This window comes from Phodopus roborovskii, unplaced genomic scaffold (genome assembly GCF_943737965.1).
Source record: "Phodopus roborovskii unplaced genomic scaffold, PHOROB, whole genome shotgun sequence".
In the NCBI taxonomy this organism is placed as follows: Eukaryota; Metazoa; Chordata; class Mammalia; order Rodentia; family Cricetidae; genus Phodopus; species Phodopus roborovskii.
The window spans coordinates 3,437,348-4,014,063 of NW_026126598.1; the positions used below are offsets into that span (position 1 = coordinate 3,437,348).

Below are 576,716 nucleotides of genomic sequence, written 5' to 3' on the forward strand. Positions count from 1 at the left end.
TCCCCGAGTTATGGGTAGTTTTAGACCACTAAAAATGTGCTGGTTATCAAACCTGGGTCCTCTGAAAGAGCATCAAGTACTCTTAACTGCTGAGCTGTCCCTTCAGTCCCCTGTTTTTCATCTAATAATGACAGGAGTTATTATATACTTATAGTTTTGGAGAGTACCCACTCCCATACATGATGCTACATAATAGCTCACCCTTTTGTACCCAAATATGGAAACAACACCCATCACTTCTGCTGCATTGAATTGCAGCTCCTATGCAAAGAGGGATGGCTCCCAGTGTAGACAGCAGAGGTGGTGACCAGAAAGAGCATACCAGAAACCAACCCCACAGCATGGACACAGCAGCATAGGACAGCTTTCTGTGGCTAGTCAAAGCCTACATCCTCAGGGTCATCGTTACCTCCTGCCACTTACGGACAAGCCGTTCTTTAAATTAATCTAAGTGAGCAACACACTCACCTGCATACAGACTACTCCTTTCAATTCTAAGCCAGTCATGGTTTTTGACTCATTTCTTGTAGGTTGTAGAGTATCTTCATGCAGACAGGATCAAATACAAAATATATTCTTATTCCCTCTATTTTTATTTACACACAGTTGCCTGCTGTCTAAACTGTATTGTAACCCACTTCTCAGTCTGAATCACTTCTCTTTCTCCATCAGTTTGAGATCTTTTTTTTTTTACCCCCCCTTTTTTCTAGATACACAGCATGCTATTATATATTCCAGTGAATGGCTCAATGCACTTTATCCGAAAAGTCCCTTATGGATGAGCATATGGTCCTTCTCTATCACTTGTTATTACAAAAAGATGCAGCAAAATTAAATATTCTTGTACACATGCCACACATGTGCAGGTCTGCAGGTGAAGGAAACTTACAGGTGTGGGTATGTACATGTCAGAGGTATGTACATCTGTAAGCTGGTGGCTGTTGCCAAGTCTGTCCATATGGAGCTTGTATTGGTTTGTGTTTCCAGCAGCGATGTGCGAGGCCTTGCTTCCCACAGCTTCTCCAACACAGCGTGTTCCCGTGTGTTGGGATGTGTGCCAATCTGCTGGGGTGAAAACACGCTGCCGTTGCCTACTTTTAATTTACACTTGGGACATTATGGAGTCTGCTTCAATCTCTTTTCATGTGTTTGGAATTCTTTTTTTCCTTCTTCTTTATACTGTCCTTGTGAAAATGACATTTCTAATTCTCTGTTTTTCCATAGCAGGTATTTCCATAGAATGTCAGGGGCCTCATCTTGTCCAGAATACCCCAGTGTTCATCCTACCCAGAATGCTCTGGCCTTTATCTTAGTGAGAATGTCCTGATCTTTTCCTTACCCAGAATGCTCTAGTTGTTTATCTTATCCTGAATATCTTGGTCCTCACATTTAACCACAATCCTCAAGACAACCCTGAAGAGCAGACTGTCACTAGGAAGACTCCCAGAATTCAGCAAGCTTTTACAATAGTGGTTGTAGCTTACTACTCTGGAGAGTCAGATCAAAGGCAGCAGATGGGAGAGATGCTTTTACAGGTCCAAGAGAGTCAAGCTCTTCTTGAGAATCAAGTGAACACCACAGCCAACACATGCAGACTATTGCCAGTCTATGTGTCTTACCCAAAAAAATAATCCAAAAAATATCAAAAAACTTCTGCTTTGCTATCTGGAGGTTTCATTGGATATCATTCGTCCTGCAGACACTAGATGACCACACAGACAGATGATCACCATTGACAGTGACCACCACCGACCATGCACCCAGTTGCCGATGCCCACTACTGATCACACTCATGGCTGACCCCATTCACCAATGACCACACACATAGCTGCCCAAACTCATGTTTGACCAAGCTCATGGCTGACCATGTTCACATCCGACTACTAACTATTGACCACATAGCTGGCCATGCTCATGGCTGGTCTCACTGTTAACTTACCATGGTTACAGATGACCATATTCACATCCAATCACACTCATGACTGATCACTTGCTCCCTCCTCAGGCTGAGCTGATATCTGCGTGCACCCTTTTCACCATAAATCCCACTCACTATCTGGTGCTGGCAAAGGGTCCCAGCTAAGCAAAGCCACCTGAATCAGGAAAGCCATCCCAAAGGCTCGGAGGTGACTTCCCTGGAGTTTGTCAAAAGCAATCATGACCAAGGCACAGTGGTTCACCCCTGCACTTAGGAGAGTGAGGCAAGGAGATGCAAGTTCTGGTCCAGCCCTGGCTATGTCTCAAAATGAACACACTAGAAGCTGGAAGTGTAGCTCCCTTGCAGAATAATTGCCTGGCACTCTTAAGCTCTAAGATCCATCCCTCCCCCACGCACGCACGTGACCAAGCTATCTTTTCTTTGCTCTCCTCTGCTTTGTCCTCCAGAAAGGTGTCCCCGATGTTTCCCCCTTCCGTCCCTTGACTGTACCTCTCTTTTGATGCCAGCCATGGAACAGCACAGATCTTGTCCAGACTGCCAGTGATGTCCAGGCTGCTGAGTGCCCTGTTCATCTCTCAGTCTTCCTTATAGTCCACCTTAACAAGAAACAAAACTGGTTATTTCTTCTTTTTCCCCTAGTGTGTGTGTGTGTGTGTGTGTGTGTGTGTGTGTGTGTGTGTGTGTGTGTGCATTGGTGTCCATGAAGGTGAGAATGTCAAAGGTTGATGTTGGATACATTCTTCAACTGCTCTCCACCTTATTTTTTGAGACAGGGTCTCTCACTGAACCCAGAACTCATGGGTTTAGCTAGATTGGGCAGCAACGAGCCCCTGCGGTTCTGCTGTCTCTGCCTCTTCAATGCCAGGATTAAAGTGAGCACCACCCAGCTGGTGCAGAGTGTGCTCAAGAGTATGCTTCCCTTTCTTATAAAAGTAAATAAAGTACAGGTGTGTGGAAGCCATCTTCCCACATGATGCCTTGAGGACCAATTTGTCTCCATTTCCCCCTCTTTTCTGCTCTCAGCTGGTGGGGGCAGGGAGAGATTGTGGCTGGCAGATATTTTGGCACCAACACTTCTGCCATCCAGTGGCCTCCAGAACACTGGGCGCTTGAGTTGAACTGTGTCCCCAAGAGAGGCCCATGTGTTTAAATGGCCACTCAAGGTCCTCCCTCAGCCATGAAACTCACCAGTTTTGGCTCCTTGCTGTTCTCTCCTGTCGGGTAGGGCCAGGAGCAGGCTCAGCTGTGAGACTGAGCACCAGCTATGATGGTTGAAGATGCATCAAGAGGCCAGTGACCAGGCAGCCACCGGGGTTCCCACACACTCGAAGACGCCAGCTCCGGAGTCTTTACCAGATCACGTCTAAGCACCTCGCTTGCCTCAAACTGTTGCTCAGTATTTTTAGCAAGGCCGAAAGTTCCCTTAAGCATCATAATTATCTCCACCGGAGCTGTCAGGAGCGTTTACAGTTAAAGAGGAAGGCGGCCTGCTGCCTTTGTGATAATAGGGCGCAGCTGCAGAGCGGAGCTTCCCGAAGCTGCTTTACATATGGACTGGGGCCACGATTGTCCTTCGGGGAGCCGTCCAGGCGTAATTTCTCTTCAGCAGAATGGAACAAGTTATTCTGACCCATACGGCTTGCACCTTGGGAGGGAAGAAAATAAATCCACTTAGTAGAGAGTCTTCTCTTAGTGAGCTCTGATGGGACTCGGGGGCCCGGGCTGGTCTGAAGATGGCAGTAGTGGCCACAGCAGGCATACACAAGCCCTGCAGTGTTGGAGTATTTTCAGAACCTAGAGGCTGCAGGAAGGAGGGGAGCCAGAATCTCCTCAGGATGAAAGATGTCATCTTGGAAGAGGGTGGGGGCTCCGAGGCAGGTGATGGTTGAAACAGTGAGGTCTCCCCAGTTTGAGGTCAGAGTCCCCTGGCACTCGGTTTTGTGACCCTGAGAAAGTTTCTGACCGTGTTTAGGGACCATAGGTATGAAATGGAGGCCTGGGTGCACAGCAAAGGCCCTTGACATCAATGGGGTTCTCGGTCCAGTTACACTACAGAAGCCAAGGGCACTGATCTCAGCGACTGACAATTTGGAGGTTCCATGTATCAAGATGTCATGTCCTTCTATTCTTCTGAGATCTATGAAAATTAGCAACTCTAGTCTGGGTGGTGTTCATCTTGAGTTGAAGGAAAAGAAGGGCCAGGGTGGGCCATGCAATGGAATTTTTTTTTTCTTCAAAGAAAAGACTTACTTGTTTTATTTGATGTGTCTGTATGTGTATCTGAGTGCATGTATGTAAACCATGTACATACATTTTCCACAGAAGCCAGAAGAAGGTGTCAGAACACCTGGAATTGGCATAAAAAGGTATGATGAATGTTATGGGTGCCAGGACTCAAACCTGGGTCCTCTGCAAGAGCAACAAGTGTTCTAAACCATTGTGCTATCTGTCTAGCTCATGTATAAAGGCATTTTAGAACCTCTGAAGAGCATCAAATGTCATCTCTGCTTACATTCTGTAAGAGGGGTATGCCTCATGCTGTGTCTATGTTCATGCCAGGAAGGAGAGCTTTCTCTTAGGTCCGTTGCTCAGGATAGAGCAGGAGGGATGCCTCAACTGTCTAGCAATCTGCCACAGGCCTGTGGCTTTCACCAACAAACTTTGGTGTTCCATTGAACCTTAAGACTTAGAGAATTGCAGTTTCTTTGTGTATGTACATGTGTGTGCTTGCCTGTTTATGTGTGTATGTGCATGCACATGTGTGCCCATGTTGTGGAGGACAGAGGTCAATCTTCGGTTCTTAGGAATCTTGGGGAACTGTTCACTTGATTTTTGAAACAGGGCCTCACATTGGCCTAGAGCTCTCCTCTCTAAGGATCCTAGGCCAGCTGGCCAGGGAGTTCTGGGGATGGCCTATTACCATGATTACAGGCACACACAATGGTACTTTTTTTTTTTTAAAGCACACACACCTGGCTCCCCCCCCTTAGGTTCTGTGGACACAAACTCAGGTCATTATACTTATGTGGTAAATGCTTTACCAACAGAGTCATCTCCCCACCTCAGAAATTTCAAGTTACACACACACATACTCACACACACACACACACACACACACACACACACACACACAGAGAGAGAGAGAGAGAGAGAGAGAGAGAGAAGGGGAGGGAAAGAGAGATAGCATCCATCTATATCTGTACAGCAGCCTACAGGGTCTATGTCAATCATCCTTGGTGGATATCAAACCTAGTGCATATGTTTTATACATATGTATGTATGATATAATGTATAAGCTAATCACAATAGAGATTAATAGGTTTGCCTTGTAAGAATGAGGACTTGATGTATACCCCCAGAATGCTTTTTTATTTTGTTTTGTTGTTGTTTTTTCCAAAGCCAGATAGGTGTAGGGTCTGGAGAGATGGCTCAGCAATTAAGAGCACTTGCTGCTCTAGCACATGACCTGGGTCCTATTCCCAGCATGGCGGCTCACAACCATCTGTCACTCAGTTCTAGAGGATCTGATGCCCTCTTCTGGCCTCCATGGGCACCATGCACCCATAGATACACATGCAGACAGTACACATTAAAATAAAAAACAGCCATATACATTTAAAATGAAAATAAATACATTTTAAAAAGATAAAAAAAATAAGCTAGATGTCATGGCACATGTTTGGAATCCCAGTGCTGGATAGACAAAGGCAGGCAGACACCTCATGTTTCCAGATCAATGAGATCAGGGCTTATGAGAGACCCTATCTGGGGAACAAAAGCAGCCCCCGTGAGGTGTGCAGGGGTGAGGAGAGGCATGTGTACATGAAGCCAGGGAAACTGCTGCTGTGCTTAAGAGCAGAGTGACCCAACATTTGGAGAAACGTGTTTGGCTGGCTATAGATCACTTTAATTTCTGGTGTTAGATATGTGTGTGTGGGGGGGATGAATGTGTGTTGTGCCCATGTGTGCACGCATGCATGTATGTGTGCATGTTTGTGCACAGTGTACCCTCACAGCCAGGTGTGTGGAGGAGAAGCATCATAAACAAAGCTGCAAGGCACCGGGGAATTTGGGGAGCCTGGACTGTGTTTCATGCTCTTCTCCTGTCCCGTTGGGAACTGGGCACATCCTCCCTTTGCCATCTCCAGAAAAAGCTCCCAGCCCTCAAGGCTTTTTCTCACCCATCCATGCAGCTATTGACTTCTGGTTGTTATGTGGTCTGCTGCAATAAGCCCTTTATAGAAGCCTGCTTGGAAGAGTGAACATGTGTGAGGCCTCTCTTTCCTGTCTGCTTCCCACAGGGCAGGGAGAGGTTCCCAGACTCAGGGATTCAGCATTATGCCCCACCACCACCACCCTGGGGACGGGACAAGCCTTTGCACCCATGTCCCAAATGCAGCATTCTACAGCCGCCTAATTTCCCCAGCACAGAAAGCCTGGCAGCTACAGCGGCTGGGGGCCTTCTCATATTAAGCACACTGCAGGCCACAGAAGCACCAATGAGGGACTATACATTTCAAATTAGGTGTGTGAAGAAAGCCCACCCCCCTCTTTAGCAATCAGAGGCTGGCTTGGCTCATGTCTGGGGTATCTAGAGCCATAGTGGAGGGAGGGAGTTCTTAGATGGGATGTGTGATTTTTTTTTTTAGTGATAAGTTTGAGGGGTGACAGGTCCTGACTGGATGCTGGAGAACTTTCACTTCCATGAGCTTCATGGAGTTCTTGTACCTGGCACTCACATAACCATTTATCTCCTTCTCCACCCTCATGGTGGACCATGGGATGTCAGGCTTGGCTACCAGTGAAATGTCCCTTTCAGTGTCTGAGAGCTGGAAGGAGGCAGGGCCTTCCAGGAAGAGCAAGAGCCATCTTTATCATAGCCTGGGCAGATGGCTGGCCAGCTGGCTGGAGGGTAGGTGTCCTGCCAGCATCACCACAAAAGTGTTAGCCATGACCCCTGGCCCCAGGTTGGCATCCCTCAAGGGGAAACCTGTGAGGGGCCAGAGCCCCAGGCTAGTTGGTGAAACTGAGCGGAAGGGAGCTCAAGATCATTGTGCTTCCTCCCCATAACTGCCTTAAGAATCAAAGTTCCACTGCAAACACTCTGAAAACTTACTTTGCAAACTCAAGTGTACACTGTGGCTCTGGAGTATAGTGCTTACCCAGCATGAATGGGGTGTTGGGTCAACACACACACACACACACACACACACACGCACGCACGCACGCACGCACGCACGCACGCACGCACGCACACACACGCATGCATGCACGCATGCACGCACACACGCACACACACTTGAAGTGCTCACACCATTCAGGTATGAAGGGACGATAGTAGGAGTCTGTAGAGATGGCTCAGTGGTTAAGAGCATGTACTGCTCTTGCAGAGGATTTAGTCCTCAGAATCCCTAATGGGCAGCTCACAGCTGCATATAATCCCAGTTCCAGGGGATCTGATGCCCTCTTCTGGCCTCTGCCGGCACTCAGACACATCAATAGAAGAAAAACATTCATCTTAAATAAGGAATTTCTGGGGATGGAGAGATGGCTCAGTGGTTAAGAGCACTTGCTTCTCTTCCAGGAGACTTGGGTTGGATTTCCAGCCCTCACATGGTGGTTCACAACCATCTGTAACTACAGTTCCAGGGCATCCATTGCCTGCTTCTGGTCACTGAGAGGCACTAGGGACACAAGTAGTGTACATACATACATACATACATGCAGGCAAAACAGTCATGCATAAAATGAAATTAAATAAATCTAATACAAAACTCAAAAAAGAACCACAATGCTATGAACAATGGTGGGGCCATGGCAAGCTGCAAACGGAGTCACAAAGCTGGCAAGAGGCAGTTGCTGCCAGGAGTCCAGTGATAATGGATTTTCTGATTTGAATATTGAAGAGGACAAAGTGTAGTCACTGACCCTAAAATCATCACAGATCCTTGCCCTCGTTCAGGGAATCCCAGATATCAGAGTGGGACACTCTCCCATCCTGTGTTTCCATAGAACTTCCATGGTCCGTCATTTATCTCTCAGTTCACACCCCCAGCCCCTCACTGGGGGATTCTAGCTCTGCCCCCAAGTCATGCCCACAAACCTTCACCAAGGGCCTAGGAAGAAACACAGGCCTTCCAGGACCCGTGGCAGGTATCCAAAGGACAGGGGGAACTGACGGGGGCAAGTGCCATGGTGTTGGGAGATGAGGACCCTGGGGAGACCATGTGACCAGGGCCCTATAGCTGTGGCAGGGCTAGATTTTCATTGCAATGCAATAAACAGCTCTGGGTTTGTCTAGGGTTTGTCTATGGCCTTTATAGATCTGAGTGCCTTGACCACACAGGAATGAATTCAGAGAGCTTAGCCAGGAGAATGGGTTTCCTTCCTAACAGTGTCTGGAAAGTACTGGTGCCCACAGAAGGAGACATAACAGAATGTTCTAGTAGAAGGCCATGAAACTGCTTGACCTGACCAAGGGCTGGCGGACACCTTTGGGCAGTGATTTCTGGAGGGGGCCTAGGGATGAGCATGCCAAATGTTAAGCACTGCTCTATATGGGTCTAAAATCCAAACAACAGTCACATGTGCCCTGTAACTGAACGCCACTGACCTACATGCACCACCTCCCCCTTAACTGATCAGAAAAATCTGTCTTCTTAAACGAAGGTCATGGCTGAGTTGATTTTTCTACTTGTTCAGGGGACAGTGAGGTTTGAACAATCACTTCACTCCCTGGATTCTGAGGGTGAAGGACTACAAGCCACTGAGCAGAACAATGGGGCAAAGTTCACCTTTGTTTCAACCAATTTTTAAAAAATAATGTGTCTTAAAGGAATCTTCAAGGCAGAGAACTGTCCTCCGGGCTGACGCCTCCTGACGGCACAGAGAAGTAAGTGCTCATCTCGTACATAACACACCCTCACCAGACTGTATTTACAGAGATGTTTGGAGAAGCATTTCTGCACATGGCTGATTCCTTCTGCAGGGTGGCTTGCTGTTAATCTCCTGGGTTGACATATCATTTCTAGAAGATTAGGGGGACTCACATTTTGAGGTTATCCAAAGTCCCTTGGTTGCCAGGGATTTTGACTAACCAAATAGGAATGGATGTTATTAGGGGCTGTTGGGTATCTTACAAAATGGAAAAGTTAGCTGAAAACTGGCTGAAAGTGGGCAGGAAAGATCAAGGCTTAGAACAGGGCAGATGACAAAAACTGATGGCCGGACCCTCAAGACACTGATGTAGGATCACTACTTCTTCCCTGAGTAGAAGAGGTAAAGACATCACCCCACTAGGTTGTACCCCAAGGAAAGGAGCCTCCTCCCTTCCCTAGAAGATTTGGGATGTTTCTGTCAAGGAAAGGTGGAAATGTTATAGTTGGCAAACAGTGGGCAATGGCTGTGCCCTCTGATGGAGCCTCTTTTGATTGGCAGAGATGGCACTCAGAGTCTTCAGTAGGTGGTGTGAACCACTGAACCATCAGAATGGAACTTTAAGGTCTACAACGGGAGGTGGAAGGAGGACACTGAGCCACATTGCTGGGGACAAGAAGCTTATTAGAAGTGCCATTAATGCAATGGACAAAGTGACAATAGCCTCTGAGGAGAGCTTAGCCCACAGTGCCATAGACAGCATGGTGGGGGAGGGAGGTATTGAAGAAGGCCGAGATCACTGAGAGGGAAGCCCAAATCCTTTCTAAAAGGGAAGGAGGATGGGTTCATAGCATGAATCAAACCCAAGGCCAGGTTCTGTAGGGGAGAGGGGAGGGCGTGGGGAGAGCAAGGAATGTGTGGCATCAACAGCCACTGGCCTGGCCCTGCAAACTCCATCCTCCAAGTGAGAAATCCAGACACCTGGGAGTCTGCTGGCTAGAGATTCATGGAGAGCACTGCTCTCAACAGGGAACCTGACAGGGTCTGAGAGGGGAAGGCTCCAGGCGGTGTGGCTTGAACTTCCTTCTAGTCTGGGTGGACTCTGTGGGATCCCTAACTAAGAGCTGGGGAAGTAAAAACAAAATAAATAAAGACCTTTACACTAATGTCTTACTTATCACCCCCTCCCCTGTGTATATTCATCTCTGTCTCTGGAATCTTTGTGACCAATGAGAAAGAGCACTGGATAGGAACTAGGGAATGCTGTCGTTTCCAGCAGTCTTCTCAGACTGGCTCCTGCTGCGATCTCGGTTGGCTTTTCTCATTGCCAACTTGGGACTTTGAACCTCTGAACTCAACTGAATTTGATGGATGGTGGCTGATTTTTTTTTTTTTTTTTTTTTTTTTTTTAAGATTTATTTACCATGTATACAGTGTTCTGTCTGCATATACACCTGCAGGCCAGAAGAGGGCATCGGATCTCATTATAGATGGTTGTGAGCCACCATGTGGTTGCTAGGATTTGAAGCCAGGACCTCTGGAAGTGGAGCCAAATGCCATTAACCTTTGATTCATCTCTCCAGTCTGGTGGGGTGGTTGAATTCTTATGGTCTTTTCTGTCCAGTCTTTCAGTGGTAATGAGTGGTTAAGTTCATCAGCTGCAAAGTATGGGACCATTCCTGACTGTGACAGCCACTCATCCTGTGGTTGTTTGCCTTTTTGTGTGGGTGAAGTGGAATGCATGTTTGTGTATTCCTGTGTGTATGTGGGTGTCATTCCTCAAGGACAAATTTAACAAATAGGCTAGGCTAGTCTGGCTGACCAGCAAACCTTAACTATCCACCTGTCTCTATCTCCCCAGTGCTGGGATTATAAAACCTGGATTTACAAAAAAAAAAAAGCGTATTCTGGGGATTGAAGTCAGGTACTGGTTGTTTCCTAAGGTGGAAAAACAAAACTCCTGGAAGTTGAAGACTTTATTTAAACATAGTCAAATACCCATGGCCAGGGGTCACAGACCCCGGGCGACACCAACAGTCATGCTGGCAATGGCATTCGAAATATTTGCATTTATACTCATAGACATGGGATGCTCTCAAGCCTGGTTTGTCAGAGAAGCTGTTTTGTGCAATGGGCAGTGGTTAAGGCAAAGACTCATAACTGGTCTGAGTGTGGAGAATAGCGAGTGAATGTTCAGCCCTAAATGGGATAGCTGCATCAGCACCCTTCCATCAAGGGCCAGGAAACATCACGGAAAAGGAGGTGGGAAGAATGTAAGAGCCAGAGGACGGAGAGGAAAGCTGTGAATGCTGTCCTCCAGACATGGCATGGCTACTGCAGATACGAACCCACAGCTGCTGTGGTTACCTGCATAAGACCTACACATGATCAAACCAATCAAAAATCCAACTGGGTTGGAGGAGGAACTCTTGAGGCCCCACACCTCTCTTCGGAGCTGTTAGTTAATGGCTGCAGGATGGCCCCACACCCATGTGCATCCGGGCAGCAGTAATTGAACTCAGTGGGTTATTTACAAATACATGGAGTTAGGAGGGGGTTGTGTGGAGGGGGATCCAAATGAAGTCAGGAGGAAATGTGTGTGTGTGTACGTGTGTACACATGACCATATTTCATTGTCTACATGATGGATTTCTCAAAGATTAAAATTTTAACATGAACTTGAAAGCATCTCTCACATGGATAAGCATCAAAAGTTCCTATACCTATGTCCCTGTTTAGTGTTTCTTTTGTCACGGCTGCCTATACATGGAGGAAACCCCTGCCTGCCTATCAAAGCTAAGAAGTATGTTTTTGTTATTGTTGTTTTTAAATCACTTATTTTTTGTGTGTGCATGAGTGTTTTGCCTCCATATTCTTCTTTGTACCTTGTGTATGCGTGGTGTCTGGGAGACCAGATCCTTTGAAACTGGAGTTACACATGGTTGTACACATGGGATTGAATTATGATTCTCTGCCAGAGAAGCCAGTGTTCTTAACCATTGAGCCATCTCTTCAGTCCAACAATTTTTTTTTAATTTTTAAAAACAAAAGCTTAATGGCTGCAGCCATTTGGTAATGAAAAGAGAGAGAGAGAGGGCCCAACTTATAAATCATATTAAATAATTTCTATTCTCTTAAATAGGAAACCATTTTTTAAATGCTGTAGTATACTATCTGTGTGAAACAGATGCTGGCTGACTTAAAAAAAAAAAGACAGCATGTTCTACACAAATCTAATGAAGCAGTTTCAACTCTTGTAGTTGAGGTGAATTTGGTAAGCAGTTATCCCCATCCGGTTACAACAACAGCTCATCTGAGATGTGTGGAGCAGATGTTAAAACAGTGGCTGGGCTTGAAGATGCTGGGATTGTTCATTTCATCCCAGGACACTATAGGCAGCCTTGGTGGCTGTGTTTAGTCTTAGTGGTTCTTTGAGACTGGGGACTGGGAAGGAATGGAAGAAGAGGGAAAAAGGAAAAGATGACACCTGTCAGGTTCAAGGTTTGCTTAAAATTCCATGACAGCAGCAGGCAAGGTCTAGGATTTCAACTCTTGCAGGTTGGACTATGACTCTCATGAAAGACAAATGCAGTTCGCTTTCTTGCCTCTGTGGATGTTGGCTTTAGCTCTTCAGATGTAGACGCTTCATTTGGAAAACTCACAGAGGTCAGAGAATTAGTAAGGGGCTAGAGGGATGGCTCTCAAAGGAGGGCAGACACAACACAGTGGTATAAAAGGTTAAAGGGGAATAGTGCAACAGGAAGTAGAGGGAATACATGGAGGGGTAAATAACACTACAGACCCTTTGAAGGAGTCCCATAGGAAATGTCTATAGGAAGAACATTGTTGGGAAGACATGTGTCACTCTGTGATGGTCAAGGCCAGGGACCCTGTCAGGAAAGTCATCACTGCATGCAGCTATCTGCTGTAAGAGTTGAAGGCTCTTCCTCTCACAGCTGGGTGTCAGTGCAGTGCTTGGACTTGTCTGGCCTGAGGCTTTCTCTGGGAATTCTGATTCTTGAATATGATGAGCAGAGGGAGCAGACAGGGAGATGGTGCAGTCAGCCAACTACTTGCTTTGCAAGCATGAGGACCTGAATTTGATCCCTGGAACCCATGAGCACGTGCACACGCGCACACACACACACACACACACACACACACACACACACACACACACACACGGGGGGGGATACATAGGAAGAGAGGTGCAGGGTTACAAGGTTACATCTATGGGAAGGACAGATGGTTTCAGCTGTGTCATTATCTTGCTCTCTGTGGTCCACCTGGTTTCTGTTCACTTACTTTATACTCAGCCCCAGTTATTTCCCAGAGACCCTGATCTCCTGACGAGGGGGATATCCCTATTGATGGCAGCCAGGAACACTGACCACCTCCAACAAGCTTTGCATCATCAAATGCTGCTCAGTTTGTCTCTGTGGAAAAGAGGGAAAGTGTTGTGCAAACACGCAGGGTCTGAGGACAAGAAGGCACTGTTTAGCCAGTCCCCAGGGCTAAGTGCTAAGCACTGAAGAATTTGTATCTGTGAGTTCAATCTTTGCCATTATATTTTATTCCCAGATTGGAAAGCTAAACCAGAAGTTTGGTAAATAATTCCTTGTTAGGTAGACAACCAGAACGTAGGAGGGCCTGGAAATGAACCCAGGGAGTTGGATGGTAGCTTTTAACCTCTAAAGCCCTACACATTCTATGTCTTGTCCAAAGCAAACCAACTTTGATACTTAAAATGATTACAAACCACCTGCAGATGGGGCCAGCACTTTCTGTGTGGCAGCAGCATCTTGGTTGGTTGGATAAAGGTGCTTTTTGTTGCTGCCGGAGCTCTTGTGGCATCCTCTCCCACACTGAGTACCCGAGAGCGATTCCATTTTCCTGCTGCCCACCATATCTACACCCCATGTTATCTTATTATTCAGACAGCAATGTAGGCGAGGCAGATTGTTTATCTGGTGCATAATGGGGAAGGTGTTGCCAGGATGCCTACCTGCTCTCAAGTCTCCAACAATTTGGATTCTTTCTGCTCAAAGCCATTACTTAATAGCCGAAGTGTGACTGTGTGCAGGCTTTGCTTTGTGATTTTTCCTGTGATTTGTGGACCACGTGGGGAAAGATGGGGGCGTTAGCTGGAGATGACGAGTGAGAGAGTTAGGAGCTGAGCTTACTAAAATTCAGTCAGGAGGCAGAGAGATGGCTCAGTGGTCAAGAGCACTTGCTGATCTTGCAGGGGACCTGAGTTTAGTTCCTGAATCCCAACTCAGGCAGCTCACAACAGCCTGTAACTGCAGATTCGGGGGATCCAATACACTCTCCTGGCCTCTGTAGTTTCAGCGCTTATGTGCACATGTCTACCTCCCACTATATATACGTTGTGGTGGTTTGAATCGGAATGGCTTCTATGGGCTCATATATTTACATGTATGCTCATTAGGGAGTGGCAATACTTGAGAGGAATTAGGATATGTGGCTCTGTTGGAGGAACAACACTGAGGGTGGGCTTTGGAGTTTTCAAAAGCCCACGCCAGGCCCAGTGGCTCTCTCTTTCTGGTGCCCATGGATCCAGATGTAAATCTCTCAGCTACTGTATCTGCCTTCCAGTTACCATGCTTCCCACCATGATAACAGTGGACTAAACCTCTGAAGCTGCAAGCAAGCCCCAATGAAATGCTTTCCTTTATAAGAGTTGCCACGGTCATGGTGTCTCTTCACAGCAATTGAACATTGATTAAGACATATATAATTAAAAAAATAGTCTTTAAGTAGTCATTATTGCAACCAGGAAAAGTGAATGAGATGGTTATATTGATTGTCATCCAGATGGGAACTAAAGTCACCCAGGAGAGACATCACTGGGCATGTCTGTAAGGGAGTTTCTAGACTGAGTTAATTAATATGGGAAGACTCACAGTGAATACAGGCAGCACCATCCCGTGGGGTAGGGTCTAGGACTCAATACAAAGGAGAAAGGGAACTGAGTCCTGGTGTCCATTTTTCTTTGCCTTGTAGATGCAATGTGGCCTCATGTTTTCGCCACCACGCCTTCCCTGCCATGATGGACGGTGCCTTTGAACCGGGAGCTGAAATAAACCCTTGTTCCTTCCATTGCTTCAGCCAGCTATTTTGTTGTAGCTGCAGCAAGGTACTAATACAGAGGGTGAGGGGAAGACATGGCCACCCAATTGCCATTTCAGAATAAGGTGGCAGGAGTGGGTGTCCTAGTTTTCTTGGCGTTTCTTAGTGTTGCTGCGGTAAAACACCATGGCCCAAAGAAACTCAGGGCTTCTTTCATCCTGCAAGTCACAGTCCATCATTGAAGGAAGGCAGGGCAGGAACTCAAGCAAGAACTTGAAGCAGAGCTGGCTCACTCACTGGCTCATTTTTGGCTAGCTTTCATATACAGCCCAGGACCACCTGCGCATGGATGGCACCATCCACAATTAGCAATTAAGAAAATGCTGCCCACATATTCCCCATAGGCTAATGTGATAGAGGCAATTTTTCAATTTAAGTTCCTTCTTCCTGACTATGTCAGCCTGACAACCTAAATTAGCCAATACAAGTTTACCCCCTGTCAACTTAGAAACACATCACCCACCGGTAAACTGTAAGCTAACCCAAGGATATTGCCAGAAGAACCAAGTCATCAGGCATGGCAACAGGTGCCTTTACCCACTGAGCCACCTCCTCGCTGGGGTTGCAACCAGAGTTCTGATCTTTATTTGTATAGTCATTTCTGCCTGTTTTTGACTTTTATATAAACCCAGCACAGTTTTTGGGTGCCTCGCTTCTATCTCCTCCAACTCCTTTGTTTTTAACATTTTATCCATCAATGCACAATTAATTTTATTTTTAAAAAGAGAATTATTTTTATTTTAGGCGTATGAGTGTTTGCCTGCATATGTGTCTGTACTATATGCATGCCTGGTGCACTAAGAGGCCCGAAGAAGACATAAGATCCACTGAAACTGGATTTACAGACAGTCGTATACTACCATGTGCATACTGGGAATTGGATCCAGGTCCTCTTTACTCTTTATTTCTTGCAATTGCAACATCTTTTATCTGTGAGCCTGAAACTAAGAACTGCCTATCTGGAGATTTCACTAAACCATGAAATTTAACTTCCATCTTCATCTGCTTTGTTCTTGGGGGTGTTCTCCCCTTTTAAAAGTGTCCCCCTAGTCCCTACCCCCTCCCAGCACTGAGCCCAGCAATCAGTACTATAATATATTCAGAGGCTTGTGCTCCTGTGTATCTTGCAGAACAATCTGGAGGAATCCAGTTAGTTTTGTGTTTCAGGAACCATGGAAGTGAGGGCAATTCTCTCTAAGTGACTACCCTGAACATCTGTCTAATATGCAACCCAACTACATCAATGCAGAAGAAGAGGCAGCCAAGCATGCTGGCTCACACATTTCATTATGTGCCTAACTCATTTGTGTTTCTACACCATTGACGGTGCAGAGAGAGCAGAGCCAGCCAGAATCCAGCCCTGGCTGCCATACACCACTGCCAGTGTAACCTGACGACAGGGACTTCGAAAACCCCAGAGAGAAACATGAAGATACAGTCACGGTACAACCTGTTTGGGGATGGAATCAATTGCTTATCTCATTTAACTTGAATGCTGCAATCATACAACTGTGTAAGGGGTGCATGGCCAGTTGAAATGAGGGTCTTATGTGTACTGTGTTATGCATTGTGGTCCAGGTGAGTCCCCAGTGGGCAATAGTATCACAACCTCAGCATTCACATGGGGCTTCATGTCATTAACTTGTGTATTTTCCTCCAATGACCCATTCAAGTGAATACTACTTTACCCCCCCTCCCCCATGTTTTCTATATGAAGAAACTACAGGTGTGAGTTTTTTTTTTTCTAACTGTTGAAGCTGCAGAGTGAGAATTCAAGCTGAGGCAGTGTGATCCATGGTGGTATCTTCAACTACAATACCACACCCCTCCCATAGTGTGCCAATCAACCATAAGGCAGGCCAAGTAGACACATCCAGACTATTTAGGTTATTTCCAGAGCATAATTATTAGTAGTTAGTGTTATCCTGGCACATAGATTTTGACTGAGAAAATCTGATCTCAAGTATCTACTTAGATTCATCTGTCAGTGTCCCATGCCATGTGAGAGTAGCCTGTCCCTTTCTATACACTCTCCCAATTGGGTGGAGTTGCCCCTGGAGGCATGGGGAGGGCACTTCTGACAGAATGACATCATGTCTATGGATTTTTCCAAGAGGTAGGCAGCTCAGCTGATACCCGTATTGATTTTTCCAAAGCTAAGTCAATTTCTGACTGCTAGATGCCTCTGGTTGTGTAGCTGTCTATGTCTTCCATTCTAGAGTCCGTCACACAGCTGCAATGATGACAGCCAAGCCTGTATCTTCTGCCTCTCAAGTGTTTCTGGGGCTCTGTGAGATCAATGACTTCATACATACAGCAACAACATCAAGGACACCATAACATCATCAAGGACACCATAACCACAGAGCCTGTAGGATCCTGTGGGCAATGGCATGAAGCAACATTGATTCTGAGAGATGCAAGCCCTGCCCATAATGGCTTTAACCAGGCAGGTTAGCTAGCTGTTGCTATAGAACACAAAAACACAATGCCTAGTGGCTATTCTGACTAGTTTTTACCTCTTGGACATGTGTCTTGGTTGGACTGGACTGGACAGGACTCTTCAAGATTTGTCAGGGCTCATGGACGTATCTGTGATGAGTTGGTATACTCATGGTCAGGTTTACATTGCTCTGGCCAGGCCTTTTTATATGGCCTTCAATAAAGGTTGATGGGAGATGTCATTCTGTAAATATGTTTCTCTTATTGGTTAATGAATAAAGCGCTGTTGGCCAATAGGAAAGCAAGATAGGCAGGACTAGGAAACAAGGAGAATTACGGAAGTAAGATGAGGCCACGTGGAAATACTTAGATTAATAGAAATGGGTTAATATTTAAGACAGAGCTAGCCGATAAAGTAGTAACTGGCCAACAGAATTATATCTAATACAGCATCTCTGTGTGTTATTTGGGGCTGGCACGGCGGTGGGACTAGGCTGGTAGGGAAAAACTACTCATAACAAAAGGTACTCATTCCATTTGACTAACTTATCTTTAAGCTGACCCGGGTTTATGATTTGGAGGCAAGGTGTCCTAAGGATAAGCATGACCATGCAAAGGTTCTTGGGTATTGGAACTGCCACATGTGACTTCCACTATGCTCTGAGGACTAGATCAAGAGACAAGGCCATTGCAGATTCAAAGCCTGAGGGAATACATTCCACAACACGAGAGGAAAAATGCAAAGTTTTATACCAAACATATCAATATGTCATACATATACATCACCACATCATATGCATATAAATCAATTCATCACACCATCTGCCTTGCACACAGACAAGCTTTATTTGTCAGTGAAATATTTTGAACTAAACAAAGAAAACACGTGAGGAGGAGAATTGAATATCATTTCCTTGACCTGTCAAGTTTTCCCTTGTGGGCTCTAAAGTCTACCCTGACCCAGAGACTCCTGGACACCCAGAAGGTCCATGAAGGGCCTTCAGAGCCCAACCAGCCTTCAAGAGCCTTGTACACCTGTGCTGAGAAACTAACCATGACCCATTTTTTTCCGGTACCTTATTGGTGCTGGAGTCTCTGTGCAAAGAGCTATATCTGTGGTCTCTCTTTTCACAAATGTGCAGCTGCACTGATGAGTGAACCACCTACTGTGCTCCAGAGAAGAAATCCCTTGTTTCTCATTGGGTTACTTGGCTCAATCCCCCATCAGCTGTCAAAAGGCTCCAAGAAGGAGTTGAGCTTTGCAAAGATTGCCCAGAAAACAGTCACCATCAGCAGTGGTGGTGTCCTGGACACTGGTGTTCTCTGCCCTGGGACCCTTGGCCCACTGCCTCTGGACAGCTGCCACCAGTGTTCCTCACAGCATTCCACAGAGACTGGTTCCTATATTACCCTTAGCCACACGAAGAGAAGGGTGGGGTCAGCCAACTGTGGTGGGATGGTCCGGTGAGCTAGGACTGTACAGATCAATGCTAAGAGAAGAACCCTGTCCATTCTTTACTACAGGAACCCACTCAGTACACACAGAGGAAAGCCAAGAACTAAGAGGAGAGTTATGGATCAGAATTGCAGGGGGGACAGTTGACAGAGTCATAAATGCTTATTACAGTCTGGCTGGAAAAAGGGCTGAATGGCTAACAGAAGACAAAAGGGCAAATTGAAAAGAGAGAAAACTGGAATATAGAATCTCAGACTCTGGAGGCCACTGCTCAATTCTGTTGCTCATCAGCATCAACCAGGGAAGGCCTCAGAAGTACAAATGCCTATACTTGTTCCACATCTATCCACTCGAAATTTCTAGGAAGTGAGGCTTTCTCCCTCTTCTCTTTCCTTTTCTTACCCCCCTCTTTCTTTCCCTCATATCTTCTCTACTTCCCTTCTTCCCTTCCTCCCCTTCTACCCCTTCTTGAGACAGAGTCTCACTATGTAGCCCAGGCTGTCCTTTGACTCAGAGAGATCCACCTGTCTCTGTCTCTCAAGTGCTGGGATTGAAGTCATGCACTAGCATACACAGTTGCTTTTTTTTCTTTAGGTATCTTCTCACTATGTAGCCTGGCTGACCTTGAACTTTCAGCAATGCTCCTGCCTCAACCTCCTGGCTGCTTGGCTTCCAAGTGTGAGACTGCTGATTATCTGTTTTTTGTTTGTTTGTTTGTTTGGGAGATGGATATATGCATTTTTCATCATTCCTATTTCCAAACCCTGGGACGGGTGACACTCTTGGTCTTATTTCGCATATAAAGGAGTTGAGAATTATTGAGTCAATCAACAAAGCCATGAGCTTTAGTCAATAGACTAAAACCATAGATTGACCACCAAACCTTCACCATGTAACCCACACTGGGCAGGAACCCCTGATCCCCCAGCCCCAGTTTCCTGACTGCTCACGCTGTCATGTTCACAAGCCTCTGTTTATTTTCAACTCTCAGTTATTTCTCCTGTATAATGGGTTCAACAGCATCTGCTAGCTCAAATGCCAATCCCTGTGACCCAGACTTGACAGCATCCCGGAAGAGCAGCTTCCTTCTGTCACTGAAAACCACATCCTTGATTTTTCTCTACACCCTCTGTCTGCTCCAGATGCCCACCATAAATACTATGTCTATCCCAATAAAGACAGTGTTTGCGTGGATGCACACATTTGCCGCTGTATATCATGTTGCATATCATGTATATTGCACGTGTTCACACACAGTTGTCACCACACATCCTACTTCAGTGACTGGAACCCACAGCTTCCAGAAAACCTCCTGTAGCGTTTTAAGGGTGAAGGCAGAGACTTTACTGGTCTCCAGAATCTAGTTTTCCCATCTTCTTTCACTAAAAGAGCCCCTGAGCATTAGCCAGGCACATGGACACTCAGGTGGAGACAGGGCTCAGCCTCCCTGACGGCAGAGGCTAGATCAAGGTCAAGTTTGTGCTAATGGTCTATGAATGCAAGGCAGTTGCGCAGTATCAGGGTCACACCCTTCTGCCTGGAAACCCCTCAGGAGGGCTTTTTATCTCTTCCCTTTCATACAGCGGGCTAAAATGAGGATTTAATGCACCACAGGGTATTTCTATGGTCAGAGGTCTAGGGCACAGCTATAAGCCATATAAAGCAAAATACAGCCCCTCCCAACCTAGCCCCAAAATGTTAGTAGTGTGGCAAAGTTGAGCAGGCTTGCGGATGAGGACAGCACTCCAGTAAAACACTGATGTCAAAGGAGCCATCCTAGGAGACTGTATGAGCAAGAAACAAAAGCTACCAACTAGCCTGGGACCATCAGCTTCTGAACTGTTATTTCAGGGTGAAACACTTCTATTTCACTTTTATTTATTTTTTCCTCCTTGGATGCTTAGTTTGTGAGCCATCTGATATGGGGCCATATTAGAAGATCAGCCTGAGAGACCTCCAGGGGATCACAGACTATGTATGACAGGATAGGAATGCTATTTCATTATTGGGAAACATGTTCTAGAAGATTTCCTTAATCTTGATAAGGTGTTGCTTACAGGCATGAAACCGACTGACTGCTACCCTAAGATAAAATTTACTAGGAGGTCAATGGGTGGGAACTTTGGAGATGGGGCAGGATAGCTTGGAGACCGGAAGTGGGAAGCCTGGAAGGATGGTCCATGGACAGATTCTGAGTGACAATACACTTTATCTGCTTCTTTGATCATAGGTCATGTGCTTCACAGTTAATAACCTAAGCAGAAGCATCTATCTGGATATTCAGACCTAGGCTGTGTACCCACATGCTGTCCTGGCATGTGATACACTTGGAAGGTTATGAGCAAAACGTCTCCAGGTGCCACCTTCCTTTCTGTGACTACAGTTCCGTTTATTGCCTCTACGGACCCACCATGACATACAATGTGATGAGGTGACTGAGAAATTCCAGGCCTTACTTAAGGTTGGCTGCCATTGTGGTCTTAACTAGTGATCAAGATTAAGACCATACTCCTGAGAAAAGTCCTTGGAATTTTGAAGGCCTGAAGAGCAAGATTAGAGTGTGTGCATGCACGGGGAGGCCAGAGGTCAAAGACTGGTTTTCTTCTTCAATTGCTTTCCATCTTTTATTTTTGTTGAGACAGGACCTCACAATGAACCTGGAGCTTACCCATGTACCAGCTAGACCCACATATCCTTCACTCCTCACCTCTCCAGGCCTGGGATTACAAGTATGCACGGCTGTGCCTGGCTTTTTAAAGTAGATGCTGGACAACACCTGCTTGCCCACGTGGACTTTATTGTCCGAGTTGTTTCCCAGCCCTCAAGAATGGATGCTTTAATGACGCATCCCCTCCCTCAGAAAGTGACTGTAATCCAGACACACTCAAGCAGGTTTATAATTTGATCAACACTGCCAGTAACATTATCCTTCCTCCAAGATCTATATATTGACATGTGGCTCTTTGTCTATCCAATTGCACATCAACAAATGGAAATTATTAATTGATTTTGATTTTGTCCCAGTTATTTGGGAGGAAGGGGTTATTTGCAAACCTTCTTGTATACTTTGAAAAATCTCAAAGGTTGGGAAGAGGTCCAGTGAGGTGGCTCAGCAGAGAGAGGTGCCTGCCACCAAACCTGTTAATCTGAGTTCAATCCCCAGAACCCACATGGTAGAAAGAGAGAACTAACAACCCTCTGACCTCCACACTAACACCAAGGCCCACAAATATGCCCCCCCCCACACACACAGAGAGAGAGAGAGAGAGAGAGAGAGAGAGAGAGAGAGAGAGAGAGATTTAAAATGTTTGGGGAACAAAACAAACAATCTACCATTTTGTCCTACAGAGGTGCTGATGGGAATCTCACACTGTGGTCCAGCCCATCCCAAACCTCCTGAGCTTTCACCTTGAAAAACAGCCCATTGGTCTGATACCTGGATAACATTGCCAAGAGAGCATGGGCTGACTTACCTCAGCTCATCTCTGATGGATCTCACATCTAACTTCCAGGAAGAGCTGCAGATAAACAATGTAAGGCAGATTCTTTTTCCCCAGCTCACTTTTCCTGCCCTGTGAAGAGACTCCGGTACCAAGGGAGTTACCAGAGTCTGTGGCTGATGTTGGCTAATCTTTCCTTCACTTGCTCATTTTTGGTGGAAAAAGGAAAGTCTAGACTCCTCATGCGGGAGTGCCTTCTTCCAAACTCAACCTACATGAGGTGAGGATTTTACCTCACGCTGGAGAAGCGAGCAGCTGAACACTTGCCGAGAACACCATCAGTGAAATCTGGTGTGTTTCCCGACTCAATTTGGAACACTGGGATTCAATTTCTTGATTTTTATTAGAAACACTTACAGAGCTACTGTTTTTTTTAAAGAGTTTACTGAGCTCTTGGATGTCAGCTTGTCATCCAGGGAAGATCATTTTGTGGCTATTCAGAGTCATGGCTTCCACCCTCGAAGGGTTCTTATCATCCCCTCCTCATTTTTAGGGTCTTCTGTGGTTCCCTCCCAAGTGATTATGACTAATTTGTTCGAACAATAGAATATAGCGGAAATTATAGTGTGTGAGTTCTGTGATTGGATCCTTAGAGCCATGGCAGCATGCTCCTTTCCCCTCCTTGGGTCACCTCATGCTGGGAGAAGCTGACAGCCATGTCAGAACTCACTGAGACCCAGGTGGCAAGGTTTTCTTTGAACAGCAAATTCTTATTTCTCCTTTCTAGACTGGCCAGTGAGCTACCTAAGAGGCATACATTTTAGTTCCAATTAAACTTTCAGATGATCACAGCCCCAGCCAGGATCTATAAGACTATGTCCCCATGGGAGACCCTGAGCGAAAACTGCCCAGCTGAGTCACTCCCAGGTTCTGATGTAAAGGAAGCTGGCAGGAAATAGATGCATCAATGGATAGCTAGCAAGCAGGTTTGTAGCACTTGCCCATACAGCAGAGGGTTACATGGAATCACATGGGCTGAAAACATTGATCTAAAATTCAATCCAGCCATTAAGTTCTCCCCTGAATAGCCCTGCCCAGCTGGGTCTCTATCTATGCCTCTATGGAGGAGAGAGGAGAGAGGAGAGGGAAGAGGGAGAGGGATGGAGTGAGAGAGAGAGAGAGAGAGGGAGAGAGAGGTGGGGGAAGTTTCTCACTCAAGGTCTCTGAGCTGTCCCTTGGGACCCCACCAGGTTCCATGACTGTCTTCCCCATGGGAAATCAGAGGTGATAGCCTTGGCTAATGAAACCACTCTTGGAAACAGAGAGAAGCAGCCACAGGAAAGAGCTGTTGGTTTTGCTTCTTGTGGTGTCTGAAAAGAGACTGCTGTCAGGGTGTGTGGAAGGTGAGTGGGAGCCTCCCAGCCTGTCCCAAGCATCCACGGAAACCCATCTTGACAGGTTCCTGATGGTCAATGGGCTGTCTGGCTTTATCTCATAATGTTGTTCTTGGGTTTCTTCTTAGAAGATGCGAGCAAAGAATAGATGGTGTTTTCCACTCCAGAGCTTCTACCCACCACAGCAGGGCAAGAGTAAGAGCTGTTTGCCTTGCTGCTCACCTCTCTCCTTGGGTATAGTGGTCACCACCCTTTCTAAGGCTGAGGAGAGAACATCTATGGCAGAAGTGATGAGGTTCAAATTGGTTCCTGGCTAGTGGCCAGGAGCTATCGTTTCTCTGTAGACTTTTTTGAGCTACAGAGGTGGTCAAAGACTAGACAAGGCTGAGCCAGGCTCAGATATAGAGTCTGACACAAAGTTCCCAAGGGTCCTCCAGGTAAAAGCCTGAGGGTGACTGACTTTCTCACCTTAATACCTCTTCTTGTATCTACACCAGGAAGAGACTTTGACTAGTGATGGTGCCATGTTTGGTCATGAGTCATCTCTGTGAGGTGGCTTGCCCTGCTTGTGCACGCTGGAACAAAGGCACAGATTCACATCTGGGGCTTAGTTGAAGTCAAGGAGGAGAAGAAGGAAAATGGAAGAGGGAGGAGGAGGAAAAGAATATGAAGGGAGGGGAGGAGGAGGGATGAGGAGCGGGGAGGAGGGAGGAGAGAAAGGAGAAGAGAATGAAGAAAAAGGGAGAGGCAGGAGCGAGAAGAGGGGATAAGGAACATGGAGGGGGAAGAAAGAGAAGGAGGGAAGAGGAGGGAGGACACTTTGGACACGTAGATGAGTAAAGAATGTATTAACCGAGGTGGGATCCTCGGCAGAGTGCTGTTAGCCTGCCAAAAACATAGTATATGCTGGCATTTCTTAACCACTGATATGTTCTAAGGCTGCTCAGGCCAAGAGAGACACTTAGATTACAACGACACACAGCTCAGGAGGACTCGATGGCTTGTGCTGTCTTCCCAGCATGACTGCAGAAAATGCAAGAGCATTTTCAGAGGACTAGGGAGCCCAGGGGGGCTTCGCTAGCCATAGCTCTGCTCTGAGCAGCTGAAGCCCATCCAGGCTCCAGCCTGGATGGGCTGCCCAGCTCTGCCACTCTGAGACGGAGTATGCAGTGATGTGGGCTTCAGCCCCGCTGTTTCCAGACCTTAAGCTGTGTGGTGTGTCTAAAGTGGCCGCAGTAGGTGCATAGAGGTACCTGCTTCTCTAGAGCTATGAAGCTCCTCATCATGATAAAACCCATGCACCAAGGGCCAGATGGGGATGAAAGCCATTGGGAAGCTGGAGAAACGAAGCAGCCTTCTGGGGTCTGGGAGAGGAGGGGGGGAAGCCAGGCTGTTGCCCAGTGCTAGCACTAGCGCATACAGCCAAATCCCAGCTGGCTAATGAGTCTTCTCGAGCCAGTGGAGAAGGGCAGTCAAGTCCCATCATTCCTCATAATAAGAGTCACAATTAAGCCTCTGGGGATCTCTTCACTCTCAAGACAGTCTGCATCTTCTGCTCCTTCGGGCCAGGCCTGCATTGGCAGCCGGGTCAGGCCGATCCTTAAAGGGAAAAATAATAGAGTGTGGCATGAATCTGGCTCCTGGCTGCACACCTAAGTCCCCACTCTGACATGAGGATGCGCCCTGGGGAATCCAGCTGCATAATGAGCCAGCCGTGACTGATCAATAACTATGGTAACTGGGCCATGGTGGGTGCTGCCAAGGAAATAACCCACAAAGTGCCAGTGGTGAGCAAGAGGTCTGTGTTGTCAAGAAGAGGCCTATGGGAGCTCCTACGGGGACCAGGCACCTCCACATGGCGACTCAGGGGTCCATGTGTCAACACCCACATAGAGGCTCTACAAACTGGACTGTTCTCATAGGAAGTGACACCTGTCACCACTGCCCACAGCTGTTGCCCTGAACTAGTTAGGAAGCTCTATCTGTGCGGAAACCAAGGAAGTAAAAAGAGACCGTGTGTGTGGGGAGAAGGAGCTTTGGAGAGGGAGATAGGAGGACATGGATGCTGCAAAGGAGGGCATAGGAAAGGAACCCACCTTTATCTGGAGAAGGGGGAGGGAGGAGGGATGAATACCACTGAGGATGTAAGGACATTTGAAAAGCCTTAGGGAAATGTTATGTTTACTTGAAATACATATTTAATATATACCAGTAACTGTAGGTGCGTATCATGAATAATTTAAATTAAGTTATGCCATTTGGGGTATTCCACTTGCTCTTGCAAAGGACCAGAGTTCAGTTCCTGACACCCATGCTGAGCACTTCACAGCTGCCTGGAACTCCACTTCCCTGGGGCTCTTAAGCCTCTGTAGGTGCCTGTACCCAGCTGCACATTCCCAGGAAGCACTTGTAACCTCTGAGCCATCTCTTCAGCTCCTATGTACTGTTTAAAATCAGTTGTGTTAGAAGCATTTTGTTTTGTTTTGAGACAGGGTCACCCTTTGTAGCTCTGACTGTCACCATGTACAGCAGGCTGGTCTTGAACTCACACAGATCCTCCTGTCTGTGCCTCTCAAGTGCTGAGAATAATGACTTGTGCCATCATTACTTGTGGAAAGAAAACAAAAACAAACAAACAAACAAACAAACAAACAACAACAACAAAACACCTGGACTGGCGAGATGGCTCAGTGGTTAAAAGCACTGGCTGCTCTTCCAGAGGTCCTGGTTCAATTCCCAGCAACCACATGGTGGCTTGCACCCATCTGTAATGAGATCTGGTGCCCTCTTCTGGCCTGCAAGGATATATGCAGGCAGAACACTGTATACATAATAAATAAATAAATCTAAAAAAACTCCAATGATACAGCAATATAGGATTTATTCCTTCTCAAGAGGTATCTTTCTCTATGGAGTGGGTAGAATTGTGTCCTCCTCAAGAACCATCAAAACCCTAACCCACAGTGCCTGTGGAGACAGGGTTTTTACAGATGCAATGTAGGTAAGATGATATACTAGAGTGGACCATGCCTGCATCTTCATGAGAAGATGAAGGCCAGGCATGGCCAGGAGCTAACTGAGACCTGAGGAAGAACCTAGAGATGCTCTCATTTCAATTCCTACACTGTCGGGGAATGAATTTCTGTTGTTCTAGGTCATAGGGACAGAGGTTATTTTGTACAACAGTCCTGCCCTCCACATCCCCAGAAATGTACCCCTGTCATAGACACTCACACACACCAAAGCATAAGTCTTTTCACTTCTCTGCCCACAGCATCCTGCTAGAATCTCACATTTTCCCTATAGATATGTGTCCATTGAGCCTAACAAGGTCTTTTAAAGGGTCTCCACTGAGCCAAGTCAATCTTGTATCTGGATCTCTGGTCAGCAACCTTGTTCTTTCCCATCACCCAGAATGCTCCTTTGATGTCAAGTGGCTGCTGGCCTGGAGGATATTCCTCTCCTGAGAAAGCATCCCTGGTCCACACATTCTTACTAAATGTTTTGCTGCTGGAAAAGGAATAAGCAAGGTGGAAAGGAGCTAATGAGGACTTTTGGGGAGGTGTCAAATGGCTGGGGAGCTCACAGTTGTGAGCTTTCCCAGAGGGAAACAAACACACATTTACTGATTCGCACTCCCAGGTTGCCCTTGCACAGCCTTATTTGCAAAGTGGGTGTGAAACAAAGAAAAGAGGGTGAAGAAACCTTTGGGGGCTGAGACATTCCTGGAAACCCCAAAGGACTGCCTGAGACTGAGCCCCAAACCCAAGCCAGTCCTACTAATTTCTTCTAGAACCTTTGGTCCCCATATTGGTGACATGGGTAGAACTACAAATTTCATAAGGGAAGGATTTCATCTCAGTGCTGGAATGTGACCTTATTTCAAAGCAAAGTGCCTGTACCTGTACTCAGTAACTGAAGGCACACTGGACTAGGTAAGACCCACTCATTTAGGCAGGTTTCTTCATAAGGACCTTTGGCCACACTGAGAGAGACCTAAAATGGAGACAGACGCAGATAGAGGGTGGTGTTTTAGGAGAGGGGTTCTGAGGATCAAATTCAGGGCCTTGTACATGCCAGACAAGTGTTCTGCCACTGAGCCACACTCCAGCCCCAAGGAACTGTTTCTGAGAGCAGAGGACATCAAAGACTACCAACAAACCACAGAAGCCAAGGAATATCCTCCTGCCTTAAAACTCCAAGTCGAGTGGACTCCAACAGTGCTTTGACCTCAGAACTCTGCCCTCCAGAGATGAGAGGCAGTGTAGTGTTCAAGGCATTGATTTATAAAATCCTTACATCTGGAAGCTAGAAGAGACCTGGGAGGCAAAGAGCCAGCATGGCCTTCTGGATGTGATGCTGAGGAGACATAAATGGCAGTTTCATGGATGGTATTCCCAATGCCCAATGTGTAGGAAGCTCTCTGCTGGGTGGTAAAATGAGCACATGGGTCAGGTATGAGTGAGAAGGCATGACTTTCTTACACTTGCAAGATACCTGTTTGGGGTTTTCTGTTCATCCAGCCTTTGAGTTGTTGCTCAGATTCTAGGTGGGTAGATCATGTCAAAATGTGTCCCTTAGGTTGTTGTGTTCTTTGTGGGTGTGTGCTTGTATGGGTGCACCTGTTTGTGTAGGCACATGTATGTATATGGACATGCACACATGGGTGTATGCATGTGGGGAGGTCAGAGTTCAACTGTGGATGTCGTTACTCGTCTGCTGTTAACCTTGATATTCTTGCCATTTATTTTGTTATCTGTGTGAGTGTTTTGCCTGCATATATGTGCAGCATGTCCATGCCTTGTGGGTGCAGAGGCCAGAAGAGGGTATTGGATCTCCTGGAGCTAAAGTTACACGAGGTTGTGAGTCACTTTGTGGGTGGTGGGAACAAAACTTGGGTCCTTTGTAAGAAAAGCAAGCAGTCTTAACCACTGAGCCATTGCTCCAGCCTCAACTTCATAATTTTAAAAATGTTTTATTTATTATTATATTATTATTATTACTGTGTGTGTGTGTGTGTGTACATGTATGTGATGGGATGTGTATGGAGGCCAGAGGACAACTTCATGAAGTTTATTCTCTTCTTCCACCTTCATGTGGGCTCCAAGGTTGAACTCGGATCACTGGGCTTGTGCAGCAAGCTCCTCCAGGTGCTGAGCCATTTTCCAGGCCTCAGCCTGGTTTTTGAAACAGAGTCCCTCACTGTGACTTGGGCCTCACTGATCTCCACTTCCCCAGCACAGGGATGCACGCCCAGCTTTTTGATGTGGGTGTGGAGGATCACATTCAGGCCTTCTTTCTTGTGCCCCAGGTATTTCACTGCACTTTACTGAGCCGCCATCTCCGTGGCCTTACAATGTGTTCTTTGGTCACTCTGTCTTTGCTGGGGACATTCAGAAGAGACTGGTCTTCCTCGCAGTAGCATCCTTTACTAACTGTCTTAAAAAACACACAGCTTCTTTCTCTGTTGTTTTCACCATCTAGGATGGAGATGGCTTCAAGAATTGTTTCTTTGTAGGGAGATGTGGGCAGGTGGAATTGATGCTCTGTTCCAAGCACACTTGGGGGGGGGGTCAGAGGTTTCTGCACTTGCCATTCCTCTATCCATACTGACTATGTCCTTTCGCACGGTGTCTGCATTTGTAAGGAACAGTAGAACCTGGATATTTTTAGGCAAAAGGGACAGGATTTTAAATATTGTTTCATCTTTTCTTCTGCTACTTTTTGCTTTCCTTTTTGTGAAACTTATGGCTATCCTCAAATGATTTTATCTTTGCTAATCTCTGTCCCCAAATGTAAGTAAGGTCTTCGAGAGTGGCATGTGTCTCTCTAGCACCATCCTATTGGCAGAGTAGTTGCTCCATAAACGGTGGAATGGCTAGCACTCATCACTGTGTGTGCACTCCCAGAGCTCTGCTATCTTCTTTCCTATGAAGAACCACGCTGGGGACACGGTGAATAAAGTCTGAATCTCAAGGTCAGCGGGTGTGTGTGTTCCTGCATTGGGAACACTGGGCATCATTCTAAGTTGCTCTCCATGGCAATTTTTGAGGCAGGATCTCTCGGTGAACCTGGGGCTCATAGATTCAACTAGGCTGCCTGGCCAGTGAATTCAAGGAATCCTTTGCCTCTGCCTCCCCCCCACCAAACTGGGCTTACAGACTGCTCCCCCCATGTGTTTAGCTTTTCATATGGATTCTGGAGATCTGAATCTCCTCTACCAAGGTCAATTTTGAATACAGCTGGGTGTAAATATCTAGGAGACCCAAGGAAAGGACAGAGTGCCCTCATTGCTCCAGCACAGAGGGAGGCTGGGCCAAGCGCCTGCCTCTGAGGCTTCCATCTACCATCTGTCAACAGGCTTTTAGGAGAGAATTACATGTGTGATTTATTTTCAAATCCTTTCAGGTCCTGAAGGAGAGACACTCAGCACACGGTACACTTTGTCATCATGTGTCAACATCCCCTCGATGCCTGGAGCAGCATTACAGGATGTCGGGATGTAATTGGATTGCACTGGATCCTTAATCTACATTTTCATTTACCAAATGCCATAGCGTTGGGAGAGCCATTTGCCATTGATGCTGGGGCCCTGGGATGGGGGTCGGGTGGGGAGGAGGGGGGGTCATCGTGTAGAAAGACAAAGGCCAGCCATAAAGCCACAGAGTGCATGTTTTATATTTACAGTCAGTAAGTTTATAAATATATATTACATTCTTACAATCTACAATACATTCTACACGTGGAGGGATTTGAGGACTGTCTGCTGCAGTATTCAAGGAAATGTCACTCTGGTAAGAATGGAAAGAAATCAGAAAGGAGGCAATGAAAGCAACGGATTACGGTGGTAAAGGGGTTTCATCACCCACCCAAACAAGGGGAGTCCACTGGGAGACAGGAGCCAGTGGCTTGCTGGCTGTCAAAACAGAAGGATTAGCACCACAATCAGAGGGGAGGGGCCTCAGCGGGAGGGGACTCACAGTCCTCTAGGGAGAGTCTCTTATTTGGTGGGGATAAAAATAATAGGAGGAAGAGGAGGGTGGTAAGGAAAGAGACAAGGTGATAAAGACAGAAAGTAAAGGGAAAGGAAATTGAGGAAATAGGTTCAGGGCAGACAGAAAGACCCAGAAAATGGAGAAAAAAGTTGGAGAGAGGTCTGAAGAGCAGGAGAAGGGAAATGGATCGTGGTAGAAATACACAGAGAGACCAGCCTCCTTCATCCTTCAAGGTCATGGCTACTTTTCAGCCCACCATCCTCCCTTCACAGTGAGCCGGGGATTGGGGTAGGGATCCCCTGATCAGCCTCCCTCTCCATCTTCAGAGGCTCAGCTCTGAAGGACCTTAGAGACATTGACCAATCATTCAGATTTTCAGGGCTGACTTTGGGTCCAAGTGCTTACAATAGTATGTACCTACACACATGCATCCACACACACACACACACACACACACACACACACACACACACACACACACCCTTCATCTCTCTCATGCTGTCCAAGCATGCACAAGCCTACTTTCCTTACACATACCTCTTACAGCTCAGAACAGACTACCTACTCTGAACAGATAGATTTGTCTTAATACCCTGGTGGAGAAGTCTTAGACAAGAGACCCAACATGAGTGGCTGCAGACCCACTCCCAAAACAACCCCCAATGGTTTCTAGGAAAGCAGGGAGAGGGTGAGGAATTCACCCTGAGTCCTGCTTATACTCTGGAGACCAGACTCTTCAGAAGGTCTCAAGGACCTTCTGTATGGAATGTCACCTGAGGTTGACACAAAGCACAGGGGAAAGAGAGGCAGGGAGAAAATTCTGAAAATTTTATCCTCTCTTCCTCTCTCACGAACAACCAACAATGGCTGCAGTAAGGGTGTCAGTGGAGTGGAGAGATCAAGTTCAAACATGGTGAACTTGCTAAAGGAGGCACATGGTTTGTGCCCAGTATCCTATAGGCAGGAGGCTTCTCGGGGTTGTTCTATATGGTGTGTGTGTGTGTGTGTGTGTGTGTTTCTTGGCATGTAGTTACAAAGATATTTGTGGGCCACTCATCTACCCATTTTCTTTTTGCCCTGCTAATCTCCGCCTTGGCCTGTCAATAATCCCTGGCCAACTTTGACCCCATCTTTGGGAACTACAGTTCACTACCCTGCTTCCTGCAGCCAGCTTCAGCGCTAGGCTCTGCCTGTGAGCACACTCATAGCCAGCCCCACTGTTCCACTCAGATGGCATACTTCTACCCACTGATCCAGCATGCTCAACCCGAGCCTTGCTTTTTTATTTTCATGGTCTGAAATATTGACTCTCTCAAAGCAGCGTGGATCTCACCCCAAACCAAATTGCTTAGGTTAAAGGGAGAGAATTCTTCCCTGTGGACCCTCAAACACACCTCTTTGTTCCAGCTTTGAAAACATGTTGCCATGCACAATAAACCTCTTAAGTTGAACCAAAACATTGTGCACAATAGCATATGTGTGGGTACCAACTCTGGGCTTCCCCAGCTAAGAGGGATCACTTCCCAAGGCTCCATGGACAGTATCACCCTGATGGTGTCCTCTTGTCTCATTTCTCCCTTGGCTGCATGTTCCCATACCCGGGTGGGTTAAAGGCTGAAAGGTAGTAACAACATTTGTGTCTGTGTTACACGTGCTCATGTAGCCTCTCCATGCAACTGTGAGGTTCCGGGCATTCCCCGGGGTCCAGAGCCTGGCAGACCCACTTAATGTCATCCTCATTACTCAACATCATGGTGTTCCCAGCAGAACACCCATCATCTGAGGAGATGGCAGAGAATGTGGAGAATGTCACTCTTTTCCTTTTGGAGGTAGGGGATGTGGGGGGTTCACTCTTCTGTTCTTTCTCATCTGTGAGTATGGCTCCCGCAGACCTGAACAGCTGTCCATTGATGCTGCTCTGGGAGTTTGAGCTGAGAAGAAGTTTGCTCTCTTCGAAGTCCAGACCCCTGTCAATGGCAGTGATCTGCTCCTCTTGGGAGGAGGCGAAGTTCATGTGGTTCCCCAACAGCTCTGTCCGGTTGCTCAGCCCAACCCAATCATGAGAGTGACTCAGACCTTCTTGCTCCTCAAAGGGAACCTGTTTGTGCCTGTACTTCAGGGCAAAGGTCACACAGTTAATTAAGAACACCAAGATAGCCAGGCAGAAGACACCCAGCAAAGCATACATCCCAATTTCCAGGTCACTCAAGCCCTTGGCTGTCTGATCGGGGTCATGCTCCTCAGTGCCTGTGTTGCTCCTGGGGAGGTCCACTTGGTCCGGGAAGCTGGTGAGGTCTGTGGCCATGGTCTGTGAGAAGATGATGTCATCTAACAGGCTTTCCTGGCCTTCCTTTTTCTGGAAGGTTGGCCTCTTTGTTGTACTGCCCCATCCCTCCATGAGCCCCATGGATGAGCTGCTGTAGTATGGCCCTTCGGGGCTCCCCCATTCCTGCAAAGGCTTTTTGGATCTCCTATCACTGATATTCTCCACGTGAAGCCCGGCCCCAAGGTGTCCACTCTCACTGCTGTTGGGGTTCCCATCATTTTGTCCAAATTTAACTTTGATGTTGGCGGTTCCCACGGCCAGCACGCTCTTCCTCTTAGATTTCTGGCAAGATTCACTGATCAGCATCTCCACCTTCACCAGAGCCCCCTGTCCTTCGTTTTCTGCAGCGATGATAGGCCACTTGAATTTGGGGTCCTGGAGAATGGAGACAACCTTCTCATCCAAGGACGTGGCCATCAGGGAGAAATCCTTTTCATCATAAATGTCCAATGGTGTGACAGAACCGTCGCTGAACTGTACCCAGCAGCTGATGGCTGCTTCCTGTGGAACAAGAGAAATGGGTTAACACATGCCAAGAGGCTCAGCAAACAGACACAGGTGAAATTTTCCCGTCACTTCAAGGAAAGGCCAGTTAGGCAATGTAGAGAAAGCCATAAGAAGCTCTAGCATAGAACATGTCGCGATGTGAATTCCTATAAAGAACCAAAGTGGGGTGGGGCAGATGGGAGCAGATTAAGCCTTCCAAAATAAAATTGGCCTCTGAGGCTAGGGACATAGCTCCATTGGTGGAGCGCTTGCCTAGAAAGCCTTGGGCTCCATCCCTAGCTCCATAGTCATCCAGGTACAGTGGAAACAACTCTTAATTTCAGCACTCGGGAAATGGAGGCAGTGTATAGGAGTTCAAGGTCGTCTTTGACTATGTAATGAGTTCTGGGTACCCTCATCTCAAAATAAATTAAGATTGTCTTATTTTCTGATCTGTTAGAAGACAAACAGGTTCAGAGACTCCCTAGGATCTCTGTCTGCACAATTTTAAATAGCTTGTCAAACAGTATGGCTGGCAAGCGGGCTCCTTCATGAGAGTCATAGGTGTAAATTAAATGTGATACCATGCCATCTGACACCATCCTAGCATCCAGTTACACTGTCACACAGAACACAGATTGAGGACATTGATCCAGACTGGAAGAGAAACACCTCAGGGCTACTGTGGGGCATGGTTTCATTGGCTCTACCTTCTCTGGGATACAATTAGCTTGAGCTCACATGGAGACAAAGCCTTGGCCTAAGGTAGATGTGAAAAGAGCCAGAGAGTAGACCTTGCCTCTAATTCCCCCACACTTTATTTCAACCAATGGGCAGAAACTTTGCGATACAAAGGTAGCCTACAGCCAAAGTCCCTGTGTGTCTGCACCTCTTGCTTTCTGTATTTTGTGTTTAGACATCTTTATTCATTTGTAGTATGGGCCAGTGGCATCATTGATGTCTTCATTCTATGTAAAGCCTTTGATCTTGGCTATGTCAGTGGATGGGCACTGCTTTGTTCTCCTCCAGTTTCTGGAAAGCCTAATCTACCCCAAGCCTGTCTCTATCTCTTAGGACCTACAAGTTCAAGCCCAGCCTGGGGAACAGTTCCTAGAGACCTATGCATAACCTGCTGGCCTCAACTAGTTAGAAGTCAGACTGCCATGACAGCCCTTGAGCTGAGCATCACTGAGTGGGGTCATGCTCTCCTCTTCTCTAAGAAGAAAGACAGACTCAACATTAGCACAAAAGATGAATGGTTGGAACTTAAGTAAAACTGGGTAGTAAGGCCTCCTTTGGGGGCTACCATGATAGCTCACAAACAAGCGAAGGTATGAGTGTGGTAATTATGCACAGTAAGATTTTTTTAAAATGACACAGTCTCAGGGAAGGGAGAGTGGGAACCAGATGACTTGGGTCTCCCCAGCCAGGATCTGAGAGTTCCCCAGTCCTTTATTCCATTTCCTACTGTTGACTGGGCTTTTTTCTTCCCCCATCTAACAGCCGTCACTAGGGACTGGAGTAGGTGTACCTTCCTTTTGTTAGATGTTGGCTTAAACCAGCCACTACATGGGAAATTGGCCAGGATGCAGTGTGAAAGCCACAGGACCCAGCACCGATCCCACAGCTTGCTCTGTTGTGCCAGGAAATCTCTGCAGGGGATGTGTATGGACCACTGGCTTTTTGAAGTTGTCAGGTCAGTGCCAAGCTGCATAAGGGGACTAAGGGCCATGCAGCCTACCCCAGAGCTAGCCTTAGGGGAGCAGGTGACACTCTGCATGTCAGGGATGGATTAGCTTTATTCTGGCGGTGTCTTATCACTTTTTAATTTTTAACTGGCTGCAGTCTGATTTTATCATCCACTGAGCCAGGAAGAAAGCTCATCTCTTGCCCTTCCTATCTGTACTTTGCAGGCTGCCCTCCATCCTTCTAGACAAAAGGAGGCTTGATTTTTGCCAAGAATTCATATCTGTCACTAGGAACATCAATTCTCCAATGTTTTCTAATCCAAACTACCCCACATAAGACTGTGCTATTAGCGCTCAATGATTGGCTAACACCCTAGAGGGGAACTTGAGGTGCAGGGCCAGCTGGGAGATGGAAGGCTGGGTGTGGTGAGTTGGGTTGTCTTCTTCCTGCTGCAGGCGTAGTCAGTCTGCTGCTGCCCAGAGCTGTGAGGGAGGCTGAGTCTGGCAAATCTCCCTACTGTGGTGGAAGAAGGGCTTCTGATAGCTAGGGAGGCTTCCAGATAAGTCTCTCTGTGTGTCAGATGAATATGAACCCATGCAGAGATGACTGATCGCTGTCTTCTATTGTAAAGTTCACCTCATTCTTTATGTTCCATCTAAGATATAACATCTGTCCACCTCCAAAGAGGAAGGTAAGAATATTCCCTCTGCAGATCTACTGTATATAAACCACTGACTCTCTCTCTCTCTCTCTCTCTCACACACACACACACACACAGCATACAGCTGCCTACATTGGAATATACACAAACACAATGCCCACATGACACAAACAGTACATACTAATACACATACATACACAGAGCACACAAACTCCCACAGACACATGCACATACATGCACACAAAACAGGACACACACACAAGATTCACACATATATACACCTAGCACACAGTATGCTCATACAGGCACATAGACATGCACATTGGCACAGGTACAACACAAACATGTACATAATAGACAATGTAATACACATATACCCACATGCAGATGTATGCATGAGCACATATAAGACACACAGACTGGCATATCTGCAAACATATGTCCATGTTGGTTGAACTTTTGTCAATCTGACATAAGCAAGAGTCATCTGGGAAGAAGAAACTTCAATTGAGAAAATGTCTCCATTAAATACAGTTGCAGGCAAGTCTTAGGGCCATTTCCTTGATTAATGATTGATGTGGGATAGCCTAGCTCACTGTGGGTAGTGCCACCTCTGGGAAGGTGGTCCTCAATGTGTAAGACAGCAGGCTGAGCAAGCCATGAAAAGCAAGCCAGTAAGCAGAATTCCTCCATGGCCTCTGCTTTGAATTCTTGCCCTGGCTTTCCTTAGTGATTGACTGTGAGCTGTCAGCCAAACAAACCCTTCCCTCTGCAAGTTGCTTTGAGATACAGTGTTTAATCACAGCAAAAGAGACCTAAGACACACCCACATACATAACAAAAATGTATAATGCAGCTTGTGGGGACACTGGCTTCAAATAAAGAGCAAAGGAGGATATGACCATCAGTTCCCTTCTTCTAGATCAGCCTCCTGCAGCCTGGCTGCAGGCTATAGCAATCCTCAGTCTGCCCAAGCCTCCACCTCCCTCTCACTGCTGGGTGAGACTGGCATGCCAATTAGGAAGGGCTACTTGGACCCTCCCAGATCCCCACCCCAGCAAGGTAGAGTGGGTAGGTGAGCATCCTGTTGTAGTGCTTGCCCATCTATTTCAGGGAGCTAGGAGGCAAGAGGCTTCGCAATCACATGTTAGTAGCTCCTTTGCAGTCAAGAAACACAGGACATGTGATGTCTGTTTGGAGAATGTGAGTCCAAACATGTATGTATGAGCCTCCATTTGCCATGGGGGTCTCACAAGGGGACACTCACCTGGTGTGAAGTCTACTTAATGTGATCCCTCTGGTATATGCTGACCTCCGCTGGTGTGTGCCAACCTCACCTAGTGTGGGCTGACCTCACCTGAGGTAAGACTCAGCTGACATGTGTCTTGAGCGCCACCTCCTTACCTGTTTGGGCCTCTGCAGAAGTTCCTGAGCCACTGCAGTGGCAAAAATGGCTCTGTTGCTCCCGGGGCTGAGTTGCAGGGACAGTGAAAGGCCCGTTACCAGCTGGACCCCCAGGTCTGAGATGGTCACCTTCTCATCCAGCACAGTGATGGTCTTTTCGGCGAGGATGGCATCCGACAGAGGGGACAGGATCTGAAGGGCAGAAGCAACATGACAAAGGGAGGCTCTCTGTGGTCACAGCACATCATCCATCACATGCCATGAGTGAAGGCATGCATGGACCAAGAGAGAAAAGGAGCCCACATGAGCCCATTGGAGCAGAAGCAGCTTTCCTCTAAAACTAAGCCTTGACTATGGGAATGCAATGATGCGAGGCACTTCTGCACAACAGCATGGGGCAGATATGAGGGACGTGCAGAGGGATGCCCATAGACCAACTCTGGTTGTCATGGTGACCCACTCTTCTCCTCAGCAAGAGGAATTAATGTCATGGGCTTCTTCTGAGTGTGGACACACTGTTCGTCATTTCTGCTATTTACCAGTGCATCTTTATTTAAAATCATTCAACGTCCAAAAAGCCTTCACAGCCTCCAGAGAACCATGACTTGGCACCCTAACTGTTATTTATTTTTGTAGCACATGCAAAAGTCAGCACACAACTAGAAAGTAGGGGCTTCTTGGGGCTGGACAGATGACTCAGTGGCTAAGAGCACTAGCTTCTCTCGCAGAGGACCTGGGTTCAGTTTCCAGCACCCACATGGTTGATTGCAACCACCTATAGCTCCAGTTCCAGGGGATATGACACCCTGTTTCTTGGCCCCTGTGGTCACCAGGCATGTATGTGATGCACAGATATAAATGCAGGTAAAATACTCATACACATATAAATAAATAAATAAATAAATAAATAAATAAATAAATAAGGCTTTCTGATTCAAATACCATTTACTCTATCCTGGGATCTTCCTTTCCATAGTTTGAGAACTTGTGTGTGTGTGTGTGGTGTGTGTGTGTGTGTGTGTGTGTGAGAGAGAGAGAGAGAGAGAGAGAGAGAGAGAGAAAGAGAAACAGGACTCACTGTCTAACCCTAGCTGGCTTAGAACTTCCTATATAGATCTCACAGAGATCTCCTCTACTTCCCTAGTGCTGGGGTTAAAGGCTTGCACCAGCACATCCAGCTTTGGGAGAAACTCTGCACCATGAGATCCAGTGGCATCTTGAAATCTTGTCTAACCTCACATGACACCCACCCACACCCACACTGACTCTCCTGCTGAGTTCAGCCTGGTCTTGATTTCCTCTGCATATCTCTGGGGACCAGGGAACAGCTCCCCAGCCCAGCCCAGCTTTTAAAGGACAAAGAGATGACTTCCCCCACTTTCTGTGCATTCTCAGCCCCCTAGGAGAATTAGGTCTGCTCCCTTGTCCACCTGCTCTTTTGACCTTCGAGTTTCAGGGCATCATTTCACAGGATCTCCAAAGCTCACATTCCACCCAACCATCACCTTTGGTTTATCTGTCTCTGGCCATTCAAATGGCAGTGAGCACGAGATGAAAGTCCCCAGAAGGAAGTGAATGAGCAAATTTATCACTCAGTGGATCTGGGTGAAATGGTCTCTATGTTCTCTGCCTAGGAAGGGGGTCCTTTTCCTCCTTGCTAACATACAATTCCTTTCTGGACTTGAATTGCCTTTCAAAGTGAAGTTTAAAGCCAAACCGTTATCTAGGTCCAGGCTCCCAGGTGTTGACATTGTCTTTCAACTTTCTTCTTAGTTGTTTGATAAAAGCAACATTAAATTTAAAAATTTTCACTTGTTATTATTGCATATATATATGTGTGTATGTGTGTGTGTGTGTGTGTGTGTGTGTGTGTGTGTGGACAACTCAGGAGGAGTGATAACTCTATCATTAATTCTGTTTTAAATTTATTTTTAGTTTATAATAACTTTCTGAGATTACAATATAATTACATCATTTCTTCCTTCCCCTTTCTCCTTCCAAACCCTTCCATGTTGCTTTTCCTGCTTTACTGAGATAGAAGGTTCAGGTGCCCATGGTCAGTTTGGAGGAGCTGGCCAGGCCTGTGATCCAGGCAGGGTGAACTTCTCCCTAGGATTTTGCTTCTCAATCCAGTAAGACCTGCCATGGCTTTGGGGTCATGACCAAGAAGAGTTGGAGCCCTGTATCTTCCATGTACTGTGTTAGGGTTTTGCTTCTCAAGATGGTAAGGCCTGCCATAGCTTAGGAGACATGACCAAGAAGAGATGGAGGGAGCCCTGTGTTTCTCATGTATTGTGTGAGGGTTGTCAGGGTCCTTGTTGTATATCACACTCAAACTGTGCATATTGTGATTTCATTCAAGCAAGCCTTAGGAGACTCTGTTCTGAGCAATGGCAGACAGACAAGTGATCCCTGCCAGAGTGGTGGAACAGAAATCCCTACCCAACTCTGCAGATGCCTCACCTGGATCGTGGTCATGCCCAGCTCCTGGCCAGTCAGGATCTGCCCTCCTTGCAGCTTTGCAATCCTGGGTTCCTCCACCTGCATGAAGTCAGTTATCAGCTCTGTGATGTCCACCTGCCAATCAGAGCCCAGCAGGTAGGCCAGGTGGCCCCCGGGATCAGGCGCCTCAGCCACAAACTGGGTCAAGACTCGCACCATGGCATGCTGGTACTGGAGGGTGCAGCCTCGGCCCTTCTTCTCATCATCATCTTCCTCCTCACTGTCCCGAGCTGGCCTGTCAAAAGATATTTATTTGTTGGTGCAACTGTTGGGGGCCCCATGAGTCTAATTCCAAACAGTGTAGCTTGCTTAAGGCTCAGACAACACACAGGAGATTCAGGGTGTTTAACCATTGGTGTGATAAGAGCTCTGAATGGACAGAATGGAGTAGTATGGCAGGAGGTTAAGATCTTCCCAAAGATCCCCCACTTCCTGGTATTTACTCATCTAGCACAGATGGTGTGTTTTATAGCTCTATTCAAAGGTGATTGGATAGTCCCTCCCATCATTAAACTTTTTTTTTTTTTTTTTTTTTTTTTTTTTTTTGAGACAGGGTTTCTCTGTAGCTTTGGAGTCTGTCCTGGAACTCACTCTGTAGACCAAGCTAGCCTCAAACTCACTGAGATCTTCCTACCTCTGCCTCCTAAGTAATGGGATTAAAGGTGTGTGTCACCACCACCCAGCTTCATTAACATTATATTAACCTATCTTAATGATGTATAATAATGGGTTTCATTATGACATTTTCATATATGTACATGATGTATTTTGATCATATTCATCCCCATCATTTCCCCGTCTCCTCCCCTCCCACTCTTACTGATCCCTTTCTTTTACTAAGCACCCCTTGGACTTTTGTGTCCTTTGTTGTTTTCGGGGCTGAACCAAGGAGTTTCGCTAGGATTGCTTAGAGGGACAAGTGTGAGAGGTTATATACAGGAGTTTGGGCACATTACCCATGTCTGAACCACTGAAGACAATGTCTCTCCCTCTCCAGCAACCATTACCTGCCAATAGATATCAAGGGTCGAAGGCTCCTTGAAGATTTACACTCAGTAGATGCTTGCTGGGCAGAAGAGTTCTCAAGACCTTTTGTTCTTTTCTTAACACAATGTCCCACTATGTAGCCCAGATGGCAACTCTCTTGCCTCAGCTTCCCAAGTTCTGGAATTACACCATCATGCCTGGCTACATGATTGGGTTTAAAGATAGTGGCATTAGTGTAGCTTGTATTCTTCTATGGATTCTGTCCCTGGCTCTCTCTGATGAAACAAGATGCTGTGTTCTGAGATGCCCTATGGAGACATCCGCTGGGTAGGTACCTGGTCTACTGATCAGCAGCTAGAGAGGAGCTGGGCCTTATGGACAATGCCTGAGTGAGTCTTCTCTGCAGGAGCCTCCAGATGGGGCACCGGCCTCACTGGTGGAGTTCCTTAAGCCTCACCTGTCTGCTCCCGTACAGAATCTGAGAGACTATGCACATAGTTCTTCAAGCCACACTGAGTTTTAGATTAAAGTCCTGCATCAGACGGTGTTCTGATTTCCTTTCCATTGCTTTGATAAAATACTCTGACTGAAAGCAACTTGGGGAGGAAAGGGTTTATTTGGCTCACACTTCCATTTGGTAAACTCATCCATGAGGGAAGTTGGGGCAGGAACTCAAACAACAACTTGAAGGTAAGAACCATGGAGAATGCCATTTCTGGCTTTATGACTTATGCTTGTTTAGCTTTCTTCTATAGCCCACAACCACTTGTCTAGTAGATGGTTTTACCCAAATTGTTAATTTGACACAGCCAAGAGTGGAAAATCTCTATTGAGGAATTGCCTAGATTGGGTCAGTCTATGTATGTATGTATGTATGTATGTATGTATGTATGTAGAGAATTGTCTTAATTATTAATTGATGCACCACTTAGGCCAACCAGGATACCCATAAATATGTAGTTAATCTGACAGGATTGTGACGACTGGCAAAGTCCTTTAAGCCAACACCCAGAAGATGTGAATGTTTACCTTGAGGTTAGTGAGGTGGCATAATCAAGGCAGATGGGGACAGGTGGCTTCAAACAAACAGATATATCTCACTGTCTGATACCTTGTATACACTGGCCCATTCCCATTACCATCTCAGCCTCCATTCACATATCAGCTGCCCACTTCTCAGAAGGCTCATAGCCCTACGTAAATCCATCAGATATGGCAATATTGAAGCAAGCATGCACCAGACTTGGACAGTTTTCTGCCTGCAGCAGCAGCAACAGCAGCAGCAATATCCACTCCACCATCTAGCCCAGCCTCTGGAAACCCAGTTCTCAAGACAAGTCTGTCCAAGAACCATCTTCCCACTGTCCAGGGCACCAACTTCCTCCTCAAGCTATATCCCCTTCCAGATGTCACAAGACTGGAGGTGTGGACATCAAAGGTGAAGACTATCAAGGTCCTCCCAGTGACAACCAATTTCCCACCCTCCGCTACATCACAGCTCATAGAAGTCTTTCCTTATGTGATGGCATATACTTATTATTCAGACATTGAAATGTCTCTAGTGAATGAATGTGTATGCATAGATGTCCCTGAAGTGATGGACAGAAAAGAAAGGCTGAACTTCTGTGACTCTACCTCTCTGGGCCTCATCTGGATTTCTGATGGATGACAGGAGGCTTACGTCTCTACCAAATTCCACCCAAGTTTGCCAAAGGTACAATGCGGCAGACACGCTTCAGACTTCTTACCAGGGCCTTGGGCTCAGAGCTTCTGCCCTGGGGTGTGGAACAATCTGCTGCTTGCTTCTTCCCAAGGTCAGTCAGTTCTCTTCTTATCCCAAACCTCATTCATGTGACTCCCTCCCTAAGCTCATCTTTCTCTAGCTGGAGGCTCATGGCTGGAGTCCAGTTGCCCACATGGCTGGTTCCAGGCACTTGGTCCAGTAAGTGACCATGTGAATGCTTGCATCTGCTCTTGCTCTTGCCTAGACAGGTGGTTAGCCACCTGTGTGCTTCCCTCCTCAGCCCGAGGAGGGAATACACACACACACACACACACACACAGAGAGAGAGAGAGAGAGAGAGAGAGAGAGAGAGAGAGAGAGAGAGGGAGAGAGAGAGGGAGAGGGAGAGAGAAGGAGAAGGAGAGGAAGAGATACACACATGCTCATACACACCTACCTTTTGTTGGAGATAACAGGGACCCTCCAGCCCTTGATCTGGTTCAGCTCCATGTCTGAAACCTCAATCTGCAGGGGTAGCCGTGGCACCCACACTGTCATCTCCAGGGGGCTGCTCAGGTGCTGGTAGGTGAAGCTGACGGCCACGTTCACCTTGCCCTTCATTTCCTTCCCATTGACAAAGACATAGTCACATCTGTCAGAAACCTGGTTGGGAGGAGGGAGAGAAACAGGGAGGAGGAAGGTGAGCTTCATCACAGTCCACACAGCAGGGCACAGGGCAGTGACATGTTTGGGACTCGTCCTTGTGAAGTAGAGTCAGCACAGGCCGTTGCTTTGAGTAAAATAATTGATGTGAGAGCAGATCCTGCTGTGGCCTCTGCAGATGGGACTAAGTCCTTTGACATGCTGGTTTGGTGAGTAAAGTTGTACACATTTGTTTTTCTATTGTTGGATTTGTGGCATTCATTTACATTTGTATGCATGCGTGTGCATGCCTGTGCATGTGGGATATGAAGATTGGCGTTAGGAATCAGCCTTAGTCCATCTTCCACCTTGTTCATCAAGGCAGGGTCTCTTTTTAAAGTAACATTTTTCATTTATTTTACATAAACACCCCTCCTCCTCTCCCCCCAAGTGCTTCTCATCTACCCTCCTCCCTTTCCACTCCTCAGTGTCCGTTCAGAAAGGGGAAGGCCTCCCATAGGATTGAACAAAGCATGGCACCTCAAGTTGAGGCAGAACCAAGCTCCTCCCCTTGCATCAAGGCTGGGCAATGCAATCCAGCACGGGGAACAGGTTCCCAAACGCCAGCCAAGTGCCAGGGACAGGTCCTGATCTCACTACTAGGAGCCTTACAAACAGACCAAGCCACACAACTATTACACACAAGGGCAGGGTCTCTTAATCAAACACTGAACTCATCTATATGGCTATTCTCACTAGGAAGTTTGCTTTGGGCATCTCTTGTGTTTGTCCTCCAAGTCTGGAATCACAGACAGGCTGCCATGTCTATCTGGTATTTATGTGGGTTCGGGAGATCCAAACTCAGGGCCCCAGGGCAAGCACTTTTAACTCCTGAGCCATCTCTCTAGCCACAAAGTGAAGGATGTGGTTGATGGAGCTTATCCTAGATTACTTTGGTTGGTCCTGAATGTATTCTAGCTGTCCATTTGAGAGGGACACTGGTAATTTAGGGGAAAGAAACAGACACTGTGGCTATGGGATTAAGAGGCTGTGCTGCCTACATGCAGGCCAGTGAGGGCTGGGAATGGGGAAAGTCAGATTGGAAGCTGAAGAATCCCAGACTGATTCCAGATTCCAGACTCCGGACTCTTGACCTTCAGAATTACAAGGGAAAAACATACTCTTCCAAAAGACAGCTGGTGTGTGATTCTTTGGTTCCAGTAGAGAGTGGACCCAGAATGAAATAGGAGGATGGACTTTGGGCCAAAAATGAGTCCCCTGTGCTCTGCAGGTAAAGGAAGACAGGTGTGAGGAACCTCTATTCTCTGACCACTGGCTATAATACAGGTCAGAAATGCCTGTTGGACTCACCCAAAGTATCATTTCAGCATCAGGACCACACAGGGCGCAGGCACCATTATCCGCAGCATCACACACATGACAAACCCAAGGCTAAAGGACACTGATGACTCTCAACACCCTAGGGCCATACTGAAGAGTCATGGATGGGGCTCACTGTCCCTCAGTCTGCCCTGCCCCCTCACAAGTACCATTTCTACCCCCAGGGCTCTTACTTTCCACCTTAAAGTATGGAAAACCTACTTTTAACACTTAAAGGGGTGTGAAAGAAATCAGACAAAAATGAGTAGGTTGTGCAAAGATCACAAAGGCCTTTCTAGTGAAAGAGCTTTTGTCTGCTTTAGAGGCAGCCCGGATGCTGGATGCATAGGACAGGCTATTGTGAGGCTCAGCCTGGGTGGGGAGGTCGATCGATAAGTGCGAAGAGAAATGGGCACCCGGCACCACTGAGCCGGACTTTGTCATCTTCAATGTCTGCCAATAGCAAAAGTACTTAAATCTGATTGCATTGTCCAGTGGGACTAGCTATGGCTATTTTATTATAATTTGTGGTCTGGCCAGAGCTTGCCTTGCTTCAGAGCCCAGGGAGTCTTTAATTTAAGGCCCTTTCTCTTTCAGGATTTCTGCTTATACTCCGGTTGAGCATTCTCAGAGGATCAGACTCAGAGGTGGGGGGGGGTTGGGATAAGGGTCAAGAAGAGAGGGAGGGAGAGAAGAAAGAAAAGGGGAAGAGAAAAATCTTGGAGGGAGGGGGAGACAAGAAGGATAAAGATGAGGGTGGAGGAAGGAGAAAAGAGGGAAGGAAGAAAGGAGGGGAGGGTGGAGGGTGGAGGGAGGAAGAAAAAGGGAAGGATACTGTGACAAATTGCTGGTAAGAGTCGTTTTTAGAGCAACTGAATCCTTCATGACCTTAACTCTCAGAGCCTTCCTGCCAAGAGATGACCCATTTAAAGGAGCTTGGAGCTCATCCCAGGCAAGAGAGCCACACAGCCTGCCTTTGCACTGAACAAGGTGTGGGCTGGGGTTCACTAAACATGGCTTTGAGTACAAAACTGCCTTCATCGTGGTACTTTGACTCAGTGTTTATTCCTTGTGGTGACAAAATACATTGACAAGTGTTAGTGCCCATGAGAAGGCTTCGGAGAGTTGCACACTCGAGGATGTGGGTCCACGAGGCAGGGTTGTGTGAACAAGGTCAGGGGACTTTGGAGTAGGTCTATGAGTAGGACCAATGTCCTGTGTCCACGGGGCAAGGGCTGTGCACAGGATATCTGTGCCCATAGATCAGGGCGGAACTCACATGTGGGTGTGCAAGGCATTATTTAACCTAAGGGTAAAGACAAGCCACTATGTGTGGGGTTGGAGGCTTGGGAGTCGGCCTCTGTGGGAAGACACCTATGTGGTGCAATCCACATCTTGGACTCTGGGATAGTCAAAAGAGCTACTCAGCAGTGGTCTCTGGATCTTCGGGATGCCAAGGCTTGCCTTCTGTCTTCCCTGCTGTTGAGTGAGGATGTGATGATGTGGGATGTACAAACCTTCATCTTCATGACCAGTACAGGCTATGAGCGGTGAACACTAGTGACAGGTGTCTCCTTCTTGCTGGGACAATCACTCTCCAAGTGAGTAACCAAGTTTATCTGCTGCCCTATAGCTGCCACCTGGCTGTTGGTGAAACAGTGGCTGATGCCAGGCTGAGATCTCAGAGCTGGGCCCACATATTGCTGCCATCGCAAGCAGGGGTGAGAGATGTAGGTGACAAGTGTGAGCCACCATAGCCATCACCCTGATGGTTTGCCACACAAAGGGGCCTTGTTCCGACAGCTGTAGTCATACGTCAAGCATGTCAAATCAATGGCATTAGTAGGCTAAGCCTGGCTGAGTGAGACAGATGAAGACAGACAAGCTCACACAGCTCTAATCATCAAAACCTCAGAATGAGCCAAGAGTGTAATTGGGGCCCCTACAGATCAGGGGCCTCTGTCTTAAATGACCTCACTCACATCACTCCCAACCTCTAGGTTGCAGGAAGGGCTCTCCTAATACAAAGGGCAGTCAGCGAGAGGAAGTGGAGGCAAACACAGGAAATGCCAGTCACAGGAGAGAGACATGGCAGGGCAGCTTCCTATCAAGGGGATGGTGGGCGATGAGGAGGAAGTGCATGGGCTGAACACACAGACGGTGGTCTAGCCTCAAGGGGAGACTTTGGTGGTTGGTTCCTGGACACAGTTCTCCCAAGCCTGTGTGCTTGGGAGGTCTTAGATACATCCTAGACACTTAAGTGGCTATGAATCTTGCTTTGAATCTACTTAGAAAATGTGTGTGCGTGCGTGTGTGCGTGTGTGTGTGTGTAACATGTATGTGCATGTATGGGTAGAGGCGAGGGATCAATTTTAGTTGCTATTCTCCGGAATATAGTTCTCTTGTTTTGAGGTGGTGTCTTTCACTGGTCTGTCACTGCCTTTTATTAACACAGTGAAGGAAAGGAATGCATCCCCATCTTGCATGGCAATCACCATTTGTTTCTATGGCAGGAACAGCTGGAATCTCATTCACCAGAACTTCAGAGTCAAGTCTTAACAGTTAGCATCTGCAGGAATCTCCTGAGAAATGTGACTTCGCAGGGAACACGTGTCTTGTATGAGAAGTCACCAGGCTCATGGTCATTACTCACAGTGGCTATGGGCGACTCAAACCTCCATCTATCTGGTTTCACCTTCTGCCTGCTGTCTCCTGGTTCTTACCCTTACAGTCTCCCAAGCACTCCCTCAGGAAGGCACAAACACACAATTGTCCCTCACCAGCTTTGCCCCAAGTAGTCTCCCCTATGCTCTCCCAGCTCTGGAAGACTTATTGTACCTGGGCTGGCCTTCAGCTAACAAAACATGTGTCATTTCCTAGGTAGACAGGGCTCCTCACTCGTGGCGGGGGAGGGGGGATACACACTGAGCCTGTTCTTAGGGAATCCACTGGAGAAGGTCCCCTCCTTCTTTGCATCCATAGTGCCAGGTGCCCCTTTCTGGGACTGAACCAGAGAGATTAGACCATCTAGGTGAACTGTCCGACTTCACTATTTCTCCTTCAAGTATGACTAACAGTACATGTCAAATAATTTATTAACCAGCACTTTACAATGTTGGCGGCTTTAAGGAATGATCAAGTAACAGTGGTGAGTCCCCTCCATAATCCATTTCCAGCCAATCTCCTCTGCTCCGTGACGGAGACAAAGCTAATATTTCTGACTCTGGTGTGCATAATCCTGGCACTTATGTGAATTTAATGCTAGCTCTAGCCCTTTTGGTAAATGCTGGTTGGATTTAAATAGTATCTAAATATCACATCTGTGGCAAAATTTATGCTCTCTGGATATTTTTCTCTTTCTCCTTTCCTCCCCCCCCCCAAATGCCACATTGAAGGATAATGAACTCTTTTCCTTCCTCCTTCAACTGAGCCAACAGTGACATTCCACGGGAGGCTGGCATCTGAGTCTCAGGCTGGTGGTACCCTCTTGTGGTTGGTCTTTATCTTGGGTGAAAAAAAAAAAAAAAAAAAAAAACAGCGTTCGTGATGATGGTAGAGGTAAATACAGCAGCTAACATTTAAAGTTTGCTAATGCAATACTCTTGTGTGTAGCACTAAAGCCTTACTCCATCTGTTTTTCATGGTAAATACACTAAGCAATATGATTTGAATGTGAAAGGCCCCTCTACACACACCTCAGAGGCTCGTGTGTTTTAACGCTTGGCTACCAGATGGTGGAGCTGTTTAAGGAAGTTGTGGAGCCTTTAGGACTGTGGCCCTGCTAGCAGAAATGAATCATTGAGAGTAGTGGGCCCTGAAGGTGGAAATTCATTTCAGGTAGTAGCCTGAACTCTTTCTCTCACTCACTCACTCTCATTTTGGGCTGGGGAAATAGCTCAGTGTGTAAAGCACTTGCCTTGAAGTCATAAGGACCTGAGTTCAGATTCTCAGAAGCCATGTAAACCTGGACACAGCAGCACAACCCTACGGTGAGGTGGAAAGCGAAGACAGGAGAATCTCAGAAGCACCAGGGCCAACTAGACTGGAGCGCACAACAGAGAACAAGAGACCTCATCTCAGGGTGGAAGGTGTAGACCAATACACAAGGTTGTCCTTCAATCGCTTCACTTGTAGTGTCTCTGTACTCGTACAGGACAACACACACACACACACACACACACACACACACACACACACACACGAGAGAACAAATTAAATTGAATGGTGACTAGGCTATGTTCAGTTTAACAGGAATCTTTACGAGAAGGTCAGTCCAGACATAGGGATGGAAGATGTGTATACAGTGGAAAGGTCACACGAGGTTCATGAGAAGATGGCCACATATACCCCAAGGGAGAAGGCAGAGGAGAAAGCAATCGTGAATTCACCTTGATCTTGGATATATGGCAGTGAGGGAATAGATTTCTTCTGTTGAAGCCATTCACCCTATCCTGTGGTATTTTATTATAAAAGCTCCAGAAAACCATGCAGTCGACAGTACAGGTGAGCACAGTCATCTAAGCAATCCCTAGAGATCATTTTCCTATTTCAGGAGACTATCACCAGCTTGAATGAAGAAGAGGCCATCAGGGACTCGGGGAAACTGGCCTCTCGTGTGAGCTCCATCCATCAGTGTAAATGAAGGCTGTTTTTTTTCTAGAGCCTTCCCAAGGTCTGTCCTTGGGTTTTGGCATTCCAGTGATGTGGCAACCATTAAGAGCACCATTGTACCAAACCGGGGGGGGGGGGAGCACCCAAGATGGAGCAGTGTCTCTAATTCACCTAATGTGTTCTGGTTCATTTGAAAAGCTAACTTGCTTTAACCTGGGAAGAGGGTCTCAACTGAGGAATTGTCTACAGCAGGTCAGCCTGTGGAATTCTCTCTCTCTCTCTCTCTCTCTCTCTCTCTCTCTCTCTGTCTATGTCTGTCTCTCTCTCTGTATCTCTGTCTCTCTCTCTTTGTGTGTCTCTCTCTTTGTGTGTGTGTATTGATTGCAAATTGAGATGGTACCCTGTGGGTGACACCATTCCCTAGGCTGGGCTCTGACCTGTTTAAGAGTGAAGAAAACTAGCTGAGTATGAGCAAAAGCAAGCAGGCAGTGAGGCTGCACTGTCTCCCTGCTCTTGACTGTGGATGTAATGTGAAATCAAACTAGCTGGGACTGTCTTGTAATCAAGGTTCATATCCAGACTATTTCCTCCAGTGAGTGAGACCATGAAGCTCCTCTGAGAAGCAGAAGTTGAGTAAGAAATTGTGTTGGGTAAAAACATTAATGAAAGAAACAGAGAAGTGGGACTTGGAAACAAAAATCTGGCAGGAAGGATGTTATTAAGGACATTCTCTCTGCTGGAAATATTTAAGCCCTATCCCACTGTCCTAATCACCATCCATAGCCATCCTAAAGACAGCCTAGAACAAAGAGGCTCCCAAGAGCCACTTACTGGTGTCTAACTTTCTTCAGTTCTCCCCAAGACCAAGTGATACCCTTCTTGATGGAACATGGTGGCTTCATCTTTCTGTGCACCATCATGCCTCTGGGATTATAGATTTGCACCACCATGCCTCGCTTTTACATGGATGCTGAGAATCAAACTCAGGTCCTCATGTTTGTGAGGCCATCACTGCCTTGATCAATCTCCCAAGCTCTGTGTTCTTTGGCTGACTTTGATTTCTCATTCTTGAAAACAACTCAGTATTTGCCATTAGTATACCAATAACTGTAGCTCTCTCCTGGTTTGGTGGGACTTGCAAACCTTTGAAGGACAGGGACAGTTCCTCACAGGGAGAGACTGTCCATGTGTGACACTGCTCACCAATGGCCAGTCACTATGAAGGCTCTCACTCATGTGGTAGGTATGTCCCCGCCAAGGTCTATGACTCTGAGAAGGAACTCTATCCTCAGAATTCTTTACACCACACACACACACACACACGTATTATTCTACCTGGGCTCATAGGGAGCACATGATGGTCGTGGTATGCCCTTTACCCTCCTTGTCCTCACAGCAACCAAAGAAGGACAGAGGAAGAAGCAACACCTTCCATGAGTCACTGAGGCATGCTCATTGCTCAACCTGTCAGCATAAGGTTGAGCAGCAGGCCGAGCATGCTATATTCCTCCAGCTAAGTGACTGGGAATGGAGGGGATAAACCCCACCTCTCCTCTAATTGGGTGGTAAGGGGTCAGAGCCTTCCTATCAATAGCTCGTCTCTCTCATTCATCATCATGCTGACCTCTCTCTGGATGATGCCACAAAGCAACTTCACAACAGTCCATTCTTTAAAGTCCTCTTTTTAGCTGGCTGCATCCTATGTGACAGGAAGTGGTCCATATTGGCCCTGTAGCAGCAGGACCTATGGGTAGTGGATGCCCAAGCCTGGACCATATGGATATTCTTGGTATTTCCTTGAAATAGGAATGGGAGGTCTTCCTCTAGGTTGAATAACCTGTGTGAATGGCCCTTGTGATGGTTTGAATTAGAATGGCTTCATAGGCTCATTTGTCTGAAGTTTTGGTTCCCAGTTAGTGAATATTTGGGGGAAGGATTAGGAGCTATGACCTTGATGGGGGAGGTTTGTCACCGGGGGCATGCTTTGAGATTTCAAAATACGCACACCATTCCCAGTGTCTCTCTCCCAGCCTCCTACTTGTAGATTAAGATATAAAGCTCTCAGGCCTTCCCATTTCCATGCATTTGCTTTGCCATCATGGACTCTGACCCTCCCAAACCATAAGTCCCAAATGAAATGCTTCCCTTTATAAGCACACTTGGTCATGCAGCTTTATCACAGCATCAGAAAATAACTGAGACTGTTCCTTTCCACGGGAGTTCTGCAGTGGTCACCTTGCTCACCCACACACAACAGTCTCGGATATAGTTCTTGCTGACATTGGAAAACAGTAAGTCATCGCCTGTGGGGCCCTCTTTGACTAATGCATCGAGGGCTCCTCTTGCTCAGCTTCTCCAGGGATGAACTCCTCTCTACTGTCGCAGTAGTCTGGCAAACTGTACATAGTGCTTTTCTATGTGTTCTTCTCTCCGTCTACTGGCAGACTGCCCATCTATCTCACGTCCCTTCCTGGTTCCTGGTGGTCACGGGAGATCATTCTTATCCTGCAGGCTCAGAGAGTATGTGCCCCGGTTCTGGTGGGGCAGCTGTGACACCCAGCAGCAAGGTGGGAGGTGGAGTGGCTTACATTGACTTCTCTCTGGGTACCCCAAACTATGTAGATTCCTGGGAGTCCTGGGCCATCCTGCTTTCTATGCCATGTCTGGGAATGTCTATCTTCACTCATGGTGCTTCCTGAATACCAGATATGCTCAACCCGCAGAATGAGCCGTGTGCCTGCCCTGCCTGTCCCTGTTCACTTTTGGATTAGTTTACCCGACCTGTTTCTACCCACATTTTATTATGAAAAGCACTAATCAGAGGAAAATTGAAACTGCTCAGTGAGCACTCACGCCCACTGCCTAACTTCTATAATTAACGTCTTGCAGTATTTGCTTTATCACAGATCGGTCCACCTCGCAGTCCTCCATCCATCTGCTTTTAAGATCCGTCTCAAAGGAAGCCACAAACACCCACTTCTCATGCCCCTGAAGGCTTCAGAACACATGCTATTAACTGGAGTTCAACAATCATTTTAGATAATATAACCAAACAAAGCACTTTGCATTTGGATCCAGGGCAGGACACTGTTACCACTGGACATCAGTAAAGTAAACTCCCCTCAAGCAGGTACAAAAGTGAGTATGATCAGGAGAAAAAGGCATTGGGCATATACAGTGTGAGACCCTCCAGCCTGGCTGGGTCCCATTGGGTAGGTGTTCTGGTATTTCTCTGGCTGAGCGACTTCAAATGGCTCACCCTTCTGCTTCAGTTCCTATCTGTGAAATGGGGATGACCCCAGCCTTACCAGGTTGCTTGAAGACCCAGAGAGCTACTGTGTGTAAAGTCCCTGGACCTCTGCACACAGCATTTACTCAGGAAAGCAATGGTCTACATTAGGTTTCAGCTGATAAAGGCAGCTGGCAACAGGAGTGAGCTTGCCTTGTCTTTCAAGAGACTCATAACCTGGGTTCCATCCTTAGGACCAACACGCTTGAAAAGGAGAATGGTTTCTACAAGTTACCCCCTGATTTCCAGATGTGAGCTGTGGCATATATGCCTCCCCTTAAATTAATAAAAATGTAATAAAAACTTTAAAAATCACCTGTATTTTCTTTAAATTATAAAAATATCAGGGCTGGAGAAATGGATTAGCACTTAAGAGAATTTGCTGTTTTTACAGAGGACCCAGAATTGATTCCCAGCATCTTCATGGCAGCTAACAGCCATCTGTAACTCTAGTTCCAGGGATCTGGCACCCTCTTTTGGCCTCTGTGGACAATGCATTCATGAGGTGCACAAACATACAAGCAGGCAAAACACCCATACATATAAAACTAAACAGGTCTTGAACTAGGTGGTGGTGAGCATGCACTTTTTATCCCAGCAGTTGGGAGGCAGAGGCAGGCAGATCTGTGTCAGTTTGAGGCCAGCCTGGTCTACAGAGTGAGTTTCCAGGACAGCCAGGGCAACACAGAGAAACCCTGTCTTGAAAAGCAAAGCATACAAACAAAAACAAAGAAAACAGGAGTCTTAAAAAAATAACATATATACAAATAAACATTAAATATATATGGTAGTTACCTTTTTTAGCAATATGCCCAAATACCTGACAAGGAGCAATGTAAGGGAGGAGTTTAACACGGCTAACACTTTGAGAAGGGCTACAACCCACCATGGTCTCAGGTGACCCCTGTGAAAGGGTCATTTGACCCCCAAAGGGGCCATGACTCACAGATTGAGAAATGCTGGGCTAGAGGATATAGGTGGAGAAGGATAAGCAGAGAGGTTCTCCACAGCCATGGACCAAGCATCATTCCTGCTTGGCATAGACATTCTACTGTGGTTGCCATGTTCCAACCAATAACCCTTTGCCCATGCCCTGGAAGGAAGCCTGATAAAAAATCCAGAGTAAACATTGGTGGATTCACCTTTCAGTTTGTCACTGAGATCTTAGGAGGAAGGAAAGATGCTGTTCAAATCTCCCCCAGCTAATGGATTTTAGCAGCACATTCCTACCATAAAGGCCAATTGACCAGATAGCACAGTGGTCCTCAACCCTTGGGGTCATGACCCATTTTAGAGCCACATATCAGACATCCTGAATATCAGATATTTACATTCTGATTCTTAACAGTAGGAAAATTACAGTTACAAAATAGCGACAAAATAATTTTATGGTTGGGGGTCATCACACCATGAGGAACTAATGATATTTAACCACTGTGACAGAACATCATCGATAACAGTGAAACTGGCCACCAGAACATGCCTGTAAAAACCAAAGCACAGCATACCAGTGACAGCCAGGCTGGTCAGCACAGTCTTCTTTGTTGGTTCCCAGGCAGCTCCTACCCCCCAGCTGCCCATCAGCTGCCCATGGGCTCCCCGGGACACTGTAGTGAAGGGTTTGTGTATTTGGGAGGTTTCCTTAGGTCATCTGCACAGAGCATTGCTGTGGTGGAGGGAAGAGAAAGACTTTCCATATGTGCATAAAACTTCTGGAAGGATTCACCAGAGAAGCTACAGCACTCACAGGGAACAGGGAAGAAGGGACATGGGCTTCAAGCCATGGCACACCAGTAGCCCAGGATCCGGAAGAGGCAGGAAGACTCCACCTGGTGAGTACCCTTGGATACCTGGATGTCAATTTCCATCCATCATGGTGGTGAGAGAATGAATGTTGGTTTTAGAAGATGACCCACTTTTTGGCAATTTGTTATGGCAGCTAAAGAAAGCTGAACACCTGCTACATTAGCCTTCACCACCAGGCTTTAAAGTCTGCCTGTGTCACACCACTTGTTTGAACTGCCACTGAGTGCTGTGAGAGGCTGGGTCCCAAGCCCAGGCAGGCATTCCATTATCCTTGCTGTCCACAAAGAGTATCTAAACGGAAGTGCCTTATACAAAGCTAGATCTCCTGTCGCTTCTGAGAGTACCAGCTCCATCTCATCTTCTAAGGTAAATGAGAGCCGCGTCTGGACATTTCCTCCTTCTCAATCTTGCCAAAAAATAACCTGGTTTTCCCAGTTGCTGTGAGCTAGAAGATTCCCTGTCAGGGCTGGGCAACTTGAGAGACAGCCAGACTTCCCAGGATGAAGGCAAGTAAACAGGTCAGTGTTGCTTGCCAAGTCAGTGTTACCTGTGAAAGGTGTGGTTGGTGTAGAGGTCCCAAGTAGTGCCCTTGCTGTCTTCATAGAAACCCCTATGGTTTGGCACAGGTGAGAGGATGGAGAGGCCTATGACCAGAGACACTCGCTCTATCCCTGACACACTGACTCCTGTCTCTCTAGTAACCAAGTTTTGCGTTATCCTTTTAAATAGACTGAATAACTTGGCATCTGCATAAACCAGTCAAGGCTGTATTGTTTTACCTGCAAATAAGAATTCTGGGAAGTTGGAGTGATGGCTCATCAGATAAAGATGCCCCACATGGTAGCTTACAATTGCTTGTAACTCTAGTTCCAGGACACCTTGACCTCTGTGGGCGTTGCACACATATGATGGACACACATACATACAGAAAAAAAAAAGATGCATGCACATAAAATATGAACAAATAAATCTTTAAAAATATCTCCACTCTAGTTGAGATTATCATATTTGTATATTAAGATTTAAAAAGCATGGATTTCTGTCTGCCTGATTACTATGGCTTCTGTTCCATTTAGTTGAGACAGTAATGACTTTCATAAACCTGAAGTGATTTTGGCCTGGGATTCACTATGTAGCCCAGGTTGGCTTCAAACTTGGGCAATCCATCTGCTTTGGCATCCTGAGTGCTGTGATTATGGGCATAGCCACTCAGTTTATCAGTTGGAACACAGGCCAGTCACCGCAGGACACTGTAAGGCAGCCACTGCTTGCAATTTACTTAGTGAAGCAGGAGCTCTGTTGGGGAATGTTCCTGAGTGTCATCTCAAGGAGCCCAAGTCAAGGTCACTCAAGATGTTTTTATTTGACAAGCTCATGTAGTTCAAGTTGGCTTTGAACTGGCTATGTAGACAAGATGACTTGAACAACTGCATCTACCTCACCATCAGCATGCACCACTACCCCTGGGATCAAACCCAGGGCTTCGCGAGTACTAGCCAGCCACTTGGTCAACTGAGGCGAATCCTGTCCTTCAAGGCACATCTTTAAAAGTAGCACAGAGGGAAGGTAAATCCCCCAATATTAATATCTATACTTTTATACATTTATGATTACATTTGCATATTTATATCTTGTGACCTTCAGTTTGGTGGCATCTTCAGTCACTTAAGATGTCTCAGTGGCTGCACAGCACTGGGGTTACCATTGGTCTCCTTTTCCCTCAGTTTCTCTTCCTGGCATAATGAGGCTGGCATGTCTTTCTGCCTTGAACATCTCCCTGCCACTCCCCAGCGCTGGCTGCATAGAAGGATCAATGAATGTTGCAGCCATGGGGAGATGATGATACTTGGAATTCTGTCTTCTTATATTTAGTTAGTACAGATACCATATCTCGCACGTGACGCCATTCAAGGCTCCCACATCCCATCCACAACTGAAGGGTTTGGATAATTGGAGAATAAAACCATGCCAGCACAGTGGTGGGAGGTTAGCAGTGTGGGATAATGACATTATAGTGTGTGTGCACTTGGCAGGGATTAATGCTAAGTATTGACTACCCAGCATTAGCATAGGGGCTGTCTTTTGAACAGATTTGAAGGGTCTGATAGAATGAGACAGTAACGGATGGCTCTGTCCATCTTGGCACCACAAAGTTCTTAACATTCAGAAAGAGCTCATCTGCTCATGGTTAGCATCAAGCAGTTACAAACAAGTAGCTGGTTTTACATGATGGAATGGATAGGCCATTAACGCCAACAGACCTGTCACTGTAACAATGAAATGCTTGGATCCACAGGGAGGATGTCACTTCTTCAGGAACACTGGGCTTATGATTGAACCACGTGAACAAAAGAGTATGCAGCCCGCATGACTTGTTCACTTCAGAGCAACCGTTAGAGAAAGGCTGGCCCCGTTCATCATCTGAATTTTGAGAGACAGGAAATAGTGAAATGAGCAAGTGCATCTGCTCTGGGGCCTCCCATGACACTGACACCAGAGAACACATTTCCTCAGTGTGTGGTATCTCCATCATACATACCAGCAAGCATTTTTCTAGCCCGCCTTGTTGTCTTTTGGAGGATATTTAGCACACTCTGCAGGATGCTGAGCCCGCCAAGCTTTCATTTTTTCTGCATGCCAGACATCTCCTTGTCTCCTAATCTGAACAAGCCCAGAATGGCCAATGCTGATTTTATTGTCACATCTGAGACTTAATAACAGAGTTTCCTGCAGGGCCTTAAGGTGTCTCCAGGGCCACATTTCCATCCACACGATGTACTAACAGTAGCAAACCAGCCAAATGCACAGGAAAAAAATCTGCCATGGGAGGGTCATAGGACCAAACCAACCTCTAGCATTTGTTAAATGTTGGGAATTTTAAAAGACATCTCCAGCTCTCCCCCAGGCTTCTGACAGGATGAAAGGAGAGGGCCACATAAACACACATCTGAGCTAAGAACTGAGGAATGAATTGGGCAAAATCATGGTGGGTATTTGACCAGACGGGGCCTCCTAAGAGTCAGTCCTCTGAATGCATCTGGCTGACCAAGATGCTGACACAGACTGACATGTGTCTCTCAATTTCCCCATCCATCTTCTAGTGGCAGTGATTATCATCAGTACCAGCCATAGACCGGCAAAGCATTTGGACCTCCCCCTGCTGCCCCACACTGTCCCATGGCTTCAGTCACCTGGGCGTCTGAGGGAAGATGCTTGGGCAATGCCTAATGTCCTGGGTGGCCTGGGTCTGCAGGGTCTCCTGGGACCTGGAACTTGGAGTGTTACATTCAGCTCAGCCCTGGGTGAGTTATGAGAGCCAGCAGCTTCCTACTCACCCACTTGAATGCATATACACAGTGAAGGAGGGAGGGGTAACAGCCCTGAGAGGCCTGTGAGCAGCAGGGACGGTGCTATTGGGCTGATTTACCCTAGCCAAGTGTATCTTCATGTAGTTCTAAGGTGTGTTCTGGCTGCATCCCTAGAGGGTCATTGGCTTGTTAGTATTATAATTTAAGGAAAGCAGTGTGAGTGAGAGAAAGATGCTGTGAGACAGGGTTCAGAGTTTTTTTTTTTTTTTTAATTAGGGAAAGGGATCATAAAAGGGGGAGGGGGAGGGAGACTGGCAACAGGAGCAGCAGGAGAGAGACAGACACACAGAGAGAGACAGACAGAGAGACAGACACAGAGAGAGAGACAGAGAGAGAGAGAGAGAGAGAGAGAGAAAAGAATGGGAGGAACACGAAGCATCTTTAAAGGGAACATAGTGAATATGCACAGGGGGTGCTCTTAGTGGCTGCAGCTGAAGGTGTATCCTGCCTGAACCCCAAGGACAGGCCAGTACAGATGCCTGAACACTAACAAGTATCCCATCTGCTTCCTTCATGCCTCCTTTAGCTATTCCTAGCCCCCAGCTAGTCCCTTGCTGTCACTTTCCAAAACAAAGAAGGATCAGCTTGCACACTGCCAATTCAAAACCCTATTTCTTTCGTGGAGAAGACTCAAGAGACAAGTTCTCAACATCCTCTGAATGAAACTGCAGTCACATTCTTGAGACCAGCTGTGCCGACTTGTCTGAGCCCAATATGATGAGACCCATGGACTGTTGATATACCTCATAGGTGGAGGGATGAGGAAGATCATTGGACACTCACCTGAGTATCCAGCCCCCTCTCAACCAGCTGTATGCAACTCTGCTTTAATGACATGTAGTCTCTGTCTAGGGAAGGGGCTAGAATACATAGGCTAAGGAAGACGGGAGAAGGAGGTTCATCTGTGCAGCTATAGGGAAGCCATCATCCATGTTGGGTAGAGACTATACAGTGTGGCTGCTTTGGGGTCACCCGTGCTCCTGGTTGAAGCCCTTCACTCATGTTCTAGACGCAAGCCTAATAAACTCATTGGTTCTCCAGGGCGAACACGACAGAATCACACTTTTATTTTTAGTTTGGATCTTGTAAGGAGGGAGCAGATATTGTTCATACCCATCCTCTGCCTAAGGAGGAATTTCACTGACAGGTAGGCTTGCTGAGATCTTTCTGTATGCTGTATTGGTCCCCAACTTTCTGTCTCTGAGGGGAAGGTGGCATGCCTTATCTGCAAGGACTGGTGCTGGGAGAAATCCATCCCCCAGCAAAAGCCCTCTTAAGCAGCCTCAGCTGAAGATCACTATATCTTGGGGAGCTTTTTCTTCAGGGATCCTATGCCTAGTGGGTGATCACGATGGGGGTGTGGAGGGTTGGTGCCATCATCCAGCTGAGGATAATTCTGAAGACACCTGTGGCTCTCAAGTGGCGTCCTTGATGGCACTCCTGCATGCTGTCCATCAGCTCAGGCTGCCGCCTGAAGAGTCTACCCAGCACAAACACCTCCTAAGACCCTTCCAGGAACAGGAGACATACCGGCTGAGAAGGAATTCAAATTCTAGTGAGGGAGATGAAAGGAAAAAAAATACTGAGGAAACACAGCTCTTTAAAGTGTGATGCTGACAGAGGATGTGAAATGAGGGTGGAAGGCGGAGAGAGGGGCTACTCCCTCATATGAGGGCCAGGATGCTTTCTGACGACTCCATACTCTGGAGAAGCAGACTGAGGTAAACATCATCTGTAAACAGACTGTATGTTCTAGAAAGGAACACAGCAGCACCTACATGCTACACAGAGTGTAGAGCCTCTCACAGTCCAGCTACAAAGGAGAGAGTGTGTCATAGCTGAGTTCATAACACATGGCTCTCTGACCAACAAAATAACCCAGGGAGACTGCCGGGGCCCATTTAGAGACTTTTGCTTTTTGGTCTTACATTTTATTTATTTTGTGTTCCAGGATGCTGTGGCATGCATACGGAGGCCAGAGGACAAACTACTGGAGTCAATTCTCTCCCTCTCCCTGTGTGGGTCCCAGGGACTGAACTCAATTTGTCAGGCTTGGTAGCAAGGGACTTTACCCACAGAGCTATCTCTTTGGCCCTCATGCAGAGATTTTGATTCAGTTGGGCAACAGTGGCAGGGGCCATAAAAAAGATATGTTGAGTAACACATAAAAAAATATCTTAAACTATCAAATTGCCAGCACTAAGAACGACCAGCATTCTACCTCACACCTAGTATTCTCTCTGGCTTCAGGATTTCAGTGGAAGCTATTAGGCCCTGGGAACTATTTCTAATAATTAAATCTCTACCAAAATATACTTCTCAGCTCTTGGAAACATTAAATTAAATTTGAAATTAAAAGCAAATACTTTCTTAATAGCATCCTGAATTTTTCAGAACACAGATGCTTGTGTGCATGTGCACATGAGCACCCATGTGTGCGCGCACGCACGCACGCGCGGGTGCACACACACACACACACACACACACACACATACACGCACGTCAAACTTTGAGCTAGGATCCTTCTGAATTACTTTAAAATCTAGTCATCCTAAATTGTTGACACCAAGTCTGCAAAAACACGTCAGGACTAAGCAATTATCTTCTATTGACAAAGGAGTTGAGTTCAAAGTTTTATCCTAGCCCTCACTGTCATGTTTTATTCATAATAAATAATTTAAAAACCATTTTAAAGGAAGGGAAAGACACTGCAATCAACTGACATAATAAGGAAAAGGAAGTTCTCTGAAATTACTTTAAAGGTCAGTATTTTTATTTAACAACCAAACATTATAACCATCAGCATCATCACTATCTTTATCACTATTATTATCTATCTCAACATCCTCACCATCATCATGACCATCACCATTAGCACCATCACCATTATGACCATCATCATAACCATTATCATGGTCACTATCATCATCATAAACATCATTATAACCAGTATCATGATACTCAGTGCAATGATGGCTCTGTATCTGCATACCCCCTTTAAGGTGGTTGGATCCATTATGATGCAGTGGGAAATAAGCTTGTGATTCCTGAGAATATTTTACTTTCCTGATACAGTCTCTGTCCCTTCCTGATTAATTTGTCTTCTTTAAAATATGGGCATGTGCTCGGAGCTGTGGTAGCTATCTTGTAACCACGAAGCAAGTGCATCAGCAAGAAAACATGATGAAAATGGTACTTCATAGTGAATGTAGAAGCTCTTCTCTGTATAAGCATCATCCTGTTTCCATATAAGCATCATTGAGTAGCCACAGCAACCTGTGTTCCTTGTCCTGTGTTACAAATTAGTTCTCCATTGTTCTATTTAAACTTATGTTGCTATTATCAGATATTACAACTATCCAACTATTTGCAGCCATGTGAAATCTTTTCTAAAAATTATTTTTATTTTATGTGTATGTGACTGTGTACACACACACACACACACACACACACACACACACACACATATATGTTTGAAGAAGCCATATGAGGATGCTACATGTCGTCCTCCATTGCTCTCTTCCTTATGCACTTGACATAGGATCTCTTACTGAACCGCTGGTGCAGGTTGGCTGGTTAGCAAGAGCTCCTTACTGTCATATGTCCTATTTCCTTTCATAGAGCTATGGGCATATATGCACAGCTTTTACGTGGTTGCTGGGGATTTGAACTCAGGTCCTTATGCTTGTCCAGCAGGCATTCTTACTCATGGAGGCATGTCTCCACCTCAGTGAGGTCCTAGTTGAGTTCCAAACATAGAAAGAAACTCCTGTCTGCTTAAGATGAGGTTTTCTTATTTCCTGAGTTTTTCTAACATTTAATTTTAGGTTTGAAAAGTCATAGCTATAGTGATGACAGCAGGCAAAAGACAAAACAAATGAATTAGTGTGAACCAGATGAACTAGACTGGACCTTCCACGGCTTCGGGAGAACACTGGAGAGGTGACCTGACTGTGACCTCACAGTACAGGGCTCAGTCCTGCCAGACAAGTCAATTTTCAAAGAGAAGCTACATATCCAATTTTAACATGCATTTTAATATAACACTCTCCGATGTCTAAATATTGGTTACTACTCAAAGCTTTTAAAACTAAATACATCGTGCATAGGCCAGATGTGACCCAAAGGCCTGTAATTTGTAACCTCTGACTTAGAAGGAAAAGCTAATTTCATGATATTTATTTGTTGAGGGATATAGGAGAAGGAACAGATTACAAGAAAGCAGGCCAGGGGCTGCTTTTGGTCTCTGAACTGGTAATAAAAAAAAAAACCAACAACAAAAACAAGTTGAGAAATGGGGTCTCCTCACACCACTATTGATCACCAACACAGAGACAGAGGCTATGAAATATGAGGACAGGAGCCCGCCACACAGCATCTCTAATTTTGCCCCACGTCAACAATCCCTTTCAAAGCTGCTAAAGGACGATAAGTCCAGACTGCAACCTTGACTTCAGGTCTTGCAGACTGCCTAAGTATGAACATCCTTCTCAGCTTCCACCTCCAACTTTGAAATGGGTTTTGCAGTATCATTGGAGGCTCTCAGGGAGTGGGGCCTAGGAATCCCATTACACAGATAAAGGGGAGGGGCATCTAACTCCCAAGTCTATAGGAAGAAGTCTGATTGACTGCCTAATGTGCTCTTTCCCTTTCTAATAAAATGTGCTCAAGATTAGAGACAGGAGAGATGGCTCAGTGGGTAGAAATGATCACTGTGCAAGTGCTAGGACCTGAGTTCAAGTCCCTAAGAAGCACATAAAGATGGGTACAGCAGTGTGCTTACTCCCATAAGTGAGATGAGAGGAAAAGATGAGGATGTTCATGCACATTCATGGTCCAGCTACTCTGGATTATGTAGTACTTAATGACACTGTCTCTGACAAGGTGGAAGGCAAGGACTAACATTCAAGGTAGTCTTCTGACCTCTATGTGTAAGGCAAAGCACACATGTGCTCACAATCACACACATGAGAGTACATACACACATTAACAACAATAATAAATAAGATGATGGTACTTGAGCAAAGTTGGCTAGTTAAAATAAAGGAAATGTGCATGTGTGTGTGTGTGCATGCACGCATGTGCGTGTGCGCTTGAGCGCATGTGTAGGCAAGTGGGGTGTGGTTGTGCATGTATTCATGTGACAGCATGTGAGTGTGTGTTCAGGAAGGGCTGACTGGGTCTTGCTCATCTAGCTCTGCAGCAGGAACAAACCTCACCTTTTGCCTTCATGGCCTTTATACAACTTTCATAATTAATTTTGTTCCTTCTTAAAGGAAACTTGTATATGACCTACAGTTTGGGAGTACAGTGTGATGCTCTTGTGTGTCCCGACACTGTGGGGCAGTTAAATCACACAGGTTCATGATTCTATTATCCATGTGCTTATCATTTCCTCATAGAAGTATTTGAAATCTGTTCCATTATCACTTTAGGAGTCTGTGGTAATTGCAAATAGTTATAGGGTCTGATGTGATGTTTTGATATGTGTATGCATTATGGAAAGATTAAATCATGATAATTAATGGATCTATTACTTCACACCCTTGTTTGGCGTGTGTGGTGGGTACATTTAAGATATAATGTTGTAATTTTGAGACATGTGTTGCTACTAACTACAATTGGCACATATATTTCATTATCTTTCTCCCCATGTGTATGTACGTATGCACACAGGTGTAGGTGGATCCATGTGTGCGCATGTGAGCGGAGGCCAGAGGTTGATGATGGGAGTATTTTGCAATCACTCTCCACCTTATTGAGACAGGGTCCCTCACTGAACTCTGACATCTCTGACCCTGTTAGTCTAGCTTACGAGTTTGCTCTTGCAATGACAGCTCTGCCTCCCTTTTTGGTGCTAATGTTACAGGTGGCTGCCATACCAGCCCAATTTTTATATGGGTGCTAGGGATATGAGGTTGAGTCCTCACCCTTGTGTTTTACCCACTGAGCCATCTCCCAGATCCTCTTTCAGCATCTTTAAAGTATTCAAATCAGCCTTGAACTTCCCTCCATCTTGTTGATTAGGTTATTACTTGCATGCAGTAAGACTCGGCTTTAAATGTATAGTTTGATTAATGTTGATAACTGCACGATCTCATAGCCATCATCTCACAACAATCAGTTCATCTGCATGAAAAGTGTCACCTGGATGATTTTAATTGTGGTCATGTGTGTGTGTGTGCGCACACACACACACACACACACACACATCACAGACACAGACACACAAACATATACAGACATATAGAGACACACATCACAGATACCCCCCAGACAACACACATGGGCATACACACACACACACACACACACACACACACACACACATATAGACACACACACATCACAGACATCTGCAACCCCACACACAGACACATACAGATACACACAGACACATGGAAGCTCTGGGTGTTGACAGATATGAGATTTTCTTCATAGTAGCATTTCATTATATATACACGTATATACATGTGTGTGCATGTGTGTGTGTATATATATATATAATGAAGGACACACATGTGTATCAAAATATCCTATTGTTCCCCTTATATACAACCAAGAAAGATACCTGATCTTTTTCCCTTTCCAAAATTCCCTCGTATTAAAATAGATACATGATGCAGCAGGAGGGGGAAAACGAGGAGGAGGGAGAGCTAGCTTAAAGGAAGGCTATATGAAAAAGCCATATGGAAATTACTAGAACATAACCTGGTTAAAAATATAATTAGAGGAGCAGTAGAATTCATGCAATATGGAAAAAAAGGTGGGAACACTAGGGGTTCAAAGCTTAAGCAGGGATGAGAGCCAGGATGAGCGAGAGGGTGGGTCAACCAAAACTAAGGATGTATGAAAAAGCCTTATGGAACCCTTGAGTCAGAAGGCTAATTTTAAAATAAAATTGAAAAAAAGAAGAGTTCGAACAATAGTACCCTGCATGGGTGGACAATCACTCCCAGAAGACATGGGCTATTAAAAGAAAATCTACAGAAAATGCCCACAGCAACAGAATTCCACCACAGACTCTCTCCGTGACATCGTCTGGCCTTGGGCATTGAGAATCATTCCCAACACTGGGGGTCCCCACAGCTCTTCGTTTTGGGTGAAGAAGGAACATCTTTTTGCCTGACTGCACCTGGGTCTATCTTTTCATCCAGCAACTATGAGACATTCGGGTTCCTCTCCCCTTTTGCTTTATATACAATATATATTTTAACTATCTGTATAGGTGTTTGGCCTGCATTTGTCTGTGCACCACATGCTCGCAGTACCCTCAGAAGCCAGAAGATGGCATTGAATCCCTTGAAACTGGAGTTAGAGTTGTGAAAAGCCATGTGGGTGCTGGGATTCAAATCCAGGACCTCTGCAAGAGCTGTTTGTGCTCTCAACAACGGAGCCATCTCTCCAGCTCTGGATCTTGTCTTTTCTGTTAGTTGTAGGACTGTGTGCCTAAAGAGTTTTGTCTCCAATGTATAGAACTAGTAAAGCAATCACCAGCATGGCTGGCAGGGAACCTGCAGCAGCCACAAGCAAGCTGTACCTCCATCTCTGAGATACTTTGTAAACTCCAAGTCAGTATGGGTAGCAGGAAATACCATTCTGCAGATGAGCATCCCATCATTCTTTCATCCAGCCAATAGAAATCAGAAGGCCATTTTAAGAACTGATTCTTTGGGAATTTCACATCATGCACCCCGATCCTACTCATCTCCCTGTTCTTCTGTAATTGCTCCTTCCTCTTGTAGTGCTCCCCAAAAGGAAGCCTTAAAAAGAATAAAAAACAAGACAAAATAAACAATAATAAAAAGAAAAATCCTTCACTCCTCCATCTTTCCTACCTCTCCATCACTTCTCCATTCATCTTAGCGGCAGTGGGAGCTGTGGTGTATCATATAATAAACCCTTCTGTTCAAACAGCTTCACAGGCAAAATTCATTGCGTACTGAGTTGTTGGTCAGGTTCAGGCCTCTGTCTTTGGTACACCATCAATACTGGACCCCGCCAACATTCTTTTCTAATATCCCACTGTTGCTCCAAGTCATGGAGATCCTGCCACTATGGTTCTGAAGAACCAGTCCCTTCACACACTCTAGTCATAAGTGGGGTAGATGGACCAGTGAGGGTGGCAGCTCAGCAGGCGCCTCCTACTTCAGCACATGGTTCAACACATGGTTTGCATGATTTGCATTGGCCCCTGTGGCAGTGGGCACCTGTATTGCCTTCAATGATAACCAGAGCCTCAGACATTGATGCAGACCCTGGCAGCAGTGGGATCATGAATCCAGACATGGCCCTTGGCAGTAGTTTGGTCCTGGACAACACCCTGACCATAGGAGGCTGCACAGGCCACTGAGGTTGACATGGTCCCGGCAGACACATGTCTCTCAGACTCCAACATGGCCTCAGGTGTCAGCCCATACCCTGGGCATATTCACGGCCTTTAGTGGTCATAGGAGCCACTTGATGCAGACCCTGGGTGCATTAGGCCTATGGACCCACACATGACCCTTGACCAGACCTTGAGACCATGGTCCCTGCTGGCAGTGCAGGCCACCCAGATCATCCCATTCTCAGTCTTAGCATATTGCTTGGTGCCCAGCATGGCCACATGTGGTGATCCAGAGCATGGGCATCTGTGTGGTCTTTGTGGTGACATGGCCCATATGGATATCATCACAGCCCTGGCTGCTATAGGACCATGGAACCAGACATGGCCCTCAGAAGCTGCCTGGGTATCACTACAGACCCAGGTGGCAGGACAGGCCATTCAGATTGGCATCACTATGGCTGCAGGGTATCCATCAGGCCCCAACACAGCCCCAGATAGCGGCATACACCCCAGGTATCCACATGACCCCGGATGATATCAGGTGCTATGGAAATCAGTACAGCCCCTGGCTGTGGTCAGGCCACAAATCCACACATGACCCCTGGCATTTACCCAGGACAGGATGACACCATGTGCCCAGGTGGCACGCAGGCCCCCCACAATAGTCTATTCTTTGGCCTTTGCCTTTTCAGATACACCTCTCTCTATAGGACATGGACCTCCCTCTGCCTCTCTCTCTCCTTTACACCATCATTCATTTTCTCGCCATAATGGTGCCTGACCATCTAGTGCTGCATGGCAACAGGTTGGCCCATGGCTTCTTCTTGCCCACCCAGAGAAAACTGCTCTAGGTGGACATGTGTGTGTCCATCTCCAACAGTTTGATTTTTTTTTTTAAATGGTGCTGGGCAGGTCTGTGGTCTTTTTTAAAAAAATGTCATGCTTGGGTCTAGAACTTGGGGGCATGACTGTGAATTAGATGACAAGATCTTTTTTCTATTTGCAAATGAAACTGAAGGGAATGGGAAAGGAAACAAGAACATCATGATCGAAGTAGATACGGGGTGGGTGTGTATGAATGTGTATGGGTGTGCTCACTCGTGTGTGCTCACTTGTGTGCCAGTGCACGAGTGTACATGGGTGTGCATATGTGTAAGAGCCTGAGGACAACCTCAGATATCACCATTTAAAACTGCCGACTACGCCAGGCGCGGCGGCGGGACCAGACCAGCGGCGGGCAGAGAAACCTTACTCCTTACACTTCTTGTAATTAATTAATTACTAATTTGGTGTGCATGCCACAGCGGATTTGTGGCAGAGGACAAGATGCAGAAATCAGTTTTCACATTATACTATGTGTGGATCCTGGGGATCAAACTCAGGTCATCAGGCTTGGTGCCTTTCTCCACTGAGCCACCTTGGTGACTCCACCTTATCTATTGAGACAGAATTTCTCATCGTCCCAGAAATCACCAGTTAAGTTAGACTGGGTGGCCAGTGCACACAGTGATCCCCCTGCCTCAGCCTCCACAGTGCTGGGATTACAAGTGTGCACTATCATGCTGGCAATTTTCACATGGGTTCTGGGGATCAAACTCGGGTCCTCATGCGTACAAGACAAACACTTCTTCCTCCTGGGGAGCTGTTTCCCCAGACTGGCAAGTTGGAAAGATTTTTCAGGCTAAAATTAAAACAAGCCTTATCTAGAACAAGTGATGGAAAATTAGGCTGATGTTGGCTTGCATGTAACAACTTTCAAAACAAGTACCATTTTGATGGAGAATACAGGGTTATTAGAAAAGTCGGAAAGGATTTGCTGTAAGCAATGAATTCTACATTCTCTCAGTGTTCAGGATGCCACTTGCTTTCTTTCCCTGATTCTGTGATAAACACATCCTGATAAAAAGAAATTTAATAGAAAAAGAGCTTTTCTTGTTTGTATTTTGCTTGTTTGGCTCACAGTTCAAGGGTACAGTCAATCAAGGCAGCAGGGGTTTGAAGCTGTCTGTCACATGACACTCATATCCCGGAACAGAGAGGGATAAATGCATGTCCTTGCTCAGCTCCCCTTCTCTACGTATACAGTTCAAGATTCTAGTCAGAGAATGGGGCCCCCACATTGGGCAGGTCTTTCCACCACAGTGACTATAATCAAGATAACTCCCACAGGCATGCCCCGAGGTCCATTTCTCCATGATTCTAGAATCTGTCAAACTGACATCACCATCCATCATAATAATTACACAACAAACCCTATCCAACCACTGGTGGATTTGTGTAGGATCCTTGGGAACCATATCCAAACCTTCAGCTATCACTCTTTCTATAGTCCCCATTGGTTTCGTGGGTGTTTCCAACCTTGTGATGACAACCCTCTTCCTCTAAGTTAGGGGGCAATGCCACACCTACCAGAGGGGACAAAAGAGGGCCTAGGGATGATTAAGACATTCACTCCAGGACAGCAAGATACATGCTGTTCTGTAGAGTTCATGGACAAGTTTAAATCTCTTCGCTTGCTGTGTGTTTTGCCTGCTCCTTAAAGTCTTTATCAAGATAGATGAGGCTTGTGTTTTGAAGTTCAGGTTTGGAAAATTATGATTAAGTCTGTAGTCAACATTTAAATCTAGCCAATTGAACTTAAATCTGTGGCATGTGTTGAACTGAAAAGTTTTACAGTCCCCTGTCCTGTGAGCAGTGCACATTGGCTTGCAGAATGGAAGCTGCTTGGCAGTCAGGACGGTGATCAGTAGCTCTCAATGTTTAACAGTGAAGACAGCATGGGATACAGCCCCGCTCACACCTGCTTCAGAGTCTCAGCTGGGCCATTTCCTGGCTTGCTAGGTTGGCGGTGGGCCACTCAAGACTCAAGGGGTATCCCATGGGCCCAGGGAGAGGAGAGAACAAACAAGGTCCATGTGTGGCATTGTGGTTCTGTGAGATGGAGAGTCAGGGACTAGAGCAGGACCGTAGCCCCAGGGTGGCTCATGCCACTCACAATGAGGAGGTCGGCTCAGCCTCCACTATCAGGTGCTGTGAAGCTCCACACAAGCTTCCAAGAGCTTGCAAATTATATTAGGGAGCTGGGTGTGATGACACTGATTTATTCATTACATCCACAAATATTGACTCCTGTGCACCCGGCATGATAATAAGATGTACAGGATTGTAGGGAAGACATGCTCTCCTCTTGGGTCCTGTTGCCTTGACATTCGGCAGCCTCACATCCTTTAATAGGCTTTTGGTGATTGGATAGAAGTTTATGCATTTATAAATAAAACATAATAGTTTAGAACTTATTCTAATGATTCCTTTTTTCCCCTAAGGATCACATTGTTGTGATATTTTCCATGATGTCTATATCTGGCTCAAGAACAGATGGTAGGTATGATAAGCCATTTTTCTCATCAACTTCTTCTCTCTCTCTCCTACCTTCCCTCCCTCTCTCCCTCTCCTCCCCTTCTATCTCTTCCCTTCCCCTCTTCTAGTTTTTTCCTTGCTTCCTTTCTTTCAAGCAGAAGTTTCACTAGAGATGACCTCTGGAATTTTGTTGGTATGAGTTCTGGGTGTTTGGAATGTCTACAGGTGAAGAACATTTGGGATGGGTTTCAACTGCTGCCTTAGATCCTTTTCGAATTACTGTGGGAACAAATCATCTCTGGTAAGAAGTAGTTTAAAGGAGGAAGGGTTTAGTGTGACTCACAGTTTCAGGGTGCACAGTCCATCACAGTGGAGACTGAGAGGTAGCTAGTCACACCCTATCCAGTCAGGAAGGAGAGAGAGAGAGAGAGAGAGAGAGAGAGAGAGAGAGAGAGAGAGAGAGAGAGAGAGAGAGAGAGAGAGAGAGAACTGGAAATGGGGCCTGGATCCAATTCCTCCAGGCAAGTCTTTATCTCCCGAAGGTTCCATGACCTTCCCAAACATTGCCACCATCTGGGGACCAAATGTTCAAACACTTGAGCCTGTGGGGGGGGCATTTCACATTCAAAACAATCAACTGGTTTCTGAGAGTTCTGTGATGGCTGCCCATTTCTCTGTGTGCACCCCACTGAACTGCCTTACTGTCAGTTTGGCTTTGATCACATGCTTCTCACTTCCAGCTTTTCAGAAGCAAAGGGTGGAAGCAAATTGCTAATCACAGAACAAGCAGACCCAGGCTGAGCTCACCTAGGGTTTCCTCCTCTGACACACACAGCTTATACTGAGTGCCACTTCTTACAAAGCACACACAGCCATGGTTCCTCGAAATTGTTAAAATATTTGCAAGAACACACAGACACGAGGGTTGGAGAGAGTAGGAAAGCATTTGCTGTGCAAGTGTGACAACCTGAGTTCAGATCTGCAGTATCTATGTAAAAAGCTGGCCATGGTGGCCTGTGTTTGTAATATAGCAGTGGAGGATGGAGGAAGGTAGAGACAGAGGATTCCTAGCGCTAATTGGCAATGCAGAGTAGCCATTTGGTGAGCTCCAGGTCCAGTGAGAGACCCTGTTTCAAAAAGTAAGGTGGAAACCCATCAAAGATGTCAACTTCTGGCTTTTACATGATCATGCATATAAACACACACCACACACACCACACACGCATATATGCACGCACACACACATGCACACACACACACACATACATACACATAACCCACCCCCCACAGAAGCATATATGGTATAACACACACAGAATACAAGAATCCAAAAGCTTTTCCACACCAAAAGCTTCCTGATAACACAGCTTACCAATACCTCATCCCACTTCTTTCTTACACACGTGCCATTCAATTTTCACCTGACTACCGGATCCTTAGGCTCTGGTCCTTTGCACTCATTTGTGATGTGAGGAAGCAACACACTTTCAATGGAGATGATGTGTTTGGTTTTCCCTGCCTTTAACCACAACGATGCCTCAGAATAAAAAGCATCGTCGGGTGCTTATTGCTTTATCAGTGAGGCTCCTTTAGAATGCTGCAAAGGCTTCCTTGGCTTCATGGCAACCTGATGAAACCCAGTTTTCAGAACATGACTGACAGTCTACCTGGATTCCCACTCCCCCTCCTCATTTTTATAGATTCACTTTCCAAGGTGCATCTCACTTTACGCTTGAGTTGTGTCCATTTATATTAATATCACCATTACGGATATAATGCTGATATGGCTGTCATAATCACCAATTTTACACATCAATTAATTTGCACCAGGCCATTGATTTATTTTTATGAATTGGGGCTGTGATGTCAAACACAATGCAAATAACAGCGCCTGCAAAACTAATAAATGCAAGCAAAACATGTAGATTTCATCAAGATGCATTAGCTGTTATCAGTTCTTCCCTAGTAACTGAATGCTAGCTCTAAATAAAACCCCAAACCATCTGGTCTCTGTAATGCCTACATAATTTTAAGATTGTAATGATTATTAAGAACATAATGTGGCTTCTCAGACGATCATAATTAATCGCTGTTTTCCTTGCACGATGTCTAGAATTTCATTGCTTTCACCCCAGCAGCTGTCACATCACTTATCAGAATATCTAGTGGGGGAGAGGAGTCTGGTGAGCAGAGTCAGAACTTTGGCATAGCAGTGCTGTGAACCCAGAATCCATGTGGCTGGAAAAAGAATTCAAGAGAGCAGAGAGGTAATATGTAGGCAGAGAGGAAGTCAGGCCATACTCATAAAGTTCATTTCTTAATAACTGTTCATTTATTTTTTGTGTATGTATATGCATGTGTGTGCCAGCACAAGTACACACACACACACACACACACACACACACACACACACACGCGCGCGTGCGCGTGAGTATGTATGTTTGTAGTTGCAGAGGGAGAAGAGAGTATTAGGTTCCCTTACAATCAATTGTGAGCTGCCTGTGGGTGCTGGGAACTGAACTTGGATCCTTGAAAAGAACAGCCAATGCTCTTAACTACTGAGTCACCCCTCTAGCTCATTATCACAAAAGTCTTCAAGATCAGGAGAGGGGAAGTAAAAAACATTTGTTTGGAAAAGGTTACTGAGTGGAGAGTGACCTGAAGATGGTAACATTAAGGACCAAAAGGTGACAGGTGTAGAATTCAAGTGGGAGAGGGTGATGGTCTAGAATAGTGAGGAGGTATGGGGATTAAGGGATGTTGTTTGGGAATGTAATTGGTAGGTACAATGAATACCCATAATAGAAAGGAGGCCATGGGTTCTACTTCCAGTACTACATAAAAGTAGACAAAGCAGTTCACATGGTAATTCTAGCACTCAGGAGATGGATGCAGGAGAGATTCAGAAGTTCAAGGTTATCTTTGACTAAGTTGTGAGTTGAACCAAGCCTGAGCTATGTGAGACCCAGAGCTATAAAAAGACCTTAGGGTTGAGGTATATAGCTCTGTGGTAAATCATTTGTCTAGTGTTACAAAGTATTTGATCACACTGTGAACATCGAGGTTGAATTTGTGTTAATTAAATAAAATCAACCTTGGGTCAGGAAGCTGAGTAAACAATTAGTTGACAGAAAGTGATCATAGAGTCAGAGGGTGTCTGGAAGATAGAGAGATGCACAGGAAGTAGTAGGGAGGGGCTTTAAGTGATGTGGTCCTTTGTTTTGTTGTTGTTTTTGGTGGAGTGGAGGGACAATCTCTTTTGGAGACCCTAGCAAAGAGAAGGTCAGCTAGTTGCCACTCAACCTCTCTGAGCAATTTAATTAAAAGCTAGGGCCTGGCAATGGTGGTGCACACATTTAGTCCTAGCATTCAGGAGGCTGAGGCAGGTGGATCTCTGTGAGTTCGAGACCAACCTGGTCTACAAGAGCTAGTTCCAGGACAGGCTCCAAAGCCACACAGAAAACAAACACAAAAAGACAAAAACCAAAACCAACCAAACAAAAAAGCTATATTTGGAGGCAGTGGCAGAGCTGGTGCTTGTGGGAACAGAATTCCCACCAGGCCACGACCTAAGTAGCCAGACCACTGCTAAAGAATCAGGCCAGTAACTATGGAGCCACAATTAACTGACTGAAATAGTAGCAGATGAAAGCACTGATGGAAAAACAACAGTTTAGCTTGTGCAATGCTCTGGGTTCGATTTCCAGTTTTAAAGAGACTCACAGGAGGGTACAGGGGAGAGATGCAGAAAGAGGGAGAGGAGATATACACAAGGAAATTATCTGTAGGGATCCATTTATTGATCCCATGTTCATGCCCACTTATGTGTAGGAGGCAACATTAAAAAGATGGAGGATCTGAGAATGTCTCCTCATTTCTGAAAACACAGGTAGGCAACTGAGATTCCTCCTCCTGTTCTTCTTTAATGATACCTGTACTTTGGGCATCTCAAATTGATGCTATCCATATTTTACTAGGCTAGGATCCAATGTAGACAATGAAAGCTCAGAACATACATGATGGGAGATGCCATTATGTATATATGCTTCTCATACTGGTTAATGAATAAAGCACGTTGGCCAATAGGAAAGCAAGATAGGAGGGACTAGGAGACAAGGAGGAATGGCTTAGGGAGCTGTCAGTTGGCTTGGAGTTGCATGCAGTAACATGCTGGTTCCATGCAAATGTACAAAGTCCTGAAGAATGAGCACTGTTAGGAGAAGCTGGATTATACCCAGATGTGAGCTGCCTGAAAGGGGTGCTGAGAACTGAACTCAGGTCCTCTGCAAGAGCAATTAGTGTTCTTAATTGCTGAGCCATCTCTCCAGCCCCAAAGGCTGAGCTTTGTAAAAACCTGAACTTTGGAAGTAGCTGAAGGAATACTTTGCATAGGCCTTTCCTTCATTTGAAGGAATCTGAACATACCTAGAAGAGAAATTTATAAAGGGAATGAACAGCACATATAGAATAGATAAGTGATCAGACAATAGGAGTTGAGAACCCTCCCCCCCACAAAAAAGACCATATTTGCAGTCAAGGATTCACCATTACAACCCAGAATCTGTTTTCCCCAACAGTGTCAGACTTCTCTGTGCAGGAAGAGCTGAAGTGGGATGGTCAACCAAACACACACACAGAAGAATGAAATAGTTATGGGTGGCCCCTGGCAAAAAACCCACTGAACAGAAGAGCTCCAGCCAATAGCATGGGACCTTTACCAATTAAATAACTGATCACAGGGTGTTGTGTTGGATGGTACTGCCCTTGCTGCAGCACACAGTCCCTGGTATGTGTCTGTTGGCATGATGGCTGCTCCACACACATGATATCTGTTGGAGAGATCATACATGCCTTGAGGGAGATCATCTCTATCTTGCTATGAAGCTATGTGGCTCTAATAACTGGTTTAAGAGGTAGCATATGGCTCAAGCCTAGACAATCAGTGAACCTCACTCTAACTGTATTGCTTAGTTTATAGACTGATCCAACAAGATGGATCTCCAGGACCTTGCCTTAGTATTAGTGTGCATAAGACCTCTTTCTTTTTTTTTGCTTTAGATATATTACTACATTTAGAATTATGAGTAGATGTGTCTCTTTGTGGTTTTATGCATGTGAATGCAGGTGCCCAGAGAGGTCAGAAGAGGGCATGGAACCTCCTGGAGCTAAAGTTAAATGTGGTTGTGAGCTGTCCTAAGTGGGTGACGGGCATTGAACTTGGCTCCTCTACAATAGCAGTTAGTACTTTCAAATGTTGATCCATCTCTCCAGCCCCCAGCTTCTTCCTATTGCCCTGGTACAGAGTTGAATCTGCTGATGTGCCTCTGAGAACAGAGCTGTCCTGACAAAGAGACACTGGCAGCAGTATGGTAGCACCTATGTCCCAGAAGTCAAAGACAGCTCTGCACCACAGAGATAATACCAGTGTCGCTCTCTCTTCCTGCTGCCAGAAGATCCAGGTGTAGAACCCTCAGCTCTTTCTCCAGCACCATGTCTGCCTACATGTCATCATGCTTTCTGCCATGACAATAATGGACTAAATCTGTGAACCGTAAGCTAACCCCAACTAAATGGTTCCTTTATAAGAACTGCCTTGGTCATGATCTTCACAGCAGTAGAAACCCCAACTAAGGCAGAGGATTATTTGGCGCATGCACCCTGGAGTGGAAGGCATGTGAGGCTAGTTACACTGAGTCCACAGCCAGGAAGCAGAGAGCGATGCTGCTCTGTTTCTCCTTTCTATTCAGTGCAGGACCCCAGCCCAGAGTTCCAGCTCACACCTAAGGCAATTCTTCCCACCTCAGCAAATCCACCTTAGAATCTCCCTTACAGACATGCCCAGAGCTTCTCCTCTTAGGTGGCCTTACAGCCTGCCGGGCTAGCACTCAACGTTAGCCATCACACTGAGGTGGGACAATACTGCTTAATCTTCTTTATGGAGAAAAAGGCCAGGTGTCAGGACTGAACTGTGTCCCCTACTATGATGATTCATCCTCACTGGCAATAGGGACAGAGTTAGAGTCACCTAGGGGACACATTCTGGCAGCTGCGAGGATGTTTCCAGAGACGATCACCCGAGGAAGGAAGACAGACCCTGAGTGTGGGCGGCACTGTCCTATGAGCTGGGGACTCAGATCGAATACAATGAGAAAAAGGAGAAAGCCACATGAATACCAGTATTCCCTGTCTGGGCTTCCTGATCTACTCACATGTGAGCAAGCAGCCTTACACCCCTACCGTCATGGCCAAGAGTGGCTCCAGGCACCACACTTTTCCCACCATCATGGGTTGTATCCCTAAACTGTGAGCCAAAGTAACTTCCTTCAAGTTGTTTCTTTTATATATATATATATATATGTATATATATATATATATAATTTTTATTTAATTTTATATAACAAAGTCCAATTAAATGAAAACAAACATTTATACACAATATTTGGGAATTTGGGCGTCGTTCTTTCCAAACTACTTCCTGCTGGTAAGGGGCGCTGTCTTGGGGGATTCGAAGAAGATTCAGATATCCTAGCTGTAGTCTGTAGGGCTGTTTTGTCCAGCTGTTTGGAATGTAGGATCAGCTTCAAGTTGTTTCTTGTCATGTGGTTTGTCACCATGATAGAACATCCACCCACAGGCAAACTTTCCCCCTTTGCCTGTTGATGTTCTAGGCCAGTACAATTTATTCAGAGAGCATGTCTTTAAGGGGTGACAGTAGGTGAATGGGGTCCTTAGAGAGAAAAAGAGAGGACAGAGAGCTCCTGTCCCTATACACAAAGGGAAGATCACATGAAGATGTGAGCAGCAAAGTGGCCCTGTGTAAGCCAGGAAGGTAGGGCCTCCCTAGACCTACCCAACTTGGGACCTTCAGGCTCCAGAGCTGCTGCTGGACAATGAATGATGTCTTTGTGTCACCCAGCCCATGAGATTTTGTCAAGGTAGTCAGAGCTGATAGGCAGTAGACATACTACGGAGTAAGTTTTCCTGTCAGCACTCAGGACAAGCTGTCACCAAGCCAATACCAAGCAAGTGGTCACTGGGCTGCATAGGTCACTCAACAGTGCCCTCATGTGACTACCAGCTACAAAAGCAGCAGGGGAGTTTTGCCATTAAATCCTATGACTGGTCTCCTATCCTTATTGCATGTTGCAGCAAGCCACTGGGTATTTTGGACAGTGTAGAGAGTAGGATGGCAAGGATGGAATATTCTAGATGTTCTGATATCACATAAGGTATGTTCTTATGAGATGAGTTCAGAATAATAAAAAATGTGATTGAATTTGGTCCCAAGCTAATGAGGAGACAGTCAGTGGTACCAAATCAGAGCCCTTGTAATAGTTAAGTGATTTGAGTTGTGTATTTTATTTCTTCGTTCTTCATTCAAAAGCAGCTGCGATGAGTTAAATGAGCTTAGGCATGACTGCTAGCTCCCCTCTGTCCCTCCACACTCAGGCTCTGTGCTCTCATGCCCACTCCCTCCTAACGAAGTCGATCTATATTGATGACAGCAACCAATCTCTTCTTTTCTCCGGGTCCAGTGGGGTTTGGCTAATGGGTGGCCTTGGCAGAAAGTCACACCCGGATGAGGGAGAGGCTGGGGGCATTTCTGCCTCTATTTCTTCCCTGATGGCTGCTGTTTCATGCATATTATTTTATTTTAATTTTCATTGCCACCATTCTAAATAACTATTATTTTAATAGCTGTTTCATGGGCCACAAAACAAAGTCCTGGGAGCATGCAGAACAAATCCTCGAGAGGGAGCACGCCCATGGCATCTGGTCCATGTTTTGAAAATCAGGCATTCTAAAGTCATAAGCAGACACATCACATTGTCATGAAACTATACGTACTATAACATGAGCGGTGTGCAAAAGGGTTTGCCTAACGGTTATCTGAACTCTCATTGATTTGGGACTTGGGAGAGAAAACAAGGATGGGTGGACTCTGTAGCTGGGTGGAGATCCTTGTTTGTCCAAAAAGCCAGATACATGTGGGTTCTAGCTGATACTTGGATTCATAAGTGAGGGGGGGGGGTTGGGCTGCAAGCACAATAGTGTCTCACATCAAGGTCAAATAAAGTATTTAGCTATTGGCAGCTGAGGATTAAAGCACTGTGCTTAGCTGATTTTACAGGATTATTTAAGACAGAAACAAGCCCAGAGGATATTTTGAAAGAAATGGACATTACGCACGGAGGCTTGGGACAGAACTGTGCACGTTTCCAGGCAAGTCTAGAAACACTGCTAACCACAGATTTTCTCAGCATCCTGTAATTCATTCCACTGTCCATGTGGGGAGCAAGCTTGTTTCAGGGGGCCCTATGCTGGACTCCTGGATGTCAGGCTTGTTGGGACTAACAGGGTTTCCCAGGGGGTCATAGGACGGATTGCCCTGGAGCGCACATCTCATGGGGTTATTATCTTGGTCCCCCTCACAGTAGGGACAGCAATTTCCTATTTATGCAACATCCCCAGTCAATGGGAATTAACTTTCTCGAGTAAGTCCTACCAATACTTGGCATTTAAAGCCTGACTGTGGGTAAATCCACAGTCTTCTATCCACTAGCAGATAGGCCTTCTATGGGCCATCCCAGGAGCCAGTTCCTGTCTGTAGTCACTGGCTGGTCCTAGCATGTCTCTCATTCATAACTCTTCCATGAATTCCTGTTCTTTTACACAGACAGAGGACACTGTAGAGTTTGATCTAAGCTACTTGGTTCAGTGCCAAGGCATGATAGGTCCACAGGTTGCTGTCTCTTCAATACTCATATGGTCTAAGTTTGAGTGCAGATGAGAGCTACCAATGCCCTCGATGAGTCACCTCCTTACCCATACTGATGAGAGGAAGCCGAAGAGCACAGCAGTATACAGCTGTGGCTCATCAAATGTCTGTGAACTGATACAGTGCACCTCTGGAAGGAAGATGCTAGAGATGTGTCTTTCCCCTCTGGCTTTCTGTTAGGGTGTCAAGTCAATCTCAACGCAATCAAGATTTTTGTGAAGGGTAAAGATTTTAAGATAGTTACAAGAATTGTTTTCTCTTGTCTTAAGGTACAAACACAATGTGAGAAATAATTCTTTGTTTATCCATTTATTTTTACCATCTAGAGGTGGCTGATATAGATGAGGATTTAAAAAACAATGAATGGATGAATGGGCGAATGAACAAGTTATTGAATGAATGAGTGAACAAATAAATAAACAAATGAATGATTTTTTTTGTCTCAAACCTTCTCCACATTAGTCATTTTTTCATGCACCACGCTTTGTCCATTTCTAAATACCATTCTACCATCAATAACTTTTTTTTAAAGGTTTTGCATGCTTTTAGCCTTCCAAGCAAAATATTTGCAACCCGAGTTCTGTACTGTTACTTATGTTTTTAACACATTCAATAAAATGCTTACGTATTACATTTGAAAAGATTTGTTTACCACCTACAATCCTTGTCCTTGCTCATGGATGATCAAGTGCAGGTAGCCATGCTGGACCACCGCTAGTTTTTAATCAGGTCCATGGTAGTCTGCCTTTTCGTGAATAATCATGAATCCTTTAAACCTCTGTTTCTCTTAAAGCTGTTCCTCAAAGGTCAGAGTAGAGGCACAGGATGGGAATTGATCCCTAGTGCCGTGACCAATGCAGACTGCAGATTAATAAAAGATGACGGGACCTGAGGCTGGGAGCAGCATCTAATTCTCCCCCACACTTTTGTGTGTGTTGCAGTGTGTCCAGCAAACCAAGAAGCCCCCGCAAGGGTTTATGGGTATAAGATCAATAAGGCTTGGTGCCTCTGAGAGTCTTCCAAATGGAGTGTTTTTAAGAAAAACTCCTTTAGAGATGAAGGGCGTGATCCTCCATGCTCCCAGTCGATGTTTCTTTTATTGCCCCTAAAATTTATAAACCAGGATGCTCCCTAATGGTAGGCAATTTCTCATATTAGCTCAGCCAGCCTTCAGCAAGCTGGATTTTTTTGAAAATACAAAATCTAGCATTTTTTTTCTCCACCAAAGACTTCCAGCCTAGGGAGCTCTCCTCTGAGGGGTGGAACATCTTTCATTGTCTGTTTCTGACTCTTGCACCTTGTTAGCCAATCTCCCTTGTTAGCTCTGTGTTTATAAACAGTCCCTCTTCAATTCCACCAGCTTCTTCCTCAGCCTCAGCCTCCTTTCCCATCCCTTTCTCTTAGTAAGATTGGTTTGTAGCTAAATCCCAGGCTGTTGCCTCTCATTTATAAAGCACCACACAAAGCATGGAGCTGTTTCTGTGAAGGGCCACAATGGTCAATGCCTTGATTGGTTCTTTTGGGAGATACCCTGTCCTTAAAGAGATCCCATCTTCCCCATCATATTCACTTGTATATACTGAAGACGAGATGAAAATCAGTAATACTATCCCCCCCAACATACCCATGTTTTTTTTTTTTTAAGAAGGCAAGACCATCTTAAAATTGCTTGAATTTTTAGAGCATTTTAAGACATGGTTCAGAAGGAGAGGGCAATGCATAGCATATATGTTTCAGAAAAGTTCTACCAGGCCATCCTTAGCTCTCAGTAGATTTTTATTCTCAGCAATCATTGGACCACTGGAATAAGTGGTGCTATCTTCCTGGGAGGAAAAGAGCCTGGGGTTCTGATGCTACCATGTAATTGTATTTGATACTGACAATGGCATTTGATGTCGTGTGCCTCATCTGCCTACAGATATTTTTATTTTAATCAATGTATTTGTTCTTAAGGTACAGAGCATTGAACCTAGGCTCTTACACAGGTAGAGAGGTACCCTACCACTGAGTAGCACTTTCAGTCCATCCCCTTTTTACATTTTAAACATTTTGAGATGCGTGTCTCACTAAGTTGCCCAGGCTAGCCTTGAACTTACTGAAGGTAAGCCTTGAATATGGTAGTTTGAGTGAGGATGCCTTTCCCCCATAAACTCATATATATGAAGCATGGTCTCCAGTTAGAGGAACTGTTTGGGAAGGACTAGGAGGTGTGACCTTGTGGGAAGAGGTGTGTCACTGTGGTTGGGCTTTGGGGTTTTAAAAAAACCCACAGCATGTCATTGCCAGTTAGTTCTTTCTGCTTCCTGCCTCTGGATCTGGATGGGAGCTCTTAGCCACTGCTCTAGCACCATGGCTGTTTGCTTCCCCTGGTGATGATCATGGACTAACTTTCTGAATCTGTAAGCAAGCCCCCAATTAAATGCTTTCTTTTATAAGAATTGCTTTGATCATCGTGTCTCTTCACAGCAATAGGACAGTATCTAACACAATGCCTCAGCCTCATGAATGGCTGGGATTACAGGCCTGTACCACTCTGTAAGCTCGTGTGTGTGTGTGTGTGTGTGTGTGTGTGTGTGTGTGTGTATGCAAGAATACTTTTATGTGCACACACATGCATATGGGAGGTAGAAGGTGACACTGCATGTCTTCCTCAATTACTTTCCAATTTAGTTTTTGAGACAAGGTCTCTCACTGTACAATTGCCTCACTAATTTGGACAGAGGGTCTGGCCAGCAAGCACAGGAATCTACCTGTCTTCACTTCCATCACTCTGAGGTTGCAAGTGCATGTTGCCACACCTAGCTTTTCACATGGGTGCAGGGCCCCTGAACTCTTGCTTGTGTAGCAACTACTTCAGTGACAGAGCCATGGTCTCAGCTTTGAATGAGTATTTTTTAAATGAAAAGAATCTATGAGAAGATTCTTCAGAAACTTGTGCCATGCTGTGCAAATGAAGCCAGGACAGCAGGGCAAGGCTACCCACTGCTGAGCCAATTTGGCATCCCACTGGGCACCAAGTATTCTTGTTTCAACAGCAATGGTGCCCGTGCCACCAAACTTCTTATAATTAGTATCCATAGCTTTCTTCTTTAAAGCTTCTTTTTAAAATTAATTATTTTTTGAATGGAAGAAAGTTGTGTATATTTATCACACACAACATGATGTCTTGCTACGCATGTATGCATATATATTATGATTATGTATATATTGCAGAATGGCTAAAGAAAACTGACTCTCTTATATATTATCTCACACCCTCATCAGTTTTGTGAGAACATTTAAAATTAACAATTTCCAAGAAGCTCTGTCTCAACACAGACCCATATCATGTATACTCTCTTCCTTCCTGCTTTCTGTGACTAAACACCCTGACCACAACCCAAGGGAGGAAAGGGGGCCATTTCTGCTCACAAGTCATAGTCCATCACTGCAGGAAATCAGAGCAAGGGCTCAAGCAGGAACTCGAAGCAGAAGCTATGGAGGAACACTGCTGACTGACTCTCTTACACAGGCGCATTCTCAGCTAGCTTTCTTACACAACTCAGGCCCAAATGCCCAGGGAATGGAGCCACCCACAGTGGTCTGGGTCCTCCTCCCTCATCTGTCAATCATGACTATCATCTCCAGACATGTTCATAGACCAGTCTGATGCAGACAAACCATAAACTGAGGTTCCCGTCTCAGATAACTATAGACTGTGTTGAGTTGACAGTTCAAGCTAAGTAGAACACCACATAAGCCTTTCTTCTTGTAATCTGTTAAGCCAGTTATTTTGGCACAGCAGCAGAGAGATGACTATACAGCATGCCAGACAAATCTCCTGCAGAGTTCTTCATGGCTCTTTCCAGTTCCTCTGAGCAATGCCATGTAGTGTCTGGGGATGGAATCAGTAGCCCCACCCCCAATGTCATCCTCTCTCCTGGAAAGTTGTCTCCTGGTCCTGACTCCTCTAGTTGAACATTGGATGTATTGAGGGCACTTAGGGACCATATTGCATGGAAGGGGACATCTCTGAAAGGCCACTGCAGTGAGATGATCCCACTCTACAAAACACCTAGAAGGGAAAACTGCCAAGAGAATAGATCCAAGTGCCTTCCACACGTTTGCCACAGTGTCTCAGTGCATGAGTGGGGCCAAACCCTATCATTTGAGTTTCTCTCTCTTCATTTATATTTTCCCTCTAGCCGTAAGCAAAGCAATAGGATCCCACAAGGTCACATGCTATGTGGCTCCCCAGAAAACCCAGGAGAGGGTGTGACTGCTTTATAGACTAGACAGAGGCAGCTACAACCTGTCTCCCTTGACAGCCCTTGGGAACCTTCACACTGGCTCCTGGCAGCTAAGGGAATCTCCCCTCCATGTTGCCAAGGCCACAGAAGAAGCTGGGTGTCCAGGATGGGAAACCAGAATACCCTGATCACACATAGCCTTGCCTCTCTGGCTCACAGAGGGGATTTACTTAAGATGAGTGACAGTTTACCCAGCCTATCTGCCCATTCCCCGTCAACCCTACAAGGACCACAGGCTTTTTAATTACAGTGAGTTAAAGTATATGTCTAGGCTTCTGCTGTGGCTGCCAGAGAACAGGATGCAACCCACATACTCTGTTATCTTCATTAAAGGACAACCAACTTCTGAAGTCCATCATAGTTTGGGATGGACGCAAGGCCCAAATTTGGCGACTATGTGTAAGAAACAGGACTATTTCTCTTGACATACGTCAAAGCATTGCTTAGCTATGGCAGTTTTGCAGTGATGTCCCATGTACTGAGGTGTGTGTAGCCCAATAAGCCCTATTAGGAATGACAGAAGGAAAGCTGTGGCAGGGAGGCCAGTCTTCAGTTGTTTTGATTAAACTCTGTAGTTAGAATCTCCCTGTTAATGTAGCGTAGCTTGGGGATTTCTTCCCTACAGAGGCACTTGCCTTCTCGGAAGTCACTAGTTTGGTCAAATTAGAACTAGCAAGCTTAAAGTTTCAGGAAATGAGGAATTAATGGGACAGAAGAAAAATGACATTAAATACTTAAAGCTGGGTTATAAGTAAAAGTGTCTCGTTCTGACTCTTAAGTTGCTAAAGTTACTGCACTCATTCATTAAAACCACCCAAGTATTTATTATGGGCCTGATGAGTTCTTACTAAGATGGATTCCCATTTGGGCCCTATCAGTCAATAAAATAAACAACATCGTTGTTCTCATGAGACATGCATTCTCTGAGCTGTATGAGCGACGGTAAACCAACAGAATAATAAATAATATACATCATAGGGTAGAGGAGAGGAATGGGAAAAGGGATTAGCTAGGGCCAAAGGGTTTGGGAGTGCTCCACGTTTAAAAGCAATTAAGATTTTAAAGTAAGATGAATGGTACAGGATGTTTTAAGGTGGCATTTGAGCGAAACTTGAAGAGGGTGAAAAATGGCTATAGTCAAAATTATAAATTATAGAACACGTGATTTGTCCCTTGGAAGAAAAAAAAAAAAAAACAGCTATGGATTCCTGCCATGCTGTGCACAGATTGATTGCTGGTAATGGGTGAAGGGGTGGGTCTCTGGATCATTCTAACAGGGGGGAGATGGTAGATGTTTCTATGTTGAACATGGTCTTTAACCAGAGAATCATGAGCAAAAGCAATACCTATGTGAGAGTTTTTTTTTTTTTTTTCTCTCACTTCTGGAATGTCGAGCCCATCTTTGAACAATGTGAGTTAAGCCTTCTTGATGATAAAGGATACATCTGAGCCTGCATGGCCTCAGCTGATGTTGAGCCAAACACTCAATGTGTTGGGTGGACAAGTCAGGTACCTCCTGACCACTGGAGAAATCACAAAGGACAAGAGATGGAAAACTCCCCAAACATCTCCTAGTTCATCAGGAATAGACACAGAAAGATCTAGATAGTCAGATTTCAGTGAGGGAAGGAACATGGAAGGGACTGGGGCTGGAAAGGGGCATATCCCAGAAGACTGGGAGGGAAATCCAGACCTTTAGTGGGTGGGATGAAGGTACTTTAAAGGTCTGCAATGGAGGGACCAGCTGGTGTGATGAAGATTGTGGAGTGAGAGAAGAGAGAGGGAGGCTGGCCAGGAGGAAGTGGTGTGGTAGGTCAGACAAGTCCAACTGTGGACAGACACAGATAGTGCCACAGAGAGGCAGAGAGGTGCCTTCTACTCTGCTACAACCTGACTTAAGTTCTGCATTCCCTCCAGAACTACCCATTTCTTGCTAAATTCTGTTTTCTTGCTATATTTCATTATCTCCTCCAAGCCAGGATTCTGCGTTGTTTCTGGAAAGTCCCCTTTCCTTTATTTCTAGTGCCCAACAGGCCCTCTTCCACATGCCATTGCTTCCCCACCTCCCATTACACTAACAGGTGGGTCTACAGCCTCTTGGAGAGGGGAGGGGGTCATCTTCTTGACGGAAGTTATACTGATTTAAATGTGAATTACATTTAAAGAGAGACCATCCTAGAGACTTCTAGAACAATGTTTAACTAGCTGGGAGACTGTGATGCAGCCAAGGTGATTCATAAAATTAGAAGGGAATAAGAGAGTTAGATTGTCCAATGGGTTGTTGAGACAAATCTCATCAAAAATTAGGGGGATGCCCAAGGAATTCTCCTGATCTTTAAAAAAAAATTACACTTAGATTTATTTATTTCACCTGTTTTACCTACATGTTTGTATGTACATTGTGAGCATGCATGGTGCCCTCAAAGGCCAAAAGAGAGCATTGGATCTCCTGGTACTGGAGTTACAGATGCTTGTGAGCCATCATGCAGATGCTGGGTATAGAACTTGGATCCTCTGCAAGAACAAGCACACTTAAGCATTGTGCCGTCTCTCCAGCTTAATCATTATCCTATTCTTTCCCATGACCTGTGTGGTCATCTGTTGCTGCTTCCATCCATGCTGCTCATGGCATGGCAGAGAAGAATGAATCAGGGCATCCTTTCTCTCTCACCTTAGAGCTGAACCATCCTTCTTGACACACTAGATGTGTTCAGAGCAGATGCTCCAAGAACAAGCTAGAGGCACCCACTTATAAAATCCCCCATGCACACTCTGTAATAGAGAATAATATACATTGTGAAAGCCAGTGCCCAGTTGAGCCAGGGCACCTGCCATCTAAGGCACCTGTTATAAATGAATGCCCAGGAATGTCTGGTTTCTGCCTAAAGGTGACCTCTTGTCTACCATTGCCTTCCCCCCAAAGAAGCAACTCTGTCCAAAATGCTATTTCCAGATGATCTTTTTTTTTTTTTTTTTAGCTGTAGGTTGTGTGCATGTGTGTTTATGCATGTGTGCATTTGTGTTTGTATGTATGTTCAAGCATGTACATATTTGTGTGTGTGTGTGTGTGTGTGTGTGTGTGTGTGTGTGTGTGTGCATGTAGATACCTGGTGTTTGTGTCACATGCTTTCCTCAATCATTTTCCACCTTATTTACTGAGACAGGATCTCTTAGTTGAGTCCAGAGCTCACCAATACTACTAGTCTAGCTAGCTGCCCTGTCTTTGGGTCACTGGGATTCCACGTGACTGACACACTCATATGGAATTTATGTGGGTTCTGGGGTCCTAATCTCAGTCCTAACATTTGTATGGAAAGTGTTTTAAGGAGGGGAACCAACCATCTCCTCAATTCCCAAGCCTTTTTCTTTCCTTTTCTGATTTCCTTCTATCATTTCCTCCCCTACCTCTCTCCTTTTTTTGTATCGCCCTGTCTGTAAGGGCTCCATTCCCTCTAACCTCCACTCCAACTATAATTTAGTCCCTGAGCATCTGCGCTCACAGGCTACTGGATTTTTAGCAGAGCTTCTGTTGTAGTTTGTAAGATTGAGGTTGAATGCCGACAGCCTCTGAGTCAAGTGTGCTCATTTTTTTTCTTTTTTTATTTAAATTTGTTTATTTATTTATTTTCAATAGGCATCCATGCCCATTATTTAGAAGGGGGGGGGAGAGTTTGCCAGAAAATCTGGGTTTCTGGTCTCTCCACTAGCTCTGACACACAGCAGAGGGGATGATTCCTGGAGCTGAATGGCAGGGCTGTTCCCTTGGGTGGGAACTTCTCAATGCAATGGGGACTCAGCTATTCCTGTTTCTTTCTGAGAGCAAGGCAGGTGTCCCTCATCCTTAGGGATAATTCCAGTACCTTTCTTTCAGTAGAGACAAATTCCCCCATGATCATATTTTATCATAAGTGAGAAAACAAAGGCAGGCTTGGAGAAAAGCCCGTTCTATGGACACCCTGCTGAGTTCACTGATGTTCCCCGCTTGCTCCTGTTACCAGGGTCTGCCCCCCACAGAAAGACAGACTAAATGAGGTCAGAAAACTGTGGGTCGTGGCCATTAAAAATGAGTGTCAGGGAAACTGTGGATTCCCCTAGGTTCATCCTTATCTCGCCCTTCCTGTTCCATTGCAGAATTCTCTGCCGCCCACAAACTACCAATATCAAGCCTGGAAAGCAGTTGAGTTTCTAGAGTACCTGTTGCTGTGTGTGGATAAACAGAAGATGGCAGGCTGTCCTATGCATAGACTGGTGGCAAGCCGAGGAGAGGAGGACCTGATTACAGCGGCTTTGCTGGTTTGGAGGTCCTAGTATGGCTGGACTGTTTCACTGTCTCCCCATAACACCAGCACAGGACGGTGTACAGGGGCTAGGGATGCTCCCCACATTTAGGGCAAGTGCTGTTTTACACCTGTTCTATGCAGAAACTGAAGATCTTTCTTTCTCATGCATGGCCATTCAAGGAGCCATTACCAACTGCTATCTTGCTTTCTCCTTTTAGCTCTGTGTTCCTCAGTCTCTGGCTCCCTGAAATCCAGGGAGCTGAGTCTCTGAACTCATGTCAGAACAGCAAAGCCTCACTTTCTTCAGCACCCCATGTCTGTTCATCAGAGATGTGATGTGAAAGAGACCAAGGTGGGGTAGGAGGATGAGTGTTTTGGGTGTAGATGGGGTGGGTCTGTGTCTTTCTGCCCCAAGATCCAAGCTCGAGAATCCAAGTGATCTGAACTAATTCACATGAGAAGGGCTGGAGCTGATTGGTGAAACCAACCAAATGGCACCCGTGGGAATGACTGCATGGAAGGAACGGCGACTCTAAAGCCAGTTAATGTGAGTTAGGTTAAACTCAAACGGAACCTATTTATTTCTTAAGCTATAGAATACTGCCTGAGTTGAACTCAAAGCTGAACTTTGCAGATTCGACTCCCTAGCTCTTCCTCCAGGGAGAACAGACCTGGGGCCCATCTGCTCCATGCAAAGGCAGGGATGTGAGGGTGAACAAATTGGCTAGGTCCAATAGAAAAGGTGTTCTGAGGCTTCAGACAGATGGAGGCTTCTGTCTTTTGTGCAGTGCTGGGCAGGGAGGATCCTAATGCTCTCAGTTTAGAAGAAAATAGAAGACAAAACCGCAGCAAAATGGAACAAGCAGAGACCAGTTAAATGTCTGATGCATTGTAAACCCAAATGGGAATGTTTTGTTCCACCTGTCCTTGAAGCTGCTGGGGCCAGTGTTTGCAATGGTGTAGCTTTTCAATTATCAGTCTGACTTCAACTATCTATCATCTATCTCCTACCTACCTACCTACCTACCTATCCCCTATAAATCATCTATCAATCTATCTCTCATCTTTCTCCTATTTATCTATCATCTATCTGTCTATCTGTCTATCTATCCATCCCTCTGTCTCTTACCTACCCATTCATCACTATGATCTGTCTCTCCCTGTCATCCGTTTATCCATCCATCTATCTGTAGTCTATTTATGTATCTATGATGCGCCTATGTTTTCACCCTTCATCCACCTCTCTTCTCATCTCAGCATTTAGGCAGCAGCTTTGCTTATATGGATCTTCTGATAGGATCTGGAGGCCCTAGACAGTGTCTTGTTTCTGTGAAGCTCTTCCACTCTGACAACATTCTGGGAAAGTTCTAAACTTAGCTGGCACCCCACCGTTCTGCAGCCCTGCCAGAGGGCTTTATTGAAGAAGCAGAATGCAGCTCTGAGAGCCTCTCTTCCCACTGAGTGTAGACCTCAGTGAGGTCTGAAATGTGAAGGTTCCTGCTGTAGGTGCCCCAGGCTGTTCATGGGTGGGGAGTAGTAGGTGTCTATTCACCGTCACCTATGGAGCATGCAGGAACCTTGCATAGTAACCATTTCAGAGGGCAACACAGCCTGCCAGGTGACTCTACAGCTCGGGCCCTGCTTCTGCAGCTGACAGTCATCAGATTTTGCCCGCTGCTCTACTTTGCCTTCCCTCTGTAGGGCAGGGTCTACAGCCCTCATAGCTCTCAGGGCACTGCCCCCTTGGGCTCAGGTGCAAAGGGACCCAGCCACTGTTCACAGAGCCAGCCAGGCTTCCTTCCCCTGCACTTCTAGTCACAGAGCATTCCTTCTGTCTCTGCAAACAGCCTGACTTCAAATGTTTCTACTTCCTGCTCTCCATCATTCTTCTCTCCTGGGTCACTGAGAAAGAGCTGTGTTTACCTGTGATGGACAGGCTGAGCCATACTGCCCGGAGGCACACTACAGCTCCTACTCAACCTCCCCATGCCCTCATTTCTTCTGCATTACAGAACCATGGAGGGACCAGAATGATCTCCATAGGAGCTAGCATTTTTGCCATTACTTGGCTAAATCATCATAGTGACTGCAAATCCAATATTAAAAGGAGGATTTCATTTCCTCAGAACTGATTTTGTATAATACTAATATTTTATGAATGCTCAGAATACACTAAATTAAAGATTAAAACCAATTTTGTAACACATTCTAGACACAATATTTTCAAGTATTCTAGAAATGTGAGTGAAGGGCTGAGGGTGTTCAACCCTAAGTAGGATGCTTTTACCACATTCTTCCCCTCAAGGCTCAAAGACTGTACCATTGCCACCATGGTAGACTGTACCCTTGAACTCTGAGCTGGAATAAACTCAATTAAATCAATTAAGTTGTTTCATGTCAGGTAATTTTGTCACATTGGAAGAAAAATAGTGAACGCAGTAGGGTTTTCATTTTGGATTCTGTATGGAGTTTCTACGATCTCTTGAACTTGGTGTCTACAGTTCTAATGTGGCTGAAGGGGAAGGGCATCTTGGAGCGAAGCATCTTTCAGAAAGTTTGGGCATCCCTGCCCTTCTCTTCCCTAGGACTCTATTTTACCTTGGATAGGGACCCCATTGCTTCCTACTGCTTTGCCCTGCTAGTTAGTGACACCTGCTAAGGTAGCCCCTTGGGCTCACCTTTCTGGCTAATTGGTAGTATTCTAGTTTTGTTTCCATTGCTGTGACAAAACCCCATGACCAATGGCAGCTTAGGGGAACAAATGTCTTAGAATGCTAGTCTGTCATTGAAAGGAATGAGAGCAGAAACTCAAACAGTCAACAGCTAAGAGCAAGAAGAAATGAAGGCATCTTTGCTTGATTGCTCTCATCTAGCTTTCTCCTGTCTTCTATAGCCCAGAACTCTCTGCCTAGGGAATGATGCTGCCCATAGCGGGCTGGGTCAATTAGCAATCAAGACATCATTTCACTGATTCCCACACAAGCCAACTCGATCTACATAGCACCTCAACTGAAACTCTCTTCTCTGGTGACTCTAGGTTGTGGTAACTTGCCAGTTAAAACCAACCAACAGTCAGTAATCAGTGATACCCAGGATCACAGGGAGCCACAGAGGTGTCTTGCATAGGATTTAGAGTATATGGTTCCAATTGTCTAAAACCCTTTGCTTCAAAGTGCCAAATCTGCATTTACTTGTGGGTACTTGAGAAGTGGGTTTCCTTTCTGTTACTGTCATAAAACATTCTGACTTAAAGCAACTTGGGGGAGGAAAGGGGTTTTCTGGTACATACTTCCATGTCACATTCTGTCATTGAGGGGAGTCAGGGTAGGAAATAGGAGCAGGGACCATGCAGGACTGTTGCTTGTTGGCTAGCCTACTGTCTCATGCTGAGCTAGCTTTCTTACACAGCTGAGGCCACCTGTCTAGGGACTGGTGCTACCACAATGGGCTGGGACCTCATACATCAATCATTAGTCAAGACAATCTCTTAAAAGCAACACCCACAAGCCAGCTTGATCCAGGCAATTCTTAAATTGAGGCTCTCTCCCCAGGTGACAAGTTCTCTCTTCCCAGGTTGTATCAAGTTGATGATAAAAAAAAAAAATCAACCTGCACAACGGGTCTCCCATCTCGTTCACAAACACTCATTAAGCCTCCTGGTACCTTTCTCTCTCTCTCTCTTTCCCTCTCTCTCTCTCTTTTTCCCTCTCTCTCTCTTCCTCTCTCTCTCTCTGGATCAAAGACCTTCCCCTGCAGGAAGATGGCAGATGCTTCCCTATGTCACCCTAAAATTAAAATCAAGATTTGGCAGCTATTCTATAAGAAGGATAGACCTGAAAGACCGACAATGCAGAATGCCCCATCACAAAAGCAAAGCCTCTAACTAACTCAGGCTCTCACAGTACACACACACACACACACACACACACACACACACACACACACACACACACTTGTCATCATTTCCTTGATTAATTTTAGCTCTACCATATCAGAGGAGGGGAACATGCTTCTGGCTGCGTACTAATTATCCACCACTGTCTAATTAATGAGATTTTCTGCTGTGCTCTGGGGCTCGAGTCACAGCAGGTATGTCATACACGTAGATATAATCTAAGTATGATGTGCAAGGTGCTAGCTCCAGGCCTCCTATCAGTACCAGTGAGGACTCAGTCCTAGGTCATCATGAAAAAAGCTTCATTGTTAACTGGATTTCCAGAGAAGAAACACACAGCAGTCCCGTTCTGATCACAAGGTCTCTATCAACAACACACATTTCGTTCCATGAACATTAAATTGATACATCTCTGACAATGTATGTCATAGAACACCTGCTCTGGTGCAGATCAAGTAGGTATGTTTTATTTTCTTCTAGATTACCAGCACTGCTTATAGTCGATGAACTATGAAGGTCAATCCAATAGAGGCTTTCCAGCCCAGAGATGGAGGGAAATTGGAATGTTTCAACCTGAAGATGTTGGAAACCTGGACTCTGGGTTGTCAGCAGGGGGTACTTGTCAATAAACACTTGTTTTTATCAGGTGTATCTTGCTCAGAACATTTGGCAAAGGACAAATTCGAGATAGGGTCTTATGAAAGCAACCTGTTGAACATCACACACATGTGTGAGCCATGACACTATTATCAGAGACACCATGGAAAGAAATGACAGCTCTGACCCATTATGACTCACTAGCTGTTCACGTTTTAAAATTTTAATTTTGATTTTTGTGTATGCTTATGATGGGTAGGTATGTGTGTGAGAGAGAGGGGGAGAGACAGAGGGAGGGGGAGAGAGAAAGAAGAGAAAGAGCAGCACTTTATGTGCCAAAGCAATTGTGTAGAGGTCAAAGGTCAACCTTGGGTATTGGTTCTTGCCTTTTACATTGATTGCAATGCTGAGCCCAGCAGGCTCTGTGCACTCTCTTATCTCTGCCTCCCATCTTGCCACAGGAGCACTGGGATTCATGCTGCTTTACATAAATGTTGGTTGGGTTATTTACTCTCTTGAGTCATCTTCCCAGCCCAATACATTTAAGTTTTAATCAAACCTGTGCTTATTTAGTAATTCATCACTTTCATTCATTCAAAATCTAATTACTATAAAGCAGCTGCCTTGTCTCAGGTTGTCAGTGAGAGCAGATGAGTAAGACTTGCCCCAGTACAGAATTTCCCCAAATCATGTAGGTGGATTCACCCTTGATCTGCTGAGGACCAGGCCATTCTATGCACAGAAAGGGCATAGCCCACCTGATACCTAAGTCCAAGGAAAGGCCCATTCACTGCAAAATCTCAACGGAAGCTCTCGACAATGCCTGAGTGATTTGATCATTCAACTCCAACTTAAATTAGCAGGATTTTGCAAGCCTTGGAGGCAGGTTTAAAATCTGCCATAGCTTGGTCTTCTCTTGTACCTAACCTAAGGCCTGTTCTTGCTCCATCCAAGCTGTCCAAGAACCCTAATTCATTGTCCTATTGTTTTCCTTGCATGGGAGGAGACAGAGAATATGGAATATGGTGGAGGCTTGAGGGTCATTTCTGTCTCTCCAAGAGAGCTCAGTACTCTTGTTTTTACGAGCAGGGAGTCATCTCTACCTTCCTTCCCTTCCTATTGACTGGGATAAGCAAGAAGATATAGCACTGTTTTAAAATCACCCATCGATTCAACTCTTGAACCTCTTATGTAATTTCCCACCAGCCACCTCTGGAATAACTCTCCTTTTTATATGGAAGCTTGGGGAATATCTACTGCACAGGAAGCATATGGGCGTCTCCTCACCTAAGTGAGGGGAGGCTGGCATGGTCTATGATAAGCAGGGTTTCCCTCTATAGAACCCTAGTCCCCTGCGTGACAGCCATCAGAGTTAGCCCTCAGTATCCTCTTTCCTTGTGACGTCTTAGCTGAGACATCTTTTCTAAGAAATGCTGAGAGGTAGCACACTTAACACAAGGCCCAGGGGAATCTGTAAAGATAGGGACTGGAAGGCCTGGAGGCAGGAGCATTGCCTTGGAGGCTCCAGGCCTATGGGGAGAAGGGTGGTGAGGCTGCAAAGAAGGCACAGGAAGTGATGTCAGAGAGGCACAGGGCCAAGAAAGTGTATGGAAGACAGGTTGAGCCCCAGAGGCAATTGCAAGCCATTTGCCTTCACTTATTAATACTACAATTTACCTTGAAGGAATTTGGAAGCCATGAAAGAACCAAGTGGAGAACTAATGTGACCCAATACTTTAATTAATTGTTTAAAAATTCTCTATTACAAATGTGTGTATATGTGTATGTATGCATATATATGTACATGTGAGAGTTGTCCAGAGGACAGCTTGCAGGAGATGGTCTCTCATTTCACCATATAGGACCCAGGAATCAAACTCAATCCATCAGCCTCGGCAACAAATACCTTCGCCCATTTAGCCTTCTCGTCGTCTCTTGACCCATGTTTTAAAAGGTTCCCATCGAGTCCTGGGTTGAGAACAGGTTTTAGAACAGGGCACAAAGTCAAAAGCCACTACACCAGAGAGGAGGCTCATGGAAAATTTATGTGTTCATTTAACCTTGACCATATATAGCCTAGTTCTAAATAATTAAAAGTTGGAAGAATCTGTGCAGACTTCTTGTAATTAAGGGCACTGCTCAAAGGCATGTTCCCACCTAGGAGTGAATTTACAAGCGACAGAAGTAACTAATGGATTAATTTCCTAACATGAGGCAAAGTCTAACTTTGTTATGACAATCATATCCATGCTAAAATGCAAGAAACGGAGGCACAATGAGTTTAGGCATTGTACACTGGTTATTGGTGTTTATAAAGGACATGGCCAGCATTTCTGGTGTGTGTGTGTGTGTGTGTGTGTGTGTGTGTGTGTGTGTGTGTGTGTGTATGTGTGTGTGTGTGTGTTGGGAGAAGGGCAGAGGTACATGCTGAGTGTCTTTGTCAATTGCTCTCCACCTAATTTTTTTTTTGAGACAGGGTCTCTCACTGAATCTGGAGCTTACCAGTTCAGCTGGTCTGGCTGGTCAGTAAGACCTGAGGATCTTCCTGTCTCCATCCCCTCAGCTCTGGGATTACAGGCCTGTTCCTCCACGGTCAGGTTTGACACATGAGTGTGGAGGACATTGAACTCGGGTCTTTGCTCTTTACCCAGTGAGTCATCTCTCTAGCCCCAGAGCCAGGGTTTAAATGCAGGCAATTCAACTGAAGGGGCCCCAGTCTTCAGCACTCAGTGTCTCTTTCACCTTGCATGGTTCCACGGGATACAGTAGGGCTATACTTCAACCGAGGATACACTCTACAATTTCCAATTCTGCCACCATCTCTACCACTCCCTTCCATTTTAATCCATGTAAATATTCACCTGCTTTTAGTGTCCTTCTGTCCTGATATCCCTGACCTTAATGTTCTCTGAAATTTCTGTGATAAATTCTGTAGGTGAGGTGGTATGGGGGATGTGACATGGCTTTTGTCTAGGTCCCAGATGACAGAAAGGTTTCATCTCACAGGCTCATGGCTGGTAATGTTGAGGATTGTCAAATCTATGACTAAACACTGTATAGAAATGTGCTCTGTATTCAGCTGGCAATGTCTGCCATGAGTATGAGATACTGGGAGGTGTGTCCTGAGTGAGGTTTGTCTGTGTGCGTGATAGTCTAGGCTGATTTAGAATGTAGGGAAAGGTTAGGCCATCTATGAACCACTTGATCCTATTTTCTCTGCTTTTATATTTCCCAAGAAGGTGAAAGTCTTTGCTTGTCCTGATTTTGATTAATGAGGACGAAAACATACTCCTAGAAATTGATAGATTCAGTCCTACATTGGAACAAACTTACTTCAACAAAGAAATTACATGGAGAGATAAATATTTAACCCGTTGTGTCCTTCCTTCCTTCCTTTCTTCTTTCTTCCTTTTTTTTTCTTCCCCTTTTTAAAGTGGATACAAGCTAGGTCATCTTGGAAGAAAAAATGCAATTGAGATATTGACATCATCAGAATGGCCTGTGGGGAATTCTATAGCTGTGGGAGGATCCAGTTTATTGTGGACAGTGCCACCCATGGGCAGGTGGTCCTCGGTTATATAGGAAAGCAGGTTGAGCAAGCCACAGGGAGTAAGCCATTAAGAAAACATTTTTCCATGGTCTCTGGTTTAGTTTCTGCCCTGGCTTTCCTCAATGGACTATGTAGGACAAATAATTCCTTTCCTCCCCAAGATGCTCTTTGTCAGAGATTTTATCACAGCAGTAGAAAGAAGTCTAACTGGGACATCCATGGGCCTGAGGTCCTCCTGAGTGGACTGCAGTATCTGTGGTAGAGTTCTGTTTGCTGAGGAGTGGGGCCTCAGTGTGATGTGGAAATGAGCCTTCCTCTCCCCCTCCCAGGAGACAGCACTCCCTCAGAGTCCTTGAGCAGGGATTTTCCATGGAGAACTGGGTCAAAATTTGGCTGATGCGATAGTTTCTGTTGTGGCTCCCCAGCTTTCTCCGGTATTGGTTGTGATCCAGGACAACTTTTTTTTTTAAGGCGAGTGCAGTTTGGACTTCAAGTATGTCTCACATCTACCCTGCCATCACAGCATGGAGCAGCAGAGATGAGAGCAAATGCAGGGCTGGGTTGCATCCTTTCACACTACAGTGATGACCAAATATCTGACAAGAAACTGTTTTTAGGAAGTAGGGGTTTATTCAGGCTCATGGCTTGAGGGGACACATTCTGTCATGGTAGAGAAGGCATGGTGGCAGCAGTGGGAAGCAAGTGGTCAGATTGTGTCCACAGTCAAGAAGCAGGGAGTAACCAGGGTGTGGGACTGGCCTACATTTTGCTTTGTTTCTTTTCCTTAGGTGTTTATTATTTACTTATGTGTAGTCTGACTGTGTATGTATGTACACAACACACAGGTCAGAAGAGGGTGTCAGATCCTTTGGATCTAGGGTTACAGGTGATTATGAGCTGCCTAAAGTGCATTCTGGGAACTGAACTCTCTTTGTCTGCAAGATCAGCAAATGCTTATTCCCACTGAGCCATTTTCCCAGACCCCGGGGCTGAGCTATAAAGTCTGTCCTAGTGACCCATTTCCCCCATTGAGGCTCTGCCTTTGAAAGGTCCCACAACCTTGTAGGTGAGGGACCTTTCAAAGTCCACCATTAGTGAGACCATATGTTCAATAGCATGACCCTACAGAGAGAAATTCATATTAAATCCACAACAAGAGTACGCCAGCTTTGTTCTCTTCTACACCAGACATGGTTTTCCAATGCCTAGCTTGGGAATGGGGACTGTGGAGGTACCATCTTGTCTGTGATGTATCAACACCCTTCTGAGCTTCACTTTCCTTATAGGAAATATAAGAATAAAATATTTCATGGTGTGGTTGTGAGGACAAAATAAGGAGATGCTTATTTGCAAGGAAGTGAGTTCCCAGCAATTAAACAGCCATCGTATGTTTTCATTATTTTACTGACAGTTTTGCCTCCTTTCATTCTCCATAACACCTAAGTCAAGTGGCCAACTAACAGTTCTGAAGTTGCACATGAAATTTATAAAGTGATGGACAGGTAGGTGCAGAGGAAGGAGATTCTCAATTTGGGGAGAAATGAGTTCTTCCAATGGAGATATTAAAGCAATCCAGTGTTACTAGGTCACTCCTGAAAAAGTCTCTGCACTTAGTGTCCTCATGGGATGTGAGAATTCAATTGTGAATAGAATCCAACTATGTGTAACTTGCACAGCCTTGCTTATGGTTTTCTGTCCTCTAACCCTCCACCTTGTGTATCTGCTGAGTCTGGGAGGGAAACAAGCATGGTGGACTCCTGCATGCATCGAGTGATCCTCCCCAATCTGTAGCCACAGGTTACAAACCAGTGCTGGAGGTGTATTTAAAATGACCACCCTTTGTGGTTGGAGGGATGGCTCATTGGGTAAAGTATTTGTCTTACAAGCATGAGGACCTTCATTTGATTCCCAGACCCTGTGTAAACAGCTATGTATGGTAGCTTGCACTTGTCATCTTATTACTGAGGAAGTGCAGACAGGTGGGTCCCTGGGGCTCACTGATCAGCCTGCCTACTGCTTTTGTATATCTCTAAGTCCCAGTGAGAGTCTCATTCTCACATAGCAAGAAATGACATGTGAAGTTGACCTCTGGCCTCCACACAAATGTGTTCATAGATACACATGCACCTGCAAACACAGGAAAACACACACACACACACACATGCACACACGCACACACACACACACACACACACACCCACACACACACACACACCAAACAACTAGACTTAAATGTACATAGTATCAAAGTGTCTCTAAATTCACATCTTCTGCCCATAGATTGGTGCAGCTCTCAGATCTTAGAGATGGTGGTTAATGCAAGAAGTCACACTGGTCAGAGTACAGAGCTATGTGTACATCTGTGTCAATCAGCCACCTGACAAGGTGCAGGGATCATTTTGGAATCAGATTGTAAGAACCAGAAGTCAGGAGGACTACAGCTAACTGCTATCTTCTGGACATGACAGGGACCACTACACTCATGAACCACAGCGGCTATGACTGCCTGTGCAAGATCAAGCCAGTGAACATATCAACCTGGAGGGAAAAGGGGTCATGATCCCTCACATGATCCCTCACACCATAACTAAGGAGTCCTTTATAGCTGGTGGCTCCTGGGGTGGGGGGAGAGAGAATCAGTTTTCTTTAAGGATGTGGTCCTAGATAGGTCAGCCAGGCTCCAGCAGATGGCTACACACCCATGAATATATGAACGTCACAAATTGGGGTTGAAAAACCATTGAATTAAAAGACAAAAAAAAAAAAAAAAAGACACGAAGTTGGGTGTAGTGGGTGTAGGGAGGTGGATGTGGATCTGGAAGGAGCTAAGAAAAGGAGTTGGGGAGTGAATATGATCAAAATACATTATATGATGTTCTCCAAGAATTAATAAACACCCTTGGCTTAGATGCATGGAAGATTGTCTAGAAGAATGTCAGACAAATTCATCACTTGTGCCCGATGGAAGACTTTGAGAGACACTCATCTTCTGCATCGATGTGTTGAGCGAGCATTGCAGTTGAATGTAAAGGTGATCAGCCATTCTTTCAAACCATTTCCCTGTGTTCCTTGCTGCTGGTGACAGAGGAGGTCTTCAAAGGAGGCAGCAGGCATTCTCGGGGAGACACAAAATTCTACACTGCCTCCTCCCTGGTTGGATAGTTAAGGAGGGGCTGTAGTGGGGACAGAGTAGAGTACACAGCCTTCCAACTGAGAAGAGACTAATGAGCTCTGTCCCTCCCGGTGGCATCTCTGTGGCTGTTCAGATGATTGGAAGTCCAGTTGGATGTTTGAGAGAGAGAGCCGCTCAGCATGCTGGTACCTTCTGTTCTTCTCCCCAGGAACAAGGCTTCTGTGCAGACAAGCTGGTTCTTTGAGCTCCAACTCTAAAGCCCCCACTGAGGGTACTGAGCACACTCCTGAAAGCTCCACCCCTTTCTATTCCTCACAGGTGCTTGGTTGTCTTGTTAAGTGCCCGGTGCCATACTTCTCACGGCAGGTTGTCCTTCTCATGGGGAAAAATATGTCCACATAGATCTGCTGTGGGGCAGTATTATAGCTTTATTCCAGTCTCCCACCGCTGAATATCTCTGGGGAGGATCCACGGCAGGCCTGGAAACTCTGAGTTGTTCTGACATGACTGAGTATGTCTGTGCCCAGCTGGGACAGGCTGGAGCTGGGCCCCCTTTGCTGCTACCAGGAGACAATGGCGAGCAAGGAGGCCCATCCTGCAAATGAATACTTGAATCTATGTGCAGTGCAGGCTCTTGAAGGAGGTGAGGAGCACCCATCAGCTGGTTCCCCCCAGGCCACACACAGTTACCCTACTCTGATGCTTCCTAGAGTCTGTCAGATTCCCCCAGTCCATGCATCCATCCCTCACTGACTGCAGGGGACATTCTGATTATACTGCTTTCCTCTGAGGGTTTTGACTCAGACATTAGCCCAGGGGTCCCCATTCCAAATGCATCTTTGAGATGATGTGGATTGGAACAGCTTGTGTTTGGGGGATCCCTGGGATGTACTGATTTGTTCAAGGATAGGAGGCAACCTGAATATTCATGATTAGAACACACCCCAGACTCTATGTAGGAATGTTCTGGAAGGCACACTTCTTTCTGTTAATTATACACTGGCTTAGAAGTACCCACAAGGGTGGGAGGCTTTTGTGTGAGTAGAAGTCCCAGTCTGCAAGATGGCTCAGCCAGTAAAGACTCTTGTCCCTAAACCTGGTAACTGGAATTTGATCCCTGGGACTCAAAATGTGAAAAGAGGGAACTGACACCCTCAAGTTGCCTCTGAGCACCCGAACATGTTCCATGACATAGGCATACCTCCATATAAAAAAAATTATATAAATTTAATAAAAGGTTTAAAAGACTAAAAACCATACAGACGAAAGAGTAGAGTAGAAAGAAAGAAAAAACAGAACAAAACAAAGAACAAACAAGAGAGAGTGGGAGAGAGGAAGGGGGTAGAGAACTGGGGAGTGGGAGGGAGGCAGGGAGAATGCATATTGGGTAATATATCTTTACACTCTCCATAGAGTCCACTTCAGTAGTCTGACATTCTGACATTTTCTACTATCTATGTTGACTCTCTCTCTCTGTCTCTGTCTCTCTCTCCCTGTGTGTGTGTGTGTGTATGTGTGTCTAAGTTAGTGTGGGTGGCATATTCCAGGATTTCCAACCCATGAAGTATTGCACTGGATGTTACTGCTAATATCAGAGATACTTCTTCTGGGAAATCCACACTTTCTAAAACAATAAACCCAGGCATCCTCAAAGGCCAAGGCTGGGGAGCCAATGGGGATAATAATGGGGCCCTGAGTGAGTTTGCCTGTGGATTTCCCAAATGGAAGCTCCGATATGCTTGGAGGAGAAACTGGGGCTTAATGGGTCTCAGGCTGAGGCTGGAAGGAAACTAATGAAGATGAAGAGTCTGAGGCACTGAAGGGAGGTGTATCTACCCAGAAGTTTCCAAGAGCCTGAACAGGTGGGTTGATGCTTCTCTAAGGATCCCAAATGACACTGAAACACTGTGTGTTCCAGGTGACTGTCACCATTTGTGATGTAGAGAGTGGCACAATGGCAGTTGGGGAGGCTGGGCGACTAGAGCATTGCATTGTGTGCCAGCCGCAAAGACTGTTGATGGGTGTAAAAATAGAACTTGGAGTTTGCCATCTTTCCTGTGTCCTTAGCACCTTTGAGAATGGCTCTGGAGTATTTCCCAAGAACAAAGGGATAGAGCCCCTTCCTTCTCTAGGCTCATCCCACAATATCAAGGCTACATGTCAGCCACTTTGATTGGGTACTTGGTCTATCTCTGAGCCAATGGCTGGGCCAGGAGGACTCAGCACTGGCTGGCCATCTGGACTCACTGATGATTGTTGCAAGCTGCAGATGCATCCAGTGTTCCCTGAGCATTGTTAATGCTGTGTCCTTTCTCTGCAATGCCTTTTGGTACCTTGCCTGTTTGGCAAACTGGTTAATACTGAATGTCAGGTTGGTGAGATGGCTTGGCAGGTAAAGATGCTTGTCCCCAAGCCTGACGACCTTGAGTTGTGTCTTAGTAATTCAAATGGTGGAAGGAGAGAACTAACTCCTGAAAGTTGTTCTCAGGCCTCCACACATCCACATCTACATCATACATATACATAACATGTGGAGAGATTTTGTTTATGATCTAATAAAATTTGTCTGAAGATCAGAAAAGCAAAGCAGATAACCACTAGTGTTCTTACCTCTACCAAAGCTGGGGCAAACCTATCCTCAGCATGACCTGAATCGGCACAAGACCATGAGCTCTATTGCGGTTTAATAAGGATCAGGATAAACAAATAGGCGCCACAATGTGGCTAATAAGAACTTCCACTTAAAATTTAACAAAAGCTTATAAAAGGGTTTTAGAAACAAAAGAACAGAGACAAGCAAGGTTTCTTGGTAGCAGCATTTTTCTCAGTTGGACTCTGTTTTGCGAGAGACAAGCAGATATTTGCGCGGCTCCTTTAAGGGAAGTTTCCTGACTCAGCATAAGTGGCAAAAAACTGCACGGCTTTTAAGAAGCACTGCTAACAATTTATTGGTGGGTATGAGAGCTGGCAATGGCAGTGACCACATCTCCAAGCCGGCAACATGCTGCTGAGTGCAGCGTAGACCAAGGCGGTGAGCACAGATCTCAGTGCTGGCGGTAAAGGTACCCGCCACCATCTTTGATAAACTGTGGCAGAAACAACTATGACTTTCATTTCAGCAATGATGTTTACCAGATAAAAGACTCATGGCCAGAAAAAGATAAAGATTTATAGTAAAGACAGATTCACATTAAGAAAGATTTACAGTGTGTTCTAAAATATATGTAGGCTTGGGAGATAAAAGGAATAAAATGGTTTTAAAAATACAGCAAGGAGCTGGGTGTGGTGGCACACGCCTTTAATCCCAGCACTTGGAGAGACAAAGGCAAGCAGATCTCTGTGATTGCAAAGTAAACCTGGTATGCAGAGTGAATTCTAGGAGAGATAAAAGTTACACAGAGAAACCCTGTCTCAAAAAATGAAAAACTAAAACGTAAAAGAAACAGAGAAATAAAAAAGCCACGTAAAGATGGAAAGCACAGAGAAACTGTGGATACTATATGCTATTCTGTTGTCTTTAAATTGTTTGACTAGTGAGGAAATAATAACTGATAAAAGAAATGCTGCTGGATTAATTCAATTGATATATTTTTAAAATGCTTTGGCTTCAAAATTTAAGTCTAAGGACAAGTTACTGGGGAAAAGGATTTCTATTTTTGTTTCCACAGAAAATGGAAAGCTGTGGTTTGATCAAGCCAGACCCCCTGAAACAGAGTTCCTGGTGATCCAACATTCAAAACAGCCTGAACAAGGCAGCCTTGCAGACTACAGCCAGGATTTCTGTGTCTTCTTAGGATCCCCATGACAATGTCCCCTACCAGCAGTAAGCAGTTTGGAAAGAGCAATGCCCAAATTCCCAAATATTGTTTATAAATGTTTGTTTTCATTTAAATGGGGTTGGTTTTACATGGTTAAAGATCACAACCAATATCTTTTTAAAGATAAAAAGGGGATTACGATATAGATATGATTACTTTGTTTAGGAATGGATTGTCATTTATTTATACAATTTAAGGTCAATTTTGTGATGTGTACTCCTTTTGTTTAGGTATTGTGTTTATATAACTCATTTAGAAATATATTGTATAATGTAGTACAGATTAGGTTTTTTAAGATACAAAGAGATGTATTTGAGATAGATAGGAATTCTTCAAACCTTTCAAAGGCCTACAGAATACGGCATTTAAAATGGTTTAGGGTTTTTCTTGACAATGAGGCACAATTGCTCCTGGCAACACCACCTGCATCAGAAAGGAAGATGGACATTGAAGAAACTCGTTAAGGAGTTTACTTCCATTATGGCAAGACTAGCCATTTGGACAAGATACTGCTCTTGTCTGGACTGTTTGACTTTATGCTGTATAAACTGGACATGCAGGACCCACAGAAAAGTGACTGCTGATTCAAGATGGACATTGCTACAGAGTTCCTGCTTCATGGAAGAGTCTGCCAGACAGTCTGCAGGACACAGAGAAAAATGACTGACAAACTACCAATACAAGAAGACAGTTTAAAGTTCCCTGCGTTGCTGAAGAGTCTGCCAGACACACTATGGCCTATGGGCTGAAGATGGAAGATTACAAAAGAAGTTCGGGTGACTGACCAGGCAATGAGTTGTCTCTGTCATTTCTAGCATTTATATATTACCCTTCTGTGGTCTTTGATGGAGTTGAAACCAAATAGTTATGGTTATAGTTTTCCTTAGTTAGGCTTAAAGATAACTTACATATAGGACTTTAGACTCTCAAAGATAGAATAGATGATGGAATATTTTCTTAAATCCTGCTAAATGTTAATGAACTAAATATTATTCACTATGATTCTTACTTGATAACTGTTGTGTTGTGTTATATATTTTGCTATGTTAAGATGATGCTTCTCATACTGGTTAATGAATAAAGCACTGTTGGCCAATAGGAAAGCAAGACAGGCGGTACTAGGAGAAAAGGAGGAAAGAGGAAGTAGTAAGGAGGAGTCAGCATGTAGAGACTGGGGAGACCAGACACCTGCCCCACTCCCCGGTAAGATGAGACCATGAGGAAATACTTAGATTAATAGAAATGAGTTAATAATTAAGACAGAGCTAGCCAATAAGAAACTAGTATCTGGCCAACAGCATTATATCAAATACAGAGTCTTGGTGTGTTATTTGGGGCTGGCGCGGCAGCGGGACAAGACCAGTGGAGGGTGGAAAAACTTACTCGTGACAGAGCTCCTGTTTTATATCCTCTCTAGTGCTGGGATTAAAGATGTGCACCACCACTGCCTGGCTTTTATGGCTGTGGCTAGCTTTGCATTCTGATCTTCAGGCAAGCTTTATTAGATCATAAACAATATGCCATCACACATACATACATATACACACAAAAGACAAATAATATAATACAAAATTAAAAATATGGACTGTCAACTTGACAAGATCTAGAACCACCTAGAAGTCAAGGCTCTGGTTTTTTCCATGAAGGAGCTTCTAGACTGGGTTAATTGCTGCAAGAAAACCCACTCTGGATGTGTACATCACCATCCCATAGTGTGGTGCAACAGCAATTATCTCTCTGCTTCCTGACTGTCCATGCAATGTGACCAAATGTCACCTGTCATCAAGACTTCGCCATGATAGAATGTCCTTTTATGCTATGAGCCAAAACAGACCCTTCCATCCTTAAGCTGCCTTTTTCCCTGGGCCACAGTAACTCACACAACATTCTTTCTGTCTTAGTTTAAGTCGCTACCCTGAGGATTGCTTTGTAACTTCACCAACTGTTTCTTGTTTGTTATTACAGATAGTCAAACTGAAGGGTGCTCTGATTTAGGATTCTTTGACTATATGAGAGTGGGGAAATGATCCACACTCAATAGAAACATTACTTTAAATATTAATTTTGTTCCCCCCCCCTGGGCTGGAAGTCTGTGACATGGTCCTCTATTGATGCTGTGTAGTTTCCTGTTCGGCTGTCACAGTATATAACTCATTTACCACAGGGCACTGTTTAGTTGGTACATTTACTTTATAAGGTAGCCAACATGTTTCATGAAATATTGAACACACTTTTGTAAGACAGATAGAGTTTGTGTTCCAAGGTTCTGTCCAACTATGGAATGATATGAATGCTCAGGGAGGCAGGGCCAGGGTATGCTGTTCAGATTAAGGGTATTAAATATGTTTTAACTCAAGATGTTCTTGACTTAATGATGGTGAAACTGATAAAATGAAGCCACTTCCCCAAGGATTCTTAGTTAAGAATAGCATGTTGTCGAACATTGCCAAAGCACTGGTAATGTCAATTGCCCTTGTGGTAAGAATACTTTTAATGCTTATTTTTCCTTTAAGTAAGCTAAGATGTTAGAGGCTGTGGTGATTAGGCTCCCTGATTGATAGCTGTCAGGATAACACCTTCTTGTTGTCCTGGATGGCTTACTTCAGCAGCAGAGGACTTATCAGCTGAGAGGCCAGCCTTCATTACAGCCAGGCTGCTTTCAACACTGCAAGATATTTTCAAGGAAGCTACATAGCAGCTGCTTGCTGCCAATGCACAAATCCAGCTCCAGGGGGCACTGTCCTAGGCACAACTGTTTAGGCAGCTTGAGTAAGAGCTATCTGCTACCACGAGCTGAAGCCATTCCCAACCAGGCCAGAGGAGTACCAGAGGGAGCACTCTGAGTGATTATATAAGAAGGTTGGGCTTGCTCTTCCAGTCAGTTGGGAGTCCTGTTCCTATGCTGTCCCCTGGTGTTGCAACATTAGGCTCAATCAAAGGCTTTTTGTAAGTGGTGTTTTCTTGTCTATTTTCAGCCATTAGTAGAGTAAAATGAGCTGGCCATACAAAGTGGAGATGATGGTGTGGTGGAGATTCAGTGGGAGGGAAAAGGTGGCGATGGCAGTGGCTACAGTAGCAGTGACAAGAGGATGATTTGAGAGTTCCAGGGAGTGTCTGGGGGGGGGGTAGAAGCAGAGTGAATCAGAGACAGTGGAATCAGTGAGGAATAGCGGAAGTAGAGAGAAGGTGTGGTGGGAGAAATCAAGGCTGAAGCATGGTAGAAAGACTGTGAGGAGTCATAGAAGAGAAACAGTAGGTTCTGGTTGGCATGCAGATCCAAGAGAACTGGCAAGCCTTATGGGCCAAGGGTTTCAGATACCCTAAGTCCAAGAGCCATAGCACTACCTCTGCAGGGCTGGAACCTCCCAGCTATTCATGAATTTTAACATGAGCAGGCTGCTGCTGCTGCTGCTCCTCCTCCTCTTCTTCCTGTCCCTGCTCCTGCAACAAACTGAGGGTGACATCAGCTGCCTTAGTCTCCATTCATGTCTAAGATAAAAGTGTTTGCTTCCAAACCTGATGATCTAAGTTCTGTCCCTTGGCCCCATACAATAGAAGGAGAACCAACTCCTGCAAGCTGTCCTATGATCTCCCAAGCACTCGTGGGTGGTTAAAGCCCAGAGTGATAAGCCTCCAAACCGAGCCCTGACAGTCTGAGACTCTGTCCTCTACAGCCTAGAGCAACAGGTCTGTAGCTCTTGGAGCTTGGAGATGCAAGTCTCTGGGTCTGCCTTGGGCACTCAAGAGCCAAGGCCAGCCAGCCCCAATCTACTGTGACCCACTCATGATTTCTGTCTGAGAAGAGAACTGTTCAAGCTGGCTGTTTGGCAGCAATGGGTTGTCAGGAGGTAACTCTATGACCACAGGAGGAGCAGCTAGTGCCATTCACTCATTGGCCTTGCAGGTATTTGTTGATTATTCATGATGTGCCAGGTATTGCAAGTGATGGGACTATAACATTAACCAGAAGGAAGCAGAACATCCTCCCCTCAAGGAGCCGATATTCTGATGAAGGAACTCAATGAACACAGTTACATATCATGTATATGTCCATAAACATGCATTATATATAATGTAATGTGTATGAAAATTAAACATGACAAGTATTATACAGGTACACATTTCATTATGTATTTATATATGAATAAAAATGCAAGCAGGTGGGGGAAGGCAGTGCTGGGTATCCATGACAACCTCACAAACGCTGGAAAACAAAGAACTCTGTGGGAAGTTAAGTGAGGGCACAGGGCCACACAGTCATCAAGGGGAAAGATAGATGTAGAGGTGGAAAGGGGTTCTTGGTCTCAAAAAACCCACAGAGACTCTGGGTGGCTGCACTGATGGACGGCAAGGGTGCATAAGAAGACTGAGGTTGGTGTGAGGTGTGCAGTCTGGGTACTCTGAGCTGGAAAGGAAGCTAGTGAATGGGTCTCAGTGGATGAGTGAGGCTGTTGGGTCATCACTGACCATCCTGGCTGCTGCATTCAAGTAGAGGCGGGGAAAGAACACAGGCATGGTTGAGTGTGGGAGTGAGAGGAGAAGGTCATTCCTTAATCTAGAATCCACAGGTTCCTGGACCAGGATGGGACCCACCCAAGAGAAGAGCAGTTGAATGTGAATGCCTGGGCATGGGTCCCAGAAAGGTTTGCAGAAGATAGGACACAAGAGACAGAAAGATAGAAATCAAGATGGGCTGAGACATTAGCCAGAGACACGGAAGGACCAACTGGCTGTGTATTGTAAAGAAGATTCTGGAAGAATTAGGTTGGAATAGAATGATATGTAAAATAGCACATCATTGTGCCATTCTCCTGCAGATCTGTCTTCACTCAGCTCTGGTTAAGTGTGCCTCCTGGTTTTGGTGATCCTGGCATCCTGAGAGGAAACTACCACCAGGCAAAGATTCTATGCATTTATTTATTCACTGCCTCCCAAGATGCTAAATATGGTCATTCCCTTCTGAGAAGATATGCTACAATGACTCCTGTCTGGAAGCCATTGTGCTCTGTCTGATATTCTTTCTGGATTTGATAAGAAGCAAGCCCCAGGAATGTCTTGGAACCTCCCTTACCATCCTTGTTCGCCCTGAGGGGGCATGGTGAGACATGGCTCTGACTGTGGAGTGGGTCATGGCAGCTACAAAAATCCACTCCCTCCTACTGTCTGAAACCTTGCTGAGAGATTCTTGGCACAGCCAGACTGGAGTCCTTCGCCCGAGGCTTCTCCCAGAATGTGTTTGCCTTGAATCATTTTTGCTTTCAATTTAAAAGAGAAAGAAGAGCTTGGGAGGAGGGATGGAGTCAGGGAATGGAAAGGGATGGGCATAGTGTGTGGTGTCCTTCCCTCATGAAGAGAGCTGTGTGGGAGGGCCAGGGGTTGGGAGACAACTCCTCTCTCCAGTGGCTGATTTTGTAAATCAAAGTTAGTTGTAATCATAAACTTTATGCCTTTATCGATCTCACACAAGCCTGTGAATGCATCATGGAACATGTCTGCATGTACACCAGTCGGGGTCCTGATTCTCCGTCCCAGTCCCATTCTTTTACACTCTAAGTAGGTAGAAGGAAACCCCTCTTGTCAGTCTGTTGAGGGGGGATGGGTGTATTGTCCCTGTATCTCGCTGCCACCTCCCAGGGTCTGGGAAAAGATCAATGTCAGGCGACAAAGGGGCAGAAGAAAAGCCTTACAGTCCAGGCATGAGCTAGAGCAGTGTTTTGCCCTATTTTGCTTTGGGCTGGGAGACACGCCTGATTTAAGTGGCATGAAAACCAGAATGGGAGGAACCCTGTAGACCCAGCTGGGGATAAACACCCACACCTATGTAACTATGGGTTTCTGCAGCAGAGAGGAACTGTCCACTTGCCTTAACCACGTCTTCGTCTGCTGACCTGCACTCCACCGAGTCCGACAGACCTTGCACTGTGCCATCTTCCTCTACCGAGATCACTTTCACAGGGACAGCCACTGTCTTCCCAGTGAGGATGGCTGTGTTCAGTATCTCTGCCTCCTGGAAGAACAAACACATTGTCCATTACCTAACCCTCAAATGCCCAGTCCCTTGAAAGTAGGGATGCCTCTTTTTGCCTCCCTGCAGATGGCTCAGCCTTTCCCCTGGGCACAGGAAGTCAAGTGCTTGATACCAGCTATCTGCCAAGAGGCCATTTATGTCAACACCTGTTTTTGTGGAGAGGATGTGATGGGGATAGTGATGGAGTAAATTCAGAACTAAGTCTGGCACTCTCTTAAGATCCCTGCAAGTACTGACCCAGCAATCTTCACATCACCAGGTGAGACAGGCAACATTCCTTTTCTTAAATAGCCTGGAGAGGTTTTATGATTTGCCCAGGCCACAAGGCTAAGGAGAAATGAAGGGGAAGACTTCAATTGGGAATTCCAGTTTCCAAGTCCTTGCATTGGTGACCTAAATCATTCTAACCTTACATACAACAAATCTAACTTAAAGGAGCTTAGGTTGGCGATGCCACAAAGAGGATGGAAGTGACCTTGAATGATTCTCTCTGCTCTCCTTTCAACTCTGTGTGGGTTTCCAGGTTTTCCCTGGGTTCTAGCCTCTGAATGCTATTATGGCTGAAACCACACACCTGCAGCCTTTTCCATGCGGCAAGTGCATGTATAAAACTAACTTTCTCACTCCTACAAACTTATGAAAACACACAATTTGCCACTAAACTCTTTTTGGGGGGAACAGATAAGAGATTTGTCTTTATCTCTCCACATAGTATAGTTGCAGAGTGCAGTGTAATCGGGCCAGAACTGGGCTGAAAACTAGACTGGCTGTCCCTAATAGTGTTGGAAGGTGCTGTGAAGGCCACATGGCTCCAGGGATTGGCATGGCAGGGGTAGACAGGGAATGAAGGAAAGACACACAGGAAAGTTGGGATCAAGTAGACTGGGCTCTTTGATGGACAAGCTGCAGCATCCCATTTTTTATAAACAGAGTACACGCTTACATATAGAACAGAGAGGTAGGGTTATTACATACTGGTAAACAAGGAGGAAGGGTTATTATATACATCTAAGCAAGCAGCAGGTTTAGCTAATCTTGGTAGGATGAATCTCTGTAAGGGGGCAGTCTTCAGGCCATAAATATTAGCTATGGTGGACATTTCTGTACACACTGTGAACATCTGAACATGGGCCAGAAGGATTTACAATTCCTTTGGGCCTCATACCTGGGAAGCTTTGTCATTTTCCCTTGAGTCCAAGGCTCTGAGGTCCTTGACACGGCCATGCCTATGTCAACAACACACATTCACTCAGGACTTCCCTCACTCCCTACACTTTACACACACTTCTCAGCTTCTGCACAGCCGCAGCCTCCAGGCCCTATCTCCTGGCATCACAGTGACACTGCAGCTTGTCCCTCTCGGATGGCATCCCCATGAGTCCTTTCAGCAAACAAGCCCCATTGCATTCTGTAAAGCTTGCCTGGCCCTTCTTGATAGACTAACACCAGACAGTTGGATGTATGCCAGGTCAGCTGGATGTCACGTGACTTAACTGCCCTTCTACTCTGACTTGCAGCCACCGGATCAGGGTGCCCCCGCTCTAAATTCAAGCTCTGGAGGGCCTTGGCACTTTCCTTGGGGAACGAAGCTTGTAAATAGTCTTGCGAATTTGATTTTCATGTGGAATCTGAACTGCCTGCGAGTAGCTCGCCAAAAGATGGAGTAGCAGTTATCCCCAAGTGAGACCACCACCTCCCTTATGGCAAGCCCGCTTCTACTGTAACATATACTTCTTCTCTGGTGACACTCACAGCATGTTGGCTCCTTTGGCTGAGTCTTGGCCTCTGCTAACACATGCTATTTTCATCCTAAAAGACAAGGCTCCACTTTGGAACATTCCTGAACTCAAAGCACAGGCCTCCCAACACCCCACTGAACACACTTTGAGTTTTTATTTATGTACATTAATTTATTTATTCACATGCATACATGCAGGTGTGTGTGTGTGTGTGTGTGTGTGTAGTGGCACAAGTACCATGGTGCCCATATGGAGGTCAGAGGACAACATTTGAGATCTGTTTTCTCCATCCACTATGCGGAAGAGAGGAATCAAACTCAAATTATCACACTCAGCCACAAGCCCTGTCCACAGAGCCACCTTGCCAGATCTGGGCTAAACTGCATTCATTATCAATTGGGAGAAATGATAGCTGCCAGCATCTTGCTGGAGGAATGACCAGGCTGCTCTCAAACTTGGTAAAGGAGGCTTCTCTTGGCAGTCAACACAGAGATCTTTAACTGGTCAGAGAATGAGACACTGTGGGTGCTCAGCCCTAAGTGGCACAGCAAGATCAACCCCTACAAGGTTCAGGGAATATTGAAAAGAGAGGAAGGAAGAGTGTAAGAGCCAGAGGATGGAGAAAAGAGCTGTGAAATTCTGTCCTTTGGACAAGATGTGGCTGGTAAACACATCAGCTGCCAGAAGCTACGGTGGCTTGCACAAGACCCGTGCATAATCAAGCCAGATGACATTCCAGCATGCACAGGGGAGGGGACCAATGAGGCCCCACTCCTAGCCGAGGAACTATCGGTAGTTAATGACTCCCTGAAGAGAGAGAATTCTTTTTCTTCAGGAATATGGTCACTGGTGGAGTCCCCCACACTCAGGAACATGTAGACTGTCTTATTGGCAGAGAGTGTTATTTTTCAAAAGGTGGATGTGGACATATTGGGGGAGGAGAGGAATTGGGGGTGGATGTAATCAAGATAAATTTTATACATATATGAAATCATCAAAGTGTTTATTGTGGCAAATATGCAAGGTTGAAGAATCAGGTTTCAGGTGACCTCCCAAGATCACCTGAGTCCCTGCATGAAAAGCATCCTCCTGCTGACTTCAGTAGGCAAAAGGAGGAATAGCCAGGTTTTTCTTGTCCTATTGCAGTCTGATTTGGAAGTGATATTTACTACCATATAATCTGATCTGTCCTGACAGATAGAATACTTATCCTCAGAATTTGGTCCATGCAATGGTTGATGAACTACTGCTCTTGTTTCTTGGGTAGACTCAGCCTAAGCTATTTTAGTGGCCCAGTATTCCCTGCTATTCCTTAAAGTTTTTCATTTCCCATCAAAGATCAATAACCTAACAAACCAGAGGCCTCGAATTAGACCAATGACACTTTTCAATGAACACTTGGAAATAAAGATACATGGATAAAAGAGTTTATTGTGTGACTCATTGTGTCACACTACAACTTCTATGATGAGATTGATATTTTCCTTCTCTTTTTTTCTTTTTTCCTCTTAAATTTTATTTTATTTTAATTTTTTGTAGGGGGTTGCAAGGGCGAAGGGTGCATACAAAGGGGTGGGGAAATGAATGGGATGGAGATGCATGATCTGAAAGACACACAGAATAAATAAAAAGAGGGGAAAATAACCTAACAAGCAAAGTGATAACTCATCACCCCGTCCTTGCCTTTTGTTTGTCTTCTGAAGCTCTTCCCATCCCGGACTCACATACCCTCAATAAACACAAACGCTGTCAGGATGATGAGTCGGGAGGTTCTTATGGGTACCACATTAAACACAGAGAGTTATTAGATGACCACAGTGATAGTAGATCTAATTAGCAATAAGACTGCAGGGCTATAAATAAGCCCTGTGCCTCTTCCCGCCTGCAGGAAGCATCACTCAGTCTGATGCCGGTGACACATACAGATTTACAAACCACTCTGTTTCACCAAGTGCCTGGGTGCCTGGGTTTAGTGGCAGTAGCATAGCGCAGATAATTCTTCATTTCTGCCGTCACCCTGAAATAAGATCATTCCTCTACCTAACGGAGAGCAATAGGAGTTTTGAACAGTAAAGCAGCCTGTTCATCAATCTCCCACTTAGGCTGGCTGCTCTGTGTCATCAAGACACACCTGGCTATTCTCCTTTTCTTCTTTATTAATGTGAATTTAACTGTTTTATCAAAGCTGTACATTCGCTGTTAAAACTATCAAACTTGCTCAATAGTTCATGAATAGATACTCCACAAGCATCCAGTTCCCCATGCCCATTTCTGCTCCTCAACTTCAACTCTCCTGTCCATACTACGAACATTCTTTTATGGGTTGAAATAATATGCTGTGTAACCTGGTCTCTACTGAACCATTTTAAATCTAATCTTCTGTTCTAGTTTCATTGCTGTTGCTGTAATAAAATTCTCTGTGAAGAGAAACCTAGGGGTGGAAGGGTTATTTTGAGCCCACAATTTCTGGTTATTGTCCATCATAGAGGCAGGATCTTCAGACAGATAATTAATGATACTACATCTACAGTCAAGAGCAGGGAGAGACTGCACACAAGCATGCTTAATGTCCACTTCAATTTTTTCTACTCTTACATAGCACAAGACCCAAACCTGGGGTGAGGGTAGTACTGCCCATAGTGGGCTGGGTCTTCTAACCTCAAAATCAACTCAATTAACAAAAATCAGTCCTTCACAGATCACAGACCAACACACACACACACACACACACACACACACACACACACACACACACCAACCTCATCTAGGTAGTCCCTCATTCAAACTTTCAAGATGAGATTATAGGTTATGCCAAATTGATATTTAGAATTAATCATCACTTAAGCACCAATTGATGGTGTGATAGATGAGATGTTGTCTCTACTGCCTTTGGTACTCTCTCCTTTAGTCACCTTACATGTTTTTGGTTGAAACTGTTCTAATCACATATTGTGGAGTTCAGAAAGTGGGAGATGGTGATGCTCTGGAGATCTGATGCGCAGCAGGGTGATTGTGCTTGGTGAGAACTTTCTAGATGTTTAAAATCTGCCAATGTCCCAATACTACTAATAATACTAATAATAATATCAAACAAATTATGTGAGCTGATGGCTTATTTTCTACTCTGGTGATGGCAACCATTTCAGAATGTAACCAAAACACCATCTTACACTCTTTAGAGAACCTTCTTATCAATCAAAACTCAATAAAGCTAGAAGGAAACCAGGTAACACATTAACCCCTGTATAGTTCTTAAACAATGCCATAGAGAGGTTGAGTCTGGCTTCAATCTTTCAGTGAGACCTAGTTTTAGGGACATATGGCTGGGGTCTAGAAAAGTGTGTGATTCCTGAGGTGATGCCAGACAAGGGGTACTTGCTCTTGGGACTTAGTTGTCTTATCAGAGGGAATTCTGAGTCACACACAGAAGGATCTGCTTGTCAGGTTCAGCAGAAGCCCAACAGTAACCTACTCTGTAAATACTCCAAGCCACCACCTCGTTGTAGCAGGCAATGGACCCTGGACAGGATCCAAATATCCAGAACTAGGGCAGAAATGAAAGAGGATGACTGGTGTTCTATGGAAGCATGTGGAATGGTTCTTGAGACTCTGCCCACTTCGAGAGAAGAGAGTGCTTGGCCATCCTTCAGCCTGTCACCTGCTGACTCCCTAGCTTGCTGGAGCTCTGTTTCCTGCTCCTTCTTCCTCTGGGACTCTTGGTAAATGAGTGGCAGCTTTGTGTCTCCATTTCTACATCTGCAGAATAAAAGCTCAGAAATGCTTTCAGTCACCGAGTTAAATTGAGGGTTGTGTATGTGAAGAGCCTTAGGATGTGATGGTTGGTGATAGCTCAAAGTATGCTGGTCTTTATTGCTTTCTCCTACTCTCCCTGACTTTTAGACTTTCAGTCATGCCGGGCCTCTGGGAGCTGGAATGGAGGAAGGAATCCCAGCGTGGGTTTGTGTTTGGGAGGGTAGGGTTTATGAACAAAGTGCTAGTCAAATGATCTTGTCTGAGGTAATGTGAGCTCTTGGGAGCTAAGTTTCCTCATTCTGAAAGTCAAGGACAGTCCAGTAGAATCTGTCTATGTGTCAGTGTGCAGCCTCTGGGTTCCCTTCCCTGACTTACAAAGCCCCCACTTTGCCCTTTCCGGAATGTGTGACTTTGTAAGTCTCTCAATCTCTTTGCACCCTGCTCTCATCAGCCTGGGCATCAGGTTTCCCGGCTGCATCCACTGGAACAAGGTGAGTTAATGAGCTCAGCTCTTAAGAGTGACTGATGTTATTAAGTTTTCAATAAGGTTGGTTATTATTAACTGTATCATAATGTATGCAACGACTTATACGGATCCAGTATGTTCTTGGCAAAAGGAAAAGGCTAGAGATGAGGGAGGGAAGGAGAAAGGAGAGGAGGAGAGTGAACGGAGCCATGGGAGAGATACAATCAATTGTAACATCCATGGGGACTCATGCTCCATCAGGAGTTAGACCAGGATGAGAATGGAACCTCCCTGTCACCTTGGTGGCTCTCAGCATCCATGGTCACCGCTCAGACAGATGCCAACTTTAGGATTAAAAAGAAGCCTTTTTTTCTCACAGCCCCTATTCTCCTGAGCCATGGACTTGACACTCAACCTGGGACAGATAGCATCTCATCAGCGATGAACAGCTGGAGGCTGTGAGTACTATAGACTGCGTTGCACAAGAGTCCCGATATTTGTAAGAGTCATCTCAGCCATGTGGCATCATGTGCTACAGCTGGAGACAGAATCTAGGCTCCCCAGCTGTGCATAGTAAATGCTACTTCCGTGTCCCCAGCATTAGTGGTCCCCATTGAAGATGAGTGAATGAAATACAAAGATATCACCTATTTCATGTCCATCAAATCCACATCAGGCTTTTCATGGAAGGGTACAGATGGGTATCTTTCTCAACTGCTTCCATTCCTGGCCGCTCTGTGTGGTACTCAGAGCCTCAAGGTTCCAGGCTGAGCATCTCAAAAGCCTAGAACATCCTTATAGAGTTTGCCTTTGACAGAGGCTGAGCTGGGGATCCAAATCAGGCTGTACATGTGGAGGTGATCATGTCACTTGGTAAGGAGAATTTCACACCTGGTTCCAAGGGGACAGTTTCTTTTGTTTTTGTTTTTCCTGAGACAAGGTTTTTCTGTGTAGCCTTGTCTGTTCTGGAACTCATGATGTAGGCCAGCTTGGCCTTGAATTCATAGAGATTCGTCTGCCTCTGCCTCCCAAGTGCTGGGATTAAAGGTGTACAACACCACTGCCTGGCTTCAAGGAGACAGTTTTAGCTCCAGGTAATTGTGACCTTTAGACATGAGGACAGTTTGCTCATGTCTAGAAGTGCGCATAGGAGCTAAGAGCTAATGTTTTTATGTGAACCCCTGACACTGCTGTTGGGCCCACCTTCTGTGAAAATTGGAATGAAACAGTTGTATAGGGAAGCAGGCATTTCCCCCAGGACCCTCTGGGTCCCCCAGCACCCTCTGCTCTCCAGGACTTGGGTTCCTTTTATCCCAGTGTGCATGACAACTCTCCTAGCATCACCACAGCAGGTCTTGGTTTTGCATAACTAATTTCAAATCTTACTTAGCATCTAGTTTTGGAATTAAGCAGCAGAGTGACAGCTGTCTAATTAAGTCCTTAAGCTAATTACAAAGTACCCCTGAAATTCCTCAAGAAGGAATTTGACTTAGGGGAGAACCCAGGGGCACCATGTCATGCTGTGGGGGGTGGGTTGAGCTGTTAACTGCCTGATAGTGCATTTCTGGGGTCTTCAAGGGTGTGGCCAAGCATGTGTTTTCATTTATTGTATTAGCTGCCAGAAGGGATGCAAAATGAGGATAATAAAAAAGAACCTAGCCTCTGCCAAGAAGGCACATTCTGAATAAAGTTATGGTACCAACCCGGGTTTCCCCATCCCCTGACTTGTTAGTATGTTTGAATATGTGTGATTGCTTATATTGGTCAGGGTTAGCCTCCTCCCGACACAATGGGTGCAGGAATTCCTTTCCATGAGTAAGACAAAATCAAGTTAATGAGCTTAAGGCTTTAAGCCAATTTCATCCTCAGGATCACAGTTGTACAAAGAAGAATCAGCAAAGCACAGGGGGAAGCCTGGTCTTCCTCTGACTGTATGTGTGCGGCTGAGGTGGGTTGGGATGGCCCAGGACACTTCAGGAGGAACAGATTCCTTCCGTTTTAAGTTGTAGCAGGCACCAAGGAGTGCATGGCCCCAAAACCTGAAGGGAGGGATGAACAGGATGTCAAAAAGGAAAATGGCAGTCAGGCATGTTGGTGAAAGCTTGCAATCCCAGCACTTGGGAGGTAGAGGCAGGAGGATCAGGGGTGCAGGGCTATATTTGGCTACAAAAGGATTCAAGGTCAACCTGGGTTACATGAGATCCTGTCTTAAAAAAACAAAATAACATTAAAAATAACCCAGTCAAACAACTGAATAAAAACAATACTGCCAATCTCCCTGGAGACTCTTAGAGGGTGGACATAAATTTGACTTTTGAATTGTGCTTTGCCAAGGTATTTTTCTGATACTTTGAGGATATATGGTACCCCTGATTTTGGGGCTTGCTGATTTCAACTCCACACTGATGATGTGGGGATACTTAGTTGATGAAGAATGCATATTCCATACAGTCTAGTCATTTAACATGAGCAGCTTATTGGCTTTTAACCTGTTTACAGATCTTTGCCACATAGCCACAATTTTAAAATAATTTTATCATATCAGAAAGAAACTATGTCTCTTTTAGCCCTCATCATCACACATCCCCACCTCCAGCCTGAACCGATCACCTAATTCCTGTCCATGGATTTTGCCTTAATGACTATGGCCTATGAACTGAATTACACTGTGGGTGGTCTTGTGCATCTGTCTGGATCCATGTAGCCCGATGCCATCAGACTCCTCCCTGCTGTGACATGAGGGTTTTTCTTGCCTATCAAAAACTTTATGATTTGGCCACAAAACGTTTGCTCAAAGTTCAAAATGAAACACCACAATAAGCGTAGGCTCTAAGTCTGATGGCTATAGAAGAGAATCTGTCACACACTTTCTTTCTCTACATGGGCTCTTTATTGTTCTCCCTTTACTGTTCTCTAGTCTAATTCTTTTTCCCAATTGCCTATAACTTCTTAGCTCTAGTTCTCTGTCTCAATCCTAATTCCAATTCTAATACTCTGTTTTCTTTTCTCCTTTTTTTTTTAAATTTCCTACTTACTTGTTTTTCCTATATTCTTATCTTTTTACATTCCTCCTAATTTCTGCCAGCTTCCCCCTAAGCTACTTCCTCTCTAGTTTCCTCTTCCCAAATCTCTCTGTCCCCAGAGGCTTGAAGCAAAAGATAAGAATCATAGAGTTAGCTTTTCATTGCTCAGGAGGACATTCCTAGGCTAAGTGACAAAGGCAGAGCCATTGCCATGGCAACATAAGGTCCCAAGGCCATAGAAGAAAAAATGGGAGCAGACAGGGAGGGCACAGTGCCCAATGACAATTTTAAGACATAGATCTGTTGTTAGTAGACTGGCAAGTGAAGAAAAGGCATGGTTTAAGGTTAATGTGAGGTTAACTTGGGACAACATTTTCTTATCATTGGCAGAGAGAATCTAGGATATTCTTGCTAATCTAGGATATTCTTGCTTTCTATCTCTCTGAGAGCTAAGGCTCAACAACTTTAGACATGCCATAATTCTTGTACATGGGCATCTATGAATGTCTCAATAGAGGCCTCTTTGCCTGAAAAACTAACACTGACCAACTGTCTGCTAAGGAAGATAACTGCAGGGGGCCAGACTTCTGAGTTTATACAAAGACCTGGTTGAGAGAGTAAAGGTATTGACTGTGATTACTTTTTTTTTTTTTTTTTTTTTTTTTGCCAGAATCATGTATTGCTGGGGGAGTTATCCAATATACCAATACATAGGGGAAAATGTGCCCAGTAAATGAGTAATACACTGCTGGAGTTTTGAGGATGAATCCCACCATAGAAAGGGAGTGCCATGTCTTCACAGGGAATTTGCAGTAATGGCAGTGTCTATTCATAAAGCAAATACTCCCATCATCCTGGGTGTGGGCCTCCTCCATCAGGATGTGTGATCCCAGTGGGTAAGCTTTGTGATTTGTCAGCCGAGCTCTCACTGCACAATTCTTTGGTCCATAGCACTTGCCTGTCTTGACTCCGCTGTGTTTTAAAATGTACAGCAGAATGACTTCTGTTGAACAAACTTCAGTTGTTTCACCCCACCCCAACATTGGCAAACTCAGCTTATAGATAACATTGAAGGGCTAGGCCCTCACCCAGCCCCTGCCTTGGCAGCCATGACAGGCTGCAGAAAAGACCCAACAAGATGTAGGCCTCTGACTCAGCAACATGTGCTGAGCTCCCGACCTTGCCTTGGTCACTAGAAAGCCAGATACTTTCCATGTGGCACGGAATCAATCAGAAGTTAGCTGGTGGGCTCTGGATGGGCTTTACCAATAACAGTGGAATGCAGAGCATAGCAACTACCATGGGAGGGCCTCTAGGCATAGCAACCTTGCTGCAGCTCCAGCGACCAATCAACACAGGACAGGTTGCCCAAGCCCGGAGGTATACCAATCCTGAGACTGTTGCTATGCAACTAGCAGACCCCCCAGACACTCCCTTTGCTCTACCCCAATATATGCCCTGACCCACTGCTACTTGAGGTTCTCCTGCTTCACTTGCTGTGTCAGATGGATGGGGGAACCCAAGTTAATTCATAAAATTATAGACTCTTTCTTTTGCATTGGATCAGGCCTCTTGGTGATTTTGGGGTTCAAAGTTTGGGCACAACAATATATTCTGTTTACTGAAGGTAGCACATAGACATGATTCTTTAACCCTTCAGACTGAATTCCTCTTCAATAGACCACTGTCCTAGTTTGCTTTATGATGCAGTGATAAAACATCATGACTAAAAGCAACTTGGAGAGGAAAGGGTTTATTTAAGTTTATAGTGCACAGTCCATCATGAAGAAATCAAGGCAGGAACTCAAGTAGGGCAGGTATTTGGAGGCAGGAACTGATGCAGATGACATGGAGAAATGCTGCTTATTGGCTTGGTCCCCAAGGCTTGTTCAGCCTGATTTCATATACAACCTAAGACCACTTGCCCAGGGGTTGCACTGCCAAAAATGGACTGGACCCTCCCATATCATCAATCAAGAAAAAACCCCACAGACTTGACCACAGGTCAACCTGATGATCAGGAGACAATTCCTCAATCAAGGCTTCCACTTCTCAGATGATGGTAGCTTGTGTTAAGTTTATAAAACCTAACAAGCAAAACCATGCACCTAAGATCTGAGAATTGGGCAAAAATCACAACACCAATCAGATGTGCTGACATTCAAAAATCCAGGCTTTGACTCAGATGGGGGAGCAGATGCTCTTCATGAGTCCTATGCTTCCTTGCATGGGGAGATTCAAGATTATACAGGATGTTTTGAGTCTGGGATCCTGGTTTAGAAGTTTCTAGAATAGTATCATAGAAGTAATGTACTAGGAAGTAAACCATACCCAAACCAGTTAAAACTAAAGTCTGTATGAAATACAAAGGATAAGAGAATAGGATCCAGTTTCCATCATCTCTTTCTCTTTAAGCAGTTTTGTGTGTGTGTGTGTGTGTGTGTGTGTGTGTGTGTGTGTGAGCGTGTGTGTGTGTGTGTGTGTGTGTGTGTGTGTGCACGCACATGCATCTGTGATGTGTGTATATGAGTGTGGAACCCTTGGGCTAGAAGAGGGTGGTGGATCCCCTGAAGCTGGAGTTACAGGGGGCTGTGAACTGCCATGTGAGTTCTGGGAACCCAACTCAGGCCCTCTGTAAGAGCAACAAGCACTCTTGGCTGCTGGGCCATCTCTCCATTGCAGTCTTGTTTTTAAGCAAGCTCTTCTCTTTGTGTCTGACACGCTAAATGCAGGGATTCTTATGGAAACTAATAACATGACCAACTGCTGTTAAGCATGCTGACTCTGATCACCAGCAACAGCTGTGGATGTTGACAATGGTTCTTAAAGGAAGTCCCTACTTCACTCACAACCAGCAAACCCGCAGTGCCACAAAACAAGGCTTGAGTACTTAATCTGTGTTGATGGGTCCTTCCTGATGGCATGAAGTCTTCCTCTTTGAAGCTAGGGGGAAGCTCTGCCCAAAGCCTTTAGCCAAGCAGGGCTCTCATCCACTTTTCAATTGCTACAGAAAAACGCATGTCAAATTGTCAAAGGCGACAGAATTTTCTGTACGCCCGGAGAAGCATATCAGTTTTACAGTTCATGAGACTAAGGAATTAATTCAATTGGTTTGGGAAGGGCAGACAGAATTAATAAACATCAAAGGGCCGCTCCAAGGCTGTGCTTTGCAAAGGGGGCCGTTTTAAAAGTGCTGAGAACTGTGGCCTTTTGGGGACCTGCAAGCCCCCAGGATTTCAGCAAGCCCCACGTGGGGGCGGGAACCAGGGCCTGATCATCTATGCTAATGAGGGTGCGGAGGCATGGCTAATCCCCAACAGTGCCAAGTGTAAAAGTCATCTTCAGTCTGGCCCCCAAAGACATTATGTTCTCTTTTCCTCCTCTTCAGCAGACAACTTTTTAATTATGTTTTTCTTAGGCTAATGTAAAAATGAATTTGCATGTCTGCAGCCCACACTAATTGAAGGAGGGTGAATGCCATGAAGATTACTCTGGGAGAGACAGCTAAATCAATTCAAAGCTGAGTCAGCCAAGTGGCACCCTGGGCCACTGACCAAGGCAACTTGTTGTCAGCCATCTTTCCCTTCCTCCTGTGGGGACTGCTGTGGAGGGAGAAGTCAACGTTCTTTGCTGCTTCCTGAGCCTGAAACGACTACTGTCTTCACACCAGAGAAAATGAAAGACAGATGAAGGTCATAGGCCTTGAAGAAAAGGAAGTAATCCTTAGACCCTCTTCCTAATCAATGTTTTCAGGCAGGTAATCTATGGTGGCTTAAGCATGTTCCCCACAGGCTTGTATATTCCAACACTTGGTCACCAGAAGGCGGCGCTGTTTGGGAGATGTTTGGAACCTCTAAGAGGTGGAACCTTACTAGAGGAAATGTATCACTTGCAGCTGGGTTTTGTGGGTTTATTGCCTCACCCCCTTCTAGTTTGTTCTCTCTGCTTTCTGTGTGTGTGGTTGAAGATGTGATATTTTGGCTTCTTGCTGTAGCTGTCAGCTTCTAGGTCTCCCTCACTGTTATGGGCTCTCCCTCTGGTACCACAAGCTCCAATAAACTCATTCACATATAAGGTGCCTTGGTCACAGTGTTTTATCACCACAGCAAAAAGTAACAAGTACAAAACGCAGGCAAAGCCTGGCAACATAAGAATGTGCTCCCTTTGAGCTATGCTTACAGCCCTTTTCTATAAGTGGATTTATCAACCTGGGACTCCCCCACCGGCAGCACATTCCATGCGCAGCCCACTCTTAAGCCATGCAGCAAGGGGCTTTACTCTTCAGGAACTCATGGTTTCAATTCAAGCACATCTGGGAATTAGACACAGTGGGCCAATCCAGCCTGACCCAATTTTGGATGCTTGCACAGCAAGGTAAAATATACCCTGTGTATAAATTTTTAGGGAAAACCCTCTATTTATAGTATTATGCCTATGAATGATTGTGTGTGCCTATAATTATAGTCAGATGCATCATGGGAAGGGACATATTCAGTTAGTAGAGGTTTATGTAATCCAGGCCTGCTGATCAAAATCAAAGCATCACCCATACCCCATCACTATCAACTGACTCCTTCACTTGGTCCTAGAAAAAGAAGCTGTTGTGAGTGACATATCCACCCCACCTGCACCTGTTGCATTGATCACACCCACTGCAGTGTGGGGACAGGTGTGGGAATGGTCTGTGGGACTAGGTCTGGGGTCCTGGATCCCAGGTCTCTCTCTAGCTCTGGAGTGGCCAGAGGCATCCTTGGGACAGGAACCTGCTGGCAGTCATCTGTTTCTGGTTTAAGTGATTTCTCCCTGAGTAAACATCCATCAGCCTATTCGTTTTCCCAGATCCTTATTTATCCATGATACTGGTGCTGTACCAGGGACTCTTGAATACTCTGGCTCTTTTTTAAGCAGTATTATACTTTGCTTATGAATAAAGTTTCTTACCAGTTTGCTACCTGTGTGAGCCTCTTCAGTTCTTTGAACAAAATACAAAGAGGTGGAATGCTCAGTTCAAACAGAGATCCTTGCTAGCAGTGGTATAAGCTGGTCTTACTCCCAACTGTCCTAATTACACACATGCATGCTATGACAAAGGCAGCCATGCTTCCAATTGTGAGTGGGGTAGGTGACCTTGCTGTGGGAAACAAGAGCTGGGAGGAAAATCTCAGCCAATCTGTAACACTGATGCTCTAGCTTGTTCCAGGCTTGGGTCTCTCCTCAGATATCTCCTGCAAACTCTGGTGTTATATTCCATTCCCTCAGTTGTATAAGTACCGGGGTGTTTCACATTTTATGGGTTCAAATGCTTAGATGAAGCAAGTGGTACCCAAAGTTACTTGACCTCAGAATCATCATCTATCTTTTCTTGCTTATGCCATCTCACACCCATCAGAGTGTCCTATTGCTTCAATTGCCAACATACACCACAGATTCAGCCATGTTTCTGCAGTCCATCCTAAATACTGTCAATCAAACCACCAAAAGATATAGCCATGCAGAAAAGCATTTGAAAAGTCCAGGTCTGGTTGACTTGCACTATACATTTATTCCTTTCAGGATCATGGTTAAAAACAAAATAAGATAAAACAGAAAACATTATTGCATCACTGCATTTTACATCCATAGCCAAGCTTGAAACTCAGATAGAAAGACAAAAAACATCAAGTAGATATTGGAAAGGAATACAGCCTCATTTCAGAGCCTGGTTGGAATCTTCCAGAAGCTGAGAGTTAAGAATTCCAGTTGGATTAACATACTGACATAGAAATGTTCCTTATAGAAAGATATTTAAAATAAGATTAAGTGGCATGAATGTCATGAGAGTAACCAACCACTTTCTAATTAGTTTTAAGCCATGCTCCACAAGTTGAAACCAATTTCTGGTACTGATATTGGAGCTAGAAACCTGTGGGCAGACAGGTCGTGGACCCTAGGGGAAAACCTACTAGTATAGTCCTGCTAAATGGGCACAGTATTAAACCACTCCTAAAGATATGTGTTTAGAGTCATAGATTAATGCATCTCTTAACCATCATCAGAGAGTTTTTGCAATAGATGGTCATTAACACAGAGCCCAACAACTGGTCAAATTGCAGAGACTAAGAGACTGCAGACTGCTCAGCCCTAAATGGGGTATCTATAATGTACCCTTCCCTCCAAAGAATGAGGCATCATTGCAGAAGAGGGAGCAGAAAGGCTGTAAGAGCCCAGAGGCAGTGGATTAATGACAAGAAAACAGTATTTTCTGGACACAGCAGGGCAGCTGCACATACGAACTCAGCACTCACACAATTTTCATAATAAACTTAAATTCTGTCTCATGCTGGCTCATTCTCAAGTTATTTTTCTGCAGGAAAACCAAGCTTCAACCAAGTAAAGATCTCTGCAAAGACATCCCTCCCTCCCCGCCAAGGCTGCTGCAAGGGGCATCTTGGATCTATCTCTCCAGCAACTGTCGATGCTCAAGCCTTCCTGGCCTGTCAGACTGAAGGACGTGCCATTACTTAACTCATGTTTCTTGAATGTGTCATGAAGTCACTTCTAATCAATTCCCATTTTCAACAGATAAGCTACCCCATGGCCTTATTCTCATGGTACTTTGTTCCGTGGTGCAAACTATGCCAGTGGTAGATCCTTGTAGACAGCTCTGGGTCCCCACATTTCCTAGCTACATTAAGAAAATCTCATCAAATCTACAAGTCATGGTGTGCACAATGAATCATAGATTTATAGTGACTAAACTCTTCCACACTTTGGCTCAGTGCCAGAGCATCAGTGGCAGGGTCTTCCTTCAGTGAGATGTCCACACCACCACCACTGTCTGCTGCTGCTTTTATTTTTATTTTTTTTCCAGTTAATGAAGCTGGACTCTACAGGAGGGCTGAGGTCACCAAAGCATCTATAGTTGATTCTCTCAGCTGGGTAGCACAAGGGCATGGGTTCAGTCACACCAGGCTACAGGCTTGCTCTCATTTAGCAGGCTGGGGTGGTGACTCCAGCTCCAACCAAAAGCTTTGTCATTATATAAGAAACCACAGGCACATCAAAGCCAAATCATTGTTATCTTTCTGAAATCCTGGGACTCCTGAGGTTGGGGACTATGAGATGATGCATAATCTTGGCTCATTAAGCATCCACAGGTCATGCCCAATTCCCATCTGAGATATCAGACCCCCACCACCACCACCCAGGAGGGAGACACAGGCAGCAGTCAATTTTCATGTCTTTGTAGTGGTCCCCGAGGGGGTTAAACCTTAGCCCCAGGTTTAGATTCTGAATTGATTATTATAGATTGCAATTCAGCAGAGTGGGTATCTTCAAAGATGTTGCTATTAGGCCTGTTTAGGTCTGTGAACAAATGCACTCACAAACATGGTCCAAGATAGATCCGTTAGCACACAAGGCAAATCAAGAAATTCAAGCCAGACAAAAAGATTTAATAGCGCTTGGTGCTTAAGGATTATTAAAGAGAATGATGGTGGGCTGGCAGAATGGCTCAGTGGATAAAGCTGCTTTATGCTATAACTGAGGACCTGAGTTTGAGCCCAAGCCCCACTTGTTGGGCAGGGAGAAGTGAGTTCTATAATTTGTATTCTGACCTCCACTCATGTTCCATGACACATACTTAAGCCAACACACACACACACACACACACACACACACACACACACACACACACACACACACACACTTCGGGAAGCAGGAATTTCTATAGGAACTATAACTTACAAAGTCAACAACACAATGGCTCATAGATTACCAGCTGTGCCTCAAGCAAGACTGGATGCCATAATTACTTAGAAGCTCCTTGTTCATGTCTCAGCTTGTTGTCATGGTCCTTTGGGGTTTCTCTGACCACTGGGCACCACTGGTTTGCTATGGACCCCAGGTAACCACCTCTCCTTTCATCCTAATGCCTCTTCTACTTTCACAGAATATGCAAATAGGTGGCAGTGGTCTTACTTGTATATCCCCTTTGCCATTTTTAGATGTATTTATTTTCATTGTATGTGTATGCATATTTTGTCTGCATGCAAGTCTATGCATCATGTGTGTGCAGTGCTCACAGAAAAGGGGGTGGATCCCCTAGAGTCAGAGTTACATGTGATCTGCTATGCATCTGTTAGGAATCAAACTTGGATCCTTTGGGGAAAGAGTCAGTGCTCTTAACCACTGAGCCATTTCTCCAGCCCCTCATTTGTCATTTTTTAAAAAAGGTATCTGTCCCCTGTTCTGTATCACAGATGGATAAGGGTGGATCACTGTGTGGCTGGTCATCGTATCCCACAGCTCAGAAGCAGGCCACCCCAATTTTAGAAAAGGTTCTATTCTTTCCTTGACTTGTTCCCCTTTGTGATAAATTGTTCAAAATGCAAAGAATAACTGACTTGGGCTGCCCAGCCTCAGTTGATACACCGATACAATCACCACACCTTAAGGCTAAGGGGACACTGCAGAAGAGAGCTCAGAAAGATTGTAAGGGCCAGCAGTTCAGGACATCTGCCCTGAGATAGTGTTTTCTATATATGAGAGGGAAGCTGTACCCATGAAACAAGACCTAGGCAATGACAACACCAGCTGACATGCCAATATGAGTGCGGTAAATATCATAAGGCTCCATGCCTAGCTGAAGAGCTACATACAACTGATGGCGCCTGAGAGAGGGAGAGTCAGTTTTCTACAAGGATGAGCCCTCTGGTAGGTTACCTATTACCATATATGAGCAACCCTGAATGGACTCAGTAGATTCAATAATGAAGAATAAGAGGCCATGGATTTGAGAAGGGAGGGTGAACAGGAGGAGTTGTAGGGAGGAGAGAATGTGGAGAATGAAGTGAACACAGTATAGATCATTTTCAAAATTCAAACGAACAAAAACATATTCTGCCATGTACTTTGCGTGTTCTTATATTCCTATCTCATTACTGGATACAGTTTATTTTTGTGTGTGAGAGGAAAGTTGAGTCTGTGTGTAGGAGAAGAAACTCTGAAATAAAGAAAAACATAACATGGGTGGAAAGAGATGATTCGTTTAAATTTTTTTTATTTTTGTGTGTGTGTGTGTGTGTGTGTGTGTGTGTGTGTCTATAAATGTCTGTGTGTTATGTGCATGAAAGGAGGTGGTGGATGCCTTGGAACTGGAGTTAGAGGCAGCTATGAGCCTCCCAATGTGGGCACTGTGAGTAGAACTCAGGTCGCCTGGAAAAGCAACACGTGCTCTTAACTACTGAGTCATCTCTCCAGCTTGCTAATTCTATTTTTATACAGTCAAGTTTCCATTTTCAGGGGATAAGGGATTCAAATAAAAACAGCAAAAGTCTAGATTATAAGAGCTACAACATGGACAATATGTGGAGAGAAGGTTCTAAATAAAACAGGAAAAATACATTAAATGAGAAGAGGTGTCACACCTTTCAGATCAACATGTGTGTGTGTGTGTGTGTGTGTGTGTGTGTGTGTGTGTGTGTGTGAGAATAGGTTCTATAAAGATCACTTCACTTCCCCACCCACTGGACAAGGTGTGTGGCCAGACAGAAGGTCAGATATGGAACTCTTGCAGCAAAACCTAATTTAAGATTTAGGCCATTTTGTCCACGGCAAGCAGCCATGGGGCTTTGGGGCAACATGAATGGAGAAGGAATGGGAAAAGGCTCTCAGGTAGCCCATTGTTTCTCCTTTATAAGTTTTAAATCATGTACCATTCTGAGTTGGATAATACATACTTGCATGGTCCAGTTCCATCTGTACTTAGGGCTTGGTCCTCATCATCTGTCCTTTCAGGCAGACACGTGATGTCACAATATAGCCATGGTAGTCTGAATGTAATTGTCCCCCATAAGCTCTTGGGGGAGTGGCACTATTAGAAGGTGTAGCTTTGTTGGAGTAGGTGTGGCCTTGGAGGAAGTGTGTCACTGTGTGGGTGGCCTTTGAAGTCTCATATATGCTCAAACCATACCCAGTGTCTGCTTACTTCCTGTTGCTTGTGGGATCAAGATGTAGCTCCTTCCCTGTTCTGGGCTCTTTCTCCAACACCATGTCTGCCTGCATGCTGCCATGTCCTGACATGATAATGGACCAAAGCTCTGACACTGTAAGCCACCCCAATTAAATGTTTTCCTTAAAAAAAGTTTAGGCCATTTCAAAAGAATTCATAAAAGTGATTCCAGTAGAGGAGCAAGGAGCCAGCAGTATGCACCACAGTGTCCGTGACGCCATGTAGAAAGGATGCTAAGAAAATTAAAGCATAAAAATTAAAGGGAGAGAGGGGGCAAGCCTGCTCATTTGCAGGCCTAGAGAGGTTTGAAAAGGAGGACCTGGAGGTGCTGGTGTGGAGAAATGCGACCTGCCTGTCACAATTTCCTCAGAAACCAGCGGCAAGTGTAGGTCCTTGCTTGTCAGAGGCTCAGCTGTAACTCTCATTTCCTCAGGCTCCTATCAAGAGAATTTACACTAATGCCCAGTCTACATTACTTCAGAAGATAAATCTCCTTTTGACTGAGGCTTTGCCTCCAAATGGCTACATTTCTGTGAAATCTGTTTTATAATGACCCGCAGGCTTGCTCCTGTCTGCCCCAAACACAAAGCTAGGATTTTTCTCCTTGTTTCTTTTCTAAAATAAAGTAGGTTTCATACAATTTCCCGTTTTGACTAAATCTGTTTAAAATATTATAGTCACTTAGAATCACAAAATCCATATGTAATGTCAATAGTAATGGCTTATGTATGTTAATAGGATAGGTTTTTAATAACTGTTAGAAATATAAGCACCATTATTGTAGGAGTATCTAATGATTTTTTTTTTCTTCTCAAAGACAATCTATGTGGGATAAATCCATTACCTTAAGGGTATTTTGATAAGGAAAAATCTATGTTAAAAGCTCTATGCATCCGTATGTGATCGTTAAACCCCATTAAACATGCTTAATAATTAGCTGGCCAAAGAATCTCATTAGATGTACATTAAGTGTTCACTGAAGTCACATTCGAGACACTTCATTAAGGGCAACACGGTGGGCTTTCCTGCATAACTTAAACACAAATTCCAGTCAAATTAAAACTTGGATTTATGTCTCTCCCACCTGATCTTGGAGAGGAAACCCTGCCACCACCAGGGACCAGCCTTGGTTGGGCTATGTCTCAGCTAGATAATGGGTCCATTTAGATATGATTTACATGCAACAAATGTGCATGCACATTTTAAAAGCACAGTTCGGTGGCTTTTGCTAAACATATGCAATTGCACAATAGTCATCACAATCCACTTTGGGGAGAATCCTTCATGTCTACTTTGACTAGTGTTACTTTGTAGTTAATTATTCTATAATGCTCTATTACTTTTTCAGTCTAGGCTAGTATTTTTGATAATTCACACACACGTGCGCATACTCACAAAACGTGGTGATATGTTTTCTGACATGTTTCTTTTTTTCTAGCACGGTGTTTTAAAATTTTAATGTTTTTATTTGTATGTTGTGTGTGTCTCTCTACATGTATGTGCATGTGAGTGCATTTGCTCCTGCAGGCCAGAAGAGAGAATTGAATCTCCTGGAACTGAATTTACAGATGATTGTGATCTTCTGTGTGGCTGCTTGGCACTGAATTCAGGTCTTCTGAAAGAACAGCCAGTGCTCCTAACCACTGAGCCATCTCTCCAGATCCTAGCATGGTGGTTTTAAGGTTGACTCTCATGGCTTAATTTTGTGGACACACCACAGTCTGATTGCATATCCAGCCACTTAATGGCATTTGGGTTGCCCCACTGTATTTGTTCTAAGTGCTGATTTGAAAACTCAGGTGTAAACCCTTGTGTGGACATACGCCTTTGCTTCTTTGGAGGGAGGAAATGTTGGATCAGATAAACACCGTGCAATTTAAGAATCTGCAAATGTCAGGGGTGCATGGCCCTGGGTTTTGTTCTTTATAGTCAAGCTTCTTCTGGTTACCTGAGGTCCTCTTAGGTCCCATATGAATTTTAAGATTGCTGTAAACATTTGGAGAAAACACTGCTGAAATTCTGACAGGGTTACTGCAAACCTACAGTTTTAGCTATGAAAATTCTCTAACCCATAAGCATGGCATACTTTCCAGTTTTTGGGTTCATCTTAAATTTTTTTTTCATTACTGTCTTAAAATTTTCAGTGCACAGAATTTTCATCTCCTTGGTTAAATTTATCTGAAAATATTTTGCTTTGGATGTTATTGCAAGTTTTTTTTTTTTGCCCTGTCATATTTCTGAACTTATCTAACAGTCCCAGCAGTGAGACGTGTAAGGTTTCTCACACAACAGGCCACTTTGTAGGCCGAGAATGTTTTCTTTCTTTCTTTTCTTGTTATTTCTTTTTCTTGAGTAGCTCTCTAGGTATTTTCTGATCCCTGCCTCTCTTGCCACATCCTTATGGACCTGAGATGGGCTCTTTTTTTTTTTTTTTAATTTTTTGTGTTTTTTTTTCACTTGCATTTCACCAATGATTCATGATATTGAAAATTGTTTCATATATTTCTTGGCCATATTTCATTATCTTCTTTGGAGAAATATTGTGGTGTTTTGAATGAGATTGGGCCCCATAGATCATATATGTGCATGTTTAGTCCTAGGTTGGTAAGGTGTCTGAGAAGGATTAGAAAGTGTGGCCTTGTCAAAGGAGGCGTGGCCTTGTTAGAGGAGGTGTATCACTAGGAGTTGGCTTGGAAGTTTCAAAATCTCATGCCAGGACCCAGTGGTGAACTCTCTCTCTCCTGCCTATAGATCAGGATGTAGCTGTCAGCAACTGCTGAACAATATCTCTGCTTGCCTTCCACCACCCTCCCCACCAAAAAGATAATGAACGAACTCTCTGAAACTCTAAGTAAGACCCCAGTTGCATATTTCCTTTTATAAGAGTTGCCTTGGTCATAGTGTCTCTTCATAGAAACAGAACAGTATCAGTACTAAGATAAATATCTTGTCAACTTTTAGTATAAGAGTGGGCATTTAATTTTCTTGATCTTACAGGATCTTTTATTTAGCTTTTCACCATATGAAGTTAGCCATGAGCTTATTTTACACATATTTGTATAAATATATCATATATGTTTACATATATTATATAATAAACCATTCCTATTTAAAGTAGAGACTTAAATATTTATGTAAACACTAACAGAAATGTCACCATAACCAATGCAAATAGCATATCAATTAGCTACAACATTTTTCTTGTAGTCCTTGGGAAGTGACATCTGTCCTCTCTGATGTCATTAAATTAATTTAAAATTTCTAGATTTATACATAACTAGAAGAATTTTAGAAAGCACAATTTTCATTATTTAAAAATTCATTTTAGGCTGGACAGTGGTGGCACATGACTTTTAATGCCAGCATTTGGTAGCAGAGGCAGGATGATCTCTGAGTTCAAGGCCAGCCTGATCTACAGAGTTAGTTCCAGGACAGCTAGGGCTACACAGAGAAACAAGAACAAAGACAAAAAGGAAAAAGAAAAAAAAATCATCTTAGTTCCCGTGTATATCAACAATTCTTTCTTTTTTATTCCCGAGTACTATTACATTTCTTAAACCAGCCTTCCTTGTATTCCTGGGATGAATCCCAGTTGGTCGTGATGACTATTTCTTTCCATTATTATTAGGTTTGGTTTGCTAGTATTTTCCTGAGAACTTTTGCAACTGTATTCATCAGGGATATTGATTAAAAATGTATTTACCATAAGATATACACAATACCAACTTATTTTCAAGTGTATAGTACAAAGTATACTTCTATTGGTGTGAACCAACCATTAGAAAACATTTATCTTCCAAAACTAAAACTCTATATCCATTTATCAATAACTTGGATTTTCTCTTGGTGACATTGACTTTGTGTTTCTTTCCTAGGAATTTAACTACACCAGATGACTCATGAAGTTAGAATGATGTCATACATATGTTTTGTGCAACTAGCTCATTCATTTCACTTAGTATAAGATTCTCAAGGTCCATCTGTACTACAGTGGGGACTCAAATTCCCTTCCTTTAAAGGCTGTATAATATTCCATTGGGTAGAGGACATATTACATTTTGTCCATCATCCATTAATTCCCCCAACCTGTCATTATGAATAACCTCCAAAGAAGAGGGGCGCATAAATTTTTCTTTGAGACAATGTTTTCTGATGGGAGATGTCATTCTGTATATGTTTCTCATACTGGTTAATAAATAAAGCACTGTTGGCCAATAGGAAAGGAAGATAGGAGGGACTAGGAGACAAGGAGGAAGAGGAAGTAGGAAGGAGGAGTCAAGATGGAGAGTCTGGAGAGAGCTGGACGCCAGCCGCCTCCCCGGTAAGAGAAGGCCATGTGAAAATACATAGATCAACAGAAATGGGTTAATAATTAAGGCAGAGCTAGCCGATAAGAAACAAGTAACCGGGCCAACAGTATAATATCAAATACAGAGTCTCTGTGTGTTATTTGGGGCTGGCTTGGCGGCGGGACAAGACCAGGCGGCGGGCGGAAAAACCCATACACGTTACAGTTTTCAGCTATTTCAACTGTATATCCAGTGTATATGGTACTTCTACTTTTAATTATTTTGAGGAATTTTGTTTCTTCCAATCATATTTTCTGTTTTTTTTTTTTTTACATCATGATAGATTTGAAGTGAGATTTCATTGTGTGTGTGTTTTATTTATTTATTTTTATTTTTTGCTTGCTTGTTTCTTAACACAGGGTTTTTCTACGTAGCCTTGGCTGTCTGGGAACTCAGCTAAATAGACAGGCTAGCCTCAGACTGACATAGATCAGCCCACTTCTGCCTCCTGAGTGATGGGATTATGGGTATGTCCCACCACTCCCAACTTATTTATGATTTTGTGGCATCTCCTTATTGGTTAATGATGTTAAATATCTTCACATTGGTTGGTCATCAATTGTATCTTCAAAGAAATATTTTTTTTCTACTCCTTTGCTCATTTTCATCAAGTTTACTTTTGTGTTAGAATTATGGGTATACTTTGAGTGCTGTCACTCAAGTGCTTCCCTCTTTTTGGGGGGGGAGAACAGGGTCCTTTGGCCTAGAACGTGCCAATAAGGCTAGTCTGTCTAGCTATAGAGCCCTGGGAATCCTCACATCTTTTCTCCATGCATGGCTTTTTGTATGGATTCTGGGGATCAATCTCAGGTCCTCCAGCTTGCATAGCAAGCATTTTACTATACTTACGAAGTCATCTCACCAGTTTCAAAGTAGTTTTCTCTTAGCAAAGAAGAGGGAGACATGACTGCTAGATTAGCAGTTGATGATGTTTTCTTCCTAGTCCAAATAAATGAGCAGCTATTTTCTTGCATTAAGGATAAAGGATGAATTGGGTTTATTGTAGAACATTTAGAGGATTCATAGAAGCACCCAGAAGTAGGTGGCAACCCTGATACTCAGACAGAAACACTGTTAAAACCATTTTTTTCTGCATCCTCTGGCTCTTTCCCAGTATCTTTTTTTTTTTTTTTTTTTTTTTTTTTTTTAAGATATGAAATGACTCCTTGCTTTTCTTCTGCGTTGCCATGGATACCTTCCATTTCTCATTCTGTTGATAATTTAAGTTTGTTCAATGTTAGTCTTGAGCTACAGTAAATTGGTTTGAATTTCCCCCAGGGTAGCAATTGTCATGATACCCAGGTAGACACTGCACCAAAGACAAACCCAGGTACCTGGAATACAGTCAATTCTCAGAAGAACTTTGTTGAATGAATTAAGAAACTCAAAATAGTCCTCTATGATAATGCATCAACTTAGACTGTATATTGTTTCCAAACTACAGCACTGGAGAGCAGAAGAATGGGGGGAAGTTACTGGAATCAGCATGTTGAATAATCTCTTTTTCTGTAATTTAAAAGCTATGAAAGTACTTTGCAATTTTGAGTGTAAAATTCCCTGTTCTGCCAAATAGAGCTCTTTAAGGTTAAGGAACTTGGATTTGTCGATGTTTATTTAATTTTTTATGTAATTTTTTATTCTAATACTTTTTGCATGTGTATGTATGTGTGTATGACATGGTTTGTGTATGCATGCTTGTATGCATGTGCACACATGTATGTACATATGTGCAATCAGACATTCAGACATTAGGAGTCTTCTTTTATCACTTTCCATCCTATTCTTTGAGGCAGGGTCTCTTCCTCAAACTCATAGCTTGTCAATATGGTTAGTCTGGCTAGCGAGATGGCTTTGGGGATTCCCTGTCTCTACCTTCTGAGCTCTGAAATTACAGGTGGCTCACTATGCTCACCTGAGCCAGTGGTGTTAGATGACTTTAAGGAAAGAGCACTTTTCAGATACACTAGGGAAGTCGCACTTATAAACTCACAGCAGTTGTGACAGCATCCCATCCACAAGACCTGCTCATGCTTAAGCCAGACAAATCCCAACCTGGGGGTGAGGAGGTAGGAATAAAATTCCACCATTAACTGAGGGAGGGAGAGTCAGTTTTCTTTAATGATGTGCCCTTCTGGTTGGTCAACCACACATGGGGGCAGACCCCACTCCTATGCTAGCTGGGTAACATATTAGCTGGAGTCAATGAGAAAATTAAAACAAAACAAAACAAAAAACCAAGAAATACCATATTCAAATGGGAAGGGGTAGAAAGGTTCTTATGGGGGAAAGAAGGGGGGTATGTTCATAATACACTCATCAAATTCTCAAAGAATGAATAAAAATATTGTTAAAAACTAAGGAAGGATGGCTCCTGAGGAGTAACATTCAAGGCTGGCATCTGTCACACACCTGTGTAAACACACATCCCTCCATCCTGGGAGAGGATTCTTCAGACTTCCTTTTTCTCTTACCTCCTGTAGCTCTCCACTTTTTATGTTATTACATGGCACTTGCCACAGATAATGTTCTGTACTCACTTCTGCAATCATTTGATGAAAAGCTGTTTCTCTCACCAGCTCTCATGCTCCCAGGGGCTGAGAGAACACCTGACTTGTGTAGTTTTTGTTTTCAGCTCCCATCAAAGTACCGGGGAAAGGGGCACATGACCCATACATATTAACTGAGTGGATAGAACTTAAACATATCATGGCACCACTGTGAGTTTGAGCCCAGCCTGGGTTATATAGTGAGATCCTTAGTTACAAGATGACCATGAAAAATGGGAGCCTAAACCAAATGCACAAACCCTTATAGCCTGGCATTTTGAAGATCTTTGCAAGAAAAAAATATGTTTGAAGACCCACCTGTCCTGGACCTTTGCCTAAGGGGGTATTTAGTGAGGTGCACTCAAAGTGTCCTCCAGCTGTTCAGTCAAGACCCAGAGTCCCATCAATCAAGACACTATTCTGAATGGATGTCAAACTGTCTTTTAGGTCTCATGAGGATAAGCTCCCATGGCCTCTCTCACCAGCCAGCTCTGTAGTTTAACTTCCCTATTTTTACCTAATGAAGTTATTTTTCAAGGAAAGAGGAGTCTGCAAAGCATATTGCTTCTGGTTAAATATTTATGCACATCCAGTGTCTTCAGGCAGATAGCTCAGTAGTGGGATGGTGACCTCTTTATATTGATATAGACTTCTAGCATTAAAGCCAATTTTGTGTGATTGTTTCACATCTACACAAACTTCCTTTCAGCTGGGATTTGTTTCCTATATAGTTTTCCAGCATTTTCTTTCCAACCTTTTGGAGTCCTTATCTTTTAACATTCTGACAGCACAGGTCTTTCGACTGAAGAACTTAACCATCTTTATTGGTTGTCAGATTTGTGCATTTCAGTTCATGCCTGTCTTGTTTTATGTGTTTTTGCTTTCTCTTTGCAGAGGATTTCTAAAGTATTTTATTTTTTCGCTTTCTTGCCTTTTAAAACTCTGGATGAAAAGAATTTTCCTCTTGTTTCCCCTTCCCATTCTCTTTACAGTAGCTGCAAAGCCCCCTTATTTTCCAGCACTTAGACTCAACATTTTAACTTTAACTAGGCTCATCAATTAGTTCTTTAGTCATTTGATGATTATTGAGTCAGTGTAAATTACAGGAAAGAGGCTCTAAAGACAGAGAGAGGAAGGTGACTCTTGCCTCATCCAAGGAGAGGACCATATTTCTAATCTGGGGTCTGCAAGCTCAGCCCAAGGGCTGTCTGCTCCTGTTCTTGTTCATGGAAGGATTGGTAATGGATGCCATATTCTTGATTTAATATCTAGACTTATCTTTGTAACAGTTAACAAACAATGGTTGGGAGCCCAGTGTGGCAGCTCATACCTATAATTCCAGCACTTGGAATACTGTTATAGAGATCACCCTGAGATTGAGGCTAACCTGGGCAACATAGTGAGCTCTTGGCCAGCCTGGTCTACAGAGTAAGATTCAATTTCAAGATACAAAAACATAAACCACCTCCTCCAAACAAAACATAACAGGCAAGGAAGTAGCGCACTTATCTGATACTCACAAGTCTTTCAGTTTGAACCTTGGCATCACATTACCAAAACCCAACTGAAAACCAACCAACAAGTCAGCTACTCAACAACAAAGAGGTTAGCTCTTCACTCGACCAAAGCAAAGCCAACCATGCACACCTCAGACAACTGCATACATAAATAAGCATACATACACTTATATATATACAGGTCAAGATACTGTGACTGCATAATATTCATCCATCCTTCCAGAGCTGATGTCAGCAAGTGGACTCATCTATTGTTGGGAATTAAAACCATTTCCCTTTATTGCAACCATCTGTTGCATATCTGACCCCACTTATATATGAGGACTTCTATTTATAATTAGAACAGGGATTTGAACCAGTTCAATATTGTCTGTACTACACTGCCATTGTAAATGGAGTGTAATTTGCATTAATTTGCATACACTGCATATGCAGAAGGACATCTAGTCAAAGTGGGGAGGGATCAGGTGCTCTCAGGTCAGATGCCAGGGGACTCCAGTGCTAAACTCTGGATAAGTACGTATCAGCTGAATAAATACATCTTTGCCAAGCAGATTAGATGACCTGGAAGAGTCTGACCTTTGACCTCTTACCTTCCTGGCCCAAGGATGTTCCTCCATCCTTAATTCTCCAGTTTTTGTACTATTACCTGACAAGATTTGATTTCAATTCTTGTTAAGGTGAGCGTAATGTGAAGTAAATTAGATTCTTTAATGGGCTTTCCTTTAGTATGAGCAAGGAATATAAAAGGCCCAATATTAAATAGCAAATTGTTCTTGATTAAAATTTTTATGGGTTTAGCTAACAGCAGATGGAACACATCTCTTAGGTAATTGCTTCTATTAATGGCACACCTTGGGATGTTAATTAACCATTTGGATGTCCGAACTTTGATTGGCTTTGTTTTCTTGAATAAACAAAGTAGGACGCTGGCTCAGGTTTCTACTTGTAATAAGAACACCCTCCCTTGTGAAGGAAAAGTGACTTTTTTTAAAAGGATTGGAGACCAAGAAGGAGGATCCAGGGATAGGGATGGAAGCCAAGGAAAGTGACCTATGTGCCCTACCAGTCAGAGGGGCTTGTTGAATAGGTTCCTGAGTCTTGAGGTAATGATGAAGTGAGAAATAAGGATGAAACTAAAAGAGAAGAAAAACAAAGAAGTTGCTTCATCTGAGTCTGCTTTCCATGCCAAAAATCAAACTTTAGGAGATCTTTCTGGCAGGTGGTTAAGAAATGGGGCATCCATTCATGTACTCTGCTGCTACTGGGCACACAGGAGGCCTCCACTCTGTCCAGCAGAACAGAAGTGGTTGGGGAACTAACCATCAGTTCAAATGTGCAGTGAGTGGTCTGTGCTCATAAAAAAAAATATAGTGCTGTTCCTTAGTGAGATTCTGAGCCTCACAAGATTGGATGTAGCACAAAGCTTGCTTCAGATCGGAAGCCAATATTAACACATCATGAATATCAATTAGGATTATCTTTAGATAGATTCAGCACACACACCTGAACACATATATACACATACCAACCCCTCCCAACCCCAAAGTCCACTGTACCCCATTCTTATTAATGGAAGCCCACAGTTGGTGCTAAGGCTCACTACTGTCCTGCCAGAGTCTGTGTGTTTAACAAATGCACCAAATCACAGACTTCCATCAAAGTATCTCACAGAACAACTCTACCACCTCCAAAACCCATACTCCACCTGTGATTTCCTCCTGACTTTTGACAGTTACTGATGTTTTTATTCATGGTTTTATCTTTTACACAATGTCATGTAGTTGGAGTAACACAGCACATGGCCTCATCAGACTAGTTTCTTCTCCTCAGCACTGTCTCTTAAGTTCTTCAATATCTGGTCATGTCTAGGCAGCTCGTTCTCTTTTAGTGCTATATATTATTTCATTGGTTGGATATACCACAGTTTATGTCATCACCATCGAGGAATATTTTGTTTGCTTTTTCAGACTGTTCACTTTGCGTAAGGCTGCTATAAATGCCTATGTGCAGGGAATTCTCTTTTTATGATATTACAATGTTCCCTTACCAGACTTCATATATCACTCAGTAAATGAACAACATCCTTTCCCCTCATGTATATGGGGTTGTCGTATGGTTATAACATTGTGGAGACTCCTAATTCAAAAAGAAGAAAGATAGTGGAAGGAAAAGAAGATAGACACTATAACATGAAAACCTGCAGCTGGAACATCAGCTCTGTCCTGCTCATGCTTAGAAAGAAAAATAGAATCAGTTATGAGCCTACAAAAATAAAGACATTTCTCATTAAACCCATAGAAAGGCTTCTGTTGAAAAGCTGGAATGTCTGTCACTCTGGGGTAAAGCTCTTTTTTGTTTTTTGGTTGTTTTTGTTGTTGTTGTTGTTTTTGTTTTTTTTTGTTTTGTTTTGTTTTGTTTTTTTTTGAGACAGGGTTTCTCTGTAGCTTTGGAGGCTATGGACCAGACTGGCCCAAACTCAAAGAGATCCACCTGCCCCTGCCTCCTGAGTGCAGGAATTAAAGGTGTGTGCCACCACTGCCCGGCTGGGGGTAAAGTTCTTATGTGATGTAATCTGTTTAAGTTCAAAGGCAATGCCCATTTGGACTCCAGTGTGAACTGCCCAGCTTGTGTTTTCCCAGAAAACTCACCTTGTTAGATGCAATGGATCTTACAAGTTCTGCATCTCTTAAATCACATAAAGAGTCCAGAGAGAAGCTGTCCTAATGCAAATTTGTGGAGTGGACATTGCTAGGGCCTGGACTCACCACAGTAGACCCGTCTCCTAGTCCCCCACATCAGATATGCACTTGCCTTCCCTTCTGAGGTAGGAGGGGGGTGGAGTTTTCTGTGTAGAGGGAGCAGGCAGGAGAAGGTGCTGGGGTAACAGTCCCTAGGACAATGTGGTGGCTCTTCCTTTGATATAAGAAGGGGTTAGAAAGAACATAGGAGCTGAAAGACAAAAGAACAGCTTTGAAATGTTATCTGTTAAGTATGACACAGCCACAGTAATCACAGCATCACAGAAGCTGCGCTTTCTGGTCCCTAGGAGTCAGCTATGGAGGGGGAGGGGCTCAGGAGACTCTGCCACTGATTGCTTATCTGTTGAAAATGAACAGATTATGGGAAGACAGGGAGGTGTATCGTCTGGTTGTGTACACACTGGTGAGTCCCCCAGGCTTTGACGGTGCCTCCAAACTCAGAGTCACACAGATGGTTCTACTTAAACTCCACATGACACTAAGTCACACAAAAGCTAGTAAATAAAGGAAAGGGATTCGGAAGGAAGGAAGGAAGGTGGCTGGTGGGGCGGGAAGGAAATAAGAAAGAGAGGAGTAACTTGCATATACGGTATACAAGTATGCATTTATCAAGGGACAAAGTTCATTAAGAAAAAACAGAAGTGAAAAATGAAATTGAGAGTAACCATGGGGTGGGGTGGGGGAAGCTCAGGGATGCCACCAATAGAAGGGAGCATAGTGCTGGTGGGGATATTTCTACACAACATAGGGCAGCAGGGAGTCCCAAGCCAAACAACTCCACCATCCAGCCTCTCACCAACCCTGTTGATTTGATGGAACTGAAGGTGAAGACATTCTATCATCCTCCAAAAAAAAAAAAAAAAAAAAAAAAAAAAGTCTTTCTGCTCACTAAGCTGGCATCAAAGATAGAAAACCCATACAAGCTGGAAAGAGATTTTTCTCACCATGTCACCCCCTCCTTGATCAAAAAAGGTGGATCTAAAAGTCTTCTACACAGTAGCTCATTTTATTTTATTTTCTAAAAACGAATGTTAGTAAATTCCTATGAAGAACAACTGAGAAGCTAGCCCACAGATTTTCTCTGTTAACTGTTCAGCTTGCTATGGGTATGGTTTACTTCAAACATGGGTTTGGGGTGGTAGCTTTGGTACTTCAGACCTCATAGCGGAAATGAGTGGACCTCGTGTTGGCAGTTGGTATCAGGATCCATTTTTAAGTTTGTAATTTATTTTATGTTTGTTTTGCTTGCATGCGTGTCTGTGTACCATGTGCATGCAGTACTGATGGGGGCCAGAAGAAGGCATGAGTTACGGACAGTTGTGAGCCGCCATGTGGGATGAGAATTGAATCCAAGTCCCCTGCAAGAGCAGCAATTGCTCTTCACCACTGATCCATCTCCCCAACCCCCAGAGTCTATTTTTAAATGATGACATTTATAAAGGATGTCTAGACCACATTGCAATCCCTTCAATCCCTTACCCCACTGGCTCATGGAATTTTCAATGCATAGTGTTCCACCTGCCTTGAGGATAGTAAAATAATTCATGCTCTGAACTTGACAGCTAAGTGACATTTTCTAGCATTTGCATGACCACAAAAGCCAGGTCTACAACTGCCACCTCTCCTGGGATACTGTGCCCAGGTTCCTTATTCTATCTTCATAGAGAAGCAGACAGGAAGCCCAATTTTAATGCAAGTCACTCTGCTAGGATATGCACAGGTCGGGAATAGAGGAAAGTTACTGTCTCTACTTGGGAATGGGAAAACTGTTGCCCCTCATGCTCAAGAAAAGTCCCACACCCAAAGAACACTGCACAGCACTTCCCTTTATACATATAGGTGGGTGTCTCTCAGTACCATCTGAAATCAAAGCAAGGAGCTAGCTACATAGGAACATCATATGACACACCCTACATGCCTTAACTCTATCTGGTGAACACTCATCCCCAAAGAAGGAAGCTATCAGTCTTGAAGAGTGACTATATTTTATTGATACAGGATTTCAAGCAGCTTGGACTAGCCTTAAACTTGCTATGTCACCATTGATGTTCTTGAACTTCTGAGCCTTCTGCCTCTACCTCCAGAGTGCTGTGATTATAGGTATATGCCACCATGCCTAGTTTTTTTTTTTTTTTGAGAAGCTGGATGGAATCCAGATCCTAGTGGATGCAAAGCAAGCTCTCTGCCAACTGAGCTATATCTCCAACCCCAAGAGTGGCCTTTGCATAGTGAGACACTCAAAAGAGTGGACACTTGGGTACTTGGAAGCAAAAGTCCAAGCTGGAGAAGTAGCTGAGTGCAATTACACTGATGCTATTTATCTGCCATAAACATACAATCAAAACTTGTCCCCACATCTTAATGTCATGAAGCTGACTACTTAAATCTTTTCCTGCCAAAAAATGGAGCAGAGGGCTTCTTCATGAAGTTGAAATGTTACATAATTCAAAACACTTTTGATCTTGCATTTTGGGGCTGAGAATTTTCACAGAAGAACCCATATTTGTTGGAATGTGTTTGCTGAAGGAAACCATATTTATTCTCATGATGCTGAAGTAGGGTCATAGGGAGTTGATCTGCCCATCAATTTGGTGATAAAGAACTCGGTGTGACCTGTTGCCTCAGTCACCAGGATGGGGATCTGCATATTCTCAGAATTAAAACATGGTGTGGGCATTCCTCCTTCCAAAACCCATCCTGCAAGTAAGATGGAGGCAGCTGTAATGATTTCCCTTTCAGAACCAATGCAGACCCTCTGGGTGCCGCAGCAGAAAACTCACTTGAAATGCTGGAGAAGAACCAATAAATTGCTATTTAGTCTCACACAATGAGCCTGGGAATGAATAATATAAAACAGAGGTGGGATTTCATTATGAGAATTCTTATTTTAAGATTGATTTTTGGAGAGCCATCAAAATAGAACCAATCTCCTTATGGTACCAGGATGCTGAGGCAGAGCTCAGAACACTAAGAGGAAATCAGCTGTGGGTTTTCCGGTGTCTGGTTGCAGGGTGTTCCATGATAATTGAAAATACTGAATGGGAACCAAATTAAAGGAAAAAAATCCGTGTTTACAATCATCACTTTCCTACAATTTGCACTTTCACTATTTCTATGATGTGACTCAGCATGATTTAACAGCATAGCTGTCCACATTATCCAAGAGTATGAGGAACATGCATGGGTTGGTGGCATGGCAGACTCTGAACAGGACATCTATGCCCTTAGAAGACAAGGATGCAGCCTGATTATAGTACAACCTCCCCAGGTTCCAACCCTGGAATACACCCCCCCCAAACTCTTATATTGAAGAGCCTCTCATTCTGGTATCTCACAGGCTTTGACTAAGATCCTGTTGGCTTTCCCACCATCCACCATGATATGTATGATCACCATGTGTTTTATCTTGCCCCACATGGGAGGCACACATGAGGAGGGATTGTAGAATCTATGGTAGGATGTCGGTGGTCAATACTGAAGTGAGCCATGGAGTACTGGACAGGTTCTTTGTGACCAAGCTGTGGCTCTGGTTCTTGCTGCCCAGTCTCCTTAGCCACAATTTTGGTCTTCCTTTTTCCATGAAACATCCCTCCTTTGGGATCTTGCTGGTTGGTGTGGACTTGCCTGGACTACAGAGGGCACCTTCGCCCATTAGCTTCTGGTTAGACTCGGATAATGAAAAGAGGCCGTGAAGACAGAATGAAGAAAGAGAACATGTCTGGATGTCTGGTATCTGGTCTAGGGTCTTCTCTGGTGGTTCCATGTAGGATGCTCAGCCTCCTCAATCTACCCCAGAATGATTTCATCTGGTTGGCTAATTCCTTCAGTTAACCACCACTATCTCCATGAAGCATGCTTCTCTGTGCCGTGTCCTTCCCATGAGCTGTCCACTGCTTTCTTCCCTGACTGACAGGCCCCTGGTCCCACCATTACTGCCCTTGTCTTAATCAGAAGATGTTATCTGTTTTCTGCTGTCACTTAACTAGTTCACTCTGCATTTTCCTAGACATGTCTCTCTTATGTTCTCTCTGAGAATCTCTGATTCTGTGAGCCACTTTATATCATGTCAAACGGACTTGCTTAACATTACTTAGCTGCAGTTCAAGAGTGTGTGGGGCATAGATGGGCTAGCAATCATGGCTGACCAGAGGAGGATGTTCATTCTCTCTGTAGATAGGAATGCAGCCTGACTAGAGGTCAACTCCTACCTCTTCTGGGGTTCTACTCACGTTCCCTATACTATGGACCAGGAGAATACAGAAGACACTAAGTTGTATTGTTAGTGTCTATGTTGGTTAGTTTCAACTTGACACCACCTAGAATCACCTGTCAAGACTCTCTTTGAGCAATTACCTAGATCAAGTTTACCCTTGGGAATGTATGAAAAGCAATGTGTTGGTTGTTGTCTGATGTAGGAAGACTCGGCCTATTGTGGGTGGCACCATTACCTAGGCAGGGATTACTGAATAATATAAGAGGTAGAGAAGGCTGGCTAAGAGCAAACACTGAAGGGTTCATGCTTTTATTCTCTTTCTGTTCTAAACTATGGATGTGACAGTTAAAGTTCCTGCCTTGACTTCCCCACAGCAATGGATCTGAGATTGTCAGTCAAAAACCCTTTCTTCCCTAAATTGCTTTTTGTCAGAGTATTTGCTGTGGCAACAGAAATGAAATTAAAGTACCTCCCCAGTATTTTCTTGTGTGGAGGAGGAATATTTTTACTTAGGAGGCAGTTTATGTCAGCAGGCACTGAATCATGTAAGAATCAAAATTTGTTTGGGAAGTCTGCTTAATTGCCTATAAATTTCAGTGTACCTGCCTTTCTGTGAACAGTCCTGCACAGAAATCAAATGCTAGCATTAGAAATCACAGAGGCTAAAAGGACAGAGGAAATGGGGGAAGGATTCCATTGATATTCTTGATCTTCATGATTCTCCAGTTTCTAAGCTAGCCACCAAATTTCTTGCATGGATGAGGTATGGATAAAGAACTCCAAAGTATTCTGTTTATTTATGGATTTTCCCCATTCTACCTTATTTTAACCCTATGAGCTATCAATCATATTCTTATTTCTTCTGAAACAACAAATAGGACAGAGGAACAACACATAGCATAGAATTAGGAGTTAGCATTTTGACGAAGACTATCTTTGATAAAGACTATTCTCCTCACCATAACTTGCCCCCTTTCCCCAAGACACAAAGCTGTATGTTTCCCAGCTTCCCTTGCTGCTGAGTGCAGCCATGTGACTAAAAACAGGCCTCCATTGGATCACTTGGTTTTCTGGAACTATGCTTTTAAGCAAGTTCCAGAGCAAGTCTGACTACACTTGGGCTTTTTCTACCTCCTATGGTTGGACCTTGATCAAAATAATTCTTGGGTCACCCAGACATTGATGGGGTGCTGAGCCACAAGTATGAGAAACCTGAGCCCCTGCATCACCTTGGTACTCTATTTTTCCATTAAAATAAATACTGAGTCTGTGTTCTCTTTGAGTCCTTGGTCATTGGGCTTGTTGGGGCCTGTGTGTTGTTATAAACTTAGGAAACATATCAGATCATCAAAACATTCAATGACTATGTACATTGATGGTAGCTGTTCACAGCTCGTGTTTGAAATTATGAAACCAATATGAACAGATGCCTTGTTCAGAAACCAGGAGACAGGATGTGGACTTTGAAACAGGATGAATTTTCCTGGAGAAGGAAACAGAGATGGGTGTATTAGTCCCTCTGGCTTCCTGGACACACTTAGGAGAATACATTTCAAGAAGAGACAGACACTAAAGGCAGATGAACAACAGCCTGGCTCCCTCACAGGAAGAGCCCAGGTCCTTCAGCACTGCCTGGAACCCCAAAAGTGCCTGAGGTCAAGGCAGTGGTCATCCCTTGGTCATCTAATGGGGTTGATGCCTGAGGGCCAGACAAAATCACCTCACCCTGCACAGAGAGCTATGAGCTCATTCCCAAGACCTTCTATGCGACCTTTGAAATAGAACAGAGGGAGACTGGGGTTAATTGCCCTGTCCACTCATAAAAAATGGGGTCTAGGAAAAGTAATTAGGTCGAGTTACATAGAAACAAAGAAATATTTCTAGATCAAGTGTGCCTGATGCATGAGATTTATAATCACCCCAACCAGATTATGGATGCTTCACTGAAGAGAATTCAAATTGGTAGGCCTTCTGGTCTTGCCAAGCAAGCCAAGGAAAAGACTTCTAGGAGAGCAGACTTACCCCCATTATGTCTACTGTGGGATTCAGGCTTCTGATTTGGTGGCTTGATTTTCTCTCCCTTTGTTAGAGCCTGGGTTTCTATAATCTCAAAGATGACTACTTGAGCCAACACACTGCAGATGTAGCCAGATAAGCTTAATTTCTCCTCGATAGTGTTTGCATGGCTATGACAAAATGCTTGACAGAAACAGCCTAAAGGAAGGATTCACTTTTGTTCATGGTTTCTAGTGGTGGGGAAAGTTTGGTGAGGCACCTCAGCTCATGACAAGCCAGGAAGTAAAGAGTTAAGACAGGAAGTTGTCAGTCATAGGGTGCTAGCCCTCAACTGGTACCAGGCAAACACTACCTCCCATTTTTATAGAACATTCCAAAATAGCATCACTACTGGGACCAAGCACCCAAATCATGAACTTATGATGGAGAGTACAAATTCAAACCTAGTACCTACTGAAGCCATTTGGCTCAAAAAGTGGAAGGAGACAGTAGAAGGTAAGAAAAGGGTGTTCTTGAAGGGCTAAACTGGATCATGTACAAGTACACTGTACATATGCATGAAGATGCTATGGCAAGTTCCATTATTTTGCAAAAGCATTATATGTTGATAGAAAAAAGAAGATAAGTGAATGGGAAGTCAGTGGGTATCAGAAGCCATCAGTCAGAGAGGTACAGACTTTTTCCACTGAAGCGCAAAGAGACAAAGTCTTGAGACACAGTTGCCTATATTTCCTATGGGAAATGGTCAGCCCAGGGTCTTAGAAGTCTCCAGCAAGGGTGTCCATTTCAGGGGAATCTGGAAGAAAGCCATGCAACAGGAGGCTGGGCAAGGAGGAAGGATTTGATGGTTGGAGCCTAGCTTCCTGGTACCTTTTTCCATACAGAGGTGTTCAGTAGGAGACTGGGACTGCATGCCTGTGCTTAAGCCCCAGCTTGTCACTTATGAGGTCATTGCCAAGTTGTTTATCTTCTCGAAGTCCAAGATCTCTCTGTATTCAAGTATGGATAAAAAAAAGTATCTAAAGTATAAGTTTAGGGGCAAGGATTGAATGAGATTAAGCCTTCAAAGAGTTCAATGCGGTTTTTGACACACAAGGATTCATGGGTGTTTGGAACATGATTTTTCATGATAGGAAATGTCAGAGATTCAGGATCCTCTGTCTGCTTCTGGAATGGGCACTGACAAGGGCCACTTCCTTCTTTCCTTTTTTCTTCTCTCTCTTTCTTTCTTCCTTCCTTTCTTGCTCCCTTCTTTCCTTCCTTCCTTTCCTTCTCCCCCTCTTCTTTTTTATAGAGTAGAATAGTGGGCTGTACCATGAACACTAGGGACATATCTTCGATTCCAGATTTTTTTCCATCACCACTCTATCTCCTCTGGTTTGTGTGTGTGTGTGTGTGTGTGTGTGTGTGTGTGTGTGTGTGTGTATGTACACTCATGTGCACACATGTATATGGGGTAAGTGTGAGTATGAGTGCCTGTGGAAGCTACAACTGGAGTTACAGGTGGTTGTAAGCCACCTGACATAGGTACTGGGGATCCAGTTCTCTAGAGGAGCAGAATGTGCTTTTAACCACTGGGACATCTCTCCAGGCCAACATCCCTAGTTTTCGGCAACTGTTATTTATTTATTTATTTATTTATTTATTTATTTATTTATTTTTATGCTAAAGACATCCAGATTTGTCAATGAGGAAATATCCCTCCTTACTTTTTGATTTGGCTTGGGTGGGAGCATGTGACTCATGCCTGGCCAATCAGAACTCTTACATTTTGGGGTTCTGGGTACTGAAATAAATTTATAAAGTGTGCTGTTGACTAACACAGACATAAGGAAACAAGGGTTTCTAGGAATTCCAACTGCTATGAATCTAGGAGAAGGTGACCTTGACTCCTAGTGGACATCCTAACACCATAAGGGGAGAGCTGGATAAGCACAGAGGCAGTTAGAGAAGGGGAGAGAATAAAGATCTTAATGGCATCTTTGGGTTCCTGGATGCAGTGGCACCTGAAGTTGGTCATGACTTAAACTGAAACTCGTGGTCACACAAGCCTTTTGTTGTCTAAGTCACTTTGGGTGAGTTCTGTTGCCACACATGCAGTCTTAACTGACATTAATTAAAAGTGAGACAACACACTTGTTCATAAAATGAGACACACATGCTTGAACTACTGACTCTGTCCTTTTCTGTCTGGCTGAACTTGGGCAAGCCTTTCCAACTCCCTTTGCTTCCATGCTCTCACCTGCAAAGCCTGTTTGGATGCCACTTAACTTACAGGGCTGGTGTAAGGATCAAGTGAGAGAGTCTACGTGAAACAGACAGCACAAATGTAAACCACAGCTAAGATGGTCTAGTAGGGGCGTCATTATTCTGTCTAACACTCAGGGGAATATCAAGCAAACACATCTATGTGATGGCACTTACCTTGACCATCTTGACCATTTCTTCAAAGAAAGGGAAGAAGAGGAAAAAGAAGAAGAGAAAAAAGAAGAGGAAGAGAAGGAAGAGGAGGAGAAAGCTGGTGAGATTGCTCACTTGGTTTACCTTTAGCTACTTTCCATGGAAGCCTGACAACACCTGTTGGATTCTCAGAGCCCACATAGAGGAAGGAAAGAGCCAACTCCATTAAGTTGTCCTCTGAACTCTACACACATGCTGTGATACTCATGCCACATGTGTTATTCACACACACACACACACACACACACACACACACACACACTGATAATAGATTAAGAAAAAACAGAAAGGACTCAGAAGTTTCATTTCTAAAACGTTTTCAGCCTCAAATTAATGAATGAATCATTCTCAGTATATCGGCTTATGGAAACCTATTGAGATTTTTTTTTAATTTTTGTTTTATGTATATGGGTGTTTTTTCTGCATGTACATCCGTGCACAATCATGTGCCTGGTGCCCATAAAGGCTAGAAGAAGGCACCAGATCCTCTGGAGCTAGATTTACAGATATGGTTGTGAACTGTGATGTGGGCGTTAGATATTGAACCTGGGTCCTCTGGAATAGCAGTCAGTGCTTTTAATTGCTGAGCCATATGTCCAGCCTCAGAGACATTTGACATTTTAAATGTCAAATATTTTGTAACTTTTTTATACTAGGTCAAAGATGACATCTGTGATGGAAAGGTAACAGTCCCGGCCATGATTTCATTTTTCACTATGGAGTCAGACAACAGTCATTTCACTCCTTAGTTATAGAAGACACACTGCCTGCACTCAGTCTCTCTCTCTCTCTCTCTCTCTCTCTCTCTCTCTCTCTCTCTCCATCTCTCTCTCTCACTCACCCATTTATTCATTTTCTTGGGTAATAATTTTGGATTCCAAGCTATTCTGATCATGCCTAAAGGACATCCAACATAAATCAGCTACTTTTTAAAAATAGCTTACAATGGATGAATAGAAAATAAGTGACAGATGAACTTATTAAACATATTCAGAGAGCGCTAAGTGCTAGAAGTCATAAATAGGATCATAGGTGGTGGGTGGGATTAGTACAGTTTCCTAGAAGCATGTTGTGGTATGAGGGCAAAAGGGAAGGATTTGTGTGTACTGGACCAAAACTGACCAAAGACCATGGTACAGTCGCTTAACAATGCTTGCAGGAATATGGCTTCAGCTAGAAGAAGAGGGATTCCTGAGAGTGGAAGGTATTGTTTTCATTTGTCAGGTTTGTTTTGTTTTTGAGAGAGAGCCTTGGCATGCTATTGTAGCAGCACTTGAAGTCATTAAATAGCCTAAGCTGGCCTCATGCCTATAATCCTCCTGCCTCCGCTGCCTAAGTACTGAGGTTAGGGTTATGTGTGCCAGGCCCAGTGAGGTTGTTGTTGTTGTTGTTGTTGTTGTTGTTGGTGGTGGTGGTGTGTGTGTGTGTGTGTGTGTGTGTGTGTGTGTGTGTGTGTATGTGTGTGTGTACTTACATGAATGCAGTGCTTTCAGAATCCAGAAGAGGGCTTCTGGAACTGGAGTTATAGTTAGTCTTGAGTCTTCCAATGTGGATATTGGGAACTGAATTCAGGTCCTCTGAAGAGCAGTCAGTGCCCTTAACCACTGAGGCATCTTTCCTTACAGGAGGCGCACACTCAAGCACATAAGTGGATGCAGGAAGTATTTCCTTGTTAACAGAGACATGGATGGTGCATGGGAGAAGTGCAAATTCTAGGCAGGTGAGAATCTGGGCTCTGGCACATCTGAGGATGATGTGGAGTCCCTTACTGAAACTTTGTATCTGTGGCATCTGGATCATGTGCCCCAGCCTATCCCAGCTGTTCCTACACTATTTGCTGAAAGGGAGAATACTGGCTAATTTCTTATGGTAATACCCTTGATCAAGACAAAAACCTTTAATTGAATACGTGATTATCTTAGAAATTATCAGTACACACAGAGGCATAACAAAGGACTTTGCTGATGGCTCTTAGCTGGAACATACACTAGCTTGGTCTTGGGTATGGAACCATTACCCTAATAGGTATGTCATTAACTCCCTGGTCACCTACTCTGTTTGGGTCACTATAAAGGTCTGGGCAGGGCCCCAAATACAAGGGTCTGTTGAGTTGGGAAGGCAGGTGAATGAGTTCAGAAACATGGCCATGGTCAAGGGGAGGTGTAGGCCCTGGTCAGTCTGACTGGTATCTTCAGAGAGACCCAGATCTTCATTTTATGACTTATCTCCTGAGTTGTATATATATTAGGAATTTAGCATTTTTGGAAAGGCAGCATGGTCAAGACAAAATATACCTGTCTGACTGTGGTGTCTCTGGGCTCTCTAATTTGCAGCTTCTGATCATGGGCTTTCCTGTTCCTCTCATGGGTCAGTGTGGAAGAGTGTCGCACAGTATTTATGTGGGGAGTTCAAGTCCCAGACCAAAGGTCAGCAGCAGCTGATGCTCAAGATCTGGTTATCTTTTCTCTGAGGTCATCTTACTCCTCATCCTCTGGCTCTGTGATAGAGGCTGGAGCAGCACAGAGTATCCCTGCCTCCTCTGCCACTTCTCTTTATTTGAGTCTGGCCAACGGGTGGCTCTAGCAATAGGAGCAAGAAAAATGAAGACTAAAGCATGAAGACACGCTCTGTAGTGCTACTCTAGGTGGAGGGATGCTTTATCTACAGGGCATCAATGCCGACTTGTGCGCCCACTGTATGCCTGCCTCTCTGGCCAGCATAATATCTCATCAGAACAGACAATGGAAATGTCTCCTAGCTGATCCTCATGTCCTACACTGGGCTTGGTGACTTCCTCATACATATTCATCATAATTTGATTGAGGGACCCAACTCAGATATCTATTTACTTTTTTTCCTGAAACCTGGAAAGCACACCTGACTGGCCATGCCCTAAGAGTTCAACTCCCCTTCCCTATAGCATCTCACGTCTGCCCTCCCATAACCCCATCCCCTCTTTCCTTTTTCCCTCCTACCTTCCCTCTTCTTCCTCATCTTCCCATTTAGGGCTCTGTCCATATTAAAGCTGTGATGTGACAATTCACCCTATGAATCTAAAATTAATCCCCTCTTGCTTCAATTCTGTAATTTCGACACTCCCCACATCCAGGTCACCCACTAGATGGACCTCCTATTATACCAGGGATTCAACCACCCTGAAGTCAGAGCCTGTACTACAATCAACACCTGGGTCCCATCACAGCCCAACTGCATGAACCACCTCCAAGCTCAGCTCTGCCTTTCCCTCTGGGACTTCTTGTTCCTCTCAATGCTTATCCAGCATTAGAGAGATCTTCAAACTATCCCTACTTCCTAGATGACACCTTCAAGAGCTGTAATCACACTATAGTACCCAGCTGAAGGCCATAGGAGTCCTAAGATCTGGCCCCAGAGTCTTTGATCTTGTGTCCCAGGTCATTACACTCCAACCTCAATTGTTTCAGCTGTCACACTGAACAGCAATGGCATTTTCAACTCATTCTTTCCTCCTCCCTCTTCCCCTTACCTCTCATTTTCTTTCTCTTCCTCTTCCTCCTCTGTCTTCCTCCTCCTCCTAATTGTTTTCTGAGACTAGGTCTCATGCATCCAGGCTGCTCTCCAATCCAATATATATCCAAAAGTGATCTTGAACTTTATGCATCTGCTTTACCTTTCAAGGGCTGGAGTTAGATCCGATACCACCACACCCAGCTTTATATATTGCAAGGGATCAAACCTGGGGATTTGTGCATTCTAGGCAAGCACTTCACCAACTGAGCTATAGCCATAGTCCCTGTTATTTTTAAGTTGCCTTCTTCTGCATTACTGGCTCTCTCCTTCACTCTGGCTTCCCTTGCATGCTGTCCCTTTAGAGAACTTTCAGGCCACCTAAATCAGTTCTTACTGTTACAACCCTCCTGTGGTTTCCTGTATTCAGTATGCCATTTTGACCTCTTTCCTCCCTTTCAGTCTTTCTTTCTCCAGGGATTCTTTCTTCTTTCCAATGGAGAAAGAATCAATCCCACCTCTCTACACCCTTCTTCTCTCCCATTGTCCCAGTTAGGCTGTTATTTACACGAGAGTGGGGAATCTTGCCAGTCTTGGCTCTGTTTTTCTTGGGCTTAGAATAATGAGTGTAGGTGATTACTATCGACTGTCTGGATAGATGGATTATGGAGTGAGTGAGTGAATGGATGAATGAATGAATGGATGGATGGATTGTTGAATGAATGAATCCATGTGATTGGCCTTCATGAGGCCTAGCTAGGGAATACAGAAGTGAAAACATGAAATGAGCAGTGTTCTGGGAAAATAGGGCAACAAAGAGTAGAGGAAGATCAGTCTGGAGAGCACTATATTAATGTGCAATATTAAGCTTCTCCAGTCCCTGTTGCCTGCCCTAGGCTCTGTTCTGCTGCAGCCCTCCCCTCTTGAACCCACTGTCTTGGGGAAAGAGCCCTGTGCCTGAGTAACATTCCTTGGAGCAGAGGCTGGTCTACTTGTGCATGCTGGAGGCAGAGCTAGCATCTTATTAGTAAAGGTGTTGTGACAACAGCGCTCTGGGTACCACCACTTAGTGATAGATGGAGCTACAACTGAGGGCCCTGAAGGAAAGGCAGTGTTGTGAGCTGGAGGGCAGGGGCTGTATCTGGTGAAGCAGTGGCATTGACGGTCAACTCCAACTGAAAAAAATCCATCAAGCCACTTGGGAAAAAGACCCTGGACTAAAAAGAATGGTCCCCTAGAAATATGATAAGCCCTGGATTTTCAGAGCCCCAGTCTGTTAAGTGTCGACTCCATGTATGGCTCCAGTATCTGGTATGTAGATAAGACAGCTAAGCATCATTCTTTCCTCCATTTCACCAGCAATGATCTATCCTCAGCACCTCTACTAGGAAGGTAAGTGTTGTCAGGAGCCAGCTCTTCTAACCAAATCTAAATAACTGCATCCCAAACCAGACACCCAGGCCCATAGGCTGGTCTGATTGTCATGGAAACCTCTCATCACACTGGGTACCGCTTGAGTTTATACATCAAAACTCAGCAGTCAAAGAGGACTCCTGGAAAATGAAACCACTTAGCTTACCCTGGAATCACCTGCATCATTAAGCAGGTGGTTCGGGCCTCATCACAGATTCCTTTGAAAATTCACATTTCAATGTGCCATCTCTGATGCCATCACCCCCACAAGCTCCAATAAGTGAGAGGTGGGAAACAGTTGTGTGCCTGCAGGGTCTCACACTGGCTTTTAGAAGGGAGTGTTATCACATGATTCATGGTCAAATCCCACACTTGGTGAGGATGTGAATGTGTGTCTAGTGGACATTTGCAGCACACAACTCAAGTTACAACACGAAAACAGATATTTCTGACTCTCCATACCTGGCCTTCTGAAATCTTCCATCAACAACAGGCTGAGATGCTTTCAAATCATTGTTCATCTTCAAATGTGGTCACATGTCAAAATATTATCACCCCTCTGGGATTCCTCACAGATAACAACAGCCATGACAAAGTTGAACTTGGATTCATTAAGAAATGACTGTTGCTGGGTATCTTGTGGAGGCACCCATAAGCTCTGGTTTTCCATTAGGCAGAGGTGTGTGTGTTTGCCATTGGTGGTGGCTTTCTGTTGACTGCTGCCTCAAAATCTTCAATTCTGAGCGCAGTGTCAAAAAACAGTGTTTTCTAATGTAGCAGATATCCGCATAACGATTTTTATCTTTTGGAGTACATTCTCCCCGAAGCACTTAGCTTTTAAGTAATGCATGTGAAACTGATTTGAAAGGAAAGATCAGGCAGCTGTTTTCGTGGGATTGAGTGATGTTAGGGGCAAAGAAAAGACTCTCGGATAAGCTGCTGTGTGGAGACAGAGAGGCCAGTTCCCTTCAACAAGCTTTCCAGCAGAGTCTGAGCTCCTGTTCTGTAACCAAAAGCAGGCGCAGAACCCCTTCCTAGATCCTGTGAAGGACATGCCCTAAGAGGTTATGCTTTGGGAAAATGGGGACCATTGCTGCATGCAGTCCTCTGGGCATGGCATGGCTGTTACCATTATGTGTGATTACATGCATGAGACCCTCAAGAGACCGGGCTCACTAACGTTCCTTTGCAGAATGTGCATGCATGAGGCTAATAAGGCTCTGTGCCTTCCCTAGGATATATAAGCTCGTATCAATTGGAGGGATAGAGTGAGAACCCTTAGTTGTGCAGCTACTCATAAATTGCCCATGCTCCTATAACTAATCCCCTCCTGAAAGTCACCCCGATAAGTTTATTGGTTCACTAAGCCACACATCATCTGATTGGCTGATCTCTATCTCCATCTGGGAGGAACAGAAATAGACACTACAGGAAAAGTCACAAAGCGGGGGTAGCTGAATGCCAGAGTATAACACATCTCATGAATGATGACATGAGGAAGAAATACACATGACACTTTGCTCCATCACTATGACTTGGGACCAGACAGGAACCACTTCCCTAGGGCTGGCAGGCTGACCACTGACCTGCTCAGTGGAACCTGCTTCAGTAGATTCCTAGGAAGTCCATCTGTTTTCTGGGTCCCAGAATCCCTCCTGGGGATGACCAGCCTATCATGCCATCAGTAAGCCCTAACTACAGTTCCAGAGAATCACACACTAGCCTCATTAGATGAATTTTCTGCAAACTTGACTAATGAAGGTCATAATCCAGAAACTACAGACGTTACAATGCACTCCCATGAGATACTAAACAGATCAAACTTTCTTTATTCGGGGGACACAGCTTGCTTTTTTTCTGCATGTAAAAGGCATTGTGAATTTAAACCTGCCCTGTCTTCCCCACAACTGAGAATATTTTTTCCCGCTGGTGTGAGTCCCATGGCTGTGGAGGATGGCCAGTGAACTGGAAAGGGTTAAATGCCACCCAAACAAGGGAAGTTTTATGACCAATTGTATTTTAAAGCACCTGGTCTCTACATAAGACACCTCTCTGGCTCTGGAATTGTTTATCTTATAGCTCATTTGTTGGTATCTTGCTTTTCCTTAACAATAGTAGTAGTAATAGTAGTGTAAAGCCTATTTATAAATGTATTTACTGAACAGGCTAAGTCCATTTTAACAAGACCATTAAGTTTATTACAGAAACAGCAATAGAATAATGTCAAAAATTGAGACAGTTTTTACTTAAAAAATATAAATTTGGGTCAGGTCACAGCGATAAAGCAGGAATATATTTCTTACTGCCTAATATTGGCGTAATTCATTGTCGCCTTCTAACCCCGAAAAGGGACTTGAAACGTAATTAATATGCTCAGAAAACTCCACTCCTTCCCTGGAGCTGACATATACAAAATAAATCACCCTAGGTAGAGAGAGGGCAGCTCAAATGGTGCATGTCAGGGTTGCAAGACTATGGAGTTGAGTCAATGTATGTAAGTACTGTATGCTGGTCCAACCTCCATTCTCTGGCCTCTCTCAGGTGAGATGCAAATGTCTGGCTTGAAGGTGAACATGCTGGATAGTTTTATGTCAACTTGACACAAGCTAGATTGATAATTTTCACCTATAAAATCTGCCCGTGGGCAAGTCTGAAGTGCATTTCCCTCAGTTAGTCATCGATGCCTGGGTTGTATAAGAAATAAGCTGAATAAGCCAGGAGAGTCAAGTCAATGGGCAGTGCTCCTCTTCTGTTCCTGCCTCCAGGTTCTTACCTTGTGTTTCCTCCCGATTCCCTTAGTGATGGGCAATGATGTGTAACCTGTAAAGTGAAGTAAACCCTTTCCTGTACAAGTTTCTTTGAGTCATGTTATTTCATTGCAGCAATAGAAACCCTAATAAGACACTGAGGATCTTAGATGCTGGAGGACCAACTATTTGAAACAGTGAGGTAAAGACTCACAAAGACATGAGAATAGGGCCACTTTATTTGGGGGACATCCCTCTGCTGAGACACCTTCATGATAATCCTGATTGAGACCCAAATGGGTTATACGGGGGTGTAGGTGGCTTAAAAGTTGGTGAGGGATGTGAACGGCTTGTCCCCAGCTGCAGGCTGGCCTTGTTTATCAGGCAGCCTGGCTCTTACTGCACACTCTGTCCCCTCCCTTGAGGTACACAATTTTCGTTAGGAAACAGGACTTATCTTCTGATAATACCAGCTATCAATGGCCAGATCCCATCCTCAGCCTAGATGATGCATGACCCTCCCCAGCCCCTAAGAGAAAATTTCAAAGGTGTGTCCACTCAAGTGAATGATATTGATGCAACCCATTGACTATTTTTCCATGTGGAATTTCTCCTGGTATTGTTACCCTAAAGATAAACTATTTGCTATCCAAAGCACAATTTTGTTGAATAGCAGCCAGGGGAGGGGGAAGGAACTCTTATCAGAGATTAAATACTATACTATCAAACATGCTTGCAGAACCTTTTTTTTTTTTTTTTTAAAGATAGATAGATTTCAAGGGCGCTTATGATAAATCTATGAAAAGAGAGCTACTTACAAGCCAGGGATTTGTGGAATTTGCTGGTTATTTGTGTCCCTTCTTTTGTCAATAGCATTAAGATCTGACGTTTGTGTGGGATTATCCACTGACCCGGATCTCGGCAAGCTATCAAAATCTGCTTCTCAGATAAATGTATGCAGGCGTGTGATACATTTATCAGCTCCAGGCATGCTGCCACTCGGTGGAGGAGGTTTTTTTGAATCTTCCCTGAACACCAGAGGAAAGGAGGGAACAAACACGAACCATAGTCCATTTTTGCTGACAGTTTTCAACAATTCCCAAGCGATTATTGCCTAAAAGAGAGCAGTAGCAAATTCCCTGGCTCCTTACAAACTTTTGAAACAAAATGGCATGCCATTTGTTTACCTAATGCACTGCCCTGAGATTTAACTGTGAGGCCCAAATGATGTATTGTTCTCCATTGAACAACACGCTCTGGAGAGCCCACGCTTCATTATGCAAAATCAAAAGCATCGCTATTCACTTGAACATTTCTCGGTGTGGCAGCGCCAGGTGCCCTCTGTGACTGGCTGCAGGGCTGTCAGTGTCCCACTGTCTGAGACTTCAAAGCAAGAAAATGACTCAAGTGAGTGCCAAGTCTTGCAGGAAGAGATGCTAATTCAGTCTAGAGGGTAGTGATTCCAAAGCCAGCAGCAGACAAACTGTGAGAAGGGTCTACCAAGAAAATGGTAAATTCAGTATCTTAGAACAGGGCTCAGCTGGGAGGAGGGCAGGTGGGGGGCTTTGGCAACAAGTCTGAGATCCTTTATTTGATTTTATTTTGGCTATAGCCATTTGTTTGTGAACGCTCATGTGTCTTTTTAAAGATTTGTTCTTACTTTTAATTATGTGCGTGTGCTCTTGTGCATGTGGGAGCGAGTGCAGTTGTCCATCCCATGGAGGTCAGAAGAGGGCATCAGACACCCTAGAGCTGGTTGTGAGATACCCATATGGATGCTGAGAACTAAGCTTGGGTCCTCTGCAAAAGCAATAGTGCTCTTAACCACTGAGCCATCTCTCTAGTCACCCATGTGTCTATTTAAGACTCACCTTCCTTCACCACAAGATCTGTACTTAAGATACTGGCATCCATTTAAGTTTTTGACCATTATTTTGAAATGTGAGATACGAGGAATTTCTGTTTTATTACAAATCCTGTCTGTTATCACATGAAATTTCAACACAACATTTGTCAAGGACAGAAAAGGACATGGCTCCAATGGTTGGAGTTTTGAATGGTTGTAAAAAGGATTTTTAAAACCTCTTTCCCACCTATTTATTGATGCTATCAAGAATTTGAAAAGATCATTTATAGAGATTTGATGCAGACATTTCAGGCACACAACCAGATATCTAAAAGTCATGTTCAGGCATGTGAGCTCAGGTTTCTCATTAAAAACCTTTCTTTTAAAATAGATTGAATTTGAACATTATAAACAAATTTAGTATCTAATATATTTCTTCATTGCTGGTACTGTGTGCTTTCTTATTATAATCACATAATATTAAGAAACATGGCTGGGCCTGGTGGTGCTGGCCAGTAACCTTAGGCATTCAGAGGGCTGAGGCAGGTGGATGGCAAGTTCAAGGTCTCCCTAGGGTACAAAGTGAGTTCAAAGCCAGCCTGAATAACTGAATTAAACCCTATTCCAACAGAAAGAGAGAGAGAGAGAGAGAGAGAGAGAGAGAGAGAGAGAGAGAGAGAGGGAGGGAGGGAGAGGGAGAGAGAGAAAGAGAGAGGAATGGAGGGAGGAATGAAAGAAGAAAGTAAAAGGGGGAAATGCTACATTTATTTGTGGGTATAAGTATTTAGAATTCAAAATCACACACACACACACACACACACACACACACACACACACACACACACGAAAATGGCTGTAGTAGCTTCTTTCTCTTCTGTAGTCTATGACCTCACCAACTGTGGGTACTTGGCTCTGTTGTTTACAGTACTAAGAAAGGATTCCTTATGACTGAGCAGGCCTTAAGTCCAAATATATCACTGTTGGTTATACCTAAGATAAATGTGCCACTATTGCACAAATGGGGATAGCTTGCCAGGCTGGTCATCTTTTGCTGTATAGGCTTTATAGTTGGGTAGGATCATTGATTGCTTTTCTCCTTTGGCAGCTTTTCTCTCAAGGTTTCTTTAAGTGGTTGCCTACACAAGACAAACACAATGACAACACTAGTTGACATGCCAAGGCTCCCAGATGAAGAGCTTCACACCATCAATAGCTACTTTGAGAGGGAGAATCCATTTCCTCCAAGGACAAACCCCATGATAGGTTGTCTAATCCTAAGAGGTCATTCATATACACACAAATGAGCCACACTAAATGAACTCAGCAGTTATGCATATGTACATGTGTGTCTGTATACATACAACAACAATAATAAAAGAAGAGATCGTTATTTGAGAAGGAGGGATACCATTAGAGGAGCCAAAAGTAGCAGGGAGACAGGTAGAACTGATGTTAACACATTACTCTCATGTGGAAATCCTAAAAACAAAAATTTAAATTTGAAAAGAAAAGGAAAAGAGGTCTGGGGCTCAATGGTAGTGATTGCATACATACATGAAGTCATGGGCTGAATCCCCAGACAAAATTTTCATGAATCTCACAGATGCTCTGCAATCCTGTCTATTGCAAAACCACTCCTGTTCTGACACAGGATAAAGTTTGTGAAGTATTGACCCAGCATAAGAACTGCTCTTGTTCACATATCATTATTCCAAACTCTAATCTCTGTGTAAGAGAAGTGTGCACAGGCTCCCAGGACCATCAGTGTACTCCCCATCTGTCACGCCTGTGCAAGGAAGCAGATGACAGACCAGGGCCAATGTGAGGGAGGCAGGTGTAGGAAAAAGTGTCTCTTGAAGAGACCCTTGGTTCTTGGCCACCTTGCCTTTCTGCACTCCCAAGGCTTCCAACCCCAGGGGCCAGCAGTAAATAGGGGGACTAACTCAGGGCATTTTGTAGGGTTTCTTATATCTCAGTGGTGGGCGTCTGAGGCAGAAGAGCCAGGGGAAGGTTGCCTCTTGATCTGAAAAGGATGCATGAATGTGCCCCTGCCTGGCCACCCTAGGCCATGCATGCTGAGCTGTCCCTGCTGGTTCCGCCCAGTGTCAATGGAAGGAAACACCTGGAAAGTGATTACTAAAGGGCAGGGTGGGTTCAGAGTCAGGTGAACTGACTTTGTATGTTCTGTACCAGTGCCTTAACCAGCCAAGTCACAGCATCACTTGGCTTCAGGAGAGGACACAGCTTGTGACTGCCCAGGGTCAAGTGGCCACTCTACTGCCTCTGACTTCCTCTTTAGGAAGCAGGAGCCCAGGCTCTTTCAAGAGGCCACTCTGTCATGAAGAGCTACTTAGGGCTTTGCCTCCAGGAGGAATTAAGAGAGTTTGGCTGTAGAAAAAAAAGCCATGCAGATTTTATAATGAGATTTTAAAGTAAGTCACAAGACAGTGACTTTATAAGTGGCAATTAGAATTTAATACTGCGAATTAGCCATTGTGATTCCTGTATATCTCCTTAATTAAAATGTCTTCATATCCTTTCTCTTCTTGTCTCCACTGTGTCTTCATGAATATGAACAATGAAAAAAAAAGAGGTAAACACTTTGCTCTTTGGGAAATTAAGAGAAACTGTATTTGTTTTATAAAAACAAAAACCAGTCCTAACAGCCAGCTCCAAACTGTCAATAATTGGGATTTAAAAATAAAAGAGTGCTTGGCTAGAAAAGAGACTCAGTAGGTAGGACCTGAGCACTGAGTTTGATCTTCCAGCATCCATGTCAAAAGCCAGGCATGGTGTTGTGTGCTTGTAATCTTGGCAATGAGGAGGCAGAGACAGGAGGATCCTGGGGCTCACTGCCAGCTTAGCCTATGTAATGAGTTCCAAGTTGGTGAGAGATTCTATCACAAAAAACAAGGTGGAAGATGGGTACAGCTGAGGCTGTCACTCTTCCACATGCATGTGGATATAGGTACACAGATATGTATAAACATGCACACATGCATACATACAATACACACATACATGCATACATATGTTGAGTGGTTAACAAAACACAGGGTATGCACCCTGCACACAAATCTGAGGCTGAATGTTTGGTTGCACCAATGAGATGTCACTTTCTTGGTGCTGTTGACATGGGAGGCCACACACATATGCCAGGGTAGGGATAGGTGAAGACATGCCAGTTGGAGGGAGCTACATGCATGCCTTCAGGCTCTGGCTATCTGTCGCCAAGCAGCATCTAACCTGTGCAGCGATTTCCAGTTTCACAAGGGAGCCTGGAAATCCAGATTTTCATTAAATACCCAATGTTACACCTAGCACTAAACACAACACCTCGTGTAACCTAAACACAGCCTGTGTCTTATTAAAAAGGAGGTACCACTATTACCTAGGAGTGCTTAAGAAGGGCCCTCAGGAAGCAGGCCACTTGTGGGTGACGGTCTGTCCCCAGCATCCCATGGAGCACGGGCCCAGCTAGAGCAGCTCACTGGGAACTGACAAAGCAAGGGAGCTGAGAGGATGAATCAGGGCCCCACTCCCCTAGAAACTTTAGAAATAAGGGCATTTTACTCAGGAGAAGGTGGGAAGCCAGCTCCCAGGGATGCTCGGCAAGCCATTGCTGAGCTATACATTTAGAATAGAAAGAAACAGAGATAGCTCAGTTGTTAAAAGCCCAGGCTGCTCTTGCAGAAGACCTGGGTTCAGTTCCAAGGAGGCCCACAACAGTCTGTAACTCCAGTTCCAGGGAATCCAGTGCCCTCTTCTGGCCTCTGTGGGCATTTCACAAATATGGCGCACAGGCATACAGGCATGCAGAACACCAACATGCATAAAATTCGTTTTGAAAAGAATAGAAAGAAGCGGAAGGCAGACTGCACACTGGTTAGAAAGGCGCTCTAATGATTCTCTAATAACTGTATTTTCCTTCTCCTCCTCTCTCTGTCTTCCTTCCCCCCCCCCCCATTTCTGTGTGAGTAGTGGAGACAGAACCATTTCAGCTGTCATTCTTTTCACCATCCTCCTTCATTTCTGACAGGGTCTCTCACTGGCCTAGAACACACTGAGTAGACTAGTCTGGCTGGCCAGTGGTCTCTGGGAACCCACATGTACTGTACCCCCAGTGCTGGGATTAGATGTACACAGCACCAGACCCAAATATTTCACAGCTTGCGGGATGGAACTCAGGTCCTCATACTCGAAAGACACTTTACTATCGGAGCTGTCTCCCTGAACCCCAACTATATGCTGTGATACTTGCTATCCTTAACTTTATTAAACATTTGGTGTGTGCGTGTGTGCGCATGCGTGCACGCGCGCGCATGCACACGCACACACACATGCATATACCAGGCAGCACATGTGTGGAGGTCAGAAGACAACTTGCAGCAGTGACTTCTTTCTCTTCTCCCTTTGCTCAAGAGGATTAAATTTAGGGTTTCCGGTTTAACAGCAAGCACCTTTAACATCTCACCATAATTCCATTTTTTGGGGGGTGGGGTATAGAAAACCCAAAGCTTGTTTATGGCATTTTTAATAGGAGGGTTTTAAAAGTATAAATGTATTTATTCACTTATGTATTCATATGTGAGAACATTGCTTAAGTGGTGGTCAGAGGACAACTTGTGGGAGTCAGTTCTTCCCTATCATGTGGGTTCTGGGGATTGAACTCGGATCATTTAGGTTTAGCAGCAAACACCCTTACCTGCTAAGCCATTTTGGTGACCCTTAAGAAAATGCTAAAGAACAGATTCACAAGGAGTCAGAGTTCTCAAAAGGCGTCCACTCATGGGGATTCCTAAACACAGACCATTTTGTCTCTACAGAAAAGTAGACTTCTCTATTGAGAAGTCATGAGAACACAGGTGTTTCCTTTTTCCCTCAGAACTTCCTCAGGACAACTTAGATCAACGTTGGCCAAGCATCCAGTGACTGTCTCATTTTCATGTGGTCATGTGCGATTTGCTTCTAAGTGACGTGACGTCATCAAAGACAGTCAGATAAGTCCATCGTATCTGGAGTTAAGTCCGTTAATGTGGCTTGAATTAATTTGCCCAGTGTTAAAGTGCAAACGAGGCTAATAAAAACGACACATTGACTTTTGCTGAGAATGATGTTCCGCTTATGAGGAATGGCGGCATAAATGAAAATTAGCCCGGAGACAATGTTAATTACACTCTATCAATTAGGAGGAGGTAATTGAATCACTCATTTCACAGCAAAGAAAACCCTGCTGGCTCCATAAAGGAAACTATAGTATTTAACGCTCTAATTAAGGCCTCTGACTAAAGCTGCGTTTAGAAGAATGTACAGTAGAGACACAAACGATGAGTGTCTCCTTGTTAATTCTTTCCTCTGCTTTCAGCTGTCTGATTTGAATGTAGATACAGGATAAGAGACACAACAGTCAAGTGGGCTGTAGTCTCAGAAAAGCTCCCATCTACATAGTATACGTGAATCTACCCTGGAAACACACAGGGCTGGCTTACAACTGCAGATGCGCTTGAAAACTAAGTGACTAATTGTGTTTGTGGTGGATCCATGATGTAGGGTTAATTCAGCACACACATGAAGGGAAATGAGGTTATTCTTCTTTCTCAGGGCTTGTGCCATGTAGAAAGCATTCTCTCTGTCCCACTACAGAAGTTGGGGGACCAGATGAGAGGGTTAACGGCATGGCTGCCGTGTAATGGACATCCACTTCCAGGGGTTCTGAATGTTGGTGATGGGGGAACCTCTGCCCTGATCTCTTTGGGATTATGTGGGTACTCTAGGATCTGCCATTGCTGAGGGCAGGCAGAGTCTTCTCAACACTCACGTGGTAGACAACAGTACTTATTCACATCCAGGCATCATTCCAAATAGGATGAACAAGGCTGGACAATCTCTCCACCCAGTCTCCATGTACTGAGAGGTCTCATAGTATACATGTTTCTTCCTGCGTAATGTGAGCACCTGTGATGATTAACATTGATTTCAAATCTGACAGGATCAAGAAGGCCCACTCCAAAGGTAAATGACTTAAGTCCATGCACTGGGGTCCTGGACTATATTAAAAGGAGGAGGTGAGCTAAGTACCAGCATCCACTTCTCTCTGCTTCCTGACTGAGGATGCCATGTGACCAGCTGATTCATATTCCTACTGCCATGATGGTTCCTACCCTTAAACTGTGAGCCAAAAATAAACATTACTTTCCTTATTTCTTGTCAGAAATCTTGTAACAGTGTCTGGAAGAGTAAATAATAGACCACCTCATCACCATCATAGAGCAGAGACAACCATGGTCCTACAACCATGGCAAGAAATAAGCACAACCATTTGTCCACAGCCATGTCTACTGTATCTGTAATGGGGCTCTCAATACTCCCTATCAAGAGAATGGGGAGAGTTGTAAGCTCCTTACTTGAGATTCTAGCCATTAGTCTCGCCTGCTCCCAACTGCATGAGGTCTTAGGAGGTGCCACAGTATATAGGAAGTGAATAGTAATTGAGGGTGTGTCTCCTTGATGCAGCTCCCATGAGGTCATTATAATGAGGTGGGAGTTACCAGTGATTCAGTTTTTGACTCAAGTTTGTACTCCAACAAACTCACTGCTTCCCCAACCTGGCCTATGGAAGACCGTTCATTACTGGTGTCCTGTCTGGGGTGAGGAGGTGTTTGTCAATGCCACCCCAAGGAAAGAAATACAAAGGAAATATGGACACTCACAGAACTGCCACTGGCCAGTGGTGGTGGTGTCATCAGGATGGTATGTGGCCCTAAACAACCCTCATCAATGCCTGGTGGGTAGGGAGATCAGAAAATTAATGTCAATGCCTTGCGGGTTCAACTCAGAGATGACATCTGGAGCATTCAGGGTCCAGCTGAACCTAGATACCCCTTCTTGCCCTCTCCTCTACTTCTCTTCTTACAGTGTTTGGACATCAAGCCCTCAAGCAACCATCTACACAGGAAGCTCAGTTTCTTCTACAAGCCCTAGCCTAGGACACAGTTGGGGTTACTGGACCCACAGAACAGGGGCCAGACAACTGAGCCAAATGCTGGAGACCATGGAAAGGCAGCAACACAGCAGTCCACCTTAGGCAGACTGCCAGGGGGAGTAAACACACCTACGGGTAAGGCTGGAAGTAGGGGACTGACAAGAGGATTTCTGACTTTTCCTTGGGAGTCTATTTCTAGTCATCCCAGATAGAGAGGGCAGCGACAGGTCCAAGAAACAATTCCATGAAAATTCGGGTAGATGAGTCAAAAGGGTTACTTATATGGACATAGGAGACTCAAAGACAGCTGCATCATGGAACCTCCCTCCATCGGCCAGCATGGGTAGCCAAAAGCTATGCTAGTAGAATTCCCTAGGCAGGCTAAAGGCATCTCCATCAAGGAGTCTCTGCCTCCTGTAGAAATGGCCCACTGCTTTTATAACCCAGGAAAGGGTAGTGTGTGTTTCCCAATCTTTTGAGACTGCTAAGTTTCTAGTGAGTTCCGTGAGCCTCCTGTATCTCCCATCTTCTCCCCTCACGGAATGTTTGAATTCAGAGGAAATAGCTAGGCAGCACAGGGAGTATCCCCTTCCCTAGTTCTTTTCCAGGTAAAGGCTTTAAACTGGCAAGGGTTCAAAAGACCCCTGAGGCCAGCAGCTTAAGTATCTGCAAGGAAAGTAGGTTTGAGGCACAGCCAGGATCTCCTGAAGCTCAGGGTGACAACACTGTAGGAAGGGGACATTTGCAGGTGTCCCACAGAGGAGAAGCCTCTATAGATGCCAATGACCTGGGTGGACAGAGGCTTATAACCAGTAGCTGGGAACAAAGAACTCTGTGCCATGAGGATTGGTGACCCTCCTCTGAACCTAGTGGGAGACTTTATGCAACCCTGGGGTGTGTGTGTGTGTGTGTGTGTGTGTGTGTGAGAGAGAGAGAGAGAGAGAGAGAGAGAGAGAGAGAGAGAGAGAGAGAGAGTTCAGACTTGAGATCATCGGAGAGAAATGTAGGAGGGTTACAGGTGAAAGTGAAATCGGGGTGAAAAGTCAGAAAACTCGAGACACTGACATTCCTGGCATATGTGAGTTACTGAGGTGGTAGATGTCCTTGGGAGACCTCAGAAGCATTACAGAATATGATGTGTTGGGGAGACAAGCTCAAACGCATGGGTGATGGATGAGAATCGACAGCTGATGGAGGCCCTTCCTGCTCTGTGAGGCCAGTGAAGGCACAGGTTCTGTTAAGACCTCTGGCTGTCTCCTCTATTTATAGGTATTAATCGCAGATCATATGACTTCCTGGATGCAAGAGCATAGTCCATGGAACACAAGTCGTCATAGATGATTTATTTACAGAAAGTCCTTACTAGACAGGAACTACAAAGCATTCATTCATTTAGGAACTAACAATTCAAGTAACAAACACATACGTATCTATTGTGTATAGGGGTGTGTGTGTGTGTGTGTGTGTGTGTGTGTGTGTAGTGCACATACATGTGTGTATACATTCATGTGGAGACCAGGAGGAAAGAGGACAATCTTGGGTATTGTTCCTTAGCAGCAATCCACCTTTTACGAGACTATATACTTTTAATTATTTAAATTGGTGAGGAGGTATGTGCACGTGAGTGCAGTGCCCACAGAAGCCACAGGAGGGTGTCAGATCTCCTGGAGCTGGAGTTTCAGATGGTTGTGAGCCACTTGATAATTCAAGTTGGGAACTGAACCTGAGTCCTCCACAAGAGCAGTGAGTGCTCTTAACCATTGAGCCATCTCTCTAGTTCCAACCTGTTTCCTTCCATTTTAGAGACTCTCTTCCCACTCCAAAGTGTCCCCTCCTTCCTCCACTTCTTTCCTCCAAACAACCAGATCAGCAAGGAGACTTCTATTCCAGCTCTTCCTGAGCCACATTTGTAGGCGTGATACCACTTCATCAGGAGCTACTCACAACCTCCTGTTCCCAGAGATTCATGTAAGATGCTCTGAAAATGTTATTAAAGCCCATGATGTTCTTCTTGATACGAAGAAAGATTTATTTTAAATAAACAGAAAGAAGGCTGTGTCAGCCAACATCCTCAGAGCCTAGCTCTGGAGAGAAAGTTTCTCCGGTGTTAGCTTTGTTAAGGAGAAAGTGGAACAGAAATAAGATAGAATCTATACCAGCTCTCCACAGTGGTTGTTGGTCATTATCCAGGAGAAATAGCTGCCAGGAAATCCAGGAAGAGCATGGACTAGAGAGCTACATGTGGGCATCTGAGTTTTGTGTGCAATGCTCTATTACCTGTGCCTCTTTCAATGTTCTTTTTAAAAGTTTGGGTGTGTACACATGTATGTGGAGGTTTATGGTTAGGTGTCATGCTTCAGATATTCCCCAACCTTGTTTTTGGAGACAGAGCCTCTTACTGACCTGAGACTTATATATTCAGCTAGAATGGCCCAGGAATCTACCCATCTCTACCTCCCCAGTGCCACATCCAGCTTTTTGTGTAGGGCAGAGACTCAAATTCTGGTGCTGATGTTGCAAACACTTCATGCACTGGGTATCCATAGCATCCATCCCAACCAGGTGATAGTAGTTCATAGGGTATTACTTGGGACAATGGGTGTGAGCACTCTGTTGCATATACGAATAATGGGACAAATTCAAAGGTGTGTGCTGACATGTGACAGATGGAAAGCAGAATGCATGCATGGTTGCATACACAGAAAGCAAGCTCACTAGGAATCCCTCTGTGCTTGTCATACTGCTTTCCTCTGCCTGCGTCCCTGGGAGATGGGGTTTCTCAGCCTCATGTTGGGAGCCTGTTATATGCAGACATTCAAGAACACTGGGGGAAGGGTTTGCTGCAGTATTTCTATTTATAAGTGGAGAAGAGGGCCCCAAGAGATGACTCAGAAAGTCAGAACCCTTGATGCTTTACCAAAAGACCTGAATTTGGATGCTAGCACTGTATCAGGTGGCTCACAACCACTTGTAACTCCAGCTGTGGGTATCAAGGCAATGCTTCTGTCCTCCTTGAGTACGTGCAACCATGTGAGCAAACCCACATGCAGACACACACCTACACATAATTAAAAATAATAAAGAATAAGTCTTTTTTTAAAGTACACAAGGGCCAGTGTGTTCCCCGAGCATTCAGAACTAAAAATCTAAATAACATTCTCCTCTGAAAAGGTGCCATGGGGCCTTGGAGCATCAGCTCACTTCTGCTTGAAACAGACAGGCACTTGATGAGCTGGGGGATAATATAGTAGAAAATAAGGGATCAGTATGGATGTGGGTGGGGCTGGGAGCTTGGAGTGAAGCTCAGTGGTTGAGCCCTTTCCGAGCAAGTACTATCTACAGCAATGCCAAACAAACACACAACAGATGTATGGGAACACAGCAATCAACTTTGAAATCTTACAGACAAATCAAACAGGCTTGGTAGCTCATGCCTATAATCTCAGAACTCCTTAGACTGAGGCAGGAGGATCATAATGAATATGAGGACAACCTGGGCTATACAGTGAATTCCAAACTAGCTTGGGGTACAAAATGAATCTTTGTCTCAAAACAAAACAAGTCTATAAAAACATATCTGGAATACTTTGAATAAATAAATAACAATGACAATAATAATAAGTTCTAATCTAGAAAATAACTGGGAATTCATAGCTAATGCGCAGACAAAATGTTACACAATAGTCAATTTTTATCAATGGGCACCAAAGGAATGGTGGGAACAGAATGGCTGTAGGCAAATACTACAATGATGACTTTTACCTAAGAGTCAGGAGAATACAATTCACTATCTGGGTTAAGTATGGCAAGCCAGAAGTGTACAACCTTAAGACAACAGCGAAAACAGAAGACTTCTGATGGAGAAATCTGGCCAACTACTCAAATCTCTGATCACTGGTGATAGGACACTTTTGTGTTATCTAACTCCTTCCATGATGCCTTTAAAACACTAGCATAGCTGTCAGGGGACTCACGTTCAAGGAGCATCACCTTCTGTGAAAACACCTGGGTTTCCTAAGATTTGTTGTTTCCCTGGTGTGTGTTTTGGGCACTCCGGTGGAAGATAAATTGAATGTACAAGTGATAATTTATTTCAAGACTCTGTTGATATGTCTGCTTTTATGGCAGTCCTACCTGTGTGAATCTGTGTCACTTTCAGACCTATTATACAACCAGGAAGGGTGCTTTGTTCTCCTCAAGATGGTTCTGACTATTCACAGCCCTTTGTGGTTCCCTATAACTTTGTAAAACCTGGATGCACACCCGCAGAAGAATAAAATTGGCTTCTTATCTTATACTCTACAAAAAAATCAACTCAAAATAGATTAAAGACTTAAACTAATACTGGAAGCCCTGTAATTCCCAGAAGAACACAAAGGGGAAATCTCCATGACTGTGGTCTAGACAGTGATTTCATGGATATGACCCCAAAACTCCAGCCAACAACAGTAAAATGTAGACAAGGGGATTATATCAAACAAAGAGCTCCTGCCCAGCAAAGGAATCATATCAACAGTGACTGGGGTGGCCTATAAAGGAGTGGTGGTGGTATTTGTTAATTATGTATCCAATATGAAGTTAATTCATAAAATATATGCAGGATTGCTAATGTTCAAGAGCCAAAACAAACAAGAAATAAAGGCTCACTAATTCCCAATTTTAAAAATCAGCTGAATATTTAAATATGCATTCACCCACAAAAGACATACAAACAGCCAACAGGTACATGGAGAAATGCTCATCACTGATGTACAGGGGAGAGAAAAATCAAAGCCATGGTGAGAAGCTACCTTGCTCCTGCTGTTAGAATATGTAAAGTAGGACATAAAGAAATAAAAGTGGAGGAGAGGTAGGAAGGAAAAGAAAGGGAGAGGAGGGAAATGGGAGGGAAGAGAAAGACAGGGAAGGAGAGAATGGAAAGGGGTAGGAAGGGAGAGGTGGGAGGGGGAGGAAAGAGAGGAGAGGAGTAGAAAGAGGTGGGGAAAGAGAGAAAGAGATGGGAACAGAGATTAAAGCAAGTATGGAAATGGGCCAGAAGAAAAGGAAAGGGGGAAACATTCAAATCATTAATGTCAGTGTGTAAAGAAAACAATCGGAATCTTTCTAACCTTGTGCAGCCACTATTCAAAACGGCATGGAAACTCGTCAAAAACCTAGAAATAGCACTCTTGGGAATTCATTCAAGATCCTGACAGCAAAACCTGGGGAAAAGGTTGACACCCCCACATTCCATCCACAGTGTTCATAGTAGCCTAGATCTGAAACAGCATGGGACCCCAGCAATGGATGAGTGGATGAGCAAGGTGTGGTATATCTCTGCAAACGAGTATTACTTAGCCTCAAAAAGGAAGAAAATCATGTCGCATGTGGAAAAGTGATGAACCTTGAGACACTGAGGTATGTGAAACACTAATCACAGAAGAATAAACACTAACTACCTAGAGGAAGGGTCTAGGACTCACAGGCACCAGTGAGTAGGATGGTGGCTGCCACGGCCCCAAAGAGAGAAACTAGGAGTGTCTGGATATGTACGAATTTCAGTCATGCAAGCTGAGTACATCTTAGGAACACACTGTGATACCTGCACTCACAGAGCAATACAGGTTACACAGGAAAGAGGTTGAAGGTGAAGCTGGAACTCCCTGATTTGGCTAGGGTATTTTTCCAGCAAGCCACCAGGATCCACCCATCTCCATTTCCCCAGAGCTGGGATTCCAGATGCAAGCTGTGGGACAGGTGGTTTGTGGGCATGGGTATGCATTAAAGGATGGGAGCATGCTCAATCTAAACTGATGCCATTTCTGGTGAGGTGGGGACTTAAGAGGTGGCAGAGGAGCCTCGTCTGTATTATGTTTAACATGGTAATATATTCAGCAGTAATTTGTATAATTAAAATTCACAATAAAAGCAGGCAGTGTATTAAATCATTGACCTCTACTAAACGCTTTATAAACCCAGGGCCAAAAAAGAAAAAAAGTACATTTTCAATATAAACCGCTCTAATTTGCTAAGTCCCCATTTGCTACTCATTATCTAATAAAGTTTCACTTCTCTGTAGATTTGATTCGAGTCAGGGCTAAAGGTAAGAATTGAATAAAATTCATAACTCTTAACATTTTCTCTTAAATTGCACACAAAGTGCAGTGTAGATGGTTTCATGTGGTCAATGCAAAAAAAAAAAATCGGTTTTCACAAGCTTGAATGCTAACATGCCATGAGGACGAAGTGGAGAGAAACCAGACAGGTACAGGTGTCAAGTTAAAAACCTTTGTGATGTCCGCTTGACTGTAAACTCCCTGCTAGTCAGTGGGCATGGCGGGAGACACATGCCTGCAGGGTTTGCTCTGTTTTATTTGAAAATCGTGCACTTCTGATTTTGGTTTGCACTAATGAGGCCATAGGCCTCTAGGAAGGGAGAAGGGGGAACATAAATGCCCCAGCTTGGGGTTTTTATGGCTTTTTGCCCCCAGCAATAGGCAGCAAGTCTCTATCTCCTTGTGTTCTTTGTTCCCAGTAGTAAGTTCCTCTTTCTCTGACCACACGCAGTTGGTCTCTATGCACCTGTTACACCACAGAGAGCAGAGGAGATCGGGGTACCCAACCTTCCTCCAGACATTTTTGTTCTTGTGGACAGAGGCACAGACCCAACCCCAGCTACAGAAAGGGCATGGGCTCCTTTAAATCAGTAGGAAAGAGGAATGTGGGCAGCCACCTGGTAGGGCACCCTAAAGCCAAATGAAAACCAAGATTCCTTAGTATTCATGCCCTTTCCAGCTCGAGGGACTTCCTAGCTACCAGGAAGTCTGTAGCATTTGCTGTTAGACACTTTTACCTTGCCCTGCCCTGTTTCCCATTTTCTAATTCTTTAACTGATGGAGAACAAGAATTCACCAGCTACGGTATCCATAATGGATGCGCTTATATATTACTGGAGTGTGAGATCAAAGAACCAGGTATCTTCTTCCCAGGGTTCAGTTATAAAGGCAGATCGTAGGTTGAACACGACTGTGACACATCTTCTGGGCATCAAGCCTTCCCACAATGATGTGTGTGTCAGACAAACGGCTACCTGCTTATACTGGTCCCCAGGGTCTTACAGTATCACAAGTACCAGTTACACATTTCTGAGTCCATGTTGGCATCGGAGCCTCCTTTGCCCTAACCTTGTACAGCTCATGGGCTTCCCTTCCCCCAGCTACCCATTTCTCCCTCCCCCCTGCTATCCCAGCTATGCTCTCTGTCCTCTCTTTTTGCCCCCACTCTCTCGGCCTTCATCTTTTGCCCCCAATCTCCTTTTCTCTCTCTATTCTGCTCCTGCTTCTCTCATGGTCAGATCCAGTCCGCTGGCTGTGTCCAGTCTACTCCTTTCTCCCTGCTCTGAACTCTTCCAGGCGCCTCTAGCTGTCCTCTCTATCTACAACAAAAACCTCCCCCTTAGCCATATCTTGGAGCGGTCATGTCATCAGTTTATACCTTGTGTCTGCTTAGATCATTTCTATTTTGTTCTTCCTTGCAGAGGCTTCCAAGACCATACTCATCCCTGTCCTGTCCTGGCCTGTCCTGGCCTGGCCTGGGCATCTCTGAGTCTCATTCTGAGCTACTAAGCTGCCACTGAAACCCCTCATACCCCAACTTGGATGGGCCGGAGTTCAATACAAGCCTATTACATAGTAACTTCCTCTGAACTAGAACAGTCCCTTTGAAAGCACGGTTAAGTGATTAAAGCACTTTCTGGTAAGCACGATGCCTCATCTATAATCCCAGCCTAGAAAGATGGAGATGGTAGTAGGGCGTGTTTGTCCACAGAACAAGCTGGCTGGAAAGATTGGCCACATTGGTGAGCTCTGGGTTTGACTCAGAGACATTGCCTCAGTGACTATGGTGGAAGAACCATCGAGGATAATTCCTGAACACTAACCTTGGGCTTCCACATGCTCAAAACCATATGCACACATGCACCCCACCATACACGTATGTACCCCATCCGTGCAAAGAATAGATATGCACAGAGAGAGAGAGAGAGAGAGAGAGAGAGAGAGAGAGAGAGGAGGAAGAGAAAGGGGGAGGGGGAGAGAGCAGAGAGAAAGAGAGAGCGGGAAAGAGGGGGAGAGAGGGGAGATGGGGTGGGAGGAGGGAGCTACTCAGAAGGTTCACATGTCAAGGTATATAAGTTGTGAATAATCATTGGAGGCAGGAGGCTGTCTCTGGTGGAGGTGCCTGCAAGTTGCACAGTTGCCATGCCTGGGTGGGCTTGGAGGTAGGTCCCTGGGAAACTCACTGGGTCACCATGCTAGACCTGGGTAGAATTATTTCCCTGGCTGTCACCGGTGCTCTATCTTGAATGATGGATGTATTCTCAGAAAGTCATGTGCAATGCTCATTCCTTTCAGAGTGTCGTGGGGACTTTGGAAGTAGATGGCTGGAATCTTTGAAGACACTGGCTGTAGCGTTAGAATCCAAACTGTCCAGAGTGGTCACTTGGACCCCCGGCAGCACAAGGTTCAGAGTTTCCTCCAGCCTCTGGGGTCCTCATAGTTCCCTCTTTTTGGGGCTTGGAGTGGGGAAGCTTTCCCAGAACAGGTCTGAGCTGGTTTGACGGTGAAAATAATGCCACAGAGAATCAGTGAAATAAAACCTTAACCTTGATCTGAGCGGAGGCTGGGAAGTCAGGGAAGGGCACAGCAGTCGTTAAACTTAAAATTATAAGTAGAAGACGGGAGGGTTTGCTATGAGGACTCAAAAGGAAGAGATTGCGGGTTTGAAGAGAGGCCACCACAGAAGCCAGGAGGTTATGGGAGGTGAAATAGGAGCTGTTTAAGGTGAAACAGCGCCACCTATGGCAGACGGGAGTACTGCAGCTGATGAGACTAGGCAAGCACACCTTATTTCATGAAGTCCAGGAGGTCCTGCTGTAAGAGCGTTTAATTAGCTTCCTCATTCATATGGACCTGCCCTTTTCATTGCCTCCTGATGACTTAACAAAATAAACTGACTCTCATCTGTAGGTGTGAATTAAATCTTTCTTCCTGCTGTGATGACAGAGAGCAGAGCATAGGATCTGTGGTGATTTCCACAATACAGCATGAATGTGGCTTGCAGAGGGACAGTGGAAGAGTCCCATTACTTCCCTCCCCATCAGCTTGCCTGGATCCTGGTACGGGGGTGACCAGAGGCCCTCTGAGGAGAGGGAACTAGGCCAGTCTCTTCTGCTAATCAAGGTATCTGGGTGAGACAAAGAGATCAAATTTGTCCTTTTCCCACAATTGTTTAACCATAGAGGAAAGAACCCAACATACTGCTACCACTGCCATGCACTTCTTAGCTCAGCCTCACATGAGTGAACCAGACCTCTGGCTCCCCACCCATCACCTGTGCTGTGAGTGGATGGGCATGGATCTGTGTGTGTGCGCGCGCGCACGCGAGCATGCACGTGCATGCGTGTGTGTGTGCAGTCACCTGGAAAGTCCAAGAGATACTGTGAAGATATTTACACACACACACACACACACACACACAAATCCCGGAGACAGAACTTTGAGGCTAGAACTAGGGTCTTGAGCATGCACCTTACCATATCCTTATTTTTTATTCAAAAACTTTTACTTTTCTTTGTGTGGGTATACATATGTATGTGTGTGTCTATGTGCATATGTAAAGTGGATGTTTGTGACTCTGTGTGCATATGTCTGTATGCATAGATATTTGTGTATGTGTGTCTATATGTCTGTGTGCATATGTATGTATATGTATCCGTGTCTCTGTGTGTCTGTTGTATGTGTGTGTATGTGTGTCTATATGTATATGTGTTTATCTGTGTCTGTGTGTGTCTGTCACTGTGTTTGTGTGTTGTATGTGTGCTACATGTGTACAGGTTCCCAAGGAGGCCAGAGATGGCAAGAACATCAAATACCCTGGAGCTGGAGTTGCAGGCCATTGTGAGCTGTCCTATGGGAGCGCTGAGATTTGAGCTCAGTCCTCCAAAGAGCAGCAAATGCTCTTAACTGATGAGCCATCCCTGAAGCTCTGAACTAGCCCCCTCTTAAATTAATCTTTTCCTTCCGTTTAATTATTTTGTGTGTAGAGGGGTATGCATACCACAGTGAACATGTGGAGGCCAGAAGAAATAATTATTATTAATAAAATATAATCATCAGGAATGCACACACAAACAACTTATCATTCCACTGCATGGGGTGAGGTGTGAGGGTAGGAAATAGAGAAGAAAGCAAATAAAAAAATCTGTTGTGGAATATTACTTTAACTAAGCAAAGATGTGTTATAGTTGTTTATGCTGCATTTATTTAATGCTATAAGGTTGTGTTGCTTTGCCTGCCTAAGTCACCTGATTGGTCTAATAAAAAGCTGAGTAGCCAATAGCTAAGCAGTAGAGGGATAGGCAGGGCTGGTGGGCAGAAAGAATTAAGTAGGAGGGAGCATCAAGGCTTGAGGAGAGAAGAGAATGAGGGAGAATGGAGAGAGAATGAGGAAGTAGGAGATGCTTGGGGCCAGCCAGCCGGGCAGCTGCCAGGTAGACAGACACAAAATAAGACATACAGAATGAAAGAAAGGTAAAAATCCCCGAGGCAAAACATAGAGGAAGAGAAACAGGTAAGTTCAAGGTCATCCTCAGCTGCACAGTGACTAATTAAAAAAAAAATGTCATCTTTTGTTTTTATGCTCATGGTGGCTCAGGTATGTATGGATCACGGCAAACAGGTGATGTATATAGTTTTTAGAGCCACTGTGAAGCCTGGAAGAAAGCCAGTCAGCTGCTGACCTTGGGGTCTTTGTGATGAGGGTTTTTTCCCATGAGGAGTTGCAACAGAACCCCTCCCCACCACATGCACACACCTGCAGGAATCCCAGGCTGGGATTAGGGGAGGTCTACACTACTCAGATGGCAGCTGCTCGCCTCTCCATCCTAAAACAAGGCCTAGAAGAGGGACTCATGAGTAGAGAAAGTCCTTGATGAGTTAGAACCAGTTTCCAGCGTCCCAGACCCATCCCATGCCCCTGATTTTCAAGAGGACTGGAGACCTGGATCTCAAGCATCCCTATTTTCTGTATTTTGTGTATGTTCATGGCGGGGGTACATGTGTGGAGACCAGAGGCCATCCCTGGTGTCATTCTCCTCAGGCAGTGTCCACCTTGTTTTTTGAGGCAAGGTCTCTTGCTGGGACTTGAAAGTCACCTATTAGACCAGATAGGCTGGCTAGAGAACTCCCAAGGCTTTTCCTGTCTCCTCTCCCCAGTATTGGATTACTACATGCTGGCTTTTATGTAGGTGCTGCTGGTAGAAGTCAGGTCCTCCTGTATGGCCTTGTGTGGCCAGCAACACTTTACTGACTGACCCTATTTCCGGTTTTTAAAAAAATCACTGGGTGCCACCATTCCTCTGCATGCCACCAGCTTCCTTTGCCCTTCATATTTGGTCACACAATAAAAATCTGTTGTTAATGTTTGTTGAAATCTATTCTGTGATCTTTTCCTTTTTTTCCTTCTTCTGTTTGGTGGGAATTTTGAAAAAAAAAAAAAATCACTCATTGCCACGGTGGGTGATGGTTCACCAAATTGTGTGCTCAAACATTCCTTGGATGCTTCTGGTGGGTGTTTTCAGCTGAAATAAGCACTTGAAATGGTGAACTTTGAAAAAAGAACATCTATTCATAATGAGAATGGGGTTTAGCTCTCCTTAGGTCAGCTGAGGTCCTAATTAGAAGGTGGGGTAAAGCGACTCCAAAGCAGGAGAGAACTCCCTGGCAGGTGGTTTTCAGATTCATTTGCAACATCAGCTCTTTCTGGTCTTTGGGAGGTGGTTTTTCAACTCCGGAACACCTGCCTCCAGGTCTGCAGTGTCCCAACCTTCACTGCAAATCCTAGAGTTGCCTTATCACCTCACGTCAGTAGAGGTTCCAATTAGACACAAAGCCCCAACTGTGTCTCCAAATCTCTGCAGACCCTGGAGTTGCCCACTTCTATCGCTGTGTGAGCCAACTGCCCCTGCCCTCACCACACATATTCTTCAGCTGTTTCTCTGGAGATCTCTGACACAGTTGTAGTTGTTAAACTCTGCGACCTTCTCTCCTTAAATGCAACTCTATATCCAATAACAGCAACATGAATTTTTTTCTCTCTCTCTCTAGTGACTATCCTATTTGTCATCATAGAACCTCCATCCAGTAACTGATGGAAGCAGATGCAGTGACCCACAGCCAAGCACTGTTTTAAGCTCCTGAAGTTCATTTAAAGGGAGGGAGGAGGGGTCATATGAACAAAGGGGGTCAAGATCATGATGGGGAAAACCACAGAGACAGCTGGCTCTGGACGGACAACTGGGGAACCTGCATAGGACTGAACTGGGTTCTCTGAATGACTTGATCTGTTGGGAGTGCTGGCAGTGGGACCAGGACTTATCCCAAGTGCAGGGTGCATGAAATGGCTTTTTGAAGTCCATTCTCTATGTTGGGATACCTTGCTCTCAGGCAGGGAGGGGAGAGGGTTGGACCTGCCTCAACTTGGTATGCCAGACTTTGTTGATTCCTCAAGGGAGGCCTTACCCCCTCTAAGGAGTGGATGGGGGTGGGATGGAGGTAGGTGTGGGCAGGAGAAGGGGAGGGAGGAGGAACTTGGGTTGGTATATAAAATGAAAAAATTAAAAAAAAAAAGAATCCTTTCTCTCCATGGCCCTCCATGGCTCAGAAGGCCTCAGACACATGTACTAACTTGCATTACCCCATAGTATTGCAGACATGTCAGACATGGTGGAAAGGATTAGAGAGGGCAATGGCAGGATGGGCAGCTAAGGACAGATCTGTTTGTAAGAGAGCTAACTCTGATCACAGCTCTGACACCTTTGTATTACACTCTAAAACAGTGATTCTCAACCTGTGGGCCATGACCTATTTGGGGTGTAATGGGCTTTTCACAGGGGTCATCTAAGACCATCAGAAAACATAGATATTTACATTATGATTTGTAACAGTAGAAAACTCAGTTATAAAGTAGCAATGAAAATAAGTTTATGCTTGAGGGGGTGGTCAGCACCATGAAAAACTGTATTAAAAGAGCAGCAACATTGGGAGGGTTGAGAACAACTGTCCAAAAGGAGTAAGAGGTTTTGAGTATAAGAGATCATTGTGCTGGCCTTGGTGTGTGTGCGTGCGTGCATGTGTGTGATATATATTGAGAGAGAGAGAAAGAGAGAGAGACAGAGAGTACATTCATGTGTGCCCTGGGCTTTGCTGGAGTGGATTCCTTCCTACTATGTCGGTTTCGGGGATTGAACTCAGGACACTGAGTTTGGTGGCAAGTGTCTTTACACACTGAGCTATCTCAGCTGCCCCATCAATTTTTATTTTTAAGGTCATCAGACAAAGTAGATGCCTCTGGCCATAGTTTCTATGTCTATGTGGTTATCAGTCTGGATAAATCCAGTGCTTCATCCCTTCCTCAATATGACCTAGAGGGTCTCTGCATACAAGGTGTGCAAGGTCCCTGCTTTTGCTCATGTGAACATAAAAAGCAGCTCCACCTGCGTCCCCAAAGCAGAGCCTGGTGAAGGAGTTATGTGCTTATCAAAGTGTAGAGAGTGCTAGTCCTGAAGGAGGGGGGAGGAAAGAGATGGGGCCTGCAAGGAACTAAAACATGTACAGGATGCTGGGCTCACTAACATGGGTGGAGAGTGAGAGAGGGACCGAGCTGGCCAAGTGTGCGCAATGCTGGGCTCACTACCCAGCATTTTGAATCTTTCGAAAACAAACAAAAAAAGTAGGCCACATAAGCCCTGGATGGACTGAGCCTAGTTTTTTCTTGCTTCAGAGGAGCAGGCATGCCTGGCTAGAAAAAGTTTTCTGTTGCGCATCAAAGCCCTCGGGGCGGGAAGCATGGACAGAGAGGACACCTGCTTCAGTGTCCCAACCAAGTCATTAGCATCAACAGGATGTAGTTTCCCTGGCAACAGCTGAAGATGGGAAGCTAGCCAAGGGCCCCCTAAACCAAGTGTGGCTGAGAGGCTAAGAACGGAGTAAACAGAAAACAAATGGAATTCCTCAGCCCAGTTTTCTCAGAGGATATCCTGGGTGACTCTAGCCTGGCTGACTCTTGCAGTGGATTCGGGGCAAAGTTCATGGCAAGCAATAGAATGACACTTTGGGTAATTTAACTGATGCAGGGATTTACAGGGAAGGTATGTGGAGTACTCCTGAATCAAAAGACTATCTCACAGAAGGCAAGTCTCAAAAGGGCATGGACAGTGCATGAAGAGCTGATCAGGCAGCCCAAGCTCACGCCTCTGCCTTAGTGAGAATTAGCTTCAAAGGGTTCCTGGTGAAGTGGCTTGCTTGTCAAGTTAAAAATTCTTGGCAGCCTGACTAGTTCAACTCACATGTCAAGTTTTCCAGCTGTGATCACTCAGCTGAAGCCAGGGTGCAGAACCATGGGAGGTAGAGGATGCTTCCTTTAACATTCTTTATCAGCATGGGTAAGTGACGCTGTGCCAGGAGACAAATATCCCCATAGTCTTAGCACTCCAGCAGAGGAGCCTGCCCCTTGTACATTTCCAGACTTAATCTATGGTCCGAGACCTGGCTACAGAAGTAGCCAGGACAGGGAGCATCTCTAGGCACTGAACTAGAGGGGATAACTTCCTTGGAGGATTCTTCCCAGGCAACCAAATGTTCTCTAGTAAGAACAAGTCAATTGACTCAAGTCAAACCAGAAAGCAAAAAGCAAAGGGAGTCTTAGAATACAGCACAAGTGACTGTCATTTGCACCCAGGACAGCGGGCCATTTCCCAAGGGATGACAAGGGACAAGCCAGGCAACACAGCAATCCACCAGTGTCTACTATAAGTAGTGCTCCCTGTGAGGCAGGCCAGAGCATCTCAGGCTTTTGGAGTTCAAGTTTACCAATAGATCACCAAGGGACATTAGTAAAGATTTTTTTAATAGCTTGTTATACTTGGAAATTAAGACTTGCTTTTTCATTCAATTATTTTTTTAAATTTATGTGCCTTTGTTCAAGCATGCACCATGTTGGGTGCCTCCAGAGATCAGAAGAGGGCATCAGATTTCTCTGAAGCTGGAGTTACAGGAAGTTGTAAGCTGCCTGACATGGGTGCCAGGTATCAAATCTGGGTCCTTTACAAGAGCAATACATGTTCTTTTAACCTTGAGCCCTCTCTCCCATCCCTACATCCCCACCAGTGATCCTCGGGAGGAGACTGGACATCTTTTAGTGAATTGCAGAGCCAGGGGTAGACCCTGGGTGACCCCCAGTGAGAGATTTTCTTTACAGGGGATCACTGTCAAGAACACCAGTGGTAGGGTAAAGTCCTCTAGTGTACCACTAAAATGTCCACACCCTAAACCCAGGACCCTGGGGATGTTTGCTCCCATAGTAAAGGGACATTGTCGTGGTGTTGGGGGTGTGTGATGCTATAGACCTTCATTCTCCGTGTGTAAGAGCTGTGTGTTCTCAGAGAAGGGAGTCACCATGCTGGCTGCAGGGAGGAGGTTAGGGTAAGAGAAAGATTACAAGGAAAGGACCAGGATTGATTGAAGTGGCCTCTAGATTCAGAAAAGATGGGAGGATTTCCAGGAGGAACAAGGCTGAGGCCACAGATATGTTTCTTACTCCTCCTCTCCAAGGTGTATACTGCCTTGGTACAGTAGCCTTGGGAGGTATGGTGCTCTTGTGTGGGGTCTTCAGCTAGACAGGTGAACACACTTCTGCCCCTGGTGGTGGGCACGGACATGACATCAAGTGTCTCTTTAATGGCAGCCCCATTTTTTTAATTGACTCCCTGGATCTTTTCTTTTATGGGGCTAACTGTTTGACAACCGGCCTTGCTCCCAGGTTAATAGCTTTTCTGCACATGAAATGGCATTTGGAGTTCTGGGCTTAGGCCTCATACTCCTCACTTCCATTGCACAACTGGCTGGAATTCTCAGCATCTCCTCCAGAGGATGTGACCCGCCCCCAGCACGTTTTGAAATCCTCCCACCCACCCATCCCCCCCCCCACTGAACAGCTGTCATTCTCCAAATCTTTGTGCCCAGGCTCCAAATGTGCAGACACTCACAAAAGATGAGGTGTGAGGTTTTATTGCTTTTTCATTTTGGCACATTTTCTGTCAACCTTTTAAGTACTAAAGATATCTCTCTCTCTCTGTGTGTGTGTGTGTGTGTGTGTGTGTGTGTGTGTGTGTGTGTGTGTGTGTGTGTAGCTGATTTCGCTTTTTGAAAAGCACAAGGAAAGTGTGTGAGGTTTGAAAATGATTAAGCCAGCTGGGAAGCAGCTGGGTAAGACGGAACACCAAAGATGCAGGCTCAGCTTCGTGGCATAAGCAGCTCGCAAAAAAGACTCACCTCTGCTATTTCAGGATGGTGGTGAGAAGGTTCTGGAAATGGCATTGTGTCCACTTCCTGTACCTCTCAGCAGTGAGCTAAGCCTAGTGTCAGTATTGAACTTAAAATGATATTACTAATGGTACCTGCAGATTCCAGGTGGTTGAAGTATGGGGGGTACATTTAGAGGAAAGGGAGGTGGGAAGGGTTCTGTTGGCTGTCGCATAGGAATATTCTCTGAACTTCCATAGCTCTCTGTAAGCAAGTCTTTAAATTGTGTGTGGACCAATGTGAACTCTGGAGAAAAATCAATCAATCCACCGTAGAGCAGTTAAAAGTCTCTCTCTGTGTATGTGTGTGTGTGTGCGTGCGCACACGTGTGACACACACGTTTGCTTGCAGGTACATGTGCACATGTGTTCACTTGTGTGTGAAGGCCAGAGAAGGGGGGATCCTGAGGAACAGGGGGATATGCTGGAAGTAAATTATATGCTTATGTGAAAACAGCCTTATTATATAGCATACATATTACATGTGGAGTTATCTATTATATATGCGTGCATCCAAGAAAAATTAGCCAAAACTCAAAATTCACTGCAAAAAAAGTTGAAGAAAGTCAGCCCTAACCTGGAGACTTCTTCTTAAGAAACAGTCATTCACAAAAGCCCCCCTCCCAACACTCGCCTCTGAGTTGCAGGAAACAATGGGCTGAGTTTCAAGGGCCCCTTCAGTGCTGTCTCTCTGAAGGTATGGCCGAGGGTCTTGTGCAACGCTGGACAGGGAGACCTCAGATACTTCATTGGTTTCCAGGTGACATGGGGAGGGAAGTGGGTGTAAGTGACTGACAAGGACATGTCACAAGTGGAGACCTGAGTTCTAAGCCTAGAGCACATATAGAAAGGCAGATGCAATAACACACACAATCCAGCAATGATGAGACTGGAGGCAGAAACAGGAGGATTCCTGGGGCATTATGGTCTACTTGGTGAAGTTCCAGGCCAATGAGAGACCCGGTGTCAAACAAACCATGGAAGGTATCTGAGGAACAGTGTCCCAGATTGACCTCTGATACACACACACACACACACACACACACACACACACAGAGAGAGAGAGAGAGAGAGAGAGAGAGAAAGAGAGAGAGAGAAACACACAGAGAGAGACAGAGAGAGACAGGGAGAGAGAAAGATAGAGAGAAGAGAAGAGAGAGGAGAGAGAAATCGCATGCTAAGAACTCAATATTTAGCCCTAGATCCCAGAGTTTCAGACTTGCTTCTAAACCCCTCTGAGCCTCAGTTTCCCCATCTTTAGTATGGAGTCAATAACATCAAAGCCCCTTTGGGATCTCCTGAGGGCTCACCAGGTCAGTCCTGCAGAGCCCTGTGTGGGTGCAATGTATAGTAAGAGTCCATCTGGTTTTGCTATTATTAGTATAAATAAACATTAATTTGCATCAAATTATAGATAGGAGAGAGATCATAATTAGAGCCACAAAAGAAGACGTGTTATAATTTCTCTGGAAAATATAGAGGCTTCTGGAAATAAAGCCTTCTACACACGCAGCTTCAGGAGCGTGGAGCTCGGCGGCTCACCCACCAGCCAGCTGTCGGGGATGGGTTTAACTATGGGAAGTATTCTGAACAGCCCTTCTCTTTTCCCTGACAACCTTATCCCAGGGACACCCAGCAGAGATGATGTCCTGCTTATTATAACTGCACTGTAAACAAGGCCTGAGGTTTACATAACACCTTGGCCACCGACAGAGCAAAAGCACCGCTAAGCGTTGTACTTACATCTGTTTGCACAACGTTGGTGCAAAATTGAGAGGCTTTGGCGATAGCCTGTTTACAGACAAAAAGATTAGAAGAAAATCAAGTGGTCCCTTCATGTGTCCCCACCAGAGAAGTCCTGTCCACAAACAGCAGGACAGCCTGTGCTATGTTGTGTGAAACACTTCACTGGTCTCTTCACTTTAATTTCATCTCTTTTTTTCCAACCGAGCAGAATTAATAGAAGGACTATAGAGATGTCTCAGTAGGTCAAATGCTTGCTGTATAAGCCCAAAGACCGCAGCACCTGGGTAAAACCTGGACATGATAGAGCTTGTACCTATTACCCTACACTGGCTTGGCAGTGGAGATAGACAGCCCCAGGGGTTCTCTGGTCAGCCAGATAAGCTGAAAACTGGATATTAATACTAAGCTGAAAAAAAAAACACAATGAGGAAGACACCTGAAGCTGAACTCTGGCCTCCACGTTACACACAAATGTCCACGTACTTCCACCAAGGAACATGCACATAGATATATAGCACTCAGTGGTACAATCCACAGGTCAAGTGGCTTGGGCCAAAATGAATACCCCGAAATAATAGCAGACATTGGCTATTGTGCTTGGAAACGAAGAGCCTCACTGGAGACAGGAGTCCACATCAAAGGAAGCCCGGGGAACATTCCGTTCCAGGTCCCCTCATGTGGAAAATGAGCATTATTTACAGTTCTGGAGAGCCTGAAACAGGCAGCCTCTGAGGCTGCTTAACTTGGCATTTCATGTTCTCAAGCTGAACAGTTTTTAAACATAGATTCGTGCTGGGTCCCCGTAGCCCACCTGCCTGGGAAATGATGTAAGGAAGAGAACAAGGAGACATCATGGCAGTGAAGGGACTTCCAGGGCTAAGTGGGCTCCCCGAGGCAGGCTGTGGACATGGTAACGAACACCCTCCTGCCAAGGTGAAGGCCTGGTGAGAGCAGTTATGGAATCAAGTGAGGCAGGAGTGTAGTTTTCAATGATTACACTCAGATATTACGATTTGACATAAAGAGGCAATGTGGGACAATAATCAAAAGACTTACTCTTAAAAAATTTGGACCGAGCAAATTTAGTAATCCCAAACATAACAAGTGACGTTCTTGGAGGTGCTTTCCAAATGCACTTTAAAATTAGGCTGCTGGTTCCCATAGTCGTCTTTGCTCATGCAGGGAGACTTTAGGCATCGGAGGAGACTGCAAACTAGAACTCTCCATGGGAAAAGTGTAGGCACATGGTCTACAGAGGTCCTGAAAACACTTGCACTCACTCACAAACAGGAGCTTGGATAACCTCTACCTCCTGTCATGCCTACTGCTGTCGCTGGCTTTCCAGTGTTGTAGAAATGCCACAAGGTAAGGACCATCAATGTTCTCTGATCCCAGTATTAACTAGGATGCTATCTCACACTCAGGATTGTTAGAGGCTATCTCACGCTCAAGGCTCTGCAGCCATAGTCACACGGTTCCCAGTAGCAAACTCAAGCCTAGAGATTTGCAGGAGGGGATCTGCTGTGAAGCTTTGATTTAAATGAAATTTGAGAGGGAAATTTTGCCCTTTGCAGCCAAATTCATAGTAAGACACAAAGTCAAGTAAAAAGAGCCACATATGGAAAGGTAGATCATGTGTGTTCTCCTGTGTGGAAGATATGTTATGTGGCACACATGAGCAGAGCCAAATGGGGCTTGCCAGGGGCTGGTGAGTTGGGGTATGCAGGGGATGCGCACAAGGAGAACGCATTAGGACGGCTGAAGCAGAAGAATTGTTGTGACTTTGAAGCCATCCTGGGCTAGATACAGAGTAAGTTTGAAGCTAGCTTAGGCTATGCAGCAAGATACTGTCTCAAAATCCAACCTTACATATCCAAAAGCAGACGCCTGGTCTCTTCTAGGACTGTCTCGTCTGTCTCATCATCCCAGTGTTAGAGAGTGAGTTGGAGTCAGCATCCTTGGAGGATCATCCAGGATGGTCCAGGTCAGGAGTTCTCCCTTCCTCCCATCTGTACATCAATTGCTCTCCTCATTCCTAGTTTCCCTAGTGTCCTCAGTGGGTCCTTCAATGGTCTCTGTCTGATCCCTTGATATAATCTCTACTCACAAAGAGCTTCAAACTCACACATTTCCACTCCTCATTCCCTATATCCTGATCATTATCACTGGAACAATACCAGAATGCCCTCCAACTCCTTCAAGGCATTTCTATGAGTTGTTCCCATCCTTCTGGCTCCTTAGGGTCTATTCTCCTCTTAAAACCTCACCCAAGGTTCCTCACCCAGCCTATCACTTGACTGGCATCCCTGGAGCCTCAATATCCTCTCTGAGCTTCCAAAACAAAATGGCTTCCCCTTTCATAATCCTTAATGCCTTACCAAAAACGTCTATGGGGTGCCTTCATAATCCATGGTCGGATACTTGCCCTCTCTCTGGCTTATTTATTCACTTGTGTGTTTAACCCTACTCCATCCCCTATGTGTGCTTCCTGCCTCCATGGGAGGGACGTGCATAACTGTTTTACTTAACCAAACCCTAAACTTGATTCACTTGATAGTCAGGCAGGATGACTATAGGGAGCACACATGGCCGGATGGGGAAAACTCTACAAAGCAGTCTTCATTAAGAAGCGACATAATTTTAATTTAGGATAAACTGTGTAAGTATCACACAAAATACCCACAGAATGCCAATTCATTCATTAATTTACTTCCATTTCTCTGTCACCAAGTCCTCTCGGGCCAACATATCAAAACGTAAACAGCATTTGTTTACAGTCTTTCATGTTTAAAATTATCAGTGACCCACTGCCTTGTTTAGAAGTCATAAATTGAATACAGTAAGGAAATTAAATGATCCTTCCGACACGGCAGAACACCCCTTAGTTAACCCTGAAGCGAATAACAAGGCACAACAAACAGTGCACACAAGTTATGTTTGTTTACATGGATTTATTAACTAGAGTTTGGGAAAAGAAAGAATTGTCTTAATTTGGTCACTCTTGCCAGGCCATTTGGAGACGCAGAGGGGGAGATGTTCGGGCAGAAGGAAGGCACACTGGAGGCTCAAGGCTTTATCTGTCTAGAAGAGGAAATAAGATGCTGTGGGGGGTTATCGACCAGCTCACAATTGTACTTAGATGTTTTGATGCTAAAAGGGGAGCAGGTAGCTTTTAGTTGGTGCCTGTAAGAAGGGCTGCTTATGTGGATGGGAAGGGCGGATCTTAGTATTCAGGGCACGTGGGGTCTATTCACAGCCTGTATTACCCATTTATTTACAGAAAATCCAGCTCTCCTTCTTTTCTGATCCCTCCCCCCCCCACCCTGTCTTGCCTGCATATCCATCTGAACAAACACTCTTAAAGGCACTTATCTGTCTAGCTGTCAATAGAGAAACACATCATTATCAACGTTATCCTCAGAGAAATAGCTCTATTGACCCCCTGCAGTACAAATTCCCCCATTTCCTTTTGAGTTTTTAAGACCATAACACAGATTGCCAATTTTCTAGTTGACATGTCCAGTGTTCTGACCACTGTGCTGCATATGGGTTTTTACCTGGTGCCTGGTAACCTCTGCTCTGTGTGGTTATTGATGACTTTAGGGTGTTATTAAATACAGAGGAAAAAGACTTTCTCCTCATTTATCTAATTACTAGTTCAGTAATTACCTCACCACCACTTAGGTACCAAATTATCTAGATAGTTTCCATTCCAGAATTCTCTTTAAGGTCCCCAAGGATGTGCCTCTTTAATACATCTTTTCTTCTTTTCTCACATTAACTTATCAGGGCGCAGGTGAGAGGTGGGTGCAATCCACGGTAATAGAAGTTCTGTAGGATGGAATGGATTCTGTACAGAAGCTGATCTAACCTATAGTCCAATTTCACATACAACAGCCTCTCTCTCACCATTTAAAAGAGAAGCCATTTCTGCTTATCTGTGGGATGCATCCTTCTCCTTGTCCATTTCTGAGATTGGCTAACCAGCCTGCAGACATCCAGAGAGTAGCCCATCTTGCAAAGAGAACAATTAAAGCATGCTCAATGCAGATTTCACTGGGGAAGGAAGCAGGAAACATTCCAAACTCGCCAAAGGTTAATAGGTGGTAAAGCCAGATAATCAAGAAATCTTGACAGGGAAAAGAAAATTGAAATCTTAAGGAAATAGAAAGTTCCAGACAACTAACCCACAAGAATGCTATAGCAGAGTCACTCTGTCAACCTGTAAGTCCCCCAGCACTCTTGAGGGGGGAGTGACAAGTGGGGAGCAGTCACATGTTACAAAGTGTGCTCACAGACAGAACTGAGATTCTGTAACGGCCAGGCCAAAGGTTCTATGGCCAGAACAGATTGATGAGGCCAGCCAGGCAGTGACAGACACTAAAACTGGGATGCTGCAACTACAGACAGGTGAAGTGGGAAGTGTTGGGATCCACAAAACATCTGGGGTTGGCTCAGGGAGGACCCAAGAGTAGTTGGGGCAGGATCAAGGTCCCAGCGAAGCAACTGGGGGCCTCGGCAGCAACAGAGGGCCAGACTGTCTTAGGGGGCTGACTTGGCAGACTCTTCCCTCCCTCTTTTCAATTAGGAAAAACACAAGTATTTGAGTTGAAAAAACAAGTAGTTTTAATATACTAATATTGATGTAAAAGATAATTAAGTCCATAATCTTATTATGGTCTTCTCTAAAGTAAGATGTGCTTGCACAGACATGTTACCCAGTACTATGGAAGCAGATGCAGGAGGATTGCTATGAGTTCTAGGCCAGTATGGGCTAAGAAGAACAGATAAGATGAGGAAAGAGTAAATGCTCAAGACCACACAAATTCCACCTATGCCCAGACCATTGATTCAAGTGGGGGAAGGTACAGCTTGCTAATATAGTGAAATCCAGGGCAAAAAGTCATTTAGACAGTAAATAATTGATTTTTAGTATTTTGATATATTCAGGACATTACTCGTGCAATGAAATATGATGTGAATCTGAATGAGGCAACTTCTGTTATTTATTCACTTGTATTTATCTGAAGGCACACACCATTGACATATACCTGGCATGAAGAATTTGTTTACTTGGCCAGAGGGGCCTCTTTGTAGAGTGGGCAGCAATGCAGAAATTCAAAATCACTGGTCAAATCCAGGCAGTAGTGGCAAATGCCTTTAATCCAAGACAGGGACTGGTGGATCCCTGTGAGTTCAAGGCCAGCCTAGTCTTCAAGAGCTGGTTCCACGATAGCTAGAGCAACACAGAGAAACCCTGTCTTGAAAAACCAAAAACCAAACCAAAACCAACAAATAAAATTAACTGGTTAAAGTTCTTGAGAATATGTGACTGTTGAGTGCTTAGCCCTAAGTGAAACCACTACCTCAGTACTCCACACCAAGGTTCAGAGAACATCTTGGAAGAGGGAGTGGAAAGAATACAAGAGCTGAAGGCTGGGGAGGAGAGTTCTGAAATGCTGTCTTCTGGATTCCTGAACTCATAGAAGCTCTTGAATAGGATCAAATCAGTAAGATCAGTCAATATTTCATCAGGCAGAACTAAGGAGACTCAGTGGGCTATTAACAAAGGGTAAACATGAAGCAAGGAGAAGGATACAATAGGGCATATAAGGGTGGGAGCGGAGAATTGTGGGTGAAGATGATCAAGACACATTGTTTACCTCTACAAAACTATTGAAGCATAGTGAGGTGTACTAATTTTTAAAAGAATTGTGTTAGATTTATCTAGAAAATAAATATGTGAGTAAAAACAGACAAAAGTTCACCCTCTATCAATGTGTATTAGTTCAACTGATGTCAGAAGACAGCTCTCACCAGGCCATGAACATCATGAAGGAAGAGCCATTGAGAGTGAATGAGAAAGGGGAGGTCTGAACACACAGACGTTACAGTTTCGGTCTGAGCAACTGGAATTATGGAATATGTTGGCTGGAATGGAGAAGTTACCAGAAAGAATGGGTTTGGAATGTGAAGATCATGATTTTTGGTTTAAGACATGCTGGTTTGAATTGCCTACTATGCAGCCATAAGGAATGAGTGAGCCTGGAGTTCTGGGAGGAATTCTGGCAGGGAGACAAACATGTTGGGATTATCAACAAATAGATGGTATTTAAAGTCACAAGAAAGGCTGAGATTGCCAAAGAAATGAAAGTTGGCCAAAAAAAAAAAAAAAAAACCAACCCCACAGTAACTTCCTCAGAGCAGCACTCTGTTCAAGGGACTGATGGTGAGGGAAGAGGAGAGAGGATGAAGTAGGTGCTGGCTATGAGCAAGGAAGAGAATTGCAAGTGTGTGTTGTTCCAGAGCCTTGAGTTCCAACAGGACACAAGGCCCTGTTCAACTCAGAGAGTCAATCAATGAACCAATACTGATCATATGCTAATCTCAAAAGGTACCATTAACATGTCCAGTTAGAGACTTGGGATTCTTAGGAATTCACTGGGTTGACATGGTGGTGGAGTCTATACTCAGCTCTGGATGAATCATCCACATCAAAATTCTTTTCATCCAAGACTCAGGAACCATAGAGGAAGAGTGGGTGAAAAGAATGTAAGAACCAGGAGGTGGAGAGGAGTTCTGTGAAATGTCAACTTCTGGATGTGATAGGAATGCTACACAACACCAACTCGTGGCAGCTAAGGTTTCCTGCTCATGACCAAGCCAATCAAAATTTTCTCATGAGTTGGGAGGTGCTCCTATTGCCCTACTCTTAGCTGACTGTTTGACAATATGACCAATAGCTAAACAGATAATTGATGGGTAGGTAGATAGGTAGATAGATAGTCCTCTGTTTATCAACTCTCTGTGTAGGGAGGTCTGGTTTACCCAACAGGCTGTGCATCACTTTTCATTCCAACAGAAGAGCAAAAAACCAGATGATCCCTACTGGAAGTGTTGTGTAGGGAACTGAACCATAATATGGAAAATGCACAGGGGGTTTCAAGACACATTATTGATGGGAGATGTCACTCTGTAAATATGTTTCTCGTATTGGTTAATGAATAAAGTACTGTTGGCCAATAGGAAATCAAGATAGGCGGGACTAGGAGACAAAGAGGAGAGAGGAAGTAGTAGGAAGGAGTTCCAAGATGGAAGTCGATGAGAGCGGAATGCCAGCCCCTCTCTCTGTCTCCAGTTATCAGGACTGACAGCAAGTCTCTTTATATGCTGAGTCATCTCATTGTCCCCCAAAGACAGACATTTCTAGAAAGACGAATGCCATAGTGCCATCCTTATATCTAGAATGTGAAAATTTCCACTTCTTTCCATTTCTTCTTTCTTTTTTTTTTTCAGCACTGTGGATGGAATGCAGGATCTCCCATACAGGAGGTAACGCTTTCCCCCAAGTTTGCTGCTGAATGACTGAGGATAAACAGATATCAATCTGTGAACTGTGACTTGGAAAGATGCCTGCCATATCCCTCAAGGGGTGGCTCTTAGGTATTACCCCACAGGGCAACACTCTACTGTTATAGAGTTCTATCCACAGGGCCTGAAGGAGCACTCCTCACTCCTGCCCATTTCTCTCATGGTTTTGCTATTACTAAACCTTGAGTAGCAACTTTTCCATCTTTTCATCTATGTATGCACATGTGTACAAGTGTATGGACATATGTACAGGCCTGTGTACCTGTGTATACACATGTGGGGGTCAGAGTGCTCTTAACCCAATTGTTCTTCACTTTACTTTTTGAGACAGTCTCAATGAACCTGTAGCTCACTGATAAAACCAGGCTACCTGCCTATGAGTATGAAGAATCTGCTGCCTCTGCCTCCCCAGCACTAGGATTTTAGACTGACTTTTTATATGGGTGCTGGGGGTTCTGACTCAGATCTTCATGAATATGTGGCAAACACTGTGCCTAATCTCCCTTTTCTATCTTTTTTGATGGAGTCATAAACTCCCCTGACAGCCAGGGTCCTTCCATTAAACACTGGCTATACAGCTGTTCACATGGGCATTGGTGATCAACAACCCAGCTCCTTCCATGCATCCAAACAGAAAAACAGACCGATGAGAAACATCCTACATCAGAAGAATTAACAAGCAGGAGAAAAGCTAAGTGGTGAGCCAAAGAAAAATGAAATTGATTCTGAAATCTGTCGTGATTGTGGAGGAAGATATGATTAAAAGTCATTAGGACTTCAATTTAAGAAGATGTCCAGGTCGCCTCAATAATGTTTGTTAAATCCTTTCTGATGGGAAGGTCACAGGTTACAAATAAATACATTTCAGAGTGTTAACTCCTGTCTGAAGCACAATCTTCAGCATTTAATATCACCATCCCAATTCTAATTTAACTGTTGACAGCCGGTTTTGCGGGATGGACATGCCTGTCTCACCTGTGGTCACATCACAGTAGGTGTGAGGGTCAAAGATGGGAATAATTTGTTCCAGCTACATACTCATGCTTTATTAATGAAGGGTGGTGGAAGAGCTCTTCCTTCATTTGTGTCTTTACCTTAGTTTATCAAAGCATCTTTTCTGTATAAAGTTTTTTAAAAAATAATTTTCTTTGGAAAGTTTTAGGATTATTAGGTGCATAAAATGGAAAGCAGTTGACTCCTTCACCTAAGACACTGTTCAGTCACACTCCCCCTTTGTTTTCTGTTTCAGGCTATGTCCAACCCTCTCTATCTGCCTTTCTTCAGGTAGCAGACTGCCCTGACAGCCAGAGAGTTCACGAGTTGCTAGCAGTATCTCATTTTAGTTGCTTGTGGTGTGATCTCATATTTTTGGCTAGCATGAGCCCAAGAGACCTGCTCCCGGACTAGTCAGGGGTCTGTGTTTGTTAGTAAATATGGGTGCAGCTTGGCTTGTCAGCATCTGATTGGAGGGAAGGACTTTACCCCACAGATGGAGAAGGGCTGTTCCTTAAGAGATGATGAAGCCATCAGTGGGATGGAGAAGCATCTTAGAAAGGAAGGGAGCTTAACCAGTGGTAGAGTGGGACCCCCATGGGGCCTGGTGTTCCATGAGACATCACCTTGTCAGGTGGGAGGTTGTCTCTGTTTGTGAGTATTTTGAGAGGGCTCCTGCTTACAGAATTCTGAAGGTGTGGAAGCTGATACCTGAGGCCTGAGGAGTATAAGAACAAAGTCCTTAGGCTTGGGACTAGAGAGAGGTAACTAGCTGGGAGAAGATGGGGGGAGTCTGGGAGGGGAAAGATGGGGAGCAGAGGAGGAACAAGAGGGAGATTTCTACCCTGTGAGGATAAGGAGGAAATGGCTTCTATATCCAAATCCATGGTCTCTTTAAAGCAAAATAGAAATTGCCCTTAAAGAGATGGGAGATATGATGGAGGGGAGAAGCTAGGGAGGGCCAGAGGGAGGGACTAGGGGATGACATGATCAAGACACCTTGCATATATATGTATATGAAAAACTTAAAAAGATACACAATCATTTTTGTTTAGAGTAAGCTTCATAGATAACTCTGGAAAACTCTTCAGGTGCTCAGAATTTCAATGTACAGTTCCCAGCTTCTTTCTCTATATTGAAGGCTGTGGTGTGGTAAAAGTCTCTATGGGGCAGATCTTTGAAGGTTATGCCCTCCAATAGCTCTGCCAGACACTTTCCATCTCCTGGACCTGTCACTAAGTGAAGGATTTCCACCTCACACTCCAGCTGTCCACTGGCCATGACCACCATGGTAGACTGACACTCACAGAAGCCTGAGTCAAAAAAAAGAAACCCTCTCTTCTTTTAAATTGCTCTGTCAGCTATGTTGCTACAATAAAAGTAATGAATATCATGTCTTAGCCATTCACTGATTGACTTGTAAAAGTATACATTTGTTTATTTTCCCAATTTCTCCCAAGCTGGAGTGTTATGAGAACCAACCTTCAACCAAAGGCTAATAAAAAGTTTGTTTAATTGTAACCTAACTATACTTCACTTTTGCTAATATATCCAAATTAAGACATCAGCATCCATTGAAATTTTCAGAGTTCTGAGCACCAACGAACTCATTTGGAAACATTGAGTGAAAGAAAAATTATTAAGGTCGACATGAGTAGACCAGTTGGTAAATATGAGGCTGATGTTCTGCCCTCTGTGCTGACAGTGACACAGTTAGTAATATATGCATATATTGGTTTCAAAACATTTTGAAAGTGATTATTTCTCTCACTAGGAAGCATTTTCACTTTTGGATCAACACACAGTTGCCAACACTACTATAGATGGTGGCTTTTACTATTTCAAGCTGAACGTGGGTCCTCTGTATTCTGGTGTACTTTATAGCCTTTGACTGGGTGAGCAGAGAGTGACATATACTATGTATCAAAAAAGAGCAAAGCTAACCATTGTTCTGCCTTAAATAGGTGTATTCCAATTAACTTCAAAGACATGATTTTCTTTCTTTTTGTTTTTTTAAACCTCTTATTTTTAATATCGTATATAAGTGCTGTGTGTCTGAGTGTGGGTTTTCCATAATTTTGAATTTGAGTTTAAGGGGTAAGGTTTAAAAGAGAAATGTCCCTCACAGGCTCTAGTATTTGAACTGTAGGTGCTACCATTTGTGAAAGTGATGAAACCTTTAGGAAGTAGAAGCTTGTTAGGGGAAGCATATCACTGGGATGTGAGCAGTCATAGCCTTACCCAACTTCTTGTTTTCTATCTGCTCCCTGAGTGTGGGTGCAATGGATCCTGCTCCTACCACCAAGCTTTCTCTTCCTACTGCCATGCCTTCCGGTCCATGGAACCATAAGCTAAAGCAAACCCTTTCCCCATTAGGTTTCTTTTCTCCTCATGTCTTACCACCAGAAAAGGAAAGCAAGTCAGGCAGGCTGTCACTGTTGCAAAATACAGATTTCATGGAGGTGACACTGTGGTGGACTTGGCAGGTAGTGTATACACTGGAAATGTACACAGGCTCTTCATGCAATGTGTGTATTCTGAAAATGACCTCACCTTCTGGTGTTGGCTGCCAAGATCCCAGGCACTTGGAGCAGGTCAGCTTTTACATAGTGATTCACAGACTGGCTCTGAGCAAGTAGAATCTGGAAGTTACAGCTGTCCCACTCAAGTCCCTTTGCAAGGTTTGCACCTACCTTGTGCATACCCTCTGAGAATTTCTTCACTGCTTATTTATGATACCCAATTGAAACCATGGCCCCAAGGCACAGAGAAACAAAGGGAGGAGGGAGATGAACCTCCATCTCTCCCTTCCTTGCCTTAAGTTCCTCTTTCCCTATTAAGTTTCTCTTGGTTATTACAACACCAAAGGGATACCATGGGTCCACCCTAGTTAGTGACAACCCACAACCAATCAACAACTACTTCTGTGCATGTAGACAGAATCAGGGGACCCAATCCCAGCATCAGAAGGGTGACCCATAGAGAAGAGTAAGACAGTTACAGGAAGGGGTATTCAAATAAAACCCAAGATCTTTTAGAAGCAGGGGCTTCCCAGCTCTGGGAGTCCCTTAAGAGGTCTGTAACATTTGCCAATAAACATTTAAGTGTTTTGGGTGAATATTGTACACTGTGAAAATGGTCTCTGCTAAAGATGTCTTCAGATTGGTTTAATAAAGAGCTGAATTCCAATAGCTGGGCAGGAGAGAATAGACAGTGATTTTGGAGAGAGAGAGGAACTTGGGAAGAATCTGAGGCACATAGGATTTGCCTGCCATACATGGAGGGAGTTAGATGTACAGAATGAAGGAGAGGTAAAAAAGCCACATGGCAGAATGTAGATTCATAGAAATGGGTTAATTTAAGTTAAAAGAGCTAGTTGGGAACAAGCCTAAGCTAAAAAGCAAGCCTTCATAATTAATAAGTGTCTACACCATTATTTGGGGACAGGCAGTCCAAAGAAAATCCAACTAGGAAGTCCAACTACATTTATGCCTTGGGCTGAGATGTCTTCCCTCCCTTTCATTCTTTAACTGATGGAGACAATGAATCCACCCTTGATGGGAGATGCCATTATGTATATGTTTCTCATACTGGGTAATAATAAAGCACTGTTGGCCAATAAAAAAGGAAGATAGGAGAGACAAGGAGGAAATAGGAAGTAATAAGGAGGAGTCAGCATGGAGAGACCGGGGAGACCAGACTCCTGCCTCATTCCCTGGTAAGGAGACCACGTGGAAATACATAGAAATGGGTTAATACTTAAGACAGAGCTAGCCGATAAGAAACAAGTAACTGGGCCAACAGCATTGTATCAAATACAGAGTCTCTGTGTGTTAATTGGGGCTGGCGCGGCAGGACAATACCAGGCGGCGGGCGGAAAAACCCTACTCTTACACACCCTGGCAGCCAGTATCGTGTTGCATAGCAGGTGCTGTGAGAACAGTTGTTATACTTCAGTGCATGGGGGCACAACAACATCAAAAGTCTGTTTTTATTCCATACACATGCAATGCACCCCCCCATATTTTGGACCCACAGACAGCTGGCTGGATCTGCAGACAGAGAACATGCAGTCATTAACATAGGCTTTTGTGTGTGCTTGCAGGTCTTTTTTCTCAACCACCATGGACTCTTTCACAGTAAGGCTCATTCATTCAAGTTGAGTTGCTGTGATGGAGATGGTATGACCTGCAAGATGGAAAATGTCTACTACCCATTGCTTTGCAGAGAGCAATCATCAACTGCTCGTAGTTATTTCCTGAGAATGGGAAGTATGCCCCCTTAAAGACTCAGAAAACAATGAAAACATACACGGCCCAGGAAGTAAATGAAACAAGATTTACAAGTCACTGTTTCCAAGGTTACACACATAGTTACAGCTGCTAGGGAGAAAAGACAGACTGGTCCAGCTGCCTCCAGGTCAGGCAGAGAAAGCTCTAAGAATGGAGTTTTTGTATACTGGTGCCCCCATTGACTGGCTTTTTGGTGATGCAGCTATCTCTGAGTCACCCATGCTACTGCAAGAAACCCCTCACTCATGCTCTGCAAGTAAGCCCAGTAAACTATTCTTCACCAAATTGGAATCTTTACTTTGATCTGTTATTGGTACCCTCTCTGGGAGTGAGTGGACATTCATTCATCTCCCTTGAAAAGGTCACATAATACCAACCCTACTGGGACAACCCTATTTGAGCTAAAACTTTCACAGAGTGCTTTCTTAATATTTTAGTTTTATTTTTATTCATGAGTATGCATGTGTTTTGTGTCAAAATGTATACAAAAGTGCAGGCACTCACAGAGGCCAGAAGTATTGGATCCTCTGGAGCTGGAGTTAGAGATGCTTGTGAGCCACCTGATAGGGATGCTGAATACTGGACTCAGATTCTCTCCAAGAGTAGCCAGTAATTTTAACTGCTGAGCCATCTCTCCAGCCTCCCCACTAAATAATGCAAGAAATGAAACAGGACTTACTTAATTAGTATGAAATAAGAGCCACAGTAAGAGCTACACCACAATCCACCCATGTACATACTTACAAATCAATATATGACTTTAACTGAATTGTAAAGCAAGTAATTTAGAGGAGAATTGTACCTATCTGGATACATACACTAGGGACAGAAACCACTGCTCTAAATCCCTGCACTGTGATGTGATGTGACTAGCAGATGACTGGGTGCTTATATGGGAGTCTCAGACACCACAGCTAATACTTTTGCTTATACTTAATTGATAGAGTTGGCTGGCAGTAGCTGGACAGTCTTGACAGAGCTCACAGCCATTGTGATAAATGGTGGTCACCAGCATAAAACATCTCTCTGCTCCCATACTGTGCTGGTTGATCTTGTCATCTTGACACAAGTTAGGGTCATCTGGGGAGAGGGAACCTCAACTGAGAAAAAGCCCTCTTCAGACTAGCCTGTGGGCAAGTCTACTGGGGGGGGCATTTTATTGACTGATGATGGATGTAAAATGATCCAGTCCATTGTGGGTGGTGCCAACACGGAGCAAATATTCCTCTAAGAAAGTAAACTGAGAAAACCATGGGAAGTGAGCCAATAGTGTTTCTCCATGGCCTCGGCTTTAGCTCCTGCCTTGGCTTCCCTCACTGACAAACCATGACTGGGATGTATAAACCAAATGAACCTTTTCCTTCCCACAAAATGTGTTTTCTTTCATAGTGTTCATCAACAAAACAGAAAGCAAACTGTCACACCCACCAAGACCTTCTGTCTGCTGAGATGATAGTGGGCAACAAGCCTATCTGTGAAAATCATTAAAAAAAAAAAAAAAAAAAGATTCCAGGGTGTGGTACAGGGTGGGAAGAAGATCAACAGTGGGCATAGCATGGTCTCACCTTCTGCACCCCCCTTCCAAAACTTCAGAGATGCCCTGTCTAATCTGTTCATGACTGACACAACTATTCAGATTTACATTAGTCTTTAAAAGTTCATTGTTCAACTCTACTCTCTAAGCATTTAGCACTTGATGTACTGGACTTTGCTATGGTTTCCATATTGGATGGCTTTGGTTTTAGAACACTGATATTATATTTAAAAAGTCCATTATGTTTTACTGTTCATTCCAGACTCATGTTTGATAATTGCTTCAAACACATATCTTGTCCATTCTCTAAGCAAGTCTCAATAGCTCCACACAGGAAACTTCCTGAGAAATTCCATTTGACTTCAATATCACCACCGTCATGTCATCTTTGTCTGAACTCCATCATCCTTTCATGGATGAAGTAGTCCTTCTATTTCAACCACCAGCCTCCCCTAACAAAAATATATTCCCATACTGGCCTTCAGAGTGCTATTTTAAATATAGATCATTGGGATCTAAGAGATAGGTAAGGGTGGGTGAGGGTGCTTACTGAGTATTCAGTTTCCCAAGTGCCCACAGAAAAAGCCAGACATGGCTGTGGAACTTTGTGACTTCAACATTGATCCTGAGAGCTCTCTAGACATCTAGCCTAGAGAAAACAGTGAGGTTGTGGCTCAGCGAGAGACTGTCTCAAAGCATTCAAGTGGAAAGTGACAAAGGATGACACGAGTGCATGCCTACACACACGCACACACACACACACACACACACACACAAAGAGAGAGAGAGAGAGAGAGACGCCATATACATACATATATAAATAGTGAGTCAGATCAGTTTCAAGCATCCACAACCAGAAACCCACTCCCTGAACCAAGGCTGATAAAGACATATGTTATTCATCTCTTTCATCTCTTTCCAGCTATGACCTCAACTCCTGGCACTTTCTTCCCAGTTCATGACTCAGATACATCATATATACGCCATTCCAAACATACCAACTGGACTTTGTTGGGACCCGGTACCTACTTTTCCTTCTTTGCAGGTTCCTAGTGCTCCTCATGTCTTCATGCAGGTATCACCTGCACAGGTGCCCACCTCACTCGGCCCTTCTCCCTCATATTGCACTGCTGTGTTTCCTGGGCAGCCCTCACGCATTGGTTCTGAAATCATCTTGCTCAATTATGCTTGACTTATTTGCCGCCTGCTTTTTCTGGGCGAAACATGTGCTCTGCTATATCTTTAAGACCAACAGCAGTGCCTGGTACTCAGTGGGGACTCCGTAAGATGTTCCCTGAGCAGTGCGTGCTATTGTGGTGTCGACAAAATGAATCACATGGTGAGCAGTTGTTCATGGAGACCAACTGGTTATACAACAGCTGGGGCTGTAATTACTGCATGGCCTTCAGTAACAGCAATAACCCTCCTGTGTTCATTTAGCATCGTGTACCTACAATGGCACTGTGGCTCAGCAACCACCTTACTGCTAGTCACCTCTGGAGAGGACAGTTCATTAAGGAAGGAGCACCAAAGGCAGCTCAGGGGGCTGTGATGAGAAAGCAGCGGCTCTGTGCATAACAAAGAATTCATTTTCAAAGGGCTTCTCCAAATTCAGCATGATTTCTCTGTCTCTTACGCAATGCGTGGTTCCCTGAATTTGCATTTCCCAAGATCACCTTGAACAGCACGCTTATCAATACCCCCTTGGACTAATCAACACCTTCCCCTTGCACTGATCAACACCCACCCTTGTGCCTATCAATACCCTCCTCTTGTGTTGGTCAACACCCCATTGCACTGACCAACACCCTTTTGCACAAATCTCAACACTTGCCCCTTTCGCCTATCAACATCTCTCCTTGTAGCCATCTCTTTGCACCCTTTGTACATCCACCAACATCGTCTTGCACTGATTGATACTCCCACACCTGTCAACACCCTTCTCTTCCACTGATTAATGGCCCTTCCTGCCCGAATCAACACCCCCTTCCTTACACCCTCTCCTCTGGTCTCATTATGGGTGAAGCATTGTGGGCTAGTCTGGAGCCTGGACTCTGGACTCTATCTAGGAGCTGACTTGGCTCTGCATCTTAATTGTGTATCTTGAGTGCAGGTTGCAGGCTCTGTACATGCCCTTCCATCTGGGAAATGTATATAGGCAAGAGCGGCACTCACAGCTCTGAACTGTGATAGCAATCACATGGGTTGAAGTATGTTCTGGAGAACAGAAGGCCTCACCTGGTACCCAAGCAGAAGTTAAGTGCTGCCTCTAATTATCTAGGCCTGTTTGGGGGACAGCAGCCACTCAACAAACATAAAAGAAATAAGGCGCTTCAGAGCAGTGAGTTTCCTCAAGGGCCACGGCAGCATCTTAATTTGCACTTGGTTGCAGAAATATGAAAATGAAAGTGGCGGTGTGCTCTGCATTGTGACTGGGTTTTCAAAAAGTCTGAGTAAAACAACGGAGGGGCGCTGGTGTGTTAATTAACAGGCTGACATGGGAAAAAAAATACCACAGAAAGTCAAACAGAAAGAGCCTGGAATCCGCTTTTATGCCCAGAATAAAAGGGATTCTCATTACTGGAGCCAGGAAGGAAAGCTTCCTTCTATAATCTAGGGCTCCTTCCCAAGTCCTGATCTCAGCAGGTGGTGGCTATGGTGTGCTACCTACACTAATTTCAGAGCTTCTGAGAGATGATAACTGAGTTCTTCTGTCTACAGACTGTCCACAGGTGTATGTGTACAATGGGCAGTGGGACTTGTTTTACATACATCCTTTGGGTATCTATTTGGGTGGATGCTGTGCTTTCTGTTGGGTGTATAAATAAGAGAAGACCTTGGATTGAGGGCCATTGAGGTGCTGGGAGTGGGGAGGAGGAGGACACAACAAGGTGGATGTACTAGGCACTGATGGTAAAGAGAGGGTCAGTCCATGTAAAGTTTGCTCCACTTAAGTATAGATATGTACTAGATAGAGGGGATGTTTTGAAATGCATTTCCCGAGAAGTTTATGAGATAAATTTGCAAGTCCTGAAAGCTGAGAAGGTTTTGTCTGCTTGCTCCGTAGAAGGGAGTTTCTGAGAGGGTTTAAGGACACATAAGTGTTAGAGAAGATGGTGACTTTCTCATAATCCAAGAATCATCCACACGAGGAAATCACTTGGCATTCAGGAGGCTGGAGAGATGGCTCAGCAGTTAAGATCAATGGCTGCTCTTCCAGAGGAGCTGGGTTTGATTTCTAGCACCTACTTGGACAGTCACAAATATCCATTAACTCCAGTTGCAGGGGATTTTTCTGGCCTCTGTGGTTACTGTAGCTATGTGTGTATGAGCATGCATGCTCACACACACACACACACACACACACACACACACACACACACACACACACGCGCGCGCACGCGTGCGCATACATACACACTTGTACACTCATACATGTTACAAAGGTAAATCTTTAAAAATCCTCAGAATTCAGAGTCCTCACCAAGTTTGTGTAGGATCTGGCTAGATAGAGGTACTTGATGCCTCTTATGTGGGTTGTGGAACACACTGCCTCCAATCTTTCATTCCTGCGATGAAAAAAAGTAAACAGTTGTGAAATAATGGTGTGCCAAAAGCCATGCACTAGAGCCTGATAGCTTCTGCTTTGGAAGAAGGGCTAGAGGCTGAATGGGTTTAGGCAGGCTTTTAAGAGGCAGAATGAAAGGACAAAGGACAAGGAGGCTCCATCAAAGTGATGCTTAGGTTCTCCTAAAGCATCTCGGGTTTGTCAGCTGATGGCTGTGGGATCCAGGCAGCAGAAGCAAGGGCTTGCCTGCTGAGCTTAAATCTCAAGAAAATAGCAGCATCAACCGAGATCCTCTTGAGTGCATACATCAAGGAAGATCCTTGTAATGAGGTAGCATGGCAGGGGGCTAGGAACCAAGGACTCTTACAGTTAGTGCACATGGAAAAGCCAGAATGTGCTATCAAGCTGCACTTCACAAAGGGAGTTGTCTTAGTTAGGGTTTCTATTGCTATGAAGAGTCACCATGACCATGACAACTCTTATAAAGGAAAATATTTAATTGGAGTGCTTCCCTAACAGTTTCAGTGATTCAATCCACTATCACCACGGGTAGGGAGCATGCCAGCATACAGGCAGATGTGCTACTGGAGTAGTAGCTCAGAGTTCTACATCTTGCAGGTGACAGAAAGTCAACTGAGACACTGGTATCTTGAGCATAGGGAACCTCAAAGCCTACCCCCACAGTGATATACTTCCTCCAAGGCCATATCCACTCCAACAAAGCCACACCTCCTAATATTGCCACTCCCTATGAGATTATGAGGGCCAGTTGCATTCAAACTACCACAGGATGGTATCTGTCAATCTTGATTCCTTGCTCTGAAACTCGGTGGCACATCCCTCAGGACCTTCAAGGCTGGCAGTCACCTCTGTACCTTCATGTCATATGTAAGACCTTAGATTCTATCCCAGGAGAGTGTGTGTGTGTGTGTGTGTGTGTGTGTGTGTGTGTAAATCCTCTGCACTACCATGAGACATCACCACACCAAACTTCTTTGGAATTAGAGCTTCCTTCTGATAATTGTCAAGGGTGACACACTATCTGGCCTAACTGTTATCTCTGGGTTGAGTTTTATCTCAAGCCCCAGATCAGTAACAATCAGTATTAAAATTCAGAGGTGAAGCTGAGACAGAAGCAAAACAAGAACCTGGTTAGGAAATGCATGCAGGATACTTGTTGTTGTTGTTATTTTTGTTTGTTTGTTTTGTTTTTCCAATCCTGACTAAGCCCCTCAACCACGTGCCCAGATGACAGCAACACCCACAATGACAACACTCAAAACAGCCGCGTTCCCAAAGGAGTGAAATTAAGGGTCCCTTGGATTCTGAAGAGCACATATTAGTGAGTTTTTAAGGACTCGGTGGCATTGCATTCCCAGCACAGAAGTGCAGGTCAGTGTTGCTGTCCCTGAAGCCTGGAATAAGCTCAGAATTAGTTGTACCCCAAATTCAGGAGGTAATGCCACAGAGGAGCCTCACACCTCTTCTGAGAAATGCAAACAGCATGCCTCATACCAGACCCTGCTGTGTGGTCACCAAGCACTGAACAGAAAGATGCATGCTTAATGAGTTTTTTTCTAAGAATTTCCCTCCCTGAGGAGGGGAGGGGGGCACACTTCACCTTCAATGCAGCCAAGCGTGATTTCTTGAATAGCAAAAATTAATCTCACAGAAATGTATGATTGGATTAAGAGAGTATAAAAGCTTTCAATGCCCTGGACATGGAGGAGACTTTGTCTCAGTTTAAAGATTTCCTGGAGGTGCAATTACAGAGCCACTGAGAAACAGGGGTGTGACCTTTGCCTTGCCTGGTGTCACAGTGGCACCTGCCTTCCGAAACATTTTGGTGTTCTTCTTGCTTATTTGGATGTGCTCTGTTGGGCGTTGTGTTATTCACAGGCTTTGTAAGAACAAATAAAGCAGGTGTGCAATTTCCTCTTAGAATTCATTAAGAGAAGATGAGAGACTTTAATTATGGAAAAGTCGATAGATTTGACCACGTTAAACATTAAACAAGGGCTAGGGGCATAGCTGGGCACTAGAGCACCTGCCTAGAATCCCCCAGTGGGGGGCTGGGGGTGTGGCTCAGTGATAGAGCCCCTGCCTAGAATCCCCCAGTAGGGGGCTGGGGTGTGGTTCAGTGATAGAGCCCCTGCCTAGAATCCCCCAGTGGGGGGCTGGGGGTGTGGTTCAGTGATAGAGCCCCTGCCTAGAATCTCCTAGTGGGGGGCTGGGGGTATGGTTCAGTGATAGAGCCCCTGCCTAGAATCACCTAGTGGGGGGCTGGAAAGTATGGTTCAGTGATAGAGCCCCTGCCTAGAATCACCAGTGGGGGTCTGGGGTGTGGCTCAGTGGTAGAGCACTTGCCTAGAATCCTACTTGTGAGGGGCTGTGGGCACAGCTCAGACACTGAGCACTTGCTCAGCACAAGCAAGGCCTTGGGTCCCATCCCACTGCACCACCCCCTAATGTGTGAAATTAGGAGGCAAAGAGCAAATTGGTAGGAATTCATGTGACACATCAACCAAAAGATGGATATCACTAATACACAGGAGAAGGTGGATTTGGACTTAGTGAGCCTAGAGGTTCAGTTCTGTTAAACAAGAATGAATAGCCAATGCCAGCAAGCCCTACACCTAAAATGTGATTCTCCTCTCCCTTTGTACAACGGTTTAGCTTTAGAAAAAATTAAGAAGTTGAATTCCCAATAGGACAATAAAATGGGCAAAGGACAAATATTTAATAATGAAATAAAAAAAAGTAACCCAAGTAGGGCAAATTAAGGAGACACTGAGATAAGATGTTTGCTTAATAAATTGTCTATTTGAAAAAATATTAATATTCTCTGTTGGAAAAGTTGCAGGGAAATGGGTATCTTTACACACAGCAGGTAGAATTGTAAATTAGTTAAAACTTCCCGAAGGCAATCCTACAGACATTACAAAAATGTATTACAAAATTACATATCCTCTGACTCACATCCTTGAATTAAAATTTATTTCTAAAAGTTTACCTCAAGGGATCGATGGGAGATACGTGCAAAGATTTCTATATCCAAACACAAACCATAATATATTACACAATAGAAAACATCTTTATAGTGTTATAGAGTTATGGAAGGGATTTTTAGACACATGGTTTATTGCTGCCTTTCTCCCATCCCCATTTCTAATACAGAGGAATGTCTAAGAACATACCAGGAGTGTGTGTCTCAGAATGGCTCAGCTGTCTGCTTTCCCACCACTGGGATAGCTCACTGGGTTAGAGGCAGCCTTGGGCATTTCTTTCTTCTTTCACTGGTTTGTCCATCTATCCAGGCAGACTGCTCCTGAGAAGGAAGTTCAGTCTCCTCAGCCTCCCTGGCCACATGGCTGAGTTCTTGACTTAGAAAATGGGTGGGAAGTGTTATACTCAGTAAATGATCACAGTTGTCTCTGGTCCCTTAGTCTGCTGGATACAAAGTGGACATGGTTTTTGTAGAGTTAAAGATTGTTGAGATGCTGGTGGGTTTAGGGGACTGAACTCCAGTTCTCTACTGGGGTGGTATGCATGCTTAATGGTGGAGCCATCCCTCCAGTCCCAATGTGATTGTTGTTACACAGGGCTAATAATATGTTTGGAGTCACTCAGCTACCAGATGCAACATCTAAGCCACTGAGTCACCAGTCAAGCTCCATTCTGGGCACATGAAATAGAATAGAGTTAGAGCAGACTCCAAGCTCAGCAGACCAGTATGATAAGGCCTTTTTGTAGAGCAGACAGAGAACAGGCCCTAACCTTCTGTTTTTCCTTTGCCTCACAGTTCTCTCTATACATGTAGCCAGAAAGCTCTTGAAAATTCAAAAACAAATAAGTCTAGGCACTTCCCTATGGTCCTTCCTGCAGTGGCTTCCCACAGCATCAGACCCCCAACTTGTCAAGCTTTCTTCTGGCACGCATGCCTCTAATTTCAAACCTCACCCTGATCTACAGATCTCTGTTTCTCTACCAGCTATCCCTTCATGAGCATACACACTAGCAGAAGCAAGGCCATGTCATAATGGTCACACTCTCTCATGTGAAGTATTATTTTATGTCCCTACAAATGGGAACCCCAAAATGCCCCAGATACAAGACAGGGGGAGTCAGAGCCCAGATCTCTCTCTCGGACTCAGAGGTGGCCCCTCAGAGAGCCTGCTGGGAACTCATCAAACCCAAGGTATTTAAATCTAGTTAAGTCAGTCCAGTCCAAGGATCAGTTATGCCTGCCTGCTGCCTGGCTTTTAGACTATGAAGAGCACGGCCGTGAACAGTGTTTTCCTGAGAGAATGACAGCCTTGTTGTGGAGTGTTCTTTGATCCTTGCTGTCAATAACAGAAGAGCCATAATAGTAGCTTGTATTTATTATATGTCTGCAAGAGACTGGAATTCTTGTAAGGACTCATTGGTTACTCATTCATTCATTCATGCATCCATTCATTCATTCAGCTTAAGTTTTGTTGGGATGGGGATTGAAACCTGTCTTGGCACATGCCAGGTAAGCATTTCATCACTGACTTCCAGCCTTGGCCCAACGATCTCATTCTCACAACTAACTACCGGCTGTAATTTTCTCTACCCGGTAAAAGAAAAGGAGTTGAGGACCAAGTAATTTATGTTTGCATGGTGTGCTGGTCAGGTTTTCGTAGGCTTGGTGCAAGCTAGAGTCTCTGAGACAAGGGAATCTCAACTGAGACAGTGCCTCCATCAGACTGGATTGATTGATAGATGATTTCTTGATTGATGATTGGTGGAGGAAGGTCTATCCCAGAGTAGGGCCACCCCTGGGCAAGGGGTCCTGGATGACCAAAGGAAGCAGGCTGAGCAAGCCATGAGGAGCAAGAGAGTATGAAACATCCCTCCCCAGCCTTTGTTTCAATTCTTGCCTCTGGGTTATCACCCTGAAGTCCCTCAGTGATGGGCTGTAAGCTGTAAGTAAAATAAGCCCTTTCTTCCCCAAGTTGCCTTTGGTCCTGGCATTTAGCACAGCAATGAAAAGCAAACTAGGAACATGACTTGTAAATGGATACCAGAATTCAGTTGTGTTTTCCTGCTTTGCAGGAAGGTGGCTAATGCCAGTGGAAGACACCAGACCCTCAGAACCAACATGAGTGCTTCCTTGAACCCTATTCTTTTCTTGTGGAGATAAGGACTTCTTGTGGGGATAACTCATTGTTTTTGCAAACCCGTTCTCTATGTACCTTGTGGAAGTGTCTACGTCATTGTGATACTGTTGATTAGGGAGCCCAGCCTTCCTTGCATCTCATTATGAGCACATGTATACTTAAACCAAGCACTCTGTACAGCTGCATATGTTCGAAACCCTTAAGTGATCGACATTATATCATGCATGTTCATCCCATCATCTATAATATTCATATAAAGATAGGCTCATAACTACTAACTGGGCTACATTTAATAAATGGGATTTTAAAGACTATCAGTTAGAATATGTATGGTTGGCTACTGGCAGTGAGCTTCATGCTCCCATTTTGTCCCCATCTTGGTACTTGCTTACTGACATCCTTGATCCTTAAGCTTGGATCACAGCACGGAGCTTTCCCATTCCCAGTTCCCCAAGGGCTCTCTTACCATTGCCAGTGGTATGACCCCAATCACGTCCTTCTGGCTCACATAGATCTTGGATACCCCCAAGTCAGACGTGATGTCTCCTGGGTATTCAACCTGCCATGTGACAAGCTGTGTGGACGGTGGGTCACTGGGTCCTTCGATCTCGATGTCAATCTGCATGACTTCGTAGGAGGCATCATCCACACTATGGAGTAGGAACAAAGGGAAACAGAGGTGAGTGACTGAGATGAAGAACTCACCTATGTCAATGTGGATTTTCACCAGCACTTGGGTTTGTGTGCTCCAAACCTTGAGCAATTTAAAGACAAGTCATCATCTGCATGCTTGCCAATCCTTTCCAGGGCTCTGACATTATCATTTAAGGGTAGCCCCTTCTTCTGAGTTATTTGGCATCCCCAGAACAGTGGCTGCATTCTCTAAACACCCTCGGACCCATTTTCAGAGCCATTTTCAGAATGGCTCTTTCCTTGTCTTCTAGAAACATCTACATTATTTATAGTGGTCTAATCTCAAAGCCACAGCCAGTTCAGTCAGATGCACATTATTTTAAGGGTGCCATGGCCTGTGTTCTACTGATGGTAAATCAGCACTGCAGGGGAACAGAAGACAGGCAAGGGTGTGGGCTCAGGGATCATCCCACTTCTGATAAACACAGAGACGTCATCAGCTATGACAGGAGTGGTTGTGACAAATGCTAGCGTCTAGACATCTTAGTTCCCATAAGCTCACCTCTGGAAATGGATCCAGGCTAGATGACCAGAACTATTTTAGCAGCCCTTTGCTACTTTCATTAACTGACTACTTCTGTCTCTTCAAAGTTTCCTTCTTGTACAATGTCTGCTCTTCTATGTGACAGGTGAGAAAGAAAATGGTTTCATGCAAGCCTTTCTTGAGGGGAAGATGAAAGAGGTGTAGGCAAGAGCTCAGAGGGGTTGTCTGAGAGGGGCTCTTATGGGAGCATTAGTGAGCAGATGTGTGTCTAGTGACTCAAGTTTTACATCTTCACAAAAGTGCCTTTGAACACTGGCATTTACTATCCTCATGAGCGGTGCTTTTTCATAGAGGACCCAGTTTACGGAAATATGTTGAATGACACCACCCAACATGCAATCTCTTACTTGGAAGCTAGAAAAAAAGCCACTGTGAACACCCAAGGTTAAGATGACTGACTGGAGATCACGAGATTGGATGAACAAAACCCAATATATAAGCCACTGATACAGAAACAAGAGAAAGACCCACAGATACCAGAAACAAGGAAGGCAGAAAAAGTACCCCCACTATACCCCGTTCCATGTCAAGATGCTCATACTGGATTGGTCCTGCTCAAAGCACGTATTTGAGAACAGTGGATACGAGCTATCACTAGAATCTGGCATTTGGATGCTGGAAACTCAAACCAGAAGCTGAATTCAATGTTTCGGAGGGTGAGGATGGGGTGGGCAGAGCACAGTAGACTGTGGACAGGGTACCAGACTTAAGGAGATCCAAAGTGCACAGCCCATCTCCACCACTGCCTAGACAGGAAAAGAACAGAGCTGGTAGAAGCATAAGTAGAACTTGATGCAGAGTCCTGATGGATGCCACAGATGTTCAACAGATCACACAGAGGTGACAGCAGCAGGAGGATGATTATGGTGGTTTCCTCAACACCCTCCACCTCCCTAACACCCACTCTCATCCCTGAAGTCTTACAGAAGGATGGGAAGTATGTAGTGGGATGTGCTACAGTTAATCTAATAGACTGAAAAGGCCAAATGCATTGGGTCTTCCACAGTCCTCAGAGCCTCAGGTACAGAAAGCCCTGCACTGCTTTGGATCACCTCCAGAGCACCAGAGATGGGGTGTAATTTGCAACCTGAAGAAATCAGAGGGAATTCTGGCTAGAAGCGGTCTCTGACTTAATTTGAATGCCTTCCACCACCAGCCCCACTCTCTCAGTGGCAAAGAACATCTTCCTAGCAGGAGGAGATACAGACTAAGAGTGCACTATCTTCTGTTATATTTCTTTATAGTCAAGATATTACTGTGTAGCCTTGGACAGCCTAGAACTCTCCATGTAGATCAGGATGGCATCAAACTCAGAGATCCACCTGTCTCTGCCTTCTGTCTGAATACTAGAAGTAAAGATGTGTTCTACCACACCTAGCTATTTTATTATCCATTTAATTTTATTGTTTAATTATTTTGCTTATTTATTTTTGAGTTGCATTTATTTGTGTGTGTGTGTGTGTGTGTGTGTGTGTGTGTGTGTGTGTGTGTGTGTGCCACCACACATATGTGGAAGTCATGAAAGTGCAGGGGCTGGTTCTCCCATTACATACTTCTTGGGGACAGGACTCAGTTTTTAAGCCTTGGCAGCAAGAGTTTCACCCTCCTCATATACAAAGGCAGAAACATAAGGATAACAGTGGATGTCTTATCAGCAACCCCAAAGCCAGGAAAGTATGGAATACACAACATATTTCAATCACTAAAATAAATCACCTTTAACCAAAGTTGCTATGCCTTGTAAAACTGAGGGAGAAATATGAACATTTCAAGATAAGCAGAGGTCAGAGGTATTGATGACCATCAAGGAGGCATACCATAAAGGAATCCTATAGACACAGGAAGATGACAGATTCTCTATGAGAACACAGGAAATACTATAACATCTCTTGGGAGAAGCAGATGAATTAGAGGGGCACTCTGTCAATACAACACATCAAATCCCAAAGAGGAGGAAGGAAAGAGCTATCAAGAATCCAGCTGTCCTAATTTGCTTTTCCATGGCAGAGACAAAACACTGTCTAAAAGCAATGTGGGGAGTAAAGGTTTTATTTAGCCTACAGGTCACAGTCCATCACAAAGAGAAATCAGGGCAGGAATCCAGAGGCAGGAACTGAAGCAGAGGGAGCTGCTTACTAGCTGCTCATGGCTTGCTCAGCCTGCTTTCTTACAGAACCCAGGACCACCAGCCCAGGGATGGTGCCACCCTAAGAGGGCTGAGCCCTCTACAACAAACATAAACTGATAACATGCCCAGACAGACTTGCCCATGTGCCAACGTGATGGAGGCATCCCTCAAATGAGGTTTCTTCTTCTCTGGTGTGTCAGGTTGACAACTGGAACTATGTCAGAGATCCTTCAAATACACTCTGCGAGCCACAACAGAGAGAAAGAGAGAGAGAAAGGGATTTGTTTCAAGATGCTTTGAAATCAACTTTGCCTTTAGGGTCCTCTGCCAACTCTCTGAGTCCTGTGATGTTTCAGTAAATCAAAGTGGAGGCATGAAAACTAGAGCATTAGCTGTGAACGCATTATCACACGTTGCATTTGGAGAGATCAAACACCACATAGACATTCGACCCTTGAGTGGGAGCAATATTAATAGCTAAGAAGTCAAGTTACTACGTCTTCCAGTCTCCTTTCTGTTGTCCTGATAAAACACTGACAGGGTTTATTTAGCTTACACTTCAAAGTCCTAGTCCATCATTGAGGGAAGTCAGGGCAGGAATTCAAACAGGAACTGAAGCAGAGCCTGCAGATGAATGCAGGTTGGGGGCTTGCCCTCGTGATTATACTCAGCTGGTATTCTTATACAGCCTAGGACCACTTGCCAAGGGAGGGTGCCTCAACAGAAGGTGTGGCCATTCTGCATCAATAATTAATCAATGCAGTTTCTCACAGACATGACCAAAGCCCAATCTGATCAAGACAATTCCTTAGTTTATGTTCCCTGCTCCCTTGACTCTAGGTGTGTCAAGCTGACAACTTAACCAGGACACACCTTAATAACATCTGTATTTGTTCTTCTTTATTATGCATTAGAAACCAATATATTATGGTATGGCCTTAAGAAGCATTCTAGTGAGCCAACTTCAGTCTGCAGCCACCCACGTGGGAGACTGGCTTCTGGGGTGTGTGTGAGTGCTGTGGTAGCATGGTGAAGTGGGTGGGGGAGACAGAGAGTGAAATTTCACTCCCAACTTTAGGCTGCTCCAGATGGTTCTCTGAAGGATAAATTGGTGAAATTTTAGGAAATAAAACATAAAGCCAGAGGTGGAGGATTGGGGTAGGAGGGGGAGTCTAGGACATGAGTGACTTAGGGAACCCTTTGATATATATTGCTAGCACCCCTTGCCATACACTTTCTAAAAGGTCACCCGAGCGTAAGATGTGTGATATTAGGCTAGAAATGGTGGTTCATAGGTTTGTACAGATGTTCCATCCATTCCATTGTCCCCCTGTGCCTGAACCCTAGACTCTAAACGCTTTCACTGCTAATGACCCATGTCTGGCTTTCATTGAATAGTTCCTGTTATGGTTTGAATGTGTTTGAACATTTGGTCCTTAGCAGGTGGCACTGCCTAGGGAGGCTGTGGAAACTTCAGAAGTGAGGGCTAGGGACTGAAACTAGCTACCAGGAGTGGACCTCGATGGTGATATCCACTTCTACCCTCTGCTTCTTGATTAGCCAAGACATGAACAGTTTAGATCACAGGCCACCTGCCATAACATGCCTTCCCTTCCATAACAGACTGTCCTCCCTGAGGCAGTGAGCCACGTAAACTTCAAAGAATTGAGAAAAGTAACTAATAAAATTCTTTTGGAGTTTTTAGAGCCGGTTTACAAGATCTGAATTTGAGGGGTTATTTGCTGGGGCCTCGCCATTTAGCAGAGACTGTTGGTGCTGAAGTTGGATGAACCAGCCCTTGCCTCTAAAGGAGGCAACTTGAGAGCAATTGCTCACAGTCTAGCACCCAGTGTGGCAGCTACACTTTATGGGAAAGGCCATTGTCTTGGGCTGGGTCTTCCCTCATAAAGCCCTCAATAGAAGGTTACAAATACTCCTTCACACATTCATACATTAATAAGTGTTCATCTCATTGGCACTCCTATGGAATATAAAGGAATTTTCAAAATAAGAGGATATTGTCCTGTATAGGTGTTTTTGTCAATTTGACACAGGCTGGGGTGGGTTATCTAAGAAGAAATACCCTCATTTGAGAAAATGCCCCTACCAAATTGGCTTGTAGACAAGCCTGTGGTGTATGTTCTTGATGGGTGACTAATGCCAGAAGGTACAGCCCACTGTGGGTGGTGCCATCCCTGGGCAGATGGTCCTGGACTGTGTGAGGAAGTAGGAAACAAGCCAATAAGAAGCACTTTTCCATGGTCTGTGCTTCAGTTCTTGCTCCCAGCTTCCTGCTCTGACTCCCCGCAGGGATGGTCTATGGTCAGAGGTATAGCCTAGTCAAAATGCTTTCCTCTCCAGGTTGCTTTTGATCAAAGCACTTTGACAACAATAGCAAACAAACTAGAACAGAACTTAGAGGCAATTCACAAATGTTCTGCAGAAACAGCAGTGGGGAATGAATGAAGTTACAGAGGGCCTCACTCCAGGCTCAGCCCCACCTTAGAAGAGCTCCCCACATCACTGCGGTCCTCGCCTTCCGAGGCATTTGGGAAATTTGCATCTGATGCAGACATGAGTGACCAGATGTCTCCCACATGGAAGGACCACTGTTCTCCTTTCCAGTATCCTCTTTCATGTCTCATTCTCAAGATTAAAATGGGGATATTACTCAAGCAAATTGTTTCTCCTTAGACATTATCATGCCATTAAAGTTTTCCATTACTGGCACTTTTTTCCTAACTTCTTCATTACCATTTTCAGTATAAGACCTTTTATGAGTAAGTAAAATATGCACAACTCCTTTAATGTATGTACTTCATAATGAGATTTTTTTTTGTCACTATAAATTTGTCCTCTCATGGACTCTCTTGTGACCAGAGTCATTCTGGGGGACAAAAGGATGGAGGGAAGGACAGAGAGAGGGAGGGAAGAAAAAGAAGAAGAAGAAGTAGAAGAAGAAATAGAGAGAGAGAGAGAGAGAGAGAGAGAGAGAGAGAGAGAGAGAGAGAGAGAGAGAGAGAGAGAACTGGGATTTGGCCACAATGGGCTATGTTTCTCTAAGTCTCATTATGTCCCTCAGCTCACCACCGGTCAGTTACTCTGTCAGCAATTGATATATTATTTCTAGAATTTTCATTGTTGTTCTATTGTTCTGTGGTAGAGACTTCGATTCTAAAGTTATCAATGGAATGTTATGATCAATTAGTAGTCTTATAGCTCCTGAGCTGGGCTTGTACTGATGGCAAAACTGTATGCAGATGCAGCCCTTGCCAATCCAATATTGGCCACAGTAGGAGTAATCATTAGAATTACCTCTACCCAGTGCATCATCCACCAACCCAAAAGACTCACTGTAGAAGCAGAAGTCACAGGTGTTCAGCCTTTGGTGAAGGAGGTCACCGAGTAACATGGCATCATAACAAGCAGAGCCCCATAGCCGTAAGAGTGGGGGGAAAGTCTAAGGGCTTGCTGAGAGAGAAACCTCCCAGGGGAAATTTGTGCTATCAGGAGGTCCAGGGCAGTCATGCAGGGGAAAGCTTGGACTGGAATCTTAAGAGTCCTGGGACTGAGTGGGGCAGGAGGTGCAGGTGAGTGGTTGATAGGAAGGCCATGCAAGTCTTTAAAACTACCCCCAAGCAGCAAGCCATGTTTTCACCAGTCACCTACCAGTCATAGCTTTCTTATGTACCAGTTTTTGAGCTAACATTAAGCATTAGATTGTTAATGTTTGAAAAGAAAAAAGATGATGCAGCATAAAGCACGCGTGGTCTACAAAGCGTGGCGTGTTGCTATCTCACCACTTTCAGGAAAAGCTTGCCAACTTCTGGTCTTTGTCAGGAGAAAAAAAATGACAAATTAATAGCATTTAAAAATAATGAAATGGTATTCACTTCATGACATAGATACTTCTCTAGAAGAGAATGTGAACTAGTCAAGTACTTCTCGCCACTGCTAATAATGAGAAAGTTCATCTATGGGAGTTGACCCTGGGGCTATTCTGGATTGAACAACAAGAGAAGTAGAATGATAGCAGTTTGTATAGCCCTATTATAAAGGCTGCTATTAGGGTGAGAATTCATACACCAGGCTTGGGGGTTTTTTAGGTACTAAAAAGTACCAAATTATTTCAACTGAAATAGAGCAATAGGCCAAGCTTCAGTGGAAAGAAAAAAATAAAAGAAGCAAAGGGACATTCTTTTAGATGAATTACAGGTTTCACAAAATATCTCTGCAGGACCATAGAATGTTAATCGGAGTGGGAGGATCTTTCTTAAATGCAGGCATCCTTCAATATTTGTCATCTTAAGCCCTGCCCTTGCATGCAGAGCAGCAACCGTAGTTTATCATCGGAATGGACAATGACACAGCCAGCCTTGACCCAGGACAGGGTCAAGTCTCCAGAGGAGGACTTGCCTATTTTACTTGATTGACACACAAAATGACTGACAAATAGGGATATGGCAGTGTTAAAAAGTGAAAATCAAAAAGTTTAACCAGTTTGATCCTTTGCAACGCATGTCATCATCTCAAAGTTATGAAGCAGAAGTCCCAGAGAGAAATGTGACAGAGATGGATGCTGTGGGATGCTGTCCTCTGGATAGGACATGGTCCATGCCTTCTTGAAACCTCAGCATCTGTGATTTCTTTGAGGAGACCCACATTTAATTTGTACCACTGACAATTGGTCATGTGAGGGAGGGCTCACATGGACCCACACTTCACAGAGAATGCATAAGCAGACAGCCATTGCTGGCAGGAACACTGCTTTGTTTTGGTGCGATAGCAGTCCATAAGTCGCTTGTTCTCCTGTGAATAACTTCTCCATGGTTCTGTAAGTAACCCCTCACTCATGTTCCTGTAGGAAACCCCTCACCCTCAATCCTGTGGATTACCCCAATTAAACTGCAGCTAGGCTTGCATGAACTTGCTTATTTGTTTTGTTTGTGGTGCCCTGTCTAGGGTGTATAGATTTGTTCATGTCTACCCAAGAAAATGTACACAGCAATGCAGTTACTCATTCAAAATGGTCCTAAATGGAAGGGGTTTTCTTTGCAAGACAGAAACTCTCCCACTTAGACAACGTTTGCATCAGTTTTTAAGAATAAGCCCAACATTCTAATTATATGATCAGTGTATTTGAGATGAAATAACCTTACTTCCTAGGTTCTAAGTTTCATTTATTAAAAGACGAGTTCCCAATCTGACCCCTTTTGTTCCTATTTTAATTGTATTTCCACCTCTGTTTTACCTGGATTGACTTAAATGATCTTTTATGGCGTACTTCACCTGTTAATCCATAGTTCAAGAAGGCTTTTCCATGTTCCAAGGGGTTGGGGGAGCCAAGATGGAGGATGGGAAATTAGCTGTTTGCAAAAGGCAAAATTCTATTTAAAAGCAGCAAGTGCCCTTGACATCTTTGGGGAGCCCCCTGCACTCCCAAAGGGAAAGCATTTTCCACACTTGAGTTGGAATTGCTACAGCAGACAAACAGAGGGAGAAAAATAACACTAAATCTTTCATCTCCACTTCGTGACATTTTCTTAAACATATTCGCTTGGAGATAGAGAGATATTTTATTTTTATACATTTCTTTTTGTTGGAAGATTTTTTTCCCTAAAAACAGAAAGAAAGAAATCCAATCTGTATGCCACAGACACATTAGTATCCTTGCCAGGGCTTCCGACTGTTCTAGACCACATCTTGTCTGCATAAACAGGTACCTTGGATGGCCAGCATTTAGGATGAAGCTTTAGCCCTCAGTGCAACTTGGGCAGGAACTATTAACTCAAGTAAGGTAGATTTGGCAAGAAATGTAAGTAAGCCTATGACATGCAGTTAGTTTCTGAATGTCTAAACTTCTCTTCTTGGGGACTTGAGAAGGGTCTGTGATGGGATAACTTTGTGTGAAGACATTGTCAGCATTCTAGCAGGAGTTTATGAATGTGTGCATTATAAGATATCCCATCATAAAATTTTAATTGGAAACTATTTCTCCCACTATGTCTGGTGACTCTGCTTCCTAGACCTCACTACAACTATTTATTATTTTTAAGTTAGTATAAAGAAAGCAGAGTTTCTTTACATTTCATTTAATCAGAATGTCACCAGGCAGGACAAAGGATGGCAGATGCAGATGTGAAGGGGGTTAAAGTGTCTTTATATGTATGTTGGTGCTTGGAAGTAGGAAAGAATCACCATGGCTGTATGACATCCTCAGCAGAAAATCAAGATGTTTCACACACATACATGTACCCATGTGTATGTGCGTGCACGCATGTGCGCGCACACACACCCCTGCACCCAATATCCAAAGCATATTTGATATCTGAGGCATGTATACACCCTACAGTATGAGTGTCACACTGAAATAAAAGATCTATAGATATTATTGTTCTCTATCCACAATCTCTTTAAGCATGTCATCGAATTGAATTGCTGGACTAAAAATGCTCTTATGTTCACATGAAAATTCAAAAAGGGTTATTAATTGATAGTGATGACCAGTGCTAAATCTACTAATGGTTTTTCTCAGCTCCTATCTGACATGACAAATGACAGAGTTCACAGGCTCAGATGCTTTATTACCCTGTAATAAAATTAATCCAAATATTACGTATGTAATTCCTCCTACAAAAAGTGGTTTCTGTTTCTTTAAACTTCCACGTGAGATTGTCACGCCACCGCCCATGATCAATACATAATTGTGCTTCGGGCTTCTAGTGCCCAAGGTCTGAGGCTGAAGAATTAATTTGCTGGTTGAGGTTAATGTAATGTCAATTAATTTCTTGGTAGAAATGTCAATACATTCAGTTAGGCTTTGTGATTTAAATATAATTAAAGATAAACTTCAAGTCAACGTTGCCTTTTCCGTTTGGGATATGATGGGTGATTTACTAAAATCTTATGAAGTCACAAGGGAGAGAGGAATTTGCTTTTTTGCTTTATTTTTATCCAGCAAGTTATGTGTGTTCATTTCCAGTATATGAGAAGGAAACAGAAATAAATATCCTCTTTTTTATTCCCAGCCTCATGGCTCATCTTTGACATCTATAGTTTGTATTGCTCAGTATGGTGGTTGATAGAATGGACTTTGGAACAAAATGCACCTAGTATAGAATCCTGGTTATGCCACAAATTGGGGTGCATCAGACGTAACTCCTGTGATGTTAGCTTTAATTATCAACTTAACACAACCTAGAATCACTGGGAAGGGAGTCTCAATGAGGGGCTGTCTAATCTGGGTTGGCTTATGGGCATGTCCTTCGGAGATTGCATTAATTAAGTTAATCAATGTGGAAAGACCCAGTCTACTGTGGGCAGCCCCATTCCCTAGGCATGGAGTCCTTAACTGTATACGAGTGGAGAAACAAAGATGAACACTAGTAAGCAAGCATGTGTACATTCATTACTTTCTGCTCTTGACTGTGGGTGTGATACATCTAGCCTTTTTAAGTTCCTGCCTTCACTTCCCCATAATGATGGCCTGCAAACCTGCAATTATAAGCTGAAATAAATCCTTTCTCTTCTGAGTTTCTTTCTGTTATGGCATTCTATTCCAGCAACTGGAAAAGAAACTAGAACCCCCAAAGCCCCAGATTTGCACACTATACAAGATCCCTTCATCAGGACTATGTTTTGAATGGCTGTCAGACCTCAGGGTATATGGTGTGCACCGGGTACATTGGACTTTAGGTGGCATCAATCTTGTAGTGCAGTTCCTGTTTGAACTGCAATGGTGACATGCACGTCTGTATCAAGTCATCTTATCAGTGATTAATCAAGATCACTATGCTAAGGGTTCAGATGTGTGTGTGTGTGTGTGTGTGTGTGTGTGTGTGTGTGTGTGTGTGTGTGTGTGTTTGAAGCTATGGCCAGGATGTTGGAGATGATAGCTTGCAATTGAAACTGGGTATCAAGATTGGCATAAGCTCCATTTAGTGCCATGGGGGCTGAAGGGAGGCTAAAGATCAATTTCTCAATGTGTGATTTAGAATTCTGACCTCTTTCCCAACTGTGGATCACAGACAAGAACTGGAGAATCCACCTGTGATCCACATTCTGTTGTGTCCATGGCGCCAAGTGAGGACACTTGGAAAGGTTTTCATTCTCCCAGGAGACTACAGTCTCAGGGACATCAGATTTCGAGGAAAACATACTGCAGGTGAATTCAACCTCCCTGGGCTGGTCCTCTCTCCACTACTTCTCTCAATCAAGAATCAAGTTGCCTAAGTCCTTAAACACAGAGCCTGTCACGGCTGCCTTATACGGCAAACTGAAGGTCCTGACATAACATCATCCTGGACCACAGCTGTGACTCTAAATGTAATCCTGATAGTCATTATTAGATGAAGCCAGTGGAAGGTTCTCCAGTGGGAGGAGCCCCACAAAGGCTAAGACGTTGGAATAATATTCTTGGAAATAGGACAAAGAGCCTGCTTGGAAGCTAGTAAAAGGAATTGCTCTAAGTACTTTGTTTAGTCTTTGCCTGATGGACCAGAGGCATTTCCTCAATGACTCAAATCCCCATCAGCATGTTCTGCTCAGGACTGGGGGCTGTGCTGTGGCCCATCTGTCCTGTCATTTCTGCTGCAACAAGTTCAGCAGCAATTTGCCTCTTTATGTAAAAGAGATTAATCAACATCATATATATTATGCTCAACCTTCTATTAATCCAATCAGTTATTCAGCACAGCAATCAGTAAATATGAAACAGTTTACAAACAACCCCATCATAAAGTAATTTGGCTTAGGATTTACATATGGAGTTGTGTCTACACCACAGACAAACCTGGTGTTTCAGGAGACATTTCAGAAAGCCAGCTGTACATTGGGCACACCTGACAATACTGAGGGGGAGGGTCTTGTCTCTACAGATTTTAGGTTAGCTCTTTTGTCTGGGATATATGATGGCCATGAACTCATTATTCAAAGAATTCCTCTCACATTTCCACTGTAAAGCCAAAATGGAGAAGGGGTTATTTTGAGCAGTAGAAAAGCATTAGTATGGAGCAAGTGAGACTCCATCAGAAGGGGAAAATGTATGAAGAATGGGCCCTTTGAGCCCATTGCCCTGTTCAGGTAAGGGGCAGTCACCTGAATACCATCCAAAAGTTTTGCTTCACTGGCCCAAGTTTCTTCCCAGGCAGGCAGATCCCAGGCATCCAGGGCACGGGGTGTCCAGAGTACACAGTGGACTAGTGTGTGTTATTCAAATAGTCCCTGCAACACCCTCTTAAAGAGCACAGTGGTGATAGGCCCTTCTGTATGAGGTCCCCTGTCCCAAGCAGCACTAATTAAATGAGGCCACTGTGCCAAGTATTTAAGGTCATGTATTGTACATATTGTGAGAGTGGTCTAGACTTTGGATGTGATAGCTTGTATAGCAAGCTTCCTTTAGTGCTTATGGGGGACTGTGAGAAGGCTAAAGGTGGGCTTCTTCATGTGGGCCTTTGAATTCTGCCGTCTTCCCTGACTGTTAGACATAGACGAGAACTAAGTGCCACCGTCACCATGCATTCATGTGGTGTTTCTGTTTAAAGCGGGGTCCTCAGTTCACTGACATGCCAGGTCTTCAGAGTCTGAGAGGATTTGATTTGAAACTGACTTGATGTGCACCCTTGCTAACAGTTGTCTTTACAACCTCCCAGGGTGGACACAGATGCATGGTGGGAACAAGGGAAATACTGGACCTCTTCACTGAGGTTCCTGTAGGAAAGGGGAACTTGGAAAGTTGTTAGGTCCACTCTGTGTCCCCCAAATTCAGATACTGAAGAGCTCACACTGAGCGCCTTGAAGTTTGACAATTTGGAGATGGACATAATCAAGGGTTCACAGAGGAGATCATGGGGGTTGGGACACAAGGGAAAGTTGTGGTCCAATTAAATTAGAGATGGCATGAAATATTCCCCAAGCAGGCAAAGCCACCTGTGTCTTCTAAGTGACTTCAATCTTGATTTAGTTGTGTCCTGGATTAGTTTTACTATGATTTGACACAAACTAGAGTCACTGGAGAAGACAGATCTTGAGGAATTGCCACAATGAGATTGGCCTGTGGGTAGGTCTATAAATGACGGCCTTGATTGGTGATTGACATGGGAGGGCTCAGGCCATTCTCTAGGCAGGTGGTCCTGTGCTGTATTAGAAAGCAAGCTGAGTATGAGGCTGTGAGTGAGCCAGTAAGCAGCATCCCTCTGTGGTCCTCTTCATGGACCCCCTGACTGATGGACTGTGACCTAGAGATGTATGACAAATAAACCCTTTCCTCCCAGGTTGCTCCCAGTTATATTAGAATTTGCTAACATAAGCAAATTTTTGACTATTTCTTGTATTGTATATCTTTTTTTTTTTTAAGTTTTTTGAGATAGGGTTTCTCTGTGTTTCTCTTACTGTCCTGGCACTCCCTCTGTAGACCAGGCTGGCTTCGAACTCACAGAGATCCTCTTGCCTCTTGCCTCTGCCTCCCAAGTCCTGGAATTAAAGGCGTGTGCCACTACCACCCAGCATGATGTATGGTTTAAGGAATAACTGAGCTATCATCCATGGAATCAGAAACTACAAAAAGAAGGATCATAATAGCAATAAAGGCTGTTCCAATACAATAGACCAACACAGGAAACTGAACAACTAGCCATCAAGCATCTTCTCATTCAATCACATACCTCCTTTGCTTACATGTGTTTCCTATGAACTCCTCCTGTGTTCTCTCTGCAGAGTTCTTCATCCACTGCTGGCTACAGGGTTAAGAATGCATGAGCCTGACAGCAGAGCTGTGGACAAATACATCTTCTGGGCTCAGCAGTCCAGCAAGGTGAGGCTGACTAGCATTTCCTTGGCTTTAAAATATGAGCTTGATCGAAGCTATCCTTATGGATAAAGATTTAAAATACTTTTGTGGTTCTGTTTGCTTTGTGTGTTTGACTGACAGATCTTTAAGATGGGATGATAAATTATTTTCCTTTCTGTTGCTGTGATAAACAACCCAACCAAGAGCAACTTGGGAAAGAAAGGGTTCATTTCATATCACAGCTAAGAGCCCACTCACTATCCAGAAAAGCCAGGGCAGGAACATGGAGGCAGGAACTGATGCTAAACCATGAGGGATAGATGCTTACTGCTTATTGGCTTGCTCTGCCTGGCTGGCTCATTCAACCTAGGTCCACCAGACCCAGCGTAGCCACTCACAGTGGGCAAAGCACTCCCATGTCAACAATTTATCACTAAAATGCCCAACACACTTGCCCACAGGCCAACCTGATGGAGGCATCTTCTCAAACAACTTCATCTTTTATCAGTCGACAGAAACAAACCAAGTCAGATGAAAACATAGACACACACACAGAGGGGGAAACCTGCAAAAGTAAGGAAAGCCATGTTTCTCTCTGTGCTCACAAGCAAAGGAATTCCCTTCAGTTCTGTTGTGTCTGTTGTGTGTCTGTCTGGTAACTGGTTTGGATTCATCCATGGCCACTGAATTGTATCATCACAGTGTAGTTTTGTCTCATAAGCATGAGGAAGAAGCACTTGCCTACATTCTACAACTGTGTACAACTACATGATATAAATTCCCACTATGAAGCTAACTCCTGTTTTCTTTTATCCCTATACCCTTTTCATGTGACCTCCTTTAATGAGTAGCTCTTATTTTCTAGGGTTAAACATGGTAATTAAATCCCATTACAGCATCTTAAGAATAAACTAATATACAAGTTAGGAAAAACTATCTGTAGTTTATTTATTCTTTGCATATGTGTTGTGTTCATATATGTATCAACATTTGCGTATGTGTGTGTGCACATGAATGTGAAGGTCTGAAGTTGATGCTGGGACTCATTCTTGGTCCATCTTCTATCTTATTCATTGAGGCAGGGTATTTCAAACAAACCCAGACCTCATCAATATGGCTAGCCTTGCTAGTCTGCTTGTTCTGGGGATCTATTGTCTCGGCCTTCTGAAGTTGGAACAACAGGTGGGCTGCCACACCCACCTGGCCCTTATATGGTTTTGGGGACTCCAAATCCAGGTCCTCATGTTTGCATAGCAAATGCTTTAATCATAGAACCATTACGAAGCCCCCTCTCTGTAGTAATTTTGATAAAAGCAATGTATCACTATTCTTCAATCTTGTTAGTCCATGCTGGTGTGTTGGACACATTCCTGATAAATATGCCATCCAACTGAAGAACTGAACGGCTATAGCCTGACTTAAAACATCATGGAAATAGTCTCCCTAAGTGAAACTTCAAGATACACCCGGGGACAATTAGAACTTTGGATCTCATAGAGACTACAATTAAAAGATGTTTTAAGGGTGCAAACACATCTGGGACCAGCCTTTGAGGCTGACATCAGTGTCTGATATGACTATACCTGCTGTGTCCCTTCTGGCTTCTCAGCTGCCTAGGAGTAGTTGCCTTCCAGCACTCCCCCCCCCCCGGGCCTCCCCAAGACAGGGTTTCTCTGTGGCTTTGGAGGCTGTTCTGAAACTAGATCTTATAGACCAGACAGGTCTGGAACTCACAGAGATCCTCCTGCCTCTGCCTCCCCAGTGCTGGGATTAAAGGTGTGAGCCACCACCGCCTGCCACCCAGCACTCATAAAACTAATTGAAAGTTGTGAGGCTGTGTTCTGATGCCCAGGTACATTTAAACTTCTGCATTGCTTCCAGGAAGTTTCTCAGGAGCTAATCAAACGTTTTATAGGAAACCTGAGACAGGCCATTTAAAAAAAAAAAAAAAAAAAAAAAGCCTTGACTAAAACCAGGAAATTAAATAATGGGGTCTTATCCTGCTTCACCAGCCCCCTTTTAAGGCTGCCTACCCTAAGACAACTCTGGCCACAGTTTCTGGCTTGTTTTAGATGGAAGTGTGCCACCCCCATTTCCCACCCAGCTACTTGCAGGGCTCTATTGCTCTATTTACTGCTGAGAGAGGCTGCCAAACTGCAGCTTAGGAGGGGAGTTGTTTTAAAAGGTGGCTACCAGCACCATAATAGCCTGCTGCTCCTTTTCAGTGGGGGCTTTCAAGCCACTGAAATATATAGTCAACACAAACGGCTGGCTTGATGGAATAAAACTTTAAAGCCAATGTCTGATGCAGCTAAGGGTTCTTTCCATACCAGCATGCCTGGATGCCTTCGGGAGATCAGCCGGGATGGGAGTGCAGTGAATCAGATGGTTCTCCTGAGTATATCCTTTTAATTCCATCTCTAGATTACTTTTAATGATGCTAATTACAGTGATACACCATGGAAATGTGTCTTTCAGGGGTGGCTTTCATTCCTTGTGAGTTACCACATTTGTATACTAGTTATTACTCCTTACTGGACTGTGAAGTAAGGGCTGTGGGTCTATATTCTGCTTTTAACTATAACACACACACAGACACACACACACCATCACTCATGCATGTACACACAAACACATTCACAAACAGAAACACACAAAATACACACAAATACACAAAAGCACACACACTTATACACACACACACATACACACACACACACACACACACACACACACAAAAGCACAGAATCAAATACACTGGTGGCAAGCCTGATGATTTGCACACATACATTATGGATGGAAAGAAGAAAGGGGTCAGGGAAGAGATGTGTCCGGAAATGTGTCCAGGGAGAGTTTGAGGAGGACAGTGGGTACACACAGTCATGTGTCACTGTGTACGGGTATGGAATTCTCTAAGAGCAAGGCTTTTTTAAAACGGATAATCTATTAACTGATTCTTGTCAGATATTCAGCGACATCAGTAAGAATAGCCACTAACACAATGTGACTGAAAAACAAAACGAAAGAAACTCAGGGTGAGAGAGAGAGCTCAGGGGGTAAAGGTCCTTACTGATACACCCTTAGATGCCAAACCTGATGGCAGGAATTCCATCTCCAGGACTCACATGATGAAAGGAGAGGACCACCTTGTAAGAGCTGTCCTCTGACCTCCCTAGGTGCACTGTGGTGTGCATACATGTGTGCATACACACAACAAATAAACATAATTTAAAAAATTGATTCTAAAGGAGATCTTTAATTGCATATAAAGAAGTTCAGAAGACATTTTCTTACAGGTAATCAAAATGTGCTTTATAATCTTTGCAATCTGGATCTAAGAGAATATGATGACAACATATCATTTATATCTGACTTTAAGTAAGGTGCATTTTTTAAAAAAAAATCATATAAACGAGGAATAAACTATCTCTGGGGTCACTCACCCAGAAAACAGATTTTCTAAGAAACTCCTCATTTCCTATAGGAAATGACTTTAGCAGGTCTGTCAATGAAGCCTCCACTATCATCCTATCAATAATTAAGACTTCTCATTGAAACTTCAACAAAGATGATTGCCATTTCCTTTGTGGTTATGAGCTTCCCCTTGTTCAAGTCAGCTGTTTCTGTGAGTTTCTCCAGCCTGGTCTTGACCCCTTTGCTCATCACTCCTCCCTCTCTGCAATTGAATTCTAGGAGTTCAGCTCAGTGTTTAGCTGTGGGTGTCTGCTTCTGCTTCTATTAGCTACTGGATGAAGGCTCTAAGATGTCATATAAGGCAATCATCAATTTAATTATCAGGAAGGATTTAAGGTAGCCTCTTCACTATTGCTTAGATTGTTAGTTGGGGTCATCTTTGTAGGTCTCTGAACATTTTCCTAGTGGCAGATTTCTCGTTAAACCTATAATGGCTCCCTCTATTATGGTATCTCTTTTCTTGATCTCTTCTATTCTTCCCCTGATTCAATCTTCCTGCTCTCTCATGTCCTCCTCTCCCCTCCTTTTCTCCCCATCTCTTTCTCCTGACTCCCTCTTCCCTTCCGCCCTGCTCCCAATTTGCACAGGAGATCTTGACCCTTTCCCGTTCTCTGGAGGGGGGACCATGTATGTCTCTCTTAGATAGAATTAAGTCCTTTTTTAACAAACAATTTTTGGAGCATCCTCCAAGCTTCTGGATAGATTCACAGTTCATTCCCTTTTGTTCTGATGTTTATTTTTTATTGTTTCTTTTATTTTTGAGATTATAATAAAATTACATTTCACCCTCCCTTTCTTTCCTCCAATCCCTCCATATACCCCTCCTTGCCCTTTTTCAGATCCATGACCTCTTTTTTCATGAATTTGTTGATATTATGTATGTATGTATGTATGTATGTATGTATGTATATACATATATTCCTAAATATAACCCACTCAGTTTGTATAATGTTGCTTATACGGCTGTTTCCAGTGACAACTATTTGGCATTGGATAACCAATTGGTATGCTCTTCCCTGGGAAGACCATGTGTTCTGCTCTCAGCATTCCTTAGTGGCTTGTAGTTCTTTGTGCATGGTTGAGACTTTAAGAGCTTCCCCCATCCATGTAAGGATGTCTACTGTAGTTGTCCTTAATCAGCTTTTGTTTAGGCAGTCACACTGGTAAGGCTTCATGGCTGTGACCTCTGGGAATGTCAGATTTAATTTTTTTTAATACACAAAATTGATATTGAATCACTTGAGAGCTGTTTGAATGAATCATCTAGTAAGGGCAAAAAGTATGTATTTGTATTATGTCCATTCAAAAAGATCTCCTTCAGGCCAGGAGAAGTCATAATCCACATGGTCATGTGCTCACTCTGATAAATGAGGAAGAGGAGTGAGACATGGCTGACACACATAGGCAATTCCTGAAAGCCTGAAGCATTGGACATCTCAACCTGTTCCTCTCAGGTATCCTTTATTTTCACATTAATGCTGCTACCGAGAGCAACCATGCCACACGATGCTTGATTTCCTGTATCTTTCTCCCCATAGATTCCTGGTACACAACAAAGGAATCTGATGATTGACATTAATTGCTAAGCTGATTTAGAATAACATAGGAGACAAACCTCTGGGTGTGCCTATGAGGTGGTATTCGAAGAGCCATCTGAATGTGGGCAGCACCATTCCCTAGGCTGGGGTCCCAGGATGAATGAAAAGGAGAAATGAGCTAAGCACCAGCATCCATCTCCCTCTGCTTCCTGACTGTGGATGCAACATGACCAGCTGCCTCACACTCCTGCTGCAATGATGGACTGTATCCTTGAACTGTGACACAATATAAATCCTTCCTGACACACAATGTTTTTTTCCACAGCAACAGTAAAATAACTGATATAAACAACAAAAACTTTTTAACACATTAACAGCATCCTCAATGATCCCACCTCACCCTAGCAATGGTATCTTATGTGTTCTCAGCACAAGTTAGTTTTGTCTGCTTTGGCTTCTTCTGTAAATCAATCCAGATTACACCCTCCTGTGTTTGGCCTTGTTCGCTTAACACAAGATAGTACCACATGCAGTTGTATACCATCAATCATTGCTGCATAGTATTCCATTGTGAGAATGGACCACAGCAGAGGTCTGCATTTTCCTGTTAGTAAGTTTGGTAGGGCCCCCCACCCAAGTGGGTCTTTACTCTGAGCATCCTAGATGTAAATTTTGCTAGCACACATGCACCTGTTTCTTCTCGTCCTTCTCAGCAGTGCAACTGCTCAACAAGGATATTCTTAGAAGAGCTATTGATGACTGTGTGAACACTACAGATACCTCTTAAATTTCAGGAGTGACTGAAGTTTCCATTCTGCTAAAATTCAAACGATCCATTTCTGCCCTCTCACTCCCATCTTGTAATCAAACATCATCTCAGAAGCCAGTTTACAAGGCTCCTTCCCCGAATTTACCACCTTTCAAGTCTTAGCCATTTTAATCAAGACTAGAATACCCGATCACAGTTCTTTGAGCACTAAAATTCCTTCCAGTCCATTAAGTTGACAAGGGGTATTCAATTACTAAGCATTACTGTAATCATCACGGGGAAAGTGTCTCCAGGCAATACTTACAGCTTGGAGGTTTGCTCCAGCAAAAACTAACTGCTGGTTGTCCATAGTTTTGAAAGATAGAGATGGACAGACACTCCTCTGTTAAGATGGCCCCCAGGTGACTGTGCACTGGAAGAGCCCAACTCGACCACTGTGGCTGGGTTGTTTGATGACAGGCAACACAAAGACATGAATTTCCACTGTTAAACAAATATTGACTGGATGGGAGTGGGAAGGAGAAGGGAAGGGGGAGAGAACTGACTCTCAGCCCTAGAAGCTCTCAGGATAAGGACTATCTACCATGAACACATGTACCATATTTACCGTAAATAAGTGACAAGCATAGGGTGATGTTCACACCTCCACTTTCTCTGCCTTATAAGGAATTATAAAAGAAGTTTTGTAACTAGGTAATTGTCATAGTGAGCTTCAACTGTCAACCTGAATGAACCTCGATGGTTAGAATTGCCTCCATCAGATTTGTCTATATCCATGGCTATGTGGCATTTGATAATTAATGTTTGATGTGGGAAGACCCAGCTTACTGAAGTCAGTACCACCCTGGACTCATGGTGCTGGGTGTTATAAGAAAGCAAATGGAGCAAGTTATGGAGAGCAAGCCACTAAACTGCATTCTTTCGATGCCCTCTGCATTGGTTTCTGCCTCCCAGTTCCTGCCCTGACTTTCCTGGATGGACTACAAGCCATAAGGTGAAATAAACCCATTCCTCTCCAAGTTAACTTTGGTGATGGTGTTTATCACAGTGACATAAAACTAATTATAAGAATTGTTGTTTGCCTTTCATAGTGTTCCTATAAACATACTTCATCTATGCCATTGTCAAAGTACCTTTCTGGAATATTCAAAGACAGGCAATAATCATTGCTATGTAGGATTTTGTAGTCCAGCACTTCTATAATCCATTCAGGTGCTGGTACGTTTCCCTTTGACTGTCAACTTGAAGGGATCTGGGATCAGCTAAGAGATATACTTGTGGGCGGGTCTATGAGGACATTTCCAGAAAGGATTAACTGGTGGAGGTAACCTTCCTCCAGTGTGGGAGGCATCTTCTGGCAGCTGCGTGAATATGAAGAAGGGACTCCTACTTTGGGGTTCCACTTTTACTTCTTGCAGCTGTTGTCCTCAACTGACATCAGAACCCAACTTCTTTCCCTTCTGATGTGGACTAAATATCAACCCCTCTCTAAGAATCCTCTAGGCCAGTAATTCTCAACCTTCCTAATGTTGTGACTCTTTAATACAGTTCCTCATGTTGTGGTGATAGCATTATTTTTGTTAATTTTGTTATTTTTGTTAATACTTCATGACTATAATTTTGGTACTCTTATGAATCATAACATGAATATATGATATGTAGGATATCTGATATGTGACCCCTGTGAAAGGGATGCTAAACCTCCAAAGGGGTTGCAACCCACTAGATTAGGACTTGGAGGCATCCAGAGACATGAGCTGAGCAGCTACCGGGTTCTTGGCTCTCCAATGTGCAGATGACCATTATAGGACTTCCCAGCATGTATTGTATAAGTCATTTAAGAGAATCCTTCTGGATACATTCATTCTGTTGGTTCTGTTCCTTCAGAGAACTCTGACTTACATAGATGTTGTCCCAGAGTCTCTTGCTGAAAATTATCTATAGATTTTAAAGCAATAAAAATGAGAATCATGGTGAATATATGCTAAGATATCATCCTCTGACAGCTCCCCACCAAGAGCCATCACTGGCTAGACGTTTGGATTTCTTTACAGCTGTCAGCACCAGGGAAGTCTGTTACCCTCTTGGGCTTTTTGTGTAACTTTTATTTGATGTGGTTTCTATTGGTCAAGGCTGAATTCCCAAAGGCTCCTCTGTCTGTTGCTGAGGATTAATAACATTTGAGATTGCTGAAGTGGCTAAATGGTAGACTTGAAGCTGGGTCTCCAGCCTCTAGGAACAAATGCTCAAACCACACTACAGATCTGCCCTGGTCTCAACTCAGAGCTGTGAAGTTCAGCAGGATACAAAATGACCAGGCACCATCCATGACATCCATCTATCTGCTCTAGTTTGTACCGACAATCGCAAGAACCTATGTCTAGATGGATAACCCAAACCAAGGCTTGCATAGATGCATTTACAAGGTACTTCAACTCACACCTAGGCACTTCCTCCAATGGAAGTTCTTGGAAGTGTGAGTCTGCTCACAGGAAGGATGAAAGAATGCCAACCCCACCATCCCATCCGCATCACCTCTATAAACTGGGATAGTCTGGAGGGGCAGACTCTGCAAAGTGTGTAGCTTCTCAGTACACTATCAACAAAATAGAATTAGCACCCCCCAAATCCTATTCTTTTAACATCACACCAATTCTCTACACACCCTTTGTTGAAGGTGAGAATTTTTTCTCATTAGAAGAATGACTCCCTGCCTATTCGTGCACAGAACCTAAAACCATAAACAGAGGGGATAACAAGCAAGATGGCTTGCCTTGTCAGCATGGTAACCTGAGGTCATGGCCAGAATCCATGTTTGAGAGACTGAGCACAGTGGAACCTGTTTATAATCTCAGTTTTGCATAGGCAGAGGCAGGTAGATGCCTGATGCTTCTTGGACTAGCTGAATTAGCAAGTGCTGGATAAAGATGAGAGATCCTATCTCAAGACAAGGTGGGAGACTCCTGAGAATGGCAGTCAAAGTTGTCCTCCGGCTTCCACACATATACATACCTGCAATGCCCTTTTGAACTCTGGAGATCCAAGAACCCTCTATCTGTTCAGTTCATGAGTCTGGGTGCCTTCAAGTCCTAATCTAGTGTTGCAAGTATGGACCATTGGTTCTTAACCTGTGGGTGGTGATCCCATTCGGGGTTGAATGACCTTTCACAGGGTCACATATCAGATAGCCTGAATATCAGATGTTTACATTATGACTCCTAACAGTAACAGACTTACGTAAACACACCATAGGCTCTTGTGTGGGAAATCCTCATGGGACTTAGCACCAAATTCCACACACAAAGAGAGATCTGAGAACCAGTTCTCAAGACTTACCCCACCCATTCCACAGGAGCAAGGGGAAAGGCTAACAGGATTTGCACTGAAAGTACCTGGGGGATATTTTAATTAGCAAAACCTTATCCAAAAATAAATGAAAGTAGAGAGTTCTATATAAAAAATAAAAGTGCAGCCTCCAACTGCCAGGTCCCGTGTTAGAAATTTAGAAGTGTTCATTGATAGTTTAAGAGTTAATTAAACAAGCCAGGCATAGTGGCACATTATTTTCAAAACTGGCACCCAGGAAACAGAAGCTGGGAGAATCTTCGTGAGTTCAAGGCTAGCTTGGTCTATGCATCAAGTTCTAGGATAGCCAGGGCTACACAATGAGGTCCTGTCTTTAAAAAAAAGTGAATTAAAATGAATCAGACAAGTGGAAATGAAGATAGCTGGTAGTAGACCTCACCCTGATTAAGATGGAATGAACTAGGAGAAGCTGACTCTAAACTCATTAATTTTCTCCAGAACCAACAACAACAATAACAACAACAAAAATCCGCCCTGGTCCTGGGCTTCTGGACAAATGAAAAGACATCACTCAGCTTTCTTGACTGTTTATGGAGAATAAGAGCTTCTGGGATGTTTGCTCCTAACTTCCTGTTACTGTAAGTTGAGATCCACCTGCTTCTTTAGCAAAAATAGGAGTCTTGAACTAAGGCGTGCTAGCCTGCCCAGGCCTCCTGATAGAAGATGTACATTTTGAAAGTGTCTCCATACAACTGTGCAGTGTATTCACTGAGTTCTCACAAGCCCCAGCCAGAGCCTCCCTGATTTCTTTGCCCTGTTAGACCATCTGGGTGCACACTGGCCTTTCAAAATGAAGTATCCTATTTAAGAATTATGTAATTGCTGTTTCTTGAGATGGGGTCTCGTGTATCTTACACTGGCCCCAAACTCTCTGTGTAGCCAAGGATGAACTTGACCTCCTGATCCTCCCACCTTTGTTTTTGAATTATTGGGAGGATACCCATGTGTCAGGGTGCCTGGTTCCTACTTAAGAACTTGGGGATATTAAAAAGAAATTAGCCCTCTAGTAGTTTGGTGGAAATCAGGCTTCTTATAGGAGGATGCTTTGATTATCCACAGTCAGAGACAGACCTGTGCATATCAAATGTTCCCTAATGGGTAAATACCCTCCGACATACAGACTTGCTCACCCATCTTACTAATGAGCACTCGAAACTGCCAGGGTGCTTTGGAAGCATCCTGTACCACAGACTTCCATAGACATTAAAGGAGAGTTTGGTACCTTTATTCCCAGTGACCTGAAAGCAAGCAGACTGCTCTTTTACCTCCCGCCCACCTATAGGCCCTGTAATTGCTATCTGACTGTCTGGTTGATTTTTAAGAGAACAAGGCTTTTTAAAAAACTCCCTTCTCTTTTAAATATGCAGTAAGAATTAGCTGGGAACACAAATCAAATCTCTGACATTCTGACAGGACGGTCGGAAGACAGGATTAACTGCTGGGATGGTTCTCCATCTCATCTTTAGGTTCAATAATTTAGAGCTTGGATTGTTTACACAGAAGGCAAACAATATCTTGTGCTGCATATTTTATGATTGCATTTCAGAGCGCAATAAGCCATAGCCAACCACCAGTGCATACTTAACCATTCTCTAGAGAGAGCTATTAGGGAAGAGACAGGGATCAACCCTGACACCCGAGGCAGGAGCTCAGACAGGATCAGCACCCGAGGGTGAGCCTCAGACCCTCCCAATTAACTTTTTCCTGAAGTCATGGTACTTAGCAAGGAATAGTTTCCAGGCTGCCCTGGAATATGTCTCTGAACTACTCTTCTAGGCTGGCCAACTGGGAGGCACATACCATTTATTTTATTTTTTAAAGATTTAATTTTTGTTTTATTTTATTTTTTAAAGATTTAATTTTTGTTTTATTTTATTTTTTAAAGATTTAACTTTTGTTTTATTTTATGTGCATGGGTATTTTGCCTGCATGCATGTTTGTGCATCATGTTGCATACATTGCCTTTGGAAGTCAGAAGAGGGGGCAGCTAGAGACAGTGGTTAAGAAAGAGTACTGACTGCTCTTCCTGAGGACCTGGGTTCAATTCCTCCCATTACCCACAATGCAGCTCTAAAGTCCAATAACTCCTGCTCCAGGGGATCCGACACCCTCTTGTGGTCTCTGGGGGCACCAGGCAGGAACATGGTGCACAGACATGCATACGGATGAAAGTCAGAAGTTGTTGGATCTCCCTGGAACTAGAGTTACAGATGGTTGTGAGCTGCCATGTGAGTGCCAGGACTCGAACCTGGGTCTTCTAGAAGAACAGATAGTGCTCTTAACCATTGAGACATCTTTCCAGTCCCAAGGCAACTCCCTAGATAGCTTGTTGCTACACAGACCCCATGGCATATGGCCTGTATACACATGCCTATTGACACTGGGATTCTTGATGCTTGAAACCAGGAGCTCTCTCTGTCCCAATTCACCAGGAAAAGTGTCTATTGTTAAGAGAGCATATGATGAAAACATAATGACCGTCTTTCTCAGGCTCAGGGGAGTGTGAATAAAGTGGCACTAACATGGTGGGGACACTAACACAAACACTGGGACAGATACTGCCTTCCTTCTTTTTCTACTGCTGTGGTAAAACACCATGACCAAGGCAACTTACAGGAGGAATGGTTTATTCAGACTTCCAGTTCCTGAGGTGTAAGAGTTCATTGCCGACAATGGGAGAGAAGTGTGGCAGCAGGCAGGTGTGGTGATATCTTTCTTGGACAAACAAAGCCTGTCTGGGGATCAGACAATGCAGCTTGCCACTAGCTAACCATAGAGGTCAGGGGGTCTGTACAGACAGACAGGAAGTGAGGTAGGTAGCTGGGCAGAAACAGGATATCAGCAGGGAGAAACAGGAAATTGCTCAAACCCACAACCCTGAGCTAGCTGGGCTGTAGAGAGCTGAATTACTTTATTAACAGCTCTCAGGTCTGAGACAGGCTAGCATGGTTAGAGGAGCATAAGGCTCTTAATCTCAGGGTTGTGAGTTCTGGGATTGAATCTAGATCTCGTGCAGGAGCAGCAAGTGCTCTTAACGACTGAGCTATCTCACCTGCCCCTTCCCCCCTTTCCAATCCATTCTAAGTTTTGTTACTGCTTTCACCCCACCTTGGGAGCTTTGCTGAAGACTACCCACTTTCTCCTTCTCCAAAGACTCTTCTGTTTTCTCTTTATAGACCCCAGCAGCTTTTCCTTGAAGAAGACGGAGATTCCAACTGGCTAACACCCAGAGGCAAGCAGCTCAAGTAGGTGGACACTGGTTCTCTCCTGTAGGTGAGGTCATCACTCATGAACATCAACACCACTTTCAATGACATGGGTACAATGGAGAAGAGGGGATGCTATCAAAGCCCCCTCACTGGGCTCCTTCCTTGTGACATAAAACCCGGAACTCAGAGCCAACATTTGAGGCCTCAGAAATGAAAAGTCTTCCACTTCCTGGGGAATAGACATATTTTTCCTGGCAAGAGCCTCATTTACAATTTTAAAGAGCAACAACGTCTTTCATGATCACCGTTTTCTATGTAACAAGGCAAAAATCACAAATTGAATTAAATGACTCCACTCTCTGAGTGGTTTTTGCCGGCGCTACATTTTTTTTTTTTTTTTTTTTTTTTTTTTTTTTTTTGGTAAGAAGCTGAGAATCCTAAGCCGTTGATCAAACTGTGTGATTCTCAGTGACAGGGGGAGAAAAGGAAAAGAAAGTGGCTTCCAAATCAGCAGTTGCAGCTATTACTGTCAATTACAGCTTCTGCTCAGAAACACTAGGGAGATCTCCTGGCCTGGTGCCGCTTCCCTCAGCATGCTTCTAGAAGAACTGGGAATACAGAGCTGAAACATGGGAAATCAACTGTTCCTGCCGAATTACTACCCCACCCCAGACCTCTAGGGCCAGACCCAGCTGGGGGATGAAATTATTGAGACCACTCAGTGAAGAAATATTAAGGTCCCCACCCCCATCTCTGGCATGGAAACAGCCATCTATTGATATGATTCTTTCCTGCAAGATTCTTATGACATGTAAGATGAAGGAGTCCCAAGTATGGGCCATCTGGATGTGAGGAGACAGAAGGGATGTCACTGAGGAAGGGCTTTGAGGATGGTGATGAAAATGAAGGTGCCTTTGTGGTGCACCGGTGCTACTCTGTGCCCAGGGGATGCCCGCAACTGTATCTGCTGACATGGGGCACCATACCAGCTAAGCAGAGCGAAACTGAGAAGATATGCTTTGTCATTTACTCACATTGGATGTTTGCAAAAGGCTAAGTCTGTAGATACAGACAGACAGATAGACAGTGGATGGAAGTTTCTGTCCTGCCTGGCCCCATAGCCATTTATTTCAAAATAAACACACAAAGAGGCTTATATTAATTATAAACTGTTTGACCTATTTATTACTCAGGCTTCTTATTGGCTAGCTGTCTCTTAATTATTAAACCATTTCTATGAATCTGGTATCTCCACATGGTCTTTTCTCACCAGAGAATGCCCGGACGTCCTGCCTTCCCAGGAGTTACATGGTGTCTCCTTAGCTCTGCCTACTAGGTCTATCCCTGTTTGGATTTCCTGCCTGAATAAATCCTGCCTGCCAATTGGCCAAACTGCTTTATTCATCAACCAGTAAGAGAAACATTCACAGCATACAGATGGACATCCCCATCAACAGACAGTCAGATAGACAGCTAGACTAGACAGACAGACAGACAAATAGAGCATACTTGCTGAGGGCTAGAGGTAGGTTTTGGCTTTGGGGTCAGAATGGAACTTTCTAGAATGTGGTAGTTTAAATAAGAAATCTTTCCCATAAGCCCATGCATTTGAGCACATGGCCCATTTGGTGTTATATACCTTTAGGAAGTGGAGCCTTGACCAAGAAAACAAGTTACTAGGAGTGGGCTTGGAGGCTTCATGGCCTCTCCCCACTTCCTGTTCTCTGAATCCTCTGTAAGGTTAAAATGTAATCTCTCAACTTCCTATCGCCATGCCTTCCCAGCCATTATGGGCTCTCTCTGGATCAGTAAGCCCAAATGAATGCTATTTTAGTAGCCTTGGTCATGATGCTTTATCAGAACAACAGAAAGTTAATTAATACATAGGAGTAGGAAGGTGATAGTCACATGACTTGCTAAACAGTCTTCTTCAGCTTTTTACAGAATGCCTGTGGGTTTTATGAACTCTCTTGGAAGAAAGCTGCAAAGGGTGGATGTCAACAAGGAAACTCGCAACTGGCCAAAGTCCCAAGAATAGGTGGTGGTGGAATGCCTGGCCCCAAGTGGGACACCTGTGTCACTCCCCTCAAAGTTCAGGGAAGATCATGGAAGTGGGAGTAGACAGGATGTAAACGCCAGAGGATGAGAAGATGTTCAGAAAAAAAAAAGACATCTTCTGGAAGTGATGTGGCCATCATACACATGAATTTATCTGCACAAGACCAATGCAAGATCAGGTTCATAAACATGGTATCATGGATGAGACCCTACCACTCCTTGGGGATCTACTGGAAGCTAATGACTGGAAGAGAGGCATGTGTCATTTTCTTCAGTAGTGTAGCTAATAATGAGTTGCCTTTGGTCTAGTGAACAACCTCACACCCATGCTCAGGCAGGGGAAGTCTAACTAAACTCAACAAGTTGCACACAACTATATGACATGAAAGTAGGAGGCAGACTTGTTGAAGAGAAGGATTAAAGCAGAAGAGGGATGGAGATGAAGGAAGAGAATGGGGGGGATGACTAAAATTCATTCTGTAAATGTATAAAGCTCCATCTACCCCCACAGTGCCAACAAAATAACAGCCCCCCAGGTGAGGGTGCCATGGCACACCTTAGCCTCAGGAAGTCCTCCTCCAGGAACAGCTGGCGATGCAAAATAGACATTAGTGTTGACTATGGAATTTAAAGGATGCTTGAGATCAATGTACACCTAAGCATTCAGCAGTATCAGAAGAATGGGAGTAAATGTGGATCCTCCCCATCCCACATCCACTGCTTGCCTTGTAGCTCTACATCTAGAGATGGAGCCTTATGAGATCACCCTGTCCAACTTGTGTTGAAGTCATGGTGCAGCTTCCCCATTATACATAGAAAACATTACCATCCTCGTCCCCTGGGCCTTACAATCTTTCCACCCGGCCGTTTCCCCTATGTTCCCCGAGCCTTAGGTGTTGGAGTTGTATTTTAAGTGTATCAAGTGGTACAGGGCACCCCATGGCCATTTGCTCTCTGCAGTTTAGTTCAGTTGTGACCTTGTTTCATGGTCTCCATGGTATTCAACATGGTTAAATGACACAGTAGGAAGTAACAATAATTCATTTGTGCAATTCCAAGACCATGTTCCTAATAGGAAAATGCTTCTTCACTTTTCTGTGGCTTGGAGATGGCTTAATGGTACCAGGTCCTGGGAATGAGACCCCAGAAATTGTGAGCAGTAAGATACAAGAATGGGAATCTTCTGAGGAACCTGCCTTCCTTCCCTGGGTGCCTAGCAATAGAACTCCCCCCATGAGATGGAAGAATACACTTGTCATCTTCATTTGTTACTAATGGATTTTAGACAGATCACTGCCATTTCTATTTTGTGTGTCTGTATGTGCATGTGAGTGAGGTTCCTATAGCAGCCAACAGAGAGAGACAGATCCTCTAAAACTAGAGTTAAGGGTGCTCCACCATGTGGGTATTGGGGACTGAACTTAGGTCCTCTGCAAGAGCACTGCATACCTTTAACTGCTGAGCCTCTCCTCAGCTGCATAGATTTTCCTTATTGTATGTACATTGACATTCTGCCCAAAGATAAAAGAGGTTTAAAGATGACTTTAAATATGAATACTTTTATTTCTTAAAATAACATGCAACGGTTAGTTGATAAATCATCACTCTTGTTAATTGTATGGAGCTGTCTGTATGCTTACTGCTACATCATTTTCATATTTTCCTAAAACTTACAAATATATGCAAAAATATGGAGACAGTCCCATTGTGTATTCTCCTGACTCTGGTTTGGATTTATTCCTGCTGGACACACACCATATAAACATATTTATTGGTCTACTTAATGCCTTATATTATCTCCAGAGCCCTAGGCATGAAAAAAAAACAAAAAACAAAACAAAACAAAAAAACAACAACTCACTTTATCATGAAAGTGACATTAGCAATACTGTCCTTGCCTCTGGTTCAAAGGTACAGACAGAGTAGGTTTTCCATATTCAGTGCCCACCCACTTCAAAACATATCTCAGAACAGAAAACTCAGCAGCTATTTACCCGCCTCTCCAAATAAATGGCTATCTACAAATCTCCTTTTACCCAAGAGCTCCCAGACTTATGCTTGTGTGGGAGATGGAGTGTTCATCATCTGCCACTTACCAGGTGTGTAGCCATCACTTGGGGTCAGAAATCTGCCTTCACAGTGCTCTTGATTCGCAGGGTCTTGAAAGCATGCCCATTCTAAATCATGATCTGCACTTAACCTTTCCAACTTACTCCATAAAACTAAATGATATATAGTCCTGAGAGGTGATCAGAGGGGTGGCTGTAGAAAACCAAACTCTCTCTCTCTCCTTTTGATGCACATGATTAACAAGAAATCTGTCTTTGATTTCTGCAGTACTGGGGAATTAAATCCAGAGCTTTGTGAACACTGGGCCAGCACTCTATCATTGAGCTGCAGCCCTTTCTTTTATTTTGAAACATGGCCTCACAAAGTTGCCCAGACTAGCCTTGAATTTATTCTGTAGTCCAGGATGGCTTTGAAACTGCAGCCCTCTTTCCCCAGGCTTCCAAGTAGCTGAGATGACATACCTGTGTCACCAGGGCTGGCTAAAACCTATTTCTAGAATAAGATAAATGCAAGGGCTGGGAGTTGGGGGTTCAGGAAGCTAAAGGCATTACTATTCCTGTGACACTTCCCCAGTGTGTAGGGAAGTGCCTGGTATGATCAAGAATTGCTATTGATTGCTGATTTCTAGAGATAACACCACAGCCTATAATTTTCCCATGATTTCCATCCCCTAAACTGTGCAAACGGGGTAGGAAGTGGCACTCAGGAAGTGTTTGGTTCTGAGAACTCACAGCAACTTCACTGCTCTGAGGTCCATATTTGTTCCTCTATGACTGTGCAATCAAAGACCATCGGGAAGCCAAGAGCAACCAAGATAAAACCAATGGGGGGGGGTGGAGGGAGTAAACTCTGAGCTGCCACATGAGAAAGCCCTAAGGTAGCAAGCAGGTGTAAGAAAGACCCAGAATTTGTGCGCATGAGCATGCTCAATTGCCCCAGATCATTCCCATGATTCTTATGCTCCAACATTGAAAAGCATGATGATGAGAATGGGAGACACTCTTGTAGGCACACTGACAAGGACCTGCCCATAGCTTACACTTAGGGTACAAGCAAGACAAAGTCTGCAAATGAAGTTAAGGCTGAAAGATAATACCAGCTATTCAAATGAGCCCAGCTCAAATGTTACCCAGCTCAGGGAGATCACTGAGGATGAGAATCTATCTTTCCTCTATTCATATATACCATCTACTGTTTAACATCTATCTATCTATCTATCTATCTATCTATCTATCTATCTATCATTTATTTCTACCTATCATAACCATCTGTTATCATCTATCTGTCTAGAATCATCATCTATTTATCTAATCTATCATCTATCTTATCTATCACCTACCATCTTTTGAATATCTACGTATCTCCTCAACTTCCACCTATTTATCCGCCTTCTATCATATTATGCTCTTTCCAGTCTCCTTTTTTCTTCCTTCCTTTCCCTTCTTTCCTTCCTCTCTCTCTCTCTCTCTGTCTTCCTTCCTTCCTCCTTCCTTCCTTTCAGCCTCCCTCTCATCACCAATGCATCCATCCATCCATCTAGCAATGGATCAGAATCTCTTACACAAAATTCTAGTACATTTTAATAAACAATTTATACAGTGTGATTATAAAGTTATATGTTCAAATCTGGGTGTGATGACAACTGATTAGGAAATGGAGGGAAGAAGGAGGGACCCACAACATCACAGACCAATCACAAGCAAAAAAATACGGCACAGAGGAACCATCACAGGGATAAGAGAGGGAAGGTATCAGGCAGACAATTATGCATATCAAGAAGGGACCTAAAATCTATGGTCAAAGAATGTGAACTTTCCGATAGCAAATTATTATATGAAAAATTAAAGTTATAGCCCTCCCAGGCCATAAATAACAGACTCTAGATAGGGAATATGAGATCCCACTTAGTTATTTTCTGAGAACTAAGTTTGAGGATTGGGGTTGGGGAGTTCTCAGGGCTCAAGCTGGTATCTCAGGAATTGCAGCAGAGTCAAGATGAAGCCAAGTGGGAAGTGAAGGAGAAAAACAGTGTGGTGATTTGAATGAGAAACTCCCCCATGGGCATATGTATTTGAATTCTTGCTTCCCAGCAGGTGGCGCTGTTTGGAGAGGTTATGGAACCTTTAGGAGGTGGAGCCTTGCTGGAGGAAGTCAGTCACTAAAGGCAGGCTGGGAGGGTCCATAACCCCACCCCACTTCCTGCCAACCCCCACCCTGCGTTTTGCATGGGGAGAAAACTGGGATCTCTTTTACTTCCTGCTGTCATGTTATTCCTACCACTAATTCTCCCTCTAGAACCATAAGCCAGAATAAGCTTTTCCAGAAGTTGGTTTTGGCCACTGTGTTTTATCACAGTAGCAGAAAGTAACTAGTATCAAAACTATCAGCCAGATGCAGAACACAGTGTCAAGAGGATGCACTGAGTATAGACTCAAAACAGACCCCGGGTTTTCTATCTCTGCACACCTGTGGCCTGCCACTGTGTTCAATTGTTCACTTAGGGGAGCCACCCTGGGCTGTTTTGACAGCAGAAACCATCCCATCTGAATCTTGAGGATTTGACAAATGGACCACAGTTCAATCTACACACTGATATTTTCAACTCACCACAATGGAAAGGGAACTATGTAATTTGTATTTCCTTAGAAGAATGGCTCTTGGGGAAAATATATAATCTTAATGCCAAGTTAAATATATAATATTTTTCAAATTAACTCTAAGTTGTTCCATGTGGAGTGGGAAAACTACCAACACCTCAGCGGGGCATATATGAGGCACTAGGTTGGCCATTTCAGTATTCAGTGAACAAACTATGTCACATCATATATCTTTGTCTTGATCCCCAACAGTGAAATGCTTGTACTCACCCACCCAGTCCTGGCAAGTGTCTCCCCATCCTTGGACTTGAGCTGGTGCTCTCCCTCTGGGACACCCCAAGTATTTCACCCAATGCTATTGTCCACTTTGGTGTTCAAAGCACACCATACCTGATTGATACTTGACCACAACTTATTGTTTACTGTTTTAAAAGGATTATTTAAGGGGCTGGAAAGATGGCTCAGTGATTAACAGCACTTACTGCTTTTGCAAAGGATCTGAGTTTGATTCCTAGTACCCATGTCAGGTGGCTTCCGACTGTCTATAACTCCAGCTCCAGGGGATCCAATCTACGGGATACCATGATTCCTCCAACCCTTCTCCAGCTCTGTGACAGTGAGTGCCTTAGTTTCAGAGTACTTGGAGAAGAGGATGGAAGGGAACAGGTTTACAGGGAAGCCAGGTTCTCAGGTTACATTTATATCCATCTCCACAGTTCCAGGTCTTCAGAAGGCATCTGTGCCTCCCTTAGACTGCAGGGAAGTGTGCTAGCCAAAGGGTCAGTTTTTCCATCCAAATTTTGAAGCTTTGCTTTTAGAATACAGGTAGAGGATTTCAGGGAGGTATAAAGAGGGGACACTCTGGGGAGGCTCACTCAAACTCAGGAGCTTCTCTAAAGCCCCATCCTTAAGGTTTGCAGAAGAAATCAAACTCGGAGTCCCACGTTTCTTCCAGCCAGGATGCCAGAATATCCCTTCTGTGCTCACCTGGCAACGTCACATAACAAGTCATCAACATACCAAGACCTTTGCTGGCAGAGTGGTACCACAGAGCAGGGTCAATTTGCTAATTGAGAGGGAGGAGGAAGAATCTCTCTTGCTGAAAGGCATGATGCCAAGAGGTGGGCAGCCAGCAGGATACTAGCCCTTGAAGAGCGAAGTGCCCACCCAAGATGGATAGCAGAGATCTGGGATATTTTCTGTGCACATACAGCTGGCTTCACTACAGAACCTGCTATTACAGAAGCCTCTATTCTGCCTTGCTTTTCTCTTTGGGGGTGTCCTCTGTCTTGCACACTAAAGGAGGCCCAGCTAGTTGGATTGTCCCCTAGGACCATGCTTGGCACCTCATAAACTCAAACTTAGTGGTAGGTACAAATTACCAGAGAGAGTCCCTTGAATGTGAACAAAAGGGTCTGCTCATAACAAACTTTACAAACCAGCTCAGTCACTATAGGACAAAGGTCCTGTGACTTCACTCAGTTCTATGTGTGTGTGTGTGTCAAGCAGAGATATTGTCATAGCCCAGCATGACTAGGACATTTATCTGTGGAGCTGAGAAGTAGCAAAGAGCCCAGGTACATCTCTCTAAGGATGAGCAACAGCAATCACTTCAGAGCCCACATGAGACTCCCCAAAACAAGATGGCAAAACATGGACTAAATTCAAAAATGTTGAGTGATGGCAAGCATCTGGGCAGAATGAGAAATCTCAGGTAGAGAAGCTTTTAAAACAGATTTTAACTGAAAAGGGGAGTCTAAGGAGCAATGTCTGCTGGAGGCAGGGTGATGTGCTCAAGGGGCATATGTAAATCAGACAAAACAAGGACCATCCTGTGCCCTTGGCTGAGGTTCATGTCAGTATCCTGTTATGTGTACTGAGGGAAGGAAGAGGAGAGTGAGAGATATGAGCTCCTGTTACAGGTGTTGAGTTGAGGGGGCAGGGTTATAAGACTGGAGAAAACAAATCCCTAAAGCTAATTCTTGCTGGTGGTGCTTGTACATATTAGAAGGACTGATGAAGATGCCAGGCATATGTCTATGGAGGTGAAGGTGAGCAAAGTCCTGGATGCCATGGAAGGGTTACCCCACTATCCAATAGGAGGCCAGTTCCAAGCCAAATGAGTGACAGCAACAATCACCTTGAGCTTGGCATGAGTTTGACATGCTGAAGGACAATGAAGACACCTGTGTAGGTACAAAGTTATAAGTAACGATAAGGCTGGTATCCTAGGAAACCAGAGAGTTTTCAGCCAATAACTGGGGGAGTTTCTGATTAGTTTGTTGTTAAAGACTTAGGATTTTATACTGAGTGGGGAGTAACTAGGAGAGCCTTCAATTTACATGTTTAAGAGACCAGTTAAGGGGCTGGAGTGATGGCTCTGTGGTTAAGAGCACTGGCTGCTGTTCCATTGGATGACAACTGTCTGTAACTCCAGTTCCAGGGGATTAGATACTCTTTTTTTCCCTTGAGGGTATTATACACAGGTGGTGCACAGATATACATATAAAATAAAACAAATAAAATCTTTTTTAAAATTTAGGAATTGGGGCTGTAGCTCAGTCAATAGTGTCTGCCTAGCATGCACAAACCCTGGGTTTGATCCTTCATACTACACAAACTGGCATGCCTGAAACCACAGTGCTCAGGGAGCACACAGACCTGAGATCCCCCAGGGCAAGCTAGCTAGATGGACTAGCTAAATTGGAAAGTTCCAGCTTCAGAAACAGACCATGCTGCTTCAGTAAATGAAGTATAACCGAAGGAGACATCCAGTATCAATCCCTGACCACCATATCCACAGGCACACAAACACACCCACACGCGTGCCCACCTGCAGACACATTCTCAGACATACCACACATACATACACATGCCAAAAGAAAAAAAAAAGTTGGGGGTGTAAAATAAGAATCTACTGAGAATGCTGTGGCAGGTGGGCTTGAATAAAATGGAAGCCACACACTTGCTCAGTATACATCTGTTCAGGCTCTCTGTCTGAAATGTATTCATATCTTAGCCCAAGAAGCTATAGCAAAATCCCAGACTCTGACTATGCTGAACAAAAGCAACTTATTGCTTGTGTTTGCAGAAACATAAAATATTAAAATATATGAACCGTTTTTGTGCTTTTTAAAAAGCCATTTTCATTCCAGCAATAGAAAATCCAGTGATAAATATTTACCCTGTGGATGCTGAGGCTTGGAGAGTGAACCCCTTACATGATTGATGACTGACTATCACCAATCTTATGAAAATCTCTGTGCTTGTTCATCTTAACTATTGGCTCAAAACAACCTAGAATCACTTGGGAAGAGATTCTTAACTAATCATCTAGATAAGATTGGCCTGTGGGCAATGTCTGTGGATGATTGGCTTGACTGTTAATTGATGTAGGAAGATCCTGCCCACTATGGGAGGTACCATTCCCTAGGCAGCTTGAGCTGAACTCAAGCAGAAAGCAAACATCATGGTTGCATTTATTTCTCTGTGATCTTGACTATGAATATCAAGTGACTATCTGCTTGACTTCCCCAAAAGGATGATTTGAAAGCTGGAAGTGTAAGTCTAATAAAACCTTTCCCGCCTCGTTATTTTTGACTACGATGTTTCCACCATACCACAACAATATTGTTCTCACTCCTAATAACTAAACCTCCCTTAGATACCCAAGAACATTAGCTATGCATGGCTGCTTGATACCAGGACCTCAGACAGCATCAGACTAAGCCCCCAGCATACCTGGCTAGATGTGAAATTTCTCATCTCTCCATAAGTCACTCCTTGTCCTAGGCTCATGGCTGTGTCTGTCTGATGAATTTTCCTTCATATTTCTTTACTCCTATTTATGGTATTTCGAGCATCTCTTCATTTTTTGGATTTCTAAACACCTCTCTAGCATTTCTCTTTACATTATGGAAAGAACACTGAACTGTTAGAATTTGTATAAGTGTAATATAGCATTTGGAGTCCTCTGTAGTGAGGAGATGGTTGACTTTATCTTTACTGCTAATGGGATGGAAGGCCAGTCTAACTGCTCTTGTCCCTGCCTACCCCTTTGTAAAGCTTGGGACTTTTCTTCTATTGTTTTGATTGCTCTTGAGTTTACTTCTGAGTGCCTTAGATGAGACTGAGCACAATCAGGCTGGAGCTTTAAACTTTGGGTACTGAGATGTTTGCACAGTGCAATGTGCATATAATATTGGGAGTTGGGAGAGATAACAGCGTGTGCTCTGAGTCAGAAGCTCCAGAATTTCAAGGATAATGAGCCTTTGGGGATATGATTGCTTGTGAGTCACCAATGCTATGTGAAGATAAGTGGATGCAGATATCTGTGCATATACACACATGGAGTCCTACATCCTTGTGAGCAGACCACACTGAGTCAGATTCATGGGTTCCAACACTGCCTAACAGCCAAAAGTTAGGAAAGTCTATTGAACACACCCAATGCCTAGTCTTATTTGTTTGCCATTTATTTATCATTGATTTGTTCACTAATTCGTTTTGCAGAGATGGAACTCAAAGCTAGTAATCAGTACATGGGAGGTAGCTGCTCCATAGTCAAATTGTGTGCCAATTCTATGTATTCCAAAAGATCACCACAGCGGGTAGGATGACTCATCAAGTAAACATCTTTAGACAAGCCTGGTGTTCTGAGTTTGATTCCCAGGATCTACATGTTGGAAAGAGAGAACTATAGCTGTACGTTTTCCTCTGATATCCACACACAGCCCCACCACAAAAATCAATCATTTTTAATGTAAAACAAAGATCATAAACATAGGTCTGCCTATGTTCTGGTCTACTCTGCTAGACTGACAGGAGAGCTAAGGTTGTTATGTAGCCCACACTGACTTCAAACTTGCTATGGATCTGATGGGGATACTCACATAACACTCCATGTGTACTTCAGAAGACAATATGGCAAAGTGTGGGAACATGAGTGCTAACAGAGACTCCTGGAGAAAACTCCCAATGTTGTATTAAACATTTCTATATTTTTGAGTCATTTCTATTTCAGCAATAAAGCAAGCTGGGTGAAAAGGCATCCAACCTGTGGATGCCTGCCTAACCTGGGAAGCGAATCTCTGCATGAATCATTTCTACCACTTGCAGCAATATGGGAAGCTAATTTCTTGACAACCTTTTGCAAGCCTCCTGCATTGCTCTAACTCCTGGAAACAAGCAGAAGTGTTTCTTTACATATGCACTGTGGACATCAGGTGCCTTAAAACAGTAAACATGCATTCATCTGTTATGGAATGAACACTGGAGAGGCTTAATACCACAAATACAGTAGGAAGCATCCTCACTGATTAGAGACAAATGCAGAAATGCCACCCAAACACCAAGTGGCCCATATTGGAGATATTGACACACACAAAAACAAAACATAGAACTCCAGCATATCCATGCCATTCATCCTGTAGGACATTAAGAGTCAAAGGGAGGGGGAAGTGTTGAGGAATGCTATTGCCCGGTCATGACAGAGCTGTGCACTATTAAACTCTCAGTACCTGGGACTAAGACTTAAAAAGACTGGATGTGCCAACATCCTGCCATGGATGGTGTGATGGTTTTGATAAACCTGACACAAACTAGAGTCACCCTGGGAAGAGGGAACCATGCTGAAGAATTGCCTTCATCAGACTGGTCTGTGAGCGATTCTGTATGGTATTTTCTTGATTAATGATTGATGTGGTAGGGTCCAGCCCACTGTGAGTGGTGCCACCCATGGGCCGGTAGTTCTGGGTACTGTAAGAAAACAGGCTGAGCAAGCCATGGGCAACAAACCAGTAAGCAGAGTCTCTGTGGCTTCTGTTTCAGCCTCTGGCTACTGTGTGTATTTCCACCCTGGCTTCTCTTGGTGACAGGCTGTGATATGGGAGCATGAGCCACTTAAACTCTTTCCTCACCAAGTGTCCAATCACAGAAGCAGAAAAGGGAAAGGGGTTCACAAGGCTCCACCTCACCCTGAGTATTTATTGGCAGTTAATAATTGACGGAGGGAGAAGAGAGACATGCTGTTCAAAGGTGCAGTTACTGATAAGGTGCCCACATTTCTGTGACTATCTTCTCGGACATGACTCTGTGACTCTGTAAGAGACTCGAGTTAAATTGGTAGGGTCACCACAAACAGTGACATGGAAGTAGACTCGTGCTAACTAAGATTTCTTAAGAAAACAATAAAAAGGAAAGAGCTGTCACTGCCCACAGGATGAATGGCAAATTTCTTCTCTTTGGTCTGCAAGTTTTCCAGTAAGAAACAGGAAGAACTAACTCATGAGCAAACCTAGCAAAGATCCATGCTTCACAAGTACCATTTAGTAACATGGGTGTTTAAGTTCCAGTCTCCTTAAGAACTCATGTTCAGGTTCTCAGCCTTCCACCAGAGGACATACCCTGCTTTTGCAGGGACCCTGGATTCAGTTCCCAGCACCCTCACAACAACACACAATCATCTGTTAATTCCAGTTCCAGGAGATACAATGCCCTCTTCTGGCCTCTGCAGGCCCTGCATGCACATGGTACACAGACTTGCAGGCATACTCTCATTAACAACAACAAAGAGCACACACCTTCCAGACTAGAACTGTGGACTCGTTTTTGTTTGCAACTGAATAATGAATTTTGTTGGCAACTGAATGACACTGTGTGTCGTCAGCTGATAGACATCAAGCTGTTTCACTTTCCTGGTTATTGTGAACTGAACATTGGTGAGGATGGATGAGCAGTTATCCCTGTAACAGTTTATTATAGTCTTTGTGACTGTATATCCAGGAGTGAGAGAACTGGATTATATGGTAGACCTATTTATAGCTTTCGGAGGGACAGAAACAGTGTCCTCTGGATATGACATGGCTGTTACACTCATGAACTCACAGTAACTGCAGTCACTCATAGGAGATCAAACCACTCAACATTTCAGCACAAATGGGGAGGGGAATCACAAAGGCCCCATCTCTAATGAGGAATTTTGGCAGTAGTAGGCTTCTTAAAGAGGGAATCTGGTTTCTTCAAGAGTGTGGCACCTGGTAGACTGCCCTTGTTACAGGGGGACGGCCCCACACCCAATGCACATAGAGATTGGACACAGTGGGTTTCGAAGGGAGGTCATGCTGTTGGGAGGGGGGTGTGGCCAGGGGTGTCTGGAAGGACTTGGAGGGCAAAGTGGGAGTCATGATAAAAATACATTGCAGATGTGAATGAAGTTATAAAAACTGAGTTGTTTTTTAAAGGACTGTGGGGTACTCAGCCTATGAGTCTTGGGGCTCATCACCCTGTACAACCTTCTCATGGACTGGTATCTACCACCTCGGTATGGTTCAGTGTGGAAGGCATAAGCTACAGTTGAATATAGAGCACCAAGTGTGACCAGTACATTTTTCACTGCAATCAAAGCCACCCGGTGGTTTCAGCTTCGGACAAGCTAACCCAGAGTTTGCTTATGTGCAACAGGGAGTGATTAGTGAAGGGAGTCGTATGAATCTTGTAACTCACGGTTTGTTTACATTGATCATAGGATGCCTGTGGGGAAACTGAAAGTAGGCACCATCCCCTTGAGCATCTTCCAGCACACAGGTGTACTTGCCCCCATTAGTTCATCTCTCAGAATCTTTCTGACCTGTTCTTATAATTCTCTCCACCCCCCCCCCCCTCTTCAGTATATTCCAACCTTCTCCTCAGCTCCCTGCCCAGGTGTCACTCTCCCTAATTTGTTGTGCCTTCTCATACAATTGTGCCCCCTGTGAATTCATCAGCCCATGCAGGTAAAATAATAAGGGCGCAGAAAAGCTCAATTTGAACCAGATCCCATCTTCTGCTTGGTGAAAACCTATGCATTTACAGTGCATCTCTGTCTTGTGTCACCATAAATCTCAGTGATGAATGCATTACAATAGCATTAGCACAACAAGGCATTGTATTGTGCAGAATGACATGCTTACATAGTCTTAAGTTGCCTAGAGAAACATAATTTTGTTTGTTTTTCTTAGTTCTTTGAAAAATTTAAACAGTGTATTATGATCATATTAAGCTCCTTCCTCCGGCTCTTCTTAGATCCACCCCACTTCCCTACTGACCCAATGTGGTGTCTGTTTTTAAACCCACAGAGTCCAATTTGTGCTGCCAATATACTCCCCAGTGCATAGCCTCCAACGTGTAGTGTAACTGACCTGTCAGGCATCACATGTTTAAAGAAAGCAGAAAGTCTCAACAGCTCTCCATAGTTCCTTAGCTAGGGGTGGACTTCATGTCCACCTTCCCTCTCCATGCTGAGAATTTGTGTGGCTTGAGTTTATGCAGGCTTTGTATTTCATTGGCTCTTTTCATTTTAGAGGAAGGGTCTTACACTGTAGCCCATGCTAACCTGGACTTTATACCTTATTCCCAGCAGGCCTTGAACTCATGCTAATACTCATGCCTCAGCCTCTTGAGTTCTGTATTCACAAGCATGCACTATCACATCCAGCCCTACAATTCCTACTCTAATTAAAACTTTTCTCCTGTAATACATTTGCCTACAGATGAATATTCTCCTTTAAATAGAGTTTAAAGAAAAAATGCTGGTATTCAATCCTTATAAAAACAAGTCAGAGAGAGACAATATGTTGTACTGTCTGCATCTTACTTTCCTGACTTCAAACATTCAGGGGCCGTGACAAAACAGATGGTATTAATTTCACAGAACGCAGGTCTGATTTATAGGCATCGTGATGGAATAACCCAGTTGACCTACAAGAGAGCATCCTCCAGTACCACTTCACAAAGGAAACTTGCAGACTCTCTTCTCCAGTCCACAGAGCAATAACCACAGACAAATGATTCATCATCTTCCTGTAAAAAATATTCTTTTTTTAAAAACATCTTTAGTTAGATGCTGATTCTAACAAGGGGAAGAAAATAGAAGAAATTTGGTCCCATTTTTTGTAGCCAGAAATAGAAGCTAATACTAAACGAAATGAATTTGAAGACTTTATTTAAACCGAGAGTCCTTATCTTCATTTAAATATTTAACTATTGAAAACTTTTGTTATTTTACTTTATGTGTATGGGTTTTGACTGCAAGTATTTTGATGCAGCACATACATAGTATCCATGGAGGGTAGAACAGGACATTTGGTCCTCTAGAACTAGGATTACAGATGGTTGTGAGTCACCAGTGCGGAGAATTGAACCTGGGTCTTCTGAAAGAACAGCCAGTGCTCTTAACTGCTGAGCCATTTCTCCACCCTTAGTATTTTATTTAACAAAGGATGGATATCGATTATATTTCTACATGCATCTCTTACCAGGCTTTTATTAACTTTTGACAATTGCTTTCTTTTTAAAATAATGTATATTAATAATTTTTAATATAATTGGCATAGGTCATTATAGACCTCAATACAAGGGATTGTGATGTATTTTTAGTTGACAAAGAAAAATTAATATTCTTTTAAAATTGGATTTTTTTAAAAATCAGTGTGTGTGTGTGTGTGTGTGTGTGTGTGTGTGTGTGTGTGTACATGAGTGCAGTGCCCATGGTGACCACAAGGGGCATCAGATCCCCTGGACCACGAATTACAGGAGGTTGTGAGGCACCATGTGTGGATGCTGAGAACCAAACTCTAGCTTTCTGCAAGAGCAGCAAGAGTCCTTAAGCAACAAGTCAGCTCCAGCCCTTAAAAAATTAAAAAATAAAATTGAAATTTTTGTGCATGATATGGGCTTTCTGCTGGGAGTGGAACTAAAGGTCTTGAGCACAATGGACAAGTGCTTTACCACTGAGCTATACTCCTAGCCACTCAGCTAGAACTTAATTAAAATATTTTACTAAGCAATTTCAGGTGAATGCCTAAGACTCAAAATAATACATAGAGGATAAAATAATATGAAAATAGTCCCCCCCCCCCAGTTTAACCCTATTTCCTGAAATTGGTCAGTTACTTCCATTAGCTTCTTTAAACTTTTTTTAAAATCATATTTTCCCCATGTTTGAAATAATATAAATAGTCCTTTCAAAATTCCCTTTACCATTTTTTTTTTTTTGCAAATTATTTATTCCTGGCCCCTTTTTCATAGGGCTATTGATCCACAGCATGTAATGTGGTGGGATCGGTTGCAGCTGTCTGATGGGTAAAACATATTTCTTCAGCTTTTATGTGTTTTATGCCCTTATAACATGGTTTTATTCAAGATCTGCGTTTGTTTATGTCACACATCTCTGCGATATTTTCTTTCTGAAACTCTGGGTCACAACTGACTACATTTCCCCCTGTTTTCAGATAATAAAGGGATTCACTTTTTACCTACTAGCTCTTACATTTGTTAACACATTTTCTCTTATAGATGCACTTAAATCTTGGGAGTCACTTGTTTTCTAGAGATACGTTTTCATCTTTTAGACATTATTTAATTTTCATGTATGTGATTGTATGGGTATATGCTTGTGACTGCTGGGCCTGTGGAGGCCAGAAGTGGGTATCAGACACCCTGTAGCAGGAATTACATACAGGTGGTTGTGACCCCCATGGATTGTAGAAACTGAACTTGATCTCTCCAGGAGGAGAAAGCACTCTTCACCACTGAGCAGTGTTTCCAGCCTCACTTTTAGGAATCTGTGTTTATGATGGCTAATCCTTGGTTGTCAACTCCACTACATCTAGAATTAACTAAAATCCCCAAAATGGGGCTGGAGAGATGGCTCAGTGGTTAACAGCACCTGTTATTCTAAAGAGGTTCTGGGTTCGGTTTCCAGCAGCCGTATGATGAGTCACAACCATCTGTAACTCCAGTTTCATGGGATTTTGAATCCTCTTCTAACCTCCACAGACACAAGGCACATATGTGCTACACAGACATATGTGCAGACAAACTCGTACACACAAAATAAAAATAAATAAAAAATGTAGTGGAGTTTGTTGTGGCTTTTAGAGACATTTTGTGTTCCTGTTAATTGGGCACCCCTTCTTTCCCGCTCTTTTTTAGAGAAGAGGGAATGACTATCTTCATGTCCTGGGAAGGAATTCCATGTGTTTATGATGGAAGACTAGAACAACACAGCCAACTTCAGACACATACTGGTAGATGCAGCCTGGTGGTGTCAAGAGAACATAGTCTAAATGAGCACAAACTATCACCACCCAGTTCCTACCATAGACAACCACACTCTATCAAACTGATACACTCCTTACCTCCCATTTAATATTCAGTAGTTGAAGATTGAAATTTTCCATAGAATTGTTCAAAGTCATTTGTTTGAGATTGGAAATTCCCATAGGATCTATGGTATCTCATTCCCCATCACTTGGGCATGAAATTAGTTTAAAAATTTGGGGCAATTTTTCTGGCCCTGGAGTAATACATCTTGATGCTAGAGAGGATTAAATCTGTCCTCATTTCTAGTAGTCACAATGCTGGGGGACAACTGTCTTGAGGGTAGTGATTCATTCCTCAAGGTTGTGAGTCTCACAAATATTTATTGCCTGCCAAGTATGTGGCTAGGTACAAAGTGGGTGAGAAACCTTGACCTTGGGAAGATTACCCACTCTAAGAAGCTGACATAGAAACAATATGGAAAAATCTATCATCGCGGTTTGGGCGTTGCATTGTTGAGACACACAGAAAGGAATAATTACTGCTTGCATAGAAAGCAGCCTGAGTTATCATAACTAACATCTTAGCCAGCCATGAATTCACAATGTCACCCACTCCACAGTTATTCACACAAGAGCATCTAAATGAAATCAAAATACTTGATAGCATCCTTGAGATGGAACACAACCCACATACACCTCTGTAGGCATATCCCACTGCTATGCTTTATTATGAAGACAGAAGATATCTGGGGGGGGGGGACCTTGCTTGCTAGAATGACTCACATTGAGTCATCACACTGAGTCATCCCTCACCCTGAAGACCCTCTGAACTTCTAGGCATAAGGTAGGATGTCAGGGTACTCTACCTAATACCATATACCTCTCTTTTATTAACATGTATTACATTGGCTTTGTGGTTATGGCCCTCATCATGTCGCTGTCTTTGGGAAGGAAGAAATGATTCCTGGCTCATTATAATTTCAGAGAATCTAGCACATTATAAGTTATCTGTTGCTACATATAACATGAAGGAGAGACCTGTGAAGATGCCACAAGGCTGTGATGACCATTGTTAATTTCACTGCAGTCACTCCCTGAGCAGCAATGAGGGTCTGAGTCTCCATAGGAGAAGCTGTGTCTTCAAGTTTTGCTGAAGTTCAGCTGACAAAATGACATAGATATAAAATGTGCAGTGTGTTTTCATATGCTCAGGTGTCAAGTAAAAGTGTCTGTAACAAACAAAGAAGCCAGTTGTATACCCCCCCGCGTGTGTGTGTGTGTGTACATGCATGTAATAAGAATACAAGCAATCTATTCTTTTAGCAGTGGGATTTGCTAAATATAGTTACCACAATGGACACAATAATCTAGAACTGATACAGTTTGTGTTTGCCATTTTAAACCATCCTGGTTCCCCACCCTAGCTCATTAGCCTTAAGCACTCTACTTTCTTTTTCATGACATCATTATTTTTAGGCCCAGAGTCTTCTGCGTGGAATGTTACAGTGTTTGCCTTTCTGCATCTGGTTTATTTCACTTAACATAATGTCCTTCTGGTTCATTTGTGGTGCTGCAGGAGGCAGGTCTTCCCCATTTCTTAAGGATGGAGCGTCTCATCTCATACAGTCTCTTTATTTTTTTTTAATCCATTCATTCATGAATGTGTTTGTGGATAGTTTCTTTGTCTTGGGACTGTAAACAATACACAAATCTTGAGTGTTTCCTCTTTGTGTGTTTTCCCCATAGGAACAGTGGAACCATAAGGAAGTTCTACTGCTTCCAGTCTAACCAACAGATGGTTTTCCCATTTCTACATACTATCCAACAGTCAACTCTCATCCTCGTGACAACAACCTTCATGGTGGCTGAGCCTCACTGTCAACTTGACTGGATTTAGAACTTGTCAACTTGTTTGAATCACCATGGAGATGCTCAACTGGCAGTTTCAGAACGGAATAACTAAGGAGGAAATACCTATCTTGCATATAGGTGCCACCATTCCATCGGCAGACTACATAAAAGAGAAAAAGTAAGGGTGCCCATGGCCAGCCACTCTGCAGTGGCAGACAAAACTGAAACTCACTGAGATGGCAGGAAGAAGCTGTGTCTAGACACAGAATTGCTACCGTAAGATCTAGTGACCAGACATAGGCGTGAAGACAGCAGTGTCCAGCACACCCTCATGTGTCTCAAGGACTTAAGGACAGGACCTCATTGCTTTTGGCTAGTCACTGGTACTCTTTGCTCAACAGTGGGATCTGTTTTGCTCAGGACCATGGTACCTCCCCCAGGCAATGTCCTCTGAATGTTAACATTTATTTGAACCTCAAGAAATGGGCTTACTTGGAAACATAACCTTTGTAATTAAAACTAATATGGTAAAATGAATATTGTTTTAGGGTAGGTCCTAAGCCAATGACTAATGCCTTTACAAAAGTCTGCATGATATGAAAAAGACACAGTAAGATGTCCCTGATGATGGAGACATATGGGGAGATCGTGGAGGGATAGATATACCTGTTGCCAGGGTGGTGGTAGGGTTGGAGATGCTGGTAACATTAGATAGCAGGAGTAGTGGATATAGACATCTTCCAGAGCTGTCACGGGGACCATGGTCCTGTCACACTAATTCCAGAACTGTGACAGACTAAATTCCCCACCATGGCACTCAGGTATGGCAAACTAGACTTAGGCAATGTATCTATCATATTCCTTATCTTTTCTTAATAATCCCGCATCTCAAGTTGCTCCCCAGGATAAGACCAAAGCCACCCTCATGATCCTTGGGCAGCCACAGACTCGTCTTCTGAATACAGCACTAACCATGATGATTAAGAAATGAGATGGAAACCAGGTTCAGCCAAGAGTGAATCTCAGTAATGCCATGGAACTCCTCACACTAAGGTGCAGTGGCAACTATTGGCCACCACGAAGAGGACAAATGGGAGCAGAAGGGTAAGGGGAGGTATAATGTGCAGGGCTAGGGTTAGCAATTAGGCAAAGGGAAGATGTAGAAGGAGACAGATCATCCGTATTTCATGACCCAGGCCTTTCCTGAGGCCTGGAAGCGACTTGGCATTTTTGTCAGTACACAGTAATGCAACGTTTTCTGCAGAATCCACCTTCCATTGTTATTTTTTTTCTGCATTTTACAGCACAGCGACCCTGAGAGACACTGCCCTTTGAGTTAAGTTCATTCTGTATCTGCAGGTAAATCCCACCCTGTCAAAACAGCTGTCTATTTGATAGGTGTAAAATATCAAGTCTGTGGCCTTCTGGCTTTAGAAGTGGACAGTTGGGTTTTGAGATCTGATGTGTTCCCACCCTGGGTGATTTTAAAGTGAGCCAAATTATGTATATGGGAATGGAGTGGACTCACTGGTAGATAATTTATTTCAGGTAGGGCTTTATTTTTGGTCCTAATCGACTATATCACACCATCTGAGCAAAATGACCCCAAGAACACTGGCAACTCAGTAGCAATGTTCCAGGGTCTGTGCTAAGGATAGCTATAAATCCAGACCAACCCAGAGAAAAGATTAACAGGATCAGTTCTTTTTTCTTAAACAAATAAAGATGTATTAGTTTTTATTTTTATTTGCAAGAACATTTTCCCTATATGCCTGCCTGTTTATGTCTGTGTACCACATGCATGCAGTACCTGCAGAGACCAGAAGAAGAAGGTACCAGATCCCCCTGGAAATGCTATTAGCCACCATGAGGGTGCTAGGAACTGAATCCAGAGCCTTTGCAAAAGTGGCTGGTGTTCTTATCCACCAAGTCATCTACTCATTCTCCAGTCGGTTCTTTTATGAGAATTAACTTATATTAACTGATAAGCATGCATATTAGTGGGGTCCCATGGGACATTTACATATATTTTGTGATAGTTAAATCAAATTAAATATCTCTATTTCCTCCGACATCTCTCTTGTCTGTTGAAAACATCTCACAATCTGGCTTCCAGCTTTCCTGGATGCATAGAACCTATCTGTGGTCATTCCTAGTCAGTTTACACCAAACCTCTAACCCTGGACCAGTTGTACATTCTTGTTGTAGAGTCATCATTTCCATCCCTATTCCAGTGCCCAGCCTCGGGGAATGTGTTCTGGCTGTGCTGCCCACTCTGGCTCCACTGGGATGTGTGGCATCACCACAACAGTATCTGGCTAAAAAAAGGGATGTGGCAAGGCGCTAATGTGTTGTCTTGTGGCCTTTGAGTACTGCAATTGGGCTGAGGAGATGCCTCAGTCAGTGAAGTACTTGTGGAAGCATGCACCTGAGTTTCATCCACAGTGGGTATGCTGATGTGCACCTTTAAGATCAGCAATGGGCAGGTAAAGACAGCGGGATCCTTGGAGCATGTTGGCCAGACAGCCAAACCTAGCTGGCAAAGCTCTACATCCCACTGAGAGACCCTGTGTCAAAATACAAGGTGAGCATCTCGAGGAACAACACCTGAAGTTACGTGACCCCTACATCTGAATGCATATATGTGTACCTGCTGGAGGATGTGCACAAGCATGCACAAGCATACACACACACATGCAAGCACCTGCTTACGTGTGTGCATGTACACACACACAAACACACACACACACACAGAGCAGAGAGAAGGGGGAGGGAGGGAAAGAGAAGGAGGAGGAAAGGAGAGATAATAAGGATTGCAAGCAAAATTTTGAAGCTCATCTCAGTCACTCATGCTATCTTTTATTTGGGGTTATCCTGGCCACTTACATTTTTCAGGAATACTGGTCATATTCCATGCATAATCCACCTCTGAGAGCCTGAACACTGATTTATACACATATGTTTCCCATCCCAAGCATATGACATCAGAGAATCAAAGTAGTTGGCACAGAACAGCATTGAAGACTTGTCAAGAAGATGGAGAAAATGTCATGTGATATCCTAGCCACTGGGACAGCTTTGGTGAATAAAGGAAAAGCCATACCCATTGTCAGGCCAGTGCATGTTGACATCACAGAACTTGCAAGAATCTATAAAGGATAATGAATTTGCTTCCCAAGGATCTGTGAAGCACCATCTATCACCAACAAAATACTGAAAGAGAAATTCCCAGAAGACACCTCACGTTCTGTCTCATCAGAACCAACTAAAACTACTCAAGGGTACTGTGCCCTCCCATATCCCCTTTGATACCAAGAGAACAGCTAACTGGAAAGATCTCCTAAAAATATGTCTGTGAGTCCACATCTAACACCCACATTTAATGAATACAGAGGTTTCTTCCATGTAGTTCTCCACCAGTTCACACCTCCATTCCCAGCTGTCTATCATCCAGAACAATCCATGTACCTATTTAAAGACGAAGAAGCAGCACTGAACTGTACAGGGTGGTTTTATCCAGCACTCACAGAGACTATATGTTTCTCCTTTTACTCTGAAAACTAATTATATTACCTCAGTGACCCTGACCTTGTGGACAGCCCTGCTCTGGAAGATATTTGGCAATGTCTTCAGACATTTCTGATGGTTGTATTTTATAGCAGGGGTGTACATGATAAAGTGAAACTGTCTGTAGCTCTCAGGATTCCAAGATAACCTGGCTACACTTTCCAGACTCCAGGATGATACTGGAGTTTCCAGAACTGCACCCTCCACAGATCCCACCAACAGTGCATTTCAAACCACAGCACCACAGCAGAGCCAAGGCTTTGAAACTTGGATCTATATGTTTATTTTTGGCATCGACCCATACTTTCTATTGCTGAATTCCAACTGGTTCTCTCTCTCTCTCTCTCTCTCTCTCTCTCTCTCTCTCTCTCTCTCTCTCTCCTTCCCTCCCTCCCTTTCTATCAATTTTATACAAAATTGAGTCAACTAAGGAAGAACTTCAATGAGAAAGTGCTCCATCAGGTTGGCCTCTGGGCCATTTTCTTGATTGACGACTGATATGGGAGGGCCCACTTTATTTGGGCGGGGCCACCCCTGGGAAGGTAGTCCTGGGTGCTGTAATAAAGCAGAATGAGTACATCATAAGGAACAAACCAATAAGCAGCATCTCCTCCATGGCCTCTGCCTCCAGGTACCTGCCTTGTGTCCCTGTCTTGATGTCTCTTCATGATAGGCTGTGGTTGGGACATGTATAGCAAATAAACCCTTTCCTCCCCATGGTGTTTATGACAGCAGTAGAAAACAAAACATTGCTGGAACCCTCCAAGATAACTCAAGACACCGTCTTTTTGATACACTATTGTATCTGACTTGCTAACTTTTTATGTATTATGTTTGTATTTGTGTGCAGACGTGACTTAGCAAGTACTGTTATTTAATTTTGAGCTATTGCCAAGTGTGGAAAAATTTTATTTTTAAATACATTTTTTTGTTTTGTTTTGGGACAGGGTTTCTCTGTATTGCTTTTGGAGCCTGTGTTGGAACTAGCTTTTTAGATCAGGCTGGCCTCGAACTCACAGAGATCTGCCTGCCTCTGTCTCCCGAGTGCTGGAACTAAAGGTATGCATATGCCACCAATGCCCAGCTTTAAATACATTTTTAAGTTACCATTTTTTGCTACATATCTGTGTTTCACAAACACAATTATGTAGTCCAGACAATGAAGAAACAACAGATTTCCATTGCCCTCCCCAATCACTTTGCCTGCTTCTTTTTGATCAAATGTTACCCATCTTCTCTGCTAAGTCATATTTTACTTATAAAATTAATTCATGCTAACTTTAGTGAACTAAACTATACAGTCAAGTTAAATTTTTCCCTACTTTTCTGTGCTTTAAGAGAAAAATGTACCTATTTGGCTATGAGGAAATTCCACAAGTAGGAATCCAGAAAAGCAGTATCTATATAATTGCGTTTGTTGGTAGAAACTGCTATAAGCAAAGCCAAAGATTTTTGTCTTGGGATGGGTGAGACTTTGCATGGATAGAAAGAGAGTCCTGAAAAAGAGGGAAAGCAAAGATGGAAGACTCCACAGAGAGAAGACTCAGGGAAGGTTGAAGACAGGCATGTGTCAGAAGAGGAGATGCTAAGGGGGATAAATGCCTGAGAGATGCTCAGTAGTTATCAGCTGATGCAGGAGACAACATCCACATCAGCTCCCAAGGGATGAGATGCCCCCTTCTGGCCTCTGCAGGCAACTGCATACTCACGTACACTCTCTCTCTCTCTCTCTCTCTCTCTCTCTCTGTCTCTCTCTCTCTCTCTCTCTCTCTCTCTCTCACACACACACACACATGGATGCATGCACATACCAATAAACAAATTTACGAAAAAAACCCAAGTCACACTTGAATATATATCCACATAAATAAAATAAAATCAATATATAAAATCGCATGTAAGAAAATTTTAAGCTTATAAAAATAATAGGAAGAAACAGCCTTGCAATAGGTGAATGATTGAATGAATTATGGTAAAGCCTACACCAACAACTTCCATACATTTTCTTTCCTTTTTTTTTTTTAAAGAAAGAATTCAGCCCATGTGCACACATCTGGAAGGATATACACAATGGATTTTTAAGCAATGATGATGAGTCAATCACAGTTTACTAAAATAAAGAATGCTCACTCTCATTTAGACAGATGTGGATGACATCTTCAGCCTGAAATGCATCATTTGATAATTTCCTTCTTTTGTTTTTCATTTCCTGCACATTGACATGAGCAGTGTTCTCAAAACTAGAATTAAAAGCAAAGCTGAAGTGAGCTGCCATGTAATAAACAGCTGCCATAAAACCACTCCTGTACCCACTGGACCTCACCTTAGAAAGCACAGTCTCCATGGGGTTATCATTTGGGTACCTGATCCCCGAGCATGTGGCCAGAAAGTAGGTGTTATTTTAAAAGCCAACTGTGGCTGACTGTGAGTAGCTGCCTGAAGCCATATCAAGGCTGGGTGGAAAGAGGCACTATCATTGACTGCCAGTGTCTTCCACAGGTGGAGATGTGTCATCCACCTGCTTCTAGATGTTATTTTACTTGTGCTCTGAGATTGGAAACAGAGGTCTGCGACCACCAATGATGAGTTAGGGCACAGTAACACGGTCAGACACTGACGATATGTAAATGCCAGCCTCTGCCTTCATTTAGCATCATAGCCTAAGACAAAGACTCCAAATGCCTACTGCATCCTCATCTTTGTATATAAACAATATTTTCTGGGGTTAGGGAGAGATGGTTCATACAATAAGGTGTCTGTTGCACAAATATGAAGACCTGAGTTCAGATCCCCAAAACCCACATAAGAAGCTGGGTGTGACACTGTTTTTATAACCCAAGGGCTGGAAGGTAGAGATCTTGTAGATCCCTAAGGTTCACTAGCCAACCATTATATCCCACATGGTGAACTCAGGCCAGAGAGATGCAGTGACTCAAAACATAAAGGTGGTAAGCACCCGAGCTAGATACCTGCTGTCATCATCTTCTGGCTTCCAAACACAAGTATACACAAGTGCATGTGTACCCACACACATACACACCCCCCACACTAACTAGTACATATAAATGCATATGTGAGTATATACACATTTGAATGACAGCCACTAAGGGTACAGAAATCAATCCATTAAAAACAAACAGTGTTAGCTCCAAATTCCTTTCATTCCCATCAGCTGCAGGGGTAGATCTCCTGAGTGACTTTGGCTGAGAAGATAGCTAACATTTTCAGGGCTTTGCATAAAGTCATTCTGGCCATTTGTTACAGTTTCCACAAAGAACTGTTCATCATTTCCATGAATATGTATGTATGCTAATGAGGCTGAATATTATGAATGAAATACTATTGTCCAGCATCATAACATTCAATCGATACCCGCCACCCTAAAGTGATTCAGAAGCATCTGTGTGTGTGTGGATGGCTCGCTCTCCAAAAGGCTCTTTGTAAACGGTATTGGTTGTAACTGAAGGAGATCACAACAAAAATCCTTTGAACAGGAAACACCCCTTTACCATCACATTCTCCTTTGACTCATGAGGAAAATTGCCTTCCATTTCTGACTATGGAAAGACACTTCCTGTCTATTATGCCAGGAGTTTTTACCCCTCTGAGAACTATTTTTTGAGGTACCAGTCTTACATCATAAGGGAATTAGGGATTCTATACTCTTATATTTTTTAAGATTTTTAAAAAATCGTTATGTGGACATGTGTTTGTATATGTATGTGTGAGTATGTATGTATGCATGTATGTATGTATGTATGTATGTATGTATGTATGTATATTTAATGTGTGAAATGCCCACCAAACCAGAAGAGGGCACTGGATCTCTTGGAACTAGAACTATAAATGGTTGTGAGCCTCCATGTGGGTGCTGGAAACCAAAGTTGAGTCCTCTGGAAGAGCACCCAGTGCTCTTAACTGCTAAGTCATCTCTCTACACTGTGCATCAGGTTGTAAAACCTTTTCTTCTACAATATATTTTGAACGTGATTTAATTCAACCATGTCAAGTGTGTGCTAAAATGATTTTAAGTAAATTGAACAAACTGTGAAGTCAGCTCATAGATGGCCTTGAGGGACAGCCAGGCCCTGCACATACCCATGACTCTGAGCAACTGTGTTCTCTCCCTGTGTACTTGCCCATGTCAGATGGTCATGTTCATAGGAATATGTGTGGTACATGGTCTATTGTGTCTCCTTCTTTCCACACTGGGTCATGGTTTGGACATGCAGCTATAATATATTCTATTGAAAAATTGTCACTTGCTGTGTAAACTCACTCAGAGTAGATGTTGGGGGCAGAGAGGGATTCCTTAATCTCCCTCAAACCCCTCTGACATGGTTAGTCTTGTTCCTACGTTCTGTAGAGGGGAGAGGAAAAGTTAAGAAGCAGCTTAGGGTATTGAAAACAATACATCCAGTATGACTCCTACAAGACCAACCACTCTGTGTTGGAGAACCTCACGCCTAGAAGTAAACACACAGCACAAATTGCAGTGGGTGGATTGCTCATTTTTTTAAACAGGAGAAAACAAAATTTAAGTGGGGGAGGATGGGAGGAAATCCTTGAAAGAAGTGAAGTGATTATGATAAAAATCTATTGCATGAAAGTCTCAAGGCTCATCCTTGTCGCAGTGTTTGGAAGGTATGAGTGTGGAGTGAGCATCCTACAAGGGCTTGCATTTGAGTCCCGCATGGCACCACTGAGAGGTGGTGTTACTTCTGGGTAGTTACACCTACTGAGAGGGCCATATGTCACCAGAGGTGTACCCTTGTGGGAACCCAGTCCCTTAGGTACCAGTCTCATGACAGCCCACTTCTGGCTTACATGCTTGCACTTCTTGCCTGCCCTTTGCCATGAACCCATGTAGGCATCAAGATCTTAAACTTCTAAAATGGGAGTTAAGCTTTTAGAGCTAAGCCCCTTTATCTTCCTGTCATCACCCACTTCAGGTATTTTGGGGTAGTATGTAAATACATTCTTCCTGTCTCACTAATTAGCTGTATGGACTGAATTTTAGGGAAAGATCAAAGGTAAGAGACTCCCCAAAGACGAAGCTGGATAAAGAAAAGAGCTGAGCTATCATGAAAACAAGACCAACAATGTTCCACTGTTTCTTCTCTTTCTTATAAAATGAAGCCCCAGTATTAAGTGTCTATATAGGATGTCATTGTGTGAGGTCCTGGCTATTTAGATGTAGTATGCCCTCCAACTTTTGTTGGAAAGGGTTAAAATTAAACTCTGTGTGTGTGTGTGTGTGTGTGTGTGTGTGTGCGTGTGTGTTTTCCAAGAAAAATCCCATGTGCTTAGGAAAAAGTAAATCTTGTAACTTTCTCAGGGGAAGGAGAATAAGATAATGGGCTTCGACTTTGATTTTACTAAAAGGGACAGTTTGTATTTAATTGCCTCTGTAACAGAGTCTTCAGGTATTAAGTTCCACTGAGAGGCCCCAAAGCTCCATCACTGTATTTTCTCCTCTCTAGTTACACTGTTTCAATCCTCTGCAGGATTAACTGAGATTTCTCAATAGGACATGTAACACCCCAGTTTAAGAAAACCAAACCAAACCAAAAATAAACAAACAAGCAAAAAAAAAAAAAAAACCCAGTACACAATATCCCATGATTTCATCTTCTTTCATCTTCCCTACAGAAACACAAGAATCCACCCATACAAAGGTGAGAACAAAACAAATCAACAAGAGATGATGGAGGAGGGGTGGAGGAAAAGAAGCAATTGGTGAATTATTTACAAAGTGATTCTTTTAAGTGGATTGTTTTTAAATCGTTGTCTAAATTAGATAATTCAGTGTCCAGGTGAGGCTCTTCAAAAACCTTGGGATGCAATGGAATTTTAATCCCCAGGACATTCAAAAGCACAGGAACAAATCCTTGACACAAATGAAAAAGAAACCAAGTTCCCAAGTATGTTTCTTTCTGCTTTGCAGTATTGTGGCTAACAGGATATGGACTCAGGGATGCTTAACATCAGAAGGGTAGTTATTGGAGGAGGCTGGAGAGGGCTCTTTGGTTAAGAGGGCTTGCTGCTTTCCTAACAGCACCCGAGTTCAGTTCCCAGCAACCATGCCAGGCAACTCACAAGCATCTATAACTCCAGCTTTGGGAGACCTGATGTTGTCTTCTGGCCTGTGGTGGGTATCACACTCATGTGTACATGTGCATAATTTAAATAACCAAGCCTTAAAATAAATTATAACTGACTTCTAGATAAACTTTGCTGAAGAAGCCAACCAGATTGCAGCTGGGGGGCTAACAAATCTACACAGGGACATCAATAAGCCATTTTCCTGTGGTTTATTGTCCCATAATCCACCTTTGTGTGTCTTGGGAGTGGGGCTTTACTGTGGTTCTGCATATCCACACCAATGTTAAGTTGCAAGAACACTTGATTCTTGTCTAACTAGATCGAGTTTTCATGGTGTATGACTCCACAGGGCTAGCAGATCCTCACTCCTATCTGGTCATGAGATCATGTGACCTATGAAAGATCATAAGAAGATATGATTAACAGATCCTTAGTCTCAGCTCTGCAAGTGTAGTTGGTGAGATGTGTGCCAGCTGAGAGGGATGTTGCTATGCACACACGTCCAGGGAGCAGATGGTGGACAATCTCAGAAGAATTATGGAGATATGTAATCTTCAGACAAACTGATCAACATATGAATTATACTCAGGCCTGGTGCAAGGAACCAGTTTCTAGGAAGGTAAGGCCTACCAGGCTGAGAGATGAGCCAGCCTGGAGTTTGACAGTTGCTGTCAGTGGTCCTGATCCTGCCCAGCCAAATGAGTATTCAATTTCACCTGAGGCCCTAGCAACAGGAGCTGTCAGCAGCCCAGCCAATGAGGGGCTTCTACACAATGTCAAGGACCAGAATGCCTGGGTGATGGGAGACTGTTGGTATCCCTAGCTAAATAAAGGAGCCTGCTGTTTTCCTTTCACCCGACTCCAGGGGTCTGTGTTGTTGACTTCTCCAGCCTTCTCACCCCCTCCCCAGAGGGAGCTGTTAAGACCCAGAAACACCCCTAAAACTAAATACCAATAGATCTAAGTTGTCATTTCTCAGAAAACACACAGAATGGCCAACAGTATGTGAAAAGGTGCTCCAAATCACCAAACCTCAGAGACTGTATAAAAACTCACAGCGAGACATCAGACCTTCTTGTGGGAATGGCTGTCAGCAAAGGGTAAAGCTGGCAAGTGCTGGCAAGGATGCAGGAAAAAGGAACCCCGCAGTGTTTGGGGAATGTGGATTAATATAGGCAGCATGAAGAATAGTCCAGAGGCTCTTCAGGACTATGAAATATAAACTCACAGCAGACCTGCAAACTTTGCAGCGGATCTGTACAAGCTCAAACCAGACCAAATCTCAGTGTGGAGAGGGGAGATGAGCAAGAAGTCCCACACCTAGCTACTCATAACTGACAGCTGCTGGAGGAGGAAGAGCTGTGTGTTTTGTTTTTGTTTTGTTTTTTTAAGAGTGTGAAACCTGAGAGGCTAGCCATACTCCAGGGAAGGCACCACAACCAAGAATATATGGGCAGCACAAACTGGACTAAGTGAGAGGAGGAGGAGAAGAAGGAGAAGAAGGAGAAGAAGGAGAAGAAGGAGAAGAAGAAGAAGAAGAAGAAGAAGAAGAAGAAGAAGAAGAAGAAGAAGAAGAAGAAGAAGAAGAAGAAGAAGAAGAAGAGGACATAAAGTCGTATGGGTAGGGAGGTCAAGTTAGAACAGGAAGGAGTTGGAGTGGGTAGTATAAAAATTCATTGTATGAAATTCTCCAAGGTTGAATAAAAATATTATTAAAGAAGAAGACATTCCAAGAGGGGAAAATAGAATTGGTCTATAATGAGCAGCCCCACTGCTGGATCTATAACCAGGTGAAAAAAAAAAACTTTCTGTTCAAAAGACATCCACTCTCTGTGTTTACTGCAGTAACATTCACAATCCAAGACCAAGATACAGAACCTGCTTTCCCATTGACTGCTCAGTCACAGAAAGAATAGGTCATGTCATTTGCAATGACATTGATGGAACTAGGTAACTCTTTAAAAGTGATGATGATGATGATGATAAAAAGAGGCCAGATTCAGGCTCTTACTTGAATGAGGAAGATGGAAATGTTGATTTCACAAATATTGAGAGTGCAGCAGTTACCAGAGGGTAGAAGGAGTATGAGTGTCAGAAGGGAGGGAGGAAGAAGCTGCATTGCCGAGTCCTAAGTTACAGGCAAGAGCAAGGAACTCGAAGAGATTATAATTCAGTATTGTGTATCAACTCCGACTATACAGCTGCAACTCAGTGCCCGACAGCACAATTCCTGGGAGGTTTGATGTATTCGGGATCACAGTTTCAGAAGCTTCTGCCACTGGAGAAACACAGGGGTTCACATCATGGTGGCCAAGATGCAGAAAGGAAGGCACATTGGATGGGGTGAGTGTGAGATAAAGCCCCAAGGACAACCTCCCAGTAACACACTTCCCCTAACTGGATCTGGCCTCCTGCCAGACACCTCCTGGCAATTCCATCATATTATAACTCTATCAAGGGGCTGATACATCCATAAGTAGAGTTCTCACTATTCGTCTCTGGAAATGTCCCCAAGGACAAGCCCAGAGTGAGTGACATTGCTGCCAAACATACCATCAATCCAATAAAGTTCACACTGAAGCTTAGCTGTCACATATGTATATGTCTAAAGTAGTAGAGAAAGGGGTTTTGAAGGTTTTGCTATGAAGAATGACAGTTGTGTGTGTGGTGTGGATTTTTTTTTTTTTTCCTTTTCTAATGTATTTTTTTTTATTTTATGTGCATTTATGCAAAGGTGTCAGATTCCCTGGAACTAGAGTTACAGACAATTGTGAGCTATTATGTGGGTGCTGGGAATTGAACTCAGGACCTCTGAGATCAGCCAGTGCTCTTAGCTGCTGATCCAGCTCTCCAGCCCCAAGTGTTCACTTATTAAATATAAATGTCTCCATTAATTGGCATACTTCTGTTTTTTATATGTAAGTTTAAAAAAAAACACAAAAAAGTCAAACTCAACAAAAAGAAAAGCATGCTATCCAAATTCTGTTTATCCCCAGGCACTACATTTAAGTATTTTTTGGAGATATTTCAGCAGAAAATGACAGATTCAGTACTTGCCACCTGTAGGAGATGGGGAGACTAGAAGATCATCTTAAGAGAGGGAGAAGCCATCAGTGATTGTCAGGCCTGATGAGGACCAGCCTTGCTGCTTCTTGTCTTGGGCCAGGAACTTCCAGAAAGGAGGCAAGAATCAAACTCTATAGTAGAGGCTGGGGTGATGTCATCTGGCTTTTCTCGTTTAGTCCTCGGGTATCTCCATCACTAGGCAAGGACTCTACCTTTCATTATAGCTAGGGATATGCTCTAGAGGATCTCCTGAGCCTGGCACATGCTACTCCTGGAACACTGCCTGCCTCTCTGTCTTTAACCTGCACCCCCAGCTCCTCTTCTGCAGACTCTCCCAAGGCCAGATGTTCTGTATTATCTCTCACAGCTGTCATGCCTAGGCTGAGAACAGAGATGACAGCTGCTGGATTGGCTCTTATCCTCTAGAGCCGTGAATGCCAGATGCCTTGGGGGCATCTTTCATCTAGGGCTCTACTTGACAAAGTGCATCCAGGTCCTAAAACATACTACCACCTTCCATCACCACCTGGCTTCTCAGATTTCACAATACCCAGTATCCCACCCGCCCCCACTTCTACTTCTGACCTCTATGATTCAGTGCACATTCACCAGTCATGTAGACTTGGATCATGCCAACCATGCATCTGAAGCCTGCTGCTTTCCCTCCTCACTCTGGTTAAAAGTTTAGGTCCCTGTTACTTGCTTCAGTAACTACTGTGTGATCTGGTCCTTGACTACTTTTCTGGCCCATCTCCTATGCCATACTCTCTCTTCTGCTGAACCCACACGGATTTTCCTTCCCATGAGCATACCATGTACATGCCTGCCCCAGGACTGTTGCCCTGTATATTCATTTCTTCTGTCTACAGCCTTATTCATCCATGTTTAAATCTCTTAAATCGCTGCTTGGGTTGATGTCAGAGTAAACCCCTCTATCACTGGACAGAAAGTCATACCTTGTCTACAACACTGACTAATGACTTAGCTTTACCCATCCTATTACTGCTAACACATTATCTATAGAGGGAGGAAGGGAAATTTAAAATGAGAGAGAGAGGGAGAAGGAGAGGGAGGGAGGGAGGGAGAGAGAGAGAGAGAGAGAGAGAGAGAGAGAGAGAGAGAGAGAGAGTTGGGGAACAGAGAGAGGGATGCAGGGATATGTGCATGGATGGATGGATAGATGGATGGATGGATGGACGGACGGACGGACGGACGGCAGGCAGGCCAGATAGGTGAGTTTTACTTCTTCTCACTGTAATATGAACTTCATGAAGCAGCAATTTTTTCATGTTATACTTCACAATTGTTCTAGTTTTCTAAATTTTGGTACTGATTTAAACATTTAAAAGCATTCTGAGTAAATTACTAACTCTTACAAATTCATAATATTTTATATAATTTTTCTTCTGTTTCCTGCTTTTTATTCAAGCCTTACTCCCCTAATGCAAAGGAGGGTATAACAGAAAAGAGAAAAAGCCAAGATTAAAAGTCCCCCTAAATTGTTTTATCCACCTTGAGTTCTATAGAAATGATATTTGTCACCATTATAAAAGACATCTAGATAAATTATAGGATTTTTGGAAATCTTAGGACTGGATGAGGAGAGAAGAGCCTGCATCCTCAAAGGCAAATCAGATACATAGATGCCAGGAGGTGCCAGGAGGGGCCACTGAGGGATGGTAGTATTAAGGTGTGACCAGAGATCAACTCAGTGAGGTAAAGCTCTCCTAGTCTTGGAAAATGGGTGCACCTAGCAAGGACACACCTGGGAGTCCAAATGCCATGGACTAACTGACATCCAACCAGACAGATGAACGGAGTTTGGCGTTACAATGAAAACTGTGAGAAGCAGAGAGTGCTATCTCTTGCATACTTGAGTTTGGGGCTTGATCCAGTCTCTGTAACTAAAGAACAAGATATCCTGATGGGAACAGACTATCTATCCCCATTTCCTTTCTGTTGCTAAGATAAACACCATGACCAAATGCAACTTTGAGGAAGAAATGACTTATTTCGTCTTATACTGCCAGGTCACAGTTTATCACTGAAGGAAGTCAGGGCAGGAACCCAAGCAGGGACTGAAGCAGAAACCATGAAGGAATGATGCTTACTAGCTCACTGGCTCATGCTGAGCTAGCTTTCTAACACAGGGCCAATTACCTAGAGTATGGTGCTGCTCGCAGTGGGCTGGACCATCTCACATCAGTCATCAACCAAGACAATTTCTTGCATGGCCACGGGCCAATCTGATGGAGGGAGCTCTTCAGTTGAAGTTACCCCCTGCCAGGTGTACTAAGTTGACAACCAGGATTGACCATCATATCATCTTTCCAGAAAACTCCAAAGAAACAAGCACTGTCTAATTTCCTTTGTAACCCAGTTGAGTTAGCCGAGGAAGGACATTATTCTAAATGGGTTGTAGGAGGAAATTGGTCAATAAAATGCTGAGAGCCACAAATGTTCTCCCTTCTAAGATTTGCCCTTTTAATATTGAGACAGTTATATAAACCCAGGTGTTCAGATGATGTATCAGGCAATAAATGAGGGAAGGCAGCATCTTGACTCAACCCCTTAGGTAGGTGAACTTAACCAAGTTTCTTAAGTCCCTGTGCCTCTGTTTACTAATATGTAAAGAAGGATAAGTGTGACCCTTCTCTGGGATTGCTGCAGATATTTAATATGTTCTAAGGCAAACTTCATGAAAGGCATTAGCTGTGTTATCAGCCAAAATAAGCCATGGGCTGTCTAGTGATAGCTTAAGGCAAGCTTCTTGAAACATTGATCTAGAGGACTCCCAAGATGCTCCTGCAGAAGAGGCAAGCCAAATACTTAACCAGGTTCATCCACAGAATACACCTAACAGTGGCCAGCATGAGAAAGGTCAAGACTCCATATTCAGTGTTGATCAGAGAAGGACATGAAGTTTCCCACAATGGCCAGAGTATAGCCTGAGTGAATGATATGGACAAGACAGGTGAATCATGAAATGATACCCCTGTCACACTATCATTTGTGCTGGTTAGCTTTGACTGTTAGCTTGACATGACCTAAAACTACCTGAGAAAAGGTTCTCAATGGGCGGGTGTCATCTAAATCAGGCTGGTCTGTGGGTGTGTCTGTGGGAGATTGTCTTAATTCAGTTAATTGTCATGGGAAGACTCAATCCATTGTGGGCAGCACCATTCCCTAGATAGGAAATCCTGACCTGTATTGAAGGGGCCAAATCAAGCTGATCACAAGCAAGCAAGCAAGCAAGCAAGCATGTAAACATGCATGTGTGCATTTCTCTTTGCCTACTGACTGCGGGTGTGATATGACTAGCTATTTGAAGTTCCTGTCTTGACTTCGCTACTATGATGGACTATAACATGAAACTGAGATGAAATAAACCCCTTTTATTTGTTGCTTTTGGGCAGGGTATTTTTTTTTTAAATCAAAGTAACAGAAATAAAACTAGAACCCTATGCTACCATATGTGACAGACTTTCCTTGCTTTTGTAAAGGTAAATAGTATTCCATTTTCCTTCACTGTTTCACTGGTGAGTGCTTAGATTGTTTCTGTACCTTGGCTATTGTAATGCATAAGCTCGTCATTTCCAGGTATTCATTTCATTTCCTTCCAGAAGTGGGATTTCCAGAATTGTATAGCAAACTTATTTTCCATAAATATAAGAAACTAGTGTACATTACCAACACTTTCCACCAAAGCCACTGCGTGTAAAATCTCAGAGTATGTAACAGTTTAGACAGTTTTAAATAAATATCACTGAACTGCTGTTGGAAGTAAAGTCTAAATGAAAGGAATATGGCTAGCATTCATGTCTCTTTTATGCTTCTTCATATTTCTTAAATTTTGATAGCAAATATCACACAAGACCGTCTGATAATACCAGACTTTTACTGGAGATGTAAGGGATTCTTCCATTCTGCTGGTGGAGTGCATAGGCTATGCAGCCACTTTGACAAATGCCTGTCAGGAACAGAGCAAGTGGCCATAGCATGCAGCAGACACAGCTTACCTGGGCCCAAATGTTTAGAAAATACATTTTCAAGGCCACACAACATGAGTGCAGTAGTGATCTGCAGGGAGTCACTCCTCAGAGACCCAAATTGGAAACCACTTACTTACAGCTTCAAGGGGATGCATACATGACATTTGATGTGTTTGTATGATGGATGCCAAAGACAATATCCACTACACTTTAAAATGTTCTAGTATTTAGAAAACAAATTGAGGGACATTCAAAGTAGAAGGGCACACACACACACAGAGAGAGAGAGACAGAGAGACAGAGAGACAGAGAGAGACAGAGAGAGAAAGGAGAGAGAGAGGGAGGGAGGGAGGGAGAATAGAATATTTTAAAATAGACCAGCGTATCTGTTGCTTGTATGATAGAATGTGAACAAAGAGTAAAAGGGAAGAGGTGTTTGTATCATGGTTATCAAGAACCATGTTTCACCACATCGATTGTGAGTCTCGCTGGCATTAGTCTGGTGAAAAAACCTGAGAACAACAGCCTGTATCCCCTATGGCTTTATTCAAAAGGAGTCTGGTCCAAGAAGACCCCACCTGTGGTTGTAAAGGACAGAGCAATTCCTCTCCTTGAGATGACTGAGCACAGTCAAGCAGGGAGTATAAGAACACTTTTTAGGAAAGTCTCCATGCTTACATCCAGCCAGTGGATGCCTACAGCAAGGACATGGGGGATTTCATGGCAGCATCCACTTTAGACTTTGTGTTTTTCTCATGTGTAACTAACTCAGTGGAAATTAGTTGTTAAATATCCAGACACCACCAGTGAGGTATTAGCAGGGAAGAAATTGTAGTGCAGAGGACAGCAGGGCAGCAGGGTCACTGGGACTTCCTTTCATGGAGCCTGCCTACAGCGTAGCCTGTAGAGTTTTCCCTGAGTATCCTATTGCCAGCCAGCACTTCCCCATTCTAGAGCTGAAGATCTGATGCTCGCTCAGCATGGAATCATGAGCCTCATACTCACTGCAGGGTTTCCTCAAATACACAGTCTGCAGAAGTTAGGTAGAGAGGAAACTGAATCTGGCTGTGAGGCCTGGGAAATACTGCATCGATGAGGATTAACTTGAAATATCCCAAACTGGAAATGCACAAGGGAGATGAGTTTCCTGTTGGCAGCTGACTTCTGTGGGATTCTGGAAGGCAGTTACAGGGCTGTTGTTTGGACTGAAAGCTTCATCTGGTAGTGAGCATATCTACCCAGGGTAATCCAGTTGGGCCCTGGGCGGCTGCCCAGTTGTGCAGAGTGAGTCAGCGGGCTGGGCTTTGAATTTTGTCTTTTTGTTTGATTGTTTGTTTTTGTCTTTTTTAAATGCTAACTTAGGCTCCACACTTCTCAGTGGTTCATTACTTCTAAATGATGGCTTATCTCCCATTTGCAATACATAGCACACAAATATTAAATTAACTTCTTCCCATTTTCTCTTTGCCCACTTTCATGAAAAGTATGGGCTATTTTAATTTTATTAAATTAAATATCTTATTAAAATAAAAATTAATTTTTAAACATATTCTATTCCCCCCCTCATGTCTCTTTGTGTTTCTCCTTTGAATGCTCAGCAAAATGTTTTCCAAATACTAGAAAATTTTATGGTGTACTAGATGGTACTATTTGATGGGAGATGTCATTCTGTATATGTTTCTCATACTGGTTAATAAATAAAGCACTGTTGGCCAATAGGAAAAGAAGATAGGAGGGACTAGGAGACAAGGAGGAAGAGGAAGTAGTAAGGAGGAGTCAACATGGAGAGTCTGGAGAGAATAGAACCGCCAGCCGCCTCTCGTTGGTAAGACCACGTGGAAATACATAGAAATGGGTTAATAATTAAGACAGCTAGCTGATAAGAAACTAGCACCTGGCCAACAGCATAATATCGAATACAGAGTCTCTGTGTCTTATTCGGGACAAGAGTGAAGGCGGGCAGAAAAACCCATACACCTTACAAATGGCGCCCACGTGGCTAATAAGAACTTACACTTAAAATTTAACAAAAGCTTAAAAAAGGGGTTTTAGAAACAAAAGAACAGAGATGAGCAAGGTTTCTTGGTAGCAGCATTTTTCTTAGTTGAACTCTGCTTTGTGAGAGACAAGCAGATATTCACGCGGCTCCTTTAAGGGAAGATTCCTGACACAGCATAAGCGGCAAAAAACCACACGGCTTTTAAGAAACTCTGCCAACAATTCATTGGTGTGTATGAGAGCTGGCAATGGCAGGGACCACATCTCCAAGCCGGCAGCATGGGGCTGGATTGCAGTGCAGACCAAGGCAGTAACCACAGCTCTCAATGCTGGCGGTAAAATAGCCGCAGCCATCTTTGGTAAACCAGGCGGGAACAACTATGACTTTCATTTCAGCAATGTTGTTGTTTACCAGATAAAAGACTCGTGGCCAGAAAAAGATAAAGATTTACAGTAAGACAGATTCATTTTAAGAAAAACCTCTAAAGGTTTACAGTGTGTTTTAAAAAATATACGTAGGCTTGGAAGAAAAAGAGAGAAAAAAAATGGAATGGTTTTAAAAAGACAAAGAGGAACTGGGTGTAGTGGCACACACCTTTAATCCCAGCTCTTGAGAGACAGGCAAGCAGATCTTGTGATTTCAAAGTAAACCTGGTAGGCAGAGTGAATTCCAGGACAGATAAGAGTTACACAGTGACACCCTGTCTCAAAAAATGAAAAAAATAGAAGAAAGAGAGTAATAATAAAGATGAAAAGCTCAGAGAGAATCTGGATGCTGTACAGTATTATATTGTCTTTGTATTGTTTGACTGCTGAGGAAACAACAACTGTTGAAGGAAATGCTGCTGGATTAATTCAATTGATATATTTTAAAAATGCTTTGACTCCAAAATTTAAGTCTAAGGACAAGTTACTGGGGAAAAGGATTTCTATTTTTGTTTCCACAGAAAATGAAAAGCTGTGGATTCTTTCCAGACTAATGTGGTTTGAGCAAGCCACACCCCCTGAAACAAGAGTTCCTGGTGATCCAACATTCAAAACAGCTTGGACAAAGCAGCCTTGCAGACTACAACCAGGATTTCTGCATCTTCTTAGGATGCCCATGACAGCGCCCCCTATCAGCAAGAAGTAGTTTGGAAAGAACGACACCCAAATTCCCAAATATTGTTTATAAATGTTTGTTTTCATTTAAATGGGCTTGGTTATAAATGGTTAATGATCACAACCAATATTCTTTTTAAAGCTAAAAAGGGGATTATGGTATAGATATGAATACTTTGTTTTGGAATGGATTTTCATTTATTGATACAATTTAAGGTCAATTTTGTGATTAAGTATATTTCTCCTCTTGTTTAGATGTTGTGTTTATATAGCTCATTTAGAAATATAATGTATAATGTAGTACAGATTATAGATAATTACCTATGATAGTCAAAGCTTAGAGTTAAGTTAGTTAGGTTTTCAAGATACACAGAGATGTATTTGAGATAGATAGAAATTCTTCAAACCTTTCAAAGACCTACAGAATATGGCATTTAAAATGGTTTAGGGTTTTTCTTGACAGTGAGACATAAATGCTCCTGGCAACACCACCTGCGTCAGAAAGGAAGATGGACATTAAAGAAACACGTTATGGAGTTTGCCTCCAATATGGCAAGACTAGCCATTTGGACAGGATACTGCTCTTGTCTGGACTGTTTGACTTTATGCTGTATAAACTGGACATGCAGGACCCACAGGAAAGTGACTGCTGATTCAAGATGGACATTGCTACAGAGTTCCTGCTTCATGGAAGAGTCTGCCAGACAGTCTGCAGGACACAGAGAAAAGTGACCGACAAACTGCCAATACAAGAAGACAGTTTAAAGTTTCCTGCTTTGCTGAAGAGTCTGCCAGACACACTATGGCCTATGGGCTGAAGATGGAAGATTACAAAAGAACTTCGGGTGACCAGGCGGTGAGTTGTCTCTGTCAATTCTAGAGCTTATATATTATCCTTCTGTGGTCTTTGAAAGAGTTGAAGACAGATAGTTATGGTTATAGGTTTCATTAGTTAGGATTAAAGATAAGTTACTTAGGCTCTAGACACACAAAGATAGAATAGATGATGGAATATTTTCTTCAAATCTTGCTAAATGTTAATGGACTAAATATTGTTAACTGTGATTCTTATTTGATAACTGTTGTGTTATATATTTTGCTATTTTAAGGTTAAAACCCTTTTTATTTAGACAGAAAAGAGGAGATGATGGGAGATGTCATTCTGTATATGTTTCTCATACTGGTTAATAATTAAAGCACTGTTGGCCAATAGGAAAGGAAGATAGGAGGGACTAGGAGACAAGGAGGAAGAGGAAGTAGTAAGGAGGAGTCAGGATGGAGAGCCTGGAGAGAACAGAACCGCCATTCCTCCGCTCTCGGTAAGACCACGTGGAAATACATAGAAATGGGTTAATAATTAAGACAGAGCTAGCCGATTAGAAACTAGCACCTGGCCAATAGCATTGTATCAAATACAGAGTCTCTGTGCATTATTTGGGGCTGGCGGCGTGGCGGCAGGACAAGACCAGGCGGCGGGCAGAAAAACCGTACTCCTTACAACTATTTTCTTTTCAAATGCATGCTGGTCCCCTTTGGAGTGGATGGACTGTGTGTTCCCATTTATTGACTTCAGGTTAGGGCAGGTGGTCTGCTTTAGTGAACCTGTGCCACAAGACAAGTGAGATATAAGTCCATGAGCCACATACTTAGAGGATTATTGTGTGGTTCCTAGAAACAGCCAGGGATGGATATACAATGAGCAGACTAGGAGAGGACCAGTTCTATCTCACTGAGCTTCAGGAAGAGGATGCCAGAGACCAAGGGGAGAGATAACAAACTAGAACGCATTTCGTGCATAGGCAGTAGTCTCAAGAGACTAACAATTGTGCAGTGTGTCATGGCCAAGGAATACAAACCTGGCCTTTTCTAAGCTCTGAGGTTTGTGAGTAGAATAAGATTCTCATGAGTCCCAAGAAAGCAAGAGGATGGTTAAGAGGTTTCTGACCTTCAAGGTGATATATAGAAAGATGTCTTGATACTACAGAGGACTCTGTGTGAATCCATAAGTGAAGCCTCTGGCAGATTGGATTCAGGCACCGGCTGTCAGCTGGCTAACCATGACCAGGCCCAGGGCCCTAGTACTCTTCCTCTCAAACCTACGGCCCCAGCAAGCTACTCAAGATTGTAAATCATGATGCAGATGGTTGTAATCTGAATGCATGCTGAGCATTCATCCAGCATAAAGAAGACCAAATAAAGAAGGAAGTAGCTCCTCCCTGTACTTGGGATGTCTGTTAGGTCAGACATGTATCAGCAGTCTTTGACTGGCACTTTCAAGTTCTCTGTATTGAGCAGAGTCCAGCTAGGAAGACAAGTTTCATCAGCATCAAGCTAGTTCAAAAGATATTAGATGTACATTAAGATGTTCAAAATGCTGAACATCAAAATGTCATTAAAACAACCACAGAAACATCCCCTAGTTTCTAATAGAACTGGAGACCACAGTGAGATTAGGAAGATGAGGCATGGAGAGAGTATCCATCAAAGGAGGATCCATCTGGGGAGGTACAGCATGGAAGATGAATCTCCCCAGAACAGAGATCATAGCCCTGGTAGAAGCTGAAATCTTGGAAGGGTCTTCGTGGTGGGAACTGGATATACTGGGAAGGCAAGATCGGGGGTAGGGAAAAGACTGGGAGAAAGAGATGAAGAAAATGATTAAGAGGAGGGAAAAAGAGAAAGAAAAGAGGAGATGGGGAGGAGGGCTGGGTAAAGGAAAAGAGAATGGGGAGAGAGATAGCCTGCCATGGCTTTAGTCTCTCCCTCAAATTCCTGTGCTTTTTCTCAACTGGCTATGTCTTTGCAGATGCAGAGGAATGAGAAACCCCAAGGGGAGTTTTCAGTGCCCCAGCTCCTGTGGTTTAGAGCTTGGTGGGGTTGGGTAGTGTGGAAAAGGATGGTCTGTCTGTATCCTGCAGGGCAGCTGGTATGGGCATTCCAGGAAAAGGTTCCACAGTTATGTATGACAGCCTGACATTGAGGGAGAGGCGTGTGTGGTTCTTCTGGTGTAATAATCATGGCCACCCAAGAGTCCTCAGTTGCCAAGTCAAGAAACACAAGCTACAGTGGGAAGTTTTCTCCTTCCATCTTGTCATATATAAAATGATACGGAATGGGTCCCAGGGATGCTGTCAGTCTTAAAGCCCAGGACAAACATGAACATACTCTTTCCTAGTGGCAAATGTTTGAATCATACCAACTTCACAGACATGTGCTTGGACAAGAGGCCTGAAGAGATCAAAACACGCATGTGTGACCCCATGTCCCTCCAGCATTAAGGCTTGGCTCCTTCTGCCAGATATCTGTTGTCACTAACCCTGCCATCATCTATCCCCAGGATAGAGGCAAACAGGAACCCAAGCTACTTGGGAGAATTGGGGATGGTAAACGCATGGAAATTTCCCTGGCTGAAGTGAGCCTTCCTCCCAGGGCTGTGCTCTCTCATCCAAGGCTGGTCAGTACACTGCTGACCTGGTGCCTCATAGCAGAGGAGGAAGAGACCCAGCCTCAGCTGAGACCACACTAGCCCCAGCCTCCCCTCTGCCCACTCCTACTTATTCCCCATGCTCTCCTCAGGATAGGATCCTAAAGCTTCCTCTATACACATTTCCATCACAGAATAGCTTCCGAGGAGCCCCTCCCCTAAGATGAGGATGCCAGTTCCCACTGAGATTCCCAAGGTGACCTGCCTCTGGGCTGGACTCACCTCAAGGTCTGAGCCATCTGCAGGACCCACTGAACCATTCAGCTCTGTTCTGATATCATCAAAAAACTGCTTTATATGCATTTTAATCTAATGATAAGTATGAGATCAAGTCATGCGGTGAGCGATGATGACTCACGCCAAGGATTCCACACTCAAGGGTGTCCAGATTGCCACTCATTGCCAACCATCCCTAGTGGCTTGCCCATCCTCACTCCAGATCTGAACCCCCATGTCCTTCCTTTCTTTGTCCCTTCTTCCCATCCTCCCTTATCTGGCTTTCTCCCTTCTCTCCCAAGCCGATGAAAGTCATTATTTTCTTGATTGCACTCCCCTCTAGGTTCCTTCTTATGACCTCCAACCACCCCTTGGAGGGCCAGCCTCTTTCCACTCTACGCCTTCCTCCTTGAATCAGAGAAGAGCCTCCGATGCAGCCTGGCCACATACAAGCTTCACATTCTTGGCCCACGGGGACAGCTTACAATTTCATCATGTGACCCCAGTGATCTTAATCAGAAGGTCTATAATTTTTAAAATATTTAAATGTACTCTGGCAATTTTATACAATGTGTTTTGATCATTTTCAGCACCACCTTTCCACCTCTACCTCCTTACCCCCAATTCCATGTCCCTTACAAGTTTTAACAACCTATCTACTCTAGTGCCCCTTCCCTCATATTCTCACAGGTGTGGGGCCATTTATCAGAACATGGTAAATCTGCTGGGATCTACATCCTTTAAAATAATTGACTCTTCCTCCCCAGAAGCCATCAACTGTTTGTAGCCCCTTGGTTATGTGTGGGGGCTCATGAACCCCTTCCCAGTCCATGTTGGGATTGTTGACTGGCTTAATCTTGGGCAGGCAAACATAGCCACTATGCGCTCATGAGTACAGTGGTCCTGCCATGTCCCCAAGACATACTTTTGCTCTGATCTTCCCTGACTGCAGACTTAGTCTTTGCAATCACCTGTTGCTTGGAGGAGGTCCATAATATTCAGGATACGGTATAGCTGTCCCAATTGTAGCGAGTGCTCCAGTGACTCTTTACTATCTGTGCTTTGATCGGTTGTGAGTTTCTGCATTAACCACTTTGTGCCCACTGCACAAGACATTTCTCTGTTGAGCCCTGAGAGCTGCACTGTTCTATGGGTATTGCGTCCATTTGGAAGAACAATGGTTGCCCTGTGGCCTGTGAGCTCCCCACTGTGGGTTCTTGGCCAGATGTACATCACGAGGCAAGTGTGGTGAATCTTATATTCATTCAGTCAGAAAGTAGTTGGTTACACCCACATCCCCCTTGTGCTGCCGTAACAATGTGAGGTGGGACTTCCTGAGTAGACTTTGCAAGAGAATATTTTCAGCATCAATGTTTCACGGTTTGCCTCATCCCTCCTTCCCAGGTCCCTGTTAACATCAGGAAGGCACTGCATCCAGCCTGGAGAAACTTTCTCTGGATTCCTTCTTACTGTGCATGCCTCTATATGGAAAGGCTTGTGACCTACCCTTGCCCCTTACACACACTACCTCTGGTCCATCCCTCACACCCAGGAAGGCAAAACATCTCTACAACACACTGGTGTATAGTTTTTTGCCCAATTTCACTCCAGCACCCCCAAGAACCCTGTGCCAAGAATGATATGCCTATGATTGTGCCCTTTGCACATGCGGTCTTTGGGGGCCACTGGGATAAATAGACTTTCCTGGATACACAATACTTCCTTGCCGAGTCCTACACAGAAACAGGTCTTCACTGGTGTGAATTATTGAGAATATGATGCCCCAGACCTAATGGAAATGTATATAAAACAGGCAAGATCCATGCCCTGTGGGAACATGAAGACCTTCAACCAGCACACTACAATTTCATCTTTACTCACTGATATAGCCCCCATCTCTCTCCTTCTCTCTCTCTCCTCTCTGTCTCTCTGTCTCTCTGTCTCTCTGTCTCTCTCTCTCTCTATCTCACACACACACACACACACACACACACACACACACACACACACACACCTCTCCTCCTGCAGAGCTCATGGCTCCAACCACCGAAGTGATGACACAGAATGAAAATATTCACAGCATGATAGCATCTCAGGTCATAGAGAAGGCAGGTGCGGCACAAAGCTGATTTAAAATGGAAAATTAAATGTGGCTGCTGTTAATGATACATTCGAGGCTTCTGCGTTTTACAATTTCTTCTGTTACTTGAAGGAGGGGGGATGCCATGGTGGAGATTTCTTACCAGAAGCAGCAGTTTTGCCAGCCAAGTTTTAATCAACTTGCCTGACTGTGAGAGTCAGCTGGCACCCACTGTCTTAGGGAAATAAGTGCCCAGGCTATTGAGCTTATGGTTAGCAACAGTGAGTCCCCAAGATGACAACACTCAACATCTTTTCTCTACACTTCAGGGTGGGCTGTTCTCACCCTGATGCTGGCTGGTATTTCTCAGGTACAAAGCACCTGTTCTTCTTGCCCTCCCCTCCCCTTCCCTCTTCCTCCAAGGCCATCAAAGTGTGTGAGGAAGTCAGTGCATAGTCACGGGTTCAGAACTAGGGATGCTGCTCAATTAGTAGGGTTCTTGCCTAGCAAGCACAAAGCCCTGGAGGTTCAATCCTCAGTGTCACATGGACCAGGAGTGTTGGTGTATGCCCATAATCCCAGCACTCAGGTTGTTGAGGCAGGAAGATGAGGAGTTCAATGTCATCCTCAGCTACTTAGAGAGTTTGAGGCCATTATGGGCTACATGTTATCCTGTCTCAAAAACAAAACAAAACAAAAACCTACTAGTACTTTTATTCAGCAGTATTTTATGTGTATTTGAGAGATTTCTCTCTCAGGTACTAAGGTCCAAAGCTTCTTTCTCAATCATCTAGATCCAGCCAAGACACCAGCTCTATTATGCAATGCCACACTGATTAAACACACTTTGTTTCTTTACGTAAATACATCATTTTGAAAGGAAGCTTTATTGCCTGGTTGTTAAGTGCAAACTGGTACCACTTGCTATCAACAGAAGGCAGCTATAAACATGCAGGGGGAGAAGGAAGCCACACTACAGTTTCCATCCACACTTGATTGCCTGCCAAAGGTTCCGTGTCTAGACTTGTATTCTGATGTGCAAAAATGGCATGAGTGAACAATAAGGTTTAAAGACCCTGGAGTGTGCGGCCTTTTTCCTTGAGATAAGACCACAAGAGAAGTGCAAAACGACACTTCCTTTGCAGAGGAACATTATTGCAGGCTGGGGAGATAGTTCAGTGGTTAAAGAGCTTGCCATGTGAGTCTAAGGACTGGAGTTTAAATCCCCAGAACCCACATAAGTTACAGGGGTGTGCAACACCCCACCCCTGTAATTCCAGCCTTAGCAGATGGAGACAGAGGATCTCCAGAGCAAGCCAGCTAGCAAGACCAGGCATATGGGTGAGCTCCAGGTTTGACAGAGAGACCCTTCTCAATGGGTAAGGTGGGAGAACAATGGAGGATTATTTCTGACAGCAACCTTGGGTCCCCTAATGAATGTGCATACAAGTGCAAAAATGTTTGGACACACACATATGTGCACACCCACACACACAGTTTTACAAAATGTAAAAAGAAGAATAGAAGGAGATGGAATTGTATGATTGTGCCCTTTGCACGCGCTGTCTTTGGGGGCTACTGGGGTAAATAGACTTTCCTGGATACACAATACAATAAATGTATGGGCATTATGTGTATATGTGTATAGTGTGTGTGTGTGTGTGTGTGTGTGTTTGGTGCCCAACGTCTCTGTGTATTTGTTTGGGGCTAAAGAGCTGTGGAACCAGGTAGGACAGAACCTCCATCTACACTTGTTTCTGTGTGCAGCTGTAGCGTGCCAGGACATACATGTTGGAGTCTGAAGACAACCCGGGGTAGGTATTAGTCCTCATCTACCACAATATTTGAGACAGGATATCTTCTTGGCTACTTATCACTGCACATGGATTTTTGAAGTTACAGATGCATTCTACTGCTCCCAGGTTTGCATGGACTCTGGAGATTCAAACTCTTGTCCTCACACTTGTACAACAAGTGCTTTGCTCACTGGGCTATCTCCCTGGCCCCTGAAGTGAGCCCTTTTTCAAAAACAAAAGCAGTGCTATTTGTGGAAAGCACAATACTAGGTGCACTGGCAGTTGAGTTGGCCTTATAACCAGGACATGTGAGTTGGTCTGCACCATGGGAACACATCAGAGCACTGGCATTGTCTCCAGATGTGAGTTGCGCAATTAGAAGCTACCTGAATTTTTTCTAGGTTCCTTTTGAGTGCTGGAAAAACTTGTGCCCATTTGTTTCTGATGTCCCGAACTTCACTAGATGCTTTACGCAACTGCACCTTTAAGGAGGTCCCCTTCACAGGGGACCCAGTCAGCCTTGTTACTCTGATGCTGGACAGAGGCTTCCATACACACCCACCAGAAAAGCCTGCCATCAACCACCATTCTGGTACACAGTGGCCATAACTGTAGAAACATTGCTAAAACTCAGACCCACTGAGCTGAGACCCAGTTGGCAGAGCTGAACCCACTTAAGCATCTCTAAGCATCTTGTGTGAACTTTTGGCTGCCTGTCTGGTGTGGACTGAATGACAGGTACAGCTACTGTATGCTTGGGTGTCATCAGTAGTGTGTAGCAAGCCTGCCTTGAGGAAAAATAGAAATAAATATCATGCCAAATGTCAGGATGAAAGAGTGCCCCTGTTGATGGTGATAGGAGCAGTAACCAAACCTGGCTTTAGCAGATTGAGAACCTGACCATCAAACTTCCTATGGAATGTGTCAGTTACACTCCAAGGCCATTTGTGAGGAGGCAGGGCTTCATTTTTCTGCAATGTTTATGAAGTGATGCTGCTTGCATCCACTGTTCTTGCTTTAGAAAATGCTGCCTTGAGTTCTCCTGGCATCTTAACCTCATCCAACCCTTCTGAGAGACCCAGGCATATATGACTGTTGGCTGTAGCGTGCTTTCCTCGGGGACTCTCATGACTGGTGATTATTCTCCAGTGGACAATTAATGTGAGGGCAAGAAACCCACAACACTCAGGATTGTTCATTTAGCCAAGTGTTTGCCATACAAGCACGAGAACCTGAGTTTGGCCCCCCAAAACCATGTACAAAAGCCAGGCCTGGTGGTGTGTGCTTGTAATTCCACCACTGGGGAGGCAGAGACAGGCTGATAGCCTGGAGCTCACTGGTCAGTCAATCTATCCTACTGACCGTGTTCTAGGACAATGATAGAATCTGGCTTTAAAAAAAAAGTGAAGAACCCATGAATAAAGCCCCCCAAACTCCAAGTCCCAATACAAAAACTATGATGACAACATATAAAAAGTTGAAAGAACACACAAAGAGAAAACAAATGGTTTTGTTGGGGTGGAGAACTGTCATCTATGAGAGCATCATGTCACCGGGTGTTGAACTATCAGGAATTCCCCATGGAGAGGAAAGGGAGTCAGAAGCAAGGAATGGAGGCAAAAGCCAACATATACAAAAGAACATGGACTAAGAAAACTTTGTGTATTCTGGAAGCTTAGTGGACAGTAGCGCTTGAACAGCATGGAGGAGTATCAGTAGACAGGGCTTTAGATCAGACATAAAGGTCCAGTTTGAACAATAGATAGCACTATATTCTCCAAGGAGCTGAGAGTCAGCAATTTTAATGCAGGTTCACACTGACTTGGTATGTTTTAAAGGTTGATCTTTCCCTTCCTGTGTAGAATGAACCCTAGAGGAGGAACAGTGGAGGTGGGAGCATTCTTTACCAGGCTACAACAATAGTCCAGATACGAGCTGATGCCAGAAGAGGAGAAGTCAGCAGGTTAAATGCCCAAGGAGCAGGCAGAACCACCCATGATTGAAATCAAAGAAGATAAGATAGACATTGACAGCAAAGGCTTTAGCCCGAAAGACCCAATCTCAACGCTGCCACTTCCTAACTCTGCATTTCCCTGTCATTAGGCTTGCCAGCACTGTGTTCTTACTGTAAACTGGAGATGATTTAAATGGTTTTCTTGGGATTATCATGAGGGCTAGATAAAAGAACACACAAAGACTCGTGAGGAGAGTCCTAAGTACATACTGACCACTTAGCAAACAATACCTGTGTTTTCCTTGATTACTGTTGTCCTTAATAAGACAGAGGTAACAGAACCCTCAGTTCTCCACCCCAAATGCTTCATAGATTTTTTTCTGCCTGAAAATGGACCAACTCTAACCCCAATACCTTGTCTTTTCTTTCCCATCTTGACAACTAGTGCCTTCCAGATTCTTCCATCAGAAAGGGACCTGGCTTTGTATATAGCTCTCTTGTCATGATTGCAGCACAAGAAACTTTCTTTATGAAATTATAAACCTGTTTGTTCCTGAAGTGTGATATGAATGAGCCACCAAACATTCCCTTCTGTCTACAAAGACTTACTTAGTTGTGCTTCACTTATCTCAATGTTTGTGTTGCCTACATGATGGTCACCAGCCAGGTGCCTCTGGGAACCAATAGAGGACATTGGATCCCCTGAAACTAGTTACTGGTAGTTATGAGTTGTCATGTAGGGTGCTGGGAACTGAACCCAGGTTCTCTACAAGAACGATATGTGCTGTTAACCACTGAGCCATCTCTCCAGCTCCGCAACATCCTTTTTTATGTTAGTTAACACAGCCCGCATTATCTTCTTTCTTTAACAAGAAATGACCCAAGGATTTGTTGGTCCTGAATGGCCTTCTGCCTCCACCCAATGATCATCCCAAATTGACTCTTTCTTCTATGAACCATATCTTCAGGGGTCCTTATTTCTCTTCTGGATTGGTTTGAGGCCAAAGGAAGTAACACCTGCATGGAGCAGGGTAGAGAAGGGAAGGAAGCATACATGTTCTCTTTCTCCTTGATCACTGGGTCTGACATGACCCATGACTTGTGCAGATGTCATGTTTAGACATCCTGTTCACACACCTTTCTGCAGACACATGATACTCACAGGATACAGGATGCTGTTCATTTCTCTCTTTGACCTTTCAGATCTGGTGAAATGCTACCTACAGTCTCTGAAGCCTCCTTATAAACCTATCCTCTATAAACCTCTATAAACATTGCTCTCTGACGTTTCTTTCTGTCCTTCAGTTTCCAGCTTGTTCCATGGATATAATAGCAAGGCCTGGGGCAGAATCTCAGACAGGCTGCTGACTTCTTAATTCTTTTTGAAGCAATGGATAAGAAAAAGGGGGAAGAATGGTAGTGTTCGTGTATGTGGAGTTAGTGTTTACCTGAGTGGGCAGAGAGTTTTGTTTTGTTAGATGAAGTTGGTGCCCAGTGATAATGAGCAAGACATGAGACACAAGAGAAATCATTACAATTTGCGGTATTTTATGTGAAGAGTCTCTGAAATGGTTTAATCAGATGCATCTGATAAGGATAATGACATAGTAAGATTCCAGGAATCACACAGAGGGAGAGAACTATATTGAAGGCAGCTGCTAACCTTCTAGCCAGGAGTCAGCAAGGGCAGGGAACCTGGGATGGAATACACAGTAGGATTTTGATGGGGCCCCTTGCAGGTGCTAATGGCATCCCCAGGCAACCTGACACTACCCTTGGCATTCAGGAGATGCTGTGGAAGGTAGGAACCTCTTTTCTGGTTCTTTTAATTCTTTTGTATGTGCACAAGTATTCAGCCTGCGCATAGATCTGTACACTACCTGTGTGTAGTTTCCGTGGAGGCCAGGAAAGGAGGTCAGATCCCCTGAAACTGGAGTTAGAGCCATGTCATTGTGGTGGTTATGAGATGCCATGTGGGTGCTGGGAATCAAACCTAGGTCCTCTGCAAGAGCAGCAAGTGCTCTTAACCATGGAGCCATGTCTCTGCCCCTATCTCCACTTTTGGCATAGCTTCTCCAAGTAGAGCAGAGAGAAAAATAACATCCATCTCTGAGTGGCCTCTGAGACCTGAAGAAATCTTGGTGGAGCTGTAAGGAGTTTCAATCACCTCAGACTCTACTTTGTCTGATGTGCAGACATTTTTTTTTTCCTCAATTACTCAGAAAGATCCCAAGGCTGACCTAGGCCTGGTTGTCACATTCTTCCTGAATGAGCACACTGAATTCTACCAGGTGGATTGTAATGGTGGCAGTAACACTTCACACATGCTCCCTGAAGGTATCCATGACCTTCTTATTGCTATGGCTCACAGTGAACCCTGCTTAATGACAGTCTGGGGCAGGAGCCCAGTAGGGTACCTAGTACCTAGAAATGATAGCAGGCCAAGGTCTAGAAGCTTTCCTTTTCTCTTTTAGGCTGCTTCCTGCAGTCAAAAATCAAGAAAGAGTCTTAGTTTTTGAATAGCCATGCTCACTCAGTATTACCCTTCCTGCAATGCTGTCTTTGAATACTCTTAAGAATTCCTTGTTGGCCACCCTTTACAATAGCCACAAATAACATAACAACATAAAGTATCTTGGGGTAACGCTTTCCAAACAAGTGAAAGACCTATATAATAAGAACATTGTGACTTTAAAGAAAGAAATTAAAGAAGATACCAGAAAATGGAAAGATCTCCCATGCTCTTGAATAGGTAGGATAAATATAGTAAAAATGACAATCTTGCCAAAAGCAATCTACAAATTCAATGCAATCCCCATTAAAATCCCAGCACAATTCTTCACTGACCTTGAAAGGATAATAATCAACTTTATACGGAAAAACAAAAGACCTAGGATAGCCAAAACAGCCATGTACAATAAAAGAACTTCAGGAGACATCACCATCCCTGACTTTAAGCTCTACTGCAGAGCTATAGTCCTGAAAACAACCTGGTATTGGCACAAAAATAGACAGGTAGATCAATGGAATCTAATAGAGAACTCTGATATTAACCCACACACCTACAAACACCTGATTTTTTACAAAACAGCTAAAAGTATAAAATAGGGGGAGGAAAGCATCTTCAACAAATGGTGCTGGCACAATTGGATGATGGTGTGTAGAAGACTGCAGATAGACCCATGTCTATCGCTGTGCACAAAACTCAAGTCCAAATGGATCAAAGGCCTCAACATAAATCCAGCCACACTGAACCTCTTAGAAGAGAAAGTAGGAGGTACCCTTGAACAAATTGCTATAGGAGACCGCTTCCTGAGCATAACTCCAGTAGCACAGACACTAAGATCAACAATTAATAAATGGGACCTCCTTAAACTTAGAAGCTTCTGTAAGGCAAAGGACACAGTGGACAAGACCAAACAGCAGCCCCCAGACTAGGAAAAGATTTTCACCAATCTTACATTTGACAAAGGGCTTATCTCCAAAATATACAAAGAACTCAAGAAACTAGTCAACAAAACACCAAATAACCCTATTAAAAAATGGGGTACAGAAATGAAGAGAGAATTCTCAATAGAGGAAATAAAAAAGGCTAAAAGACACTTAAGAAAGCTATCAAGGAAATGCAAATCAAAACAACTTTGAGATGCCATCTTACTCCTGCCAGAATGGCTAAAATTGGAAACACCAATGACAACTTATGCTGGAGGGAGCACTCCTCCACTGCTGGTGGGAGTGCAAACTCATACAGCCATTTTGGAGGTCAGTATGGCGGTTTCTCAGGAAAATGGGAATCAGTTTACCACAGGACCCAGCAATCCCCCTCTTAGGCATATATCCAAATGATCCACATCCATGCAACAAACACATGTGCTCAACTATGTTCATAGTAGCATTATTTGTAATAGCAAGAAACTGGAAGCAACCTAGAAGCTCCACAACTGAAGAATGGATGAAGAAGATGTGGCACATTTACAAAATGGAATACTACTCTGCGGAAAAAAAATAATGAAATCTTGAAATTCTCAGGCAAGTGGATGGAACTTGAAGAAACCATCCGGAATGAGGTAACCCAGTCACAAAAAGAGGAACATGGTATGCACTTGCTCATACATGGATTTTACACCTAGAGCAAAGGATCACCAGCCTACAATTCACACCACCAGAGGAACTAGGATACAAGGTGTATTCTAAGAGATCCATATAAGGTCCCTCACAGAATGGGGAAGGGACAAGTCCCCCAGAGCACATGGGAAGTGGGAGGGGGCAGTGAATGGAGAGAGAAGGAGGAGAAAGAGAAGGGGAGGAGAGGAAAGCATTGTGACTAGGAAGATTGAGTCAGGGTAGGAATAGAAGACAGAAGAGAGAGAGAAAGAGAAAGGGGGGAGGGAGAGAACATAAAAGAGGGAGATATTATTGGTTTGAAGAGAAAACTGAATCTAAAGAAATGTCTAGAGACCTACAAGACTGACTCCATCTAACAATTTGAGCAACAGTGGAAAGGCTACCATAAATGCCCTTCCCTGATAATGAGATCAACAACTAACTTATCCACCATCATGGATCCCTCATCTCCATGTTGGAAACAGAAGCAAACACCCATAACTAAACACTGAGTCGAACTAGAATCCAGATGCAGGGAGAGAGGAAAAGACCAGGTTGCAGAAACACATAGAGACAGCTGACCTGAACAAGGAGGAGCTAACAGGCCCCCAGAGTGATAGTTGGGAATCCAGCATGGGACTGACTCAGACACCCTGAACATGGGTCTCAGCTAGACTGCCTCAGCAGTCTAAGGGACCTCAGACAGTGGAACCAGGATGTCTTCCTGGTGCACAAAAGAACCTTGTGGACACATCCCCCATGGAGGGATACTCCCTTAATCTAGAGACAGGAGAGAGGTCCTAGTCCCTACTTCAAATGGCTTGTCAGATTTTCATGACCCCACCTGAATGGCATAGCCCTACATGTGGATTGGTGGTGGTGGAAGGGGAGGGTGGTCAGGGTGCATTTGAGAGGAGAAAGAGGGTAAGAGGGAGGGAGAGGGAACTGGGATCGACATGTAAAATAAATAAATAAATAAATTTAAATAAAAAAAAAATACTATCAATAAGAGCTGGCCAAAAAAAAAAAAAAAAAAAAAAGAAAAGAAAAGAAAAAAAGAATTCCTTGTTGATTCTCAGCCATGTATATATCCTTCAGATGGCTATTGATATGGGAAAGCTTTCATAAGGAGCTATCCAGGGTGCTGACCCTCCTGGTCAACTCAGAAGAGAAGTCTCTTCTGAGAAGGCAGGAGAGACACAAAGAAAAGTCTTCCCATTACATATGGAAACCACACTTTAAACAACAAGATAAAGGACACCAAGTGTGTCCTGGGGAATAGCCACAGGTAAAGACAGTCTTCCTGGATTCTTTATATAACGGAATGTTTTGTGTTTGGGAAAGAGAAATCCCCAAGGCTCCTCAAAGATTCTTAAAAGCAAAGGTTTTCTTAAAATAATTCTACATCCCTCATACATTTTTACTTGTTGTTACAGATAATTTATAAAGCCAATTAGATAGTAAGAAACACTGATTTTGGTTGTAGCCACAAGTGATTGAGCATACTTGACACTCAAAACACTGCCAATTCCCTGCAAGCATCATCGGCTAGATTTGTGGTAAAGTTGTATTAGGGTTTTGCACCAGAATGAGCAGAAGTGGATGGAGTGGGAATAAAATAGCCAATGTAAGAACTTACATTGTTTCAGGGGTATGTTATTATAAGAGCATTCCTAGGTCTTCTGTAGACTTTTATCATTGGACATGGCTCATGATGGCAGGAGACTGGGCCACCAGCAAATGTCACAATACAGCCAGGCTACAAGCAAGATGAGCTCATGGGAGTTTTGGCCATGGTATACTGTGCCAGCTTTGCTGAATGGCTATTGGATCCTCAGTGCTTTTTGTCATCTCTACCCTCCTTACTCTTGACATTGGGGGATTTCTCCTATCTAGGGGAATCTCTGCATAGATTAAGCTTCATTTTTTTTTCTTTTGTATATCTTATATTTATTCTTAAAAATGTCATGCAGGCATACACTCTATCTTGGCCACCCTCACCCCCACCTTCATCTTCTTTCTCCCCCAGACATCCTCCTGACACAGCCCCTTCCACCTCTGTGCCCTCTCCTTTTTCCTTTCTTTTTATTGGTAACACATTGAATTTAATTAGTGCTGCCTGTTGGAATATTGACTGGTCTTGTTAACTTGATCCTGTGCAGGTGACCATAACTGCGTGGGGTTTCTGAGTGCAATGGCATGGCATGTTCAGAAGACACAGTACCACAGCTCTCTTCACCATCCTCCAGCTCTCATATTCTTTCCACCACAATGTTGCCTGAGCCTTGGTAGGGGAGAGGTAATAAAGACACCCCCCATTAAGGGTTGAGCACTCCATAGTTCCTTATTCTTGGCATTTTGACCAGTTAAGAGTCTCTGCATTGATGCCCATTGCAGAGAAGCTTCTTCTGTGTTCAAAGCGATTAGTTCTCTCTTGGACACTGTATTATTTTACTTACTCATTTTATTCAGACATGGCCTCATTATATAACCCTGATTGTCCTTGAACTCTTCAGGAAAACCAGGCTAGCCTGGAACTCACATAGATCTGCCTGCCTCTGCCTTTCAAGTGTTGGGATTAAAGCGTATGCCACTATGCCCAATCAATCTCAGTTTGTACTTTTTTTTTTTTTTTTTTTGGTTTCTGCATTGTTTCTTTTCGTTCCCCACTTCTGCATTGGAGACTGTAAAAGCAAAGGAAACTCTTGAGAAATGCCAGGGAGAAATCCTTCCCTGGGAACAGGAATTCACACTGCCCAGGACCGAGTGGCAATCATGGATCTCATTGGCTATGTAATGATGCTAATACTATCTGTCTTGTGAGCCATTGATCATGCCATTTTCTTGCTTGGAAAGCAGCCCCAAAATTGAAATGATAACCTGTGGCTAAGTAGCAGCTGTACATTCTCCAGCTCACACACAGCAGTTCTAGGGGCTAAAAAGCTGGCTCAGAAGTTAAGGGCATGCACTGCGCTTGCAGAGGACCACGGTTCACTCTCCAGCACCCAGACTAAACAGCTAATAAGTGCCTGCCACTTCAGCTCCAGAGGATATGACATCTGTGGCTTCCAAAGGCACCTGCACTCTTATGTACATGCCCATAGACCAACAGACAGCCACAGATGGACAGACAGACAGACATTTAACAATTATTATTAAAGCTATCCTAACAAGGGTTTGGTTATATTTAGAAAATGGAAGCTCTTTTGTTACTTTATATTTTTGTGTCTTAGTTTTGGTTTTTTTTTGGTTTTGTGACCCCCCCCACCAGAACTGGTGACTTTCTTGCCTCAGTTTCCCTGGGATTACAGGCATGTACCACTGCATCCAGCAAGACTGGTATCATAAAACATAACTCTGGAGATATCTGAGTACCACATCCGTGGCTGGGCATGGAGCTCTGCACAGCACATTCGTTCTCTGAGCTGTCTTGGGTGTTTTATGTAAAGAAAACAGAAAAATGTCATAGGGTCACAATGTAATGATTAAACTCTTTATCACCACTTGGAAATGATTGAGGGGAGATGAGAAATCTTTACTGCCAGAGATATAGAGATGGGAGAGACAGAGAAACTGAGGCCGAGGGAACCTCTGCAGTTAAGCTGTAGTAAGTTTCTTGTCCTGAGCACCAGGGATGGGGAGGAAAGAAATGCTGAGCAGATGCACCCCATGGAAGAGAGGTACAGAGCAGAGAACAGACAGAAGGAGGCACAGGGAGAAAATCAGACAGACAGACAGACAGACAGACAGACAGACACAGAACAAACCCAAAGAGCAGGAGGGAAGCCTGTTCTCGGCTCATGCTGAGCAAATTTTATACACTGCAGTTGCACCACTAACCACGATTTTTAAAAGCACCCTATTTCTGCATTTTCATACTTATAGGCTGGAAATAACACGAGGCTCTGGACAGTTTTATTACTGCCCTTGTAGAACGAACTGTTTCGATAGTGCCATGGTTATTAAACACTGCACGTGTACCCACCCTCAGCCCTGTTACCATGGTGGGGCTGGGAACATAACACACCCAATTAATTTTACAATGACACTAAATATTCTTCTTTGTTAAACAGAAATTGCCTGCACAAACAAGGCCTGGCAATTATATTTTGGCCACCCTTGGGATATGGTAATAAAGAGTTACTTTGTCCAATTAATGATTTCAAATTGATTGCCGAGTGGGACCATGCAAATGTGGGGTCAAGCCACCCGGGATTAACCCATGAATTCCCAGCCTTCCATGCAGTAAGTCCAGACAGATTCCAAAACACAGTTTCAGGGATTGGATGGTGCTGGACAAAACCACAGAGCACTGGCGCCAGCCTGGGATGGAAGTCTGGTTTTCTCTCTTACTAGATTCAGCAAGAGAAAGTACTTAATAGGAAGGAGCTTGGGGAAGCCATGTGGTACCCCTTAGTCTTAGACAGTTAATACAGTGACTGCACTCACACACCATCACCTTAGCATCCTTGTTTTCTATAGACTAAATCTTTAAGTGACAGAGATCAGCATGTCTATTCCTTTATAAAGAATTCAAAAAACGGGTTGTGGGGAGCAGCTGACCAAAGGTATATGTTTGAATATGTCTTTCCTCCCCTTCCCATTTCTTCAATTTTTCTTCCTTCCTTCCTTCCTTTTCTTTTCTTTCTTTTTTTTCTTTTCTTTTCTTTTCTTTTTTTTTTTTGCAGTGGGGCAGGGGGTGAGAGGAGGGCTCACTCTGTAGACCAGGCTGACCTTGAATTCAGAGTTCTGCCTGCCTCTGCCTCTGCCTCCTTAGTGCTAGGATAAAAATCATGCACCACCACACCCAGCTACTCTATTTCTTTTAAGAACTCTATTTTTTTCTTCAGTTCTTTGAGCCTTTCTTTCAACAGTGACTTACATAACCCAGGATAGCCTCAAACTTACGAAGTAGCAAAGGATGGTTTTGAACTCTGATCCTCCTGCCTTTACCTCTTAGGTGCTAGAACTACTACCATTACAATGCACCAGGCTTGGAAGAAATAAAGATATTCTAAAGAGAGATTTTAAAGAGAACCCCAAAGAAATGGAAATTTCCCCAGGAGTCTTGTGCTGAGAGAAGAAAATGTGTGTGTATGTGTTGGGGGGGGGGGTAACTTGTCTTCCAGAAAGAGATTTTACACAGTTCTAACAAACTGTCAGAGCACTTTGCAGGAAGGGACTGAAGCCCCGATAGTAACAGTCCATGGTGGGCTTGACCACACCTTGGTGGTACTGCTTAGATATGCACATCCTTGGTCCTATATATAAACTTTAACCTCTATAGACCCCCCAAAGATGGACTTGGGAGATTGGCTGGATCTCTTTGTCCTATTTCCCAATGTTGTCAGAACAAATCAATCTCCTTTTTCTGCTATTAATGTGGTTTTTAATTGGCTCATTGAACATGGATGGCCAACCCTAGCTTGGGACAGAGTTGTGAGATGAAGCTAAGGGAGTCACAAGTGCTAGGTAAGCATCTAACAACTGAGCTCTTATACAGGCTCTACTTTTCCTTTACACCTAGTGGTTTTTCTGTTCTGAGCCTGTCATCCTTTGTCACAACAACTGTCTGTCTTGAGTCATCTACTGCCTAGCATCCACACCTTAGCACATTCACTAAACATACATAAAGTGTGTTCCCTCACAAGGCCCTGTCCTGTACAGTAGACCCTGGATAGTCTTTCAGCTATGACAAAATCCTTGCCACCATCCCAGATCCACCGAGCTCACTCATCAATTGTCCTTACACTTTATTTCATAAGCGTCAGCTTTTTCCTTGTGGCTGATGTAGGGAGAAGTCCATTTAACCTTCACCATGCAGCTCAAACACTGCCATTTCTGAGATGCCTGCTCAGATAGACCCAAGGCTGCAAGAGTACAGAAGGTTGTTCAAGGTGTGCACTAAACTACTTTACTACCCTTAGCATGGCAGGTGCACATAGTAATAGGTGCTTAATGAACATAGGCTGTAATAAATGCCCAGGAATTAAAATTTTAAATACATACCCATAATTATAAAAGTACATATATACATCCATGTTTGCAAGAACAGAAAGGAACAGAATTTCTTGCACAGACCTAACAAATAATAATTCATTGGACATCTTGCCAGGGAAATTCAGATGCTAGGTATAAGTCCACGAATCTGCATCTGGTAAGAAACTCAGTCTTCAGGACACACCCCTGGCCCTCCATGCAAATGTCAATGTCTCAGCTTCTTCTCCCACAACTTCCCCAACATCAACTTCTATGGCATCTCGTATATTAAGCCACTTCCAGGAAGCCCCGGCCTCCTCATTCCAGAAGGAACCTCATTGGCTATGCTTGACTCACATATCCATCCTCAGCCAAGCATTGCATCCCAGTGGGCTTCACATTCTAATGGGCCAGGCTGGGTTACATATAACCCTGTTATATACTCGTTACTGCAGTAGGATGGAGACAATGAAGGCAACCCTCAGTGTGCATCTTTCAGTAGAGGAAGGAAGGACGCTAGGATGACAGTGCAAGCATCCAACATCAGTGCCTATGTGCGGAGTGAGGCTGTGTCAGTGGCAAACATGTGACAGAACAGCCTGCACAGTCTAGCTATGTGCTGGGGACTGGGAAAGATGCAGCAGGCTGATAAACAGTCATCTGTGGTAGAGTCATTACAGTGGGCTCAGTGTTTGGAAATATACTGGACTTCCAGGCTGCAGGAGCCAAATTTGGCCAAGAAGGCAGGAGACCTCTGATGCTCTTGGGTAACAGTTGTGTTGCCAAAAGCCAAACTATGAAGCCATGTATCACCCACACAGGTCAGCAGTCCTGTTGTAAAAATCCCAAGCTATATGTCATCCACACTGGATGCTGTATAGAAGAAGCTGAGAGATGAGGATAATTTGGACATCCCAAGAAAGGAGAGCACACACAATTCAGGGACAGCCAAGATGCAATCAGTGATTTCAAATATTTATTGTCCATCTGGGTAGAACCTCCTCCACTTCACCCACTTGCATCTACAGCTGCTATTTCTGAGATAAAGCAAGGGCATTTAAAAATATTTTTTCTTAAAAAATCCTTTTTATTACACTTTTATGTATTTAGCATGCATATGTGTGTGTCAGGGCACGTCTGTGTACATGTGTATGTACTTGCACAATTGACTGTGTCTGTAGCGTTGCATATGTGGAGATGAGAAGACAACTTGTAGAAGTTGGTTCTCTCCCTCCACCAAACGGGTCCCAGGGATCAAACTCAGCATGTGCCTTTGCCCACTGGGACATAGCACTGACCCCAACAAAAGCTGTTAAGGTCTGTCATTGCAAGGGACTGAGTTGCTGTTGCCTGCCTTCTTCTTTGGCTGGGCTTCTCTTTTGTAGAAAGGAGGGCAGGAACCATAGAAAGCAAGCCTCATGGCTCCCTGAACATCAAGCTCCAGTGAAACTAACTGGCAGCCAATTCTTTTTGCAAGCTGTGGTGACTACAGATAGCGAAGTCAGAAAAGCGCAGCCTTGACTGCCTTGCCAGCACACACATATTCACAAGGTACTTGTGGGTCGGGAGACTGGGACGATATCCAGACCAATGCCATTCAGCCATCCACAGGTGGACAGTGACACAGAAAGATCTAGTCCCCACATCTGGCCTTAGAGAGGCTCAGCGAGGCTGCTGGTCATCAGAGAGCCCAGTCAAGTGGGGGTTGTTAGTTTAAACCTCTCTGCATTTTTAAGTTGAAAAGCATCAGAGATTAATCAAAAACACAAGTTGATACATAAATAATTCTACACGCTTATGTCTGTGTGCATACTCATGGACAGCTACCCCAAGCAGCTCTTCTCTACTCATACTTCATAAAACAGTATTTTCCATAAAAATTTTCACAAACTACTTCTTCCCCCTGAAGCCATGTATTTCTAATTACCCCAAGCCAAGGGTGTGGGCTGCCTTTTCTTTTCCTTGTTCTTTATGATAAGGTAAGTCAATTCTAATGCTTTCCGTTTAAAATCTGGCTGCTTCTATATGGAAGCAGCTGGCTTGCCCACTTGATGGTACTTGTTTCATTCAATAGGCTTCTCTGAGGGAAACTGAAGTGGCAAGGACAGGCTGTTTCATAAATGCTCTCTCATGGGCTGGGCCCCAAACCCACAATTATCTGAGATAGGAGTAGCTGCCAGCAAAGCAAAACAAAACTTGTTCTCTCTAGCTTAATAAAGATAACTGTCCCATAAACAAACTAGCAAAGGACCAAAGAGAGAGCCCAGTTCAGTATCCTGAAGGTATCTCTAATCTCTTCTGCCTAGACACTGAGACAGCAGGGTCCTTTCCTCCTCCTCTCCATGGTATCTCAAACCAAGAGACCAGGATGCTTCTCTGTTTTGAGTTCACTACTTATTAGACTTCATTTTGGATCCTTCAGGCCCCAGACCGATTAAAGCATGGCCAGCTTCATAATGACAGTTCTCAAGTTGAGCCAGAAGCTTGTCTGAAATACAAATTCTCTATCCCACACATGAATCTTCAAGCTATACCCCTCCTCAGAGTATACCAGAAAGACTCTTAAGTCCAGGCACCACAAAGGCACTGGCACATCAATGTTTCCTGCACCCCTTTTGCAATAGCCCAGTTATAGAATCCACCTATGTGCCCATCGGCAGATCATTGATTAAGAAAATGAGCTGTATATATATACAGTAGAGTTTTGCCCAGATATAAGGAAAACAGAAATCATGACATTTGCAAGAAAATGGGAGAATCTTGGAATTATCAAGGGAAATTAGCCAAATTCAGTAAAGCAAGTAAGTGTTCTGGATTTTTCCTGTTGATGTGATCAACTCAGGCCAAAGGCAACTTAGAGCAGCAGAGAAATACTTAGCTTACGCATAGTATATTCTTGAGAGGAAGTCAGGCCAGGAACTCAAAGTAGGAACTGGATGGCAGCCCTGCTTGCTGTTCCCTAGCCTGACCTCTGACTGAGGAACTCACTTTACAGCCAGGGATGTACAGCAGAAACCATGGAGGATGTTGCTTGCTGGCTCACAGACTCATACTCAGCTAGTTATCTCATACAGCCCCAGACCACCTGCCTAGGAATGGTGCTGCCCACAGTGGGCTGGGCCCTCCTCCATCAATTAACCATCAAGGCAATCCCCCATAGACAATCCTATACCCCAGGCTAATATATACAGCTCTTCAGTGGAGGCTCTCCTCTCAGGTGACTCAGGCTGTGACAAGCTGAATTTACAAAACAACCAGGACACAAAGCAACCTATGTTTTCTCCTATATTTGGATCTGAGATTTACACAAAAACATACACAGTATGAAAATTGGAAAAAGAAAACTGGAAAGGAGACATTGAAGGGTCGTAGGGTAGTATGGTTAAAGTGTATGATTTATTTGAATGACAATGTTATTATGGTACCCATCACTTTGTACAATAAATATGTACTAATAATTATTTTTAATTTCTCAGGGGTACCAGCAATCTGTGATTCAATCTGCTTTCCAGATGTATGAAGACAATGTCAGCCCCTAAGAGCCATTGTTGCAGGTATGTGGGAATGTAAAATCTGGGAGTCTTTACGAGAATAGAATGTTCCTTGCACCCATGACTCAAGCAACCACTGTGCACCTGCTCTATCATCCCAAACACTGCATCCATCTGTCCCAAGGCTCCAAGAGTGAAGGCCCCATTCAGCATGCCTGCTCTGGCATAGCTCTCCTTGTCTGTAACTCCAGAGCAGCCCTGGCGTGCTTCTAAAATGTAACACAAAGCTTTCAATTACAAAGAGCCAAAGGCTTGGCTTCCCACCTGGGCAATCAGGTGTAAGGAGGAAATAAGGTTTTAGAAAGCACAGTGGCAAACTTTGGCCAGCGCGCCTACATCATTTCGAAGCTGTCATTTGTTGTCTCTGTAGATGACCGAAGCTGTGGGCTTACCTCCAAAGTGGAGTCATGGGAAACATTTCCCATTGTGCTACCCAGAAGCTTGGAACTGCTACCCCAGGGTGTCTGCTGGCTACAAAGCCAACCTCTGTGAATTGCTTGCCCCCTGGCAGTATTTTGACCAGGGTCATGTTCCCTTTCCTGCCTTTTATAAGACACAATGAGTGGAAACAGTATTGACTATGCAATTTTGAAGAGGGATGGAGTATGGCTGCCCAGCCTAAGTCAAGTATGTGAATCAAGCCTGGATCTAAATGTGGACTGGTATTAGAAAATCAATTGTTATTCCTAGGTAATCAAGCAAGGTACCTTCTTCTGTCTTTCTACTGACAGCTCTCAAGGAGGGATTATTGATCAAGGAGCCAAATTTTTAGTTTTGACTATAAAAGCAATTTGTTTGTGGCTTGGGATTCCTACCCTATGAGTGCAAACCATCATCTCTGACTAATGTTCATCACATCATTATCAGGACCGTGTGTGTGTGTGTGTGTGTGTGTGTGTGTGTGTGTGAGAGAGAGAGAGAGAGAGAGAGAGAGAGAGAGAGGGAGGGAGAGAGAGAGAGGGAGAGAGAGAGAGAGAGAACAATGTCCATGGCATGGAACCCAGAAGAAGGCATCAGATGCTCTGGAGCTAGAGTTACAATGATGGTGATCTGTCTGATGTGGGTGCTGGGAATTGAACTCAGGTCCCATGGGAGAGTAGGAAAAGCTCCTAACTGCTGAGCCACCTCTCCAGCCATTATCAGGATCTTTATGACATAAGAAAGGAGAAAGGAGAAGTGACTTTTTCCAGCTCATAATCAGATGTGCACTAGAGATGGAGCCCTGGTCAGTGAATGCAAAGAATGAACACTGTTCCCACCTGTCTATTACAAAGCAGAACTCTGAATGGGCCAACCCCTCAGACACATGACAGTCACCCTGAATGTGCCAACACCACAGATAGATAACTCTGAGTGGGTCAAACCCTCAGACACATGACAGTGACTCTGAATATGTCAACCACTCAGATACATGACAGTGACATTGAGAGGGTCAAGTCCCCCAGATATATTACCATGACCTTGAGTGGGTCAAACTGTTAGATAAATAGTTCTAATATTGAGTGAGTCAGCCCCTTAGATAAACTATAATCCTGAGTGGGTCACTATTAAATACATGAAGACGGTCATGCTGAGTGGTTTAATCCTAAGATACATGACTACAATGCTTAGTGGGTCAACCTGTTAGACACATGTTGAATCACACATCTGTACAAACAACCACCGAGTCAATGTTAGCCCATTAATTCTGCTTCTTTGAGGGAACTTTGGGTAATCCAACAGTGGCATTTAGGCTTTAAAATGCATTGCTTGACAAAGTAGACCATCCTGTATTACTTTCTTCTCTTTAAAACTATTCTACTTTAGTACTAAATGTCTATATTAATCTGCCAATGTATGACTTAGGTGCTTCTTAAATTACAACTAATCTTTTTTTAATTGTATACATTTACTTGATTTGTACACACATGCCAAGGCATACAGAGAGGTTAGGAGAATCTCTTCTTTTCCCTCTATCTCCTCCAAAATACAGAGAGAGAGAGAGAGAGAGAGAGAGAGAGAGAGAGAGAGAGAAATAAGGTTGGCCAATTATCTAGGCTAGACTAGTCTCTATTCAGTCAGGACAGGTAGTGAAGTCAACCATTTGTTTATCTTCTTAACTTGGGCTACGATTAGACTCATAATTCCTCTCCCCTCCTCTATGCTCCTCTCTCCTTCCACCATGTGGGTTCTGGAGATAAAACTAAGGTCATCAGGCTTGGCAGCAAGCACCTTTACTGGTTGAGACATCTTGTTGTCCCCTGAATAATGCTTCCTAAAAGCATTTGCATTATAACAGGGTGCTTTTGGACAAAAAGTCTCCAGATGTGTACTAACAGTACCACACTTTGATAGATGCCTGAATGCTTTTAGCCTCTCCTAAGACAGTAAATATATCAGCTGGGCAGTACTTGCTCTGGGCCATGAACAATGACACTATGAGCATGCTCAATACTTCAGATATTTTATTTCACTTAGTCCTTACATCAATCATCCATCAATGGAGTGATGTGACTATAATCATTCTCTGCTTAGGGTTGCAGACAGTAAACTCAGAGATAAATATTATTCCCAAAGCAACAGAGAAACTGATGGTGTCAAATAAGGTCTGTGAAATTGATGTCTATAGACCTGGCTCCTTTAGTAAGGTCTCCATCTGAGATCTCTTGATCACTATCAGAACCCAGAGCTTTGCCTGGCCTTTAATTGTGCCTACTCAGATATCCATGACAATAACAATGGTTTGTAGAACACAGGTCAGGAGAGTTGACATTCCTCAATGTGTAAGGTGGGAGGGCAAGGGCGAGGGTGATTGAGGGTAATTCTTAAGATCAACCTCAGACCTCCAAATGCATGAGCACACACATGCATACCCTTCCACATATGTGTGTATCTATACACATGCAAAAACATAATATACACACAAATGCACACTCAAAACAACTGAAAAAAAAAGAGCTTCTTTTCGCAAATTACATTCTCAATTTAGAAGAGACATGAAGGACTTTTCTAAAGGAGAGAAAGGAAGATAATGTGGTCAGAGCTTGAAGACAGTTGTTGATTCTCATCTTCAACTAATTGGACCCAGTGCCACCCTTTTATAACAAAGATTTTGTTTTGACCTCTTTCATCTCGAAGACAAAACTCACAGATGACACAATTATCTGCATGCATAATGCAAAGGAAAATAATAATGTCTCATAATAAGGATGCAGAAACAGGAGGAGAGAGCCATAATAAGACTGCATAGATTTTGATATGCAGATGAGCATGTAACTGCTCTGAAAGACATAACAAGGCAATCAAGGATTTCTGCCATTCACAGAGCCAGGAGTGTGATCTTGTGTGAACTGGTAAGATTTTTCTAGAATGCTGGGAAATTGTTGAAACATCCAAAAAGGACCAAATACAAACTTTTCTTCATTTTAGAAAGTATTTTCTTTTTCATTACATGTATGTGTGCATCTATGTGTAGAAATGTACACAGAGACCAAAAGGGAGTGTCAGATCTCCTGAAGCTACAGAATTATAGGAAGTTGTGAGCCAAAAGTGGTTCCTCTGAAAAAATAGCCAAGTGGTTTTAACTGCTGAGCCTCTTCCTCCTTTACCTTTCCTTGATTTAACCAATGGTTGGAGTTCCTTAAAAATTTTTGATCCATATTAAAACTATGGTGACATACTTCTGACTTACAGATAAAAAGAAGTTGAATTTAAGAAGCGGCTGTCTGTAGGTAGCTTCCCATCCTTTGCCTATTTCCTGTGAGGGTATCTGGAGAACATGTGGGTTGCATGACCGCTTTCTCTGCTCACTGAATCTACCCTTCATATCATAGGACATCTAATGTCTCTGGTCTCCAACCCATGAACATCAACGGACACATCAGTAAATGTGGGAAGCAAAGAGAATGACTCTGTGCCAATAAAGCGCCCCTAGATGCATGCATTTGAATATCTACATGCATGCATGTCTACATATGTCCATGTCCACATATGTGCAGAGTACTTTTGGGAATGTGTGTGTCAACTCCCTTCTGTCAGGAATCATCATGGTGAGAAGCAGCAGCGGTAACAAAAACAATGAAGAAGGACACAGAACACTCCCATGTGACCAAGGCTATACTTAAATATAACCATGACTTCCTTACACAAACCCCACACAACTCCACACAGGCCATATCTCTCCTGTGTGTTCTATACCTTGCACAAATGACAATTATTTGGGTGTTGTGTTCATGAGTTTTAAATGTCAACTTGCTACAACTTAGAATCACCTAAGAAGACAACCAACAATTGCCTTGATAGGCTGGGCCTGTGGGTACACCTGTGGGGGATGTCTTCATTGTTAATTGGTATAAGAAGAGCCAGCTAGGCCTACTATGGGAGGCTCCATTCCCCAGGCAAGGTGATCTTGATCTACATAAGGCAGGAGAATGATGTATGAGAGTAGGCAAGTGAGGATCCATTTATTTCTCTCTGCTCTTGCCTGTGGACATGATGTGACTGGCTGCATGAGTTCCTGCCTTCAGCTATCCTCAGTTGTGGATAATAGCCTGGAATTCTAAGCCAAACAATCCCTTTCCTCACTAAGTTGCTTTAGTCAGGGTGTTTTATCCCAGCAACAGAAATGAAAATGAAAGATGTGAGCAGGACCCTGAGCCAGGTCACTCAGATGTGATTTTGCCAGCATGACTTAGGACTTGTGAATGACAATTTCTATTCAGTTCTATGTCGTAGTTAGCACTCTCTCAATTAGGAATAGCGCATGTCTAACTTTGCCATATTAATATCCCATGAGGCAGTTTTCAAGCTGAACCTTCTAAACCATCATATATATTCCAATACAATTAAAGGGAGACCAGGCTTGAGAATTCAGGCAAAGACTGTCATTTAAGACAAGGAAGTAAAATTTAACCCATCATACATTTCAGTTTCAATGAAAATGAAGTTGGCATCCCTCTTAAAAGCCTGATGACCATAAACAAAACTTAAGCCACTTCCTAGAACCAGTATGAGCTGATTCTTCTAAACCAACCACCTTATTTAAAATACCTAATTTCGACAACCAAATCACTGTTAAGGATGAACAACTTCCAGTTGTTTATTAGATATCCTGGGGACCCTTCCCTTTTTAGTAAGAGGGACAGAATGGAAAGAGTTGGGTTGTCCTAAAGCTTTGCTGAATGCTGACTGGGTTCCTATCACTTGATGGGTACTGAGGATGCTGGAGTATTTAGGATAGATAAATGAACAACATAGAAAAGACATACATGTGGACATATTTAACAATAATAATTAAAGAGAAGGTCATGAATTGGGAGGAGTGGGAGACACCGGTGGTTGCCTGGGGATGATGTAAATACTCAGTGTCAAATTCTCAAAAGAAAAAAAAAAATTAAAAAAAAAAAAAAAGAAAAGAAAGAAAGAAAGAAAGAAACACCAGAGCATTAACAAGTCAATTTGGTATGTGCCTATGAGAGCTTTTCCTGGGAGGATTATGTTAAGCAGGAGATCGGCCTTGAATGTGGGTGGCATAATCCCAAGGGCTAGCAGGGGTCCAGACTGAATTAAAAGGGAAAAATGAGGAAGTGACTGTGAAGAAGGCATCTTGGAGCAGGGAATGTGAGATGAGAGGAGTGCCTGTTCTGCAAAGTTCTTCCCCTGTACTCTGAGAGGTCGCATGATGCACCAGAGGGCTAAGTCCAAGAGGGGATGAGGGAGCCTACAAGAGGGAGAAGAGTCAGAGGGTTCCGGGGTTCCTCACTGTGGGAGGAACAGACACTGCTACTTCTCTGGGGTGAGGTGAGGGGCCACCAAAGCTTGCAAACATAGGTGTGACAGCATTCTGAAGTATCCCTCTGCTGCTGCATTGAGACTCCACTGAGGGGGATTGTGGATAAGAGGGAGACCGGCTATGCAGCCACCCAGGTTGGAGATGCTCTGTGGACATCTGAACATGCACCCAGCAAAGAGCCTTGCTGCAGGGAAGGGATTGTTGCATGAGGCATAGCCATCTGGTTCTGATTCACACCTTCTTGGAAAAACACATAGTCAGTCATCTCCTGAGAGACAATGGGAGAACACGGAATCCCAAGGGCCAGGTATCCTAAGCTGAGAAAAGTGAGCAACACAGCACATGCAGAAGACAGGAGTTGCTAACATCAATGCTGCAAATCCCCACAGTCACTTCCAAGGTGAGTTCTGGAAGTGTTCTCATGAAGGACCACAGAGGAACATGGGCAATAGTGGACCTCATGTTATCATTTATGTGAGAGGGTACTGTGGGACACTCAGGGTGCAAGAACTCTACAAGAATCACAATGTAGCAACAAGCAACTGACTGGTGACACTCTGAAACATGGGTCAGCCTGAAGGCAGCACCAGCAGATAAAGAGGATGCCCACCAAGGCGTAGGCCACATCCCAAGTTCAGAACTTCAGAAAAGGCAATGTTTATTAAGGTAGAAGGTAGGAGCTATTTACTATACAAAGAGACACCAGCACACTATGTAATGAATTTGCCCCAAAACAGAAAAAAAAAAAAAACCCGATAATTAAAACAATACTGAAAGAAAACGAATCAGAGCCAGGGCCGACAGCATAGGTCTGTCATCCCAGCTAACTAGGAGACTGAGGCAGGAGGATTGCAAGGCCAGCCTGGGCTACAACATGAGTTCAAGGAAGCTTGATGAGATCATGTCTCAAACTAAAAAGCACAAAGAGATGTGTAGGTCAGCAGTAGACATTTTCCTAGTATATATGTAAGATGCTGGATTCATCCCAATACTGAAAAAAAATTATTAAAAAGATGAATTATGACTTATCAAGTGGATATAAGAAACAATTTTTAGTCTTACTAGTTATAAAGGAAATGTGGATTTAAAAGACAGTTTTCAGCCATAATATTGTCAAGTTTATAAAATTAACATTTACTGTGGCATTGATTCGGGAAATGAGGTTTTGAATTTGTTAGCAGGGATAATGTTAATTGCTGCAGCTTTCAGGGAAATTAAATGGTGTTTCCTATAAAAGTCGGAACTTAACCTAGCCTTCCAACAGCGAAGCATTCTCTTTGGAAGCCCCTGTGAAATACAACCCACTCTTGCATATTCCTCCATCACACAAGAGAGCTGAACTTGGCCATATGATCTTCTCTGGCCAATAGAATGCTAGAGGTTTGCTGGATACCAGCCTTTTCCCCCTTGACCCTCATAACTCAGTGACCATAGCCACATGGGGGATCTGAGCGATCCTGTATCTGGAAAACAAGTCCTAAACACGTGACTGTGGCTCAGCTGTTTTGGCCAACTTCCAGTTGTGCAAGCCACCTCACCTGAGCCCCCTTTTGTCATGGGGCCATCTTCAGTGATAGTCTGTCACTGTGTATGGACAGTGAAGAGCTAGAAGCAGCTGGGATGTCCACCCACTGAGAAATAATGGAATTAATAGTGCTGGTTCATAGCAGATATGAGTGAGAAATGCCATGAGGGGAGTTTTCTGTCCACCCATCTGGAAGAGCAAGCACGTGGCAGGAAGTAGAAGAGAATGCAGAAGCATCATGTAGGCTCCTAAGTTCACAGAAACAGTTAAACACAGAGATGTGTGCAATGTACCTAACTAAGCACCCATCAGAAACTAGAAGACTGACTATAGGTGTTTCAGGGGTGGGGAGGGTTGATTTGATGGGAGTGGTCAGGGCAGATCTCTGAATTTTTATATGCACTGTGAAGAGAATTCACCCACTGCATACAACACTCTTGAAAACCAGATGCAGTGAACGTATGACAAGACAGTGTCAAGAGAGATCAGTCTGGGGAGCTCATCCATCTGTGTCTGAAAACTCTGCGGTGCTCCCAAGGTTCTCTGACTGACTTTAAAATGCAACATTGGTTTTGCAGTGTTAGACCTGCTAATTGTGGGAAAAGTTTCAAAGGCCTTCGCTACCTTCATGTCTAAAACTGAATCAGGCTATGTGGCTCCTTCTCAGGTACGTTTTACTGAGAGGACAGACATCCAATCTTATCACTGAAAAAAATAGGTCGTGTATATGTGTGTACATGTGTGTATGTGTGTGCCTGAAGGGTGTGTATGAGTCTAAAGGAGAATGTATGCATATGTGTGTGGATACACATGTGTTTGTGTATGCATGTATCTGAGAGTATGTGTGAGTGCAAGTGAGCATGTATGCATGTGTGTATAAGTATATGCCCGTGTGCATGCATGCATGTGTATGGGAGCCCACTTGTATATGTGTGTGAATGCATGTACAGGTATGTGTGCACATGGGCATGCATTGTGTGAGAGCACATGTGAGTGAGTGCATTTGTACATGTGTATGCTTGTATGTGTATATGCATGTGTGTGCATGCATGTGTGTACATGTATACTTGTATGAGTGACTATCGTACAGTGTGCCTCATACACTAAAATTTCCAGAAATTTCCTTCACTCTAAAGTTCAAATAACCTTAAAGCTGAAAAAGAAAAAATGAATCCTCTCTTCATCCTCATTAAACAAAGGACCAAAAAAAAAAATGTTCTCAGCACCTGTCATGACATTTCCTCTTTGAAGAGCAAATTCACCCCAATGTGTTCAGCATCATCTCTGTTACCTTGTACTGGTATTGGCTGAAAAAAAAATCCAGATGCCTGGGAACCACCCTAAGAATCCTGTTTAATCTATATGGAGCCTAGACATAAGGATAGGGCACCTGCATGGATAAGAACCACTGCTCTCTGATGAGCAGGGCTAATTGGAATTCTCAATGAACACTTACAATTCTCTGATCTTGTGACATTTGAATCAGTGACAAATTAAATTTCCCATCATTTGAATGTGAACCACACTTTACTGAAGTTGAAACACTTGAAAATTGGTTTTAAAAATGCCATTTCATCTCCACACTCAGCCCTGTATGTCACTTCAGATGAATATAAACATGAAAACGGGTGGCGTTGTATGGAAGCAGACATGTCTGTTTCCTGCCAAAACACTGGTGTCAACACTCACGTCATGTTGAGGAGGAACACTGGCATAGGGCTGGGGCTTTGAAGGGGATGATGCTCCATGGTTAGGCTGGAAGATTCCAGGTGATTTACAGGGCCCTGCGGGAAAGTGTCCTTCCCTAGGGAAACCCTCCCTGAAGATACCTTCATTTCTCTATTCCTTAGCTCTAACTTGGCTTGCACAGGCAGTCATATGCACACAAACTATTCACAGCTCATACTCACTCTGGACTGATCCTTGCTAAGCAGCCTGTGTGTGAACTTCTGGAAAACCTATAACAGGGCTCCACACAGGAGTTTCCTGTCCCTTGAATGTTAGCTAAATCCTGTTGTGCCCCCACCCCCACCCCGGCTTTAGAAAGTCTACAGATTCCAATGTGTCTGAGGAAGCTACGCCTCATCCTCCAGGGATCTAAGTAGAATCTATCAACTGGGTCCTAGGCAAAACTGACTCCATTTGCTGCTTTTCTAAAAGCATCCAAGATGCTTTCTTCCAGCTCTGGGCTTGGAGAAAGAACATGGCTATTCCTCTGCTATCCCCTCTCCTCTCTGCTGCATCTCTGGGCAAGTCAGAAGTGGTGTGGTGTCCACACCTCATCTATAATCAAATCTAAGCACTGATTACTTTTGGTTGAAATAAAAACAGTAGACATACATAAGAAAGAATAATATGTGAAAATTCTAATTACCTAATTTGTTCTATGACACTAATTCCAGGTATAACTTATGGGGCTCTTGCTGAGTGGCAGGAGGTACTGTTCCAGGCCAGACCCCACAGTTCAGAGGGCTGGCCTCAATTCTACTCTCACATGGCAACATGTCCAGTGGGCCAGACAGGCATAATCACCTGAAGCTTGTCACGTTTACGGACAGCATTCCAGTCATCATAGAAACCACCAGAGAAGACAGGGAATGGAGAGAGGAAGGGAGACAAGGATAAGTGGTACCTGTCTGGGCATGTCAATCACTGTGGGCAGCTGGGGTCCTCTCCCTTTGAAGACCTCAGGAGTGAGGGTTAGGGTTAGGGTTAGGCATAAATGGCTGTCATGGCATTACCTATTGATTCCTATCAGGCATGTCACTCTTTGGCAGGTTTGAACCCTGAGATTCCAACAACCAACGCAACCCCAGGAAAACCACCCATTCTTGTCTTGCTCATGGGAGGCCTTCCAGTGTGCAATGGGTATCTTGAGGCTGCCTCAGGGGTCATCAGTATCTGATGCAGCTAAATCCCCAAAACATGCAAAACAGATGGGACAAACCCACCTCAGTTCTGCGTATCCCCCATCCATCTTCCATCTTCAGAGGATGCCCACTGCTGGAACAGGCGAGGCCAGAGAGGCTGCAGAACAGCCAAGAAACTCCCCTCTAAGGGCCCATCTCCCCCAGTGGTGTATGTAGTCTTCTGGTCAGGGAGTATTTGAGGGCAGAAAGAGACCAGGAAATAAAATTTGGCAAAGGCTTATTTTCACAGAGGTGGCAGGGGTCACCACCAAGTCTTGGGTGGAGTCTGAGAATTCTGTGCCCTTGCCTGGCAATCCAGGTGCTTCGGAAGGTGTGTGTGCCACCATGGAAGATCAGAATACCATTTACTGATCAGCTGTGAGCTTCATTTATAACTTTGGAATTTTCAGATAAAGGCCAAGCAGAGCAGATGCTGCTGGCATCCATCTCACAGTCACCCTCCTAAGCCCTTTCTATCCCCCACTGAGGTCCCCACCCTTCTTGGACTCCGGGCTTGTGGCTTCATATACACCACACACACACACACACACACACACACACACACACACACACACACACACACACGAGGGGGAATCCTGCCTGACAGATGAGAAGCCTGTGCCTCAAGACCATAAATGCCAAAGAACACTCGCAGATGTGCAGTGACAAATAGTTACTGACCTCCCCTCCCTCATGACATTGACAGTTGCAGCTTTGAGTGTCCCTTGGCCTTGGCCTTTCAGACAATGCTGAATTTTATGTTCTTTACTCTCAGGCCATTTGTTCCTTTTGAAACTTTAAGGGGACCCTAAACAGTATATCAGTTTGTAAATATAGAGTAAATCAAATTGAAAAATCACCATCTAAATTGTTCCACCAAAGATAATTAAAGTACAGGTGATAAAAGTCCTTCTGTGGGGAATATAATGGTTGAATGAAGAAGTGTGTGTGTGTGTGTGTGTGTGTGTGTGTGTGTGTGTGTGTGTGTCTTCAGGCACAGTTCCTCTTGGGGACAGTCACTAAATTCATATGCCTCATGGAACAGTAATAATCACGTTGTCTTAAAATGTTTAGGTCTGACTATGTATCCAGAGTGTCTTTCCTAAATTATGCCATAGTTTCTGATAACCAGTAGCAGTGTGTTAAATATTACTACTACAGTTCATTTACTTAATTCCCTGTTAGTAGATAGTTGAGTGTTTCCAGTCCCAAATACTACATATGATACTCTCAACATAAATGCCTTTCTACACACCTCAGTGCATTCAGTGTAGTTTAACAAACTAGCCAATTTAGACCTGTGCGCATCCTCTTGGGTTTCTAACACACACCAAGAATCAGCCACTCAAACACTGAGCTGGAGTTTGCAAATGGATCACACACAGGTGTACTTGGTTTGATGTTTTAAATATTTGAGGTGCTGTGGGTATAGTTCAGTGTAAGAGCACTGGCCGAGTATCCCTGAAGTTCTGGCTCTGATCCCATAACAACAACTAGACACAATCAATAGATGCTTGAACATTTTGCATGTATAACTGAGTTTCTTCATTCCAGTTAAAGAATTATGACAACCATGGCTGGACCCTCATTTCCAAATAGCAACCATAGGTGGGATCTGAGACTCAGTTTGCATTTAGTTGGCACCACTGTTTGCCACAGTTTCTCTTGCAACCCCCCCCCCATAGGCTCAGTTCTGGGCTCCTATTCAACCCCTTCCTGTCCCACCTGGGCATCTCTTTGTGGAAGTGTTGCTGGTTTCTATGCATGCTTCCATCAATCAGTGACTGATAGGTCCTTTTTTTTGTATACTAGGACCGGAGCCAAAATACAGAGTTCCCACTCTGAACTTAGCAGAAGTGAAACTTCATAAAATTGAGTCTCTTTGAAACAGAATTTTCTTGTCTAATGCCATTGCCTGCAGTTTGTAAATATCAAATGCAACAGTTCACGGTGAAAGTTCTATGGAAGTGGAAAAACCTCCAACATGTGCCAGTCATTCACCAATACCCACTTCTTTATATTCATGGCATGGGGCCAGAACAAACATTCTGGGCATCCTGTGACATCCTGTGCCCAATCTAGCCAATGGATTTAAATAAGATGACCCATGTCTCCTCCAGATTTGTCAGCAAACATTTTTGTGTCCAACATTGCTGTCCTGATCCCTCACAGGATACCTACAACTTTGATTTCCTGGTGAACTATGTGTTTGCTGCATACGGTGCAGAGCTGTGATCAACCTGGGATCCATCAATGCATTCAGCATCACTTACACTAACACTTTACAACATCTAAGAGAACATCAAACTGAAAAGCTTCCCAGATTTATCTCAATAATAGCTTTCTTTAAGTTAAAATTAGTGAGGCAAAGTACCAGGCATCACTTTCGAGCCAATTAAGACATCAGGTTACCCGCATGGCGCTTGGAAACTGGGCAGTTATGAAATGCTTCCTGGGAGATGGCACCTGCTTGCCCACAGGGTTTACAGAAAAGCAATTAATTATTATTTTAAGGAAATAAGAGGGAGCTTTTCCATACAGAGCAAGGGCATCAAGGAAGAATTTTGTCTGTGCAATGTGGGAACATAAGTACTGTTAAACTCAGGGTGGGAAACACCTAATTATACACTCGCTCACTAAGTACATGGGACCAAATGGTGGCAGTGAGGCCTGGGGACATAAAGCCAACATACTACACACAGGCTTGGCCTTGTCACATCTCATCATCTTGTTTCTCTGCTTTGACGATTGGCAATTCTGTTTTCTCAGATGCCCAGAGAAAACACAGTATACATATACTCAACACTGACTTAGTTTTCTGAGAACCTCCACACTGAATCCTGCAGCAGCTGAACTAAATTACACCCCATCAACTATCTGTGAGTGCTCCCTGTGTCCACATCCTTCCCAGTATTTGTTGTTCCTTGTATTTTTACTGACTGCCATTCTGCCATATGACCTGGCTAATCAAAAAAAGACTCTGTGCTTGGTTAGTTTTATATCAACTTGACAAAAATGACTCTAGAGTCATTTGGGAAGAGGCAACTGCAACTGAGAAAATGTCCCCATCAAATTGGCCCATGGGAAAGACTAAAGGGCATTTTCTTGATTAATGATTGAGAGGGCCCAACTCACCATTCCTAGGCAGGTGGTCCTGGTTTTTTTTTTAAGAAATCGGGTTAAGCAAGCCATGGAGAGCAAGCCAGTAAGCAGTGTGCCTCCATGGCCTCTGATCCAATTCCTGCCTTGAGTTTCTTGACTTCCCTCGGTGGTAGACTACAAGTTATACAATGAAATAAACCTTTTCTTTCCCAATTTGTCTTGGTCACGGTGTTTCATTACAGCTATAAAACCTCAAGACAGACTTCAAGTGAATCAGAGAGACAAGCGCATGTCCCCATTCACTCCAATTCTATTCACAGTAGTTGATTTATGGACCCAACCCAGGGGTCAACCAATGCAGGAATGAATAGGAAAAAAATGTGTGGTACATGGTGTGTGTGTGTGTGTGTGTGTGTGTGTGTGTGTGTGTGTGTGCGCGTCTGTGTCTGTGTGTGTGTGTGTGTGTAAAATGGGATTTTCCTCAGCCATAGAAATATATCATCTTATTTCAGTAAAATGGATGCAACTGGAGATACTCATATTAAGTGAATTAGACCTGACTCAGAATGTCAAACAACAGATGTTTCTCTCATATATGTACATGCCATACGACACTGGAAGAGGATCTGTCTTGGGGATAGCAGGGGATATGATCAACACACAGATAAACTAATGTGAAAATGTATAAAATAAACAAATGTCAAAAAGGAAAAAGTTAAGGGGCCAGGAGGATGGCTCAGGGGGTAAAAGGTCCTTGCTAAGTAAAATGGCTGACCTGAGTTGTTTGATCCTCAGAACCCACAGAAAGGTGGAGGAGAACCAATTCTACCAAACAGTTAGGTTAGTGTTAGTTCTCAGATCTGCACACAAAAGCTAACACACACACACACACACACACACACACACACACACACACACAGAGACTCTGGGCAGTGTTGTTGTTTTTATCTAAAGACAGTATCCTCTCATTTTGGCACTGCTGCTCTAAGTATTATGGGGTATATCTTTCCTACCCTCATGTAAAGGGTTAAGTAAAGCTGCCCCACTCCCAAGCAGATATCCTAGGAGCAAAGCTTTAAGGATTAGTGTTTCCCATGTTCCCAGGCTCAGAGCAGGCACATGCCAAACCAGACCAGAGAACAGAAAGGGAACTTCTAGGTCACCATGCAGTACAATTCGGGTACCCTCCCCCCCCCCCAGTGCCTTTCAGCTGGACTCAGAAGCCAAATATCCCCATGGACCTTCCGATATTTAAACCAATCAATCCATTTTCTCCATTTCACTCTATTCCTCTCCGTGTCTTGTCTAATCTTGTTTGATTCTATATCTGGCAACTAGGGTCTAAACTAATCCATCACTTAACAGGGAAATCTTTGCTTATGGCAATCTCTGTCCAGTCTTTTTGCTCCACAGGCACGACACATAGTGAAATAATTAATGTGACCAGCTTTATTATCTAAAGTAGCATTGGGGATGAATATAACATTTGTTAGGTGATTACTATATATGAGGCTTTGATTAAGAGATTTCTGTGGCAATGATACACATGTACTATTAAAAATGCTCAAGCAGTACAGGATGGCGTAAAATTAAAAGTCTCTTTGCCATTCTGTATCTCATTTCCATCACTGATTACTGTGTTCTTTTGGAAATAGTCTACCTACAAAAACAGGCATTATTAAATATGAAGATTCACACATTTGAGTGTGGATTACTTTTAAGATTTATTTTTAATGATGTGTCTTGTGTGGGTCTATCTATGAATGGGTATGTATGTCTGTGTATGAGGGTGTCTGTGTATGGGTGTGTCTGTGGATGGGTGTGTGCATTTGAGTGAAGTCCCTGCAGAGGCCAGAAGAGGCCACCAGATCTCCCAGAGCTGGAGTCACAGATAGTTGCAAGCCATCTGAAGTGAGTGCTTGAAACTGTACTCAGGTCCTCTGGAAGAATAACATGTGCTTTTAACTGCTACATTATCTCTCCAGCCTCACCAAGTGTTTTTTGTTGTTGTTTCTGTTTGTTTGTTTTTGTTTCGTTTTTTAACACAAAGGCCAGGAAACATGGGTCAAGCAGTTATCTTACACATGGCATAAAACATGTCTCTGTTGTCTTATGGGGTCTTGACTGTACTCATGAGGTAGATGGCCCTCTGAGGAAAAAGGGTAGAGAACATGATCAAACTGAAACTCAAACCAGACAGCTGCCTTCAGAGCACACATCCTTAATAGCCACTCTGCTCCGTTATTACAATGGACTCCCAGCTTGGGTTTGTAAGAAACTGAGAAGCTGATAGAAAAGTCAGAAAGTTATAACACAAAATGTGCTATTGAAGAGGTTGGGGAGATGGCTTGGTGCTTAAAAGCCATCTTTTGCTCTTGCAGAGGACCCAGGTTCAGTTCCCAGCACCTAGCACAATTACCTTTAATTCCAGTTCCAGAGGATCTGGTGTCCTCTTCTGGCCAGTGTGGGCACTGCTGCACAGATATGCAGGAAAGCACTCAGGCCCTACTGAGGTGTCCTTGCTTTCAGTGACAATAATCCCATGTCTGCAAAAGTCTGGGGACCAAGCATATGCTTAATGAAATGCAGCCCCAAATGAAGATGCTGGAGTGGGGAGGATTCCTGTCCAGGCAGCAAAAGCTTGAGGTGTGAAGTCCAGGCAACCTGGAGAGGGAAGGCTACCCAGAGATTCCGCTCACCACCACTACCTAGGCTGCCTAGTTAGGAGGAAAAGGAGAAGGGGTCAGGAGAGGCAGGATGGTGCCCTGTCTGGAAAACCTCATTTCTTCAGAACACAGTTCAACTCTCGGGTAATAAAGTCATTGGGATGGCAAAGTCAGATTCACTCCGGTTGGAAGGCTGCAATCATAATTTCAAGGCTTGAAGGATCAATAGCCTGACTGCTTCAACACTGTTGGGCAGGAATCCAAGACTTCTCTGCTAACCTTGCAGAGCCCTAGGCCAGGCTTCACTGGAGGCCTCCCATCTGTGCTCACAGTGCACAGGGCTTAGGAGGGAGCTGCCATAGCCACCCACATCTCCATTTCCTAGTCAAATGCTAAAAGAGCAACCTGCTTTTCCTGGGTGCCAGACCTACAAAAGAATGAACTACAGGCTTGTTTCCTAAGGCTATCTCTAGCAACTAGGTTCTATCTGCTGGATGAATGTCTAAGATAGGGTACTCAGCCAACCAGATATCAGGGGTCAGTTAGAGAGACCAAGTCACCTGTCCACTTTCTTTCCCTGGGATGATGCCACTCCGTACTCTTTGAATATTGTGTGCTGTCCTTCCTTTGTTAATCTAAATGTGACAGAATGAAGGATTGAGAGGGAGTGACATAGGATGGCGGTGATGCCAGTGATGCCCATAGAGCCTATCTGAGAAAGCAACATGTTGTAGCTCTGTGGGCCAATGGCCATGTCTGGGCATCTTTCAGGCCCACATAGCCCAAGGTTGGAATACAGCCTCCAATGAGCATCTGTGGGAGCAATCAAGAGGCTTGAGATTCCTTTTTGACTGTTACAAATTCATTATAGAATGAATTAAGTAGCAAAGCTCATGAGGATTCAGTGATCAGAAACCTAAAGCAAACACAAACAGAAGAATATATTTGCACATACATGGATACAGGCACCTGCACACACATGCATACATACACAAGTACACTAATGCATACATGCGAGTGCGCGCGCGCGCGCACACACACACACACACACACACACACACACACACACACACACACACATATGCTCAGACCAGCACACATATTTATGTGGGAAGGGACAGAGCTCAGTGCCTTATACCTGCTAGGGAATGCTCTACTACTGGGCTAAATCCCAAACCCCAGATATTTCTTTCTTTAAGGGAGGACAAGCTCCAACTGCAAGTTGGTTCATGAAGATGACACTTTGTTTCATTAACCACACTCTCTGACACAGTCTGAGTGAATAATTATATTTTGTTGAATAATCTACTACCAAGTGAATGCCTATAAATTTAAAAAGCCAAAGACCCTGGCTCAAAAGAGATGGACGCTATTCCTAAAGATGACACCTGAGGTTGTCCTCTGTCCTGCATGTGTGGTGTGTATTCATGCATGGGAACACACACACACACACACACACACAGAAGGGGGACTTATATAAAATACACACAGAGATTTATATAAAATAAATCTTTTTTTCAGAAATGAATACAATAAAGTGCCAGGTGAAATGAAGGACAAAACCGAAAAGGTGTTGAAGGCATCCTCAGAGTAGACACTAATGATGACCAAGCCTGAAGGGAGAAGACCCTTGAAAATCAGGGTCTAAGTCATCTGGCTTACTTTCCTTCAGCTAAGATTAACCTTCCATCCGTATCATTATAAATGATTTTATTCTTTAAGGATTTCATGCATGTATACACTGTGGTGTGATCCTGTCCACACTCTATTCCTTCTCCCCATGGTTTTCCCTTGATCTTCTATCAATTTCATCTCTTTTCATTCCTTTGATTCACTCCTTCTCAGTCCAAACTTAGAGCTGCTTAAGTGTGCATGGGTGTGAAGCCATCTACTGCAGCATGGTTAACCTACCCAGGGACTATACCACTGAAGAAAATAGACTTTCCATCCTCTACAATCATCTCTCATCTACTCCATCCCTCTTTCATCATCCCTCTACCATCCTTCATCTACCAGCTCCTCAGTTAAGGGTGGGGCTCAGGAGCCCTGCCTTCATCCATGCTGGATGTTGATTGGCTTGATCTCATGAAGGCATCTATGGCTACTTCCAGCTCATAACTGCAGTGACCTTGTTCTTTCCAGAAGACACCACATTAGAATAGCCATCCCTGACTCTGGCTATTATAATCCTTCCAGCCTCCTCTTCAGTGATATCCCCTAATCCATGGTGGGTGTGATACAGATAAGCAGTTTAGGTCTGAGTGTTGGTTGCTGCAGCTCTGGGTGATTCAACAAGAACCATAAAACTCAACAAAACCCACATGGAGTTTATTGGGAAAGGGAGCAAAGGGAAGGGTTGGTGTTGGCCAAACAGAAGCTGAAATGGAAAGAGAAAGAACAGGCAGGAGGTACTTGCTCAAACGAGAAAACTTGCATATGTGTACAGAGTCCTTATGTAGCCACACAATGCAGGGCCCTTTGAGCAAAGTATCTGCCTGAATGCCAGTGTGGGTACCCTGCCAGCTGTCATAGGGCGAGGTCAGTATAATGCTAGGACAGCAACACTGAGGACTCCAGAGATACTTGTTTTCTGCAATTTGACAAATTGTGAGCCTCTGTAATTTTCACCATCTCATGACAAAAGAAGTTTCTCTGGTGAGAACTGAGAGGTGATCTTATCAGACAGTTTTGTGTAGCTCAGGTTAGACTAGGACTTACTATGTAGTCATGAATGACCTTGAACTCTGGGACTCCCTACCTCTCCCAAGTGCTAGCATTAGAGGTGTGCAACCCCAGTCCTGTCTCTCTAGCCCCTTGGCACTCATTGATAACCCATAAGGATGACCTCTTCCATGGTCTTTTCCCTCGAGTCATATATGATCAGGACCTGACAAATGCCTAACCAGGCCTAAAAAGAGAAAACAGTGACCCACTGACTTCCATAAAATGTATTAGAACAATCCTCTTACTAGAGACCATCTCTCTCTTTAATTTAACTACAGAACAACAACAAATCCCCAGTTTCAGTTGCTTCTCTCACTTTGAGCACTGAAAAATCAAAGATAAAAATAAGTTTCATCAATACCGTTTGCCTGTGGCTCACCTTCCCACAAGCCCAGGGAGCAAGTAGGCTAGAGAAATGATAATAAAATGTTTCAATGACTTCTGGGGGATAAGCATCTCCAGGCACAGTCAGAATGAATAATGGCAGGGCTATGCTACAAGCTCGGGGAAGAGGCGTAGCTGTCCAAGATCTGAATGAATACAAGCAATGTTAATTGCAGCTCTCCACATCTTTCTCTTCAAGCTCTTCTGGCAGAGATGGGTCAGAATGAAGAGTTGCAGACTCTAATCCAGATGAACATGGAAGGAAATAGGATATTATTCTCAGCTGGGGTCACTGTATCCAGACCCTCCTGTGTACTTTAGCCAGCTAAAAACCATGGGAGGCAAGTAAGAGAATAAGAGAATTTTGTTCAAAGTTGCTCAAACAAAGTAAAGGCCAGCATGGGAATTCAGGCCTAACCTAAGGAATCTAAGGAGGGCATGCTAGGAGGTGCCATGATGTGCTAAAATCATCAGCCTAGAATGTTCAGGGCTTTTAGTTTCTTTATCTCTGCTTTCCCAGTGAATTGCCTCTACTCCTCATGGTTTCTCTAACAACCCCTCCTGTTCCTGGACCTTAGGATAATCTGCCTGGTGAATATTGTAAAGTATAAGCTTGCTGCTAACTCTTTATCCATTCTGAAATATGCAGCAACCTGATGGGAGATGTCATTCTGTAAATATGTTTCTCTTATTGGTTAATGAATAAAGCACTGTTGATCAATAGGAAAGCAAGATAGATAGGCGGGATTAGGAGACTAGGAGGAGAGAGGAGTAGAAGGAGGAGTCAAGATGGAGGACAGAGAGAGAACTCCACCTCTCTCCAGTAAGATGAGACCACGTGGAAATACTTAGATTAATAGAAATGGGTTAATATTTAAGACAGAGCTAGCCAATAAGAAACTAGTAACTGGCCTACAGCTTTATATCTAATATAATGTCTCTGTGTGTTATTTGGGGCTACCACGGCTGGGGGAATCAGGCTGGCGGGAAACTTCTCATAACAGCATCTTCTATTGTGAATGGTGGAGGTCAGAGGGCAACTAGTGAGAGTCCATCCTCTCTTTCCATCATGCGGGACCCAGATATCAATCTCAGGTCACCAAACTTGGCAGCAAGTACCTTTACTTACTTTTCTCACTAGCCCCACCCATGCTTCAACTGCACTTCCTTCATCATTATATATGTGTCGTATGCAGACTCTGAGCCTCAAAAACCACCAAGAGACCAGATCCAATGCAAACGCAAAGAGTCTTTTTAATTTATGAGTAACCCGGGTCCTCCATCCATCCAACACAGTGGGTAGAGTAGGAGGGAATCCGAGCAGCAGTAGGGCAGGGCATATATTGGAATAGAGCAAAGGGAATATCTGGGGGGTCCATTAGTTGCATAGCAACTGTCTCAGGATTAGTGCAACTCTGGGCTGGGGGAACCTGTCCTGAGTTGATTGGTCAGGTGCAGCTGCAGAAAGGTTGCTGTACATAGAGGCCCTCCCAGGGCAGTTGCTTTGCCTTGCATTCCACTATTACTAGTAAAGCGTATCTAGTGCCCACCAGCTAACTTCTGATTGATTCCTTGCCACATGGAGGGTATCTGGAGGTTGTTTCCTAGTGATTAGGCCAAGGTCAGGGACTCAGCACATGTCGCTGAGTCAGGGGTCTACTTCTTACTGGGTCTTTTCTGCAGCCTGTCATGGCCTCCAAAGCAGGGGGCTGGGTGAGGGCCCTTCAATATGTAGATAGCATAATAAAATCACAGAGGAATGTGTTCACTACACACCTTGTTGGTATCCTGGCGTTATGCTGACCCCGCCCCCTGACAACCAGCCGGATACGCACACCAGCATTCAGGCAGATACTTAGACTGCTCAAAGGGCCCTGTGTTGCTCTGTACACATGTGTAAGCTTCCCCTTTTAAGTGAGAACCCCCCCACCCCCTTGTTCTCTTCCATCCCTGCTACTGGCCAGCCCATACCTATTCCCCATGCTGGTGATCTCACAAGGAACAGGAAATGAATAACAACCAGGTGTCCTGTGACACTGGATATGTGGTTGGAGGGTTCCACTTCAGGCAAAACATGAGGGCAAATGTAAGGGAGGGGTTTGAGTTGGAAATAAAGAACAAAAGGAAGAACCCAGTCAGAGCTGTGGCAGTGTGGCCTGATGCCCCTCCTTTGGGATGCCATGGCATTTTATATCTAGCTAGAGATCAACTCATAGGATCCCACTGGCCCTCTACCCTCCATGTGGCTCAGAGGGAGGTGACCCTTGCATCCACTCAGTAGCTCTGTCTCTGGTTAGGTTTCAGGAGTGGCCTTGTCAACCTGTATTTGCAGACATCATCCCTGCCCTGAGGGAGCAAGGTAGGGGGTCTTCCCTGAACAAAATAGGATCTGTCTGAACCTAAAACTTTAAATTTACAAATTGTGAGCAGTGGAAATGGTATGCATAGTTAATTAATTGCATTTGTGCCATTTCATATTTCATCTTCTGTTTCTTTTGTGGGCATCTGCTAAATACCACCCAGAGTTGCAATAAACTTGTTTTTAGGATAGATGCTAGAGATGAGAAAGCTGGACAGATAACAGATGTGGGTGGGTGACATTCCCATGTCCCAGGCAGCTGTGCCTACATCTCTCTCATTCCACATCTGATCTCTCCTCTGTAAGCAAGGATACTGTTTGAGCACCTTTTGTCTACCTCAAAGCAAAATACCATCCATAAAGAACGGAGCCTAAAGACTATGGTATCAAGGCCAAATTAAATTCCCAGGCTATCTCAGAAGGTGAAAATGCAATAAAGCTGCCAGGATTAGAGGGGAATGCGTACTTAAAATGACAAACCAAGTGAGAAGCCTTTCACAGAGACAGAGGGACTCAAGATCTATAGACTCTGATTAGAAAGAAGAGGCAGGAGGGGAGAGCTGGGACCTAGCACGGGCAACCCTGAAATACAATCTCACACCGCACAGTCTCCAAGGCTGTTAAGAAAAGTAGCTTAGGGAGACACCCAGCAATTTTTCTTATTCGGAGGGGGAAAATCTGATTGTGTCAGAAAGTCAAACTCATTTCTCATGGAAAACCTTTCCGATTTCTCAAAAATTGTCACAAAATACATGGAAAGCATGGTAAAAAGCTAGAGGGCAGGTCTTATGTTGCAAGTCTTTTTGATTTTCATTGATTTATAATGATCGTGCTCATTAATGAAATAGAGTAAGGTTTAGACACCGTGGATGATATCATCGTGGTTGATCGTGTAGCCACCACAAATGTCAATCGCTCCTCTCTGCTGAGATCATTCACACTCACATTTTAAGCGCCGTGAAATACACTAAGCCAGAGCCAACTAGTCTCCCCTTTTGTGCTTCAGAGCATCAAAACTTAGAACCAAGATGCGAAGTCACCAAGGACAACTCAATGAGTAAAGACTATGTGGCACATCTATTTGTGAAATGCTATTCAGCCATGAAAAGAGCCAAATTCAGCATTTGATGGAAACGTGGGCAAACCTGAAGGACAATGAATAAAATGTTTTCTGGCACAAGGCAATGTATGGTCTCATAGTCTGTGGAGTCGGGGGAACTGGCTCTCACAAGCAGAGTGTAATTACTAGTGAGCAGAGACTGGTGGTAAACACAAGGATGGACTGACACCCATGCTGGCACCTAGGATCAACCCCACCTTGGCTGTCACACAACCTAACTTCCAGTGATCTTGCTCAAAGTAAAATCCCCCATAGGTTAAAGATTCATCATTCTTTCCAGCTATAATCTGTGCCTCATTTTGTGTTTGCAAGCATGTCTCTTTCCTTTTGGTATCTGTGATTTTTCTAAATGTATACCATAGACACATGGCCATTAAGGACATTAATAAAGGGGATGGAGCTGGGAAGATGGCTCAGTCTGCCAAGTACTTGCTGAACAATAAAGGGGACCTGAAGTTCCCCAGCACCCACAATGCAATGGTTCAAGCCTGCATCCTAATACTAAGGAGGCAGGGGGAGATGATCCCTGGGTCCTGCTGGTTAGCCAGCCTAGCTAGCTCAATTAGCAGGGTCCAAGATCACTGAGAGATTCTATTTCAAAAAACTAAGTGGAAAGGTTGGAGAGATGGCTCAGTGGTTCAGAGCACTGGCTAATCTTGCAGAGGACCTGGGTTTAGTTCCCAGCACGCACATGGGAGCTCACAACTATTTCTAAGTCCAGATCCAAGGGATCCAAAATTTTCCTTTGACCTTCCAGGCACCAGGCATACATGTAGTCCAAATATATACTGAGAGGCCAGACACCAGCAGGCAAGGCATTTTAGGCCGGACACCATCTTGAGAAGCTACTAACCAGTAACTGAACCCATTCCCAGAAAAACCACAAATACCTAGAAGTTGCTCCACCCCCCCCCCCATCCTGCTGAATCAGCCTGACACTGAGGAAACAGACAGTGTATCATGGTCACCAGATATACCAATAGGTCACCAGATACTTACTCAACCTCAGGGCCAATTGACCCAGGAAGCATCCCCACTGAGCCATAAGAAAGCACCAAGGTTTGCACTCCCCTAGCTTGGGGTGGGGGTTGGGGCAGTTTCCCTTTATAAACTCATCCCCTCCTGGTTCAGGCTGTTCCTCTCACCCCCTTCCTGGGAGTGCCACTCCATGGCCTGAACTCAGTTCCTTTCAATAAACCCTTGAGTGCTTGTGTTGGTACTTGGTTCCGTGGTGGTCGTGTTCCAGAGTCCCAAGTCCTGGGCATAACAATACATGCAGATAAATTCTCTCAAAGAAAATAAAAACAAATAAAGATTTTTTTTAAAAAAAAAAAATGAAGAGTGGTGAGAGATTAAGAAAGATGCCCAATGTCAATCTCTGGCCTCCATAGGTACACATACACATGTAAGAACACATGTGCACACATAAGCCACACACGGCAAAAAATGAGGGAGTAAAACAAAAATAGAATGGAGAAATATAATCCCACTTGAAGACTGGGGTCAAGAGAAGAGAATCCAGAGGGAGGCCTTCACTGGAATTCATCCCCAGAGTCAGAAGCAACAGTCAGCTCTCAGAACCTAGGCATCCCAAGTTCTCGTCACTTAACTGTTTCCATGAATGAAGCCAGAGCCTCCATTGGCTACACCAAGTCTGCAATACTGCAATATGGATTCTGAAATAAAATTGAAATTTTTATGCTATTTGCCTATTTCAGAGTCAGAACTGTTTCCCGGAGATTACAGCAGGTACGCAAACAGAAGAAACCCAGACTCAGCTGTTTTAAACAAATAGATACTATTAGCTCACTGAGGGCAAAATCTTGACTCCAGATTTAGCTGGATCTGATGTACACATTGCTATGCCACTGCACCTACTGGACTCTTTGTCCTATGTGCAACACACTCAGGTGGGACCACACCACAGCCTGCCCACGTTCACATAAGCAGAAAGAAAAGCAGCGTCTTTGGGCACAAGTTCTGGCATGGACACTCACCAGACTTCCATGCATCACCCACTGGTCCATATACTGGTTTGAGTAGCCAGGAGGGTTAGCTAGCTTAGGGTCCTCCTTCCCCTTCCTGTGACTCAGCAGGTAAGGTGAGGGCCAGCTTAAGCAAAGGATCTGAGCACTGTGAACAGTGGTTCACAGGGTTCTCATTTATCAGCCAGTCTGTCTTTTTCTGAAGGAATATACCATTCCAGAGGGCAGGGACCTTGCTCAATTCCTTGCAATTACAAAGCCTTGTAAGGTCAATTGACCTGACCAAGGGCAGGGACCTTGTAATTCCTTGCTTAATCCATGGTTCCTGCAGTACTGAACCCCACATTACTGCTGCCTAGTAAATCCACGGTGAATGAAAGACAATGGGAGTTGGCAGCAGTCATCCAAAGCAACAGGGACTAGCTCCCTGCGACACTCACGTCACAACTTCAGAGGGTCTGCTTGCATTCTGTGGACACACACATCCTCTTCACCAACAAAAGTTATACTAACAGGACCTTATATGGTTACTGCTGCCTGGCCGCCTTTATTAGTTATATGTCAAGTGTAAAAAGAAAAACTCTCAAGAGCCCAGGAACCTAGAGAGTAAGAAACAAACAAACAAACAAACAAACAGACCAAGGAAACCAGAGATAGGACTATGAAAGGAGGACAATAGGGTTTTTCTCTTTGCCTAAGAGTTGAAGGGGGAGATTTCCAGATACAAGGACATTTGCACTAATAAAATAATGAATGAATTGTGAGAGGGAAACCAGGAAGAGAAGGGCCCCACAGAAGTGAATTTTATTTGCATATGCAAATACAGAGGAACTTTTAGAAACAATAGTCTTAGTGCTCTGTTGCTAGGAAGATACACCATGACCAAGGCATTTAATTGGGGGGCTTGCTTACAGTTTTAAAGGGCTAGTTTATGACCATCATGGCAGGAAACAGGCATGGTAATAAAGTAATAGCCAAGAGCCTTATATTTCGATTTGCAGGCAACAGGCAGAAAAAGAGACAATGGGCTTGGTGTGGTTTTTGAAACATACCCTCAGTGCTCATGGAGGTCAGAAGAGAGCATCTGATACCCTGGAGATGGAGTTATGGTTGTGAGCAGTCATGTGGATGCTGGAAACCAAACTCAGGTCCTCTGCAAAAACAGCCAGTGCTTTTAACTGCTGAGCCATCTCTCCATCCCTAAGACTTTAATTTTTATCATGTAACTTGGTAATAAAACAGTATACACAAGGATGGTTGGGTGGCTCAGTGGATAAACTGCCAGCTACACAAACATCTGGACCTAGGTTCAACCTAGGCATTCATTTGTAAACTGCCAGACATGGTGGCACAAACCTACAACTCAAGTGCAGAGTGGCAGAGACAGGCAGATCCTGGTGGCTTCCTGGCCAGCCAGCCTAACCTAATTGGTAAGGCACAGGTTCAATGAGAACTTGTCTCAAAAGCTAAGGAAAAAAGCCAAAGAGGAAGACACCCAACATCGACCTCTGGCCTCTGCAGAGGAACACACAGGCACACACATGCACACACATACAAAACAGAAGTTAATGCATTGACAATGTAATCGGGATTCCCTCCCCAGATATCATGGAAGGAATGTTGGATTGAAATAAAAGGAGAGAGTGTATGGTTCAATAGCAATAACAACTAGACAGTAACCCTGCCAGCTGAAGCATTGGAAAATCCAAGGTGCAGGAGAACAAAGAAGCCAGACAATGACAATCAGCCTGGCTTCTTCAGAATAATTGCTCCTCTCTCCATCTATCCTCTCTTCTTGGCCTTCATCCTCTCTTGTTCCTTCTATTCTCAGTTCCCATCCCCTTTCCTCTCCCTCCTTCTCTTCACTATTAGGAAGAATGACATAGGAAACTGCTTGGATTCTAGCTGAGTGTCCTTGGAGAGGTTGCTTGTGTCCTTTACATTGCTTTGCCTTGTGAAAAGGAAATAAAGGTATTTGTGTTATAGAACTGTCGTAAACAACTGAAAAGATGTTGCACAGGGGGCTGGAGAGGTGGCTCAGCAGTTAAGAGCACTTGCTGCTCTTAAAAAGGACTTGGGTTTGATTACTTGCATGCACACACATGGTGGCTCACAACCACACATCACACCAGTTTAAGGAAATCTGTCACTATCTTCTGACCTCCATGGGGATTGGGCGTGCACCTGATGAACGTACATACATGGAAGTAAAACATTGTCTTAGTTTCTTTTCTATTTCTACGACAAAGATACCATGAACAAAGCAACTTATAAATGAAAGCGGTTAATTTGGGGGCTCACAGTTCTGGTGATCAATGATCATCATGGTGGGGAGAGAGCATGGCATCAGGCATCAGGCAGGCAGGCAGGCAGGGAGACACGGCACTGAATCAGCAACTCAAAGTGCATATCCTGTTGCTCAAGTTGGAGGCAGAGAAAGAGAACTAACTGAAACCTTAAAGCCCACCTCTAAACGCCTTCTAACAAAGGCACACCCCCTAATTCTTTCCAAACAGTTCTGCCAACTGGGGAATCAAGTATTCAAATATATGAGCCTACAGGGGCCCTTCTCATTCATACCACCACAAACACTCACATATGCAGTAAATAAATCTAAAAGAAATTTTTATAAGAAGACCTGCCTAGATCAAAGCCCCTGGGAATGCTTTTTCTCAAATACACTCACTCCAAGAACAAAGGGTCTCATAAACAATGAGCAGTGAACGGGTATTGAAGATGGATGTTACAGGTTTGGGGTGTGGCTTAGTAGTTGCCTAGTATGCATGAAGCAAGGTATTTGCTCTCCAACATCATGGCACACACCTGCAATCCCAACATTCAGGAAGTAGAAGCAAGAAGACCAGAAATTCAATGTAATCCTTGGCTACATAAGAAGTTGAGGTCAGCATGGACTACATGGGATCCTGCCTTCAATAGAAAATGAGTGACAGATGCTAGCTGGAAGATGCAGGCTGAAGTATAGTTCTCCCATGCAAATGATATCCATGGCATTCTATGATCCATCATTCCAGCCTGGCACACCCAGTGCTGCAGACCTCATCATTTTATGTGAGACCCCAGATGTCAACATTGGGATGTGAAATGTCCCAATTTCAAACACAGTATGGGGGAAATAAATCCTATCCACAGTCCACATAAGAACTGTAGCTTTCCATCCCCCAAACCCTGATTACACTCATTATTTATGAACCAGCACTTTGAGCAATCAAGCCAATTGATGATTCAGAATGTCTGAACTTGCTGTCTAGAAAGGCATAGTGCCGTGCCAGCTGGAAAGTTCTGTGGCCAGTTTTAGAAGAACTCAGCCTCTTTCACCTCCCCCAAAGTGTCATTCTAAATCCTTGGAAGGTCGATGAGGCTGTAGTTAAACTTTATTCTAGGGGCTAGTGAGATGGCTCAGTAGTTAAGAGCACTGACTGCTCTACATGAAGACTGGGTTTAGTCCCCAGCACCCACATGGCAGCTTACAATCTTCAGTAACTCCAGCTTGATGGGATACAATGCCCTCTTCTGGCCTCTACAGTTACTGCAAGCACATGGCACACACACACACACACACACACACACACACAAGCAGGCACACACATTGCATAAAAATAAGTTAAAATTTATTTAATTCACCCAGTCACACAGTTGGGTGACTTTTCATAAATGGCTACAGTTGTATAAAAACCACAATCAAAACACAGAATATGTCTCCACACCCTGATACTGTCTCATGCTCGGGCATCTGCATTCTTAGATCCCAGCTCTCAGCTGCCCAGGTCAGCTCTATACATGCTTTTCCTCACTATAGGTTAGATTTATTATCCATGAAATTTCATCTAAAAACAATATTGTGGAACAAACTCCTTTGTGCTAAGTTCTTGGCCCAGCATTTTTCTTTCATTGTCTTGTTATTTGTGGGGGGAGGGAGTTGCTTGCATTCAAGTACATGTGTGTGCAGGTGCATGTGTGTGCAGGTGCATATGTGGGCAGGTGTCATTCCTCAGGAGTGGTCCACCTATTTTTTTAATAAGTCTCTCACAGGCAACCTTACCATCTGAGCCATCTCCCACCAGCGCCTTCTCTTTTATGGCTTTGTGACTCATCTCCGCATGTTAACACTTCACTCCTTTGTATGTTTAAGTCTTTCTCATTTAGTGTGGACCTGTAGAAAGGTATGATTAAAACTGCTGCATCTGGGGCTAGAGAGATGGCTCAGCTCAGAGCACTGGCTGCTCTTCCAGAGGACCCAGGTTTGAGTCTCAGCACCCACATGGTGACTCCCAACCTTCTGTCACTCTAGTTCTGGGGAATCTGATGCCCTCTTCTGGCCTCTGTGGGACTGCAGGCATGCAATGCACCTATATACATGCAAGCAAACACTCATACACATAAGAAGGAGGGAGGGAGGGAGAGAGGGAAGGAAGAAGGTAGGGAGGGAGGGAAAAAGGATGGACAGACCACAGTGACCATGTTAATCTTGTTTATATGTTTGCTTTTGTTTTCTCATTAGCTTTGAGTCTTACTAAGTAGCTCTGCCTGCCCAATCCTCACTATGCAACCCAGGCTTGCCTTGGAATGAATATGATCATCTGCCTCAGTCTCTCGAGTTGTGGGGTTACAGGTGCATGCCAACATGCCTGGCTTATGTTGGTTTTACAATCAGCCCTGCTCTGGGTTGTAGCCTGGCATCTTCTACTGAAATTTATGTTTCTCTGACAGCTCCCTGTGCCAAGTGTCTGTCATGTCATTTACCATCTGCGTATCTTCTTTTGGGAAATCTCTGTTCAAACACACGGCCCATTCTTCTCTAAACTGGGTCATTTGTCTTCAGTTCTGAGCATCAGCCCTCTGTCAGAATGATGATCTGCACGTATTTCCTCTCAGTTTTAAGACTGAAAACAATAATATTGTGTGGCTGATGCACCATTCACACATCAATCACCCTATTTTGTCTGTAGGGGGAGAAACTTTCTAAGGAGAGAGGAGATATTTCATATCTTAATTTTTCAAACAAGAGAGAGGACTTAGGAGAAAGTGTCCCAGCTAATGTCACAACTGTTGGATGAGCAGGGTAGAATTACCAGCTGGGCTTCTAGCATCTGGGTTTTGTTTCGCTTTGAGACAGGGTCTTACATAGCACGAGCTGTCCTGGAGTTCTCTATGTGCCAAGGCCGACTTCAAGCTCCTAGCCCTCTTGATTCTATCACCGAAAATCTGGCACCCTGGCATGCACCATCACATGCGTTTGTATGCAGTACTAGGGATCAAGCTTTGCTGGGTGTTTTCAATTGCACTTGAAAATGGGATGGCTGACTCTGGTACTGCTGTTGTCCATTCATCACAGGGGAGGTTGGCATTTCCGAGTACACAGCAGAGAGAGGAAGCAAGCCAGACAGACAGCAAATGTAGCCTACCTTGGAGCTGTAAGTTCAACCTTATCTGGTAGAGGAAAACCGGTTTGTTGGCTGTCCCCATGCCTCTGTAGTCAGGATATTTAGGAGCAGCTGGGGTTGGTAACTTGAGCTCAGATTCTCCCTTCTAATTGGTCAGGTCTGTAGGCATCAATCACTTGGCTGTAGGAAGTCCCCTCCTTACTAGCCTGTTCTCAGTGTGTCCCCCGAAAGTTCACAGTGTCATAGTACCCACTAACTACAGTGTTAGTCTCAAGAGAGATCAGGGCAAGAGTGGACATGTAACTTAGGAGTTATTCCCGGTGGCTACAGTCTTCTGCTCTGTCCCATTGACTTCAGGCAAGTAGCCAATCTAGTCACATCTTATAGAACTTTAGCAGGGGTTCAAAGAATCCATGAAGACATTTAAATCACTGCCAATCACTCACAAGGGGCTAGTTTTCTTCCATGAACCAACAACTTGAACACTGCCACATCTCAATCAAACCTCTTTATTCCCTCTCCTCGTTCCCCTTGTATGAACAAGTTGGAGGCTTTCTGTCATTTTTAATAGATAGGATTGTGAATGATACAGAAATACAAAGCAAGACTTTCCTCAGAGAACATCATGTTCCTAGTGTATGCCTCTGTCGTCAAACTGTGGCCTCCCTCTCTCTCTCTCTCCCCTCTGAAAGCTGAGATTGTTGTTCTATGTAGAATGTTGAAACGTCTCAGAAAATCAATAGCAAGCACTCACCTCTCTCACCACACCCATCTCAGAGCCATGAAACTGCTCGACTCTGTGTGTGAGCTGCATGGACAACACAGGGCCTGTTTTACTTATCTCTGAATCTTCAGCAGCAAACGAAGGGACAAGTGTTGATTAGTCACCTCCTGTCATTAGCTGAGTGGGACAGATCTGACGAATCCCTCCCTTTGAAAGGATGGCTGATGTTTGGGATTATGAGAAATTTTGCTTTTATGACACTTCCTTTTGATGGCTATGATTCGTTTGAACCTAGAGCCCTACAGACAGGAGTGTGACCCACAAATCACAGTGCTGATTGTGAAATTCCAGAATGCCTGGTAATGGGGAGTACAGATCTTGGTTGTGTGGATTCCAGTATGGCCACCTAATTCCCCTGCTATAGTTTTGGTAAGCACTTCACTCAAACGGGTGCTAAATTCAGCCTATGCCAGAGCTAGGGCTCCAGACTGTCTTTCTGGGGCATGTCTCCCAGGACAGCAGCAGCAGGAGGAGTTAAGAAAGAGGGCTACCTTCCTCTAGCTGCTAAAACACACTGCCACAATCTCAGTGACCTAGAACCTCATGTCTGAATTCTCCTGAGTTCCGGGGGTGCAAAATGATAAAATGCACATGCCATGGAGACTCTGGAGGCTTCAAGGCACGCCTTATACTCTGCCGTTTGCACCCCAAGCAGCTGCCTCGTGCCCTGGAATTAAGGTGGTACCCAGGATCATCTCCTATCCTAAGCGTGCCACCCTAAGCATGCTCATTCATTCATTCGTTCATTCATTCATTCACCCACTCTTTCATTTACTACCAAGGTCAGAACTTGCTCATTTCCACAGAGCCCTTTTACAATGTGTAGAACACACTCAGGTTGTAAGGTCAAGGGCAGAGGTCAAGATGAAAGTGGGATAGGGGATCCTACTCATCTTTCCCGCTAGATAAGTGTGATGACCTGAGTTCGACCTCCAAAACCCACATAGAAAGCTGGGCACAGCAGAGTGCTTCTGTAATCCCAGCCATGGAGAACTGGGAGCCAGGAGGATCCTCAGGGCTTAGTGACTAGCAAGGCTAACTGAATAGGTGAGTGTTTGGTTCAGTGAGAGGTCCTGCCTCAAAAAAATAAAGCTACAGAGCAAGACATATGACGTCAATCTTTGGCCTCTGGACTGTACTCAAATGCTTGTATACCTATGCACATACATGAATGAATACATATGGCAAGTATAACTAGTCATTTGAAATAAAGGAATAAGAAAAAGTCTTAGAAGAGGCTGTTAGCAGATATGAGCTGCTTGTGCGAGTTAGTAATCCTCCAAGTACCAGGACATAATAGTATCTAACATTAGCAAATGTGGGGTCTTCATGTATACCCTAAGGAAAAGGAGGACAGGAATATGCCCTGGTCAGCAGGTGTGAAGTCATGTAGCTTTTTTCTCTCCTTGAAGAGCAACAGGCCCTGTGGAGGAATTGGGCAGGGGAACAGAAGTGTCAATAGGGTCTGGCCATTTCATCACCTGGTGTTAAAATAGTATTTGACAACAAATGCTAAATGACATTTCCCTTCCTCATGCAAAATCCAATTCTAGTCATGTAAATCCTGCCTGAGGCCTCGGCTGCAATTTCTTAGGTTCATAACCCCATCACAAGGTCACTCTGAAATTAGTTTGCAGGCCATCTGTGACCCAGCGACCACAGATGACTAAGGGGCAGAAGAACCCACACTTTGTTCTTTCGCATGACATAGATTCCTTTAAAGAAAACCCAAATTCCAAGCAAGTTTGCTGTCTTAGAATGTAGTGACTTTCATATTTCATTTTTTGCATGATTTTAACGCATCTGCTCAGATGACTGAATTGTAGGCTAGAGCCATCCTAATTTACCCTCCAGGTTGCGATCCTTAGCCGCAACACCCACCCTAAGCTTGGCGGACACCTCCCACGCTTTACTCAGAGAGAATTTGGTTCCACGTTCCCAAATGTTTCATGTCTGTCACTGCAAGACAGACTGCAAGGCCTCTCCAAGAAAGCTCTTCAACTCTAGAAAGCAAACAATTTCGGCCTCAATATCTGGAAGGCTCCCTTCCCATTGACAGCCAAGCCCAATTTCACACTTGAAAGAAAGGCTTGCATCTTTCCATGGTAAGTTTGTAGTAACAATCAGAGAAATAAAACCCCTGCATGTGTTTTTGTACACCGGATAAAGCTGGCCCGTGTTTATGACAGAATGTGACATGTGACAGTAAATGAAAGAACAAGGTTCTACAGCCAGGAGCATGCTCAGGCCTTCTGTTTTCTCCATTTTTTTCAGGCACAATACAGAGCCCACCACACTGCAGGCTCTCAAGAGGCCTCAAGGCTTGGATTGAGAAGAAAATACATATTACACGAGTCTCTCTATCATTACCTTGTGTTATGTCTCACTTTCACCCATTTCACTATGTTATGAGTGTACACGAACATGCTATATAATTTGCAGTCATTCAGAGATGAGCTTGCTAATCTATATACTTATTCTAGGCTATTTTAATACACTAGTAAATAAAGCATATTTTTCTTTTTGTTGGAGCTTTTAGTCTTTATTCCTTTTTTACTAACAGTATCGTTTTCATACAATATATTCTGATTAGTTTCCCTCCTGCAACTCCTCCCAGCTCCTTCCTACTTCCCCACCCACTCGAACCCATACCTTCTCTCTCTCTCTTCCATGCTCGCTCTCATTAGAATACAAACAGAATTCTAAAGCAATATGAATAATTAAATAAAAACAAACTATAATGGGACAAAACAAACAAACAAACAGGAAAAATAGAGCCAAAGAAAAAGCATGAGAAACACACACAGATACTGAGGCACACACATTCAAACCTAGGAACCCTATAAAAAATAAAATCAGAGATTTTGATCTGTCCGGTAAAACAAAAAAATGCCTAGACAAAGTATTTTGTGACAAAAAAAAAAAAAAAAAAAAAAAAAACCCTCTTCAAAAAGACTAATGAGTTTGTTTTGACTATATATTGCTAGGTATCAAGTCTGCCCTCAAGTGTGGTTCATATACCCAGTGAGACCTCCATTGGAAAAAACTGATTTTTCCTTTGAGTGTTTATCAATTAAAGATAGCTGAGTTCGTGATGGGGGTTGTATCTACTTTCCCTCTCAGCACTGGGAATCCATCTGGCTCAGAGCTGTGCAGGCCCTGTGCTCGCAGCCACAGTCTCTGAGTTCATGTGTACCAGCTCTGTTGTGTCTAGGAGGCTTTGTCTCCTTGGTGTCCTCCATCCCCCACCTGCTCTTACAATCTTTCTGCCTTCTCTTTCCCACATCTGGGCCCTGATGGGAGGAGTTGGATGGAGACATCCCACTTAGGATGACATGTTCCAAGGTCTTGGAGAGCATTTTTCATATGCCAGTTACTATTTATTTGTTTTATTCAACATGTGTGCTTGTCTACATTAATATATATGTGCCACTTGCATGTAGTACTTCCAGAAGTCATAAGAGGGTATCATATTCTCTGGAACTGGAGTTGCAGGTGGTTGTGAGCCACCATGTAGGTGCTAGGAATCGAACCAAGTCCTCTGTAAGAGCAGCCAGTGCTCTTAACCACTGAGCTATCTCTCCAGCCCTTAGGGCAGTAATCCTTTGGAACACCTTTATTAGCCCTGTTACACTCATTTTTCCATGCAAATATGTTGAAGATACTTGATCATTCCTCAACCCCTAGGTGCTAGGAGTGAGTCCTCACATATGTCAGTATTAAGAACAGTGTGAAAATTGTGCTCACGTGTAATGTTTATGTTTTGAAGATAAATCCCTAGACTAGAGGAGTGTGCTAGTTACTTTATCACTGCTGTGATCAAATACTAGACAGAAGTAATTCATGGAAGGGAACCTTTGATTTGGCTCATGGCTTCAGAGATGGTTCAGGCCATCATGATGAGGAAAGCACGGTGGGATGCATACAGCTTGGATTTCTTCTGCCACAGCCTCAGACAAAAACAACAAGAGAGTAGAGGGCAGAAGCACACAGGTGTCACTTTCAAGGCCATCCCCCATGCACTCCTGCTAGCCAGACCCTGTACCCCAAAGATCCCCCAAATCTCACCCAAACACCAGCAGTGGAGGGAGAGCAGGTGTTTAGACATATGACTTGGGGGGGGTGCATTTCAGATAAAGGTATTCACAAGAACCAAGGGTTAATGGACAGTTTTTCTCTCCTGCCAGATTGCTCTTCTATCTAGAAAGTTCCCTACAGTTTTTCTTTTGTTTATGATTACCCTCTGTTAAAGCTTGGCACAGGTTACCGCCCCCAGCTGCAAACTAAATTGATTGGAACTTCTTAGCTTTAGGACAGTCTTTCCCATTTTAGGACAGCCACATCCCATTTCAAGAGCCCTGAGCCACCTTTATGCAAGGGTTATGTTTATGTCTTATGTTTATGAACTCAGAGTTCATAGGCTACAAACCTGGACTGGAGCAGGGAGGGTGCATCCTTCAGATTCCTAGCCTCAAACCAAAATTTAGCACAGCCTACTATGGAAGAGTTGAGGATATAGCCCCTTCACACCAGTTCTTAAGCCATACTGCTGCTCAGCATCCAAAAAGAATCTGGTATTCAATACATGCTCAATGGCATGGCCATTGGTTATCAGACAGCCTACGAGGCTTAGTATTTTGTGTTGTTATTAAGGGACACATTTTATTAAGGAACATCTAAGTGTCACTATAATCTCATTCTCCAGCCAATGAATTTTATTCTAAGGAAATTAAGAATATCAGTCAGAGGAACTATTCACAAGTTTCACAGAACTGCCAACTGTCCATCATACTCAATCCAGACAAAATGGCAGGTCTTTAGAAGCTGCAATGAGAGGATGCGTGTTTCCTGGGTTAAAAGCACTTTACACACTCTGGGAAATTCTAAAAATACAGGACATATGTATTATGAATAAATAATAAAAAGCTGGGCGCAGTGGTGCATACATGTAATCCCAGTGTAAACCCAGCAGAGACAGCTGGATCTCCAGTGCTCACTAAACAGCCAACCAGCCTAGCAAATGCAGCGATGAGTTTCTACCCATGAGAGACCCTATCTAAATAAACAAGGCAGGAAGAAATCCTAAGTTGGTCTCTGATATATAGGCAACACATGTACACACTTCATATGTGTGTGTGTGTGTTTACATGGGTATATGCATTTATAGAATATATATGTATATGCACATATTCATTTTCCTTAATTATTGTTTTGTTAGCACAAACCATGTGCCAAAGTCACTATGCAAGACTCAGGTGGTACCTGATGAGCTTTTGATGGGGGGGGGTGTCCAAGAGAACAGAGATTCACTAATGAAGCCCCCCGGCTCCCTGTTTTCATCCATCCTCTTGGCTGAGAAAATGGTGGCTGGCCCATTCTGCGACTGACTGGGTTGGCTGTGTGTTCTCCCTGCAAGCTTGGACCCAAGCCAGAGTAGGAAAGGCACCAGGGAACTTTCCACACAGTGATGAAGCTGTTTAGGTTGTTGTCCAAAATGCTGTCAGATCAAACATGTTAAAACTGCAAAAACTCACCTTGGCCTTGAGCCACATTCTGTAAACCCTCCCTGTGGATATCCAGGGCAGCAGCTCCTGCCTGCCTACTTGCATGGCATCCTGGGCTATGCTCCTAAGAAATGCCTTGCATTGAATGCTGAGGCTTCTTGCTTCTGTCTCTGGGACTCAACTTGTCCTATCTCAGGATAGCACCTCATGAGAACTCCCATGATGTCATTTTCAGGTGACTCTAACTATAGTTTCCCACAAAACCAATGGCACATAGCAAAATGCTTTACCCCAACCACCATGCTTTCTGTCCTCCAACTCTCTAAAGAATGAGACTTAGGCCTGAACACTCAAACACCTGCAGTCTTGCGTGTCAGTTACCTCTGCTGCTGTGACACAACTTAATGGATTGAGAGAACATCAGAGGGTTCTGTCCATGGCTGCTTGGCCTTATATACTTGAGAAGAACCTTGGACAGCAAGAGTACCCTGGATGAAGTGCTCTCTCACAGTGGACCGGAAGCAGAGAGAGAAAAAAGCCTGAGGTAATATGCCTCCAGGCACTCACCCAGTGACCTACATCCTCCACTTAAGCTTTGCTTTCTGGAACCTTTCAAAATAGTGCTGCAAGCTGGCAACCAGATGCTGATATGCAAACTTGTGATGGGGGTGGGGATTTCAGATCCAAGTCATTGCTGTCCTGAGAGGTTTACTGTCCATCTGCTCCCTCCCAGACAGCACAGACCTCAGGACACACCACAGCCACAGCCTCTCCTTGGGATTCAGTCAAATTGATGATTTTATTGCTTGATTTTTTTTAAACAATCAATTTCTAAGTTCAGGGGACCCCATTTCTTCTGATTTGTGGTAAAATAAACTCTTTGGACTTACATTCAAATGGAAAAAAAAATTAGAGGAATAAGAGATCTTGCAGGCTAAGATGCTCTATTCTGTGAAAGCACAGAGTTGCTGTCAGAGTGTGCGGATACTTGAACCCGTCACAACCATTCTTGACAACCATCTCCTTAAGTCAGGTAAATAATAACCTGCACATGCAACTGCTTAGCTAGCTATGCTGGAAACCATCTCTACAGTAAACACCAAACCATCCTCCCTATCTGGCCCCTTCAGATAAGTGACACTATGGCTCATTGCCTCTTGAGGGCTCCATGTGGGTTTTCACATCCACCACCACCACCACCACCACCACCACCATCAAGTCAAGGTCCCTTATAACCCAAGCTGGTCTCAGATCTCTGGGTAGCTGAAAATGACCTTTATCTCTTGATCCTCATGCTTCTGCCCCCCAAGGGCTGGAATGACAGACATGCTCTACCATGGAAGATTGTCGTGGTGCTAGGGACCAGACTCAGGGTTTCATGTACCCTAGGCAAGCACTCTATCAATCAAGCTCCATCCATAGACTTCCATCTGGCTCTGCTCCTTTTTATAAGAAGGACCCACAAATCAAACACAATGTCCCTTTATCCAGTGCTGTGTGTGTCACTGTGAGGCATCAGCTGACCCCCTTTCAGTGGGTTCCCATTCAGGAGCTGTCCCCTCACAGTACTAAGTGACTGTGGACAAAGCAATCCCAGAGACGATGCCTGATGCCAAATGACCTCACAAGGTGGCTTCTCACATAGAGGAAGTCCCCATTGATTTCCTCTGCACATTTTGAAATTGAGCCTGATATGATTGTATTTCATATTGGTATTCGGTGCACAGATGAGAAACCCGGTTTGTTCTGAAGAGTGTTAGAATTCAGACTACTGGAAAGGAAGTCCTTCACCTTGCAATGGAGGCTGAGGTCATCTGGCATCTGATTACCAGGGTAGGACAATTGGTCCTACCTTTGAGACAAAGATTAAGTGCCCAGCAGCCACCAGCATTTATTTTTGACCAAAGTTTAATTTAAAGAAACAAACCTCATTAAAACAATGGGATGAGAAAACTCCCTGTGCTGCCGGGGTTAGGGTGGCAGGCTAGAGCAGGCTCTCTTCATCTTTGTTCTCAGAGCATTTAAACAGAGGCTGGGATATAGCTCAGTTGGCAGCATGCTTGCGTAGCATGCAGGAGGTGCCAGATTCAATTCCCTAGCACCCTTAAACTGATCTGGTGATGCATGTCTCTAACCCTCACACTCAGGTGATCAGGAGGGTCGGGAGTTCAAGGTCATCCTTGGATTATATATAGGAAGTTTAAAGCCATGTGGCTACATGAGACTCTGCTTCAACAACAGCAACTCAGTACTTGGTCACTCAGTGGGTCCAAACGAGAACTGAGTAGCTATTCATTTAAAATGAGATCTAGAAGTTGAACTTAACTATGGTAGTGAGTTGTGTCTCCTCAACAATCTGGCTTCTTTTAGCACACTTGGAAGCTGACCACCACTTTTTTAATGAATCACTAGTTTGTTCCTTTTCTAGGTGGTCACATTTTGTTTATCCACTCACCATTGCTAGAGTTCGGTTATCTCCACTTAAGCACCGATAAGGAAAAGGAAATTTTATAGAGATAGAAAGAGACTCCTGGTTGCCTAGACTTGGGGTAAACACAGGGATTCAGTGCAGATAGACAGAAGGGATTTCTTAAGAGAAATGTTACATAAAACTGTGGTCACGCCAGGGATAGTGATTCGTGACTGTAATCCTTGATATCTTGGAGGCAGAGAGAGAAAAACAAGATTTCAGGGTCAGCCTGTGCAACATAGTGAGTTCCAGGCTAGCATGGGCTATACAGCGAGATCCTATCTTGAAAGAAAAAAAAAATGGAAGAAAGAATCTCCATTTTTCTCTGTTTCTTTCTCCCTCCCTCTTGGTCAAACCAAACAATCAACTATGCTTCTCCACACTGACTCATGACTGCAGACTTGAAGAAGGCTGGTGTCACAGCACATGATTTATACGCAGAGAATTGAAAGTAAAGATCTCAGCAGGAATGTAAAGTCTCATGCCCTCAATGCCAATTTCTCCCCCATACAAAGCACAGATGTTACCGAGAGCATCCTTGGACCAGCTGGCACCCATCAGGGGAAAAAAAGAGTCCTAAACAAACAATTCCTCAGACCCCATCCCTGCCAGCAGTAAAGGAAGCCAAGTGGGAGAATGCCACCAGAGTGAGGGTTGTATAATGCTGGGATAAGGTGGTACTTTCCATGGTGGGACCTTGAGCCAGCCTCTCTCAACAAAAACTTCTCTTTTGTTTTACTTCTCAATGGCCTTTTGAACCACTGTTACCTTCTAACTTGACCCCCACCCCCAGGCTCTCCTGAAACAAAACATCCAAATGTGTCATTAGCTCCATCCAGTTGAGCTCACTGGAATCCTGGATCACAGGGTGTGTGAAGTGATGCTCACAGTGTGTGAAGTGATGCTCACAGTATGGGCTGCTGTAGAGCAATAAAATGCACTGAGCACTGAAGGGACTCAAAGGCAGCTGGGTCTGGCTAGGTGAGGTACTAACTCCTCTCTAAGAGGGAGCTGGGCTTCTCAGAAGAAATACAGAATACATTTTTTTTCTCCACCACAAATGCATTTTAGGACCAATAGAGGTCAGGACATCACACATCAGAACCAATGGGCATCAGGTCCAAAATGATTGCAAAAAGTCACAATTGCCAGCAAACAAAGAAAGCATCCTCTTCAGTTTTGCAGTGAGCTCATACAAAGAGACCACACAATAGCTGTAGATAAGAAGCCAATATAAGAATAGAGCCATAGCTATATAGAAACATAGACACGGGGGAAGACATAGGCAGTGGCTGAGGGAAAGGAACCAGAATCCCAGGTCTCAGAAGACTGTAGCAGGAAGATTTTGAGCTCATACCAAGCCTGGGCTATAGGGTGAGAACTTGTTTCAAACACCCAAAGAGGAGATGGCTCAGCCAGTCAAATGCTTGATCTACAAACACAAGAACCTGGTTTGAGCCCCAGGATTCACTTGAAAAAAGCCAGGCATGGTAGCATGTACTTCTAATCCTAGAGCTGGGAGGAAGAAATGAGCAGACTCCAGGACCTCACTTGGTGAGCTTACTTAAATCACTTGGTGAGCTCCATGCCACTGTAAGACAATGTCTCATAAAAGCAAGGTGGACAGTGACTGAGGATGCCCAAGGTTGATTTCTGGCATCTACATATCTGTTCATATACATGAGCCCTCTCTATGCCCCCCACTCAAAAAATGTCTAAAAATCCAAGAGAAAATAGAAGGAAAATGAGAAAAGAGAAGAAATAAACATAGAAATAAATCCGGGCATTGATAATTTTTTCTCATAGGACATGGATGTACACGCAAGTTTTGATAGAAGCATCAAGTTCAAAGCCTCGCAGGAAGACAAATAGCAGCATATACTTTCCTATGTGTCACACTGGCTATGACAGAGACTGCAGGAGCTTCTAGTGAGTCAGACACCGAAGAGTGTCTTAGTACAAGGGCCAGTTGACCAGCTTTCTGTGAAATCCTAACTCCAGAACAACTGATGTCAGTCATGATCCACAGTGTGGAAATGTCCATAAAAACATCCAATGAGCCTCACCATATAATTATAGTTGATATTAAGTTATCATTTATGCTCTAGGTTATCATGTTATAGATCTAGGGGTAAAAATGGTATTATCTGCCTAAAGCTCCCTGGAGATGCTGTGAACCCACAATGGTAGCTTCTGCCTGAAAAAATAACTCACCACTGTTACCCACCAAAAAATGATATTAAATAATTTAACTCTAAATATAGTTCCCTGCTTGGAAATGGGAGATATTAAACGCCAAATATATGGATGTAATAAAAGGGCAATGTACGGGTAAATTAAGGCTAGGCATACATTCCCTCATGAGCTGTAGAATGGGATTGAGTAAATGTCAGGGAGTGGTAACTGCAGCAGCCTGAGGCATAACTTTCATAGAAAGCTGGGCTGATAATTCCCCTTAACTGTGGCAGCATGTGCATGAGTTCCCGATGGTTCTCCTTGCCTAGTCTGTTTCTCAGAGGCTAATGCAAAAAATGCTTGTATCTGCAGGGCCAAAATAAAGGGTGTGGTAACCAAACCTGAGGCCGTGTCCTCTACTACATACCAAATATCCCCCACCTGAAGGTCTATCTACTATATAGGGGTCTTTCCAGGAGTGGTGTGACCTCATCCCATGTCTTCTCATAGACATGATATCTCTCAACCATCAAATGCATCTATTCACAAGGTGATGATTCGTGATGAGGTAAAGGTTGGGGAAAGAGCTCACACACAAAAGAACATGAGGACCTGAGATTGATCCCTAGAACCTATGTAAAAGATCTGAGGATCTGAGGTTCATGCTAGGAGCTAGAGGCAAGTGTCTCCCTGGGACTAACTAGCCAGCCAACCTAGCCTACTGGGGTGAGCCGGGTTCCCATGAGAGATTGTGACTCAAAAAAAAAAAAAAAAAAAAAAAAAAAGGGTAGATGGAGATGGAAAGGTGGCTCAGAGAGCACTTGCTGTTCTTGCAGATGACCCAAATTTGATTTTTAGCACCCACCTGGTAGCTCACAACTGTTTGTAACTCCAGTCCCAGGTGCTCCTACACCCTATTCTGGCCTTTGAAGACACTGAATACACACATAGATACGTGGAGGAAACACTCATATGTAATTAAAAAGCCAATGGGCCTCTGAGGAATAATCCCTAAAGTTAACTGATCTCTACCCACACACATGTGTACTTACACCTTACATACATAAAAAGCACATGTATGTTGGTCTACACACAGATATGAACACATAGAAGCAGAGAGGTGATGTTTTATATGTCTATGGTGGCTAGTTTTATATAAGTTGAATCAGACTCTCAGTTGAGAAAATGCCTCCATCAGATTAGCCTGTAGATAAGTCTTTGAGGCATTTTCTTGGTTGATGATTGATTGGGGTGGCCCAGCCTGGGCTAGTGCCCCTGGGTGCTATAAGGAAGCAGGTTGAGCAAGCCATGAGGAGCAAGCCAATGAGCAGCACTATTGTATGGACTCTGCATCAGGTCCTGCCTCCAGGTTCCTGCCTTGGTTTCCCTGGTTAATGAACGGTGAACTATAACTAAACTTCTCCTTCCCAGGTTGCTTTTGGTCCTGGTGTTTTGTCACAGCACTATAAAAACAGACTAAGATAATGTCATTATTCAAGATTTCTCTCTCAAAATCTATGTTCAAGGTGTTTCCTGGTGTTGATAAACAGGATGGGGCCACCTCTCACCATTGACGACAGACACACCTCTTAACTTAGTTGCTCTCTGATGAAATGTTGCATTGTTGTGAACAAGGCCCCCATGTCTCCCACCTACATCTGCAACAGACATGCCCAGTGCCACCACTGTGAGGCTGTGTGACTTCTTCAAGCCACAGGCTTCTACAATAACATCCTCATGCATACATCTGCAGTGGACAGACCCTCTCACAGCTTTCCTGCAATGTATGAGCATTGCCCTCACCCTCACCCTTGGAAAATTCTTTTATTATTTCTATGTCTTCTCTGCCAATATACGCAAGAATCATGCTATTCAGGAGCATGGGAAACAACTACGACTTGCTATGTCCCTAAAGCAGAATCTACTAAAAACACATTTGGCTGGGAAGGATCCTGGTGGACTCTGAGTTTAAATATGTAGAGATACCACCATCCATTCTCAACACAGGTTTTGTACATGACTAACTTGCTTCGGTGTTCAAGTTGGAGAATTTAAATTCAGAGTAAAGAGAAAAAGTCTTGCCTAAAGGATCTGAGTATCAGGCCCACACTCCCCTTGCAGACATGTTCAGTGCATGGTCTTCAAGGTTGCTTCCGTGTGTGCACGCACATGTGATGTGTTCCAGTCTCAAGACAATACGAAGAAGAAAACAGAGAATTCCTCAGAAGAGCCACATAACAACGTGGAACAAAACTCTGTATCTCCTGGCTTGAATACTTCATATGTTCCTCACCCTCTCTTTCTCTTCCATCAAGTCCAATTTGTGCTGCTCCTATATTCCTGGGTGTGGGGGTCATCTACTAGAACACAGTCAATTTACAAAGATCCAAAACTTTCAAAGAAAACTGACTCTCTCCTCAGTTAGGGGTGGGTGGGTTCATGAACCCCTTCCCACTCCATGCTGAAATGTTGACTGGCTCAACTGTGTACAGACAGCCACAGCTACTATGAGTTCATGACTGCAGCTTTCGTCATGTCTAAAGGCCAGTTTAGTTTCTCTCTGGTCCTTCCCCAACTTCTGGTTCCTAAACCATCATCGTCCTCCTCTTCTATGAAGGTTCCTGAGCTTTGGAATGAAGAGTGTGGTCCCACTTGTGGGTGAGCATTCCACTGATACGTATTCTATGCACTTTGGCCAGTAGAGACTTTCTCCATAAATTACCTTCCTCTTCACAAATAAGCTTTTCTGACCAAGAGCATCACTAATCTGTAGGTAGAAGATCTCAATTTAGAGGGAAATGTGATACTATGTCCATTTAGCAGAATAAATGTAGTAGTTTCCCTCTGGGGCCTTGAGCTCTGCAAATGTCACCATCTTTAAATGTACTTTCAAAGATTGTTTTACTGGATTCACAGAGCTATGGGGCCATGTCTAATATCCAACTGTAGAATAGTCTACTAATGTGTGTCTTTTATAGTCGCTTCAACCAATATAGCATAATGTTTCCAAGACATGCCCAACTGTATCACATCTCTAGCCTCTCTTTTCTCTACTGAATAATAGTTCATCTTCTGGATGTACTAATTCTATTTATCTCATCTTTGGGTTTTAGATTACTGAGTGATTTTCAACTTTTTGATTAGCATAGTGTCTGGCTCTGCAAACATGCATATGTACACATTTCTTGTGGGTGCTTGTTTTCTGTTCTAGGCATCGGTTTAATAGAGGAGCTGTTGACCCTAATTATCTGCCACATCATATTACTGCCATTATTTTTCTTTCCTTTTTTTATACTAATGTGTGATTGGTTCCCAGCATTTTTTGCTTTCTTATTTTTATACATTTCTCATTCCAGTTCTTAAAGTTTCTATCTCCTGGAGCTCTTTATTCCACTACAATGGTTTTTCTTCCTGTAGAAGTGAATCCAGCAAGTGATGTTTTTATCTTTTAACACCCCGCGCCCCCCCCCCCAACCTCCAGAAGCTTCTTCTTCCTACAGGTTTGACTTGTCTTTGTGACATGTTGCTCACTTTGAATCGGAGAACACTGACAGGCTCTGAGCTGTTTCATGTTGGAAAATCTGATTTCTTAGGGTCTGTCCTTATTTCTTTCTGGACATCATAATTCCCCTGCATCTGTTTGCATGTATACATGTTCCTAATGTGTCTTATGTTCTTGGCTCTACTAAAATTCTGTTGATTTTCTTTTCAGTGTACAACTGAGATTGGCTGACTCTTGTCTTCTCCAGTCTGTACTTTCAGGAGCATTCTCTGAGTTTTGAGTTCAGTGCTGATGTGGGTTTCCATGGAAATGTGGCAAGTGATGGGGATGGTGAATGAGAGGAAGGCATGCTCTCCTCATCTAATCATCCACTGGAATTAACACCACATTTCCTCTTTGTAAATTATTGAGATGTTTGCTGGTCACCACGTCACTCATACTGCTTTTTGTTTGTGGGGCAGAACACTGATTCTGAACTGGCTAATTCCTGGCTTTTCTTGGCCACCTGGCATAGGCATGCCATTCTGTTCTGACCAGGAAAAAAGGATGGAGGTTGGCAGAAGTTTTCAGGAAGGTCACTTTTTTTAAAAAAAGGCTGTGCCAACTAAGATCCTTTCCTGCCACTTTTACTTGACCTGCCATACTGATGCAATGTTTGGCAGTCCTGCAGCTATCTTAATCTGTGAGGATAGAAGCCATGAGTTAACATGGAATGGGGGCATAGTAGAAGTCTGGGAACTGACAGTACCAGGAACTGCAGTGTCTGTCCTGGCTGGCCTTCTTCATTGCTTCTGATACATGATTAAGAAATAAATGTCTACCTTATTCAAGACATTTATTGCCAACTTGACACAAACCTAGAGTCAACTAGGGAGGAGGGACCCTTAAGTGAAAAACTGTAGTAATCATATCGGCTGGTGGGAATGCTTGGGAGAGATTATATTAATTGATGATTAATTTAGGTGCCACTGTGGGTGACACCATTCCCTAGGTATGTGAGTTCTGGGCTGTATAAGAAAGCTAGCTGCTGAACACAAGCCAGAGAATGAACCAGCAAGAATGCTCCTCCATGATTTGGTTTATGTTTCAGGTTCTTGATTGAGGTCCTGCCCTGGCTTTCCTCAGTGATGGACTGTGACCTGAGAAGTGTAAGCCTAATAAATCTTTTCTTCCCCCAAGTTGCTTTCATGGCATTTATCACAGAAAATGAGGACATTATTCTTAACAAATGCAGTTTGATATATGTCTGTCAGGCCCCACGTTAGTGTAGCTTCATGAATTTAAACACACCTATCTATAGCTAAAATACAAATTAAATATCAATTACCTCTTTTTTGCAGCTCATTCTATTACTTAAAATATATTTGTTTTAAAATGAAACACATTACCTACATGTAAGTGGAAAACCAGTATTGCATGAAATAATTAGAGGATCATTATGAGCAAGATTGATTTCTTGTCATGCATGCCTGCCTATCTATGAGATGTTGTCAAGAAACCAAGGCTTTAAAGACACATGGTCTTCTAAGACAAGATAGCTAGCCAAGCATGAGCCAGAGAGTGAGCCAATGAGTAGCATCTCTCTCTCTCTCTCTCTCTCTCTCTCTCTCTCTCTCTTTCTCTCTCTCTCTCTCTCTCAGAGGCAAACATCTCTCTGGGCTGCAGACATACTCAGAAATATGCAGGCTAGTATTGTTCAAGCTTATCCAAACCTAAGTCTGTGTGCCAAGAACATCATTTGTACATTTGCCATGGGAACCTCTAGAAAACCCCCATCCCTGAGAATTTTACACATCAGGCTTTGTACATATTTATCTAAGTTGGCGCCATGAACAGTGAGACTCTAAAAAGGCAGAATGGGATCTGGGGGCAGAGAGCAATTAACTATTCTGCTGTGGTTTCAGGATCCACGAAGGCAAATCAAAGCAGATCTGATCACCGAGATAACAGCATTAAGATGAGACTCTCAGCAAACAAACTTCTTCAAACAAGGAATATGAACCTGAAGCCGATAAGAGATCTTCACTAACTCCCGCTGAGTTCATCGCTGATACGAAAGTGGCTCCTTACCCATGAAATTGCACCTGTCACAGCAACTTCACTTCATTAAGGCAGCTTCCTGATCCGAGCAAGATTATCAGCAACACACAATCTATGACTCTCCAGCTAATGAAGACTGCCTCTCCTGAGTTTCTAACAGCTGAGCTCTGAGGTCTAAGATAACAGAGAAACGGCCAGAGACAAGGAAGGATTTATGAAGCAAAACAGCCCCTCAAGCCAAACCTACCAACATTATCAAAGCGTCAACTCAATGAAACATTTTCCAATTATCCTCAAGAAAAAAAGGCCCTTGCCTCGCTTCCACACCACCTGAAATAATGGACCAAGGTTTCCCTTGATTCTACTCTGTGAAGACAGAAATATAAAAATGAAAGGTTTTGAAGGGGGTTGGGGATAACTATTGAAGATGCTAATAAATGTGTGGTACCTGATAAAAATATCTATGTTCCTTATGTGCATTTTGCTAAGTAGGAAACAGACAGTGTTAGGGGAAAACTTCAGACCAAATGGTTCACTGTAGAAATTAATTTATATCCAGTGTTTCCCAGATCCACTTTCAGGAATCCCAGGTGTCAATCTTCTCAGGAGTTTTTCAGGGACAGCAACTGCTCAAATAAATATCCTTCCATGCTTTTTTCTCAAGTGGACTCCTTTGAACTTATAACAAGTGACCACTCCGTAAGTATGCATTTAGACTTGCATCCTACTGCATATGCCAACAGACACAGTCTCATTCTCAACTTTATTAGAATTTATCAAGCATCTTTCTGCATCCCAAGCACTGCTCAGAGGCTGGGTACATAGCCATGAGAAAGACATGATTCTGATACCAAAAGATCTTCTGGTCTAGGCTTCTTCATGAAGCTCAGTCTGCAGACATGTCACTGTGTGTGTGTGTATGTGTGTGTGTGTGTGTGTGTGTGTGTGTGTGTGTGTGTGTGTGTGTGGCCATCCCATAGAAGGTGCACATTATCAGGTTGCACATAAATATCCCTAGCATGTTATAGACACATGTTTAATGCACTGTGCCCTCACACTTATGTAAGGCACTTCATACATGGCCTCACACATGCTTACATTTCCATTATCTGTCCACATAAATACAGACCAAGCATTAAACAAAAAAAGTTCTCCAAATGGGGGGGGGAGGCATCACGACTCTATATCCAGTGGGAAACACCTTAGTCTATCCAGAGTCTTGTTTCTTAAAGGAGACAGTAGCAGAGGCATGGGACAAGAGCTGACTGCTCCACATATTAGAGTGCTTAGAGATGGCCTAGTGATGCAATGTACTGGAAGGCCCCTGTTGTCAAAGCCAGAGCTGGGAGATTTGTACAGTGAGGTGAGAGGCCACACTCAACATGCTCTGCTCTTTCTTTCTGTGCCCAAGATTATCCCAACCAAAAAAAAAAAATAACTTCAGATGGTTCAGATTCATTGTATCCATGGACAACATTACTGCTACTGTCGATGAGTCATGGTAGACAACAAACAATGGCATAAGGGAAAATGGAAGTACATTAGCTGGGACCCTTTCCCCCCCACTTGTTTCTTCTCTTGTGATCGAGAGTAAAAGCATTTATCTAGTAAAACATCTAGCTACCCATGCATCCATTATGCATCATCCATTCATGGTTCCACTCATTTATCCACTCGTCTATCTATCTATCTATCTATCTATCTATCTATCTATCTATCTATCTATCTATCATCCTTTCACTCAGTCACCCATCAATTTATCATCATCATCTACAGAGATAACTTACCAGCCAAGTCCATTCATCCATCATCCATCCTTATATCCATCCATCCACCCTTCATCCTCTCATCCATCCTCTATTCATCTAAATATGTATTTAGATGAATTTGCTTTTCTTGTCGTTGTGTCCAAATACCCCATAAGAAGCACCTTAAGGGAGGAACTCATAACTAAACAAGACCTGCATAATGACAATACCAACTGACAGCCAATGTCAAGGGGGGAAATCTTACAAGGGCCTCCCCTGAAATGAGGAGCTACAAGTTACTCGTGGTGGCTAAAAGAAAGAGAATAAGAATCATTCTATAATTCTAAATTATTTCAATTACCCTTCAAAGAAACTTGTAACTGTTGCCAATTAAATACATTCTAACTTCTACCAAAAAGAAAGAAAGGACACAGAGAAGAGGTGCTCTAGGTGACCCAGATTCCCCCAATTAACATCAGGTAAAGGAACACAAAGAGAGACGGAAGTCAAACTATCCCTGAACTGGTTTCAAGTGCTTTTGATAATAAACGGGGAGTGGGTGGGGGGATAAAACAAAGCAGTAGCAGTAATGGCCATAAAGCAAGATTCATCACCTCCATATCATGGGAAATAAATGTATTTTCCAAACACCAAGCTTTGAAATTTAAAACTGCACTCCAGGAACAATGTGTTACCTGGCTAGATTCATCCTTCGAATTTTTTGCTCAATTTTTCAGTAACATGAAGATCCAGAAAAAACCTAAAAATGATAACGAAATGTATGTGACCCAACTAGGAATTCTCCAAAGCCACAAATGAGGTTCCGGGAGAGAGGAATAAATCAAGAACTCCTAAGTCGCCAAGCCGTTCTTTGCCCAGCTGTGAATTGCCTGTTTCTAATTTGGTGGCTATCAGAGGCAAGATCCGGGTTTTAATTTCTCCCTAGGGTGATTCACGATTGCCTATAATTCCACAGCAGGTGGCTCACTGTTCCTTCAGAAAGTGCCTGTGCACAAATACAATCACATGCATCACACTGACATTAGCACTGGAAAGGTGGGCTGCATGCACCCTTCCTGTAAAAGAGTGAAAGCTCCATGTTTAACATGTGTGGAAATAAGTTGTAAGAGATACCCCACCATTCCAACAACTCTGATATGAATTAGAAAGAAGTGACAACTTCTATTACTATTAGATGCCCCTTCATGGAAAGGTCCTTGCACACATGACAAAGCTTCTATGGCCCTATGTAGCTCCACAATGAAGAGTACCCCCACTGCCCCCATCTGAAAGGCTCCACCTAATTTACCCAGAGACATTAATGACAGATTGCACACACTGCATACAAATCACAATGGTGTTGGCTAGCAAACTTCAGAGCAATAGGAAGCCACCAGGACAGCGAATCTGAGCATAGCACTGGCCAGGTGGGACTTACCTCTTCTCTGAGCCAGCAGATTTCTTCTGACAAATGATGACAGCTGGTGCATACTTCCCAGTGTATTCCGAGCTCTGCTTGACATCCCAGATGGAAGGGTTGCTAGCTCTCACCCCAATGATACTCACTCCTTTCTTAACCTTGGCCCTGTTGGAGACAGAAAGTGCATGTTTGAGGTAGCCCAGGGGAAGTCCACAGGTCCAGGTCAGCACTGGTACCAGGGACATGGTGAGCATTTGTACATGGTAGTCTTGCAGATAAGAGCTCATGGGGAATTAAATTTAAACACAAATTTGCAACAACCTTCCTATCCATCTGTCCTAGTCCCTCCATCCCATCCCTCTGTTATCCCCACTTTCACAGAAGGAGTCAGTAAAATGTGCTGGCCTTCAGCAAACATCTGTTACATATGGAAATGGAATGTTTCTATTAACTAAAAGACAAAACACAAAACAACAACAACAATAAAACCTACCTTCCCTTATAGGAAGAAAACTAAATGGGAAACGGAAGTAAGCCAAAAATACAGAGGTAACATTCATAAGGGAGCACCTTATGGTCAGTTCTGAGCAACAGACCATATGAACACCAAGCATGATACCTGATTTTCCCAACAGTGCCCAAGTTCTACACTGATGCATTGAGGCTCAGATAGGTGAAGAGATGTTCATGGTCCCTGCACATAGCGGTGCTAGGCTGGACAGAGCTAGCCAACTCTATGTTTCTGTTCCTTCCTGATGCTCTTATCATCTTTGTCACCATAACCACATCCTCCATGATCACCACCATCATCACAGATGCAACCCTCACCTTCATCATCACCACTACAACCTCCATCACTATCACAACCACCACAACCACCCATCAATATTACCACCACAATCCCCATCATCATCATCTTTTCTTCTTCCTCATCACAACTCCACCATCATGACAAACTTCCCTTCATCATCATCACCATCTACTTCATCGTTATGATCATCACTACAATCCTAATCTTCACCATCACCACCATGACCTGTATCTTCCTCATCATTACCACAGAGTCGATCTTGATCATCACCACAAGCCCATCATCATCATCATCACCACAATCTCTGTCTTCTTTATTGTCACCACCACAAAGCCTTCTTTAACATCATCGGCACTGCAACATCTTCATCATCAACACTAATCCTACCTTCATCATCATCATCGTCGTCACTATATCCATCTTTATCACTGTCACCACAACTGTCATCTCCTTCATCATCACCATCATCTTCATCATCATCACAATCTGCTGTCCTATGGATAACTTACCATGGCCTGGATGCTATTGTAAATTCATTATAGCTCTATAACATTTTATCCTTAAATACCCTGCAAGGTCAGTTGCCATGAGAGATCTTCTCTCTTTCGTGGCTCCAGAGTAGAGGAAAAGGCCTTGAGCTACAGGTAAGATAACACTCTGGGTTCTCCCTGTATCGCTGTGAACTCCTGCTATTAGAACTGATAAAACTGAATGTATTCATTTTCTCTGCTACTCACTTGGTGTTGGTTGGCTTGTGGCATGCTACCAAATATCTACTCATGATTTAGCCAAAGACACATTCACCAAGGCAGTTCACCTTCCATCTGAGACTCCATTTATCATCTCTCCATCCTTTTGCCCTTCCTCCACCCTGGAAGGGGGCCACATGGTCCCACGGGCTTTTCTGCAAAGTACAAATACCCCTGCCCTTGCACAGAAGTTGGATGACAGAGGCCCTTTTTGCATGCATGCCCTTGTTTCTTTCTAAGAAATTTCAAAAGAAAAAGCCTATATGCGATGGGAAAAGGCAAAAGGACAACACAGTAATTTTCACAGTTTGATTTACAAACTGCCTTGTAGATTTGAAGAAAGCATGTTTCCTACTGTGTCTTCCCTTTCCTATTCCTTGGGGAGAATATAAAGGGCTTAGAAGCTAAATACCAAGGGATGCTCGGGGGCTTCAATTCTCCTGGGGAGAACATGGAGGTAGTAGCATCAGTCTGTGCCGCATGATCAGAAGAGGAGCCCCCAGTTCCTGTCTGCACCTCTGAAATCTTCAAAAATGGGGCATAGAAGAAAACCGTAACATGCCTGTCCCTCACTATTTATATTTCCATTGGGAACAATTTTACACACACTCTGCAGAGAGGACACCAGGTGGCCATGTTCCTGGAAGGCCATCAGCTATACTGGTAGTGGCTCTGGGAATAGGATGCCGGGAGAGTCCCTACCATTCCTTAGCTGAGAACAGTGGGACTTCCGGGTTTACACTTTGCAGACAACACCATTCACATGCAGTGCCTGGTAGTCTAGAAGGGCCAGGAATGTTAGCAACCTGCCAGATGGAGGGCACCATGTGACAAGTCCCCAGTAGAATCGTACACTTCTGGACTGATGGACACTTGCTCTCTCAGTGTTCAACATTGCACAGCCATGTATTTGGGGGAGCTGAGTCATGCTGTGTGGCCTCACAGAATGAGGATTCTGGGAAGCTGTGCCTGGCTTCTTCTGGATATGGCCTATTGCCTTTTCCCTTCAAGACCGCCTCTCTTCAAAATACTGTGCCATCATATGTGCTGCTAAGCCTGTGTCTCAAGAAGCACACAAACTATAGTCAACAGAGGGGGAAAGGCAATGGGCCATATCCAGAGGAAGACAGGATTCCCAGAATCCTCATCCTGTGAAGCCACACAGCATGACTCAGTTTCCCTAAACGCATGGCTGTGTAATGTGTGTGCAATGCTAAACACTGAGAGAGGGAGTGTCCCTCAGCCCAGAAGTGCACAATTCTCCTGGGGACTGGTCACATGACGCCCTCTGTTTGGCAGGTTGTCAACATTGCTGTGTGTTCAGGATAATCTTCAGGGTAAAGAAGTCTTGACTCTTGCTTTGTACAAACTCAACTCAACATTGGCAGTCAGGCACGATGGTGAAGGGGCTGGGGGGGATGGCTCGATGCAGAACGCTCTTCCTGAGCAAGCATGAGTTTGATCCATAGCGCTTCCATAAAAGCTGGGCACAAAGGAAAGCACTTAGAATCCCAGTGCAGGGGAAGCAGAGATGAGAAGATCAATGGAGCTCACTTGCCAGCTGGTCTAACCAAATCAGTGAGCCTGGGGTCTCTGTGAGATACCCTACTTCAAAGGCAAGCTGAAGTAACTGAAGACCCCTGGGATGAGTGTGTGGCCTCCACAGGCACCTACTCGGTGTTGTACACTGAGAGCTACTGTTGTAAAACTTCATTCACCATGGACAGTTATTCTTTCGAGATGTGTTAGAATGGATTATAGAGGCTGTCCCAATTACTGTGCACTGAAATTTTATTGGACCAAATTTGCTTTAAATAAATAGGTCATCAGCATGACTCTGGCAATCTTTTTGTTATCTGGAAGGTACTGGTACCTAGGCCTTTGCTGACATATAATGGCCTCGTATTTTGCTTATACTTGATTCCTAAGTAGGTCATTTAGGATTTGGATGATGTTTCTCAGTGAGTACTTTTTTTTCAAATGTCCAGGGTTATTTATGTAATCTGAAGTTTTCTATAGCTACAGTGGTTTGGAATAGGAAATTCTTTCTAAGATTTGCCGTAGGACACCAGATTCACCTCTCTCATGAGCAGAAGACCTTCTCGAGAACACACACACAGCTTGTGAGGCTCGAGCCATGTGTATCACATACAAACATGTGCAAGGCTGGCCACCTGCTCCCTGAAATGGATCTGTAGTGTTTGCAGAACATACTGAGCCTGTGTTTATCACTCTGTGACATTCTTCCAGAGCTACAAGTAGCAGAGGCATGTGGAATCCATGGCAGGCAGTTCTTAGAACCTGTGGAGATTAGCATTACCCGGCCTGGACCAAATGCTAGTTCCTTCTTTGTTGATGACAAGTGGGTTCCTTATAGTCATTAATGGAAGTTTATAACCCACTTGTGGGTCCATAAATACAGGTTACCCTGACAGCCTCTTTACCAGAGATAAATACAGCACTTGATTTCTGAAGACACTTTATCGTAGATTTACATTTAATAACACATTCACCATGGTTAGAGGGGGGAAAGCCATAATTTTCCCCAGAGTATGCTCATGCAGTGAAGGTTGATACAGCAAAACTTGCTTGGGGTTAGGGCATGGTGTGCTTTAAAACATAATAGAATGAGCTATAAAGTCTAGGCACGTGTGTTATATATGATGTTTATATAATGTACATAGTGTATGCACATACCCAAGCCTCAAGCACAAGATTCAAGAACTTAAGTGAAATAGTCAGGACTGGCTGGTAGCCTGGACACTGAACCCAGGAGCATAGTGGTTCTGTTTTTGCCTCCACCTGCCCCTCCACATCCCAGCCTCTGACTCTGGGTAATGCTTAAGCAATCTGCCCTCTGGCAATGTTGGACTTGATCCCAGATCTTACATTCAGGGAATCTGCCCACCAGCTTGTGAAAGAGGTAGGCAGTTGACCCAGGCCAACCTACCCAAAAGCCCTCTCCTGGGAATTTACCAAGCACTGTGTCCTGACAACCCTCTTTCTCTCCCTCCCTGCCACCTTGCTTCTGTCTCTCTAGTCTCTGACATTATCATATGCAAATGAGACATTCATTACCATATGCAAATGACCCATTCCTTTGAGATCAGCTCATGCAAATAGTCCTCTGACATTAACATAAGCAAACTGCCCCCTAATATTAACATATGCAGGTTGTCCCCTTGCATTAACATATGCAAAAATGCCTTACATTGACATAGGCAAATAATCTTCCAAGCACTACCATATGCAACAGGCCCCAGGCATTAAAATATGCAAATGACTCCTGCATTAATATGTGCAAACTATCCCCTAGCACTAACATGTACACATACAATTGGCCCCTGTCAATACCATATACAAATCCACCTGACATTAGCTTATGCAAATATTTCTAAATCTAGCTCTACCAGGCTGTCCTTTAGACTATGAAATAGCCATCATCCTCCCATCCAGTGCCTTTTAAAATTTGACCAGAGGTTATTATTACTCCATCTGCCATAAGGCTGACTGAGGTGCTGTCAGATAACCCTAAAATAGGCTTGCTTTGGAAGAAGACATGGCATTTCTCTGCTATAGCAACTTGCAGCTGGCCTTCTTGGTGGTGGGTGGCTCTGATCAAAGCAGATCCCAGTCCTGCTGTTTCCAGCCCTTGGTTTGTAGCACCTCCATCATGAGTACCCTGGCCATCAGGGAAGAAGAGGGTGACAAAGAACAGGGCAGGGCAGATGGGCAGCACAAACTCAGGTGCACTCAGTCTACTGAAAGCATCTACTTTCTTGGCCACATATGGTTACAGGTGCAAAGGCTTCTTGGAAGCCAGTCCACACCTGGCTATTGAACCTGTCTGTAGTGTTGCCTAAGGAGAGCTAGGATTCCCACCTCAGGTAATTGTGTCTCAAATCCCAGAGATCACAGGGCAGAGCTAAATCCCCCTGCACTGTTGCACACGGTTCTACTACTGCAGAGAAGCCCCACCTGAACAGCCACCAGTAGGCACTCAATGCAGACACAGTTTTGAATGGTTTGACGAAGGGATTATTAAAAGTGCCTGCATGCTCAATAAAAGAGGTTTAAAAAAAAAAAAAAAAAAAAAAAAGGAAGTTAGAAGGAATGAAAGAGAAGTAAATTGGGCTCAAAAGGAGAAATCTGAGTAATTTTGTTCTTTGTGAGTTGTATATATGTGACAGAGGAGAGAAGAAATGGAAGGAAAACATTGAGACAAAGAGGAATGGGGTGGGCGAGAGTTTGCTGGAAGTTTAGTGTATACAGAGTTCAAAGCTTGAGAGGAACGTCTTGGGAGGCGTACAAGTACAGTGTATGTGTCCAGAGGAATGTTCTAGAACTATAGAACTAGAAACTAATATTTTCCAAGCAGACATTGTGTGTTATCCACAACCTGTTCTAGGATTCTACAACCTGGCAATGGGAGGAAGGAACAGGCCTCCAGGCTGCCTCCTGATCGAGAGGGAAGGCTTGCTGGGAACGTCCTTTCCTGAGATCCAAAGGGTACAAACTTTTCCAGAGTCTCATCTCCCAGGGCACCAAGTCCTGCTCACCCTCAGCACCCTTCCCCACAGCTGCATGAGGCACTCCTGTCTGCAGAGCACAGCTGGACACCAAACATAGGGATGGATGCTGCACAGGCCTCCTGATCAATATAGAACAAACATTCATTCCTCTATTCAAAAACCAGTAGATGCCAAGCTGAATTTTTGAGAATGTTTCCTGTCCCGTGTTTTCTCTCATTCACTGTGACCAAGAATAAAATAAGTTCCATTTTTTGAGGGTGATAGCCAGGTACCCCATTGGTGATCAGTCTACTTCTAACTTCGGAGTGATCTGACTATATCACTTCCCCTCTAGCCACATTTTATATAATGTTCAGTCCTAGCTCTGTCTTGACACTGGTCAACAGACATGAGCTTTCCCAGATACCACTGTCCATCCCTTGAGAGTCATGCCCCCATGTCCCCATGTTCCTTTGCAGTGGCATAGAGCCAGGCCTTAGACCACAGAGATAAAGTTTTTAACTAAGCCTCTTCCATCCTGACTTTGAGATGGTGGTGGTTTGAAAGAGAAATCTCTCCAACAGACTCAGATAGTTGGCACTGTTGGAGAAGGGTAGGGGAACCTTTAGAAGGTAGAGCCTTATTGGGGGAAGTATTTCACTGGGATGGATTCTGGGGAGCATATAGCTTTCTGTGTAATTGAAGTTGCAATCTGTCAGCTTCCTGCTCTGGCTGCCATGCCATCCTTACCATTATGGAAACTACCCCCACTGAAACTACAGCCGATAGAGTCTTTCTTCCATAGGTTGCTTTTAGTCATGATGTTTTATTACAGCAACAGAAAGCTAACTAATATAAGGACTACACCAATTTATGCATGCAGCTAAGACAGACGCAGACAGGAGAGAGAGACCAGAGTGATCAACATTAGGCAATTCCAACTTGATAGCATGTTCTCCAGTAGGAAACATATTTTAATGTGCCATGTTGATGCCGGCATATGTGTTTATGAAGCTGGCACTTTCACTATTGAAATACTGGGTGCTACAACACACAACACATCACAGGCAAAAATCAAAAGTGTTGAGATGAAAAATAAATACGTTGAGAAGTAATGGCTATTCTCTCATTCCTATGAGCCCCTTTGGCACACTCCAGGATGCACACATCTCAGAGGGATGTTCCATTACTGTATGACACATGGGTATGCACTGACATGGAGCTCAAATCCCACTGCAGGATCTATGTGTTCCAGTCTCAGCAATAGTGACAGGGATATGGTAGTCTGAGTGTATTTGACCCCCATAAGCTCATAAGGAATGGCACTATTAGCATGTGTGGCCTTGTTGGAGTAGGCATGACCTTGTTGGAGGAAGTGCATCACTGTGAGGTGAGCTTTGAGGTCCCTATATGCTCAAGCCATACCTAATGTCTGGGTTCACTTCCTGTCATCTGTGGATGACTTTCTCACCTCCTTCTCCGGCACCATGTCTGCATGTACACCATCATGCAGTATCATGATGATAATGGACTAAACCTCTAATAATGTAAGCAACCCCAATTAAATGTTTCTCCTTCATAAGAGTTTCTGTGGCCATGGTGTCTCTTCACAGCAACAGAAACCCTAAGACCAAGGCAGGAGAGCATCCAGAAAAGCTCCACAGCACCTGGCTGTCAGGCAGCTCTGCACCTGCTAGAGATGAAAAAATAAAAGAAAAAACCAACAAAGGCCAAGAAGGATTTGTTCACAAGGAAGGAGAGACCCCCATGTCTAAGGGGGATGGAACAGAGAAAGGAGGCAGGTATGTCATCGAGAGGGAGTGTGGTCAGAAAAGGATTGTGACTTCTGAAGGGGGTGTGGTCTGTGGTGGGTGTGACTTCCAGAAAGAGACTTAGCTTCTCACTGGCTAAATGCTATCCTGCACAACTTGTAGATAAAGTGTGGATTAACTAAACATAAAGAGGCCATAAAGGTAGAGTCTGCGCTGTGAAATCCTGTGAGACAACACAGGCTGGAGCCCACCCATGCCAGTCGGCTGTTACTCACAAGGCTGCTGTACTGACCTTCCAAGTTCAGGCTGCCCTTGAAGCTTTGTTTTGACCATCTTCCCATTATTTTAGGTACCATGTCACCTTCCCAAAATTTTGCAAGCTGGTCCTGGTGCATAAATACACATATGCCAAAAGAATCAGCTGAGTGTTATCAGCCCCTTCTGAGACTCCATTAGTCCATCAGTGTGTCAACTATGTGACAGATGGGTGAATGAATGAGCCAGTTAATGAATACACTGAGAGTTAAGACAGCAGTCAGATGTCCATGACTACACCTTCACTATCAACATTTTAGCGACCATTCTCCTATATATCTCTTTATTCATGCACTATCTGTAATTCTATATAAGTAGGACAAAACCCAGGTCAGTCACGTGGCCATCAACTAGAACACTCACCACCCAGGGAGGTCCTGATCAAAGGTAGTATAATATGGGGGCTGGAGAGATGGCTCAGCAGTTAAAGGCACTGACTCCTCTTCCAGAGGACTTCGGTTCAATCCCCAGCACCCACATGACAGCTCACAACTGTCTGCAGCTTCAAGATCTGACAGCCTCACACAGACATACATATAGGCAAAACACCAATGCACATAAAATAAAAACACATTACTTTTTTTAAAAGGTAGTATAATATAAATGGGGTCTCCTCGAGTTAAGCACTTCACACCTTGGACATCTGGATGTGATGGCTGCGTATGAGGCATGGTGCTGTGACTGCACACCGTTCAGGTTTCTTTATCAGCTCTAAAGATAACGAAACCAGGCTGTCTGGCTGCTGACCAAGCCAGGAAATGAATACCCAGTGAAGGGAAGGCCCATCCACAGAGCATTGCAGCTGGGCCTGTGTGGTATGAAGTTCTTTCCTAGGTCAGCTGCCTGCCTAGAGGACCCCTGATGTCTTCTGGGTATGAGAGGTTCTGCAGGCCCTGCATATCCCAAGTGGTTTCCTTTGCCAATATAGTGATGGTTGACTCTTTCAGGCTGCATCAGAGCTTAGAGATTCCTGCAGTCTTGCAGCTCCTGGCCCCAGCTTTCCTCTTCACAACTCAGTGCAAGTAAGACAGTCAAAGGCTCATGTCTCTTCTGGCCTTAGCTCAGGGGCCATGTGACAGAGATGGATGGAGAAGGTTGTCAACTTCATAATGGAGATGCTGGTGAGGGATGACCCTGCCTTCCTGTCTCCCAATAGAATACACTTGTCTACAGAGGACAGTGGCATGTGTGAGCAGGGTCAGGAACCAAGCTGTGACTCTTCTGCTTGGTCACCCAGTGAGCCAGTCAGCAGATGCCTCCTGAATCCCATCTGGCTTCCAAGTGCTTTCTACAACACTGAGAATGTACAGAGAGGAAGCCATAGCCCAGCCATCCTAGAACTAGTGAGAAACAGATGTACAGATGTGTGTGTATGTGCACACACATGCATGCGTGCATGCACATGGGTAGGCTGATGGTAAGTCCCCCATATGTTCCCAAGGGCTGGGAGTGGAGGGACTTACGGAGAATGTCCTTAGGTTATTGCTTACATTCCTGTCAAGCAGAAACTAGAAACCTTGGTGGGCAGAGGGAAACATGCAGTTCAAGGTTACCCTCTCATTTGATTGGCTCTCTGTCTGGTGACTGAATTAGGGAAAGCAAATAAACAAACAAATTGCCTTGGTACCTGCAGGAAACTGCCACCCAGTAAGCAGACCAGGAGGCTATTTGCTTTTGCTTAAAAGTGAAGCAGCCCCCATGGGCTTGCGATTTGGGCCTTGTTTGACAGCTTACAGGCTTAGGGAAGTGATCAGATCTTGAGGACCTGATTGGTAGATTAACACACTAACATATCAATAACAAAAGGCTTTACTGTGGTAAAGGAGGCAGGAACTTAGAGGAAGTAGGTCATAGAAGATGTAAATATAAGGGCTAAGTCTTGTCCTGTTCCCTTCCTGTCCACCATGACATGAGATGTTCTATCATGCCTTTCCTGTTGTGAGGGGCAGAACCCTTCAAAACCCTGAACCAAGAGTGAGTAATCCCCCCTTGTGTTTCTCCCAGGTAACTGAGCATAACAGAGCTGACTACCACACCGTTCAAATGTTTCACTGTAGTGGGAATTCATTTCTGCCAATAGGTTTAGAATCTTAGGGTGTGGCTTCAGTATGCAGACATGATCCCTTGTAAGGAAGAGGAGAGGAGGGTCATGCACTCTGTCTTAGGGCGATGGACTGAGACCTGACCATCATCCTGCGTCACAGCATCCTGCTCCTCCAAGAGCAGAAGACTGTGAAGGTGCTTTACCTTTCTGTGTGTGAGTGTCCCCTAAATAAATAGGTGCTATTCATTTATTCAGATGTTTGTGGACTTCCTGAATCTGCTCTTTATTTTACCATTAACAGTTTGAAAATTGATGCGAATGGTGATGTATGTATATATATATGTGTGTGTGTGTGTGTGTGTGTGTGTGTGTGTGTGTGTGTGTGTGTGTGTATGCATGTGGAGGCCAGAGGAGAAAGCTGTGTGCCCTTCTCTATTACTCTTGGCTTCATTCTCAGGAGATAGGTTCTCTCACCAGTTTTTGGCTAAGCTGGAAGACTAGGAAGCCCCAGCAATCTTCCTGTCCCAGCCCTAGTGCTAGGGATACAGGTGCATGAGGCCACACTCAGCTTTTAATATGAATGATGAGGATGTGGACTCAGGGCCCTGTGGTTACACAGCAAGAGTTCTAACCATGGAGCCATCTCCCATCTCCTCACTACCGGGCTGCTTATGGATTTGCCAGCATCATCAGCACCCCCTGCAAACAGCTTCTGTAGGTTCAGAAAGGATGGGGTAGACAGGATGGGGATCCTATGCATCAGGGACAGTAAAGGATGAGAATGGAAGTGAAGAGAAGGTGAGAGCTGGACGTTGGTGGTGCACGCCTTTAATCCCAGCACTCGGGAGTCAGAGGCAGGCAGATCTCTGTGAGTTCAAAGCCAACCTGGTCTACTGAGCGAGTTCCAGGACAGGCTCCAAAACAATACAGAGAAACACTGTCTCGAAAGAGAGTGAGAAAGAGAGACAGAGAGAGAGAGAGAGAGAGAGAGAGAGAGAGAGAGAGAGAGAGAGAGAGAGAAGGTGAGACAGAACCTGCATGACTGAAGGCAGAAGATATGACAAATACAAGATACTACAGTTACTGGAAAGGTACAGATGCTGTCAAATGATGAGGGCCAAAGTTTCCCTCTCTGCAGACCTGAGGGCTTTAATGCTGGCTACTAGGAAGTGGGGCATTGCACTACTAAGGCCCATATTCAATAGCTGTGGCTACAACCATCTAACATCTGCTCTGCTGCTGCTAGGAGGCTGAAGCCTCAACAACTGCCAAGTGCCAGGTTATTAATGTCCAGAACAACAAGTCCCCAAGCTGAGGAGAGAAAGCCACAAGCCTCTGGCTCTAAAGCATGGAGCTGTAGGCCACTGGCTCTAAAGGCCTGCAGCCGATGAGTCTCTGAGTCTGCCAGTGCAGTCCCCAGGCCTGGGAAACTCTCGGGCATGGAATTGCCAACCCTAGCAAAGCTTCTCACCTACTCATGAGCCTCACGTGACCAGAGCACAAGAACCTGAGGCTGACCAGATCCAAAACACGGGATGCCTCTAGGAATCAATTCTCACCTCCTTCCCAGCTCACTTTGAAATGATCACTAACCAGTTCCGACCCTTGACAAGTAAAGAAAGCACAGGCTTCCATTCCATTGTCGATATCAAACATGGACTTGAAGTTTAAGTCTGTTTCAGAACTTCCAAATTTAGCCACGTAGATAATCTCCACATAGAAAAGAGGAACAGATATTTACAGAGCTCTTGGGTGACAATGCCAGCTCTGAGGTTTTATAACATGGGCCACCTCCCAGATCTCACAGCATTGCAGTACACAGCAGGCTGAGGTATACCTGATGTTCAGGGCATGGGATAAGTCATAATTTCATTGTTGAAGAGCCTCGGACCTCTAATTTCACCACACACTTAACTACAATTGCCGGTTGGTTTCTGCTGCTCTCCGGGTGACTGATTTTTGAAGGGAATTGCCCAAGCATACTTTAATTGAAAGAAACTTTCCACACCAAAAGCAGGACTCCAGCCAGCAAACACAACATGTTTGAGGATGTCTTTGGGGGAAGCTATAGTTTTTAATTAAGTACTTTCATGTAAAATAATTATCAGTATGTTGTAAATAATGAAATCAGCTTAAATGGGACTATGAGAAACACTTCTTACCCTGCAAATTTCTGTCCTTAACTTTCCTCTCCTTTGCTATGTGTATTCTGGGAGAGTGAGATTTTTGGATGTCTGAATTTAACAGAGTAACAATCATGTTGTGTGAGCTAACTTGGTATTGAGAAATTAGAAGCAAGCCCACTCAATGGCCACCTTGGAGAAATGGGTGATTGCCAATCCTGGATTCTGGCAAGTGCTCCAAGGATTCTTCACACATACTTCACAAGTATTTTTTTTACAGTATCCTAGTCTAACTTTAACTCCCAACTCAGTCTAGCCAAGAAGCACAGAGAGAACTGCATCAATGGACAGACTGTCCAGATTAGACTCGTCTGTGGGAATTTCTTGGTTATTAGTTGATACCGGAGGCCCCAGCCCACTGTGGGTGACACCATTCCTCAGGCAGGTTGCCCTGGCCTGTATAAGAAAGCTAGATGACTATAAGCCTGAGAGCAACCAGTAAGCAGAGTTCCTCTATGGTTCCTGTCATGCTGTGAAAGGAGCTTCTTGGTTGGAGGTAATGCTGTGTAGAATAGCAAGCAGGCCTGTGGTTCAAGTTCTTGCTTTGACTTCCTGCCCCTGATTTCCTTTGCTAGTAGACCTTGACCTACAAGAGTAAGCCAAAGCAGGCAGTGATGGTGCATGCATTTAATCTTTGAAGACAGAGATAGGTAGGTTTCTGTGAGTTCAAGGCCAGCCTGGTCTATGGAGTGGGTACCAAGAGAGCTAAGGCTACACAGAGAAACCCTGTCTTGAGGGAAAATAAGAGTAAGCCAAATAAACCTTTCTTTTGGTCAGGGTGTCTTACCACAGCAACAGAAAGGAAACCAGAATACAGAACGAACAGCAAACATAGAAACTGCCCCGTCAAAGAGATATACAGGTCAATTGTGCATGTGAAAGGGGAACATATGTGTGAAGGTGCTTTTGCACATGTATGCATGCATATGTGTGTGTGAGTGTGCATGTATGAGTGTGACTGAATCTGTATGTGCATTGGAGGTAGGTGTTCCTCAAGCATCATCTGCCTTTGTTTTGAAATAGCCTCCCCATTGGCCTAAAGTGCAGCAATTTGACCAGGATGAGTGGCCAGTGAGACGCAGGGGTCCACCTGTTGCAACCTCCCCAGGGCTATAAGTACAAACTTGCACCATCACACCAGACTTCTTTTTATCTTTTTACTTGTGTCCTGGGGCCGTCTCTTAGGAGTATGTTAGCAACTGAAGTATCCTACTAGCCTCACAAGCTTTCAGGTTCATTTTTGATTGAATTCTGATAGACAAATGGCCACTGTCTCAGTTACATTTTGTTTCTGTGATGAGACGACACAACAGAAAGTAACTCATAGATGAAAGAGTACATTCTGGCTTACAGTTCCAGACAGAGAGTCCATAATGGAGACTGAGATATGGCTGCAGGCTGTCACAGAAGAAGGCTGAGAGGTCATATCTCAACCATGTGCAGACAGCAAAGGCAAACAAGGTAGATTTTCTGTCCTACCAAGTCCCATTGCCCTGGGATTATAACTGTTTGGCTGGTGGCTTAGGCTTCTTACTGGCTAGCTCTCTCTTAGTTATTAACCCATAACTATTAATCTATGTATTTCCACATGGCCTTATCTTACCAGAGAATGCCCAGGAGTCCCATCTTCCTAGTAGCTACATGGTGTCTCTCTCGCTAGTGACTCATTCTCTGTGTTCTTTTCCCAGCATTCCTAGTCTGGTAGTTCTCACATGTACTTCCTGCCTGGCTACTGGCCAGTCAGCATTTATTCATCAACCAATAAGAGAAACATACATTCACAGCATACAGAAGGACATCTCCCATCAATAAACTCTAAAAGCCCCGCCCCATCCACCCAGTGACATACTTCCTCCACCCCAGCTCCAACTCCTAAAGGTTCCACTCCCCAAACACCCAAACAGTGCCACCTACATGGCAAACAAATGTCCGAACAGCTGAGCCTATGGGGGACATTTCTCACTGCAACCATTACACCCATTCAACAAAATTGTACTCATTTCCACATTTACTAACATTCACACCACAGCTAAAGAGGGATTTTTTTTAAAAAAAACTTTCTGCATATTTGTAAGGGGTACGGTTTTTCCATTGTTATCTTTAATTTCTTTCTGTCCTTAAAAACCTTTCATATCCTCTACTTATTTCTCTATTATCATGTTGGCTCAAGTTTTATTGTATATTAAAAATGCTGCCATTTAGGGAAGTCAATCTACTGAACCTCCTAGAGTTTACTTCAGTGTATATGCAATATACATGTTTTTTGAGACAGGGTTTCTCTGTGTTGCTTTGGAGTCTGTCCTGGCACTCAACATGTAGACCAGGCTGGCTTTGAACTCACAGAAATCTGCCTACCTCCCGAGTGCTGGAATTAAAGGCATGTGCCACTACTGCCTGGCTTTTTATCAGTATATTTAATAAGTGATCTGTCCATCAAGCACCTGTGATAAAAAATATTCCATCATTAATCAATATTTATCCTGCCTGTACTTTGTGGTTGATGTTTGGCCTCACAACTCCCTGTTATGGACCTGAGAACCTTCTTAGACTCCGGATGCCTTCTGACACAATTTAGTATCTTGCAGGGCCATTTTCTTCCTATGACTTTTCCTTTGGGGGGATGTTTTGATGTCTCACATTTCAATAGGCGCCACTTCCGTTTGCATGTTTTCAAAGGCACTTTGAGTTTAGGAAAGAATAAAGGAGACAGGAAAGAAGAAAGAAGTATAAATGGGGCACTGAGGGTTATAAAGATCACTCCCAGATTTGAACCACACTAACCTCTAGTCAAAAAGTAGCACATACCAGTCAATTAGGGGGTGATGGCCCACAGTGCTCATTATCCCAGGAAGGCAAATGGCTAAGCGTGTTAGAGCACCCAGGTGATGCCTGAGTTAACTGACTTGGATACTGGCTTGTGGCTTTCACTGGTGGTTTTTCACACTTTTGGCGACAGCCTGGTCCCCAATGAGGAAGAATACAGATATACTCCTTTTCTCTCTTTTAGTTTCAGGGTGGGGTGCAGTCCTATAGATCAGTGGTTCGCAACCTTCCTAATGCTGTGACCCTTTAGAACAGTTCCTCATGTTGCGGTGACCCCTAGCCATAAAAGTATTTTATTACTAATTAATATCTAATTTTGCTACTCTTATGCAAGTATCATTCTAACATCAAAGGGATTGTGACCTATAGGTTGAGAAACACTACCATAGACTAAGCTTAGGGATATCCTTGAAGTTACAAGGAGGGAACCCTCTCTCCACCACCTTTGTCTTCTAATCCCTAAGCTTTGTGAGAGTTTGGGATATTCAGCTACTTCACCACAAAGAATAAACAAGCATAAAGTGAGCTCCTGTGAAGGGGAATGTGCTAGTCAGCTTTTCTATTGCCTTGATAAAATGTTATAACCAAATACAACTTGAGGAAGAAAGGATTTGTTTTAGATGAAGCTTCCAGGTCACAATCTTTCACCACAGCAAGTCAGGACAGGAACTCAATCAAGAACTTGGGAGCAGAAACCATAAAGGATGCTGCTTAATAGCGTGCTGTCTGGCTTATGCTCTGCCTGCTTTCTTATACAGCCTAGGACCACCTGCCTTGGGGATGACACTGCTCATAGTGGGCTGGTCCCTCCCACATCAATCATCAATCCAGATGGTTCCTCACAGACATGGTCACAGTCCAACCAGATGTGAGCAGATCCTCAGATGAAATTCCCTCTTCCCCAGGACTCTAATTTGTGGCAAGTTGACAATAAATGCTAAACAGCCCAGAAAGGAATAAGTCTTGCTCTCTGTTCTTAAGCCCCAGATCCAACCAAGCCCTAAACAGGATCAGTGAAATTTTTTGTAGGTTAGAGAAAACATCTAACCTTTGAAAATTTTTTTGTCATCTTGTATTCATCTTAAATTTTTACCTTTTTATCTTATTGTGGTAAGAGCACTGCTCGGGCTTGAATATGCTCTCAAATACCTCATAATAGATACTTAATCCTTAATTCAATGGTGTTGAGAGCTTGGTCTTCTAAGAAATTATAAAGTCCAGAGCATTCTACCCTAAGGGGATGGATTAGCCTCACAGGAGTGTTTCCTGGTAGGAAACCATGCCTTCAGCCTTCTTCAGTGGTCCATTGATTATCACTGTGTTTCTTGCAAGATGCTGCAGTCCCTCAACTTGGACCTCTAAGCCTCCAGAGCTGCTAGAAATTAACCTTGTTCCTGATCACTTGACCAGTTTTGTGCATTTTGCGATAGTCCCTCAATTAAGAGAAACACTTAACAAAGGATTCTTGCTCCCAACAAGTTCTAGGCACAGTAACTATATAGCCTCTGCAACATACAATGGCTCTGTGAACTGCTTCACCTCCTGTAATTGAAAAATTGTGTCCACCTATCTGTGATTCCCCTTTCCTGACCCCCAGCTAAGGGGGGGGGGAACCATGCTTGTACTTTATTTTGTGTGTTTGGTCTTTTTATGCCCCATCTGCTGTTGACATCTTGGATGCACAAAACAAATGTAATTTCTTTACATTTTACAGCATCCACGTACTTGCTTAAGTAGCCAGTATTGTTGAAGAACTGAGTGTTGGTCAAGCTGGGCAGCTCCATTCTGATATCAATGGGCTGCATGACCATCGAGTGTCGATGGGTACTCAGCTTCCTCCGTGCCTTCCAATCCAGTGGGAACATGATGCAGGAACAGGTGCACTTAGGTGGCAGGCCAGGCAGATGCAGACAGAGCCCAGACCCCTTCACATCCACTCTGGGCTGGAGCACATACTTCTTATCTGGCCATTAGGTCTTTCATCACTGAGTGGCAATGAACGTTCTTCTGGAACCTTCTGTGAAGCCCTGTGGCTGGGGCAATCTGGGGGTTCATGGAATCCCAAACTGTGCTTAAGTCTCTCGTTGGCCTGACTTCTCTCATGCCCTAAGGTCTGCCTTACAGTCTGGAACTATGCATTTATTTATTAATTTTACCTCATGAATACTTAACATAGCTCTTCTTGCATCCACTTATGACTGTCTGATGATCCAAGGAGCAACCTAAATTAATCCCTGACACTTCACTGCTAAGTGAACTACTCTTAAATATATACATATATTTAAATACACATATTGATTAAGACACCATTATTTTAATGAGAAAACTATGATTTCCATTCCAAGTAAGCAACTTTTTAGATGTCAAAAGCTCCATCAATATTTGTGTCCCATTTAATGGTGTGTGTGTGTGTACTGAAAAAGATTTAAATCTCTTCCATCATCAGGGCCAAGTAGACAGCCACTGGTTCTTGTTCTTGCTGTTGGTTATATGTTTATTTTCTCATAGGAAAGGCAAGAGAAGGTTTCCCTGGGACAGTGCAGTATAGGGTGTAGGTATTTGGTTCCTGGGAGCACATGTATAAAGCCAAGCTCAGTAGCAAATGTTTGTGATCTCAACACTGGGGAGACAGAGACAGAAGAAGGTCTAGAATTCAGAGGCCAGGTAGCCAAAGCTACTTGTCAAGTTCCAGGCTGAGAGACCCCTATTTAAAAAAAAAAAGTGTACGGCATGCATGCCTGTATATACCTGAAGAGACCCTCAGGTGTCATACCTCAGGCACTGTCCAATGTGTGTGAGTGTGTGTGTGTGTGTTAAACAAGAGCCTATTCTTGAAAAAATGAATTGTTATTCTTCACCTATCAATTTTCCTAAGTCAGTGTAAAAACCTTTGACAGCCACCATCCTGGGACCTGGGGGACAACCTTAGCTCCACAGCTTCTGGGACTAGAAAGAGGGAGGCGGGAGGCTGAGAAGAGAAAGGCTTCTCCATGATTGTCCCCCTAGCAAAGCTTTCTCTAGGTGAACTTCGGGCTCTTGACTGACATCAGAACACAGACAGCACTCGCAGCTCACAGCTCCCTTCTAAGGCAGTGTTCAATGGCCCCCACATCAGGGCACTTAGCAGACCCCTTGCGGGAATGCTGTGATTGGCCAGCTGCCAGCCATTCCACATCCCACACATTTAAGTAAAGATTTCACAGCCATTACCAGTCTCAGTAATAACACCTGCTGAAAGCTAAGTGCTCTGCCTGCCGTAAACCACAAAGAAAACACAGGCAGGTGAAGATGGACACTGTGATAAACAAGAAGGGATGGCTGTGCTTTTAATTGATTGATTCAAGTCTCCAGCTGCAGCCATCTCCTCTCCTAAGTCCCCTTGGTGTTCTGCAGACATGACCAGTCTTATCCTGGGGTGTTGATGGTCAAGGAGGAGAAGGCATGCCAGGTCTGTAACATGGTTCTCACCAATGGATGAATAAGGGCCAGGCCAGGTGAACCAGCTTCAGGGCCCCTCCTGTAACTCTTGCTTTGGTGTTTATGGAGTCCTAGGTCAAAGTTTCAGGTCACCACACCATGTGGAGACTTCCAACCCTGAGGGCAGGCACAGGCCAGTGTCCTGTGTGTTGACCACGCCTGTGGTTCCAGGTGAGAATTAGGGCCAATCATAAGGGGACACTGAGGGTCAGCCTTCAGGGAACTCAAGGTTTTTTTTATCTTCTCACCTCCTTCAGTGCTTCTTGACCAAAGCACAAGCATTAACAGGAATTAATTCATCTCTGGTATTGTTTTAACAAACAGTCCAAAGGAACCCATGTATCATAAACATTACAGTTATTTTCAGTTACTGTGATTAAAAAAAAAAAAACATGATCAAAAACAAACTTGGAAAGGAAAGAATTTAATGTGCAATTTCTACTCATCATGGAGAGAAGTCAAGGCAGGAACTCAAGACAGTAGCCTCAGGGTAGGAGCGAAGCAGAGACTTTAGAGGAGCACTGCTAACTAGCTTGCTTTCTGTGGCTTGCTAGGTTTGCTTTCTTATACAACCCACTGCCATCTTCCTAGGGGTGGGACCGCCCACAATGGGCTGGGCCCTCCCACACCAATAATCAATCAAGAAAATGCTCCTAAGGGCTTGCCTACTGGCCAATCTGATGGAAGCAATTCTTCCATTTAGGCTCCCTTTTCCCAGGTGACTCTAGCTTGTGTCAAGTTGACAAAAACAAAATGAACGAAACAAAAACAAGTCCTAAGCATCACAGCTCAGTTATTATCTCCTGACATACAGAAATAAAGAGATGGAGCAAGACCTGTACCCACTCCAGCTAACTTCCAATTTTCTGACCCACGGTGTCTGCAGACACAGGACATGGATATCAGCAAATTAAAGTTTTACCTCTACACCCAAGAAATTTTTACTGGACTCTGGGCATGCAGGTCTATAATACAAGTGTACAAATCAAGCGTTTATTGATCATAAATCATAAAGAAATTTATTTTAAAACAATTCTTTTGAGTGCATATAATTTTGCCATTTGTTAAAGTCAAAAGCAAATTTGAATATTCATGAGATGGATTGCTTGTTCATTTTTACATGAGCAAATAAATCTTGGTTGAATATCCAATATTGCAGGATGGAGAGCATCTTTGCTGTTTTTCAGAGCTGATCGATAATTTGATTTTATAATCACCCGTGCTAAGAATTCTGCTTCATACAAACGCACAGTATAAAATGAAAGAAATGTTTAGAGGCATTTCAGAAATTATTGGGAACTTTTTTCCAATCCAAAGCCAAAATTAATTCATCATTTCTTATGAAATTTAAGTCAACAACTCAAACAGCAGGGTTTGCTTTTTTTTTTTTTAATCAACCATCCTAACACCACACAATCCAAAGATATACAAATTTGACACATGGAGGGACGAAGGTAGAAAAATATTAAAATATGAAAAAGTCTTTGTTTTCTATTATTAAACTCTTCTGTTTCCATAACAACAGAAAACTTTGTTCTGGTAAAACACCTCAAGTCACAGTGTAAAGTCTGTTCCTGTATGAGTTGGGGAATTGCAGGCAGCCCTGGCTGGCATCTGATGGTGTGATTGCTTGCGTGGTGCAAAGTGTGGAGGCTTTGTGCTGGGAACTGGGACCACAGTGAAGTTGTCTAGTGCAACATGGGTTAGCACTGTTGCAAACACCTTGGATGCACTATGCATTTGATTTTGAATTAAATTTTTCCATTTGTACTTTCAGAAACCTGACACTATTGCCTGCCTTTCTTTACACATTTGAGTTGCACAGCCCCTAATCTAGTTGCAAACCACAGCTTCTTAAGATGGGGCATAGAGCATAGGATTGGCTGTTTCTATCTAACATAAAAAGTCAACAACACTTTGTTATGTGAAGTTGGAGGCCCCATCACCCACCCACCTGTCCCTGATGGCCATCACAGGCTCAGTCAGCTTAGGAAGTTCTATTTGCCATCAGAAGCCATGAAGAAACAGGCCATGGAAGGATACTGATCCATGCTATTTTCTCTGAGAATATTGTTCCACTTTCACAATCTGAATTTATACTCAAAATTTAAACATTTTTAAAAAATGTAGATTTTTGGGTTAGCTTGAAATACAATATAATTCTTAGACTTTGTGCCTTGATGACACCTTGGAATGATGGATTGTGTGCTCCAAAGCCATGAGACAAACTAAAACCTCTTCACTACATGTTTTGTCAGGTATTTAGTCACAGTAGTGAGAAAAGAAGTTGATAGAATGATCACTTTCTCTCTGCTACTGAGAGAAACCTGGAGACCAAACAACTGCAGAAAGTAGGCTAGAGAGGGACATGGAGTGCTTGACATAACAATGGCCTAGACCAAGCTGAGGGGACCCATATAGGACACTCACCAGGGACAATGACAGGCTCTCAGTGGGAAGGACCACCTGAGGAATCCCATCTGATACTGCAAGATACAGAACAGAAGGTGTCTTTTACCTCAGGTAGATGAGACAGGAGCACAACCCCAGTGACAGGGACTTCCACCAGAGCACAGGCCTATTGTCCTCTAGCCTATGTCTCTTAGATGTCTTCTCACCTGTTTCCTCTTGTCCCTGGCAGAGCGCTGGTCACTTGAGTAATTCTTTCCTCTTGTCTCACTATGACCTGGAACCTTCACCCCTCTCAACAGCTCTCTTACTCTATGCTTCCAAGGCACTGAGAACCCTGCCAAGCTTTGGGCTGTCAGTAAAAACAATGACAATAATAGGAACTGAACAAATTGCAAAAAATCTTGCCAACGCTTCTTTTACAATGAGGAGTGAGAAGCTGATTTTACAGAACTTAGTTTCGCCTTTGGTTGGTGCCAGCAACTCAGGGGCATTCAGCACAGCGCTGGCTGCACTCAGCTTGCCTGAATGCCTGGGAAGAGAGTCAGCCTACCACAGAAAGTATTTGAATTTTAGAGTGCCCTGATGCAAAAGTAGGTCTGGTTTGGGCAATACCTTTCAAAGATCAGGCTATGGCTGGGTACGTAGGCAGAGAATCAACTTGGCACACCTTCCTGGCAATGTGGTAGTTTGAGCAGGGTTTGATGAACTGCAAAGAAGAGACTATCCATTCCTCATTACAACATTGAGGGAAGCAACAATTTTCTTTTAAAGATGTTGATATATCAAAACTCACAAGATAGTCCTTAAAAAAATTCTTGCACATCTTAAAACTTATGCTGTGGTTCATTCATCTCTCAGCTTCTTCAACAAGGATGCAAAGTGATGAGCTGCATGCATGATGCTACCACTGCCGTGTCTTCCTCACCATGATGGAGTATCCTCACCATGATATAGTACCCTCACCATGATGGAGTATCCTCACCATGATGGAGTAACCTCACCATGACGGTGTATCCTCACCATGATATAGTACCCTCACCATGATGGAGTATCCTCACCATGATGGAGTATCTTCACCATGATAGAATATCTTCACCATGATGAAGTGCACCCTCAAGCTAGGAGGCAAAATGATCCCTTAATTCTGTAAGTTGTTTTCATCAGGTATTTAATCGCAGCAATGAGAAAGGTAATAAAGATGTCGCCCAAGCCTTTCTGTGTTCATAGTGTGAGCTTGATGACTCACTAAATATCCCCAGAATCTACACTCATGGCCATCAAACAGCAAAACTAAAGAAAAAAAAATGTTCCTCAAAGTAAAGAGATCTGCTGACACAGTTTTTCATTGTTTACTCCTCAATTATAGATGTAAGAAAAATGTAATACATATAGGTCAGAGAAGTCTGAATCAAAGTGTGCTGGTTAACTCTTGGATTTTCAGGGATGTGTATGGCTTGTCTTCTATTTGTCCATTACTCACCAGTCTGTAGGAAATATGCCTTAATTAGATGCTATCCAGAGCTCAGCACATGCCAGTGGAGCCCGATTTCCTCTGCACCTCTGCCTCTAGTGTATCGAAGCTTCCATCACAGAGTGTGTATGGTAGTATAGGGTCTCAGAAGAACATTCCCTCTCTTCTGTGACATCTTCATCCACTAGCAGACACTTATGGATGATGGCTACCACACCACTCACCAATCATTGTCCATTGACCAACCTCAAAGAAAAAGATGTCATTTCTCTTTTGGCCATACTCTTACCTATACCAGGTACCAAAATTGGCCTGGGGCTTCTTCAATCAAAGCTGACCACAAACCCTGACAAGTCCTCCACCACACCAAAGTGGTCCTCTTTCATCTCCATCAATTCCACGAATCTCTGTCTTCCATGGGTGTTCTGGTGAAACAGTTGGGCCATCTCAGGGTATCCCAAATTGGTAGAAAATACCTTAAAAATGACTACTAGGTTGTCTTCCTTTTTATGTAGTGAATGAAAATGATTTTTGCAACTTTTCTTGACCCATTTTTACATCTGATGGTCCAATAACTCAATGACCTTGCTCACATAGAGCTTGGAAATGCATAGTCCAATCATATAGCCCCCAGGCATGTGGCTCTATTTAATTTTAAATTAGTAAAGAAAATTAAATATGTCCAATTCCTGGGATGCATACCAACAACTCAAGAATACACAGACCACATGGATGAGGGCCAGTGATACATAACCCATGTAGATAACGACCATGGATACACAACCTACATGGATGAAGGAACATGAATTCACACACTATTAGTACATAGCCCATGTGGGTGAAGACCACAAACACACATCCTACATGGATAATGGCCACAGATGCACAGCTCATGTGGATGAGGGTCATGGCATTGGGTAGCATAGTTTTATCATATTTCCAACATCTTAAGAAATTCCATTGGAAAGCAACGCTCTAGAGTAATTTTGACAAAACTGCATCCCCAGGCACATTTTGAAGTTGACATTTAAAATTTTCCCTCCTAAGCTACAAAGGTTGGGATTTCAGTATATTGAAACTATTGACATTTTGAAATTAACTGTTACATCTTTCTTTGAAAAAGTATTCACTAGACTCCAAATACCAGGGCAATTTGATACCCACCATTATTCACGTAAATAGAAGTGTGTGTGTGCGTGTGTGTGTGTGTGTGTGTGTGTGTGTGTGTGTGTGTATGTGTGTGTGTGTGTGTGTGTACAATCTCTACTAGAGTTTAATTCTCTATCAGTTATTTTTTTTCCCTTTCCATTCTTGTTATCTTGTTCACAGACACTTCCCTTCAATTTTATGCTGATGTCTGAATGTCTTTTATCGATCACTCTCGTTGTCTGCAGTCAAAACACATAGAAAGATTTGTTTTCCTCATGATCCTGAGCCTCCAAATAGTCACTCCAAGAAATAAAAAGAAGAGTGATTGCCAGAGACCTGAGCTGAGGACACAGAGTGTCATAGTTAGTTAGCTTCAGCTGTCAACTCAACATACCTGGGAAAACGTCAACTGAGAAACTGCCTCCATCACAGTAGCCTGTGAAGACACTTCCTGAACTTCTCAATGATATGGAAAGACCATCCACTAAAATGAATTGCAGTGGATTAAGAACCTCAACAAAACTGAAACTTTTAGATGAAAAAGTAGAGAATACATGTCAAGATATAGGTATGCATAAGGACTTTCTGAATAGGTCTCTTGATCACTCAGGAAAGAAGGCCAATAATCCACAAATGTATCTCATGATGCTCAAAAACTTTCACCTAGCAAAGGACATTTTTAATCAAATGAAGAAAACGCTATACATAAAGAGAGATATTTACCAGCCATCAACCCAACAGCAAATATACAACAAATCAAAAGAAAAATAAAGAAAACAACCCAACTTTAAAGATGGATCATGGGATTGATCTGAGCAATCTCAAATACAGAAATATACAATGACAGCAAGAAATCTGAAAGAAAAAAAAAAAGTGTTGGCCATCCTTGGCCATCAGGGAAATGCAAACGAAAGCTACTTTGAGGTTGCGTGTCACCCGCCTCAAAATGGTTATCATCAATAAACAAATGACAACAAATGCAGTCCAGGGTGTGCAGCCCTTAGTGAGGATGTAACTGTTACAAGTGCCATGAAAGTTAATGGGGAACTTTCTCAAAAAGTTACAAACAGAACTGTCATCTGACCCAGCTATGAATGTCAAGGAACACAGACGCCCAGTTGACAAAAACACCGAAGGCAGACAGACCTATCAGAAGTCAGGACAGTCTGTGCTATGCTGCACCAGTGCACAACCCCACCACTTACCGGCTCCAACACAGGCTTCTTCTGTGCTCACACTCAAGTGTTCTTTGTGAATAGGCAGAGTGTGAGCTGCTGGGACTGTGTATGGGGCTGCCATCACTGTCCAGCACCACAGTGTTTCCATCCCAAAGAATGAGAGAGCACGAAGCACGGCACCTTGGCTCACGCACGTTTCCATAGAACTGACACATGTTATTTTGAACTAAGGAAGTCACGTGATCTGAACTTACAGCATAGGCTCCAGGGAGCAAAATAGTGCACCAGGATCCTATATTAGTTGCTCTTCACTTTGCTGTGACAAAATACCTAACAAAAGCAACTTAAGGAAGGAAGGGTTTACTTTTACACTATTATTATATCAAGGATGCAGTCCATCATGGTGGGAAGCCATATTGGCAGGTATATGAGGCAGCTGACCGCATCAAGTCTCAAGTTAAGAAGGAGAGAGATGAATATTGGTGCTTCATTTGCTCTCTCTCTCTCTCTCTGTCTGTCTGTCTGTCTGTCTGTCTCTCTCTGTCTCTGTCTCTGTCTCTGTCTCTGTCTCTTTCTGGTTTTACAAGGCAGAGTTTTTCTGTGTAGCTCTAGCTGTCCTGGAAGTTGCTTTGTAGACCAGGCTAGCCTCAAACCCACACAGATTCCCTACCTCTGGGTCCTGGGTGCTAGGATTAAAGGTGTGCACCATCACCACCCAGATGTCTGTTCCTTTTTATTCAGTCCAGGACTCCAGCCCATGGAATGGTACCCCTTTGGGATAGGTCTTTCCCCCTGTTAACTCTTCTGGAAACATCTCACACACACACACACACACACACACACACACGCACGCACGCACGCACGCACGCACGCACGCACGTGCACACATTATCCCAAATCTCATGAGGCTGACAGGATTAGCAATCTCAGGTCCTACATAGACAGAAATTTTGAAGTGGTGCTAGAAAGTTTCCAGCAAGGATGTCTGACATAGGAAGTAAAGACAATGATATTGAGAAGGTAGACTAACAAAGCCACTGTCAACAACCTCACCTTGATGAAAGGAAAGCCCCACACCATGGATCCAAGATGACAATGACATCTCCACCTTCCCAACCAAGGACAACAGAGGAGAGGAAGTGTGCAAAACATAGCACAGCTTCCCAAGAGAAAGTAGGTGTGCTGTTCATTTTTATTTATAAGCTAGACTCACCTAGGAAGAGATTCTTCATGGGAGATTATCTGAATCAGGTTGGCTTTTAGGCTTGTAGGATTGTCTTAAGTTCATTGATTTGAGAAGATCCATTCCACTATGGGTAGCACCATTCCCTAACTCTGGTTGTTGAACTGTATTAGTGGAGAAATTGAAATGAGCAGAAGCATACATTAACTTCCCTCTGCTCTTGACTGTTGGGTGGGGGGGCAATGGGACTAGCTATTTAATGTTCCTGACTTGATTAGTCCACAATGATGAACTGTAACCTTTAATTGTAATCACAAATGAATCTTTCTCTCCTAAGTTGCTTTTTTCCCCCCCAGGGTACTTTCTCATTGCAAGAAAACCAAACTGGGACAAGTAGGGACTGGCATTGTGGTGCACAGGTGGCAGGCTCTCGCTTAAGCTCAGGGCTGCTCTTTCTGGCTTGGCCACAGGTGGAGAAGTAGAAAAGCTCATTTTCTACATAGATGAGATGAGGCAGCATGGATCCAAATCCCAGGCTTCAGGTTAAGGAGGTTAAGAGAAATGTTCAGGGAGTGCATGTTTTCATTGCAATGCCATTCAAGTCGTCAAAGCCCATCCAAAACAAACATGACTTGTCACCAAAAGCAAAGAGCAAGGGTGTGACAATTTGATCAGGTTCTGTTTCTGTATCAGCACAAGCAGAGAGTTAGACACTGTGTTTGTTGCCTGTGAGTGGGTTTATATCCAGTCACATCTGGCATCTGCTTTCTCAGGCACCAGGATTAGCAGATGGTCCATGGGGTCTACAGTTGCATAGGTCAACATCAGTGGAAGATCCCCAGTAAGTGAACAGGATGCCTCCACTTTGCTCTCTTCTCTTCCTCTCCCTTTTAAAATAAGGTCAAGGGACTGGAGAAATGGTGCAGTGGTTAAGAGCCCTGACTGCTCTTCTGGAGGACCTGAGTTCAGTTCCCAGCACCCATTTGGCTGCTCACAACTGTTTGTAACTCCAGTTCCAGTGGAGCCGAACCCTCCCACAGGTATACATGTGGGAAAAACACTAATGTTTACAACATAAAAAATAAGTAAATGTAAAATAAAGTTGATAAATGGACAAGATGAAGGTGAAGTTTTGACACTAGGTGTTTGTTTTAATAAATAGAATATAGATGCATCTATATATCTATTTTATTTATTTACATATTTTATAATATATAAAGGGAACTCTGAAAATGTATTATTTTAAATCCACTGATGCCTATTCATCTGCTGGCTGGCTTTGCACCATGCAAGACAAGGCACCAGTGTGAGCTGAAGATCTTCTATTTTAAACATCCCCAGGGTCAAGACGACACTGGTGGTCAGGTGGATGGGTAGCCAGACCATAACCCACTAGCCAAAGCCTAAAGACACTAGCTATAATTTTCAAACACTCATGAATACAGCATGTCTTTCACCTGTATGTATAGTATATCATTCACCCAACAGATCCCACAAGGTAATTCCCATGTCCAGAGACACTAAGTGTCTATTCCAATCCCAGACTATGCCCCCACTTTGTTCTCTTTCTAGCACAGATGTCATGACTTAACCTAGAATTAGTCTTACTCCCTAAGTCAGAACTGAGTATTAGAAATCTTTCCACTTTGGACTCTATTCTGGAATACACCCCTTGAAAACTGTCAGCTTGATGGGATCTTTCATGTGGAAGCCGCCTTCAAAGGCTTTTGATTCCTTTATGGTATTTTTTGATGTGTGAAGAATAAGCCCACCTTGGTGCCTGCCGTTTGAATCTAATCTAAGTCCACTGATACAAAGGAGATTTTCATGCTGAAATACCTCCTGGTACAAATACGACAACAGGCAGGTGGTGTGTAAGTGCTGGCCTCAAATGAGAAGACTGCAGAGTGGAGTGGTCAAGGGAAATGAAGAGGCTGGTGCAAGGAAGGGATGTCAACCACAGTGACATCAAGGCACAAGGCACAGTGTAATGGTGGCCAAACTGAAGCTTAAATCAGTACATGCATAAAGTGTGCAGCAATTTTGATATTTCCGGGAATGAGAATATATTGGTGAACACCATGCCTAGGAACCAGAGGGTTATCTACAATAAGAATATGTAGCATCATGCATCCTCTGCAATACTGCTCAGCAAAGAGCAATGAACAAAATGGTCTTGATCATTACTTCGCAAAACGAATGACACAAACAGGTTTAAGAGGATGACTTAAACCCTGACAACAAAGGATAGCCAAGAAATAAGCAGTGTGCATCTATTTATCAGTGTCCTGTACCTACTGACCTCTTCCCTCAGCCAGAGGGCAGAAAGGGTCACCCACTTGGAATGTCATCAAACACTGCTACAGAAAGGAAATGCTAGAGCTCTCACACCTTGTTCTCTTGTGTACACAAAGCTATATGACCATGCCTGACCCGAGGGATGGGCAAACCCAACTTCATGGTGATGGGGGAAACTCAAGGCTACCTTGATGGGGAAACTGACTTCATGGTGATGTGGAAACCTGATTTTATGGTGACACAGAGGCTCAACTTCATGTTGACGGGGAAACCCAGCTTCAAATGTTATAGGGAAGCCTTACTTTACAGGGGTAGGGAACCCAAGCCAATTCTCTTCTCTGAAGGCATTAGTGAATGGCTGTAATGGCCAATGCATGATGCAGGCATCTAACAAGACTTCATAATGACAGACAGAAGTGAGTGTCCTGATATCAAAGTCTATGGTAAATAAGGGATGCAGTGTGCATTGAGGGGCTCAGAGGCGGCCATGCTTTCTTAAGGATGTGACAGCTTAACAAGAAGCAATAACCTTTCCACCTGACCCTGCTTCAGGATGAACACTTCAAGCAACCCATTCAACCACTGTTTGAGCACCTATATGAGATACCATCCGAAGCCCAGGTATGTGATCTTCCCTGACATCAGTGCCACACAGGAAAGGGTTCACGCTATAGATTTTTCTGCTTGAAAATCTGCTTCAGACAAGTACTGGGAGTCCCTTAGACACTGTTGGAGTCAGAATAATTCATAGAGAGCCGTCGAGCCCCACGCACACACTATCCGAAACTGCACAATATAGTCACACAAGTTCTTATTAAGGAGCACGGTTTTCAGCCCTGTGAGACAGAGACCAGTTATCATTATGCATCTCTAGGAATGCAGATTAAAATTAAATCAATTTGTTTATCTCCAGATTCTCTGACCAATTAACATTTCAGAAAGGAAAACACTCAGCCCCCACCCCCAGGCACACCACACACACACAAGGACAACCCTCATTCAAATGGAGATATTAAAAATATCAATCTCTGGAGGGCTTCAGAAATAAACTTAATTATCCAAAGGGCAGGCGACCAAGTGGGACTCCGCCAGTGCTGCTGATGTGTGAGCTAGCATCGGGCTTCGTAGCACCAGCTAGTGCATTTGAAGATGGTGACATTTCCTTGTAAATTCATTTGGAGCATCTGTGAATTTGTGTCCCTCTGTACTCTGTCACCTTACTTTTAATGTTTTTGTACTTCTAAGATTTTCCTTAAGAAGTGTTTTGCAATTAAAAAACCTTTAAGTTTTTCTTCTGTATTTTTCCCTTTAGTTTTTTTAATTAGCATACAGGATAGCAAGCATCCATACAGCATTTTCATACATACTCAGTTTTGACTGATTGTCATCCTCTGCTTTCCTTTTGTACCCTTCCACCCCCAGTTTGCCCCTTCCACTTTTATATATTATGGATTCTATGTTATGATTCCCCACTCCATCCACTTTTATACATTATGAGTTTTATTACCTTTCCCATCTGCTATTCTTAAGGCCTCCTTTAACCCATCTCATGGACTCATTTCCAGTTTCCTGATCTCTGTCCACCTCACTCCCACATAAATACACATAAATAAAAATTAATTGCTAGAGGAACCCTAAAAGGGACACACATGGGGGGCAGGGAAGGAAAATAGTTAAGATCTCCTAGGCAAATTGGAGGGTGGTAGAAGGGAGGTGATGAGGGATGAGAACATGAGGGATCAAGAAGACCGAGTTGGGGGAGACACAGAGGAGGAGTGAAAAAAAAAAAAAAAACAAAGAAAGAGAGAGAGATCTTAATAGAGGGAGCCATTATGGGGTTAGGGAGAAACCTGGTGCTAGAGAAATTCTCAGGAATCCTCAAGGATGACCCCAGTTAAGACTCCTAGCTATAATGGAGAGGGCATCTGAATGGGCCTTCCCCTTTAGTCAGATCAGTGACTACACTAACTGTCACCAGAGAACCTACGTCCAGCAACTCCAGGGAGAAGATGCAGTGATACAGAGCCGAGCACTGAGCTGAGCTGCTGCAGTTCAGCTGAAGAGAGGAAGTATGGATCCTATGAACAAGGGGGTTCAAGAGCATGATGGGGAAAACTATGGAGACAGCTGACTTGAGCTAATGGGAACTCACTGACTATGGACTGACAACTGGGGAACCTGCATGGGACTGAACTAGACCCTCTGAATGTGGATGACAATTATATGACTTGAGCTGTTGTGGGGAGGCTGGACCTCTTTCAGGGGCATGAACTGGCTTTTTGGAGCTCATTCCCTATGGTGAGATACCTTGCTCAGCCTTTATATAGCGGGGAGAAGCTTGGTATTGCCTTAACTTGGTATGCCAGACCTTATTGACTCCCCAAAAATGTCTTTACCCCCTATAAGGAATGGATGGAGGCGCGGGAAGGGGGCAGGAGCAGGGGGTTGTGATGGGAGATGTCATTCTGTAAATATGTTTCTCATAATGGTTAGTGAATAAAGCACTGTTGGCCAATAGGAAAGGAAGATAGGAGGGACTAGGAGACAAGGAGGAAAGAGGAAGTAGTAAGGAGGAGTCAGCATGGAGAGATTGGAGACACCTGCCCATCCCCGGTAAGATGAGACCACGTGGAAATACTTAAATTAATAGAAATGGGTTAATACTTAAGACAGCTAGTGGATAAGAAACTAGTACCTGGCCAACAGCATTATATCTAATAGAGTCTCTGTATGTTAATTGGGTCTGGCGCGACAGCAGGACAAGATCAGTGGCGGGAGGAAAAACCTACTCCTTACAGGGGTGGGAAAAGGTAGGTAGTGAGAACTGGGGTTGGTGTGTAAAATGAAAAATACGTTTAAAATAAAAAATTGCTAGAATCTGCAAATGAGATAGACAATGCCGTATTTGATTTTCTAGATTTAAGCTACCTGTGTCTTGGTTTCCTTTCTTTTTCTCCTTTCCTTTATTTTGGTTTACAGCTCCAGATTAGAATGCCTCTTGGCAAGGGAATCGCAGTGACAGGACCATGAAGTGGTTGATCACACACTGCATTCACATCAAGAAGCAGATGGAGACAAATGCTGGAGCCTGGCTCACTGTCTCCATTTGTATGTCTAGAATCCCAGCTCAGGGAATGGTACCACCCACAGTGGGACTTCTGGTGTCCATTAGCCTAATCAACATAATCCTTCACAGACAATCTCAGAGGTAAACCTCTCAAAATCTAGATAATTCTTAGCAAGTATGCCTGGAGGCTATCTCCTAGATGGTTTCAGATAGTGCCAAGTTGATAATTGGCACACTTTGCATAAAACACGGTGGTAATTATTAATTCATACATGACTTGGGATCTGAAAAATGAAAGACATACAGCCGGAAGTACCCTCTTATGATTGGGTATGAAAGGCCTGAAACTGAGTACCCACCATGTGGTCCAAGTCCTTGCTAGACTCAGAATCTCAACCATGTACTAGAAAGTCACATTGGCACTGTCAGATCATGATGGTGTCATGGGAAGGACGCAGGGTACATCCAATACCAGATTGTTGCTTTGGCCAGTTAACCCAGGAAGAAAGCTGTGCCCTACTAGTAAGCATGTTTACTTCCTTTTGGATATCAAACACATTTTATAAGGGTGGACAGTCAACAGCAGGGAACAGAAGACAATGGGGGCTGTGAACAGACCTGGGTTATAACATCAGTTCTGGAAGCCAAAGAGGAAAACTACTCCTGTCTCACAGAAGAGAGGAGGCCTCAATTCTAGATCTGACCTGTGCTCACTAGCTCCTAACCTAGGAACATAACGCAATTTTTTTCTGACATGGAAAATGATATCAGCATGCCTGCCTGCCTCCTCGGGGCATCACATGGGTCGCCTGAGATGACTGTGTGAGTATGAACTTCACCCTTGTGTTCCCTGTCCCTCTTGACACATCTACCTGCCCTACTTATGTGACTCCTTGATCCAAAATATTCATAAACTCCTGCTCATTTGGATAAATCTTGTGGTTGCAGAATCAACGTAGAGAGGAAGTCCACTTGAGAAATCTGCCCTCATTTTGTTTTCTTTTCCTAAACCAGGTAAGTGTTGCTTGTACTCAAATGGAACAGCTGGCCCCAGCATACTCCCTTATCTCACTTTGTTTGTGTGTGTGTGTGTGTGTGTGTGTGCAGGCACACACATATCATAGTACACATGTGCAAGTCAAAGGGCCACCTCAGTGTGACAGTCCTTACCTTCTACTGTGGGAGACAGAGTCTGTTTGATGCTTGCTGCTCTGTATGCTGACTAGGGGCCTGTGAGTTTCCAGGGCTCTCCTGTCTCTGTCTCCTGTCTTACTCTAGGAACACAGGGATTATGGATGCATGCTACCAGATCTGGATATACATGGGTCCTGGGGTTTAACTCTGGTCCTCATGTTTGGCATGTACTTTACCAACTGAGTCATTTCCCTAGCCTTTGACTCCCCCTCATTACCACCTCCCAGTTTCTGTCACAACTTTGTGCACAAGAGACACTCAGTAGACAAAACTAATGCCACACATGAATCCATTATTGGAGAGATGCCTCAATTTGTTCCCGAATTAAGTAGCACTGTTGCAGAATACTTGTACACTCTGTGAAGGTGTGTTGCTGTGATTGGTGTAATAAAAAGCTGAACATCCAATAGGTAGGCAAAAGAGGAAAGGTGGGGTTTCCAGAGAAAGAAAGGAAAAGGAGAAGGAATCCAGGCATGCAAGAGATGCCAGCAAGACTCAGAACAAGTCAGATACACTATACAGAGGAGAGGTAACTGAGCCAAGTGGCAAAGCGTAAATGAACAGAAGCAGGTTAATTTGAGTTACAAGTGCTAGTTGAGAAAAAGCCTAAGCTAAGGCCAAGCTCTCATAATTAATAATAAGTCTCCACTTCATTATTTGAGGGCTGTCAGTCCAAGAAAAATCCAACTATACAGCATGCAATAACGGCTAAGTAACATTCTCCAGACTAGCACTTCAGCATACAGTATTATCCTGCCCAGTTGTTTCTGTGAGACCTCCAAGACTGAGTTCAATGGCCCACGAGGCACAGCTTTCTGCCTTTCTAGAATGCACACTATGCACACTTGTTCCTTGATCTTTTATGTATTTTTGATGCTTTGTGCTCTTGGTTTGGGGACATGTGCCCCTGTGTGCAACTGAGAAGGTCTTTAGGTGTCTTCTTTCATTCTTTTTCCTTTTATCCTCTTCTCACCTCCTGGCAAGGCAACGAAGGGACACATGGAGTCTCCCCAAAGAACAAGGCATTGCGGTTAACACACAAAGAAGGCAACACCGGAGAGATCTATTTTTCTGGTTGACATTTTAGTCTGAAGAATTCAAACTACCAAAAGGCTCTTCCTACACTGAACATCTAAAGGTCAGTAAAGTTGTCCTTTCCGGAAGGATTCCGGTCCCTTGGGAAAGGACAGCCTGATGTGAAAAAGGATGTAGGAGTGTGGGGAGGAGAGGGCACATTGCAAATCTGCAGCTTAGATCTTGCACCCAGGGATGACACTTAGAATACTCAGCAGTTGACAAGTGTAGGAGCCATCAGGCAGTGAGGGACCCTGACACAGCCACACTGCCATGCACTGGATGGGTATGAGTCCTGTGTTCATGAGAAATAATGCAGAAAGTGAGGCCAGGAAGAGACTCTACCCACTGTCAGGATGTGAGTGCTATGTCTACTGACAGGAAGACACGGGAAACACTTCGGAACACCATGCATTCTCCCCAGATTGTCCCTAGAGGAACTGTCAGAGTGACTGTCACCTGGTTTCTTTTAGACAGGAGGAAAAGTAAGGGAGAGAGGCTTGACCTCAAAATTCTGGTCATCAGCAGCATTAGCCGTGAATCCTAACTTTCATTGCCTGGTTGGATTTCAAGAAAAAGGTAGATATCTCCCGATGGATCATGGGATGAGAGTCCTATAAAAGAAGCACAAAGTGCCACAATGTGGTCTAAAGAGCTAAAAGGAATGCAATGCGACAACTTAGGGCCTTCTAGCAAGATGATCACTGAAGTATCTGGGATCAGGTCTTTGCATTCTCCTCTTCCAGAATGTAGTGTAAGGAAAGATGCATCCTCCTTGGACAGCTTGTATAAGCACTGTGGACAATCATCTTTTGTTGATGACCTTGTTAGAAAATAAGCTAAGTTCTCAAATTGGCCTCCGCATTTATCTGTGGCCATAATAATGACTTAGTAACTGATAGGATATTCCATACATACAAATAGCTGGACCACAGGGCTTTCATATTACATATCCAAAATGTAATAGCCACAATATGATGATCTTGTGCCATTCTCTAAAGATTTGGCTCCCTCACATCTCCCATTCACTCTCCTGGCCTGTGTGCTGTGTGAACAGGACCCCGCTCTGAACCACAAAGGTTCATGGATCCTATGTGAAACCCCTAGAGCATCCCTAAGGTCCTGTCTGCAAAGCCAAAAATATTTTCAGAAGTAAACCAAATGCCATTCACACACATGTCTAAAGTGGGTGGTTGAAATATTTAGCAATCAGACATGACAATACAGAGAGCAGCAGCACACCCCTGCTTTGTATGCATTAATGGTGCAAAGTGCGGGACAGGGTAGGATAAACCTGTTCTCACCCCAGCATGAGTCAACATGAAAGTAAGCTGTGTTGGTCAGAAGTCCTCCATTCACATGTCTGTGATGCAAAAATATCATCGTCCCTTAAGGGCATCCTCTATGAAGCAGCAAAAGGATTGTTTTTTATTAAGATCTGCCCTTGAGCTCACTCCTCCTTCATAACTACAGCAGTGAAACACAAACAGCAGCCATGCAGTGTGCTGCCTTCCCCTGGAGGACTACAGGCAAAGTGTGCAGGATCCCCCGGTGGCTCACTGCATAGGTTAGTTTTAACTGTCAACTACACCATGACCTAGAATCACCTAGGAGAGAGTGTTAATTGAGGAATAGTAAAGATCAGATTAGCCTGCAGGCATTTGCAGTGGTGGTGGGAGTGGGGGTCATGTTTCTTGATGGTTAATTGCATTGGGAAATTCTACTCTGAATATGGGTGGCATAGTTTCAAAAGTTGGGCCATAAACTATTGAAGAGTGAAGAATAGCTGGGCATAGGCAGCAAGCAAGCGTCTCTGACTGGAGCCATCTCTCACCTCTTTGAAATATGAAATTTTGATATTGCATAATCAAATGGGTCCACAACTGGTAGTCCTGCATTGCTAACAAATAAATATACTCCAGATGGCTAATTGACAATGGTTTGTGATCATTCTGGAGTAAGGGAATGAATCAAGACATATCTGAAATCTGAGAACAGACTTTAGAGTTTAAATTGCAATGCCACTGATACCACCACCACAGGACAATCTTTGATAATGCTAAAAGACCAAGCAAGCACTGTGCCTTGAAATGTAATTATGTATCTCCCTGTGGTTCAGCTATAGGTGTGTGTGGAATATCCTATCAGTTAATAAATCAATAATACGGCTACAGAACAATGCAGAAGCCAAATTGAGAACTCAAGCTGGTACCCGCTAAGCCAGACTTCAAGACATGTTTAAAAATGTAAATAGTACCTTAATCACGCATTTTCTCACTGTTCTAGAAAATATAGGTTTTTAGTGAAAATTATATCATTCATGTTTAACACAATGATGGCCACAGCTGTTTTTAAAATATGTTCATAAAATCTTTAATAATTTTCTGGGTTTTGATTCCAAATGTAAACATAAACAAGTAAAACTATGCACACACACACACACACACACACACACACAAAGTAATAATTCTGGTTCCTTTTTGATTATGAGAATTCACAAATATTGAAAATAAGAGGATCCATGGGGCTACAGAGACGGCTCGATGGTTAAGAGCCCTAGATGCTCTTGTAGAAGACCTGGGTTCAATTCTCAGCACCTACATGATGACTCACAACCATCTGTAATTCCAGTTCCAGGGGATCTGACATCCTATTTTGACCTGTTTGAGCACTACACATCATGCACAAACATGTATGCAGGAAAAACACAAAACAAAAATGAATAGAATAGAATAGAATAGAATAGAATAGAATAGAATAGAATAGAATAGAACAGAACAATAGAATGAGACAGAGAAGGCAGTCTGAGAGTGACTATTTAGGGCAGTCAACCTCTCTTAATGCATGGCCAGAGTGGGTGACCCAGGGATAAACCTGTGACTGGAACACAACAACACTAAGGAGGTTTCTTGGTACATTTGAAAGAGACGTAATTACAGCTTATTTCCTTCCATATAGGATTTCAAGGAGATATCTGTTATATAAATTCTGAAGAGAGAGGTGGGGCAAGCTGCAAGAAGCAATGAAGTCCCAAGCCAGAGTGTTTGGAATTCAGCTTGAAGAACTCACTATGCCCAGTGTCCCCACAGGCCCCCGGTCTTTCCATAGGCCCCAGCTCTGGGATGTCAGGTTCCATAAAGGCCCATGTCCTCATGCTGTTAGATCAATGTCCTGGCTTCCTTTCCAGTTGCTGTGATGACAACATACCCTGATAGAAAAAGCTTAGGGGAGAGGGTTTCCGTTAGCTTACAATTCCAGGGTACATTCCATCATTGTGAAGACATCAAGGCAGGAACTCAAACCATACGCATGCTGTAGAACAGAGAGAAAAGAATGCATGCAAGCCCAAGGCTCAGTGTTCTCTCTCTACTCACACAATTCAGAAACCAAAACCAGAGAAATAGTACTATCTGCTTTCAGTGGGCCTGCTCACTCCAATTCACACAACCAATGCAATACCATCCTACACAGACAAATCCATAGGCCAACCTGATCCAGATAGTTCCTCACTGGTACTCTTCCCAGGTGGTCCTAGGTGGTACCGAGTTGACAATTAAAGCCAACCATCCCAGCCAGTGTGTGTTTTCCTGAAACATAGCCTAAACATTAGCTCTGAAATCCCTCCATTCTGCTCACAACTCACTCAGTGAAAAAAATAAATACATTCACAATCTCAGGATGTAGACACATCCTCAAGGACTTGACGAATACTACTTCATCATGTAATTTCTTCTCAGGCGTTATCTGTTTGCCACGGGACAACTGTCATACGTGACTAGATGAGGGATTGCTCAACTGGTAAGAGCACTGGTTGATCTTCCAGAAGACCAGCACCCAGTTCCCAGCACCCATGTTGGGTGGCTCACAACCACCTGTGACACTAACTCCAGAGGATCTGCTGCCTTCTTCTGGCCTCTGTGTGCATGGTATACAGGAGGTGCACATACATAAAGCACATAAATAAAAATTAATAAAAAAATATTCTTAGTCAATCAGTTTTCTTACTTAAGCTGTCCCTACCAAAGATCCATGGAAAGGCAGCTAATTTTTAGGATATTTTTCTGAAGCTTTTTTTCAGTATTCAAAACATTAGTCAACAATGCAAATTCTTGTGTTTGATTCACAACTTCATTATACTTTATTTTCTGCACCCTACTTATAGCTTTAATTTCTTTTAGAACATTTGGAAGATTCTAGATTTTTTAAAAGATTCATTCATTCTTTTGATATGTATATAAATTTTTGTATGTTGTGTACCACATGTGTACAGTGTCCCTGGAAGCCAGAAGAAGGTATCAAATTCCCCAGTACTGGAATTATACCATATAAGTGCTAGAAAATGAACCCAGGTCTAGAAGAGCAACCATTGCTCTTAGCAACGGAGCCATCATTCCAGCCCAGGTTATTTTTACTTACATTGTTTGGCTTAACAAAAATGCTGATGGCATTTACATGTACTTCATTACATATTCCCATGTCAGCAGGCACATGGGACAGTAACTTTGAGATGTCAGTGTGACCATTAACACCACATCCTCTTTAAAGCAATGGTGCTCCAACCCCAGCCCTGGCAGTAATCACCTGGAGGTCATAATGTTACAGAAGTCAGGCCACTTCCAAGTTTCTCAATTAATGGGTATAAATGGTATAGAACATCTTCCTGTCTACTAAGAACCTCTGGCCCAGGGTCCACAGTTTAAGAATCACTGCCCAAGGAACTCTTAGAATGATACAGCATGGCCAGCTGTTAGTTGCTAAACTGTTTGCAAGCTAGGAATGATTGGCATGGTAAGACGCTTTGGCATGAGGGGATGGAGAGAAAAGACACTCCTAACTCCACACCTTGGCCATCAGTCAGTCCAGAGTTCAAATGGATAATCTAGCTCACAAATTAATTGAGCTCTTCTGACCCATGAGCTCAATTCATCTATCATGTAGCCATAGTGAAGGCGAAAAACACTGTGGAGAGTTATGAGTAGAATCAAATTAAGATTCAATCTGGACATGTGGGAGAATTCTATCACAGAGATATGAATCATCTAAGACATTTCTCAGACTGCCCTATCCCTGCCCTGAAGTTCATCTATTATATAAGAGCCACTGACTTTTGTGTTGAACCTGTTATTTAACTATTCACACAGCACCCTAGTAGCTGTTAGACACTATATAGAGTAGAAGATGCCAGAGATTGGGGGGGGGGGAAGGGGTATATAAAAACTTCTTTCTGTATCTTACGCAAAAGATAGGCAATTTTATAAAATTTGACTGTAAAAAAGTCAATGCATGTTGATATGCATTTTTAAGTTTGTAAACATATCAAACATGAAATGAAAGCATTGCTCCTGTAGCTCCTACACCTGTGAAAGCCTACAAAATGGGCTTCACAAAGCCAACAGCCAGGAACCCATGCCTCCTTCTGAGAGAGTTACTGCAGTATGCGAGCTAAGAGCTGCCCACAGTGGCTACCTGAAACTGCAGTAGGTATGAGATGGGGGATGCTGTTCCTTGTGGCCATGATTTTTAGTGGTTGCTCACTGTAGCCCTTGTTTGGTGGGCTACAGCCTCCTTACAGGTATTTAATGATCAGAATTCAAAAAATTTAAAGCATAGTTTTTTTTAAACCCAGCAGCATCTAACCAGGACCCTAGAGCTATTCTGGAGACTATGATCGCCTAAGGCCATGGGTGGAGGGAGGAATCGAATGCAGGTTACCACCTGCTACCAGTTAAGGGGCCCAGCTTGTTGTTAACCTCTGGGCTTTCTCTTGTCTCACTCCACACAGCTCGCCCTCCCCTGAAATGCCCAAATTCAAATGGGGCTAAGCTCTTTTTTTCTGTAACTAGACAGTTTTAAATGGATCTCCTCATTTCTAACTGCTGGTTAAAATACCACACAGAATGCACTGCCTGTGAGTGCCTCTAACTCTGACCTAAACAGAAAGATGAGTAGAATCAAAGATCAACTGAACCTCAGGTTCAGGACTGGAGGACTGCACAGACCAAAGTCAAGAGTGAAAAGTGCTGGCTGTGAAATTCCAAGAGCAAAATAGCAAAAATTTCAAAAGACACATGATGTGTACAATCAAAACACAAAATATTCTCTGCTCCTTTAGTTCCCCAAAGTTCTAGAAACATGTCACAGGCTGATAAGAATAGTTGCTGTGACCCTTGCTGGTTGACTCTTTATTGTATCCCACATTCCATATTGGTAACTTCCATGCACATGGATCAGCAAGTCTTAGCTCAGTATCAATGACATTTATACAAGGAAAGGGGCGGGGGTGGGGAAGAGGGGGAGGGAGTATAGAGACAGCACAATGGCTAAGAGTACTGGCTGCTCTTTCCGAGGACCTTGGTTTGGTTACCAGCACCCATATTTGGTTCACAAACATCACTGTCTTTTGTTCCAAGAAATCTGAATCCCTCTTCTGGTTTCCATGAGTACAGCACACGCATGGTACACACACATACATAGAGATAAACATGTATACACAAAAAATACATTTCTTAAAAAATATTTTTTTTAAAATTCCAAGAAATGTCTCAGGTCACATGACTACAAAGAAGCCATCTCTGAACATAGTAATATGGATGGCTGAGATTGGCCCAAGAACCTGAGACTTACTTATCCTCGCCATTGGCAACACTTAGAACCAATCGGTAATGAAGGTGCCTCCACAGTGAACCAGGATGGTGATAATGGGAGATCAGTCTTATTTTACAATTAGGCCACACTGGGAATATATAATCCCATCTGAGCTTAACCAAATGGGGCTGTGTTCTTTTCTGTCCCCAGGCAGGTATTGTTGGCTAGAATTTAATCTCCTTACTGCAGAGCAACCATTGATTACCTGTAACTAACAGTGGTTATCTGCAAGTTACTCTTCGGGATCTGATAAAACATGGATTTGAAGCATGCATGAACAATACAAGGAGGTCAAGACCTAAATACAAGAAGTAGCTGTGTGTGCTCTTGGTGGTCTCTTTGAAAAATGAGCATTGCCAAGGCCAGGGATTCTTCCCGAGTCTGTGGAGAAGCCAATTAGAAACAACTTGACACTAGTTTAATACCCTTCTCTAGTGGGAAAGGAAAGAGAGACACTAACCATTATCTGATAAGAGGACGTACATAGAGATAGGCTTGCTTGGGGAGAGAGAGAGAGAGAGAGTTGAGGTGCACATATAAATGGGTATGCATGCATGTAAACACCAGAGGACAACTTTAGGTTGTCCCTCAGATACTGTCTACCTTGTCTTATTGTCCTGGAGCTAGTCTGGAGCTAGTAGGCTAGTCTGCCTAGCCAGCAAGGTTTTCATGTCCCCAATGTTAGTTTTAGAAATGCATGGCACTTTGCTGAGATTTAACATCCCTTCTGGGACTCAAACTCTGGCCCTTGTGCTTGTGGGGTAATCATTTTACTGACTCAGCTGTCTCCCCAGCATGAGTTTGGTCTTTAAAACTTTTATGTCCATGGGTGTTTTGCCTACATGTATGTCTATACACCAAACATATTCGGGGAACCTGCAGAGGCCAGAAGAGGGTGTCTAGTTCTCTGGAACTGGAGTTACAGATAGTTGTAAGCCTCCGTGAGGGTATGGGAAACTGAACTCAGGTCTTTTGTGAGAGCAGTAAGTGCTCTCAACAACTGAACAATCTTTCTGACCCCAATTATTGTTTTTTGTTTTTGTTTTTTTTTTTTTTTTTTTTTTTTTTTTTTTTAAGTACTAAGGACAAGGAAAAGCCCAGGATAAATGTCATAACTAAGTACAGGCTTCAGAAAGTACAATCTCAGAGGTCAATCCTTGTAACTGAGACATTAGGCAGATATTCGTTGCTCATGTATAACAGGGGGAAGCAGCAAGGAGCTCCGGGCCACACATGCTGCTGAGGTCACCAAGAGCAGGACAGGGAATTGGGCTGGGGCAGAGAGGAGCTGGCTGCTGGCTCCTCGGATGTTCTTGAGTGGAATGGATGCATCTCATGCATTTGAAACAGGACTAAAAATTCATAAAGTCCCCCCCCCCTTTATGCAGCCTCTTTGCAATAACTGACTTGACATTCCATGTCACCAGGTCAGGAACACTGCCCCAAGAAATGTATGTAGGGTCTGACTATGGAACCTGGAAGGTGGAATCTGGGAGACAGATAGCAATTGAGGGCAGATAGGTATGTTTCAGGATCACCCCCTTTGAAGCAGCAGCATCCATGGGTACCTGTGAGGAGCTGGCTCCTGGAGCCTCCCCTTCCTCCACACTCAAGTACCCAAATCTATCAAGTTCAAGTCTTTTATATGGAACAAAAGATACATGGATCCCCCACTCCTACCCCATACACATCATGTCTAGACCGCATATGACACCTTATAATACTATGGTGGTGTGCTGTGCAAATCGCTGTTATTCTATATTGTTTAGGAAATAATACAAAGCGAAAAGTCTGTGCATTTAGAGAGAAAAAAAAGTATTTTAAAATGCTTGAAAACAGAGAAAGAGACCCCATAGATACAGAGACCTAATTTATAATCACCCCCTAGATATTTGTGCTGGGACTCTAGGGAAAGCAATTTAGTGTTGGTGAAATATTTTCTCTTTTAAATTAGCCCAATAGAAAGTAAAATAAGATTGAGTCAAATTGATTTTTAAAAAGCAAATGTTTCTTGGCGCTCTTGCATTTACACACACTGCTTGAGAACAGGGTTATCTCAGCCAGCGGACATATCGGATGTTGCAAAGACTTTATAAACACATTTGTGAAAGCGATTTCTTGGAATATTTATAATAGGCTATAAATATAAAAATGAATTAGTCTGACGGAACCAGAGTGTGTGGAGGAAGGGCTGAGCAAGCATAGTTCAGTGGTAGCCGTGAGCCATGGATATGCAATGTCTGGTGATGTCAGCTCTACTCCTAAGGGATCCTATTCCAGACAGACAGATAGACAGCTTTGCTATGGGATGATCCACAGTGCGGTGGGGAGAATGAAAGAGAAAAGGACAACAGAAAAAAAAAATCCAAGAAGGCACAATTCCAGAAGCCCCTGAGACTAAAGCTTCCAGCACCTAACAGCATAGACCAGCAAACCCTAACACATCTTGGAAGAATGGGATCTTGGGAGTTTGTTACCCAGGTAACAGTTACTAACATCCACCAGGAACTCTGACTTCTGAGTATCTGACAAAAAACAACCTAGGAAGACCAAGGGACTCCCTGAGGGTGGACTAGAGATTGTCAGAGACTTCCAACTCTAAGCCTCAAGTTCAATTCCTCCACCAATGCTTTAAAAGTATAACTAGGGATGGTATGAATGTAGCGTAACTAGAGGGTCTGTGAATATAGCTTAACTGGGGGAGCTATGAGAACAGCTCAGAATTAGAGTGCTTGCTTGGCATGTACAAAGCCCTGAGGTCCATCCCCAGGACCCCACAAATAACCTGGTCATACATGTCTGTAATCCTAGCAATCAGGAGGTAGAGGCAGGTATGGGAAGCCACAGCCCCAAGATGGTGCCTGGATGGATGCCAGACAGTCTGAGCTTAGCTGTAAACAAGCCTTATTTGGAAGTGCTTGATGGATCTGGTGCGCTTCCTCCTTCTGTGGCCTATCTGGGATCGCCAGGTGGCGTGAGCTGATTGGGCAGTGAGCGCACATTTAAGGGCTTGCTGGGGCTGGGGGAGGGAGAAGCTGGTGTACAAGGTTCCTGAATAAACTGCTTGAAGAAGAGTCGTGGTCGTGTTTCCTTGCTGGCCGAGGTAGACGCGACAGGCAGGAAGAGCAGAAGTTCAAGGTCATCCTTGTCTACAGGGTTAATTTAGGCCAGCTTGGACTACATAAAACTCTGCTTTCCCCCACCCCAACCAAAAAATATACATGTATAACTATGGATTATGCTTATTTAGAGTTATCATTGTTATCCATAGATGCTGATTTTTTATTCAAATATTCACAATGACTTTATTTGTAAAATCCCAAACTTGGAAAAGTTGGTAAAGGGTAGATGGTATGGTTTAAGCAATGATAAATTACCAAGAAAGAGCACAGAGGATCGATACATGTAACTACATGAATGGGTCTCCAACATCATTCCACAAAGAAGTGATGCATCATAGAACATACATCATATGGCACCCTCTATACAATGCTGCAGAAACTGGGGCAGTGGCATACACCTGTAACCCTAGAACTTGATGGGGAGGGATGTTGAAGAAAGAGGGCTATCAAGAGTTTGAGATTAGAGTTGGAATATAGAGAAACCCTATCTCAAATTAACAGTAACAACAATCACTAAAAGAACATTGTATTGGCTGATTTTGTGTCAATATAACAGAATCTAGAGTTGTCAGAAAGGAAGCTTTAGTTGACAAAATGCCTCCACGAGATCTAGCTACAAGGCATTTTCTCAATTAGTAATCAGTGAAGAAAGCCTAGTCATCGTAGGTTGTGCTATCCCTGGGCCGGTGGTCCTGTGTTCTATAAGAAAGTAGGCTGAGCAAGCCATGGGAAGCAAGCCAGTAAGCAGCACCCCTCCATGGCCATTGCATCAGCTCCTGCTTCCAGGTTCCTGCTCTATTTGAGTTCCTGTTCTGACTTCGTTTGATGATGAACACCAAAATGGAAGTGCAAGCCAAATAAACCTCTTTCTCCCCAACTTGCTTTTTGGTCATGGTGTTTCATTGCAGCAATAGAAACCATAACTGTAAGACAGACAGAGTAAAAAAGAAAAAGAAAAAGGAAAAGCCAATCTGTGATTTAAAATAAAAAATACAATGACATTATGGAGTTATGGAGTAGAAAACAGAAAGACTGTAGAACCAGGGTGAAATGGTGTTCTCTGGACACAACGGTGCCACTCCACTTACGAAGTCACAGCAGCTATGGTTGCCTGCCCAAGATCCGGCTGCCCCATTTCAGCATGGAGTGGTGAGGGGTTCATGAGCCCCCATCCATATCTCAGGAGTTGTAGGGGGTTGATGGCTTCTAATGGAAGGAAATTCAATTTTCTTTAAGTGTGTGACCCTGGTAGGTCAACCACACTCTAGTGGATAACCCCACACCCAAGAGTACATGGTCAGCAAAAGAGGACATGAAGTTAGGAGGAGTGGCCAATGGGGTGGATGATAGGTGTGGATCTGGAAGGATTTAGGGAGAGGAGCTGGGGTGAATATGATCAAAACGCATTGTATGTATGTATGAAGTTCTCAAAGAATTAATAAAAGAATGACATTAACATAAAGAGAATAATGATTTCCTTGGTGGCTATCAAAAGCATAGAAATTGATTGCACAGGGATATAATGGGACCTCATGGGGCTATGCAATGATCTGTCTTCAGATTTAAGGTTTCTGCATTCCATTCCATGGCCGACTTGCACTGGGAGCTACAGAGAAAGGCTGATGTCTTGTTAATGAGATGCACATTGCAGGCTTTGCCTCAAGTGCACTTACATTTGCAGGTTACTTTGAAGTATATCAAAAAAATAAACTGGATTAATAGATGCACAGAAGGGAGACTCGACTGCCACATGATAGAGATGTGAGTGGAATACTAGGTGTGGAAGCCAGCACTGGGCTGTATGAGCCAAGATCACAATTTGATCAGCACAACTGCCTGTCCAAAGTTCTTGTAACAAAACACTGAGGGAAGGCTGGTGAGACAGCTCAGCAGGTAAAGGTGCTTGGAGTTGAGTCTGACAACTCTAGTTCAAACCCCACAACCCACAGAATGGAAGGCGAGATCATACACAAGCAAGGGAGGGGTGGGGGGGTGGATAAATGTGAAAAAATTAAAAATAAGTAAGTTTAATATTGAGGGAGTTGGGATATATCCTAGAATATTTGCTTGCAGTGGAGGGGGGGCATTTAGGCTTCATCACCAGCACTAAGAAAAATTATTTCCATTGGGAAAATATACAAGGCCTCCCTCCACTGTGAAGTAGAGTCCTTTGGGGTTCCCAAACACCCCCCCCCAAAAAAAAAAAAAAAAAAAAAAAAAGCTAATGAAATTCAGATATCACATGGGCCAAGATTTGCATTTCCATTTTCCACAGAAGTAAGCCACAGGACATTAATGAAATCAGCAAATCCATGCAGAGCCAAAGGCACTTCATAAGAGTCCTGATCCCATACTCATCACCCTGACCTGCAATGACCAGCGGCAGGGGTCATAGGTCACACTGCCACCCTATCTTGGAGTTGTGAGGAACAGAATGTCATATGTTAGTTACTACATTTCAGGAGGCAGTCGAGTCAAAGGAAAACATCACCACATACCACCACCAGATCTGAGGTTTCCCTAATCCCTGCGGGTTCTCACAGAAGAAACAAATAATGGGTGACATAATACAAAATAAAGAGGAGAGACTTTCATAAGGTTGTGTAAATAAAAACATTTAAAGCAGTCCCTCGAACATCTTTTTTGCCAGCCCGGATTTTATGTGGCTTTTAGGGACTGAAACTGTGATCTACACACTTGAGTGACAGCTGCTTTCTCCTGAACCATCTCCCCAGCCCCTATGGTGATTTTAAGTCACCCTCTCTGACCAACAGTTTGCTCAACAACTAGAGAAAGTTGGGAAACAGAGAGTTGGTTTCCACCCCTTTAGGGAACAGAGAGGAAGGAAAGATTTAATAGATGAATGACAGCACCAAGACAGTTCTAGAATGGTACAGCGAGCATCTCTTGATGGATGTGGGCATTAGAGACCTGTACATCTGCAGAAACTCGACAACTACATACCAAGAAGCTGCTGTCTGTTTCCTGTTTGTGAATTCTTTCCACCTATAACAATAGCCGGGGCTGTAACAAGCATATCTCCTTGCAGGAGCTGTGGACACAGAGCCTGGCCCGTGGCTCCTACAGCATTCTTACTGGAGTAGGGACACACTAGGGACCAGGTGACAAAGAAAATAAAGAGGACAGCAGGCTGGAGAATGAACAACAGGGTGCACGATGGCCTCGGAGAGAAGAGGGTGGCAAGGGTCTCAGTATTGACTGCACATATTTGTCACTGCATATTGTACTCCAGGGCCACAGGACAAAAAGCCAACACTCTCAAAAGTCACAAACAAGGCTTGTCTCTGTGACTACCCAACATATCATTTTGAATTTTTTAATTTAAAAGTTTAATTACAACTTATGTGGGGTGGGGCAGAGGTTATGCACATGCTACAGTGCCGTGGGAGCTCAGAGGATGACTTGCAGCAGATGGTTCTCTCCTACCAGGAGGCCCTGGGGATTGAACCCAAGTCCTCGGGTTTGACAGCAAGTGCCTTTACCTACTTATCCCTATCACCAGCCCCAGCCCTACAGATTCTTATTCCCCGAGGCAGTCTATGTTCCTAGCTGGTTATGAACATGAATTTTATTAAGTTTTCTCTTGTCTTAGTTGATTTTTTTTTCCTCCACTTCGTAATGGAGTTTGATGCAGATCGGCTGACTTACAATGACTCCTGTTGACAAGGACACTCTCTGCTATGGTTTGGATCTTAAATGACCCCCAGGGGCCCAAGTGCTAAAGCTTCCTTCCTGTCCTAGTTTCACTTTTGTTACTGTGTGACAGGTGGCCCCACTCCACCCCAGCAGCAGCATAGGAGGTGACAGGGCTTAATTTCCAGCTACAGTCCATGATAGCAGGGAAGTCAGGGCAGGAACTCAAGCAGCCAGTCGTGATCATGCCCACAGTCAATATCAGAGAGAAATGACTAAAGCTGTGTCATCTGATGACTTTTATGTAGCTTCCTCCTATTCTAGAGATTTCAGGACCCCATCTAGATAACAGTATCACCTACAGTGACTAGTGTCTTCCCCCATGAATTAACAATCAGGACAGTCCTCAATAGACAAATGTGTTTTAAAAAATACCTCAGTTGAGACTCTCTTTCTCAGGTGACTGACTCTAGGTTCTGGCAAATTGGCACTTAAAATTATCACAGTCTTGGGCCAGGGGGGCAGACATAGAGAGATGGTAGAGGTAAGCCAAGTGGGAAGGAAGTTAAGGCATCAGGGGATATCCTTGAACATGACATTTGGATCAAGGTCCTTCCTCTACGCTCTGCTACATGGATGCCATGAGCCAGATTCCTCTGGAAGACACTCATGTCCTGATAGTCTGCCTCCATCCAGCCCCAAAGTGATAGGGCCAAGTAGCACTGGACTAAGACTTTTGAAGCCATTGGCTAAAATAAACACTTCCTCCTTTTAAGTTGGTTGTCTCGGGTGTTTTGTCATAGTGATGGAAATCTGACTCACACAGTTTTCTTGACACTTATTCTAACAAAAAAAGCAAACAAAACAAAACAAAAACAAAAACAAAAACAAAAAAACACCTCAATATTGGGCCAGAGAGACAGCTCAGTCATTAAAGGCTAGGCATCACAAGCAAAACATCTAGAAAATGAAATTTTGTCTTTGAACATGATTATGAGGTTTTAACCTTGGGATGGGTAGGTATTATTTGACCCCTGATTCTAGGATTAGCCACATGGTTTGCTTTGGCTTGTAAGATAGGGCCAGCCATGAGCCAAGCCCAAAATGATGACTTGTCTTCCCTTCTAAAAGGCATCCATTCAGAACATTCCTTGATTAGTCTAATGACCTAAGGAGGGTGGCCTGGCTTGACAAGACCAGGAATGTTAGTTTCTTTTTACTATGACAAAACACCTGACAAAAACGACTTAAGTAGGAAAGGTTATTTTGGCTCATAGTTTGAAGATAAAGCCCATCATGGTAGGGAAGGCATAGAAGACGAAATATGAAGCAGGTAGTCATGTGACATCCTCAGTAAAGAAACAGAGAGATGGATGCTTGTGTTCAGCTCAGGACCCCAGCCTGGGAATGGTGCTGCCCGTAGTGAGTAGTTAGGGTAGGTCTTTCCTCCAGATAACACACTGTAGATAATCCCCCACAGATATTCTCAGAGGCAGGATTCTTACACAATTCTAGATGCTGCCAAAGTAACAACCAAGAAACCCATCACACAAGGCTCACTGGCACTTGCCTTCACACTGTGTGCTGGGACCTTGCCTGGTTCCCAATGACAGACATCACCTCAAACACTGAGATGTTACAGCGGGTTGTGAGGGAGAGGACTGGATTACTTCTCCAGATATCCAGTAAGGCACACTGAGTAGTTCACAAGAACAGAAAGACCAGTGGGCAGGAGGTGCATAGGCCATCTAAGGAGAGTGTCTCCGTGATCTGGTAACAAGCCTGTGTGAGGCGAACAGAGGCACTCATGAGGGCTGCACCCGTTTAAACCCAGATCAACCCTGGGAAGTCCACTGAAATATCACATGGCTCCTTTCTTCATTAGCAACAGAGAAAGAAACAGTGACACTGACTACAGATTTGAAGGTTGGATAAATGGCTGCCAATACAGCAACTGGATCAATGTTGGCACAGATATCAGCTCAATAAATAGTTTCTTAGTTACTATGAGTGTTACTAACTGAAGAGGAAGTTGAGAATTGTGAACAAACAAAATCACCAGAACAACAACAACAAAAACCCTTTAGATATTCTGTTTCATCAAATGTGGTATGTAAGCTACTAACATTCCTTTCCCCCTTGTTTTAAATTAATTCATTGAGAATTTTTTGCAGCGCATTTCAAACATATTTACTCAACTCTATAATAAAGTAGTAATAAAGATCATAACCAAAAGCAACTCAGGGAGGAAAGGGTTTGTTTGGCCTATGTATTCCAACCACAGTCCATTATTGAGGGAAGTCAGGACAGGAACCTGGAGGCCAGAACTGGAGCACAGGCCATGGAGGGATGCTGTTTCCTGGCTTATTCCCCCTGATTTGCTCAGTCATATCAATCAATAATCAAGAAAATGCTTCATGAATATGCCTGCAGGACAATCTTATGTAGGCATTTTCACAATTCAGAGTTCCTCTTCCCAGAAGACCCTGGCTTGTGCTAAGTTGACAGGTAAATAGCCAACATACTGTTGAATTCAATTTGTCCTGCCCATTTACACTAGAATGAGTGGTCTTCGACTGGAACAGGGTTGACCAACCAGAGGCCACACCATTAAAGAAAACTGACTGGCCCTTCCTTAGCAACTCTCAGGTGCCATTAGCTATTGGTGGGATTTCACAACCCTCCTCTTAAGGCTCAGGGATTATCTCAGAAGAGAGGGTGAAAAGGTTATAAGAGCTGGAGTCAGTGGATGACATCATGGTGTTTTCTAGATGAAGAAGGGAAGTTACATATATGTACTTGTGGTGGTTGTAACACTATCTGTAAGAACTACACAAGCTCAAGACAGACGAAAAAACATTACCATCACTTTTTATTGGGGGGGGGGGTGGATTTTGAGACAGGGTTTCTCTGTAGCTTTGGAGGCTGTCTTGGAACACACAAGAACAGCCTGGCCTCAAACTCACAGCCTGGCCTCAAACTCACAGAGATCCTGCTGTCTATGCTTCCTGAGTGCTGGGATTAAAGGCCTGCACTACCACCACACGTCTTACCGTCAATTTTTAACGCAAGTCATGGGTACACTAGAAGGGTGGGCCAGATGTATTCACACACATCCCTCTCCCGAATACATGGCCTCTCATGTGCATGAGGATAGAGATTTTATAAAAATTGGAAATAGTATTTACTACCATTGGCTCATTTTAGGACCATAAGTCGCAATCTGCCAAAAGCAGGCAGGCAGGCAGGCAGGCAGGCAGGCAGGCAGGCAGACAGACAGACAACCTCCTCAAGTCAGCATTTTTCTTGACATTTGGAAACGGACCCATGGCAGCAGCCAACAGTGGCGGTGATACCATTCTACACACCTTGGCCCACGTCTCTGTGTGTCATTAGCTGTAACTGACCCCTTCCTCTGATTATGGATACATTAGCAGCTGACTCCAGCAATTCTTAAAATGCTCAAGTGGCTGCTGAACTGTGGGATTTGCTGATAGGAACTTCCAAGCTCAACTCTTAAAATGATTCTTTAGTTTTTATTATATATTGAATGTCCCCAGAATTATTAACATCAGCTTCTAATTGAGACCATAACTATGCTCTTTGCTTTCAGTCAGGAGGTGACTGGCAGAACAGAGGGATAAATACAGATATTGTCATTTATCCACAAGGAATGTATAAATTCAATTGCATTTCTGATCAAAATTCCATTGGGATTTGTGTGAAAGCATAACTTCATAATTAAGGAATTTTACAATTTTTAGCATTAACTTAGTTTATGTGCAGTTACATGTACCTGAGTATATATGTGTATACCACGTGCATGTAAATGCCCATGAAGGCTAGGAAAGGGCATTGGGTCCTCTTCTTATAGGCAGTAGTGAAGTATCTCGTGGGTGCTGGATGAATGTACTACCATGGTTCCCCCATAGGTGGAAAAGGGTGCTGAGGTACAAAGGCATCTGCTCCATTCCTACCAGTCAACTCATATAATTACAGGATAAAGCATCTACTAGAGGGAGATTAGTGGGGCCCCGATTTCTCAACACCTACATTACCCCTATACTTTCAGATCAAATATGTCTATTTTCTGAACCTCAGTGGTTTTAGTCTCTTTGAAGACAGAATTAAATGGTGCTCCCTTTTAAAGTTTCTTTTTTAAAAGATTTATTTTATTTTAATGATACAATATGGGTGTGTCTGTGTTGGAGTATGCACCTGAGAGTGTATTATCCGTGGAGGCCAGAAGGGGGCGCATATCCCTTGAAGTTACAGTTACAGATAGTTGGGAGCTGTAATGTGGGTCCTGGGATCCGAACCTAGGTCCTTTCACAAAGTAGGAAGTGCTCTTAACTGCTGAGCCATCTTTACACCCCACCCCATCCCAGCTTTGGGCTTTCTTACATCTGCCCTTCCCTCTGTGTTGTATTTTCATGCCTATCAGCTCTACTTGACCAAGAGAAGCCTTTTTACTTTCCTTTAGCTCTCTGTGAATGCCTTCCTTCAGTACTTCACTAATACATTGCCGGTTTCATTTTTTTATTCCTGTGTTCCACCTCAAGCCCCTTTCATATAGTTGTGTTTCCTGGGACAAAATGCACTTCTGTGGGTGCCATTTGATCTCTGAGTCTGAGATGAGCAATCCCCTCCCCATCAGCCACACCACAATGTTTCTTGGACACAGAGTCAGCATGATCTGGCCGGAAACAGCCTCACTGATGCAGGCTGTCTCCACATACTTGCTTCCATGAAGCCCCTTTTGATGCAGCCACCATGCAACATCTCTCTTCCTACCAATTACCCATCATTTGCAACAGTACACCTGCTAAGCTGCAAATCCCTGCAATTGCTATTTCACTCTCTGCCCTCCTCTCTCATAAATCTGGCGAGATTCTGGCAGCCTGTCCAGGGCCTAGGATAACGAAGTCCTCTCCCATCCTTCTTCCCTCGTGGTGCGGGTGACAGGTAAGGAGTAGATCACTCAGGATGAGTTTTCAGCTGTGAGAGCAGAGAGGAAAAAATAATAGTGGCTTAAATAAGATAGCAGTTTACTTTTCCAGAGGCTGCCGCGGTACAGACACCTTCGTGCTCACAGGTAGGTACCTTTATTTTTATGTGATTACTGGTTTGAACTCACACATGCCAGTGGTCCAGGAAGGCTCATTTCCACATGCATGTACTGCACGGCACAGAGGATGGAGAGGGCCCTGGACCAGCAGGACTGGTCCTATATTTCCAGGTTGGGCTGATCTGTTTTCTAGATGGATCAAAATGTAAAGATGAAATCCACAGAGACTCCTATATGATAGGAAGCAGAGGCACCTCTCCTGCCCATCCCAAAGAGGAGGAAATTTTTCTCCCATTTAAAGTCTTTCATTGCAGGATAATACAGCAGCCCTAAGCAACCAGATAATATATGTCTCACCCCCTGTCCTATCTATAAGCACCCATTAGGCAGAGATATTTCTAAGTATAAGAAAGGACATGTACACAAGGCTATATTTGGAGGGATGCAGTAAGCAAATTATAACCTAGTCAGAGGACTGGTTAAAGAAATCATGGTATATTTGCCCCCATAAAACACTATATACCTACTGAGAAAAAAACAAAACAAAACAAAAAACCCCACCTTTTGTGATAAGAAACATGTGCCCCACAGGCTCTCATGTTTGAACATTTGGTCTCCATGTAATGGCACTGTTTTAAAAGCTGTAGAACTATTACCAAGTACCTAGGACCACATGCTCAGGGGTGGCACTATCCACAGTTGTCTGGAACTTCCTACATCACTAATTAAGAAAATGTTCCACAGACATGCCCACAGGCCAATAAGATGGTGGCAACTCCTCATTGAGGTTCCCTCTTCCCAGATGACTCTAGTTTGTGTTGAGCTGGCAAAAAGTAGCCAGCACAATGAGACAGAGAGAACAATGCTGGTGCCAAACAGCCTTTGTCAAACACTGCTGCTTTGGGGAGATGTGTTACTTTGATCATTGCTAGGACCAAAATACCTGACAAGAAGAAACCTAAGGAGAGGGAAGGTTTAATTTGCCTCACTGTTTCAATTTACATAGGCAAAGGAAGGATGCAGTGGGCAGCTCTCCTGATCACATCTTGATGGAGGGGGAGGTGTGGCTAGTTTACTGTATCTTTTATTCCTTCAGGTAATTTAGCCTATAGGATGGTGCCGTCCATATTAACAGTAGATTTTTCCACCTCGAATAAACCTCTCTAGATAGAGCATCACAGCCACACCAACAGGCATGTCTCCATGGTGATTTGAGTCCAGTATATAATGAAGATTGACTATTTGTTTTTTTTTTTTTTTTAATTACATATATGGTTATCCACCTGTACATTTGCAAGCCTGTAAACATGGCTCCCTGGTTCAGGAAGTTTGGGTGATTTCAATTGCCATCCATTCATACTTTCTATTTCCTTCAAATTCATAGACATCACCACAGTTTAACAAACTTCTGTTACCTATTATTTAGTGTAGGGCCAAAGTAAGTCTTCAGAGGTCCCACCTGGGCAGATTTCCAAGGCATTCTAACACAAATACAGGTTTGACTGTGGACTTTGTCGGTTCATGGTCAGGCCAAAAATATGTGCACATATGGCACACTGACCAAGGCAATACACAAGGGAGAGAAAAATAAGTTCAGCCAATGATACACAGCCCCTCTGGCTCCTTCCCTCAGCAGTCAGAATGGAATTTAACAGCTGATTCAGCTTAGCAACCCCATAAGCCATGTGGCCTCATTTAAGACAATGATCTGCCCCTGTGTGGTTTGCACATTTAAATTAGTCCAGAGATTTTCTTGACAGTTATCACACTCCTGTTCAGAGAAGGGAACGTCATTAGTGTCACATCAAAGCCTGGAAATTACTGTGCTGTTTTCATAGCCATTGGGAAGAGTGATTATCGAGAGGCCCTCGGCCAGGCACAGCGCGTCACCTTTAGCTTCTACAGAACCAATATGAAAATGGAGGGGTTGAGATGGATGTCTTAGCTCCTTTACACCATGCTGTGACCGATACATGACCAATGCAACTGCTCCAGGTTGCTTTGTTGTTGGCTCCATAAACACCGTGATCACAAAGCAAGCAAGGGGTTTATTTCAATTTAGACTTCCAGCCCACAGTCCATCTTTGAGGAAAGTCATAGCTTAGACGCAAGGTAGGAACCATGGAGGAATGCTTCTTGCTAGCTTGTTCAAAAGTTCCTGCTCAGCTAGCTTTCTTATACAGTCCAGGACTATCTGGTACCAACTGCAGGGGACTGGGCCCTCCTACATCCTTTAGTAATCAAGAAAACAGACAATCCTGAAAGAGGCAACTTTTCAACTGTGGTTCTCTCTTCTTGTGTGGCCCTCCGTTGTATTAAAGTGACCATAAAAATGAACCAGGACTGCAACTTAAGAGACTTGGGATTTATTCTGGTTTACTGTTTGAAGGGATACAGTCCATCCTGTAGGGAAGGCATGGCAGTAGGCATATGGAACTGGAAGGTCAACAGCATCAAGTAATCAAGATGCATAGAAAACAGGAAGTGATCCAACCTCAAGTTCTCCCTCAATGATGCACTTCCTCCAACAAGGCTTCACCTCCTAAAGATTGTACAAACTTCCTAAATAGCACCACCATCTGGGGGCCAACTGTTCAAACCCATGAGTCTTTTGAGGTCCTTTTACATCTAAACCACAACAGGGGGTAAAATGCTCACCATATAATCACAAGCAGTCAGACTGAGCACTCACATAAAAAGCTGGTGCATTCCTGTAGCCCTAGATCTGGGAGCAGAGACAAGAGGATCTCCAAGGCTTCCTAGCCAGCCATTATAAGTGATACAGTGAACTCCAGGATTACTGAGAGAGCCCCTGACATAAGAAGTGAGGTTGAAAGTGATAGAGATGATAGAAGATGGCCCCAGTGTTGACCTCTGGCCCTACATCCCCCCCCACACATACACACACTTATACATTAAGCCAAAAATCTGTCCCAGCATGTTCTAAGCTTTCCTAAATCCTGAGCAAATCATGCCTCAAAAACTGTCTACTTTTGCCTGAGGCTCCAGCCATCACCTTTGCTCTTCTGTCAGCTCCCAGTGGCAGCAGCCCTGACTTCCTTCACATCCTGTCTGCTTCATCCATCTCTGACACAGCCTATGTACATAACAGACACTTAATTGACACTTCCCTGAAAAGCTGCCCGTGCCTGGGAGTGTTGCAGGGTGTGTAGACAGATCGCTCCCTCTGGCACAAGGGAATGAAAGCAATGCAAATTTACCTTGTTCGATGGACTCAGGTTTATCATCACAGACAGGCAGAGCCGAGAGCTAAGCATGAATCTATATAGGTTAATGGCTTTGTTTTACAGAGTCAGAGCTGAGGGAGACAGCAAGAAGGAAATACTCTGAGGCACAGATAATGTTACAAGATGATCGGAACCCTGACCTGCTAATTAATTCTAAATAAATCTGATAATATGCAAAAAACATGAATATGACAGAAACTGGCATTTAAACTTAGTGTCTCTTCCCCTGCTCTATAGCAAGTGTCTACCTTGAACATGCTTCAGATCCTGGAAGGAGATTTATAGATCTTAGATGCTAGCATTGGAGAGGATCATGGGAAGTGTGTATGTAAATAGGTAATCTGAGAAATTGAATGCAGTAAAGTAACACAGATATCCTTGCTATGATGCTACTTTGGGGACTTGAGGGGGAAACCCCTGGGGTGTCTCCAATGAGCCGAGGACTGCAGATAAGAATGAGCCAGTTCCAGTGTGGGAGCTATAAACGTTGGCTCGATTTTTCAGCCTCCTGTAGTCACAATCTTCCTTTTGTGACTGTGCAGTTCCTCCCACAAAGGGGACTGGGGAAGGACCTGTGAACAGAGCCTGAATCCTTGGGATGTGGTTAGGTTCAAGAGTTGAAGAGGGCTGCCATGCTATTTTTGTGGAGTCTATTCCCAGGAGTAAGACAGAAGACTGGCTTTATGGAATGGAGCCAGCCAGAAGCCAGCAGGCTGCAAACATGAGGTGAAGCTTGATGAAAATGGATCAGCCTATACAACCCCATCCTCAGCCACCCACAGGAATGGGAGTCATACAAATATGCATTCTTGCAGCAGGGCATGATAGTTCATGACTGTAACCCCATCACTTGAGAGGCAAAGGCAAGAGGATTGCTGTGAGTTCAAGAGCATCTTGGACTACACTGTGAGTCATGCCATTCTGGGCTCGAAATAACACCAATAATAATGCAAGCATCCATGGCTTCATGTTCAGCATTGTCTGTGAATGTTCTGGGCTGTGGTTCACTGACAGCCTTGAGGAGAATTTTGGAAACAAGTGTCATATAAAAGAAAATGGTAGGTGTGCAGGTCCAAAGAGATGGCAGGTGAGAGGTTAAGGGACAGAAAGCCTGGTGTGAAGGATGCTGGTTAGATGCAGGTGCCTAACTGGTTAGAGGACTGCAGAATGATGCATAAGGAACTAGGTAGGTGTGGTCCAAATGGCTCTCCCGGAGACTCTATCAGGACATCAATGGGCATCGGAATGTACTTAATAAACTGCCAGGTTCTGGTTACCTTTTGGATGGGTTTTAAGATAGGGACAGGTGACAACAGAAGCTGGGATGTGAAAAGTGGTGACTGGGAGATTCCTCATCCCCAGAAGATCCGCAGCATGCATGCATGCATGCCCTGCTGCCTGGTATGTGTACATGTGTACATTCATACACACACACACACACACACATACACACACGCGCGCGCACACACACACACACACACACACACACACACACGAAGTTATACCATGTACACGTATGGTTGATGTACTAACCAAAAGTTGTGTGGTGGTATGAGAAAATTCTTGTAAGAGATTCTGCACTCATGGTTTATCTCTACGCACACACCAGAGACAAGAATATCATGATATATTTTTTTCCAGGTCCCAAAGTGTTCAGAACACACTTAGAAGTAAATGCACCCTAATCTTCTGTAATGAACACCCAGTATTTCCACAAAGCAGGGCTGTGGCGTGTCTCAGCATAATAAGTAAAAGGATTACACTGGAAAGGAGTTCCTCTTCCACAGTCCCCCACTTCCACAGGAGTCCCTAGAAGCAAACACTGTAACTGCAGTATAAGCAGGGGAGAGTCCTTGAGGAGGAAACATCATCATCTAAGTGCATCCCCTCAGGCAGCCTGAGGAGGAACATGCATTCTCCTAAATGGGACATAGAAGAAATCCTTTGGAAAAAAAAAAAAAAAAAAAAAAAAAAAAAAAAACACAAACACACACAGAAAAACAGAGGCAGGAATCCAAATGTAATATTCATGCTCACACTGGAATTTCAGGTATGGTAGAGGGATTATGGGGATTGGGTATCTTGGCTTAGCTATTCTTTGCAGAGTTAAAAACATCCTAAATGTGGTCCTAACCATTGTCCATCACGGGTCATTTCCCATATGGACTTGGACCACCTGTGGGGCTCAAACAATTGTAGATATTTCTGGACTCCAAATTGGGTTTTGTGTTCAGAAGTGCTTTATTGATGACAGAGGGTGGGTCTATTCAAATATGGGCTATGAAAAATGCTGTTAGAATCAGACATGGAATTCAATCCAAAGTATTGAATGGGGAAATAGGGTGAGAATGTAGAAACCTTGCCATGACATAGCGAGCGCGCACGTACACACACACACACACACACACACACACACACACACACAGAGAGAGAGAGAGAGAAATGGGGGCTGAGGAAAGAATTCAATCAAGTACATACCATGCAAGCATGCACCCATGTGAAAAGACAGGCATGATGGCAATTGTCTGTAGAGGCAGACAGGAGGATCCCTAAGGCTAACCCACTCTGTGAGCTTCTGACTCATGGTATAGTGTAAAGGGATTGACACCTAATGTCAATCAATAGCCTCTGTATGCACATGTGTATGTGTGTGTGTGATGTGCACACATGGGTACGCATTGCACACACACAAAAGAGCAAAAAATGAGGGATGATAAAAAGAGGGATGTAAAGAAATCTACAGAGGAATTCAACCACAAACACCCAGTGTACATAACTGGTAGTACAAAATATGCCAGCAGGTTAAGAGTTAGCCTCTATGGGCTGATTCTTACACAATCTGGGCAAGATTCACACACTGCATCTCTCACACAAAAAGGCATGCAACAAAATGTCCTGCATTCTCTTTTGGCCTTCTGAGGTCTGCAGGGCATGACTGATTTTAATTCTGAGTGACCCAGTGTTCCCTTTCAAACAGCCATGAAACAAGTAAGTTTCAGGCCAAATCATATGCACGCAGCAAGCCTGCCTCTCTGACAGATGAGCCTGGCATCCAGCGGAGAATCCTAGCCGTCAGATTTTTAATGGGCAGAATCATTCCTCTCGCCAGTACTTGGTTTCTAGCTTTGCTGCAGAATCCAGAGGTAGATTTTGTGTGCTTGTCACTCTTGCAGTTGTGACTCCAGTTCTAAGCCTGTCTGGTGAGGATCACAGAAATTGAGCAGAGCATGCTGTCACCACAAGAGAGAAGAAAAGAAAACCCAGGTATGTGGAAGTCATGCCTCATGGATGTACTGCCTGGACTTCTAAAGCTCCAGGTTTGGGACACGAGACAGTTTTCTTTCTGTTTGCCCACAGACCATTCCTTATTTTTCTGGTACCACAAGCTGTATTTATACCTCTACCCAGAGTTCAGCTGCATGGCTTCATTGATTCTATCCTAAGCCAAGGTAGGCATTTGGCCAAGATGTGGCCAATCATCACAGACTTAGAGAGGGGCACAGCCAATCACGGTTCCCCATTCTCACAGAAGTGACTAGCAACTCTATCCCTTTACTCCACCCGTGTGGGACTGCCAAGGGATAGAACACAAGTCTGGAGTCCCTCAGCCACATTCACCCAAACCAGAACTGAGCTGCGGGTGCAAAGAGAAACAGAGATGAGTGGTGGGGGAGGGCTTACAGCCGGGTTCAGTTTGAATCCGGTTGTGCTTGAAGCCATACTACTCTTGGAATTCCTATTTCTGTGAACCAATACAGTCTCCATTTTTAACAAATCCTGCTTGAGTGGGATTCTGTCAGTATTAACATATTCACTTCTAATAGATCCTTGGTGAGTAAATTACCAATGCCTATATTTCTTTAAATATTTATTTTCAAGTGTGTGTGTGTGTGTGTGTGTGTGTGTGTGTATGAGTTCAAGTACCTGCTGTGGATGCAAGAAGAAGGTATCAGATCCCCAGGAGCTGCAGTTACAGGTAGCTGTGAACTTCCCAACATGAGGACTGGGAGCCAAACTCTGAAGTCGAGAGTGTAATGATTTCACTAGACCCAAGATAAAAGATAAAGGGGTGTTTATTGGGGAACATTTATACAGATAATAACAAAGGATCGCAGGAGCATTTCTCTGTCATTCCTATTGGATCTGCTGACCCAAGAAAGAGACCACAGGAGAGAGACCATGCCTCACACATTTCTCTTTCTGCTTCCATCTGCCTGAAATCACGCCCAAAGGGGTGTGGCCACCGTTACAGGTTCTCAGGCAAGATGCTACTACAAAACTCTGATCCTCTGGAAAAGCAGCATGTTCTCTTAACGCCTAAGCCATCTCTCTAGCCACAAACATGGGACTCTAAATAACAGAAGTTCTAAATACCCGTGGCTATGTAGTCAGCATACATAAATTCCCTTCAAGTCAAATAAAGATAGATTTAAGGGGCTGGTGAAATGGCTCAGCGGTTAGGAGCACTGACTGCTTTTCTGGAAGACCTGTGGTCAATTCCTGGCACCCACATGGCAGCTCACAATTACCTGTAACTTCAGCACCCAGCACCCTCACACAGACCTACATGCAGGCAAGACACCAATGCACACAAAATAAAGTTTTGTTTTGTTTTTTTTTTTTTTAAAGGGATTTGAGCCCAAAATGAATGCTAACACCACACATTTCTTTCATTAGTCATAATTCAGAATTCTTCCCTCTGAAGCCCTTGCATTTTAACCGCAGTGCCATTCCTACAGAAATGCTCACGTCACGACCCAGTAGAGGTCATGGATTTTATAACTCAAGGACTTTCATTGGCCTCCTATCTTTGTGCTTTTGTTATTATCTGGGTTCGACCACACTGTTTTTTGGTGATGTCTACTCACACCTGCTCTTGGTACAGAACACAGGATGGAGACTAGCAGAGCTGGGGCCCCAGTGGGGGAGCGACTATGCACCCATAAGCTGTTTCCAGAAGCCATCAGGTGGAAAAGCTAAAAGACGATCAGCTTGCAGTATGCAGTGACTGCAACCGCCTGTGTGCAGGGGCCATGAGAACCCCATGGTGTGTAGTAGTCACAACTGCTTGTGCTTGGAACCTGTGCAAACCTCACAGGGTGCAGTAAGCAGAATGAAAATTGTGCACAGAGCATTTGCAAATCTCACAGGACATGGTGTTCAGTGACCATAGCCACCAGCGTGTGTGTAGAGGACACACAAGCATCAGCCTGACGGGTAGCACAGTATAAGACTCACACAGATGCTAAGAGACATAAGTATCAACCGAGCTATGGCAGTACTCCTTTGTGCTTTTTAGAGAGGGCAAAAGAGTTACCTGGGATGTCACAGCCTTGACTGAACTGTGGGGAGGACACAATGGTGACAGGAAGTAAGAGAAATCAGGGAGAAAGAGATGAAAACCAGGGAAAAAGTGGGGGAGGGAGACAAAGAAAATCAAGGTAAAATAGATTCCATGCCAATCACAATATGCCCTATGGTGTTGGCCAAATCATTACTGCTCTCAAGATCGGCTGTCAGGTGACCACATGACCACATGTCTTTAGCACAATCTGAAGCTCAATGGTATTAGCAACAGGTAGGGAGATGTCTCACACACCTACCCAAACATGCACTGCCCACCTCATGAACATTCCACAGGATGAAGGTTACAAGTGCCACAGCTGTTGAAGCCACAGAGCCCCCACAAACATCAGTTAGAATCCAGCCATCCCTAGTCTCACTCTTAGCATTGTATAGTCTATAGGTTAAACACCATGTAAATCCCATCACTGGGTGACACAGTATCTTCCATTCCAAAATCCCCTGAGCTTTGTCCATCCATCACTCTCCCATCCTCAATCTCCAAGCACTCTCTCTCTCTCTCTCTCTCTCTCTCTCTCTCTCTCTCTCTCTCTCTCTCTCTCTCTCTCTCTCTCTGTATTGTAACTCTGGGCATTCTTTTCAGACCAGGTGCTTTCATATCACCATATGCATCGAAGTTTCCTTCAGGTCCTTGATAGCCCTTTTCTTCCTAGTTATGAATAATATTTATTCTTTAGATTCCCAAGGGTTTTGTCTCTTCACCCATTGAAAGACATGTTGGTTGCTTCCAAGCTTTCACAATCATGAATAAAGGACACATGCAGGCCTCTCCTTTGGATGGGGTGCTGGCTGGTTTTATGTCAACTTGACACAAGCAAAAATCACTTGAGAAGAGGAAACCTCAATGAAGGAAACACCTCCATTAGATCAGGCTATAGGCAAGCCTGTAAAAAAATTGTTCTTAATTAGTGAGTGACAGAGGAGGATCCAGCCCTTGGGGATGGTGCCATTCCTGGGCTGTGGTCCTGGATTCTATAAGAAAGTAAGCTGAGGAAACCATGGGAGCAAGCCAGTAAGCAGCTCCCCTCCATGGCCTCTGCATCAGCTCCTGCCTCTGGGATCCCCCCCGTTTGAATTCCTGTCCTGATTTCCTTCGGTGATGAAGAACAATGCTGAAGTGTAAACCAAATAAATCCCTTCCTCTCCAACTACTTTTTGGTCATGATGTTTTGTGGAAACAACAGAAACCCTAACTAAGACAGATGGGCTCCAAAGGGCCGTCGGCTGGACTATATCCTACCTTGGGACATTTATAAATTTCAGAATCTATCACAGTTATCATCACTTCCAAATGTGAAGCAATTGTCTAACCTCTGGTCCCTGTTCTCAGTCTAATGAGGAAAGAAAAGATGCAGTAGAGTCCTTGTAACACACCTAACCAGTCGGAAAATGGCATAGATGGGGAGCGCTTCCCTCCACTTGCCTGAAGCGTCATCATCTTTAGATAGTGAAGCATGAGATTTAATTACCATTATCATTATCTCAGCCTGACTAGCTGCAAATGAATTCTGGGTTCTAGGTACCCAGCCAAGACACAGAGTTAAGATTGCTGTTTACTGACCTAATATTAGACAATACAAATGAATGCCCTCCTAAGATAAAACAGTCCTAATTAAAATAGCCTTATCCTCAGGGAAGATGAGGTGGTAAACAAGAGATGGGAGATATTAATTTAGAAAAAGCATGTTCCCTCTTTAGAGATAACCTATCAGCATGTTAATTTGAGCATTTTTTTTTCTCTCATCGTTTCTCTCATGGTTTATAAAAATAAACCATTTGCCATTAAAAATATCTGAGATGGCTTACTCCTAAATGGTCTGATCATGGCTAGAGTTTCTGGTTCTCTTTGCTTTTCTTTTGTATTCCATTTCAGAACACTGGACACACATAGACAGGTCACGGCATCTCTTTGAACATGGTGAGCGTGATTAGAAAAATAATGTGCACTTGTGGGGAATTAGTATTTTATCACAGCATCGTAGTTTTCCTATTTTGCTGATTTATCTATAAAAGAAAATAGGCAAAAAGAAACTCTGTGAAAAGAACACCCAAGTTTACATATCCAACAACATATGAAGGCTCTAGAATATGGGTGTGGGTTGGGGGGAGAATACTTGGGGTAGGGTGATTCTGTAGGCTATCATATTCTCCTGAAAACTCTTTGATCGACACTTGGCTCTCAGCATCAGACAATCCTATTGACCCAGTATAATTCTTCCTAAGCAGTTTTTAATTATATTGGGGACTTTGTGGTCCAGGCACATGTGTAGGTGGGCAGGAAAAAAATGTGGTGATCGGCAAGTATGCATTTGGAAGCCGGGACGCTCGGTTCCTATTGTAAACTAAGAAGCCAGCTATGAGGTTTTTTAAATATCCTAGCTTTTATAAGGCAGAGGTCTTGGTTGTGGTCAGCAACAGCCATATTGAATCTGCAAGAGTCAATAAATGAGCTTTGATGATAGGGGGCCAGCCCAAGAAATCATAGCTGGCTAACAAACTCTGTTGTGTGCTACCAAGCCATTGCTCGTAGCCAGGACCTCCCATGTAGCTGAACATGGGACCAGAAAAGGAACAGAGGGACACTTCAGACACATGCTGGATGGAATGCTTTTCTTTGTGAGATCTTGGGAAATGTTTGCATGACAGAGCATCAGTACCTGGGCTACAGATGGATACCTGTTGGTGAGAATCTTTGGGAGACTGTTTCCATTTCCTTCCTCTGGAGTATGGAATGCAGAGATGGGGTTAGGGTGGGTACTGATTGAGCCAAAGCACAGATCCCTCTACAGACTTCCTTGAGTGTGGATTGATGAGAGCTGGGGGGGGGGGCAAAAAGATACAGTGGAACAGCTAAAACCTGGTGTACTCAGCTACGTAGGCTCCCAGGTAGCCTGAGAGCCACAGGAAAACAGCTAATGTTCCCCTGCATTGCTTAGATGGCATGAATTAGCTCAGAGGTGACTCAGCCTGTGCATGGTAGCTAAGGTGAAAGACCATGATGGGAAAGGTGGACCAGTGATGACACCAAATCCACCCTCCATCACTTCAGCCCCAGTGCATATATGACAGACTTAGATGCTACTTAGGGACGAAAATGAGGAACCAGAAGTGACAAACTATGTCTAGGTACTGACTGAGGTAGATGTTCTGTCACTCGGGTAGAAATAAGATGAGAAAAAGACACTGAACTAAATAAAATTGCAATATTTGTATACCCCTGCATATCACCCACAGCAGCACCCTCTACAGGAAAGTCTTGCTTTATATGGGTTGTTGGTGGGTCCTTCCAGAATGTACCTTGTCCCCAGAAATGCACCTATCCACAGAAGAGAATGGAAGCTGTGGCAAGTGCAACCTTCTTTGCTGTGGTCCTTTGGCCATTGAGTAATGTTTATCCACAATAGTGGGTTTCCTTGTCATAGTATTAGAGGCATTGTGTTCTTATCTCTGTGTGTTCAGTATTCCCTTTCTGAGCAGTCGCTTCCTGGTGGGTGGAGGGGGTCCCTAAGATGGTGATGTCCATTGACTTGCTAGAAGGACACACACAGTACAGTGAAGCTATGATATCACCACTGCTGGTGGCCACAGAGACACAACCCAGATTAAAACCAACCACAAGGAAAGTGGGATGATCCAGGGGAGTCAAGGTAAGTCCTTTCCCAGTGGAATGACACAGATGGTGAATATTCCTTCCAGCAAAAACCTGGTGGCCATATGTGAACTGTCAATACATGAATATCACCCGAAGCTCCTTATCCCTATACCTACTGCAGTTCTAGAGTTCTATGGGTCATCTGAGTAAACACATGGTGTCTGTGACTCACAGTGACCAGCTGGCTGATGACCAGGTCTGTTTGAATGGTGAGTGACCCCTGTGTGGTCATTCTATGTCCAATCTGTCATAGTGCCCATCTGGGTGGTGACTTGGTGTCCTGTAATCATGGTGACTTCCTAAGTGATGACTTGGTGTCCTATGGGCATAGTGACACCTTGGTTGTGGCATCATGTCCTGTAATTATGCTGACCCATGGATGGTGACTTTGTGTACTGTTTCCATGGTGAACATGTGCTTGGCTAGGTGTCAGTCCCCAGCCCTGCCAGAAAGCCTGCTGTTACTGTATGAGTAGAAACCTTCTCCCACACATTGTAGAGTTAACATTGGAATACTGGCATGGGCCACATCCCCAGGAAAACAGAAACAATTTTACCAGGCAGGGCATTCAGAGGGCTCAGAAGTTTGCCTCCCAGGATACAGAGACAAAGGAACAAAGCTTTCTTCTATTTGGGCAAGGCTAATCCTGTACAAAGCCAGGGCTCCTTGAGTGACTGCCACTGAGTGAATAAGGGGCAAACAATTACCCACACATTCTTATGTGTCCTTTCTTGAGTTTGTGAGCACCTGTGGACGGCGTAAGTCCCCATCCCCCGAGCCCCAACCCTCAGACATCAAAGCTGTGGAGGTGGCCTGCTGGGTCTTCATGGCATGGTTCCAGCTTTTGTTCTACCAATGGGCATATGCTTCCCAGAGCAAGAATACCAAACACGAGCTTCTCTGAGGGCTTGTAATGACAGCCAGCCCCAGCAGACATGCTGATGGAACTGAGAGGGAGCAGGAGATGTCTGGCCGTCTGTGCCAGAGTCTGGGAAATATTGTTTACTGTGAGGAAAGGTGGATGGCACATTGCTAGGGGAAGAAAAGAATCTACAAATCTCTGGCTTTTAAACTAGGATCACCATGAAAGATAAGTGGTCTGTGTTCTGAGGAGCTTTCATGTAGCCTTCTTCACACTAAGACATTCTAAACAGGAGTGTCAATTTCATTCTCCTGTGTGCATAGGCTTTTCAATTAGCAGAGCAGAGAGACTTGCAAAGATTTTCAAAATACAAAATACTCCCTTCTCTACAAGGAGTGGGTGGCAAGGTTCACACAGAGAGAGCCTGGCGGGTCCTTTGACACGAGTCTATCTTAATTCTGTCCCGGCCTGGGATTGCTTTTTATCTGTGGGGATACACAGGTAATAGGAGCAGGTTCAGCCATTATCAGCAAGGCTAAGGAAACCAGCTGGGGGTGGAGCTTGGATCGCAAGCTCACACAGTCCCTTGCCAGAGACTTTTGATGAGGGCAGTTTTTCTGTGGGTAGAAACACAGTCCAGTTTCCCTTTGAAACCTGAAAGACACACCTTCTTAGCCATTCTGTTTCTGAAAAGAAAAAAAAAAAAAAAAAAAAAAAAGTGGACGCCATTTACAAGATAGAAGAAAGCAGACACGAGGGGAAGTGAGATGGTTCAATGCGTAAAAGACACTTGTGGCCAAACCTAATGACTGAGTTTCATCCAGAGAACCCACATCACGGAAAAAGACAACCAACTCCCACAAGCTGTCCTCTGACTGCCACATACAAGCTGCATGCACACATGTGAACATGTGCGCACACACACACACACTTAAAAATGTAATAAAAATAAAAAAGAAGTGTGTCTTGCAGAAGAACATACTGCCTCTACTGATTGACACACTCTCCTCTGTCCCTGACATCGACACCATCCTTAGTCCTTACTGTTTCACAGTTTCCCTAACAAATCACCCACCTTGGCTTCAGATCCACATGTGGGAGTGTGGTTCTCAGTGTTTGGGCTTAAATCAATGACCTGACAGCTATGCTAAAAACAGACTGCCAGCACTGGCCTGATTAAGGTCAAGATGGCCCCCGGTGTCCGTCACTAAGTGTCCAGATGATGCTGAGACTGGCAGTTTAGAAAGCAGTTTGCAAGTTAGTGTACAGAGCTTCCCAGTCAATCGCTGGAAAGAACATTCTAGCCCTCTCAGAGAAGGACATGACAGACACGATGGGCAAAAGCAGAAGCCAATTCTCAGTTCTGGGCCTGGGAGGTCTGTAAAAGAGTCTTCCCACCCCTCTGCGACCTACACAGTTGGCCTTTCAAGAAAAGAATGTCCTTCTAGAAGGTCACAGGATACCTGACAAGGGTGGGATGCTCATAGCTGTCACCTAAGATCATGAATAGGTTTGGACTCATCTTGGGGTACACCAGGGAGGGGATGGGTCTCTAACTCCAAAGGCTGGCTATGGGAGAGATGGCACAAATCAATAGATTACACATGGTGTTGTTTACACTGTCCTTAGCTCATCCTCCACGGGGGTCTGTACTTCTTTCCTCTGTTCCTAGGGTAGGCCCTTCCTCCCAGTTCTGCTCTGCCCCTCTCTCCCTATGTCTCCATGCTACCCTGGAGGTGATGAGTTCCAGGCCATATACCCATCACAGCTTGGATCACCAGACATAGGTATGGAACAGCTCAAGGTTACAGGGTCCTTACTTCACCTTGCTCTGGCCAAGAACTATGACCACTGTTCATGGACATGACATGTTTCCCTCCTCTAGGGACTTATCAAATTGAGAGAGTGTATTTTAAAACTGACCTCATGCCTTGATCTCACCTGAATGACTCCAGAAATATCATCTCAAAATATATTAATGAGTACATTTCCTGTCTGAGTACAAATGACTTCTGGTCTACCTTCAGTTCTTTAGGTCATCAAACAAATCAAAATACCTTGTTTTCTTTTATTGACTTGTGTGTTCATACTTATGTACTAATATACTTGAGTATGGTGGCACATATGTGTGCATGTATGCTTGTGTGTATGTCTGTGTATGAACATCTAATGTGAAGGCTACCAGCCAACCTCACTCAGGTGCCTTACCTGGGGCATCATCCATGCCGTTTGAGGAGGGTCTCTCTCATTGACTTGGAATTCAGTGAGTAGGCAAGATGTATTGACTGCAGCACTATGATTACAAATGAGAGCTGCCATGTCCAGCATTTCACACTGGTGCTGGGAATTGAACTCAGATCCTCAAGCTGTCATAGCAAACACTTTATTGGCTGAGCCATCTCCCAGTCTTGAGTTTTCTTTTTCCAGAAATCTGACACTTCTCAGAGAGGTTAAACCTTCTTTTCAATAGAGGCAATTTGTTATTTACTTCCTAATATATCCTTCTAACCACTCAGCTACATGGACAGGAGAGAACAGGGCTGACCCAGTCTGCAGAGTTTGTCATGTAAGTGTGAATTTTATGAATACAAGGACTGAGTCCATCACATTATAAACAGGTAAGTAAACAAACGATGATGCTAACAGAAAATAACGATTAGATAGCAGCTCTGCTCACCAATAAGTGAATTACACACTTGTTCCAAGGACATCTTAGGAAGTAAACAGCATATAATCACAGGGATTTACAGGGCAATTAGGTTAAGTACCGACAAAAGTGCATTAGCCTGACATGGCACAAACATCCTGATAACAGACAGACCAAGGCTCTGGTCCAAATTGTTCTCCTGGGAGTGCTGTGCAAACACCTCCATCAGGAAGACCTGTGGTTCTCACAAAGTTCCAAACTCATGATCTCAGCTGCACCCTAGACATCCATGGGAGTCTTCTGTTCTAGTTTCATTTCTGACCAAAACCAACTTATGGATGGGGCATGTTCTAGCTTACAATTCCAGGGCACAGCCCATCTTTGAGAGAAGTCAAGGCAGGAACTCATGCAACTAGTCACATCACATGGTCAGTCAAGAGCAGAGAGAAAAGAATGCACCCATGCTGACTACTTGCTTCCAGCTCTCAGACAGTCCCTTCTATTCTAAGACTAGGACTTGATGGGGGATGCCCTTCTGTATATATGTTTCTCTTATTGGTTGATGAATAAAACACTGATTGGCCAGTATCCAGGTAGAAAGGATAGACAGAACTACCAGAGGAGGAGAATTCTTGGGAAAGGAGGCAGAGAGAGGCCGCTAGGGAGAGATGCCTGGTAGAGACTGGAAAGATAGGACACACTAGGCATTCTCTGGTAAGATAAGGCCATGTGGAAATACATATATTAGTAGTTATGGCATAATAGTTCAGACAGAGCTAGCCAGTAAGAAGCCTGAGCCAATGGCCAAATGTTTTATACTTAATATAAGTCTTTGTGTGTTTATTTGGGGCAAAGCAGCTGTGGGACAAGGCTGGAAAGGGACTCCAGCTACAAGGACTGGCCTAGGATGACTGCCCAGGAGAATGATGTCACCCATAGTGGGCTGGGTCAATTAACTAACAATCAAGACTACCCTCCACAGTTATGCCCACGGGCCAGCTTGAGGTTCTCAATGTTTAAGTAATTCTAGATTAAGTCATGTTGACAATTAGGAACTAAACAGCACAACTTCCCCTTGGCCTTGGTCTTGGCCTTGGCCAGAGCCAGGAACTATCCATCAGTCTATCTGGGGAATATATTTTGTTCCCACAAAATGCATCTTCTTACCCTCCCTGTAGCCCACGAGAGACAGACACTTCTACTGTGGAGACTGCAGGGCTGAAAACATAGGAGCTTGGATTGGTGACTGGCTTGTTGCCCAGTGACACAGCATGTATAGGTTTCTGAGTAAAGTTGATACCGGCTGCTTGTAATGGCTCCCGTGTTGAAGGCTTGGTCCTCAGATGTTGAGTCCATCACTGAGAGGTGACTAGATCCCACATGTTCTGCTGTCAGTTAACCACTGATGAATTCATAATTGGATAGCATTACAGGGAGGTAGCAGAAACTTTCTGAGGTACTGAGTTGGAGGAAGTAAGTTACTAGAAGAGGTATCTTTGGAACCCGTATCTGTCATAAAATGAGTTAATCAGTCTGTCTACTCTCTCTCTCTATCTCTCTTTCTCTTTCTCTCTCTCTCTCTCTCTGTGTGTGTCTTTCTCTCTCTCTGTGTGTGTGTGTGTGTGTGTGTGTGTGTGTCTGTCTGTCTGTCTGTCAGTATTCCCCTTCTACCTCTCTTTCTCCTCCTCCCCGCATGATATCCTTCTTTACCTCAGCCCAGAAGCAATGGAGCCAGGTGGGTGTGGACTGGAGCCTCTGATACTGATATCCCAAATATGACTGTCCTCTTTTAAGTTGTTTTTATGGGAAATTATTGGGATAATCTTTCAAATAAACTGTGAAGATGGGTCTCTGTCTAACTTTACCCACCTAAGGCACCTTCTGATTGGTTTAATAAAGAGCTGAACAGACAATAGCTAGGTAGGAGAGGATACACAGAACTTCTGGACAGAGATAGGAACTCTGAAAAAGAACCTGAGGCAGGGGACAAATTGGTCAGACCTGGAGGAAATCAGATGTGTGGTATTAAGGAGGGGTAATGAGCCATGTGTCAGAATGTAGATGAATATAAACATGTTAACTTTCTAGAGCTAGTTGGGATATTCTTCCCTTTCTGCAGCCCCCTTGTCCACATCTGAGGCAAGTGCTGAGGACTGTAGGAGCTTCACTTTCCCAGCCTCTTCCTCACTCTTGAAGGACTAGGAGAGGGGATACAAGGCTTATTTTTAAATCTGGGTGGATTTACCACAAGGCCTTCCTCCTGAGAGGCAGTCTAGTGTGTGCTGACTTTGGCTCACCTCTGTTGGCAACATAAGGATCCAAGTGGTGTCACTAGCTCAGCCCACACTAAGTTCACCTATCAGGAAAGAGAATGATAGAAGAACCTAGAGACACCGATGTCCCTGTACCAAAGGTGATACATCCCTTAAAACATACTCTTAGCTATAAAACATGGCCCTGTAGTCCCAACCAAACTGTAAAATAAGTTTCATGATGCAGTGAGATATAGAACTACTGAGTAAACCTAAGTATCATCAAGGTCTTTACTTTGACTTCTTATTCCCAAATAGGGAGCAATGGCTTTAGCAATTCCCTCCATCTCTAAGACTGAAATCCAAAAACCACATCTCACCCAGAAATGTGGGTAAGAACCAAGAGATAGAGGCAGCTCATCAGGTTCAAAGAGCCATGATCTAAAAGAGATACATTTCTCCAACTGATCCAGTATGCAGTGGGAGGCCAAGGATGACAGGCTCATCTTCTCCCTTAATAGACCCAACATACAATGCTGGAGGGGCAAGGACAGAGTAAGGGCACCCTCTCTATGTGTTAGACCCAGCATATATGGCAGGCCAAAAACAGAACAGGGACAATTTCTCCCCATTATAAACCCAATGTTTATTGGACAGCCAAAGACATGCCTTCTCCATTGGGGCAGATCTAGCCTTCAATGGTGTCCAAGGACAGATGGGAAACACCTTCTCCATATGCTTGACCCAGAATGCAGGAGAGGCAGGAACAGAGTGAGCTACATCACTTAGAGCAAGAATGCTGGGGAACATGGCAGAGTGTGTAAAAGACACATCTGTAACTCTGGCAGACAGGCACAGTGCAAAACCCTCTACTGAGCACAGGAGAGGTCCTGCATTCATTCACTGATTCTGGTAAGTGAGAGGAATGCCCCTGCCTCCATCACATTTGTCTATGACTCTTGGATCATCTTGGGCTTCTCATTTTTCTTATGTCCCACCATCTGAACACACACAATGAAGAACAACAGTGTTCACTTCAGCAGGATGCATGGATGCCTGGCCTGGAGCAGAGAAAGCCTAGGCTGGTTTCCCTCTCCAATAGTCTAAAGTCTTTTCATACTGAGCTAATGACGTCTCCATTCCCTTGCCCTTTCCATTAAGCAGTCGGCTTGACCTCTGAGATGAACTTTGGTCCAGGCATTTCCTCCAAATATATTTGGCTTGATCTCTTTGTCCCTGGCTTATTTTGAGCCTTAGTCACTCATCTATCTTAACCCTGAGGTTGAGATACAGTGAGTCTTCCCAATTTCACAAGAACCTGGATTCCAGGGGGCTCACCATTTCTCTGTTCTTCTTCCAAACATAATTCTTTCCCAAGCCCAGCTATCCTTCGGCTAACTCACAGGGCATAAATCATGAATGCCATGATATTCAACTGCTTCCCTTAGACCTACAGTTTGTTTAAGGGCGGATCACCAGCTATTTGTAACTGTGGAATGGAAGTCTTATGCCTAACTATTAGCTATATAAGGTTCTTTGGTGCCTGATAGTTGGTCACCATGACACTGCCCTGGTTCAGTTTCTGGTGGGACAGCCCCTGACTTCTGTGATAACTTTCTGAATTGGGGTAATTTAACCTAAGTACCTAAGAGGAACCTTACATCCCTATGTCTCAGCAAAATGTCTACTGGGGTCGGTGGAACCCTTGCTCCTTCCACGGACCCTACACAATGACCCACCTTGTACTGAGAGTCACGGTGGGCACCGCTGCCTCAGAAGTCAGCTCTGCTGTGGCCAAGCCACACCGGATCATCAAAAATACACCTCTAGCTACACGTGCAGGTCCAGGAGGATGGTGACATTTCTGTTCACCACACTGTCTGCAGGAGCCGAATCTCATGACCTAAGCTTGGAGTACAAAAGAAGCTTATGGGAGTGCTGTGTAAGGATCTGGGGGCAGGTGGTGTGCGGTGAACCCTGTAACAGCTAGTAAGAGCCAGCAGCAGAAGCCAGGCCACCTGGTTCTAGAATCAAGACTCTCAAACACTCTGCCAATGGGGAACAACTTTCACAACAAACACCAGGGACTAACTGTCAGCTGAGCCAAAAACCAGACTAACTTTTCCCAAATGAGCTATTTTCAAGACGGTTCCACAGTTCTGTGTCTTTCCAGCCAGAATAAGCTGTTCTTCCCTTTTTTCCCCCAAAGAATCTGGGACAGCAGGCAGATACCTTGTCATTGCCCAGGTTAGTCAGAGTCCTAATGTAAAGGAAGCCAATAATGGGCTGGCTGATACCAGATGGGGACAGGGACTGACACTGCTCTCTCTTTTTTAATTCAAATAGGTCTGTTCCTGGAGCTGGAGTCCCAGTTACATGTTGCTAAAACCCCTCTACTATTGTGAGCTATTGAACATGATTTGGCTGGAGGTGGGGTAGGGTGAAGCTAACCCAGCAGTTATGAACTCAAATGCCTAAAATTCTTCAGGGCCTGGAGAGACATGGATGGAGCAGGCTAGTAGAGACTGGATGCAACTGAATTCTACAGTTAGCAGACAGTTCTCTGTCTGACCAAACAAAATCCCTGAAAACCCAGGAATTCCATATACCCAGAGATTAAAAAAGAAAAAAAAATTGAATTCCAGGTATCTTAGGGTAGTTCTTAGCTAGTTAATTTTTCCTGCATATGAAAAAGTAGACTCCCACCTGTGGTCCTAGAATCTCCAATATTTAACCTTAGTCCTAACACATCTGTTCACTTTCAGGCCCTGCCTCTTGGAGCTTGACTCTCCCAAGGTTAAGATCGCATATAAATGAATTTATTACGTACCTAATGAAGATGTGTTTCTTCAAGTGTTTCCAGGGGATGGTCTACGGCTCAGCACAAGAGCCGCAGTGAACACAGGGCTTCTGTCTATTGTCCAAGCCACAGAGTAGAGAAATGAGAGTTCTATCTAGATAGAAGACTGAATTAACCCTTCCCAGGGCTAGGGAGCCACTTATATAGGCATTTGAATGGTCTAGATTCCTGGAAAGATTCAGGTCACAAGTGGCAAAATGGCAGCATATAGCTGACCACTTAAGCAAGGACACAGGTTCAGACCTGTGCACCATGCCTGTGACACTCCATTGTCCATCTAGAAGGTGATATAGATGGTGTTTTAAATGAGGAATGTCCTCCATAGGTGCACAGATTTGAATATGTGGTCCCTATTGGTGGCACTGTTTGGTGATACTATGGAACCTTTAGCGGGTAGAGCCTGTCTGAAGAAATATCATTGGGGAGTGGGTTTCACGACTCATAGCCTCCTCTTGTTTCTAGTTTGCCCTCTCTGCTTTCTGCATGTGGTTGAAGTTGGGATTACTCAGCTTCCTTCTCTGGCTACCTGCTACCATACCTCCCCCACCATTACAGACTCTCCCTCTGGAACCATGAGCCCAAATGAACTCTTTCTCCCTTAAGTCAGCTCAGCATGGGCACAGGCTCTGACCTGTCCATCACCACCACCCCCATCCATTTTCCATTTTAAAAGACAGCATCTCGGTCTATTTAGACAGCTTTAACATAGCTGGGTGCTAGAGGGTTGATATGTAACATCTGCTACAGGCTCATGAAATCAGTGCCTGATCCTCCTGTGATGGTTTAACTTGGTACATTCTGGAAAGGTAGAAGGTGTTGATAGCTAGAGAAAGTAGGTCACGTGGGTGAGCTCTGGGGTTGCTTATTCCTGGTTACTTTCTGTCTCCCTCTCTGTTCTCACAAAGAGAATAGCCTCCCCTATATGTTCCTGCTGCCATGTTGTTCTGAAGCTCATGGGAACTGATAAGCATGGACTACACCCTCTAAAATGGTGAGCAAGGCCTCTAAGTTGTCCATCCCTGGTTTCTGTCACAGCTCTGAAAAGCTAACTCCTACATACCCATAGATTATTCCACATGGTAACACCGAGTGAGCACCCATACATCTTGTGACTGAGTCAGGACACCAAAGTTACTTACCGTGCATGAGAATGGACCACAAGAGACAGAACAAACCCCACTTTAAGAGTTGTATTAGTATAATAAGTGTGGGGAAAGGGAAGAAGGAGAGTGTGCAGGCCTGTCTGGAAGAAATGTGGCAGAGAGAGGGAGTGGGGTCACTCCACTCATGCTTATAGGGACTTAAGTAACCATGCTGCACATGCTCATAGATTACTTAAAGCCCTGAGATGACTAGGCATTTTTGCCTGAATGACGACAGCACACTCACAGCCTAACCCGGGAATGCTAACACCTGAGGAGACTAAGTATTTTGCCTGAATGCTGAAGGCCATGCACACGGCTGTGGGACCCCAGACATGCTAGAAACGATAACACATGGGACTTCTGCAGCATTTTCTTATACCATGAAAAAGGCAAACATGGCTCTTGAATGAGGACACTAACCTCATCCCCAAGGGCTCCACCCTCAGGACCCAATCATCTCCCAAAGCCACCTGCCCCCCCAGGGAAACCCCCTGAGAGTTAAGAATCTTCACATATGAATCGGACATACACACATTCTGCCCGGAGAGGGTAGGTAGTGTGGCTTTGGCAGCCTATAGGCTTCATGTCAGACAATATTGCGTGCTGCTTCATGTCACTTCTCTGAGCCACATCTTCCCCAACAGCTGTGGTAACTGCTGTGAGGACCAGGGACAATGTGGAAACCTGCCAGTTACAGCACCTGTGGGCTGCAAACTTTAAATCACACGAGGTAATGGGAAACGCCATCCCTGTGAAGCAGCATGTGGGTGTGAGGGCTCTGCACTAAGCCTACTCTCAGAAGGCTACACGCTGCTGTTGTCTCTACGTTCACAGCTGCAAGAGTGTTTTGTTGTTTGTCCCTTGAACAACAACCTCTGAAAACATTTTTGATTTACAAAATCAGACAGACAGAAAACAGCAAGGGAGCAGAATCATAATGTTTACCATGGCGGTGTGGACAGCTGCCTGTACACCAGCCCCAAAAGAAACCCCCCAGTGTATTCACTCAACAGATACCTGTTGACACAAGTGGGCACCAGGCAATGCACTGTCCTGCAGTTGCACAACTTGCTCTGTAAGGAGCCAGACAGGAGATGTTTGTGACTTTACATGTAACACAGCCATTTGCATCTATCCAGCCCTACTCCAACTACACTTCAATAAATTCAAGTATCTGGGTGTCAAGTATCTTTTTTTCCCAGCACTTATGACAGAGGTAGGTTTTGTGAGTTCAAGGCCAGCCTGGTGCACATAGTAAGTTTCAAGCCAGCCATGGCTACACACGGAGCACTGTCTCAAAAACAAACCAAAAAACCCAATAGAGTCATATTGCCTTAAAATTCTCCTGATAATTACAGTCATCATGGATGTAAGAGATATACATACACACTTTCATAGGCACAGACATGGCTATATGAATGCATTCACATACACACCAGAGCCCACATAATGGCATTCACAGGTGCATGCGTGTTCCCCCCCCACACACACACACAAATTCACAGGTGTATGCACATCCCCCATATACACACTCACTCACACACATACATGGAAGAGCAAAGTGGACGCACATCCAATGAGTTCACACAGGGGCACCAAGCCCTGTAAATTCCCTGCCTCACCACCATGCTATCTATCTATACCTCTCCCAGCACACCCCACCCCAGGAACCAAGAAACTCATACAGGATGATTCTGTCAATGAAAGGCTTGTCGCCTGACTAGATATGAAAACACTTAGTCCATGTCCCTGTGTCTAGCTAATTTCCCAGAGTCTTTCTACTCCAAAAGATTCCCCTCCCCCATCCCTTTGATTTTTCAACATCAGCCAAATTGCCTTCATTTAAACTCAATTAACTCCTGAGAGCAGAGGCACCACCCTGGTCCCATTTGCTGAAGGAAACTCTCCTAATGTGCCCATTATAAACTCCTGTCTTCCGTGTTTTCAATAGAAAGATCATCTGACATTTGCTCGAAAGGTCTGTCTGCAGTATCCTCCAAACTCATTCAACAACTTTCTTTGAACCAGACTGAGATCCAGTAACCATTTACCTCTTAATTTAAATACCATAACATTTTTTGAAGGGCATTTCATTTCATTATGGAGTCTATTACCCTAACACCACGAGGACAATTAACATACAGCAACCAGAACCCTTGAGAAAGACAGCAGATGCAATTGTATTAGGTTACTGTGCCATAAGAACAGCCCGACATGCTGCGATCCAAGCCAGCAGGACTTCGGGTCAAACCGCATATATCCAAAATGATTTTGGCCCAACCCTGCTCACCCTACAAAGGGGACCTGCTGTGGTTACTGCCAGATCCGTGGGACTGGTTCTGGCTCTATTTATCCTTTCAAACACAAACCCACTCAAGTTCAAGGACAGCCTTCCAAACTCAGCTACGGTGCCATTCCCAGTCCCAGTACTTCACAGGTGGGTGTTTGGCCGTGCCTCCTGCCCCCTCCCCCACTCCACTCTTAGGCCTTCTGGTGGTCCATGCTCGGAGACATGCTCAAGCCATGGCACTGCCCCAGATTCACTCTGACAATGACTCCCACATTGCAAGAAAGGCCACGTCCCCTTTACTGATCCCAGTGGTCCTGATGTCCCTGCCACTCCGGCATTTACTATCTCCCCTGCTCCTAACTCACTTCTGCCCGGCTGCACATCTGGCTATATGGGTACCATGGCCATCCTGCCATGAACCTCAGCAGCTGATTCTGCCCAGTGTTCTGTCTTCACATTCTTGCTTCTATAATCAGAAGAGATGCTCCCAGCCCCTTCCCTGATGTCACCTGTTCATGCTGCTACTGTCTAGCCTGAGCATTCTGCACACAGATGTGGTGCATGATCCCTATTCATGGTTTTCCTCTCTGGGGGGCCAATATAAATCTGCACTCATTGTGGAGGTCCATGGGCCAAAGGTGGGCTGAGTACCTCTTTACCTATCCCATGATGCTGTGTCAAAGCAGGCTCTGGGTACCACTTACTTGTCCCATGAGTGTTGTATGCATGGTAACTTCCTCCTGTTCTCTGGTGTCCTGCAAAGGCTGTGCTGTACTAGAGTGTGCCTATCCCATTCTGTTTCAAGTACTTCAAAAGATGAGCATTTGTTTTCCGAGACAGGGTTTCTCTGTATTGCTTTTTGGAACCTGTCCTGGAACTAGCTCTGTAGACCAGGCTGGCCTCAAAATCATGGAGCTCCACCCGCCTCTGCCTCTGGAGAGCTGGGATTAGAGGTATGTGCCACCAACTCCAAGCTGAGCATGGTAAGCCTTTCAAGGATGTGAAGCAGTATAATCATTTATTCTCATTTAGTAACAGAGTCCAAAGCACAGATGGGCGAAGTCAACCACCAGATCACACACCTTTTAGAAAAGGCATGCCTCAAACCCTGGTGCTCTGTGCCTAAGCTCTTACCTCCTGCTGTATTTATATTAAATGACCTGATTGCAAGGCTTCTTTCCCTCCCTTCCTTCATCCCTCCTCCCGCGCTTTTTGGAAGAGTAAAAAGGTTTGCTCTCCTCTCTGAGGTGCAGCTGCAAATGCTGCCCCCCTCCGTGCAGCAGGATTCCCTTCCCCACAAATACACTCATTCCATACTTTTTTTTTTTTTTTTTTAATGCATACCCTGGGTCCTCTAAAGGAGTGAGTGACTAGGTAACTCACAGCCTGAATCTCAAAAGGCTAAAGGAGGGTGTCAGCAAGGTGTTGTCAGATCCTGGGGTTCAGACCTCAATGGGGGGGTGGGCATGGAGGACCCTGGCTCAAACAGGCCTCCCAGACCAGTGTAGAAGACAGAAAAGCACACAAACTTCACAAAGGGCTGGGGGGAGAGTGGTGCATGTGGAGATGGGAGGGAGAAAGAAGGAAGGGGGCTGGAGATAGCTCAGAGGTGAAGAGCACTGGCTGACCTTCCAGAGGTCCTGCAACCACATGGTGGCTCACAACCATCTGTAATATGCACACATGTAGGCAGAACACTGTATACACAATAAATAAACAGATTAAACAAAAAGAAGGAAGGACAGAAAGAGAGTGAGAAAGAATGTGAGATGGATATAGGATAAAGGAAAGATGTACTAGTTAGGTAATAAGTTAAACTGAAATGCACTCTAACATGCCATATCATAACCTTATCCCGACCGAATCTCAAATTACTGAGAAATCTACCAGTCATTTACGGTGATCAACTTGAAACAACACAGAGTCACCCAGTACTGAAGTCTCTTATGAAGGGTTATCTACATTGGGTGGGCCTGTGGGCATGTCTGGGGGGATTGTCTTAATGAGGTTAATCCATGTGGAAAGACCCATCATCCCACGGTGGAAGGTGGGCAGTGTCATTCCCTAGGCAGGGGGCTTGAACTGTTTAGAGCAGAGAAACTGAGCCTAACACAAGCAAGCAAGTGCGCACGTATGCATGCATTCATTTCTCTCTGCTCTGGAGGGGGAAGGAAGAGGGGGACAGAAAGGAAGAGGAAGAAGAGGAGGAGGGTTAATTTATAACTTCACAGTGAATTTCTTTTAATATTGTTGGGTTCCTATCTCTCTGGCTGATTTCTGTGCTGAGCAAACGTGTGCATGTGTGTGTGTGTGTGTGCATAGGTGTATAAGTGTGAGGGTATATATATATATATATATGTGTGTGTGTGTGTGTGTGTGTGTGTTTGTGTGTGTATCTTTGGGTGGGTGGATATACATGCTCAGGTGTATCTGTGTGTCTCTGTGTATGTACAGGTGTATATGTGTATGTATGAGCACATGAGTGTATGTGTGTGTGTGTCAGAGAAGGTATGTGTGTGTTTGTGTTCACATGGCCAAACATGCTTCTTGTCCTTGACTTATTAAAAGACAACATACACCACACACACACCTTTTGTTTGTTTGTTTGTTTGTTTGTTTTTGAAACAGGGTTTTTCTGTGGCTTTGAAGACTGTCTTGGAACTAACTCTTGTATACCAGGCTGGCCTGGAACTCACAGAGATCCGCCTGTGTCTGACTCCTGAGTGCTGAGATTAAAGGCATGCACCACCAATGCTCAGCACACACACACACTTCTTTATTCCTCTTCTCTCCATCCCTATGGCAGAGTACAGTGCCCTCCCTACAGGACATTGCTCCATCAAATCTTTGGCTGACTGAGCCAATATGTGAAATGACCCAGTCATAACTCTGCCTTCATTGCTCGGGAAACTATACAGCAATAACTATGTCATTTTTGATTATACAAATATAGCCTGCATTGGCCTATCTAATCATCTCGATGGGCACGCAGCATATTTACCACATTCCACCACTCAGTTGCTGATGTGAATATCCTTAGCCATGCCCTTCAGAGCCCCCAAAGCAAGGCTTCTCCTCAAGTAGAATAGACTCAAGGGGTGGGGGCTGGGACACTTCCAACTCCTGTGATGGAGAAGTTTCCTTGGGCAGAGTGTGTGGGATGAAGAAGGGTGTGCAGAGCAAATGGGTGTGGCAGGAGAGTAAGACAGGGGAAACATCAAGATGAATATATGAAAGTGGTCAGGGGAAGGCTGGACACCCCTTCCCATCAAGGGTTCAAATGAGAAAATGGAGCAAGTTCAAAAAAAGCCCCATCTCCAGAAGAAGGAGGAGGAAGATGTTATGTAAATAACTTGTAAAGGGCCATGAGTGAGGGCCCAAAGCTTTAGAGCCTAGACCTGTCCCTAGACCCCTTAAGCACTTCTGTTCTCAGGCTTCCCTTCTTGTTCTTAATAGACTGTCTCTATTTCAATCTACTTCTTTGTGCAGAGACAAGAGAACCTAGAAATTTCAGCAGGTGTGCTCTCGACCCAGATATAGCCTATAATACCAGCTAGGCGTAGTATGGGGCCCAAGGAGATATGGCCAGCAAGGTAAGGCCACAGCAGATACCAGTTGTAGGGAAGAAGCAACCACTGGCACCCTGCTGCCAATCAAGAAGGGAAGGAAGGGAACTGTCAACTTTCTGGTCTCCTAACAGTGGCCCCACTGACAGAAGCTAGCAAAAACAGGAAGCAGACAAACCCATGAATATGCTGCCATGAGAACAGTCTCCTAGGGCATGGAGGAGAGGCTAGAAAGGATTGGGTCCTACTGAGGAATGGACAAGAGGATGAAGTAGGGGAAAGGGATTGGTTGGTGATGTCCCACAACTGCCCATGGGACACTCCAATGACACACTTGCAATTTAAGATTCTCACTGCATGGCAATGGTGTCAGAACCTCTCCACACTGCAGATTCTTGCTTTGATGGGCACATTCACGGCTTCATATTGGCTGACCTGACTGGTGAATGCTTTTTTTCAGGGATTAACTGAAGTGTCCATGATTAGTCTTCAAGCTGGTCATCTTTCTCTTTTGCACATATACCTAGCATTTTGCAAATTTTTCAGAAAAAGTGTGGTGATGTCTTACTTGTACAAATAAAACCTGTCTGAAGGTCAGAGAATGGGGCTTGCCACTAGCTAACCATAGAGATCTGGAGGTCTGTACAGACAGTGTGAGATAGCTGGGCAGAAACAAGATATAAGCAGGGAGAAACAGGAACTCGCTCTCTTGTCTGCTTAGATGCTAAGGGGGTAAGGTGTGGCTGTGGCTTCTCTGATCTCTCAGCATTTTCCTCTATATCCGACTCTGGGTTTTTATTACTTAGACCAATTAAGAACTCCATTTACAAAAAAGTATGAAATAAAATAATTTTCTGGATGGACGGTGGTGGTGCATGCCTTTAATCCTAGTACTCAAGTAGGCAGAGGCAGGCAGATCTCTATGTGTTGAAGTCCAGCCTGGTCTACAGAGCAAGTTCTAAAACAGCCAGAGATACTACACTGAGAAACCTTATCTCAAAAAACAATATAATAATAACAATAACAATAATAATAATTTTCTCAAATCAAGGCATACTGACATGGAAAAAAGATGAAGTGTTCATGGGTTCAACAGAAACTTTTCTCTCATATGAGGTAGGCTTAGCTTGGGGTTCAAAAGAAATTAAAGGACCACTAAAGCCACCCCAGAGGTCTTATGGCAGAAACTAGGGTGTGTGGAAGAGGAGAATGAACTGGTTAGCTGGTCTAAGAGTGTTCTCCTGGACGTTGCAGTCCTGTTCTCACAGTCAGTTTTTACACCAGGAAAAGGGGCAACAAGGAACCAGGAGGAGACTCACCCCTAACGGCCAGCAAGAACTTTCTCAGAGCCACCCCAGAGGGGATCCTGACCGGCGTGACCAGTGTCTGTCTCCTGTTCTCAACAGTATCATTCTTTCAACCTGTGTTCTCTCCATGAAAAGTGCTGTGTCCCCACCCTTGTTACAACACCCCCAATAGTGTTTAGTCGTTCAATTCCCTAGAGACCACGAAGAGCAAAAACCAAGGGCCCTGGAGTCAGAGTGTTCCTTCATCCTCATTCATATTCATTCATTCCTTCATTCACTCACTCACTCACTCATTCATTTATTATCACTCTCACTGAGTACTCTCTCTCCTCTCTTTCTGTTAGTATGATGGATGCTAGGTATTCTTTATCGACTTAATTAGATGTAGCATTACCATGGAAACACCCCTCTTATAAAGTGTACCTGGATTGAACAAAAAGGAGGAAGTGAGCCAAGGACCAGCATTCCTCTCTCTCTTTCTCCCCCCCTCTCTCTCTCTCCCTTTCCCTCTCTCACTCACTCTTACTCTCTACTTTCTTCCTGTAGATGCCACGAGATCAGCTACCTCATACTTCTACTGTCCTGCCTTCTCCAAACTGCCAGGCAGTTTGTCACAGCAATGAAAAAAACAAAACAAAACAAAACATACAAAAAAACAACAACAAAATAAACAAAAGGACCAGCATGCTCCCAACTCTGGCTTTTTCTCCCCCCATGTGACACACACTCACAGTTATGGACTGGCAGCCTCTTCATGGCTCCTGCAGACTGTTTCAGCCCACAGACCAGCAAGCAAGTACTACCTCTCCTACAGTGAACGCAGAGTTCCATGGGAACACCAGGCAGACAAGAGATGTTTCAATGAACACCCCACAGTAGCCACAGTATTTAAATGTGAGATTTATTACCATCAACACAATTAGTTATTTAACACACACCATAACTTCCAATCCCCTTAGATGCCAGGGGGGACAGGGTACTCCAAGCCTAGATATGTAATGTTCTGAGCTTGATGCTCTTGTGGAAAATCAAACAAGTAATTCTACCTTGGAAGAAATTGAACTTGAAGCATCCTCTTTCAATTAAGGTGAAGAAACAGTGAATTTACAGCAGTCACAAGTGGGACACATACACCTGCTTGCACATCCTGTCTCTTGGAACATTGGTTTCTAACTGGATTTTAATCGGTATTTAGCCCAAGACAGGAGTCCCATGGTCTACTAACTTTGAAACACGCTGGTTAATTGTGTTCAGTCCCTCTTCTTTGCACATACCCTTACAGGTAGATCCAAGGCTCTGAGAGTTTGCCCCAGGCAATGAGACTACAGGTTCTCCAAGTTTAATTAATGATATAATCTTTCCTGCTCCTGAAACACTAGGCTCTCTGCAGTGGCCCGTCTTAATGGTCACATGGTATGGATTGTGATACACCCAGGAGAACAATGAAGCATGCTCCTGCCTGTGTCTGAGGGAGCCTTTCAAGAGGAATAGATCATGAGGGTAATCCTTGGTGAACTCAAAATTGAGTAGACTCTAACAAGGTATTAGAACTTGACTTTGGGTACTAAATAGCCCAAAAGAAAGGTGTGTGGTCCAACCACAGGGACACAGATGGAGTGAGCCTTATATTTACTGATAAAAAAAAAAAAAAAAAAAAAAAAAAAAAAACCTCTACTTGGGGGACAGAGGCATGACTTTCCTTTTCAAAACCATTCTGTAAATTGACTGTTTATAATGTTATATAACTATGGTATACAAAGATACTGTGATTTATGAATATAATGGGGTGAAGTTATGCCACCTGTCACCTCATATGTGGTTTCATAATGAGAATGTTTAACATTTGACTTAGCATTCTGAAATGTGAAACACACCATTATTGATTGTTCACAAAATACCATCTCTCATTCCTAAGTATGCACCCGTAGGTGAGTAGGACAAGAACATGCAGTATATGTGCACAGTGGAGTAGTATAGAGCCTTTAAAGGGAAAGACACTCTATGAACCCTCTACAGCATGGGTGAAGTAGAGAGGGGGGTTACACCCAGTGAAACAAGCCAGGCATGGAAGACCCATTCCTAATTATAAGTAAACTCTATAAAAAGAGAGGGGAGAAAGAAGAGAAGGAGGGAGCCCAAGAGGAAGGGGAAGAAGAGGGGGAGACAGAAAGCAAATAGAAGAGGGAGGAGGAAAAGAAACATGGGAAGGGAGAAGGAAGAAGAGAAGGAGGAAGAAAAGAGGAAGGGGGCACAGCCAGCTTTAATAGGTTATAAATGCACTTCTGACTCCGGTACCTAGGAAAAACTCATAGATCTTCTAATATATCATAGTAGAACCTTATTAAAGACTGCAGACTGCTAACACACACACACACACACACACACACACACACACACACACACACACACACACACACCATATACACCATTTCAGGGACAAAGCCCCAGGAAGATGCACCCAGCACTCTTCTCAGTAAGAGAACATCACATGCATCTTCTCAATGTGCTGGCAGGAAGAGGCTGAGCTGTTGGGTACCCACTCCTGCAATGTTGTCAAAGGATGTGCAGGCCATCCTTAGGAACACCATTTAGCTCCCTGGGCAAAGATCACACAGAAATGGTAAGGCCAACCGTAGGCTGTGCTCTTGCATAGCTGTAACTCTATCAAGGTCTTCCCTAGATGCTGGGACCTGAAAGAAAAGTCACCTGTCCAGTTGACTGGAATGGCAGGGTAGGTGTAGGGTGAATGAGCCAGTCAAGGATGGGGCTGAGGGGAAGTCAAGGGGGCAAGTCCTGAGTTGTTTCCAATAATGATGATTGGTTGTCTAGATTGAACCAGATTAGGTCACCACATGAACAACTCGAGATCACTAGGTAAAGCATAAGGCCACTAGGCTCATGATAAGCTGACCTTTTAAACCATTGGCTGGCTCTTTTCCCACTCTGCAGTGTTTTCCTTTAAAAGATGCCTGCTATGGGACAATAAAAGAGTCCCTGCTTACAAGACTCCCTGCCCCATCTGATTGTTTCCGAGATTCTTGGAGGTTGGAGAACAGGTGGGCATTGTGCTTACTTCTTCCTCAGACCCACTTCTGTGGTTGAGCTAAGACCCCCTGCAGAGAGGGTTTCACTCCTTCTAAAGCTCTCTAGACAATGAAAACTAGGGTTATGAAGAAAGCACACTAATTCTTCCATTTCCAACTCAGTTTTCCCTCTTCCTGCATAAGTTCCCTCCCAGCCATGTGTGAGTCATGGGCACACAAGTCTTTCCAATTGGCATCCTGCTGGCCACTCCCTCTCCACCAATCCCCCTGCTTTCTCCTTGGCTGTCAGTTATGTCAATCTCACCAGACTGTGCAGGATAACTTCAAGGCTAATTCTGCTAACCAGGCCTGACCATCCTCCTTCCAGTTCCTCTCTACCATCACCCACCTTCTAAGCAACCTGAGATGCATTATGGATAGTGATGTCCTTATCCACATCTCAGTCCCCTGGGGTTCTTTCAATCATTCACAACCTAGGCAGTTTTCTCCTTACACTGTCTACTGTTAACACAGTAAGTAGCTCAGAAGATCATCTGGGAAGATGATCACACCCACTTGGCTTTGGACCTCACACAGGTATATACATATAACTGAACGATAAACATTGCTCCACATCTGACACTGTAAATTTCCATTTCAACACAGTCCAGCATCTGTCCTCCGGCCTAGAGGACAAACTGCACCTCCCACACCCCTCCTCAGACAAAGGTGTCCAGAGAGAGAAACATCTTCCTGGAAACTCCTGCTCACTTCCTCTGTACATTTCTGTAGAGATTCATAAGCCTTATGCATTATGGATACATTAGGACCCAGAAAGTCTGAAGTTTTCAGAAGTTATCTAGTTCCCAATTCTGGCAAACAACTTTTATCCATCTAAATCCTGGGAGCAATATAAGCCCCCAATCTCACTTTGGTTCAAATTAGGTGAATATTGAAAACAGGAGGGAATGCTGGTTTGTGAGTATCCTGGCCAGTGCCAGAGCCGGCAGAAAACTTGTTAGGGGTTTAACATTTGTCACCAGGGAGCAGGCAAGTCCCTGAGTGGAGTTGGAATCCACGGCATCATGCCGCTTGCTAAGAGTTTAGTGAACACGGAGGCTCTTGGTTTGCCTATCCCTGTCTGTGTTAATAGCCTTTGAAGGCAAGGGAACCTCAATTTGTGCCCCCAATTGCATTCATTTTACCAGTCCTCTGGGATCTGAAGCACATCAGAATGACACCTCCGTGCCTGGCAGAAGTGTGATGGATGGCTGGGGAACTCCACAAACAGCCCAGCTCATCCGCTGTCGGGGCCCATCACGCTGCCCATCCATCTCCCACTTGCAAGCCCAGGCTTGGCAGCTATCTTTCATATTGTTTCATTTTCTCATTACTATGGAACCACAAATAGGCTCTTCCCAAACTTGGGAGCAACTAGGAAGGAACACTGGAGTTTTCAAAGCCTTTGCCCCAAAACTTAAAAATATCCAGCCTGAAGGGCTCAGTCAATAACTTTTGGGGCTTTGTTTTCACATAAGTTAATAGAACAAATAATCTGTTGTATTTTTCTTCCCAAGCTATCTCTCTATGCCGCTAGTCCAGGAAGGAATGGAGCTTGTCTGAAACCATTAGGAATATGGTCACCACAGCAACTTCAAGGGACCCCAGTATCCACCCTCTGCTCTGGTACCAACTAGGGGTTTAAGGAACTGACCAGAGGGAACTGGGGGGATGCCTAAATCCAAAAAGTGTCCACTGTGCAAGCATGAGGACCTGGGCCTGATTTTCAGAAGCCCAGCAGAGTGCTGTGTGCTTCTACTCCCAGTGCTTAGGGGAGGAGTCAAGAGACTGCCCAGAAGCTCAGAGGCCAGCTTCAATAACATGGTGAGTGTCCAGCTCAATGTGAGACATTGGCTCAGAAATGGCATCTGAGGCTGAGCCATGGTCACCCCCTAGGTATGTGTCTGCTTACACACACACACACACACACAGAGAGAGAGAGAGAGAGAGAGTCACCCCAGTACATGTCTGCCTATATAAACACACACACACCAGACACACACACAGAGAGAGAGAGAGAGAGACAGAGAGAGAGAGACAGAGAGAGAGACAGAGAGAGAGTCACTCCTGGTACATGTCTGCTTACAGAAGCACACACACACCAGACACACAGTCACCCTGTGTGCATGCCTGCTTGTACACACACACACACACACACACACACACACACACACAGACATACAGTCAGCCTGGGTGCATGCCTGCTTGCACAACACACACAAACACACACACAAATGACTCTTACAAATTGTCTATGGAGCTTTAATTCCATGTACATCTTGAAAATAAACCTGAAGACATCTATATCTTTTTTTTTTTTTTGGACTACACTAAACTATGCATATCATGTAAATTAAAATGTCAGCTTCACAGAAGAAAGCAGAACCCTGGCATGTCTGAGTTTGAACACTTTATTTGAACATGCACACTGAAGTAGTTTGCTTTATACAAAGAGGAATATCATTTTGCCATCTCGGTATTCTCTGGGCTCCCGTTGTAGAGTTTTAAGACAGGGCTTTGCCTCTTTTGAAATGTGTTTTACAGTTTCATTAACACCTAAGAGATTACACAAATAAATTAGTTTAATTCATGAGTTTGGCTTTATAATTTCCTTACTTAAAAGCATGACACTGGTGGAGCTGGAGATATGGCTCAGTAGTTAAGAACATCGAGAATAGTTGTTCTCGCAGAGGACTAGGGTTCAATTCCTAGCACCTGCTTGTGGGGGGGGGCAATCTCACAAGGCCCCACCCACTCTTAAGTGAAGAGCTACAGGCAATGAAAGGCTGATGGAAAAGAAGATTCAGTCTTCTCCAGGGACAAGCAGCTGCTAGGATTTTTAATTCCAAGTAGTTAGCCCTAAACACATGTACACATGACCAAAACTAAGTGGACTCAGTAAGCTGTGTTTATATGTATGTATGTATGTATATGTATATATATGAATATAAATATTTTCTATTACATTATAATGTGTGTGTAATACAACAATAATTAAAGAAGAGGTCATGATTTTGAGAGGGAGAAAAGAGGACACTAGAGAAATTGGGGGAATGGAGGCAAAAATGATGTAAATACAGTGCTTTATTTGATATTCTCAAAAAACACTTTAAAAATAGGAAATAATTAATATCCAGTATAGTTTTGCCAAAAGGGAATTAATGGGACACTCCATTGTTGTCGGACTTCTTAAGCAGCCAGTTACCTCTAGAGTGTCTTCACTTAGCAGACTCTCAGCTGCCACCAACCCAGTCGTGACCTCAAGCAGACATTTCCCTGCTTTCCTGGGAGCCAGATGTTTCCACGGGTGTGTTTGAAGTGCTCTGATTTATGACTTTTGCTCTATAACTATAAAAATTTTAAGAAGTTGTTTCCAGGTTAGAACTTGTTATTTGGGACAAGTGAATCTGTATTCCTGGGCCACGATCACACACACACACATATTTGGCTCAAGAATAAACTATCTCTTATTCCCTTTGAGGTTAAAACTGTGTGCTGTGTAGCCAGAAAACACAATACATTATGTAGAGATTTTTCCAGTGTTTTCTTTTCTGGGCAGAATCCATCCCTAAGACATCCTTGCCTAATTCATTTCACCCTGACCAGTCCCACGGTGATGGCCTGTGTGTATAGCCTCAGATAGAATCCCCTGAATGGGACCAAACTGTAGGCATGCCCCTGGCTGGAGGCGAGGACCTCCTCCCAACCTTACCTTGCAAAATTCAATGCCCTGACAAAACTTTCCCCCTCTCCCCTCCTGTCTCCCTTGTAGTGTCTCAGAACATTAAAATTCCCCCAGTCAGCTCAATCATGGTGCCTTTGAGATGCAAATCCTATTAAATAGCTTCTTTTTGGTTCTACACCTCAGCTTTACAATCCAGGACACATTCTTAAGACCCTGGAGCCACCCAGCTGTGAGAGATCCACCAAGTCTCCCAGGGAGAGTAGGAAGACAAGGAGGAATTTCCTTTTAAACTATAAAATGGCCCATTTGCTGGGAAAGTGACAACTTATCCTTTGCTTAAGGAAACAATTAGCAAACAATGTTCCATCTAGGCCTCCCTTTACCCCGACTCTAAACTATATAGCGGGTTCAGTGGCTCCTGCTTCTAACCCCAGCACTAAGCAAGGTTGGGGATGCAGAGCTGGCTCAATGGTTATGCCTAAAAGGACTGGAGCTTGGTGCCCATCACCCACCTGGCAGCTCACACCTGTCTGTAACTCCATTCCAAGACATCTGATAATCTTTTCCAGCCTCTAGGGGTACCTACACGTATGTGCACAAACACACACACAGTCACATAAATAAAAATAATAATTTTAAAATTCAAAGTCATCCCCTGTTACATAGCTAATTGAAAATACTTCATCATTAATAAACGTGAAAGCAAGTAAAATCCCCTCCAAGGACTGAGTTCTGGCTTTAGTCCCTGAATGCAAGAGCCTGAGGCAAAGTCTATCTTCCTGTTAACTCCACCAGGAACAGGTGGAGTTACTAATTGCCACAGGAACCTATGAAAGGAAGTCCATAACTGACCATCTTAGAGGGCAAGTAGAGTAATGAGTTCAGAGTCCTACCGATATAGCAGCCTGCTTCCATCTTGGGCCTGAAAACCATCTTATAATAAAGACAAACTAGATTCATTTCTGTTTATGTTTAAATCTGTTTCTTGGTTGTTGGTGGTGTCACATGCCTTTAATCCCAGCACTCAGGAGGCAGAGGCAGTGGGATCTCTCTGAGTTCAAGGCCAGTCTGGTATACAAAGTGAGTTCCAAGGCAGCCAGGACTGTTACACAGAGAAACCCTGTCTCGAAAAACCAAAACCAAACAAACAAAAAATCCGTTTCTCAAGGATCAGGCTATACCCTACCTGTAACCTACACTATAAATGGTTTTGTACTGCTTGTTTCAGGAAATGGTAGCCCAAGCCTTTGTTTGAAAATGTTATTATGACCACTTTGTTAAGATAACTTTGCAACTATGTCCTTGTTTCAGGAGGTTGTTATGAGCTGACCAACTTGTTACGGTTACATTCTGCTTCTGTAACCCTGCCTATTTACCTGCCAAATCCCCTACTTGGAAACCCCCTACTCCTACACTATAAAATCCCTTATCTTGTAAGACCCTCAGAATGAGGAGTCTTCCAGGTTCGGTCGGTACCCCAAGAACTCAATGTCCAGTCCAGTTGCTGCAAAACGCAAGAGGCTTTAATGAACAGGAAACGTTTGTGCAAACGGGCTCCTCCAACACGCAGGCTAGGGAGAAGCCCCCTCCCCTGGGCCCAGGTGTTTTTAAAGGCAAACCCACTAGCTTAGGGAGGGGGTGGGACCCTCTGTCCATTGAGTACGTGACCCTTGGAGGCCGGTTGGTCTTGCTCTTAGGGTCAACAGACCTTAGGCCCTCAGGTGTGCTAATTAATCTTGTCTGGGCAAACCAGAGTTACAGCTATCTCTTTGTTTCCTAAGGACCCTATTTACCACCTGCTGACTCACAGGAAAGGAGGGGCAGTGTGAATTCTTCTTATCTCAGGGCCTTGTGAGAGGAAGCTAGCAAATTCCAAGGAACAGATATTGGTTTCCAAGTTAGTCCATCATTAATATTACTTTTTAGGTCTTTCAATCTCACCCATGTCTAATGCTGATCTCTTGAAGCCTGCTTTTAGGGGGACCCAGTCCACTATGCAATTTTTTTTAAGTTTGTTTTCATTAATTTGGCTCTAGTGACCACAGAGACACAACCCATATTAAAACCAACCACAAGGAAAGTGAAATGATCCAGGAGGGACCAGGTAAGAAGGTTCCCAGTGGAGTGACAGATGATGAATATTCCTTCCAGCAAAAACCTGGTGGCCATCTGTGAACTATCAATACAAGAATATCATCCAAAGCTCCTTATTCCTATACCTACTGCAGTTCTAGAGGTCTATGGGTCATCTGAGTAAACACATGGTGTCTGTGACTCACAGTGACCAGCTGGGTGATGACCAGGTCTGTTTGAATGGTGAGCCTGTGTGGTCATTCTATGTCCATAGTCATAGTGCCAATCTGGGTTGTGACTTGGTGTCCTGTAGTCATGGTGACTCCCTAAGTGGTGACTTGGTAGTGACACCTGGGTGGTGGTATCATGTCCTGTAACTATGGTGACCCCTGGACAAACAACTGAGACAACTCAGAGTGAGGTGAGGTACAAAATGAGGAGAGGAACAGGCTACTCTGCCTATACCTATCTGCAGAGTTTCTCCACTCTCATACTCAGTGAACTAACTCCCCATCGCAATTACTCAGACACTTTGAGTCATCACATTTGAGATTAGAAATGTTAGCATGTGCTATGAAACTTGCCTGGTCTCCATTTAAAGGTCCCAACATGGCCTCCTGTGCTCACTACGCCCTAAGGGACTGAACGTCGTGTGAGGAGCCACCAAACTGGAAATAATAAAAATCTCAGGGACCAACAAGAGAGACTATATGGAGCCACTTGTCCTTCCTTGTCTGTTAGGCCTGCTTGTTGTCATCTTGATGTAAGCACCAAGGAGAATCTGGTCTGAAACAGCTCCAAGAGTGAGTCTCTGAAGGACCATGGGGTCACCCCTGATCTCAATTCTCATTTATCCCCAATCACAAACCCCACGAAGTTGTCTGATGCTGCTATACAATCTAATCCCTCCTTTGGCTCCGAGGGAACAGCTCCTATTGCAGCAGACACATAAAAGCAAACACTATCAGGTAGGAGTTCAGATTTGATGCCTGGTGGCTTATAACATGGCCTTGGCCTTTGGCCTCAGACCTGGAGCATAGAATAAATAAAGTCTTAAAAAAAAAAGAAAAGTATTCATTTTGAAAGGAATTTGAAAGCAGGAAGCATTTATCTCACCAAGCCCTGGCTCTTTACATGGCTGCCTCCATGGACTCTTGCCAAGTGTTCCTCTTTGCTTGTTTTCATGCTTGTTGGTGGTGGAGATGGAACCTGGGACCTTGCCCACGCTAAGTACACTCTTGACCACCGAGAAGTCCCCCAAGCCCATTATCCCTCTGGATGTTCCTCTTAAGGTCTGCAGTGGCCCATCCTAAGGTGAAATCTCTCACTTGGAGCTAAGCATTTGCTCACACTGCCCTGCAGAATTCATCTAACACAACTCACAGCAAATAGTGCTTTAAAATCCTGGGTCAGGCCCCATGTCTGCTTGCTTCAGATCCTCCATGGCTTTCTGTCCTGTGTTGAGACCTCTGACAGTTTCATGGGCCTAGGGGATGGGAACTAAGGGAACTTAGGTCCACAAAGCTGGTTCAAACTCCCTCTACTTTGGAATGACCTTTCTGCTACTTTTTTTTTCAGCCAAAAGAGCAACTTGAATTTAGAATTTATAAAACATAGCCATAAGATGGAAAATTGCTAAGCATAACAGCCATCAACTTGCTATATAACCATCCTCCACATTTCCACAGCTGGAATACTGTCACTTATATTTCTCTCCATGAAACAAGAAGAAAACATACACATTTCTACACACACACACACACACACACACACACACACACACACACACACCACAGGCAAACATACACGAAGAGACACATACATAGGGAGATAGATATACATACTGACACAAGACACAAACACACACATACACATACATAATCACACACAATCTCTCTCTCTCTCTCTCTCTCTCTCTCACACACACACACACACACACACACACAGTGTGTGTGCCTGGTTTGAAAGAAAATGGCCCCCAAAGAGAGTATTAGGAGGTGTGGTCTTTCCAGTGGAGAAGTCTGGAGATGATGTTCAGAAATGGCACCTCGAAAGGGGAAGGAAAAGAAGGAGGAACAGGTCATCAGCCTTGGGCCTCAAGTGGCTGAAGGAGAGAATGTATTTGGTGTCTCCCATATTTTTGCATCCCACTTCTGACACCAGATATCGAGGTTTAATAAGGATCAGGATAAACAATTAGGCCGAACAGATGTTTATTCAGGGAGAAATAACTCACAACATAGACAGGTGAACACCAACAGGTTCCTGCTTCCAAGAATTCCTCCAGCAGTCCTCCTATCCCCATGTGGCTTGCAAGAGAGTGCTCACCCGCACCTCTCCCCTGGGACTTGGTTCCCTAGGTCACTTCTGCCCCTGGCTCCACCCCCCAATGGGTGTGGTCAGTGCCACAAAAGGAGACAAAGTAAATATCCCACTACATTAGAGGAAGTGTGTCACTATGAAGTCAGGCTTTGAGGTCTCTTTTGCTCAAAAGTCCCTCAGTGCTGTGACTATCCTTCAGCACCACAACTGCCTATATTCTGCCAAGCTCCTCACGATGATGACAATGGACTGAACCTCTGAAACTATAAGTGAGCCCCCTCAATTAAGCCCCCATGTAAGAGTTGCCATGATCATGGTGTCTCTTCACAGCAGTAAAAAGCCAAACTAAGACACACATACACACAAGGAGACACATAGATACACACAGACATATACACATACACACATACAGATAGGGCCAGACACACACACACACACACACACACACACACTTATACACACTTACACACACTTTTCACAGCCTTGGCCTCACTCCCTTCAGGGTATTCACCCTTCCTGAGCTTCCAGAACCCTGTGTCCTTCCCAGCTTCCTGGATAACTCCTACTAATCAAGGAAAGCTCAAAAGTCACCTCTTACATCCACATGATCCCAACATGGCCACCACAGTGTCACAGTGTGCTTTGGAGAAGGGTGGTCTCAAAGTAAAATGAAGGCATGGATCCCCTTTGGCCCTGGGGACCAGGAGAACTGGTCCCATCCTGAACTGCTGCATCCCTCACCCACCACCACAAATCCCTAAAGAGGCCCCAAATAACATGTCCACAAGATGCTGCCTCTTCAAAAGCACAACACTAGCTTGTGACTATACCCTCTTCTTCCTACTTTCAGTCATCATTCCTGGAAATGTGGAAGGCCAACTCCCAGGACAGCCGCCCAAGTGCCTCCAGAAGCTTGAGTGCCAAGTTGCCAAGAACTCAAAAAGATGGATGGATGGATGGATGGATGGCTCCTACAAGCAAGACTGGCCAGGAAAAGACTACAGACATTCACTAAGGCCCAACTCTCAGGGCCCAACTACATTATTTTATGCCTTTCCTGTGATCTCTAATCAGCTTCTCAGTGTCCACCCAGGAAAATGTCCCCAGCCACATGTTTCAAGTTAGTTTCATTCAGATGACTCTAAAGCAGTGGTTCTTGGCCTATGAGTCATGACCCTTTGTGGGGTTAAACAACCCTTTCACAGGGGTCACCTAAGACCACCAGAAAGCAGATATTTATATTATGATTCCTAACAGTTGCAAAATGACAGTTATGAAAATAAAGTTATGGTTGGGGGTCACCACAACACGAGGAGCTACGTTAAAGGGCCGCAGCTTTAGAAAGGTTGAGAACTACTGTTCTAGAGTAAGCACTGATGGCCAACCTCTCTGTCTGTGCACCTGCCCTGCCAGAGCCCAGTGACTCAGAGTGTGGGACACACTCCTGGGGACCTGCCTCTGCTCTAGGGCAGGCTCAGGCTGCAGTCTATTCCATCAGGCATCAGGCTCACCTCCAGATGAATCCTGTCAGGTCTACTCAGAGAATGAGTTCCCCTCTTACAATACAGTGTCCTGCAGCGTGTGCGTTAAGGGGCTATTATTCTATTTTTAGACTTTCATGGTGTCAGCGTCTCATTGTGTCTCATTTTATGGCTTACTGAGCTGAGTTATCTCATGAAAATTCCCCAACTATGAACTGCACATGCCTCTGAGATGCTAACACAGCTCCATCCTACCTTAAGCCAAGCAGAAGAAGAAAGAAAGAAAGAAAGGAAAAGAAAAGAAAAGGAAAGGAAAGGAAAGGAAAGGAAAGGAAAGGAAAGGAAAGGAAAGAAAAGAAAAGAAAAGAAAAGAAAAGAAAAAAGAAAAGAAAAGAAGAAAACCAGCAGTTCTGTTTATTCTGGGGCTATGGGGGTGGGCGTACCTGATTACTGTCAGTCTGGGACAGAGGCGCTGGGTGCAGCCTGCTGAGGGTGCTGGCCAGTGGGAGGGCAGCAGGAAAGCTAAACTGGGCTGAACAGATTAATTTGATTACATTGGGCTGTCTCCCCCCACCCTCCATGTCTCATGTATACCTGGCTGTCCTTGAATTTGCTGTGTAGTCAAGCCTGACCTGGAACTTCTGATCCTCCTGCCTCTGCCTTCTGAGTGCTGAGGTTCCAGCTGTGTATAACCACATTTGGTTAACGTGGGACTTGACCCCAGAATCCCACCCATGCTAGGCAAGCAAGCTACCAGTTGAGTTAGATCAGCCAGGGTAGACCTGAGTTAATGGGTTGGGGAAGTTAGAGGGAAAGGGGAGATGGGGAGATGTTGAGAGGGACACACACACACACACACACACACACAGAGAGAGAGAGAGAGAGAGAGAGAGAGAGAGAGAGAGAGAGAGAGAACACTAGCTAATGGAGATCTGATGGCAGCCTTTGAAGGATTTCAGGAACAAAGCCATTAGTTCACCTTCACTAACTTCACAAAACACTCCTCAATTCTACTTTCTGTAGTGGCTGAAACAAATCCCCAGGGATAAAAGGCAAACAGCCCCTGGGGCCAGCAGGTATTATTGCCCTTATTAGCCCTGAGAACAATACAGAGGCTGTTTAGGGGCCTACAGAACCAGTGACATCAGATACCCAATCCACCTCCATAGACACACAGAGCACCCTCATTTTATTTTCTCATTTTATTTCCATTAGTGATGCTGTGCCTGGCTTCCTGATGCTTCCTCTGCCTTCAAAGTTCCTCCCAATCTCCCACAGCGTGACTTCCTTCCTGCAGACTTACAAGACCCAGTGCAGACCTATAATTTAGGGCAGGCCCCCTTTCTCTGAGCTTTCATTTCCTGATCCAACACAAAACATCAAAATTGAACAAGAGCCGTGTTTTCTACGCCTCAGAGGTTCGAGGAGACCATCCACCATACCCAGATCCAGTTAATTTGTAAAAGTAACTAAGTGTCTTCACTATAAGCCCAAACACAACAGCACTGTACGGCAAGAGCTCAGAGCAATGGACTATCTTCAACATCCGTTTGCAGAAGAATGTTTAAATATACTCTGATGACAATTAAGGATTTCCCCAAAACATAGTGATTACTAGAATGGGAAAAGAGGTGCTTTCCTTACTTGTGGCTCTGAATTATGCAGAGGCATTGTTCTACCCCAAATCACCTACATCTCACTCTACATTAGTGGGCAAGGCAGAGCTCACTGACCATGTCCTTTTGTGCATGCATAATAGAGAATTGGGAATGTGCCCCACAGGCCATGTATTAAATGCATTGTCTGCAGCCACTGGTACTATGTTAACAGGTGATGAGAATTTCAGGAGGTTGAGCCAAGCTGGAGGGAACAGCTTGGTATATAGGTGTAGCATTACACCTGAACACTAGCCCCTCCCCACTCTCTGTTGCCTGTTCTAGAAGTGCCGTGTGTCACATGTGCCACTGACTGTGATCAGGGCAGGCCCATAGTCAAAACCACAAGCTAACGTTAATTCCTGACTCCCTTAAAATAAAAATAGAGAATTATCGATTTACCTGTAAAATGGTATCCTCTAGTCACAAATACCATAAATGAAGGGATCTCAAGAATTCACCCAGATGGGAGAAACGGAGCATCGCTTGAGGTAGAAGCCATCTGGGAACTGTCCATACGACATCCCTCCACCCTGTCATCTGTATGGTACTTATCATTCACCTATTCACTATCCTTTTTTTTTCCCTCGCAGAGTCATACTATGTAAACCAGGCTAGCCTGAAACTCACTATGTAGACCAGGCTGGCCTCAAACTCAGAGAGACCTGCCGACTTTTTTTTGCCTCTCCAGTGCTATAATTAAAGGTATGTGCTACCATATCCAACTGAAATTCTTAATTCTAAAATAAATTCATTTTATATTTGAAAAATATTCCAGGAATCTCATGTAGTATATTTATGAGGTATAAGATATGCTTATCATTTGAGTTATTCTATATAAGGATCTATACACATTTTAGTGTCCACACATACACATGTATGTATCTATAAAATGAACACTCATATACATAAGACCAAATGAAATAAAATACAAAGTAATGAAATCAAATAGAAGCCCCTACTTTCACTTTTTAAAAGATCTTAGCTTAAAATTTTTATTCATATGTGTTTGTCTGTTGTGTGGGTTTATGCATATGAGCAGTGCAGTACCTGAAGATGCCAGAAGAGGGCGTCTACTCCCCTACAACTGAAGTTACAAGTGATTGTGAACAGCCAGATGTAGGTGCTGGGAGCTGAACTAGGGTCCTCTGAAAGAGCAGCAAATGCTTTTAACCACTGAGCAATTTCTACAGGCCCTCTCCAGATATCTTCTCTATATATTGCCATTTATGCAGCTATAATTATATTTTCAACACACATTTATGTTTAGATTTACATATTATTATTTTGCAAGTGTATATTTTTTCTTAAACAAAAGATTGGAAGTTGTCTTCCCCTACCCTCAATCACTTCGTTTTGCTCGGCATTAAGCTCCTACTGGGCACCCAGCTGTCCTTCACTTATTTATTTCTGCTGTGGAATGTAGGTTGAGCAAGTGTTTCGATCTTTACATGTTCCCTGTTGAACACTGCATGCATGGTTTCCTTCGCATACTGTGAAAGCTCAAGCTGTTTCAGCACCTTTACATTTAGCCCAAGCCTACACTCCATGAGGGATTGTTTCCACTGTGGTCAACAGCTAGAAGGAAACAGCTGAGTCACAGGTACCTCAGCTCTCCCTCAGATGCCCATTGTGGCTCAAACTGAAGAGTGTCCTCCCTCTCAGGGGAGACTGGCCACCACGGGAACCCTCCTTGCCCCTCTCGTCACACATGTCACACACGTCACACACGGCTGGCATGCCTGCAGTCTTTCACTTGATGGGTGTGAAATGCAGTCTCAGGGGTTAAACTTTGGAACTTTTATGATACTTTCTCATTTCTCTGTGGGGAGGACTCAGCATCTTTCCTAACACCTGAGGGGAGTTTCCTGTTCTTGCATTTCACCCATTGACGCATGAATCTTTTCCACAACAGCACAGCACTTACTGGCCCTTCACCTATCAGTGCTTCTCTGTGGCCACTCACTGGCCCACTCCTGCCGGGCAGGGAAGCAAGAAGATAGCCATGCTTACCCTCAGCGCTCTCAAAAGGACAGCACCTTCTCCTTCTCCAGCTCTGAAGCCAGCACCCCACACGCTAGAATCATGTGGCTGCCATTCCTCTGCACACATACAGGGCCAGCACTGAGCAGGAGTTTGGAGTCTTGCCCTCGTCTTCTCTGGATGTGCCTGCACGTTTGTGGTTCTTCTGACTTTTGACCCTCCTTTTCAGTTACGAAGCAGAACACACAGATTTACTGGGTGTGCTGGCTTGTACCTGCAATTTCAGCACTTAGGATGCAGAGGTAGGAGGATTGCCAAGAGTTCAAAGCCTGTTTTCCAGCCATTTCCTATTCTCCAATCTGAGGAGCACATTGAACTATTAATGGCACATGGCGGGGGGGGGGGGGGGGGGATGAGCAGATATAAACATGGATACTAAAGCCACACATGTCCACAAGTGCAGGGGAAGGGAAGCCACAGGCCATTAAAGAATCTGGTTCTCTCACCTCACAGCCAACGTAGAATTAAATAGCCCCCATAGAGATGGAAATGGATGTAAGCCCTCATCACCAGGAACAAAGAACAACATATTCCAAGGATCTTCATCATCCCGCTTTGTTCTACAGTACAGACACTCTGGGAAACTGTGATATAATGTGAAGTCACCTGCCTTTCATTATGTAGGTAAGGGGTTGGTGTATGTATATGTTCATGTGTATGTGCTGGTTTACCTGAAGGTCTGAGGCCCAAGCCAGATGTCTCACTCTCCATCTTATGTCCTGAGACAGAGTCTCTCACCAAAGCAGGTATCCATTATCAACAAGACTAACTGGACTGCAAGCCCCAGGGATCATCCTGTTTTCCCCCACTAGTGCTAGGATCATAGAAAGAAGCTGCTATGCCTGTTTTGTTTTTGTTTTACTTATGTGCTGGGGATTGAACCGGGATCCTCATGCTTGCATGGTGAGCACTTTACCTATTGAATGATCTCCCCAGGCCCCTAAAAAGGAGGTCTTTCTGGTATTACCTGCTTGCAGCCTCTAGCCTAGCCACACAAAGGTGTCATTCAGTCTCATGATACACAAACTGTAATTTCCCAGGCCACCCTCATGAGGAAGCAGGCTTCCAGCTAAGGACAACACATTGATCGAGCCTATCCCTGAAGCCTCCTTGTGCCCACAGCCCTTAAAACCTTTGCTGTGAACAGCTGGCTCCAATATGTTCCATGACAATGGGGCTGAATGGGCCTGTCTTCACATTTCAAGCATCAGCAGGGAAATAAAAATCTAAGCAACCTCATAACCATCATTTACACACTTTTCCAGTTAAATTAAATGTCAAAGGTCACTGGCTGAGAGGACAGCCTTCCCCCTTGAAGCAAAACACCTTGTATGTTTAAGGCAAATGCAATGGGCCATTTGCCATCTTCTCATTTCAACAGCACTTAGAAACAAGTCAAGGGTGGGGGAGTAATGGTCTGCAGGAAAATAGCTGTGGCCAGAGGAAAGGAAACATGTCTGAGGGTGACCTTAAACCCGGATAGTCTGTGCTCAACACATTCCCCCAAGAGTGCATTGCTTGCAGAGCTGCTAGCAGAGCTTCTGGACATATGCCATTATTTGTGGGTACCTGCACTTAATCCTCCACATTCAGCATCTCTGAACTTGACTTTGACAATGACCTTGCAGGTCTGCAGTGAATGCAGGGATGGGCTAAGGTTTGCAGAAAGATGGGAGTCAGACAGATCCCATGAGTAGAACCTACCAGCCAGCAGCTTGGAAGCAGCCATCATGAGTGGCAGACACTATAGCAAAGAGAGGTCCGTCTCAGGTAGTGTTGGATCTGGAAGGGAGAACCAGGGAGTCTGGAGAGCCCATGTGTGCATGCTCATGAAGAAGCCTAGACAACCTGACGCTTTGGGAGGGGCAAGGGTGCATCAGAAATGTAGAAACAGGCTTATTAGCTGGGGTGGGGCACACAAGAGTTAGGTCATTTACATAAAAATTGAGAGCAACTGAAAGTTGCATGAAAATGCCTTAGAAATTCTTTTCATTTCTCCTGCATAGCCTCCACAAATCCCCCTGATGCTCACAGTGGTTTTAGCCTTTGTCATCAGCACAAATCCCTGGTTTTGTTTAAACCTCCTGGACTTCTTCCTAAGCTCCCAATGCTAACTCGTAAACCAGCATTGCAGATGCACAGCAGTGTGATAGAGCCTCCCTCCTGTGCCCATAGCTACACGCCACAGTTTCGGACAGACACTCCATGTCGGAGGTCACCATCCACACCATCTAGAATAATGTAGGAGTTCCAGGCTCCTATAACACTGCACTAGCATCTGTTCCCTGTGCTTCATTTTTCCTATCCTTCCTGGCTTCTCACCGCCCTGTAGCTGGGACAGAAGAATCTTCTAGAAAAATGTGCTCTGCAGTTGTCTGACACAGGCTGCTCGAATGGAATTCTTCAACCTTCTGAAAGCCACAGGCACACACAAGTTGGGTGGTTCTCCAATAGCCACTGAGTGCAGAGGGAAATGACATTATAAGCTGACAGACATATCCTTCCCTTGGCTACTCGGGGTTTAGCAAATAGAGAAAAGTTTCCAGAAAACCTAATTTTCACAAATTGCGAAACACATTTTAGAGATGGGGATCAGAAAGGCAAGCAGGTGATTTGGTGGTCTGAAAATGTGATGTTCTGGTAGCATGCTAACCCATTAGTCCCTGTAACTCCATCAGATGAGGAAGCAGACATTATCTTTGTTATACATCTGTAAATGCCAAACTGCTGATGATGGATGGACAGCTGAAGGGTGATTTCATGCAAAGGATACACAGCTTGGATGCTCAGCTGGGGCCTAGCAGTGCTTGCCCTTAAGACATGCTCTCCAAGGAGACTCTACTCTTACCTACTTCCAATCTGAATGATGCATAACTTCACTTGATGTGTGACTATGAAGATACATAGCTACCCCCTTATGCCATCACCAGCCACCCAGATCCCCAGCAAAGGCAAACAGCAGACAACACTGAGCCATACATGTGCGCACAGATTCTCCCATACACACCTATGAAGAAGCTTCACTTAAATCAGACACAGTAAGACATTAGGGACGACAACAACAAACAATAAATAGAATAATTATGGACAATATGCTTTGACAAAATTTATGTTAATGGTTTTTATTTTCTCAAAATCATCTTAATGTAGCAAGGTGTGTGTGGTGAGACATGCCTATAATCCTGAGGCAGGAGGATCATGAATTCAGAGAGGGCTAGAACTACATAGTGAGTCTGAAGCCAGCCAGGGATAGAGCAATACCATATTCATAAAATAAAACAAAACCAAAAGTAGACAAAAACGTAATTGTATTTTTACCCTTTTACCTTACTTGACAGCTTTTTTTGTGTTTATATACCTGGGTCATGATTGACAGTAAGAGCTGCCACACCAAGGTAGCTATTCTGATAACTGAGATGGCTACTGTGTGGATAACGGGCAGGTAGCATACATGTATCTTGTGGATTCAGTGGATAAAGAGATAGCCATAGTGAGAATGAGCAGGTTTTCATGAGACTTCATTAGGCTGATCAGAATGACATGTGCTTTGATACTTGTTCACTTCTGGAAGCTTCTGGTCCATATTTTCAGGCTATGGTTGACCACAGGTAAATGTAGCGAGTGAAAATGCAGACGAGGGGATTCTTGTGCAACTACGTTTGGTTTTGTGCAACCCACACATTTCACTTTGCTTTGGTCAGATGGGTGCTCATCTCTGAACATGAAACTGAATTAAGAAAAGTGTAAGGGACACAATGTAAAGACAAGCTGAGTATGCTTCTATCTATCTATCTATCTATCTATCTATCTATCTATCTATCTATCTATCTATCTATCTCTATCTCTCTCCCCCCTTCCCACTGAACACCTTTTCTGTTCAATCAGACAGTGAGATTTGTAATCTCCAGCTCTTCAGATAATCAGATAAGTACCCAGTGTCCCGTAGTCTAGGCTTTCTGATGAAAAGTGGCTGCCCCTACCCTCGTGGATTCTACACAACAGTGGGGTGCCCTGGGTTACATCCAGCACAGTGGGAACAATCAAGACTGAGCAAGTCTATAGATCAGGCGTGGAGGTGGGAGGGTGCTCTGCTTGGACGAGAGCTGGAGGAATGGCGAGAAGCCTAAACTGGGCTTTCTGCTTCAGTATGAGCTGCGTAAGAGACTCCAAGCTGAAGCTTTAGCTATTTGCTGCCCTCAAAGGCAAAGAGAATGCCCACCTCTGGGCTTAGATTCCAAGGTCTTTTGCAGGACTAAAAGCAGTACCACCTCCCTCTGCATCAGGTACTGTCTCTGTATCCACAGTGCCTTTGACGACCTGTTCTCCTTTCCCTTAAGGCAGAAGTCAGGCTCAAGAAGGTCAGCTTGTTATTTAGCATGCTAAGGGACAGCAAGACAGAACCTAGCTCTGAGGTTAGGTTCCAGTTTGCTGACATGAAAGGACAGATGACTTTATGAGCTAGTTATAATAAGGCTTGCTCTGGGTTACAATTAATATACATAAATATGGTTATTTAGTGACACGATGACCCATGTATCTCATCTCAAAGAAATCCTGATATGAGAAAGCTACAGAAGCCTAGGAATATGACAAACAATCCATCAAAGACCCAGATTCCCCCCCCCCATCTTCCTGCTCTGTCTCATTCAGATTCCAATCTTTAATAACCTGACTCAAGGTCTGACTACCAGGATGCTGCACCAGGCAGGAAGCGAGGAAAAGCCAAGCTGTAGCTTAGCTATTTGTATCTTAAATGACGGCCATGCAGAAACTTCTGCTTAGCTCTCAACAGAATATCCTGGATTAAACAGCCATAAAGGATTCAACGGAGAGAAGAATTGAAATGGACCAGACTCCAGGACAAGTCAGAACTGTGTTAGCAAGAAATGGGCAGGGTGGATGTTGGCTAGGCAACTAGCGGTTTCTGGCAGAGTGACCATGAATTAATTCTAAATAATTGATAGCAAAGCAACAGGCAGTCCATCTGTGAAGACCCAGTATGAGAAGAGCGATTTTTAATCCAAAGTTGTGACAGTCCCCATGGTCCACAAATGAGTATGCTTTGTGGCAGAGACTGGAGAGGAAACCTATCCTCCATGTTACCAAGCTGAGCTATCACAGATCATATGGGGCTGGAAGAGTCTCACACAAGGGAATGTCACTATTTGAAGGTCCTTCCAAAAGGAGGAAAGCAGAGAGGAGAAACATGGTACCTACACATCTTCTCGTGATTTCCAAGCAAGGAATCATCACAGCTTGACTTTGAAAGTTTCAAAAGGGAGGGGCCTTAGAGATAGTGCTGATAAATGGCCTGTTGTCAAGCATGGTGACCTAAGTTCAAGTTTCTGACACCTGTAAAAAGCTACCCACAGCTGCACACGTCTGGGATCCTAGCACTGGGGTAGTCACAGGAGGATCCCTGGAGCTCACTAGTCAGCTCTAGGTCAGGTGATAGAGCCTGTTTCAAAAAATGTTTTGGACAGTGATTGATGTAGTGATATTTTGTTTGTAATCTAACAAATAAAGTTTGCCCGAAGCTCAGAGTACAGAGCTAAGCTACTAGTTAGCCACACACCTAGTTAAGAGCTAAACCACTAGTTAGCCACATACCTAGTTAGGGGCTAAGCTAGTAGTTAGCCACATACCCACTAAGCTACTAGGTATTCATAAAGCAGGCAGTGGTGGCCACACCTTTAATCCCAGCACTCAGGAAACTGGCAGATGGCCACGCTGGGCTACACCAGTGATTCAGTCTTTAAAAAAAAAAAAAAAAAGAGAGAGAGAGAAAACAGCTCACAATGGTGATCTCAGCACTGGGATCACATACCTTTAATTCCAGCACTAGAGAGGAATATAAAGCAGGAGGGGATGGGAGCTCAGTATAGTCTGAGGAGCAGTGGCAGTCTGGAGATGCAGTCTGAGGCCAGGAGCTCCCTTACTATCTTAGCATTCATAGAGGCGAGAACGCTCTAGTGGCTGGCCACTCTTTTTCTGATCTTCAGCTTTAACCCCAATATCTGTCTCTGGGTTTTTATTATTAATACCCAAGAGAAATTATTGAGGGTGATTAACTAAGCAAAGATGTGTTGCATTTGCTTATGCTGGGGAATATTACTATGTGAAGGTGGGCTACATTTATTTGTGCTGCCTTTGTTAACGATGCTACATTTGCTTCACTTTGCCTGCCTAAGGCACCTGATTGATCTAAGAAAAAGTTGAGTGTCCAATAGCTAGGCAGGAGAGGGATAGGCGGGGCTGGCAGGCAGAGAGAGGAGAAATCTAGGCTCAGAGGAAGAAGAGAGGAGAGGACAAGGGAGAAAAGTGGGGGGGGGGGTACCTGGGGCCAGCCAAGCAGCCACCAGCCAGCAGACACAGAGTGAGACATACAGAAAGAAAGGTAAAGAGCCCCAAGGAAAACGTAGATGAAGAGAAACAGGTTAAATTACAAGTTCTAGCAAGAAATGAACCTAAGCTAACACTAAACATTCATGACTAATAACAAGTCTTCCTGTTGTGATGTGGGAGCTGGTTGGTGGCCCAAAAGAAAGCCTGCTACAAACATTCGTCCATCAAACATACGTACACAAAGAATAGAGAAATGTCCAGCTATCCAGCTAAAACAGAGGGTGAGAAGACATGACGACGTCAAGACCCACTATGGCCATCTGGGAAAACTGAGAAGGGAACTTGTAGCATGGCTCTTCCCCCAGTGGTGTTCTGTCTTGTTCTCAGCACAGCTCCAGTCAAATCAGGCCTGTGCTTTTTGAAGGATGAAGAATCTTACCTGGGGGCAGGGATTGGGGAGGGGGCGGATATCACCTGCCTGGCAGACAGCAGCACTGTCTCAGAACCAGACTGACTGGACCATTAGGGGACTTGCTAATGAGGGTCAATGAACCCCTCTGAGATGCTTTTCTTCTTAATGTTCAGTAATTTTCATCAATAGAGAGGCTTTCTCAGAGAGTGTAAGAACCCTTAATTCTGGTCAGTGAGGAAATAGGATCAGCAGAGGGCTGAAGAGATGGCTCAGCAGTTGAGAGCATTGAGGACTCGGGTTCAATTCTCAGAACCTACATGGTACCTCAGAACCACCTAATTCCATTTCCAGGGGATGGATCCAACACCCTCTTCTGGCCTTGGTAGGCACTGCACACACACAGTGCACAGATGTACACACACTCATACACACAAACTAAAATAAATATTAAAAGTCACTCTTTGTCAATCCTCAGATATTGGTATAACAATCAGCAAGGACAGCCATAAGTAATACTCACCGAGCCACCACAACATGGAGTTCTGTTCTAGGCAAACTGAACAAGCAAGCTGTCATAAGCCACAGGCTCTGTCTTCATCCTTATATGGTAGAGTGGGCTTTGATGTAAAACAGTCAGGCAGCCTTCCCCAGAGCTTGCATTCTGTTTTTCTGTAGCTTTGGAGCCTGTTCTGGAGCTCACCCTGTAGACCGGGCTGGTATTGAACTCACAGAGATCAGCCTATCTCTGCCTCCTGAGTGCTGGGACTAAAGGTGTGTGCCACTACTGCCCCAGAGCTGCATTCTTAATTCTACTCCCTTATCAAAACAATGCAGTTAGCACTCAGTTCTGCATTAGGTTATAGACTCTCCAGCTGTCCCTCTCTCACTCCAAGAAGTGAGCCCACACTTCTGCAGCTCTGTCCAGAGTAAATAACATTTTCAAATCTTAAAAGAATGGAGTCCCCTCACTTCCTTTTACAGTTACAAACAAGGCCTACCCCACTAGCTTCTGGCTTGTGGGACAGCTAGACTTGTATCAGTGGGACCTGATATCTAGCAATAGGCTATGTCCCATGGTGTGTAATTCATTCCCTCCAGTCCCTTCCCGGCTCCAAAACTTGTAAGAACAATACATAGCCTTTTGTTCTCTGGGCTTAGGGGTTCGTGCTCTTTCCCTCAAGGGCATCATTGTGGCCTCTTATGTCCATGATGCTACTGTTATTCTAATGAAGCTTCTCTGTAGGGTAACTTCTTCATTTCAGCTTCCCTTCCATAGACATGTGTGGTAGTTTGGATGTAACTGGCCCCATAACCTCATAATCCCATAATTTCATAGGGAGTAGTACTATTAGGAGGCGTGGCTTTGTTGGAGTGGGTGTGGCCTTGTTGGAGGAAGTGTGTCACTGAGGAGGCAGGCTTTGAGGTTTCATATACTTATATACTCAGGACACCACCCAATGTGTCAGTCTACTTCCTGTTGCCTGCAAGACATAGGACACTCGGCTATTTCTCCAGCACCATGCCTGCCTGCATGCTGCCATGTTCTTGGCCGTGATGGGCTGAACCTCTAAAATGTAAGCAAGCTACCACAATGAAATGTTTTCCTTTATAAGAGTAGCTGTGGTCATGGTATCTCTTTACAGCAATAGAAACCCTAACTAAGACAATATGCCTTATCTTTTGATAACAACTGCCCTATTTAGCACTGACTTAACACAGCCTAGAGCCATTTAAGAGGAAATTCTCTCCCCTGAGAGACTGCCAGATCAGATTGGCCTGTGGACATGTCTATGGGGAATGGCTTATATAGTTAATGGATACAAGAGGGTCCAGCCACTGTGGGTGGCACCATTCCCTAGGCAGGTAGTTCTGAGTTCTTTAGGAAGGATAGCTAAACATGAGCCTGCTAAAGAGTCACCAGGCAATATTCCTTCATTACTTCTACTTCAAACTCCTTCTTGGGTTCCTGCCTTGACTTCCTTCAAGGATGGACTGTGATTTGGAACTGTAACCCAAATAAAACTTTTATTCTCTCAAGTTGTTTTTAGTTGTATCACAGCAACAGAGACAAGAGCAACAATCCAATCCACAGACATCACCATTGTTTGCCTACAATGCCAAGCATACTCTAGGTAGGCTTCCTTTTACCCTACCACCATCCGAACAGTGTTGCCTTCAGCTAGGCAGACAGGATAACTGTCCTGTAACAGTTTACTACAGCTCATAAAACAGCAGTGATATTCTGGGAGAGTAGGCTCAGGGCTGAAAGATGGTTCAGTCAGTTAAATGCTTTCCATACATGCCTCAGAACCTGAGTTTGAGGGCAACGTGTGGCTGGAATCTACAGCAATGGGTAGAGCTTGCCAGTCAGCAAGCCTGATTCACAAGAGGCCCTGTCTCAAAGAAACATAGTGAACAAAGCGTGAATGTAAAGTTATGGACTCCGGTTGCTGCTCAGAACATGACACCCTCAGCAGCCCTTCCCCTCTCACAGACACTGACAGGCACCTGCCATGATACTAATACACTTCCAGGTTTGGCACCTGGAATGTGAGTTTACATCCGAGGGGCATCAGTGACTACACAGCCTGTTCACCAAACCTTTCCCTGCCTCAAGCTAGTGGACCTGGTTTCAGGCTTGCTCTCTGAAACTACCATCCTCAGAGAGCTCTAAGACACTGACTCCATCATTTGAGCTCTGTTCAGAACACCCACCCATTCTGTCTGCCTGTCTCTATTACTGGGACCCTAACTTCTCTCGGAGCCCTGAGATGTTCGGAGCCCGGAGCCCTGAGATGTTGTTTATCCATCTGTTCCTGGCATTAATCCCTTGTCTAATAAACTCCTGTCCCCAAACAATCCATTTCAGTGACCTTCTTCATCCCACATGCAAGAGGGTGACTGAGGAGGATGTCTGATATTGATCAGTCCCCAACCATACATGTGCATACATGTCCCCACACACTCACATGTATACAACACACACAAATGAAAGAAAGGGGGGTATGAGGGAAGGGAGGAAATCAGGAAAGAAGGAAGGGAGGAAGCTGTGGTGTATATAGCTAAATCAACATGGAAAGCCCCAGACACCCATGGAATCTGCAGCCCTTCCTCTATGCAAGCTGCACTCAGGAGATGCAGAAAAGCAAAGAGCCAGAAGCCAAGGTATTGGTGAGATGAAATGGGGCAGAAGGAAGGGGAGGAAGCAGAAGGATTTTGGACTCTTGCAGTCAGTGAGGGAAATTAGCATTTTAATTTCCTACTTACAATGCTGACCTCTTCTACACAAGGAATGGATAAGTTAGCATATCATGGCCTGTCGAGATATTTGCAAACAGTTTCGTGAGAGTTTCTAGACTTTGCAAACTGGCTGATACACATCTCTGTGGCTCAAAACTCATTACACCTTTGTCTGCCTCTCACACCCGCAGTGTAGGTTGCTCTTTATGACATATATAAAACATACCATATTTGTGGTGCTAGGGACTAAACCCATGGCCTTGAGCATGCTAGGAAAACACTCCACCACCATGCCACATCCCCTGCCCCCATTTTACTTCTTAATTTTGACACAGGGTTTTACTAAGTTGCCCCAGCTAAACTTGAATGTGTAATCCCCCTGCCTCAGTCTCTTTAGCAGGTGGGAGGACACACCTATCCCATTAGACCCAGCTAAAATAAGCATGTTGCACACACATACTGATTTTTATCTGTTGCCTACTTTGATTTTTATCTATCGCCTAATCATTAAAAACTTCAAAGTGACAGTATGTTTTAGCTCATTTTGAGAAAATGTGCCAATCTGAAATTCTGATTCCTTTCTATAATTAAGAGCTGTCAGGTTGCAGTGGAGGGGTCTTGAGGGAAATTTAATCATTTTCTCCTTTTATATGAAATAAATTCTATTTTAATTCTACTGACGAGGCTCTACAAAGAGCAAAACTTCTGACTGTTGCGAATATGCTTTTGAAGCAATGGTTTCAGCTGCTCCAAACTCCAACAGATCTCACAGTGGGCTGTGAGCCCAAGGGAGCCCAGAGCTGAAGGATCCCCGGAACACACATATGTACAATTGGCGGAATCTGTATCCTACCTCTCCCCCATTTGCAAAAGGGAAGGGAGAAATAATCTGATTTTGGAAGCATTCATGTAAAAACTCTTGGAAATATTTCTGATGTTTCCCTCACTGGGCTGTGGAGTCACTGAAAATGTCTCTTGGCAGGAGAAAGAGAGAAAACAAAGAATAGGTAAATATTGAGAGAAAATATAAAAATATTATTGTGTAATATCCCTACCAAACAGAAGAGAATAGCAGAGATTCGTGGCTTCAAGTAAAATGAGCTTCAGCTTTGGGAGGCAGCAATAATTCTAAAAGAAGATAGCTGGTGTGTTCTTGCTTAGTGAAAAAGACACTCCTTGGCAGTGGTAACCTGGTCATTATAACATGCTTCCAACATGAGGGATGAGGACTCTACAGAAGTGCACATGGCCTCCACCAGGTCACAGAAGCTGCCCTCAGCAACCACAGAGCACTGTTCGCTTGAAGCTAATGGACGGAAGTTGAATATTGGGCAATTAGCAAAGTGACGGTGGTAAGTGAGAAGTCAGGTGAACTGAGATGTAAAGAGAAGACACGGTAAGGTTGTGATTTAGATTCCCAAAGGCACCATGCTGGATGCACATACTCACCAAGAGAAGAGGCTGCACTTAGGGGAAGCAGAAGGAGAGGCACCATGACAGATATTATAATAAACATGACTAGTTTACATCCAGCAAACAAGGAAACATAGCTTAGCACAGCACATCACAGTTCAGGGGTTTGCTGGTCTCTAAGGGTATGTAACAAGGCAAGGGCAGACCACCACACAGACTTGTGGCAATAATTTGGATCTTGAATGTCCCCTCAAGCTGTTGTACTAAAGACTTCCTCCTAGTTGTGGTGCTGTGTGGGGGAATGTGTGGATGATGGGGTAGAAGTCATAGGAGGAGATAGGACCTAGTGAAACAGAAGTAGGTCACCAGGGCCATCCATCTTTTCCTCTCACATTTTTCTTCCTAATCACCATGATGTGAGAAGTGGCCAATCCCACGAGCTCTGCAATGATGCCCCTGCCTTGTCACTGGCCCCAAAGCAGCCAACACAATGAACCACAGATGGGTTCTGAAACAATGGGCCAAATAAGTCCTTCCTCCTGTACATACATTCTTATCCTATTACAGAGATGAAAAGCTGAGCGACACATATCATAAGGACCAGGGAAGTCCAAGTTGTGCCTCTGATGATGGGACCCCAGGCTTCCCCAGTGTATTACCACCTAACGGTGACAATGTAAGTATGAAAATTAGTTAGGAGGGGATAGGCTCTTTGGTAAAGGGATCTGGAGCTGGGTAGAAGGGGCTCTCTTTTAAAGATCAAGTATAAATCAGAGGGAAAAAGAGAGATTGACAGGAAACCCCCAGCCGCCTCCCCCAGACCTCGCTCTCCACAGGGCATTCAAGCTAAAGTGATTGCCACTCAAGGGTAAAGCAGACTTCCATCGTGGTCTTCCCCACCTCTCACTTCCTGCCTGCTGGCTAGATGTGAAAGATTTGACTCCTATAGGATGGCAGATGCTCAGGGGGCAACTGAGGCCTCACCTCACGACAGCCTTCCCATGGCCACTGCCAGTGTGAACCGGGACAACTAAACAGTGCTGGGCATCTGAGACTTAGGGCTGTCTGTTACAACAGCTTGTGTTGCCTTCTCTAACTGTTACAGAGAGAAAAGCAGGGCTTAGGGAACCAGTCAGCCTAAGCCTGTTTGCTTGAGAAGAAGCAGGAATAGTGAGGTGTACTTGTTACAGCAGACTAGCTTATGCAAAGTGAGTTCAAACCTGTGTCGTCCCTTACAATTAAAGTCACATTTTAAGAGTTTATTGGGCCCTCTTATAAATCTACACAATCATGCCATCTACACACAGAAAGATGACAGACAGACACATAACAGCTATGTGGGTATACAAATATGTTAGCATATATTTTTAGGAGTCTTAAGACATGCATAGATTCATAGATCCCTGTGACCATCATTATGGGGCAACAAATCACCCCCTAAGGCTCCACAGATATCCCTCTCCACCTCATCTAGCCACAAGTGACTCTTTATCATTATAGTCAGTTTATGAAAATGCCACTATGCTAGAATAATGCCATAGGCATCCTTCCATAGCTGTGACTTTTACTCAGTTTATTTCCTCTCAATCTTACTCTTCCTTCCTTCCTTCCTTCTTCCTTCCTTTCTCCCTCCCTCCCTCCCTTTTATTATATGTGTCTTGGTGTTTCACTTGCATAAAGAATGTCCATGAACTGTGGCATACAGTCCTGAAAGAGGTCACAAGAGGGTGCTGGATTCCCTGAAACTGGAGTTACAAATAGTTGTGAGATGCCTTGTAAGCTCTGGGAATCGAATCTGAGTCCTCCATAAGCACTGCCAGGACTCTTTAACTGCACAGCCATCTCTCTAACCTTCTAAGGTTAATTTTCAAAACCATGGAGGTGGCCTGAGACAGGACAGCCTGGATAGCACAGTTGTTAATTACCAGGTAACTGGCTCATGGGCTAAAAGGCCCTGTTCTCTGTACATCTACAAGCTTGAAAAATATCAGTAATAAATAATAATCTTGAACCCAGGAGAAGTTATCTCTGTGACCAGCAATTTACAGGCCAGGCAGGAGTGTGATTTTGATGTGTTACAAAGAATCCAAGGACCCAGGGAGGAGGAAAGAATGTAGGCAGAGATAGAGGGTTAAGAAGCCCACCCAGGCTGGCAAGGGACACTCATCTGCCAACAAGAGCAATAGCAGCCAGTCCAGCTTTTGCAATGCTCTGAGTGTGAGCCTCCAGAACCCAACAGCTTGCAGAGCCAAATGGTGCTAAGGGCAGTTTCCTGCTTTTCCATCAGAAACCATTACCCAATGCCCTTCACCTGAGGGCTCCCTATGTGCTGGATTCGATAGCTCAAAGGTCAAAAGCAGGTTAGTTAGAGAAAATGCATTTTGCCTGACACCAGGGTAACCAGGAGGATACCCTGGTTGAAAAATGAGCCTTGCTGTTTTTGGAAACAGACACAAGGGGAAGGGAACCAATTCTTGGCCAGAAGACAGTCATGACTCAGCACTGTGAACAGAAGCCTCATGTCCATGGCTCTCACATGGTGACAAAGACAGGAATGGCCCTTCATCTCCTACAGCAGTTAAAATGAAAACCCTTGGACTTTCTTTGCTTTGATGATTGAGAATTTGGAAGAATACAATCTGAGTACTGGGGAGACGGAGGCAGTCAGATCTGCAGAGCTTACTAGCCAGCCAAGCCTAGCCTTGCAGAGCTCCAAACCACTGAGAGACCCTTCCCCAAAGGTATGGACAGCATTCCAGATGGTAACATCTAAGATTGCTTTCCGGCACCCCTACATACATGAACTCACAGTACAAACACACACACACACACACACACACACACACACGCACGCACACACACGGGGGTGGGGAGGAGAGTTTGGAAATCAGAATTAGAATAAACTACTGCCTCAGATTCATGGAAAGAAAAGCTAGCGCTAAGTTTGGATTCCCCAAGGCTGTGCAATAGGTTCTCGAAAGGACAGAATTTCTCAGCAGCTTACGAGAAATCCTGGCAGCCTTCAGAAATGTCCCCTCCTGCCAAAGGTGACACTGCGATTTTACTTAAAGAATGTCAGAAGCTTCACTGTACATAGATGGCTAGATTCACAAAAGACATCTGACCAATAAATTGTGTCCACTGTAGCAAACCTGGTTATTTTGTTTGCATAATTCTTGGTTTAAAGTATATCTCAGGGAGCTGGAGCGCTGGCTCAGCAGTTCAGAGCAGGGGCTGCTCTTCCAGAGGACCCAAATTCAGTTCTCAGCATGTACATTGAACAGCTCACCACACCCACCTGTAACTATAGCACCATGGAAGCTAAGGCCCTCTTCTAGCCTCTTGGATATGCAGTCATGTGTACACACCCATACATAGACACATAATTAAAAGTGGTAAAATGGATTGTCCTTTTTAAAGAAAGCACATTCCGGGACTAAACGGTTTCTGCATTCGCTCTAGGTCACAAACTGCAGCCATATTAGTCCAGAAGGTTCTAGCATGCATCTTATTAGACCAGAGCTGGTCCTGCTATGAATCCTAGTGGCTTTGAACAAGTCAGGTTTAGAGTTCTGGGGACTCCATACCCTCTGCTGCTTTTGTGTTCTCTCAACAGCCTCTAGACAGTAGGAAAATATGCCTGTCTATTAAATACTCATGACTCCCTCGAGCATGGAAGAGGTCATGAGAGACCCAGCGAAAGCACAGAGACTGAAAACTCTCAGCCCCAATGGTGGCCTCCAAGGTTAGAAAAGGAATCCAGAACAGACTGGGTACGGTGTGACAGTTCCCCTATGATCTCTGCCAAGGATAACTGAGGCTGAGAGAGTATTTGGCAAAGACTGGAGCCATCTGGGGTTCCCACAGCCCAAGAGGGAGGAGCAGTCATAGAAAAATTACAGCCAGGGGTGACACTCAGTATCATACGGTGCTCCAAAACACCTCACAGGCAGGATGGAGATTTGGAATGATCCAGTTCACATGGCCAGTGTATCCAGGGAGAGTAACTGCATTCGGATAGATTACCGAAGAATGCGACCAGAGTCTCAGAGGCATCGCTACCCTCTGAAAGATGACACAATGTTTCTAAAAGATGACACAGTGTTTCTATCAGCAGATCCGGGCTCCATGACACTGCGAGTCAGCCTATGCCTTTATATGCCTCATAGCCTTTGGTTTTAATTACGTAAATCATTCCGTCGACAGACATGTTGGACTTGAGCTCCCAGAAGGCCCTGCTCTGCAGGGGAGGGTACCTGGGAAGAAGGCCCCATTCCACCACAGGTCACAGAAAAAGAGAGAAACAGTTAGAGCAGAGAACAGACAAAGAGCTGGCCTCCAGCCATGGGAAGGTCCTTGGGAAAGAAGCCAGATGAGGGGGACATAGGAGTGGCTGGAGACAACAGCCACACAGGTGCCTCCAGACTCCTACACTGAACACGGAGCAGAGGTTACCCCGAACCCCCAGTTCTTCAGGCCACTCTGGGCCTCTGCCATGTGCTGTGTTGTTTCACCTTGCTTAGGGTCTTCTACTTCGCTAGGGTCAGTTCAAGCTGCTCATGGCCCTTCTCTCCTGACTCCCAGCTGGGACAGAGTTGGCTCCCTTCACCTGGCTCTATCCCATCTCTGCCACACCCTGAGGTGATCGGGCCATGAAAGGACAACTGTTTCTACGGGCAAACATGTCTTCCTAAACTGATGCCCCATCAGACAGCTCAATGGATACCGACTATATCTAGAAACTAACCTAAGCTGGATGGACACTCGTGTGAGGACCATGATAGGTGTAGAAGGACACCTGAGAGGGCAGAGACACGGCTCAAAGGTTAACAAACACAGGAAGCCTCTCTTGACAGGGCCAGAGGGTCAAACAATGAGACCACCAGCATCTGTAGAGAGAGCTGGACCTGTCTATCACACAGTGGCTTGGGAATCCAAGATTAGGTGCTACTGGGAGTGGCCACTGCCAGACCAAACTCTCTGTAAGTCCTCAAGATCCAAGTTGGTTCATCCGCATCATTCTTCCCAGAGACCAGTGCAGATAAAAGAGGGGATCTGCCCCTATTCCTCAATGGGAGGAGTATCCAAAACACACACGAGCATTTCCAATCCACCAGTCTCTCTGCATGAGACTATATAGAAAGGAGTCTCAGCAGGTCTGATGAGAAAATGTGCGGCATGCAAACATCTGGCTCGCTCTTTAGCCAACCCCGCTCCAAGTCTTTCTTTTCCCCCCTCTAAACCTATAGCTTTTGTTGCATTTTTAAAAATAAATCCCCAGAGCTGGGGGACTTCTTGGTGGATAAAACTCTTGCCAGGCAAGCATGAGGATTGGAGTTTGGATTCCAGAAACTTGCACGAATGCCAGGCGAGTGTGGCAGCCCTTCTGTGATTCCAGCCTTGGAAGACAGAGTCAGAGGATCCTCAGAGTAAGCTGGCAAGCTAGTCTCACCTTGTTGGGGAGCTCTGGGTTTGAATCAGTGACAGGGCAATAGAGGATGATTCCTGACATCAGCCTCGGATTCCCACATACATGTACAAGCTCATGTGCGTATATCCATATACACATCAACACAAGCAAACAAGCATGAAAACACATCTGAAAATGGAAAAACTGAAGTAAATTTGTGTTTTATATCTTTATATGTAGGGAAGGGGAAGGAAGCTGAGGCCCAACTCATTGCTGGGTTGGACACCTCAGGAGTTATTATCAAAGAAAGTGCCTCCTAAGTGGCTTCCAGCATGTACCTTTCTGTATTTGTTCTTTGAAGTTGAAGTTAGAGGAAACCTGCTACTTATGTACTTACCAGCGGACTCTCAAAAAGAATCAATGCTGGGAGTTCAAAGTGACCTTAAGTTGTCTGTTTGCATTTCCCCTGACGCCCTGCATTTCATGGCCAGCTACATCGATCTACTGAGCACTGAATCTATTGCCAACCTGTGCTTAAAGTTCCCCTTGCTCTTTGTTTATGCTCTGTAACACCTGACAAGGAAGAGGCCCAGAAACTGGGGCTCAATGAGTCTTAAGGACCCTTCCAAGATGCACAGGAAGAACCCCGCTTAGGCAGGTGCCCATGACACCGGGCTTTATGAGCTGGTCTCTTTCTCTTAAGTGCCCTGTGGTACTGCTGGGTAAACAATGCTTTTTATCTCAAAGTGCTATTTTTGGCAATGACTAATGTAACACCAGGGGCACTAGGAAAGGCCACCATCTCTCCTATAGCTACCCCCCCCCATTAGCAACTTTTGTTCCCACTACGCATGTTGCATTCTCTGCCCTCATTCCTGGATAAATAAGAATTGAATAAATAAGACTCATCCCCCACAGAGGCCCCAGAAGCTGCCCTGACTCACTTTCTAGGGGAACAAAAGGATTGTGGATAGTGTGTTCCTCTTCTATCTAGCTAGCTGGTTCTCATCAGAAGAGTGCAGGGATTCTACTCTCCAGCCTCCTTCCATTCCCCTTAGAGGCTGGACAGACAGACAGGAGGAGAAACTACATTTCAAATGTATTTATTCAAGTTCCTCAGTGAGAGTGGTCTGAGTAAGTACTGCCTCATTCCCGAGGCTCCTGGTGGATACAGTGCAACATGAGGCTGTGTTTACATAGCAGAAAAAGGCTTGGTCAACATTGCACACAGCATGGAAAAGAAGAATGTGGAATCATAGGTATCCAAGGTCCACATCCATCATCAGCATCATCATCAAACATGACGACCTCCATCATAATCATCAACACCCCATCATCACCAGTATTATCAGCATCACCATTGTCACCATCATCATTGTTATCACCACCACACTTGTCACCAATATCACTATCATCTTCACCATCACTACCACCACCATGACCACTATCATATGACCACTATCACCACCATCACCCTGGTCATCATTATCACCCCCATCACCATCATCACTATTATCATTATCACCATAAGCATTACATCATCATGACCACTGTCATCATGACCACCATCACCCTGGTTATCATCATCATCATCATCACCACCACCATCATTACTATTATTATCACCATAAGTATCACCATCATCATTCATTGTCAGTTCTAGCGTCCTCATGCCTGTGGTGGGGACAACAACTCAACACTTTGTAGCAGACATCTTTCATGTGACCTAGTTCTAACTCCCTTTTCTGGAGAACCCCTGGATTCCCTAATCATAGTGGTCACTGCCCATACTCAGTTAATTTCTTTGTCATAGTAGACACACAGGGTGCTTCCTGCTGGGCCGCTGAAGAGGGTGAATTGTTCTCTCTGCTCTGACATGGCCAGGGGTTCAGTGTGTCCTAGCCATGCCCTCTTAGCATGTAGGGTTTAACAGATGTCACACTGGTCATTTACAGGGTCAGGTTGGGAATCTCCCAAAACCATTCTCTTCACAGGAAGGAAATGCCTCGTCTCCCACAAAGGTAATTTTAGGAGCTACTTCTCCTTATAAAAGCCATACCTGTCCCCTCTCTGCCCCTCAGGTCTGGCAAGGAATTATTTGAGTTCAGGGAGCTCAGTGAGGGCCTTTGCTTGGTACAGCAATGGCAAGGAGCCGTTGGAGGACTCATGATGACAACTAGGAGAGGCACGTGTCGATGCCAACCTCTGTTCCCCAGCCAGACTCCACTCTGTCAATACCCTTCCTTGGTTATTAATCCTTGAGTTCCTCAGTAGACACCTAGGAAGCCATTTGTTAAGTTAGCCATGGTGACATGTATAGCCTACAACTAGAAATATTCCAGGATTCAAATTGGCTTCCACCAGCTAAACTAGATTGAGAGGAGCCCTGAGGGACTGAATGAAGCTCAAGACCAATTACAGATCAACTCATCATTTCGAAAGCCCCAAGTCCTCTGCAAAGCAGCTTGCTGCCTGTGATGGCTGTTCTTGATCGTCAACTAGACTACATCTGGAATTAACGGAGCAGCTGGGGAGTCCTGTGAGGGAGTTTCTATTTTCCTTTTTATTTCTTTCTGAATGTAATCATTTGAAGTTGGAAGACCCACTTTTAATATGGATCTTTTGAAGTAGGATGATGCATCTTTAATCTGGGCCACACCTTCTGCTGGCAACCTACATAAAGGACAGAGAAGAAGGAAGCAAGCTCTCTTTGCCTGATTACTCTTGATCTTGCTGGCAAACCCATTCCTTCACTGGCATTAGAGCCTACTTCTTCAGGATTCCAGCATATGCCTATACCGAAGACCAGCTGAGACATTCAGCCTCATGGATTGAACAACTACTGGGTTCTTGGACCTTTCTTTGGACCATCTGGACCACAGCCTGTAAACAATTCTAACAAATCCCCTTTATGTATATGTTCCTCTAGAGAATGCTGACTAATACACCACCTGAAGGGCATTCCCAGACCCATCTCAATCCTGATTCCCTGACACATGTCAAATATACTTTTATATACCTTAGCATTCTCTTTTACAGGTCTTTTCTTAGCATGAAAATGCCCTGGGAAGGCTTAAACCAAAGCAGCTTTGATATTTTAGTTGTGATTAACATTTGTACATGTGTGCAGGCCTGTACATTTGTGGAGGGTGGTGTGTGTGCTTGTGAGCATCTGTGTATGTGAAGGTGAGAGGTCAACCTTTGGTGTTGTTCCTTCGGGGCCAACCACCTTATTGAGACAGTCTCTCTCATGAAGTGTGAGGTGTGCTGAGTCAGCTAAATTAGCTGGCCATTGGACCACACACCACCATATATGGCATGTTTTATGGGCATGTTTTGTGTTCTTATGGTAGACACTTTCCTTTATGAACCATCTCTCCAGTTCCCAAAGCATCTTAAATATGTGGTGGGCGCAAGGCTGTCAAAGAGTTCTTGGGTGTTTAGTATTACAGCTGCAGAGCCCACTGCAAGCCCCAAGTAGTCTTTGCTAATGTTTGTTATCAAGAGGCGTTTGTTCAGTCAAGGAACTCAAGAATGGCCCTGACTATGGGACGAACCCTGATTTGTCTTAATTCTGCCTTTTATAGATCTGGTCTCTGTCCTTGACATTGAATAAGCATTTGACTCAAGCCCCAGTCCAATCTGAGGACCAGGGCTTCTTAGAAATTTCACCTCTATAGGGGAAACATAAAGGAACAGCTGGTGCAAAGGGAGAGAAAGGGTCCCTGTGTTCCTCTTCTCCAGCTTGGCATTTGGGCACTGGTGACTTCTGAAAACTGCATCCTGTGGGGAGGGGGATGGGAAAGGGGACGGTGGGTGGCATTTCAGAGCAAAGGGCACAAGCGCTGTGGGTGCTTCTGTTCTTCATGGGAAGGAAAACATTTTCTGATATTCAAAGGAACTTGGATGTCCACAAAATGAAAGTGCTTTGCTTTTCTTCTGCAAGGTGGGCTTCAAGACTTGAGCAGCAGGGTTGGATAGATTTTATCAGACAACAAGCTATCAGGGCTTTCTTGTTCTCAGTGACAATTGCCCTCTCCTGCACCCCTACACACACACACACACACACACACACACACACACACACTGCACACCCTAGAGAGAGAGAGAAAGGGAGAGAGACAGAGACAATGAGACAGAGACAGAGAGAGCAAGAGCTTGTTAAATTGTACTTATAATTTCTTCCAACCAGAATGGAAGCCCGTCATACATTCGCCACAGCATCTCCCCTGAGGTCACAGACAACAGATAAACCTAACCCTATGTGCGGAAATTCAAATGATAGACTCACCACATCACCAGGTTCAAGTTTATGCTGTCCACTTATTTAAACAGGTTAGATCACTCAAGATTGGCATACATTAAGTGTGTAGCAAGCATGCACCCAAGCCCAGGGAACATCATAGAAGAGCAGGCAGGGAGGATTTAAGAACAAAAGGATGGTGAGAAGAGCTGTGAAATGTTGTGTTCTGAACATGACATAGCTACCACACCCATGAAGTCACAGAAGCTATGATTACCTGTATGTGGTCAATCTAGTTAAAAGTCCCAGCATGAATGAGGGAGAGTCTCCAGGGCTCAACCCCAACTGAGGAGCTAGTGACAGTCAATAACTCCTAGAAGAAACAGAACCATTCTATTTTTTTTTAGGATAACCCTATTGGTAGGTTCCCTCTGCTCTAGTGGGTAATCCCACCCCCACGCACATATGCATGGCATTGACAGGACTTAGTGGGCTACAAAGGAAAAAGGCATGAAGTTGGGAGGGTGCATATTGTGAGGATATGGCAGAAAGGGGAAATTGATAGTAGATATATTTCAATGAATGTATGTCAAAAATTTGCAAAAAATAAAGAAAAATTTTAAACTAAATGCATAAAGAATGGATTCTGAATAAATGTACATTTTCACTGTACCTGAAACTACCCAATCTTTTGACATATAACCAGGGCCAATGAACATACAAGGGTTCAATGTGTTTGTTTCAGAGTGTGCAAATGCCTAAGCCTAACCCCATGGGGTGTGTGGCCCAGCAAAGGGGATGCCTTTTGGTTCCATTGGAGAACTAAGAGAGCATATCTCACCCAAGACTCCAAGGAAGACATTTATTGTATTACAGATGGTGATGGGATCCCAAGCCTTTGTGAAACATAAACATACAAAGAGATGCTTCCAGGAAAAGCTAGACGAGCTCACTTTCTGAAAATGAAGTCCAAGGGATGGTGAGATCCAAGGCCTGGACCAGCCAATGATCAGCATGAACATCCAAGGTAAGATGGTAAGGATTATAGCAGAGGCCAACTCTTCCAATGGTTTCTAGGCAAAGCGCTTCTCTCATAATGAGCCATCTTTAAAGATGCTGTGGAAGGCTATTGAATTTGGAAATTGAAGCACACAACAGCAGATCATGGGGATGGTTTAAGCCAAGCTGCAGTGAAATCTGTTTGCCAGACAGACATATTGAAGACACAGGTCCACAGATGTCTTTCTACCACCCCACCACTCCCACCCCTTTAGCTAATCCCCAGATGCACAAATCATGAAGCCGAGGTTTTTATCTCCCAGTTTGAACCAAGTTCAATCATTGGACAAATGCTGTTCTCTAATGTCTATTGCTTTAGTCAAAATTAAAAAGGAACCCTGATGCCAGGTGAGAATCAACTGTTTCCTTGAACTCATCAACCCTAAACAAAAACATAAGGATAAGGGCAAGAAGAGAGAGAGGGGGGGGAGAGGGAGAGGGAGAGGGAGAGGGAGAGGGAGAGAGAGAGAGAGAGAGAGGAGCTGCAAATCTTGATGAAAATCTGAAACCAGATTGGTAGCTAATGAACTTGAAGAACCACAGGCAGCATGTACCCCACATGCAGTTACATTCATATTCTACAAGATCATGGTAAAATTAATGTGTTGGGGAATGGAGAAATAAATGGTTCAACAGATAAGAGCACTTGATGCTCTCGCAGAGGACCGGAGTTTAGTTCTCAGCACCCAAATCAGACAGCTCCAAGGGATATTATGCCCTCTCCTGGCCTCTATGGGCATTGCACTCATGAGGTACACACACACACACACACACACACACATACACACACACACACACACCACATATATACACACAGTATAAATTAGAGAAAAATAGATTTAAAAATAAAAAAGAAAGCAAGTAATATGTTGCACAGCAGGCCAAGTCATGGCATGCTGTGTTGGGACACTACTGACTGACTGACAATGTTTGTCCTGATTAATTATTACAGTCAGATTTATCTACATTTAAAATGAAGCTAAAGTCTTTAGTTACATCACAGTTGACACAAGGCAAGTTCCTCTTACATATTATGTTCCAAAGAAAGTTCTAGAGTGTTTTTCTAAAGTGCAAAGTGCTTCTTTTAAACGTCTCCTTTGCTACAACCTTACATAAGATATCCAAGATCCTACCATATATTCCCCACCCTTTACGCTCTTTATTTCTTTTTTAAACACCACATTCTATTTCCAGGGAGAAACAAAGTGATAACTTTGAGGCTGGTACCGCTTTATACTTAGAGCCTGTCTGTCTGGAATAGCTTCTGAGTTGGCAGAGCCAAGTTCTCCATCCTCCCTGACAACTGTCGCCACCATTTGCAGATTTGCTGTAACAGTGAGGTGTTTAAAGACCCAATTGTGAAGTGGCTGATTTGGAGAATGTTCCATGTCCCAAGTTTGCTGATAAACCCACCACAAAGGCCAATAGATCTTGACAACATCCTGGCTCTTCTATGACAGCCTGGGAGTTTCATTAATATTAAAAAGACTACTTTATGACCCTGGAGAGATGGCTCGTTGGTTCAAAGCGCTTGCTGGCACTGCCAGTGTACCCTAATTCAGTTCCTAAAACCCACATCTGGTAGCTAACAACTACCCGTAACTCCAGCTCCAGGGTGATCTGATGCCCCCTCTGGCCTCTGCAGGTACTACATTCACATGCATATAACCAGATATAGACACACACACACACACACACACACACACACACACACACACACACAAAACCTTAAAAAATAAATAACATATTCTGATCTAGGAAGATATTTCATCAATAAAGTGTTCATCATGAAAACATTGGGTCCTGAGTTTGAATCCCAGAATCCATGTGAAACAGTTGTCTGTTGATCCAAATGCTGGAGGGTGAAGAGAGAAAGATCCTGGGGTCTCACTGGTTAACCAACTGATGATACCACCAAGCTCCAGGACAGTGAGAAACCCTGTCCCAAAAATAAAACCAAGGTGGGCATCACCTGAGAAGGGACACCTATGGTTGACCTGTGTCCTCTACATTCATGAACACACATGTACATGACCCCCCAATCCACACACATATACACATTGTTCATAATTTAGTGGACAATCAGAACCATCAAACTACCTCTTATATGTCACAGTGAGAACACAGCATGTGAACATCTGAAAGGAGCTCCATGCTAGAGGCATAACACAGCTGCCCAGCTGGACCCTCGACCCTCAGGGCTGCCATAGACAAATTCAGGAACCTGCTCACCTCAGTGTGAAGTGATCCTCTGTGCAGTTCCGGGAGACAGAAATGGGGAAGGTGAGTACATCTCCTTGCCGTACAGTCTTGGGGACATAATGAACAGCGACATTGTTATCTAAACGAAGTTCCCTCAGAGGTGGACTGCTGGGGGTCTCACGAAGGAAGACACTTCCAATTCTGTGCAAAGGGGGGCTAGATTCATCAACATCATTGTGGCCCATCGGAGTGCCACCACCTTTCCTCGAGTCCTCCTTGGCACAGTCCCCTCGCTCATCCCCTGGCTGTACAGCATAATATAGTTCTACAGGGCTCCCTTCCGGCTGCTCTGTGGGCCTCCTGCGCCCAGACATAATGGTAGGAGGACTGAACCAGCCAGGCAACATTTCCAGCTGGGCCACACACAACCCCAGGGCTCCGCCCAGCCGGCAGCTGCCCCGAACCTCTCTGGTCTCTCGGAAAGCAAATACCCGCAGGCAGGGTAGCTTTTCGTCCCTGTGGTCATTCCAGTCTCTGCCCACGACGTGGAAGAGAACCTGCACTTTGGGATGGCTCAGGTAGACCTTCTCCTGTAAGATGTAGGCCTTCAGCCTCCAGTTAAGGGAGAATGTGTTGGTGAATCCAAACGGGTTGGAAGGCAGCATCAAATCCTGAGGCACCACCTGCTCAAGTGAGAAGGGCCCGTAGCTGGCGTTGAGCACCGGCAGTCGCTTGGACTTGTAGATCAGAAAGGACTCAACCCGCGACTGCAGGCTGGAGTTGCGCATGATGTCCTGGTTGGCCTCCTTCAGGAAGAAGGACACATCGGCATTGTTGATGTGGTAGGTCACCGGGAGGTAGGTAGGCAGCAGAGAGAACCGCTGGATGCTCTCCAGGATCCCCCGGCTTTCTGTCACTGTTGGGAGGAACCAAGGGCAGGTGTTAGTGATCCTGGGACACCAGATTTGCAGACTCGGAGGGAGAGCACATCGGTAAACACCCAACTCCCACCTTTGAACTCATGATGCCACTCTGAATTATCCAGTGTTTCTTTGAATCAACTCAATGGATAGAAAATATATGTAAAGGGACTGGGGGAGATGGCTTAGTTGGTATGTACTTGAGGTGGAAAGGAATTCCAATTCCCAAAACCCATATTTTTAAAAAGCTGAAGGGGCTAGAAAGATGGCTCAGAAATTAAAGGCTAGGTTCACAACCAAGAAGAAGCTGAACACAGTGGTGCATGCCTATAAGTCAAGGGCTGGAGAAATGGAGACAGGAGGGAGGGATTTCTGGAGCTCACTAGACAGCCAATCTAGCTTAAACAGTGTGTACCAGGTTCAGTGAGAGACCCTGCCTCAAAAACAACATGAAGAAATATTGAGGAAGAAATGATACTGGCCTCTGACATTCACAACGTGCATGTACATACACAAGTGTGGCACACAAAGAAAATGTATCTCTCTCTCTCTCTCTCTCTCTCTCTCTCTCTCTCTCTCGCACGCACACACACACACACACACACACACACACACACACACACACACACGTGCACATGATATGTGTTGGGTGGGTATTTCCTCCAGACTGAAACAGTCCTTTCAAACTCACAAAGCATTGTAAGAATTCGCATGATTACAAAACACATCAGGACCTGCCCAAGCTTCTATAGCAGAGAGAGAATATTATCAGCCAAGCATGGTGGCACACACCTTTAATCCCAGCACTTGGGAGACAGAGGCAGGTGGATCTCTGAGTTTGAGGCCAGCCTGGCCTATAGAGACAGTTTCAGGACAGCCAGGGCTACACAGAGAAAACCTGTCATGGAAGAAAAAAATAAAAGAAAAAAGGAGAGAATATTATCCTTGGTGGAGGTGTCTACAATGTGTCCAAAGTTCCAGGGCTAGAGCTTTAATGGATTGTCACCCATATGATAATCACTTTGTACTGATGAAGCTGCCTTTTGATTACCTGCGCTTCTCTGAGTAACCCTAATAAACTTGGTTCACCAAGCTCAGTTCGGATGAAAATTATTTTTCCCTTTGGTTGCTTGTGTCCTACCTGGGGTGTAGAAACATCTGTTTACATCTCCACAGAAAAGATACTGCACACTGTCACTAGTGTTAAGTAGAAAAACTTGTCACCTGACACCCATAAATGTTGAATGTGTAAATAAATAAAATTCAAACAAAAGCACTTTCCCCTCCTGGGGATAATAATACCTTTAAGGAGTTTAAGCCTCTGAGCATAAATAAGCAGGAGTCCTGGAGTTCCAATTCCCCAAACTCATATTAAAAAGGAGCTGAGCATGATGGTATATGCTTTAAGTCCAGTGTTGGAGAAATGGAGATGGGAAGGTGCCTGGAGCTTGCTGAACAGTAAGGCTAGATATATCAGTGAACACTAGGATCAATGACAGATCCTGTCTCAAAAGAGGTGGGAGGATATTGCAGAAGATGCCTGATATTGACCTCTGGCCTCCATCCTTTTCATTTGTTTGTTTGTTTGTTTGTTTTTTGCTAAAGATGTCAGCAAGGGCTGAAGGGCACTAACATCTTATCAGATAAACAATTGTTTTTCCCTTGATGGACCAGGTGGAACAAAGTGGAAGTGGGGTCAGACACTGTCTGACCCCCACATCTACATCATACATGGTGTCATTTCTAATGCAACCTCACACCCCTCATTGAAGGACCTTCGTCCAGGGATGATGAAGAATGAGGGACAAACACACATAAGTGATCACAGTCACATTTCCTGGAGGGAAGCTAAGGATGAAGAAGAGACTTGGAAACTGACTTGGTGCGAGTCCACCAGAGACAGGGAATGAACTAACCACATCAGGCCTTGGTCCTTTGAGCCTGGATCCTTGAGCCGAGAACAGGAGGCAGCATCTACCTTTCATAACACTCACATCCTGTGAAGACCATCCTGTCACCAATGAACAACAACAACAAAATATGTTTCTTTTCTCTTTAGGGAACATATCCTTCCTGAGGTGGGGTTTAAACAAACCACAGTTTCTCTTACTATCTGTAATGATAATAATAATTATTATTATTGTTATTATTATTATCATTATTAGGAATTACACAACCTACAGAAGCCATTTAGAGAGCTTTGGGACAGGGTGCCACTGGTTTGAGTCACCTGACTGTACAGGCACATCTGTACCAACTTTGCTGTAGACCACAGCAGCAGCAGCCACATAATAACCCTTGGTTATCCTGGCTATTTGGAAATGTCCCTGACATCAACAACCTGCTTCAGCTTCAGTGATCTCCAAGCACACTTTCCTCTCTCAAGTCTGGGCCAGCATCTGTCAGGAGCAGTGAGGGATAGCTAAGAACTCAGACAGTACCTGGATTTGACACACAGCTTATGGGACAATCAGCAAGGTGCCAATCCTCCTTGCTTCTGAGAATTAACATTGCAGCTCACGTTGGAGAACATAGAAGTTATGCTGCAGACAAGTTTACAGTCGGGTCAGATTGACAGACACCAGTATTCAGACCTAGTTTACACAATGGAATGACAAAATATTCTGTCTAGTGTCATTACCAAGCTCAGGGCAGAATGAGTCTCGCAATTATGTTTAGACCAACTATCTAAAACTGATAACAACTTGTATTTGGACTGACCCAAACAACAATTTCATAGGTTACAGCCTAATGGATGTGAATTTCTTTTTCAAATATCAAAGTATGCTGAGAAGATGGCACAGGGAATAATAAGCTGTTTGCAGCTGTAAGGTTGGAGTTCAGATTCACTGTACCCATATGAAAATGCCAAGTGGACATAGTGGCCTGTCTGTAACCCCAGCACTTGGAAAGTAGAGTCAGGAGATCTCTGGGGAAATCTTGCTAGCTAGACTTGGTAAATTGGTTAAAAAAAAAAACCCACCCACACACGTCTCAAAAAAAAAAAAAAAAAAAAACCTACCTCGGTAAGGTGGACAGCAATCAAGAAAGACATCAATATCAAACCTGTGCATATCTAAGCACATGTGACCACATACATATCAGCATGCATACGTGCACACATACATATACATATAAACATTTTTCTTAAAAACCAAGATACTATGAACGTTGTAATTGTGACTCCTAACTTGATGGAGTTAAAATCAGAATGGAAATGGAAAAAGACATCTGGTAGACCTCTGGACATGTCTATAAGGATGTTTTCAGAAATGTTTAACAGAGGAGGAAACACCCACACTAAATGTCAACAGCTCCATCTGCTTCCTGGCTGCAGATGTGATGTGGCCAGCTCTTTCATGTTCCTGCTACTGAGCCTTCCCACTGTGATGAACTGCACCCTCAAGCTGTGGACCCAAATAAAGTTTTCCTCCCTTAAGCAACGTTTGTCTGGTATTATGTCACAGAAATGTGTGAAGTCACTACACAAGCCTAACAAGATGTCTTACCTGTTAAAGCATTATATATTTGTCACCTGATTTGTGTTTTCCCCAAACCTGGGTTTTCCCATCTAACAGTCAGCGCAAAGAGAAAGCAGGCATTTTCTTTGTGTTCTCTGAGAGGGGCTTCCGGCTTTCTCCCTACTCTTGGGTGCCATCCCTACTCCCACCTCCATCAGCCTGGTTACAATCCTAGGCTGCCTCTGGCCACATCTGCTGTAAAAACCTATCCTTCTGGAGCAATGACAGTACATCACTAGGTCATGTCCCTATGTGTGTCATACTCAGCGCCCACATTCCGGATCACTCTGTGTTTCCCTGTGAGTTGCTACAGACCAGAAGTGTGTACACCATCTACTAGGGGTCTCATGTGATCCCACAGTACTTGGGGTTTTTAAAACAGCATCCAGAAAACATCAGACATTCAGTAAATATTTAATAAACAAATGAACAATTTGGTGCACAAACAGATTATGTACTTTCTATTCTAAAGAGCAGATTATGTTTTCCACCAGGATTTTGCAAGATCTCTTCTCTACAGCATAACTGTAATCAGGATTGCCAAGGTTCATCCCCTTGAGAGTACTACATAATCCCACTGACGGAGATTTAAGAGGGGAGAGGAGGACCCTACCACGGTCATGAGATTCCTAAAGGGACATCTTGTGTTACAAGGTGCCCCTTGATTATTAAAAACACATTCAATGCTTCACAGAGCAACTGCCTTAAGCAGCCTCAACCCAGCTTACCATGCAGTCTAGAAACTGCCAAGGTCAAAAGTGCAAACCAGAGCAGAGCAGGCATCAGCACTGAGCACCCAGGCCTCCTGAACCTCCCTTTTGAACATCTGACCCTGCTGCTCAGGGACACAAAACTTAATTGTGCAGCTAATTACATGGTGCCAGGTCAACCACACTGGGTCCTCTGATACTATTCAGGAAAATAGTAAAGCGAGAAAAGGTCATGGCCGGGCATTGGAGAGGAAATAACTCCAGCTTTAGTCTGCAAACCATATAGAGGTCTTTCACCCTGATATCCAACTCAGGTGCTCATTGACTACAAATGTCTCACCAAGACCTGAAGTTCCCAGGTAACCTTCTTTCCTTTCTCCCTCCATGTCCAAGTATCACATCACAGGTCTTTGGGTGGAAGAGCTTTATTTTATCTTATCACGCACAGTCCATCATTGAGAGACTTTGGGGGACGAATCTGGAAGCAGGAACTGAAACAGAGGCCATGTTGCTTAGTGGCTTATTCTTCATAATCTGCTCATTCTGCTTTCTTATCGCATCTAGGGACCACGTGCCCAAGGGCAGCACCACCCACAGCCCACAGTGAGCTGGGCTCTCCCATATCAATCATTAGTCACGAAGTGCTCCACAGACTTGTCCACAGGACAATATGATGGAGGCATTCCTTGGTTTACATTCTCTCTTCCCCCGTGTCAATTTAACAAAAACTAACCATCGTTCTCCCTTTTTCTTTTATCTTTTGCATGTTTCTGTAAACTATATATATATATAGATTTATATATAGTATATAGTTATATATATGTGTGTGTATATATGGTGTTTGTATGTATGTTTGCATGTGTGAGGGTCATGTAGGGGTATGCATTTATACATGTGTGCAAAGGCCTGATGCTGGCTTTGGGAGTCTCTTTAAGCACTTTCCTCCTAGTCATTGAGGCAAGGTCTCTCAATCAAACTCAGAACTTGCTGATATGGTTAAGCCAGCTACCTAGCTTGTTCTGGATCTCTTAGCTCAGTCTTCTACACAACAGACTTGAAAGCAGGCTTCCATGCTTACCCAACACTTACAAAGGAGTTGGAATCCAAACTCTCCTTTTTCAAGCTTATGTAGCAAGTGCTTTACTAACTGAGCCATCTCCATGGGTCCCTCCCTCCTTCCATTCCTTTATATTTCTCCTCCCTTCTTCTTTTCCCTACCTCGCCTCCCTCCCTTTCCGTGCCTTACAATCTACAAAATGGCACCCATTTCACTCCACAATGCACAAAGTGGCTGCTGGGATACCCATTGTATTCCAACCTCTAGAGAGACACGTTCTATCATCTAAGAACACCATTTAATTTCACAAAACAAGCCAATTGTCAAATAGGGAGCTAGGCACAATAAAAACAAATGAGTGGCCTATTAGGAAAACAATTGGCTTTCATTTTGGCATTATGGTCATAATTTTGATGCAACAGAATGTGACCTGTTCATGAATGGACTCACAGATATTTTATATTAATCTTTACATTTTTTGAGAGCATGCTGTTTGCTTAACCAATACATTAGAAACAAGATAGCCACTCAAACATAGAAGTCTATCCCTCTCTTTGCACAATCCACAACAAAAAACAAAAACAAAAGCAAACAAAAAACAAACAAATTAAGAGAAATGATTATAGCTAAAAGACTAGCAAGGGTCAGCTAGAAGGTACAATCTGGGTCCTGCACACTGTGAATACCAAGAAGCCAGGACACATTCCATGTAGAGAACACACATGAACACACACACACACACACACACACACACACACACACACACACACGGTGTCATGTTGCAGTGCCAGGCAGAATAAACACATGCTCCCAACACAAGGATTGTAGGTTAGATACCCCTGGATGTAAATGACATAAGTAAAAGGCTGGCTACCTCTGGGCCTTAGGCTAAGACTAAGGATGGCCCTTCCTGATACCCTGTCTCTACCAGCTGCCTAAATCACCACAGGCTGCTCAGCCAATGCAGAAGTGGTAGACACACCTGGGACACTTTAATACCCTCTAACTGAGAAAGCATCAACCCAGCAAGCCAGAGGCTATCTCTGCAATTCCCAGAGCACAAGGTGAGAAAATACATGCACTTTCCCCAGGGCCAGCACTCCAGCCCTCATCAGAATGGGACTTACAGATGTGGAGTAGCACTGTTATTGCAAACACTCTCCTGAGCCACTGGGTTCATGGTTCAGATGTTATTGAAGGGAGTTGGTCTTCACTTCTCAGACATGGCCATAGCTTGAATGACTGAGGAAGCCTGTGTTTTATCCAAAGCACAGTGAGGAAGGCAACTGATGCAGGACACAGCACCTGCCCATGGACATTTCAGTGTACAGAGCACATACTAGCATCAAAAGTAATTTGCTAAAATATATGCATCTGAAGACTGTGAAGCTATATAGATAGCAAGACCAGATACATGTCTGTCTCAGTTCATCCACTGGGCCTTTTACAAGTGTCAGTGTCACACTGCGCTGGAGATCAACAGGAGCCATATCTGTTAGGCCAAGGCTCTGGGAGAAGGAGGAACTAAAAACCGGGCTAGAGAATGAATGCTTGCAAGATGCCTCCATGCATCGGTAAGCACCATGAAGAGCCCAGAACAGGTTGGGATGGGAAAGAAGGTGGCAAAGCTTTTGGTGATTCTCCTGTTTCCACCTCCTACCCCACAACAGTGACACTGAGATGTCAAACATGTGATATTGTCTCCAATGTTCATGGGTTCTGAGGATCTGAACTCAGGCCCTCATGCTTGCTCAGCAAATGCTTCACCCACTGGCCTTTCTCCACAGCCCTTTACTGTGTTTTGAAAATCTGCAATTCTGTACCATAACCAGCTCTTCCAGTCCCTGAATATCCCCCTCCAGGTGTAGGTTCCAATTAAACCGGGGGCATTATGTAAGTGTCAAAGCCAGTAACACCAAATCTCTGTAGTGTCCATCCATCCCAACACCATACAAAGAATCCATTCTTGTGTGAAAACCATGGCAACAGACACCATGTGTTCTCATTGCTACTTCTAGCCACTCTACCTAGGGAACCGAGACACTTGGGTTTGACAGGAAAGACTCTACTTTAATGCAGTTGGTGACCATATGTATACAACAGTTCAAATGGTCATGTGGAGCTGGAGTTATAGCTCAAAAGTAGAGCACTTGCCTAGCATGCAAGAGGCCTTCAGTTCAATCCCCAGGTCAAAATGGAATGTGGAGTACAAATATGCTCAGCACATAGGTCAGGGACCTTGCCAAAGAAGTAGGTATGAGACCAGCTTCCATTGCTAATCAAAGTGAGCACACAACACTGTTGTTTTTTTCACCTATAGAACTATAATAGTTTCTGAATCATAGGGAAGAAAGGTTCCAAGAGTCAGGTGCCAGGGTCTTCCAGCAGAGCTCTAGGGATGCACAAAACGTTGCCTGTTTCTGGGAAAGGATGATTCAATGACACACAAAATAACTTATGTGTCCTCTCCTACTTTCCTATATATGTGACTCAAACCCTCTCCAGGGAAAATAAAATGTTTTGAGAACATTCTGTGCAATGCCAGGCATAAAATGAAAAGTTAGCAACCAGCCAAAGACCCCATGAGAAGTCTCTGCAACCAACTGCACAGAGCCCCAGGACCTCTTCGTGAAATGAACCTGAAGTTTTTGTTATGCAAACATGAAGACTGATGGGGGATGTCCTTCTGTATATATGTTTCTCTTATTGGTTGAGGAATAAAACACTGATTGGCCACTAGCCAGACAGGAAGTATAGGCGGGGATACGAGACGAGGAGAATTCAGGGGAGAGGAAGACAAAGAGAGACCATGAGGGGACACCATGTAGAAGCCAGGAAGATAGGACATCCCACGTGTTTTCTGGTAAGATAAGGCCACGTAGAAATACATAGATTAGTAGTTATGGGTTAATAATTAAGAGAGAACTAGCCAGTAAGAAGCCATCAGCCAACAGTTTTATATTAATATGTTGCCCATGTGTCTATTTGGGGCAAAGTGGCTGTGGAACCAGGCCAGACAGAAACCTCCATCTTCAGAAGACATTGTGACTGAGCTCCCAGAAAATCTCTATGTGTGTTAAACATTCCACAAGACTAGAAGACTGACTAGAATGTCAATGACTATAGCGTTAAGGAGCCAAATTACCTTGAGCTATGTTAGCCCCCCAAAAGCCATTTATTAGCAACCTCAGTGTGAGATATCCTTGTGACTACCAGGTAAATCCTTTGGCAATCTACAGACCCCTACCTTCTCCTAACCCCAAAGCTAAGAATGCTGTCAGATATATCTGAGATCTACAGCAGAGATTTCCCCACCTGCCCTAAGTTTCCCAAAGGAATTTGAAGAAAAGTGTCTTGATTCAGGACCCCCTTCTTGCTATTACTTTAAAAACTTCATGAAATGGTTGCTAGCATGTAGAATTTGGGGGAACCTTGTCCTAGTCTGAATTCTGTTTGTTTTTATTTATTTCTGTTTTTCAAGACAGGGTTTTCTCTGTGTGGCCCTGACTGTCCTGGAACTTGCTCTATAGATCAGGCTGGCCAAAAACTCATACAGATCTACCTGTCTCTGCTTCCCAAGTGCTTGGATTAAAGGCATTCGTCACCAATCATCTGGCGTAGTCTCAATCCTACTGTGATAAAACTCTAACCAAAACTAACTAGGGGATGAAAAGGTTCATTTGGCTTATAGCTTCCTTATATAATTCAGGACCACCTGTCTAGGGATAGCACCGCCCACAGTGGACTGGACCCTCCAACATAGTTACTAACCAAGAAAATGACCCACAAACTTGTCCACAGGCCAATATTTAAAAAAGGCAATGCCTCAGTTAAGATTTCCTCTTTCTAGGTGACTCTGCCTTGTTGTGACATAAAAATAAGCATAGATATGACTCTGTATTCTAGGTCATGATCATTCATATTTGATCCCAAAATAAACTTTGTCTTATTCCCCTTGAAATGAAAGCTGTGGGTTTGTTTTTGTTTGTCTGTTTTGTTCATTGCAGTACATCTTTGTCTGGCTTCCTCTCAACTGAGAAAGAAAACATTTAAAAAGAAAAGAAATGGAGAAATATATGGGGATAGAGAAAATACTCAGAGGCTTTCATGGGTTGGCTGTCAGTGACTCCAAACTCACACCTAAGCATCTTGCTGTAGAGCCACCAGCAAGGTCTGGGGTCAGAGATTAGGCAGAGGACCCCATGCAAGAAGTTAAGTTAACTTGACTATTGGTCTCTGATCCTCAGGGAAGCAAACCCCTCCCCCACACATACACAGCACTCTTCTGAAACCTATCCGAATACAGAAAAAAAAAATAGTGTCGTTAAGCAACTTTATATTAAAACTATCAGACTGTCACATCTCATCAGTGTTTAAACTGTTTATATTAATGTTTAATTTGCTCAGGGATTGAGCGGCTTAAAAAAATAAACACAAATAACTCTCTTCTGCTGAGGGCAAAATAATTGAGTGATATAACCCATGCACCATGTTTCCTAAAAGAATAAAGGACAGGGCAGGAGAGGAAATGGAAAGGGATGGGGATGAGAGAGGACAGCAGCAGTAGCATTCAGAAGGGAATTTCTTATCAGGAACAGGACAAAGGACTCTTCCTTATAGTAGACAGAAGACTGGGCCATCTAGCTATTCCCAATGTGTCATTTTTATAATTTTTTTTTCTTTTGAGACAGGTGTCACTATACAGCCCTATTGGCCTACCCTCTCCATCCTTTGGCCTCACCCTCTTGAAAACTGGGATTTCAGATATGCACCAAATCTCTTGGCCCCAGCTTTTCCAGTCTTGAAGTGGAGGGAGTGGTGTTACACCTTGGAAGATGACTGACATCAATACAACAGCAGCCTAAATTACAGATGCACGAAACCATTCCATCAGAAAGGGGGACAGCCTCCCCCATCTCCAACTTGCGCCCACACTATTCAACACCCACTATTCCACAGAAAGTCCTGCATGTGTGGCCTGTCCTTTGAAAAGGGTAATGCCTATCTGGTATGGCCTGTGCCAGCTCCATGCCTATATATGAACCATGATTCTTCCTTCTTATGACAATTATCTTTAGCATCAAAGAGGACAGATACTAGAGTCTCGGTAGATGCATGCCTGTGAGGATGTTGGGTTATGTCTCTCATCTCCACTAGAGGATTCCAGTTAGGGACATTAATGTGCTGGGGGATGAGTCAGGAAAAAAAAAAGAGGTAGAGGAGGCCTCAGAGGCTGAGGAGAGAGACAGAGAGCAAGAGGAGAGGAGGCAGGGGTGGGGATGGGAACATGAGCATTATGGTACTCAACAAGGTGTTAAGTCAGACCCCAAATAAACACCAGAGCGTCTCTGAAGGGGGCTGTGACCCCAGACTAACAATGGTCACCTATAACCTATATCACATTTTTTTATCTGGGCTGCAAAGGTGTATTCTGTCAACTTGACGCACTCTAAAATCAACTGGGAAGAGAGTCTCAGTGAGGGACTGTCTAGCTGAGGCTGGCCTGGGGGCATGTCTGTGTGGAGGGGCACGTCTGCGTGGAGGCTGTCTCCAGTGAATTGACTGATGTGGAAGGACCTGGATAAAAGTAGACAGCACCATGCTCTTGGCTCTTGATCAGCAGTTTCTCCACCTGTGGGTCACAACCCTTCTCTGGAGTTGCATATCAAACATCCTGTAAATCAGATATTTATATTACAGTTAATAACAGTAGCAAAATTACAATTATGAATTAACGCAACAATGAAATGATTTTATGGTATCTGTGGGGGGGGGGGTGGTCACCACAACATGAGGAGCTGTATTAAAGGGTTGCAGCCTTAGGAAGGGTGAAATCACTGCTCTGGATTATATGGAGAAGGAGAAACAGGGCTAAGCACAAGCTCACATGCATGCATTGCTCTGGCTTCTGAGTTCCTGCTACTTCCTCACAATGAAGGGTTGTAACCAGGATCCTGGGCCAAATAACTGCTTTCTTTTTTAAGGTACCTCTGCTAGGGTGTTTATCATAGTGACAAAAGACTAAACCAAGACATGCACTGTCCTGTGGCTTCCTCATTCCATATCTGGGGAGCTAGTGAGCAGACCCAGACAGATGCAGCTTGCAGGATAATGCTAAGAGCCCCTTTTCTGAAGTGCTGAGTGCAATTTTAAAATGATGAAACTCATCCAGACTGAAAGCAACAGTGGCCATGGAAACAGCCTGTACACTGCAGGGAAGGAGCATCTAAGGGCGCATGGGATCCTTCCACGCTGAGAACCTCAGTCTTGGCGCACACAGGACCTGTGTTGGTTTAAATGAGACGTCTCCCATAGGTTTGTGTATTTGAACATGTGGTTCCCCATTTGGTGACACTGTTAGGTCAGATTTAGGAGTTGTGTCCTTGTTGGAGAAAGTACAGCACTGGAGGCAGGATTTGGGAGTTTAAAGACTCAAATCATTTCTAGTTCATTCCCTCTGCTTTATGTTTACAGAGAAGGATGTGAGCTCTCAGCTTCTTATTCCATATGCCTGCTTCTTGGGGTAAAGTGTCCCCAATATGACAGACCTTTATCTTTCTAGAATCATAAGCCCAAATATACTCTGTATGTCACTTTGGTCATGAGGTTTTAGCCCACCAAAGCACACCAAAGCAAGTTGTGAACATATTTTTTACACATCTGGAGAGTAGCAATAAGCATGAGGGGACCATGCTTGTTGGTGAGCAGATGTCCCTAGAGACCATCCCTGAATAGCAAGGCATACTCAACTCAGGGATGCAAAACAACATCAGAGGGAATCCTAACTACAGCTGGCCTAAGAATGACATGTCACACAGAATGTGAAGCCAATCCTCATACACCCACGTCTTTGTCCCTTAATCTATGGATCTGTTATCCCAAGTGGCCACAGGTTTCCTAGATGTGATTAGGAGTTGAATATAGGTGGATTCATCTGGATTGCCTGCAAGAGAGGTTCAATCACCCAAGGTCCTTGATGCAAACCTTGGAAGCAGAGGTAGAGGGAGCCCAAACAATGAAGAATGATAAACCAACATGTGCTGTGTTGCACTACTGGGTATATGGCAACTTCTCACCAACCCAACAGAAAGATAAGAGTGACACCAGCTTGCAAAGACTTAGGATTTTTAAATGAGCACTTTAGCATTAGCATTATGGTTTAAGTGTGAAGCACCCACCACAGGCCTATGCATGTGAGCGCTTGGTCTCCAGCAAATGGTGCCAGTGGAGCTGGTGTTTAGGGAATCATTAGAAAGTGGGGTCTAGTTGGGAGTAGTTGTATCACTAGAAGTGGGCAATGAGATTCAGAACCTAACCCTGCTTTCTATCTCACTGATGATTCCTGATCCTCCATCCCCCACCCCAGATCTTAGCAAGCAGGCTCCTGCTCCTAATGCCATGAGCATTAGCCAGTCCTGTTGCCATGCCCTTAAACCCTGAGACAAAATGAGCCTTTCTTCCCTTAAGTTACTGTTTGGCAGACATCTGGTCACAGCGATCAGACAAGTAACTAATACACCCTGAGTCTTGAGGCGAGAACAGAATGGGCAAACATGGCAGGTGAAATTATTTCCTCAAAGCTCAATAAACATAACAGACATCTTCGTGTCAAAAGTGTCCTGCTTTCAAAGCTGCTGTGGCCCTGCCATAACTAGCATAGATCGCTGAGTGGAATACTGACCTGTGCAAACCCAATGAAAAACAATTATGCAGTTCACAGATATGGCAGCTCTGAGAGGGAAGGATGCCATCACCAAAAAAGCCTTTCCCTCTGTAAAGATGGGGAGAACTCTTAGCTTTGAAAGAGCAGCATGTGCCTAGTTCCTCATGCAAATGAGAGCTGTCACTCTATCCCTCCTCCTGCTTGATGGCAATGCAGCTCTTACCTATTTCACACATGTAGGCTTTACATTTCAATTTAAAAGTCTACCCATAAGTGAGAGACATCCCTAGAGAGCATTCCATATATACTGCCTTTGCAGTTCTGCACTTGATCTCACCCAAAAGGCTGAGAAACGATTGCTTGCCTGTGTGCGTAAAAAAAAAAAAAAAAACTGTCAGAAAAATCCAAATGTAAGCAACTTAAACAAGGCAAGGAATTTATTGTACCACAAAAAACTAAGAGCCCAGAGGGATCTGGGGCTTATGTCCTGGGCTTGCCCCTTCCACAGTCAAGCAACTCAGTTAACAGGGCAAGGAGTTCATGCTAGAGACCCCTGAAGGCCTGGCTACCCCAGCCCCCAACTCCTGTGAGGATGCAGGCCTGTACACAGGGGCTTCTACTCTTGACCCGAAGATCAAGGGTGCCACACTGATCCGGAGCCATCACTAAATACAAGGAAGAGAAGAATGGGCTGTGTCTCTCACCAGTCCTGGACGCTGGCTCACCACACTGTGGGCTACACCCAGGCTTTGACTAAAGGGAGTAAAAAGGGAAGGGGTCACTGGGTGTGTGGTGCAATGCAAATGCCTGGTGCCCCATAACTAATGGGGTTTCTTCTCAGTTAAGGCAAGAACATCCCAAGGCCTTTGGTCCTGCTTTAGTTCGTCACCTTCTGTCTTCTTCCTCCATCCTCTTCCTCCTTCTTTTTGTTCTTTTCTTTCTTTTCAGAGGGTCTCTTACAGCCCAGGCTGACCATGTATCTGAGGATGGCTTAAAATGTCTTATTTTCCTGCCTCTACCTCCCTAGTGCTGGGTTGGCAAGTATGCATCCCCCAAACCTGTTTTAAATGTTGCTGAGGATGGAATCCAGGGATCTGTATGTATGGCAAGCTCTCTGCAGACTGAGGCACATCCCTAACTTCGTGTCTCACTCTTTGGGATATTGCTTTGTCATTTGCATTTTGGCTTTCCTTGGACATCTGTTTTTGTCTAAGTGTGTCCCTACAGGGACAATGAAGGAGAAAGGAAGGGGGTTATTTATTGTGTGTTTCCAAGCACCTGATTCTGATATAACCAAGTGTTCCCAGAGTGCTTTGCTCTGTATGTCACTGTTCCCACTTGACAGGTTAAAAAAATCATCACCTGGCATGTGCTGGCATTTCTTACTAATGCTGTGCCTTTGGACAAATGGTTCAACTACAGTTGTCCTCCAGATTCTTCATCTGTAATATTAGATGATTCTCAAAGCTACATCACCATTCCTGGGCAGATATGAGAGTTATCCCTGTAAGGATGATTAGTCAGCACATAATCAACGTTACTACTTCCAGACACAGCAGCCTACGCATCCTAATGAGAATCCACCCAAAGCTGCCTGTGCCCTCTAGACAAAATCTTGAAAATAAGGACAAGAAAGAAATCCACTCTGGGGCAGTAAAGGGGAAAACGGGCAGGTTCCTTCCAACAGGAAAATAAACTCTCCCAAATGTAAATATCAAAAAACTAGGGAGTGTCGCGATTGAAGCGCTCAGTTCAGTAACCAAAGTGATTTGACTTTCTGTGAGTCCATTCTAAGAGGCTCGAACACCTCCCACCTCTGCCCTTGCGAGTGACAGAGGCAAGGGAAGCTTTGTCATTTTAGTTTCACATCAGGTGCTTGCACAGGGATCCCGGTCTGAGTCATGAGATCTACACAGAGTTCCCAAATGGAGGGCTTTCCTTCATACACTGGAGTCTCTCTGAAAATGTGAAGTAAATTACTTACTGTGCTAGAAAGCACTCACATCAGAGCCCTCCTTTCTGCTGTAGAGAATCCGTTTAACACGGCAGTGGTCATCATGAGAGACTTCAATATTACACTGGTCTGCTATGAGTTTATTTCACTCTGACAAGGGAAATACCTAGCTCTCTGATGACTCCATCTTTAAAGTAGGCTCTTGACTTGCCTACCTTGTCCCTTCATCAAACTACTTAATGCCTGCTATTTAGTATTCAGATTCTATAACCAGTCACCTGATACATCATCCAACTACAGGAGGTAAAAAGAAGTCTCAAGTGCACCAATAAAAACAACACAAGGCAAAACAGAACAAAACAAAACAAAAACTAAAAAGCCTACAGTTCATTCCAGGAGACAGCATCATGCCATGAACTTCACTCAGGGATGGATTTTCATAGATACAGAGTATATCACCCAAGAGAAGACTGAGAGGTGATGTCCCCTGTGCCCAGCAAATAACAACAGAATTATAAATTAAAATAAGATACTTAAATGACTGTTCTGACTTCACAGAGAAGATATAGAGGTGTGTTGTCCTTAGTAAAACTGTCTGAGACTCATCAACCAGGAAGAGCACTGGAGAGACAGTAAATCTGAATCCCGGTTAATTACAGCATACTGGCTGGTCAAATCCAAGGTTCTAGAACCTGCCAGGCATTGCTTGGCTGTGGTATTGTCTCTGAGTTTTGGTGAAATACATGTAATCTTATACTCAATGATTTGGCAATGTCTTTAAAAGTTGAAAAGTTTATTCAGCTGAATTACTTACTGTTCAAGACACCCTGTCCATCAAATGTACCTGTCTATCAAAGACAAGTTTTGTCCAAAGACACCCTGCCTATCAAAGACATCCTGTCCAATAAAGATAGACTGTCCATCAAAGATATCCTGTTCACTGAAGATAGCCTGTCCATCAAAGACATCCTGCCCATAAAAGACACCTCATCCATGATTTGGTGGATGTTAAGGTACCAAAGATATTGTTGCTGATTCTGAAATGGTTGAAATGTGGCTTGAACCCTATCTGTGAAATATGCAGTGTGTGGTCCATGAACTCAATGTCACAGTACACATACTGACAAAGCAGAAAGAGACTTCGGGCTGTAGATTTTTGTCATGCTCTAGAGCAGTGGTTCTCAGCCTCCCTAACACTGTGACCCCATATAATGGTAACCTCAAATATAAAGTTTTGTTGCTACTTCATAACTATAATATTGCTACTGTTAGCAATCAGAATATAAATAACTGATCGGCAGAATAACCCTTGTGGTTAAGAACCACTGCTCTAGATGCTGACAAGTGGCAGCTGAGAGGTAGCATCACTGATGGCACATGCCATGTCTCTGGGGTGGAACCTTAGACATGGAAGGCTGCACAGAAAATGTGACATTGGAACTGGATGCTGGCAACTAGGTGAGGTACTGATGGCTGCTGGTGGGCTATTTAGACGGGGGTGGATACGTGGGTGTATGGCTTTGAGAACAAAAGATGAGAAGGGAATGTGGGCCTTATTGATACTTGTGGTGACTCAGAAGTCCAAGTAAGGCTCCAGTTCTCTTTTTCATGTCCCTCTCCCATGATCCACACCCAGGACAGCTCTGCCCACAGAAGGAGCTGAGGTCTTATTGTCAGAGCTTGCTTTGAATTTCTGAACTGAATCTACAATAAAGGTCATGGCCTTGGTAGTGTCAGTTTCTCACGGTGTTCAGGAGGGTCAACACCATCATCAAAATCAGAGTTTGGTGAAGACCCTTCATAAAAAGCAGAGGGATTCCCAGTGCCAGGAGGTCTTCTTGTTATGGAGTCTGACAGGGAGGAGTTTGGTAAGAAGGGCCCAGTGAGCTGATGGTCATTGTGACTGGTTGTGCTTCTGGCTATCCTCTGTTTAAGATCAACTTCATCTGAGAACAGCAACCCAGGATTGTCTATGGAAGCCCTGTTAGCAAATGAACACCAGAAGCAGGTATCTTGGAGCTCTGGCTCAAGATGAATCGAATAAACACTCAGGAGTGGGTCCTTGTTGAAACATTGCTACACACACACACACACACACACACACACACACACACTCAAAATCAAGCTACAGAAAACCAGAAGTGTTTTGCATAGTAGTATGGATCCCAGCATTGGTTCCTCCCAGGATCTGCTGCTTGGCTTACCGTCCTAGACAATTGGGGTGACAACCACACCCCTGGATATTTTATCACAGGACTTGGCTACAGATATATATATATATATATATATATATATATATATATATATATATATTTCCAACCTATGGCTCTGAAGGTTGCATGCATCCCAAGACAGCTATGAATGCAGCTCAATACATTTATAGATTCATTCATAGACCCTTTCTCAAAAAATCAACTAGTAGAGCTACTGAGGATGACACCCTTACAATGACCTCTGGTTTCTACATGTATGTGCACAAACATGAGCACATATGAAAAGAATAAAATATAAGCTGAAACCCTCAAAAGCCTGTGACCCTGAAGGTATTGGATGGAGTGAGAAGGGAGGAGTCTCTCTAGAACAGTGGTTCTCACACTTCCGATTGCTTCGACCCTTTAATCCAGTTCCTCATGTTGTGGTGACCCCCCCAACCATAACATTATTTTCCTTGCTACTTTGTAACTGTAGTTTTGCTATCATTATGAATTATAATGTAAATATATGTGCTTTCCAATGGTGTTGGGTGACCCCTATTAAAAGATCATTGGGCCCCCAAAGGGGTCTGTGACCCACAGGTTGAGAACCGCTGTCCTTGAGTCTCTCATATACTCCCTCATGGTGGAAGAAACCTCTGTTGTAGAATGCTGTAGAATAATGGACAAGCTTGAGAATTCATCCACCAGCCCAGAAAACTCCTTAAAACCAGGACAGAAATAAAATGAGCTGTTTTATTTAAAGCAGCATCCGTGTCAGAAACTCACAGATAACTCTCTTTTCTCTTTTCATATGCCAACAAACCCTGTTTCTGAGCAAGAGAGTATTTTTACTCTTTAATATGAGAAATTATAATTAATGGGCAGTCCACTCAGTGTCACTTGGAGATGTTTTTCTTCTGGAACAATCAGACACTTTCTCCTACGTGGACTCCAAAGCCTGTCAGCCCACAGCAGTACAGTTGCAGGAAAATGGGGAAATCTAAGAACTGGCCAGGAGCTGAAGGTTGGAATCTTTGTAGTATCATCCACAGCTAGTGGGGCTGGGGATGTGGCTCAGTTGGTAGAGGGTTTGCGTGGCATGCATGAGGCCCTGGGTTCAATTCCCAGAACCACAACCAAGCCAGTGGTCCTAGCACTTAGAAATGAAGGTCAGAGGATCTGAAGTTCTAAGTCATTGTCCTGCTGCATGAAGAGTTTGAGGCCACCATGGGCTACACCGGATGAGGTTGCAGGGAGGGAGGGAGAACGGAGGGTTTCCCAGTGCTGAGCAGATCAACCTTTACACCCCCTCCCTTCCTTTCCCTCCCTTCCCTTCCTGCCTTCTCTTCCTATCTCCTTTTCCTTCCTCCTCTTTCCTCTCGTCCTTCCTTTCTGTCTTGGCTCATTTCTCGATCACAGTAAAGTGACACAATAAAGGCACTCTGCAGAGACTGAAATGCCCCAGATGCACAACAGAAGGTCTCTCTGAACATTCTATCCAGTGGGGACAGACAGACAGACAACAAGGGAGGCAAATGTGTGGTCTCTCAAGCAGTAAGAGACTGTGAGTGAACACAGAGAAGCCTTTGGCAGATGAGCAGGGTAGGGCTGGGGAGGTGGGGAGGATTAACACAGACCCTTGCTGTTCTCAGCATCCTGGTGGACATGGACAGCATTTGAGGAAAGGCAAGGATGCGAGGAGAACCGAGCCTCTGGCAGAAGCACTGAGCAGTGGAAGCCCCGCTGGGTGTGTGAGAGGAACAGCGGGAACAATGGGGGAGGAGAACTGTGGCCTTGGAAGGCACTGCGGGGCCTTCTGAGAAACTGGGTTATTTTGAGACTCTCAACCACTGGGGATTTTTGAGTCTAAGTTTGTGGTGATGTTAAGACAAGGCCACCCAGTGGCAGAGCCTGGCCGCTCTCTCCTGGACCAGAATACAGCAGATGTAACTCTGCTTGGCTCCCAAAGCAGCATTACAAAGGCACCTGCTCTCTGGTAGAGAGCCTTGCAGCCTCAGGAAAAGGAACAGGCTGCCCCAGCAAGCTCACCACAATAACAAATTCATGAGCCTCATACCCATGGTTAAGTGACAAGAGGCACAGGGCCCGGTGTGGGGCTGTTCTTGAACGTTAAGTAGCTACACCAGAGAGGCTCTGACAAAGTTTTAGGACAATCGTTCCATGTAAGGGATGGAAGGTGAAAAAGAAAGCAAGGGCGGGAAGCTGTCAGAACAATTCAGGCAAGACAGAACAGTGCCCTGGTCCAAAGTATCTGAAGTACGAACGATAGCTGCTGTAATATAAGCAGTATCCAGGCCTTGGATGGACAGGAGGGTTTGTTGACTCAACAGATGTGGAGAGACCCACTCTTCACTTGGTTCCTCATCTTTCCTCAGCACAATTTTACAGATTTCTATCTCAAAATGCAATGCCAGAATCAGAAGGCGGGCCAGCAATATGGCTCAGAGGGTAAAGACGCTTGCTGCCAAGGCCAAAGACCTGAGTTTGATCCTTAGGACTCACATGATCAAAAGGAAGAACTAACTCCCTTATCCTCTGATCTCCACAAGCATGCTGTGGCACATGGATGCACACGCACACACATGCACACACGCATGCACGCATAAAAAATAGCTAGCAAACTAACTAAATAAAACATCTGATTTTTTCTTTAAAACTCAAGAATAAATATTGCTGTAGCTTTGCCTCTGCTCTCCATCACAGCTGTCAATCCCCAGAATAATTTACAAGCAGTTTGGCACTCAGGCTATTTTGCCCACATGGGATTGAGAGAGGACAATGCTGTCCTGCAGGGTGAGACCCAGGGTCAGTTCCTCATGAAGAAAGAGACAATTGAGATACTTAATTGCCCTTAATAGCTATCTTGTCTTTTCCATTCAGACTGCTCTGAAACCAGGACCTAACAAAAATCAACAATGCCAGTTTGTTTACAGAGACCACAAGGCCATCCACAGAGCCTTCCTCTATTGTCTCTGGTGTCCTGTCTCATGGAGCTTCTGGCTCTTTCTCCCTTCCCTCCCACCAAAACACTATTCATCTCTTGATGCTCGGGTCAAGCTCCACCTCCTCATGGAAGTACATTTTCTGACCACCCCATCTTTGATCCCATCTCCCCCTACACTTTGTGGCAGTTATCTTATGCCCCAGCCACAGGGGTCACAGAACTGCTAGGCAGAATATGAATTGCTACAAATAACAATGCTTGATCAACCCAGCAACTCCATAAACTCAATCAGAATCAAGTTCACAAAACTTATCCTATGCTAGTCCAACACACCTGTGATAACCAGAGATAAAGACTTCCGTGTGGTTAAGGTTTGGATCTCAAATGCCCAGTCTTCAGACTCACGGTTTGAATTAATTACCCCCAACTGGTGATGCTATTTTGGCAAGTTGTAAGCCATTAAGAGTCAGGGCTACTAGGGAGCAGGCTTTGAGAGCCTAGCTTTCTTAGGTCCTATGATACTTTCTACTTCCTGATTTGCTATGATGTGAACAGTCTCTGCTAAGATGTGAGCCACTCTCCATGTCGGCCCCACTAAAACCTTGAGCTGAAATAAATTGTCCCTCCCTTAAGTTGTGCCTGTCGGGAACTGTGGCCAAAGCAGTGTGAAGGTAACTAACACTTCCTGTTAACTACAACAACAAATGGAAATAGTTCTGTTTAACTGAGATGTTAATTCCTGGTTCCACCAGTTTGTTTCAGGCAATCAACATCCATGAATGAAAAATGAAGGCTTGGACTCTAAAGTGATGGAGGTGTAGGTTTCTTTAAGTTAAGAATTAGTCTCACACTAAAAACATCAACTTTAATTTCTCAGACTAAACACCCCACCTCCCAGGATTGACAAGATACAAAGAGTAGTAGACAATCATCACACAACAGGCAAAGTGAATAAGGGGCAGGAGAGCTGGCTCAGGTAGTTAACAGCCCTTGTTGCTCTTGCAGACAACTTAAGTCCAGTTCTCAGCACCTGATCTGGCAGTTCAAAACTCCCTATAACTCCAATTTAAGGGTGATTCATCACCCTCTTCTGGCCTCTGTGGGTACTGCACACACATATACACATACATTCACACAGGCACACACATAAAGTAAATATTTTAAAAAATGGATACATAGAAGGCAGTGATCTAAGAATGATCATTTCTAAAGTGTTAAGATCAACATATTCCCATAGTCCATATAATATATGAGATGCAGAAAGAATTTTGAAAATGCCCATTGTTCAAACATAACACAAAAAGCTGAAAGTTGAAGTCTAATAGATTAAAAAAGTTAAACAGTTAAAATAATAAAATCAGAAAAAAAGAGATGTCACAGAAGCTGTATAGAGACTATTTCATTACACAGAGATGAGAAACTGGTAAGCCAGATTGTGTCATACTCCTTGTGAACATCTTATCTTTAACCTGCCACCTTTATCACTTGAGGCATTACTGCTGACTTCATTATCCGAGAACAGAACCTAGAAGGTCATGGATCATGGATGGATCATGTTCATGTTTAGTCCAGCAAATGTCTGGCATTTACTAGTCTCCTGTGTAATATTTAATAGTTGAATAAGGTAGACTATAAATTTGGTAGCCTATTAGATATATCTCAGAATTCAACCATGAGATGGCTGGAAATATGTATGTGGGGTATATGTGTATGCATAATATGTAATGTTATATATTGAGATAGTATTAAAATTAATGAGTATATGTGACTAGACAATAATATTACATTTTTTTCAAATTAAAAAAATCTAGTCTTTGCACACTTACACAAACATTCATGGCTGAAAGGAGAAAATAATACCATAATAGGAAAGCCAATAACAAATTAGGCAAATGATTTAAATACACACAGTAGCTAAATGAATTCCTCAACATAGGTAGGACGTTAGAAGCTACACAATAATGAGAACAGAGGCTGTAGAAATGGCTCAGCAGTTAGGAGCACTGGCTGCTCTTTAGAGAGATGGCCCAAGTTTAGTTCCCAGTATCCACACCAAGTGACTCACAACTGTCCCTAGCAACAGTTCCAGGGAATTTTATGCCTTCTTCTGGCTTCTAGGGGACACAGCACAAATGTGATAGGTTTACCCAAAGATAGACACACTGAGATACACACACACACACACACACACACACACACAAATAAAAATATTTTAAAAATAACCATTTACAAATGAGAACAAGCTGCAGGACTCTATGTAAATAACATTTAAAACCTGGCAAAAGGAATGATGATCAAGACTGTTGTCCTCTGTGGGAACACTGGAATTGCGCGAAAGGAGAGGAATCTGGGGTACAGCAACGTTCCATGCATATGTCTGTCACGTGACAACTACCCACTCCTGCCATTTTCTTTGCAGACATCATATTCCAAAAGACACATATGGAGGCCAGTGAGATGGGTCAGTGTGCTAAAGCACACACCACATGAGCCTGATAACCCAAGTTCAATCTGCACACAAAGGTGGAAGGTGAGAACAGACTCCAAAACTTGGCCTCTGTGTATTCATGTTCCCCACACACAAAAATAATAATTTTAAAAGGTCCAGTGAAACTCCATTTAAACTATGTATACATATATATATGTGTGTGTGTGTGTAGATAGATAGATATATGTGTGTGTGTATATATAGATATAGATATAAAGTAAGCATTTTTTAAAAAACATATTTTCCTATGACGTTTCCAAACATCCTTAGTGTTTTTATCCCTCCTCTATCCTTCTGTCTCATCCCCCCCCAGGTACCCTCTCTTTACTCCCATACTCCCCTTTATAGCACACATGTCCCATTATCCACCTATCTTATGTTCCCCCTCTCTCCTCCTCCATGGTCCCATTGCACTTCCTAAAGGCTCCATAATGACCTAGGGAACAAACTTCTGGCCATGCCTGAGAAGGAATTTCTATATTAACTGGGATATAACGCCCAACCTTAACTGTGGGTGGCATCATCCCATGGCCTGAAGTCCTGGAATAAGTAAAAAATGAGAAAGTGAGATGAGCCCAAGCATCCATCTCTCTCTGCTCCCTGACTGTGGATGCCATGTGACCAGCTGCCTCGAGCTCCTCTCACATCTTTTCTACCACTGTGAGCCACAATAAACCCGTCTTTCCTTAAGTTGCTTTGGTCAGGTATTTTGTCACAAAATGAAATAATTAATACAGTGTCTCATCTTGACTGTAAGCCACAAATGCCCTTCTCGAGTCCATAGACTCAAAGAAGTAGAGAGTGAGCTATGAACACCAATGGGCAACTCCTGCCTGCTCCATTATCCAACATCCAAACTCAAGGAGACTGGACTAGCATCACACACCTGTCTCACGTGCTCTCTCTCACTGGGCATATCTCTTTGCTTCCCTTCTTAGGACATCCACTTCTCTCTAGCATTTTTCTTTTCTCTTTCTGGTAACAGACAATCCCAACGACACGTTGCATTTAATGTTATTTCTCCAAAGAGAAATGTGCCCTCCAGAAGTCACCTTCCTTGTAGCTTTGTTCATCTCTAACAGTGTGATGTTTCCTCTTTATGAGACAGGAGAATTATTTCCTCCTGACATTGGTTTCACATAAACTGAACTAAATATTATTGCACCGGCTATAGAAAACAGCCTTCATGAAGAAAAACATACTTTGTGCCTGAAATACTGATTTCCCGGAGTATTTTAATAAGAACTCTGAACATAATGTAAAATACAGGATAATTCTGAAACAAGCAGACTTCGCTGCATTCCAAGGAAGCAAAGAGAATAAAATGAAATGGACCAGGAACCATGCTACTCAGGAGCCATTGTTGGGTGAGGGAGCCAATAAAGCTACAGGCAACCTAAGCAATTACATTGCAACTAAAACAAGGGCGACTTTTAGAGCTGAAAACAAAACTAAAACTTTCCAACTTACCACAGATAAACAACAAAGATAAAATGGTCTAGAGCTGGGGAGATGTCTCAGTGGGCACAATGCTTGCCATGGTAGCATGAGGACCTGAGTTTGGATGCCCAACACCATGTCAAAGCTGGGTTTGGAAGAGTGTACCTGTGTCTTAATTGCCTCTCCATTTGTTATGATCAAACAGCCAGACCAAACAACCGAGGGACAAAAGGGTTTATTGGGGCTCACAATGCCAGGTCCCAGTCCATCACAGCAGACAGTGACGGAGGCAAGTATTTGAAGCATCTGGTCACATGCACAGTCAGAAGCAGAGAGAATGCATGCATGCATGCTGACCCTCAGCTCACTTTATTCCTACCACTGTTTCACTGCAGATTCGTGACTATAACTGGTAAGAGATCACCCGAGTTCATATTGTATATATCAACTCAACTTGCAGCACAGGCTCCAGATGCAAATAACCTGGAAAGTCCTGGGGCCAAGAAAATCCACTTTGCAAAACAAAGTACAAAGCACAATAAAGAAAATTACCTCAAAACTCTATACTGACAGGATCAACATGACTGCACTGAGGCCCAGGGCCACCTTTATTTGTAGAGTGAAAATTGGCATCACACATTTGTTGGGGGTTCATCTCTCTAGTTTATAGCCATCGGGAGAATGTCACAAAGACTCATTTGAAACCAAGAAAACTAAAGAGAAAAGAGAAATCCTTCTCCCTCTAGTAATCTCCAAAGGCATCCATCACACAGCAAGGCCTACAGCATTTCTGTAGTAAAAAAAAAAAAAAAAAAAAGCACGGTATTGATCACCTATTACCGAACAAGCTAAGCAGATTAAATGGCTCCTCCACTCATTCCTCAGACTCGTACTTAATTGTCTCAGCTATAATATTCTACTGAATACCAGAGAAAAATCAATGAGATTAGAGATCTCCCCACTAAGCCTAAGTGGCCATGCCGCTCCTTCCTCTGCCACTAAAGAAACTAGTCCTCTTCCTCTGCCTCAAATGTGCACCTGTACTTGCCTCCCACCAAACACAGAACAGGCTTGAGTGCAGAAGGAGAATGAGGGAGAAAGAGGGAAGAAGGAAGATGGGAGAGCGAGAAAAAAGGGAGGAGGAAAGGAAGAAGGAAGGGAACGGGAGGAGGAAGGAGAGGAAAAGGCAGAGGAAGAGATGAAAGGAAAAAAAGATTAGCAAGAATGGGAGAAAGAAAGGAGAGCCCACAGCCGCCGCTGACCACACCGGTGCTACAAGCACCCAGGCTTGCTATGTGGCCTTACACTAAAGACTGCACAGGTCCATGAGAAGGAAGCCCTATGCCTTGGAGGCGAGATGTGGAAGTGCGCGTGCATCCATCTGGTGAAGGGTGTCCATCCATCTTCACCAGATGCTCGACTTGGAGACCATCACTCTCCTTGTGATTGACTCCATCAAACCTGCTCCCACTCATGTTCAGTGTTTCACTCATGTCCAGGGCAGGCACCAGCTCTAGGTACGCAGTGGGTACCCTTTAGAAAGGGAACCACAGATATCCCACAAGCTGTCTTATCTCCAGGAGCCACTGGCATAGTCCCCATTGCATCATCCTTCAGCTCAGCTCATTGGGGGAGGTGGGTAGAATGGAAAGTTAGCTTCCCAGGTGGAGAGACCTACGTGTAATCAAAGCCCTCATGGCCACACCCCCAGCCCCAAATTAATGAGCCATAGACAGCAATGTACCTAGTCAGGATAGACAGAGCTCTATAGACCTGGCCCAGCTTGAGGCCAGAAATTCAAGCACGAAGCAGAACCAGGCCTGGCCTCCTCCCTCAACACACCCTTGGGTGGTTCAACCTTGGAGTCCCTGCCTCTTCCTGCTTCAGCCTGCTCTATAATACTTGCTCCTGCAGCTGGCTTTTCCAAGCAACGATTGCTGTCACCCTCATCCAAGTCCACACTGAGGGCGACAGGTGTAAGTGGATCCTGGGGGCGGGGGATGGGCACTCTCAGATCCTGACAGCCACTGGGCCAGGCAAGAGCAGGATAGGAGTAGTGAACGAGATGGAGGAGCCACCAACTCTCCCCAGGAGCCACCAGGCTTGGGAGGAGCAAATGAACACACACAGACCATGACAGCTTCCCTGGCTGGGAAATGCTGAAAGCACCAGAGTAGAGAGGCAGAAGTGGCTTTCCTGTAACACCTGGGCCATAGGGAAACTCACACACAGGAAGCTGTCCTTTGGGAGGAAGCACTGGTAGTTTCCATGGGTGAGTGTGTCCCACACATAAAGCCACTGTTCTGTGCACTCAGATTCATCACAAGACCTTCTGGCTTAGACTGTAGAAGGTGCTGGAAGGGGGTGGGGGAGTATTCCTTGTTCATTCACTCCACCTATAGTCAAAGCCAATATCCTCACCCCATTGCCCTGCAGTCGTGGCCTGAACCCTCTCACCAAATGTCAGAGTTCTCCAGGTCACATAGTCACATAGTCAGGTCTCGTGACCTTCCACGTCAGGCAAACTTTAGCGACCCTTCCCCACTGTTGTTACCATGGGGCTGGATCCTATACCCTAATATAACCCCGATTGTTTCATCACTGGTCCCCTTCATCAAGCTTTCTGCAAACATTCATAAGAGGCCGTTATCATGTCTCTCCAAGATTTGAGCTGTTCAGCCCTGCGCAAGAATGCTGTTAACGTTCATAGTTTAAGCCTTTAAGTTAATCACACCTTTCTTCAAAACCTGCTACGATTCAGTCACTGAACAATCACAACTTTTAACGTGTATCCTGGGCTGACTCAGAACATCTGCCAAGCTCTGGACATTCAACCAAGAGAAGAGTAGGTAGCCATTCATTACAAAGGTGTGCAATTCTTCCCTGACACGTGTGTGAGTGCCCCTACCATGGGAGGGCAGGTGTGAGCACCTGAGCTGCTCTTGTACACGCAGGTTCTAGTGATCAGCAAAGAACTCTCCTAATTGAGATGGACCACGAGCCTCAGGCTCTCCAGGAGCACAGCACAAGAGCAAAAAGGGAAGCTCTTTGTGCTTGAGTTGCCTCAGCTGGCATTTGGTCAGCAAGGAGGAAAGTGACGAAGAGAGTACCAATGAGCAGACACGTGGCAAAGTGGGGCAGGAAGATATTTTGAGATATTAAGAGATGACACTCCAATGCCTAAAGCTCTGTGGGCTGCTTAGCCTCTGTTTTCTTGAAAAGACAGCTTACAATCTCACATGGGAAGAGTTTGGGGAAGCACCACCCAGGGGGTCCCATCCCGGTGCTTCTAAACTTGTCTATGGAGGCGTAATTGACAACAGAGACGGACATGTCTGATACTGACAAGATGCATTTGGAAGATGCATCTGATGCTGACAAGACGGGTTTGAAAGGCTGCTGGCGGCTCTGGTACCAAGAGGATGGTTGAAGTAAGACACCCAGGGTCAGGTGTCTCTGTTTTAGTGTCTGATTTTTGGTGGTAAGGTCTCCACATGAGCATGAGGTCTGCCCTCCTGGTGACTTTCAAGGTACTCAGTGCAGTGCTGCTGGCTGTGGGTGGGGTGTGTTGGACACTGAATCTCTAGAGCAGTTGTTCTCAACCTTTCTAATGCTGCAACCAACCCCTAAGTACACTCCCTCGTGTTGCGGTATCCTCAAGCAGAAAATTATTTCTGTTGCTACTTCATAACTGTAGTTTTGATACTGCTGTGAACTGTCATATAAATATTTTGGGAGACAGAGGTTTGCCAAAGGAGTCGTGACCCACAGGTTGAGAACCATTGCTCTCATCTGCCATCTCTGAAGCCTGATAACCAATGAACACAGCTTCCCAGTATGAACGAGGGACAAAGATGATGACACGGAGGCAGGAGAGGGGACCAGTGAAAGTAAAGACTCTTCTCCATCCGGGACCCCCAAGACTGCTGAGTCTTTATAACTTGCCTGGCCTAGGGCACTGTGTTAGTGACAGCAGAGAATGAGCTGGGGAGATGACTCAATTGTAAGCATGAGGACTTGAGTTTAATCCCAGGCTTGTGTTTAAAACCAAAAAGCAGGTGCAGGGGGTGTGCTTGTAATCCCATTACTGACACTGTGGTCAGCCTTGTGGATCAGTCTAGCCTACTGGACAAGCCCCAGGCTAGTGAGAGACAGTCTCAAAATAAATATGCACAGTTCCTGAAGTTGTGTGGTAGCATCTCCCCACACACAAACATGCATGCATATACATAGACATATATGACACAGACATACATCTACATTCACTCCTAAACATGCACAAACATGCAAACGCATACACATATACATATGCACATATATACACATACACATATATACATACATATACAAATATATACACACATACATACATATACATTTTCATATATATGCTTATGCACACATGCATACATATGCACATACATAAACACTAAAACATATACATATTATGCACATACAGATGTATACACGTATCTATACATACACAGTTATATACAAATATGCACACACAAGCATATACACATACATAAGCATATATGTACACACGTGTACACACAAACACAGGCATACACATGTATACATACACACATACATATATGCTCACACATACATATACATATATACACACATACATATATACACACAAGAAAAGAAATTGACCCAGGGACCAGTAAAATGACACTGGATACGATGACAAACTACACTGAAAATTCCCCAGAATTGAGACAAAGCCCTGGGGACAAACTGAAGAAACACAGGGCTGACTGAGTTGTCTGAGACCCTGCCTCTGACATCTGTCTGTGGAAAAAGTGACCAGGAGGATGTGCTGTGGCCCTCTGAGGCCCTACTACCCTGCTTCACCATGCCACCTTTAAGGACTCTTTCTTGACTTCCCTGGTGACACCCCACATCTCACCTGTGGGTGTGAACAGTGACTGTTACCCCCAGATGAGTGCTTGGTGGAAATTAGTGGCTAGCACGTGACTCATTAGTCTCCAACAAGTAGTTACTGTCAAAGACGAATGCATTCATTAGCCACTTGCTACTCATATGGAGAAAACAGCATCATGGAGAGCAACTCTGGAATGGCATCAAAGGGCATCAGGAACTCAGAGACAGTGACAGACAGTATGAGCGAGAGTCAGTCATCTGCAGGGCAGGGCAATGAAAGAAAGGCTGCTTATTACTGGCTGGCAAGTCCTTGGGATGACCCCATAGGACTATGGGGACCACTGAAACAGCTGTTCCTTCAAGGACCATGGAGTTGGAACTTGGCAAACTCTACTTAAGTCTCCTTTATAACTGAATGCTGTTGCCACATTCTGGGGCTCTCATAGCCTATTTACAAATGGAAAATTGTCTTTGCCGTGCTGTTTTTTTGTTTTTTGTTTTTTTGGTTTTTTGTTCTCTCTCTCTCTCTCTCTCTCTATCTCTCTCTCTCTCTCTCTCTCTCTCTCTCTCTCTCTCTCTGTGTGTGTGTGTGTGTGTGTGTGTGTGTGTGTGTGTGTGTGTGTGTGTGTCTGAGGTATCCTTTTGCTGAAGTTCTGTCCTTGAGATAATGAGCAAGTAGTTACAGCCAGCCACGGAGACACACGCCAATTCCAGGAGCCTGATGGGGTCCCAATTCATTCCTAACTTAACAGCATCTCCAACACTGACACATCACAGGGGACAGGAAGAGAGAATCAGGAGAAGGAGATCTCCAGGGGAACTGACACTCTTAACGCTGTAGGTGTGTCTGGGGCTACACAACAGTGTCTGCCAATGAGAAAGGGTTTTAAGGTTCAATGCTTTGAAGTTTCAGTGACCTCTAAGGAGAGAAGGCTGTCATCCACAGGCCGTCCAGACCCATAAACTATTAAGATTTGATTGTGGAAAATACAACTTAATGTTATAAACAGTGCTTTATGCATGCCTGTCTCCTGGAGAGCGTTGATTGGTTCTCCCTTTGATCCTTTAAAAGAAACTGCTACCTCCATGCACCTGACATAGACCCTTGCCTGCCAGCTCCCTGCTGCCGCATCCCTAGAAGCATCAGAATGCAATGTCACCAATTTTAGTCACCTCCTGGCTTGCAAAACAAGAATCCATGGGGAGGAGCCTGCAGGCTGACCAGCCAAATCTGAAATAAATGAACATGTGGCTTTTGTCTCAGTCCCTGAAGACCTGGGGAAGTCAAACTGCAGAGCAGACACCACCCAGAGAACCTGTCCTGCCGGCCTGCTCGGTGATTATCCAGCCTCCTCCATCTCACAGGATCTCCAAAATCTTCCAGCAACCCCACAGCCTCGCTCTCCTTTTGGATAAATCCTAGCTTGTTCTTAGTGGTTGTGATGGAGAGAACAATGCCCTCCTTCAAAATACAGACAGTTGGTAGGGTGCTCACATAGCATGTGTATGAAGCCCTTGGTTCTGCCCTCACAGCAGATGAATTAAGCATGGCAGTACATACCTGTAATCGCAGCACTGGGGAGGTGGAGACAGGAGGACCAGGAGTTGAAGGCCATACTTGGACAGGAGTTCAAGGGCAGCCTGAGCTACACACGACTCAATCTCAAACAAACAAATGCAAAGAACCACAAAAATATATGTAAACCCTAGGCCCAGAAAGTCATGTGTTTCAGCTTCCAAGCTTCAAAGGACTTGGAGGGTAGCCTTGAGATAGGGAGAGGTCCTAGGCATAGGGTAGGCTCAGTGGAGGCTACAGGGGTCTTTCTGTGCAGACAGGACAGAAGCTGAAGTAAGGAGGATGTTTTTGAGAATGTAACCCAGAGTCAAACGGCCCAGATAATTCTAAAAGGCAAAGAAAGGAGACGCTTCTCCCTGCAGGCTGCCAGGAAGAAAGAGCCAGACTACAGGCTTCAGTACAGTGGATCCAGGCTACCCCCTGACTTGCAGAACCATCAGAGAAAGAGAGACATAGAGACAGAGATACAGAGAAAGAGAGAGAGAGAGAGAGAGAGAGAGAGAGAGAGAGAGTGCATTGAAGCTACTAGGCCAATGGCAATTTGTGGCATTGGCCACAGGAGAGAGATGGAGTCTTAGGGCCAAGTCCATGTTCCAGGCCATGTTCCAAAGCACACAGGAACAGATTCCAGCTTGAGTACAGTACTTCCTGTATGGGCTAAGAGATGACTTAATTTCCTGATCTGCAAAGTGGGCATAGTAGTTTGATACCATGCGTGAGTTTATAATAAATAGCTTGTGTGTGTGTGTGTGTGTGTGTGTGTGTGTGTGTGTGTGTGTGTGGCAGGGGTCAGAGGTTAACCTCAGGCATCAATCACTCTTCCCCTTACTTTCTGAAATGGTATCCCACTTTTGCCTGGAACTCATTCATTCATCTAGACTGCCTGGCCAGGCAGCCCCAAGGATCCACACATTTCTGTCCCTGGCCTCTGGGACTAAAAGTACATGTCACTGTTTGTTCTTCACATGGCTTCTGGTGATTATGTTTCGAACTCTGTGCTTACATTGCAAATGTTTTACCAACTGGGGAAACATCTCCCCAGCCCACAAATCATTTTTTTTTAATTACGGCCAGCTCACTATGTGGCCCATAGGCAAGGAGGTGGGGTGGCCCAAACTTCCATTCCTCTGATCTCAGGCTCACAGGCCTGCACCCCCACAGCACATCCACTAATCATTGTCTCTGAAAGTGTTTAGCCGGAGAGGCAATGCTGGCAAAGGCCACTGTACCTGATTCCATTTTCAACTGCTTCATATCGCACAGCTCTCCAAGAGGTATTTCTGTTAAAGATAAGGTCTCTGCCCCAGAATCACACATGCCTGGCAGATTCCTATGTAACTATTCAAGGTGAGAAAGGAGGGAGACTTTGTATTGCCCATAGCTAGAGGAAGCAGGATGTAATGGGACCTGGAATAGAGGCCAGTGTCTAGGTAATTGAAAGAAGCAGCCTTGAATGCAAAGGGCCTGTTTCATCCACATCTCCAAGATCTCCAGGTGTTCTAGTTTCTTTTCTGTTGCTGTGACAAGCACCAGGACACAAAGCAAACTAGGGAAGAAGGGGTTATTTGAGGCCTCTAGCCGCAGTCCATCACTGAGGAAAGTCAGCAAGAACTCAAGCAGGAACTTCAAGCAGAGTATAGACGAACACTACTTGCTAGATCATTTACCCATGCTTGGATAGCTTTCTGTTATATCCCAGGACCATCTGCCTGGAGAATGGTACCTCCCACAATGAGCTTGGTCCTCCTACATCTATTGCCAATGAAGAAATCCCTGAAAGGTATAGCCACAGATCAACCAGACAAAGGAAGTTAATTCTGACTGACACCAGGTTTCTGGGAGAGAGGGTGGGTACCCAGGATACTCTCAGGCATAGACTCTGAACTGCAGACCTAGACGTGAGTATCCCTAAACTTCCATATGCTAGATGCCCTGCTGTTCTCACCCCAGCCAGACCCTGTACAGACACATGAGGAGACAGTCCTCAGGAAGGCGAGTCAATGCCACCTAACGGATTGGGTATAGCAACACCAAAGCAGAAAACCACAAGGGTTCATTCCAGGCATTCGTCCAAACCAGCCCCAAGAGGCCAAGCGCTACTTAACAGTGTTTGCGCATTTCTATGAATCTCCTTGTGATTGTTTCTATATTAGTCTCTCTTATTATTGCTGTGACAAAATACCTGACGAAAGCCATTTAGAGAAGGTTTACTTTAGCTCTGAGGCATGGCATCCACAATCAGGAAGCAGAGAGAGATGGATGCTGATACTCAGCTTACTTTCTCCTTTTTATTCAGTCCTGGACCCCAGGCCATGGGATGGTGTTGTCCACATTCAGGAGGGGACTTCCCTTCCTAGATCTCTGGAAAAACCCTCAAAGATACATCCTGTGTGATTCTAAACCCAGGGTCCTGAGAGATGCCTTGGAGGCTAAGAACACTTGTGCACTTGCAAAGGACCCAAATTTGGTTGCCAGCACACACATCAGGCAGCTCACAGCCACCTGTGAGCCCATCTCCAGGGAACTTTATGCCCTCTTATAGCCTGCACTATAAGCATCTGCACTGATGGGTATATACCTATACACAAACACAATTAATTAAATACAATTAATTAAAAACAAATATTTTTGAAAGAATCAGAATCACAACAGCAAAACACCTAGGGTCCTTGCTAGAAGCTTCAAGATGAACTCTCTCTAATTTGGCTGGCTGTGGCTACCATCTAGTGCTCTGGACCTCCAGCCAACCATGTCCTTCACATTCTCTGACCTTGCTAGCTTGAAGCTGAGGTAGCAGGAACCCAAATGCACTTGAGTCCACACCCAATCCTAGCTCTTCGGCGATCCTTCCAATGTCTTCATTTCAGATGGAAGTCATCACAATAGCTAATCACTCAGCTGATCAGATTAAATGAGACAATGTCTGGGTTCTGTGCATGCACAGGCCAGGCTCGTGAATAAGGGCTGCGAAATGTCACCCAACAGTGTCACCATAAAGAATATGATTTGTTTTGTCCCGCTGAGAGGTTTCTCAGGATATAGAACCCAGCGCTTGCTTCATACAGGATATGTGAAATATACAAACAAACAGAGAAAGCAATCTCATGAACAAAATGAGTTGACTTCCAAAGGGTGACAACACAGATATAAAGTGTTCTGTGTGGATCTGAGTTCTCTTCAATCCAGGCTTTCCATATACAAACAGACTCACCCTAGTCCTGTTGAATGAGGCTTACAGAGGAGTTCTGAGCAACTGAGGGGCAGCTCCTAAGTGGGCCAGTTTCAGAGGGGGCACATTCAGTCAGTGACCTATTTTACTAGCTAAAGCCAGAAGTACATATGAGCTCCCTTGGGCTGGAACCACAGGTAGGGATGGGCAGGACACGCCCATGAGCCAAAGGCTCAAGCTGATTGGAGAAATCCTGGGCAGGGGCACTGCTGAGAAGGAGAGAAGTAGGGAGGTAGGTTCCAAGTCAGCAAGTCATTGCCAGTAAAGGTCCCCATCTTGTCTTCAGCACAATGAAAAGCCACCCTTGGATTTATACAGCAGTCTGTCAACTCATTTATGCTTCAGACAGAGGTGGCCACTGGGATAGGAATGACCTGCAAGGAGTCAAGAGCAGACCTGGCAGGACCCCCCCTTAAGACTAGAGTGAGGAGACAGAGGACTTTCTTTCAGACTGCAGTTGTACAACTGGAGATGGGAAGGCATCACCTGACTCAAGATACATCCAGGAAGCTGAGGGCTTGAAAAGAATTATTAAGAAAGGAGGTGGGCAATGGGCTGGTCTGATCCCCTCTAAACAAAGCCCAGTCTATCCCTGCTTTCTCCCTGCCCAAACAATTATCTTTATCTTGTTTTGTTTTTTGAAACATGTTTGATTTGTATAACCCTGGCTGTCCTGAAACTCCCTCTGTAGACCAGGTCACAGAGATCTGCCTGTCTCTGCCTCCGAATTAAAGGCATGTGCCACCACTGCCCAGCAAGATTTACCATTTTTCACACACAAACCACACTGGCAGGAGGAAGGTGACTTCAGCCTGAACTTAAACTGCATGGGATGCTTCCCAAGACTGAAGATGGGAAACACAGCCTACTTGATCGAAGAGAGTGGGGAGGGGAACACAGAAGAAACTCACGTCCACCTTAGCTTTTCTCTCCTGAGATGCTCCAGGGTTCCCGACTTGGTCTTGGCAGTTTCAGCTCTCTCTCTCTCCCACTGTGTTAGGGGACCATCCAACTCTCCCCTCTCTTTGTCCATCATGATGATCTAAGCTCTCCTGCTCCATCTTTACAAGATACCTACATGCCACTTCTTCCCACCTATGATGATGCACAGGCATAGCGGACATGGATGCCTGGGAAGCTCCCTTGTAGCCCATTCCTCTCTACATTTTCCCACCCAACCAGCAGCTGGAGAGCATCTGTACAGAAGTCAGCCATGAACACAGTCGCCTCTGCTTCTTCCAGAGCAACTAATTGGGTCTTTACAATGGGTCTTTACCATATGGGTCACCAGTACTGGGTGACAGGTCTCCACATTCCACCCATCAGACCATACTACATACAGTGAGTGATGGTGACAGTCAAGCTGCCAAGCAGCATGGCTTCCTTTGCCTTTCCCTCTGCTGGAAGCTCTCATGGCTCCATGACCTCCTTCATGGCATGCTCAGCTGCCTAACTATGTCTCACTCTTGTGTGTTGCACAGTCACACTGCACATATATACAGAGCCTGATTAACTCTTCTATATAGCTCATTTTACTACCCAGCATCTCACACTTGCCTTCATGTGCCAGAATCCTCTGCTTCCCTCATTACCATTTTGTTTCCATGACTGCAAAAACGGAAGTGTTCTTGTGGGTCTGTGATAGGACATGGTACATTGCACCAGAGCAACTGTGACAGGGTATGGCCTAGAGTGCCCAAGGATGAGTGGATATCTATAAAAACAAAATCTGCAGGTAGAGTGAAAGAAACACATGCACAGAGATGGCCATACCTACCCAACACACCACTCAACCTCCTACCCCATCCCAAGCCAACTAGGATTAAAGTATGGTGCAAAAAGAAACTTACTAGGTCTAAGGAGTTTCAGGCTAGTGGAACAAACAATAAGAGTCCTTGCCTTGAGAAAAGGGAATGGTAAATACATAGGCTTGGAGCACTGCAGAGACCTTGGAGAGGACTAGCTCAATCTGGAACTCTCAGTCTCTAGCTGGATCCAAAGGCTAGAGGGAAAAGGATCTTAGAGAAACAACCTATGAGGACAATTGAATGTGAAGCATCTGGGTGGCATTCCAACTGAAGTGTCCAATATGGACTTTGATAGAAGGTTCTGGAGTTCAGTGCCTTGGCTGGGCCTTGTCACGGTTCCCATCTGAAATGCCTTTGTTTGCTAAAGGCTTGGTCTCCAGGTAGGTACTAGTGGGAGGAGATAGAGCTTGGGGAGGTGGGCCCCGGACAGAAGTCTTTAGATCTTGTAGATCTGTTAGAGGTAACTGAACCTCAAGTAAAAGGTGGGACCTGAGCCCTCCAACTCTCTTCTTTTTTCTGTGCCAGCAGGTATGCAGCCATGCTAGCTTAGCACACATGTCCCACAATGAAGTGAAACCTCACCATAAGCAGAAAGCAAGAGACCAACTGATCATGAAATTCCACTCTGAAGGGAGGAGACTCACAAGACTCAAGAAGATCACACAACTTGCAAGTCCCAGGAAGTTCAGAAAGCTACTAGATTTATAAGACCCTTCCTTAACCTCTACAAGCAGCAAGCAATTACTGGGGAGAGGTGATTTTCTCTGATAAAGCTGCCTGCAAGCTGAGGAGGAAGCTTCTAGGTGACAGCTTTCATGGATTGTCACTCATGTTGGGGTAGGATTTTTGGTGATGCAGCTGCCTTCAAGTCAGCCATGTTCCTGTCTATAAGCCGTATGAACTTACTTGGAGTCATTTCTTTGGTCTGTTATAGTTCTCTCTCTCTCTCTCTCTCTCTCTCTCTCTCTCTCTCTCTCTCTCTCTCTCTCTCTCTCTCTCTGAGGGCCTGCCACCCAGCTCCCAAATAAATATAGACTTATTCTTACTTATGAATGCCTGATCTTAGCTTGGCTTGTTTTTAGCCAGCTTTTCTAACTTAAATTATCACTTATCTATTTAACTATTTTGCCTCTGGGCTTTTTACCTTTACTCTATATATCTTTCTTTCCTTCCTACTCCATGGCTGACTGGGTGGCTAGGTGGCTGGCCCCTGGCATCGTCCTCTCCTTCTCCTTTTCTCACTCCTCACCCTCTTTCCTAGATTTCTCCTATTTATTCTCTCTGCCTGGCAGCCCCGCCTAACCTCTCTCCTGCCTAGCTATTGGCTGTTCAGCTTTTTATTAGTCCCATTATGTGTTTTTGGAAGGCAAAGTAACACAGCTTTACAAAGTTAAACAAGTGTAACATAAAAGAATGTAACACATCCTTGCATCATAAAACAAATATTCCATAGCATAACCAAACGTAACATATCTTAAATATTCCACAACAGTCTGTCATTGGTGACCTACTTAGGGTTAACACATGTCTGCTCATGTTCCTGTGTCCTGAGGAACAGTCACACAGTAGTTATGTCCATCATGGGATTAAGAAACAAGAGCAGGCCCATCTCCATAGAATTCAGGAACTGTTCATCAGATCCTAGCTTCTTGTCCCAGTGCCTTCCAGCATCAATGTCAGCTGCCTGCACTCTGTAATTGTGCTTATAATTCTGAGCTAAGGAAATACGAGCCAGTATAGGCTGATGACAGAGGGGGGACAAGGAGTGACTATGGGAAGTAGCTGCAGACACACAGGCAAGACAAGGCTGGTCCATGGCCACAAATCTGAGGTCGATGGTTGTTGCGGCAGCTTTGCTATTGAATGCCAATTGATTCTATTTCTAAGAACGTTGACAAACTGATTTAATTATCTCTGCGTAGATGCAAACAAATAACAGAGAGTTCAAATCAAACTCTAAATCTGGTCTCAAACAGAAGGTGGCAGAGTACAACATTCCATTGGAGCCACAATTCCAACCCATAGTGCCAAGTATCGGTGTGCCTCATAGCCCTTTACTCTTAGATGCTCATCCTAGCTCTCCTGCTCCAGGCAGGTCTAGCCCACTGGCAAAGCCCTTCTGTGAATGCATTAGAACTTTTGTTTACAAATGAGTCTGCAAGAACCCCTCCTTTCTCAAACAGGTCAACCTTCTTCATGACACACAAACAGCATGTAGACACAGTGCATTCACGTGCAGATCCTCCAGGCTCTTCTGGCATCTGCTAGTGAAGCCAGAGTTAATGGATCTTCCCAATGCAGATACATCTGCCTCTTTCCTCTCCTCACTGTGTGGATTATGGCTTCCAGGCATAGGCTAATGAGGGCAGGAAAAAGCCTGCCATCATCTCTCCCCATCTTAGACAAAAAGGTCTCAGTCTGTCACCTTGAAGGCCCACAGCAGCTGCTGTCAGGGGGTGCCCTTTAGAGGGTTGAACGAGTCCTCTTCTATCCATGTTTTGAGAATCATTAGCAGAGATATGCCTGAGGCTGTTAAGTGCCTGTTGTGGTTAAAATATGACATGACACCCACAGGCTCATGTGTTTGAACACTTGGCCCCAAAATTGTGTTGCTATTCTGGAAGGTTGTAGAACCTCCTGGAGGTGCAGCCTTGCTGGAGAAAGTGGGATTCTGGGAGTATGCCTTGAAGTCTGAGAGCCTGGCTCCATTTTCCAGTTTATTCTCTGCTGCCTGACTGGGGATGCAATGTGACCTGCACGTACGTTACTGCCACCACACTTTCCCCACAGTAGGATACTGTACTCCTTCTTATGTTGTGACTGTAAGTAAACCCTTCACCTTCCCAGTTGCTTCTTGCTAGGCATTTGGCCACACTAATAAAGAAATGCAAAATGAATTCAGTACCCTTCATGCATCTTTACAGTTTTACACTCTGTTGGGATGGGACACAGCCCACACTGGAGGCTACAGTATGTTCAGGTAAAGGAGAAGATCCACACTCAGAAGATGCAGGACCGGACTGCATTTGGGAAGCAGAATTCATGGTTGGCTGACAAAAGCTGAAAGTTCCATCTGTCTATCCAGCCAAAAACACACTCAGTCATTCATCCTGCTACACATCTGTCAACCCACATCTGAGGAGTAGCAGGGAACCCATTGCTTTTCCCTCCACCACTTCCTCCTGATCCATAGCCTCCTAGGTATTTAGTTATTGCAGGTGTCCATTGTGCACCTGCCCTCTCAACACTAGCCCAGCACAAAGGCTCCTTTGGAAGTCGCTCACCTCTGGATTCCAAAGGTTAAGGTCACAGACCTCATGGCACTGTTATGCCATACCTGTCAGAGAGTTTTGTGGTGTTTTTGCCTTGAATGTATGGCATTATACAGGTGCAATTCCATCTACTTGGGAGGCTGGGACAGGATCATCATGAGTTCAAGGCCAGGCTGAGCAACTTAGTGAGGCCTTATCTCTAGAATAATAGCTCAGTGATAGAGCACTTACATGAATTAGATTCATTGTACCACGAGAAACAACAACAAAACCACCCCCACTTCTGTGTCTCTGGGCGGGATCTGCTTCTCATAAACCCTGGAGTGACTGATCTTACTCAGGAAAATTCCTGGAGTTTGAGCAGCAATTCCCACACAACTCTGCTAGGAACCAAGCTGGTTCAGCCAAGCTTCACTCTTTCCCATCACCACCCTCCTGATAGCTTTCCTTCCTGAGACCTTAATTAAAACTAAGCTCACCAGAGACGCCAACTCACACAGAATTAATCTCTTGTAATGTCTTAACAAACTTTATTATTGACTCAGCAAAACCCTTTCTTTAAACTGATAGTGAAAGAAATGTCAGTTTGCACTACTCTGTCCCTCAAACAACTGGGAAAAAATTTCAAAGGGTTTATGTCCCATCTTCTTACAAGTGGGGGGAAGCCCACGGGCATCTATAATTAATAAATGATAAAATGTCAAAGAGTGGTGAAGTTTTGCTGTATCTTCAATACGTATATTTAGAATTTTGCCTCTACCTTGATATGTATATACTGTCACTGGATTGTAACACAAAATATCCAAACTCATGAATCTCCAAGGACATGCGTGAAATGGCTTCTGTAAATTCTCTTTCCCTCTCATACTTGAATGAGAGACCAAGTTATTGCAGTATGGGCTATTCCCAGAAGGCTGTATGATAGGACACTGAAACAAACTATGGATAGACAGACGGACGGATGGATGGATGGGCAGGCAGATGGATGGATACATGGGTAGACATATAGGTGGGATGATAGGAGATGTCATTCTGTATATATGTTTCTCATACTGGTTAATGAATAAAGCACTGTTGGCCAATAGGAAAGGAAGATAGGAGGGACTAGGAGACAAGGAGGAAAGAGGAAGTAGAAAGGAGGAGTCAAGATGGAGAATCTGGAGAGAGCAGGACGCCAGCCGGCTCTCCTATAAGATGAAAATACATGGAAATATTAGATTAACAGAAATGGGTTAATACTTAAGACAGAGCTAGCCGATGAGAAACAAGTAGCTGGCCAACATCATTGTATCAAATACAGAGTTTCTGTGCATTAATTGGGGCTGGCGCGGCAGCAGGACAAGACCAGCAGCAGGAGGAAAAAAACTTACTCCTTACAGTGGGTAGATGAGTAAGTGGGTAGATGGATGGGTAAGGAAATGTATGGATGACTGAATAAATAGATGATTGGATGAATGGGTTGGTGGGTAGTCAGATGAGAAGGTGGGTGAATGGGTAGGGTAGCTAGATGGAAAAGTATGTGGATGGGTAGGTAGATGGATGGATAGAGGGATGGACTGGTGGATGAATGAATTGGTGAGTAGTTGCATAGATGAACAGATAGATGGGTAGATGGGTGCATGCTTGGACAGGTGGGTGGGTGGTCCAGAGAAGCCATGGAATGCAATATTCCCTAGGTACCAAATGAAATAGGGTCAACATTCACATGAGTCTGTGTGCCATTTGTCTGTGGAATGGCATGGGTTGGTCCTGACTGACTTACTGACCACTTTACTTGATTCCTACCAAGACAAAACCCAAAGGAGGAAGGGTAGTGCCCCCAAAACAACTTGATAAGAGGTCACAGGAAAAGCATAGGTTTCAAGGATAAGTGTTAAAAAAAGTCACGGATGCCTACTACCCTGTAAGAAAGCTCCACTAAAAACTGAAGACTTACGTGCCTGGTGATCAGTGAGTGCTCAGAGCAAGAACACTGAATGTGATCTTTCGAAAGACTGGAGATAGCCACTTAAATGTCACTTCTCCATAAACCAGATGGACTCAGAATTTCTGTCAGCTCAGCGAGCCTCAGCACACAAGGGTAATACCCTCCCACAGTTCCTCTGACCCATGCCTGTCATTACATCCAAGTATCCCAAACTCATATCTGAAAGCCATCACTTTCCAAAGTCTGCCCAAACAGTGTGAAAGGGGCTTCATATCAAAAAAGAAAAAAAAATCCAGACAACAGAATGCCAAGACACCCAAAAAGCTAAAAGGAATCAGAAGAGCCTTTTACTCTAAATTTAAACCAATTTAGTCAATTAGGAATTGTTTTAAATTATTAGCCTTCCCAGTGCTCTGAAGGTGGAGTTTCTGGTAATAACACCCCAGACCACAATAGCCTTGCTTCCATAGATCAGTAGGGATATTTATTTAAACAATTTAGGATAATTGAAAATGATTTTCCTTTCCCTTGAAAAATACTGGCACAGTGACAAGCTAATTGAGAAAAGGCATGCACACTCACACACGACTATGTGACAGTAGGTAAGTACTGGGACACTTACCCATCAGCAAGAGGAACTGGAAATGTGCATTTCCTGTGTTTCTATCAATCACACAAAGCACACTGGTCCAATGCCCAGCTACACGTGAACCTCCGGGTGCTGAGAAAACCCAGCCAGTTGCAGGAGACTGTTATGCAGAACTACTTGACATTTTCCCATAATTCCTTTCTTCTCTTTACCATAACCTTTTATCCCATTCCTCCTGTTGAAACCACATTGCACTCGGGTATCTCCAGACCTCAAATACTCCCCGTAAGTTGCCCATCAAAGACAGATTCTCAGTTTCTGATATTTAAAACCTGAAATCTGTACTTGGGAGGTGGTGACTCAGTAGATGGAGTGCTTGCTACACAAACATAAGGACCTGAGATGGGATTCCCCACCACCCACATAAGAACTGGTGTTGGGGTGTGTCTGTAACTCCATCAGTGCAGAAGGAAAAAAACCAAGCAGATATGAGGGGCTGTCTGGCCAGCTAGTCTAGCCAAGTAGGTAAGGTTCAGTGAGAGATCCTATCTCAAAAAATAAGGTGATGCCAGACATGGTGTACATGGTTTTAATGCCAGTACCCTGGAAACAGAAAGGTAGAGCCCTGTGAATTTGGAGCCAGCCTATTCTACATAGCAAGTTCCAGGATGCAAGGGATCCATAATGAGACACTTGTCTCAGTAACTAAGCAACTAAGTAAATACATAGATAAGGTGGAGAGTGATGGTTACACTACGCATTGACCTCTACCCTCCATACACTTAAACACACATACACAAACCAGCAAATCTTGAAGCCCACTTATCCTTAAAGATGCTAGATTTCTGAAGTTTATGAGCTCTCTCTCTTCAGTTCATGAAACTACTGTCTGCCCCCTGCCCTAGTCTTCGGTTTTGCATTAGGAATTCCAACCAGTCTTCTCAATGAACAGTCGGAGAACAATGTTAGAAATTTTCAGAAGGCAAAATATGAATGTCCTCTCTCCCAAACATCGTAAGTCCCTCTGGATGCAGTGGGGACATGGAATGCCCTGAGTTGGCATGCCCCCATGCACTAGACCTCAGTTCCTCTCCAGCCCTCTTGCTTGTTATTCTCCTGGGGTCTCTCTGCCCCATGGTATGAAGTCAGGTCAGTGATGTAGCTGTGTGGAACACAGGCTGTCCATCGGTGTTGTTTTCCTAAGAAATAACATTATGTCCATTTGCATTATATTTGAGATTACAGGCAGCTAGAGAGAATGTAGAGCACCCAGGAGGAAGTGTGTACAATATATGTAAACACCATATGATTTTATATGACAAACTAGAGCACTGTAGATACTGTTACCTAAGATGGCATCTGGAACCAATCTGCATGGACACCTGGGGACAACAAGGATAAGTGTAGGAAAATGCCAAGAAGAAACACTGAGAGAGGAAGCCTCTCCTGCCCACTCTCTCAGCCACCTCCTGGGGAAGTCATGGCAAACTATGGATAGACTTACTCTTCCCCACATCCTTTCGGGATATGCAGGCAGCAACTCAAAGCAGAATCCATTCCCTACAACTCCAGGTTAAACCGTGGGGCTCAAAACAAGTAAGAGTCCCCACTCCACAATGGCAAAGAGACGACTGATACACCAGGAACTCTGAGAAACTGAGGCATCAGGTCACGTGACTTGAAGAAGCTGGAAGCCTGACTTTGATGGAATCATGGCATCCTGATGAAGAATGGGATGGCAACTGAGAAGTCAGGGCTGGCTGGATCAAAGCTGGGGGAGGGGAGGCATCTGGATCAGACAAGTGGGTAGATGGGTTGGTAGATGAATGGGTGAGTGAGTGGATGCATGAAGGGGGCAATGGGTAGATAAGTGGGTGGGTATCTACAGGCAGCCATAGCCAAAGGACACAGAGAAAAGAAAAGGAATAGGAGGCTTTGTGGTCCCTGAATTGGGGCTCAGACACCTCCCAAAGGCAAAAGAGGGGGCAGAAAATTCTCTAAGAGTAAGTTTATGGATAAAAATGCTTCTGTGTTTAATTAAGTTGCCTAGAAAACCACAGCCAGCAGGAAATAAGAAAAAAAGAGAGATGAGATTCGGCTTCCTATGCCTTGTGGTCTAGACAAAGGTTAGAGATGTCTGCTCCTTCATGACCAGAGCCATCCTGTGCAATTTTGTGTGTATAGTTATGGGGATATGTACACATTTGTTTTGAGTGTGGACATGTGTGAGTATTCATACATGTGTACTCATACATGTGACTGCCAGAGGACAACTTCAGATGTCTTAGCTCAGACTCTAGTCACCTTGCTGTTTAAAGAAATATGTTTATTATATGACTGTGACCTTGGAGTCCAGATCAGAGTATCAAGAGCTCCCTCATCAGGAGCTAGAGTTACAGGCATTTATAAGTTGCCCAATGTGGGTGCTAGGAATCAAACTCAGGTCCCTTACAAAAACTCTTAACCACTGAGCCACTATCTCTCCAGTCTCTGCACCTTGTTTTTTGAAGCAAGGTCTTTCACTGGGCCAGCGAACCCTACAGATCTTCCTGTCTTTGCCTTCTTAGTGCTGGGATTATTAGCCCATGCCACTAGGTCTAAATTGCCATTGTTCTAATATGAGTGCTAGATGTGAAACTCAGTTCCTCAAGCTTGTGTCCTGAGCCTTTTACCTCTGGAACCATCTCCTTATCCCTTTCTATTATATCTGCAAAACATTGAACAGAAGTGGGATTGGGAAATGTGACTACATTCTCATCCTCACAGTACAGTGACCTAAAATATTACTCTATACTGACATCATCTGCAGAGAAACAATATCCTAAACTTGGAAACCCTGCCGGATGTGACCCCTATCCTTCCAAGGTCATTTTAAGGCCTGTTTGTCTCTAAGAATCACTCCATATTCCCACAGTCATTCATCACTAGAAGGGAGTTCCCCCCACATTGTAGTCATAGACTCGATTGACTGTCACAATGGCTTGTAGTCCCAGTGAGGGACTAAAATCAGACAGGTCCCCAGTAGGCTGAAGACAGGGAACAGAGATTCCAGGTAAATCTATCGTCTTTCACTTAAACGTTGAAGATGGCCAACTTCCTGTTTCTGTTTCTTCGTCATGACAAAGACTTAATAGGGAACTACTCAGAGGAACTGACACGACTCCCGTAGATTCTTGTGGTGGGAACCAATCAGATTCCAGCTCTTTGTCTGGATTATCCAATAGCCTGTGATAGACCAAACCAGCCATTTCTGAGGAAGGGAATGAACTGAACATATCCCAAACACATAAGAGTTTCATCTCTGCCAGACAAACTTATGCACTATCTTTGAGCCCTCACCCACGTCGGAGAATGCCTTTGTGTCCTCTGTGTGCTTCCTTTATTGTCAATAAAATTGGAACACTGGGGCCTTCCTTATTCTACCTTCTTCTTCTTTAAACTGGCAGAGGACACCCTGAAGCACTAGATGACATCACCCTGACAGCATCAGGATGTTGAGGGGTGGGCCACTAACCTTTCAAGTACCACCAGGACACTCCACTGCGTGGCATTATTAAATGCAGTTCACCCCAGGCCCTTCGGTTCCCAGTTCCCTCATTTAAGCGGGGCACTTAAAGTCACTCAAACATATATTTTTATGAAAGCATACTATTTTACTTTTTCCACTGTTGTCAGTGTTTTATTGTGGACAATGTCTAGTTCTGTAACCCAAGGAGGCTCAGAACTGGTAACCCTCCTGCACCGAGCCTCTATGCCTTTGGAGATGCGACTCCGATGTAGCAGTGGAGACCTGGGTTGAGATGAGCAGACTGTGATTGCACTGGCTGGGACAGCTGCTGTCAGCCTCGCAGGTGTCCACAGGATCCATCCACAGCCATCAATTCTGCTGCTCCCAGAGGTATGTGAAGCGAGTGGGTGCCTGGGCCATCAATGCCTATCCTTTGCCTCCAACCGCCCGTCATAGCTTTTCTGTTTCTTCTGACTTCTTTCGGGTGAATCAGGTCTTTATTTTACTAATTTGAACAGGAACAAGAAGGGAGTTGGACAGAGGCTCCTGCCCTCTAGACTCTGACCTGGCTTCCCTCCCCCGAAAAACACATGTAGGGAAAAAAAATCCCTACCATGCTGGGGGCTCTCCAATGACCTGAAGGCTAATGATTTTATTTTTGTCTGAGCCAGATGGTAAACTCTGTACAATCAAGACCAGGGTTGAATGGACCCATCTGCCACAGGCTCCTTCCACCCTGAAATGAGAGACCCAAGGTGGCAGACTCATAAAGGCAAGGGAAAAGAAGGCGGTACCTGGATGTGGGTAGTAGTGGCAGGAAGGGAAGGAAGAGGTACAGATGTCTTCTCGGGGTGAAGAGTCAGTTATGTGAGAGGACTGACTTGGCTCTGAAGACCACAAGTCACCTGGCCAACACTCAGCCACACTCTTTTTTTCTTTTTTATTCATTTTGCATAGCAACCACAGTTCCCCCTCCCTCCCCTCCTCCTCGTGTCCTCTTACCCCCTCCCCTTCGCCCTTCCTTTCTCCTACCTCTCTCTCCCCTCCTCCCATGCTTCCAACTTACTCAGTTTTTGTCCCTTTCCCCTCCTCGGGGATCCATGTATGTCCCTCTTAGGGCCCCATCATGATCTTGACCCCCTTTGCTCATATACCCCCTCCTCCCACTCTTCAACTGAACTCCTGGAGCTTGGCCTGGTGCTTGGGTGTGGATTTCCATTCTGCAAGGAGAAAACTCCAGCCCCAAGCCAGACACGCTTGTGGTTGCAAGGCACTGTGGATATACCTGAAGCCATCAATGCGTATTTAGAAAAGGTCATGGAAATATATTTTATGATTTTGGGGGCCGTGACTAAGAATAAAACTTAAAAAAGAACATGTGTTCTGAGGAATCACTGTTCTGTGCCAGAGGCATTCAGATCCTGCTTGTTTGTCCCTTGCTGGTTTCCCCGGGTGGCTGTCCTGGCACCTCCATTACTCAGCGGCCCATACCCTTCACCTCCCTCCCTACTTCTGTGTATTGCAAAGTCAGGATCCAACCTTGCTCTCCTGGTGGGGGCCACGGTCTCACTTCCTCCTTCAGCCCCTCAGTTACCTCCCCTTTAGAGGAGGCTCTTTCTCCATAGATGCCCCGTCTTAACACGTGTGCGGTAAAAACGGGAGGAACATGGCAGTAGTTGTGAAGACAAATATCAAAGTGAAGAGTCATGGAAAAAGAAAGCAAAACCTTAGATTCTGTGATCCAATTTGTCTTTTATGATTGTGAAACACGTCTAAAAGTGTAGCATCAAAAGGAGCTAAAGATGTAGCCTCAGATGGTAGCATACACCACCTGTCATTTTCAAAAATTAATAGTGTCTGTGGGACGTCGGGACAAGGGGACTAACACATCCTGTAGTTGCTTGTTCCCTTTTAACTAGGTACTGTCTACAGAGGGCTCGCTGCTCAAAGGTTGCCACGTCAGTTGATTCTATGTGTTTGTCATTTCAAATACCAGCTATATGCCAATGACTAAAAAATCCAGATCCCCAGCCAAAATCTTGCCACAGAGCTCCGGACCCTCAGATTCTGCTACCTACTCAGGAGCTCCTGTTGATCTCTGCTGCCTTCCAGAAAGCCACCACGTGAGTCTGCCCATCTTTACTGTGCCACCTTCATCCAGAGCAGGGATGTGGGATACGTGCTGGCCATGTCCCTTTCCTTTAATCTCGGGTTCATCAAATAGAAAGGCGTCCTCCACCCACTCCTCTTCACAGTGGTTCAAGTCACCCCTTTGGGGTTCCTTCAAGTACTCAGAATAACTTCAGTACTCCTTCAAGTACTCAGAATAACTTCAGTACTCCTTCAAGTACTCAGAATAACTTCAGTACTCCTTCAAGTACTCCAGAATAACTTATTTTTACTAATGGCAAACATGATCAAGGCCTTTCCAGAAAAGTGTCATGGATTCTTGGCTTCCATTGCTTGGGGAAGCCGCAAAAGTGTCAGTCAAACCTGGGCCTCAACAACCTGTCACCATGATCATGTCAGCCCCTTTTGTAGTCTACCATTTGTCCTCAACGACACCAACTTCCTTCCTGCCTCAGATCTTTGTCCAATGTTATCCCTTCATCCAACATGACACTTCTCCCTCTTCAAATTGCATAACTACCTTCTCTCCCTTAAAATTGGGTTTAGGGCTGGATAGTCGAGGCAGTGAAGTGAGCCCCTTGCCATGCAAGCATGAAGTTAGATCCTGGAACTCACATAAAAAGCCACGTGTGATGGTGCATACCTAAGGTCCCAGTGCTGGGGAAGCAGAGGCAGGCGGATCTCTAGGCCAAGCTGGCAGTCAATCTAGCCTACTCAGCACGTTCTGGGTAAACAAAAAGCAAAGTGGATGGCCCGTTGATGACCCAGCCTCTCCAAAGGCTGACCTCAAACCAAGCCTCTACACAGGGGCCATATGCATGTCTATGAACACCTGCACACCGCCACATACACACCTGTGAGTGTGTGAGCATAAATACACACCACAATTCAATTGATTTAAGTAGAATTCACCCAAAGAAAGGGTTTATTTCCCTCAGGCCTCGAGCAGATTCCTCATAATCTCTTTAAGAAACTGTACCTCCCCCTTAGTCAACTAAAGTAAATTATTAATGCAGTGTGTTTGGGGTTTTTTGTTTGTTTGTTTGCTTTGTTTTTTTTAACTTTGTGCCTGTTTCTAACATTAGAATAAATAGTCTGAGGAATAATGCCTGTTTCACTTAACTCTGTATTCCTAGAACATCCAAAGTACTTGGCAATCGATGTTCATACCGTGGATTTGTTTTGTCAATGAGCAAAAGCATGGATAGAATGTATTACAGGTGGTGCCAATTCCTCTAATAACAAAGATAAAATTTATTTGGCAGCTTTGATGCTTGTTTTAAAATCATTCTAACCTAAATATTTTCTCAAAGAACCCAGAATTAGAAGTACTGGAATTTCTACACTTGGTAATGATTATTAATATATATGTATATATATATTGAGACATCTCGGGAATATCAGAGCAGCATTGCATAATGACCTAGCTTTGACTCCACTGAGGAGATACCCCAAGTTCATAGGCACAAAGAAAGTCAACAAAACCATGCCACACCCAACTCCCTCCACACTGCTTGCTGACTAAACTCCTTAGCTAGGTTAGCCAATGTGGCTGCTTCATTAGGAGAGAAGATTAGGTAGAGGGTGGCTACAGCCTCTGTTGAGTGTCCACACACCCAACAGAAGTGGGAATTAACACTGAAGTAACCAAGGCTGAGGTTAAGAGCGCAAAGGACCTGAGTTCAGTTCTCAACACCCACATCTGGGTGGTTCTTAACTGCCTGTAATACAAGCTCCACAGGGATCTGTACTCACCTGCATAAAACCACACATCAATATAATTTACAAAAATAAAACATTTCTACAATATTCCAATCAGTGCAGCCTTCACAATAGAGGAGTTGGCTGTCAGGCCCTGTGGCCTGCAGTAGAGACGGGCTCTGCTCAGCACACAGACACTCAGATGCTGGGCCAGGCTCTCAAGGTCTGTGGGAGGTGAGGAAGTCAGGCCCCTGCTCTGCCGTCCATTAAGGGGGGTTATTAGAATTTCTTGTCCATCTAATGAGACAGCAGGGAACATCCCATTTATAATCAGACACCATAATCCCAACATATCGCTATTATCTTCATCTGCCCCACATCTCTAAATCTATCCTACCAAGAGAATTAGACACTGCCAATCCTGGATGTCTGTCACCATGGTTACCTACTGATACATATCCATAGCAGTTAAAACTTGAGCACAGTCCCTTTCAGAACTTGACCTACTGTGAGAACCAAGCTGAACCACACTGACCAAGCTCCCAAAGGATGTTTGTGATGCTGGTGTGGCTGCTGGCCATACACATCCACCATTTGGAGCTTCCAGAAGTTCCCTTTTTTTTTTTTTTTTTTTTTTTTTTTGATCAATAAAATACACACACACACAAAAATGGCATGAGTTGCTTCTATACTGGCTTTTAAAACCATCTGTCTTGGGGCTGGAGCCATGGCCCAGTGGTTAAGAACACTTGTTGCTTTTGCAGAGGACCCAAAGTTGAATCCCAGCATCCATGTTACAGTTCACAAGCATTTATAAACCCAGATTGAGGGAATCTGATGCTGTCTTCTGACTTCTGTGGCACCAGGTACACATATGGTGCACAGACATGCATGCAAGAAAAACACTCATATGTATAAACCAAAATAAAGATTAAACAAATGCTTTTAAAAAATCCGTTTTTGCATCACCCTCTTACTATTCATGTTGACCTTGAAAGATACATATTCCAGGAGTCTTAGGCCCGGCCACAGCTGGGGAGTTCCTCTCAGGAAAGTCTTCTACTAGACACACTCGTGTCATATGAGAAAGCCCACACCCTAACAGATTAGCAGCACTTCTGGGGGATCCAGACTGGATATAAAGGAAACAATGAGCTGAGCACCAGCATTCATCTCTCTCTGCTTCCTGACTGTGGGTGCCATGTGTAGTGAGACATCCACCAGTCATACCCACACCTATTCCCACACCCCGATGGGTGTGGTCAGTACAACAGGTGTGGGCAGGGTAGATATCTCACTCCAACCAGCTGTCTCATGCTCCTGTCACCATGCTTTTCCAGTCATGATGGACTATACCTTTAAAGCGTGAGATAAAATAAACCCTTCCTTCATTCAGTTCCTTTAGTCAGGTACTTTGTCATAGAAACGAAAGAAAGCAAATGGTTGGGAATGGATCAATTGCCCTTTGGTTAATAGTGCTTACTCCTTTTGCAGAGAACCCAAATTCAGTTCCCAGCACCCACACAGTGAGACACAATCATCTATGTCTGTGCGTCTGTGCGTGCATGTATATGTGTGTAGATACATGTGTGCACATGTCCATGAGAGTGTAATTGTATGTGTGTGTTCATGCATGTACAGGCCAGAATTCAGTTATCATTCCTCAGGCATTATCTATCTTGGTTTTTGAGACAGAGTCTCTCATTGGCTTGGCACTCACCAAGCAGGCAAGGATGGGTAGTCAGTGAGCCCCAGAGATCTGCCTGCACCCACTTCCTCAGTGCCAGGGCTACAACTGCATGCTACCACGCCCAGCTCCTTTCTATGGTCTCGGAACCCAAGCTAGAGTCCTCATACTAGCAAGGCATGTACTCTACAGTGGGAGAGTGATCAAACCAGGCCTGTTCTTGACATGTTTTTTTTTTCTTTTTAAGAAGTCCTAAACCATTCTTTATATCAGCTTCACATGTTTCCAGTTTCTTCACACCCATGTCAGCATTGTGTGTGTGGCCATCCTAGCAAGCAATGACTTTAGGTAAGCCACTGAAGGCCTGTAAAAGAACAGAACAAAGAAGCCATCAACAAAGGTCATGGCAGCCACTGGGACAGAGCCTGTGTCAGCTCCTAGGAACGACTAAGCTGGAAATGCAACTGCATTCAGTCCAGCCACAGGCAAATGAGGCCATCCATTGTTCCTAGCCCAGTGCAGCCTGTTGAGGATTTTCCTCACACCCAGGCTCAAGTGGCTGTCCTTTCTGGTGGCAGCCTGTTTCAACCATTCCCAGGTAAGGAGAAAAATCACATTTGTTTCCAATTATCTTTGAGAAGCTCTCACGCATGCTTTGAGCACCACACGTGTCGGGCATGGGGGGCAGCCTGCACAGCAGTGACTAGGGGGAGAAAAAGCAGCAGAAGAGCCTGATATTGTGCAAGAACAACACTATAGGGACTGAGGCAGGAACACTCACAGGGTCTCCATCCCCCCACATTCCCTGAGACTTCTGAGTGCCTGAGAACGGGAGGCTCCCTTCCAAGATGATTTTTGTTCAGGGCAGTGACAACTCTCTTGTCACACAGAAGGAGATGACGAGGCCTTGTAGGGAAACACTTTTGAGTTCATTGTTCTTGGGGAATCACTGAAAAGGGGTTCTGACTATACCCACCAGAGGAGGCCACACCAGCCAACCAGCAAAGCCTTTGAATCCCTGATCATACCATACACTGTACAGTGCTCAAAACCATCCAGATGGTAAAAATGCACAGCTAGGATTTGAACTCATGTCCTGTACTACCTCTCAGGAACAAATAAGCGGTACCCTGTCTGTCTGGGGGCCCAAAATACCTAGAAGAGAGGAATGTCCATCACAAGATCAATGCATTGAAGTATTGTTCGTGTGACAGAGAGATCATTCCCTACTGAACTACTTGCAAAATCAGGCCACGTGGATGCTCCCAAATTGTCTTACATTCATACATGCCACTAAATCACTAAATGCCTTAACACCCAGGGGACCCAAAGACAATAAAGGAACACAAAATTTACCTGGCACAACCAAAGTCACAGGATGCTGCCACAAGCAGAGAGACGTTTCCACAAGTTCTGAATGTACACTATCTGATGTTTAACAAGGGAGTATGCCAAATAGCCACGCCCACACACAATACAACGTTGATGATACACACATGTACACTATTGAATAATAATACTGCATTATCCAGCTCATTTTGTTTCTTCATTTGTCTATGCATTTATTTTGGCATGTGCAGACAGGTACATGTATGTAGGTAGGTGTGTGCATGCCTGTGGAGATCAGAAGTCAGTTCAGGATGTCTTCCTTCATCCCCTCATCTTTTGAGACATAGTCTCTCACTGAACCTGGAGCTTGCCGATTCTGCTACCCTGTCTCCACCTACTAATCCTGGAGTTCCAAACTGCAACCACACTGGGCTATGCACGGAGGTGCTGAAGACAGTACTAAGTTTCTCATGCTTGTCCCACAATCCCTTTACCAGACGAAACCCTATTCCCAGGACTCAGAATCATAGCCTCCATTTACCAGAAAGGGAAACTGAGGCACAAAGCACAGAAGCACCTGCCTGTGATCCATGATAGCACATTATGACACGATGCTATCTGCCCCCTCAAGAAAGCCCAGCAGCATCCCAGGGCACAGCTGCCCCAAATCATGCTCTTTTTGGCACAACCAGGACCACAGAATGAACATTTTTTTTTTCCTCAGTGAAGTCTACAACCATTTCTGTGTGAGATGCTATCTATCTCAACCTCTTTCAGGGATACACAGTGCACAGTACAAACCTAATGGAACCAGCTAATTTACTTCTTACCCAAAGAATTTAAATCTGTTACATATGCATGAGAAATTCAGTTCATATTATTTGAGGCTTTCAGAGGGAAAAAACAAGTACAACTTTTTGAGAAAACAACTCATATTTGTTCTTAATTTAATGAAGAGGATTCTATATTTAGTAAGGAATTTGGTCTTTTAATTTGGGGAATTCTGGGGCTGGGGTGTAGCTCAGTCAATAGAGTGCTTGCCTAGCATGCACAAAGCCCTTTGTTCAATTCTGAGCATTACATAAACTAGGCTTGGCAGGTGAGCCCATAATCTCAACACTGGGGAGGTAGAGGCAGGAGGATCAGAAGTTTCAGGTCATCACCACGTGAGACCCTCCCCACTCAAATAATAATAATAGTTTGCAAAAATCACCAATGGTATAGGAGAAAACCGAGTTATTTTGAAGAAAGTCATTACACCCTTGGGTCTCAATCAGCCAGATCCTGATGCTGCCTAGGAAAAGAGCTTCCTACCCAGGGCACAGATGTGTGAATTTCCCATAAGCCACCAGTCTCAGGCTCTCTGAAGACACCTTTGGAAACACAACTGTCCAGCCACTTTTATGGGAGCCTGCAAGTTAGTGCCTGCCAACTGTCTCCATTTCTCCCGATAACAGACTCTCCACATCTCTAAAAAGCAGGGCAGGAAGAGGCGGGAATGCCGCTAGTCTGAAAGGAGACATTGAAAGTAGCCCAGGGCAGGAGGGGCAGCTGCTCCTCTAGTTTTCCCAAGGCTGGCTGAGCCCAGGTCCTGGGACCCTGAGAGGCGGAAGCTGGATGCATCTGAGCAAGGCCTCGTAGACATCTCTGCTCGCCATTCCTTTCTCAGGGTCTTCGGGAGTTGAGAAGTTGCAGGCGCTGACAGAGGGCACAAGATTCATTGCTGATGCACTGGGGGAAAGGAAGCCAGGGCAAACAGAACCCTTTTTATCCCCATGTAGCAGAGGGGCTTAGAGAAGAAGTCAGGGGTTTGTTAGAGGCAGCCTGAGGGAACACAGGCCACTTCTCTGGGCGGCAGCCACTTCTGGTTACCCACGCATCCTGGATACAAATGGCCTTTGGGGAACACAAGCCTATTACCAGGGGAAATCTGTCCTCATGAAATAGCCTAATGAGAAAGGCACAGCCATCCCTTCGTCTGATATCCAGGACCAAGGACACAGTGAGCAGGTGACAGGGTGTGACAGAGAGACAAACCACGACTGGTGAGCAGAGTAGACAACTCTGGGAGCGAAGGGGAGATGTGTGGAGCTATGGGTCAGGGTGTGGGGCTGGTCTCAGAGGACCCAGGAACACTTCTCCATGGGAGGACACACTGACTTTCCAGAAGGAGCTGTGTTAGGGAAGAAAGAGAAAAGGTGCTAGGTCTAGCAAGAACCAGAGACTCATACTTGGGTTCAAACTCCAAGCTGAAGATCAGAAAAGCAAAGCAGCTGACCACTAGCTCTCACCTGTAGCTCGGGCTGAAAGGGCTGATCCACGCATGAGCTCTTCACCAAGCCTCAGACTGCTGCCTCTCCTCAGCATGGCTGGAGAGAATCCTGAGACTGAGTCTACTGAAGATTCTGCTCCTGTCTTTTATACTTCTCTAGTGCTCAGATTAAAGGCATATGATCCCAAGTGCTGAGATCACCTTTGTGTGAGCTATTTCTCTTAGCACTGGATCAAGTGTGGCCTTGAACTAACAGAGTTAGTTCAAGTTCTTGAGTCCTCGAATTAAAGGTGTACATCAACAGAGGAATGCAAAAAGAAAAGGTGGTACATCAACACAATAGAATTCTGTTCAGCCATGAAGAACAAGATTGTGTCATTTCCTGGAAAAAAATGGAGGCACCCAGAGACGATCATATTGCACATATTAAGACAGAGCCTAGAAATTATGCCAAAGCATATGTGCATATATGGAATGTAATAGGAGTTAAGCTATCCAGAGAGGATGAAGGGAGCCAACAAAGAAGAATGGAGATGATATGGTAGGGTAGAGGATATGAGGGATACATGCTCATAGGACATTACCTACTTGCACAAAAATACCCTTACTAGTACCATATAAAAAATACAACAAGAAAACGTAACCAAGCATTGTGGTAGAGAATATTCCCACACTACAATATATTGATGCTGGAACACAGTGTAATTTGTTCAAATCACAGTCCAGCCTGGGTAGCTTGGGGCAGATCTTAACGTTTCCATTTTTCTCAGCCTGTCAAGGAGACAGCAAGGAACACAGCATACAGTGTAGTGGGCTACTGTGATCACTAAATGGAAGATGTCTAGGGGTGGGGGAGGGCCAGATGTACACCTACTGAGGGCTGGCCTCATAATGAGGTTGGTGGTGCTGGGGTGAGACAAACACAGGATATTAATCAAGTGATCAAGTGGCCTGGGGCAATGGCAGTTTATCCCTAGCCACACAGGCCATTCTACACCACACCTACCATGGGATTTGTTTTATGCCTCTTTAAGGAATGGCTCCAGCCTTTTTCTTCTTGGGTTTTAAAATGATTTGTGCATGAGAGATAGAGACAGACAGATAAATAAGAGTTCAGTGTCCTCAGAGGCCAGAGGATGGTGTCAGATTCCCTGGCACTGGAGTTACAGATGGTTGTAAGCTGCTATATGGGTGCTCGGAATTGGGTCCTCTGTTCATAACTGCTGAGACATCTCTCTAGTCTCCTCCTTTGTTCTTACACATATTGCTCACTCTGCCTGATGGGTCTAGCTCACAGCTCACAAGGTGACCTGCTAGGGGTACAGCCTCATCAACATTTATTGTTTCGGCTCAAGTTCTATACTCTCCTGAGAGATGGCCTTGATGTCACCAAGTCAGGTGTCAATCTGAAGCAGGTTCCATCTGAGTCAGCAGAGAGGAATCCCACTGTCTTCAGCTGGCTGCAAGAGAAGGTGAGGATAACAGGGCTTGAGACCCAGGGACTAGTGGTCATAAGCAGGGATGAAACCTTACCCTGAGAAAAGACCAAATATGACTTCAATTCTTGGATGGTGACTGTCAGAGAGTAGACACTAGGGCAAGTATATGCTAAGATATGACATGAAAAGCAGAAAAAAAAAACCCTCCTCATACTGGCAAAGACCATCAAAGAAGGTGTGAGATGAGATGTGGTATTTACTAACACAGCTGTCAGCTGAGCCTCCAGAGTGTACAAGGATCCTAACTAGTCAACTACATTACAACAGCCCCTGTCACAACCATGAGGACACTACTAATAAACAAATACAAGGCGAAGAGAATGAGAACAGGTATGGTGGTTAATTTTGACCATCAACTTGGCAGGATTTGGAATCACCATGGAGACACACTTCAAGGGTGACTCTATGAGGATGTTCCAAGAGAGGCTTAACTGGGGAGAGGAGAGCCATCCAGAATGTGGGCAATATCATCCCCTGAGCTGGGGATCTAGACTGGATTAAAAGGAGAATGAAAGACTGAGGGTGTTAGCATACACCTTTAATCCCAGCCCTGGGGAGGTCTACGCAGGCGGATCTCTGGTCTACAGAGTGAGTTCCAGGGTGGCCAGAGATACATAGTAAGACCTTGTCTCAAAATAAATAGATGATAGACAGACAGACAGACAGATACATACATACATACATACATACATAGATGATAGATAGGTACATATATATACAGATGATAGATAGATACATACATACATACATATATAGATACATGGATACATAGATGATAGAAAGAAAGAAAGGAAGGAAGGAAGGAAGAAAGAAAGAGCAAGCTGAGAGCCAGCATTCATTTCTCTCTATTGCTACAGATGCAGTGTGGCCAGCTGCCTCACGTTCCCCCCCCATCTTTCCTCGTCCTGAGGGGCTGCACCAGCAACTGTGAGCCAAAAGAACCCCTTCCTTCCTTAAGTTGCTTTTGTTAGGATTTTATCCCAGCAACAACAACAGTAACTAATCATTATGGATTCAGAAGGTACCAAGAACATGACAAATACTCTGACAGGAGCCACAGACTGGGCATGTAGCATGCTGTCTCCACATCTACTTCTGTCTATTTGATTGGTTGTTTTGTTGAGACAGACTCTCACATAGTCCAAGCTGAGCCCTTCCTCACTACATGGCCAAGGCTGATTTTGAATTCCATATTCTCCTGCCTCATAAAGAGAGAAACAATAATTTGATAAAGCCTTTGCTTAAGTTGCACAACAGCAATCTAAAGCAGACAGATCTGTGTTCTTTGGCTGCTTTGGGGGTAAGGGCAGCTGCAGGGATTTCAGAGTTGACATGTTTCTGCATCTCTTAGCATTCCTGTGACAGAAGTGGAGGCCAATTAACAAAGGGTTGGGAAGAAATCTATGTTTGCAGAGAGTCAACAGCACATCCTCCCCAACAGAAAGCAAAGGACTCTGAAGGGAAAACTACCTCTGAGCTGCTAGGAGGATCAAGCCACACCTCTTACTCTACCCCAGCCCATACCTGGGACATGAAACCAAAAGGGGAATACTTACACATAGCCAAGCTCCACAAAGCAGTGAGGCCATCATTATAAGCTTAGGGCTACAAAGAGGGCTCAGATGGTAAAGTGCTCGACACACAAGCAAGAAGCCCCAAGATTAATCCCCAGAACTCATACAACAGCTGGGCATGGTGGCGCATGGTCCCAGTACTGTCAAGGCAGAGACAGGCAGGTCCCTAGGGCTTGCAGATGAGTCAATCTTATCTACTCCATAATCTCCAGACCAATGAGAGAGCTCATTTCAAAAACGGAGTAGATCACGTGAGGAACAACATCCAAAGAGATGTCTTGCCTCCACATATGTATACACACACAAGTGCATGTGTGGATATGCATACACATACTAAGAAAATGCATATATAAAGAAGCAAGCAAATAAATATGTATGTATCTGCCCTCTGTCTACAGTGCATTTTTCATAGTCAATAAGTGAGGCAGACCCACCACTTCCTAGGGCACTGGGTCCAAGTCAAGCAGTATTGAGCACTGTGAAAAAAAACATATTGCTACTAACAATAAATTTATTATAAGTACTCATTCAGATGCCCGCGTTCCTTTAAATAAGCTAAGACATTGGGGGGATGGAGAAGTTTGGTTTCCTAATGGATATAGCTTATAGGTCCTCCTCTGGTGGTGGCCAGGCTGCCTGGAGCAAAGAACATCAATCAAACAGCCAAACGAACTTCCCTGGTGCCAGGAGCAGCCATCTGAGCACCACACAGGCATCTTGAGGAAGCTACACACAGTTACAGCTGCTTACTGCCCAAGAGCTGTGACAAAAGAGGGCTCACCTGCTGCCGCCTGCAGCTGTCTGCTGCTGCCACGTGCGGAGATGGATGCAAGCCCAGGCATACAAAGGCTACGAAGGCTGCCAAGGACCAGCCTCGAAGTGCTTATCCCGGCCCACTTGCAATTCCTATCAAGATGCAGCAGGACTGCAGCCAGGTGTGAGTGACACGTCTGTGTGTCTACAGTGAACTGCACGCTGGGAAATCAGTCCAGGAAGATGATCGTGACAATCAGACAGTGATGGCCCTGGGGTAGACACTAAGGCCGAGTTTCTGGTTTACTGTGGTCTTAGTAAGCAAAGGAAACAAACGCCAGTCTATAAACACAGAGGCTCTCATGCACATCGGCTTGCCTGCCTTCTATCCGGAAAGCACTTCATTATCCACTATGAGGCATTTTACCCAACTACACATTCCTGCCTTCCTATGTACCCATCTGATACTTTGTGCATTGGGCTACTCTCAGTTCTCCTCTTCCTTGTCTAGAGATGTCAAGATCCACCACCTAATGAACTTGAACTGTGTTGGTGATTCGAAGGGAATAGAGTCTGAACTTACACATTCTGGATTAAAAACGGAAGAGGAAAAGAAAAATGCCATGGGAAACAAGCACACCTAGGAAGCCATCCCAGCTGCTGTGTTTGTGTGTCGAAGGCTCATCTAAAAAGTCTGTGGTCCCAGAACCAAGTCTGCTCACCACAGGGAAGCAGAAAGCTTGCTGGCTTAAGATTCCAAGGGGGAGATGCCCAGGGTCACCTCTTAAGAAATGCTTAGGCCTTCCTGAAGCCATCAGGGAGCAGCTCAGCCTTCTAATGGTATTGGTCTAGGTTTAGAGGTTTGTTTGGTTTTTAATAGTTGTTTTATTATTAATTACATGTGTGTTTGGGGTGGTTATGACCACATGAGTATAATGACAGATGAGGCCAGATCTGGAGTGGACAGATGGTTGTGAGCTGACATGTGGGTGCCAGGAACCAAACCCAGGTCCTCTGGAAGAGCAGCCAGTATTCTTAACCACTGAGCCATCTCTCCAGGCCCTGTTTTAGATTTGTTAGTCTGTTTTACTGGTCTGTTTGGGGGTGGGAAAGGTATTGTTTTGACACAGGGTTTTGCATCTTTATTGTTGTTTTTTATTTTAACATTTTAGGCTAACATACAAAGTAGTGGATTTTATTATGGGAATTGCTAATATTTAGATCAGAACACTGGTCTGGAATTTCTTCTATAGCCCCAGCTGGCCTTGAACTCATTATCTCTCTGCCTCTGCCTCTGCCTCTGCCTCTGCCTCTGCCTCTGCCTCTGCCTCCTGGATAATGGACATGTGCCAACAGACCCAGCTCAATGCTGTCTTCTACCTGTCAAATATCGATTGTCCCTCACTGATCCAGTCCCCCATTGCCGTCCCTTTACAGAATCCTTAACAATGACCACCGACTGGCTACCAAAGCCCCCTTGAGGTCCTTTCCACACCCACAATAGAGACTGAGCCACCCCACATCCACTAAGCCTTGCTGTGTAGCTACACGACACTGCAGGTAGCCCCTCCTTCCAGTTCTCAAACCCTAATGCCCCTCATGTCACTGCCTATCGCTTTCAAGTCACTGTTATTAATAAAACAAGTGATGACTTGAACCCCAAAATCTTTGATAGCAGGATAAAGTAGACCTGGTCAAAGAGATAGCTGTTAAGTGACTGTCAAGAGAACTAACGGGAGGGCCCAATATACAGGGGGGACCCACTGCAGTGATGATTCATATACCACATGGGATCATCATGTGATGATTTCATCACACTACCCTATAGGTGGACAGTTTAAAATGCACATATTGTTTATTCCTAGAATTTTCCTTGTACTATTTTCAGATGGTGGTTGACTGCAGGGAGTTGAAATTACCTGAAGCAAAAATGGGGAAGACTACTACTGTCCTACAAAGGAGTAAGTATGCATTCACCTTATTCTTGATACACTGTAGGGGAAATAAAAGACACCCTCTAGCTTGCTGCTTTGATTTTTCTTAGTGATTTTATGAAAACTGCTTAATCCATTTTTCTCCCAGCCGCAGCCTACCTAGCAGTAAACATATTTAAATTAGATACTTACGGAGCCGAAGACCGTATTCCTTAATTATTTATTCTGGTTCTCACTTCTTAACTAGGGAATCATGGCAGAGACGACTTAACTGCTCCAAGGCTCTCATATGAGACAATAGGCTTCAAAGAAAAATGCCCTCTACAAGGATGAGCAAAGGCATCGTTTTCTTATTATGAAGCCTGTTCCCTCATTAGCTACTTTTAATCAATATCTTCTCTGCTTTTGAGTAGGAAAACAGATCTGTGCCTTTGACCAGAGTTCCTGACAGCCACTCGGGGGGCTCTGTGATCTGGGCTGTTAAGTATCTATGCCATGTGCATTTGTCATTGACTTCTGAAAGCCTTGACCAGTGGTTCTCCACCTTCCTAACACTGCGACCCTTTTAATACAGTTCCCCCTGTTGTGGTGACCCCCTAATCATAAAATGATTTCCCCCTATTTTCATTGCTAGTTCATAACTGTAATTTTGCTACTATTATGATTCGTAGTATAAATGTTTATTTTCTGATGGGCTTAGGGGGACCCACACACCCACACTTCAAGGATTGCAACCCACAGGTTGAGAACAACTGCTTTAGAGAGAGCCGAGGGCTGTGGCTAGCCTAGCCCATGAGATGTGCAGCTCTCTGGGGGCAGGGTGTTATTGGGAGGCATTCCTTACTGTTATTCTTTGTGGCATTGATTTTGGTGGATGTAAAGGACCTGTTCCCCAGACGGAGAAAATAAGTCACCTGACACCATGTTTGGAAAAAGAGAGCTAGGCAGCAACTGTCACAATAATGGGACAGCCAGGCCCCACGTTGGCCACTGCAACACTATGGTTACCCTTTATACATCACCCAGAAGTTAAAATTTTTCAATAAATACCAGGTGTGGTGGTGCACTCCCTTAATTCCAGCACTGAGGAGGCAGAGGCAGGTGGAGCTCTGAGTTTGAGGCCAGCCTCATCTACATAGTTTCAGGCCAGCCAAAGCTATATAAGTGACATCTTGACTTAAAAAATAGTAATAAAATAATTTTTTTTGTTTTTTTTTTTTTTTGTTTTTGTTTTTGGTTTTTCAAGACAGGGTTTGTTTCTCTGTGGCTTTGGAGACTTTCCTGGAACTAGCTCTTGTAACCAGGCTGGTCTCGAACTCACAGAGATCCACCTGCCTCTGCCTCCCGAGTGCTGAGACTAAAGGCATACACCACCAACGCCCGGCTTAATAAAAATTGTTTTAAAAATTACAAAAAAAAAAAAAAAAAAAAACCAAAGTCAAAGCACTCACACCTTAAACAAAGAAAACCATGTGGGACAGAGGGGGGAGGCTCAATCTGTGAATCCCACTCCTGAGTTTGATCTGCAGTATCTCTGCGGACTTCAACCCGTCTCCTCTATTCTCAGGTCACTAGAGAATCTCCTGTCCCATACTGTTCCAGGCAGCACCCCAAGCTGTGGCATGCCTACACTCACCACCTTTCACAGAACATATGTTGCAATTTAAAAACAGCAGCTCCAGAGAGAGAAAGACATCATGCAATAGGGTTCAAGAAAAAAAAAATTGGGGGGGGGGGGGGGTAAAGGGATCATATAAAGGAGAAAGGGGAGGGAGTGGACCAGCTTCTGGGGACAGGAGTAGCAGGAGAGAGTCGAGGGGAGAAAGGGAGAAAGAAAAAGAAAGGATGGAAGGAAGGAAGGGAGAGAGAGGAAGAGAGAGGGGGGAGGATGGGAGGTGGGCGGGGCCCTTTTAAAAGGGAACATAGTGAATGTGCACAGGTAGTGCTCTTAGTGGCTGCAGCCGAGGGTGTATCCTGTCAGAACCCCAAGGACAGGCCAGTACAGATACCTGAATCCTAACAACATATACCCCCTTGTCATATAATCCCTGCTCCATCTCTTCAACTAAATAAATGAAGCTCAGCCCAGTTCTTGACTGGATCAAGTGTAGACCTCTGCATCTGCTTCCATCAGTTACTGGATGTAGGTTCTATGAGGACAGTTAGGGGGTATTCACTAATCTGATTACAAGGAAAGATCAGCTCTCCGCTATTACTAGGAGTCTTAGCTGGGGTCACACTTGTGGATTCCTGGGAATTTCCCTAGCACCAGGTTTCTTCCTAACCCCATAATGGCTCCCTCCATCAAGCTATCTCTTACATTGCACAAACACATTTTCAATATGATCTCATGTAAAAGCCGAACAAGTGGGAATGACTGCCTAAAATACATCACTTTGTTTCACTCATAGTATTTTTAACAATGTAAGAAAAAAAATGGACTACGTTAAAAAAAAAGACAAACTCCCTTCTCTTTCCCTCCTACTCTAATAATATATATATATATATATATATATATATATATATATATATATATCTCAGAAATTACTCCCTGTAAATTGCAAGTTTTCCTACCTCACTGCACAAGTGGCTCCCACAGCCCTGATTATGCTATTTGGAGCCTGAGGCTCAAACAGCTGACACTAGGGAAAGCACATCTGGAGCTTGTCTCCAGCTGTTTGTGGCTCCCAGGAGACTCATCTGAACACTTGGCACTATCTGGCTGGCATTACTGCAACTCTGCGACACCTCTGGGTGCAGTTACTCTGGGCGCTAGCATTTTCGAAAGTGGTTTGCAAGTTGCCATTGCGTGGGGCTAATTTTAGACAGTGGGAGGCTTTTAAGTCAAATACACAGTTCTGTCTGGTGACTACGAAAAGCAAAAACTTGAACTTTGAGCCTGACATGATTTCCCCTTTACTTATCTGGTAGGACACAGCTATAACCCTGGCATTGTGGAATTTTAATTCTGAATATTGTTGTGGTTTTTTTATCTTGGGAAACAGGTGTTTTATCACTAAAATTCATAATTGTTGTGAAAGAGATAAGTTCAGAATTTAAGAGGTAAATGACCTAACTCCACCTCCTTGCCCCCTTTCTCCCTCAATGCCTCTCCTCTTCATTCCTAATTCCTCCTCCACCTCCTGGCCCCTCCACTAATTCATCCATTTCCTCATGAGCTCCAAATGGCTAACACACACCTATCTTGGTACACACAGCCCAATGACACACTCATTTCCTCCCTTTGGGTAGAAACAACCACTGTCTGTGAAATAACACTAAACCAGTGACTACCAGAGCCGAGTCCTGACCTCTTGCCCCCGGGGCTGCAGACAAGCAGACAAGCCTCAAAGCAGAAGCCCATGCTTTCCTGTCCTTTGGCCTTCTGTGGTTTAAAACCTTTCTGAGAAGCCAGGCATTAGCATGCAAAAGCAAGCGGAAGTATTTCGCACAAGTTTGGATGTCACCTGTCCTTAGGAGAGAGGAAGACACAGTGACCCGTTTCCAGTCCCCAGCACTAACCATCAGGAAGCAGCAGCCTTCTCATCCAGCATGCGTCTCCATGGAGACCCACTCGTACCTGGCTTGGCCCTGGAGCTCACATTCCTGCCTAGTTCCAGCAGCAGTCGAGTTTGTGACCCACCAAAGAGAACATGGTGACACAGCTCCTTTGCTCCAGCAAGAGCATCCTGCTGGAGATCCATTGAACAATAGATTAAATAATAGAAAGGACAGGATGGCAGGGTTGTTGATCTGCCAACTTTTCATCCCTTAAACAGAGCCTATGGCGGGGATCTGTCTTTGAGCCACGGGGAAATGGACAGTAGAAACCACCTTTTGGGGGGAACAGGGTGCTGATTTACAGGAATCTCAGCAATGTCCCAATAGCAACTCCCATGGCAGGCATTCATCTTGAGCAGGATCCCATAGCCCTGGATTATGAGGGATAGGAGGGACTTGGAGGTCTGGGGGTGTTGTGTATGCTTTAGGCTATGAAATGGATAACAGCTACAAAATGAATAACAGGTTACAAAATTAATAACCTCACAGAAAGTTATATTACAAGTTACATTCTTAGCCTGTTAAATACTAAGTGGTGTGCTGTCTGGTTTTCAGTTCCCCTTCAGGTCCCCCAGACCCAACAACATAGAAAGCCTATGTATAAATGTGGGTGAGGCTCAGCTATCATAATCTTGGAGTGTGTGACAATATTTCTGATATCCACATCATAGCAACAGTCCTAAACATCAAATGAAACAGACCCCCATGAAGCAAACTGAGGTAATTTGAGAAATGTCACCTTGGAGGCAGATTTCTCAGTGTGACAGCTTGCCATTTACAAGTGTCTCTAGCATATTTCAAAACCTACTGTTTTGCCCAGTACATAGCTAGAATTTTTATCAGTTAAAACTACTTTTAAAAGGAACCCCAAAATACAATGGTTTATACAGTATGTAAGCCTCCCCTCACCCATAAGTCCTATGCTGGTCTAGAAAGTCTGAAACTCGAATGTGTGGCTTCAATCTCAGGTTCCAAAGTGGCTGCTCTCCTCCCCACCATCATATCTGTGTTCTAGCTAGCAGAAAGCAAAGTCCAGGGATTATGCATTCAGTTGTCTTGATGTAAAATCTAAAAGTTGCACAGATCATCTCTCACACTGAGTTATATGGTGGCCAGGGGAGACAGAGCAGTGGCTGGCATCCTGGTGGCCAGTTCAGATTTGGGAGTCATCTCAATTGAGAGCAAAGAGTCCCAGGACCACAGCAGTAGTATCTACTCAGCATGTTCTGGGTTTAAAATAAAATTGGAAATAACTATGTTGTCAACAAACCAGTAACTACCTAAAAAGTAGAAGACAAGAACAGCACAGGACAACCCTCCATCACCACCCAATGAAGACTAAGTATGCGGAAATAAGGCAAATAGCCCTAGAACAGGATGCTTTTCTGGGCCTTTGTTCATTCTTTCTTTCTCTCTTCCTTTAGCTTAATTATTTATTTGTATTTTATGTGTATTGTGCATGAGTATTTTGTTTGCATGGTGCAGTGCCTACAGATGCCAGAAAAGGCTGTCAGATCCCTTGTAACTGTAGTTATAGACAGTTGTGAGCTGCCATATGGTTGCTTGGAATGAAAACCAAGTCCTCTGAAAGAGCAACAAATGCTCTTAATTGCCAAGCCATCTCTCCAGCCTCCTGGCCTTAGGGTTTTGATTAAAAAACAATCAAAGAAAGAAATAGCCACATTGTGAAAATGGCTCCTGGTGCAGAGGCATCATGGGAATTAAATGGCAAAGATCATAAGGGAGTACCTGGTTTCCATATCCTGCCTGGATGACACCCACTGGGAAAGAACCAAACCAAGGGAATGGGGGAAGTCATTAGATGCCCATGTTCTCCACAACTCCACTCATATCGCTTATGGAAACTAGTCCCTGAGCCTAACCTCCCTGCAGGGAGGCTTGAGATGGCATCTGAGCTCCTCCTGATTCTCTGTGTCGGGACAACGGGACAGACTCTCTCTCTCTCTCTCTCTCTCTCTCTCTCTCTCTCTCTCTCTCTCTCTCTCTCTCTCTCTCTCCTCTCTTCTCTCTTTAACCCAGTCCAGCTCTTTAAGTTTCCAGAGACATAGGTGGGTGCGGGTCTGTCTGGAAAGTATTGCCCTAAGCATGGAAATAGCCTGGATCTTCGTCTCTGCAGTGGCCCCTCCCCTCTACGGCTCTGAAGCAGGAATTTAGGACTAAGAACTGCACTTTGCCAGGGGAAGGTTCCTTCTAAAAGGATGTTAGAAAGGCCAGCCCCATGGGGCCTGAATGGTCTGATGCATTCAGAATGTTAAGTATTTGAGACCCTCCCCTACCCCAGCATCATTCAGCCAGAGGCCGGAGAGTTCTTAAGACAGCAGAAAAAGTTCCTATGTTCAGGAGCACAAAGATGACTAGAGCAGCCACTAACATCTTGACTACAAAGTTTCCTTGTTAATAAATCTCCTTTCTGGGGTTACAGGTAGGTGAGCACCATGTGGGTCCTGGGAATTGAACCTTGGTCCTCTGAGTGAGCAACCAGTGCTTAATCAGTGAGCTGTCTCTCCACTGGGCCTTCTGGGTCTCAGTTCTTTTCTCAGACCAACAACAACAATTAAAAAAAAAAAAAAAAAAAAAAGCCACCATGCTTGGGCTGATGGGTGACCAAGCCAGAATTATATTCCCAGTGCCTGCCCCCTGGAGGGACCAAGTGTTGGCAGTGAACTGAGTCGGAAGAACACGTTCATCTACAGGAGGTTGATGGTACTCGCCCTTACACTGATGTCTGGTGCATTCAGTTTGGAATTCTGTGGAGTGAAAACTGAAGGCCCAGATTGCTATAACAGAAATGTCACCCTGTGGAAAGCGAGGGCCTGAAAGGGGTTTCCATTATTATATCGTTGCAAAAGGGGTCTAGAGAGCCACTCGGAGGCCTCAGTGAGGTGGGGACCGGAAGTGGGACTTGCGCCCACGCCCACACCCACACCATGATCAGCTTCCTGTGCTGGAAGCTAAGGCAGCTTGCTGAGGGACTCCCAGGTGTGGCCCTCAGGCACAATATTTCAAGAAAAACCGAAAAATAAACAAACCAACAAAACTAGAATGCCACAGGTACAAGTGGGGTCAGGTGTTATACAGGCCTCATTTCTTTACAAATTTGTTTTGCCAATTTTTAAATTAACTTGTGAAAAATCCATTTTACTTTCCATTACTTTTTTTTTTTTTTGAGTTATGTCTTCTCATAAACAGCAGAGTCATCTATGGTCCTCAGGACTGAGCCCACCTCTCCTCTGGAGGTGCCTGGCCACCCTGCCCATAGCAAACACCTTTCTTTCCTCCGCTGGTTCCTTTTGGACTCTCTCCTTCCATTGAAGCCATGTATGTAAATGAAAGTCAGAGGACTACCCAGCCCCATTCCCAGTGTGAGTGGAGACAATATAGAGAACCAGCTGAAAACCATGGGCAGGGATGGGGTTCAGTGGCAGAGAATTAATTGACTTAGTATACACATGCCCCGCGGTTCCGTCACCCAAACACCATTGGTTTTTTTCCCCCAGTACATCATCAGCTTCTAATCCTAGCCCTTGCAAAGTAAAAGCAGAAAGACAACAACTTTGAGGCTTGAATACATTGCAAGAATCTGTCTCAAAAATTAATTAATTAAAATTAGAAACTGCCTGTGTGGATTTCATGAGGTCTCTGGCTCTTCTTGGTGAACCATATATGGCCACCCACTCCCTGCCAGAATTATTTCTGTCCCTATCAATACGCCAGGGGCTCCTACAATCTTGAGCCATCACATTTAAAGCCAGATTCCTAATACTAGTTTTGTAGACCAGGAAACCAGTGGGAATCAGCAAAATAAATAAATAAAGAAACAAACCCAGTGAGAACCAGCAGGAGCTAGGGGTACCAGTGGCCTTTCCTTGGAACACAATAGCCACACACACACACACACACACACACACACACACACACACACACACACACACACCCCACCCCCAGGGGCTCCTTTCATCCCTACCTCTTCTCAGACACCATCTTTGTCCCCTCTAGGCTGAGGATGGGCTACTAGCTCAGTGTCCACTGCACTCTCTAACACAAGCTGCCTCAGCCCCAGGGCCCATGCCCACCCTAGTGGACCCCAGGGGTTCTGCTTCCTTCAACTCAGTCAATACTACTCCATGAGACCCTGACCATCAGCCCCAGGTGCCAGCAAATGCTCAGATCCCCACCCCCACACACACACACAAACACAAATGTATTTAACAGCTTCTCAAATAACCAGAATGCCCACGTTTATAAAATTCTAAATTTAAGACTGACTAGATGGTTCAGAGGGTAAAGGCACCAGCCCTGAGTTTGATCCCTCAAAACCACAGAGTGGAAGGATAGAGCTGACTTTTCCAACATGTTCTCTGATTTCCACACAATGCATGCATGCACATGCAAACACACACGCACACACACATGCACACACAAATAAATATAATTTAGAAATCTGAATTTATTTTCAATGGAAGGAGATTTTCAGGCTAGTGATTGTCGTTGGGAGCCAGAAGCACTGCGGTGTTTAATATTTCATCTCTGACATCTGTAGTCCCAAGACGTCTCCATGTCTTCTCCACTGGAGATGGAAGTGTAATGTAAATCATACGCATTTCTCTAATTTCAATAGCCTGCATAATACTGTTCACCAAGGCACAATCAAATTAGGAGGAGGCAGAACGGACCAGAGGGCCAGATCAGCCAGGTTCAGCTCATCAGAATCACAAAAGCTTATAGTTTAATATGAGTGGCTGATGGAACCGAGATCTGAAAATAGACTGATCAAAAATAAAATGAGAATATGAGTCCTGGAAAGGGACCTTGACTTTTCAGAGGGACATTTAATGTATGTCTGCACAGGACAGCCTATACAGTTATGGGATCTGCTTCACCTTTTCAAAGATTAAACATTGATTCCAGAACCAAGTGGTGGAGAGGAAGAAAATCATTTATTCTGAGTCATTGTCAAGGAGGAGGTGATGACGCATTTTCAATGACTTTCAATGACTGTCACTGCCTTGAACTCTTCCCACTTTAGAATACAAAAGAAACATTTTTAATTTAGATTCCCACCTCCCCACCTCCAATCACATTCCTGGGAAGGAACCACCACAGTCACGGATCTGGGCTCCTGCACACATTTCCAAGAACCAAGGTTATGATGTCTCAAAATCTAATTACCAAACGAATCTCCCCATTTCAGCCCAGCTCTGGGGGATTTTAGTCACTGATGCTTGGAAACATGGCTGGAAAAAAAAAATCAATCTGTAAAGCAAATATTCTAACAGCCATCATCAGACTTGGACAATCTATAGATCTGTTTTGAGACGTGTAGGCAACACACCCCTTGCTCTCACCATGCAGAGAGGGAGAAAACGGGAGGAGCTAAAGAGCCAAATCCACTGATGTCTTCCTGCTCCTTGTACCAGTTGTAACCCATCTGTGGTTTCCAGGGCTATGTAAAAGTTATGGGTTTCCTGGGTTGAATTCTTGGGGTACCACCCAAAGTCCAAAGTGAAGATTTGAGTTATGAGAGCAGAGAACAAAAGTACAGCAAAGACAGAGAGGTCAGTTGGTGAAGTGCTTGCCACACTACCACGACCTGTGTTTGACCCCCAGAACCCATGTTAAGGTATGCATGGCGTATCGTGCCATGTTAAGGTATGCATGGTATCGTAATGCCAATGCCGAGGAGACAAGGATGAGTGGACCCCTGGGGCTTCCTAGAGATCCAGTCTAGCCCTACTTGGTGAAGTCTAGACCTGTGAGAGATACCCCCAAAGAAAGAAAGAGGGGGGAGGGGAGAGGGAGGGAGAAAACAAAAGAGGAAGGCAGGAGGAAGGACAGACAGCAACTAAAGAATGACACCCAAGGTTCACCCCTGGATTCTACATGCACACATACACACAAGTACATGCACCCACCCATGACCAACACACAAATACAAATTTAACTTTTTTTTTTTTTTAAATTTAATGCACCTCAAAGGATCTTTGCGGGACAAAAACCTATCTTTATGCACCAGATGGTGTCCTGTACAAAACCTCCATGTAGGTGGCTCCTGGGAGGGTGCAGCAGAAGCCCTGGATCCAGATGCCATTCAAACCCTGACTGTACCACTGCTTTCTTGTACCAACTAGAAAAAGTTGCTCCGTCTCTGAGCCCAGTCCCCTGGTCTACAAAGTGGGAGGGTTGCTGAAGGAATGAGAAAGGACATAACAGACAAACAGCCATGGGAATAACTCCATGCATACATATAATTCCTATTCTGTTGTTGTGACGAAACACCATAACTGAAAGCAATTTAAGGAAGAGTGAGTTTCTTTTGGCTCCGAGTACCAGAGGGATGGAGATAGCCCATCACAGTGTGGAAGGCATGGTGGCAGGAGCAGGAAGCCAGCTGATCACATTTCCATCCACACAGAGAACAGAAAGTAGGACAAGGCTATAAACCTTCTAAGTCTACCCACAGCGATGCACTGCCTCCCCCCAAACAGCACCGCCTACTGGGTACCAAGTGTTGAAACACATGAGCCTTGGGGGATATTTCTCATTCAACATGCAAGCGATCCCGTCACATAATCCCTCTTGAGCCACTGTTCACTTACTGTCAGAACCCAGAAAGTGTGCCAAATATGAAATGAGAGCAGACAGGGTCCCAAAAAGGAGTGTACAGTCAGGTAGGGCACAAGTGACATTAGCAAACTCACAACACCAATAAATTCACAAATACCACCAGTGAAAATAGCTATGAAGGAAGTCGCTTCCTAGAATGACTTACAGAGGAATCAGGCTGAATGGGGTGCTCAAAAATACTTCAGTTAGTACAGTAAGACTTTTAAAAAATGCTGAATAGACCTTGAGAAGGAAGAATCTGTTTAGGCATAAACTTTCTGCCTATAAATTATTTTATTTCAATTTTCATAGTGGGAAAAATATAGAAAAATACAAAGAAAGAAATCGCAATCACCATAATTTACATGAAGAGGGAAAATGGTACCCACATCCCTGGATAGTTCCTTGTAGAATATAGAATGATATATATTACGTTGTATTAAATATGTACACACAAGGCTAGAGAGATGGCTTGGTGGTCATGTATTTCTGTTCACCACTGATCTTGCAGAGGGCCAGAATTTGGATCCCAGCATCCATGTGGTGCCTCATAACTACCTGTAACTTTAGTTCCAGGGGATCTGACACACATGGTATTTCACACATGGTATTTATACCCATACACATACATAAAAATTAACAACACACATGCCTTCCTAATTATGCATTTATACTTTTGACTGAACTTCAGAATTATTCTGTTTAATTAAGTTAAAAGAAAAGATCACTATTTGGACCGGCAAGAGAAAACTATAATTTCAGAAATCTACATTGTGAGGTATTGAGCCTCTCAATATTTTATGTGTGTTCTTTCTGGCTATGTGTCTTATGGATTCTAATTCTGCTGCCCAGTTCTCTCAGTTATGCACATGTTCATTATGTTATTCCTAAATCATTTATGGTTCTGTTATTCATGGATGAAATCTATTTCCTCCACATTATTTGAAAAATAATTGTTGCTATCATCGGGGAAATTATTGTCATGACATTCTAGTAGATGTTGGATATTCTTCTAATTATCCAAAGAGAGAATCATATCCTCTCTAAATAATGATCTTCTTTTTATGTAAATAAAAAGTATGCACATACTACAGGCATTTCTGGAAGATACTGAATGCCATGAACCCATGGGACACGTGATGGGCAGGCTGCTGGAAAGTCACTCTGGCTCTTTGATGGCCAGGCAGGACACATCTGTTTGATTATTCTAACCTGTATGTTCCTGCCTTCTTGTTGTTGTTGTTGTTGTTGTTGTTGTTGTTAGAGAATTATCCATGAATAGTGAGTTACGATTTGATAATTTTATTCAATAAATTAAAAGGCTTTCCATTAAAAGCATTAGTAGAAGTCAGGTGGTAGTGACACAAGCCTTTAATCCCAGCACTCAGGAGGCAGAGGCAGGTGGATCTCAGTGAGTTCAAGGCCAGCCTGGTCTACAAAGCTACACAGAGAAACCCTGTCTCAAAAAAAAAATTTTTTTTTTAAGAAAGAAAAAAGCATTAGTAGGGCTGAGGACACAGCTAAGTAGGTAACCCTGGTTACTGTGCAAGCATGAGGATCTGAGTTGGAATCTCTAGCACCCATGAAAAAGTCCATCATAGATGAGTGTGACTGTAACCTTGGTGTTGATGGAGGGAAGAGACCACAGGATGGAAAGTCTATGGAAATAATGAACTTCTGGACTGCTGAGAGACCCTGTCTCAAGGCAATAAGATGAAGACTAGAGGGAGAGATCCAACATCCTGCTCTGATGTCTTCATGCAAGCATACTGGAGTGTATACCCACATGCAACACACACACACACAAACACACACACACACACACACACACACACACACACACACACAGAGCACCAGTAACCAAGTCCAAGAAGAACAGGTGAATTAGTCTCTCTTCCTTGCCCTTTCCTAACCCTGAGCTTTCCTTCCTTCCTTCCTTCTTTCTTTCTATCTAATCTGTATGAATGCTTGGCCTACATGTAAGTCTGTGCACCACATTCATGTCTGATGTCCACCGAGCTCAGAAGAGGATGTCAGCTCCTCTGGCACTGGAATTACATTTAGCTTTGAGCCACCACATGGGTGCTCTGAACTGAAAGTGGGTCCTCTGCGAGAGCACCCAGTGCTTCTGTTGTGCTGTGTCTCCAGCCCTGTGTTCATTTGTTTTTGAGACAGGCTCTTGCTATGTAGCTCAGAGCAGCCTGGATTTCTCCATCTTCCTGCCTCAGCTTCTGAGAGCCAGAATTCTAGGTCTGTGTCCCGTCACCCAAACCTTCTGGTTGCCTTTCTCTTCAGCAGCTTACAAGGGGCACTCAACACATGGAATGTGGTAGGCCTGTGCCGCTGGATACAGGAGGGCTCCCAGGGCAAAACCACAGGGCAGCTGGTTCCACCAGATCTCCTACAGGAAGCACTTCATGGACATGGACCAAAAAAATAATGCTGGATGCCCTCCTCACACCCAAAAAGTACTGCACAGCATGAGGCTGAAGGCGTTACTCATGACATGAGATATGACATGGTACCAGCAAGAGGCTTCATCACTCTGCAGAGGTGCAACTGTGTGTTCCCCAGGTGGAAGAGAAGGTGCCAGAGAGCCGGAAGGCTGAGCAGGATAGCAGGGTTGAGGTTCCCATCATGAATTCCTGGTTTCTGACTTGGATAGACATTGTAAACTGGTAACTTGAAGGTCAAATGAAATCCAGTCCTGTGCAACATTGGAAATGGCTCTGTCACAGAAAATACACAGATGCCAGTATGGAAAGCATGGGTAAAGGAGCTGCATCCCCAGGTGAGTGACTGGCCTGGGGACCTCCACCCCTCCTGGGACTGCTGTCACAGGCAGCATCAGTTGCCAGCAGCCACTGATCTGCTGGAAGGAGGGGCTCATAGTATCCCTACCCCTCCCACTCCTGGGGCTCACACTCCTCTGCTCCTCAGAAGCTCATGCGCTTGCTGTCTTCTCTGATGAAGAGCCTTGGGACCTCAGCATGAGAGAGCGGGGAACCAGCCTAGCACTGATGCCATGCTCATCTGAACTGGAACACAGGTTGTTGAGGATGACATCTGCCCTCCCTGGGTCCTGCTTTCTCACACTGCAGGGACTGACTCTTCTCTTCCTGTAAGGTTCTTCCTATGGGTCCCTGCCACATTTCAGCCCACACTCAAGCCATTCTGAGACAGCGACCTAAAAATATTCTGGATGCAGGCCATGTCTACCTGGACAAAATCGGCATAGTCTCTATACAAGAGTTAGAGCTGAGATTGCCCTTGACATGGCAACCCTCAGAAGACTGTCAGTCAACCTCCAGCCCCAGCACAAGGCTCCACAGTGCCTGAGTCTTTCCCTCAAAGGAAACATCACCAATATGTGGAATTTGTTCCACAGCTGAGATCTCAGTGAAACATAAATCTTATAATACTCTCTCAATATTTTAAGGAGAAAACAATGAGAATAGGGTGTATTCAGATAAAAAAAAAAAAAGTCAAAATCAAAGTCCTGCCATCCTGCATTAAGGTAACTGGACAGGCAGATGTTAGAGGAGAGTGACATTCAAGAGCCGAAGTGGGGACAGGGAAACAGCGCAGTCAGCGAAGTGCTTGCCTTGCAAGCACGAGAACCTGAGTTCCATCCCCAGAACCCATGTAGCAAAGCCAGGCCTGATGATACACACTGCTACACACTTGTAACCCCAGAGCTGGAGAGAGGGATAAGTGAGTTTCTACAGAGCCAGCCTGGTCCACTTGGCAAACTCCAAGGCTATGTAAGAAAGAGACCTTGTGTCAAAAAAAAGTGGATGCCATGTGAGGAATGGCACCCAAGGTTATCCTCTATATCCTCTAGCCTACACACACACACACACACACACACACACACACACACGAACAAAGATAGAAACTCCAGGTTTATTATCAAGTTCACATCTGGTATATCAATGAAGAGAAGGCCAGGACCTCAAAGACACCAGGCCCATGCAGAGCCTAGAATATCATGTATTGAAGGACAAATTGTATACCTTGCTTGCTGCTTCATCCTCCACCCCCGTGTGTGTGTGTGTGTGTGTGTGCGCGCGCACACGCGCGCGCGCGCGCGTGTGTACACGCATGTGCGCATGCACGCGCGCATGCTTCCAGAAGACTAAAAGGCGCAGTTACACTGGTTACACTGGACATCTGTTTGGATGCCACCATAAACAGCCTAGGTGCTAGGACAGCTGCTCATGGAGCTAGAACCAACCTGTTCCCAGAAACAGGCTATCCTCCAGTTGCCTGGCTCCTTCCCTGACCCTGCTGCCATATGGCCAGCTTATGAAGCTAAAGTCAATGGTTTCCCCTGAGAGTCCTTCTCCAAAAAAATGCACACTTCCTGTGCTTCCATGAACTCTTGTCGGGTGAACAAGTTCCCCACCGACCCCACCATGTTAAAGTCCCTACCAGCCACTCTGCATGACAGCCTGTGGCCTGGAACTCTCTCACAGTGTGCTCACACACTCCTGCTGGGGTTGGCTTTCACACTGTGTGTTCATAATGTTCAGAGAGGAAGTGGTTGCTGACAGTGCCAATCTGTCTGCAGGCCCTCCTGGACATCTGCCTACAAACAATGTGCAGGTCAGGAGAGGCAGCAGGCTGGACAGACACACTTGGATTGGGCTGGGCAGAGCCAGATGACAATAGTTGCATTTAAATGTCCCAGTTTCATTTCTGTTGCTGTGATTTAAAAAAAAAAAAAAAAAAAAAACAAATTCTGACCAAAACAGCAATTGGGGGGGGGGGCTTATTTTAGCCTACAGTTCCAGGTTATAGCCCATCGTTGTGGGGAGGTCAATGCATGAACGTTGAACAGCTGGGCATATCACATCTACAGCCCAGAGCAGAGAGAAAGGAATAAATGCACACTTGCTTGCCATGCCTGATTCCATTTCTCCACTCTTACACAGTTCAGGACCCCTAGGCTAGGGAATGGTGCTGCCCAGGTTGGGCTGGGTCTTCTCATGTCAATCACCTTAATGAAGACAATGACATATAGGCCGACCCGGTCTAGAATCTAGATAGTCCCTCATTGAGACTCTCTTTCCAAGTGATCCTAGGCTGTATCGAGTTGACAAAAAGAGTTAACGGAAGGTCAGGGGCCCAGCCAGCATCATTTCCCTGAAGTTCCCTCCCACTGTTCCAGTCTGGCTGTTTCTACAGCAACCCATGCTACCTCAGATAACACAAGCTCAGCACTCAGCACCAGGCCAGGGGGCTCTCTGAAGGCCACAGATCAGATGGAGGCTTAACAATGAAGTCTAGAGCAGGATGAGGCCTCTGGAGTTGGCCTTAGAAAAATGTACAAAATGTAATTACTTTTGCTAATATGACTCTGACCGATGGTCCTGACCTCTTATTTAATGTAATGTTATTATCGAATATAGGACTCTATTTAGGAAACAGTTACTGAGATTCTCAGCCAAAGTGTAGGCTGAATATTACTGCTCAGGAGAGGGCTGAGTGCAATCTAAGCCTGCACACACAGCTCATAGTCCTGTCAGTGCTGCCTTGAGAAGCCTGCTCTCCACTCCATCTGGGCAATCCACGGCCTCCAGAGCACTTGGGCCTGGAAGAAAGATTCATGTGGATAAAGTGAGGAGGGACCCCAAGCTGCCATGACAGAAATATGAAAGAACAGAGGCTGACTCAAAACAAAAGGCCACTTCTGAAAGTCGCAAAGGGGAAGTAAGGACAGAACACAGCTATGCCAGGAGCGCACAGGCAGTGACCCCAGGAGAGGCCCCTGGAGATGGAGATGAGGGAAACCACTGAAGACCCAGAGGGGTAGCTGAGGGAGAAGGATCCAGAGGAGGAAACACTCCCCCTGTGTTCTCGCTTTGCGTGCAGAAGAGAACGAAGTTGGGCCAGACACAGGGGAGTAGAAAATACTTAGGTCTGACAGATCAGGAACCTGCAGGAAGGAAGGAGAGATGAAAAGGAGAGAGAGGAGGGATGCATGAAGGGAGGTGGGAGAGGGGAAGGGAGGAAGGGCAAGGAAGTAAGGAAGAAGGGAAGAGGGAGCAGAGACGGGGATAAGGATGGAGAGAAGGGGAGAGGAGAGAATGAGAGACATGAAGGCAGAGGGAAGGAATGGAGGAGGGAGGAGCTGTGGAGAGCCAGGGTACTAGAGCAAAGTTAACAGCTTTCTGGGGACCACTTCCCAAATTGTACAGACAGACAACGCTCTTGCTCCGGTCTTCAAACACGAGTAGAAATGGTCACAGGACATATTAGCAAATCCCCAAGACTAAGTAAGGTGGAAGAAATGCTTGGCCCAAACTCCAGCTATACTTTATTTTTAAAAATAGGAAGGACGCAACGCCCTCAAGCCAGTTGCTTGGAAATTCACAGTCTTCAGGGACATCTTGGGTCACCGTTATAAATAAAGCCACCCTGTGGCTGGCTGGCAAGTGAAGGGGACCCGTGGGCATAATGAAAGACCAACTGGAAAGCATCCCCCAAGGGCTTGGGGGGATGCTGAAATGAAAAAAAAAAAAAAAAAAAAAAAAAAAAAAAAACAAAGAATCAGGGAGGAGTCAAGCTGACAGACAGTCCACACAACAGGGGGGAGTCTTTCCAGATGCATCTTCAATCCCCAAGGAGCTCATCTAGAAAGTGGATCTCAGTCCTTAGGGAGATGTTTTTGTTTTTTGTTTTTTTTAAATGAGTCCTTCAGAAAGGCCAGTGATTAAAGAAAGAAACAAGCGCCCCCCCCCCCAGCCTAATGTAGGACAGACAGGCAGAAAATATAAAAGACTCCGACCTGGACGACGAGGGTGAGCAAAGAGCACACAGGAGTTTAATGGGACAACATGTGAGCAGGTCCGCGCTAATACATTTGGAAATTTAGAAAAGAGGGGGATGTTTCTAGAAAACGGTACATTGTAAAAACACGCACTGGGAGAGATGCAATTACAAAGAAGAGAGTGAAGCAGTAAAAATTAGGGCTCATGGCCAAGGGGTCTGGCCTAAGGAAAATCATTGGTATTAGAAGGAAAGGAAGGCAGACCCCAGATGACCCAGGCTGGAATAGGGAGGAGTATAGGTCAGCAGATAAGAATGTGGTCCATCCTACAGACTCAGGAGAACCTCTGCCACCATCAGTCAGGTACCCCAGGTCTATGTCGGAGCACAGAGAAACTAAACGAGAGAAATACAGAGTCAGAATAAAGGAGGGAAAGTATTGTTATCTACGGACAAAAATGAGCCTTGATTCACATGTCGGTTGGCTGAGACAGCGTCTCACTCAGCCCGGGCTAAACTGCCTTGGACTCCTGATCTTCCTGCCTCATCTTACAAGTTCTGGGTTTACAAGTGTTCACCCCATGTCTGATTTTTTTGAAGACAGACTAAGAAACTTGAAATATCGTTTCCTTATACAAGAAAAAAAAATCAAAATGCTAAGTGGCCAAAGAGATGGCTCAGCAGTGAAGGGCCTCATTACTCTTGAGAAAGAAGAGAGATTCTGTTCCTGGAATGGACATGGCAGCCGACAACGGGCTGTAACTCCAGTTCCAGAGGATCCTTGCACATCTGGCCTCTGCAGACACCACACACATGTGATGTCCAGGTTACATGCAAGTAAACACACACACACACATACGCACGCACGCACGCACGCACGCCATTTTAAAAATCTTCTTACCAGGTGGAGGTGGTGCATGCCTTTAATCCCAGCACATGGAAGGCAGAGGCAGGCAGATCTCTGAGTTCCAGGCCAGCCTGGTCTACAGAGCCAGTTCCAGGACAGTCTCCAAAGCTATAGAGGAAGGGGGGGGAGGAATCTTTTTAAGATTGAACAAAAATGTGTTAAAACAGTACTTAGGTTATTTTTTTTTAATCCAAGTAATATAATTTTGTGGAATTTTTGACTAAGTAGTATCCTATGAATAATCAAACAAATGTAAAATATTTATCAATTCTTCATTTGCTATATTAATAAATGGAAGAAAATACATATCTATGCATATACGTGTATCTATAAAATCATCTGTGATCTTGGGTCATGTCCAAAAGTTTCCCTTTAAAGCAAGTCAAAACATCACTGTTGATGGCTTAAAGACTGCAACTGAATTAACAGAAAGACTCCAGGGGGGAAAAAAATCACAGCATCTAACAAGGAGGCCAGGAACAGAACTCAAACCAATAACATCTTTTTATAAAGCCAGCATAGTTAAGACATGGGATGCAGAAAGATTTTTTTTATAGTTCTCAGGAAAAGAGAAAAAACAGTTCCCAAGAGTAGACTTAACAACAGGTTCGCCGGTATCTTTCTAAGGAAGGTGCTTACACTTGGCCCCAGAGAGTATGTTTGTTAGGTCACTGGAGAAATGGCCTGTATACAAATATACAAAAATCACACTGTCAAACACAGGTGTCAATCCTTCCAGAGAAGCACGGGGCTCCCCATCAATGTCACTAGGCCCTGCCTCACTCTCCCACTCCTGCTGGCTGTGTGTCCCTTAAGCTCTGGTGTCTCCTGCACTCACTTCACTGGACATTCGGTGACCAGCTTCCAGGAACCTAGAGTACTCTTGTTATGAGCATTGGTTGCTCTTCCAGAGGACCTGGGTTCAATTCCTAGCACCCAAACAGCAGCTCACAGTTATCTGTAACTCCAGTTCCAGGGGATCTGATGCCCTCTTCTGGCCTTCACGAGTACTGCATGTATGTGGTACAGAGACACACACACAAGCAAAACATTCATATACAAAAAACAATAATAATAATCTTAATTAATTTCCTTTTTCCCTACCACTACCTCTTCTAGCTTCATTAGGATTATTCTGGAAGCTATCCCCACTTCCATATCCACTGCCAGCCTTCTTAGCCTGCTCTGGGTCCATCATCAGCCTGAGGCTGCAGTCTCCAGGACCCATGTCTCTGCATGGCCGTGGCCATCTGCTCCTGGCATTCCTGGTGAGTCTCTCTGCACTGGCATGCCCTTTGCTCTTGGAACCAAGAGGCCACATGCAGTTTTTGTCCCCCGCCCCGCCCCCCCATCCCCATTCACCCCTTTCCAAGCTCTTCTGTAATGGAACCGAAGTTGTCTCAGGCTATTTCTTCTGCTTCATTCCTCCCTGGAAAAACTCCTTCTACGTACGTGTGTGTGTGTGTGTGTGTGTGTGTGTGTGTGTGTGTGTGTGTGTGTGTACACCTACGGAAGCCAGAGACAGGGTCTCTCACTGGAAACTAAGGCTCAAGGCTAGTAGACCACCAAGCCCAAGGATTGCTCCTGTCTCTACAAGGGTTACAAGTGGACGCCCCCCCCCAGCCCAGCTTTTTACACAGGTTCTGGAAATCAAATTCAGGCCCCTCATGTTTGATCGGGAATCTCTTTACCAACACAGCTCCTGCCCCTCAGCTCTCGGTGTCATCCAGTTCACTCCTGTTGAAGCTGTCAGGGGAGACTTGAAAGAAAGTAAACACAAGACCATCTCACTTCCCAGCTTGCAGTCCCTTGCTTCCCATCTCCCTGTGATTGACAGCATCTAAAGTGCTTGGCACAAGCACCCTATTGTGCACAGCAGAAATCCCCCAGCCTCCCAACAGTTCCTTCAGCTTCACCCTCTCTAACTACCCAAACTCGGCCCTACTCTGGCTCATTATTTCCCCTCACACAAGCTCCTGCCAACCTGAGGAAGGTAGCAATGATCCCGGTGGCTCTGACACCACCTTCTCACCCCATCCCCCACCCCCCTGTGCAACACAAACATCATCTCCACAGATACAACCCCAAACGATCCCATCCTCAGCTCCTCTGTCGCCAGCTGTCTGCCACCAAATCTTCAGACTCCCTTCGATTTCTATGATTTTTTTTTTACCTGTTTCCAAATGTGTCTGCCATTACCCCACCCCCACCCCCCCTCCACCAGCAGTCTGAGGCCCCACAAGACTAGAATCTCCTCCTGACACCACCAAGCACTGGTGGATTTGTTGTGAAGATATTTCAGATGTGCAGAAGGAAGTTAATTGCCGTGCGGTAATTAACCCAGTGCCATCTGCTAAACAAAGGTCAGTGCATACACGCAGAGGGTTAATATGCAGTCGTGAAGGGAACAACTTAGCACTCCATGTTGCAAATTAGAAAAAGAAACTCCCAGAAAGTGAGGAACTCGGAAGGTTCCAGGGAGTGAAAACAGCAAGTTTCAACAGGGTGGATGAACAACTCTTCCAGGCACAACAGCATCATGAGTAAGTGGGTGCCTACCGCTTGCCAGTGAATCTCAGAGATCTGTCCCCATGCACAGATGTCACACTCCCAACCACCACACACTCTCAAGACAACTGTTCCAGAGGCAAGCTTACCCTAAGGGGACCAAATGCTCTTCCAGAAGGACATGGAGCCCACATTTTAAGTCAGCCTACTCTGGCTAGTGGCATAAAATAGCTGCCAGGGATTTTTCCCCCCTCAAACTGGTATATATTCATTGTACATGACACTCTGTTACATAATAACTTTATAGAAAGATTTATTTGTGTGTGTGTGTGTGTGTGTGTGTGTGTGTGTGTGTGTGTGTGTGTGTGTGTGTGTGTACACCTAGGGAAGCCAGAAGGGGGCATCAGATTGCCTGGAGCTAGAGTTACCTGCATCTGTGAGCTGCCTACCTGGAACCCAGGTCCTCTGCAAGGGCAGCCAATGTTCTTAACCACTGAATTATCCCTCCAATTCCATATAAAGACAGTTTCCATACAAGTATATATTGCATATTAAACCCATGCTCCCCTTTTTCTCCCCTTTATTTCCCTAGACAATTTTGTTCTTACTTTAACTCATATAGACTCACAGGCTTTTGTGCATCTATATAAAAATCTAGACTTCACAATGAAAGAAAACATACTATTCATCTTTCTGGGACTGACTCAATATGCTTAATAATCATCTCTAGTTGCATCCATTCTTCTGCAAAAACCATAATTTAGTTCTTCTTTATGGCTAAATAGAATTTCACTGTATATATGTGCATATGTCCCTCATTTTTACTCCCCATTCCTCTGTTGGGGCTGGCTCTACAGCTTAGCTATTGTGAACAGTGCTGCAGTGAAGGTGACTTGTGTAGCTGTCTCTGGTGACTTGGGAGTCATTTAAGAAAATTTCTGTTGTACCTGGGTCACACAGTAGGTCTATTTTCAGGTTTTTGTTCTCGTTTTTTTTTTTTAAATGTTGATCAGTCACATCTTACAAATTCTACTTTAAAATTTTTATTTTATGTGTATGAGGGTATACATGCACATATGTGTGCGTGCACCACATGTATGCCAGGAACCTATAGAGAACAGAAGACGACATGGATCCCTTGGAGCAGGAGTTACAGATGGTTGTGAGGCACCATGTGAGTTCTTGGAATTGAACCCAGGCCCTCTGGATGAACACCCAGTGCTCTTAACTATGAAACATCTCTCCAACCCCTGTTTTATACGAATTCCCACAGCAGTTGTACTGGTTCACATTCCCTCCAGCAACAGAAAAGGATTCTTTCTGCCCCCATCCTCAGGGAGGGGGATGGAATCGTATTGTGATGCTAATCTGCATTCCCCTGAAGAATTGAACACATTTCAGTGTTTCCTCTTGTTTTTCAAGGTATGTGTGTGCATCTGTCTGCCTATCTGAGAAACTAAAAGAAAGTTTCCCCAGAATCGGTTTTAACTAGTTTACTGAGTCTACTCTCTGCCTGTTGGCATTCCAAACACCAGTTATTTTCTGCTTCTGGGACGTCTGTTGTCTGAATTGTCTTTGAGGACTTTGTTAACAATTAGAAATTAAAGCCATTTTTCTCTGGAAAACATAGACAAAAGCAGTGATTAAGTAGCTGTGCTGATTCGGGATATGCCAGGGGAGGCTTAGCTCTCATCTACAGCCAGACAACCCAAGAGATGTTCGGGCACCAGCTGGAAGCCTGGACGGCACAGGGTGTGCCTTCTTCCTTTCTCCACTACCATGGTGGATGGCACACACTGGTTATGATGGTGAATGTCATCTTGAGAGAATCTAGAATCACCATAGAGACGAGCCGGGGGATTATCTTGATTTCATTAATTGATGTCGGAAGACCTGCCCACTCTGGGCAGTGCCATTCCCTAGCTGGAATCCTACACTGTATGAGTGGAGAAGGGGAGCTGAATAGCAGTAGGCATTCACTCCGTTACTCAGTGAGGACAAGATGTGGCAGCTAACTCAGGCACCTTCACTCCCCCAAGCATGACAGACCATACCCTCAAACCGTGAGCCACAATAAACCCATCCTTACACTACATTTGTCTGAGTATTTTATCACGGCAACAGGAAAAGGAACAGAGGCACAGGTAAAGGCTGCTACTGCACTGGGGATATACTGCTTACCTGTCAACCGCTTCTAGCAACACCTGCCTACAGATAACTAGGATCTGATGTGTTTCAGATGCTTCCCAAGTCAACATTCTAAAATATATCTTCTAGGGCCACGTCTGTCTTTTTATGTTTGAGTCGGAAGCAAGAAACATTTCAGAATTCAAATATAGATACTCACGTGGCCATGATTTAAAAACTCCAGCATCATACTGCGATGTTGACTGACATACATCTAAATGTCTAACATGGGTCCATCAACTGGGGAGGACTGAAACATGAAGACATATCAGTTCCATTCCAGATAGGGAAACTGAGTCACTCTGCTTCGACTCTCCAGGGTATTTTGTGGCAAAAAGCCCATTTGACTTTACCGTCTTCCTCGACCAAAGACTCAATATTAGTTACAGGAAAATAAGCATCAAATAAAGCACACAGATGTAGAAATGCCTAAATAAAAGAGAAGTCAATTCTACCTTTGAGCCTATAAAAAGAAGATGAAAATGATGGAAAGCACAATTAAGATGAAATAGGAGAAAAGGCTGTTTGTAAGCAGAACTTTCCAAGTTTCTGGGGAAAGGCTGGTTTCTAAGGCAGGGGTCAAAGGCTGGCTTTGAATTCCTCTTGGCATCTGTGTCACTGATACTTTTTTACTAGTACAAGACTTCTGATCACAGCATTTGCTAAAACAAAGTCAGATGACGTCCTAATATGTGAGTGAATTATCCTTCTAAAATACCAGCATAGTTCTATTGAAGACAGAAATTCTGTAATATAATCGCAAACAGGAACCTAAATAGATAGCATATTTCAAATAATGAGTCAGCTCTTACTGCAGCCATCCAATTTCATCCAAGAATAGCACTTGGCTAATTAGCCAGGAGTCAGCTTAATCGCAAGCTGACATTCATAAGAATAGAAATGGATTGTATGAAAAAATTGTTTACGGCTTGCAAAAGAATGGTTAAGGCTGATAATGTAGGAAATTGGTGCAGTGGGCTCACTTCTCATAAATATGCAAGGGCTGCAGTTAAAACGCCTTGCAGAAAAATCTCCACAGCACCTTCACGATTTTCACGCAAGTGTGAGTGTGTGTGTGTGTGTGTTTGTGTGTGTGTGTGTGTGTGTGTGTGTGTGTGGTGACAACCCCAGGTGTTGTTTTTTTCAGGTGCCACACCTAGTGTTTTAAACTCAAGAGTGGACTGGGCTAGTTATCCCCTTTTGAGCCCCAGGAATCCCCCTGTATTCACCTCCCTGTCCCAGGCAAGGTTTCCACAGCAGGCTGCCATTCCCAGCTATTAAAGTATGGGTGCTGAGGATTGAATCCAGATCCTCATGCTTGCAAGCAAAGACTTAGTGAATGAACCAGCCTTTTTTGATATGTATTAACTGAAGACCCACTTAGTGTCAAGTGTTGTGCTGAGCTCTTCATATGCTTCGTCTCTGTTTTGTTTTTTGTTGGTTTGTTTTTTGATTTTTGATTTCTTTTGTTTTTTGAAACAAGCTTGTTTTACATGTCAATCCCCCCCCCTCTCCTGCCCCTGCAACCTTCCATCCCATCCCCTTTCTGCTCCCCAGGGAGGGTGACGCCTTCCACAGGGTGATCATCAAAGTCTCTGTTTTTTACGAGCCTGGGGAAATAAAGGCTGGCCTCAAGCCTGAAGTACTGCTGAACTGTTCCCAGGTATCCATCTGTCTATCTCAGTCTCAGAGATTCTTCATTTATTGGTTGTGAACATAATGGAGACACAGAAGAGAAAAAAAAATACAAGGTAAAAATAAGCTGGTGAGTGTGTGACCCTGCATAAATGTTTTGCAAGACGGCAGGTGGCCTTCCCTCTAAAGGCCATAAGGTTGGCTGCCTCTGAACGCTTCCTGAATTTGCATGGTGACAAGAAGAACCGAAGGTCCCATTGCTGAAATTCCTCCCCTCCTGCCAAGTATCAGGACCCCTGGCCAGCTGGATGACATGCTGAAAGTGAATGAGGCCTTACTGTTGGGTTGTCAAGTCCTTAAAGACAAGGCATGGGTCCCACCCTTCTCTCTCGCCCTACCCGCTGTCTCCAACACTGTGCTTCCTTCCATCGGAGGAAGAGAAAATCAACAGAGGAGAGCTGGCATCCGGTGTCACCTTCCTCTGTCATAAAACAACCAGACCAAAGTTAGGGAGTCTGCTGAGTTGGCAAAAACATCTGCCTTGTAAAGCCTAAGGAGCAGAGTTTGATCGCTAGAACCCACGAGCAAATAAAGAAATAAACTCAGTGTAGAGGCATGTGCTGTATAATCTCAGCCAAGGTGTCATTAGCCCCAAGCAGCATTTGCTCAGGGGCATCTCTTCACAGCACCTGTCTTTTCATGTCTATTCAAAGAACCTACCTCCACCCCCATCCCAGTTCTCTGAACCTCCCACTCTGCTTCTCTGAAGCAGACACAAACTCCTTCCCACCATGGGACAGCTCAGCCTCCATCTCTCAGGTCCCAGCCACAGCTGAGATCAAGTCCCTCGGCTACCTGGATCCTTCCTGGACCTCTCCTCAAAGACTGGTCCCTGCACTAAATCAGGTCCAGCAGTTAGAGAATGCTGCTCTTGTTCCTTGGTATAGTCCCTGGAAACCCTGCCCATCACTATTCTTTCTGTACCTCCTGACTACACTATGAGAGCAGAAGGGGTCTCCAAGAGCCCTGTGGAGCCAAGAAGCCAATGAGGCCACTCCAGTGTGAAGATCCAGTGTACAGGTCAGGCGTGTGATGCACAGATACACACCCAGTATGGGTCTCCCCAAGTGCTCCAGACTCAGAATTAGCTCCAAGGTTATTTAAATATTGTCTTCTTATTTAAGTAGAAAGAGAGCAGAACCCCCATTCAATTCAGAAAGCACCTACTCAGGCTTTTACACCCAATACCTCCAATAGGACTTTGGGACTTCATCGTAAAATATAATGACCCTAACTCAAATGAGCTGAGTGGACAGCTGTGATTACTATGCATACAGAACCTGGAGGAAAAGACAAAATTGAATTAGATGACGCTGCAGTTTTCATTAGTAAACCCGTAGGAATTGAAGAAGATCCAAACCAAGTCTCATTAAACCCAAGGACAGCGACTATAACTCCAGTCCTCTGGTCGCCCCCATAATCTCCTTCTCTCTCTTCCTCTCCTGTCTGTTGCAGATTTTCTTTCCCATGCTCCCACCTAACCTGTTTGAAGAATAAATCTGAAATGAACCATTTATTCCCTAACAACAAAAAAAGCATCTGAGAGACACTGGACTCAAGGTATAGACACAGAACTTCCTCCCTTCGGAATCTCTGAGCCTTCATTATAATGCTGCATACTGTGAGCCTGCCTTTCCCAAATGTGTCCCAACAGACAGAGTGCATTGCATGGATAATTTCACACGAGAGATGGAAATGTTGGTTAGGTCACATTGATTAGGGGGTGACTGAAGTAGTTCAAAGGGCTGTTCTTTCATGGGGTCTGGATTTAGGTTGGCCTCAAACTTCCAATTTAGCCAAGGATGACCTTGAACTCATGATCTTCCTGTCTCTACCTCTTGTATGCTAGGATTACAGGTGTGTCCTACCACATCTGGTTTAAGTGGTGCTGAGGATTAAACCCAGAGATTTGTGCATGCTAAAGTGAGCGCCCTACTGAGCTGCTGCTCTCCCAGCCTCAGGGTTTGGATTTAACAGGGACAAACCTACCTGGAACCTCTAAATTGACTCTCAAGTAGACATACATCAAAGGCATTAATGGACCTTTGGGTTCACAACTCCAAGAGATGGACAACTTCCCTCCTTTCCAAACTGCAAGATGTCTTGGGAGGTGATCCCAGAACATTCCGCTGTCACACTAGCTACCGAAGAGCAGTGTGTGTGTGTGTGTGTGTGTGTGTGTGTGTGTGTGTGTGTGTGTGTTCGTGTGTGTGTGTGTGTGTTCGTGTGTGTGTGTGTGTGTGTGTGTGTGTGTGTGTGTGTGTGTGTACACTCCTATTCCAAAAGAATTTTTAAAAAAAATTAAAAAAATTGAACAAGTTTTACCTGAGGACAAAACGGGAACAGAAGATGGCATAAAAACACACCTGGGCTGTTTGGGGTTGGGCTACTCAAACCTTGATGCACGGGGTACCACCTTGGGTCAACTGCAGACTTCAGCCCCTAAGAAAGACATGGACATGCATTTTCAGCCAACTCCCAGCAAGGATGGTCACTGGCCACGTCTGGGCAGCAGAGATCTAGGCAATACTGACAGGCACTGCTCTTCGGTAGCTAGTATGACAGCTGCTTAATGAGCCAGAGTGCAGGCTTCCTTTATGGAAGAGATATTTCATCTCTCACTGTGGCTCGGGCACCATGCTAGGTACTGAGGACATCACAGAGCAGAAGACAGATGTGGTCTTTGGACTCCCAAAGCCAGTTCAGTGGGGAGGCTGAAAACAAGTACATCAGATAGTGAGCAAGTGTGGGGAAAAGACAAGCTTGCGGTTTAAAGAGACAAGCAAGTGACACATCAGACGACAGAAGTGGAGGGGTCAGTCAGGCTAGGGGATACTGGGGATGGGCATGGATGCTGGAGGGATAAGGGACCAGTTGGAAAAGGAGCTGAGAGACTACCCAGGGCCAGGTCCTGTAGGAGGACCTGTGGGATGAAGCTGTTGATCCCATATAGACCTACTATATACCTCAATGAAAGGACACAACCGACAGCCAAGATGAGGCAAAGTCCAAAAGACACCAGGCAGAATCCCCTGGGGTCATCTCCAGAGAGACCCAAGATGCACCCTATGCTCAAAAGGACCAGCAACCTCTTTAGAGAAAGTCTCTGTATCTGGGGCTTAACTGAGGGGAGGTCACATGGGCACCTCTGCCTGACATGGACCCAAATTCAAGATCTGCTATAAGACAAGGTAATACAGCTAACTGCTGGGAGCTACAAGGGTACTCGGTGAGAAACTTGGAAAATAGAGGAGAAACCGATTTGACTACATACCTCAATCCATGGAGCAAGGGAGCTGGCCCTGTCGGAAAAGGTCTTGCCTTGTAAGTGTGAAGGCCTGATTTCGGATCTGTAGAACCCACACCAGAATTTCCAGCCAGGAGAGTGCATGCTTGTAACTTCTGCTCTAGAGAGGTGGAGACAAGAGGATTCCTAGGGCTCAATAGTAATGAGAGACCCTGACGGGGGATGTCCTTCTGTATATATGTTTCTCCTATTGGCTGATAAATAAAACACTGATTGGCCGCTAGCCAAGCAGGAAGTATATGCTGGGATACGAGAGGAAGGAGTAAGGAGGGAGAGAGAGGCAGAAGCCATGCGGAGACCAGGAAGGTAGCACGCGCCAGGCATTCTCTGGTAAGATAAGGCCATGTAGGAATACATACATTAGTAGTTATGGGTTAACTATTAAGAGAGAGCTAGCCAGTAAGAAGTCCTAGCCATCATCCAACAGTTTTATAATTAATATAGCATCTGTGTGCTTATTTGGGGCAAAGCGCCTGTGGGACCAGGCTGAACAGAAACTCCAGCGACAAGACCCTGTCTCAAAAAATAAAACCAAGGCAGATGGCGCTTCAAGAGCTATGGCTGAGGCTGTGCACTGGCCTCCACCCACACTCAAATTTCAATTTATGTAATGGTGTCAGGCAGTAATTAGTTGTTTTCTGGAAAATACTCTGAACTTTGTCCTGCTGAAGCTCTTCCATCCAAGAACAACTTCCATCAGCATCTCTGGCCAAGTCCTCACATGATTGTTCTAACACTTTCTGATATTTTAAGAACATTTATTACAGCTTAGAGGATTCAGTACCCACCCCCATTTTTGGTTCCAACCATGTCCTAAACCATCACAGAGTAACACTAGCACAAGTTACAGCTAGATACTTCAGTCATCAGAATTTGTCTACTGAGACCCTAGACCCCGGGGGGGGGGGAGGTGCTCATCAGGGGCATGTTTAGGTGTGGTCATGAGGGTGGAGCCCCAGGATGGGATTAGTGCAATTCTGAGGAGACAGAAATATAGCAGTACCCTCTCTCCACCATGTGACTGCACAATGAGGAGCATCCACCCTTAAACAAATGACATCTTCATCTTGGTTTTCCAGCCCCAAGAACAGTGTCTGTGTCTAAGTTCAACAGTCCATTGCACCATCTAAGGCAGCCAAGGACCCTGAGACCCAGCAGTCACATGTTGGCCCGGGATCCAGCTGCCTCCATGCCCTCCCTCCAATTTGATGAGACATTTTTCTCTACAGCTGAATACAGAGAAGGAAGAAAGTGACCCTGTCTTTTGAGGGATGGTCCCTGGATAGCTGACTATTCTCTGCCAGTCTTCAGCAACTATCTTATAGATTGGTCATTTGTCCTTTTAGCATGGATTCGCAGCTACTCTCGGGGCTTTAAAACATTGTAGGAACCATATAACCTGGTCCCCTTCTTCTATCTAAGCCTCTTCTTTAGCCTCCTTGAACCTTGTACTGCAACCCTTTCTTTCCTGCTGATGGTATCTCCCATTTATTCACTGACTGCTCTGTCCAGGGAATGCTGGAGAGAAGTTGAAGCCTATGAACCTTCCACAGTGTCCTCTGGATCAGTTCGCAAGAGACACATGCATCCCTGTACACCATGACACCCAGAAGTGTCCTTTCTGCCCCTCATCACATCCCAGGAGTACCACATACTAAACAATATACTCACCACCTTCGGAGCAGAGACAGGTACTGTGCCATGACACAGCCTGGGTCATGTGACTCTGTACTACAGTGTCTCCTTAAAAGGCCAGTATCCCATCCCAGGGGCCACCCACCTGTGACTCCATCAAAAGCATCACCCTGCTACCCTGTGACTCCATCAAAAGCATCACCCTGCTACCCTGTGACTCCATCAAAAGCATCACATTGAGAGATTCTGGGTGACAAGTGCATGAGGATGGATAAGCTGAGGTGTTGGGAACGATTTGGGAGTCTGCATGTAACTGTCCAGTGGCTAGGGTGGAGCCTCTACTGCCTGAACTCTGCTTCTGACCAGTGTCAGAGAAGATTTTACCTACAGGAAACTTCAGAGACAGACAGACAGACAGAGAGAGAGAGAGAGAGAGAGAGAGAGAGAGAGAGAGAGAGAGATGGGGACTGTGTGATTGACACAGCAAGATAGGAAGAGGTACAATAGCACTCCATTCCAGGGCCCCACTCCCATGCCCCAGGAAGCTAACCCCATCAAAAGCATTACCCTGCTCTGGACAAAATCCCAGCTGCCATAACTACTTCTAGCTGCAAGCCAACCATTTCACTATTCCAAACTGAAAGCCAAGCAAGCCATCCTTCCTGTAGTCTATACTCAGGCATTGATTGCCCAGACAAGAAGATCCCTCATAAGATCCTCATAAGCGGAGGAGCACATACCTTCAGCACCAAGCAGCACTGAACCCTTTGTAGACTTACACTCACATAAACAGGAGCTGGGGAACCAGCAGGATTGCTCAGTGGGTAAAGGTGCCTGCCACCAAATCTGATGACCTGAGTCCAATCTCCAAAACCCACGTGGTGGAAGAGAGAAGGGACTCCTGAAAGATGTCTTTTGACCTCCATAAGTGCACTGTGACATGCTTTGTAAATACATACATACATACATACACATATACACACACACACACACACACACACACACACAAATGTGATAAAGCTTGGTAAGCAATAGGATGGGGTTTCATGAGCATCAACCATCTGTGATTATCTTCCACTGTGTAGGTGTTAGGTAATATCTAACAAGGTCATTTTACTCATCAAGACAAACCCCAAAGATCACTTGGGGAGGGCCTAATTTTACATGTCTTACTGACCTTTACTTAGCTCTTGTGAGATACTAAGGTCCCTGCACTAGGATGATGACTCCATTGGGCCATCACTCTGCTGCTGCTTGGTGGTGACTCCAACAGGAGCACTCATTGAGCCCCAACAATAATGTGCAAAGGCTGTGGCAATTTAAATGAGAAATATCCTCCACAGGCTCAGGTATTTGAACATTTTATTCCAATAGGTGGCGCTGTCTGTGGAGTTTGCTGGGGGAAGAATGTCAATGTAGGTGGGCTGTGAAGATTTATAGCCTCACCCCACTAGTCTGTTTTTCCTTCCTGCTTCCTATCTGTGAATGAAATGTAACCAGCGCACTCCCTGCTCCTACTGCCTGGCATCCTACTGTGGTGGACTGAAATCCCTCTGAAACCGTGAGTCAATAGAACACTTCCTCCCTTAAGTTGCTTCCAGCAAGTACTCTGTAACACTGATAAGAAAATTAACTAATACAGAAATGTATTTCATTATTAATAATCAGTGTTCAGAGGGAAATGCAACATCTGAAAACTCAAAACACTAAACAGAGCAACTATAACTGAGCATTTTCTCTAGTGCCTCTCTCTATGCTGAGCCTCCTGAAAGTCTACCTGTAATCTCTGAAACAGGGATGCTGTTTCATCCCCATCCTCAAAATGAAGAAACTGAGGCAAGAGGAAGAAAAGCAACCAGCCCAAAAGCCCGCAGAGACAGTCAAGAGCAGGGATAGGCCTCTTGATCTCCAAGGTTCTAGAGCTTTCTCTGAGACAGCATGTGTCCGTACAGCTCCTGGCTCATCCTTCCCATGCCTGCCTCTCTTTGCACAGCACATAGCACTGCTGGTTGGGAATTATGGCTTATTAGGCTCGGTCTCCAATCCTTTCTGTCCTGCCTAATTATCAGTCGTTAGAACCTGTGTTCTGAGCAGGTGCTGCTGAAGAAACCAGGCTCACTTTGTTTCCTGCTGTGACATTTCACCAAATTAACATCTTCCAACGTTCCCCCACCACGGACAGAGACGTCTTTAGCAGATTACAGAGAGCCTTGAGTGTAAAGAGGTGTCTGCAGAACTTCTTGTTTGTCTTTGGAGGAGAAATGTTCATTTTTGACCTCCCCCACCAGCAACCACCTCAATTAAGAGCCTTCCACACTAACAGATGCAAAGTGTGGGGACGGATGCCTCTAATGTGAGCACAAACCAGAAAGCAGATCCATTCTTCGGAAATAAAATATGAATAAGCGGCTTTCTGCATTCACTAAGTGATTAAAAAAGTAATCTTCCCGAAGCGATGTACCACGTATTTGTTTATATTAATGTTAATAACTCACAAACTAATGATAAATGTATGATAATTTATTCTAAGTGAAACGAAGTGTGCCCCGAAGACAGACTCCATAAATGGAAGCTCATGCTCACCCGAGTTTGGGGCAGGAGCATTAACAACTGGATTTTCCTACTGCAGCAAAAATTATCATATGCAAATTACACGAAAATGTGCCCCCAACAGCCATATGGGGTCCTCAAGGGAGCCTGGGAAGCAGAAACCCTGGCCCAGGTTGTGCACTGTGACCTCGCCCTCTGTGTCAGGGTTTAGACAGCAGTTGCTCTCACGTCACAAGGCTCCATTAACTTGCTCTTTGGGCATATTTAAGATTCAGGATTCTTCATCTCCCTTCTCTGTACATAAAAAGAATTAATAAAAGCCACCTAATGTCCTATTACATACATTTAGAAATCATTAAGCCAAACTATGCCCAAGAATTTAGAAATTATGTAATTATTATCTTCATAAATAATACAAACAATTCCAATTTATCCATGCAGATAGAACCAAACTCTATTGGCTACCATGTACCCTCTCCTTCACCCACTGGTGTAACCATCCTCCGATGTGGGGGGACCTGTGGGGTATCAGTCACCTGGATTAAGGAGGGGACTGCTAGACACACTGAATTCAAATGTTCTCTCTCCTCTTTCTCCCCCACCCTTGTCCTAGCTCTCCTCAACCTTCCTCTCTCCCCCATTGGCTCAGCCCTTGGTGTGTCTCAGCCAATGGGCTCCTTACTTCTTGTGTTCCCACCACACAGCTGAAACAGAGTTCACTGGCCTGGTTTGTTCCCTGAACCCTCAGCCACCCTCCGTGGACAGGAATGCTCGCCCTGGCCAACCTTGGGTAACATACTGCCTCTGGAATGAGAGTTGGTCCTTGCCCGGCCAACTTCACCTGGCAGAGCTGGACAAAGTTGGTAATCCTGTGCCATGCCACAAGGTGAGAAAGTGAGGCAGGTTGTGGGCCCTGTGTATTGGCGTCATCTGGATGGACACTGTCCTTCCTAAAAATCACTCAATCCAATTTGTAAGACAAAAGTGCCGCATACTGAAAGTTGGAGTCTCAGAGGAGAGGCAAGTGAGCCGGGGAGGCTTGTTGCTGCACCGGGTGTACTCCACTTGAGACAGTGCATGTGGATATTTCTAGAACACAGCAGCCCAGGAGTTTTCTCTACTTACCATTCTACCTTCTGAGAAGTATGAGAGGTATACAGTTTAAAAGAGTATTGGCTGCCTGTTCTCCACTTTGGGACAAGTGGCTTTGCAGTTTGAGCTCAGAGTCCTAACTCCAATGCAAAATGCTTTCAGGGACCACTAGAAACCAGACAATCTCAGACTTCCACTAAAGTCTCCAGGCTTCTGGTATATGGCCTCCATAAAAGAACTCACACAGTGCTGTCAGAGGAAGGAGGGAGGGAGGGAAGTAAGGAGGGAGGGAGATGAAGAGGGGGAAGAGGAGCTGTAACAGCCTAGGAATAATACATAAATACATTCTTCATTCTCCCAACCTGCAACCCATGGCCCTCACATAGCCATAAACATGTCCAACACAAAACCCTAAACTTACACATTATAAGGATTTTTTTTCCTACATTTGTTGTGATCTTTGTAGAGGATGATCTCATGTTATTCAAAAGTTGTACATGCCTGCAAGTCCATCCTTCTACAGCAAAAGTGTGTTCATTCTTGCTCTAAGGCCTAGGGAGCCAGGTTCTTAGAATAAGGATGCTTTACAGCCTGGGACTTTCCCCAAATGCCACTCAGTGGCAGAGCTCATGCAAAGCAAGACCAAAACCCCGGATGTATCCCTAGCCTCACCAAAAAAAAAAAAAAAAAAAAAAAAAAAAAAACAAGATGAAGAACATGGAAGCCCTTCTCTGATTTCCTTGTCCCTAGCTAAATGCAAGCAGGAACCCACTTGTACATCTCTGTCTCAGTGCCTGTAGGTGAAGGCTGGGTTCTGCATATTGAAACATTGCCAAGATCTTGTAGCTTGGACCTGCCTGCCTGTTGCTCCTACTTAAGACCTTGGGCCAGGTTCGAGAGTCAAAAGTCCTTCACTGTGTAAGAGCATCCATGAGTCCTAGAGAATCCAACAAACAGCATCTCCCACATTGCCTCTGACAACTGTCAGAATGCATCTCTATTTGATCTGAACCATGTCAGCCAAACTTGCATCTCAAAAGTGTTGGGGGTGGAGGGCACAACACTACCTAGTGCTTTCTGGGACCCCATTCTACTATCAATTAACAGCACCTGCTCCTGACATAGGAGAGCTTTCAGAATAACATCCTTTGCAAATGTCAAAAAGCTCTGAAAAATTAGGGAATCTTGTGCCTAAAACTGTTCCTGCTCAGGACAGAACATCTCAGTTTCCGGTGCATACTGCCTAGCACAATTGAACTCAATTCCACCTAGACTCTTCAAACATCACTCCAGGTGAATGGTCTCCATGTTGTTTGGAGTGTTCAAAACTATATTGTATTTTAGTCCATGTGTAGGGTAGTGTGCATGTTCATCTGTGTTCAGGTGTATGTGCGTGAACATACATGAAAGCTGTAAGACAAGTTTACATGCTATTCCTTAGGAACTATCTGCCTCTCCTGAGACAAAGACTCTCATTAGCCTGGAACTGGCTAACCTGGATACTTCAGGACCCCTCCTACTTCCGCCTCCCCAGTGAAGACTACCACACCCAGAATTTTTACATGATGCTGGGGATTAAAGCCAGGACCTCACACTTGCAAGGCAAGTGCTTTACCAACTGAGCCATCTCTTCAGCCTATAAGGAAGCTGTTTGTAACACAGATCCTGACTACATCACACCCTCTCATACACCAACCTTGGCCCCTTCTCACCCTTTCCCTGCAGACGCGTCCCCAACTGCAGCCCTGGTTTTGCTTTCTCTCCCAACCAAATTGGATAACTAGATCTGGGGATGTTGGCTGTTGTCCCCAAATGCCTGCATACCTAAAAATAACACTGTAGATCTACAGATGGAGCTGAGTCCACAGAGGGGCTGAGGCCAGCTCAGTGCTTAAAAACAGCCCACATCTGATCATGGTGAGTAGAAGCCACATGTTTTGTTCTGCAAAGGCTGCACACCAGGACCAAGTGACCCCTTGGACATCTGAGCCCAGAGGATGGAGCCTGCAGCTCTTGGGCTACTACTGGGAGCCATTCAGGCTAGTGAGCATGGTACTATGGGAACTGACAGAAGAGTCATGCCCCAGTCTTATAAAATGAACACAACTAAACCTTAACACTGGGGATAGAGTGAGGACCCCTGTGTTACAAGATGTATATGCATGTTGGAGTGTCAGTCTATGCGTGTCACATAAAGCACCCATGGGTGAAGAAAAACAGTACCAGCTTGAGGAGTTCAGGGGCAAGCAAAAAATAAAGCAAAACTGAGTCTGGCTGAGTCAACCACAGCCTGTCTTCAAATTGGTAGATTAACTCAATTCTGAGGTTTATAATAGCCACCCCAAAATACTGCAGTATGGAAGAGTCTTGTGTTGTCTGGGAAAATGCAAAATCTCTGACATGTAGGTTTGTCTGATTAAATGTGTACCATATGCCAGCATCCTCTGACATGAAGCATACCCTCTAGAGAGAAGAGGCTCATGAGACTAGAGGGGTAAATAAACTTCATGTGTCTGAGGGATTTCTCACAGGGGTCTTGGTGAGGGTCTGCCCACAGGAACATGGGTGAGGGGTTTCTCACAGGACTTGGGTGAGGGGTTTCTCACAGGGTCTGGGTGATTAGCTGGGAGAATCTTATAGTTTTTCACTTCCTCCAAGGTCCCTCACCATTATTATAGATGCAATTCACAACACAACCTGTGGAGCTGCCTGAAAGCAGCTCCTGAGTTGCAGCTTTCCCCCCCCCCCCCCAGAGTCTTCACCTGTTAGGGTAGGCTATTTAGATGATGGAGAAGCTTGTGAGTCATTCATGAAGACATCCATGCTCCTGTAAGTAACTTCCCACCCAGATTCCTGTGAGAAACTCTTCACTCATGCTCCAAAGACTCCTCACACATGTTCCTGAGGGTAGTAGCCTCTTGCTCATGTTCCTATGAGTTATCCCAAATGATCATTGGTTTACCAAGTTGAATTTTCATACAGTCATTACTTTGGTCTGTTGTCAGTTCCCTTTCTGGGGTGAGTGGATGTATGCATGTGTTGCATCTTCCCCAGGAAGTTTCACCCTGTAGGATGCTGGCCATATACCAGATGTTCCTGTGATTGCTCATGTTTCCTCAGTGCACACATTTGCCGTCAGATGATGAGTATGATAGCCAGATGTGACCTAGTGTTTAAATGGCCTAGCACCCTCGTTGCCAACTCACTTCACAGTCCAGCAGACCCACCATCACCACAGGGCTAGCAGAACCTTCTAGAATCAGAGGGCAGAACTACAATATGCCTGATTTCCCATCAGACAGATCTCTGAGCTCAGGACTCTACTTTCCTATCATAAATATGTAGCAAGAAGGAAACCTGGAGTGTTTAGCCTGAGACATTATGGTACTCACAACTTAACCAACTCCCAGTCTGGCAATTGAATATCAAGTCAACTGTAGGACAATTTCCTATCCATCATGTCTAATATGGAGTGAGCACACCTCCCACACTTAATACCACTGCAGCAGAGCCTAGATATAAAAAGAGATTTATTTTTTATGAAGTCTTTAAGACAATCCTCTCTCCCCTAACTGCCTCTTCACAGTTGGCTAAAGCCTTTGTCACAGATGCCCATAACACCTCTGCAGGTATTTGGAACCTGGGCCTCCATGAGGCTGGAGTCCTTGGAAGTTTCCCATGCGAGTTTCCCATCCACAGGGTCTTGATATCTTCACACTGTTTTATACTGATCATAGAATTGTTGATTTTTTAATTAAGGAATCCTTATAAATGAATGAATGGCTTGTGTCTTTGGAAATGGAAATGATGATGATGATGATGACGGTGGTGGTGTATGCATGAGAAATCTTCAGACAATGTGAACTAATATAAGAGCATTCCACATTTCATGAATGTAAAAATGTATAAACTGTCTCTTTATCCAATAAGAGTGGTATTTCTATAACAATATACCATCTCTGCTTTCCTCCTATGTGCATATAATAAACATTTCCCATGAACCATTAAAATCAGAAAAAGGCTCCCCAAACCCACGGGGGGGGGGGGAAGATCAATGACTGTGGTAAACTGGTAAACCACTCCTTAGATATGACTGATATTTGCAGATTAATTAAAGTGATGTTACTATCCTCGTATCTCCACAAAGAAGGATTTTGGCAGCATGTTAAAAGATACTTTGAAGCTATAGCTCTTAACAGGCCAATTAAGATAACCATGAACAGATCTACCCTTCTAATTGATTGCAATTTTTGCAAAGAAAGAAAGACAAATCAGAGGGAAAACAGAGTATGTTTCTGAAAGTCTGTTTTTAACTTACAGGAGGAAGAAATGTGGATCAAAGATACCCTACCCCCAGAATCACAAATGTGACCCTAATGTTTTTTAAATGTCCCTCAATAGCCCATATATATGTCTGCCATTGCTTTATGTTTTATTCTTGAAAACTTCATACATATATATGATGCATTTTTGTTATTTTCATACACCCTGTTAGTCTCTTCCTCTTCTCTTTTTAAGAGTTAATTTTATATTATGAGCACTGGGTGTTTTCTTGCACGTGTGAATGTGCGCTCCACATGTTTGCAGTGCTCATGGAGGCCAGAAAAGGGTATCAGATCCGCTGGAACTGGAGTGACAGATGGCTATCAGTAGCCCTATCAGGCACAAAGGAAGGAAATAGTGCTATCTAGATCCCATGCTGACTTTTTAGGTACCACTGGCTATATTCACAGGACATGCTTGAAGTTCCCTCTTCACTCTTGTAGCTGAGGGCACATTATCCCACCCTGGCCCCTTAGGAAAATATTTCCCAACAATAGTCACATTTGGTATTTTCCTAAAAGAACTCATTCTCAAGTGTTTTGGGTGGGGATTTGTTGTTATTGTTGGTTGGTCGTTTGGTTGGTTAATGCTCAAGTAAAATGCAGGTCTGGGGAGTTACTGAAGAGGAGAGGCAGCTCTAGATGGAATGATGGAACTTGTACATGAAAATGGGCTTGTTAAGTCATTAAGCTTATAAAGGTTTAAAGGTCTCTGTAGTAAAATCAGGATTTTTTTTTTTTTAAGTTTCAGCAAGAGGAGGAGTAAGAGGAAGGAGAAGGGCAAGGAGAGAAAGGAAGAGGAGGGGGAAAGGAAGAGAAGAAGAAGGAGAGGAGAATAGCACCTTTATTTGATCCTCTTCAATGAGGCAGCACTCAGGACTTAACAGAAGAGAGGAGGAGGAGTGGATAAATCCCCACTCTTTCCCGGACCTCACTCAGAGTGGAGGTTTCCCCCACCAAACATAGAGCTTCTGGCATTTTTTGATTTGTTGCTAATATTTTTATTCCCAACAATAACTGCAGACAATTTATTTCACGGGCACATGCCCGTGTCTCCCTCCAAATGAATGGGCTGTAGTACAGGGTGGCCGTTCTTGGGCTCTCTGCCTCTTTGCAGTCCATGAAATATACATGAAACAGTTCCGTGCCACATACAAATGAAAAAGTCAAGTAAAATTTACAGTTGGAAAGCAGAGCTCCAAAGGGGCCCGGTAAGGCTAATTTAATACATCTGTCATGTACAATTACATACAAAATGCAATCCAAAACATCTTACCACTGCCCCCATCCCTGCTTCAGATAAAAAAGAGACCAATTGCCCAGACTTAAAATCAAACAGCTGTCCCACCAAACAAAGATATTAACCTTGGACGGCTTTACTTGCCAGTAAAATCTGATCATTCGACAAGCCTTTCAAGAACATTTACTCTTCCCATTACAGAAATTGCTACACTAGCTTCCTGGTCTTAAATAAGGACCATAAATCAGAATTAAAAGCCAGGGCGAGCTCTCCCTAAGTCAGGAGGTCAATACTGTCATCCTTAAATCACTCACTGGCCTGGGGTGGGTCATCCTCTACTTCTAGGTGGCTGAGAGGGGAGAAAAAACCCTTACTGTCCAAAACAGACTGAATACACGCACTATGACATACAGACCCATACACAATAACTTTTTAAAAAATTTAAATATGGTAATGAGTTGTCACAGCTAATCTTGACAAGGCACTGACCCAAACCTTAGTCAGTCAGTAGGAAGAGCAGTGGATTATTAGAGTCAAGATGGGGCACAGGAGGATTGCTTGGCATTGGAGGCCAGCCTAGACTGCAAAGTGAGACCCTGACCCTAAAACACCAGACAAACCAAAAGGACAGCAATGACTCGAGTGTGCTGATGGGTTAGCGAGCTGGGGAGGGAGAGGTATAAGGCTACTCAGGCTTCTGCAAGAACCATTCACCCGTGCTCCTAAAAGGGGTCTCAGTAAAACTCAGAGGATCAGCAAAAGGGGAAAGGGATGAGAGAGTAATGGGTGACAATAACCAAATCCGTTACAGATACATAAAAATGTTATATATTTTTAAAAACTCCCACAGGCAACACGTGATGGCATTTGTGATATTTTAGTTAATATATATATATATATATATATATATATATATATATATAAACTACACACAAACACACGCATACATATATATATATAGAGAGAGAGAGAGAAAGTATATTTGCTACATAATGCCGGGCATGGTACACAGAGTACCTATTTGACTATGATATATGCATAACATATATGCTTAACATATATGCTTACACACATATGTTAATTTCTTTCATTTTAAGTGTACAGGTGTTTTATCTGAATGTATGTCTGTGTGCCACATGTGTGCAGTGCCCATGGAGGCCAGAAGAGGGTGTTGGATGTCCCAGAACCAGTGAGCTGGCATGTAATGATCTGGGACTCCAACTGGGATCTTCTGGAAGATCTTAACTCCTAATCCATCTCTTACAGGAACACTTTAAAGCCTCGATAACAAAGTCACCACAGTTTTCAAGGACAGAATCAAACTTGCTTTACTTGGGAAGGTAGCAAATTTCAATACAAAGGAAGAAAGACTAGTCTACTTATGGAAATCTATTTTTATAAGATTAAAGATGGAAAGAAAGGAAGCAGGGGGAAAAAACCCCACCACAGGTAGGAGGTTCAAAGCCCCATTAGAGTTGCCTAATTAGATGGGATGATTTCTTATTTCACACACCCGGGGCTGGGAGATGCTGAAATCCCGGTTTAATCAACCCTTGGCCCCATAGCTCCTCAGAGAAAACTTTTTCCTCAAAGCCATGAACTTCAGCTGAGACTTGGTTAATTTTACTGTTGTGTGCCCTCCCCTCCGATATGGTAATAATGAAGTGCATGGAAATGTTAATGTTAGTTGGGATTTTGATTTCAACTCTTTCTCAAACTTTTGCCCTCAGACCCTTCTTTTTAATAGATGAAGTTGCAGCGAAGTACAGACAGAAAGAGAACAGCAGGAGGAGGCAGGGGCAAACAGATGAGTTCATCAGTACTAAAGCAGTAATTTTGTCTTGAGGAAAATCACCCCTACCCCAAATGTACAAACAACTGTCTTAGGCTTCAGTGATGAAATTCATGCTTGGTGTCCCAACATAACCATGACAGCTCCTTTCTATTGCCCAAGGTTCATTAAGGAGAGACTGGATGCATCCTTAAACAACCAATAGCAATGGGAATCTGAGTTACGACACTTGCTATGAGTAAGTAAGTGAAGGAGTCACATTCACACCATCCATCAAAGACAGGTGAACGGTGTGTTAGTGTCATCTAATTTGCAGGACAGGGTGGTTTTAAGCCACGTGGCTACTATGCTGGGTCACCACCCAGCACCTTCACCTGCCATGCAGAACTGAGCAAAGAGAGCCAATCTGAGACTCTAGCAATTGCTGGAAACATCAGAGTTGCTGGCTTCCTGTGCTCCAAATAAGTTCAAATTCACCTCTCGGGTCATGAAGAATTGAGGAGGCCAGTTACCTCCTGCATTCATGTCATCTCAATATCTAAGAAGGAAAACATATGTAAATGAACCAAGGAAAAATCAACACAACATTGAAATGCATGCATACTGAAAATAATGCCCATAAAGGAAATATGTTCTGGAGCTGGTAGTTCAGGCATAGCTTTTACCTTCCTTCTGAGGAGCTTAAACTTGACTCTTGTGTGGTGATAGGCTGTGTGAGAGATTGCTCCAAACAACAGAGAATGTGACACCTGTATGGTCACAAGCGACATGTTACATGTTGGCCTGAAACAAATGGTGGCTATTCTAGTTCCATCTCTGTTGCTGTGATAAAATACTCTGTCAAAAAGCAACTTAGAGAAGAAAAAAATTGTTGCTGCTAGAGTCACAGTCCATCACTGAGGGGCAATCACAATAGGAGTTCCTTGGGACACAAATGCATGCATGCTTGCTTGCTTGCTTGCTTGCTTGCTTGCTTGCACTCAGCTCAATTACTCTTCCATAGTTCAAGATTCCTGCCTAGAACAGGGCTGGAGAGATGGCTCAGAAGTTAAGAGCTCTAGCTGCTCTTCCAAAGGTCCTGAATTCAATTCCCAGCAACCACATGGTGGCTCGCAACCATCTATAATGAAGTCTGGCGCCCTCTCCTAGTGTGTAGACATACATGCAGGCAGAACACTATACATAATATATAAATCTTTTAAAAAAAAAAAACAAAAACTCCTACCTAGGCAATGGTGGCACCCACAGTAGGCTTGGTCTTCCCACATAAATAAACAAGATAATGCCCACACACACATGCCCACAGCACAACCCAATGTAGACACTCCATCACGGAGACTCTCTCAGGTGCTTCAACTAAATTAGTGTGTGTGTGTGTGTGTGTGTGTGTGTGTGTGTGTGTGTGTGTGTGTGTATTTTAAAGTAATACATGAAATTAGATGTTTCTGATCCAAATGAACCATCTTCAATAAATAACAAATGACTTTCAACAGTCAGTTCATGGACCAATCTTTTTTCCATGAGGGCAACTGTTGTGATTTGAATGTGAACTCTCCCCCACATGCTCATGTATAAACATTTGGTCTCCAGGTTGTAGCACTATTTCAGAAGGTTGTAGAACCATTTGGAGGTGGGACCCCACTAGAGGAAGTGGGTCCCTAGGGGTAGAATTTTGAGATCCTATAACCTTCCCAACTTCCTGCCTACTGTCTCCTCATTCATTCTGCCTGTTCCTGTCTATACAGATGGGCATCAAGGAGGCATCTCATCTGCACACCCATGGCACCAAGGAATCCCCTGTATCCTGTGTCTCCCCCTCTATGATGAACTACATCCCTTCAAATTCCGAGTCAAAGCAAACCCTTCCTCCCTTAAGTTGCTTCTTGACAATGAGAAATAACTAACACAACAAACGACAGACCCACGAATCACCATCTCTTGGAGCTATCTATTTCTGCAGGAGTCTCCCTATGAACTCTGGCTTCTCTTTCATATTTGACATGGGAAACACTCTAAGATAACTCCCTAATGGTTCCAATGAACAAATTATCACAGAAACTGCATTAAGGTTTCACTCATAAGTGACCCCTGGAGCATCTTCATAAAAATCTGCAGGAGGGAGGACACACAAGTGACTAATACTGATTAAGCACAGGAAATGTGTCTGGGATGTAAGTTCTGTAGCTTAGTCTTTGAAAGAAAAAAAAATGGTGGGCTTTGTGATGAGCTTGTTCTAGTAATAAGATACTAACATCAGAAGGCTATTTTTGTTTTGTTTTGTTTATAGTAGGAAAGAATCTTAGAGGGTAAGGCAGGGTCTGGAGAAATGGTTCAGTGGTTAAGACTGAGGACCTGAGTTCAGTTCCCCCCCATGAATCATTTCCAACCACCTGTTAACTCCAGTGCCAGAAGATCTGATGCCCTCTTCTGGTAACTGTGGGCACTGCATGCATGCGGTGAACATATGCAGAGGAGATTATATAATTTAAAAATTAAAACTTAAAAAACTAAAGTTAACACCATCTACAACCTCTTAGTCCAAGCTACTATACACCAGGTGGACACAGAGAATGCTCATTAGAGATTAAATATCTTATTTTCAGGGACTCTGAATTTATCTGGCTTTTCATTGGGCTTTATCTCTTTAATTGATCACTTCAGTTTCTCAAATGTCTCGAGATGGAACGCAAAGACTAAAACTAATTTTGAGGGGCCATTTCAATCCTTGCTAAGAAGCAATTGCCTCTTAAGGTTCTCAAGTCTGAAGATTGGGGCCAAATTCTTTCAGAGTGTGTGTCACCATGTCCCTAAGGTGAGGCATGGCATGCATGGAGAAGTGAATTCTTACTCAGCACTCACCTGCCTCTCCACTCTCAAGTTTCCTGTTAACACCCTCTCCATTGGCTGCCAGCCAGGTACTTCCCATTCCCGCCTCTCCCATAATTATAAATCATCATTGGGGCTGACACTACATCCCCCACCCAGAATGGAGTATGGACCCAGTAATTAAAAAGCAATTGCTCCACAAAAGAACTGCTCTACACAATTTGCAAAGATAATAAGAGTTTATAAAGCCACCACAAGGCCCACCAGGCTCCCAGAAAATCCAGGCTATACATCACATGGACTTTTGTGTGTGTGTGTGTGTGTGTGTGTGTGTGTGTGTGTGTGTGTGTGTACATGTATGTAGAGCCCTGAGGAAAATATCAGTTTTGCTCAAGTACTATCTGGAATTTCTTTTGACACAGCGTCTCTCACTGACCTTTACCTCCCCAAGTAGACTAGGATGGCTAGTCAGTAGGCTCCAGGGGTCCATCTGTCTCCCCAACACTGGGATTATTAGAGTCCACCATCATAGCCAGCATTTTTATCTGGGATCTAGAGCTCAAACTCAGGCCTTCACACTTCAAGGTAAACAATCTACTGACTGAGCCGTTACACACTTCACAGGCCAGGACCCCAAGGCCATCACAGAGACGTGGTTATATCTAACCAGTTACCATAGTTTCAACCCAGACACATTCCATTCTTTTATTGTTTTATATATGTGTGTAGTTTTTCCAAACATTATCTTTCAGAAAAGGAACAATTTCTTACCAATGATACTAAACAAATACAAGCAATCATATCTCTGTTTTTTTTCTAGGAAAAAGGCAAATTTGAGTTTGAGTCATCTACCTGAAGAGAGAAATAGAAGCCTTGGGGAGGCCATTGGCTTTGAAGCCACAGAAAAGCAAAGCCCCTAATTAAATGTGTGGTGACTGGGTTTGAACCCTGGAAGGGGCAGCTCTGTGGAGGCAGTTACCCATGATGAATACCTCACATCCAGTCCCTAGTGACTCAGAGCACTGAGTCACTAACCTTCACACAGCTGTAGCCAAATGCCTTCCAGGAAACATCTTTAAGAAGGGAAGGATTTAACTTGCTCATGATTTAGGAGAGCCTACTGTGGCCCTGGTGGCTCTGTCTGATGTGCATGACAGAGAAAGCACATGGTGAAGGAAGCTGCTCACCTGGTGGTGGGTAGGAATCCGAGAGTTAAGACAGAGACTAGGACTGGGCACAAATTCCCAAGTCACATCTCCAACTGACCTGCCTCTTTCAGCTGTGTCCCATCTCCTAAGTGTGCATGACTTCCCAAAATAACATCGGCATCAATGAACCATGCCTTCAGGGGACACTCTAAAGACAGATGATAACCTCCACTGGCAAGAAGTGTCTGCATCACCTAAAATGCCCGGGTCATTTATCATAAGCTGCTGAGGGACAAGGGCTGGAGAGACAGTTCAGAGGTTAAGAGCACTGGATGCTCTTCTAGAGGTCCTCGGTTCAATTCCCAGCAACCACATGGTGGCTCATAACTATCTGTAATGAGATCTGGTGCCCTCTTATGGGCTGCAGGCAGACATGCAGGCAGAACAATGTACACATAATAAATAAATCTAAAGAATTAGGAGGAGGGAGAGGAAGAAGTAGAGGAGGAGGAAGCAGCAGCTGAGGGACAGCTGGCAGGGAGTGGCCAAACCGTATGCCAGACACACTGAGAGGCAACTCATACATGTCATTACACCTGGATTTAATCTATATTAGTGTACCATGATATGCAGTAAGGAAACTGAGTCAGGGACCTTGGCTATATAAGCACCCAACCAAGCCCACGGTTTCCCACCATTGATGCCTACCTACCTTGCCAAACAGGTCTCAACAGTAGCATGAGAAAAAAAAGAGCTCAGCTTTATAACAGTGGCCTCTGCCTCCTCCTGATAGGGGGCACTGCCAAAACTCCAAACTCCCATATATAGCCATAGGAATGAAAACTGTGACCCTCCAGAATGAACTCCTAGGGCAGCTGGTGTGAGAGCCAAGGGGCTGATGACCACAGTCTAATGCCTGCCTTTTTCTACTCAGGTTAACAGTGGTACAGTGTGACCATATCTTGTTTGTACTCTAAATAAAGCTTGCCTTAAGATCAGAGGGTGGAGCTAGCCACTAGCTAACATAGGCATCTGGCGGTCTGTACAGACAGACAGGAAGTAAGATGGCTGGGAAGAGAGAGAGGAATACAGGCGGGAGGAGAAAGGCGCTCACTCTCTTCTCAGCTGGAAAGTTAGGGGGGTAAGGTGGCTGTGCCTTGCTCCTCCTTCTGTCTCTCTGATCTTTCAACATTTACCCCTGCTATTATTAAGGCCTATTTGAACTCTTGCTACAGTAGAGCACATGTCTTGGGATAGGGGAGAGAGTGCACATGTGACCCAGACAGCAGGCAAGGAGTCTTCATAGAAGATACTCTAACATGACCCTAGCAACTCTACCCTGACTTTGTCCTCTGCAGGTGGAGTGCCAGCCATGTTCTTTAAAGCTCACAGAACAACTCGCCAAGCAAAGATGGGACATTGAAAGGGGTACAGGTGGAGCAGAAACACCTGCTGCTACTGTCCCCACACTATGTAGCTAAGGGGTGACCTTGAGCTTCTGATCCCAAAGCTTCTACCTCCTGAGTGCCGGATTATAGACATGCACCACTGCTGTAGATTATTTTAAGGTGTGTTACTTTTGTTTATGCTCAGGGACATTTGTTTAATGATGCAAAGATGTGTTTGGTTAAATAAAATTCACCAGCCGTAGTCAGGAGGCTGGGTCGCAGCAATTAGCTGATAGGAAGTTGTAGGGAGGAGCCAGGTGGAGAAGGGTTTATAAGGAGGGGCAGGAAAGAGCTTGAGGAGCGCTTGGGAGACTCCTGGAGGTGAGCGCTTACTATCCAGCATGTCTGTTTTGCCAGGTGGTGATGGCACATGCCTTTAATCTGGGCAGAAGCAGAGGCAGGTGGATCTGTGTGAGTTTGAGGCCAGCCTGTTCTACAAAGCGAGTTCGAGGACAGCCAAGGCAACAAAGAGAAGCCCTGTCTTGAAAAACCAAAACAAAAACCTTTGAATCTTGAGTCTTCTAATGGGACAGAGATTTAAATAAGTTTCCTTAGCAGTTTTGAAAGAGTTGGTGCCTGAGGGAACAGAATTCCCTCAGGCTTCAGCTCATTCAGTCTAGCCACTACTGGTAGCAGCAGAATTGCAGTTGCTGACTAGCATAGCAATAGCTCAAAAGGCAGCAACAACTAAAAAAAGAAAAGCACACCACTACACTCAGTTTTTGAGGTGCTGGGAATCGAACCTAGGTCTCTGGGCATGCTAGGTGAGCTCCCTGACAAGTCGGCCACATCCCCCGTCCCACTGTTCATTTTTATTGGTTCTAGAAGATCCCACAGGAAACAAAGTCACCTTTCCTAGAAGTGATGGGCATTCACCCAGCTAAGGGAGGGAGTAAAGGGGATGCTGGAGCTGACGTTGGCCTTGCAGGTGAAGCTGCCTTTCTGAGAACACAGTCTAAAGTTCCTAGCCAAATACTGAGCCCAAAGTGAGCATAGGAAAGTCCTGGAACATCAGCCATGGCAGATTTGTATGTATCCCTAATCCAAGCCTAGCAAAAGCTCTCCCCCATGTTGAATAGTTTCTCAATTTATTTGAAAATTACTTGATTTGCTTTTCATGTTTAGAATTTTAAAACCTTCTGACTCATTATGAACTTTTTTTTTTTTCAACCAGTAAAAACAGAATTTCTTCTCTCCGGCAGCCATCATAAACACTAAATTGAAAAATTGTTCATTTACCACAAGTCGCCACATTGTTCATTAAATTGTACACATGGCAGCATTAACACTGCTCTCAGTGGGAGATAATTGTGACTTTAGTCACTGCAAAATGGCTGTGTATGAGCTTGACAATGGTGACTGAGGCCTTTGTGAGAGTGAAAAATTAGACACAGCTGAACGTCAACGATTAGGGGTGTGTGTGTGTGTGTGTGTGTGTGTGTGTGTGTGGCGCGCGCACACAGGTTCCCCTCTTACTCACATTCATCTGTAGTATTGCTTCTTCTCGGCTGTGTGTGTTGTGCAGTGCAAAATTCCAGAAGAGACATTCACATTCCAGAAAGGCGATATGAGTGAGGTTTTGTAAGCCCCTTGGTATTTGTCACAGCTATTCAACTCTTCCGGTTCAGAGGAAAACAGCTCAAAGTGTCAGAGCAGGGAAATGGCTCTGCTTGAGTAAGACTTTGTGTTTGGACACTGAAAGTGAAAGTACACATAATTTTCTTTCCAGAAAAAGAAGCCATGATCATATTTTCAATTTTTAAGCATTTTTTTAAGTAGTAGGTTTCCATAATGTAGTGGTTAAACTGTCTGTCTAACACATGAAAGGTCCCCTTTTCCAAAAGTCCTGATTTTCAGGTCTGGAGAGGTGACTCAGTGGTTAGGATCATGTAACTTAGCTTGTAAAGAACACACGTTCTGTTCTCAGAACCCACAGTGGGTGGCTCACAACCAACCATAACCCCAGCTCCAGGGACTCTGACCCCCTCTTCTGGCCTCCACAGGCAATGCACTCGTGTGCAAATACCCATACACAAATACACACAAATGCAATATGCACATAATTTTAAAGAGCAAACATGTTTCTACCACCTGGCCCAGAATCAAATACAGGCTAAAAGCTTTATGATCTACCCCCTCAGTGATCCACTTTGTTCAACAAAAATCCACCCAAAAAAAAGGTGCTACCAAATGGGGACCAAGACTCAAATACATGAGTCTCTGGGGACATTTCATATTCTAACATAACAGTATTTTTATAAAAGAAAACCAGAATTCATCTCAAACTCTTTTACCATATGAGGATACAGTATGAATTCACCATTAGTGAGCCAGGAGGAGGGTCTCACTGGGCACCAAATCTGTTTTACATTGATTTTTGCTATCCAGCATCTGGCATTGTAAGCACTACAATCTAAAAGTTACAAAAGAAAAAAAAAAAAAACTAAGACAGTACCTTCTCCTTGCAGTGAATTAGCTGTCTGTATGTCTGTATGTATTTTAAGTATTGGAGACTTTTACATAAAAATCAGGCTGTAGCCTGCCTGTCTCTAAGAAAACATGAGGTTCTAGGAACACAATATTTCCTACCATACCAGGGGACAAGTGCTTGGCATTGAATAGCAGGTGCCCTCGGACAGAGCACGCATTCCCTTGATCACACGCTGACATCCCTAAAAGAATTTAGAAATAAATCTAATGGAGGGTATGCTAGCACTAAGCCGTTTATCTGAATTCCATCAAAGGGACTCAAGTGAGGGACAGAGTCTGATTCAAAGGCACTCTGCTTGCTGTTTAAAATAAAACGACTCCACTTTAGTATACTGAGGACACATGGGGAGTCAGACCAGCCACGGCTCCGCACACAGATGAGCTTAGGTGGAAGAGGGAAAAACAGAATGTTGGTGAGCTGCAGAACACACAGGGTGATGGGGCTAAGCTGAGGGGCTGGGGCTTCCTTTGCAGTGGGTACAGCATGGACGTGTTCAATCCTGGATGGATGTGGGAATTTGCAGCCACTCACCAGTCCATTTGGAGAACCACCAAGAAACGTGGACTTGGGAATGGAGATGGACTTGCCTGACACATGCAAGCTGTCACATGAAGGCTGTCATAATTGTGTAACTCACAGATGTAACTCAGATTGGTCTTACGGGGTTGGTTTCCAAGGAGATGGGAACATGGAGGGCAATGTTGTGACTCTGACCAAACAGGAAAGGATGGTTGTGAGCCATGGCTGAAAGAGCATTCAGGCTACAGAACAGTCAATGTTGTGGGTCCCAGATGAGAACCAGATTCTCCTGGAAAGGCCAAAGCAACACCCACCTTCCCATGGAGCACAGCATTGAATCTGCCATCATCAGTTGGCTTATGGCTTCCCCCATGACAGGCCAGGCTCCCAGCTCTTCCCCTCTGTTACCATGCAAGTATAACACCATCTGCCAGCAGCTGGTGTATGGGAGAATGGGAGATTCTGGTCCAAAAGTTCAGCATCTCAGTAATAGGCTAATTTATTTCCAGACGTCTCCTGTGCACCTTGGGGACCATGGTATATGATACCAGATTCTATTGTAGAAGTTTGTGAAGAGTCAGCCTTCAGAATTTTCGTCAAGAAAAACAAAGTGAAGAAAGGATCATACAGCAAGGGATGCATTCATCAGATAAGTCTTTTACAATGGGCCATTCTACAGTGTCCAAAGACTCCGGGCCACTGGTCCAACCACATCCCAGATGGTATAATACAGCATTTAGACTGCCACAAAGCTGGGGAAAGTTGAAAATGGAAAAACAAATACATGATTCTAAGGGGAAAGTAAGCTGTGATGGTAAAGCTTTGACTACCTGAGCCACCATGGGAATGGGATGATTGGAAAGAGGCAGAGGACTTTGGGCGGATGATGGGAAGGGCCTACGTGTTGGCAGTGTTCGCACAGTTCTGTGCACACTTGAGAGGAAAAGAAAAATCTCCAAATGCACACTTAATACAAACTTGTTTTTGGAGCCAGTGGCAAGCAAACAGGTTTGAGTGCTCATAAAAGTTCACATCCGCTTCTGATGAGAGACTGACTTCTGCCCGTGTGAGCATAGCCCCCACACACAATGAAAGGCCACCCCAAGCCCTAGCCAAACCTCCCAGAAGCCATGAGCAGGAGTCAAATCTTCCTGGGGCAGCACCAAAGACTGTTACATGCATGCCAACATCTACCTGGGTGACCCACTCTTTCAGGTTTGCACCTGCCAGAGAAACTCAAGAAAAGTCACAGTGAGAAAGTGAAGGGGTTCAGAAGCCCAGGGGTGAGCCAATCTCCCAAGGTTCCTCTGTCCAGCTGCTCAGAGCCCAGCAGTTTCCCCTAATCCATGCTGTACCCTAGACTTTGGCTATCATGTGACAGAAGGCATAAAGGGCAGAGGTCAAATGACAACTAGCTATCTGGGGAAGGGCAAGCCACTTTATAGGAAGATATATATATCAGCCATAAATCTGAGCTCCACTCTAGGGTGTAGATTAGCTGTTTTCACAGCCAAGTCCTTGGTGATCTTGTTTGATAATTAAATGTTTTTAAGATTTAATTTTATTTATGTATATGCATGTATGTCATGCATATGTGTGGGTAACCCCAGAGGTCAGAAAAGGGTGTCAGATCCCCTGGAACTGGAGTTATGGGTAAGGTAGTAAGCTACTATGTGGCTTTATCATTGGACCCCAACCACAGGTACAGTGTGACTCCAGTGAAGTCTAGGAGTCATTTAGGGAGTTGCCAAACCTAAAAGGAGTCACAGTAATGAAGTCCAAATGTACAACACGTCTAGAATCCTAGCAGGGCTGCAGGGGGCAGGAAACTCCACTCACTGCTGAAAGGTGGCAGCCATATTGGAGAATAAATCCATTGACCTTGGGGTCTACTCCAACTCTAGGCTTGGTACCTCGACTGAGCAGGTGACAGAAAAGTCACCAGAGGAGTGAATCCAGTTTGAACAGGTGTGGGAAGTTGCAGGCATCCCCAACACCAGGAGGTAAACTTTCTGATCAATCAAACTTCTTGGTTACAAATGGAACTCGCCATCCACCACCACCACACTGATCCCTGCAGAACCCAGCTGGCTGGATCCCCACTACAGCAGCTGTGGAGGACTTTTCTTCTGACTAGGAGCAATTCACTGTAAGATCTTCAGGCAGACCAGCTGTGCCTCTTTTTTTCTAGGGAGGAGGAAGATAAATACGATATGTGTTGCTTTTCTAGATGCTTGTTAGCATTGGGGCGTGTCCATCAAAAAGCCAGAAGTGTGATATTTTTCCCAACACAATCTGCAAAGCAGCTCTTAGCACCCTATTCCCAAATACCCTTTCCTCCATGTAGTATGACCCAAAACTAAAGGCTCCAGGTTAATTGATGAGGCGGGTGTGAGAAGTCCCTACTTGAACAGATAAGGTGCCACGTCTACAAAGTCATTAATACAAAATGTTTTTGCAAGGCTTGGGTACATTGGAGCTGCTCACACTTCAGTGTGCACCGATGAAGGATGAGAGGGGCCCAAGTAGCTTTCTCCGGAAATCAGAAATCACTGTTTAATGCCAAGGCATTCTCCTGCGGTGAAAATGGAGTGAGCAGTTCTCCCAGGAAAACCCTCAATCTCAACTTCTTGAAGGACCTAAGAAGGGGACAGGAAAGATGGCTGAGCAGTTAAGAGCAATGACTACTCTTCCAGAGGACTCGGGCTCAGTTCCCAGCA

At 44.3% G+C, this 576,716-nt stretch overlaps 1 protein-coding gene across 1 annotated transcript; it reads right to left on the reverse strand.

Moving 5' to 3' along the window:
• Positions 1–32,006: 32,006 nt before the first annotated feature.
• On the reverse strand, positions 32,007–466,336 carry Tmem132d (transmembrane protein 132D). The gene is made up of 9 exons (XM_051204894.1): positions 466,329–466,336; positions 464,810–465,730; positions 342,739–342,885; positions 204,441–204,624; positions 107,457–107,600; positions 42,928–43,133; positions 39,722–39,995; positions 37,259–37,450; positions 32,007–33,519 (listed from the first exon to the last, which is right to left on the reverse strand). The coding sequence occupies exons 1-9, from the start codon at positions 466,334–466,336 to the stop codon at positions 32,338–32,340; spliced, it is 3,258 nt and encodes a 1,085-aa protein (XP_051060851.1). The 3' UTR covers positions 32,007–32,337.
• Between the last annotated feature and the right edge of the window lie 110,380 nt (positions 466,337–576,716).

Coding starts and splice junctions, on each gene's coding strand:
- Tmem132d (XM_051204894.1), bottom strand. Junction 342,886..464,809: donor GAGGATCACTTCACACTGAG/GTGAGCAGGTTC, acceptor TGTCTCCAACAG/GGCCAAGGTTAAGAAAGGAG. Junction 37,451..39,721: donor TGGGCATGACCACGATCCAG/GTGAGGCATCTG, acceptor TCTGCCCTTCAG/ATCCTGTCCCCTCTGTCGGA.